The sequence below is a fragment of the Lycorma delicatula genome, chromosome 9 (assembly GCF_047948215.1).
Source record: "Lycorma delicatula isolate Av1 chromosome 9, ASM4794821v1, whole genome shotgun sequence".
NCBI classification, from domain to species: Eukaryota; Metazoa; Arthropoda; class Insecta; order Hemiptera; family Fulgoridae; genus Lycorma; species Lycorma delicatula.
The window spans coordinates 56,034,036-56,610,751 of NC_134463.1; the positions used below are offsets into that span (position 1 = coordinate 56,034,036).

General features: G+C 29.7%; 5 protein-coding genes across 10 annotated transcripts in view; 1 reads left to right on the forward strand and 4 right to left on the reverse strand.

Annotated features, from left to right (window-relative positions):
• Positions 1–93,098: 93,098 nt before the first annotated feature.
• On the reverse strand, positions 93,099–118,865 carry LOC142330659 (otoancorin-like). The gene is made up of 8 exons (XM_075376103.1): positions 118,853–118,865; positions 117,698–117,933; positions 116,148–116,303; positions 112,367–112,512; positions 110,705–110,825; positions 109,179–109,301; positions 108,845–108,989; positions 93,099–93,139 (listed from the first exon to the last, which is right to left on the reverse strand). The coding sequence occupies exons 1-8, from the start codon at positions 118,863–118,865 to the stop codon at positions 93,099–93,101; spliced, it is 981 nt and encodes a 326-aa protein (XP_075232218.1).
• Positions 118,866–126,261: 7,396 nt separating this feature from the next.
• LOC142330193 (uncharacterized) lies at positions 126,262–147,665 on the forward strand. Of its 4 annotated transcripts, XM_075375315.1 has the most exons (10): positions 126,262–126,453; positions 126,991–127,061; positions 129,617–129,827; positions 132,172–132,247; positions 136,497–136,650; positions 139,661–139,796; positions 141,720–141,830; positions 143,798–144,002; positions 145,789–145,972; positions 147,328–147,665. In XM_075375315.1, the coding sequence occupies exons 3-10, from the start codon at positions 129,807–129,809 to the stop codon at positions 147,596–147,598; spliced, it is 1,158 nt and encodes a 385-aa protein (XP_075231430.1). In that variant the 5' UTR covers positions 126,262–126,453; positions 126,991–127,061; positions 129,617–129,806; the 3' UTR covers positions 147,599–147,665. The 4 variants fall into 4 exon arrangements, with proteins under 4 accessions (XP_075231430.1, XP_075231432.1, XP_075231431.1 ...); XM_075375316.1 differs by lacking the exon at positions 129,617–129,827 and having other exon boundaries at positions 126,264–126,453; XM_075375317.1 differs by lacking the exons at positions 126,991–127,061; positions 129,617–129,827 and having other exon boundaries at positions 126,263–126,453.
• A 5,874-nt stretch (positions 147,666–153,539) lies between these two features.
• LOC142330474 (uncharacterized) lies at positions 153,540–413,144 on the reverse strand. 2 transcript variants are annotated; one of them, XM_075375739.1, is made up of 15 exons: positions 413,011–413,144; positions 412,080–412,222; positions 309,374–309,437; positions 263,999–264,139; positions 226,061–226,278; positions 186,203–186,300; positions 184,438–184,641; positions 176,475–176,583; positions 173,640–173,798; positions 173,110–173,232; positions 170,930–171,137; positions 169,605–169,743; positions 167,797–167,939; positions 166,381–166,746; positions 153,540–164,630 (listed from the first exon to the last, which is right to left on the reverse strand). In XM_075375739.1, the coding sequence occupies exons 3-15, from the start codon at positions 309,435–309,437 to the stop codon at positions 157,747–157,749; spliced, it is 8,856 nt and encodes a 2,951-aa protein (XP_075231854.1). In that variant the 5' UTR covers positions 412,080–412,222; positions 413,011–413,144; the 3' UTR covers positions 153,540–157,746. The 2 variants fall into 2 exon arrangements, with proteins under 2 accessions (XP_075231854.1, XP_075231855.1); XM_075375740.1 differs by having other exon boundaries at positions 412,974–413,137.
• A 145,687-nt stretch (positions 413,145–558,831) lies between these two features.
• LOC142330081 (uncharacterized) lies at positions 558,832–571,742 on the reverse strand. 2 transcript variants are annotated; one of them, XM_075375130.1, is made up of 3 exons: positions 570,394–571,742; positions 565,114–565,216; positions 558,832–562,763 (listed from the first exon to the last, which is right to left on the reverse strand). In XM_075375130.1, the coding sequence occupies exons 1-3, from the start codon at positions 570,480–570,482 to the stop codon at positions 559,962–559,964; spliced, it is 2,994 nt and encodes a 997-aa protein (XP_075231245.1). In that variant the 5' UTR covers positions 570,483–571,742; the 3' UTR covers positions 558,832–559,961. The 2 variants fall into 2 exon arrangements, with proteins under 2 accessions (XP_075231245.1, XP_075231246.1); XM_075375131.1 differs by lacking the exon at positions 565,114–565,216 and having other exon boundaries at positions 558,836–562,763; positions 570,394–570,494.
• Positions 571,743–575,236: 3,494 nt separating this feature from the next.
• The window catches only part of LOC142330170 (uncharacterized), a 22,913-nt gene continuing 21,433 nt past the window's right edge, over positions 575,237–576,716 (reverse strand). The window contains exon 3 of the mRNA XM_075375277.1: positions 575,237–576,716. This exon is cut by the window's right edge and continues 3,742 nt beyond it. The gene's annotated coding sequence lies outside the window, so the exon portion shown is untranslated.

A 576,716-nucleotide genomic window follows, 5' to 3' on the forward strand; every position in this document is an offset into this window, starting at 1 on the left:
GACAGACAACAGATGATAGAAAATATCTGGGTCAAGTTGGTCAATCCCTGGTGACCCCCCCCCCCGGGGTTTAATGTATTGTAAAAATGCTAATCATTAGCATGGTTTATGAATCGAATAACGAATTCATGAGATGCTATTTTATTATTTTTTTGTTTATTAAACAGCAGGTAATAGTTTATTAGTGATGTTAAGTTGAGATGGATTGTTAGCCTTGACCAAAACACTGTAAATAAATAAAATATATTTCTTATTTAAAAAATCTATAAATGTGTTGATGATGGAACGGAACGGAATGGAACGCAAGGATTGCGGGAGTTGTTTTCTCCCTACTAATTGCAGAACTTGGACAAATGTCTCATGCTGTTTTGTCTTCTATTTTATCTGGCGGGTTATTATTTGTTTAGTGGCGGTTATATATTTTATTTATAGACGGATTTGGTATTTGCGTTCCGTTCCTTTTTGCCAATGAGAAATAATTGACTGGGGCTGATACAAGGAGACTAAGCGTGTATTTGTTTTCTATCCTGGCAATATTCCCCTTCGGTCCGTCCTCTAAAGTCCTTTGCTAGAGCCTTTCGGTCTAACAGGAATTTGCCTTCCGTGGGGGCCCTAATGTTTGGAGGACTAGACACACGCGTGTTCGGGTAGTGTTTGGGGGGATTGCGTGGCTACCGTCATAGTGCTGGTTCACCTGAAACAGGTATAAAAAGAAGGCATGTTCTATATTGCAAGAAAGACATAACAGACCTCGTTAAGGACAATATGACAAACCTGTCATGTTTCAACCTACACATTAAATTATCATAAAATTTAATTTTTATGAAGCGCGGCAAAATCGCTCTTAACCCTTCCGTTCGCGCGCGCGCGTGCAAAAAAATCAAAACCTTATAATGTTGAAAAATATTAATTAGGATGGTACGGGCTTATAGATTCAGATGTTTTCAAGAAAAGTTGAAAGTTAACTTTTCTTGAGTTCCCAGAACTTAACTTTTGTTTTAAGGCTATTTTCCCCCCTGAGATTTCCAGCTGTCTTGCCGAAGCGTGTGAATAGGACGACGACGGACCTTTCCTCGTTGACCCTGATTCTCCATATATCAAGCCACGGCTCCACGAAATTCAGTTGCCGTTGGAGTCTCTCGACCGCGTAATCCATATTTCGGGATGTGTAGTAATATGTCGTATCATCGGCGTATAAAGCGGTGTTGACGCCTTCCCACAACGGCATTTCGTTTGTATAAGCAGTGTACAAAATCGGCGAAAGGACTGCCCCCTGGGGTACCCCAGCGATTATCACCCTGGTGGTTGATAAGGATGCCCTAACCCATACTGCAAACTGTTCCCAGAAGGTAAGAACGTATTAGTTTGACATGGTGGCCAGGAACCGTCCTATGAGCAAATTTACTTAGTAGGCCGTCGTGCCAAACTTTATGGAAGGCTTTTTTTCCGTAGGGGAGGAAAAAGCTCTGCCAGCCGCCACCAGGCCCGTTCTGACGGCAAGTGTGGGGCTCTCACCCGCTAAAATACCTCCGCCTCTAGCCACGCAGGGGACAGACCTAATCCACATGATATATACACAGCTCCTGCACAATCACACGGGCGCTCTTGTCACCGAATAGAATAGCCAGAGCGACGTCCCCAGGAGGGTCATCGACGAACGACAATTCCGAGGAGCCCCCGCCGCACACCCCTAAGGCTGGCCGCTCACAGCCGTCTGGCATCGGTTGCTCAGCCTCAGATCAACTGCAGTTGACCTGAGCCTGCCTGCCCCTCTCCACTGTTGCGTTGTTTTGAATTATGGCTGACACCGCAGTCGTTACTCTCGTTCAAGCATCTCAGTCATCTAACATCCCACTTATGGCATTCTGCTAACAGTATCACGTCAATTTATAGGTCATCGGCCAGACGGCAACGACCAGAAGAAGACTCTGCCGTCTTGCCTGCTACAGAAGGCGCGTTCCACTGCAACAGTCGCAAAGTTTGCCTAGCCATATCGGCTGAGTAAGGTCATGAGGAATTGAATCAAGGACTGGAGTAGGTCCTTATAGATTTCGCCTGTAACAGGCGGGGTAATACAGCCAAAATTTCGGGCAGGACATCCTTTATTGCCATCCTCGAAAGAAAGTCGCTCGAAAAGACGCCGCTTCTTACAGTAAGTTACATTATTTTACAGTAGCTAAAAGCCACTTATTTTACAGTAAACTTGTGATCCAGGTTATATATATCCCTAGTGGCTGGCGTTCTTTTAAGTGCCACAAGGATTTAAGTTCCCACCCCGTAGGGAGCTGCTAAGTGTGGAAGGCGATAACCTTCAAGTGCAGAACGTTCTGAACTTGCCAGAAATCGTCTTCGCTGCCTAACTGAGAGTCAAGTGCTCTTTGCGACAGTAAACTTGTGGTCCAGGTTATAGATACCCCTGATGGCTGGCGTTCTTTTAAGTGCCACAAGGATTTAAGTTCCTTAGGGAGCTGCTAAGGTGGAAGACGATAACCTGCAAGTGCAGAACGTTCTGAACTTGCCAGAAATCGTCTTCGCTGCCTAACTGAGAGTCAAGTGCTCTTTGCGACAGTAAACTTGTGGTCCAGGTTATAGATACCCCTGATGGCTGGCGTTCTTTTAAGTGCCACAAGGATTTAAGTTCCTTAGGGAGCTGCTAAGGTGGAAGACGATAACCTGCAAGTGCAGAACGTTCTGAACTTGCCAGAAATCGTCTTCGCTGCCTAACTGAGAGTCAAGTGCTCTTTGCGACAGTAAACTTGTGGTCCAGGTTATACATAACCCTGATGGCTGGCCTTCTTTTAATTGCCACAAGGATTTAAGTTCCCACCCCGTAGGGAGCTGCTAAGTGTGGAAGGCGATAACCTTCAAGTGCAGAACGTTCTGAACTTGCCAGAAATCGTCTTCGCTGCCTAACTGAGAGTCAAGTGCTCTTTGCGACAGTAAACTTGTGGTCCAGGTTATAGATACCCCTGATGGCTGGCGTTCTTTTAAGTGCCACAAGGATTTAAGTTCCTTAGGGAGCTGCTAAGGTGGAAGACGATAACCTGCAAGTGCAGAACGTTCTGAACTTGCCAGAAATCGTCTTCGCTGCCTAACTGAGAGTCAAGTGCTCTTTGCGACAGTAAACTTGTGGTCCAGGTTATAGATACCCCTGATGGCTGGCGTTCTTTTAAGTGCCACAAGGATTTAAGTTCCTTAGGGAGCTGCTAAGGTGGAAGACGATAACCTGCAAGTGCAGAACGTTCTGAACTTGCCAGAAATCGTCTTCGCTGCCTAACTGAGAGTCAAGTGCTCTTTGCGACAGTAAACTTGTGGTCCAGGTTATACATAACCCTGATGGCTGGCGTTCTTTTAAGTGCCACATGGATTTAAGTTCCCACCCCTTAGGGAGCTGCTAAGGTGGAAGACGATAACCTTCAAGTGCAGAACGTTCTGAACTTGCCAGAAATCGTCTTCGCTGCCTAACTGAGAGTCAAGTGCTCTTTGCGACAGTAAACTTGTGGTCCAGGTTATAAATACCCCTGGTGGCTGGCGTTCTTTTAAGTGCCACAAGGATTTAAGTTCCCACCCCGTAGGGAGCTGCTAAGTGTGGAAGGCGATAACCTTCAAGTGCAGAACGTTCTGAACTTGCCAGAAATCGTCTTCGCTGCCTAACTGAGAGTCAAGTGCTCTTTGCGACAGTAAACTTGTGGTCCAGGTTATAAATACCCCTGGTGGCTGGCGTTCTTTTAAGTGCCACAAGGATTTAAGTTCCCACCCCGTAGGGAGCTGCTAAGTGTGGAAGGCGATAACCTTCAAGTGCAGAACGTTCTGAACTTGCCAGAAATCGTCTTCGCTGCCTAACTGCAGCCTTGCTGAGACTTAAGTACTCTTTGCGACAGTAAACTTGTGGTCCAGGTTATAGATACCCCTGTTGGCTGGCGTTCTTTTAAGTGCTACAAGGATTTAAGTTCCCACCCCGTAGGGAGCTGCTAAGTGTGGAGGGCGATAACCTTCAAGTGCAGAACGTTCTGAACTTGCCAGAAATCGTCTTCGGTGCCTAACTGCAGACTTACTGAGAGTCCAGTGCTCTTTGCGGCCAGGCGCCCGCGGACTAAGTCGGATATGGATCTCGCCAACGTGGGCCACTCCCTAGGGCAGTTCATCATTATGAGCGGGATTTTTTCCCCGCTTTTCGACCGGAAGTTGTGAAGAAGCCGACCTCGGTTGTGGTTGGCTCCATGGACTCGATGTCCATGATTACTAACGCCTCGCGCTTGGCACTCTTCTGGGCTCCCAACATTTGAAACTCTCCTCTACAGGAAATTTCCTGTAGGAAATTTCCTTACAGGAAAGCCAGTGGTTAAACCTGCAAAAGTTTATCAGTGAATGACTAAATAAAATTTAAGTAAAAATTATATAATTAATACTAATCACTACTTAATCTATTAAATAGTTGTAAAGTAATAGAATTACTTTGTTGTAAGCCTAAAAATTAAATTTACATACATAATTGTTAAAGACTGGTGAAACATGACGGGTTTGTCTTGTCCTTAACGTGATCTTATATATATTTCTTGATATATAGAATATACATTCTTTTTATATCTGTTTCAGGTGAACCAGCACAATGACAGTGGCCACGCGATCCTCCCATAGCATTCCCGGACACATGTGTGTCTGGAAGCTTCCTCTAAACACTAAGGCTCCCGCAGAAGACAAATTCCCGAAGGGGAATATTGCTAAGATACAAATTACATACACGTTTAGTCTCCCCGTATCAGCCTGTCAATTATTTCTCATTGGTATAAAGGATCGGAACGCAAATACCTAATCCGTCTACAAATAAAATACATAACGGCAACTAAACAAATAATAACCCACCAGATAAAATGGAAAGACATAGCAGCAAGGGACATTTATCCAAGTTCTGCAATTAGTAGGGAGAAAACAGCTCCCGCTATCCTTGCGTTCTGCTCCGTTCCATCATCAACATATTCATAAATTTTTAAGTAAGAAAAATATTTTATTTATTTACAATGTTTTGGTCAAGGCTAACAATCCATCTCAACTTAACATCACTAATAAACTATTACCTGCTGTTTAACAAACAAAAAAATAATAAAATAGTATTTCATGAATTCGTTATTCAATTCAGAAAAAATAGTATTGATTAGCATTTTTACACTATATTAAACATCGGGGGACACCAGGGATTGACCAACTTGACCCAGATAATCTCTATCATCTGCTGCCTGCCTCAAGAGAGCTGCCTAGCAGCCTGTTCTCGGGTGCCTAAGCTGGGGTTGCTTTCCGACTTGTTGGAAGGTGGCTTTGGTGAGGGTGCTCTTAAAATCAGGAAAGGCTCCGAGTGATGTCAACAGTTATCGACCCATCAGTATCTTGCCGGTAATTGGCAAGTTGCTAGAATGGCTGGTTGTGGAACGGCTCTGGAAAAACATCGATATGAACTCGCTTCTAAATTTAGGCCAGTATGGGTTCTTGAAAGGGGTTGGCACCAAGGATTGTATCTTAAATGGTCTTTCCAAGGTGGAAAGCGCCATCTGTAAAAATATTTTGGCAATTTTTATTGACATTCCTTCCTTGTGTTGGAGTTTTGTCTTCTACGAGTTGGAACGGCGCAATGTTTCCACAGCCGTGAAGACGTACGTGACTACTTGTCCAATCGCACGGCTCTGTTTAAGGATGCGCACCTAGTTGTGGAAAAGTCACCAGGGGAAGCCCGCAGGGCTCCGTTCTCGGTCTCTTGCTGTGGAACCTGGTATTCCATAGATTTTTGGGACTAAGATTCGCAAAAGGGGTCACGTCCCAGGCTTTCGCCGATGACTCTCACCTGTTTGTTCGTGGCAACTCACGACCGCAGCTAGAAGACCAAGCGCAAGCGGTTTTGTCAACCGCAGAGAGCTGGATAGACATTCAAAATTTAAATTTCTGTGCCCAATACGAAGTTTATGATTCTCAAGGATGCAGACAAATTATCATACAATCGTAACGCCCGTATTAAGTATAAAGGCTGTGTAATCAGCCGAGTTCATAAGTACCTACGTGTTTTGTTTGATGAGATATTGCTGTTTAGCAACCAAATTAGGAAAGTAGCGGCGAATGCCGTCTCTGTGATGCACAAGCTTAGGAGGATTGTTCGAAAGGATTACGAGCTGTCGGGCCGTCATTTGTAAATGGTGTATCGAGGTGTCTTCGGACCTATGACCTCTTACGCGGCGTTTGTTAGGGCGCGTAAGTTGGAAAGAAATCGAGCACTTATTCAAAATTTAAGGAGAACCCAGCGCAGAGCCTTAATTGTAGCACTGGTGTTTTTAAAAGGACCTCCTACGAGGCTACCACTGTATTGGGAAAGGCTCTCCCAATCGATTTAGTGCTGAAAGTTCGGGAGGCCATTTGGAAATTGCGAAGAGGCAGGGAGGCCATGGTATTTGGGATGCGGTTTCGAGTCGGGCCAGTACCGGAGCAAATTGATCTCAATGCACCGGTTCTAAATTTCATATAGTTGCCCATCTCCCACCTGTGGAGGAGGCTTTACAGCTTCGCGATGAAAGCATGGCAGCAAGAATGGCATGCCACGACTAAGGGAAGGTCCTTGTATAGATTTATGCAGAATCTGGGGGGACTGTATACTTCTTCTTTGTTTTTAAGGGCAACGGGAGCGCGACTGCTCTCCAACCATGTAAATTTAAACCAATATTTGTTTAGGTTCCGCTTGGCAGCTGATGACCTGTGCGTCTTCGGGAAGGTCCTGTCGAACGAATACATGATGTTCGACTGCCCAGCTCTTGGGGGCCAGAACTCAGTCTACCCTGGGGCTTAGAGGTCAAGGGGAAAGTTGGCCACTCACAAGCGGCTAGTCAATGTGGCGAGAGCCGCATTGTCGGACTGTGTGGGAGTTCTTTTATGCGGTTGCTTTGTTCAACTGACATCAGTAGTTTACCTAAGGGAAAAGACTCCTACTGCACTGCTGTAGAAAGGTAACCAAGCGATATGGATGCATACCAGCTAGGTTAAGGCTCCAAGCGGTTTAGTGGTGGACAGATACTTGCTGTCACTCAGCAGCCTAGGCGTGGCAGCGAATTGCTGTCTTCGATGAGATAAATTTAATTATTGATATCATATGCTTTACTAGGTGACGGGGTGTGCCTGCCCATTTTGTGATGCATGACAAGTGGGTGGTGGGACATGAAAGCGAGTGTTGTACTGTATCACCCTTATTTCGCTCATGCTTTTTGGTTAGCTCTAGGAGCTAGTTAGGACACTGGTCGCTAAACTGTTTCGAAGCTCAGTAGTCGTTTATGGCACAAATATTCAATCTTATGCTTTAGGGCAACTGAATGGGGTGGTGGTGGGATAAATTCCAAGCAAACCAATAATCACTACTTAATCTATAAAATAGTTCTAAAGTAATATTACTTTCGTAAGACTAAAAATAACATTTACATTCATAACTAATGGATAAACACTGGTAAAAAGAGAACCGTATTTAAAATAAATTTAGGTAATTAAAGTAGTATTTAGATAAAAATTTATAACCCTATTTATACTTATTTGAATGTTAAAGAATAGTTTTTTAATAAAAGTTTATAACACTAGTAATAACTTCTTTAAAATAGAATAAATGTAAACTATGCTAAAACTTATCCGGTTTAACTGTTAAGTCAAACTAAAGATAAAATGCTGTTGCTGGCTGGACTGGGCGTCTTAACGGAATGTTGGTGATGACACTGGAACTGGTTGTCAGGTACACACACACAACATAGAGCACTAGAAAAATGTTCTTTCACAACCACTGCTAGACATTGGGTCATGTTGATGAAAAATGTTAATTCTTGATTTTCCATCGGTTTTGCTTTCTCATAACTACTCCCTTTTTATAATATAATGGTACTCAAAATATTATTTCATATTTTCTAGCTGTGCTCCTGCAAAAATTTTAAATGGAATGAGTAACATTGTTATAATCATTTTAAAGAGCATTGAAATAACATTCTTTTTATGTAAAAAAAAAACAAATTGTGTTTAACACCTGTAACCAAAATGTTATAAATTTAATTTTTTTCACATGTAGTTTCAAAATTGATCTACAGTACCTGTTAAATAACTGCCCAATAGAGAGACAAAAAATAGCGAATCGCCTTTCTCAAATAACCTATTTTTTCAGAATGACTAACACACCTCTCAAGCACCCTTACTTCATTTTATGACAACCCTTACCAAACTGAAGTTATTTAATTTTTTTTTCAACTTGTTTAAAAAATGGCGATACTGTATCCCAAGGATTAGTCATGCCAAAAAAAAAAATAGTTACTTTTCATTAGTTAACATTTTAAAAGTTATTTTAAGTATTTAAATAAATGGTATTAACCACTTAATCGACTGACCAAATTAATATTGTTATATTTATACTTAAAAATAAGCTAAAGTTTGGCTATTGAAAGAGGTTATTTAACATAAGAAGAGGTTATGTTAAGTAACCTCCCTTTCTTAACTACATATCCTTCTAAATAGTAAACTCCAGTCTCTATTAATACCAGTTTTCCTACAGATAGATAATGATAATATGAAAGCTTTCAAGATGCACAGAGTGTAATGTAAATTCAGTTAAGTTCAACAGAGTTACTTATATCCATATTCATTTATTTTTTGTTGCGGTATAAGCTGAGTATTCTTTGGTGTGTATGTACAGAAGGAATGGAAAACGTGACTTTATCTAGATGAGCTCTTCAGTACCCGGTAGAGCTCTTTATTTAATCAAAGAATACTTTGATTAATTTATTTTACAGTAGTAAAATAAAGTCCCTGGATAGGATTAACGGGCAAAGGCTTTCCCTCAAATCACACAAATATCAGTCGCAATTACTCTTCTGGTCTTCACCACGCATGAGGTACATCCAAAGAGAAACCAAACTTTAACAAAATTATTTTATTAGTTGTTTAATCGGATTTATCCTCTCAGAGCAGACTCCCCCATTGTTAACAACTCTTATAATTTCTTTTTATTGCAATGAACTCTGGTAATTCTATTGTGAATAACAAGCAAAGCCCACAGCAAAAAGGCAAATCCACAATTGTATATAATTACCGTAATGTTTTATTTGTAACAACAAACTGTCACTATTGGAATAATGGGTATCAATACGTCATAGAATATCAAATACTTATTTTCTTTTTTGATAAACGGGTTAAAATCACTTATCAAGTGGACATAAAGCTAAAACCTATGAAATATCTTGGAAAAAACAGGTTTGAAGATAAAGAGACAAAATGATAACGTAATGAATGAGAAATGAATTGACAACAGACAAGATGAAAAAATCTACCTAAAAAGTGTTCTTCAAAGTCTCTAGTTCAGGAATGGTCATTCTATTCACAATTTATTGGTAGATTGAACAATTTTATCCAGGATGACAGTAGCATGTGAACAATTGATGATTTGCTTTAACCGGTGAAAGAGATAGTTGTAATTATTTATATTTCCTCTTAATGTTACAGAATCACCCTAAAACAACAGATCACAAAGAAAACCTTCCCTCATCCATCCCCAGAAATGTGTAATTTATAGAAGAATCAGATTAAAACATAAATTCTTTAACCAGATTCACTGTGTAATATTCTGTCTAGGTAATACCTGTTATTAATAGGAAACTACAAAAAATGTAGAATTAAGGAAAAAAAGGAAAGAAGCAGTAAACGGTTTTAACTATTCAGCTTTACCATAATTGCTGATATCTCCTCATGAGACAAAGTTAACGGCTGCCTGAGATACCCTTTCCCAACCTATTGCATTCTATTAATTATAATTTGTATACGTATGCATACAGAAGTAAAATTATTATTGTGTTTTTTTTCTTTTGTAAATAATTTATAAACAGATATTCAAATAATATTATTTAATTTACTGTACAATCCTTGGCATGGAACAAATTTAAGAAGCTCTTTTTCCAGTATTATTATATAAAATAATGTTATTAAAATCATAATAAGGAAAACTCTTCTCTTTTTTATCTGTCATTTTAAAATTTATACCTCATGTAATATTATGAATTGAGACTATCATTATAAATTATTATAACATTAAGAATTGGAAATTATTAATCCTTTGTTTCTTAACTTACTTTTATTCTTAATTATTTCTGTGATCTCAGCTCTTCTTTATAGTAGGTCAGTATCACACATCCAGTAAATTATGATCCTGTAGATTATCATTAATTGAGAGACAAATTATTAATAAGATTCTGTAAAAAAAAAAAAAAAAACAATAATTTCAAACTTTTTTTTGAACAGGTGAATTGTGTCTTTAAGCATAACACAATTACTCTTAAAGAAACAGTAACCACATTTGTAACTTGTCATGTTGATTACTAGTCACAAGTAAAACTGTAAAAAACAACTGGAATATCAAGATTTTATAATAAAAATCTAAATGTGTGCAGAATGATTGCTAAAACTGGGTCAACTGTGGCCAGTACATAAATTAAGTAAATAAATAAATCTTTCATTCTGATAGATGCATAATATATGATATAGATCACATCAGGAATGGTTGGACATGTTTTACTTCATGGGTGAATAAAGTACTCTCCCAACATTTACCTGGATGGATCATCTGGTAAAATAATGATGAAGATACTAAATAAAAAAAGAATACAAAATAAATGACAGTTCAAAGACATTAATGAAAAATTATTTGAGTACATACTTATTTACAAAGTTGAATAAAGAAAATTCAGGGTTTTTTCAAATTCTTTAATAAGTGTAATTAAAAATTTATCAATAATAATATCGCTTTTAAATATATTACTTGGGGAGATATTTTAAACGGTTTAATAATTAATTAAAAACACAATTGGAAGTGTAATTTTTTAATCGCTTTGTATTCATTTTTCTTAATAAAAGTATAATCACATTTTGGCAAACTGAAGTATTTGTTGTGTTATGTGAAAACAAACTGTTATCTAGTTAGATAACAGAAGATCACAGAAAAGATAGGTGAGTATTGTTGTAAAAAACACTATTGAAAAATCATACAAAAGAGAAAATTTTAACAAACTTCCAGTGGGGTATAAAAATACTAGAAAATGAAGATATTAGAGTTTAATTGTAAACTGTCAGTTTGAGAAAACAGATAAAAAAGAGAAAAGAGTGGCAGAAGGTGAAAGAGAGACAAAACAAAAAGGAAAATAATACTGCATCTATATAAATAAAATATAATCTTCGTTTTGTGTATGCTCTAAATTAAAAAATTGTGTGTGCTCAAAAATTACTTAACCGATTTCACTGACAATTTCACAGTTTAAAAGATAACACAATTTATAATTAAAGTCACAAGTTATATATAAGACTACATTTATGATATATACAATGACATTAATTTTGGCAAGAGAAATTTTGTTATTTATTTATACATTTTTTCTTATGATTTATATAGTAGTGAGATTGGTGAGGTTTGAACTGTGGTATACATTCCAGCAATAGCAATACATTGCCGGGTCCACTAATATAAAACAAAAATCATTAAAAAAAATTATATTTTATTTTTAATTAAAAAATAATAAATATTAAAAAAGTAATAAAATAAAAAAAAGGAGAAGTTCTCGGTCAGTTTCCTTAGCGATTTGATAGTGTTCAGAAGACTTGCAAAAGGTACAACGAAATACCCACATATTTACCTGTCAAATGACTGTGGAACAAAATAACTAATTATATAAAAAGAATTATGACTAAAGTAGTGCAATTTATAAATCATGTTATTTGCTATTATGGACAATGCATCCAACATTTTTAACGTGGATGTCTATAGAGACCATTTCATTGACCATTTGAAATTTATTTACTCCAAAACATTCCTTTTCCATGATTTTATTCATGAAACACATTATTTATTTACTCATTAACACATTAATACATGAAACACATTGTTATTTATTTTACTCTTAAGAGGACTAAAGTTGTCGTGAAGCCAACAAAAAGAGGGTTTATTTGATCAGTCACTAACATATGTTGCAAGTTTGGTAAAACACTTCTTTAACAGTATTTCAAAAAATAAACTGCAGGTATAAAGACAAACATAATCTCTTATAACATTCCTTCTCATATACCTTGCATAATCTGAAGCTCAATAAATTGAGAAAAAATCTAAATGCTAGTAAATTGAGTAAAAATTAAACTTAAAATAAAAACATACTGTTGCATAAATATCTTGGTAGTAATATAACTAATTCTCTAAAATACTTTACAAATAAAAACTATTGTGTCATTAAAACTTCTCAACAATAAGAAATAAAAAATTAACACTTTTGTGAAAGAGGTGTCAGTATAATCAATCTTAAGTTACAATTAAATTATACACTTACTTGAAATCATTAAGTTTTCTTCAACACTTGATGTTTTGTAGGTAATATTTTTATAATTTTTGTTCAGTTTGAAACCAGTTTTCCATTTTTCTTTATTATTTTATTTATTAATTTATTATCTATACTTTTTTTTAATCGTCTCATGACAATTATTTAAAATATCACAGTTGTCCATAGCTGAAACAAACTAAAAATATTCTGAACAAAAATTAGTATAAAATAATTAATATGGAATCAATTAAACCTGAAATATAAATACATACAAACAAATACCCAATAAATTTCCCCACAGGTTAACGCAACTTAAATTCATTAAAACTAAGTTAATTCTAGTAAAAAAAATTTTGTACCCTAACCAGAAAAAAATCACACATGTTTATACCCTACTGGACACGATCGCGACTTAAAACTAACACTTAACCTAATAAATAAAATACATGTAAAAACTGAAAAAATACACATATACAACTATACTTAAACAAAACCTACAAAGGGGCCTACTGGGAGGAACGCGATATTTTTCTTAAAACTAACATACATATATTTATTCTAACATGCACATATTAACAAAAATAAATAAATTAAACGCTGATGTACCTGTAAAAAAATACATATACTGAAAAAAAGAGTTACAAAGTAAGTAGTTTTCCTTCCAATTAATGTTGCATTACATTACTAGAGTAATAATTACTTAAGTCACGTTAACACTGTTCAAGTGATCCACACTTTTTAACCTATGTAGTAAATGACTGGTGTCGTACCTGTAACAAAAGAAAAAACGAATTGTGTTAAGATGTATTTTTTGTAATACTTTTAATATTTTTTAAAATAATTTAATTAAAAGAACAGATCTGCACAACCAGTCTCAATGTAGTAGTATAATCAATTAGTACAAATAATAATTCATTTGTATTCTGTGCAATTTTTTTAACTTTAATAATAATAACTTCACCCTATAACTTAAACAGTTTCAAAGATTCCAGTTTTTATGTTCCTCTAAAGTTTTGTTTTTTGTATTCTATTTGTCTTAGTATATAACATAATAACGTAATTCATCTCTTTATAAGACTTACTACAGATCATACACCTTACTTTGTCTTAAGACCTCTTTTCTAATATTTTATCGCTTTAGCTAATTTTCAATATCTGAAAAGATATTCTAACAGTAGAATATATTATAATATTCTATATTTTATAACAGTAGAATATTTTCTTTTGTTTCTGTTCAATATTTATAGAAATGAAATATCAGTGGAAGAAGAAGAGATAATATACGCAGATGATCAGGTAATAATTGCAAAAAGTAAAGTACAGATATAACATATATATATATATATATATATATATAGAGAGAGAGAGAGAGAGAGAGAGAGAATGAATGAGAATGTGTGTTAGTTAACAATCAAAGGGAAAACAACTGAAACAAGTTGTAATAAGTTCTTAAGAGTTTTAAGTATTTAGTAAGTATTATTACAAGCAAAATCACACAGAGAAAGTAAAAACCAGGTTAGGGCAAGGAAAGCTGACATGCTGGAAATTAAGCACTCTGATAAGAAAGAAAAATATCCACATGGAGTTAAGAAAGATTAGTTAATTATTATATGATCAGACTGTTAATACTATGATAAAAGAAAAAATTGAGCAACTTATTTTGAAAGCTTTGAGATTTAGGTATGAAAGAAAGATCAAAATAATCAATATAGATGTATTTACAAAAATCAAGGAAAAAAGAAATACAATAAAGTCTGTTAGGAAAAGGAAAGCTAATCGGTGATAGGGCAAAAAAGCTCTGAAACAAAAAAAGATGGCTGGAAAAAGAAGCTGATGAAGAAGAAATCGGATGTAAATTGAATTAAGGGTAAACGAGATTACAAGAATAAGAAGAGAAAAGTAGCACATAACAGAGAAAAACAAAAAAAAACATTTCCATTGTCTCATTCTATCACTGATAATGACAATGATCTATAATTTCAAATTATATGATGATAACGATATATGACATTGACATATAATTTCTTTTTTTCCATGAAAATGACAAGTGAAACAGATTTGTTCCTTCCCTAATATGACTGACACTGGAATACTAGTCATAACTGGATTATGCCATTTCTGATGATGTCTTCTGTTTCGGTAAGTTAATATTTTATAAGTATAAGCTTCAGCTTGCATTTAAGATAGTTCTTTTATACCTTGAGGAAAACAAATTTTTTATACAGCATATCTTTGAGCCGGTTAAAACAAAGTTATCGATTATTAATTTTCTATTCTTATTCAAGATAAAAATAATCTGATCTCTCAAAAAATTGCAAATTAGGTCGGTATCTACTACCTAAATAGGGTACGGGTAGGTTTATTCGTCTTATTTCATCATTATTCATCAACGGGTAGATTATCACTTTCTCATTATCCACATATTAACACAACATGACAAAAGTTAACAATAAGAGATAAAGCCTTATCGGTCATTGTTGTCAGGGTGGGGAGTCTATTCAATACTAATACGACTATGAATACCGGATTCACCAACCTTTTTACGATTAGTCATTAAAAATACAGTTTCTGTTACATTTAGAAAGTTCATTATTAATATTATAAATTGCTAGTTCTTTGATTCATTTAGTTCGATGCTAGTACGTTTCAGAGAAAATCACAGTAAATATAGTTGTATTGAAGTTTCTCTATAATCATTTCAGGTTGTTTTGGAAAGGCAAAATTCATTTTAAATAAACTGTAATTCTGGCATCTTTTTTTTCTTCACCTGGTTCTGCATTTCCACATTCGCTGAAATGGAATGCGGAACCACATTATTAAGTCGATTATAAAATGTCAAACGTATAAAATTAGGAAGTATTACATAATGAAGACAGAAAGAATATTCTTGTTTTTAATCGACTTTGTTTATAATTAACTTTTGTAAAAAAAGTTAAAGCGTTTAAAAGGCTGATTTGGATAACAAGACCAATTTATCAATAAAAAAAAACTATAGATGAAATAACATCGATTTTAAGAGTCATGTCTAACACATACGCTTTGACTTTTAATAATAGAAGTACGAATAAAAATTATAAATATAAAACAATACAAAGATTACATGGCAAATTTGAAGAAGCATCAGAATTTTCTAGCCATCGCTTCACTGAATGCTTTTACTGCCACGTGATCTGAATACCGTATTTTACATTAATGATACAGTAAAAATTACCTTAATTTTTTAGCCCTCTTGCTTTTGCGGTCTTATAGTTGCAGCCCTGCTAATAACAACCAGGTCGATTCGTCTTCTTTTTTTCATTTTTATAATCAAAGTCTACCGGTAAACGAACAACAAACTGCTTTATCATCTGCCAGAACATCAGCGGTATCCACCGGCATAGACTTGCGTCGGTAGATACAGATGCTGAAGAACTGCAAAATAAGACCGCTGTAACGCAGAACCTATTCTTTAAATCTGAAATTTCAAATCAGGGTTTGCTCTTATTATTTATTTCCATGAATAACCATGGAAATAATTACAGTTATCAATAACGTCACGATTTCATTCTGCATCCGCTAAATTTTCATTCATTTACACGTACGACTATTTCATTTAAAATAATAAAAAAAACTATTTAAAATTTTTATTAAGTATCTTTAATTAATAGTTTTAATTAGTTTTTTATCAAATTCATCGAACCGATATGAGCTTATCCTGATTCGAACTAAAACACACAAAAAAAAAATAAACAATATTTCTGAAGTTGAAGATGATGACTGCACATCCACTGCTCACTGCTGATCGGGTAAAAGGGACAGGGTGGACATTCCCCTCCTTAATGATAACGTATATATTTTACACTTAATATATTTTATAATTAAATAATATTAAGAAACTTTTATATCCCTTATAAAAATTAAAAATAAAATTATTTTTTATGATTAAAAAAAAAAGTTGAATAAAATTAAAAAAGCTACTGCAGTTGATAAAAAAATTTTTAATTCATAATTTAAAAAAAATACTTCTTAAAACTTCAACCAAATTTATCATTAACTTAATTCTGTAACAAAATTAAATTTTCATTTAGTAATTAAACTGTACAAAAAATAATAATAATAATAATAATAATAGTAGTAAAAGAAATACAAAAATTAAAATTTTGAAAAATTAGGTAATATTTTTATTTTGGGTGGGTATTTGGGAGGACTGCTGCCGAAGTTGAAGTGACGAACTGAAGAACGCTGATGAAAGTTGACTGCAATTCGCTGGATAAGGACAAGGGCCAAGGTGGATTGTCCCCCCATTAATTAAAAATTTGTAAATTACTTCCTTAATTAAATCGATTAATATAGCAAGAATTTAAAAAAATACAAAATTACAACCCTTAAAGAAACTACACAACCCTTAAAGAAATAAAAAACATGTTAAATAATCTATACGTTTAATTTTATAGATTTCTTAAACTAAAATAAAAAAAATAATTTTCATTAACGTATTAATACAAAGAAAACTTATCTTTAAATAACAAAAATAATTTTGAAAAATGGGTTTATTTCCCCCCCCCCCTGCGGGTGGGCAATTGGAAAGGCTGCTGCTGCAGAAGCTGGAATTACACCTGAAAAGACACAACATAAAAATACATATGGGTGTTAACATTAGTAACACCCATCTTATACCATTCGCGTCATCCACATTAACGAATTGACCCCGTATCGAAGGACGGCCGGTGACCGACACGGGTGATCGCGTTCACACGTACGCGTCGCGCACTCGCTTATTGAATTAACAACATATTTATGCTTATTACACTAATGCTTAATATAATGGATGTTCCAAAAATGGCTTCGGGTTTTTAATTGATATTAACTAAAACTACAGAGATTTTTTTTTCAGGCAAACTTTTATATATACAAAGTTGTGTTCTCCAAAAAACTAACCACGGCCGCGATTTAGCAAGAACAGCGTGTAGAAATCACACAAATTTATTTTGAAAACGGTCAGTTCATGAAAGAAACATATATCGTAAAATCGTAATTTTTTCGGAGCTTCTGATCGTCCTACAGAACAAGCAGTTGGAAATTTTGTAAACAATTTGAAAACGCTGTGTCTGTTCTCAACTACACTCAGGGAGGCCAAAAGCTGCACATTCTGCTGAAAGCATCGATTTTGTTCGAGAACGTATCGCAAATGAGCATAAACATCAATTTCAGAGCTATCTAAAGAATTATGCATTCCTCGGATCAATTTATGAGAATCTTACTCAAGGATTTGCATTTACACGCATACAAAATTCAGCTGACACAAGAGTTAATGGTGGTGGACGATCAGCAATGCAGAAATTTTGTTACTTGGTTAATTAAAAAAAAAAGCAATGATGATGCTCGTTTCTCATTAAACGCATCTGATGCATTCAATGACGCATCTGATGTTTCTGTCGCATTTGATGGGGAAGAAAACCTTAGAATGATTCACGAAGGACCTTCTAATAAGGTGATAAGGATAAACTTATGCGCAAAAATGTTCAGTTTTGTGAGTTTTAAAATCCGGAAGAATCATCGGCTCAAGGCAATCAAGCCAATAGTAATACTTCAGTTTTAAATAAAGAACCCAAAATATTTCACAGAGTTTAATTTTTATATGCAAACAAGGTCTTAAAGCCATTTTTAGAACACTATACATATTTTAACATATCAGCAAGTAAAGCTACCGATTAAACTCTATAAGCGGAGCTTATACATAAATTTAATATTCTCTGCTAAGCAAGAGAATATTTTGATTTCACCATGTATCCTGCCGAGCAGAACACATCTCTGATAGCTGATAGTCAATATTTTCTGCAAGACAGAGATCTGTCTTGTCTACAGATTTGTTTTCCAGTATTATATTTTAAAACCGGTGACCCTGCAGTACAGAGTGAATCTTTTTTATAGCTGATATTGTATAATTTCCTTCAAGGTAGAAAATATGTACCCTGCAAAGCAAAGCACATCTGTTGCAGATGATAATATATCAATCCCTGCACGGCAGAGATGTGACCCTGCAGAGCAGAGAATGATGATGCTAATACTGTGATGTACAGTACACAACTCTATAATGGTTACTGGTTTAATTTAATATCGAATTGTAACCTTACAATTCATTCAAACTAGAGCATACAACCGGTAGAATATTTATACCATTTTTAGCAGATAAGAATGCCTTTAGATAAAAAACTATAGCAAATAACTTTAACAAAGCCGATTAAATTTAATACACGATTATGTTACATATGAATCCATAACACAATCGTTGAGGCTTATTGTATTATGCAGATGTTCAATGCACTAATAGAGAAAAAATTATTCTATGAAACCGATGTACTGACATCGTCATGTAAAGTTATTTATTTGACGGTTTGCAAATGAAGAAATGAAAACCTGAATACAAATAGCCATTAATTATTGTTAAGTGAAAAAGCCAAAGTTTGAAATCGTAGTTGTATTTAGCGAATAATAATTAATTATAAGAAACAGCAGTTTAACCGATTCCCATAAAAATGGAAGACTGCAATGAATATGACAGCGTGATGAGAATGAAATTAGAAGTAGAACAAGTTATAAATAGGAAAAAATCTATAAATTTTACTGGCTAAATTGAGTTTGCAACAGCTGTTATAAAACAGATGGATTTAGCTTTTTGGAACTTTCTGATAAATTTAATTTTATGAATTTTTATGATTAGACAAGTGCGGTACAAATAAAAATAAGATTTGTATGTTTTTATCTTTCATCTCGGTCATTCTAGAAGTTTCCACGTACAGCTTCATGCATCGCCCTCTTTTTTTAACCTTGTTTTCAAATGATAATACAGTATGAATTATTAGGGGTTAATGAAAAACTTTTATTAGAATTTTAAGAAATAAAATTATGAAACAAATTATAAAACAAATGAATTCTATCTCAAAATAACTACACAATCTTTTTATCTGAATAAATTTTAAATGTTTTTAGAAAGGTATTTTGGTTCTAGAGTTTTTGCTCGGCTTACTCAAGGCAAAATAGGTTAAACAATGAAGAAAAAGTTTTTCTATCGAATTCATGGTACAAAACACCCGGATAGAAGTAAAATATAATTGAATATATAAAGGAAGCGATAAAACAGAATAATAAATCTATTTCCAAATAAAGTGGACGATCCATATAATAACAATAATATTAATTTATTTGATTTAAACAATATGTGTTTGTTTACAGACACTGGACAATAAAATTAAAACAAATCTCTAAATTCACAAATAAATTATACATCTACACCAGCAACATATTTAAAATAACTTTTGGTCAATATATTTTAACATCTACACTAATGGGACCGGGTGGGATAAAATTATTTACTTTTTATTTTTTCTCAAACCATTAACAGGCTTAAGCCCGTACTTGAACTGATGAATTCTGTTGCTTAAGAAAAACGATTGGGATTGAACCTAGAAACTTCTGGTTGAAAAGCATTAATTTTTAATTTGTTATGCTCTGTCCCAAAGCAGTACTAACAAATAAAAGAGAATCGGAAAATAGAAAGACTTCATAGTGAAAATATTAAAACGGATCATAAAATATGAAAAAATAACAATAATAATTTATATTATGAAAATTTGAACTGTGATAGATGAAACTAAACGAATCAGAAAATATTTGTTTTCTTATTTTAAAATACTGACTTCATTAAAAGATTCTATTATAAATATTTTATAAAACATTAATTCAAAGATGAAAAAATTAATAAAAACAGTAAACTTCTCAAGAAGTTTCTTATAATATAATTAATTATTATATTATCATAACCTCAAACAATCAGATAAATTCTTTGAATATGTTGTAGTTATCAAATAAATTCATCAGTGGTTATACTAAAATTTTATCTATACTTAAATATTTAATAACAACATGAATATTGTACATAAAAATCCCATTATCCATTACAAACACATATAAAGTTAAAGTATAATATAAGAAGAATATAAGGTAGTAAAAAAACCATTACCATTTTAAATACATATAACCCATTATAAACACATATTGTGATAATTAGTGTTAAAGTTAATAGTTAGTCATTGTTAGTAGTTAGTACATTAATTGTCAGTAATACTACAATACTGCATTTAAGTAATACTACATTTTTTTATGTACATATTAATGTTGCTATATTTCAGCAAAAAAAAAAGTTTTAAGCATTAACATATTGAAAATGTATGTTTACAACTTTCAATCTGATTGGAAGGTTGAGATAATAATAATTATTATATATATATATATATATATATATATATATATATATATGCCTGTCATTAATGAATATCAAACTGAGAATGGCATGATAAATCATAATTATTCAAAGAATAAATATGAAGACTATAAAAATCTTAATTTAGAAAATTAAAAAAAAAAAATATTGTATAGAAAGGGTACATAAGATATTTATCTAGAAAAATATATGAAATTAAAAATCTAAAAAATTGTGAAAATAAAAGGAGCTGTTATATTTGGCCATGGAATAATAAACGTAAATTAAAATATGATCATATAAAAATGACTATTCAAAATTTTACTAAGGGTAAATAAAAAAATTAAATCGTAAAATTGTGTATATAAATGACGAAAAATTATTTCACGATTCTCAAGGACATGGGATAGTCATCCATCAAAAAATGTTTGGAAATTTGTGTTGCTGGGGAAAAATGAAAAATTCTGAATAAACAGGACAGATGTTTATAACCTGCAGAAATGATGATAACGATCAAAGAATCTGATACTGGAAAAAAGAAAGGAAAATTTAAGAAAAATTTCAGGATCCAAATATATAAATAATCAAAATATCTTAAAATCATATGAAGAACTGCAGGGCTTATATGGAAACTTAAAAAAAAACATAATGGACAACCAATTAAAAAAAATCTTTGATTAAATTTCTAAAATTAAAAAGAAAAATAGCAGGTTTCATGAAAATGAGAAAGATCTAAAAGAATTAAATGTTAAAGAAGAAAAATTTTATACCGATATACTTTTAGAAATAAAAAACAATTTCAATAGTTTTCAGGAAAAACAAAGAGGAAAATGGGGAAGAAAATTTTCCCACAAAGAAAGAGATGAAGTCAAAGAATGAAAAAAATAATGGCTGAAAAGGAAAGAAAATTCAGAGAAGATTTTTTTTAATGCGATACATAGACGGTCCAAACGAAAAAGAAACAAGGGAGAGTTTACTGAAATGTTAACTTTTTACCATGAATTCCCTTTTATACAGATTTTATCTTTTTATTATTTATTAAATATAATCTGATTAAAATTATTTATTTTCCAATAGAATTCATATAATAAGAGAAAATCAGACATAAAACAAAAGTCAGGCAATATATTTCTATAATCGATTTGTTTGACAAAATAATTTTTAAGAATTATAGGAATAAAGAAAAAAGGAAAATGAAAAAAAGGATTATTATATCCTTTTAAAAAGGATAAGGAAAAAGAAAGGATTATGGAAAAAAATCATGAGGTTAGTTTATGAGAGTTTACATATTGTGACAGATATGCAATAAAAGCTTCTGTTTCCACATTTCCAGAAATATAGAGATGAAAGAAACTAAATGTAAACATTAAATTATATTTCATTAAATTAATTATATAATAATTTAATTAGTTAATTAAAAGAAAATATAATTCTTTTATCGAGATTAAAATCTCTTGAGATATAAATGAAAAATATAATAGCTTAGAGCATAAATAATGTTAATGTGGTGTAATTGCTGCATGTTTCTTTCTCTTAAACGATTTAAATCTTTAAATATGAATTATGATATATTTATGTATATAGTTTCTATAAGCTTTCGAAAAAGCACATATATATTAATGAATGATTTGTTTTTATTTACGATGAAGAAACAGTTATATCTTCTCATTTTTATCTTTGTCTGAAATTACATCCTGTTTATTCAATATAGAATTTTTCAAAGTAATACTTGGAAAAAGTAAACTCTTGGGACATTGTATTTGATAGAATCTTCGATAAAGTGTAATCTATTCTGAAAGTTATGTTATATTCAGGTTTCCGTTAATTAAAAGTTATAGAAATTTTGAAAAAAAGGTTAGATGAATGATAGGAAACTAGTAAATAACATTATTAGTATGTTTATAAAGCTACTATTATTTAAAATTATTAAAAAAAGTACTCGTGAATAAAATCAATAAATACTTATATAAAAAAGAAGAAATAACAGAAAACAATGGTTTATGTTATGCCCAAATAAAAATAAAAATAATTTTTATTTATTTTATTTATTTAAAATTACAAGAGGTCATCTAAACTCAAATAAAGACATTCAAATTACTGCTTATAAAATAGCATAAATTCTACCAGTCTTTTTCAATAATTGATGTAAATAAGCAGCAATTTCATTTTGCTGTAACAAATTTAAAAATTCAAATGTAAATATAACGATATGAAACATTCAGTTTCAAGGTGAGTTACAAGTTTGTAGGCAAAATTTCAATTGCCTACAATGAATAATCTTGGATTATGTAAGTTAGCAGCCAATTTCATTCTGTTTCAACCATTGTAACAACTCTACTGTAAATAAAGATATGAAACATTCAGTTTCACATCAAATAAGATTGTGAGCAAAATTTCAATTGACTACAATGAATAATCTTGGATTATGCAAGTTAGCAGCCAATTTCATTCTGTTGCAACCATTGTAACAACTCTACTGTAAATAAAGACATGAAACATTCAGTTTCACATCAAATAAGATTGTAAGCAAAATTTGAATTGCCTACAATGAATAATCCTGGATTATGTAAGTTAGCAGCCAATTTCATTCTGCTCCTCACGTTTTATCAATGCTACTGTAAATAAATATATGAAACATTCAGTTTCACATCAAATAAGATTTAGAAAAAAATACAATTCCCTGCAATGAATAATCTTTTTTTATGTAAGGTAGCAGCCAGTTTCATTCTGCTGCAGTCATAACAACTATACTGTAAATTAAGATATGAAACATTCAGTTTCACATTAATTAAAATGGAAAGCAAAATTTCACAGTCTACAATGAATAATCTTTCATTATGTAAGGTATCAGGCATTTAATTGCAACAGCTTTTTTATAATTTAATAAAAATATAGAAAAAAAAATCTTATTGAATTAAAGAATATAAATATTCCTAAGAAACTGAAAATGTTGATGCATAAAAATGTTTAATTACATTACTATAATACAAAAAAAAAGGAATGAGTATGTCACCATGAAAGCATGGAACATTGTGGAAAAACTATTTTTATCAAACATATTAAATTAATTTCAAATATAACAAAAAATATATCATCTCATAACTCTATCAATACATATTTGTATAAAAAATAAATAAAATATTAAATGAATATTTAATGCATCAGTGCATTTTATAATTTTGGGCAAATGTATTGCCACGTTGTCTATTAAAACGCAGTAACCATTTACGTTAAACTTTTAGTTAAATAATTCAATTTAAAATACTTAAAACTATAAAATAACATTATTCATCGCATAAATATGTTGTGTTCAATAAGCTTACCTAACTTTACCTTAAAATCCTCTTCAGTTTTACATTTTATTTTAAAGTGCGACGGATACAACGTTAACGGTTCGGTAGTTGACGACGAAGAGACGTATGGTAACCGATAACGTCGAATACATGATCGTGTTATCACCCGTTTAACTTTCTTCTTTTTCTTAATTGCATTTATAATCTCTAATTTTAATCAGTGAATAATTTTAATTTCTTTTATTTATTTATTAATATAATTTAATATCTATTTTATAATAAATTAAAAAATAATTCAATCTCTATTTTTATAGAAATATTCATCAATAAAAAAAATGTGATCACTGCAGCTGTATATAGATTTTATTAGATCATATGTTTTGGGCAAAGATAGGTTAGGTGAAATTAAAATCTATTGTAACGAGCAAAAAGATTGAAAGAACGTTTAAAAAATAAATGGTTGTACCAGTATTTTAAGAAAATCTTGTAACGGTTTTAAGGTTATTAATAATTAAACATACCTAATTACAATTTAACCAAATTATTATTAAATTTTAAAACTGAAAGGTAAGTCTACGTTCACGAACGTTTTTTAACAGTTTTATTTTTAGTTTTACTGTGTGTTGTTTTAATAAAGATAGATAATATAAAAACAATAATCAAATGTAAGCAGTAGATTGTACTAAAGGTTAAAAAAAAAATATTAGAATTTGTACCCGGCTTTGTTCATCAACTGTGTTGTACTTTCTTTTACGGGAACAATATTATTCTGTTAATGAAGTTAAAGATGATTTTTCTGCATTCCGTTCAACGCGTACATAAATATGTGCTTAAAACAATTTCCAGTGTGTATTTTTTATCTTATAATTTCTTTTTATATTTATAACTTATACTGACGTGATGTATATAATGTATTTTTATATTTCGATGAGAATAAAGATTTATTTATTTGTTTACATGTGTAAGTCTTTATTAATTGATAAATTTTACTAAATATTCATAAACAGATTTTAATAAGAATTTTTACTCGGCTTCGCACGGTGAGTTCATAAATAAAATTATGCTGTCTCGTTTTAATAGACAACTTTTTTTTTAAATCGTTAGCATTATATTATTGATTATTTATTTACAATTTTTTTTAAAGTTAGCCGGGAATCAAACCAGAGACGTTTCGGTTTAATAACCGAGCACGATTCCATCGAGTCTGTCTTTTAATCTTTGTGTTTATAACAGCATATATTATATGAAATCGATTATATATAAAATTAAAAATCTTTACTCATTTAAGAAATTAAAAAATCGCTACAGTACTACTTTCGTATCAAAGTAACGTTTTTATAAAAATTACCGTTAATTTTATGGGGACTATTATACAGAATCCTAACAAAATATGGCAATCCTTAAATAACTTTTCAACAGTTAAACATAGAAAAGTTAAATTTAGCGAATTCTAGTAATTTAAAATGATCTAGTTTTTTTTGTTATGAACCACTTCACCTTAAGTCAGCAGAGGACTCCCATGGAAGAGCTACTCAAATGTTTAAATAGAAAGGTTATGACACATAATTTTAAAGGGCATTGAAAAACAGAAATGTTAATGTAAAACCATCAGGCTACGTCAACTCTAATTAAAATTGCGGTCATCGAATGTTTTTTAGATTTTATTACAAAAATGATCTGCAGTACCTGTTACATAGCTGTTCAACAATCAAACACCAAAAAATAAATGTATAAAATAAAATTTAGCAAACGTTCCAACCTGAAAACGATGTATATTTCGGTATTAGATTACCATACACGCACGCTCTAAAAAACAAAAATCTTGGGGTAAAACATTTCGGGCTCCGACAACCCTATAAAAATGGTGGCCATTTAATACTTTCACAATTAGTTTATAATACATCTACAATAAATCTCAAATATTGTTCTCAAAACGAATAAAAAAAATAATAAATAAATTAAGAATACGCTTTTATTAAAAGGTGCACTAAAAAAAGGAAAATAATTTCACTTTCATGTTAATTCAAGAATAAATATTTATATAACATCTTCGATTAAATTCAAATAATATTTTATATTGAAAATGGTCTATAAATCTGTTTTCTATTCGCAATAGTGAATGTACTTTTACGTGAACATTTATTTATAATTCATTTTACATCTTATATCACCAATAATAAAAGCCTAGGGGCGTCCTTAATTATATTTAATATACATTTCAGTCATAATTTGCTATGTAATACAATGAAAGCGCTCTCCATGCTTTTAATATTCGTGATAAAAATGTAATTTCTAAGAAAAATGAAGCTTATATCAGATTTAAATTAAAAAAACAACCCTGATTGGTGGGTTATATAGTTGTGATTTTAAATTTTAGTTAACTTTGTTGCAAAAAAAATTGGTTGATATGAAAATTACGAAGAAAAGTATCGCTATCGTGCTAAAACTGACCCATTTAGATACACTTATTTTTCTGACTCAAAAGAACGCCGATTCTGGAAAATCGCTTACATAAAGTATGCCTGTGTTGGGATTTATAACGATTACTTGGTGAAGTGAATAAGAAAAGTATTTATTTTTTCTGGTCCGTTTTTCAGTAAATAATTCGGCTTCGTGTTGAAAAAAAAATTTAATATTTTTTGGTTTTTATAAATTTTTGAGTATTTACCGTCCTGAAGAGTATTTTCTGTAAAATACACATAAATACTTTTTAGTATCTGTAAATACTTAAAAAGGAAGCGAATAATAGCTTTTTTCTTCTTATAATTACTACAACAATTTTAACAGATCGATCTAAAAAGTAGAATCAAGTACTGCGCGTTGTAAAATGGATGAGTTATGCGTAATCGCAAAAATTACATAGATCGTAGATCCTTTCGGCGCTAGCAGATATAAAGAATATCTTTGCTTCAAACAAAATCGGTTGAATATCTATGTAATCGGTTTCTGTGTGAGGTAAATAAAGGAAAGGGTGAAGGATTAAATTGTTATCAGAAGATGAAAATATTTCTTGATCCGGGGTTTCAAAGCGGCATCAGCAAAGATTGTGGCTTACATAGAACGATCGTCTGTAAAACAGTCGACTATGTTCTGCAAAGGTTAACGGAAAAAGCTCCCGATTGGATCCATTTTCCGCGAACTGCCGCTGAAATCGACGCGAAACAAAAATAGAATACGCTGTTCAAAATGCCTTGTATAATCGTTCTAGTTGATTTCACCGACGTAAAAATAAAAAGTCCGACTAACTATTTATCAAGTTTTTGGTTTATTTTTTGATAGCCGCCTTACTTTGGTCAAACAGATGAAAGAATTAGAAACAAAATGTTCCAAACTTTTAGATATGCCGCGAGTTCTTAGCAACACCAATTGGGGAGCCGATCGGTCATGTACGATACGTTTTTATTATTCCTTATTTCGGTATCCTTTATATTACGGTTGTGTCGCCTACTCTTCAGCGCGTCATACCGTGTTTAAAATGCCGGATGCTGTACCTGATGCTTTCCTTCGGCTTGCCAAAAATGCATTTAGATCCAGCCCTGTCGCAAGCTTACTTGCTGACTGTGGTGAGCTATCACTTTGGGATAGACGGGACCAGCTTTTGGTTTCTTATTTTTCCTGCCTCAAGAACAGCCAAATCACCCGGCTTTTGACACGATTCTTTGGAATCCTAATTTGCGAAGGTACGAGGATCATCCATGTTGTACTGCGCATGTACGTGTTTGTACTCGACGTCTACCGCAGCATATAAATATCGGCACATCTATCTTTCCAACTTATCCGTGCGCATATCCTCCGTGGGGAATCAACCTTACAAATTTTACGTTTGAATTTACGATTTACAATAAACAATCAACACCACCTAACGTCTTAGCAAACGTTTCCACCAGCAAATGTTTCATTATATTCTCTCCAAGATAAACCCTGACGCAATAGTATAGTCTGATGGATCGATAGGAAGGAATAGTAGGTCGATAGGAAGAGTTGGTAAAGAAGAATTTTGAGGAGAACATCGCAAGAGGTCTGAGTAAAACTGATACGGTAGAAAATATAGAAGAAAAACGGGAGAATGTTCTTAAATCAGCAGAAACAAACTTAGGCGGAACAAAGAGAACCGGTAGAAAACCTTGGTTATCAGAGGATATATTGCGGTTGATGGATGAACGTAAAAAGTATAAGAATGCTGGTGACGAAGAACTTCTAAAAATTTGCTTTTGAACACTTCACAATTGAAATTAAAAAAAAAGTTTTATTTTTGAAACAATATACAATTACAATTTTTTTATATAAATACCAATTTTAAGTAGCGTTATAGGAAACTAAATACAAATAATGAAAAATCTATAACATCATCAGAAATTGTCCGTAACCAGCATAGCATTGCACGGTATGATTTTAAAAACTTGTTGAAATAAGAATTTGAATATTTGAAATAATGAACTGAATACAGATAACTGCACCGAATTATACATATTACTTTTCGTGTATTGCTAGTAATTAATAAATAACTGTCTTGTATTTGTATAAATCATCGTAATAAGTTTTGCTATTTCAGTGGTAAATTAATTACTACTAAATCTCCAAGAAGGAATGTTACACATATGTTAAATAATAATAATCTTAATTCCACAGAATAAACAGATTACATGTGAAAATAGAATTATTTACAGTTAAAAAATGTTTAATACATAAGCTTAGTAGACATACAACCAAGCAATATAAAATGAGAAGTAAAATAATAAACGTAAACAATTATCACATAATCTTGTTCAACTAGATACCCCCTATAGTAATACTCTATTGCAGGTTACTATCGAAATATTTTCAGCGAATAAAATAATAAACTAATCAATTATTACAAGTGTGGATTTCTAAGTGGATTTCAAAATTAATTGCACAATACAAGTCTTGCAGTACTAAAATTTTCAGCTAGTGACAAGATTATATGTACATACATACTGATTAAATAACTCAGAACCATAAATACATACAAGAATACAGTGATAAAATTTAAAATGAAATTAATCCTAGATAAAATTGAAAGAAAAATAATAAAAATATGAAACTTTTAGTCATCAATTCCACCCAGAATCACAGGTCAACCAATAAATAAAACTCTCTACATCTTCAATTGACAATAACCGATCATAAATTGATGGTGAAAACCTTTTAGTCTTCTATGGATTTAAATTCCCTTGGTAAGCGATTAAATATTTTTAGACCTAAGAAAGAACATTTAAATTACTCAATTCTTGTCCTAGGAGGAACTACACTATCCGCTTGCCGCAAAGGCTTTGTAACCAAAGTACCAAGAATCCTATCTTGTTTACAGCCTTCATAATACGTCATTGGTATTCTATAGAAATACATACGATGCAGTGGTAAGATCTTAAAGCCTCTGAATAATGGGAAGGATTCAGTTCATCTACTTTTACCCAATATTATATGTACTGCATGCTTCTGAGCAATATAAACAGATCAAAAAACACTGTAGTAAGCTCCACCCCAACATATCACCCCAAACTTTAACCTTGACTCTACAAAAGCATAATGCAGTGATAAATAAACTGTGTATTACTTGTGAGAGCACTAAATCTTATAAACTTACTCAAAAAAGTAATTTACTGACCTGGAAATTCTTCAAAAGGGGCACTACCATATCAATCACCAAAACTTTCAGCACCTGTTTTCCTTACATGATAATGTACTAGCCCCTTACTGTGATGATAGAAATTCTTTGTTGAATTTACTAGAACACCATCACAATCCTTAAACCGTTATATTATAACTATATCTCGGTTATACTAAGTACTGTTTTGTTTTATGCAAGCGGGCTTATACTTCATTCCTCTCTTTCGTTTCTAATTTCAACTTACATTTTACTCTCTTTTTTTCTGTTTAGTCTCCAGATCCATTGTAAGGTATTACTTCAGAGGATGAATGAGGATGATATGTATGAATGTAAATGAAGTGTAGTCTTGTACAGTCTCAGGTCGACAGTTCCTGAGATGTGTGCTTAATTGAAACCCAACCACCAAAGAACACCGGTATCCATGGTCTAGTATTCAAATCCATATAAAAGTAAGTGCCTTTACTAGAAAAATTCTTCCTAATTTGTAACTTGTACAATTTTTTTTAAATAAAAATACTTTAATTTACTTTAAATTAATACGTTCTTTCTTTACTTTAATCCTGTTCATTACAAATTTTTATATAACCTACTTCTAAAACACAAACCTGTCTATAAAACTGTAACATGGTTGTACTGGATCATATCAACATGCAGAGCCTGTAGACATACATACATTTGTCAGCTGAAGATTTATGATTATGTAAATTTTTAATAAGTGGTAAACCAGATTTTAGTCATTTTTGGTGCTTTTGTTTATCAATTTAGATGCACATTTTGCATTTGAAACTAAACTGAGATTCTGCAATTCCTTGCACCTCTTTCGTACTGCTGAGAACACAATGTGTTCAAATGTACCATATGCATGTTCAAAAATGCTGCTCTCATAGTGAATATTATACAAGTAGACCAAATTATAAGGACCATGTATACATAAAGTTGGAAAGTGTAATTTGCTCATGTTTATACACTATATACATGCATGTTCATACCCCGTCACATCAACACAGCTAAAATATTTTTAACTAGGTTTCATCGAGTTGTTGTTGGGGGGTTGCAAAATATTCATTATATATTTTTTTTATTTATACTTTTTGGAGGTTGTGGAGATAAAAAAGATAGAGAATCATTGGATTAAATGATTTAAATTGGTTTAAATAGGCAATAATAACTCATCAGCTCATTAGGGACTTCTAAAACAAAAGTAAAGAGCATTTTCTTACTGACCATGTCAAAGCAAAATTTATTAAAAAATACTTTTATTAAAATGTAAAATACATGAAAAATTTTCTAAACCAACAAATTGGAACAATGTATTCACTCTATAAATAAAATAACAGAATACTCCAATAAATTTGAATGTGGCATAAACAGGATACAGCTGGACTCATCAGATGGTAGTTGTGTAAATGATTAGCAGACGTTTGTGTTCTAGTATTTATTCCGATAAATATAGATTAATAAACCATTTCTTCTAATTTGTTTTTAATAATACATTATACACATCGCATTTGAAGTGCATACATATACTACTTCATGGATAAAAAAGGAACTGTGCAGGCATTTGGCTGTATAGATCAAGGGAAACCATGGTAAAACTTTGATAAAAAATTAACAAAAATATAATAATAATAATAATAAACAATAATAAAAGTAACATAAAATAATAATAATAATAATAGCAACATCACAAAATTTACAGTTAATTATACATATTATATAGTTATATATTTTCAGCACCATATCTTAAATTCATTTTTCTAATATATTACTACACTGATAAAAAAGGAATTCTTCCAGCATTTAGCTGGATAGATCAGGGGAAACCATGGTAAAATTTTGATCAGAGCAGCATCATAGTTTATTATAAAGATTTTATATCAATCTGACAATAAGTTGAGTTCATTCTTCTGTTAAACAACAGAAATATATATAAAACAGTAATACATTAACAACTAACAGTTGAGGATTAAGGCAATCAAATACGCAAAAAATAATTAGTTAAGTATTTAATAATATTTTATTGTTTAAAATATAAGGAAATTTATTTAAGACACGGAAAGTAAAACTAACTGTTCGGGCATTTACCCTACTGGACCAAGGGAAACCGTGGTAAAACCTTGGTCAGAAGAGCTTACAATATTTTATGTCTGTAATATGCTACAGTATTAAAGGCATATACATAGTAAAAGAAATTTATTGGCGATACGTTCACTGTATTTTATTTATACATTTAATGAGCTTTTAAACAATAAAATTTGATGAATTTTAATCGTTACTTCTTGAATATCATACATCCTTTATATCCTGTAACAAAAAAATGAAATTTTAAGATGAACATTTAATAAAATACTGTATTATGATAGCCTGACATACTAAACACAAACTCAAGGATTTATATCGCAGATAAAAGGATACTAGGTCTTGGCAAGAATCGAACTAGGGATCACAAAAGAAGAAATAACAAAAATTTAATTCAAATCCATTTTAAAAAAAAATTTCCTTTTTTTTATACATTAATATCACTTTACTAACATAAATTAATCTCATTCAATTTGGAACTGTCTTGCATTGATTAATATAAGATTGGTTGATTAAGAACAATTATCAAAAGAATAACTCAGTTTTATAACTCAACTTGTAATTTATTAAGGGACAGTACTAATCAAACAAATTCCACTAAACATTTTATTATAACCGTTTTAGTTACGCTTAAAAAAAACTTGTTTTTGTGGAAATTAAAGAGTTGAAAATTTACAACTGGGAGTGTAAAGTAAATGATAATTAATAATTCAGTTGATAATAAATACAGAATTTGCATGTTGACATTAATTAGTTCCTTTTTTGAACTTAGTGAACTCAAGACAAAAAATAAATCTTGACATCATAGAAGGTGATAAAATGAATTTAAATAAAAGAAAATAAAAGTCTAAAAAGTTAAGTAAAAGTCACCACTGTTATGATGTTACCTATCTTAAAAGTGGTCTGGAACCCCCTTAATATGTAGTCAAATAGTTTATTTAGTCTGCATTATGTCACTTTGTATAATATGTTGTATTTGTTAAAATTAGTGCAATTTTAAATTCCATTCTGTTCCATCATATTTGCAATTACAATAACATTCTATTTATTAAGTTTCCTGTTACGGTTAATATCTTTGTTCATTAGTTTTGAACCTGTAATACGTGATTTTCAACGTTTGATCCTGATGTTAAATGTAATGTTTTTTAAACAAGTGGTCCTGTTTTAACTTTTTGATATCTTGTCAGCATGTTTGTGATAGATTTATGTTCAACATGTTTATGATGTTTAAGAAATTTTGAATGTTTCTTTACTGTTTAGGCAAAACAAATTTTCATATTTTCTCCTTATCATAAAAAATTATTATTTATTGGTTTTTCAAAATAAAACAGAATAACTTAATAATTTATAAATCATTTAACACAACAGAACAAAAAAAAATTTGGAACTGAGATAAAAGTAGGTGAATTAGAATGTATTTTTATGCTGAATCTTAAAATGAAATCAGTTTTTCTTCATCACCCTCAGATTTTTAGTTATGACTTTTCAAATATTGAGAAACTTCTTAAATAACACAAGCCTGCAAAATTTGGGTTGTGTAATGTTTTCTTAACATTTTAATGACTGATTTCTATGTATTTTTTAGCACTGAATCAGAAAATAACCTTCACTTTTTTCCATCACGTCTGAATTTTTTGCAAATCGCAAATTTCAAAATTTGTAAAATGTTGAAAAATTGTGAAACTGTGATACTATAACATAGACATAAAACGTTTTTTAATAATAAATTCACTTTCTTGGCTTATACTGTGCATTCTTATAACTAAACTGTTGAATGGTCAGAAGAGGTGGGTCAGGAAGTGGTTTGGGTTGATGGCGATGAGATGGTGAGCTCGGTTGACAGGTTGTGACAAGACTTAACAACATGTAACATGTTTATTGGCAGCTATCTGCACCACTCATGCACTATGCATCTACTATCAGTGCTGTTTCAACCATCAGTGAGCTCAAATCAAGTTTTTTCCATCCTCCATGATTATAAATGTGTTTTTGTTAACGGAAAACATAGTTTCAGGCCATAAAGCAAATTTCTGTTTTCAAAAAAGCTTCAACAGAGTGCAAAAATTCTGCAGATTCTTTTTCTTAATTTGTAGCGAGTTAATGGTGGAAAAAAGATATAAAAAGTTTCTTTCGACAAGCGTACCTCACATAATTCGGAGTGAAAATAAGAGATCAAGACAAAACTTGAGCATCCCATTATGTTTGCTACCCATGTGTTTAAGGACTTAGATGGTGGTCAAAGGGTGAAAAAGAAGTGTTCAGATTTCGAGTTCCAATGGTATGGTAGGAGCCAGAGCCATGAAATCACACCAATGATTTTTACTTCTGTTTGACTGGTGTTCACAGTTTTAATTTGAAGAATAAAAAAAGAATCATCTATCCAAATATGCCATTTGCTTTACACCCGGTTCCTTATGGTCTAGACGTACCAGTGTCAATTCCACCAGAAAATTTACCTGAAATAGATGGTTCCATAACTGATTTAAATTAAGATAACATTGAAGAGTACAAATCTGGAGATAGCTGCACACCATAGCTTTATTCACAGTCTATGTATACATCTGATCAAAGAAAATTCAGAATTGCTTGGTTTGATGCTTAAAGAGAAGAACCTGCTAGCAGTCAGCACCTCGTTTTCCTGATTCACGTACAGAAAAAAGGATTTTCTACCATATGTTTTGGAAGAAGGAAAATTAGTCTTCTGCACTGATATAGTGAACTTTAATTTATGTAACATTCCTTACAAAAGTAGTGGTTGGAGAGTGTTCATAGATTCATCCAAAAGAAGCTTCAAAGTTATCTTTCCTCACAATGTGAATACGTGTCCGTCAATACCAGTCAAACGTTCTGTCCATTTGAAAGAGGATTACAATGATTTGGAATTCATTTTCAATAAAATTAAATGATTGTGTTTGTGTTAAGGATTACGTGCGACAATCTCAAAATAATATCGATGCTCTTACAACAGCAAGGAGGATACACAAAGTTTCCTTGTTTTATGTGTGAGTAGGGTAGCAAAGACAATGAAAATGATTGGATAAGGAAAGATTGGTCAAATAGAACTTCATTAGAACCTGGAACCAAAATTTGCTCTGAAAAGTTTTCATATATCTTAATAAAGTTCTTCTTCAATCTCTGCATATCAAGTTAAGGTTGATGAAGCAATTTGTCAACGCCTTACCAAAAGAAGGTAAATGTTTTAAATATATCTGTGACAAATTTACAGTCCATCAACCGCCAAACTAAGAGAGGGTGTGTTTACTTGCCCTGACATTAGAAAACTTCTTAAAGATGGTAATTTTGAGAAACAAATGAAAGTTGCAGATAAAGAAACCTGTGGAACCTTTAAAGATGTAGTAATCAAGTCTCCGGGCAATAAGAAGAATTTGAACTTCAAATCAATCATTGAAAACTTGCTGTAGAAGTACAAAAATTTAGGATGTTCCATGAGCTTGAAGTTTCACTTCCTAAATTCACTTGTGGACTAGGACTATTTTCCTAAAAAGCTGGGTGTCGTTAGTGAAGCGATGGGTGAGAGATTTCATCAGGACATGAAAGAAATTGAAAGAAGGTATCAAGGAAAGTATTACTACGATGATGGCAGACTATTGCTCGATGTTATACAGGGATGAACCCTACAGGGAACATAGAAGGAAAAGTGCCAAGCAAAGTGTAAGCCATCCAAATAAACTTCGACACATGGAATAGAAATGTAAGTATTTTACATACTTCATTATTAAGGGAGGGTGAATAGAAGGAATAGTGTATACTTCATCATTAACAGTGTGGGTGATGAGGGGGGTGAGGGGGGAATATTTTCCAAAGGCATGAGTTACCTCATAAAAATGAATTAAATAAACAAATAAAAATAAATTAATTTAAAATGAACTATAATAGAAATTAGGCGTATTTTGTGGAAATTTTCATTAGAAACAAAGGGTCAGTGACTGCCCTACCAACCTCTTCAACCACTCGACTGTTCAACTATAAGAATGCATAGTATAAGCCATAAAAGTGAATATATTACAATAATTTATTATTAAAAAAAAGTTTTATATCTATTTTCTTGTATCACATTTTCACAATTTTTCAACTTTTTACAAATCTTGAAATTCACGATTTGCAAAAAAGGCCGATGTAATGGGAAAAAAGAAGGTTATTTTCGGATTCAGTGGTAGAAAATACATAAGAATCAATTATTAAAAACTAAAAACATAACTCATCGCTGGCTTGTGTAATAGAATACAAAAATAATTATAATTACAATTAAAATAGGAATTAGTGAGGTTCGGTGGGAAGAGGAAGGCGACTTTTGGTCAGGCGATTTTCGAATAATTAACTCAGCTTCAAATAATGGGTAGGCAGGAGTAGGTTTGATAATGAACAAGAAGATAGGGAAGAGAGTAGAGTATTTCAAAACGCATAGCGATAGAATCATTGTAATAAGGATAAAATCAAAACCTAAACCGACAACGATTGTTAACGTCTATATGCCTACAAGCGCCCATGATGATGATGAGGTAGAGTGTGTATACGAAGAAATTTATGAAGCAATTAAACATGTAAAAGGAGATGAAAATTTAATAATAGTTGGAGATTGGAATGCAAGCATTGGAAAAGGCAAGGAAGGAAATATAGTAGGTGAATACGGACTGGGCAAAAGGAATGAAAGAGGGGACCGACTTATAGAGTTTTGCACGAAGTATAATTTAGTAATTGCCAACACCCAATTTAAAAATCATAATAGAAGAATATACACTTGGAAAAATCCAGGCGATACTGCAAGGTATAAGATAGATCATATCATGGTTAAGCAAAGATTTAGGAATCAACTCGTTGACTGCAAAACATACCCGGGAGCAGACATTGATAGCGACCATAGTTTGGTGTTAATGAAATGTAGATTGGGGTTTAAAAACCTGAAGAAAAGGTGTCAGATGAATCGGTGGAATTTAGAGAAGCTTGAGGAAGAGGAGGTAAAGAAGATTTTGAGGAGGACATCGCAAGAGGTCTGAGTAAAAAAGATAAGGTAGAAAATGTAGAAGAAGAATGGGAGAATGTTAAAAGGGAAATTCTTAAATCAGCAGAAGCAAACTTAGGCGGAATAAAGAGAACTGGCAGAAAACCTTGGGTTTCAGACGATATATTGCAGCTGATGGATGAACGTATAAAATATAATAATGCTAGTGATGAAGAAAGTTAAAGGAACTATCGGCAATTAAGAAATGCTATTAACAGGAAGTGCAAACTGGCGAAAGAAGAGTGGATTAAAGAAAAGTGTTCAGAAGTGGAAAGAGAAATGAAGATTGGTAAAATAGACGGAGCATACAGGAAAGTTAAGGAAAATTTTGGGGTACATAAATTAAAATCTAATAATGTGTTAAACAAAGATGGTACACCAATATATAATACGAAAGGTAAAATCGATAGATGGGTGGAATATATTGAAGAGTTATACGGAGGAAATGAATTAGAAAATGGTGTTATAGAGGAAGAAGAGGAAGTTGAGGAGGATGAAATGGGAGAAACAATACTGAGATCTGAATTTAAGACAGCATTAAACGATTTAAATGGCAGAAAGGCTCCTGGAATAGACGGAATACCTGTCGAATTACTGCGCAGTGCAGGTGAGGAAGCGATTGATAGATTATACAAACTGGTGTGTAATATTTATGAAAAAGGGGAATTTCCGTCAGACTTAAAAAAAAATGTTATAGTCATGATACCAAAGAAAGCAGGGGTAGATAAATGTGAAGAATACAGAACAATTAGTTTAACTAGTCATGCATCAAAAATCTTAACTAGAATCGTATACAGAAGAATTGAGAGGAGAGTGGAAGAAGTGTTAGGAGAAGACCAATTTGGTTTCAGGAAAAGAATAGGGACAAGGGAAGCAATTTTAGGCCTCAGATTAATAGTAGAAGGAAGATTAAAGAAAAACAAACCATTATACTTGGCGTTTATAGACCTAGAAAAGGCATTCGATAACGTAGACTGGAATAAAATGTTCAGCATTTAAAAAAAATTAGGGTTCAAATACAGAGATAGAAGAACAATTGCTAACATGTACTGGAACCAAACAGCAACAGTAATAATCGAAGAACATAAGAAAGGGAGTCCGACAAGGATGTTCCCTATCTCCGTTACTTTTTAATCTTTTTAATCTAGCAGTTAATGATGTTAAAGAACAATTTAGATTCACAGTAACAGTACAAGGTGAAAAGATAAGGATGCTACGATTTGCTGATGATATAGTAATTCTAGCCGACAGTAAAAAGGATTTAGAAGAAACAATGAACGGCATAGATGGAGTCCTCCGCAAGAACTATCGCGTGAAAATAAACAAGAACAAAACAAAAGTAATGAAATGTAGTAGAAATAACAAAGATGGACCACTGAATGTGAAAATAGGAGTAGAATAGATTATGGAGGTAGAAGAATTTTGTTATTTGGGAAGTAGAATTACTAAAGATGGACGAAGCAGGAGCGATATAAAATGCCGAATAGCACAAGCGAAACGAGCCTTCAGTAAGAAATATAATTTGTTTACATCAAAAATTAATTTAAATGTCAGGAAAAAATTTTTGAAAGTATATGTTTGGAGTGTCGCTTTATATGGAAGTGAAGCTTGGACGATCGGAGTATCTGAGAAGAAAAGATTAGAAGCTTTTGAAATGCGGTGCTATAGGCGAATGTTAAAAATCAGATGGGTGGATAAAGTGACAAATGAAGAGGTATTGCGGCAAATAGATGAAGAAAGAAGCGTTTGGAAAAATTTAGCCAAAAGAAGAGACAGACTTATAGGCCACATACTAAGGCATCCTGGAATAGTCGCTTTAATATTGGAAGGACAGGTAGAAGGAAAAAATTGTGTAGGCAGGCCACGTTTGGAATATGTAAAACAAATTGTTAGGGATGTAGGATGTAGAGGGTATACTGAAATGAAGCGACTAGCGCTAGATAGGGAATCTTGGAGAGCTGCATCAAACCAGTCAAATGACTGAAGACAAAAAAAAAAGAATTAAAATTACTACATTTATTTTGCAGACATTTACTTTTATCTTTTTTTTTTCTTACTTTCCTTTTGTGTTCGGTGAAGTCTTCTCTTTTTATTATCCAGAAGTAGTCACTCTTCATAAATTCACCCCATCTGCCTCGTCACCCAAGTTTAAAGTTCAATAACGCACCAAATGGTAATGAATAGCGAGATATGAAAAGGCGATTGCTTCTTTTTATTGCTTTAAATATTATCTATCGCCTTTCTTATTTTGATTACATTGTTACTGGATTAATCTCTGATGGCGTTGAATGGTAAATGAATAGCGAGATACGGAAAGGCGATTGCTTCCATTGTTCTCCCCATTGTAAATGTATTGGGTGGATGTACATTTAAAAACAAATGTAAACATGGTTCTCTATTGCCAATCACCGTTAGATATATTGTATGCGGCCCATCTAATTGTGGTAGAACAAATGTAGTTTTTAATCTTTCAGTTCAAGAAAACGGTGTTCGTTTTCAAAACTTGTACATTTTCTCAAAATCGCTTCATCAACCTCTCTATAGAATGTTGTCAAATTTAACGATGATGAATTCTGAAACGGGCTATTATGAATATACTGAAAACGATCAAGTCCTTCAACCAGAGGCGATTGAACGGCATTCAAAAATGATTTTTGATGATGTAATAGAGAGAAACAAAATAACATCGGTGCTTATTTTGCACGGGGACGTCGTAATAAAATTGATTGTTTTTATCTAACACAAACATATACCAAAATACCAAAACAACTCGTACGTGACAATTGCAATTTTTTAATTTTATTCAAACAAGACAATTTAAATTTAAAACACATTTACGATGATCATGTAAACGTCGACATGTCTTTTGATGATTTTAAATCGATGTGCGATCAAGTTTGAAATGCAAACCGATATAATTTTCTAGCCATCGACAAAAAAAGGGTAAAAATAAAGGTCGATATGGAAACAATATCGATAAATTCATCGTTATTGAACGTAACGTTTAACATAACGTATAAAGTAATGTTTAACATTCTAACGTAACGTATAAGTTAATAAAATGATCGTTTTTAAGTTCCTTTTTTGTCTTTATAGAGCAATGAAAAAGGAGAAACAAATGATTGAAATTGATAAACTTAATAAAAATTTTAAACATAAACATGCAGCCTTTATAATGGGTTTGGCCGAAGAAGAAGCTTTATAATATAACGTAACGTACAATGACAACAGATATCAAGCCGATGATAATGTTGTAATTTGTGGTCGATTGTGTTTGAAATTTTTATCGGAATAAATTGTACATTTTAATTTTTATTTTTCTCATTTTAGACATGTCGTGTTTATTGTCGATCGATGGAAACGATTCGTCGATTAAAAAAAACATTTTTTTTCCTCCGATAGAACTTTCAAAAGGCCAATACGAATCGGGCTTAAAACGTGTTGACATTAACAATTGTTGACGACACGGGCTTAAGACGTGTTGGCCGTCGATGACGGCCAACACGATTCCAAATGTTGAAGAAAACAAAAATAATAAATTGTGTTTTGCGTTCGACAAGGACGTTAAAAAAGATGAAAATAACAATTATGAATTTACAAAGAAAAATTACATAATACCGACGGGTAGTTATGAAATTGAAGATGTCGGTGAATATATACAAAATGAAATGAAGAAAATTAAAAAATCAATCGCGTTAAAGGCGAATACCAATACGTTACAATGTGCAATTAAAAGCACCGTGTGGATAGATTTTTCAGAACAGATTCAAGTATTGGCAATCTGGGCTATGGGGCGAGAATTTGCAAACTAAATCAAACACATCATTCAGATCGAATAATAAATATCGCTTCTGTAAATGTAATACGTGTAAAATGTAATATTATTTCGGGCGGATATAAAAACGAGAAACAAGATTGCATTTTGTATGATTTCCCACTGAGTGTCGATCTGGTGAAACAATTGAAAAATGTCCATTTTATATTACACTCGTACCGGTAGATGAAAAAGAAATTACCAACTTGATAATAAAATTGACCGATGAAAACGATCAGTTGTTAAATTTACGCGGCGAACGAGTAAGCATGTCGTTGGTATTGAGAGAATGCGAATAAGTTGTTGCAATTTGATTTTTATTTTATTTTTATTAGAAATGCCATGTAAAAGTGACTGTGATGACGATGTTAAATATAAACTAACAGAGGAAAGCATTAAGAAATTAAAATCTCTAGGATTTGAAATTGTCGGTAGAAAATTAAAAAGCACCAATAAGTTGTTGAAATGAAAAATAATTTATTTTTATATAGAGATGAATTATTTAAAGTCGCGTCTACTGACGAATCGTTAACATATAAACACACCCCGTTTGAAAACAACTTTAAAACGGATGATAAAATTATAATAATAATAAATCAACCGGAGGAGTATACCGTTCCGGGCTACAGTTGTCTACGTATTCGTGGGAAACTTGTTGGTGAAAACAATAAAAAATCAACAACACCAGAATTGGTTAATTTTGGCGGGGCCTTTCTATTCGATGAGATTGTTTACAAAATAACGGTCAAGAGGTGGCCAGCACGAAGAACGTAGCCGTGACCTCTATTATGAAAAATGTAATTTTAATGACAAACAATTCGATTCTATTGTTGGAACAAGCCGGGCGGGTTACTGGTTCAAATAAAATTAATATAGACGACGATGGGGCGTTTTAATAATTATAAAACAACAAGCAAGAATTGTTATTGAAACGAACTAGTGATGATGTAAACGCTATACTGACCACGGTTTCAGATCATAAATCTAGACTAGAAATAACAGATGTTGCATGGCTTGTACCATATTTAAAAGGTATCGCGTCAATATCGGTTGGAATTGGCCAAATTGAGAGAAAAAAATGACGAATTGCGCATACCGTTTTGCAGTTAGGAAATTCATCAGAATCCAATAGTGCCACAGACAAAATCTACGGTTTGGAATGTAAAAACATCATCACAATTGGACAAATCTAGATCGTTATTGTAGACTTTCAAACCGATAGATTTTAAAGCTACTAAAAATGCATCGGAATTTGATTCGTGCAACGTTAAAAATATTAAAGTATTTATAAATTCAAACTGTTATCCGTACGAAGATTTAGAGGGAAATTAATATTGAAGTTGAAGAGAATTTTAAACCAAATACAATCGCGTATTGTTTATTAATATATGAAAATGTAGCGGCTTACTCGCCGTTAACCGGCAAAGTAATAAAACAACCTTCATAAGTAGAAATTATTTTATTTGTTATTTTTAATGTAATGAATAATTTACTCATATACGGGATCGATCTTCTTTAATGTATTGAATAACTTACTCGAGTTCTGGATCAATCTTTTAACGTGTTGATTTATTGAAGAAAACAGTCGTGTTTTGGTGTGCTTTTTGTAGTAGATAGACGCTTTCGTGGTGAAAATTTAACTGGAAAGTGGCGGTGCTCTCCGTGAAAAAAAACCTCAGGTTCTAGATCAGTGACTTGTGCTCAGAACTGGTCGGCCACATCCAAAGGCTGAGGTTTCTATACTACTACAATCGCTGTGAAAACATGTTTTATATTAAAATTAATTGAAGTATATTAGTTCATTCCTAGTCAAGAACATTTGCGGAGATGTATGCATTATCAAAACAGCTTTTTAATACTCGTACGACAGATCAATAACAGAAAGTAAAATTAAAAATTGTAGATACAGTTTTTTACTCTTTTAGTCCTTTAAACAAATAACCGCTCTCCTAATAATAACAACATGACTTCCTTGTACGCCTATTAAATTACATTTACACAAGAAAAGTACATAAAATTTTATTTCATTAAAAACTGCTGATATTTTTTTCACTTTGTTGTTTCTTTTTTATTATTATTATTAGTCATCGTAATTTTTTTTTACAGTGAGAGGTTAATTATTAATAAATCAATATATTTAAATAAAAAAAGAAAGGTTAAAAAAGGAGATGAAGTCTGATTCGAATCGATGTGCCTACGCCTAAAATCCAAATATTTCATTAATTAAAATTTTACTTGACTATAACTACGGAACCGATGAAATAAGTACCGCTTATTACATATCGTTGAAATGCTCTCAATGAGGGCTTATAACTGCGGTTAAGAAAAAGTAAAAATCCAAATTTGCCTGGATTTTGGGCTTTTTTGGACACTTTTGGTTTAGTCGATTGCAACCAAAAGGAAAGGTGCACAATTTATGTTTGAACAGTCGTATATACAAAATTTCAACATACTACGGCTAATCGTTTTTGAGTTATACGAGATATGTTCGTGCAGACGTCACGCCGAAACTAGTCAAAATGAATTCAGGGATGGTCAAAATGGATATTTCCGTTGAAATCTGAAAAGCGAAATTTCTCGCGATTACAATACTTCCTTTGCTTTATAAAAGGAAGTAACAACAAACGCTCCAAAAATAATCTTAAAAACAAAATTTACTTTAAAAAAAAAAAATGTATTTCTAGACTGATTTTAGAATAAAAGAAATCAGATAAATAACTTTTGTCGTTCTAGGATATTCTAACAAAAATATTTCCGTAGTATCTCAGCGTTTTTCCGTTGGTCTCGTGTTCGATCCCGGTAGGCGTGACATTTTTTCATGCGCTAAGAATTTTCATTTCCATATTCTCTCTTACAAGTTGCAAAAGCTTCTGTGGTGAATTAATCGGACCTTTTCTGTTTTCCTCCCGCAATGTTTTTTTTTAACTTACGTATTACCTTTTAGTAATCGCTCAAACAAGAGAAATTATAAATATAATCTAACCAAACTTAACCAACGCTCGCTAGTCAAGGTTAGCGAGCGTACGTTAAGTTTGGTTAGATTATAATTATAAGCCCACCGAGTTGGTCTAGTGGTGAACGCGTCTTCCCAAATCAGCTGATTTGGAAGTCGAGAGTTCCAGCGTTCAATTCCTTGTAAAGTCAGTTATTTTTACACAGTTGAGTACTAGATCGTGGACACCGGTGTTCTTTGGCGGTTGGGTTTCAATTAACCACACATCTCAGGAACGATCGAACTGAGACTGTAAAAGACTACACTTCATTTACACTCATACATATCATCCTCTGAAGTATTATCTGAAAGGTAATTATCGGAGGCTAATCAGGAAAAAGAAAGAAAAGATTATAATTATAAGCGATAATGCTTATAATGTACCTCTCTCGGGTACATTTGGAAGATCAACGTTTGAATAAAATCGACACAGACTAATTACAGGCAGCGACACCAATGTCTAGTAATGCTGTACCAAATAACCAGACATGACCGATTACTAATACGTAATACGTAACGCAAAAAAACCGTTGAGGGGAAAACAGAAAAGGCCCCCGATCGGTTCATCATAAACAAAAAGTAAATGCGGTTTTAAAATATGTAAACTCACTTAAACCTTCGACTCGCTCGGCGATAAAATTCTATTAATGTTTGCACAATATTCTATATTTCCGCTAGGACTTTTAGCACCGAGTCTTCCTGAACGCAAAGGAACGCAAGATGTATATCCCGCTATTAATCGCAAAATACGGTCAATAGTCTCTTGTTGCCGAGCCTTTCTTGATATAGGGCGGCTATTTGTTTATTAAAGTCGGTTACATATCGGTTTTGTTTACGGACGGAGTTGTGGATCGCGTTCCCATCCCTACAGGTATTAAATCGTATACGGGCTCAAATTAATTAGTTGTAATCGCACAAAATTCACGATAGACGACGGAAAGCAAAAATAATACTGGACAATGTCGTTTAATCGGTGCTTAATAACCGGCTAGATACGGAATTATATGAACGCGAACAGTGTGGACGTGTTGTACTAGTACAACGAGGCCGACTATATTGATATCGTTTAAATACAAAACGACTTGATACATTAATAACTTCAATATTACTGCTAAATTAATTAATTAATAACTATTCTCTATTCTTGACTGTTAAAGGAAGAGTACCGAAAATTCTTTTGAGCGGTTTTTTTGGTTTTCAGATTTTGAGTAATTTATATAAAATTTATAAATTTAATTAAGCATTCCGATTCTGCCCGACAGTAGAAATTCAATAAGTTTATTTTTTATCATTTTTTATGTCGAATGTGATGTAGGCGGTAAATAAATTTATTTTTATCGGTGTAATAATGCGTTATATAAGTGACGTCATTATAAAATGAAAACAGATATGTTTAAATTTCATATTAATTATTTAAATGTATTAATACGTAATAATCCTAAGGTAAATTTATTAAATACTAGAAGACACGACGCTGCTTCGCTATTGCTAGATTTGAGAATATTTATAGCTTAAATGAACATAATTAAAAGTTTGATAAAACATTAAGGAACTTCACAAAATTTAACCTTTTCCTTTCCCCTTCTTCCCTTTTTTCCCGCGCGTAGATCGGTCCAGTAGTTTTTTAGTCTATAGCGGACATATGAACATTGCCTTACATATATATATATATATATATATAGAAAAAGAAAGTCTGTTTGTATATTTGTTTCGTAAATATCACGACACCGGCGCCACCTAGCGGGTATAGTTTTTGAATAAAGTTTTCTTTTCACGTAACTAATGTATATTTTGAATATGAGCCAGATCGGTCCAAAAATACAATTTTTCTAAATATCTCAACCACAGTTTTACGCTATCGGATGAACGGTTTAGGAAGGCATAAGAAACACACAGACAGACAAACATTCATTTTTATATATATAGATAAAAGCCTTTTCTCGTACGCCGAAATATTGCGTCGAATTATATTAAGAGTTTCGTTGTATATTCTTATTTTTACTTCCTTGAACGAACTAAAGAAAGTATTGTGATCGCGAAAAATTTCGGTTTGCAGATTTCAACGGAAATGTCCATTTTGACTATCCTTAAATCCAGGTTGCCTAGTTTCGACGTGACGTCTGTACGTACGTATGTATATATGTATAAACGTATATCGCATAACTCGAAAACGATTAGCGGTAGTATGTTGAAATTTTGGATGTAGGATTGTTGTAACATCTAGTTGTGTCTCCCCTTTTTACTGCAATCGACTTAACCAAAAGTATCCAAAAAAACCTAAAATCCAAGGAAATTTTGGATTTTAGACTTTTTCTTAACCGTAGTAATAAGGTTTTATCGAGAGCTTTTCAACGATATATCATAAGTGGTATTTGTTTACAACGGTTTCAGAGTTATGGCCAAATGAAATCTTAATTAAAGAAATATTTGGATCTGTAAGGGGAAGGCACATCGGTTCGAGTCAGACTTCATCTCCTTTTATTTTTTTTAACTTTTTTTAAAATTAAATATATTGATTTATTTATTAACTCCCGATTTAAAAAAAAAATTACAATAAATAAATTATTCAATAATAACAATAAAAAGAATCTTAAGTTATTAGTGAAATAGAATTTTATGTACTTTTAAAAATGCGTATGTGTAATTTAATAGGCATTATTACATATGTGAATGTGTAATCAAATCTCCCAAAATAAAAAAATTGTGAAGGTTTCGACGAGAGTTTGCCGTCGGTTGAAAACATCAAAAAATCGAAAATCAAAATTCAACAATTTATTTATTTATAGTTCTTCAAAAAGATATCGTTCTAATTAAAAAAAGTACAGATATGTATAAAAGACGAGATAATAATTTTTACGCCTTAAATCGAAAATGCAAAAACTTTTGCCGGCCCGATTTCATACTTTAAACAACTTCATAAATCGTAATAATTAATGATCCCTAAGCGAGTGTTCTACTTCCTGACTTGTTTTTCAAAGGTGATAATTCACAATGCAAATCATACGAGCGATCATTCTCTATTTCTAATCCTAATTAGTCATTTATAAGAAGTTGTACGGTATAAAATAATTTGATGCAATTCGGAAGTATCATGCAAAATAATGTGCATCTTATTTTATATATTTTTTTCGAATTTTTCTTGAAAATATACTTAACATTTTTATCTCTTAATTTTTAACAATGTTTAAAGTTAATGAAAAAAAATTTGATTATTATTTTTAATTCATGACAGTATCAAATGATTCAATCTTTGAAAATAATTAATCGGCTAAAAAAAAAAATATTAACGGTTCGTAATTTTCTTTGTTTCAAAAATTAATTCAATTCCAGAAAAAAATGTTGTATAATTTGAAAATAGCAAAACAAAACGTAAATTTCGTACACAAAATTGAAATATAATTAATAATTAATATTTATTCAGTAAGTTAACATTTTCCAAGCTAATTAATACACAATTAGAGGCGGTACTGGAAGTTATGATACTTTAGAGTGAAGGTGACATTAGAAATGATTTCATCACTTTGAATTTTCAAAATATCAAGGAACCGTTTTATTAAAGGTAAAAATACATACGATTAATATTATGTGACATTTTAACCGTTAGGAATATATGATAAACGTATAAATAGAAACCTACAAATGATAATTAGTTCGCATAATAAGGTGTGTAACATTCACTTTAAATTGTCACATCGACCCGTACTGCCCCTGATATTGATGTTTTTATTGAAATCAGAAATTGATTATTGTTCTTTATAGAATATTTTCCCCGTAACGGACAAAGTTGAACTTACTGTTGAGATCGCAGTGCATTTACGTAGAACAATAAGTGATAATGGTAAGCGTAAAATATTGAAGTTTCGTTCAAATTCGTTCTTAAAAGTACGAAATCGGGCCGGCAAGAGTTTTTGCATTTTCGATTTTTAATGTTTTCAATTTACGGCATAACAATTATTATGTCGCCTTTTATACATAACTGTACGTTTTTAATTAGGACAATATCTTTTTGAAGTGCTATAATTAAATAAATTGTTGAATTTGGATTTTCGATGTTTTCAATCGACAACAAACTCTCATCGAAACCTTAACAATTTTATTGTTTTGGGAGTTTTGATATCATCTGTATTTTGTTTTTTGTGCATTCGTTAAATTGAAACTGTTTTTATTTTTATGTTTATAATAATTCCGGTATCTGTCGTGCATTTGCTAATAACTTTTCGTCGATTGTATTCAGTTATCTAATAAAAAAGCAAATTTGTTCTAAAACTAAAACGTAAACGTTTTTGGAATTTCGTGGCCAACTTTTTTTTGCTATAAATGAATCATTAGCTTTAATCCAATTTTGATCGTGCTAGTATGATCGTCCTTCTTCATTGACTGCCCGTGATGAAAATTGCACTTAACTTTATATTTTTTCCCGAATAGTTTGTTAGCATCATTAGACGCTATCTTATTCCTTTAGTTTCAGTTATTTTGCGTAAACATACTCCGTCGTTTTCGAATAATTTTGTTTAAGTGATCAACAGTTTTCCTAAAGAATGAATTTCCATTCTACGTATTAAATCTGTTTCCATATTCAGCAAAGCTATCTTCGACATGCGTTTTTTTCACTAAAATTATGAATTAAATCTTGGAGACTTAAACTGTTATTTTTCTTTAAACTCTTCCTTTTAATATCTGTAAAAAAAGTAATATGAAAAATAACACGGTCACAGCTGATATATCGATTTGGGTAATAATATTATACTGTATATTAATTGTAATTGTTATTATTGTATTGTATATTGAAATATTTATAGGAAAAAACACGTGTGCCTGATAATCAAACCCACGGTGTTTGATTTGGAGATGGGGGAGTTATGTTACCGTAAACTCCTGACGCACTGCATTCCATAAGCCACGTGTGCTTCATATCACTTAATATTTAGAAATCTACCGATGCAACTGCATCCAAAGTGTACAGAATAATTATTCAGTTCTGAATAGACTCTCATCGAGTAAAGTTCTATTGCAGTACTCGTTCGATGCACTTCATCGTCCTGCTTAACTTATCATTAACATATACGCAAAATTATGTGGAAAGTTAATTATTTACAGTTGAAGTATACCGATTGTAATAATGTTAATTATAAAAATAAAGTTCACATTTAATTTATTAATAATTATTAATCTTTAATTGTAAAGTTGTTTTACGATAAATTAGAATTCAATAAGTTATTAATGAAATAAAATTTTATGTACTTTTCAATTTTAAAAAATGCGTTTATGTAATTTAATAGTCGAACAAGGAAGTCATGTAGTGCCCACATCGGTTTTTTCTTTAATAGTTTACATCACAAGAACAATTTACCCGACTTTGATAAATAAACTATTAAACTAAATAAATAAACTATTAAAATAAATATAATTTTCATTAATTCAAATGGTGGTAAAGATATCTTTCAAGGAAAAAGAAGCCTTGAAGAAATGTTATTGCATTTATTAGAAAGAATACGACCGGTTTAAATACATTAGCAAAGAAAGATATAAAGCAACTAACAAACAATACCGTTAAAAAAAGAAGTGAAACCGTAAGAGAACCAATAAAGACATAAATCATTTAACATTGTGTCATCTCTATATACAAAATAACGACAGCTGTCCAGTATATTACTAATAACAAGTCAAGGTTGATGTTTTGTATCTCATGTAACAAGTGTTCATACGTTTTAATATATATATATATATATATTTGTGCAGAGAGAGAGACAGATGTTAGTGAGTAAGCAGACTGTGATTTAACGATTTATTATAAATAACTAACAAATCTGTTCACTTCTTTTATTCCTCTTTTGTTTTTTTGTCTATGCGATCTAAGTGTGCGTCCATTATGTTTGAATACATACATATACACACACACACGCGCGCATAGTAAAGCAAATAAAATGTTTACACTGCATGGAAAGAAGTATCTCAATAATTTTAATTTTAATTAAATATTTTTTCTTTTATTAAAATAGGAATGCAAGATGCAAGTTAATTTAATTTGAATTAGAATTTTTATTTTTAAATATAACCTTTACTTAAAATAAATTTAATTAACTTTTTTTAAATTATTTTCTATAACATATCAATTACTTAGCTTTGAAATTAGTGCATTCAACGCTGGTTTACGAAGTGGTCACGTACAAGACTTTTTGTTATATAGTTTTTCTATACATTATCACTTCTTGAAATCTTTACATATAATAGCGTTTGTTTTGACTATTATCCGTTTTAATAAAACTTTATTTTTTCTAGGACAAGTAGCAGTGTAATTATAAAATGAATTTTAGACTATATATCTTAGTTTTGTAATTGCTCATGAACTCTCTTTAATATATATACATAACTTTTGTACGAACAAATATAACAAAAAAATTTCAATAAAAAAAAACCTTTTTTCAAGCATACTAAGGAATATAGAATGAGAAATGAAACGGTTCCCTGTATTCACAAAACACGTTTTATATATTGATATACCGATTCAAAGAGTTTAATTAATAACGTTCGCCAAATGGTTTGTTTAATTAATAAACATCATTACTTTCAGACTCCGGACGGTGGACGGGGGATTGGGACAGGCCACCACTTGGTCGCTGGACGAACTAATGTATTGTTATTAAAAAATTGTGATTGATTTAAGCCGATAATTAGTAAATTAAAATTTTTAGTTTAACCTTTTATTTATATTATTTGTATATCCTGTCTGTATATAGGGTTTTTTCATTTTCAACGCAAAAAGTAAAATTTCTATAAAATAAAAAATACGTCTAATATCAACCAATCGTGTTCTATTTCGAAGCTTACAATGTTACATTATGTCCAAAAATCAATATCAATCGTACGGCCTCCACGGCTTTGCATGGCATAACCAAAGTCTATATCAAAATTTTGCATAATTCGATCACTAAATCAGATTGAATTCCATAAATAATAAAACGAATATTTGCTTTGAAATCATCAAATGTTAGTGGTTTTTACTATAGACTTGCTACAAAACAACCCCCACAAAAATAACTCTAAAGTAGTCAAATCAATGCTTCATATATAAAAGTAATCTGACCGAATTTGTTCAAAATCGGTCCAGTAGTTTTGGAGATATAAAGTAATTTAGGGGCCGACCCCAAACACATCCGAAAAATTTACATCCAGCTTTTTGGTTTATTCGGTTCCTTAGGTATCAAAACGTCAAGATCCAGTGAAAACCGCGTATTCCCAAATCGGACCGATTACAATACTTTCTCTTCTATACCTATAGCGCTATCTAAACGGGAAAGTAAAAATGGAGATGTATATGATTTGTTAGATTTCTTTGAAAAAACAATATCATAGATATTCCTGACGGTGTGGTAGCATCTCTGCCTTTCACCTTCAGGTTCCGGGTTTTAATTAAGTGCTAAGTTTTTTAACACAGTGTTTGTCAGTCAGATCTTGTGATAACGGCCTTAAAAGCGGTGTAAACGCTTCCTGTTGGCGCGTTAAAATATCGACTTTTTTGAAATATAAATTTTCCTTTGTTATTTATTAATTAGCTTTTATCTCGATTAATTTTGAATTATTACTCTTCCATTTTATATGAGAATAAAGTTAACGCGTCAAATTAAAACAGATAAACACGCAGGGTCAGCCCTAGCGTTTTTGCCGCCGTAGGCAAACCCCAAAAATTCCGCCCGCCAAGCTTAAAAAAAATTAAAAATTAAAAAAAACAGAATTATAAAAAAACCATGTTAGCCAGAAAAATGGCATATAACTGAATTAAGACAATAATACTAATACGATTTACGGAAAATTGTTTTATCGAGAAAAAAAATTACTTTTTTAACGAGTTAACAACTAAAACTAGTACCTACTATTTTCAGAGATAATTTAAATATTCTTTTTAAAAAATAAACAAAACTATTAATAAATAGTAAATAATATTATTTTCTAGATTCAAGTAATCGAAATATATTTTTTGAGTTGTGTTTATTTTTTTACTAAAAAATTAATTTTGCCACCGTAGGCAGTCGCCTACCTTGCCTAACGTAAAAAAATAAGAATTTTACCGTTTATCGAAAAACAAACAGAATTTTTCCAAACATAGTTTACAGAAATATACGAAGAAAAAAAACAACTTTTTTTCAGAACTTTGATACGTTTGCTAACTTAGTGGTATTACAGATACTGCAATTGAAAATAACTCATTGTTTGAAAACCTACTTAGATATACGCTGTCACTAATTTGAGTATAAATTAAATTGTAGTCTCTGTTCTACATTTCACTGTATCACCGACTTGGACGTGCATAAATCAACAAACAAAATCACAAAACAGAATAAACATTTGTAAACATTCTCGTGGAAAATGAATTCTTACATAAAGTTACCGACCCGCCGTGCAAATCCTAACTTTAAACTTTAAATATGAAAAAGTTTGTACGATCCACTTCTCAATAAGAAATAACATTGCTAATTGTATAAATATTATTCCCATTAATAGTAACATCTCTGTAGTACATTATGTAAAATGTTTGGACCGTCTAATTAAGTAGCAAATTTTCATGAGACGACTAAACCGATTTCATTACAGCGAGTCAAATCACACTGTGTTTCTTTCAAGCGTTTTAATGAAATGCTAACCTTGCATCATCGTTATCATTTATTACGTTTATAAATACCCTATCTAAAATATAATACTATGTTTTATGATTATTTGAAAAAGTAAAAAAAAAAAATGTGCGTCTCAATTCTTTGATTACTGATGAACACATGTACACGCGGAGTTCTATCAAGACGGAAATTAGATTTGATTAAATAATAGAAAGCTTCATCACCTCTTTGTGCGCTATCGGTATATCACTTTAGTTTTGAAGGTACAGTTTTATTTAATTTATTGTAAATATATTATTTACGCTATATTTTTAAAAAAATTCAGATTAAGTTTAAAACGATATGTTTAATGATAAATTAATAAAATATTTTTTTTTATAGTAACAAATGTTTTAATAAATAAAAAAGTTGTTCAATAGCCGATGATAAATATGATAATTAGTAAAAATGTATCGATATACGCTGAAAGAGGACTATTTTGTAAAGAGGAATTTTAGAGGTAATAATTTTTTCGTTTAATTTTTTTTAGTAGCTGGACACATCAAATAAGAGATTTGTCAGTCGGTGACTAATGCGACGATGTTGTGATGGTGAGAGAGGGGTTACAAACGCAGGTGGCTACCTTCGCTCTGATTGGCTACCGTAGGCCAGTACTACACCACGCGATACAATTTAAATACAACCGTGTAACGGTCAATATTGCTATGCGAGTAACATTGTTAGTAGTCCTATTTCTTATGTAGACATCCGGTATAATTAAATTAAATTAAGATTAGTCTATTATTTTATACTAACTACATTTTATAAAAATTATAACTAATCTCCTTTAATTTTAATAAACATATTAAAAATATTACGATAGTTTATCCGTTTTGTAAAGTAAAATTTTAATATTAAATAATAACAGATAAATTTTTCCGGTTTTATTTACAATACGACCTCGTAATATCCTACACGTATATTTTAAGGAATATGAGGTTGATGAAATTAATGAGATATTTAAAAATTAAGCCAAATTCTTGCCGAGAATCAAACCCGGGACCAGCATATTTAGAAGCTAACAAATATATCAACTGGTCGGCCAGTTTTTAATACGATAGAATGTTATAAAATGAAATAAAGCATTAAAGGATAAAAAAGTAATCGGTAAAACTTGTAATTAACTCGATTAAATTTAAGGTTCTAATACATAGAAGTAAGACGGCCAGATAAATACAACATTGCGTTAGACGCTATAAAAAAAACCTACATTCCTACATTTATGTAATCCTTTTATGTTTATAAGTACAAAAAATATAATGTTATTTAATACTTCAACAAGCATCGAGACAACTAAATAGTGTGCCGACTGACCTCGTTAGGTGGGATCTTTCGTCCGGAAGGTCCCGGTTTCGAATCTCAGGCGCGGTTGGAATTTTTAATTTAATTTAATATAATGTATATTATAGAATCGTTGAATTATTTATCAAAATATGAGTTTATATTGTAGCGTGTAAAGCATGTGTTTATTGAAGGCTGTTCTAACGCTCTACGATTAGTCTGTCGGCGAGAAACCGGCGACAGAAGGGCGGTGTTGTCTCCATAATAAAGCGGCTACCAACGGTTAATAATCGTCCATATTATGTTTGTTAATTCTTCTTATATATATTAATATCTAATACGTTTTTTTTATTTTTTTATTTGAATCGACAATATACCGACATCCAGTTCATTTACTTTTATTTTTAAATTTTAATAAAACGTATAAAAAAGCCAATTCTGACCGGAATTCGAACCCGGTAGTACTTAGTACTACATTTTAACTACAGTAAAAATTTTTTTTTTTTTTACTGTTTACGCTCGTAAATACAAGTAATAACATTATAATTTATCATTCTGCTAACATTTAAATATTTTAAAATGTGAGATTTAATATTTCACTAGCGAATAAAATGAAATACAAAATACTGTAAAAATTTAGTATGAAAACGTATACTTATTTAGAGAACACAATTATAAAAGTAAGAGTCGCTCTTGGAAAGTAACAGTAAAATCACAGTTAGTATCATCACCCCTTGTCTTAAACAGTAGTCTACCTCAGACAGCGCTAGAATTCTCTCGCTCATGCTCTCACTCTCTCTTTGGTGCGTGTGGGTGCCCGCAAATTATGAGGGGTCGAAAGATCATTTAATTCCTTACTAAACATGCACTGCAACAATAATTTCGTTATCGGACCTTCAGCATATTTATACCGATCGTAGTTCTGTTAAATATTATAAGGAATAAATATAGCCAAATCAAACTTAATTTTAATCTGACATATTTTTTATGAACCGTGTACCGATTAAATTATTTCATAAAATAAAAAAAATTATATTTCTCACTGCGACAGGAGAGCAATCCCATTTAGATATTTCTAAACGTTCAAGTTCATCGACGCATTGAATTTATAAACTTTTATTTAAGAAAATATCTTCCCGTAAATGATGTTTTTAAAAACAACAATAAAAAATGTAAACTATAAATTTTATATTTTAATTTATGTAATTATATATACATATACCTACACAAAATGATACAGAAAGAAAAAGAAATAATTTGGGAACCGATTCTAGAGCTTGAAATTAAGAAGAGAAGTTCTAAAAACATAAGTCCGAAAGCAGTTTGTTATAGAGTTACGGCTAGCGAATTCGCTAAGTAAAATTAGGAGGGAGCCGTTTCCCGTTAGATTCTTTATGTAGCTGATGTACTAACCTTTTGAAAACGAAAATGATATGAGGTCGTACAAATAACACCTTCACTTTTTTCACCGCAAGGAAGGCTGTATATACCGAGCATCATTACTATCAAAGAAAGTAATTCTTAATAGTGATACCTATACTGCAGACGGTTTACATTTACCACAACCATAAATAAGAAAGAATGCGACAAATTAATGGGCTCTTTCTTCAGGAAACGATGTATTACACACAGTCTCCAGTCTATGTGGAATGTACAGTAATTAAGCCTATATCAAAATAACTATTTATTTTTTAAAAGCACTTTTACAAAATTAATAACAAATGTTATCGTAATCTTTTTTTCATAAAACGAACAACAGTTTTGTAGAAAAAATCGAACTAGCGAGTTAAAAAATAAAGATTATACATTTAAAGTAGTAAAATTACGGTGAATTACTTGTAAAATGCGTACGAGTAATTCCAGCAAAAACTTTTCTTTACAGTTTGATAATGATTTTTTTATTTAAAATTGTTTGTGAATTACAAAATTAGTTTTAATGAACGAAAGAAAAAAAAAATCAAGGAAAAAAGAGGTTTATATTGCTGTATTAGTAATACACTAAGAAAAATGAACCGCTGCTTCTCTACCTTTGAAGTGTTGTGTCGGGTTACATGAAAACAGTGTGGTTTGATTAAGATCTTTTTTTAGTAGTATCTTTGTAAATGAAAAAATAAAAATATCTAAAAAAAAATAATTTCTCTAGACTATTGTACAGTTTAATTAAAAAGTTGTAGTGGCATGAATCTGACTTGATTTTAGAATAACATTTTGTAGGTTAGGAAAGCAATATTATTTTATAAATTGTAAATATTGCTCGGGATTGAAATCAGTAAAACTAGAAATTAATTTATCACCACATCGATGGTACAGGCGTACTTGTCGAAGATTCGAGTTCGATTCTCGGTTTGGATCCAGGAAGTGTGTAACGAATCGGCCCCTGACTGATGACATGCGATTAAAGAGTTTAAATTATCTAAAATAATTGTTTTTAACACATTAATCGTACTTTACTTATCCCACGAGTTCAATTCGTTTAAGTTGTGCAGTAATTTTTATTTCTTTGTTATGATACAAATATAAAACGATTATTTCTAAATTTATCACATGAAGCCGACTACCGTATTTCAAAGTAGATCCCAGCCCGTCTATAATACAAATACGCGCACGAACACGAACTCGCAGACATATTTAGCACCGATTTAATTCAAAAATTATACTTAGAGATCACAAAGTAACTTATAAAATTTTTCGCGTCTCATTGAATTTTTGTAACGGATTTTGTCACCTCGGTAACGCAAAAGATAAACCGAGTGATATATTGAAAGTCACGAGTTTGATTCTCGATTCGGACACCGGATCACAATTTTTTTTAGCCAGGTTTCACATATTAAAAAAAAAGAGTAAACTAAAGGTTTCAGGTTCATTTCTCGGTTTAGAATTAGTATTTTTCTCAATAATTACATCTACGTATAATTATTATGAGACAACAAAAAACTAATTAAACAAATAAAATCAGCCGGTGAAAACAAACTAAAATTACATATTTCTAAACTGTTTAATTATTTTGTTAGATCGTTATTAAAAATCACATGTTCTTTTTATTACTATTCTTTTAAGTTTATCAGCAAGTTAATGTAGTTAATACTTCAGCATATATCAACTAATCAACTAATTAGGTTAAAATTTATTTAAACCTAATTAAAAAAAAAACACTTATATATTGAAATCGCTTATATATTGAATAACTAAGGTTCGATATTATGGGCTTCGACACCAGCTTACATCTATGTTGCTTATACGTGTATTTAAAATATAAAATAAATGAATAAAAATTATAAAGAAGTAAAATCAAAAAACCTGAGGGCGTGAGAAACAAATGAACAGAGCCATTTATTTTATTCAGTGTGTTGTAACTCGTAAATAAATATTACAGTTAAAATGTGCTTTACGCAATACGTGTACGGGTTGGCAGTTATAGTTTAACCTATAACAGCTTGGACGTCTCATAGCAAAATGTTTGAGATATGGAGGTCCGAATAATCGACGTTTTAATAAACATTAATCTCAGATTATATTTAATTTGAATCACAAATTATTTCTGAATTTTGTTACAAGAAAATCTCTCTGATAATTCGAGTACTTAAATCAAGCAATGATTTATGTAAATTTTACGGATAAATAAAATATGTAGGTCCGGTTAATCAGGAGATCGGATGTATAAGATCAGTGATCATTTTACTAACTGTATTATAGAAATTAAAAAATTACCATAAACAAAAAGGTTATTTAAGATTTGTCAAAGTTCTCTTAGATTTGTCATCGCTTTTAAGTCGCAAAATGTTTGAGATATGGAGGTCCGAATAATCAACGTTTTAATAAACATTAATCTCAGATTATATTTAATTTGAATCACAAATTATTTTTGAATTTTGTTACAAGAAAATCTCTCTGATAATTCGAGTACTTAAATCAAGCAATGATTTATGTAAATTTTACGGATAAATAAAATATGTAGGTCCGGTTAATCAGGAGATCGGATGTATAAGATCAGTGATCATTTTACTAACTGTATTATACAAATTAAAAAATTAACATAAACAAAAAAGTTATTAAGTATGATTTTTTAAACTTTTTAACACTACTACATAAACGACTAAATCATTAGTACAACCATATTGTTGAATGAGAATTTAAGACTGACTTTTTTTTTTTTTTTTTTTTCATCTTCCTTACTGGTTAGAAGATTTATTATGTAAAAGTATTGAATAAGTCAAATGCAACGGAGTAAAATAAGAGATGCCGATTTTGGCAGGTAAAGAGTCAACGGGGAGGAAAAAAATCAGTATAAATGGCAACATAGCATTTGTCAATCACAAAATGTTAGAATTGTTTCATATACAAGCTCCCTCCCTATTAAGAATAGTATTCTCTGTATAGTAACCGAAGCGCGCGCGCACAATTTTAATTATATATAAATACTGAAATATACTGTTCTATATAAATATAATTTTTTTTTCTCACTCAAAATTTGTTATAGCAAAACCTTTGTAATTACAAAAATTAAATCAGATAAAATTTTCAAATTTTTGAGAGAGAGAGCACTATTTAAAAAATACACTATTCAAAAAATATCACTATTTACAAATATTCACTATTTCCTTCGCTATTTAAAAATATTTTCTTGAGTGACAGAACAATGATAAGTTCGTCAAACTACCTATCCTCTTAAATCTATTCATTTATGAATATTTAACGACACGAATGAGATCGGTGAACAAACGGTAAGCTACTTGGGAATCGAACTCAGTAGCTCCAGTAAATCAGAGTATATTTTTGATAACGATACCGATGCAAATTTTTTCTTGCGTAGCACGTTTCATTCTCGTTACCCGACTTAAAACTTGTTAATATATCTAAAATGAAATATTAAATTCGATACTTAAAAACTCTCTTTTTCTTCGTGAAATACATTTTGCTTATATGAGACAGTTAATTTGATACACAATATATTTTACTTTCCTTCTTAATTAATGGTCGAATAACCTAATATATATAACAAATATATAACGTGATTCGTTTTATTTATTTTTTCGACACAGTTTCACTGCTATTTAGATACATTATTAAGATAAATAATTATTAATTTATTTCGTAAAAATAAACAAGTGTAAACTGGATTCTAACATTTTTAATTAATAAATATTTTTAAAATGGAATATTGAGTAGATACTAATTTAGTAAATACAATGACAGTAGTTGTGTGTAAATAACGAACAGAATAAAGACGGTTTATCGGGTGTTACATCGCACTCAATAATCTCAAAGGGGAGGTTTAATAAAATATTTTGTGTATGTGTTTATGTGAAATTTTATTTAAGGTGTATTTACATTATACTGAAGTGCTTTCTTGTTCAGTAATTCTAATCTTTATACGAAAGAATTTTTGTTCAAAATATTGCTTAATTTACTCGTATTTTATTTGAATAATATAAACAAAGAATAAAATAACTGCAAATAATTGTTTAAAAAATTCTAATATTAGAAAAGCAAATAAAACTTACCTTAATCAGTAATAAGGAATATACCAATAGAGATGTACAATGGATGCGTTGATTAGGTTACGTTAAACAACACTGTTCGCTAGAGGCTTTAAAGGTACGGTGAATTGAGTAATTATGTCCGACAATTTCCCGCCAATAACTGCAAGACTAAACAACTGCCTGTATTTCTTTAGTTTACCATCATGACGTTTGTCTTCCTTCCCCCCCCCCCCCCTACTCTAACGACCGTCGCCCGTAAGACACAACAACCACACTTTTAAACAATCAATTTTTTTTTAACATTAGACCATCCATTATGCGTTGTCTAATACTAAATTACTGTTGTTATTTTTAAAATTTATTATCAATCTTGCGGAACTTATATTAATGAGAATAAATTTTCACTTACACTATAAATGTACGTATTACTCTAATAGCCAACCAGACACAAAGGGGTTACATCGAGATGTTCCGGATTCGTTACTCGGTTAGGATCTGGAAAATTTATAATAGCGCATTCTCTAATTACTTTAATAGTTATCAGCTCAAAAAGAAAAATAACAAAGCCACATCTGTTATGACAGATTATAAAAACTACAAATGGTACGTAAAGAACAAAGATTAGTATTAAATCAGAATTTCTAAGTTATCATATCTAGCCGATTTCGGTACTTTACTGTTAAGCCCGTCTGCAATATCAAAATCAAATGGATATTGTACACCCACAGATCTATTTATTAATACACTTTATTACACGTGTAAATCCTAATTTAATTTTATTTAAATTTTTTAAAATATATTTCGTCGTTCTTAAATAATACATGGCTCTCGATGAATGAAACAATCAAAAAAATAAACTGAAAGTTCATTAAATAATATGGAATTAAATTTAGTCGGATTTCGGATTTTGTTGGATTTTTTTAATCTATTTTGTCATCTCCGTAACAGAAAAACCGAATGATGTACTGAGGGTTTTGGGTCCGATTCTTGGCTTGAACGATTGCTGACATGTTTAATGTTTTTCTGGGTATTATCAATTAAAAAAAACGTTACCCTTAGGCTGAAAATCTAATCTTCTCAGATTGGCGAAAAGTATTTCTCAGCTTGTAGCGTAATATGCTTATCCGGGTATCAGTTTTATTCATCACATTAAGACCGTGTAAATGAAAATAAAAAAAGTTAAAAAAATTCAATAAAGTCGAATTCGAACCGATGTGCCTTCCCCTTGTAAGATCCAAATATTTCATTAATTAAAATTTCTTTTGGCTATAATTCTGGAACCGATGAAAATAAATATCACTTATGACATATCGTTAAAAATCTCTCATTGAGGGCTTATTACTGCAGTTAAGAAAAAGTTTAAAATTCAAATTTTTTGGACTTTATTGGTTCAGTCGACTGCAATCAAAAGGAGAGGTGCACAACTAGATGTTACAACAGTCCTAAATCCACAATTTCAACATCCTATGGCTAATCGTATTTGATTTATGCGAGATACATACATACGTATGTACAGACGTCACGCCGAACTAGTCAAAATGGATATTTCTGTTGAAATTTGAAAACAGGAATTTTTCGTGATCACAATACTTTCTTTATTTCGTACATGGAAGTAAAAATGCCTAACAATTTAAATAAAAAGATGGCTTCTTAACAAAGATAGAGTGAAAAAAAAAATTACTAACCGATAACTTTGCTCATAATTTTGATTGTGAGAGGGAGTTTATATAGAAATGGCACAAGATAGCGTTAGTTGCTATGAGTGCATTCGACGCTCTCCTCCTTCGACCTGGTTCGTCAAAACAACTGGTGTGTCAACTAGGTGCTACGTTGATAAAAAATTATATTTGATTATAATATTATTAGCTCCTTTCATTATATACGGCGATATAGTGAAAATAAACAAAACTTATATAGGATATTATGTGATATTTTCTTTCTGATAACTTATTAATCTAATGTAAGTGTTATTTACGATTAACGTTGTCAAATACAGTAATAATATGTATTTCTTTACGATATGTAGTACCGTGTTTAAAACCGTATCAAATTTTGTTTACTATCAAATGTTATGAGAATCTAAACGACGAATTCTACATGTAACTAGGTAAGTTCTTTGAATAACAGTATTTTGTATTAAGAAAAATATTACGCTATTAAATATTGCGATTAATTACAAGTATTAGCAGGAATTATGGTAGTTTAATGAACTAAACGTTTTTATCATTTGCACAATTTGTAAGGCTTTAAAAAATATTTTTTTTTAACTTAGCCAAACATATTTTTATTCCTGTTATTTTAATTTAAATTAAATAAAATTTATTATAGATAATTTTATAAAAACAATTTGCTTTCAAAAAAGTACCGATAACTAGAATACGGTTGCGGATTCTTTGGTAAACTAAACTTTCTATTTATATGTGCTCTAATAATTGCTGCTTATTAGTAAATTCGTGTATCAATATTTATTGAAGTTCTAATCTAACTTTTTTTAAAGTTACGTTTCTGTTAATAACGAAATCTTTTGCCTGTCTGCATTTCGTGATTAATAAATTAGGTATGTATTTTAGAAAGGTAAATTGTCTGTATTGTTCAGTACGAAATAGTTTACAAATTGTTGGCACTTTTTTAACTTATATTAATGTATTCTGCAGATCAAAACGGTCGGATTTTATTTTAGATGGTCAGATTTATTATTAATTTTTTTATTCGACAAAAGTTTAGCCGATATTTTTATTGTGATCTCTTTTTATTAATCGTGATAACTTACGATTGTACAATATAATAAATGAAAGCGACTTTTAAAATTAACCTGTTTGTATTAGCTAAAGAACATCGCCAACGGTACATGAACGGGTAATGGTAAGGCTTTCAGTTATTTAATTTTATCTAATATTCAATTTATATATATAATTTCAACAGCACATGTTATCGTGACGTTACATAAAAACACATTCGCGTGCGTGTTTTTATAATCCTTTTTACTTCCTTGCACGAAGTAAAGTATTGAGATCGCAAAAAATTTCGGTTTTCAGATTTCAACGGAAATATCCATTTTGAACATCCCTGAATCCATTTTGATAGTTTCGGCGTGACGTCTGTACAAATACGTACCTACGTATTACGACTCGAAAACGATTATGTACGACTCAAAACGTAGCATGTTGATATAGGACTGTTGTAAAATCTAGTTGTGCACCTTCCTTTTTGACTGCAATCGACTGAACCAAAAGTGTTCAACAAAGCCCAAAATCCAAAAACATTTTGATTTTGGACTTTTTCTTAACTGCAGTAATAAGCCCTCAACGATATATCGTAAGAGATTTTCAACTGTAATAATCATAAGGAGTACTTATTTTCAGTGGTTCCATAGTTATAGCCAAATAAAATTTTAATTAATGAAATATTTGGAGCTTATAAAGGAAGGCACATCGGTTTGAATAAGACTTCATCTCCTTTTGTTTTTTAATTATAATTATTTTTTAATAATTATTAACCCGTGATTGTAAAAAAAAATTACAATAAATAATTATTCAATAATAAAAAAAAATCAGAAGTTATTACTGACATAAAATTTTAAGTACTTTTAAAAATGTGTATGTGTAATTTAATAGGCACCATTACATATGCGAATATGTAACAGATTTGGTGAAACATCTGATTTCTTAATACTAATTGAAAATTATAATTTAGAATCGTATTATTTTTGGATTTTCTATTTTAATTTTATTTAATTATTCTGAATTTCCGTTTAATTTTATCTACATTAAAGTTAACTACAGAGTGACTGAAAAATAGACTCTCACAAGAACAACATATACACTGAAGCATACATGCCCGATCTTTAATAAATTGCAAAATATTTTCTTATATTTTAGTTCATTACTCCTCTGATACTGTCAGACAATATTCTCTCTTAGTCGGAGTCGATCATTTCGTTTATTTGTTTTTTGTTGCCGACCATTTAATCGCTCTTTGGTTTGATATAATTCTTCTGGTCTTAATTTGCGTACACGTTCTCCAGTTTTCAAATTTTCTCTCTCTTTATATTCATCATCCGCTCTTAAACTTTTTCTTCCTCTTTATATTTATCATCTTCTCGTAATCTTTTTATCCTTTCTTTGTTTGCATCATTTTCTTCCCTTTTTTTAACTTTTTTAGTCTAAATATATTAATTTATTAATAATTTATTAACCTCTGATTATAAAAAATAAAATACAATAAATAATAATTCAATTATAACAATAAAAAAATACGATAAAAAAGTTATTAGTGAAATAATATTTTATGTACTTTTAAAAATGCGTATATGTAATTTAATAGATGTACAAGGAAGTCATGTGGTGTCCACATTAGATTTTGTTTTGATAAATATTACTAATATTACTTACTTTGATAAATATTATTATTTTAATTTAAAGCAGAAATTTTAAAAATCGAAGTGTAATTAACAATAAAAATGTAATATCGCTGCGTCGGTGTCACAGAAAGCGTGCTTGCTTACTACATCTTACATCAAAGGTCTTGGGTACAATTCCAGATTTGTATCTGGACAATTTTCCACAATTAAACTAAAGTTTTCAATAGCTAATCATCTTAAAAGAAAAAATTTGGTATGGACACCACTTGACTTCCTTGCACGCTTATTAAATTATATTATACACATTTTTTTAAGTGAAAAGTACATAAAATATTATTTCAGCAAAACTACCGATATTTTTCCATTTTATTTATTTTTTGTTGAATAATGAATAATTATTTATTGCAATTTTTTTTTACGATCAGTATTTTTTTTTGTTATCAGTATCGTAGCATCGGTTAAAAATCATTATTGTATGCATTATGAACGTAAAGTACAATAAAAGTGTTCATGCAGCCCGTTTACCTCGTTTTATTGTTAACACGATTCTTCCGTCATGGAAAATATGATTGCTTATAACTCGACCATGAAGGCATTAACAGAAAAACGGTTTTCATCATTGAAATCACGCGTCATACGTCCAACTTTCTATTTAAAAAAGTTTGATTCAATATGGCGGACAAAATTTAAAAACAGATTAAAACAAAATCAGATCAAAACAAAAACAGATTAAAACAGACTTAAACAAAATTTAAGGCAGATTTTTTAAAATTATGTAGAACTCCATTTCTTTCCGTTTCCAAATACCTCTCAGATACGCAGTATAAAGCTATTCCCGTACTGAAATATCAGCCGGTTTATAGAAAAGAACATGTCCTGAATGATCGACTGATTCATCAACGTCCAGTAAAAGTACTGAAAAACTGACGAAAATTTGAATTTTGTTCTTCTTACGGTGTTCCATTTCAGTAAAATGAATTTCTTGAAATTCCCAGTATATAGAGTTAAAACGGAGTAACAATGAAACTTAGTATTTTTTTTTTATTTTTTTTTTTATTTTTAGTAACAAATGAAGATATCAACTTGGTCTTTGCCGTATGTAATTCTCATTTAAATATTTAAAAACAAGTTTCTTCATTTTTTGAAAATCAAGTAAAAAAAGCATATTTGAGCAATCCTTGCAAATTTTCCCCCTTTCCGACTATATTAAACGAGATACGTATTCGCTAGATTGGGGCTTACAAAATACTCTTTCAGATATATATCGAAAAAACAGTTTCGGGATTTTTTAAGGGGTGCAACGGCTTTACAATATATACGAAATTTTTTCTAAAATATTTGTTTTATAAAGATTGATTATTGAAATTGATAGATTAATTTGTACGGGTGTTTAATAATGTTACTTTCTTTATCATTAAATTCAATATTAGCAGTGTTGAGTAAGTCCGCTCAAAACTTATGTTCCCAATTAATTGCATTATTACGAATTATATTGTTATTATGTTTTGTATTTTCATTCATTATACCGCTATTCATAGCAGATAACAATCTCTTGTTCATCTAATTAACAAATGATTGTTAAATATATATTTAATTAACATATGTTCCTGAAGATGGAAACAATATTTACCGAAAGTGCTAGAATATAATCTCGACTAATAATTGTTGTTAAGCGGAAATTATAATTTATAGAAACCTTTTATAAACTAATATGCTTAAGAGGGTGCCGACTATTTTGAAACCCGCATTCTTCAGTTCGCTTAAAGTTTCGAGTCCTGTGCTGACCAAACTGTTGCTGGGAAGAAATTACAAAACACTGATATTTCTTACAAATTGTGTAGGCTTTTTTTTCAAATTAAATAAAATTAAATTAAAATTATCATCGGTGGCTAATCGATTCTTTTCGACTACGATTAAAGAAGACTGTATAAACTGTATCAACTGTATAAATGAAGGACACAAAGAACGATCTAATTTTGTCTGACATATTTCGGAAATAAAAATTAAGATAGTTCCATCATTATAACGAGCATAGTTACTCGATAATTGTCCGATTCCCGGCAAGTTCTGACATTTTTTCATTTATCATTTTATCTTAATGATAAATGATAATTATATCATATATTTAATCTTCATTGTTAAATATATATATTCTAGGAAGTTTTTAGTAGTATAATAAAAATAATTTAAACATATTTTTCACTCGTATTCCAGTTCATGCGGTGAACGTGTTGTTTACTACTACTTTGACCTTGCGCCAAAGTGCAAATGTTTTTTTGCGTTTTTAGTAGTACGTAAGTCCCAAGCAACCTTTCAATCTCTCCCTGTTTCTGTCTGTCAGTGGGTGTGAGTGAAATATTTTTAATAAATTACATCCTAGCAGTTTTTTTTTTGTCTTCAGTCATTTGACTGGTTTGATGCAGCTCTCCAAGATTCCCTATCTAGTGCTAGTCGTTTCATTTCAGTATACCCTCTACATCCTACATCCCTAACAATTTGTTTTACATATTCCAAACGTGGCCTGCCTACACAATTTTTTCCTTCAACCTGCCCTTCCAATATTAAAGCGACTATTCCAGGATGCCTTAGTATGTGGCCTATAAGTCTGTCTCTTCTTTTAACTATATTTTTCCAAACGCTTCTTTCTTCATCTATTTGCCGCAATACCTCTTCATTTGTCATTTTATCCGCCCGTCTGATTTTTATCATTCTCCTATAGCACCGCAATTCAAAAGCTTCTAATCTTTTCTTCTCAGATACTCCGATCGTCCAAGCTTCACTTCCATATAAAGCGACACTCCAAACATATACTTTCAAAAATTTTTTCCTGACATTTAAATTAATTTTTGATGTAAACAAATTATATTTCTTACTGAAGGCTCGTTTCGCTTGTGCTATTCGGCATTTTATATCGCTCCTGCTTCGTCCATCTTTAGTAATTCTACTTCCCAAATAACAAAATTCTTCTACCTCCATAATCTTTTCTCCTCCTATTTTCACATTCAGCGGTCCACTTTGTTATTTCTACTACATTTCATTACTTTTGTTTTGTTCTTGTTTATTTTCATGCGATAGTTCTTGCGTAGGACTTCATCTATGCCGTATATTGTTTCTTCTAAATCCTTTTTACTCTCGGCTAGAATTACTATATCATCAGCAAATCGTAGCATCTTTATCTTTTCACCTTGTACTGTTACTCCGAATCTAAATTGTTCTAGCAGTAAACATAATTATTTATAAAAAATTAAATTTTCTACTTACCGGTTTATGTATTCCTCGACGTTGTTTACATTCGCAGGATGCGAATATTTTTTTGGAAATACATTGAGTAAATTGAAATACATAGTAGAAAGCATTACTAGTTAAATTATAAAAATTTTAGTGAGGTATGTTTATCGCCTAGTTACTTGATAAACGTAATACAAAATTATATGCAGCTATTATTCTTTGATGTTAATTTTGAATATTTTTTTAATTTAATTTCAACAAAAACTTTCCGGTATATATATATATATATATATATTTAATTTCTTCACGAGAGTGAAGATAAAAGAAAATCGAAATTTCAGTGAAAAAATAGTAATCATTTTTACAGTATAACACACACATATTATTATTATTATTTTTTTATTTTTAATAGTTATTATTTTCAAAAGTATTATAGTAAATCATTTTTATGATGTTAAAGTAGTTTGCACATTATTTAAATTTCGTAATCTTTATTAAATATTTTATAATTTATAATGAATCTTGATAACAAAAAATAAATTAAAAATAATTTGATACATGTTATTACGTTACTTGTTTGATGGTGTCGGCATGTCAAGCGTAATCACAAATAATGTCGTACATTACAAATAACGATGCGTCAGTAGTTTGTACGTGATTCGCAATACTGTATTTATTATTTTGTTACGGCTCTAAAATGGTTACTGATGTAAGAAATATTTATTTTCTTTGTGTTATTGGTTTACTACTTTAAACAGCGTTTCTCAACCTTTAAAGTATTTGCGACCCAAATTTCAATCATAATTTTCATCACCACTCTCATACAGTAAATATGTATTTTGAGTATTTTGACATGAAAGCTACACACGACCTTAATTACATAAACCTTACAAATTGCCAAGAATAAGTAAGTTTACTGATATTTGCCGACTCCGATCCGCCCGCTGCATTGACAAAACCAGAATCGATGCCTCTCTATTGCTCTCAGTCATACGTCCGCCATATTGGATATTTTCGCGACTTCGCGATAAGTTCCGATTCGTCTCGAAAATTCTGGAACGTCTGCGCAAACGTGTATAAATGCTGCACCTCGTTCGATTCCAGCCGGTCTCGGTCGAGTCGATCCTTATATCGCTATTCGAATCTATCGTGAATGCGTATGTTGTAATTTGCGAATTAATTGCGATTAACGATATAAAATATTCACGGCGGTAAATTTATACAGAATCACGGATAAATTTTTAAGCGGGCGTAAGCGAGCATTAGACGATATTGAAGCATCAACAGGTGCACAGAGGAGGGTGGTTCTGAAAATAAAATCAAAAAATATTCTCAAGAAATCTTAAATTTTGGATTTACTAGTACTGAAGTAAATAAAAAAGAAAAGCCGTGCGTGTCATTTGCTCAAATGGTTTTCAGCAGTCAGCATGACACCTAATAAACTTAAACGACATTTGGAAACGCTTCATAGCGAGTGCGGTAACAAACCCCGAGAATTATTCGGATTAAAATTAAAATCATGAAAAACAATATCGTTGTAAAAAATGCCATGTGAAAAAAAGCCGTACTTGTCTCTTACAAAGTTTCATGTAAAGCCTCACACCATCGGTGAAAACTTACAATCACAGTCCATACCTCTATCAAATTACTCTTTTGCCCGTCGAATCGGCGATGTAGCTGAAGATGTACAGCATCAGCTTTTCGGGAAGTCGCGTGACTAAACGTTTTTCAATTCAGCTTGATGAGACAACAGATAGCGATAAATAGCAGAAAGTATTTCGTTGACTATGTTGCGATTTTGTGATGGTATGTCAACGGTAGAAGAACACCTTTAATGCAAACCGATAGAACTCGAAGCAACAGCGCTCGCATTATTTGCTATTTTAAATGATATTATAAACGAGGCAAACGTAGAGTAGAAAAATTGCGTCGGAATATGCACCGATGGTGCTCCTTCAGTGTCTCTAAGATTCCAAAGCACTTACGAAACAAAATCTCCACAGCGTGTCTGAATATATTGAATGATCCGCAGAGAAGCTCTGGTTTCCAAAGAAATGATTCGCGGTCTGAATATTGTGCTAACCCCTAAAATCAAGAATCTTTTCTGCACTTCGTAAAGACACGGCCGCAGTACATTCACAGCGTTACTATTTCATTGCGGGTCAATATGTTTATCACACGGGAAATTTTTTCAACGTGTTTATGAATTAAGAGATAAAATCACTATTTTTGTAGAAGAGGAAAACCGACCGGAAGCCGAGAAGTTTCGAGATAGTTTATTTACGATGGAACTGACCTACTCGGTCGATATATTTGAGGAATTAAATACCTTGAATCTTCAGTTCCACGGAGGAAATACACATATGTTTGGTACGAGTGATAAATTTAATGTTTTTGTAGAAAATTGGAATAGCGGAGCAGAAATTTAAAGTAAAAAGTTCTAGAAATATTTGTAAATGCGAATGAACGTGTTAAAATTTACAGGGACGAAGAAAAAATTTAAAAGTTGTTTTTGTAACCGTTGAAAATCATTTAGCCGTGCCGACAAAGAATTTTAAAAAGTTTTTCTTGCTGATGAAAACTCGATAGCAAGTTACGAGTAGCTTAGGGATCCGTTCCAAAATACTACCTAAGGGCTTTCAAATGCCGAAGAAATCTTCATAGTCTTCGTAGAAAGTGGCGTAAGCAAAAGACAATCTATTAAAAATCGCTGTTTGAATTTTGTTAGGGGTAGATGGATTTTGTACAAAAAACAAGAGCGTTTCGTGTACGGTTACCGTTTTCAACACCCTACCTTAGCGAAACCGGATTTTCTGCGGTGGCTGCTTTGAAGGCAAAATATAAATCTCGGCTAAATATAGAAAAAAGAAGAGTGTTTGTTTCGAATATTAAACCTTCCTTTAAAAAACTTAACTCTGCCAGACGGGCCCAAGGGAGTCGCTAATAATTATTAAACTAGTTATAAATGTATTATATCAGTGTAAATGTATATTTTATTATTTATTATGTAAGAATGTATTTTATTTTGCTTTCCTTTCGGCAAATTAATACATTTTTTTAATAATATTTTCTTTTCGATATGCTCGCGCTCTTATTTAATGTTATCAGGCCCCCCTACGAAGCGCGCTCCACAGCTTGAGAAACAATGCAATAAACCGCTTCCGTTTCGAAATGCAAGTTAGGTCAACGGTTAAAAATTCGTTGTTGTATTATGTTCGGGATAAGGGCTATCCTAGCTGCTGTTTGTAGCAGTGAGTTTTACTGCAACGCGTGTGATTGTATTAGTGCAGTAATGTACCGGGTGAGTCGATTTGTTACTCCTTACCGGTATTTTTTTAATACGTTATTGTCTATCGCGGTTTGTCAGCATCGATATAACCTAAAATATAGCTGCCGTGTAATTAATTAATAAATAACCTCGATTCAGTCGGTGCGAAACGAAAACATCAGATAAAAAATGAATTATTTTTACAGTATTTATTGTTATTTACTTTTATTAGGCTATTAACTCAAATTACAAGATAATGGTTATTGATTGTACTGAAAAGCGGCCTATGAACAACAGACCGCTTTTTCACATATTAATATCGATTAACCAAAACGATCTTAAAAGTAATTCAATCATTTGGACTTAATATTGTAAGTCCAAATCTTTTACGTAATGTACACAACGGAAATGTTACTATTAATGAGAATAATATTCACGTAATTAGCAATTTTTGTCTTCCTGAGCGGTGGATCGCGCAAATTTTATCCGTATTTTAAGTTAGGATTTGTTTGGTGCGGTTCGTAACTTTACGTAATAATTCAGTTTCCACGAGGAGGTTTAAAAAGGTTTATTCTGTTTTGTGTTCTTTATATTTTGTTATTAATGCACGTCTAATTTGCTACATTCAGTAGAACGTATACTATAAACTAATTTATTTACTCTCAAACCTGTAAAAGTGTATACCTATGTTTCAAGCGATAAGACTAATTTTTAACGATATCACTAAGTAAGCGATCGTATAAAATTCATGAAAAAATGTTTTTCTGAGTATTTTTGTAAAAAATGTTTGGAAAAATTTATTCTGTTCTCTGATAAATTATAAAATTAATATTTTTATCTGAGATAATTTAAAGTAATGACTTATTTTCATGGAAAAATAAATAATAATAATAATAATAATGGTTAAAAATTAATCTGGATAAAAACAAATTAATAAATAACAAAAGAAAATTGATATTTTAACATGCCAACGAAATTAATTATAAACACCACTTCCCTATGTACGTTATCTGACTGAGGAACACGGTTAAAAAAAATGACTTAGGACCTATGATTAAAAAAGAATTTCCTAAATACATTTTTTATTCTGATAAATTTATTAAACTGAAATGGCAGATGTGCTCCTCTGCAGATAAAAAAAAACTGTCTAGCATTTGTGTGGATCCCATAGATTTACAATAAAAGTTGAATTTTATTCAGACAGATTCCAGTTCAATTCTCTATTCTTGGCGATAAATAAATTACTTTTTAAATTACGAATAATGTATTATAGATTTCATTAGTATCAGCGGTTCGGTAGCGAATCTAGCTGCAGGACATGATGTCATTGATGTAATATTTATATAAAAAATTTAATATTTATATTATCGTTCGATAATTTTTTGGCGTATTTCTCACAATGTGATCGTTTAAGATTTCAGAGTCGATTTTCGGTTGACGTTCATCGTTTATCGGGTTTATCATTTGAGTAATATATTTGCAAGGTTTCTTTGCGTTACCTTATACGTTCAGATTTATTATTAAAATACTCAATTTTTTATTTTGAAATTACATTATTCGAAATAAATGTATTTTTTATAGTTCTTTTTCATTTTGATATTAAACAGTTGTTTAATTTTTTTGGTAAACCTACTGTCTTTCTTCCTAATGAAATCGACTGTGCGTGGGGTTGTCCATTTTTAAGCGGTTGCTTTTTACGGGATATCATAAATGTATAAGCGTAATCTCTTATGTATTCTGTCAGTGTGGTAGTGAAAGTTTTCACCGAGTCGGCTATATTATCCGAGTTATTAGAGTAAATGCTGATCTATATTTCTTGTTCTAAATTCGATTTTAAATTTTCATAATTAAGTTTAGTTACGTTAGTGATGGTCGAATTACTTTTAAGCTTGTTTGGTTTGTCGACATTAGTATGCACTGAAGTGGAAAAGCGATCTGTTTTTTCCGTTTTCAAAACGGTATTTATGTTGTTACTTTTAAGGAAAATACGGTCGATACATGAAATATTTCCAATTTGAACCGTATTGTGTTTATTTATCTAGGATTTAAAACCATTTATATGTAAGGCGGTTAAATATTCATTTGTCGGTTTATTGTCGTCTAAAATATTTATATTCATATCGTGAACAAGAATTTTTATTTATAAATAAATACGACGTGTGACAGTGGTTTTACTAGTAAGTTTTATAAAAGGGATAAGCTAGATCAAAGACAGTTATATTCAGTTTGTTCAATTGAGTAGAGTATTATTAACAACCGAAATGGAATTGGAATGGTGGGGGAGAGGTGAAATAAAAAAGAGAGGGAATTTCGTGAGTATATATATATATGGTTTTAAAGGAGAAGCGACGATGATGTAGTCTCACGTAAAGTTGTATGTGTACAAATTAATAGTTATTTTTTATTTTTTAATAAATGTAAGAATTTTGAAGTTTATTTAAACCAAAATATTTCAAAATGTGGCAGATTTTAACTACGCATTTAAACGAAACAAAATGTTAACAGCAATAAATATTTACTGCTATTCAAATGCAAACCTTAATCGTTGGAATCTAAATAAATTTAAATAAAATTAATTATTAATTAGCTTTAAAAATAACTAATTTATTGCTTTATTGATTTTTTTTTCTATTTCGTTTATTTTTCTAAAATATTTAATTCTTTTGTTTTGTAATTTTGAACATATTGTTTCGTTTAATACTGATTAAAATCTATCGCATTTTCAAATATTTTTTTTAATAAACTTCCAAATTCTTTTGTTTGCGTTATGTTTCTGTGCAGTTTATTCGTACTGTTTTACTCGAAATCAAATTCTCTACAGATTTTGTTTAAAACCTTAATGTGTTTATCCCCGTTTTAACAATGTTATTTTAAACCAAACGTAAAATAGTGTTTTTTTTTCAACTACAATCTTTTGTTTTTTTACACCAAATTTCTCAAAAACACAGTTTCTCAAAAAAACAATTCTAAGACCTACGTTTTTCAACTTTTCAGGTCAGATTTCATATAAAACTACAACTTCTCCCTTAATTTGGATCCCAGTATTACAGTCTAGCTTAATTTTATGGAAGGCACAGAAAGCAGGGCGAAATCTTTCGCCAACCGACATTCGTTAACGAAGCGTTTCCGAACATATATTAGTATAAATTTTATTTTCACCGGTATTTCACGTCCTACATATTTGTTATATACTTGGTGAATCACTCTGTATTAAACAGATAACCGATATGTGGAATGCTAGAACCACGTTGAATGTTTTCCTTTAAATACAATATTCTGGAAGTGTATTTTTCTTAATTTGAGACCGGTAAGCCGAGTTGTTTTGTGCCTACAGTGTTAGAACAAGTCCTGAAAGTTTGTTATATTTTTCGTGAATATCTGTACATTCCTGTCTTTTTAATTTCTCTAACGTTTATTTTCTTCTGCTACTTTTTCGATTAAATTTCCTGATATCTCAAAAAGTAAAGAAAATTCAATTTCAATCCCACACTCACCATGTAAACCGAAACTAGAACCGTAATTTTCTTCGAAAATTCTGTAAAAAATAGATGTGTTTGAAATCCAAATTAATTATTTAAATACAAACGCGTGAAATAATGTTAAAGTATAATATACATTAAATATAAAAGATTACTACAAAATGATTTAAAATTTCCGTATTAAAGATTACTTTGAGCGCATCTTTTAGTACACGTTGAACGGGAAACAGATAAATCGTGTTTTTTTGTTGTTTTTTTAATTAATATTATCTAAAAATTTATTAACGTTCCCGTAAAAAAAAGTCTCTTATTCTATTTTAAATACATCGGTTGGAAGATTTTTCAAATGATTTGGAAATTTATTAAAACGATAGCATAAGAAGATCCTTTCTCGTAAATATAGTATCGAGTTATAAACGAAAACAGTTCCGTTGTCCGGTTTGGTAAAGGTAGATATTGTTATTTTTAAAAGTATAAGTGACCACTTTTTTTAACAAAAATTAGACGTTCATAAAGATTGCAGAAAAAAATTAGCTATATGGATTAACAGATTTAAAATCTAAAACTCAGTTTTCGATCCTTCGATTAGCATCTTTTCTCATCGTAAAATTTTATTAGTCGATTGTTCTGACTCCTTTATTTTTTCTAAATGTATTTAACACTTGAATTAATAATTAAGAGCATTCTGTACCTACCCGTTCAGAAAAAGAAAACACGTCAGACGGACTTTTTAATATTATGATGGAGATATTAAAATATTTCCAAACTTTTTTAACCGATTTGGGTGAAATAAAATTGATTTTGCAATGAAATTATTGGGTTATTAGATTTGATTTCTAAATTGTATTAAATTTATCTTGAAATTATTCATTTACTATCAAACTTAACAAAGTTTGCGAATAATTTTCGTTAGATATAATGAAAAAAATCAAAGTTTTAAAAAGAAATTTGAACAATATAGACTTTAAAAAATGTATTTTTGAGAACCGCAGAGTTGAACATTTATAAAACCAAAAGAGGCTTCACAAAAAAAGAGCTAAGAAACAACCTTAAAGTATCACATAAATGAAAGAAAGCCACCAGTTTAAACATTTTTTTTAAAGTTTAGAAGAAACTAAAAACCAAAGGAGACAAAGTACAAAAGAAAACTTAAAACAGCTGATCCGACTATAATGTAAACGAAAACTAAAATAAGTAAAAGAAACATAAAACCAGAAACGGCAGAACGATAACGATAGCGGAAGGGTGGAATTAAGTGACATTCGAGGCTTAACGCAGGTACCGAGTCGACCGGTTGATCGAGTTCGAAACCCGGGCACACCAAGTTACTTTTTTACACTTTAAGTATTATTCATTTATTTAATTCTACCGCTCACCTGTGTCGTCAAAACATAGCAGAAGACTAAAACAGAATTTTTTGGAGGTTGGTGTGGATTTTTGAAAAAAAAATTTTTTTTAAATATTATTTTTTAATCGTTAACAATTATTTTTAACAATCATATGACCTTAATTAGGCGAAAACTCCAGATACTGAAAGTGACCTAGCTCTACAGCCGCGACTCCTACGGAGCACAGTTGAAAGTCCATTGTCAGCTAAATATTAGTTGATATTTTGTGCGGACTCGGCATGCTGATATGTTTCACGCGATGAATAAGGCGACAGGAAACATTTCAGTCCTCACATTTCTTAGTAAATGCGGCACGGAATGTTTGTTATTCTTGAGGATGGCTCTACCAGTTTTAGAAATAACTCGTGATTCATGTCAGGTCATCTAAAAATTTATGCTTTTATGGAATTTAATCATACATACGAATGCATAATCATATTTGCTGTACAATGTTACATCAAATATTATTGGAAACGTCAATGATCGATATTTTATGAAACAACATGGCATTTACAATCAGTATTAGTAATATTTATTAAATTAAGAAAAACTGACTACGTATGTTTTGAAAATTCAGTTGTGTTGAATACAAAGATTCTTTCAAAAATGTAATTTTCGGTCATTCAGTAAAGTTTTAAAAATTTTATATATATACTCAGCATCAGGAATGCTAAATATAATATTCCACGCAATGTAACATCTTTTACATAAAATACGGGCAGTAAATGTCTACCGATGAAGTACATATCTTCTAATTAAAAAAAATTTAACATTTTTTGGTTTTTATAAATTTTTGAGTATTTACCGTCCTGCAGAGTATTTTCTGTAAAATACACATAAATACTTTTTAGTATCTGTAAATACTTAAAAACGAAGCGAATAATAGATTTTTTCTTCTTATAATTACTACAAAAATTTTAACAGATCGATCTAAAAAGTAGAATCAAGTGCTGAGCGTTGTAAAATGGATGAGTTATGCGTAATCGCAAAAATTACATAGATCGTAGATCCTTTCGGCGCTAGCAGATATAAAGAATATATTTGCTTCAAACAAAATCGGTTGAATATCTATGTAATCGGTTTCTGTCTGAGGTAAATAAAGGAAAGGGTGAAGGATTAAATTGTTATCAGAAGATGAAAATATTTCTTGATCCGGGGTTTCAAAGCGGCATCAGCAAAGATTGTGGCTTACATAGAACGATCGTCTGTAAAACAGTCGATCGGAAAAGGTTCTGCAAAGGTTAACGGAAAAAGCTCCCGATTGGATCCATTTTCCGCGAACTGCCGCTGAAATCGACGCGAAACAAAAATAGAATACGATGATCAAAATGCCTTGTGTAATCGTTCTAGTTGATTTCACCGACGTAAAAATAAAAAGTCCGACTAACTATTTATCAAGTTTTTGGTTTATTTTTTGATAGCCGCCTTACTTTGGTCAAACACATGAAAGAATTAAAAACAAAATGTTCCAAACTTTTATATAAGCCGCGAGTTATTAGCAATACTAATTGGTGAGCCGATCGGTCATGTACGATACGTTTTTATTATTCCTTATTTCGGTATCCTTTATATTACGGTTGTGTCGCCTACTCTTCAGCGCGTCATACCGTGTTTAAAATGCCGGATGCTGTACCTGATGCTTTCCTTCGGCTTGCCAAAAATGCATTTAGATCCAGCCCTGTCGCAAGCTTACTTGCTGACTGTGGTGAGCTATCACTTTGGGATAAACGGGACCAGCTTTTGGTTTCTTATTTTTCCTGCCTCAAGAACAGCCAAATCACCCGGCTTTTGACACGATTCTTTGGAATCCTAATTTGCGAAGGTACGAGGATCATCCACGTTGTACTGCACATGTACGTGTTTGTACTCGACGTCTACCGCACCATATAAATATCGGCACATCTATCTTTCCAACTTATCCGTGCTCATATCCTCCGTAGGGAATCAACCTTACAAATTTTACGTTTGACCTTACGATTTACAATAAACAATCGACACCACCTAACGTCTTCCAGCAAACGTTTCATTATATGCTCTCCAAGATAAACCCTGACGCAATAGTATAGTCTGATGGATTGATACAGAACGATACCGTTGTATGCGCATTTGTTGTCAATGATAGAACTTATATATTTGGGCTACCTGGTATTATGAATATGTTTACTGCTGAACTATAAGCTATAAATAAGACTGTGAATATCATTAACCCTAAGTACCGAAATATCCTTATTTGTAGCGAGTCGTGAAGTGAGTGCACTCCAAACTTTAGAAAATGTTTACTCTAAACATCCCTTGGTCGTTGAAATCTATAACGCAATCGGTGAGTCGAACCATCGCAACAAACAAAGAAGTTTCTGTTGGGATTCCTTGCCACGTGGGAATGAACGTGCAGATTCCGCTACTAAAGACGCATGCAATTAACCTCCCTTCACCACTCGTGCTGCTGCTTCTGACTTTATTAATTGTATAAAACAGTCTCTTCGAGCAAAGCGGCAAGGAGACTGGATGGCTACCGTTGGTAACTAACTCCGGCACATTAAGGATTCTGTGTTGCCATAGGACTCTGCAGAAAAATCGTCCTGAGGAAGTGGTCCTCTGCCGATTGCGGATAGGACATACGAGAGTTTCTCACGGTTATCTGATATCAGCAGTAAACGCACCAATATGCATACGATGCAACTGCCTCATGACTGTGCGCCAGATCCGTGTGGATTATATCCGTTATGCGACCTTGCGTCGTAAATTTAAATCGCCCAGGAACATTCGTCGAATCCCGGGTAACGATAAAGAAGTTGAGGACCGGGTATTTTTATTACTTAGAAGTTTGGTATATTAGATACCTTTTAATACTGTTACGAATTTCGTTAAAAAATTTTATTTTTTTGTTATCCGAGAAGGAGCCTTTTACAATCCTCTTTGTTTGTTAAATTTATTATTTTTATTTTTGGTTTATATATATATATATATGAGTTGTTCTTTTTTTATATTATTTACCTTTAAATTTTATCCCGGATAGTAGTTTAAATTAATTTTTTAGTAAAAAAAAAAAATAAATGCTGATAAGTTTGGAGTATATTAATGACCAAAGAAGTTTTATAATAACCATTTTAAAACGGTTACTTTTTAATTAAAAAAAAAAAAGAGTTAAAATAGTTTGAAATGTGATAATTAGGATACATTTTTGTTGTTAGCGTACAACTTTTTTTCTAGATAAAGTAAATCATGTAGAATATCAAATCATAATAGTAGAGTGATGATTTTCTGCCTTCGACACCGAAATAATTTTATTTTTTTTTAATTTATCCGTTATAATCTAAAATATATATTTTAAATACATTCACTTGTGTATATACAGTATTTGGATATAAAATTAATGAACATAATATTAATTTTTTTTTGGCTAAAGTAGATTAATTTTTACTAAAAGAAATTAAAATTCAGTATTTAATGTATTGTAATATATTTCGTATGATGCAGACTGGATTTATTTTCCCGAAAGTAGAGAAGAAATAAAAGAAGCACAAGAAAAGGAATTAACTTATTTTAAAATCCATACGCTTATAAGGAGAGTGTACAATTTATACTCGTGCAAATTCATGAAATTTTGAAATTAACGTTCTGTGTTAGGGTTATTGTTGTAATTTTAATCAAAAAGAAATAACCCGTGACATATTTCGCTTCAGTGACACATTTTGAAATATTCCGTTCACGGACGCAAATTGGAAAAACTAGTGCATCAACTTCATTACTTATAAAATAAAATAACTTTTAAAAAAGTTAAAACATTAAATTCATTTAAAGTAAAAAGGTATGGTAATCGAATATTTAATGTTTTTAAATATTTCTGTTTGGAGAGTAAAAATATAAAGTGAATGCGCATCCAGAGAGAAAACGAATTTCTCATACAAACAGACGCCCTTTAACATTAGAGTATGCAATTCATTTACATAAGTCATTTAGTAAAACAATGACAGCCAACTTATATTCGTAATTCCTAATTCATTCTGAGTTACGGGACGATACGATGTCACGTAGTTATATAATTACCAAAAGGTAAAATATTTCATTATACAATAGCAATATTTTGAGAACATTATATTTCCCTGCACGATCTCATTTATATGCTGGCAGGGGCGAAAATCTTATAAAAATCAATTACGTTTATAGATATTATACATTAGATGGTAGGATACATAGATATTCATACACATCTTTTTAAAATACATATCTTTTTAAAATTCATCAGTGTAATAAAAGAAAAGTTTTGTAGCTACGAAGAACTGCCACGGTTTACGTTGAAAAATGTATTAATTATTTGTTTTGATTATTCCAATTTGTATTGAGAATGTAATTGTTTTACATCAATACACCTTCCCGAGTAAACGATGTAAGTAGCTGCGTACAGTTGTCATAAAAGAATATGCTATTGTATTTAGTCGATCTATTGAACTTCCTCTGTACAACGATCAACAAATTTCTGACAATGTTTTCTAGCATTTATATAATTCATATTATTTACTCAATTTTTTTAAAAACTGTACATAATTCAATATATTACATTTTTTAACATATATTTCTTTCTAGAAGTTTATAATTTTAAATATTCATACTGTCATATACTTTTGCTGAAATTGTTATCGGATATATTTATTTGAATTAATAGTGTAAACTGATAAGGCATTAATCCGCTTTGGGAGATAGTGTCTGCTAATAATCTTGAGTTAATATTGAAGTAGAATTATGGCCTTTGCGCTGAGATCCAGGGCGTTTTTTCAACTCTGTTGGCTTAACTTTATTAATAATAAGCACGTCACAGAAGTATGCGGTAGTTATTATTCGTTGATTTTTTTAGATGATCGACAAAAAACGAGGTGTTTGCATACCAAAAGATTGTCATCATGATTTATTCTTCCGATGTTCGGTTTCGGAAATTTTTGCCCCGTGAATTCTTACGCTTTTACTTTATGCTGTCTTCTTGATTCCCGTTCATAATGATGAATTCATGTCTCGTCACACGTTAGACTGCAGTGCAAAAAACAGCTGTACTGTTGTTTCAGTTCCGTGCTCGTGCGAAGTCTTGTCTCCTTATGACATACACAGCACAGAAATAAGGAAATAAGGACTGTCAAAGTTTGGATGACAATGAAGTAAGTATATTATTCAGATTACTCTAGTCACGGTAACATGTGTTATATGCACAAATGAAGCGCATTCACTCATTACTTTACTTGCATTTATAGATCGTGCAAAAACAATCAAACCAACTTATAAAACCTTTCGGATGAAGTTTTGTATTATATAATTTTCATTGGATTACATGTGATGTTATCCATGATAATTAAAAGTGAGAGTTATACGTCGAACAATTTCTTTAAATACAGAGAAAGAAGATATTTTGCCTGAAATTTTTTTTACATAATTTCTCCCTCCTTCTCTCTCTCTCAACCATGTTTTGCCACTTTCCATCCTCTATTATATGACATTATAAATGGTATTAATGGTATCATTTCACATGTATCAATAGCCACAGGTATTGATAATTTTTAACACCAATTCGGGAGCCGATCGGTCATGTATGATACGTTTTTATTATTCCTTAGTTCAGTCCCGTTTATATTATGGTTGTGACGCCTACTCTTCAGCGCGTCATACCGTGTTTAAAATGCTGGATGCTGTACATCATGCTTTCCTTCGGCTTGCCAAAGGTGCATTTAGATCCAGGCCTGTCGCAAGCTTACTTCTTGACTGCGGTGAGCTATTACTTTGGGATAGACGGGACCAAATTTTGGTTTCTTATTTTTCCCGTTTCAAAGGACAGCCAAATCACCCGGCTTCTGACACAGTTCTTGGGAATACTAATTTACGAAGGTATGAGGACCATCCACTTTGTACTGCACATATATGTATACTCGACGTCTACTGCACCTTATAAATATTGACACACCTATTTTTCCAACGTATCCGTGTTCATATCCTCCGTGGGGAATCAACCTTACAAATTTTATGTTTGACCTTACGATTTACAATAAACAATCAACACCACCCAATGTCTTCCAGCAAACGTTTCATTATATTCTCTCTAAGATAAACCCTGACGCAGTAGTATACACTGATGGATCAAAACAGAACGATACCATTGTTTGCGCATTTGTTGTCAATTATAGAACTTATATGTTTGGTCTACTTGGTGTTATGAGTGTGTTTACTGTTGAACTATATGTTATAAATAAGACTGTGAATATCATTAACCCTAAGTACCGAAATATCCTTATTTGTAGCGAATCGTGTAGTGCACTCCAAGCTTTAGAAGATTTTTACTCTAGACATCCCTTGGTCACTGAAATCTATAACGCAGTCGGTGAGTCGAACCATCGCAACATATAAAGAAGTTTCTGTTGGGATTCCTAGCCTGGTAGGAATTCCAGGTAATGAACGTGCCGATTCCGCTGCCAAAGACGCATGCAATTAACCTCCTTTTATCACTAGTGCTGCTGTTATAGATTATTAATTGTATAAAACAGTCTCTTCGAGCGAAGTGGCAAGGGGACTGGACGGCTACCGTTGATTACTAACTCCGGCACATTAAGGATTCTGTGTTGCCATAGGATTCATGCTGAAAAATCGGACATATGACAGTTATTCACGGTTATCTGATGTCAGCAGTAAACGCACCAATATGCATAAGATGCAACTGCCTCATGACTGTGTGCCACATCCTTGTGGATTACATCCGTTATGCGACCTTGCGTCGTAAATTTAAATTGCCCAGGAACATTCGTCGAATCCTGCGTAGCGATAAAGTAGTTAAGGACCGGGTATTTTTATTACTTAGAAGTTTAGTATATTAGATACATTTTAATAGTGCTACAAATTTCGTTAAAAATTTGTATTTTTTTGTTATCCGAGAAGGAGCCTTTCACACTCCTCTTTGTTTGTTAAATTTATTATTTTTATTTTTGTATATATTATATATACAAATACGTATATATATATATATATATATATACGTATAATAGTTCTTTTTTGATATTATTTATCTTTAAATTTTATCTGTGATAGTAGTTTAAATTAATTTTTTAGTAAAAAAAAAAACAAATAAATGCTGATAAGTTTGGAGTATATCAGTGACCAAAGAAGTTTTAAAATAACAATTTTAAAACAGTTACTTTTTAAATAAAAAAAAGAGTTTAAAATGTGTTATTTTTCTGGTTACCGTATACATTTTTTTTTCTAGATAAAGTACATCATCGAAAATGTCAAATCATAATAGAAGAGTACATGATTTTAAGCGCTTGACACCGAAATAATATTTTTTTTTAAATTTATCCGTTATAATCTAAAATATCTATTTTAAATAATTCACTTGTGTATATAGAGTATTTGGATATAAAATTAATGAACATACCTATTAGTTTTTTTTCTAAGTAGATTAATTTTTACTAAAACAAATTAAAATTCATTATTTAATTTACTGAACTATATTTCATGTGATGCAGATTGGATTTATTTCCCCAAAAGTAGAGAGAAGAAATAAAAGAAGCACAAAAAAAGGGATTAACTTATTTGAAAATCCATACACTTATAGGAAGAGTGTACAATTTATACTCGTGCACATTCATGAAATTTTAAAATTGATATTCTGTGTTAGGGTTATTGTTTTCATTATAATCATAAAGAAATAACCCGAGACATACTTCCCTTCAGTGACACATTTTTAAATATTCCGTTCATTGACGCAATTTTGAAAAACTAGTGCATTAACATTATTACTTATAAAATAAAATAACTTTGAGAAAGTTAAAACACTAAATTCATTTAAAGTAAAAGGGTATGGTAATCAAATATTTAAACTTCTTAAATATTTCTTTCTGTTTGGAGAGTAAGAACATAAAGTGAATGCGTATCGAGGGAGAAAACGAATTTCTCATTCAAACAGATGCCCTTTAACGTTATAGTATGTAATTGATTAACATAAGTCATTTAGTAAAACAATGACAGCCAACTTATATGCGTAACTCCTAATTTATTCTGAGTTACGGGCCGATGACACGTAGTTAGTAAAAATTGCATGATATAATAGCAATATTTTGAGAACATTATATTTCCCTGCACGATCTCATTTATATGCTGGGAGGGGGGAAAATCTTATAAAAATCAATTACTTTCATAGATATTATACATTAGATTGTAGTATACATACGAGGGCTATTCAGAAAGTAAGGAACGTTTCCACCTGACGCCGCCAGGCGCATGCCAATCGCGTATATATTGGTGTGCTCGGCACCTCAGTGCTCGGCGACTCCTCCGGAGAAGGGGGCGCATTGCTCCCTCCATACAGTTATTGCCCCGTTGTGGCGTATTCCTGCTAGCCTATGAAGCGTTAGCACCGAAAGGACTTCAGTGGACCGTCTGAAGAGGAATTACGTCGGGAGGACAGATTTCATAAGCCTAGCCTTCCGCGGTCGGCCCATAAAATGGGTTTGATAACGCTGGTTTAACAACGGATTGGAATGCAATTAAATCCGTCCTTAAAAACACAAAATATTAAATAAGACAAAAATTGAAAAATTAGACCCTTCACCTAAAATAAACCTTTTAAAAACACGCCCGTTAAAATCATCCAGCAGCAAGGGACTCTGTCCAGGTTCTGCGATCTGTAGGGAGAATCTATAAACTCCCGCCAACTTTGCATTCCATTCCGGCACCTCAGTCAGCGTCCAGCCGTGACAACGGGAACATTTTCGCACTGCCCGTTTTTTTATATACAAATTTGAAATGTGTGCTGCAGTCGAAAATCCCGCCAGTTGTGAGGTGCGGTCTGCGATTCGTTTTTTGTTGGCAAAAAACTTAAAACCAATAGAAATTCATCGGGAATTGTGTGAAGTGTTTGGGAACAACGTAATGAGTGAAAGTTCTGTCAGGAAGTGGTGGATTCAGTTTAAAAATGGCATGAACAAACGTTCACGATAAAGAAAGAGTGGACGTCCGAGCATTGTGACTGACGATCTGGTCTCCAAAGTTGACGAAAAGATTCGTGAAAACCGCCGTTTCACAATAACTGAGCTTTCTCTATGTTTTCCAAAAGTTTCACGGACTTTATTGTTTGAAATTGTTTCACAGAAGCGAGGCTACCACAAATTTTGTGGAAGATGGGTGCGTCACTGAGTGGTTGAGTTCACAGGCGGCAGAATTCTATGACACAGGAATTTCAAAGCTTGTCCACCAATATGATAAGTGCCTGAATTTGTATGGTGATTATGTTGAAAAGTAGTATTTTAATCCCTCTTTCACGTGTATATAATAAAAAATCTTTCTTGTACTTTGTTTTTTAAAATTCCAAAATGTTCCTTACTTTCTGAATAGCCCTCGTACATAGATATTATATTTAAACTTCATCAGTGTAATGAAAGATGGAAGTTTTGTAGCAACGAAGAACTGCCACGGTTTACGTTGAAAGAAGTATTAATTATTGATTATTTGTATTGATTATTCCAATTTGTATTGACAATGTAATTGTTTAACATCAATACACCTTACCGAGTAAACGATGTAATTCTGCATACTGTAGTCATAAACGAATATGCTGTTGTATTTAGTCGATCTATTGAACTTCCTCTTTATAACGATAAACAGATTTCTGACAATATTTTTTTCTAGCATTTACATAATGCATATTATTTACTCTTAAATTTTGTACAGGCTGTACATAAATTAATATATTACATTTTTTAACATACATTTCTTTCTAGAAGTTTTAAATTTTAAAACTTCATATGATCATATGAAATTGCTATCGGATATATTTATTTGAATTAATAGTGTAAAACATTAATCCGCATCGGGGGATGGTGTCTGCTTATAATCTGGAGTTAATACTGAAGTAGAATTTTGGCCTTTGCGTTGAAATCCAGAGCGTTTTTTCAACTCTGTTGGCTTAACTTTGTTAATAAGTACGTCACAGAAGTATGCGGTAGTTATTTTTCCTTGATTTTTTTAGATGATCGACAAAAAAACGAGATTTTTGCATAACAAAAGACTGCCATCATGATTTCTTCTTCTTATGTTTGGTTTCGGAAATTTTTGCCCCGTGAATTCTTAGGCTTTTGTTTTATGCTCTCTTCTTAATTCCCGTTCATAATGATGAATTCATGTCTCGTCACACGTTAAACTGTTGTGCAATAAAGCATAACTTTCCTGTTGATGCTGTTGTTTCAGTTCCGTGCACATACGAAGTCTTGCCTCGTATGGGGAACTTATCTTACGCTTGTTTTACGTTACTCCAGCTTGTCGGGATAATATTATGAACTGTACTGAAACCTCTTTTTTCTATTTAACCTTTGCGACAACCGTTAGGTATTGCTTCAGAGGATGAAATGAGTGACAAGTAGCATGTGAAAATGCCATACCTGACTGGGATTCGAATTCTGGACCTCCGGATGAAAGGCCGAGACGCTACCACTTGCGCTACGGAGGCCTACTTCAATGTACTGAAACTTGTGGTCTTTCAGTTATAATCTGAACCGTAATTCGTTTGTCTTCTTACAGGAGAAAAACTATCTGAGTTTCAAGCACTGGTGTTGAAACTTCAGTTGAATGTCCCGAACGGTGCTGGCCAGTCACTGAAGTTCGACCGCTTGTAAAAAAATGAGCGGTTCATACAACTTTGTCCGTACGTTTTGGTAGTTCGAGAGAAAATGTTCATACGTTTTTTATCTTCGGAAAGAAAAAATCTGACAACTCAGTTGTAGGTTTTCCCGTCACTCAGATAAAGCCGCGTTTCGAGAAAGTCCTACAACTGTGGGTTGTTCTTGATACACGGGTTACACACGCGTACACATACAACTTAATTTAAAATATTTATAATTTTATATAAACATAATATTTTTTTCAATTTTTCAGTGCTTAAACATAGTCAAACCTTCTTATAAATAGCATTTTTCAATAAATTTGATTATTTCCCGCTTGTTTTCTTTTCCTTCTTAATACATGTATATTTTGTTTTAATACAGTATTTAAAATAATATTTCAGTTTATCTTAATTTCTACGTTGAAGAAGAACAATAATTAAGGTAGGTAATAAACAGAACGGATAAAACTTCTTTCACCTGCGCTACCGTCCAATGTGAACCTTAGTCTCCCGTTCGATACACCTCCAAACATCTCTGTCTTTTACTTCTATCCAAAACTGTTAGACATCCAGGACTCGCAGATCCCTCTGTACATCCTCCATCCATCTTCAAGGCCATTCTACATTTTTCATTCCGAACATTTTCCTTCTGATGATGGCGTTAAGCATTCTATCACACTCCATCTTTGCCACACGTCCCAACAATCTTATAGTGCGTGCCTTGATGTCTCGCACTAAATCCTCTTCACCGATATAGAGGGTTATCTCTTCATTATTCCTTATACGCCACCTGTCCTCGGTTCTTACAGGTCCCACAATTCTTCTTAAGATCTTTCTTTCAAAAACCAGTAGGGATGTCTCATCTCTTTTAGTTAACATCCAGGCCTCTGACCCGTAGGCTTTATAAGTACCCTGTACAGCTTCAGAATTGTATTGCGTGTTACAAACTTTGACCTGAAGAGTACTTTAAAATAATAAATAATAATAATAATATTTATATATGTGTTAAATATGTTATTCGTTAAGCAAATTAGTATATATTTAATATTGTTAAAGTCAGAATTGTTTTATTACATCGAATCGATAAATGAATATTGTTGATCTTTTTCAGACGGATTTAAACATTAGTTCGCTTCTCCCGAGACAGTAAACATACCTAGTCTTACTAAGTTCTTCCGCATAAAAACTTCCTTTAACTACTTTCCCCTTTCCGTCTTTAAGAACACATGTTATAGGCTGTGTCATTTTCAATTTGCATCTTGTAAAAACCTCATTCGTCCAGTTCGGAAGGTATCCTTTTGCAAACGTCCTTTTATACTTACTTATCCTTACCTGATCTCCTACGTTTAACTTACCGACGACTGCACGCTTTCGGTTTTTTCGTGCAGCCGTTGATATATTTAGCAATACTTCGCGTTCGTTTTTATAAGAAACGTCTTTCGGTTTGTAACCGATAGTCCTGTGCATCCTATTGTCGTATGCATCCTATTGTTATATCTATCGATTAATTTGTTTAATAAAATTACCCATCGATAGTTCCCCTATTCGGTAAATTTTCGCCACTTGTTAAACTTGACGCTTTTTTATCGGAATACGTTGAATAATGATTACTGTTAAACTTAGAAAGCAAAGCCTTCATTTTCATTTGTTTCCGAATGAATGTGTACTACCATAGAAATCAACTTGTACATGATATAAATATAACAGGAAAAAAGAAAAAACACAAAATAAATTCTAATAAAACACTTTATTTCTAAACTGTATTCCTTTTAACAATAAAAAACTAAATAATACTGCCATTCATTTAATTCAGAACGTAATTCATTAAGTGAAATTAAATGTTCAAGTTTTAACTCCACTACACCGTTCTTTACACCTAAATATGTACGTCTGTTTAATATACTAATTTTTGATCTTGGAAATCTACTTTTAAGGATGACGGTTAGATGTTCGAGTGAAATTATTCTTCCGCCCGTAATATAACCGATGATCCAAGACTTGCTAATAAAGTCCTCTCCATCTGCCGACGACAATGACGATACGGATGAACAATCTAACGATGTTTTATCCATTTCCTCTCCTTCGCTAGACGAGGATTCGATTCTAAACAGCGGCATCTAACGGATCTCACTGCACTATGGCACCTGAAACAATAAACGCAACATAAATAAGTTGAAGAATTATACTTTGCTTGTTTTATTATATACCGCTAAATAAGATCTTATCTCTTACACACCTTTTACCGTGTACACGGTTGTTCACTATTGGACAGTTCGGAGATAACCTTTTGTGCTCGTCCAATGGAATTTCATCAGTGCCCCACTCGAAAACCTCTACATGACAATCGAGACAAGCAACACTGTCCACTATGCCGGTAAAATAAAAACAGGCTTTCACCATAGATTCCGCTTTTGGAAAGTGTTTTTTCCAGCAATGGAAGGTGCTCATCAATAATTCTTCACAAACTATACTTTCTTTAAAAAGTCTACAACAGCTATACAATTCATCAGCAATTTTACACTGTTAAATATTTTATGATTAATTGCACAATGTAATAAAATAGGTTTACTGGACATACGACTATTCCATTCGCATTCCTTACTTGATATTAATTTCTTTCCGTTTTCACCGCGGATTAATCCACATTCGTTAAGAAGCTTAAGAGGAAGTACGTTCAATCTCTTGCTTAGTGTTGCAAACGAGACAAACATTTTTCAAGTTAATACTGCTAAGACGTTTACAGACTCCATAAAGTTTTAGGTCAAATTCTATGTTTTCCAGTAACTTTTTAAACGCTTGCAATCTGCTGTTTAATTCGTCTATCGTATAATTGTTCGTTTGCGACATCGATCTGAAACAACCAATAAAACAAAATCACATATATACCCTAACGATTTATTCCGAACAATGAAAGTTACTACTTCATTTTTTAATTAAATTACCTTCATTCACGAATTCTATTCGTTAATACGACACGCTTTCTACAAAATGGTCATTGTTTTCCTTAAAACTTGGAGTGAGCATAAATAATTTTAATGCATATGGTCTACATGAACAATGTCCGCACGGTATAAACACTATCGTGATATCTTCTTGTAAACATATTTTACATACTATTCGTCTATTAACTAGCTCTTCGCTAAGATCTATGCAATTTTCATCTTCATCGTCGATACCCTTTTCCGGTGATACATTCTGAATAATGAAAATCACAACTTCATTTCGCTTCTGACACGGGTAAACATTGTATAACCCATCGGCTATTTTAAAGTAGTACTGAAAAGAAACAAAAAAAACAAAAATGGTAGAATAAAACACATATTCTATTCACAAAAAAAAAAAACATTTATTATAAAATATAATTAATTCATTACAAATTAAACATTTGATAGAAAGAACTATTTTTTTCGAACATGAATTGCAAATTGGATGTCCACAAGGATTTGTAACAAATTTTATACTATTTATCTTACAGAATTTACACAGTAACAAGTTTTTTCTTTTTAATATCGGATTATCCCCTATAACATTTTTATACCCTGCATCAATCACTACGTTTATTAAGCTTGACGTTTTACTTCAAAAGGATGATAGTATTCGGCAATGGATGACATTACATTTCCCTTCAATTCACAAAAAAAATTTCATTTGTTTTTACCTCAGGAGAAGGCTGGGTCAGCTCCATTGTGACTCTTTCGATGTCGGACACTACTGTATTTAATCCTTGTGCTATAGCTAAGAAGGTGCTAAACGTGGGTCCGTTCTAGAAAAAAAAACTTCTATGACATTACTAGTAAATAAATAAACAAATAAATATAAACTGAATCTGTAAATGTTAATTACCAATTTATCAACTTTGGTGTCAACCTTAAAATGCGTTGTAACTATGCCTGGTGAGGTAGAAGTTGAAGTTGATGGTAACTCTGCAACATGCCATTCTGCTAGTTCTGCAGCCGATCCCATCCATCAGACATCCATTGAACTTGCTCGTCACCAATTGATTCTGAACTACTATCATTTGTAGCGTTTCTACAGCACTTTCATCGTCGTTAACATCAGAGTCAAAAACCAGTCTTCTTCTAACGGATGGGCTGTACTCGGGCTAACGTGGTGAATAATTAGTATTTGGTATAGAGGGATCTGAACTGTTGCTGCTGCTGCTGATGCTATTGGAAGAATCATCATCGAGAACCTATATACATCAACGAGAATATATATATTTTTAATTTCGTTAAATTGAAAGAGTTTGAAGTATCTAATATGATTTGTTAACTTATATCAACCTTCAAAACTGGTAGTATTTTAAAAGCTGCTGTAAGATACATGTTCAGTTCTCTTTTCTGCCAGAGACGTCATTTTTATTATTGCTGCATTATCAGATTTGTATATGTAACTTATTTTACAGTACTGAATAAACAAAATTTAAAGTAAAAAAAAAATTAAATAGTTTTTCACTATCTTAAAACAAAACTCTGATATAATAATTTTTGCAAATGAATTGATTGTTTTCATCTGTGAACAAAAAAAAAGTTGTGATTTAGATATTAATAAACCACATAACACTTTTTTTTAGATTTATGTTTTGGTGTTCCAAAAAAAATGGTTGTGTGCTCTAGATAATTTATCAAATAATCACACAGAATCTTTCCAAAATCTTTTAAGAAAAACTAGTTAGGTAGTTAACCCATGAATGATTGATAGAATAGATGAAATATTAGGATAATAGTGGGGGCCTAATTTTACTAAACATGTACCAAAAAGCCATTCCATTAATTCCCAAGAAATGGTTGATAGCCAGCATCCTGCCAACCACCTTTTGGAGTTGGGGTGGTGCCTGACAATTCCCATTACACTTATCCAAGTAAAAAGTGATGAAGGAAAAGGAAAAATTAAAGGCATAAAGGAAGTGAATGATCAAACCTCATGAGAGAAGATGTTTTGCCTAATTCAAGACATCTGATTTGAAACTATTTTTTTAAGGAGGGCACAACTTCAGACATCTAACTATTTAAAAGTTTTCATCAAAAAAAAAATTACTACTTGTTTATACTTTGCCACTTGTGTACCTCTTGAAGAGGTAAGTAAGAGCATTAGTTCATTCTTCTACCATTTTAGCAATTAACATGGTAAGTGGTGATTAAAAAAAACAACTTTTCTGAATAAAAGTTATTTTTCAACAAATGGTTCAATGACTTAACTTAATTATTTATAAGGTAAAGAATATTTCTTAGTAAGTCTCAGAAGCAGCTCATTGAATACGTGAAAAAAATACCAAAATAGTGTAAAAAATCACTAGAATTAAACAAACAACCTGTTAATTACTTTTTAAAGGAATATTTATGTACCAATTTCAATAATTAGCAATAGATAATCAAAGAAGAAATAAAATTTCAATAATCATATATAATTTGTGGTTTAGTAAGTTAGTTACAATAGCAGTGGGTTGTATTTCCGTGGAAGTAACAATTTAATCAAATTTTGGAAAAAATATCAGTTCTGTTACATGAAATTTATTTAAAAAATCTGATGTGGGCACCACATGAATTCCTTATATGCCTATTAAATTGCATATATTTCATTTGAAAGTGAGATACGATTCTCCAATTCTTTAATAAAATGGATAGTTACACAATTGCTAAAATATTAGTTTTTATTAACATCAAATATTGATACAATTATTAATTCAACAATCTTACCTGGAATATTAGTATAGAGTAAAAGTTTCTTTATTACTCTTTAAAGATCGTGAATTTTCAGTAGGTCTCACATCTTGTCTATACTTTGGTTTCAAAAGAATGGCATTCAAACTTTTAGGTAAAATTGCAGAATAATTAACAATGTTTGTTCCGTCAGTGTATAGTATGGATATAGGCTATGGATATAGGCCACATCATATTATTGTTGTGAAAGACACTGAATTGTTGTCATTGTTGAAAGTATTTTTTATAAACAAGAAATGATTTTATTAAATAGCTCTGAATCACATCTATCTTGTAATTTTCTTAAAGTCTTCCTTTAATTCATGTCGTCAATTTTTATTTCTTCATAGACATAAATATCTCTTGAAGCTACAGTTGCAATACCTTTTGTACGTGCTTCTTTTCCCTAAGTTTAAATGTTCGCAGTATTATTTATTAATTCTATTACACTTGCATATTCGAACAAAAAGTCATTCTATCAGGGTGTTCAAAATACAGCCAATTTTTGTAAAAAAAATAAAACAACATAGCATTCTAATGCATTTATATAATTCTTTTATCCCAAATAAACATAACGATAATTAACGGAATAGACATGATCCATCACATTCTGTTTTCACTACTGAGAAATTTTCTCTTGAAGCATCATACATTTTTTTGTTTCCTTGGCTTTTGTCAATGCTTCCACAGGTACTACTTCGTTTTTCCTCTTTAGCCTCCAGGAATTACTGTCAAATATTACTTCAAAGGATGATATGTATGAGTGTAAGTGAAGTGTAGTCTTGTATAGTCTTAGGTTGACCATTTCTGAGATGTGTGATTAATTGAAACCCAACTTAAACAAAGAACACCGTTATCCACGATCTAGTATTCAAATCTATATAAAAGTAACTGCCTTTACCAGCACTTGAATGTTGAAACTCATGACTTTGAAATCAGCTAATTTGTGAAGACGTGTTCACCATTAGACAATTCCGGTGTGTTTAACTCTAATACCAGACACAAAATCATCATTTTCCATAACTAAATTTCATTCAAACTTGACTGCATTGTCAAATATATAAATTCATTTGAATCTACTAGAAATATCTAAATTTCTACGCCCATACATCTTAAATAAGTATACAAGTTATGTTTAGAATGTTTAGAACACCTGGGATCTCAAAGTTTACGCTGAAAACGCTAGAAATTACACATGGTGGTCAATTAGTTTCCGCTAATAGAGTCATGGAATTAGTGCGTTCACTATTAGGACGCACTTTGTGTACAGATAATTTTTATACAAGTGTGCAACTGGCTCACCAGCTAAATGACAGCCAGACACATCTAGTTGGTACTCTTAATTTTGTTTCACATCGCTCAAGTAGCTGTGTGGTATAAGTGAGAACATGTTGGATCTGTAACCATGCACACATCAGGTCGAATCCGAATTCATATACATATATTATTTTTAATTTATACATATTGATTTATTAATTATTTTTAACCTCTGATTGTAAAAATTTTTGGATTAAAATTAAAAGTACTTAAGATCTTATTTCACCAATAACTTCTGATTTTTTTTTCATAATTTTGTTTTGTATTGTTATTATTGAATTATTATTTCTTGGTAGAAATTTTTTACAATTAGAGGTTAATAATTATTAATAAATCAATATATTTAAATAAAATATAAAACAATATATATATATATATATATATATATATATATGAAGTCGATGTGCTTTCCCCTTGTAAGAGCCAAATATTTCATTAATTAAAATTTAATTTGTGTGTGTGTGTGTTGTACTGTTCAACAATCCTATGAACTATTGTAGTGATAACTATGATTCTAGAGTGATGGATTGGTGATAAATACCACATGCAATGAAGTTGAGATTAGAACTTATTCAATACCCTCCATACTAACTAGATTTGGGACCCTACAATCTTCACTTCTTTTCACAAATAAAAATGGTTATTAAGAGTATTCCTTTCACCATGGATAATGAACTGAAGAACAAAGTGAGTCAAGGATCAAAGAAAGACCACCAGCATTCTTCATTGACAGAATGAGAAATTGGTGCAAAGTTTTTTTTGCAATAAGTACTTTTATGACATACTTATTCCATTAGACTATCTCTTTTCATTTGCAAGTTTTGAGCAACTATGTATTACATTTCAGCAGCCCTTTGTGTATACAAAGGGCATGTGTGTATATTTTTTTGTAATGTCTGCTTAAGTATCATTGTCTTGATAATACAGAACAACAATCATCAATAAATCCTGAAAATTTGCAAACAAAATTTACAATACAATATAACAACAGATAACATAATGACTGGTTCTTCTTCTCAGAATTATAAAATAAAATATTACTAAATATTATACATTTAACATTATGTAATTTAAAACAATGCTAACAATAATAACAAAAATATTTTCACAAAAATGAAAATGAACAACATTTTGAAAAAAGTGATAAAAATAAAGGGAATTCATAAATATTTTTTCACAATGTAACTAATGATATTAAAACAAACGGAGGTGTTATAGTGAAATTAAAAAAAATAAAAATAAATAAACTGTTTAATAACAAGCAAAACATTTTTATGAATACTATGCAAATATATTATATTTTTCATATAATGATGCTACAGTACTTTCAAAATTAAATTCATTTGCATAAACAGATTAGAAATAATTGTAATGCTAATTTATTTTACATAACTAATTAAAAAAACTGAATATAATTAATTATACTTGTTTATTTACTTAAGTGTTCTGGTTGAACTTCTACTTCTAGTTGACTGAAATATAATTACAAAATTTGTACAATGAGTAATTATGACTAAAAAAACCTCATCAGGATAACTGGTTATTTAACAATCAATTACATACATATGCTTATTCAAATTAGAAATGCTAAACTATTTTTTACTATGTTACACAATTGCTGTTTTATTTTATCTTGGTATATTATCTTTGAACGTTTAAACATATTTAACCACCTGCAATTAATATAGCTTCAATCAGTAGACCATTTCTCAGTTTCTTATTAATAGTTTCATAATTTTTTTAAAGTAAAATAAGAGTATAAACAAGAAATTAAAACAGTTTTAAATAAATTATTACACTTTACAGCACAGTTATAAAAACTTTACCCAGCCAGTCACCATAGTGTGAGTGGTAGCATCTCACCCTTTCATCCAGAGGTCGTGGGTTTGAATCCCAGTTGGGCATGGCATTTGCACACACTACAAAAATTTCATTTATTTCATCCTCTGAAGTATGACCTAATGGTAGTCCTGGAGGTTAAAAAAAATGAAAAAGTCTTAAACCAAGATTCTTCAAAGATCTTAAGAAGTTTAAAAAAGAAAATCATTCCTCTGAAATCCTAAAGAATTAAGAGCAAAAGCAAACTCAGGAAAAGTTTTTATAACTTTCACATTAAAATAAACATTAAATAAATAAAGTGTACTGTAGATTTAAAATTTATATTTTTACTTTCCCAGCTATAGCTCTATTGCTGTTATGTAGCAGAAGCTAGTAAAGTATAGAGATTAGTCCAAAATTTTTTATGTTGGGTTTTTTATGAATTTTGATTTTTCATGATCTCCTGAGTGATTTCTGGAAGATGTATGTATGTACATGTGTACTGGCTTGAATTTTGATTAATATCTCCAGACTGGCTCAACATAATTTTTTTCAAAAATGACTCAAAATTTATATATTATATGTCTATATGGCATTACATTTTAGGCAAACTTAAGAACAGGCAGGGTGTAGTTTTGCCACTGAATTTTTATATAGCTAACGCTATACAAAAATGAAGTTAACATTATATGCAAACTGATCTTTAGTGTGATGAAAGTACTTTATAAAGTTATTTAAAATTTCAAAGTTTTAAGTCAACTGGATTTAGGGGAGGGGAATATTCAACATAATTTCTAAACAATTTTTGCCCCAAATCTTGAAAACACGACCAAAAAAGTTGAAGTTTGGTACAAATATTTGGCAATTTATATGCTACCTTTGGACTGATTTTGACTCCATCAGAAAAGGGAATCACAGTACCCATATTTTCCCCCTTGTAATAGCTATACAGGTGTCCTGGAAGGTGTTGATTAAACATAAGGGACTGATTCAGGATATCAAAATAAAAAAGTAAATAAAAGTTTGCTTGCTTCCTTTTACATTGTCTGCCAATTTGTTTACTTTTAATAAAAATGTTTATCTTTAGAACAGATAAAGGCTCTAATGTAGTTTGTTTTATATATGTACCCAAAAACATCTACAAATAAATTATTTTGAAAATTTTACCTTTGAAATTAAAAAAATGGTGGCCATTAAAATTTTTTAATTATTAATTAATAGTTCTATATATTTTTTATCAAATTATGTTTTATTAGATAAAACAAATTAGATGTTTTATTAGATAAAAGATAAGCTTTTTATTGTGAACATAATTACCATCTCATTTATTGAAATTGATTGACCAGCAGTTGAGATATAGCTAGACTTATCATATTGGGTCCAACCCAGGATATTAATTTTAACATTTAGCAGATGTTTTAACAGTAGATACTGAATCAACTCCTTTCTGCAGACCAAATGTTCCCCATAATTGAAAAAACTCTCTTAACTGTCAACCATTTTAGAAATAGTGCAATATGAAATATCACTCTTTTGAAACACCTTAAAAATTGCTTTCCACTTCTCTTCAGTAGTATATCTGATACTTTTTTTGAACTTGAACCAAAAACTACCCTTTTGTTTTGAATTATCTCTCTCTTTTTCCTGTTTAGCCTCTGGGAATTACCATTCAAGTATTACTTCAAAGGATGAATGAGAAAGGTATGTATGAATGTAAATGAAGTGTAGTCCTCTACAGTCTCAGGTTGACCATTTCTGAGATGTGTGATTAATTAAACTCCTACCACCAAAGAACACTGGTATCCACGATCTGGTATTCAAATCCGTATAAAAGTAACTGCCTTTAGTAGGACTTGAATGCTGGAACTCTTGACTTCCAAATCAGCTGATTTAGGAAGACGCATTCACCAATAGACCAATCTGGTAGATCAAGGTTTTGTATTACCCGGTTCAACAATGTACGTTCATCAAATAGGTCATCAATATTTATGGGATCTTTTATAATTTCATTAACAACTTGTTCACTCTTCTAAATCAGACCAGGCAATTTCAGTTCATAAATTTATCCACTGAAACTTACTAACTTTATCAAAACTGGTTCAAAACAGTGCTCCAAGATCGGCCGAAATTCGCCATGAGCCGGCTGAAAGCAGTTACGGCTCTTGCAGCTTCCTCAGGTATGCGTCCACCATTCTGAGGAGGTATTGAGGCACATGGAACGAATATTCCAGGGCCCGAATTAAATCGCTCCACCGTGCAGAGTTGAAAGCGTTTTTAACGTCCAACGTAACAAGAAGGACCACGCGTCGCGAAAAATGATTGGGGTCTTCTGCTCGCTGCACTGCCTCAACAACCTCTTGAACTGCGTCTAGGGTTGACCGACCCTGCCGTAAACCATACTGGTTGGGTGACAGGCCATCTGCCTGATTCATCGCTGCAACCAGTCTTTTCTTTAACAGCTTCTCCAGTACCTTCGCAGCTATGTCGACATGCGCAATGGGCGGTAGGAGGAAGATAAGAAGGAGGTTAGCACAAGACGCGCGGTCTTCCTCCTGGCGCTAAATGATCCAGCCTTCAGATAAAAATGTCTAGAAGAAGACGGAGCCTGCAGCGCCCCATAAGTTTGAGCACCTCGGCCGGTATACCGTCGGGACCAGTGGCTTTTTTACCTTTTAGCGACAGTAGGACTCCCTCCAGCTCCACCATCAAGAAGGGCGAAAAGTCACCCACGTCGCCGAATTCCCGGTCGGTACGGACCGAGTGGGCCGGGAACAACATCTTAACGACGTGCTCCGCTTTAGCCTTGTCTAGTGGAGTTGGTGACCGCGAGACCCCTAAACGCCGAGTTAATATCTTGTAATCCAGCCTCCAAGGGTCTGCATCCACGGTCTCTGTCAGTTCTCTAATGCAGCGTGCCTTGCTCACGTTGATGGCTCGACGGAGCCGCTTCTTTGCCGTCTTTTATTCGGCTGACCTGGGGTTTGCGTCTATGCAATTCCTTGCACGTTGCGCCACTCGTCTTAGTCGAAGACACTCTCGGCGCAACCCCGCAATCTCCGGTGTCCACCAGTACACGGGTCGCTTCCGGTGCCTCGGCCCGCCGTGGGACATGGAAGCGTCGCATGCAGAAGCGATCAGCCGCATGGTCGAAGCAAATACGGCTTCAGCGCCAGCATCCCTCCCGTTGGTGATGTTTTCAGAGGCTACTACCCCTGAAGAGATCTTTCTTTTGAATTTCATTTCGTTGATTTTATTGATGTTGTATCTTTTAACCAGCTGTGGAGGCCCCGGAATAATAATAATGCTCTGCGGTAGATAATCCCCACGTCCGGAACATAACACCTACGTTCTACGTCCAGAGCGGCAACAGCTGTACTTACGTACATACATGTACTTGGCTAACGGGGCTCCGAGTGTTTTTCTGGGAGATCCAGAAAAACACTCGGAAAATCTCCTGGGAGATTTTCGGCCTAATTACAATTATAGGTCCTTCTGTATTGAAGGGCCGGTTTTTTGCGGTGACCTGCAGATACGAAAATTTTATTGATTTATGAAATGGATTGATACCACCTTGCTGGCGATGTGGGGGCCACGGTCGAAGTGATTGCAGGTGTAACGGAGCGAAAATATTCCGAAGCAAAAGTATTTGGTTATTACAAAGGAAGATGGAAATTTCTCGAAGGTGAGCCCTTTTCTCATTGCTCGAGAAATAACTAAATGTGCTGGAGGCCCAGTTAAGGAAATAAGGAAAACCTTTAATGGACTTCATGTGGAGACTGCAAGTGATGCTCAGTCCCAGAAGATCCAAAGGCTCAAAAAGTTGGAGATTTTGTTGTACGCGTCGACCCCCACGGCACGTTCAACACCTCAAAGGGTGTTGTGGTCTGTTGGGATCTCCTAAATTGTACGGAGCAGGAAATAGTTGAAGAGTTGACATCTCAAGAAGTGATAAGAATGTCGTAGGTTGAACATGAGAGGGAACGGCGAGGTCCTACCTTCGGCTTCTCATGTCCTCACATTTAACCGGCCAACTCTTCCAGAAAAAGTTCGAGCGGGAATTCACCGTTTGTGAGGGCATTTGTCCCACAGCCTTTGAGATGCTTCAAGTGCCAACGCTTTGGCCATACCGCTCTCGGGTGTAAGAGACCGCAAATATGCATGTGCGGTGATGACGTGCATGAAGGAGAGCCATGTAAGGAGCCTCCTACATGTGTTAATTGCAAAGGACAGCATTTATGTAGATCCAGAAACTGTCCTGTCTACAAAGACGAAGTAGCTGTGCAGAAAGTAAAAACACTGCAGAAAATCAGCTACGTTGAAGGTAAAAAGATTTTGAACGCCCGCAAACCTAGAGCAACAACAACAACAAACTTATGCTCAGGCTGCGGCTGCTGTTCCTGCTCCTGCTCCAGTTGCCGTTGATGAAAGCCAGCTTATCAACAAACTTGCGCCCACTTTGGCTAGCATGATTGAAAGGTTATAGAAAATAAAATGAAGCCTTTCAGTCGCAAAGAAACAGTAAAGCCAAAGATAATAGTACAGTCTCCGGATGAGACATCTTCAAAACAGAAGAACAGACATCTTCTTGAACAGAAGAAAACGGACGCCGAGCCAGAAGGCCACGTCCGTCTTAGAGAAATTTTGGATGATTACAGAAAGAAAGTGACTGCTACGCAGTCTGTTATGGAGGCTTCCAAGCCTATTGCAACTGAGGTGGCCTCTAAACCACAGAGGCCACCCAAAACCACACAGGGGGGCAAGTGTCCCCTCTTCCAGGGGCGGTGACTGGTGCGATTCCCGTGTCGGGGGTCGGGCAGGTTTTCGCCTCTCAATCGGCGCCGATCCATTTCCGTCGTCGTCTGCGGCTTCGATGGTCTCCGATTCAGAGGCCTGGAGCTATACGGGCGACGACGTTCTCCGCGAACACGAAGCTGTTCGTAATATGGAGAAAAAAAGGAAGAAACGGTGGCCGAAAGATAAACCAAGGCCATAAGTTAATTTAAAATTAGCGAGAATTTTACAGTGAAACATTAATGGATGTTTTTCAAACATCCATGAGCTCCAACGCTTGGTACATGATGTAGACCCAATTTGTATATGTCTGCAAGAAACACATTTCTGCCGAAGTGAAAATTTTCAATTAAGAAGATATGATATATTTCGGCGAAATCAACCGCCAAATATAAGAGTTAGAGGTGGAGTAGCCATATTAACATCGACTAGAGCTACCACCGAAGCTGTTGATCTAAATACAAACCTACAAGCGGTCACCATTAGAATGAAGCGTCCGCTTCAGTTCACTGTCTGCAGCATATACTGGCCGAATTTTGATTGGAAGGTGGATGACATAGCACGTTTAATTTTTCAGCTTCCCCCACCTGTATTACTGGTGGGTGATTTTAATGCTCATAATTCTCTTTGGGGATCGGATTGAGTAGATCGCGCGGAAGAGAATTGGAAAGGTTCCTGATGAATTCTGATCTTATTCTTTTAAACGATGGGTCAGGAACTTTTTTCAATGCCAGAGATGGATCGACGTCCTGTACAGATTTAGCCCTCATAAGTGGATCGATAGCACCGATCTGCATGGAAGCGATCATTTCCCGGTGCAAATTGTAACTGGCGTTACAAGAAAAACATATCCCATCTCTAAAAGATGGTTATTTGATAAGGCAGATTGGACGAGCTTCACAGCTAGGACGATACTCCTCGAGAAAACTGGGGTTATTGGAGCCGATGTCGACGCTATAACTAATGCGGTACTTGACTCGGCATCGAGATGTTTTCCCAAAACATCTGAGAAACTTACGAAGCGACCCGTTCCATGGTGGAACGATGAAAAAGTGAAGCTACAAAAAGAAAGAAAAGAACGTATAACGCCTTTAAGAAACGCCCCACTGTCTAATAGCCTTTAAAAAATACAGGACGTATGCAAAACGACTAATGATAGACTCAAAGAAACGATCCTGGCAGCAATACGTGTTATCCATTGACAGAACTACTCTGCATCAGACGTTTGGAAGAAAGTGAAGGCGATTTGTGGGCATAAAAACTTTGCTCCCATAACTAGCCTTCAAGATGAAGATGAAATTAAGGACACTCCAAACGAAATTGCAGCGTTATTAGCCAATCATTTCGGAAAGGCCAGCAAAATGGCTAACTACGATGAAGATTTCCGAAGAAAATAGCAGAACTTGAAGGGCTACTAAATTTCAGAACCGAGTATAATTACTCATACAATGTACCCTTTAAAATGGAAGAATTCGTGAAAGTGTTGGAGAAAGCAGGCAACACAGCTGCTGGTCCGGGTGAAATCCATTATAACATGATCAGGCAGCTGAATACCACAAAACGAAGATTTGTGGTAAGATTTATATCTGATTAACTACATAATCAGATATGGCGGGATGGAATGTACCCGCAGCAGTGGAAAAAAAACTATTGTTCCAGTACCAAAGAAAGATAAAAATTTGACAGATCCCAATAGTTACTGTCCTATTTCTTTGACTTGCGCTATGGAAAAAATATTTGAAAAGATGGTAAATAATCGACTCGTTTGGATTTTAGAAAAATAAAACCTGACACTTCACATCAAGCAGGTTTTCGACAATACCACTCTACCACTGATCAAATGATCAGCTTAGAGAACATTATATATAACATCTTTATTACAAGGAAACATTGTGTCGGAGTCTTCTTTGATCTTCAGAAGGCATTCGATATGACCTGGCGACATGGAATAATGCTCCAGATACGTGAATGGGGCATTCGTGGCAACCTGCCAGTTTTACTCAGAAACTATATGAATGACCGTACTTTCCAAGTACGCGTCAAAAACGAATATTCATCTGAAAAAAAGCTTAGTAAAAATGGCATACCATAGGGTTCGCCGTTGAGCGGTACCCTGTTTACGATCGCCATTAATAAATAAATATTAGCTATTCCATTAGAAATAAGCAAAAGCACCTATGTTGATGATTTGGCAATTGTGTATGCCAGCAACAAGACAACTAAGGTGAAACACAAATTACAACGAGCAATTAACGCCCTTAATGAAGTTGCAAGGAACAATGGATTTCAATTTTCACCAGAAAAAATGTGCTGTGTACACTTCTGTAGGAAGAGAATTCCTCACCAAAGTCCTATTCTGTCCATTGACGACAACCCAATACAATACAAAGATAATGTGAGATTTTCAGGACTGTTATTGGATAAATCCCTTACTTGAGGATTACATATACAGGACTTGAGTGATAGATGCAAAAAGCCCTAAACATTATCAAATGTTTATCCAATATCAATTGGGGCTTAGGTAAAGAAATACTATTGAGACTGTATAAAGTATTGGTACAATCGAAACTCGATTACGGATGCATTGTATATTCATCCGCTAGGAAGTCACATTTAAAAAAGTTAGACGTAATTCATAACAGCGGAATAAGATACGCGACAGACGCATTTCGCACAAGTCCGGCGACTAGTCTAATGTCCGAAGCCGGAATAATGCCACAAGTTATAGAACAGAGATCGTACTGCTAAGGTATGCAACAAATATATGGCCTTATCCTACCCATATAAATAACAAACTTTTTAACAACCATCCTTTGGCTACATTATATGAACATCGTGCTACCTATTGCAGACCAGCCGGAATTAGGTACCACGAATTAATAAGAAAATACGAAATTGCTATACCAGATACATTAGAAATTTCTACGACAGAAATACAGCTATGGCTTTTGCCAGCGGTAAATACAATGCTGGATCTCTCTGGGGAGGAAATAAAAGAGAAGCCAGCAGTGATCATCCAACAGGAATTTTTATCAACCGTCAGTAGTTACGAAGAACATATTAGAATTTATACTGACGGTTCTAAAACCGAACATGGTGTTGCATGTTCCATATATTCAAATCTGGCAGTTTTCCACTTTTGGAAACTGCCAGATATAGCCAGTGTCTATACAGCAGAACTTACTGCCATTCAGCAAGTTCTTCGGTACACAGAACACTATTGTGAAGGAGAGTGCTAATATGTTCCGATTCTCTAAGTGTACTTATTGCAATTCGGAACAAGAACATTAAGGATGTTCTAATTACAAATATTCTGTCCATTTTGTACGTTCTAAATCAACGAAGACAGCGATGCGTGTTTATATGGACTCCAGGGCATGCTGGTATTGCAGGTAATGAAAGCGCAGACGAAGCTGTCAGAAAGGCAACAGTCTGCGATAACTTGGATGCAATTCCTGTACGGGTGGTAGATGTTAAAAACTGTGTAACTAACATAATTAGAAACAAGTGGAATTCTGATTGGAGGAGTTTAAATACAAAATTAAACTCAGTCAAAACTTTTCCGTTTAAATGGAAAAGCGACATGAAGTTGACTCGCCGAAAACAACTGACTGTGACCAGACTTAGAATCGGTCACAAGCGAATAGCAAATTCATATTTGTTAACTGGCGAACAAAGACCAATGTGCGGTGTCTGTAATAAAACACTTACAGTTAAGCATCTAATGAAGAGTGTACTATATAAAAGGACCTCAGAAAGAGGTTCCAGCTAAGAAATGATATTGCTGCTGATTTGGAAAATGGAAATGAAGAAAAAATACTTGCTTATTTACATGCCAGTGGACTTCTTAAAAGTCTGTAAAAATGAAAATTTAAAGATGTGTTAAACAAATTCTAAGGGGTAGTAGGTCCTGACCTACTTGGCTACAGGCATGCATTGCGCATACCCATAGCCTCGCGCCCACATTTCACCCTTGAGGGACCCCATGCCATCATTGGAACACCACGACTCCCGTGTTCTTGCACCGGGAAGGGCAGCCTACCTGCCGAGGGGCTCTTTGGCCGTCCTGAACAGGTGGTCAGATTGCTCTTATGACGCTGTGAGGACCCCGATGGGTTACGTCCTAAGGGACTATTTATAGGGAGGAGTCAACTGCCATGACATCCTGGGGCGACTGATATGCTGCTTAATGGTGGTTCTGGCTGCCCTGAGGGTGTTTAAATAAATAACTGAGACAGGTAGAAGGAGATAATGTATTGTAAAGACTTATATTTTCCATTTATGTACTTTAATTTTCTCAAATTTTAAGATTGGAGCCCTTTACACCCCATAAGTGTTGTTTATTGTTTTGTGGATATTAATGTTTTGCGTATTTGTGTGCTTTTAAATAAAAATGTAAGGGCCCTTTACCCCCTTACATATGATGACCCTGATGGTGATACTAACCTCTTTTTTAAGATTGTGACGAGGACTAATGACTAAGCAGTCAATGTCCGTAAAAAAAAAAATAAATAGTATTAAATAACTGTAGAGTACCATATAAAAATTTAAAAAACAGTTCACTTTCTAGATTTTCAAAAAATCAAATAATTTTGTGCATTTATCGCAAAATAAGAAGTATGATTTTAGGCCATCAAAAATGGAAAGAATTTTTTCTATTGCAGGTAACAAACTAAGGAACCTTGTGCTGCTATGAGAATACTTTTTGTAATCTGTTTTCACAAATTCACAGAACTCTAAGTTTCATTACTCTTACTGTATATATGTGAAAATATTTATAAATTTTTATAACAATAACTTCTATGTCCAGGGGTAGAGAATCACATGCTGTTTGTACTGTGAATTAAATACAATGTGGGCTGAACAATCAATTCCTAAAATAGGTCTATCTAAATCTTTTCTGAACACATTTTCATTCCCCTTGCTCTTTTCTTTCTTCTTTTTTGTTCATTGCTAAACAAATAGATAAAGTGATCAAAAATGTGTAAACGAGTGACTTCACATATGAAAACAATATAAACACATTACCCCTGTTGTGTTGCCAGATGACTAAGGAAAAAGTTGTAAATCGATGTCAACACTTGCTCCAAGGTCGGCTGAGAGATGCACAGCCGTAAGAGAATGTTTAAAAAAGCAATGTCGAAGACATTGCTGTTCATATAGCTCTAAAATTAAAAAAAAATCCTTGCTGATCATAAAATTCTCAAACCCCAGATATTTTTGCAACCCTGGACATTACCCTGGACAGCACTAAAAAACCAGGGTTGTCCAGGCTAATCCTGGACATATGGTAAGCCTAGATAAGGCAGAATTGTTTAAGTGGATTGCAAAAATTATCATGTAAGCAGGCACAAAATTGTCAGATTACATGATTTCCAGTCTGAAACTCCTACCAAGTGGGTAAGGCAAAACATAGTCACATTGTATTAGATTACTTTTTTTTTTTTTTTGTCTTCAGTCATTTGACTGGTTTGATGCAGCTCTCCAAGATTCCCTATCTAGTGCTAGTCGTTTCATTTCAGTATACCCTCTACATCCTACATCCCTAACAATTTGTTTTACATATTCCAAACGTGGCCTGCCTACACAATTTTTTCCTTCTACCTGTCCTTCCAATATTAAAGCGACTATTCCAGGATGCCTTAGTATGTGGCCTATAAGTCTGTCTCTTCTTTTAAGTATATTTTTCCAAATGCTTCTTTCTTCATCTATTTGCCGCAATACCTCCTCATTTGTCACTTTATCCACCCATCTGATTTTTAACATTCTCCTATAGCACCACATTTCAAAAGCTTCTAACCTTTTCTTCTCAGATACTCCGATCGTCCAAGTTTCACTTCCATATAAAGCGACACTCCAAACATACACTTTCAAAAATCTTTTCCTGACATTTAAATTAATTTTTGATGTAAACAACTTATATTTCTTACTGAAGGCTCGTTTAGCTTGTGCTATTCGGCATTTTATATCGCTCCTGCTTCGTCCATCTTTAGTAATTCTACTTCCCAAATAACAAAATTCTTCTACCTCCATAATCTTTTCTCCTCCTATTTTCACATTCAGTGGTCCATCTTTGTTATTTCTACTACATTTCATTACTTTTGTTTTGTTCTTGTTTATTTTCATGCGATAGTTCTTGCGTAGGACTTCATCTATGCCGTTCATTGTTTCTTCTAAATCCTTTTTATTCTCGGCTAGAATTACTATATCATCAGCAAATCGTAGCATCTTTATCTTTTCACCTTGTACTGTTACTCCGAATCTAAATTGTTCTTTAACATCATTAACTGCTAGTTCCATGTAAAGATTAAAAAGTAACGGAGATAGGGAACATCCTTGTCGGACTCCCTTTCTTATTATGGCTTCTTTCTTATGTTCTTCAATTGCTACTGTTGCTGTTTGGTTCCTGTACATGTTAGCAATTGTTCTTCTATCTCTGTATTTGAACCCTAATTTTTTTAAAATGCTGAACATTTTATTCCAGTCTACGTTATCGAATGCCTTTTCTAGGTCTATAAACGCCAAGTATGTTGGTTTGTTTTTCTTTAATCTTCCTTCTACTATTAATCTGAGGCCTAAAATTGCTTCCCTTGTCCCTATACTTTTCCTGAAACCAAATTGGTCTTCTCCTAACACTTCCTCCACTCTCCTCTCAATTCTTCTGTATAGAATTCTAGTTAAGATTTTTGCTGCATGACTAGTTAAACTAATTGTTCTGTATTCTTCACATTTATCTGCCCCTGATTTCTTTGGTATCATTACTATAACACTTTTTTTGAAGTCTGACGGAAATTCCCCTTTTTCATAAATATTACACACCAGTTTGTATAATCTATCAATCGCCTCCTCCCCTGCACTGCGCAGTAATTCTACAGGTATTCCGTCTATTCCAGGAGCCTTTCTGCCATTTAAATCTTTTAATGCTCTCTTAAATTCAGATCTCAGTATTGTTTCTCCCATTTCATCCTCCTCAACTTCCTCTTCTTCCTCTATAAAACCATTTTCTAATTCATTTCCTCCGTATAACTCTTCAATATATTCCACCCATCTATCGACTTTACCTTTCGTATTATATATAGGTGTACCATCTTTGTTTAACACATTATTAGATTTTAATTTATGTACCCCAAAATTTTCCTTAACTTTCCTGTATGCTCCGTCTATTTTACCAATGTTCATTTCTCTTTCCACTTCTGAACACTTTTCTTTAATCCACTCTTCTTTCGCCAGTTTGCACTTCCTGTTTATAGCATTTCTTAATTGCCGATAGTTCCTTTTACTTTCTTCATCACTAGCATTCTTATATTTTCTACGTTCATCCATCAGCTGCAATATATCGTCTGAAACCCAAGGTTTTCTACCAGTTCTCTTTATTCCGCCTAAGTTTGCTTCTGCTGATTTAAGAATTTCCTTTTTAACATTCTCCCATTCTTCTTCTACATTTTCTACCTTATCTTTTTTACTCAGACCTCTTGCGATGTCCTCCTCAAAAATCTTCTTTACCTCCTCTTCCTCAAGCTTCTCTAAATTCCACCGATTCATCTGACACCTTTTCTTCAGGTTTTTAAACCCCAATCTACATTTCATTATCACCAAATTATGGTCGCTATCAATGTCTGCTCCAGGGTAAGTTTTGCAGTCCACGAGTTGATTTCTAAATCTTTGCTTAACCATGACATAATCTATCTGATACCTTGCAGTATCGCCTGGCTTTTTCCAAGTGTATATTCTTCTATTATGATTTTTAAATTGGGTGTTGGCAATTACTAAATTATACTTCGTGCAAAACTCTATAAGTCGGTCCCCTCTTTCATTCCTTTTGCCCAGCCCGTATTCACCCACTATATTTCCTTCCTTGCCTTTTCCAATGCTTGCATTCCAATCTCCAACTATTATTAAATTTTCATCTCCTTTTACGTGTTTAATTGCTTCATCAATCTCTTCGTATACACATTCTATCTCATCATCATCATGGGCGCTTGTAGGCATATAGACGTTAACAATCGTTGTCGGTTTAGGTTTTGAATTTATCCTTATTACAATGACTCTATCGCTATGCGTCTTGAAATACTCCACTCTCCTCCCTATTTTCTTGTTCATCACGAAACCTACTCCTGCCTGCCCATTATTTGACGCTGAGTTAATTACTCTAAAGTCACCCGACCAAAAGTCGCCTTCCTCATCCCACCGAACCTCACTAATTCCTACTATATCCACGTTTACTCTATCCATTTCCCTTTTTAAATTCTCTAGCCTACCAACCTTTTTTAAGCTTCTAACATTCCACGCTCCGACTCGTAGAATGTTATTTTTTACTTTTCTGGTGACCCCTTCCTTAGTAGTCCCCACCCGGAGATCCGAACGGGGGACTATTTTACCTCCGGAATATTTTACCAAGGAAGGCGCCTCCATTATTGCTTTTTAAAATGCAGAGAGCCACATTTTCTTGGAAAAAAAAAACAGCTGTAGTTTTCCATTGCTTTCAGCTGCGCAGTACTCAGAGGACTGAGTGATGTTGATATGGCCGTTTAAGTCATTGTGACTCACGCCCCTAACAACTACTGAAAGAGCTGCTGCCCTCTTTCAGGAATCATTCCTTAGTCTGGCTCTCAACAGATACCTCTCCGATATGGTTGCACCTTCGGTCCAGCTACTCTGTATCCCTGAGCACTCAAGCCCCCTCACCAACGGCAAGGTCTCATGATTCATAGAGGAGGATTAGATTACTAATATTGTTAAATTTTGTATTAAAGCTTGAAATTTACTTAAAGTGTTTCCTTATAAGGGAATTTGTATAACGGGTTATTAATTTTTTTATAATTTCTGATATCTTATCTGTTTTTCTCATAAAGTGGCTGTTATTAAAAATTGTATATTAGCTATTTATCAAGAAGTGGTCAATTGGGACCTAAATATTTTTACTGAATGTTTTCAATTGTAATCTAAATACAGTGTAATATTGATAATAAAAACTGATAAAAACATCATTTGGACTAGAAGGTCAAAATATTTTTACAAAGAATTTTGATTTTTTTCTCAATTATACTTTAAACATTTGCATTATTTTTAAAGTAAAAAAATCATTGGACCAAGGGGTCAAATTGGACCCAAATATTTTTACTGAACATTTTAATTTTTTTCTCAATTATGCTCTAAATATTGTATAATTAAGTCATTAATAATTAAAAACCACATGAGATATTTGAAACAAAAATCTTTCAAGAACAAAACCAGGAAAATGATGCAACTTTTCCATCTTTTTAAACAGGAAAACCAAAATTCAACTTTTATTACTTTCTGCTGAAATATGACCCAGATAATTTGTCTTATACAATAGTACAATGGTTAATTTATAAAAATGAAAACTTATTTCTACCAGAATTAATTTCATTTTCATATTAATTAATCTACAAGATTGCATGAATTTCATAATTTTTAACAGATTCAAAACTAAATGGATTATTTAAGAAGTTGATTTGTAAATTAATGATCTAATTTAGAATTAAAACATGGTAGAAGATTATTAAAATACACTATATACATGATAGAAACACTGAATCTTTTTTTAATAACTCTAAATAAGCAAGCAGGATGGTTATACAAGCATGCATATATTGATGGAACATACGGTCACCGCCAAGTAATGGCGAGCTTGGAGTGCGACGATTACTACCAAACGTATCATGTTTATCCTCCTAAGAGATGATTAATTATGGTATGCCAATGTATAGCAGTGATATGTGAGCTGATCATCCAAGCTCATGCCTACTGTACTAATAATGGACCTTTGTGTGTGTGTGTGTGTGTATATATATATAATAAAAGAAACTTTAACTGATAAAATTAATAATTAGTTACAATGAATAATAATTTAACAGTCTATATTCGTGGTAACATTCCTATCTGAATGGCTCTAATAAGTTTCTGCTTTTTTCCTATATTCTTGGTAATATTCCTATCCATATGGTATATTAATTAATAAAAGAAACTTTAAACAAATGAACAAAATTAATAATTGATTACAATGAATAATAATTAAACAACCTATATTCCTAGTAACATTCCTATCTGAATGGTATGTATCTTTAAAATTTGTGCTATATTGTGTAGGTTTCTGTAAACTCTGATAAGCTTCTGCCTTTTTTCCACTGTCTGAATATACTTTAGACAACTGATCCTTTGTCATTGCCTGTTAGAAAAAAAAGAAGTTAATTCTGTTACATAAACTGTAATATTAGTAATACTGTAAATTAAAATAATTTTTAAAACAACCATTATATTGGGTCATTAAAATGTGATAAAATTGTTTTAATTGTAAAGGAAAGGTTTCCCTTTACATAACTAAGATTCTGTATGTTAATATTTTATTTAACCTGACCTGTAATGTAGTAGATGGTAAACATTTTATAATATCAGAAGTTAAGCCTTTCATAGCTTCAGGTGGAATGACTTGAACTTGGACATTTGATAATCCTGATATCACACAACCCACTGCTGCAACCTAAATAAGTAAATAAAATTAAAAACCTACAGATTCCATTACAGTGAATAGAAAATTATTGTAATACAGAGTATTTATAAATGAAATAAACACTTTCAATGCTTTGTAAAAAATTATTTTTCAGATATGAAGATTATTGCTTATACTGTTTTAGAGGAAATTTCTCAAGTTTGTATTTATAACTATTTTGTGCATGAACTGTGAATCACATGACAAACTGTACACCACAGTTCATCCCAAACATGTGAAAGTATATCTCCTTCTATTCTACAAAATCTTCGTCTTTTATAAAACCCCACAAAAAGTAATCACAAGGTGTTAAGTCTGTACTTCTTGATACCCAATGTGCATCATGATGTTTTCTTCAGCTGCACAATAAATTCAATGTCTTGGAAGGTGCTCATCCAAATAATTTGGTACCTCTGTGCCAATAAAGTGGAGCTCCATCATATATGAGAATGAAGTTTTCAATGTTTTCCTTGAGCTGAGGAATTACCTATTCACTTAAAATGTCCAAATAAATTCCTCCAGTTACTATGTGTTTGAGAAAAAGGAACAGTCTGTACACCTTTTTGAACAAAATTAGCACAAAACACATTCATATTAGGTGGATTGTGTACGTGTTGCACAGCTTCTTTAGGATTTTCTTTCCCCATTTTCATAAATTGTTTCTATTGACCTTTGCATTAATATGAAATTGGTTATTTCATCACCAAATTTCAAAGAATCAGTCTTTTTCAACAGCATGTTCATAAGAAATCTTTACATATGATTTTATCATCGTTACTTAAACCTTATACAAAATGTAATTATATAATTTTCAACCATTCTATAAAAATTTCTACAAGGCCAGCTGAAAAATTTGTAATTCTAAACTTACTGATGTAGTTGATTTTCCTTGACTACTTTGGTACTTAGTGCAAACATAATCAACTTACTCTTCTGATACGAGATATTCCAGGTTTTCTCTTATACAAACATCCAGTGTTTTCTAATTACTTTTCCAGTCATTCATTTATGGATTGCCTTGCTGTTAGTGATTAATATACATTGTTCTTAGTAAAGATGGTAATGAGAAGCCACAAGACTAATCAATATCTCTGCAAGTAAGACTGGCATCGAATATTTGTTAATTTTTTATAATACAAAGTCAATGTAATTTTTCAAAGTATATCAGAAAATTAATAAAAATACCTAAGTTACAGATGCAAATCTTTGGAAATGGAACAAAAAAATATTTAAATGTTTCTTTAATACAATTGTGCATTTTAAACAGAGTAAATTCATGGAAGACTACTTTTTGATGAAATTTATATCCAAAATTCCTTGAAATAAAATAATATTATAAATAATTAAAAATCACAACTTATTATATATAACTGAGATTAATGAAACTCAATTACCTTATTAGGCGTCCATTCTTTTGGATCTCCAAAAGCTGCCTCATCAACTGCTAATCTTGCTAAAGCCATCATAACATCTTTAGGACAATCATAAAGAATTGCCAACTCTGATGCAGCATCCCTAATAGAAAAGAATAAATATAAGAAATCAGTATGGAAGAGATACTTTACAAGTACTATATAGTAATAAGATCAGATAAGTATTGCTTATATTATAATTATCTAAAAAAAAATTCTTTTTTAGAGATGTTATACACATGGAAATGTACTTCCAGAAAATGTTTTACAGATATAACCCCATAACGAATAAAAAAATAAAATTCTAAGTGGTTATGTTAGAGCAGCCTTCAGTTTTACATCAAATTGATGGACGTAAGCTAATATTTTTATAGATTAACAGATATGTTTTAGTTAAAATTACTAGTTCTGAAGATAAATGTCATGTAACATAAAACAGTTGTTCATAAGAAAAACGAGTTGATATAAATGCTATTGATGGAAAAATAAAAACTAAGATGTAGTACTGTATTTATAATAAAATATAACAATATGTTCACAACTATGCTAGCTAACCAAGGGCTTATAATAAACAACATGGTGACTATTAAAACTAATTAATCCAACTTGATAAAATAGAATTGTTTGTAATTAAAAATATACAAAAATTACAATACTACTATTTGCTTTTATTAATTTGCATAAACAATATGAATACAAACCTGTATTTATTTTTCCCAAATATTGAATAATTAAGAAAAAATAAACCATTGTCACTTTTAAAATGATATTAAATCAAATAATTTTTATAAAAATATTTATTCAATTTTACTCTCAATTAACACATACATTCAAGTGCACTTCTCGCTTTAAAGTTATAAAAAATATTTTACCAAATAAACAAAATATTTTTTTCTTGGAGAATATAAAATAATACAATCCTATACAAGTAATCTATTCCTATATCTAAATATATCAAAAGCAACTAACTATCAAAAAAATATAAAAATTATTGAAAAAACTTTGCAGCTTGCAAATGAAAACAAAAGCTCGACAATTACATTTATTTCCTGTAAATAAATATATATAAATAACATGTTTTAAAATATTCATTTCTTTAATACAAGAACATTCTTTATTTTACATTTAAAATATAAAAGAAATATCACTTTATGTATAATAAGAATGTAAATGAACAAAAACACTGCAACTATAAGCAGTTGAACATTTGGATAATGTCATATTTCATAAGCTGTCATAAGTCACATGTCACAGTCTTAGTAGTGTTAGTGTTATTTTTGTAAGCAACAAAAAAACTATAATAAAACAAATGAGGAAAGAAAAATCTCCTTTCTATAGGCTAAACTCAAATTCAGCATTGAGAAAGATTCTGATAATTTGGATAAAGTCAAATAAACAAGTAAAAGATTAAATCATTATTTTAGTTATACTCAGTAAACAACCTTGATGAAAAACATCGTCAACTATTGTAAACAGGAAAGGAATAAAATTATTTACTAAGGATGGCGCTGGAAAAACAATTAGTTTTTTTAAGGGCAACTAAAATTACATAAATTTTTTTCTTAAATTATTATTAAACAATAGATGTTCATGCATTAATTAAATACTAACCAAGGTACTTGAAAATTTAAATTTTAGAGGTACCTGTAGGCATCTGGATGTATGTACTGAATATATGACGCGTTAAAAGCACAAATTATTTGTTTCAGTGCTGCTAAATCAAAACCAGATAAATCAGCTTCATCTTTGTAACTCCAGAAATATGAAACAGTTTCATGGAGAGCTAACAACTAAAAAATAAGAGTTTATTTGGTGAAAAATTTAAAAATATAATTAATCTTAAAGATAATAAATCGACTATTATACTTTGTGCTTTATGAAAATATGTCATTAAGCTTCTGAAAAGTTGTTACAATATCAATTAATCATCTTATCCAAGGAATGTATTATAGTTTTACTCACTGTAATAATGCCTGTATGAAAAGCAAATATGGTTCATAACATGCACCAATTTCACTTAATTTTATACTACTATTGAAACAATATGAAGCTCTTGATGCACAGGTGTGTTACATTCAAGTTCTGAATGTGCACATGTTCTACTTAAATTAACTTCACATTAACTTCAGTTTAAAATCAGTGTTGTGGCAGCAGAGCTGTTGGAGAGATCAATTAACATAGGTGGAAGAGGTGAGAGTTTTTAACCTAGTTATTGCATCATGGTATCAAACAGAATGAGGAATGATTTTAGATGTAGATGATTATAAAGAATCAAAATAGGATGTTAATGTGTCAGTATATTAAAACAATTATATTTTTGTCATTATATACTGTATATAAGATCTTAAAACTGTGTTAGACTATGAAGGTATGGTTTATAGTTGTGTTATGATAAATAACCTTAAAATGTTTTCTGAACTAACTCCATTCTTATAAGTTAGATCAATTGTTACTGATAATCTTAAAAATGCCAGTTATATTGTATTTGTGCTGAGTGTTTTTGAAAATTCTGATAGCTTGCCAAATATTTCTTAAGTAATTTTATAATTGTAATTGATATTTCCTCATTTATCCATGTATTAAAAAATTATGTTTAAAGCTAACAGTAATTTTGTATTTCTGCAGAATAACTGGTTATTTTTTATATTATTTAAATGTATTGTACTTGGCATTGCATTACATTTATGTTATTGTTGAAAGTTAGATTAAGAATATTTTATATGTTTTTGTGTTTGTTTTTATTTTCTTTTAATTACTGCATTATTGAATTTATATGGTGTAGAGAAAATACAATCTTTATTCAATATAAACAGAATTGTCCAGTAGAAAAGGAGAGGATGATTATGCATAATATTTGAAATTATTGTGGAGTGATATACTTTTTCTTGGCTTTTACTTCTGCAGTATCTAAGCCATGGCAAGCATACTGAATTGTAGTGAGAATCAACAATTGATAAAATATGAGGTAAAGTATTTCAGGAGGAATGGAAGGTGAAGAAACAATCAACTACTAGTGGAATGAGGCAAAGCAACTGTAACATTTTCAGAAATTGGTAAAAAGGTTACAAAAACATCAAGACTAAATCAGAGAAGGATATCCTTAAGTTCTCATAGAAAAACAAGGCAATCATTGAAGACAGTAATAGTAAATAGGGAAGTTTGTAAATTTCACCGTTTTGTGAATTTTATGATTTCACAAAAATGGTATATCTTTTATCAAACAGGGAGTTACTGTGATTGAGCAGGCTTGAAACAATTCAGTATTATTAAAAAGCCATAAAATCATTGAATTCTTTGGAAATTCTGAGTTATCAGGTACTCTTGATCGGAATGTGGGTGAACACATTTGTGGCTATTTTCATGAATGTTGTTGAGTCTCTAATGATTAAGTAATTTGATATAACCAATTATCAGGAAATGTCCTTATGAAACATCTAATAACTGTTCTTTATGAAACAAATGGAATATGAGTCTTTGTAAATAATACTCATGATCCTAATCAAAAAGTTTGCATACTGCTTGAGAAAACAATGGTGAATAGATTTTTTACTAATCTAATCATGTTTTTAAAGATTATTAAAATTGGTCACATACAGGCAGCACAAAAATTCCTTCACTGTTTAAATAAGATTTTTTTTTAATGAGCTAATTTGTATTTTTTTCTAAGAAAACTACAAATCAGAGGTTTAAAAATAGAAAAATATATGTTTAAAGAAATAATTAAAATAATTAAGCTTTATCTGGAAAATGGAAGTAGCTTTATTTACATTAAAAAACAATTTAGAAGAGTATTTAACATAAGAAATGTTTACTATTTTACGACTGGTGGCCAAATTGAAAATTCTGGATCAGTGGGAGATGCCAGAAGGTGAGGCAGACCTTGAACAGTGAGATCAGATGAAAACACCTAGATATAATAGTAAATGTTCACTGACTATCATAACCATTCAAAAGGTGCTAGTCTCAGTCAGGATTAAAAATATTATTGCTAAAGAACAATTTAAAACAGTATCTTCATATGTATAAATATAAGATTCATCCACATAAGAACTTGAACCAAAATACTTTCGGTATATTACAATCACACCATATTAAACAATTCAGATTTTTTAAGAAGTTATGAATCAGATGAAGCACCTTTTTTCAGTTTATTGGCTTTCTGAACAAATAGAATTCATACTACACAGAATCCAAAAATGTTTCACCAAAAGTTTCTATCTGACCTTTACTTTTTTGAAAATGAAGAAAGCCATACAGAAACTATAAACAGCAACAATCAATACAAATATTGAAGTTATCTATGGTACAGTATATATAACAAATGGTAAAATTATCGAATAAATGCCAAATATACGGTAAAACGTTTTCTTAACTAGATAGAAGAAGCACACCAATATTTAATTAATAATTAATAAGCCCATTTACCAACAATTCTTTGGTATATGCGTTCAAACGCTTTCAGAATAAAATTCCATCAAGAACTAAAAACTTTTTTTAATGTTATAATCTAATTAAAACTAAAACTTCTTTGTCATGTAATTTGTTTTTGTAATGTAATATAATAATATAAGAGTAGTCATCATAGTTTAAAATTAGGTCAACTTAACGTCCTGTCATTATGAATGTCTCCATCGTTATAGATAATGGTAACCTTAAGTTGACATAACTTTAAACTATGACGACCACTGTTATATTATATTTTATTACATAAACAAATTACATGACAAAGAAGTTTTAGTTTTAATAAGATTATAACATAAAAATTTTTTTTTAGTTCCTGATAATGGAATTTTATTTTGAAAGCGCTTGAACACATATATAAAAGAATTGTTGGTAAGTGGGTTTTTTCAATTATTAATTATGTAATAATACCAACAGGCCATGTTTGATAAAATTATCACACCATTATTGTTACAAAAATATGGTGCTGTTTGTACTGCCATTGCCAGTGTATGTTATAAGACATTTTTCTAACTGATTAATCGCTAATAAAAGTAAAATGTTTGAAATAGCTTTCAAGATTCTCCAACCTAGCAACTCCAAGTTTTTTCCTGTGAAGATATCTTGAGAAGAAAGTTAATTCTGATAAGTTCCTAGGGGATTACTCAAGATTTACTTGAAAAAGTCATGATTATTATTTTGAAAAAGAACATTAGTTTATGAATCACAAGGATATCATTTGACAGATATTTTTATAAATATTTTTAAAATTTTAATTTTGAAAAACAGTCTATTTTTCTCAATTTTTTAAAATTTAAATGGGTAAGGGACTTTTGTGCTTATCTGTCAACTGTATTCTTGTGATGTCTTTTCTTAATGATAGACTCTTTGACAAATATTATGCATCATTGTTTAATTTCAGTTTGTTTCAATGTAAAGTTTCTTTTAAAATTGAAAAAGGATTAGATTACTTTTCTTTCAGTACCTGGCTTCTTGATAAATTTCTATATTGTCCAAAAGCTGCAATTGTATCCACATCGCTTAATGATAGATTATGAAAATCAGATGGTGGTATTCCTGAAATAATCCATCCCAATAACCGTAAATCATTTTCTGGAATTTCATCAGCTGATCCATAAACCTATAAATTCAATAAAGTGTCAATAATATACTAAATAGTAAATTTTAATATTTTCAACTATCAACTTTATAATGAAATTTGAACATTTTTTATTTTTGTCATATTGTTTACAATTCTATTTGTGACTGACAACTTGCACAAGCTGTTTTATTACTAATGACAAAGCTTTTAGTCAATCATCTTCCTCATGTTGTCAGTTACTAAATGCAATTGTTACTTAAAGTAAGGTACACTCATTACCAGAATAAGGAGTACAACTACTTATGGGCCCTGAATGAAGAAAGTCGATGTAAATATTCAGAGATTTCTAAAATTTCACATAAATCAATTAATGAATGAATGTTGTTCTTTTATACTAAAACTAGACCTTTGTATAAGTAAGCATTTAAGTATATCAGAATTTAAGGGCTGCAACTCTTGGATAACATTTTTTTGCTGGAACCCATTTACACTACTGGTAATCTTAAATATGATTTTTTTGTTAGGTACTTTAACTAAGTGATCATGTGAAACACAGATTTTACTCATAGAAAATAAAAACCATGATTAACATATTCAAGATCTGTAAAGTTTAAAAACACAATAAATCTGAAAAAAGAACAAAATAAACAATACAGATCAACTATACCATCACATTACATATTAAATGCGTTTCTAAATCACTTCAAAAATAAGGTGATTTCATAGAAGCATATTTCTATATATTTGGAAAGTACTTTTAAAAATTTGTCTCTAAAATTTTAACCTATTTTGTCGTGTTGCAACAATATTCAGCATAAAGAAAGTTTTATTTGAACTGAAAGATTTTTTTCAATCCAAACTCATGGGTGTAATTTTTAATTTATACATTTTTTTTTCTTCATTTTTTTTAGCCATCACTCGACTGATTTGATGCTTTTCTCAACTTCTTTTTGTTTTGTGTTTAACTCCAACAATAATTACTACATCCAAAGTTGACACATTAATTTCTTAATAGATGATCTACCAATCTAGTTCAGCTCAACAACATTCTATTGCAGATTTCTCCCTTCTTAAATTTGTTGTTAAGAACTCATTCATTCATATAACAATACATTCATACTCTCATTAATCAACTTAATATTCAGTATTACTTAATATTCAATATGTTACATCAATTAATACTCAAACGCCTTTAATTTTTTCCTTTTTGATTTTCCTGTCGATGCCTATTTTACTATCATGAAGTGCTATAACCAGACAATACATCATATTTAGTATTATCAGGCTCTTTTTTACTCACTTTTATAGTGAGCAAAATCACAAAGTTAATAAAAGATTTCCAGGTAATTTATAAAATAATTTGTTTATCAATTTTTTTTTAGAAATATATTAAAATTAATAATAAATAAATATATAATAAAAATTATAGGTACCTTAACAATTACTTTCCAAAGTATCTCTGCTCTCATGGGTTGTAAAACATCTTTTCCAAGAATTACCAAACATGACTGAAGTTCAGAAGGTGTTATAGTAACTAATGATTGTAAGTCATTTTCAGATAGCTTTGCACCAGATCCAGCATTAATTATATCAGCACAACTAAAACTATAGTTTAAGTTGTGCTGCTGTAAACCTAATAATAATTGTGCTGCTGTAAAGCCTAATTCACCTGAAAGAAAGAAAAAGTTCATTACATTATGTTGTTACAAGTATTCATACAAATAATAGTATACACACACACACACACACACACACACACACACATACACACATACATACATATATATATATAGCATAATACATATTATAAGCACAGCTAGTTTACTACAGTTGTGGGGCTTCTTTAAATAGGTTAAGCATATAACATATAAAGAATACATCTTTTACTTGTAAAAGTTAGTTATAATAATTAAACAAAATTCTCTACAATAAGCCTCTTAATATTTATTATAAAATGCCTTATTTTTAAAATAAATATATAAGGCTGACTTGAAAAACTAATAAACATTTTATTTTACCATCAAAAGAGAAATGTTGTTGGACTTAAATTTATAATGAGTAAAGGTAGTGAAATTTATATTGAGCAAAGAGAAATATCAGAATATTTCTCTTTGTTTTATCTAAATTAAAAAAAAATATGCATGACTTAATTCAATATTGTATACAAATATCTGAACTTTTTCATACTATGATAAGTTTAACATGGGGTTTTAATTTATTAGTAAAATTGTTGTTATTCACTGACAAGTGACATATTTATCAGTGAAGAACTAAAGTCAGAGACATCTTCTCTGATGAACAATTCCCCTATTTATGCATGTAAAAGGGAATAGAGTTCATACCTTTAATTTCTTTTTTCTGTATGTTCATCTTTTATTATAAGAATAATTAGGCAGTGATAGGAATTAAATAAAATGTTAGAAAAAAAATTCATTAGCATATAAAGTACAACCTCACCCTAATTTTAGCACATAATAAAAATGTTCATTAATTATAAATTATTTATCTGTTATGTTTAAATATCAAAAAATGTTAAGCAACTTTCTAATGTAAATTTTATGAATTATTTTAGTTTTAACATAATATACTCATAAGTAACATTATGTTAACAGATAATCTCTATTTTGTTATGCTTCCTGTAAGAGTAAACATTTTCTTTTTTTTTTACAAAAATTAAATAGAATTCAAAATGGAATTAACATAAAATAATTTCACCTTATTAGGTGATACCATTTTGTCATTTGTCAGATAACATATGATTTAAAAATAAAAAAATATGCAAGTATGTTAAAAATAAAATTATTGATAACGTTTTAAGAAAAGACTATAAAAAGGATGAAGAAGATGCTGAAATATTGGAATTAACATAACAGATGAAAATGAACAAAAAAAAAACAAGAACAATAGAATGAACTTATTCAATACTATTTTCTTTAGATGTTATAGTGGATGAACAATCTTTACAACATACATGCCTATTCCTTATTCATTACGCGATGTCATTCATTTATGTAATTCCTATCTGTTATCAATACTGATTACATTGTTAGGAAAATGTAATTTTCTGTAAATTTCATAGTGTATCTTTAGGACCTGGTACTAGATAGCATATTTGGTGTAATTTTGAACTCTACAGCAGTGCTTAATCGAGAATTTAAAAAATAATAATAATTTTATAGAACATTTAAAGATAAAAATTTCTGAAGTATATCAATTAAAACCTTACAATTTGAAATTTTGTTATTTAGTTTTTTCTTTTTTTTACAGTTCTTTGGTCTTTGAGTGACTGACTTTGAATTTCTTACACACTGTTTGATTTTTTATGGTCTCTTCTTAAGTGTTGTAGCTTATAAGTAAATACACTTATTAAGAAATATACATAATGTATATTTATTAAAGTAACAAATTGAATTTAAATGATCAGCTAAAATTTGAATCTATCTTACATTGAATTAAAAAACAGTGAATTAAAAAAAATACAGGAATGGTTGAACAAAGTCATGAATTTTCATGACAAGTTATGTTCTAAATCAAAAAGTTATTACTTTGTCAAAAAATAGTAGTTTCAAAGAACAGTGGGAAGGTATTTTTGGTGCTAAATCAATTTTCAACACAATTTATTTTTGTTTTTCTTTTTAAATTCGTATAGGTCATCTCATATGCACTTGTTTAAAAAACAGCAATTTATTTCTAACTATTTATAAGCTATGTTTATGAATTATGATGACTCTACAATAATATTTTATTATAGACACAGGATGATAAATGACCTCAAATTTTAGACATTTATTTCTGCTACACATACTTTTTGAAATTATGTTTTAAGATTAAGAATTAGATTTTTCACAGAAATATACAACCATTTTTGTGAACAGTTTTTCAAAAATCTTTGAAAAGATGGAAACTAGACTTTACTGAGCTGTAATATTTCAAATTATCTTTTCAGTTTTGAAATTAAAATTTTTGCTATTTTCCACTGACTTGTGTAGTGGGCAAATTTTAAAAAGGCCAGTTTATGATTTTAATAACAAGGTTTTTTTTTTTAGTAGTTGCCTTAATATTAATCTGATTGTTTAAATTTAACAAAGTTCTTTTCAGAATTATTTTTTCAATGGTACTTGTTTCTATTTAAGTAGGATTGAAATCATTGATTATTATATCTGAGAAATAGGTATCCATTGATTTCAATCTCCTATAACTGCAATTAATGAATAAAATGTCTATAACATTGGAGAAATTATATATTTTACATCATTTAATATAAAAAATTATTTATTATTTCAGTCAGTTTTTATCATGTTTGGTAGAAGTTTTTATTAAATCTAATTAACATATATACAATTTAAAAAGAATAAATTAATTTGTAAAACAAATTTATTGTTTCTTTTAAAACAAAACAATAAATCCATCAAAGCAAATGTATATTTATTTATTAATTTATTTATAATAAATAAAAATGTTTGATTTACAGAAAAATGTTATCCTTTAGAATGTATAAGTAAATTTTATTGTAGTTGCTGCAATTTTGAAGGTACATTTGTAAATATTCATTATATATTTTATTGTAGTTTTTACTTAAAAATTTGATTAGTTAAATTTAGTCGTCATAAAAAAACATTTTAAGTGAATATTTTAGAAGTGATTATAACTAAGGCATTGAAAGTCAAGTCAGACAATAAAAAAAGGATTATGCAGATGTAGAGGAGAGCAGTAAGTGCAGCATCAAGAACGAATTCAAGCAGTGAAAGGATCCAAAATAAAATCATATCAGTAATATCATGAAGCATCTTAAAAAGTTGAATTTAATAATGAGGTTACATGTCTTTTTTTAATTTCAGTAAAGTTTTATGACATTATCCATTTTCTTTTTTTACTATATTAAAACTGAAACATTTTACTTACTAGGTTCTATTTATTCTGAAGTAAAAATTATTTTAATAATGTTTAAATGTATGTTGCTGTGCAATTAAATTAACAATGACAAGTTACAGTTTTTATTTTAACAATATTTATTTAGTATTTAACATCACTTAGGAACTAATTTGTGCATTCATGCATGCATATGCTCTTTTCCTGTTTAGCCTCCGGTAACTACCGTTAAGATAATTCTTCAGAGGATGAATGAGGATGATATGTAATGAGTGTAAATGAAGTGTAGTCTTGTACATTCTCAGTTCGACCATTCCTGAGATGTGTGGTTAATTGAAACCCAACCACCAAAGAACACCGGTATCCATGATCTAGTATTCAAATCCGTGTAAAAATATCTGGCTTTACTAGGACTTGAACGCTGGAACTCTTGACTTCCAAATCAGCTGATTTGGGAAGACGCGTTCACCACTAGACCAACCCGGTGGGTTATGCATGCATATGCTGTGTACACATATACACACAGACAGACACTTATGTATATATACTTGTAATTAGATTCTATTTACATTAACTGAACAGTGTTTGATTTAATTTTTCTACTTTTTCTGCAAAGAAGTTTTATCTACTACTTACAAGTAGTAATTTAAGGAACCATAAAATTTTAAATGAGAGAAAAAATAGCAGCTAAATGTTTTCAGCTTGTGTGAAAATATAAGAAACTTCATTTTCTTTTGAAGAAATTTAAAAAAATATCGAATAAATTTTCTAATTAAATAAAAAATCTAGATTAAGTTTAATCTTAATATATTTCTCTATAATAATAAAATGAAATATATAAATAATTTATTAATAAAAAATTTATTTTATTTCTTATAAAAATTTAAGATATTTCATACTCAGATAATGGAGAGATTAAAAGTAGAAAATTAAAAATTTTGATTAATCATATTCCTATGCTTTAATAAAAAAAATGGCTTAAAGATAAGAAATCTGTCGTTTGACTCTAGTAATAAATCATGCCCACATTATACAATAAGTCAATCATATAGATCTATATATCAGTAGCTAATCAGCCGATAAATCCTACATTTCATATCTATTTTCTGTTGTACACCTACATATCATATATAATGGGATTTAAGAAATAATGAAAAACAGAAAGAAATTAACATTAATAGATTAAAATGAAAAATTCTAAGCTATTTATTTATTTAATCTTTTAATTTATATGATATGCCAACTAAATTATTCAGTAACAGATTCAATATATGCAATGATTTCAAACTCAAATTTTTGATCCAGACAAAACATTAATTTATTGTATAACATTATGTCCATCACTCATTTTTTTAAACTCTTTGTTTTTCAAATTTGCAATAACTTATTTTCTATGTTTGATTAATTAAAAATCCTCTAACTGAGTTGAAGCAGCAGCATATGTAATGGATGGATTGCTTTACTCCAATAAGGATTGTAATGATCTCGTTGTTTTACAGTTCTGTCCCGACCATTTTTATGAACGTAATGCATGGAAAGCATCTGAGGTTCTTGATGTATACTAGTCTGAATGTAAGTCAGAGTTGCTTTCTCTCAGAGTAATTATATTCACTATACAGCCACTCCCTGTTATAAACAGAATTGATTTCTCACTCACACAGCCAAAATTCCACTATATTTCACTGAGCTTGACATGTTGATATCCAACTGTATATTAATTTCATTGAAGAAGGTAACAGGAAACCATTCAGTTCTTACTTTCTCTAGTAAGCCTGACGTAGGATGTTTGTTATTCTTAAGGATAGATAGTAATGTAATTTTTTTGAAGTGATTTATGACTAATCTCAGGTTACTTAAACCACTAAAACCATAAAGTTTTGGTGACTGATGTCACTAAAGTTTTGTGACTAATGGTCACTAAAACCAAGCATTGAACATAATTTACAATTCAGTATAAAATGAATAATATATGGATTCATTGCTAAGATAGTATCCAGTTTGAAAAAGTTAAAATTGGAATAAAAGTCATGAAATGTGATAAAAAATATAATTACTTTACTATCAAATTGTGTAATACTGTAGAAACTGAAGAATATACTTAGTTCCAAAGATGCAAAACTTACTTAATTTTAAAAATAAAAAAAAGTATAGTTCAGAGAGGATGGGATCAAAATAGGTCTGGTATAGAAAGGATAACTTTCATACGAAGAATAATTTTGCTAATAACAAAAAAGGAAAAGATGGAAAAAGAGGAAAAGATAAAAGGGCAGTGGTGGATTATGCCCAACAAAGTCATGTACAAAGAGTTAGAACCCATCACTGATACCATGTATAAGAGGAGACTAGGATTCTTTGGACATATTATGAGGTTGCAAGATTCATGACTTCTGAAACAGCTAGTAAAGCACAATCTCGAATAGAAAAACACCAAGACGGGATGCAGATGGATCAGAGAAATAAGAGAGGATCTGAAAGAAATTGGCCCTATACCAGAAGACACCACAGATAAGATAGAATTAAACAAGAATATCAAGAACAAAGACACTCGCTTCACACTCACAACATGAACATTTTCAACACTAGAAAGGGCACAAAGATCGGAACGTATTAAAAAAGTACTGGGAAGGCCACAAGGCCCAAACAGTCCCATTGAAGAGACTTGGATAATGGACTGCCTAAAGTAATCCTGTGCAGTCATAGAAGATAATAATAATAAAGGAAAAAATACTCCCACCAATTTATTTAACATTAATAGATTTAATTTAAGGAAACCAATATTAAAGTAACAATCAGTTTATATATATATTACTGATTAAAAATACAGAAAATAACTGAATTTTCAGCATAACTGAATAAAATATAATATATTTATTTGTAACCCTATTTAATTATTTTTTACTTCAGCACTCAAGTAGTCTTAAATGAAAATTTTTTCACTGGCATTAACTACACTCAGGTAGCCTTTGTTATTGATTGGCACTGCTGTGATATGAAATTCTAGTTATTTTAAGCTATCAAAAAAGAATTAAAAATGTGAGAATAAAACTACTGTTAAAAAAGGTGGTTTAATCATTCATCTTAAAAAAAAAATCAATAATTGTGATTTTTACCACCATTAACTATCATGGAGGGAAAATTTTGAAATTTTAAAATCTTTAATTCTATTTCTTATCTCTACATATTATCAATATTTAAAAAATAATAACAAAGTTAAACCACAGATAAATCATTAAGTAACATTAAAAATTAAAAATAAACTTTCCTAATACTTACCCTCAATAAAAAATACAATATTTGAGAAAATAAGTATTGTAATTAACATTTTACAAAGTTTATATTATATATATTTAAAACATACATTTATGATAATTTTTTAACTTATCATTATTTTACTCCATGAATGTTATTATAAACACTAAAAATGTTCTGAATGAAACTTCTGTTTAATTTTCATTCCATGAAAACAAGAAATTGGTATTACAAATTTATATTTTAATGCATTTTAAAAAAGGTTACATGACAATGACTTTCATTGCATGCAAATTATGTTTTTATTAATTCACACATGTATCACTTTAATGTCTTGTCTTAAATTTTTCTAACTTGAATTAATAATATTAATTTGATCTTTTAAAATAACAATTTAGATTCTTAGTTATTACTGCTCATAAATTACTAAAAGAAAAAGTAAAGACTTCTCATATTCTACTGGCATTTTTTCTTTTTTTTTATTGTATTCACAGAAATATTCTTCTATCAAGATGAATACCAGAATACTTTCTCTAAAATCAGATATAATAAAACTTCTTTACTTCAAAATAACTGGAGCTAAAGCTTAATTGGATTATCAAAAATTGGGAATACATGTGTCTACAGAGTAGTGATAGTTACTAAAATCCAGTCTTTGGATCAACAGCTGAACATGAAATTTACATATATTAACTATTGTTTGTCTTATATAAACGAAATTGTGTAACAAATTATTTTTTTAATGTTTTCTTTTTATAATTCTCAGTGACACTGACAAGTTTTTTATATTGTTATATTTAAAATAAATGTATTATCTTGTTAAAAAACACAAAAAAAGATCTTTAGTACAATATTACAATCACTAATAATTTCTTATGTAATTTAATATGATTATTCAGTTTTCTATTTATTACTACTCTGTATTTGTATAAACATTTATTTTCCTTTAGAAGTTGTTTGTCCTAGTTTTGGGATCAAAACCCATATCATTACAAAAAAAATGTTTAAATTTAATTAGGTTTAAACTTTTTTCCAGAAATCTTGTTAAAAAAATTCCTGAAGCGAACTTATCCAAACATGAAAATGAACAGCCATTATGTTATTTGAAATAATCCAAATGATCTGTTTTAGTGAGAAAGTCTGGCTTTCAATTATTTTTTTGTTACTGCTCAGTCCCCTGAGGTAACAGAATTTACCCGATGATGCTAAAAAATAACCTACCATTCTATTTTTACATATGTACAAGTTTGTTATAATTAGAATGAAATTCTAATGTCAAAAACAATCTTTCTTTACAACTGAAAAGTCTCTTGAAAAAATAATTCAAATTAAAAAAATAATGCTAACAATATGAACTTTTATTGATTTCTGTATAAGTGTTCTTAAAAAATGTAACTAGAAAAACTTTTTTTAATTAATCTCTTACACATTTTTGGAAAAATAAGTGTCCTCAGGGTTACACAACCTGGCAAATCTTTGCAGTGGTTATCAGTTATGTGTGTAACCTTTGTTACACTATTTCTTTATTCAATGTTCACAAAAAAATAAATAAATAAAATGAAAAAAGAAAAAAAATGATTGTTTACAAAGTCCATACTGTGAAACATTCATTCTCATTTTTAGTGACTGTGAATTAGTACAAGTGCCAATAAAAGTAAATCTTTACTCCTATTTTAGATTATTTTTAATATTATGCTATTATTTATATATGTAAATACTATAAAAACAGAATATATCAGTAACATAGAATTTAAAAGTCAAAATATATTTAAGTTTTGGCATTCGTACTTTATTCATTAGGGCAATATGCCAGTTGTATTTCTGTTTATATATTGTGACCTGGGCAAGAAATTTAGAATTGGCCTCAATAAGAAATAGTTTCAAGTTAACAGGTCAACAGTTCTTATCTATCTATTTGGTTTAGATTATTCTTTTAGATTTTTGAATTATTTATTTCATAAAAAAAATTGTAAATACAAAAACAAGTTTTGTGTAAAATTCTTGGCATTTCTGAAAGCTAATTGATCTTTTTTAAGTAGTAGTTTTACTTTAACAGAAGTTTATAATGTAGGTAAGTACATTAAACAATCAATTACTACAAAATATAAAACTGCTGTTCTAATCTACTTTAAATACTTTAAATAAATTAATGTTATCATTTAAATAATTATAATAAAACAGCGATTTAATTTTACCAATTTAAATATTACATTCTTTTAATATAACAAATATTTACATCATTTTATTACATCTAAGATACCTTAAAATGTATTCTCTCTTTACCATTTACTAATATATATATATATGTATAAATAATAATTTGTGTTTTTTTTTTTCAATTAAGGATTACAAGAATTCTGATTTCAATTTATAAAAAAAAAAAAAAAAATGTATAGGGTTCTTTTCTGGTCAGTTAGGTAGCATACTGTAAGTAAAACACAACCCCAGCAAATCAAACATAATTTTCATTGATTTAAAAAGTGAAAAGTGGTGGGGATGAAATTTTATTAATACTTAACAGTACGGCCCAAGACTTCGTAAGAGGTTAATGCTCCCTGCCAGAGTGCATATAATAATCTACTTTATTCTGTTTGTTTTTTCTTCTCAGGTAACTTACATTACGTTCTAGTAACAAATGAATACCCTGCAGTATTCATTAGGATTTGAAATAGTTTACAGGTACGTACTGTAAATTAATTTAGTATTCCAGTACTTAATATATAATTTTTATTCATTAAATTACTTCTGTAGTTTGAATTATAACCTAGTGTAATAATTAATTAACAACCAATTATGTTGTACTGATCAAATCAGGAAGGACAGAGGTTAATGGTTTCAATATATATCTGGAAGAAGCAAAGAAAATCATAGAAAAACTTTAAACAAAAAAAAATTACAAAATCAAAATTATTACTGATTAAAAAAGAATAGTTGTTACAGTTCATGAGAATAATAGCAATGTAAATGTATAATGATACATATGTATTAAGTTGCATAAGTGTCATCGGCTGTAGATCACCTGATGTGAATAACAAATTATTCTCAAAAATAACCTAGCCATTTTCAATAATTACAAGATTCAATATGAGACTTATTAAGGAAAATGAGGAAAGAAGTGCTTTCCCATTTTTTCTTTTCTAAGTTATATATATATATATATATATATATATATATATATCTATATCTATTACTACTATAAAAAGAGGAAGAGGGTTTTTGTTTATTGATAAATCAATCGCAACCAAATTTATACCCGTGTTCCTTGCCATAACTGAGAAGGCTTTTTGATATAATTAATCTCAAAACAAAAAAAAATAACAAAATATATAAATAAATAAATAATAAATATATATATATATTATAGCTAATTATATAATATAAACTACTCCTACATAGAATACAGTACTGTGTTAACATATTGATATGTTAAAGGAAATTTTAAATATTATAACGTTTTACATTTTTAAAATAAAAAATTTTATTGACTGAGCAAATATTTGTTCTAAAAATTTTAACATATCATATGTATTCTAATGTGTAAATGTAAAGAAGAAAAAAATTAAAAAAAACATTACTGAAGATGGGTCTAGGCTCGAAAGCACTTTAATGAAAAAAAGAGTGTTTTTTAATGCTGAACTTTGTGGAGTGGCTGAAAAAGTTTATATTATATAATTAGCTAGAATTTATGTGCAGAGGAATTATGGACTACAAAAAATTTAATTTACATAAATTAATATATATATATATATATACTTGCAGGTTACCCGTCGTGACCCACGCGATACTTGAATTTTAAACATATTTATTGAATGTTTTGAGTGATGCTTTTGCTTGTTATGTTGCTACGTTTAAAAGATGATGTCAGAAATAGATAATAGAACTCCTGTTCTTATCACTTATAATCATCATTCATCATCATAGTTACTTGCGGGCTCCTAAAAAAATTAGTCTACCCTTGTAAAAAAAAGTCTACCCTTTTTTCCATCTGAGCCCTAACAGACTTAGGGCTTTTAAAAATCTATTAATAAATACTAAAAACTTCTTAATCACATGTTATTTAGAGAATTTATTTTAATAAATATTTAAATAACAAACAACATAAAAAATTCAAAAACATTAAATAATAATAACAAATAAAAAAAATGAATATAAATATTTTAAGTATAATATAAAAATAAAATTATTCTAGAAATTCTTTACATTAAAATCTTTATTTTTTTTTACATTCTACATTAAATTTTTTTCTTCTGCCACCATCTGGACGATGATAATGCTTTTGCCCAGGTAATAATGCTTCTTCAATTTCTTCCCATTTGGGATTGAATGTAAAAGTTATGAATAGATCCAAACTGCCATAATGTTGAACATACGTCAGTTCATCTTGAGCTTGTTCGTGCATATATCGTGGACCTCCTGTGAAAGATGATGGCAAAACCACGACTTTACTTAGAGATAAAATAAATTTTAGGTATTTTGTAGAATAGTTTAGTGTTAGTTATGAAGATCACTCTGCTAGAGTAATTTTATACATAGAGCAACAGAAACAAATACGAGCCAGAAGAAATAAATAATAAATAACAACATTAATAATAAATTTAAATAAAGTTTAAAAATTAAATTATTAACAATAAATAACAACATTAATAATACATTTAAATTAAATTAAAAAATTAAATTGTTAATAAATTTTACTACCGTAATCCATTCATTCAATATCAATTGATCTTAAAACACAAATATTTTCAACACAAATAAATCGATACTGAAAATACTATCGATTATTCATTTGAATCCCTTAAAATCATTTATTTGAACCCTTTAAAATCAAAATTTTGCAAAATCCTTTCTTAGTGCACGCCTACTTAAAGATACAAAGGTACCCTGAAAATTTCAAGTCTCTACCTATAATAGTTTTGGCTGCACGTTGATTATAAGTCAGTCAGGACATTCTCTTTTATAAATAGAGATGTATATAGTGGAGATTAGTTGAAGTACAAAAAATTGAATGAATAACATTATAAAAATAGAATTAAATTTATGTTAAAGAAACTCTATATCTATTCTATACTATTATATAAAAAAGAAGAGGGTTTTTTATTTGTTTGGGATAAACAAAAAAGCTACTTGATCAATCTCAACAAACTTATACCCTTGTTTCTTGGCATAACTGAGAAGATTTTTAGATACCAAAAAATCTTGTAGAACCAACTGATTGATTGCTTTCATATTTTCAGGATATATTCGTATTATACCATGGAAGGTTTTAAGCCACAGATTGAGTCCCTAGCTTCCTTGAAAGTTAAAATATTAAAAATATTCATTATTTCTTCACCAAAGTAAATTAAAGATATTCATTAAGGAAAAAAAAGATTAATCTTTTTACTTCATTATAATATTTCTGCCTCCATGGCAAAGAAATAACTGATGAATTTTTCTTCGTCAAAGGTGTGCATACTTTAGTTACCATAGCTATATTATTCTGTCTTTTGTAACTTAGTCTCTTTTTCAGGTTTTTATAAATCCTGAATACTTTATTATTTATCAGTATTATTCTCACAGTCATGAAGATAACAAACAGTGCGGAGGTCTAGGAGGCGGAGCCCTCTGAGTAGACTGGAAAGGTAACCAAAGTGAGCTCTGTGGGTGTCCAAGGTGCCATCCCCTTGCAACACGGGAATGGTGAGCAAAGCTAGCTCTGTGGCCCTGGGAGGCCCAAGGAGTCCCTGAGTTGGCTTTGGGGGTTGGCCTGGGCCAATCTGGGCACTGAGGGTCCAGGTTCTTGCTAGATGGGCTGGCTAGTATATATATATATATATATAGTTACATATCAGTATGCCAAGCCCACTAAGTAGTAAGTAGCGGGTACTAACTATTGGTAGTTTGGTAACTAGTAGTTTTTCAAAATCTGACTTATCCATTCTTAAGAAAGTATAAAATGAATACCTATCATTAAACAATAATTTTTTTATTAAATTAGTCCCAAAAACTTCACTATTACTTAAAATATTTTTTGACACCAACATTTTTTCCTTTATGAGCCTGAACTTATAACAGTATAAGCACAAGGAGATTACAGTAGCAGTGAGTGGGAGACTGATACTTATCCTAGTGAGGATTCGAAACATTGCTATTGCTGTATATCTGAACACAAGTCAATGTAGCTCTATCAAGTGGTGAACAAACTGTGAGTTCATGTTGCTGGTCTGAATGAAACTTAACTGTCCCAGAACCTAACTTATGCAGCAAATAGGGGTTGAATATCAATCTGCAGAACATATTAATAATATGCAAAAAAAATGACTAACATGTTAATCTACAAATTAAAAGGACTAAAAAGATTAAAATCTCTTAAAGAACAGCATTTTTTGGTGTAAATATTTAAATACTTGGATAAGCTTATAATCAAATTATAATATAATCATAATTCAAGAAATTTTTTGAAATGTTTATTTTCAAAAAAATCAGTTAGAAATTCTTTTAAGACTAAAATTCATAATCTACAACTAAGAATGCTCAAGGGGTATTCCATTTTAATTCAAAAAATTTTCAAAAATTTTATTGCATCACTATTTTTGATTTTGATATTTAGTATATGATAACTACCCACCTTGTAGTGGCCAAAAAATAATTATTTTATATTTAAAAAATTATTTTTCTTGACTGAGAGACTATTCCCTTAACTTACCAACAGGTAAAAACGGCCATTTTACAAAATTTGGTTATGTAACAAAATGAATTTTGAGTACACTAAGATGAAGTTCCATCTTTAGTCTTTCCAAAAAGCCCTTTTTGACTCTCTGTATGATGTAAAATAAGAATGCTCATGTAAAAAGTGACGAAAATGTCTGCCACTTGCTGGTGAGTTAGAAAACAGTCTATTACACAAAATATTTTTTTTTAAATATAGAAAAAATATTTTTTGGCCACTACAAGGTGGGTAGTTATCATATACCAAATATCATCAAAATCAAAAATAGTGATGCACTGATCATTTTTTAATTAAAATGGAATACCCCTCAAAAAAAATTAATAATGAAAATTAAAACAACACCGGGATTAAAAAAATATACACTTTTGAAATTTGGATATATTGGTAAAATCTTTGGCAAATAAAGTTTGTACAACCTGAATTGATGCAAGAACAATATCCACATTTTTATTTGAAGAATTGGATATCATGAAAGCTGTATAGAGAAGAGAACTTAAAGTATATATGATACATTGAAAGGAAGTATTTATATTGTAATTAATAATACAGGGGAGCCTAAATAGTGAAAATTTACTACTGTAGATGTGCACATAGTCAGCACAATTTTAATTGCCAGGATGACTGGTGACCTGGAATGGAAGGTCGGACAAAAAAAAGAGAAGCACCCATAAGTATATAGAAGTAAGGTTTGATATCGTTTGTAATATCACTATAATACTTTACATTGAAATTCAGTGCAAATATTTGCTTTGTCTAGAAATTCGTTTTCAACTGTTCTCTGAAAAAAAATCATTTGTAATAATACAGATGATTTAATTATAGTCAAAACTGTTTAATAAAATCTCATGAAAGTCAGAAATAATGATAAAATATTGTACAGAATTTTAATTAAAGTTAACATTTTAATCAGCTTTTATTAACTGACTACCAAAATATTACATTTATTATAAATAAATATTACATTAAGTATGGAAAATGTAAAGTAAGTATGATATTGTAAATCATATTTTTGATAAAACATTTTTCTAGATTCAAGTTAATACCATGTTCAAACTTAACTTAAAAATTTCATTTTTTTAGGGATTACAAATGTTTGGAAATCCCCAGAGATATAAAGCCAGCCTTCAGAGGTTTGAAAACAGGCATGCCACTGCAGGTTTGATATAGCAAATACGTTAAATATTTTTATTTTATTTTGTCTACTAATCTTAAATTGTTGGGGATGTAGGATGTAGAGGGTATACTGAAATGAAACGACTAGCACTAGATAGGGAATCTTGGAGAGCTGCATCAAACCAGTCAAATGACTGAAGACAAAAAAAAAAAAATCTTATTCTAATATTACATCAAATACTTAAAAACATAATAACAAAATGAATACATAAAATATCTTAAAACTGTTGATATTTTGTTCAGTTATTTACAAAAACTATTTGATTATAAACAATTATTTTTATGAATTAGTTATATCTACTTGCCATAACCGTATTCACTGTGTAAGACAATTATTTTAATAAATCAACCAAATGATATTCAAGACTATATTAATTTTTATTTTAAAATAATCCTTATTAGTCTTTCAGTTATAGTATTTTATATTGTCATAATATTTAAGTCACTTTCATAGTCATCTTCAGAGAAACTGGCATTTTTGGTTTTTTTTTATCAAGACATGAAAACCACTGAATATCATTTTTGATTATCATTGATGATAAAGACAAAACAATTGAAAGCATTATGATTTTAAGTATTAAAAAATATATATTTAAAAGTAAATGTGTAGTACTTCACCACCAACTCATGAATTGTATTGTACATTTATTAATTAAAACTGCCTTACTTCTTAACAAACCCTAGAAGTGTGTTAATGAAGGTTTTAAGGTATGTACATTGCTATAGTTGGCATTCATTTGACATTCTTATTTTTCTAAAGATGAATACATCTGTCATTTTTTTATGCTCAAATTAGTCTTTTTTATCCAAAAATGAAGCCCTTAAAATTTCAGTTTTGGAATAAAATCGCTGTTATTTTCTTTACATTTCCAAAAACATGGGAGATGGCAAAATTAATCATAATCACAACATTCATTTCAACGAGGAAGATTGCTGTTCATCAGTTATAGGTCACATAGAATACCTACAGTATAGTAGGTCACACCTATAGTAATTAGTGAAGGAAAGGTTAGACAATGGTATCGAGAATTTAAAAATGGCTGCACAAACGTGCATGACGAAGAACGGAGTGTCGGGCCCAGTATTTAGACCAACGAAATCGTTGAACAAGTGAACCGAAAACTGCGATGTGCTCGGCGATTGACGATTATTGCTCTGGCTGATGAATTTCCGATGTTAGACGCACCGCTATCTACAGGATTGTCAAAAGCTCGGATATCACAAACTGTGTGCAAGGCGGATACTGAAAATGCTCACCCACCAATACAAAGAGCAAAGGGTGAGCAGTGTACGAGCGTTTTTGGACCGTATCGACAAGATGGAGATGATTTGGTTTCCAACATTGTTACGGGCGACGATACTTGGATATCCTACACCAACGCAGAATCGAAACAACAGTCGATGCAGTGGCGCCATTCAAGTTCCCCAAAACCGAAAAAAGTTTAAGCAATCTCGGTACTCGAGTCGAAAAATGTTGGATACCGTTTTTTGGGACGAAAAGGGCGACATTTTGGTTGATTTCGTGGTTGTGGATCAACAATTACAGCTAACGTGTACTGAGAAACACTCACCAAACTGAGACGTGCGATCCAAACTCGACGACGCGAGAAACTGTCGTCCGGTGTAATCCTCCTTCACGACACCGCTGCTTTAACCAAGAATAAGATTCAAGATTTTCGTTGGGAACTTTTGATCATCCCCATGTAGTTCCGACCTTGCAACTAGCGACTACTTCCTCTTCTTGCATTTGAAAAAATGACTTAGTGGACGTCGTTTGAAAACGACGAGGAACTCAAGACTGCCGTTGACAACTGGTTCAATTCCTAGGCGGCGAACTTCTGTGCAGAGGGACTAAAGAAACTCGTGCAGCGTTACGAAAACTGCTTAGAACTGAATAGCGATTATGTGGTTTTTTAGTGGCATGTGATTTTCTATGACCACTACACAATAAAAGTTAAAACTTTACTAAAAATGGTAAAAACAATCCTTCCCCTTTTTTAATTTTGTGTGAAATTTAATGCCAAAAATGCCCCATGTACGCACACTTTGAGCCATTTTTGAAAAATTTTAAGATATTAATCAAAATAAAGGCAACACAGTACATACATCTTCTGTAAATTTCTATAGCTATTTTTTGTTTTTGGTCTAAGGGGGTCTTGAAATAACAACATTTTGGAAAATCCTGACATCCAGAATTTTGGCTGATTGCTATACCTACCTTTGCAGCTATGTTGCTGCAGTAGCAATGTAGCTGGGAAAGTAAAAATACATATTTTATAATATTTTTACAGTGTAAAATAATATAATTTTTTTGAGTTAACTGGTGTATAGAATAAAAATATTGTACACAAAATTAACAATTCAGAAAGCATTAATGAGAATTATTTGGTAGATTTTTATGTACACTTTAATGGAGGTGCAGAAAATTTAAGATTTTTAACATTAAAAACTTTTTTTTTCACGTGGAATATTGTCACCCTTAAGAAAAGAAGTGAACAAATCAGCATTTGCTTCCTGCACCACTAGTGGAACATTCTTAAAAGTATTTTTTGAAAACTCATAGAGTAATATTTTTTCTGTAAAAGAAAATGCTTTAATTCTATTTTAAATAAATTTGTAGGAGCATCTTATAGGTGAATCAATAATCTATTAAAAATCACAAATAAAATACAAAAAGCAATATCTTGAAAGTATTGTGTTCAGTTCAAAAACTAGAAATGAATATTGTTATTTTTTAGAACCAAGTGACTAATGTTCTTAACACAGACATATGTATAAAAAATGGGCATTCAAAATATGTACAGTGCAATAATACAAATTCATAAATGTAAACAAATGGATAAGTTAACTTTTTTAATCTTCTAAATACTGGTTCTACATGATTCATATTTATGGGCACCAAACAGTGACCTGACAACTATTTTTGAAATTTGAAAATTTATTCTTGCAGCTGTTTGAGAGATACACACCAAAGTGATGGCATATTTTAACTAGGATTGGTGTAATATATATTTAACATTGATGAGGAACTTAGTGTATTATTGAGTTAATATATATTGATTTTATTATCAACAAGATCAATTGATTATTCTAAAAAAAAAATCTGTTTCATTATCATAATAGAAATTCTACCCACGCAATTAGTAATATTTATCTAGACATTCAGTGCAAAGGTTGTACCCATATTTAAAGTTAAATTGTTATAACCCATCAATAAATAAATTTTTGAATTGCTAGTATAAGATTTTCTAGTCTTTTTAAATAAATATATAACTGATTACACACATGTAAATAAAAATAATTAAATATCTTGCTACTGGGTGATGGCTTAGACTATAATTATACTGAAAATTTCATTACAGCTTCTATTTGCACACAATAAATTTTAAGAAGCTAATCTGTATTTATAATACTTCTTGAAAGTATTTTTAAAAGTTAGCATTTGTTTATTTAATGATATGAGCTGATACAGTTAATCCTATTGTCACTGGTGGAAAAAGCATTCTCTTTATATATTGTAATCAACAAAGTGTGACTGATGCATGCAATAACATAAATTAGTTCATTGCTATGTTAATAAATTGTGTGAGAACTGAGATTAAAGAAAAAGTACCAAAATTAAAGTAACAGTCAAAAATTTAATATACTTCATTATTCTGAATATAAAAGTTTATAAAAAAGTTGTTTTTTATTTCATAGTGTAATCCTGACATCAGTTGAAATTCCTAACAAGAAAAAAGGTTTTTGTAAATATAGATCTAGAAACTTCTTTTTATCCATCATGCTAACATTTCAAATTATAACTTAACAGTTTGAACTTCATTTTGCAAAAAAGAAGACATAATTTATTCAGAATGAAATGCTTAAAATATAATCAAACAATTACTTCTTAACATTATTAGTTCTTTAGTTATTGTGTTGTGAAAAATAATAAGATGGCAGCCATTTTAAAAGTTACAAAAATAAAATTTCCTTATTTATTTATTTTGTAGAAAATGTTACTTTAAAAAGGCTAAATTTCATTTAATTAGCTCAAACCATTCTGAAGTTATAAATTTCTAAATAAAAACAAAAAATTAGTGAATAGGTGGGTAAAATGGTGTTTCTTCTGGATCTTTGTCTATAAGAACTTTTTTCTTGTGATGATTTAGAAACACAATACTAGAATATTGGATGATGTTTTTTATACACTAACTATAGTCTAACTATAGTTTTAATTTAAAATGTTTCAGGATGTCTTCTGGCAGTTTTATTCCTTGTGCCATTCTTGGCACGAAACTACAACATATTAATGATTAGCACTGCAGTTCTTTTATACGTGACACTGGTCGTCCCACTAGCTGTTGGTTATATAACAACTGGAGACCTCTTCTCACTAGCCAAGAGGTCTGTCTCACTTGTCAACTGGAGAACTAGATCGGCATGAAATAGCCATGGTATAGTACGTAATTATTCGTATGATGTAAGATTTAATAAAACAACTGGAATATAAAACATATTTATAAATTTCAGTCAAAAAACTATACCAAAAATATTAGCCTTAAATATTTCAATTTAGATCTTTTATTTATACATCACTATCAAAAGTGTAACATATATAAATAGATATTTCCCTATAATGAGGACAGAAAGATTTTACAACGTTTACTTTATATCTTTTCTAAAAACCCTTGAAGTTTTTATGTTAAATCAACAATTGCAATATGTGGTAAGTATCTGCAAAAGACATTCAGCACAGAAATCTATAAATGAAAAAGTAAATAATTATATAACTCTTTATCTGGAAGATCCCAAATTTGAATCTAAATCAGATTAGGCATTTTTCAAACACTAGAATGTTTACACATCATAATCCCATGCATAATATTTGAGCTTGTGATAAATTAAAAATCAATTTTTAATAAATTTCTTTAAAGAAAACATTAAAATCAATCATGCATTTTCCTTTAAGCTATAAGAGCTACTGTCAACCAGCACCTGGTGTTTGTTCTTGTACGACACATTTTAAAGAAGTTGGAGAATTCATAGCCAGACCTCAATCATAGGAAAATAAATGTTTAAAAATACAAGGAGATAATTTTAATGGATCTATCAGCAATCATTACTACTGTAGCTGTAGAGAGGAAATACCTTTGGGTCATCTTAAGAAACAAATTTTAAGTTAATAAATGATGACCTATAATCAACATTTTTTAAATTTTAATAATTTTCATCTACAAGATTTTTTAAATTATTATGTTTCATCTTTTGATTAGATTTTGATTACTTTAATCAAAATTTTCTACAAGTGGAATATTTTATTATTCAACTGTAATAATTACTGATTGAGAGAAAAATGATTGTAAAAACTATAAATTTGCAATTTAGTAAATTGATGATAAAATAATAATTAGGAGCATCCTCTTCCTAGGTAAGATGATAAACAACTCTTTCTTATAATCAAAAGATTCCATACTTCCATACTGCCTGTAATGTTTTAGGAAGTAACATACTAAAACTGAAAAGGGATAAATACCAATAAAATGAGTTTTGTTTAAGTCTTTTAATAAATCAATTCTTTGCAGTGCACCAAAATTAAATAACATTGATCACATAATAGCATTTAGTAAATGTTATACAACAAAATACATTATGTATTTAAGAGTGGTTGAAGTTTTTATAATTACACTAGTAAAATTTGATTATTTATATTTTATCAAACATTTCTGTCAGTTGAAGAAAAGATGAATAAATTTATAATTTAGCCTTTGCTAAGTTATAACATTCATAGTAAATAAATAAATTTAAATATATATTAACTAGATTATATTTTCTGATCGAGTATTTTTTAAAAAATTTAAGTAAAAAATAAGGAACATGATAATTGTATATATACACAGTGTACAATATTGTATGTGCAGAGAACATACATATAGAGCTTTAAAGAACAAGGTTTTCTTTAAAAAAAAAACCAATTTGTATTAACAAAAATGATAAAAATTGGATAAGAATGAATAACAAAAGAGGATAATCATAGCTAACTTGAAGCAAGTAGTAAGAATAAAGTTGCACATGTGTACAATGACAGTAGTATTAGTATTAGCCATTTTTTCGCAGTCAGGTTTATATAGACAATGACTGGAGATTAATGAATGACCTCCACTGTGGTTTTACTGCGAGTAATTTTAGTACTAACTTTTATGTAATAGCATCAATTATCATCTAATTTATGTATCTTTAATAACACTCCATTTATTCTCTTCTCTATAATTTACTGACTTCTAAATTCTTCAGTTTTCTTTTTCACAAATAGGTTAATTTTTCAAGTCAGTTTGTGGCGTATGCCAATTATTGGTATACATTCCTACCTATAAATTTTCATCCCCTGATCAACATGACAAATGTGGTTAATTTTAAAAAAAAGACTAATTTTTTGATTTGATAAAATTTTTTTATTTTTAATAATTTGACTGGTTTGATACTTTTTTCCATTCCTTTCTGTTCTGTACAAATTTCTTAACTTCAACATAATTACTACATCTTACCTATTTGTTTTATAAATTCCAATCTTTGTCTTCTCTTACAGTTTTTACTTTCTACTTGTCACTCTATCTCCAACTTAACTAAACTTGGATGATGTCTTATTATCCAACAATCTAGTTTATTACTCTTCACAAGATTGCGCCATAAACTTCTTTCCTTTCCCACTTGTCTTAAGATTTTCTCATGTTGATTTTATCATCTACCTTATTTCCAAAAACCTTCTCTAATACAACTTTTCAAACGACTCCACTCATTTCTTTTCTAGTGTATTATGAAAAGTTTAATTCTTCATTATTCTACTTCTTGCTACAGTTCATAAACTTTGTTTTACTCACAATAATTTTAAAATTAAGATTCTCTTCTAACAATGGATTAATGGCATTTAAAATTTCATGTAAATTAATTTTTGGTCTGTGCCAAAAGATTATTCTTATCAATAAATTTCAACATTTTTATCCTTTTCCCATAGATAGTTACTCTACTCTGAAATCTGTCTTCCAATTCTGTACTACTTCTTTTTCACACACAAAATGAAAAGTAATACATAGAACAGATTACATTCTTGTATAGCTCCCTTCTCAATGTGAGCCTGGCCTGTATTTCTTAATCTTCTACTTTTACCATATTACCTTATTATTATAAGAATAATAAAATAATTATATTCTTATAGAATTATTCTTATTCTTATAGATATTAAGCTATCTTTGTATAAACTTCAGTCAAATTATCTTTAAAATTAATGCTGTTATTGTTATTTATTTTGTGTTGTTATAAAACCTCTTTATGTAGTCAAATCATACATTTGTTCAGTACTGTTTTATACATAATATTTAAATATCTAATGTTATAAATATTATAAAGTTAATTTTTTTAGATTTGTTGTCGGTGTACTGGCAATATTTGGTGAAGGCGGTTGGTTAAGAATACGGGTATGGAGATTTTGGTTACTAATACAATGGTTTCATCATGTTTACTTACACCTTGAAAATATTCATACCACTACAAATCAGGTAAGTAGAAAAATATGTCTTTAACTTAAAATAATAATTAATGCAGTTATTCTGATCTATTTAAAAAAATCTATAAATAAAATTATTAAAATACAATGTAACAGTCAAATTGCATAGTTTTAGATATCTTCATTCCATATTTATTTCTGTAATGTGTATGTGTTATATTTTAGTTAAGAAATATACATTGAAAAAAAGGTTGAGCTCATCAAGGAATTGGTATGAGTAAGAACCAATCCCTAGTTACTCATTTTACATAAATATGATATAATGTATGACATCATACATTTCTATAGTCTTAAGTGGAAATGGTTTCATAATCAAATTTAGTGATAATGATAACCACGGAGTTGTAAATGAGTCATTCATTACATATCAGTCAGTACTTTATTCAAATGATATGGTAATAAAAAGAGCTGCGGTATTTTCACTTATTTTTTTCTTTTGTTCTTTATGTGGTAAAGTTGGTAATATAGAATATTTATGAGAATATTTTTCATATAATGTAAATAAAAAATATAAAATAACTGAAGAGGCACAACTAACTGAAAATTGGGCATAAAAAAAGATTCTATATGTAGAGTGAATATCTTTGTTAAGACATGAAAGGAAAATGAAACATTTAATGAAATGACATTAGAAAATCAGTATACTTTTCTTTTATTTTCTTCAGAGGTGTTCCTTCAAAGAAATAAAGGGATAGTTTCTTAAACATAAATAAACATTATTTATTTTTTTAAATTATAACAATTTGCTTAGAGTACCATAGAAATATGTAAAAAAAGTCTTAAAATTAAAGAACATAACGAAAATATTTTTCAGTAAGTCAAGGTTGGCTTGCAAAAATTTCTTCAACAATCTTCATAAAAAACCACATTAGTGAATAAATATCCTGATACATACAATGAAAAATTGTTGATATTCCACTGACAAATCATTAGCAAAAGAATAACAGGAAATTAATTATAAACTTTAACAAACAGCTAATGCTGCTAATAAATTACAAGATTAAGTTTAGATTGATTTAACTGAAGATCACAAAAAATGTATGTAGCAGTAACAACTGGGTGGAATTGATCTCTAACAGTTCCTAGGGGTGAACAAGGGAACAGAAAAAAGTTCTTGAAGAAGGTAAAATTGGCCTTAACTACCACACTAAGATTAATATCTAAACTATAACTACTAGATGTAGTAAAAGAAATAAATACTTTTTAAAAATACATATATAAATAGTAAATAAGAACGTAAAAAAGAAATGTATAATATAACAGGTAACAATGACTACTTAAACTCGAACAGGTAAAATGAAAAAAACATGATTTTAAATAAATAGTGGAAACAGTGTGGGATGATGTATACAAAAATGTAAATTGATAAGAGTTTTAAGCACAGTTTTAAAAATGTAGGGCTAGTGAAAATTATAGTGATACAATTTTTAAAAAAAAGTAGATTCTTAATTAGAAAAATTTACTGATTTTAATGATAAATTCATTTAGTCTGTTTTGCTTGTGGGCACACTGTGTATGTTTTGTTTGTTTTTTAAGATAATGGTACCTAAGTCTGCACACATTATGCAAGTAGTTACATGTTTTGGTCACATAACCCAAAGAGTGTTCTTGAGTTTATGCGATCTTTTAGTCATTTTGTAAATAAACTTTACATAAAAGTGGTGTGAATTATTTTTTTTTGCAAATCCAATACACTTTTCAACCACATTCTAAATATATGAAAACTATCAAGTTCAAACAACCGCCAGCAGTAACATCAGTTTCAGTACGGAAATGCCAGAACTTGGGATGTTTGGAAAGAATAATGATAATTTTTTTGAACTTTCTAAAAAAATGTACAATCTAACTTGGTTTGGTTTGTTTATGGAAAAGTTTATTTTTAAAAAAAGTGAATTATTTATTTTTCTGTTCACAGGTGTTTTTTAATTTGATTGTGGAGAAAGTTTTATGTCCAGATCAAAGGTTTGCTTGTCTCTATGTCCTTCTCTTTTATACTGTTTTGGCGTATCTGCAACAGTCATTGCAAGTAAATATTTTTTCATTTTCAGAATTATATTTCTTATAAATCAATTTTAATTTTTTTAAGAACTATTTGTTAGTATTACAGTAATCGTGAATATTAATTTTTACTTTCTTTCAAAATTAATGAAATTAAAATAATGAAAAAGCTCATTCATTAAGACAAGCATGTGTGTATGTGTGTGCATGTTATTCTGACAATATAAACATTCAATTTCATATCATAAGAGTAATTCAGCAAGTAACCTTTCTTCTAATTTAAAGATGGCTTCTAGCCTGTTTATTAGACTTTTTCTACTAATTTAGTTCCTTTCAAAATTTAAAATAACTTTTCTGCCTATTGATATTACAAATAAATGTCTTAATAGGAAATGAGACTACTTACTGATGATTACTCAGAAAGATTCAAATTTTGTTAACAAGTTTTCTCCGTTAAAAAAAGTTTACTTCCTTTAGGTCATAGTTCCTGAATTTCAAAACTAGACTATAATTTTTTCTATATTAGTATATAGAAAAATATTAGTATATGCTTAATATTAGTATATGCTTGTCTTGAAAGTATAATATAAATTAAATATTTTTCCATTATCAAGTAATATTCTTTGTTTATATATATATATATATATATATATATTTATATCCAAGGAAATATCTAATTTACATTATTCTTGCAAGGCAGTGCATATTCACAACAGAGAATGGACATTAACATATTGTTTTAAACTACTTGTCCCATTATTCTAATGATTGTGAAGAATGTAAAGTGTCTATAAGATACCAGTCAGGACTGCTTTCTCTGGGAGTAATGATCTTTAATAGACAGCCAGAATCCTTATAGTAAACAGAATGAAGGTGTACCTTGTAAGATAAAGTAAGATTTTATATGATTTTTGCAGGTTTGGCTTGCTATTATTCAACTATACATTTCACTAAGTGAAGAGGGAACAGAAAACCATTTAACTTCTCATTTTCCCTTGTAAGTTGAGCATGGGGTGCTTGTTACTTTTGAAGATGGGAATATCGATGTCAGGAATGTCTTGCAACTTATGTCACATTGCCTACAATCTAAACTTGTTCTAAAATACTACAATTTAAATTGATTATGGCATTTAACATAAACACAATATTTTTATGTTATTTCTAATAACTGATTTATGTCAATGTTTAATAAAATAAAAATAATTTAAATCTACAGTGAATGCTTAAAGCATCAAATTGATGACTTCCTGTCATCAATTTTTATTACACGCAATGGATGATCTATAGCTTTTTTATTTAAAGAAATACTTCTTAAAATCTTAATACATTAATATCATTATGATAATTTAATAAAAATTAGCAAAAGTGTAAGTAAGCATTGTTAATTGGTAGTTACACAAAAAAATGAGACAACTCTAAATTTGTAAATCTGTCAGAATTACAGTTCTTATCTTTCTAATGTTACATGATGGAAAAAATTTGGAAAGAACGAACAAAAACAGATGACTATTTCAACTGGTATAGCAATATCAAATTAATATTAGGACAAATGTTTGGAAAATAAAAGAAATGTATTAATTAAAATTTTCATTCCTCATTACAAAACCTAACTCACAAAATAAAAAATAAACAAATCATCCATCATTTTTTGTTAAATTAAAATTAATTAAAAATTATAATTAAAATTTTATATCTACAAAGAAGAACATTGATGGTAAACAAGAACAAAGAAAAAAAATGAACGTGCACAAAGACAATTAATTAAGCATTATTATAATTATAATTATTACAATTATGTAGTTATGCATGGAGTTATGTAGTTATGCCCCATTCTATTCTTTTTAGTCATGTGTAAGCAGAAAATTCTTTTAAAAGCAATTTTCTTGAAAACAAAATTATTTTTTATTTTTAGTATGAATTGTTTTTTTTTTTTTTTTTTTAAGAAAAGCATGTTTTTAAAAGTTAAAAAAATTTTTCTCTGTGTTTTTTTTCCAGAAAAGACAATGGAGTCAGGTTTTAAATGAAACATCAACTGCTGATTTTATTAGATTAACCACAGCATTTGTTGTTGCCAGAATGGGCAAAGCAGTAGTTATGGGATTAGTATTATTAACATTTTCTTTACAGTTCAATGATTTAGAACCAACTATAAGTTATGTGATTATTACAGCAATTTATTTTATGCTTTCTCAGTATCCAGGTATGCCAATTAAAATAATAATTTTTGTATTGCTCATTAATTTCTTAAGATTAACAAGACAACATTAACTGTACCATTAACCATTCATTTTACTCCAACAAATTTAAAAAAAATTATTTTATTAATGATAGTATTAAATATATTCTGAAATTTTTGAATATTTAGTAAGTAATATTATTACTTTTTTATTGTATGCTCCATGATGTTTTAATTTACAATTTTTGAGAAAACATTAATATTGGTGCTAAATATAATAAATTCATAAGTTATTTACTATCTTTTTTGCATTAAGTTTGACAGTAAAAACTATTTAAAATAATGAACTTTTCAAACTATAAGCAAATTTAATTAACATTTAGAGACAAAATTCAAAATGTTTTCAGTCACTCTTGCAGACACCTTAGCCGAGTTGGGTGCTGTACTATTTTCACTGTGTCAGCTGATATTTTTTAAGTTGAATTAGACTGTTGGCTGTTTTTTAAAGACTTTTTAAATTTCCTAGATTTAGAATGAAGTGCCAACTGTGTATAAGATTTGAATAATGTATTTATTGTTATTGTCATATTGTTCCATTGCTTTTTTTAACATCTGGTCTTTTTTTTTTGTAAATGTGAAGCATGTCAAATATGTAATGATACATAAAATAAGAATACAACATAGTACAATTAAACGACATGTAAATAAAAAAACAAAATGATTACATAGCAAATGAATGGTCACAATTAACTAAAATTCACTACTCTTTACAATCACATACAAAATACACATGTCTGTCTAATTTAAAAAAAAAAAACTGCTAGAATTAATATCACCTACAACAGGATGAAACGCAGCACCAGTCATTGAAGATGGTCTAAAGAGTGACAAAAAAATGTTTTGAAATGAATTTATAATATGTTTAAAGTAACAATTTCATCAGATATGCTGCCTGCTAGCTGTACTTAAATATCTTCTGTAAGATTGGTAAATATTATCATAAAAAAATTGCAATTGAAAAAGAAAATATTTTTTGGAAATAGCAATTTTCTTTTGACTTCATAAGATGATAATTTTTGTTTTATATAAAAAATTCCTTGGAATGTAAAAAATATATAGATATACTGAAAAGATTTATGATTAAGAATATTCAAGAAGTTTCTTTGCATAAAACTTCTTTATCAGCTAAAAACAATTTCATGTTGTCATATAAATACAATAAAGCAAGACTCTGGTTAACATCGCACTGCTGTTACTGGCATTCTTTAGTCACTGAGATAAAATTAATGTCTCTGTCTAAAGAATGACTAACCTGAGACTGCAATGGACCAGCATAAAATTGTAGTTAACTTATAACCTATTGTAAAGGAGTATAGACTAATCTCAAAATTAAATAAACTACAATAATCATAATTATTTACATTTTTTGGATATGTTAAGAAAATTGGAAAAAGAGAAGCTAATAGAAGTATGCATAAGATGGGAATGTTGAAAAGGAGGCCAAGAAATATGCTGAAGACAAGTTGGTAATTTTAAAAGCAAATAAAAGGGGGAATTATGAAAAGATAGAAAAATGAAAAGGCTTTTACTGAAAAAGGAATTATGAAAAGACTAAGCAGACCTGCTAGCAGATGCAAATTGCACATTATGATCTATGTAATTTGATGAATGAAAGTCAAGTTTAATGAGACCTGACAACATTTGAGTAAAGAGTTTGTCAAAATATTCTTTTAGAAAGGAATTTTTATGATTTACATTAAAAAATTATTCATTTTATTTTTATTAAAAATAAAAAAAATTTTATCTACAGGAATTCCAGGTGAGGAAACGTATGCTGTTAATACAGTAAGACAACTAGATATACCTGAATTAGAAGGTTTAGAAGAATGGTGGTTACCACTTTTTACAAGAATAACAACAATAATTTTTTCTCTAATATTTATACTTATTGCAGCAGTGCAAAGGGGTCATTGGTTTTTTGCTATTTTAATTAGGTAAGTAATAATTTTGTTATTTTAAGATTATTTATTATCAAAATATAAGTAAGAGAGAATATACTGTTTTACAATAGCTGTAAACATTATTACAGTTTAGGAGTTCATTTTCTCCAGTGTCTGGCCAACTAGCCTTCATACTGCTCTAAATTAATTGAATGTGTGTTACCTTTAAATGAAAATTAAGCACTACTAACTTTCATACAAACTTCTCTCCTTTCTACTAAGTAATAGAAACTTTACAGTCTTGGGTTCAAGTCTTATGGTACCAATTATGTAATACAATAAATAATTTCTTATTGTAGAAAATATGATTATAATTAATTTACATCTTTACTGAATATGTAATTTCTTATTAACATGTTGGCTGCTGTACTTTTTAAATACATTTTTGTGCGTTAACAACTCCCCATTGTCTAGAATTCATGTTTACACTGTTGCGTTACAAGATATCCTATCTTGTAAGCTTACACCTGTTCTAATGCTACTTTTTTTTTTTGTTTGTTTAACCTCCAGGTTCACAATTCAGTATTACTTCAGAGGATGAGATGAATGATTTCTAGCGTGTGTGAAAATGCCATGCCTGACCGGGATTCGAACCCGGGACCTCTGGGTGAAAGGCTGAGGCGCCAACACTTGCGCCACAGAGGCCGGCTCTAATGATATCTGACAGTCATTGACAGAACTATTTGTGTTATTTAACATTGTTATAAGCTGTACAAATGTTTACCTTGTTTAGGATCCAACAAAACCAACCCTATATCTGCTACTGCACTAAAGTAATTGTAAATTTTACATATTTTTACAATTTACCTAGAACCTGTATCACACAGAAGGGCAAAATAGGGGAGAATAAGACTCCTCACCACATGCAGGACATACATAACAAATACTGCAGTAAGCATGTTAAACTACTAGTTGTAGTCAAACTAGTTTCCAAGAGTAGTTATTTTTTTTCAGGTTACAATATGGGCTAGAAAAATGGTCTGAACACTTGCTATTTATTTCCTGCAATTAATGGATATTGGTTTTAAAGATCAGGCCCAAATTTTAACATTGTCAGTTCCTGGGTTCTTTCTCCTGGCAACCATTTGTTGTTAAGATCTAATTAACAATATATCTGCTTGGAAAATCTGAGTTGTAAGACAGTAATAAGTACAGTGTCTTTTATGAAAAAAAAAAAAAAATGCTAAAGACTATGGGTCTATAAAATTTTACTTATCAGATATTTCAAAGTTTTCTTAATTATCATTTTCTTCCTTTTAAAATGACCATGTTAATTGAGAATACATAGTTAATTAATTTGAAATTTTATAGTTTTATTATCCAATAATTTAATTATCTTTCTTTTACAGCTATGTTAATGTAGCAGTTCCTTTCATGAAACTAGTAGAAGATTGTTGGAAACCACTTAAAACCCATCGCCTTGAAACATCAGTGTATCCTATTGTTACATCAGCACAGTTACAAAAGAGAGGAGATCAGTGTTGTCCAATTTGTTTGGATAATATGAGACCACTATCAGCACGTATTACACCATGCTCTCACATATTTCATGCACACTGTCTTCGTAAATGTATAAAACAGTTTAAACAATGTCCTTTATGTAAGCATAATCTGTTATAGATAAGGCAAAATAAATATTGTATTCTTCATTTATCAAGAAAATATATACATAATTTATATTTTTTAACTGGTTTTGATATTCTGTGATTTACAATGCATTTATTTTATCAATTTATAGATTTGTTGTTACCTTTCTCTATCAGTGCTGGAGTAATACGTTAAGATTATCCTCTAAAAACTGATATTAAAACTTGAAGAAAAATCTGCATTTTGTTTTATGAATGGGAGTTTTCGCACATTACAGAAAGAGGAATTTTTTACTTTGGGGGCTGTTGGATTAATTTCTCATCAGTTTCTCGATAAAGGAATAATTATGCAAGTACCTTGACGAGATTACGAGCACTACAAATCAAATTAAGTAATTTAAATTACTTTTTCTTTTCATGTTACTCTCTGAAATGAAAGACCAAGTAATTTAACTTCTACATCATTATCTTTTTTCTTTAATCATAGTTCATTTTTGCGGGTCCTCAAATAGATTTTCGCTTAAACCTATTTAAAAAATGTTAGATTAATTAATTTCATTCGTTGTTTTGCTGTTTTTTCAAAACAAAACAGCCAGCTAGAGTGTCAGAAGGTTATGTTAGTTTAGGTTATGTTTGCAAAATGTAAATAACTAAATCATAATGTGTAAAGAACATATTGTAGTTGCAGTAACCGTCCCGCTACCCACTACATTTGTCTGTTGAATTACACATGTGCAATCCATTCTGTTTTACTTTATAACTCTTTATTTATTCCAATATGACTGGTATTTTTTGAGGATACTAAACCAACCTCATTTTGTTTGGAATTTATAAAATTGAGCTCTAAAAACCAATTGCAATATAAGAGTAATTATTAAGTAAAAGTACAAACCAGAATTGTCAATTGTAATTAATCTTAAAAGGTTGAACAGATGTTTTCAGGAACAGATTCCACTGACCATAACTACAGTCAAAAAATTATGGTCTTCACTGCATCCTGATGTTTTAGCTGTTTTTTAAGTACTGTTTTGTATAAGAACTTACAAATAAGATGTGGAAAAGAAAGCAATAAAAAAAGTATTATGGAGAATCAACCCAAGAAATATTTAATAATGTACTGAGAAGAATTCAATGCTACACAGTAATCGGAGAACAGGCTGAGACAATTGTTAGCTTTAATTGTGCAGTAAAATGTATGCTACAGTGAAGTACGTAACTTACAAGTCCCTGAGGTATAGACTGGTAACAGTGATGGGTGATATCAAAGTGGAGGAGATGCCATCTATTGGTACTTTGCAAACTTCCTCTCTTATCACCTTTATTTAAAGACACCTTTATCTAAAAATAGGCCAATTTTATGAGGTGGAAGATTTCATGCAAAATCATTACACATATGTCATTCCACCTAATAGCAAGGAACTGTATTGTAAAATTTCATAATTGAAAATTGTATTCGCTGTAACATCACAGATAAAACACAAATGTATTGAGTTAAAACAGGACCTCACTTCACTTGATCAAAAGAGCTTTTCCTAGAAGCGAGACATCTTCTTTCTTCTCATGAAAACAAAAATGTCTTTCTTTCCTTTTCACATTATATAATGACACAAATTGAGAGAGTTTTCCATAACTTAGTAAGTGATCATCATAACAGAAAATCACAAGTCAGTGTGATAAAAATACAAACTTACAAAGAAAAAAAGGTCCGTTTCTTTTCTACAAGGACATGCTTTTTACCAGTCTAACCTGCAGTTTCCTTATGTTATGAAATGGCTAATTTCATGTTGATATTTTTAACATTGTAGTATTTACTAATATACTACAAAGATACAACATACAGTAATGTGGATTAGCTATCAATCTGCAAATTTTTTTGTTGGATAATAACTACAGAAGCAAAATATTACAGCAGAATTATTAAGTAAAACAGTTTCAATAATTTGAAATACTATTTGAAAGACTGCTTAGGTAATATTTATGAAATATAAAAAATAAGTATTTATACTTCTTTTTGTGGAGCTACAGGCACAATTGCGCTTTTTGCTGCTCAAAAATAGCTCTCCAAGCTTCTCTATTACTTTCTATCCCCTCCTGCCCAGCAAAACCATAACCTTCATAACATTGTCATTTATGTAGTGTGTGTATGTGTATATATATATATATATATATATATATACAGGTGTCCCACAAAGAAATTGAAAACTTTCAGGAGAAACAAAGGATTGGTGAAAATAATGAAAAAATTCATATAAACATATGTCTGGAAATGCTTTGTTTTCGAGTTATGGCTAGCAAAACATTTCACTTGGATTTTAGCTCTTCCAAATTAAGGAGTAAAGTTGGTGGTTTTTAATGTAATTTGAGCTGGGAAATAGGATAAAACAGGTTCCAGAACTGTAATTCCAATAATTTTTAAGATATCTGTTGTAAAACACAAAACTTCAGTGTCAAAAACAAATTTTTTTTTTAGGTTTGCAGTACAACAGCTTTGTTAAATGACTAGTAAATGAGTAAATGAGGAAGATTTAGAAATAAAACTTGTAGAGAATTTAATTCTGACAAAATTAATATAAATATGGCCAATAAAAAGTAAATAAAAACTTTTAAAAATTGGTTTATTGTTGAAGCAAAACAGTTGAAAAATAGACATAAATCATATTACTCAGTATCTAATAAAAATTATTCTTATACAGCAAAACAAAAAAAATAAAATACACGAAGTGTTAAACAGTAACAGAATAACAAACCTAAGTTACAATAATTGGTCGAAATTCCCTCCTTTACAATGTACACAACGCTCTGCCTGATGTAAAATACTTTCAGTGGCTTTCCATACCATCTCAGGATTATTTCATATAAATTCAAAAGCATTTCTTATTTTAATGAGTTCTTTAGTATTAACTTTTTGTTGATATACTATTGTTTTCATATGGCTCCAAATGAAGTAATCTAGTGACAATAAGTCAGATGATTGTGGTGGCCGATCGATTGGTCCACCATGTCCAATCCAGTTTAAGAAATTGGCATTCATGTGATTTCTAGCTACTAATGAAAAATATGGTGTTACACCATCATGCTGGAAAAACATCTGCAAACTACTCTGTAAAGGTATGTATATCCTCAAAAAATGCTGGCAAATTATTTTTCAAGAAATGAACGTTTGCATCTTTTTTAAGGCTTTCATTGAAAACAAATGGTTCCAGAATGTTTTCATAAATAATGCCATACCAAACATTAATGTGAAATTTATACTGGAAACTAGTTTCTGCTGTACTGTGTGGATGGTCTTCGCTCCATAAATAATTACTTTTAGAAGTGAAGGCTTCGTTTCTCACAAAAGTGGCTTCATCAGCAAATAAAATTAAATTTACCTTATCAGCATTGTCTAGAAGCCAATAACAGATGTTTAATCGCTGGGGATAATCTGTTGGCTGCAAATTTTGAACCTTCTACAGGCGGAAAGGATAAAGATTTTCTTACCGTAGGAAGCGCCACACTTTTTTGACAATTCACTGCGACATGAAATTCAACTTGTACTAGTGCCTGGGCTACAGTGAATATGGTAAATCACACGATGTTCTTCATTAACACAATGATTTACAAGGGTAAGTAAATTATTATCTGCAATGTAGTTATAAATTTTATATCAATATAAATAGGAAACTTACATGTACATCATTTTTCAACATAGTCCCCTTGCATTTCAATGCACTTGATCCATCATTGCACAAGCTTCCTGATGCCCTCATAAAATAAGGTTTTCGGTTGAGCTGCGAGCCAGGAATGCACCGCTTCTTTCACTGTTTCGTCTGAGGTATGTCGACGGCCCCTTAATGCCTCTTTGAGTAGACCTCTGGAGCATTTCAGCAGTGTGGGCAGCAGTATGTGAATGGCATTGTCGTGCAACAACGCAACACCTTTCGACAGCAGTCCTCGGCGTTTGCTTCGAATTGCAGGCTTCAGCTTGGCAGTAAGCATCTCACTGTAACGTGCACTGTTTATCTTCGTGTCCCTTTCTCATAATGCTCCAGTACTGGGCCTTATGAGTCCCAAAAAACCATACGTATCAGTTTTCCTGCGGATGGTTGGGTGTCGAACGTTTTTCTGCAGGGTGAATTTGGATGTTTCCATTCCATACTCTGCCGTTTACTCTCCGGCTCATAATGAGGGATCCATGTTTCATCACCAGTGATGATTCTGTCTAAGAAGAAGACCTGTTTGTTACCATAGCAATCCAAATGTTTTTGGCAGATATCCAAGTGCATTTGTTTATGCAACTGTGCGAGTTGTTTTGTGACTCATCTTGCACTTTATGAAACCCAATTCTGTTGTGGATGATTTTGTAGGCAGAACCATGACTAATTTGCAGATGATGTGCCACTTCATCAATAGTTACTCGTCTGTCTAAGAAAACCATGTCACATGCACGCTCAATGTTTTCCTCATTTGTGATGGTAAATGGTCATCCGTCTCCTTCGTCATGCATAACACTTGAGCAACCATTTTTGAATTTTTCAATCCATTCATAGACACTCCGCTGGCAACACACTGTTCTTGTACTGTACCGAAAGTCTTATAAATTTTGTATTTCTTTTAAAATTATTTTCAGTAGAGTTTTTGTTTTTAAAAAGAATGTTTAATGTTTATTAGGTACAGAAAGAATAATACAATTTTCTGTCTATTTTTCATCTGTTTTGCTTCAATAAAAAACCGATTTTTAAAAGTTTCTATTTACTTTTTATTGGCTATGTTTATGTTAATTTTCCCAAAATTAAATGCTGGATAAGTTTTGTCACTAAATACACCAAATTTTGTGTTTTATGTCAAATATCATTAAAAACTACAGAAATTACAATTTTGGGGCCTATATTATCCTATTTCCCTGCTCAAATTACATAAACAACCAACTTTACTTCTTAATTTGGGTCCCAAAAAATACAGTAGGGCTTCTTTTTATTAGAAGAGCGGAAATCCGAGGAAAATCTTTCACTAGCCATTACTCAAAAACAAAGCATTTTCAGACCAAAAAGTACACAAACTTATTTCATTATTTTCACCATTATAATATGTTTTGAAAGTTTCTATGTTCAAGGAAGTATAATTCGAGTTGAAAGTGAAAATACTATCCAGTTGGAGTGGGGAGCGGTATACGTTATATTGTAAACTAAACTTCTACTTTTGACTGACTATCTAAATCACAGTTTTATTTAGTACTGATAAAAGTATTTTTTCTACTACTTTAATTGCTGAGTTAGTCTTATTTTTTTTTTATTAAGAATAATTTATTGTTTGTTTTATATTTTTACCTACTTTTCAAAAGTGATCTTTGTAATTAAAGATGATGATATTCATTTAACAATTGAATATCATGTTTTAAAATTTTTTTAAATGGTTATTGAGCATTTTTATAGCTATTATTCTTTAACTTAAATTTTCTTTTTACTGCTTTTGAAAGTTGATTAAGTTTATTCATAGGAGAAAATGTTATGTTAAATGTTAATAGGAGAAAAGGAGAAATGTACCGTCTTCAAAACATTTTTAATAATAATTAAATATATTAATTAAATTTGTTGTTGCAGGAACAGGAACTGTTGAATTTAGTGCAGGTTGCATATTTATGCAGCGTAAGGCTCATATTTTTAAACATAGTAATATAATCAAGTATCAGGAAAAATTATTTCACTATTAATTTCATAATATATTAAATAAAGAAAACACAATTTCATTGTTCATTTATTTATTAAATAGTAAAATTATTACAATTTGTAAAAAAAAAAATTATAATATATAATACATCATATTGCCAAGTACATAATAAAAATTATCACATACTTGAAAATATAAAATTTTTACTTGCTAAAAAAATATAAACTTAAAAATATATAATTATTATTTACAAACTGTTTTAAAATAAAACAGTAATATTTATTTAAAGAAAGAAAGAAATCCATTCCCACATGGCGTATGTTAAAATAATAACCCAAGAAATGCATCATATAAAAATTATTATGATGCATAAAATTATATATTCTAGTTTTATTTATTATTAATATTATATAAAACGAAGCAGAAATATATATGTATATATATTTTTTTTTTATAAATTAATTGAATATTAATTAAAATAATTGCAGTCAAATATTAACTAATTAAAATTTTTAATTCAGTCAATACTAAAAAAAATTCTCAAACACAAAATTTTATCTACGTACACACACTAATTAAAAAAAAAAAAACAAACAACTAATTTACACAAAAAAATGACACAAAATTTATTGTGGTAACTTTGTATATTGTACAACAATAATTAAATTAATTAAATAAAATAATTAATTATTTGAGCATTCACATAAAAATAAATCAAAATACAGAAAAAAAGCACACATGTATCAAAATGTACTTCATAAATATACAAGTTTTTTTTTTAGTCTTTTTTTTTTTAATATCTGAATCTTCATCTAACATACTATACGTGTTTAAAGAGAGCAATTGTTTTTATTTCTATAAAAAGTAAAATTGATATTTTATATCTAATTAAAAATTTATACACCCCTTTAACAGTTCAACAAAAACAAAAAGAAAATTATAAGATTTACCTTTTTATCATGATCTTTTTAATAAAACTTTTTATTGTTAGCTTACGATAATGATTTGAAATTGATAGAAATGTTGTTCTTGTAACTGTAATGATTAATTTATTTAAACTCTTATAACCTGAACTTTTAAACACAAATTAAATATCTTTATTATTAAATAAAACAAATATATAGGTCTCAGGTTTGAATCCTGCTCAGGTATGGCATCTTTTCATACGCTTCCAATTTCCACCAGGCTAATGACTATAGCTGCTGATGCCTGCTCTTTCATAATTAAAAAAAGTATATATGTTCATGAATTTCATATATTTCTTTACATACATCATTTGTAAACTTTTTAATTTTAAAACCAAAGTGGAATTTTTTTTTTAGTTTGAAAACGAAAATATGTGTGTTAGACCTGATAATATCTTTTCGAACTGTATTTAGTTGTATATTTAATTTTCAATTTTTTTTTAATCATCATAAAGCAATAAGTTTGATATACAATGACATACAGGTGTTCAAATCTAAACAGAGATATCTAAAAAGTAATTTAGATTTGAATCTGAGGTCTACTTTCTTTAAGATCTCAAATTATCCTTAATCAGTGATACATAATTGTAATTCCCAGGTGTATTGATTTTTTAAAAATATTTTACTTCAAGTAATACAATTGAAATATAAATTGCAAGTGTATGTTGAAATCTGACAACATTATTTAATCTATATATGAAGATTGGATAAATACTGATTTTAAAATCAAAATAAATTTGGAGGAACAAAAATATAAATGAAATTGAATAGATTTAAATTCAATTTTTCAGATATAATAAAAAATAGATATATTTGAAAATTATATCTTGCATTATCTTATAATAATTAGATGACCTTTTTTATTTTGCTGTTACTTCCTTATATATTAATTAAATAAATAACAAGGTCATTTGAACAATAAGGTTCATGATTAATGTGTAGTATTTAAACATCTAAGTAGTTATATAAAACAACATAGAACAGTGTGCAGTGTTCTGTAATTACAGTCATACTGTCTTATTTAACTTGGTTTATTACCAATTAACAGCAATAACAAACAAAAAATCTTGCTTTAAGAATTCTAACTACCCGTGTAACATTTCATTTTAACTTTTTAATAGTTCTTAAAGAGAAATTTATTGTTTATTGTTGCTGAATGTGTAATGAGTTAAGGTTTTAATTATAAGATTCAATACAATTGCAACTGTTATAGTGTGCAGACTATTTTATAATACCTTGTAATGTAAAGTGTTATATAGCATTTAAAAAGTTTTAAATGCTCTACTTGGATATTAAACTGTATGATTTGAGAGACCTCAATATTTTAAATAAATAGCATATTGAAATAAAAATAACAGCAACTTAAAAAAAATACATTTGTTGGAGTATTTCATTTATATTTTAGCACAATATAAAACTAACAAAAATACAATCAAAACTTTATAAGCACTACAATACTTTTAAAAACAATAGGGGAAAAAATTCAATCTTAGAAAAAATTATCAGGCAGTCAGATGTAAACCTTACCTTATCCTTATTTTGGGAGTATGTAAGTAGCTATTATTAAAAAAAATCATCTGGAAATCCTGTTTGAATCTTCAGTCAAACCAAATACAAAATTGAAAAAAAAAACTAATATTATTTAAATGACTGAAGGTCTTTTTGTCTTTTGATAAGATTGTGATCGATAAAATTTTTCTTACTATAAAAATTTTCTGATTTTTAATGATTGCTTGTTTTTAATAGATTTTTCTTCAACCATGGAAAGAATTCTAATGTATCTGAGCCCTCATGTCATATATTTCTGCAATTTATATGTGTTGTATACTGTCAAAAACCTTACTACATAAACTTATCAGTTTTCTATAAAAAAGAAAAATTTATAAAAACTTTTTCAGTATTTTTTTTTTTTAGATTTTTCATCATATAAAAATGAATAAAGTTTGAAATATGCCTGTAATTAAATGAATAATATCAATTGAGCAATGTTTTGGTTCAAGTTATAAAAGTTTAAAATAAGTCAGCAAATAAATATTTCATTTTATTATTTTATCTGAAAATTAAATGACTTCTAATAATTAAAAAATATACCATATTTTATTTTACATTAGTGCTCGAAACATAATGTTTTAAAATTATAATAATATTATGATAAAACATAATTAACAAATTTGGAAACTATTTTAAAATTATAGCACTTAAAATACTTGCCAAAATTATTTTTATTATTGCTTTGAATTTTGTTTGACCATATTTTAAGCTTTCCTAATTTTTTTCTTTTTTTTTTGTAATAAAGTTTATCATATTTGGTTCTTTTAAGTAATTAAAACATTCTTTTATTTAAATAGATTGTAAGCATTCTGACAACATATTCTCAAAAGTGGCATAATCATTCTCAAATATAACTGTATCCCTTTCCAGACTCACTAGGAAAAGTGAGAAGTGAAGTAGCTTCTTGCTGCTTTCTTTAGTCAGTTGAATATATTGTACTCACCAGCATAATCTGGCCAACCAAAGTGTAGTTGATATTCAGGCCAACAAGATACCATTACTATATTCACTACAGACAGGATGTACAGTGAACATCATTAATTTCATAGAAAACATCATCTTACTGATATTTCTTTTACCTCGGATACTTTATATATACGTAACATCTATAAGGAAGTTGGTAAGATTGTTTAAAGCAGCAAATATATTCCATTTTTTATGAAACAATTAATAATATTGGCCCCTTTGAATTTTGGGGATTATTTAAATGGACATATAGGGTTTACATAATGTTTATGAGTCATTTTACTCTCATTTATTCATTTTTTTTAATATGTTTTAGTATGTCACGATGTCTCATATATGGAATCTATTTGTTCTGAATGATTTTTTCTTTGGGTCTAATAAATATTTCAATTAGATTATTATATTGGTTTCAATATTATATTGGAATCAGAAACTGATTCTACATTTATAGGATTTAGTGGTGTGTCGGAAGAAGATTTCACCAGAAATCTGTAGATATTGACTCATTTTATATTTAATTCAGGCTGGAAGCTAAAATTTGAATATGATTTCATAACTCTACATTGTTTTAAGCTACACATATTTACTTATTTATTATTATTACAAATCAGTCAAGGCTGATGTATTAACTTTCCAAAGAAAATCTTCTTGTTAAATGTTTATGTTTAATGAATTTAAAAAAATAAACACAATTTTTATCATAAAATACAAATATTATAATAATTAATATTACCTAAAATATAACAGTTTATGAAATTAGAAAATTTTATTTTATAAAAACTGAACTAAGAATGTAATAATATTTTCTATATACCTATTTTTGTATAAAATACTCTCCCTGGGTCACACACAATTTAAGTGTGTATCGCACAATAATTCAGATATCATTATCAATCATTCTACAAAAAATTATGATTAAAAAAGCTTTTGCCAGTTTCGAGCACTAAATAAAGCATAATACGCAATTTTTATACTGCATAATTTGATCACATTACATTTGATTTAAAGAATTTTTTAATGACAACATATTACTTAATGAATGATGTTAGCAAATCTAAACCAATAAATTATCATCTGCACATGCAGGTCCTTTAGATGGCCAGTTACATGCACCAAGTTGGTTGTCATAGGCAAGATGTACAGGACAATTAAATACATGTAATGTATATCTTTTCTTCCATTGATCCCAATTACATGAATAAAATTTATTACAGTATTTAGGATGTCTAAACAATCCAGGTCTCTTACAGTCAACAGATCCTTGAAGAGTTTCATCTAGTCCTCTCCATCCACCTGGACCATACCTATCAAAAGCTTTACCACTTGTTACTCTAGTTTCAGCATCAAGATCTGCTATAGTCTGAGCTGGAATTGTCGGTACTAAAACTTGCTGATATGTTGGACGAAGTGACTTTTCAATATAAACTGGTTTATGACGTACTAATGTATCAACTTTTTTACTTGGTATTATGTTTGGTTCATCATAAACAATTGTTGAAGCTGTTGGTTCAACAGAGTAAACAGGTGTTGATGGGGTAGATGAATAAGCAGTTTCATAAAATGGAGTTATTTTTGTAACTGGTGCAATTGTTGTAATTCTATGATTTACTGGTTTTATTTCAACATACCCACCACTCTTTTCACCATATTCAGCAGAAAACTCAGCACTATTTTGATATTCAACAGATTCAGGTATAATAATTGGTGAAAGACTTGATGATGTTCCAGTATAGAATGGGTTATTTGATATTAAATCTTGTTCTCCATTCGGGAGGAAAAGACTGTCAGTTCGATGATTAGCAATACTTCCACGATTTTTCAGATTAACGGGATTTGATTTACAACTGCATTCAGCTCCAAGTTTTCCAACTAATATTGGATTAAAATCACTTAAACGAGACACAACCACAACTTTAGCTTTTTCTTTTCGACCAGTGTAAATATTTTTCTCCTTTTTAACAACACCAACAATAGCTTCTCCATCTTTAAGACTGGATATAGTGGTAGAGCTTACATATCCACCAGATAATGCGACACCTTTTAGTCCAGCATTACTGATAATACCACCAAATTGTCCAGATTTATTATATTCTTCAAGTATTTTAGCTCCTTCTTCTTCTTCTTCATTAGCAATCTCTAACTCATGTTCTTCATCAAAATCTGATGCTGTTGAATACCCTATAGTTGATGTTGAGAATGTCGGTGATGGATAACTGTAACCAGGAGTAGTGCTACTAATAGTGGTAAATGGTGTTGTTGTTGGAGTAAAGTAAGTTGCTGGTAATGGTTGTTGTGGTGCACCAACTTTAACCCTTTGACTTTTACTTGCTCCACAATTAATACAACCACCAGTTTTAACTACTGGTAAACTAACTCTGGCTGTTGTAACTGGTGGTAAAGGTTGTGGTGTAGTTGATGTTACAAACTGAATTTTATCATAACCACTAACTTCACCACTGGTATAATCAACATTTATTGCTGGTTTTGGAAAAACTTCTTGTAAATACTGTTTAACTTGTACTGGTTTATAAGTTTGTGTTACAAAAGTTGGTGTAGCAGGAGTTGATGTATAAAGAAATTGTTCATCTTTACCAGAATTATAATCAAATGACCCGTGTTCATAATTTTCTAAGAATGTAGGTTTTTGTGTTGTATATACTTTCTTAATTGCTGGTCTGTAAGTAGTAGATGGAACATGTACATTTGATATTGAATATTGACCTTCTTCAATAAATGGAACAGCAGGTTTTGGATAATCATAACCTTCAAATGTTGTTAATTTTGAACCGAATTCATTTTTAATATTTTCATAAAGTAATTCACCATGTTCTTTATCAAATCCTGATGAGTATTCAAATTTATGTGGTGCTACAGTAACAATTGGTTTAACAGTTGTAACTGGTACAATTTCTGGAGCTGGAGTTGTATAATGATTGACATATACTGGAGCTGCAGGAGTTGATGTTTTTAATACATTTAACACTTTTTCATAAGCTGAAACAACTGGTGCTTTAAATGTATCATATACTTTTTGGTATATTGGGACAGGTGTTGGTGGTAGAGGAGGAGGAGGAGCTGGTGTTGATGAAACTATAGGTATTACTGTCTGAGTTTTAATATATTGTTTTGGATAACTAGTATCAACTGGTGGAACATAAATTGCTGGTTTAATAGTCTGTTTATATCCAAAAGCAGGCAGAGGAGATGGTGTTATTGAGCTAAAATCAATTGGTGCTGGAGTTGAATGGATATTGAAGCTTGGATTTTCATAAGCATATCCAAAATTAACTGAACTAATATCGGAAGAATAAGCTGGAGGAGGTAATGGTGTAGAAGATCCGATGAAACCAACTGATTCATATGTATCTACCAACTGATATTTTGGTCCTAATTTAGTGAAACCAGCTGGTTTAAATGGTGAAGGAGTTGAATATGAGGAAGATGGTAATGGTTTAACATATGAGGATGAATAATTTCTAGCTGGAGGTAAATATGTTACTGTTGATGGTGGTGAAGTAACAGGTGGTAATGGAGTGACTGTGCTAAATGGTTGTTTATATACTGGAATAGCAGGAGGAGATAGTGGTGTACTGTATTCATAATCGGCTGTTGGTGAGTAAAAGTTAACAACTGGCCGCTTATAAGTTACAGGATTTAATGGTGGTATAGGTGTTGTACTAACCTGAATTGCTGGTATAACTGAAGGTATAGTTTTCTGATAAGAATAACCTAAGTTAATTGGTCTTACTGGTGGTGCGCTAGTTGTGTATTGTACAGTGTATTCAGGTTGATTAATTGCTAATGGTTTTGGTGAAGAAAGCTGAATTTCAGGATTTTCATAAGATATTTGGTTGAATTCAACATCACCTGCTGTTCTGAATGATATTGGAGGTTGAGATGGAGCTGTTTCAAAACTAACAACTGGTCTTGGTGGAGGAGTAGAAAATGTTACACTTTCAAACTGAACAGGAGGAGAAGGTGGAGTAGAAACTGTAACACTTTTAAACTGAATGTTTGGTCTTGGTTGTGATAATGGGACAAGTGGTGTACCTTCATACCGTTCAACTGGTAGGACTGGAACAGAAGGAACAACATTTTCATAGCGAATTACTGGTCGTGAAGGAGGAGATGTTTCCGTACGAACAGTTGATAATGTTGGGGATGGTGATGGTGGTGAAGGAGCAGAAGGCTTTCTAAACTGAACAACTGGTTTAGGTGGGGGTGTAGAAGGTACTATACTTTCAAAACGGATTTCTGGTCTTGGTGGAAGTGTAGAAGGTACTACACTTTCGTAACGGATTTCTGGTCTTGGTGGAAGTGTAGAAGGTACTACACTTTCGTAACGGATTTCTGGTCTTGGTGGAAGTGTAGAAGGTACTACACTTTCGTAACGGATTTCTGGTCTTGGTGGAGGTGGAGAAGGTTTTGCATTTTCAAAATGGAAAACTGTTGTTGGTGGAGGTGGTGGTGGTGGTGATGGTGGTGAAGAAGAAGGTATGAGAGTTTCATAATTTACTACTGATGGTGTAGGGGGTGCAACTGTACTATAATGTACTGGTGAAATTTCTTTCTCATAAGCCACTCCAAATTGAACAGAACTAACTGGTGGAATGGCAGTAGGTATGTTATAATAATCTTTAGGTGCAGGAGTAACAGCTGGTAATGGAGTTTTCAGAACAGTTGGTTTAGAATAGGCAAATCCAAAATTAATTGGAGGTAATGCAGAGGGAACTGGTTTTGGATAAGCGTAGCCAACATTTACTGGTTTATATTCTATTGGTGATAATGGTTTTTGATAATTATAACCACTGTATTCTTCATATTTATGTACAATTTGTGGTGAAGGTGTTACTGACGGTAACTTAGGGAATGCTGGTCTCTGATATGTAACAGGAGCTAAAGGTACAACTGGGATTGAAGGTTTTGGATATGTATGAGGCACTTCAAAAGAATGGAAGAATGGTTGGGCTGGTGGGAAAGGTGAGGGAGATGGTTTTACAAGCGGAATATGGTGGGAAACTTCTTTGTAACCACTTTCTATATTTAAATGATGATTATAAAGTTCTGGATACGAATAACCATAATTAGCTGGTTTAAATTCAATGGGTGAAACTGTAGCTTCTGGAGATTTAATGATTGGAAATTTTTCATATGTGTATCCTACATCAACTTGTTTATGTTGAATTGGTAATAATTGTGTACTGTATTGTATTGAAGGTGGTGTGACAGATACTGTTGAACTTTTAAATTCTATCGGTTGTTTTTCAAAATTGAATTTTATTGAACTGTAAGGTGGTGTTGATGAAACAATTATTGGTGTAGGTGTTACTGTGGGTACTGGTGTTGTCACAATTGATTTAAACACTTCTGCTTGTGGTTTTGGGTACGAAAATCCAACAAGTGGTTTAGAATAGTGATACCCTTCAAAGCCTTCTTCTTTATGGAAAGAAACCGAAGCAGGTGTAGGATAAGAGTATCCAAATTTAACTGGACTTACTGGAGGTGATGGAGTAGTTACTCCTACTGCAACTGGTGGAGCAATTGTACTACTTACTGGTACAACCGGCTGGGAATATTGATGACTTATATACTCTTCTTTATAGATGGGTAGAACTGGTTGAGGCTTGGGATAGTATTTAAATGATGGTGCTGGAGTTGACAGCGGTACAACTACAGGTGGAGCAACTGTGCTGACTGGTATTACTGGTCTGGCACTGTAACTTTCATGTTGTGAATGAACTGGGACTACAGGTTGAGGTCTTGGATGATAACCTAATTTAACTGAGCTCACAGGAGGTGCTGGAGTTGAAACAGGTACTGCTGGTAAAGCAACAGGTGCAGAAATAGTGCTTACTGGTATAACAGGTTTTACTATGTGGTAACTTTCAATTGGTACAGGATAAGGTCGAGGATGATAACTTAATTTGACAGAACTAACTGGAGGTGCTGGAGTAGAAACTGGTACAGAAGCTGGTGGTGCTGCAGTGCTAACTGGTATAGATGGTTTATAATGTTGAATTCCAGTTATATAACTTACTGGACTTAAAGGAGGAACAGGTGTTACTCCTATTGGAGAGGACACTTTATGATATCCAAATGCAGAGGAACTGTAATCTTTAACTACTGTAGGGAAAGGAGATGGAGAAGGACTCACTGGTACAGCAGAAAATGTTTCATGGAAAACTGGGATAGGGGAAGGAGTGACTGATAATGGTACCCCATGAGCCGGAGCAATTGGTTCAAAGTGTTGAACTGGCCTGACAGACAAACTTTCATATACAACAGGCTTTCTATATGTTACAGGTGTTGGAGAAGGAACTGAAACATGACCATCTGCTGGAAGGTAATATGTGGATGGCCGTGGAGTAGAGAGAGGAGTTTTATAAGTTGATATGGGAATGGGAGATGGTGTTACCACTAATGGAGTTTTAACTGTAGATATAAGGGGTGTAGTTACATGGAACTGTGTTACTGGAGGAGCTGGTGTTGTAGAAACAAATCCTTGGGTTCTTCCGTGTGATACTTCTTCATGTGCACCTCCAAAACCTGATGTCAAACCATGGCCAAATTCAAAATCTTTATAATCATATGATCCATCAAATCCACCATGAACTGAGGAAGATCCAGGGAATGTTGATTTACTACCATATTGTGTTTTACCTTCAAAATTGCTTTCAAATGAACCATGTGATAATGGTGTTTCATGAAGCAATGTACCACCACCTTCATTGAGGGTTTGTATGCCCTCATCAAATTTGCTACCCGTATGATATTCACCAACACCAATTCCACTAACATGAGAAACATCTTTGAACCCAGTTGCTAGGTGTGCACCATCATATGAACCATATGATCCTCCTGATCCTGAAATACCAGACACATAACCATTTACTCCTGATTTGTAACCCGCTTTGTAGGCAAAATCACCAGCTCCAGAATCTAAACCATAATGTATACCTGATCCACTTCCCAATGTATATCCATTTCCATGAAGTGTTGATTTGATGTTGCTACCTACAAACTGACCAGAATGTCCTTCCTCTGTAGCACCATATAGATACTGGCCATCTCCTTTAAAACCATATCCAGATCCAATATAAGCACCTCCTCCTTGGCTTCCACTATAGGTACCAATACCTTCTGTAGATTTACTGTTATCAGATGCTGAATAAATATTGCTACCAAAATGTCCATTAGAACCAGCATAAATACCACTGATACCAGAAGAATATTTATCAGCTCCTGAAGAATACTGTCCATTAGAACCAGCATAAGCACTGCCTGCTCCAGAATATTTACCAGCTTCTGAAGAATACTCCCCATTAGAACCAGCATAAGTACTGCCTGCTCCAGAATATTTACCAGCTTCTGAAGAATACTGTCCATTAGAACCAGCATAAGCACTGCCTGCTCCAGAATATTTACCAGCTTCTGAAGAATACTCCCCATTAGAACCAGCATATGTACTGCCTCCTCCAGAATATTTACCAGCTTCTGAAGAATACTCCCCATTAGAACCAGCATATGTACTGCCTCCTCCAGAATATTTACCAGCTTCTGAAGAATACTGCCCATTAGAACCAGCATAAGTATTGCCTCCTCCAGAATATTTACCGGCTCCTGAAGAATAAATTCCACTTCCACCAGAATGTATTCCATAATTTCCTGAATATTGGCTATCATATATTCCAGAATATAAACCACTTCCTCCTGAATATTGGCTACCAGCTCCAGAGTAAATACCACTTATTCCTGCATACTGTTCTCCAGATTGTAGTCCTTGGCCAGTATAAGCACCACTACTGCCTTGATTGTAAATACCTGCGTGAAGTCTGGCTCCATTATGCAAATTACTACCTCCATAATATTTTGAACCACTTTCAGCTGAATATGCACCCTGATGAATGTTACCAGTAACAATTCCAGGAAGAAGTGAACCTAAAGAAAAAAACAATTCTTTGTTATACAGATATCATTCACAGGCTAGAAATTGGCTTAATAATTAAAATAATATCTACTTAATTATTATCAGATTGTGAATTCAATTTGAATTACTAGGATGATAAAAACTGGCCTCTGCTATTACAATATAAGTTTTTAAAAAAATACACTTTCTAGTACAGTTTTGAAAGAAATTAAATTTTGGTTTAGTTTAAACTTCACAAATTTTTGCAAAATCAATGTAGATGACAATTCTTTACATTTGCCCTATATAACGCTCTTGGACTGCAAAAAACAAGTGCTTAGAGAAGGATATGATTGTTTTATTATTATAAACTACTAATACTTTGATATCATGTAGATAATGTTGTCTGTTGCATAAGGGTAATAGTAAGAGAAGGTAATCATTTACTGCATTATTTCTCATAACATTTGCTAGTCGACATTTTTCAAAATTGTAGTAAACCTTTTTGGTCTGTTGAGTAACACTGTTTTTCCTCATTATATTTTTCTTTAAGCAAAGTTGAGTATATCAGTCAGTAGAAAAGTAGAATGAGTAATATTATTTTTATCAATGAAAAAATAAAAATAAATAAACACTGTTGATAGCAGCTTTTTACAAGGCGTTTATTCTCAGTTGATATTATTACATGAACACATTTTCCACCCTTGTATATTGTTATCTTAATTAATTACAGTTGTGGAATATGAGTAACTACAATTTTTCATATTATAAATTCACTAACACATATTGTTTGATCTCTTCTTTTGATTTTGTTATGCATCTTTTCTTTTTGAGAAGTTAAGTTTTAATCAATTATTATGTAATAATAATTATAACTGGTAATGCAATAACTGAAATGAAACAGCATAGGATATTTTAAGATGAAGGGAAATTAAAACCATTAAACCTGAAGATACCTTAGAAGGAAAAATATATTTGTGATAAATTAAGCCTTCAAAATAAAGACAGGTTTTGGAAGAACCAAAATGCAAGAGCAATGCAGAATTATAAAGTAAAAACAAAAAAAAAAATTGAGTATGAACTATTGTGAAATGTATGAACACATAACACAACAGGAAGAATGTGATTTTAAAATTAATTTTAATTATTTTTTTTTAGCTCTTCTAATTATTGTTTTTTATCTTGATCTGTCTTTGAACAATTAATTAATTATTATTTATATTATTACTTTTCCTTGATGCCACCAATCATTTGAAAACTTTTACTAACAAAAGTTAACCTAACTTTTTCCTCTCCTTACACTGACCAGATCTTTTATTTCATCAAAGAATAATTTCATATCATACAATTATATTCTGTCTACTTCTTTTTTTATTCATATCACAACTATCATTTTTTATGTTCCTTAAATACTCCTTTGGGGTTACATGACTCAATGTTTATTTTCCTGCTCACCTCCTTACTTTCCACTACTTGAATTGTCATTGAATTGAACAAGAACCTGAATCATAATAAATCTTTGCTCTGAATCATGGAAGTAAGAAAATTATTATCTGATATTCTTTGGTGGGTAATATACCTCCTTGTTTATTGTTTCCTGCTAAATTACTTCCTAGTTCCTTTATCATATCTCATTAAATTATTAATGAGATTCCTTTATTAATCTGTATATAACCAAAACTCTTGTAAATTAAAAAAAAAGTTATTGTTATTTATAAACAAATATGACAATGAATACAATATGTTTATTAAATAAATAATAAACTGACTCATATATCTTACCTAAAACAACACCACCACCAGCACCTGCATGTTCAATTCGTCCACCAGATACATGATAATCAGGTAATGTGGCATAAGACGCTCTTGTACGACCTTCCAAAATATCACCAACAGTAAGATGAGCTCTATATCCACCAGATGCACCACATCCAGCAACATTCCATGGCCAGTCACAAGTAAGTGTTTGTTCATTAAAAACAAGACCAAAAGGACATCTAAATTCATAAGCAGTCAATGGTGTCACACCATCTCTGCTATGGTCGAGACAAGCAAAGAACCAACGACAGTTTTCTGGATCAGCGTAATAACCTTCTACACTAGGACAAGCATAACGTGCTCTTGGTACAGGTGCGATTTCACTGGAACCTGAATAAAAAAATTGAAATAGAATATTATGTTAACTTACTAAATTAAATAAATAAAAAAATTAAAATAATAATAATTAAATGAACATTAAATTAAAAGAATGCATACTGTGTTAATATTACATAAGATAAATAAAATCTCTTAAAAACCAGAATAAATTAAAAATTAAGATACTTATTGTAAATAAAAATTTATCAGGATTCTGGTAAGATAATAAACTGCACACATTTATTGTCCAATAATTCTGCATCAAGAAAATGTCAAGGTATGGTTTTCTGAAATTCAAAAGTTGTGACCTATCGTGAAATGGCAGTGGCCATAACCACATTTAATTAACCAGTTCATATAGACCAGCCACCTTAAATTGGACTGCAATGTTGTTGGCATCTATTACTAGATAATAACCATAAAAGTTGATATTAGTTAAAAGTTATTAAAAAAGAAGAAATCTCCATATTATAATATAATATTTAAATTATGAAATCAAAAAGTATCACTGATTAAAAGGTAAGCTTATAATTTTGTTGTTTATTGATTGGCAAAGTTTTTAAAATCGTTGTTCATTAAATATTTAATTTATTTATTCAGTTATTCATTCAACAGGTATGTGTCCAGTTAAAAATCATAGATTTTTTATACGATGAAGTAAAAAAATTACTATTTTCTAGCTGGGAAATGAACCCAGAACCCTTACATGAATAACCGAAGTCACTAGTGTAAGAGTTATTGTTGTAATAATTAGATTAAGCAATCACTCATTCCAGTCTCTCTTATTTTCATATGTTTTTGTACTACTGATCTTTATTGCTGGCCTCCATGGCAAAGTGGTAGTTTCTCTGCTTTTCATTTAGAAGGCTCTGGGTTTGAATCCCAGTAAGGCTTGGAGTTCATACTCTACAAAGTTCATCTACCATAAAGTAACTATAATTCGGTATAAGCCTGTTGTTGCTTAGAAAATAAATAAATAATGAACAAAAACCAGTAATTCATATCTTCTAAAACATTTAATTTCAGTTATATTTTGTTAGAAAATTTGTTTAATATGATTACCTTGGCAAGCACCACCATCTTCTAAAGAACCTGGCCATACACAAACTTCATATTTTTCATCAAAAGCAAGGCCAGCAGGACAGTCATATTCAAACACTGTAAAATCTGGTGAATATTGATTAAACTTTACACAACGATAGAATCTGAAATCATTTGAAAAATATTTTATTTTTTAGTACTTGTGGTAATTAATATGCTGCAATATTTTTGAACTTAATTATTTAAGTGATAGCATTAGACAAGGAGGAAATTTTCTGAAAATATATTTCTTTGGTCAACATTCTAATAATTGTCCACATATTTGATAGTTGTAATAATTTAATTCTTGAAAATCTTGTAATGATTGTATTTACTTTACAACTACTACTTTTATATATGAAATGATTCTTAAAGATGTTAAGATTAGTTTACATGTAGTTTAACAGGAATGTTTTTGGCCTTTATCACATTAAGGAATTTTGTTTAAAAAAATTACTTGATGATGTTTCTAGGCTGCAAGATTCAAGTAAGAAAAACTTTGTACTTGTAAAAAAAAAATTTGAAAAGACATAATTTATGTGTAAATTATTGACGTGTGTATTATAATTTCAAGATCAACAATTAAAAAAAAATAATAAATAAAGTTAGACATTTTTATTAAATTTTTGAAATTTTTTTTCACTCATGCAAATGGTACATCAGTTTTTAAAATTTAAAATTATCTTGTGAAATTAGAAAAATGAGGAGGAATGAAGTGGTTTCCCTTTTTTCTTTTTTTTTATTAGCCAGATATACCATTGCACATTACTGTGCCTTTTTAAAATGCTTTCCAATTGTAGGAAATTTAAAAAATGCAAATTTCTTAATTAAAAAAAAATTAATCAATCTTAATAAGCCTCTTTTCTTTCTCCATTACCATACTGAGGTGAAGATGTATTCCACAGTCACATGCAGTGACATAATGAGTTTCATAATGAGTTTCCAGAAGTTGCAAAATATTGCCATTATTACTTGTACATGTTGATGTCACTTCACCCACACCACTTTCTGAGATGTCATTGGTGATTTATGAACTAACAATACTTAAACAAAGAAATTAAAATTGAACCTAATGAGTTTCCAGAAGTTGCAAAATATTGCCATTATTACTTGTACATGTTGATGTCACTTCACCCACACCACTTTCTGAGATGTCATTGGTGATTTATGAACTAACAATACTTAAACAAAGAAATTAAAATTGAACCTATTTAATTAAAAATTTTAAAATCAGATTTTATTAATATAAACATAATAATGAATGTTTTAACACTATGAAGTTGGCCAGGAGGTCATATAAGCCAATAACATCATCTAACAATAGGGAGAAATGGTGGGGGAATCCTAAAGTTGGATTGTTTTTACTACCTACTGCCCTAATGTAGTGATAATTTTAGACCTACACACAATACAATTTGAATGGAATAGTTAAATGTTGTCCTGACCATTCCAACCAAGTTGGGTAATATGTGTAGAGGCCTGCAGGCACAGCCTCTGTTAAATTTATAAATTATAGCTGTTTATCAGTCTTTCTGTTCCGTTTTTTATCTCAGTCCATATGACTCATATAATAGTGTTATTATCGTAAATGTTTTTTAATATTCGTAGCAACTACATATCTACTGCTTTTCATTAGGTATTGCTTTTCAAAAAAAAATGTAATTTCTTACTTTCCATATCATACTTTGTCATTTTTTATGTTAACTAATGATGAGTGGTTATTTCCTACAAGTAAATTAATTTACTTATAAATTAAAAACAAATTTTGAATATAAGTAATTAAATCTTACCTGTTACATCCACTAGGATGACGGAAATAACCTTGTCTAGAACATTCAAATTCTGTTTTTGCTTCTTTCCTTACAACATGAATAGAACCTGCTCTATCAACAACTCTTACAATTCTGTACGGTGACAATTGAACATCAGCTGAAATGAAAAAATGTCATACATAATTGATTAATTATATTCATAATTTATTTGTTTAAATTTATAATAGTATTAGCAGGTATGCTGTTTATAATAAACTATTAATATTTATTTTAAAAGACTGTACTTCTTATATGTACATTTTACTTGTTATTATATAGCTTTCCTATTTTTATTTTACTATGTACATTTTTTGAAATTTTTACGTTTATTGTTTTCAAAAAAAGTGTATTCCTTTCTAGTAAGGACGCCAATGAGAAACCTCATCAGATTGTTCTCAAGAACAAAGACATCAAACATTTGTAACATTTGGAAGGAGTAATAATTTTTTGGAGAGGAAAAATTAACAAATCTCCCAAAACCTGTAAAGTAAAACAGAGTGGTCAGATATTTTTTTGTTAAAATATTGTTCTGAGGCTGTCTAGTGCCAAAGTAAGTTTGATTCTGTGATTCTGTGGCCATACTCAAAATAATATTCATATTTGCACAGAAATAGATTACTTTGAAAAGAACTTTGTCATCAACTAAAAGTAATTATTTTTTGCTTATAAATTGTTCTAAAAAAATAGTTTGTTTTATTAACAGTGAAATATGATTCAGATTTTAAAAGGTAGGAGGCCTGGATTTATACCTCAACTATAATTTGGGTCTTTCACACAATCCTTAGCAATGAAAAAGAAATTTTTAGACAACCTACTGGCAGACTTTCTCACCACTGAAAAAAATGAACTATTTTCAGTTGTTAACAGAAAACTAATGTACGATTAAGTATGACTCACTTCTGCATGTATTTCATTTCTATTCTGTTTTTGATAAAAATGCTGAATATATCTCAAACAATGTCCAAAGAGGTTACTTGGAGAAGGTCAGTTACAACATATATTATTTAAATCTGAGTTTTAAAAAAATTGTAAAGTAATTTCACTCTGCTGTCTATTTGACTATTCAAGTTACTATTAATGAAGTTATTTTTATTTAGATTAGATATTTATATGGTTGGGTTGTTTGAGTGTGCAGTTGATGGAATTGTCTCAGAACTCATCAAGACATCTGTAGAATAGTTAATGGAAGAACAACCTGTTTTATGACATAATCTGACTAATAAAAAAATAATATAAACACATTTATTTTCTTCTTTATGTAAAATTTAACTTTTTATTACATAATATTTAAAAAAAATACATACCTGAAAAAGTGAACGGGGATGATTCATGCAACTGTTCTTGTAAACTTATTAATTGTGCTGCTCTTGATTTTCTTGCCATATTTGTAAATGTGTCGTATAATGTAGGCAGTATTGTTAGACCAGTCTTATTACATTTTCCTAGCCAATCTTCATAGTCTAATGATACGATGGCTGCTCCTGCCAAATCTCTCAATAGTATGTACTTTCCCTAAATTAAATAATAATATAATTATTTGTTTAATTTAGATTATAGAATTATTTAAAAAGTTTTCAATTGTTGTCCTAATAATGGCTGATAACGTCACTAAGTTAAAGATATAAACATTTGTAATGACAAATCAAACTAATTTTATAAAATAACCTTTTAAAAAACTTAGAAACATTTTCAGTTGTCTTTATGACCATCACAGTGATCATTGTTGAAAAGTCTATGCTTTACAGATTGTTTTAAAAGTTTATTATTTTTTAATATTCAATTTACATGATGTTCTGGAACACTACTTTCAATTTTTCCTTATGATACCTGATATTCTGGAATCTTGTAATCCAATATAAACTAAAAATGTCTATAGGTTTAAGTTAATTTTGGTACTTGAAATATTTTTCATAGTTGGTAATTAGGGTTTTATTGATGTATTAAAGTTGAATTGACAAAAACTGAATTAAAATGTGACATATTTCTTTGGAGATGGTTTTTTTTACATATATATTAAATATTCAGTATATACTTTGTTTTTTCCCATAAAAGAACTGGTACACAAAAAGTTAATGTTAGTACATTAAATATGAAAGGGGAAGTGATTCTATAATATGATCATAGGAAGTGATGCTTATATTTCAGCATAGATTATGCTTTTATTTTATTATCTGTTGTTTTAGAAATCAAAATTTTATATTTTGACCTCAAATGAGCAGAATTTCACTGCATTATTTTATGTCTTACTATATCAGTTTTTTCAGTGTTTTGAAAACATCTGCAATAAATAGTATGAGATCTAAAAAAAAAAAAATATTAGTTAGCTTACGAATTTATTCATATTAAGATTTAAAAAAAAAATTATAATGATAATGCAGTGACTGTGATGTAAATACTAAATAAGTTCAGAAAAATCCCGTAAATTCAGTTTCGTACAAGTGGAATACCATATAAAATATTTGTTGTTCTAAATAAGTTTGAATTATACTGCTTTTATCAAGGGGATTTTTTTTATTAACCATATAGTGATGTTTCAGTTTGGTTGATCTTATTTATTTTGATATTGACATCTAAATAATTTAACATTCTATTATTATCTATTTCAAATGTGAATTTAACATTTTCATTACAAGAATTCAATTAGTTTAATATTATTAGATATTCTTATTTATTACTGGGTTGTATGTAATGAGAATATCATCAACATTACTGTGTTCATATTAAAACTTTGTGCATGAGTGTTGCTAATTTACTAATTACTGTGTACTAATTTACCCTGAAATCCTGTAAATATATTTCTGATATAATTACTGATAGTGGAAATCCCATAGATAAGGATTTTTTTTTTTTACATAAAATAATTTTTATTAAATTCAAAATAGTTTTACTAACATATATTTCTAATAACAGTGATGGTAGCTTTAATAAATTTTGAATCTTTTTGGTTACACTAGAATGGTTAGTTATGACATAAATAACATGTATCCTAGTATACATATAGATCATATTACAAAATAATAAAAGATAAAAGTCAAAAGTAACCAAGAAGTCCAAAAGAAAAACGGAAATATTTCAATCATGACAGTATGTGAAATTCCACAAAATGTTTATGGAAAATTAAGGTCATATATCTTACTTCAATATTCTGTACTAGGTGGTTTATTTAATAAAATTTAAATACATGCGTGCATGCACACACACACACACACACACACACACACACACACACACACACACACACACACACACACCAAAATAGTAAGCTTAATATGAAGTTTCCGATTTACATAATCAGGTAATGCATTACCATTAGTACATATAAAAACTGATGCTTATTATGATCAACTGATTTTAATCTAAAACAAAAATTACAAGCTATCAGCTTTAACATTTAACAATGATATATTGTACACCATTGGCTATTTTCATTATTTGTATTAAACATATTCAAAATTAAAAACAAAGAAAGTATCTTGTATTATACCTTTATAGCAGTACTTGTTGGGTCATCAAAGGCAAGCCATGTATCATTTTTAAAAGCGTATGGTGCTGTAAGATCTTCATCCCTTTCTATAGTCCACTTTCCTTCAGCCATTAGGGTACATAACTGTTAACATAATAATACAAATTTTATATTTACATGACATGTTCACAAAAATCATATTTTGTATGTGCAATTTTGTCCATACTTCTTATATTAAACATCTCTCTCCCTCCCTATCTCTCTCTCTCTCTCTCTCTCTCTATATATATATATATAATATATATATATATATATACATACAATTTAGCTCCAATGCAGAGTAATAGTGTTTCTTCCTTCAAACACTGAAAATTGTAGATTTGAATCTTAGGTTTCATGTTTAACAGATGGTATAAAATATATCCCATTTTCATAATAAAAAAACAAAGTAATGATAATTTGATATAAGCCTGTTTTTATCTAAAGAATGAATAAATGTGTACAAAATTAACATAAAAACCATTTTTAGAATATTTTTTAATGATACAAACCTCTGCTTGTGAAATTCGTTGAGGAGTATTTTTAATCGGTGACAGTGGTAGATTTTTCTCAGGATCACTAAGAGTAAAACGTAAAGCAAAATTTGGTAAAGAAAGAACCAATTTTGGATGTGGTGCTCCTAAACCTGTTATTAGATCAACTAATGAATCCTAGAAAAAACATCAAAAAGATAAATGATTAATTCAATGAAAAAAAAAATATTTTTCTATGTTAATAAAATATTTTGATTTTACTGTTAATATTCTAATTTCTTAAAAGAGAAATTAGAATATTTCTCACTTGCTATGAGTAGATTTACAAGAATAAATCTACTCTCTTTTTTTGCGTTTCTTTATGAGTAGATTTTGTTTTGTTATGAATATGAAAACCTTTGACCAAGTCTGGAAAACCAATTTATTTTTAAATATTTTGTATTTTTCCATAAAGAAATTAGTGTGCAGTAAAAACTTCTTTTTTTTTGTTTGTTTAACCTCTGGAATCACCGTTAGGTATTGCTTCAGAGGATGAGATGAATGATTTGTAGTACATGTGAAAATTTCATGCCTGATTGGGATTTGAATCTGGGACTTCTGCTGGATGAAAGGCTGAGAGATGCCACCACTCGCACCATGGAGGCTGGCAGTAAAAACATTTACCATATGTTCAGTAGATGAACATTAGGTGAAAATTTCACCTATGTGGAACTTTCATTTCTTAATCTTTTTACATGATAAGATATTTTAGAAAAAAAACATTTAAAAATTACTTTCCATAAACTTGGACTCATGCTTTCAGATCTTTTTTGTTTATTATTTAGCTTCTTCATTAAGGATTAACTCCATCAATTGAGAAATTTGAAAAATTTACTCCATTTAGTTGATAAATTGATTAATTTTTATAAGGCACAGCATTTTTTTGTCATCTATCACTTTATCAATATCAACTCTCATTAAAACTTACGAGTCTTGTATGCTTGAGGCATAAAAATAAAAAATAAATAGTTATTTCGAAGTTAAATTATTAGTTGCCATTTCACTAATAAAAACATCATCAACATACTGAAAATCGTTTAATTTATTCCACAGCCATGATTTGATAGGAATAAAGTTAATTTACCAAATTGATGTATATGTACTTAGAAATGTTCTGTCAACTTACGTGATCACTTTCAAACTGATAATTTAAACTTTTCCTGCATTATGTACATATGTATATAATATGTTTTTCATATATGTCAATATCTGTTTCAATAAAATTATTATTTTTTAACAAAATATTGAACCAAATTGTTATTATTATCATCAGATTGACATTATTTATGAGTTTGGCAAATGTAGGCTAGGTTAGGTTAAATATATAGGATATTAAAAGGTATATGAATAGTAAAATATTCTTGGAAAGTTTTGAAAATCGATTACAGTGCACCTTTTAAGAAGAAAGTTATAAAAAATTTAACTGCAACTAATCTAGGTTTCACCCTATGTTAAGCTTCTGAATTTTAGGTAACAAAGGTAATAAGATAAGAGACATTAGGCCATTGAATATCTGCAAAGAAAAGAATGTACTGAGAAACTAAATCAATGAAGATACTCAGGTATCACTTTAACTAAAGATTTCAAATGTGAAAATGAAATAAAAACAAGAGAATAGCAATGGGTAAGGAAGTATTTAATATAATGAAACAGTCATTATGTGGTAAGATGAAGATACAGTAAGGGTAGAAGAACCATTATATGAAGTGTTAAATCTGGAGTCAACAGACATGCATGCCAAACATAAAAAAGATTAAGATTTAAAACATGTTTATGCAAACTTGTTTAAGATTTGAAACATGAAGATAAGAAAAAGGGAAATAGAAATGTTAGCAGGCTCTTAAATGTGGATATGGAGAAACTTGAAGAGAAAATAGGAGACAAGTAGACAGAAAAAATGGTGAAAAATGAAGAAATGAGGACAGTGAATAGAAGCTTAATCAGAACAATTGAGAGAAGGAGATCTAACTGCTGGGACATGTTATGAGAGCAGAAATATGGGCTAAAATAGTTCAAAAAGATCCAGCAGAAGATACAAAAGAGATAAAAAAGAGTAAAAATTATAGATGATTTCAAAGGAAATGATAGATATCAAGGACACAAATGTTTAGCTGGGAATGTAGGAGAAGAGAAAAATGTAATGTGAGAGCAGTGCTACCATATAACAGAGCAGATAACTGTATGATGATGTTTTATTTTCAAAACATTTATTTTCAAATCATTTTTCATTTTAAAAAATGATCCATCATGGGCACAGAATTAAAATGTTTAAACCACTGAATAAAAATAGCAGAGGTATGGAAATATGAAAGTGGTTTAACTTTTTTCTAAAAGAAAACCTTTAGTTAGTAATATAATACTATTAATTAAAAACTACTTAAATACTGTTGGTATTATGTACTACATAATACAATGTCTGCACAATACAACAATCTTATGATAATGCAGTTACATTTTAGTAATTTTTTGTTAATATATTATACCAGAAATATGTATTTAAATCCTGTTTAAACTAAGTTTTATATTTATTTGCATTTAAACATGAGTCTTGGTTTATTGCATGGCAGCTATCATTGCCAACTGGGAATACAGTGACCACTTGCTCAGTTGGTAGGTTTTAAATTATATTTTAAGATATCAACATGAGATGTCAATATGAGTTAAGATCACTGTACTATAAAATTCAAGATAGTTATTTTATCATAATTGCACCAATTTTTTTTGGCTTAATGAAACCCTATTCTGATTCTTAAAACACTAAATTTAGGTTTATGCTAAATGTATAAATATCATTATAATATTTTTTTTTTTTACCGCATTAAGGATGTCTTCAATACCCATCAATCTGCTAGGATGATATGTAAGACCTTGTTCTGATGCATCTGTTACATTCTCACTGGAGATTGTAAAGAAATTAACATACCTGAAAAAAAAATAGATAAATCAAATTTTTATTTAAAATTGCCAGTTGTACAACGAGTATCTTTTACTATTTTTTTTTTTTTGGAATCAGCTATATATTTCTGAATGAAAAATCCACAAATTATGAAAACCATTCATGTAAGTATATAGGAAATGATTATGTTGATTAATGTTTGTGATGTAGTATGAATACGTAAGAGCATAGAATGCTCCTGTAAAATGACAGTAGTAAAGGTTTTCCTCATCTTCCAAAATTGATTAAATGCTGAATAGAATTTTAATATGTTCAAATACACTTAACTAACAGGATGTGACACTTTTTCTCATATTATTTCATTCAATACCATCTTCCATATTAAAATATATGCAGAAGTATTCTGAGGTCAAAAATAAAAAGTAAAATAAACACACTATTATTTTTTACATGTGTAATATAAAAATCTGGTAACATGCCAAAATTTTAATTTAGTGCTAGCTAAAGGTATTAGTCAATTAATATATCTACAGTCATGTAATTGACTATATTACTTAGACACATTGTTAATATCACATTTTATGTATTCAGATTTCATTTCCTACATGAAAAATTTCATACATCAGTAAATTTTATCACAACTTTTGAAATTTTATAGGCATCAATTACCATTAAAACATTAATACCTTCATACTACATAAGATAAAATCTTCAAACTGCAACTTCTATTATTATTATTGTTGAGAACATATGTTGTTACAGAATGGAACAATTATAAACAACACATCTCATATCCATATGTCGACCTGTGATTTTTTGTGATTTGTGAAATGAAATATGTCAAAATTTAATTTCCTAAGCGATAAACTTGTTCAGTATATTCAGCATTTCCTAAAACCTAACTTGCAGATACAGATTGATTAAATCTTTATTCTCTCTGATTGGTCAGTTCCTTTCATGCTGTGATTGATATAAATATGTTGTACTATAGTTGGTCAAATACATTCATACTTCTGATCGGTTAAGAAGAGGTGGTATTCTGATTGGTAGGATATATCTGAAATTTCATTTTCCTGAACAAACAATGATTTGATTTTTTGTAGGTGTTCAGTGTTGGGGGGTTGGTGAAATGTTGGCCTAAGTGAAATCTACGATAAGATATGAATAATATATGTCATCATTGGTTGATGTTTCCTGGTTCTGGTTTTGTGAAAATTAAAAACAGCCATCGTGTAGGCTCATATTTCATTTTTTTTTATGAACATTAATTAGCTATAATAGAAGAATAGAATTTCAATATAGTTATATTGAATCTGAATAACAGGTAAAATAGTTATTTGAAAAGAGTTGATTAGTGTTCTATTTATTTCAGGTATTTATTTGTAGATATTTATCACTCGCCGTCACCATAAATTTTCAACTTCACACACTGTAGTGGTGTTTGTATGTATAATTTATATTTTCCGGTATCAGGAAATATTTTCTTTCAAAACATAAAGTAACATCCAGCAAAATAGTCAACTGTTCTGTTCGACAATTTTATGCATTTGAGTAACTAAATTTCACGTAGTCATAATAAAAACAATGACATACTCTGAAAAAATTGATACTGTAAATATATATTTGAACATTAAACATTTGTCTATGGAGCTATAACTAGGTACAACTGAATGTTATTTAACATTACAGTTTATGGCTATCAGGATAGGCCAACCTGATTTGATACTGTGGGTGTTTATCCAACAAAAACAGTAATATTGCTAATGTCATTTATTATTTCTAATTAGAAAATTTAGGCAATTAGAAAAGTTATAAACTATTTTTTTTTTTATAAAGTTTTCTATTTAAATAATTTAATAATATTTGTCCATATTAATATAAATCCAAACGTTAACATCCATGCATAAGTTTTTAAGTTTGTAAAACAATATTCAATTAAAACTGAAAGGCTTCTGCCACGATAGTACTGATTCTTATACTAAAGTTGATGTTAAAATATTATCAGAATGTAGCTAACTTATCCAAATTTTTACATTAATTATTGTGCAGTAAAGTGTAAACTGAGAGTGAATCTTATTTTATAGTGTAATTTCTCTAGAAGTAAAATTTTATAACGCTAAATAAATCAAATTCGTTCAGAGTTATCCGATTGTACATGTACCATTGAGGTTTTAACATAATGTGAGAATTTAGTTAATAAATTAATTTTTTATATTAGTCGATTCACTGTACATGAGGTATTCAATAGTAAACATACTCTTTTTCTACATTTATAAGGAGCCCTCAAAACTTTTGAATCATAGATTTAATTTTTTTAAGTTTTGCCAATCATCTCTATCTTCCCGCTGTACGATATAACAAAATTACGTCAACGATTTCAAAATATTTTTACTATAAGCAGAAAATAAATTTTGCATAACATCTTCCCTTTCATCTGGCTCCTAATATTTTTTAAGTGAAAAATATTTTTCAGGGAAAATTTTGGTATTCAACACCATTTAATATGGAACATTCTGTATATATAAATATACAGAATTTTCCAGGACGTATTCGTCAAACTTCACCTTGCATTACAGTCTGAAAGCGTACTGCCAGGTTAATTGTCTGCAACCCACCGCCTCGGGTTAGTGGTGAATGCGTCTTCCCAAATCAGCTGATTTGGAAGGTGAGAGTTCCAACGTTCAAGTCCTAGTAAAGTCAGTTATTTTTACACGGATTTGAATACTATGTCATGGATACCAGTGTTCTTTGGTGGTTGGGTTTCAATTAACCACACATCTCAGCAATGGTTGAACAGAGGCTGTACAAGACTACACACTTCATTTACACTCATACATATCATCCTCATTCATCCTCTGAAGTATTATCTGAAAGTTAATTACCAGAGACTAATCAGGAAAAATAAAAAAAAAGGATTAATTGTCTGCAAAAACTTGATTGTTTACCAACGGAATTTTTATAAATAAGGTGTCATTTTTTCAAAATAAAGTGCTTAATAAATTTTGTAAAAGTAAAAAATTTGATGAAACAAATAATTAAAAAGATATTGAAGATTAAAAATAATTTTTTTAAATAAAAAATTATAATTTTTTTTAAAATGGCGGCCATTTGTCATTTTGAAATTATTGTAGGTGACGTTTTCAAAATTTTCTATTCTTTAGAACAAGACATTAGTCGTAAATTTACCAAATTAAATTAAAGTAGTTTTACCCGTTCATGAGAAATAATTTTTTTGTTGAAAATTACAAAATTGCGTCCAGATGGAAAACAAAGCAAAGTAGGACTTATGTCAATATGAACTTTTTTCTCATTTTGGTGTCCTGAATCAGATCCTGAAGTTCAGTAAATACGTCCTGGAACACTCTGTGTGTATATATATATATATATATATATATATATATATATATATATATATATATCCTTTTCCTTTCTGTTTTTTCTATTGCTATGTTCACTATGTTTTTAATTTGAAGTTATTTTTCTCTTTTTTATTATTTATTTATCGTTATTTTTCTCTAATTCAAGTCTACCTTTTATCATTTGCAATTTCTAATTATTTAGTTTCTTTTTTGTTGATGCATTATGTGCTGACAACATTTTGAATTTTTATACTTATTGCATTCAAACACTATTAGTTCTAATACATTTACTTTTGTCTTTACTACCATCTCTATCAACTTTTAGTTTTCTACCTTACACCTTCTTTCCTGCTTTCATTTTCTTTTTTAATTTATCCATTTGGTTTTAATTGGATCTAATTTAGTGGTGCTTCTTTGGTTTGTTAAAATTTTAACTTGACATCAAGGAAAGACATACATCATTTCCTTACACAATGGATTTACTATCCATTTAATTTTCTTTATCTCACTAAGTTACAATAAAGAAGTGGCTGTCATGCTTGCTATCTGAAGGTATCAGCATGATATCAAAGATAAGACCAAACTAGCTGACCCAACTCCCATGGTTATTATCCAAGGAAGATAAAAATAAGAAAACGCAACCAACTGTTTTCCCACACTTTGCTTATTCTTGGGAGTACCTCTGATCAGGATTGATTGAGGTAGTTAATCAACCTTCCCAAAACCATGTACCTTCGATTTAAAACCAGCTTTGATTTTATTTTAATGACAGTAAGTTCTTGTAGTGGTGGATATCATTTTCATTAGAACTCTGAAATTTGAATTAGTCTAGCAAGCAATTCCACAGTGATGAGCAAATTCTGTTTATTCCTATTTCTACATTCAGAAATATAACAGTATGCAGAACTAAATGCACTGTAATCACATTATAGTTTGTTGCTAATTATTATTTATAATTATCATGGCATTTTATGGCTGTAACAGCATGTTTAAATTTTATGAAAAAGAGGTATGGAACCCTGAGAACATATTCATTTATATTCCTTTCTTTGTAATAATGTAAATGTACATGTAACAGCGTTATGTTTATAACAAATATAGTTATACCAGTAATTCTTCTCTTCGACAGACAATATACCCCACAGCAATATTATTTATCTATTTTAAAAATTTAATAGTATTTTTGTAATAGTAGTTTGATTTCTGTGGTGGGGTGGTAGCATTTCTGCCTTTCATCTAGAATATTATACGGTAAAATCTTGGTAAGCTTAGCACTTTCACAAGCTATACAGTTCATCTCTTATTTTCAGAAAAAAATTATGGTTACTGTAATAATTATATATCAGCTTGTAGTTGCTTCAGTAAATGAATTTTAATTGTTGATATCTGAATTTTAATAATAAACAACATATTAAACAATTTTGGGAGTCAAGAAAGTGGAGGATATAGGGAAAAGTCAGGTATATAAGGAAAGGGATAAATAAAAATTAGTAAAAAAAGGAAGCTATTTTTTATCCAGTCGATTGGTATTACCTATTAATTTTGTACTTTAGGTACATATTAACAATTTAAATACTGTTATCATTCTATTTTACTGATTGCCAGTATAATATAACATAATTAAATATTTAATTATTAAAATTGTATTTAAACAATATCATTATTCAATTTATATCTTTATTCTGAATATGATTATTTATTCATTAGTAATGATAATTAAAAATTGAAACTCATTTTATTTTTTGGCACATGCAATTAAAAATCAATACTGCAGATGGCTAAGGACCATAAGATGTATCTCAAAGAGTTTTGTTTTATTGCTTTATTATGTGGTTGTATATATATATATATATATATATATATATATATATATGTGTGTGTGTGTGTGTGTGTGTTCTGTGTTCTCTGGAGTATAAAACGTATTTCAGCTGTGGTTTGAAAAAAATTTCATTAGAATAATTTGTATATTTTAAATAAATCTTTACTCTTTTTGAATATAAAATAGGAATATTTTAGAGTTAAATGTCAACAGATCCTGTATTTTTACATTTTTATTGTATTTTATTTTTATATAAAATAAGTTGACAGAATTATAATATTCTTATCATATCTCATTTACATATTTATAGATAGATAACATATTTTCTTTTAATAATCACACACACACACACGCATTTACAACTAATATAACATAGTCATTTATTTATTAGCTTTTTGCTATTTCAGAAATCTTTTGAAAATTTAACTTCCATGTCTTTTTAGAGAAAAAGGAAACATTGCAAAAGGTAAAAATGTCAGAAAACATGACTAATTTTTTAATTTCACAAATTAAAATTTTCTTTGCTATCATAAAGGTCTTCAATATGAATTACTTGACTTAAACTTATTTGATATTAAAACCTGTGATATAAAATGTCACAAATGATTACTTAAAAATAAAGCTTGGTCATGAAAATATCTCTACAAGAACTTTGTTTATTCATAATGAATTATTGACCACAATATTTTTTATCTTTAATTGGATTTGTTAGCTTAATAATATTTGTTTAATTTAATTTAAATTGAATGACTGATTTTTATGATATTCTGGAAGGCACTGTTGCCAGAAAGCTATAATAGCTTTTGAATTAAGAATAATTCAGCGCCTATAGATAGATATATCAACTTATTTGTACAATGATGTTCATATATCTTGCATGTCTTAACAATCATTAGGCCAGTGTACGTAGTTAATTATAAGTCTCAGCAACAGAGTGGTGGCTGGGTAAAGTGTTATTACAAATGGAAATAGCTATTGTGTTAAAAACAAACTGGTTTGGTTAGTTTGCCACTCCAACACACAGCATGTTAAGAAATTTCATACTGCTTGAGAATGTTCATTTCATGACTTTAACAATTGTGTAAAATATATATATTGTGGTTATTATATTTTTTTTTTAATTTGTGAGAGGTGATCTGCAATGGCTGATCTGATTTTGAGTGTAGTATTTGTATATATTCTTTACAGTTGTAGGTGAATGTTAATCTGGATTGCCAAACACAGTATTCATTTTTCTACTATAGTGCTACTGACTTTATTGGTATATGTCATGTGTAATAGGCATAGCGCTTACATCTAATCTAATCCTAATGGGCACATCAGCCAACAGCAGTCTTTGTGTAACCCTTGGATACAAATTAGCATCCAAATCATTAAGGATCGGCTGATCCAATTCATACCATTTGTATTTAGAGAAGGGAAAATGAAGGAAAAATAAAGTAAAGGCTGGATGAAGATGTGGATGATACAGTGAGGAAATCGGTGATTTTCTGAAAGCCCATAAAATCTGCTGCAAAATATAGTTTCCCTAACTCTGATAGCATTCTTAGTTCAGAAGTTATTAATAAAGTTGAAAAATTGGTGCACAACTGTTTTGTACTTTACCCCATAGTGAGGTTGCGTCACCATTTCATCTGCTATCTCCTTTTCACCTGTCTTCCACCTCACTGTCGATCTCACTCATTCAGTGTTAGGCCACAAAAAATCCTGCAAGCTGAACTTCAAGCAGCATCCAGAGCTGCCAAAAATGAAGGTTAAACGAGCCTCAAAGAGCTGAAGCTATATATCAAGTAGGCATCTGAAGCTGCAGGTAGCTGCTAATATATATATATATATATGTACATTTGATTCAAACTATTTGATATATTGATATAATATTAAATGCCAAACAGCTAATTTAAAAATGTGTATAATTTTAAAATAAGCTTATCTGATTGTAAAAATGTACTTGTTTCAATAAGCTATTTTAATATCTCTTATTTGAGTCATGGCAAGCAAGGAAGACTACTAAGTCCTGGCTGCCTGGGCGAGGCCTTCTGCCCTTCTGAGGTAGTTTGAGGCGATGGCATCCCTTGGAGCTGAGCTTATGCTTAGTCGCAAATTCGACTCCAAGGGATGAGGAAAATGACAGAGAGAAAAAAAAAGAATTAAGTTATCTCTTATAACATGACCTGATTGCTTTTTAATTATAATACTAAAATATTGTAATCATATAGAGTTTAGTTCTATATGCTTTCATAATTGGAAATTTAACTGGATTGATATACAAAATTTCTTTAAAACCACACTACTTCTAAGTTCCATTAAATAGGTTTCTAAATATTTTACTTGTATAGTTTCTTGTACATGCATGTTATAAATATGCGTGCACATTTATATAAACAAATTTAAAATGTTCATGTTTAGAGCGCTTTCCCTTCATCAAAATATTGCTATAATCAGTGAACATTATTTAAACTTAGAAAACTATTGGTATTGTCTGCATTAGACATAAATATTTATTTCTGATCAAGAATTTTTGATCAGGAGTAATTTTTTACAAAAATAAATTAAACAGCATAGAACAGTAATTTATGTCCCTTTTTAAACAGACAGGGAAACATTTCTACTAATGATAAAATTAAAACCAACATGGAAGAATATTAAAAGTAAACATTTTTTAAAAAGATATATTTTAAGGTACGGGAATTCATAATAACTTACTTTGAAAGACGTTTGAGATCAAAATTCTTAGCTAAAACTTGAGGTTGTGATGGTAATCTTACAACAATTGGATGCTTTTCTGATGTTTCATCTATTTCTTCTTGTTCTGTTTCATGATTATCTTTGTTTTTCTTTTCATCAGATTTATTTTCCTTTTTGCTTTCTTCTGACAAAGAATCTGAAGTAATCTCTTCAGAACTTGTACTAAAAAAAAAATGATAGAAAAATCTTATATAGTTTTAAAATTGTTTTAATTATGTTATTGTTTGATTCTTATATTTATAATAAGATGTCTAAAATGTAGTAATTTATCTAATTTCACAGGCAGATCATGAAAATGATGTTATGTATGATGAGAAAAACAACTGAAGAAAGAAAAACTCACAGAATACGAAATAATAGTTTAACTTCATTATTGTTGAAGTACTTTTTTTAACTTGTCCAAGTATATAACTTTTGTGTCGTAATCTATAATAGAGTTTCTTTATAAATAAGTTATCATTGTAAATTAAAATCTATATAATTAGCAATAAATATAAGGTATCGACGGTAGTAAAATTTTGAAAAATCTGCTCACATAAAACAAAAAAAAGGTAGTAATGAATCCAGAAAAAATGAAATATTAACTGACTTGTTTAAATCATAGTATTTGTATTGTAATAAATTCCTATTATTTTACAATTTTTTTTCTAATAACTTTCTCAATTGAAATTAAATATAAAGAGACCTATACTAAATGATTATTGAAATAAAATTACAAAATCCTCAAAACCATTTAAAAAATGTAAAAATAGATTCAAATTTCAATCCTAAATATTTAGCTTTAGTTGACTCAGGGAATTAATAAAGGCAAAAATCATCTTAAAATAAATAAACATATATGAAAAAAATATTTAAATTTAAAAACAGAAGAAATAAATACATAATCAATACTTACAAAATACTACAAAAAGTGATTATATGAATTTATAAAAACATTATATTACATTGTTCTAATTGAAAGAGGAATGTTATTTTAAATAAAATTCCCATTCAAACTGGCCAAGCTATTTGTCTTAATTATATCTTCATTTATATTAGACTTTATATGTTTATATTTGCCTTTACTAATTCTCCCATTAAGTACTGATGATGATTACTTAATAACTGAAATATATATGTTTTAGATTTTTATTCATTTTTTTTTTTTGAACTGGTTGTTGAGTATTTTCAATTTATAATGCTTGTTAAGAGTGAATTTTAAAAATGCTAATTTTACTATTTTTATTAATTTATTTGCTTGAAATGCATGTAGCACGTGTGAAAGATTACGGAAAAACCTCTGGTGGATTTTTCTAAATTATTTTTATCCTGTATGAGAACCTTGAAATATCTTATTTATAACAAACTGTATAAAAATAAAATTACGAAAATATGTAATGTGTTTTTAAGAAGTACACAATTGAAATTCTTAGTATTAAAATAGGATTTATTATTTCAATCTACTTGTTATTTAATTTTATGAAGTACAATAAACAACTGTAGGAATCAACCTGATACATTAATAATAAAAATGAGCGTCATTTGTTGGTATACATGTTATGAATAATGCAGTAACTAGTGATGATATAAAACTGAATATATATTTTATGTTACACGATCATTCATATCAAAGAAGTTACAGTTCATATTTATGAGTTATAGGTGTGTCATTTTTTTCCTATTCAAGGTCACAATGTCAATCATATACTATAACTAAATACATCAATTTCAAGGTGCATTTTACCTTTCAGTTTCTGTATCTTTCTTGTTTTCATTTTCATCAGTGTTCCTTTTTAATCTTTTTGATCCATCACTTAATTTGTTCATCTCTTTTGACAACAACTGAAACATAAATATTAATCATTTTAATTAGTTCACTGATAATAACTAATATTTAACTGTGAATCAATAATTTGTTGAGAAATATTGCCTGTTTGTATATTTATTAATATCTAGACATTAATATAATAGGTTACCTCATACTTCATTATACTATGTAGATTAATCTAACCCCTCATTTTTTCCAGGGTTATGATCTTTAAGACCAAAAATAATATTTAATTTCATTAACTGACATGATGAATTTTTATACTTTTATAAACATCATTTCAACCCCCATAATGGATAGATATTACTATGCTTTTCATCCAGGAATTTTGGATTCAAATTTCAGTCACATGGTATTTTTTACTGCTACAAAATTCATCATGCATCCAAAAAATGTAAAATCTCTATAATTGAGCAACAGACTGTAATTACTTCATATATAATAATAACAATGACACAATTTTTAAATTTCTAGAAACATGCTTCCAAAAGTTTTTCCAGCTATAATCCAGTCTTTTTCACAAGATTTTTAATTGGTTTAAAATTCCAATTGTATGGTTCACAAGAAATTTATTTAGTAATGGTTAAATAATATATCTGAACTGTGTAAAAGTAAAACAAAGAGATTAAATATCGTGCCTACTTGACTACGTACTACATCAGCTTTCTAACCATTTTACAGTAGATCAATCATCCCCTTACAGAACCTGATTGGTCTTGATGTTCTGTAATATCTGAATTAGCAATAAGACCCAGAAAACTGAAGGGTGTAAAGTAAATTACTGTATTTTCAAGCTTAGAATGTGAATCACGATTTTAATTTATTTTTGTTTCATAATAAAAGTAACATTTTAATTTTTTTTTATTCCATTTAGGCTTCAGGTACAACCAGAGTAGAGCTTTCAAAAAAGTACCAAAACTTTTTTTCACAATGTTGTCAAATACATGCAGTTTGAGCAGTGTCTAAATTTTTAATATTTGGAACCCAAAATAAATAAATAGATCTTTTGTCTTGATTTGTACATAGTAATATTTTGCATATATCATCTATATTAATAATTTAAAAAAACATGAAATAAATAAATATAAAATTAGCTACAAAGTAAATGATAACTCACAAGGCATTAATGAAAATTATTTGAACAGATTTTATGTACATGTTGAATGGGATGCAGAAAATTCAGTTTTTATTTAATCTTTTAATTGGTAAAATTAAAAATTCATTGAAAATTTATTTTACAGAAACAATATTTCTGTAAAATTGTTTCTGTAAAATAAAATCTTTTAATTCTATTTAAAATAAATTGGTGAAAAGATTTTTTAAAATGATTTGGTAATTTAGCAATAAGACTTTAAGGCATTTTCTTGTAAGCCAAATTATTATTCTGAGTTATATGAAAAGATACTTAATATAAATTTCATAGATGGATTTACGATAACTAATATTATTACATAATAAGTGACTAACTAAGTGAAAATTCATAAATATATACCCATGGATAAGTGCAATGTGTTTATTTATATTAATGTTTATCTTTATGGTAGGCTATGTCATAAACTCACTTACAAATTACTTGGCAGAGGAAAACAAAAACCAACCTTTAATTTCTTTCTCATCTAGATAGTGTATAGCAGAGCTACAGTTCTAGATGAGAAAGTACTGCAATTGGTTCAATTTGGGCACATGCGGTTTTCATCAGATCTTGACGTTTTGACACAAAAAACCAATAAACTAGATGGGAATTTACCAGTTTACCAGATGTTAATATTCTTATGTACATGTGTTCGGTGTTAGCCTCTAACCTTATATCTCCAGAACTACTGAACCGATTTTTACCAAACTTGGTCAGATTACTTCTATATATGGGGCATTGATGCCATTAAATTTTCAACTTAAAAGGTCAAAGGGATGAGCCTATAGAGCAAGGTCACCATCAGTATCTCGAGATTTTCTCTAATTAAGGTTATATTTTTTTTGGGTGCATTTGTTAACAATTAAAAAATAACAATATTTACAAAAAAAAGTTTGCAAAATTGCACCCCCACCCCAAACAAATGCTCTAAACTTTGAAGCTTTTTGTGATAATTTACAAATCAAACTTACAATGAGTTAACTGTGTATTATCATGTAAATCTTATGCCAGATAATTTAATTAAAATCCTATTAAAACAAACAAAAAAATTACATTTCTAAAAGATGTTATGAAAGTTAAATTGTTATTACCATTAACTTGTATTTTTTTAAATATTTTAATTCATCAGTTTACGTGTAAGGTTTAATTTTATAAATCTGATCAGCTATTAAAAATCTATTTTCTTCAGTAGCAGGATATTGTTTAATTATACTCGTAGTTAGTAAATGATAAATTAAGTTGATAGTATATGAAAAAAATGTGATGTCTGATTAGAATTCGAATCCATAACCTTCTGGAAAAAAGTTAGAGATAGTACCATTCTGACTTGGAGGCTGGCAAAGCATTAGCATATTTTCATAATTAGGTCATGAAAATCATACGCAGCATTGAGTTGTTTGTATAGTTTACTGTTCAATACAGTAAAAAATTAATGTAAATAAACTGAAATGCTTTTATATTAGAACATTTACCTTCATAAATTTATTCAATAATGTTTTTAACTGTTTCATAAATTTTTAATATAATTATCTTATTATTAACTTTAAAAATTACCTTAGTACATTCAAACATGATCATAAGAATATATAATTATTTTAATTAATAATATAGACATTCACTTTTATTAACGCTATTATATATTTAAATAAGTCAAGGATCTGGTAAATAAGTGATAAATTTTTATGCTTTGGCCTATATAATTTTGTATATACCCTTAAAAGTATAACAAACTAATTGGTCAGTTTCACGTTATATATTTTATATAATGTATATATATCATAATGGTTAATGACTTCACTCGTTTAGTGTAATAGGTTGCATAGCATACTTAAAATCATAATGGAAAGTTGTTCTTTTATATTGAAAGTTCAATATTATTATGATTATAAAATCAGTTACTGAAATTCTGTGACATGACTGAACAACTAATTTATATTTATATTATTATTGATTTCATTAATAATTATTTAATGGTTAAAAATATTGTATTACTACTACATTATTTGGCCCAGATTTTAATATTTTATTTCATAAATTATATATTTTAAATAAAATGTTATAATTAGATTAATATAATATTAAGCTTTTTTATTATATTAAGACTGTGCGTGTAAGACTATACACAAGTAAGTATACTTGTGTATAGTAGTGAGTAAACTATTTACATTTAACTGCATTTGTGTGTGTGTTATTAACATGCAGTGTGTTAGTATATAAATATTTAATTTATAAGTTACTGGAATAGAAGTCAAGTTTAATCTTGTTATATATAGACCTAGTTTTATTGAATTTGCTTCTAGTAAGTGACCCCCTGACCCCCGTATTGGACCCCCTCCGATTAAAGTGAGTGGGGTATCAAGTTAATTGGGATTGAGTTGAGAGTTAGATTTTTAACATTTTATAATTTTATCTGCTCTTGCTGAATTGTGAGATGGCTGACAAATGTTTTAAACCTAAAAAAACACTGGCTCGTTCCCCTGTTAGGATGGAAGTATCGAAGCAGGAACAGTCTTTGAGCCAATTGGAGAGCGTGTCTCCGCAGACTACACCTAGTGTACGGACAGTCCCACTTCCACAAAGAGACAAGAGAAGGGAGGCCCCGGGCGATAAGCCTCAAAAACATAAACTAGAGGAGATTGAAGCTAGCACAGATAGTGATTCTATCGAGGGCACAGACTTTGATCAGTTGAAAGAAGTTGGAAATTTAGTGAAATTAGTGCATGGAAGCACTAATACTAGGAAAGAAATTAAAGAATGCGCTTTTAAGATTCTTGAATTAGCTAAAGACTTAGGAACCTCGGTGAGGGCTCTTTATGAGCTCTCACATCCGAAGCAATGTAATGAGATTCCGACACAGACTGAATTGCCACACCAAAGTCAAGTAGTGGACATTATGGCAGATATAACATCGGATGATGATCTGATACGCCTCCTACATAGGAAATGGCCTATTGATTTATTGCAGCGTCTTGTACAACTAGAGGAATATCCACAGGAGGGTGACACGTGTCATTTTCATGACATTGTGGAAAATAAAAGCGTTCAAGAATCTAGGAGGTACCAAGCGAAACCAGGTGAAATAAAGCAAGATATCTCTACTATAATGTGTAGTGATGCTTCTACGATTAAATTTACGCGATATACAATATTTTATAACTCATCGGAGCATGAGGAGCCATTACTCAAGACGATATTAGCTGCCTTGAAAAGAGTTGTAAGTAGTTCTGCAGTGCCGACTTTCGTTCTTCCTGGAGGCAAATTCGGGACAAGCTTATGCAAGATTATATTGTACTTGCTTCGTCAACAGGAGGGAAACATTAAGATTTATGTCCGACCAGGAGAAGGACGTCAAGAAGTAAAACAGGTCTTAAGAACTACACCCGCGGTAACTGATAGCGGTACTGTTATTGTTAAAGCGCAGGGAAGATCCTACGCGGATTTATTACGGACTGTCAAGTCTTCGGTGTCACAAGAAGAAGTGGGTGATATTTTGTCACTAAAGAAAGGTGTAAATGATGATTTATATATTCGGGTCCAAGGTTCAAAGAAAGCTGCCGAGCTGAAAACGTTATTGAAAACCAAGGCGGCTGATCTTAAAATTGATCTCAGGTCACGTGAAAGCAGGCGGACGGTGGTACATGTTAAGGGCATAGCCATGGATACAACAGAAGAAGAAATAACCACTGCGTTATCGCGAGTACTCGGTGAGGACGAAGACTTTAAATTATCGTCAATAAGACAAGCTTACGGTGAAACTAAAAACGTCACCGTAATCACGAACTTCCGGGCCGCAAAAAAATTAACGGAAAGACGGGTTCGCATCGGCTGGGTTCATTGTGGAGCGTACATAAGAGAACCGGAAGAAAGATGTTTTAGATGTTGGTCTTTCGGCCACGTCTCTGCGACCTGCAAGGGTGTGGACCGTTCGCAACTGTGCTACGGGTGTGGAAAAGCGGGTCATCACAGAGCACAATGTAAAGACCTGACAACGTGCATGCTATGTGGTAAGGAGGGCCACAGGACCGGTCGGTGTACTGTTGCAAAATAAGATTTCTGCAAATCAATTGCAATAGGAGCCGACAGTCATTGGCTTTATCGTGGGACACCGCTTTGACGGAGCGCTCAGACATCATTTTTGTGTCGGAACCTCCTTATGATCTTACTTCTGGAACAGGATGGCTAGTGGATGCGACAACGACAGCAGTTATTGGTTTTCCGGTGTCTGGGATCCCTATAATTAACAGTGGCAGCAGTGACGGTTTTATATGGGCCGACCTCGGTGAAATCGTAGTTTTTTCTTGCTACAATTCTCCAAATGCGGGAATAGATAATTTTGTAGTATTCCTAGAAAATCTTGCAGGAGAGGTTATGAGGCATAGAGGTCGTAAAGTCTTAATCGCTGGAGACTTTAACGCCAAAAGTCCCGAATTTGCGGGAACTGTAAACAGTCTAAGAGGGCGTCACCTGAGTGAGTATGTTAATACACTAGGGCTGACTTGTATAAACGGTGAAGATATGACGTTCCGTAGACGAATGTCGTGTTCGGCAATAGATTTAGCCTTTACAACGAGTACTGATATTAACGACTTCTTTGATTGGAGGATTATTAATAAAGAGAGTTTATCGGACCATCTATTTATAGCATTTGAGTCCCGATCCAGGGAAATTCGTGTAATGTCGGGAAGGCTGATCGTCTCCAAAAAAGGATGCTTACGGTTTAGGGACAGAATAATCCTAAGACTTGCTGGCGATATGTCCCCCGAAGACTTTGTGGAACAAGTTCAGGAGGAATGCGGAAAAGCGGGGGTCTTAGTTTATCCCCGGAGGCAGCAACATGCTTACTGGTGGTCGCCTGATTTGGAACAACTACGGAAGGCAGCATGGAAAGCAAGAAGAGCCTACCAAAGATCGGGTAGGCAGAATGCTAGATTAAGGGATGCTGCGCGTTAGGTATACGTGGAAGCAAGGAATGCATATAATGCATCAATTAAAAGGGCTAAAGCCAGTTGCTGGAAGCGACTGTGTCAAGATATAGATGCTGATCCATGCGGCAGGGGTTTTAAAATTGTTACCAACAAGTTAGGGAAGAGATTACCTGCCTTAACAGACAATAAGATCCATCGTGTTGTTAAGGAATTATTTCCTCAGCAAGCGGATCCTATTCGGGAAGAGATTGTGGATAATAGCTTTGAACTTCTTGACGCTAGTGAGCTATTAATGGCGGTGAAAAGACTGAATCTACATAAGGAACTCGGGCCAGATGGCATTCCAGCCGAGATAATCAGAATATTAGCAGAGAGGATGCCTGCAGAGCTTCTTAATATCATGAATAAGATCCTGAGAGATGGTTGTATTCCAATGCAATGGAAAGAGTCCAGGTTGGCCCTTATCAAGAAACCGGGGACTTACAACATATGACTTACAAGTAGCATATAGACCTATATGCATGATCAATAACATCTGCAAACTCCTAGAGAGATTGTTGGAATTGCGGCTGAAAAATGCGATTGAAGAACATGGTGGCCTTTCTAACGCACAATTTGGTTTCCGTAAGGGGCGTTCTACGGTGGGTGCTGTTAAGACAGTTATGCGTCTGGTGGACGAAGCGGCATCGGGAACTTGGCGCACCAGGAAGATACCAATTGTGATATTGCTTGATGTAAGCAATGCTTTTAATTCGCTGAAATGGGATGCGATCCTACAAGTGTTGAGAGATAAGGATATTCCTGGATACCTAAGAAGAATTATCCAGAATTACCTGCAGGATAGGTTTGTTGTTTGTCACCAGGGTAGATCCTGCTTCCGCTTCAAAGTGACGTGTGGAGTGCCTCAACGCTCTGTCTTGGGGCCACTCCTTTGGAATCTGGTCTATGACGGAATTCTCGGGCTGAGTTATCCTCTGGGTGTTTTCCCAGTGGCTTTTGCTGACGACCTGGCCTTGGTTGTTACTGGAAAAACTGAAGTAGAGGTATCTGAGAAGGCAAACGCAGCGATACGAATGGCAGAAGTCTGGATGTCTACTAAAGGCTTAAAACTTTCGCACAGTAAAACAAAATACGTAGTCATGACAGGTCGTAGGAGAATATCTGACATCCTAATTCGAGTAGGGGGTAATCTCGTCCAGCAACAGACTTCAGCCAAATATTTAGGGATCTGGCTTGACAAGAGGAGTTTTACGGCACACGTGAATGAAATACGTAAACGAGCTGAATGCACGGTCAAAAATCTTAGCAGATTACTCGGTAATATGACAGGATCCAGAACTGCGAAGCGTAAGATTTACGCTCACGTAGTTAATTCCATCTTACTTTACGGTATACAAGTCTGGGAAAGAGCTCTGCGTGCCGACAAGAACAGAAGAGCCCTTGAAGGAATTCAACGGCGCATGGGCTTAAGAGTGATATGCGCATATTCTTCAGTCTCCACCGAGGCAGTACTCGTAATTGCAGGAGTTCCTCCGCTTAAACAACTGGCGGAGATGCGAGTGAGTATAGCATGTGGACAACCTTCTAAAGAAGCATATGAAGAGATGCTGCGTAATTGGCAACATCGTTGGGATGTAGCCAACACGGGACGATGGACACATCGTTTGATACCTTTGATCCGACCATGGATAGAAAGGAAGTTCGGAGACATAAATTACTGGATAACGCAATTTTTTACAGGGCATGGGTCGTTCAGGTCCTATTTATGTGCGAGACTAAGGGTAGATAACAACAACTGTCCTTACTGTGGGGCTTATGATTCCCCTGAACATGTAGTATTTGAATGTAACCGTTGGACTGAAAGCAGGCAATCCTGTGTAAGACGTATAGGGCCATTATCTACGGAGAATGTGGTGGATAAAATGCTACTTAACGAGGATAACTTTAATGTGATCTCGTCGTTTATAACCGCAGTTATAAAGAAGAAAGATGAGGAAGCTCGTCAAGAAGAAACCGCTCGCTGATGACGGCTTGTCGTAGGTGGAATTTCCACCTACGAAATAAAAGAGCTAACCGGTGAACTGACCTGCCGTGCCGGACATACAGCCGGCGGGCGGGGAGGCCAGCTAGAGTAAAGGACACTCCTCTGGCGCGAGTCAAACTTGATTGTAGATCCGTTCCAGAGGAGTAGGTGGGAATATATAAAAAAAAAAAAAAAAAAACATTTCATAACTCAGAGATCCCAAAAAACTAAAAAAAAGTGGGGAATAATATTCGAATGTGTGTTGATGTGTTTGAAACTTAATAAGTTTTAACTCGATTTTGATGAAATTTTGTACAGAGACTCCTGTGTATGGGGCAATTTGTTGGTACAATTTTGGTGACATAATAGTACTGCAAATGACCAAACAAATACTTTGTAGGGTTATATTGGGAGTTTGGGAACTGATTGAATTTAAAAATATTAATTTTTTGAATTCTTTAAATATCTTTTTGGTTATTTTCATGTATCATTACTTTTCTACTATATAAAAATAAACAACAATGCCAGGAAAGTATTACAACCTTGTTTTCAGTTTTTAAATTTTAAGTATACTCATGTACAAAGTCAGTATACATTCCGGTTAGTTTTAATTACTAAAATACATTTCAAAGTATTTCTTTCATCATCTGCTAATTACAAACCTAAATAATAGTTATATACAAAAATATCTATTATTAAAATATTTTTATTCGTGTATTTTGTTTTAAACTTTTTTCTTAATAAATATATTTTCCTTAACAATAAATAGTCAAACTGTAAAAATATTTATTGTTATGGAATGTTCATTTATTTCATGAATTTTGTTTTTAAATCATTTAAAAATGTAATGTTATGTTGAACAATATTTTTATAGACTAAGAGTCATGTAACATACATAATGACTAAGGGGTCATTTACAGATTGTATGATGTACTGGGGCAGGATCTACAACAAAGTATCATGCTTTATCATACAGAAGATTGGGATGACAGAAAGTATATCATAAGTACTTGAAGTATATCATAAGTTCATAAGTGCTTGTAAAACTATTTCTATGGTATATTATACTTTTTTAATATATAGATTTTTTATATGAAATTCATGCTAAAAAAATGGAAAAAATTTGTACTGACATATAACAATCTATTTTCTGAAGATAAAAAATAAATAAGTACATATATAAACAATATATATATATATATATATATATTTTTTTTTTTGTAAACGTAACACTAAATATAAATGGTATATTAAATTATAATGCATATATATAGTGTAACAAGCTCGGTATATCGGGCCTGAGTAACGGATTCCTACCAATTATTATGAAAGTAGTAGAAAATATAATAATGGGAGAATCCAGAAAGGAAAATAAGGGAAACCCTTTTAGTAAGGTAACATGTCCATTTAACAATCGTATTTTGTTATACTGCCTGCTGACACAAAATAAACACCTGTTTGTACCGTAAGAAAAGCTACCGGACCTGGTTATAGAATTCATGGAAACGAAAGCCTCGGTCGATCGTTCTCAGGCTTCGAGTTGGTCCGGTCCGGTAGGTAAATAATACAGGAGTATAATTACCCCTGGGAAACCATTTAGAAATCAGTTGTGCGAGATGTGAGTCTGCGAGACGTTACCCAAGGGCTTCTCAGCCCTCCCAGGGCCGAAGAACTCGCTTCGCTCGCCATTACCGTCTAGCCAGGATCCGCACAATGTTTGTTACCCTTATACTTGTAAGAATAACACTGATTTATAACAATTAAAGTATTTAGGCTTTATAGAAACCCGGAAAAGAAACTAAATTACAAAAGGCAGAACAGTAGTAACTATGGTAACTAAAGTACATCGAGGAAATCTTCGCAGCTTATTTATGTTGCCATGGTGACAAAAATTAATTTAATTTTCAATTAATTATTAATTTTTCTCTTCTTTAATGATTATCTTTAATTCAAAACTTCATCCCCAAGAGGGCTAGATCTTCGACCTATAGATTAAAACCTTTCCTGGAATAAAATTAGCTCCGCGTCGCAGCTTCGCCCGCGTTATATGGTTACTTCCGTTTCCCGTAGCGGTCAATTTTTTTATTTTATATTTTTTAGTCAAGTAACCGGAGGCAGGTGCAAACAGTCACACATACAATAACGGTGGCAGTAGCTGTGTTGGTTGAGCCACAGCGCCGTATACCTTCGCACCACTTTAAAAAATCGGAATAAAAAAAAACCCGAAAATGGTTTTTAAATAATTATCTGAAGAATTTTGCAAGCCCAAATCTACTGAATATCTCGTTTACTATAGTCGAGATTGGGAAAATTTACAATCATTGTTCAAAATTTGTTTTACCTTTTATCATCCGCTTTCAAGGTCGAATTTCAAAAATCTAGAAATTGGTTTATAGATATGAGTATTACTCACCAAAAATCAGGTTGATTTCTTCATTTTTTACCGAAAAATTAAAATAATAATAGTATTTCAAAAAAAATTCAAAAATCCGTTTTAACTCTAAAAACTTGGAATTTCAAAAAATCTAGAAATTGGTTTTTCACAAATTTACAATTCATTAATTCAACTCATTAAAGTCTTACTACACACACACACACACACACACACACACACACACACACACATATATATATATATATATATATATATATATATATACATTTTGTTTTCGAAATTTTTCGAGATGAAATATATCTTCTAAAAACCTTCTCAGTTACGCCAAGAAACATGGGTAAATATTTGGTTGCGACTGATCGGGTAGTTTTTTTTGTTTATCCGAACAAACAAGAACACTCTTCCTCTTTATATAATAGTATAGATATATATAATAATAGTTTCATTTAATTCTATTCTTATCTTGCCTTCTAAAGGAATAAATGAAGAAAATATAAAATTGTTAATATCTTTTATCTATCCCATTTAATCTAGAAAAAGTATTTTATGAAAGTGTAACTGTCTTATCGCAAAATATTTCAACTTTCTTAGAACAAATATATTGAACTTATTCAAAAATATTTTGATATTTCGAATTTTGTTGTTCGTCATATTGAAGTTGATTTGGGGGGACCGGTTGTATATATCATTGTTAATTTTAATTTTAAAATTGTATATTAAAAAGAAATTCTCTCATTCAGAAAAAATATAACTTTTTTTTTCATTTTAATAAAAGAAGATATGTGATACTTTCTAAAAAAAAACCACGTAATCAATCTTAACGGAAAAATATATGAGATACTTCCGTGTAAATGTGTAATATAAACAATAATATATGTATCATCATATCTTATTATTAAATAATATTTATAACACTTCTTTTCTTGCATTTATACTTACATTCTCGTATGCAATTCCCTTTATATAAAAATCTTTCATTTAATACTTTCTCTTTCTAGTTAATTAGGATTATCAAATAGTCTTTACTAATAATAATTTTTTAAATTTATCTATATTCTTCATAAACATTATCGTTAAACAATTACAGTCACCGTTTATTTTATTGTTATATAAAAGTGATAAAAGTATTTGTGTTATAATAATAAGTAATTATTATTTAACCGTTCATGTAAAAGTATATAAATGAATTAAAAACCTTCATAAATATCTCAATTACATTTTAATCCACTTTAAATGTCATTGGGATTATTATTACAAATTTGAAGGGAAAAATTTATATATGTTCATATATAAATTTTTAACATATTTATATATGTTAACTTTTACATAATGACCATTCTTTATACAAATTTAAAAATTGGAAATTTATTTTCCATATCAATCTGCAATTTAAAAACGATCGATATTTATGGTGCTTTAGAAAATAAAAAAGTGTAATTTTAAAGTGAATATGAATTAAAAAATAATGAAAATTTATTACATAAAAACAAGGTGTAAATTTATCGTTATAACATTTATTTTATATTCCTAATGTGTACAGTAAGCGAGCTGAAGGTTGCCTCTGTCTTCGTCAACCGAACTCTGTGCTGGCTTAGGTAGTATGGTCGAGCGGGGTTTGTTATACCATCTAACCAGATAACATCATCCGATTATTAATAACATGAAACATATGTAAATAAAATACATGTTTGGAATATGTAAAACAAATTGTTAGGGATGTAGGATGTAGGGGGTATATCTAATCCACCGGGTTGGTCTAGTGGTTAACGCATCTTCACAAATCAGTTGATTTGGAAGTCGAGAGTTACAGCGTTCAAGTCCTAGTAAAGTCAGTTATTTTTACACGGATTTGAATACTAGATCATGGATACCGGTGTTCTTTGGTAGTTGGGTTTCAATTAACCACACATCTCAGGAATGGTCGAACTGAGAATGTACAAGACTACACTTCATTTACACTCATACATATCATCCTCATTCATCCTCTGAAGAATTATCTAAACGGTAGTTACCGGAGGCTAAACAGCAAAAAGAAAGGAGGTATATCTAAATGAAATCACTGGCATTAGATAGGGAATCTTGGAGAGCTGCATCAAACCATTCAAATGACTGAAGACAAAAAAAAATAAAATGCAAATATAACAGACGCTAGTATATGTAAAATCTGAAGGCGTGGTCCTCCCTCCAAGCTTCCTCTACTTGTCTCCTCGACCCCACTCCTATTACCCGGCAAGCGTAACACATGTTACCTGTTGTAACAAAAATAACGCGTACGTGCTATTAAAAATAGTTTTCGTAAATAACTACGCCACGTCAAAGAAAATCGTAACATTATAACCTATATTAAATAAATAACTCATTTCATATACTTTGTATTACGTCATTGTTACTGTTTATTTACAGCAAAAACTTTAACATACTTGGAAAAAAAACATTACTTTCAAGAAATAAACAATTGCTTCATATACAACTCGAACAAAATATTAGGCATAAATAATTTTATTTGTAATAAAAAATTACCATAATATATTTCGTTACTGTAATAGTGACGTCATAATTAGATAGGGTGCAAGTCATCGCAAATTCATCGGTGTGACTTTTGGGATACGCTACTATGGCTGCTGGTGTGAGGAGAAGTCGCTGAGTGATGTAAAGAGCAGTGGAGGGGATGTCATAGCTTACTATAGGTCCGCCTTCAGATATTATATAGAATATCGTACAATACAATAACTAGTACTACACTAAACACAGCAGTTGGCGAGGGGAAAGCTTTCAGTTGACGTATTGTACGATGCAATCTGCTAGTGAACAATAAGCAACATTATGGCCCAGTGAAGTGAGGATGATGTATATGACGTATAAGTGAAGCGCAGTTAGGCTGACTATTCCTGGGATGTCTGGCTAAATGAACCCCAACCACCAAAGTACACTGGTATTCGCAATCTGATATTCAAATCTGTAGATAAAAGCAACTTACCTTTACTAGGGTTTGAACTCAGAACCTTCGACTTAAAAAACTAGCTGTTAAACAACCGATGATTGATGACATTAAATAAATAAATATATTTTAATGTTTTTAAAATATCAAGTGTGATTTTGAGAACAGTCCATATTATTAAGTAAATTATTTAATATAACTTAGTCAATCTTACCCTACAAAGAAAATTATTAAAACAAAATTAATTAATATTATTTTATTAAGAGAACTGTTTTCGGGTTAAACAATACATCGTCAAAAGAGAAAGAGCTATGGATATGAAATATCCGTTGCTACTTTTAACTACTCATCAATTTTAGAGATATTATCATCAATTTATTTAAAATATTTTATTTTACAACAAAAAAAATGTTATTCTGTCGATTAATTTCTTAATAACAATTAAAAAAAAACTTTTTTTAAAAACATAAATTTTCTGAATCCCCGTTTAACGTGTACAAAGTAATAGATACTCAAATGATGATAATTAATGTCTTCTGAATTGTTAGTTATTTGATGAATTTCTACTTTTCTAAATTACAATCGATTGTGTACTTTAAAACGCTGTTCTGATCAAGATTTTATCATGATTCCCTTGATCCATCCAGGTAGATATTCGGAAAGTAATTTCTTTTTTATTCGCAGAGTAGTATACCTAAGTGATGCGATATTCGATATATATGATTGTATACTAATCAGGAAAAAATATTTATTTATACAATATTATTTTTAAGTTTTCAAAATTTTATAAAATTAATTTATATCCCGTTTCAAATAATATAAACATTACTAATAAAGTGATATATATTTACAATATCCTAAAAAAATTATATTTAAAAGAAAAAAAATAATTGTGGTTACATGGAATATAAAATATTTTTAAATCATAAACATCGTTGATATTTACTTAAACAAATAATTTTTAACTTGGAAAATGGTTGTGAAAATTTTATACTTTCTTATTTCCTCGTACGAAGTAAAGGGAGTATTGTAATAGCGAAAAATTTTGGTTTTCAGATTTCAACGGAAATATCCATTTTGATCATACCTCTTTTTTCTGTTTAGCCTCCGGAACCAGAAGATATTGCTTCAGAGAATGATTGAGGATGATATGTATGAGTGTAAGTGAAGTGTAGTCTTGTGCAGCCTCAGGTCGAGATATGTGGTTAATTGAAACCCAACCACCAAAGAACATCGGTATCCACGATCTAGTATTCAAATCCGTACAAAAGTACGGAGTTGAACGTAATTTTACTAGGAACGTACGATTTTTACGTTTACTAGGTTTGAACCTTAGAACTCTCGACCTTGAAAACAGCTGATTTGCGATGATTTTGATCATACCTGAATCCATTTTGACTAGTTTCGGTGTGACGTCTGTACGTATCTCGCACAACTCAAAGACTATTAGCCGTAGAATGTTGATGTTTTGGATTTAGGACTGCTGTAACATTTAGTTGTGCACCTCCCCTTTTGATTGCAATCGACTTGACCAAAAATCCAAAACATTTGGATTTTGGACTTTTTCTTAACTGCAATAATAAGCCCTCATTGAGAGCTTTTTAACTGGTACTTATTTTCATTGGTTCCAGAGTTATACCTAAATAAAATTTTAATTAATGAAATATTTGGATCTTACAAAGGGAAGGCACATCGGTTCTAATCCAACTTCATTTCCTTTTTTTTCTTTTAACTTTTTTTTAAATTGAAACATATTAATTTATTAATAATTTAAATATTTATTAAACATATTAAAAAAAGTTTTACAATAAATAATAATTCAATAATAACAATAAAAAAATATATATATATGGAAAAAATCTGAAGTTATTAGTGAAATAAAATTTTATGTACTTTTCATTTTAAAAAAATGTGTATATCTAATTCAATAGGCGTACAAGGAAGTCATGCAGTGTATACATCAGATATTTTATATAACCAGATAATAGGATTTATTTTAACCTCTGGGACCACCGTTAGGTATTCCTTCAGAGGATGAGATGAATGATTTGTAGCGTATGTGAAAATGCAATGCCTGACCGGGTTCGAATCCGGGACCTCCGGATAAAAGGTTTAGACAGTCCAAGTTAGGATTGTTTTTTGGGTAACTTAATACAAAATACTTTGGCATAATAGAAAATGCTTCGGTTGTTGTTTTAATAAACTGTTGATTTATTTTAGAGAATTCCATCAGTTAATTTTCAGAAAGAAATTGAAGAAAAAATGAATTATTTCACAGCTACAAGTTGCTGTATTCTATTTAGTAAATTATCTTATTCAATGATAAGTATAAGTTAGGTCTACCGTTTGCATATCAATAACTAACATTAAATTTACATTTCATGTTTTACATTTATAAATATCATTATATAAGAACTGACTCATTATTTTTTAATAATGAGTCACATAGTTCTAAAAAATATTTTTAGATTTATATTGGTCTGGGTTAGAAAAAGATTCCGTTAGAAAAAACTCCTGATTTATTCATTTTATATCGGTGGGAGGAGTTATTTGTGACAAACAATTCTATTGGTTGGCATTTTTCCAATAATAAACGTTAAAAACATAAGGAGGATTTACCCGTAAGTATTTATCTTGTTTAATACGTATAATATTTCAGCTTATTATAAAAAAAAAACTTGTTTCCCTTGCGTGAAATAAGTTCATCCTTTTGTATTAATGCTCGATTTTACTTTTAACTTATTTTAAATTTATGTTATATGTATAAAAAGAAGGATAATTTTTACAAAAACACAGAAATAATGTAGAAAATATATAAAACGTATGGCCGTTAATTTTTTAGTGTGGGAGCAGCTAAGTGGTTGGAAGAGAGGTCAAAGTAGGCGTCCTTGGATGTCATCCTTAATACATGCAAGGGTCAAGGTCGTTACCATCAGAATCAACCGGATACGCCGTTATTACTGTACTACGGTCGGGCAGGAAAATGTTTTTTCAATTTTTTTTTATTTGCATTAGATTAATGCTTATTTATTACTGACAATTATGTTACATCATCTTGTTGCTATGTGACCGTAAACTGATGGCATATGTGTTCAGATGTAATGAGTGCCCTGCCACTATTTAACAACATTTAAATAGGTTTACGTTCCTGTATTTTGTAGAGATTAAGAGGCTGGCTTTTTAATACAACTATAATACTTTTAATATACATTTTTAATACACCTACTTGTCTATCACTATTCTTGTCACGCTGTGTTAAACCTCGAATTAAAAACTTAATAATAAAAAGATGAGGGTTGTCGTTATTTTTACTTTTTTTTTTTTTATTAACCTACGCAATTTTATTTCGTTAATAAAATTTCTCATTAAAAAAAAATACGAAATACTAAAGAAAATATCTTTTCTGATTAAATTTTAATATAACTAGATTTTACTCCCTTTTGAAATGGACCAAATCAAAAAAATATTTTCTTACTGTTCTCATCTTAATACTTTTGTAGTCACTGAAAATTTTTCAAGTAGTAACTGTTACAATCGCAAATAGATTTCTGATTTTAAAAATTAAAAAAACTTACGCAGTTCTGGACAAGAAGACCGACTATTAGTTATTTGTTTCCTTTTGCCTCGCTCAAATTCATACCCATTCATCATGACGCTAAAAAAAGGTAAGGCTACCTGAATACGCCAAATAAATATTGTTAACAATAGATACCACAGATAAAGAAACGTCACGTTTCAAACTACAGCATCTTAACGAACCACGCTTTTAACTTTCCCCGTGCAGATTTATCGATATTTAATTGAGCGTAACTCAGGAATGATTCTACCAATCTTCATAAAATTTCCACACGCACAACTTCAGATACACTACTACAGCATATCTAAATCTCAATGAAATTGATTTAGTAGTTTTGAAGATTTTTGGAACACAATATTTTATACATAGGGCTACAAATAAATATATATGGAAACCATAATTTTTAAGTTAATGGTATTTTCGTACTAGCTTAAAACGTAAAGAAAATTCATTTTCACCCATCCCTCCCCACTTCCACCATGGACCGAAAGTAATGACGTAATTTTTTTTCGAAAAGTCAGTAAAAAGAGGTACACAATATTGAAAAATATCTGTTGTCATGGATTAGTTGAAATATAAAAATTAGTAATCACTAATTAAAAACTTGTAGTAAAGGGATATTTTTATCTAATTTTAGATAAAGTGATCGGTAAATATATTACATCATTAAAAACTGGAAAAAAAGGGTAAATCTAATAAGGTTCTTTCTTCTAGATCGAGGTATTATGTTATGTAACATGAAAATAGTTCGAGTTATTTGGTTTAATTCAAGTGAATATTATTATTTAAAAAAACAGATTTTTAATTTATAAAAGCTAATTCTTTTAAACTCGTAAATGTCAGAAACTTTTTATTAAATTAAAGTATCTTTTACCCTATAAGAAACAGAACTACAATCGTTATCATTTATTGGAATTCTATCCTTGCGATTATACCTATCTGAGAAGCACATTACAACGATTTAAAATTACGTAGTTGTAATCCATTTAATTAATGATTTTTACTTCCCTGTACGTACAAGGAAGTATTGTAATCGCGAAAAGTTTCGGTTTTCAGATTTCAACGGAAATATCCATTTTCATGATCCTTGAATCCATTTTGACTAGTTTCGGCGTGATGTCTGTCCGTACATACGTATGTATGTAACTCGCATTACTCAAAAACGATTAGAACGTTTGAAATTTTGAATTTAGGACTGTTGTTAACAATTAGTTGTGCACCTCCCATTTTGATTGCAATCGACTGGATCAAAAGCGTCTAAAAAAAGTCCAAAATCCAAAAACTTTGGGTTCTGGACTTTTTCTTAACTGCAGTAATAAGCTCTCATCGAGAGCTTTTCAACGGTATATCACAAATGGTACTAATTTTCGTTGGTTTCAGAGTTATAGCCCAATAAAAGTTTAATTACTGAAATATTTGGATCATACAGGGAAAGGCACATCGATGAGAATCCGACTTCAATTCCTTTTTTTTAACTTTTTTTTTAATTTAAATATATTGATTTATTAATAATTATTAACCTGTGATTGTAAAAATTTTTTACAGTAAATAATAATTCAGTAACAAAAAAAAAATGTAATAAAAATATATGTACTTAAATAGGCGTACAAGGAAGTCATGTGGTGTCCACATCAATTTTTTTGTACTGTAAACAGACATTTCAAATCTTTTTAAATAATTATCTTTAGGTATACATATATTTATCATTACGAATAGGGCAACAATATGATATTTTAAGGGAAGATCATATATTTATAATTAAGAGTACCAAGGGATCCAAGATATTTCCCTGTAAAATCCGGCTTTCTACATTTTGAAATAAAAAACTTTTTATACGGTTTTTATTATCCAGAGATACAAGTTTAACTATATGTTTACTGTAAGCAAAGTATAACATTAACCAATTTTTAGATTTCCTTTAACTCCATAATTAATACGTTTTTTTTTAATAAGAAAAATCAGCAACTAAATCGAAATTTGTACCGAGATTCAAATTGCTTTTTTTTAAATACATTGTTTAAAATTACTTCTTTAATTTGTAATATTTTAATTTACATTTTTTAAATTAATCGTGTGAATAACAACATTAATAGATAAATATTTAGGTGATATTTATTGCTAACAACCTCATCTGATTACATAAATGATTTTAGAATATAATAGTATTAGTTTTTATCCCTAAAAAAATATTATTCAGATGTAAATAGATATATCTTTACCATTTTCGCAACAGATTTTTTAAAATGTTTAGTTTATTTTTATTTTTTGGAAAAAAAATTTGATTTATATTATTTGGTAAATTAAAACAATGCTCGAAAAAACTGCCCGAATATCCGTAGTATAAATAATAAAACATAAGATAAAGTGGCTAATTTCATATATCTCGGAGAATGGATCAGTTGGAATTCTTCAGACAAAAAAACCTTAGCAGTTAATAATATGGAATTAGCTTTCCAGCTAAACACATATAACATACAGTATTTATTATGGAACTCAAGATTTCGACACTATAAAATTGTGATAAACCGGAAGCACTCTACGCAGCAGAAACCCTAAAACAGCAAAAGTCTTCATGGCTTTGTGTGAACCATTTGCCTTTAGTTGTTTTACTTTAGCAGAAATCAAAAATTTGTTTAGTACAGCAAAAGTCTACTGGAAAATGTAGAAAAAAGAAAGAAAAATTATAAGAAAGGTTTCAGGTCCTAAATTTCAAAATAATTAGGTAAAATTAATTCCAAATTACAAACTTTATATTAAAATTAAAAAAAAAAAACTGTCAGATAAGGAATAGACGAATTGCTTTTTATTCCCATTTATTTAGAATGAATAACAGTAGATTAACTAAACAAATTTTTGATTTCTGCTAAAGTAAAACAACTAAAGGCAAATGGTTCACACAAAACCATGAAGACGTTTTCTTTCTTTCTCCTGTTTAACCTCCGGTAATTATCGTTCAGATAATACTTCAGAGGATGAATAAGGATGATATGTATGAGTGTAAATGAAGTGTACGTCTCAATTCGACCATTCCTGAGATGTGTGATTAATTGAAACCCAACCACCAAAGAACACCGGTATCCACGATCTAGTATTCAAATCCGTATAAGTCAGTAATCGTAGTAGTCAGTTTAGTAGGACTTGAACGCTGGAACACTCGACTTCCAAATCAGTTGATTAGGGAAGACGCGTTCACCATTTGACCAACCCGGCGGATTTAAAGACCATGAAGACCTAAAAGAACTGATGATAACTGAGGAAATTATAAGAAAAAAAGAAATTCTAAAGAGAATATTAAAAGATTAAAAAAATTTCCAAGAAGGCCAAAACACAAGAATAACAAAGCCGAACTTTTTGAAAAACGAAGGAAAGAATGAAGAAGTAATGGGCAGATAGAAAAACAGAAAAAAGAAACAAATAAATAAATTATCTAACGTGTTCCAAGGTGAACTATTCGGAGGAAAAAAACAATATTTATAATTTATTTATGATATTTATTATCAGCAACATTTCTGTTTTAAAAATATTATAAGTTACATTAATTTAATGTAAAAAACATTTTTTTTGTTATGAAATTCAGAGTATGTGTGGGGTAAGAAGCATGCTAATTATGAAATGATTTTATTCTAGATTACGTTATTAACAAGAATTACGTGACATGCATTATTACACGATTCATTTCTGGTATTTCTTATAAAAATATTAACGAAAGATAAAATATCGGAAAATAACACAAAAGAACGTTTAACTGTTGTTATTCCAAGTAACTGTTAAAATATAAATTAACTGAATTATGACGTCATCACGCTTGTTACTTACTAAAATAACTTCAATAAATAACATTTTAAATGTTAAAATTTTATACTTAATTTGATAAATATCTTTTTTAATGTTAAAGATGGGCGAGTGAACTGTTAATACATTTAACTTTATTCTGTGTGGTTATAATAATGTGACAATTAGTTATATAAGGTAACTGACATACTTTTTTATAAAGTTAATCCTTTCTCATTATATTGTTATTTTTTAACATGCTACTATTTAATATCATTAATTAAAGTATTGTTTTTTTTTATTTCTACTTTCATAAATAACAAAATAATATTGAGAGAAATATGTACTGAGTAAAAGAAAGACCATATCTGATTACTCAATTAAATGCTATTGTATTTGAATTAGGGTATATGTTTGAGACCAAACTCTAGGAGATGTTTCTACTTAACACACTGAAAAAAAAATGTCCAGTGAAGATAGATCCGAAAACGCATATTTTTCTATTAAAAAATGTTAGTTTACAATAAAGTACAAACTTTTATTGCGTTATCTCCAAGCGTTCTTGAAAAATATATTTTTTTTCTTAAAAAACACAGAATGGCGGACAGACAGAAAAATATGCGTTTTCGGACCTATGTTCACTGAACATTTTTTTCTTCAGTATGTTAAGCAGAATCACTTCTAGAGTTTGGTCAGACCTTTAAAGGATACTCTGTAGAACAGTTGTATCGATTTAATATAACCAAAGATTTGTCTCAATCACACAAATGAAAATGAGTATACAAGAATTTAACCCACGGGATTGGTCTAATGGTGAACTCGTCATAACAAATCAGCTGATTTCGAAGTCGAGAGTTCTAAGCTTCAAATTCTAGTAAAGGTAGTTCTGCTTTTATATGGATCTGAATACTAGATTGTGAATACCGGTGTTCTTTAGTGATTGGGTTTCAATTAACCACACTGGGAAGGCAACGGTAAACCACCCGTAAAATTTCCAGGAAAATTCCAATGGAATCGCAAAGGGTCGAACACGACTGAATAGCTAAATTTATTTTATTTATATATAAGAATTTAAAGAAAATAAAAATGTTACCTAATCGATACTATTTTCCCCAAATCGAGAAAACCATCATTTTTATTTATTTAATAGCATTTCTCATTTACAATGCGTAAAAAAGTAGATTTGAAAATATATATTAAAAGGTTTTGTAAAATTATTAGGTTATAAAAGTGAAAAAAAAATTATTATTATTTGTAATAATAACAATAATAATATTAATGTAAAAAATAAAAAAAAAAACAACACTGAAAATAATGATGAGCTAGACATTGGGATTAAGGGAACAGTTATATTCTACCACAAATTATATTGTGTATTGAAACGATCTAGTATGTTGTAACTGAAAACAAATTGATGGAATTGAAAAAAATTCTGTTTCGAGAAGCACAATATGTAATTTTAATTTCATAAAACAATCTTTACTTGCAAAAAAATGTAGCTAAAACAAATTAATTTTTTTTCCGTGTATGATGTAAATATTTTGTTTCGAATTTAAGTTGCGTTAAAATGAACCAATTCGTTAAAAAAAATAATAAATACCTCATATTCGTGTACTTTTATACGCAGTAATCTATTATAATTAATTTGAAGAAGATTTTCATGTGCAGCATTTGGAAATGGAACGATTTTACTGTACTATATTGCATTTAACATATTGAATTAGAGGTATACCTAATTTCTTGCCCGATTAATTTAATTGTATTTTGTAGTTTAATGATAATATTGATTTAGATTAAAGTTTTTTATTAAAGTTATTAAAGTTACAATAAAATGTTTTAATTAGGGTTTCTCTTTTAACTATGAAAATTTCCTAAAAGAGAAAAAGTTTTAATAATGAAGTGCGTTTCTACCGATTAGAAAAAACAGTTGAATCTCAATGTGAGGTTTTACACAGAGATCTTGGATTTGTCTGAACCACTTTAAAAAGTACCAACACTCTCAGACGGTCGGTTGATTGTGAGTACTGTAGGTGTGCGTCATAATAATGTTATGTTTAAATATTAAGAAACGTGCCAAATTAATATTTTTAGTAAAATTGAACATAATAGTTAAGGAATGTTTGTAAATGTTTATTTAGGCTTTCAGAGAAGACTGTATGTCTCGTCCACGTGTGTTTGAATAATACATACAATTATGTGAAGGACATCAGGATATTTTTTTATATTAACGACAATACTTTAAAAGTATTTGAAGAATATATACTTTTACGCCAATTACATCATATTGAAAATTATACTGAACAACACTATTGATGCAAATACAGAGTGTACCAAAAAGAATGACCCGATTTCAAACAGATATATTTCATAATAAAAATGTGTTGAAATTACGAGACAAATTACCAATTATTGAAATTTTTTTAAATTTCACTTAGTACTTTAAAAATGTTTTACATGCTCTACATCTGTTGCACAGATAACATCAAGACAATAGCTAATACTTCCGCAAAGTGTTGCGTACAGTCTTCTGTTACAAAAGTTACTGCAGCTGTCAAGCTGGTTTTTAGTCCATCCAAGTCAGCAGTAATGGTGTAACATAAACGCTATGTTTCACGTATGTTTACAAGAAAACGTCACAAGGTACACCTGCACCTTCTGACGTTCCCACGTTGTGAGGTGTCCCACGAAGAAACGGAGAAACTTTCAGGACGTGTTCTACTGGTGAAAATAATTAAAAAAGTTCATATAAATGTAGGTCTGGAAACGCTTTGTTTTCGAGTTATGGCTAGCGACAGATTTCGCCTGGATTTCATCTCTTCTAATAGAAACTAAAAGCCCTACTGTAATTTTTGGGATACAAATTAAGTAGTAATGTTGGAGGTTTCTTATGTAATTTGAGCTATGAAATAGGACAAAATAGGTCCCAGAACTGTAACTCCAGTAGTGTTTAAGAAATCAGACGTAAAACATCAAACTTCGTTGTCAAAAAACAAGTTTTTTATTAGGTTTGTAGTACTATAGCTTTGTTAAATGACTAATAAATGTGGAAGATTTAGTAAAAATACTTGTAGAGAATTAATTCTGAGAAGATTAATTGAAAGCAAAACAAACGAGTAATAGACAGAAAGTCAAATTATTCTTTCTGTACCTAATAAAGATTATTCTTAATATAGTACAAAAAATAAACACGAAATGCTATTGAATTTGTTCAAAACTATCCTGAGATGATACGGAAAGCCACAGGATATATTTTACGTCGGACAGAGTGCTGTGTATATTGTAAAGGAGGAACTTTCGAACAATTACTGTAACTGAGATTTGTTATTCTGTTACCATTTATCAATTCATGTATTTTATTTTTGTGTTTTATTATAAGAATAATGTTTTTAGGTACGGAATAATACGATTTTCTGTCTATTTTTCGTCTATTTACTTCAATAAAAAACTGATTTTTAAAAACGTTTATTTACTTCTCATTGACTAAATTTACATTAATTTTCTCAGAATTAAATTCTCTACAAGTATTGTTACTAAATCTTCCGCATTAATCACATATCTTCGCGTTTCACATCTCCCAGTCCCCAAAACCACCGTCAGACCGAAAGTTTATATATATATATACACATACACATATTTCACTTTCTTGTGGACACGATAACTGTCATAATTTTGCGCCACTCACTTCCAAATTGATACATAAAATATAACGACCCAAAATCTCTGTCGAGTTCGTTAATGGGAAAAGTCGGATCATGGGGGATGAAAATGAGGCCTTTTTGAAAAACAAAATCACTGTTACTTTCTTATTAAGTAAAATATCGCATTCTTTTAAGTTCTTACTATTCTTTGGATAAGGGCCTAAAATTTATCTAAGTAAAGTTTTTTGATATTACCATCACTGGCCCAGGAGGTGGAAAAAATGGGGTTTCGAAGACAAAAAATCATACCGCCCTTAATAGGCACAGTATAGAATCGGTTTAAAGTGGTTGTTAGTCCTCTAAACATTACCTAAAACTTTTGACTGAAACAATTTTTGATACTACCAACCCTTACGGCAAGGATGACCAAAATATTGCTGGAATTGTAAAAAGATGGGGCTTTACGTGTGCTAAACATATGAAACTTTTTTTCACATGCAACCATTATCGTATTGAGTAAATTTTTAATTTTTCTAAACTTTAAGGTGGAAATCTTTTTTATCCCCTACTTAGCACCGGTGAAATCTACCTCCGCCTTCCGGCGTAACGAAAGGGATTTTTTTTGATCTCCAAAGGCTCAATACGTTTTAGACAACGTAATAGTTTCTCCATCAGCATGGTCGAGAATGAAATCCCTATTTATTACATATTTTGCTCGAAATTTGAGACTGGATATAAATATTTTTTACGTTAAGGTATTATTTATTTCCCTATCTGTATAAATTTAAAAAAAATAATAATAGTTTATGTTTTATTTTATTATTAATTATTAAATATATATATATATAATTTTTTTTCAATTAATTTTCAATTGCTGCAGTAACTTACACATTGTAGCCTAAGAATTCTAGTTTTAAGTTTCATGTTTTTTTTTTAAATATATTTCTTATGAACATTTCTTCTAATAGTTTAGATTTCATGTTACATAAAAAAAAAAAACTAAATTATTTATGTAAATAAATGATGATTAATGATTTATATATTTTTATTTTAAGATTTTTGTAACTAGTTAATTTTTTTTAAGGCTTTATTTAAAATCATTTGCGGTCTTTATAAAAATTGTTGTGGTTGTATACTTTTTTAAATTGTTATTTATAGTCATATATAACATATGTATAAGTTAAGTTACTATAAATGGTTATATGCGTTTATAATAATAAAAGAAATAATAAAATTTAAAGATGACATTAAAAATGTAGGTGGATGTAATATGTTACATTTATTTATGTGTGGTCAACTGTCAACAGCGGGCGTAGCAATGTAGGTGTTAAAAAATGTAGTTGTAATGGAAAGAAATAATAAATGAGTAAAAAAAATGTATTATAAAAAGGAATATACATATTGTGGTAAAATTCTAATAAACATAGTAATCGTTTTGTAGTTCATTAATCAAAATGGTGAATTAAGGTTTAGAATTATACAATCACATCGTACACACACATACACATACACGCGCGCGCGCACACATACACAAAACGAAGATATATATTGAAATATAATAGAAAATTTATAAATTCATTAATGTATCTCCTTTTGCGGAATCATAAAATAAATTATACAAAAAATAAATTATGTTTTAATATTTCGTTATATTATAGACCTTCATAATAATTTTATAAACACATTATTATTAGTTCCATCCATATCTTCCATATTTTTAATCATTTTGTATCTGCTTTAATTTTTTTTTTTTACTACTTCATGATTAGAATAACCTTTTTTTAATCTGCCGCCATCTTACTCATAAGTAAAGATTCCAGCTTATCATTGCATTTATCGAACTCTCTCTCTCTCTTTATATATATATATATAAGCCGTTCAGGGCTCGCTTCGCCCGCCTTTCCCGTCTAGCCAGGACTCCCCCTCCCTGTATTTGTTATCCACAAGGTATTGAGAATAATTCTGATAAATAACAGTTAAAGCCTGAAAAGCTTTCTTTTCTCTAACGTTTCCCTCGATCTTGACATAGAAGCTTTACATAGACGGAGCTCCCGTTGTTCAGGTGTTTTCGACACACGGATGGCTTCTTTTTTTTTGGTAGCAGTAGTTATCTGACAAATTCCTTTCTTTTCTTCGGTGGCATTTTGATAGGTTTAAAAACTTTCTAAAATTATTAATTTTTCAACATCCTCTTTGCAACACAATTATTTACCCAGTATTATTTTATATTTCTACTTCTAATATTTTCTACTATTCGGAGTTCGCTAAACAGGCTAATTTAAGCCAATTACAATAACAATAATAAGTTAATAGAATATTAAATATTTTACAAATTAGGTTATATGATTAGTATATAGATCTTAGAAAAGTTTTTTTTTTTTACCAGGGTAACAGAAATATAATGAAGTAAAAAAAATAATCTTTTTTCTTTAATGAATATCATTAATATCTTAACTCCCATTAGGAATATATAATTCCAGCTGACCGAACCTTTAAGGTATAAATCTTCAAAGTTTTATTAAAATTTATCCAGTAGTTTTTGAATGATATGCGTACAGGGACGAACCTAGTTATCATTTTATTATATTTATAGATATATTACAGAGTATTAACGAAGTATTGCAACCCTTAGATAATTAAACGCTTAAGGGTTGTTATTTAAGCAATAACCTTTATACACAAAAAAAATAAAAAATAAATTTATCAAATGCTCCTATATCGAAACGATATATTTTTCAATATGAGATACCATATACCAAATATCCAGAGAGCCCCAGGGTGGAAATTCAAATATATTAAACAGAATTAAATTTTATAAGGCTGTAACAACTCATTTAAAGAGAATTAAAAAAATATCGTTTCAAAGGTAGGAAGAGCATTTGGCTTAAATTCTAATTTTCTTTGTTTAACTATCGAAAAGTTATTTAACAGTACAATACTTTTGTTTATATTCTACATATTATATAATATAAATTAAAAATATATTTCAATCTATATTACGTATTTTTCTTTGTTTACTTACTTTAAAAAGTGGTAACCTTAGCATGGTTTGAAAAAATAAATGTATAGTATTTTGTATAGTTATTTATAAGATGTTTAGTATAAGATGTACGAGTGCAACTATTAACAACTTAAATTACATAATTTCCTAATAACTAGTTTTATTTATTTAGTTATATGTAATGTAAACCATTTTTACTTCCTTGTACGCAGTAAAGGAAGTATTGTGGTCGTGAAACATTTCGGTTTTCATAACCATTCTGACCATCCCTGAATCCATTTTGACTAATTTCGGCGTGACGTCTGTATGTATGTACGTATATATTTCACATAACTCAAAAAGGATTAGCCGTAGGATGTTGACATTTTGGATTTAGAACTGTTTTAATATCTAGTTGTGCACCTCCCATTTTGATTGCAATGGAAATTTAAATAAAAATTTTAGTTAATGAAATATTTGGATCTTAAAGGGAAGGCACATCGTTCGAATCAGACTTCATCTCCTTTATTATTTTTAACTTTCATTTTTTTAATTTAAATATATTGATTTAATAATTATTAACCCGTGATTGTAAAAAAAAATTACAATAAATAATAATTCAATGATAGTAAAAAAAAAATGAAAAGAATTTTAGTAAATAAAATTTTATGTACTCTTAAAAATGTGTATATGTAAATTAATAGGCATTATTACATATGGGTATATGTAATAGATTTCGTGAAAAATTTGATTGTTTAATATTTATCGAAAATTATAATTTAGAACCGTATTATGTTTGGATTTTATAGTTTAATTTTTATTTAATTTAATCTACATTAAAGTTGACTACAGAGTGACTGAAAAATAGACTCTCACAAGAACAACATATATATTGAGGCATACATGCCCGATTTTTAATAAATTACAAAAAAAAAACTTTATCTTTTATTTCATTTCCCCTCTGATATTGTCGGACAATATTCTCCCTAAGTTGGAGATGTACATCACTTCGTTTATTTGTTTTACTCGTTCGATGCACTTCATCGTCCTATTTAATCCATCATTAACATGTACGCAAAATAATGTTAAAAGTTAACTATTTAAAGTTAATATATACCAATTGTAGTAATGTTAATTGTATAAATAAAGTTCATGTTTTTTAAAAACAGACCTCGTTGGGTATGAATTGCATATTCACTAAAATGTGTATATGTAATTTAATAGGCGTATAAGAAAGTCATGTGATGTCCACTACAGATTTTTTTAAATTGAAAGATTTTTTTGCCCACCGAGCTGGTCTAGTGGTTAAATCGTCGTCGCAAATCAGCCGATTTCGAAGTCAAGAGTTCTAAGGTTCAAATCCTAGTAAAGGTACTTTTATACGGATTTGAATACTAGATCGTGGATACCGACGTTCTTTGGTGGCTGGGTTTCAATTAACCACACTTCTCAGGAACGGTCGACCTGAGACTGTACAAGACTACACTTCATTCACTTTCATACATATCATCCTCATTCATGCTCTGAATTAATACCTTACGGTGATTCCAAAAGCTAAACAGAAAACGAGAGAAGATTTTTTAAAAACTTAACCTTATTATGTAAAGCGCTACAGCTGATTGGATATAGGAGTAGCTGGTAAAATGAATCCCTCTAATCAATTTTACTTTAAAAAATAGTAATTATCATTATTATAATTTGTATAATTAATAACATGCTTTTTCTTGAATATTAAAATTACTTAAAGAGTCAATGTTAATTTTAATCTTTTAAATTACAACATTTTACTCTACTAATCGATAGTTCTCAACCATATCGATAGTTTGTAGCCTTAAAAGTTACGGTTTAGCACTGAGAAACCAAATGAGTGTCTGTTAAGAGTATAGTTAAATAACTTTTCTTCAGATAAACGTAGAAGAATGAAACAGCAAATGTTTTTACCTCAAAATAATCTATTTTCCGGTATAAACCACTAGTAAGTATACTGCAGATCATCTTTGAAGGAAGATAAGAAAAATATTAAATGATAGCCATTTTGAATTCATTTTTGTAAACTGAAGTTTTTGACGTTAAAATTTGTATAATCTACTATTAAATAACACATCACAACCTCTTCCATTTAAAAGGTTTAGGTTACTTTAAAAAAAGACCAACAGTGTACCCCAAGTAGTGATCTACAATCAAAAAATAGATCGTTTTGAGTCAAGTATATTAGCTAAACTTAATTTAAGTTTAACGTTGAAAAGTTATTTATGGGTTTTTTAAAAGTTCTTATAAAAATTGTTAATTTTTCATATAACATTTACATTTTATCGGTGAAATGATATGATAATCTTTATTTATGATCATATTGTAACTTTTAATAGTAACTACAAATATTTGTTATTGAAAAGGTTAAATCAAGTGAAAATGTCATACGATTATTCGATCTCAGAAAATTTTTTTCATCTTTAAACCATTATGTTATATTACAGATTACTTTGAAAATATGTAAAATCAAGTGATAAAATCAACTTTTACATTCATAGTAGAAAAGATAATATTGAAAAATATATCTTAGAAATATATACTACATTATATTTGTCCTTTTAAAAGGAATTTAATATTGATGCAGTTTTGAACTGTGACCTTTAAATGCATTTGAGATTATTTTTTGTAATTTAATATTTAGATGAATATCTTTTATATCTTTCTCGATTCTCCCCCTTCTAGCCGTATTCTCACTCTCTTGAGTTTTATCTGTGCCTATAAAACAATATGTCCTGACCGATTCATAATCAACGTCCAGCAAAAACTACTGAAGATAAATTGATGAAAATGTGTATACACATTCTTCTTACGGTATAAATGCACGCTAGGAAAGGATTTTTGAAATTCCGAGTTAAAGGGTTAAAATGGAGTAACAATGGAATTTATTATTTTTTTTAAATCTCGGCTATCAAGTTGATTTTTTGGTGTGATTTGTAATGTAATAATTTATTCTAATAAGAAAATTTATGTCATTCATAGGTTTCGCACACCTATTACTATTATTAATATTGTTTTTATAATAATTGGAAAAAATCAATAACTTTTTAAAGGAAAATAATAAAAGTATTTTTTTGTGAATTAACTACAGATTTTTTAGTCCTGTTTTATTTGATAATTAATATTATATATATATAATATATTATTATATTTGATAAATCTATGATGTATTTGAAACTAATTAAATACAATTAAACTTACCAAGATGTACACTTATTTAAAAGTCTTTTCACAAAACATAAATTCAAAGGATTTTTGATTATTTATTTATTCATAACAATTACAGGTTGACTATCCAATTACAGTCGTTTATATTTCTGTGATGAATATGTGAAATTAATTTTGTAGCTTTTAAATACGTGTCATGCCTGACTATGATTCAAATTCAGAATCTTCTGGATAAAAGGCGGATATGCTACCATTATTGTTATTATATTATGTATTATATTAATATATGTCCTACAATATTAAATGTTTTGGATAAAAAGAACAGATGGTATTAAAAAATAAAAACAGTAATAAATATATTTCAATGGATATAAAACGAGGGTTGTGTTATTTTATTATAATTATTACTATTATTACTGTAATTAAAAAAAAATATCGAATGTACTTCGTGACGTTTAAATAAGTTTTATAAATTAGTGAAAGTATACAGTTAAATTATATTGGTCAGCGAAAAAAATAAATGCAAACTTACATGCGTATAAATATTATTATAATTCACCGTATGATATTAATCGTCAATATTAATGTTATTTTTGAAACTTAGTAGGATTATATTAACATATTTTATTATATTTTGCAATGTTTACGGTTAAAATATATCAGTTAATAAAATTTGAAATTCATTAATATTTATTACCATATTTATGTTGCACACGCACACACACACACACACACACACACACACACATATATATATATATTAGTAAGTATGTGTTTTATTTACTGTGATTATAATCTTAGTTAATTATAAATATTATTTAATTAATTTAATACAAATATATTCAAAATAAGCATTTTATAGCAGTTTCAAGAATTGTTAATCGAATATTAAAATATCCTTTCTCGTCAAAATAAGTCAAATATTTACATCGAGTTCATTTATAACTGTCGTTAGGATAAAAGGTCTCCCTTCCGTACATATTTTAATAATGAAACATTCTTTTACAGATGGGAAATTTCGGTTTTGTTGTTGGTAATAATCAGCTATATAATTATTCCATTATTGCTCAGTTTATTGTTACCTGTCTACGGGAAAGCCAAAAGAAGTTAATATTTTTTGCGTGTCTGTATGGTATATATTGGTGTTGTTAGTTCCATTCTAGAACCAAAACGGCTGGACCGATTTTGTCAAATGAGGTGTCTCGTTAGCTTCATCTTGACATTGTGGATGACAAAAGATAGTCGACGTCATGAAAATAATAAATATGAGGTATTAAAAACGTTTTTAAACCTCCAGGAATATGGATATTAAACGAAAACTCAACAAGATGGTTTAGAAAAAATAAATGAAAAATTATTAATTCAATCAACTTTTTATAAATTCAAGTTCATATATACTTTATGACGTAATTGTTTTTTTTTTGTTTTGTTAATTATTTATTGCAAACTTTATTGATAATTCTGACATTAAGTATACTAAGCAAGAATAACTTTTTAAAATTAAATATTGATAGATAAATAATAGGGATATTGCTGCCATTATCCATGAAGCATTGTATGTGAGATTTCCCATTTCTCCATTACCGAAATGTTAACTGAGCATTCAATTTGAATATACTAGAGGAGTTAAATTGCTGTACGATCAGACAAATTTAAAAGTAGTGGCACGTTTGAAAAAAAAAAAACGTGCTACTAAGAAATTAATTAAGTTTTCTAAAACGTGAATAAGAAAGGTTTAAAAAAGAGAAAAAGTAATTTATCAATATTAAATGTGGTATTTTCAAAGAATATTTTGTAGTTATATTTATATATTTATATTTTATATTTTTCTAAAATAATTCTCAATTTTTGCTCTCAAATTAAAAAAAAGGAAAAAATAGAAAACTGCTTTAGAAATTCTAGAATTTCTAATCAATCTGAGTCGCTGATTTCCTCCTTTTTTAAAAAAAAATAAAAAACATCTATCAAGAAAACGTTCTTTATGCAATGAAAAAATGATAAGTTCATAAACTTGTTTTAAATATAGAAGTTCTATGCAATAGAAACAGATATGAATGTAAATTTTTATGTAAAGAATATTTTGGGACTAATATTACGTCGGGACAGATATTAAAACAGGTTTGAAGGATTGATTATGTTTAAAAATGACGAAATATGTAATTGAGATTAATATTTTCAGTTCCGTTATCATTGATAACAATGATGCAACTTTTTTTTTTTTAGAGGTGCCCTTATATATTTCTTTACTAGTATTTCAGTGAAATAAATCTCACTTATTTTAAAATGAATTTAACAAACTGAGCTTCAAACCTAAATTTATTTAATAAACAGAAAAAATTAATGATAAAAGTAAAATTTGTTAACTCTACTGAATGTGGAAGGTTTAACCACTACCAAAAATGATTTTACTATATTAATAAAACAATAAATAACACTATTTTCTAGGACACCGAAATCATCACTGAATATTGATTATCGATTAGGTTTTTTTATTACATCTCTACGATTTTTAAAATTTAAAAAACCAAAAGTCTAGAAATAGAATATACAGAAGAATATTATATATAAAATATTTGAGGGTATTTTGAGAAAGGCACGATGATGTAAAAGAAGAATGTTTCAAAGATGAAAGATAAGCTCAAAGAAGGAGTAAAACGTGATAAGTGAAGCATGTGGGTGTTAGAAAGTAGATTAAATTCGTGTTTTTAACTTACGCGTAGAATATAAACCCTGAAACGTATGATAATTTTCGTTTAATTATTTTTAAATGATGATATCATACACGCTTTGGTTATCATTTATCAATTTAAAAGCAAATAATGTCGGTTATGTAATAAAACGCCGACTAAATTCTAATAGGTTATTCGATTAAAAATATAGGGTGTCCCAAAAGTAACGCAGGGTTTAAGTTTACAAAATTAACCTTTATTTATGCATGAACTGGCAAGGTTTGTGACATACTTTGTAAGAGTAAACATTCCATTTAATATGGAAAATAATGTACGGCAAATGACCTCCACGTCTCATATGATTCTAGCATAATCTTTTGATAAAATTTTCAATTACATTTTCGCAGACTTGTAGCTCAATTTTTGCGATAATATGTCTACATTTCTACGAGTACCTTAAGTTCAGGAATTATAGCTACGCGTGTGCTGTAAACCTTGAACTTTATAAATTCCCATAAATAAAAGTCACACGGTGTAAGATAGCATGACGTTTGGCCAATTGTGATCACTGATATAAGAAATCAACTAATCAACGCCCATTAAATTTCTGCTGTTTTTAATACTGCTTGTTTTTTTTTTATAAAAATAAAAAATAAAGGAAAAGAAAAAACTGAAACCAAATAATAATTTATTTATTTGGACTTAATTTTTTTGAAATTTAACAACGTAAAATAAATGTTTGATGAATATGGTAATATTCCGACATATGTATTCTTTACTTTAATATCAATCGCTAACTAAAAGATAGTTATTTTAAAAGGACTTCAAAATTCTACGATAACATTTCAAAAATACTATTCACTGAATGGATGGATTACAAACCTCTAACTTTAAATATTGATAAAATTGTAATATTGCGCTTCTTATATATATGTAATACTGATAATCAGTTGGATATAATTCCAATTAATGATAACGATAACATTTCTGTTGAACGTAAAATTAAATTTTTGAATGTTTTTTTTAAATGATAGATTTCTTTGGGGTGATGAAGTCGATTCCGTTTGAAAAAATCAAACCGTATTGTTTTGTCTTAATATTGACGTAAATTCCGAAATAAATTGTCATCTTTTGGTATTTCGCAAAATGGTGGAACGAGTTTTCAAGATATGAAAATGGGCTGTTAGATCACTATTTGGCACCCCAAGTATGAATCATTTAGATCAATATATAGTAAACTGAAAATGCTAACTTATCCATATGTTTATATATAAATGAATTTTCAATTTTTGCTAAAAATAATACTCATTTGTTCTTTTTTTTTACTTCCTTGAATCCATTTTGACTAGTTTCGGCGCGACGTCTGTACGTATGTATCTCGCATAACTAAAAAACGATTATCCGTAGGATGTTGAAATTTTGGATTTAGGATTGTTGTAACATCTAGTTGTGCATCTCCCTTTTTGATTACAATTGACTGGACCAAAAGTGTCCAAAAAAGCCCAACATCCGAAAAAAAATTGGATTTTGCACTTTTTCTTAACTGCAGTAATAAGCTCTCATTGAGAGATTTTCAAAGATATATCCTAAGCGGTACTTATTTCTATTGGTTCCAGAGTTATAGCCAAATAAAACTTTAATTAATGAAATAATTGGATCTTACAAGGAGAAGGCAAATCGATTTTTATCAGACTTCATCTCTTTTTTTAATTTTTTTTTTTTATTTAAATGTTCAGATTTATTAATAATAATTCTGATTGTAAACCTCTGATTGTAAAAAAAAAATTGCGATAAATAATAATTCAATAGTAACAATAAAAAAAAAATCAGAAGTTACTAATGAAACAAAATTTATGTACTTTTCATTTTAAAAAAATGTGTATATGTAATTTAATAGGCGTACAAGGAAGTCATGTGGTGTCCACATCAGATTTTTTAAAACATCCATCTGTACTAAATTGAAAAAATTATTTTTGTATAATATATATAACTTGACACAATATTTCGGCTGATAAGAAAAGACTGAAGTTATTGCTTCCTTTGTAATTTTTAATAAATTATTGAACTACTTAAAAACAAATTTATTTAAAATACCATTAAACAGTTTTCTTTTACACAAAAGAGTACTACTCTGACTGATGAATTTTTAAATAGTACTAACTAAAAACAAATCCTGAATTTTCTGCATCGTGTTCAACATGTAGATAAATACGCGTACAAATAATTTTCAATAACGCCTCAGTAATTGTGATTTAATTTGTAGTAATTGTTTTACATTTAATATCTTTATGAGTTTACCTTAACTTATTATTTCATATCAATATTTTTTTAAAATTATTACGGATTTTAATGTATCTAATTTATCATCAATTATGTACTTTTAAAGCTGCTCAGATCAAGGCTTTATCACAGTTTCCGTTGATCTATCCAGACAAATAATGGGACAGTTCGTTTTTTATTCGTAGAATATCTTATCTACTCACTCCTGATATATTTGTTATGCACTGTTCAAAATAAACTAGTTATCAACGAAAAGTTTAGCAACATTTTCCCGAAAGAACTTATTATTATTGATATCTCAAATATTAATTAAATTCTACTCTCTAATTTCTACTCTCGCTAGATTAATACAATGAATTTATCTTGCGTTTTGGTGGCTTTATGGTAAATCTTTTTTTAATTATTACAAATTTAGGTTTTACGCCATTTTATGATTTTACACTAATGATTTTACACATTTTATGATTTAAAAAATTTATATTTGTATAATTTATGCTGTTTAGTAAACATTACATTAGTACGATTGAACGAACTTGATCGCTTACATCCTGTTATAGCGTAATGATTATTACAAAATAAAAATTTTTGTACCATTTTGAGTTGGACCAGAATGCCTATCGCGACCAATCGTGTATTTTTGTAATGCTATAACAATGTTTAATCGCAAACCGATATCGAAATCAAAATCTGAGACAAAAAGTATTTACACAAATGCATATAGAATTCAATAACGAACTGTTGGTTCATTGAATAAGTTTAGTTAATTTAGATACTTAAGTCATGAAAAATATCTGTTTCAGATATAGAATTGAAAAATAAATTCGTTAATTTTATAATATATAAATGTCATATTTTTAAACGAGTGTGAATATGTCTTCGATTTTATTTAACGATCTGTATAATGCAATAAAAATAAAACCGATTTTTAATTTTAATAAAATTATTTAATTTGTAAGGTAACGAGATATTTATTTTTTTGCAATAATTATAAAAAAAAACTTCATAAAAATAATCTTTAGTCTAGATAACGATGTAGTAATTTGCCATTTACAGAAAAAACAAATCATGTTTAAACTTATTACCCATTAATATTAATATTTTTATAGAATATCGGATAAAAAACCAACCATATTATAAGTATTTATTTATAGCTCTTAAAATTTAGATAAATTATACAGTTATCTTAACTGTATGTTAGAATATTTAAATGACATGCAAGGACACGTGTATAGAATCATCCTCTTCAAAATGATATGTTATGATATGCAAGGACAAATGTTTCTAATACTAGTGAAATTGTCATAACATTACATGTAATGTTATAACTTATTAAAATGATGTAGTATTTGAATCGCATATATTTATAGTATTACAAATCGTTAGTTTATGAATATAACAGTTTTATACATTGAATAATACTATCAATTGTTGCACACTTAAACCTACATCTGATATATATATATATATAATTTACCAAATGAGATTTTCACGTATAAATTATTTGCATAAATAAATATGTTCATTTAAAATGATTATTTTAATAATTTAAAATATTAAATGTAAAAAAAATGTTTAAATATTTTTTATAATTATAATTTTATGTGAAATTGGTATTAAGGTACACCTCGCGACTGGAGAACGCTGACAAGCAGAAGATAATGAGAAATGAAAAATATATTAATTTTAATGCATTGGTTACAAAAATCGATTTTACTTATACATTCAGAACTACCTCCTTCCACATACGTAACGTATATCAACGCCCAGTAAAAACTACTGAAAATAAATAGATGAAAATTTGTAAATACGTTCTTCTTACGTTGTAAATGTACATTAAAGTATGTATTTGAAATTAAGGGGTTGAAATGGAATAACAATGAATTTACTATTTTTTGAATTTCTCATAACAAATTAAGATATCAACTTGATTTTTGGTGTGTGTAATCTTCATATGAATATCTAAAAACAAATTTCTGGATTTTTTTAAATTTCCAGTTTAAAGGGTATTTTTATTTGTTTATCCTCCGGAATCACCGTTAGGTATTGTTTTAGAGGATGAGATAAATGATTTGTAGCGTGTGTGAAAATGCCATGCCTAATAGGGATTCGAACCTGGACCTCCGGATGAAAGGCTGAGATTCTACCGCTTGCGCCATAGAGGCCGGCGAGTTTAAAGGGTAAAAATTATTTTTTTAGTTTTTTTTGAAACTCGGGTATTTTTTCATTTTAACAAATGAAGATATCAACTTGATTTTTGTTGTGTGCAATCTTCATGAATATCTAAAAACCAATTTACAGTTTTTTTATAAATTCTTCCTTGAAAAGGATGAGGAAAGGTAAAAAAAAAGTTTGAACAATGATTGCAAATTTTCCCCATTTTCGACTGTACTAAACAAGATATTCATTAGATTTGGGCTTGCAAATACTGTTCAGATAATTATCTAAAAACCGTTTTTTTTTTGTTTTTTTTTAATTTCGATTTTTTTAAGGGGTGGACGGTGTACAGAGGTCCAATCAACACAGCCACTATTATTATTATACATGCGACGTGACTGGCTGCACCCGCCTCCGGTTACTTGACTAAAAAACATAAAATAAAATAAAAAATTGACCGCGAAGGGAAACGCAAGCAACCATTTAGCGCGGGCGAAGCCGCGACGAGGATGTTCGTATATAAATAAATATATTACATGGATTGAACGTCACTAAAATATTTTCATTAATTATTTTTATTATTTAGAGTTGTAATCTGGTTTTCATATTTATTTAAACAGAAGAAGAAGAATTCGCGCTTTTTCACATTTTTGAATATTTTAAAAACAACTTTAAAGTGATTATTTATAAATAAATATATATATATATATATAAATAGTGCACTTGTACACCTAGTAGTGCACTTGTGCACTTAGTAGTGCACTTTATATATATATATATATATATATATATATATATATATAGTGCACTACACAATAAAACAATGTTTTTATCACTAAATATAGAAGTCATTTATCACAGTTTACTGCCATTATGGCAGGTCCTTTCGCGGCTGCTGCTTTCCGCCTTATTCTGTCCTTTGGTAGCCTCTTTGTTTCCGGATATACTCCCTTTTCCACAATCCCATCTACTATTTTCTTCTTCTTTTTCAATTATTATTCTTCTACTATTTTCTCTTTCTTCTTCTTTCTTTCCTTCCATTCACCAAGCCTTCTATCGCATCCACTAATAAACACCTTCTTCTCATACAATGTCCTAGCCAGTTCCGTTTCCTATATTGTTACATTTGTTACATGATCTTGCCATCTGACATTTATCATTCTGCGTTACACCCTCAATTCGTTTTCTGTTTGCTTTTCTCATCGTCCACGTTTCAGCTCCATAGAGCATCACACTCCAAATGAAACATTTATTAATCTCTTCCTTAACGCTAAGTTTAACTTTCCTTGTTAGCAGTCGTCCCTTCTTATTAAATGCCTGCTTACTTCTTGATATTCTTGTTTTAATTTCTATTGTGCTAGTCAGGTCAGGTCATCAGTTATAAAGCTCCCAAATATAGAATAAATATATGAATCATTATGAAGTAGTTTCTAAATTTAAAATATATATATATATATATATTAAAACATTCTCTTATTATTTCTGTTCAGGAATTCACACAGATTAATTCTATTACTATGCAACACCCATGCAGTAAAAATTCGTTAAATTTTTAATGGAATATACTATTGATGGGTGTACAAAATGCATTCATTACTTGTGATTAATAGTCTATTCTTTACTGTAGTCAGAATTTACTGAAGGGGCATGGAGGACGTTTAGTATCAAGTGTGCATACTCAAACCAGAAGTTTCTGCAAATTAGACAACTTGTACTTAATCGAATGATTTGCATCTTATTCCGGAGGTTCCAGATATCTAGTGTTGTTTTCTTAATTCATGGTTCGAAGGCAACTACATCCCTTCTTCGTGTAGTGAGTATTCTTCTAGCTTATTATACTGAATGATCACTAGTTCAAAATGTGTTCTTAATTAAAGTTTAACAAAATAGCAGAACATAGTGGCCGTGGACAGTTCTAGGAGCTGTTAAACTAAAAATAAGTGAATTGGCTGGGCCTCGAAGTGTCAACTTCCTAAACAGATGGTTAGCGCTTTAACAATCTATCATTTACACACAATCATTTACTTACTATATATTAAAATTAGCTAGTAATTATAGCAGTTAAATTATATATATTTTTTTCTATATTGTACATACCTTAATAAGATCTAAGAATGTTTCCTTTCCATTATTTTTATTCGACCACTTTAAATCTAATTCAATACCATCTAAATCGCATTTTCGAAGAATGCTCACAACACCTCTGACGTAAGCACCACGTCGTTTTATGACGTTTTCAGCAGGATCTGAAGCTACACCTAACACCTGCAGGTCAGGATTTCTAGCTCGCATCGTTTTTATATTGGATATCACATCTGTAAAGAGAAAATAAATAATTTTAAGATTAAAAACAGAAACATTCACAATAAAAGTAATACATATTTTCTATAAAAAATTGAGGATTATTAAACAAACTTTACAAAACTGGTATCTCATATCGATTTGAATTTTGTCTACTATCTTCAGTTTTTCATGTAATGGAGGCTTCGTATAACGAAACTTAATAAAATTGGTTTAAAGTCATTAATTTGTAAAATGATCGACCATTGATATATATATTAGAGCGATTAACAGTTGCAAGTCCACTGACCAAATAAATATAATGGAAAATAGAGAACGTAATGTTAAGGTGCTTGTGATAGATTATCATGCAACTAAACGTTATCTGAAATCATTAAACAATACTTAAAGCTGACTCGTAGATTTTATTAATGTCAAATCTGTGTACGAGTGACTGCATAAATAATAATCATAAAGTTCAATGTCTAGTTTATACTGAATTAAAAATTCCTTCTGTATGTTTCACACAACAATGTTAAAAAAAATGAATAAGAGAAATCTGTAAAAAATATCGCCCTTTTTTACAATTTAGGCAAGATATCAATAATAATTGATATCTATGATTAATGATATCAATTATCAATCTATGATAATTGATATCAATAATAATTGATTAATGCTAATTTTAGCAATAATGAATCAGTTAATTTTAAAGATAGAAAAATACAGAATTCTTCTGTCTTAATGTAAACGTAATAGAAGCTGATAATTTTTTGCCTGTTTTTATTTCTTCCACTAAATGTAATAAACATTTTTAATAATAAGTAATAATGGTAAATTAATAAAAATTAATAGCTTGCATTACGGTGTGCAAGCGTACTGCCGGGTTAATTGTTTAACAACGGATTTTTACAAATGAGGTGTAATTTTGTTCACAATAAAATGCTTAATAAATTTTATGGAAGTAAAAATTTGATCAAACAAATAATTACAAAGATATTGAAGATTAAAAAATTGAAAGGGGTGCCATTTTGAAAATTTTCAAAAGTGATGTTTTCAAAATTTTTTATTTTCTAAAACAAGACAACTAAGAACTTAGAAAAATACTTAGATTTTCCAAGTTTAATTAAAGTAGGTTTATCCGTTCCTGAGAAATAATTTTTTTGTTGAAAATCACAAAATGGCGTCCAGAAGGAAAACAACAAAGCAAAATAGGACTTATGTCGATATAAAATTTTTTGCTTATTTTGGTGTCCTGAATTAGTTCCTGAAGTTCGGTTAATACGCCCCGGAACACTCTGTATATATATATATATATATATATATATATAATTTTTTTTTAATTAAAAAAATTACAATACTTTCTAATCAGACTGCAACTAGATCATTCCTAGCTGATAAATGAAAGAACAGTTGCAAAATTTTATTTTTTATAAAAAATAAACACTGATAATAAATATATACCGTATTCCATATAAGTTGATAGCATATCAAAACTGTATCTGGTATGGATAGAATATTAAAACATCTACATTAATAAATTTAAGTATATGTATAAAATCAGCAGATTTTATTTTCTCCTATTTTACAGTGACAGAAACTCAAAATTACATATATAGCACAGTTTTTCAATTAAAATTTCATTGTAATTTGTTCCCTATCTTTAGCTTGGAATCTGATTTATAAAGTCTATTATGGAAAATGTATTGCATTCAATTCTGTAATGTAAGTTTGTGTAATTTTTCTTTCTTTATCATATATTTTTACTTTATTTTTATAGCTCCGTCCTCATGCTTTCATTTACTGTAATATATATATTTAAAAAAAATAAATTGTAGACATATTTTAACGTTTTTTTATTATCTTTACGTATCTTCTTATTTTTACTGCTTTAAAAAAAAGTTAATTAAAATAATACTGAATTTTTAATTATTAAGTATGCTTAGGATAATAAAAAATATATACAGACTAAAATAATCATATTATAAAATTATTTTTAACATATTTATATTAATTATAGAGTTATTTAACAATAACAGCTACGATAAACTTGTGTTACAAGCGTAAAATTATACCAAACACGCAATAAATTGATGTGGACACATTCTACAGTTCGTAGCAATATGGGACAACATGATAATTATATTCATGAAAAATTACGGCGTGATGTATTTCTATAGGGATACAATAAGAGGAATACGGTGTAATAATAGACATCATATAATTGGAGAAAAAAATTAATATAACTTGTGGTAAATTTTATGAATGATAAATAAAAATATATAGTTATATATATAAATATGTGTGTGTGAGTATGTGGCCTATAAAGTATATAATTATTAGCTGAGAACAAAATGTGAACTGAAAAAACAAGGCTAAAAATATTAAGTGAAACTATTTTAAGTAGGTCGTTGGTTTTAATAAATAATTTTTCAAAAAATTATTAAATGATATTTATTTAATTATTTCGTTTAAAGACCTATTATTATATAGAAATTTAAGTTTCATTAAAATTTATATATATATATCTATAATAATATTAAATTAAATTAAGAAAGATTTGAAGATTGTCTAATAATTAAGCAATACTTATTTTTATAAACTTGACGGCTAACGAAATCAATGTTAAGAAGGTTATAGAAAGAAGGCCTTAAGGCAATCATTCATTTGTTATAGATATTTCAACACACAGTATCAAAACGCTAACCCTAAAATCACTAATGTAAGTACTAATGATTGAGATTTATTTCGTGTCCAAGGATAAATTCAATGAGTTATCTATCATTCCGATACAAATTAGCCAGTCATTCTTCGAATACCAAACAGTTAAATGAGTTCATTGTAGATTGTTATTTACTACAGAATGAAACAAATAAATAAGTATTTGCTTCAACCATACTATTTCGATCTAAAAAATAATTTTCCGTTATTGTAATGGTTACTAACAAAGATAAATAAATCCTGATAAAAAGGCAAACAGTTTTATCCATAATAAAACACTGTTGTATTTATTTCTTGGTTTCTTTAACATAAAAAACCAATTTGTCATAATAACATTATAATATGATAATATGTCGTAACATCATATGAATATTTACCGTTGCTCACGTTAATTATAAGACTAGCATATCCCACCGGGTTGGTCTAGCGGTAAACGCGCCTTCCTAAATCAGCTGATTTCGAAGTCGAGAGTTCTTTTATATGTATTTGAATACTAGATCGCGGATACCGGTATTCTTTGGTGGTTGGGTTTCAATTAACCACACCTCTCAGAAATGGTCGATCTGAGACTTGTACAAGACTACACTTACATTCATACATATAATCCTCATTCATCCTGTGAAGTAATACCTGACGGTGATTTCCGGAGGTTTAACAGGAAAAAATAAGACTAGCATATGGGTGAGTTATATTCAGTAATTATGTATATTGTAGTATTAACTCATCCTAGTCATTGTTAATTAAATCAATAAAAACGTCATGTTTTAGACATGTAAAAGAAGTGTCGGATGTAGCCGAAAATAGGGTAGCACTATCGGTAGGATAATGACCAACATCAGGGTTCATATAGGTATTGCACATGAAAATGTTGTAAGGAGCTCTGGAAAGCGGGACAGATCGTGCAACTTTTAATCGGGAGTAAGGACCGTCTCCTTTCGGGAATGTTGCGGGTACAATACCATCTCGGGCGATGCCGGGTAGTGGCCGGACTTGCACCCCTGGACCTCCTCTTACGGAAGAGGGAGGAGATATAATTAGAAGGGCAAGTATGGCAGATGCGAAGGGATGGCTTGACAGCAGTGGAATCAGTCGATGAAATAAATAAGGAGAAGTAAATAAGTAAAAAGTTATTGTTTTAGTATTAAATTGTTAATACGTAGATATAATTCAATGAAATTTTATATAAATATTGCTGAGACTTTGGTTGCAGGATTCGTGAATCATAGTAGCTGAAAAACTGAATAGTAGTATATTATTATACTATTCCAACAGTTTCATATTTATTATATATATATATTTAGTAGGCTTTCATTGATTTTTTTTTTTTTAATGTAGTAAGCATAATAGTACAATTTATTCTATTGTGCGTACTTATGAGTAGATGCAGTGTTACTTAATAGTAATAATAATAATATCTGAATTGTATTATTATAATTTTAAATGTTATAATATTAAACGTTTACTTTTATTTTTATACTTACAATATTATACAATGTAGGATATGCAACAATTAAAATCGTGATTAACACGCCCAACATTTTTAAAAGAGAGAAACGTTTCATTTAGTTTAATGCAACAAATATCGACTTATTAGGAATAGTTTTATTCTACGTCATTGTATTAATAATTATTACTTCTTATATTACGAAAATGTCAGTTAATTAATTACTATTTTTTTAATTTATTTATGTATTATTATTATTATAATTGAAAAAAATTAGATGGTGACCTACTCCTTTTAAAGAACCGCAAAGTGTTTGATGTCTACATTAAAAAAAAACTGACTTATGTTTAGTAATTGATGTTAGATGTTATTCCATTTTAACATACATAATTATTAATTTAATAAGTTATAATTCTGTAATTAGTGCATTATTAACATTGTTTAAGAATAAGTATTTACCTATTTAAGGTTATATAATTACTGTCATTCATTTATAATATTCCTCATTAAATTAACTAACTATGTGTTTAAAATATTATGAAAAAGTAGATAACAAAATAAAAAAAATATTATTTATCTCAATTTAATCTACGGGAAATAACAATATAGCAAAGCAGAATCACTTTTAAAAACTGAATGAAAAATCTTAAGAACGACCATGATCTAAGAAAAACGAAAAACGGATACAGAATGAAATCAAATAAAGAAAATTAGAAAATTAAAGAAAAAAAATAACAGAAAAAGATAACATTTTAAAGATTTAGAAATCACAATACGAAAAAGATGATTCGAATGAATTCAGATAGACTGAATAAAAAACGTTTTGATAAATTTTGGAAATATAAAACTCCGCACCCAAACATAAAACAAGTAAAAGTAAACCTAAATAAAACAAATATAGAAATCTGTCAAGATAGAAATAAATTTAGAGAAAAACCCGTAGAATAGAGGTTCTTGTGAATGTAAAAAAGAAAAGAGAACGCATTTTCTGGACAGAAGAAAGAAAAATACAGCATAATGAAAGAATGAAACAATTCTGGAGAAGAAAGAGGGAAAATCAGAACAGAAGGGATTGAAAAATGATATTTGCGTGGTCCTCTGCAGGCTTATACGGAAAAAATAAAAATAAAACAATTGACATAAATCGGATAACAGGATTTTTTTTTAGTTATTATAAACATCACTATTGTGTTGACGTCAGGAAGTTTGAGAAAATGAAATTATAATTAACTTTATTACTTAATTTAATCATACTTAATTTAACATTGTTTTATAATACAATTTAATATTTATTACTTAACTCAATTATACTTAATTTATATTATTTGTAAAAGATGAAAGATTAGGTGTCCACAAGGGTCTTGCCCGTTTTGTGGCACCATCCCTTTTCTATTAATCTTTTTAGTTAGAGTAAGGGGAAAAAGTAAACAGTTTTATCTTATTTAGGAGGATTAGTTTTGGTTCAATTCATGATTTACTCCTGTGGAAACTTATCTTTTCTGCAGTTAAGTATAGAGAAGCTCAATCGTCGTCAAATATTTATGTTTACTAATAAACCTTTCATCCAGTGCTACCCGCTAAGTTATATATTTAAAAATCTATTACTATGTTAAGACTAATAGTATAAAGCATTATAATTAATTATATATGTAATTATAAACTGTAATCTAAATATTATGTGGAATTTCCCATGGAACATCCTGAATATCGGAGCCCATCTTGTTCATTATAATATAAATTAGAATCATATGTGCAGGGCAGTAACAAGGTCAAGGGAAATATTTATTGTTTTGTTGATAATACAGCTATCGTTCCGGAGGGAAAGATTATTGATGAGATAATAAGCCTACCGAATGATGGAATATCCGTGGTTAAAAACTAGTTTGATTATAATTGTTGGGCGCTTGGCTGTAAAATACATGCTATACATTTTAACAACTCTTAATTACGAAATTGAAGAAAAAAATTCAGTCATAATTAAAATCGTGTTAATCCATGCTTAAAGAGTAGTGTAATCTTTGATTACGTATCGGATTATTATCTTGACAGACAATTAAAATTTTAATTTGCTTATTAATAAATTTTCTATGAATATAACGAAATTTTTTACCGACTTTTCGAAGAAAATTGTTATTACTTTAAGTGCACGGTGGGATTGGGGGGCGAAATTGAATGTTTTACGTTTTGAGGTACACAGAGTACGAAAATACCATTCATTTAAAATGTAATTTCCTTATATACTCGTATACGTATATATAGACTGTGTATAAAATTTGTGGCTCGAAAATCTCCAGACTACTAAATAAATTTCATTGAAATTTAGATTTGCTGCAGTGTATCTGAAGTTGTGCAAGTGAAAATTTAATGAACATTGGACGAGTCGTTCTTCAGTTACGCTCAATTTAAGGTCGACGACAAAACCTCAATTTGAGGTAATATTGTTATTTTCAATACAAAGTCAACATAACCTCAATTTGAGGTTAAAAAAAATCGAAAAGATTTATTTAAATTTCGATATAATTTATTTAAAATCAATTTAGTGAATATTTTAATCATTAAAAAGCAGAAAAAAATTTAAAAAAATGAATTGCATAACTTGACCGGCGTAGTCGAGAAACATTCCCAATTCGAATGACTAAAAACAGCAATGTCCATATTCCAAAATATCATATAGTATTCGAGAACCCACCGGGTTGGTCTAGCGGTAAACTCGTTATCGCAAATCAGCTGATTTCGAAGTCAGAGTTTTTAGGTTCAAATCCTAATAAAGGTAGTTGGTTTTATATGAATTTGAATACTAGATCGTAAATTACAGTGTTCTTTGGTGGTTGGGTTTCAATTAACCCACATCTCAGTATTATACATATCTCAGAAATGGTGGACCTGAGACTGAACAAGACTACACTTCATTTACATTCATACATATTCTCTGAAGTAATACCTTACGGTGGTTCCGAGGTTAAACAGAAAAAGAAAGAGATAACGATATTTCAAGTTAATCAAATATAATATCAAGAATGTTAACTTTATCCAATTTTAAAATATATCTATTCGTATTTACTGCTATTAATAATTTTTCTTGTCTTATTGGATCAATCTGGTCTTGACACATTGATTTAATGATAATCATTAATATTAATAATATCACAATGTCATTTAAATTTAATTAAATCATTTTTTTGATATTTCGATCTTTAATTTTATATATTGTTGTTGAGATTGCATAAAGGTATAATTTGTGTTTTTGAAACATATTTGTTACTCGGCTCCCGGTAATCAGCAAACGTATGCGGATTTCATTACATTTTTTTGTATAATTCTTTTGTAATAAATTATACCATAAACAAATGAATTTAGAGAATATTAAATACATTTCTTTTTAAACTTTTAATTCTATCCTTTTCAAGATAAAATATACATCCTTTTCAGGGTAAAATATTTTTAATTTTTTTTTATAGAATTAATCTTGCAACCTATTACATAACAGTTTAAAAAAATGTTTAGCTACAAAAAAATATTTAGGTGGTGCCATCGTTTTTCGGACTGATGTATAAGTTTTCATCAGCGATGACAAAGAAATAATTGTTTTTTTGTTTTAATTCGTTGCCAGATATGATGGTTTATTTTGCTGCAAATCGAAATGTTGAAATCGGGCTACGATAAGATCGTTCTGTAAAAATTTCACAGATGCTATGACAAAACGTGCTGATTGCATTCTTGAATGTTGTAAGATCAGCATTCCATAGCGCCTTTGACGCATATGCTCTAAACTAATTTCATACTTCTTGTGACGTTTCTAGTCCCTTAAATTCTAAACAGCGCTGGCGTTGACTTTCAAATCGAGCTTTGCGGTCTTGAGGCTACGCAAAGATTCGCACTTGCGTCGAAGTGACAATCGGACTTCACGCTGTTCTGGTGTTTCGTTAGCTCTCAAGTTCGCTTTGTATTGGTAATAAGTATCCAGTCTTGTCCGCTTGGCTTCATTACTCGTATCTTTATTTGTGTTTTTTTTTTTTGGTATTTTTGTTGCGCTTTCTCTGTTTATTTTGTTGAGTCGCTGTCTCTTCTTCAACGCTGTAGAATTTTTTTTGTTTCCTTTCCTACATGATTGCTGAGAATTTGGTGTCTTTTCAAAATTTCTTGTTTTAAAATTACCACTATCTTTTTTTAAATTGTATAACCATTTAAACTGAGTTGTTTTTACTTTTACTTTTTTTAAAATTTTTTAGGAAATACAAAAATATTTACACGCAGTTTTATTCTATAAGAATAAGATGGATAATTAGTTTTCATTATTATAAATGACACTAGTTATTTATAACTAAATCAGATGATTATTGTACATAAATTTTAGAAGTTAAATTTACACTTGTTATATTAAAGTCCTTTTCAATAACCACCTACATATGTCATCGTATACCAGATGCACTGAAGAACAGTTTTAAAATAAAACTGGAAACAGTTTTATTTTAAAACGTAGAATATACTGCTGCATATTAGCATGCTTATATCATCGAGATGTATGTGATCCAATATTTTGCTTCTTCAATATGTTCATTAATGGCACTATGTAAATAATGAACAACAATAATCTTAATGAAAGCATTTTTGAATTTACATTTTTTAGGACAGTTATTAAGAAAATCTGGAAAGTAATACAGTTTTTTATATCAAATATGGCCTCATATACGTTTAATATCTACGTAATAAAGTGAATATTCTTTAATCTTCTATTATCAAAGGAAATATTGAAAATACTATTTTCAATTCAGCCAATATTTAATAATTGTGGTGGCTTAGAACATTTTTATGATCTAAGAGATGAATAAAATAATTTTTACGACAGCTTTTAAGTATTTATTTTCTCAAATAATCAATGTTTGAAAAACAAAACACGCAACTATTCGAGACGACCTTGTATTACAAAAACATATAATAAAAATACGACCGAATTTAAATTAATTTAGAATGTGAAAGGGATAATAATTAATTGAAAAGCCAGTCGCATTTAATTCAGTTATTTAATAACTTAATAACGCATTTCAACAATACTAAAATAAATCAATTTATTAACACATTTAATTGATTTAAACAACAGTTATTTATTTCTTACTATCTATTTATAGTTTCAGTTAACCTTTATAAACTTATAGGACTTTGAATACTAAGCTTAAACAATTCAGCGTTGACCTACAAGAATGATTAGAACAGAACTACCTTGTACAAACCGATTCCATTATAAAAACGTTACCAATACAATAACGGCTCTACATTATCTTTTGCCTTTTTTCGTTTTAATGAATTTTTAATATATTTTACGCTAAACAACAGAATTTAGAAGAAATATCGAAGAAAGTTAAAAAAAAGTCACATATTTTTCCAGTAAAGATGAGAATAGGCTGTGACAGCGCATCCTATATTTGAGTTTTCTACAAATCATTTATTAAAACAATATTTTTCTAATGAAAGACTATTATTTAAGTAATTAATAAATTTATACTGTTTTTGTTTTGCAATTAAAAAATTAAAGACGTTTCTACTTAGAATATTATTTTCCAATTTCACACTAATATTGCAGTTAGGGGTAACATTGCTGTTAGTAAAAATACTAACACCAAATAATTACCGGGTAATTTAAATAGGACTTCACAATTTTAAAAAACGTATACATTGAGATAAGTTACAGATTCGGTTGAGATCTCATTTCATAGAAAAACACATCAAGCTTGTCACCCAACATTTACTTTGGTTCGATATGGTTTCTATTTGCAATGCGACATACATCCCACCTGAAGTCGATTTTATTTCATGCTGTAGCCAGCAACTCGGGCGTTGAAGAGGTAACGCCCGACATTTCGGTTAATTCAAAATCTTACCTCAACAAGATCAGTAGGAAAAAATGGTACATAAACTCGATCTTTAATGAAATCCTACATGAAAAAATGAAGCGGAGTCAAATCTGGGAAGCGAGGTAGTAAAGTAATTGGACCTTACGACCAATTCACTGATCCGGGAATCGAGTTTCTAGAAAATCTTGGATTTCTAGGCGGTAGTGAGGTGGTACCCTGTCTTGGTGATAGTAATGGCGTCCTTTTTGGTCATCATCTGAGGAATTAAAAAAAATTGAAGTATGAACAGATAAAGCCTCCTGGAAGAAGAACGGGCCGTACAGTCTTTGTTCGGTTAAGGCACAAAAAATATTAACCTTAAGAGCTATCACGAATGTTCTGCAGAGTTTCATGAGGATTTTTGTTACTCCATAATCGGCAGTCATGGTTACCTTACTACCGATTTGAAACGTTGACTCATCACTAAAAATTACATTGTCTAAAAATAAATCGTTGACTGTAATTCTGTCCATCATTTCCACTCAAAACTGCAGCCAAGCAACTTTGCCTTATCTGTAATTCGTTGAAACACAGTTAGTTTGTTTGACATCAAGTGTAATCGTTTATGTAATAAACGCCAAACAGTAGTTTGTGGAATGCCAGTCTCACGTGACGCACGTAGATTTGATTTTTTCAGAATACGTACAAAACTTTCTCTGAGCTGTTCCAAAGCAGCTTCACCAGGATCCGTGGGCATATGGCAATTTCGTTCGTTTAATAGAACAACCTTTCTCATTGAAGGTTTGGAGCCAAGAGTAAATCGTATGCCTACTAGGAAGCTCTCTATTAAAATTATGTTAAACGACAGTTTCTGACCGCAAATAGTGAAACCAAAACACACAGCAAGCATGTTCCGCACCAGTAAATGTATCCATCTTTAACAATACTGGTGGCAAAATTAGGTACTAATGAACTACACGAGTCAAAAATTGATGTGTTTTGCTATGAAGTGAGACCTCAACCGAATCTGTAAGTTACCTGAATAAATTTTTATATGCTTTTAAAGTTGTGAAGTCCTTTTTGAATCACCAGGATATTTTATTATTTCTACTGTAAAAAGAATATAATATAAATCGCACAACTAAAAATTAAGATTATATTTAAATTATACGAATATTTTATGTTGTTTTTTCAATAATTATACAGACAAATAACTGTAAAAAAATGATTGTTTATTCAATGATTATGAAACTAACGCATCTTTTCAGCATAATTTATATAAGAATAAATTCGCTTTGATTAATTACAGGTTGTTACAAAAAAAAAAACTAAATGTAAACAAAGGACTTTGCGAAGAGATTACTTCTAAAGTCAAATTTACCAGTTTTATTTAACCTTAGAGGTCAGAATGTCATTAATTCTACGTTTAGGAAACAAGACAAGTTTTAAGAGAATAAAAAAAATACGCAAAGTAGATGCGTACAACATATTTACTGATTTTTTTGAACCTGTATCCAAATGAAAGTAAAATTTATTCTATAAACCGGTCTATACTAAAAGCCCTTGCTTGCAGTAGAACATAAATCTTTTAATGTTTAGATTCTGCGACATTCTATTCATGAAAGTTATGTCTTGTCTTTTAACGTAGCTGTTCTTGCCATCTACCGGATCTTATTAACTCATTTCAATTAAGACGGTTTTTACTGGAATGATACCAGTTCGTTGTCCTACATGTTTTTTTTTTCAAACTGCTGGTGGTCATATTAAGTGTCTTTATACTCTTTTGAAGTTTTTTATTCTTGGCGATTCTTCGCAGTTTTCTTGATTTTCATCTAGAAATTTACACTTAACTTCAGTAATTTTTAGTGCTGTTAAACGCTTTTTTTCATATTTTAATTCTTATTATTATTATTATTATTTTTTTTTTTTAATTTTCACCCAAAATCTTTAAGATTCTTTTTGTAAAGTTTCATTTATAGCACAGTTTTTAGCATCTATTTTTATTTTAATTTAGTTATTAGGAAATAATTATTGTTGGATCATAAAAGAAACTTTTCTATAAATAAAATACATATCAGGCAAACTGCTGAAGTTAAGATGTTCATCAATAATATCAAACGTAGGAATTAGCTAAAATTCTGATAGGAAATGTTTATATTACTGTATTTTGTAACAAATAAATCGTTGATTATACAAGTAGATAATTTCGCATCTTATTTTCTTGGTTATATAATAAAAGAAAAGTACTGGTCAAAAGATTAGCCTATCTAACTCAAAGTAATTTTAATTAAAATACATAGTAATAATAATGTACTAATGCAATCTTTTGCAAATTCCCTCTGCAATGACAGTACGGCAGATTTAACAAAGAATATGCACCTTTCGTGTAGGACTCTTATCATGTCACCTGCAGCCCAAATCATCCTAATTAAAACAACCCAATCAACCGCCTACCTTCAAGTGCCTTCAATTTTGCAGTAAGGTTTTGATTTTCGCTTTCCTTGATAGCTTGAAAGCTGGTTTTCTGTTACCTAAATGTTGCCGTGAGTTACAGTACAAAACTTATTGGTATTTATCCACCGTCACTCCCAGTTACCAATCAAAATCCAGCATACAATGAGCATGTACGCCCAATGAAAGTGTAAATCAACCCTCCCAGCTTCAGATGGAACTTGACACCGAGAAAAACTGACTTTTAGGTGCGGTGGATTTGGTTTTGAGCTCACCCGTAGCTACTTTCTTTTTCCTGTTTAGCCTCCGGGAATTACCGTTCAGGTATTACTTCAGAGGATGAATGTGGATGATATGTATGAGTGTAAATGAACTGTAGTCTTGTACAATGTCAGTTCGACCATTCCTGAGGTATGTAGTTAATTGAAATCCAATCATCAAAGAACACCCGTATCCACGATCTAGTATTCAAATCAAAGGGATTTTTTTTCATTCCCCCACACTCAATCAATCATGCAACCGACAGTAATACCGTAATTTTCTTCGAAAAGTCGGTAAAAAAGGCGGGAGTCGTTTGAAATGTAGGCATACTTATCCACTGCCAACACTGAAAAAAGAGAATTAAATACAAAAATCCCTTTCGGCACGCCGGAAGGTAGCGGTAGATTTCACCGGTGTTAAGTAGAGAATAAAAAAGATTTCCACCTTAAAGTTAAGAACAACTTCAAATTTACTCAATTTGACAAAGGTTGCATGTGAAAAAGTTTCACATGTTTAGCATAGGACAAGCCCCATCTTACAATTCCAGGAATATTTTGTTCATCCCTTGCCGTAAGGATTGGTCATATCAAAAATTGTTTCAGACAAAATTTTTAGGTAATGTTTGGAGGACTAACGGCCACTTTAAACCGATTCGATACTGTACCTATTAGGAAGGTATGATTTTTTTTGTCTGTGAAACCCCATTTTTTCCACTCCCTGGGCCAATGCTTGGTAATATCAAAAATCTTTACTTAAATAAGTTTTAGGCCTTTATCCAGAGAATAGTAAGAACTTTAAATAAATTCGATATTTTACTTAATAAAAAAGTTATTGCAATATTTTGTTTTTACGAAAAAGCCACCCCATTTCCACCCCAATGGTCTGATTTTGACCGTTAACAATCTCGACCGAGATTTTGGGTCTAGTTATTTTTAAAAGTGATTGGAGCAAAATTACGGCAGTTATCGATCTATTTTATCGAAAATAATTATTTTTTAAGGTTTGCTACTATATTGAATGAATGAATTACGTAGTAAAATTTATTAATTTATTTTATAAGTATTATTATTTTTGTTATTTATTGTTTATAAAATTTAAGGAAAAAAAATCATATGATTTTTGACAAGCAGTTTGTTCGATCATGTAAGCATGTTCTCAGATAAGGGAGACGCACACACAGACACACTAAAAATTCCCTTTAGTAGGGTAGGATAAAATTCATCTCTATGTTTAGAACATATATAAAAATTAAAATTAATAAAGGAGAAAAACAAAATAAAAAAAAACACAAAGAAGAATGATTATAAATTAAAAATTTAAATATGAATAACCTTTATAGAATGCAAGGTCTTAACTGTTTTAACCTGACCTTCACCCGTTAATGGGGTCATCTCTAATCACAATAAACTAGATACGTCGTCTGTCATTAAAGTTTACGTAGTAGGGGTGTATACAAGTGTCATATCATACTGTATAAGACAATACAAATCTTTTCGTTTGCTCATCTACCTACGTGTGGGATAATATATTCATGTCATCTTTCAGCTCATCGTCAATTTTGAATAATTCATAAAACATGTGAAATATTACGCATACTATATAACATATACAGAAAAATATGTTTTAACTCTTTCTCGATTATTATATGCAAAAATATTTATTATATTACAGGTGCATACTGGAATTTTAATACATAATAAATAATAAAAGCTATTATTAGATAATATTTATTGGCACTAGTAATGCACTTAAATATTAATAATTATCTTACTATATATTAATTATAATTTTAAAATAAATAATATATTTTGGATAATTAAAATTATACATTACTTTGCCAATATTTTATTTATTCATATCTATTGTTTTATTTGCATTAAACAATAATTATTTTTGTGACATAAATACTTTACAGGCTACATATTTTTAATGATTTAATTTTTTTTTAAATTCCATTATTTATTTAATGCCAAACAAATTTAATTTATAACTATTCAAATACATGGATAGATATTATTATTATTGTTAAAGCGTTTTCATTTTAAGCATACCACCATTAGGTTATCTAAAACTATAAGAGTTTAAAAAAAACTACAACTAAAACTTTAACTATTTTCCAAGTATTGCCAATATAAAAGGAGTGGAGGACGTATCCCTCACAATAATATTAATTTATGTTTTGTTTCAAGAAATAAAAACCAGTAAACACAAAAAAAAATTTAGAGAAAATAAAAATTCCACTAATGTATTAATTACATTTATACCGATAACTTTTAAATTACTAAGGTAAAAATATATAAATAAAATAAATCTATAGTAAACTTGAGATAAAATTTCTTTACTAGATACAATAAAAGATGAATAAAAAATTTTCATTTATTACTAAAACCAGTTACTCATAAAATAAACACGGTTGATGTAGGCGTACATGATACAGAAAGAGTAGTATAATGTGGATCAAAAGCACCTGCCTCTCACAGCCAAGCTCGTATTTTCGTTCAGCGCACTGTACAAATTACTACAGTATTAGGAATTTAAAAAAAATACAGAACTGATCAACCATATTTGACGCACCTCCAAATACCTTAAAAGCTATTATGCAGGATACCTACACATGTAATATTTCATTAGGTTTTGTATAAATAAGCAAAAATCATTTTCAACCACATTTACGAGAGTTAGTCAATAAAAATCCAACCTTTGCATTCAAGGTTCGTATATGAAAATGAGGGGACTGACGCGTAGGGAGATGTAAGAACGGGATGAACTTCCAGCAGCCTTGCCTTCCATCTTTCTGTTCAGTAGTGTAATATCAGAGAAATATTATCAAGAATTATCTCAAGAAAGAGGATCTCAGAGGACCCTCTGAAATTTTGACTAACTTCGTTGGCAATTTGTGGATATGACGTCATGTACCTAAATTTACAACTGAACCAGCAAATTTAAAGGGCAAGAAGTTGTAGAAAATGAGTCACAAGAGGCGTTCAAGAACCAGGTGATTGTCATCAATGTCGATCGATCCATGACCTTAATGAAGTGGATCGGGATCTTAAGATTGAAGAAATTGCTTCGGAAACGGGTATCCTCATGGAAGTGGTCACAAAGCACCTAGAATTCCGCAAAGTCTGTGAGAAGTGAATTTCCAAATTTTACATGATGAGACATGGGTCCTTTATTACACTCCCGTGTTGAAACCGGCTCATATAGTTCCAAAGGAGTGGAGAGTCTTACCATGTAAACGGGAAAACGCGTTCGTTAACTCAAAAAGGTCTTCTTAACCGTCTTTTTGGACCAGAAAGGCGTATTGCACGTCGATTTTTCCACAACCGCTGCACTTTGAATGGTACGTATAGTTCCAGCTCTTGAACACAGTGAAAACCATTAACAGAAACAAAGGCATTGTCAGCCGATCGATCAGAGATATGATTCTTCTTCACGACAACGCCAGGCTTCATATAGTCGTTAGCAATCGGAATAAACTAGAAGAAATTTATGGGGAACCTTAGTACATCCCCTGTACGATTTAGATTTATCCTCATGAGATTAGTGTTTTTTTAGGCCATTGAAGGAGGCACTGAGAGGACATCGATTACCGAACAACGAAATAGAAGGTTCGTGCGCAATTGGTTCCTGACATGTCCTCAAACTTCTCTTGAAGAAGGGATCCAGGGATCTTGCATGTTTGAGTTTGTCCGTCACTAATAACTTCTGATGTTTTTTCATATTTTTCATTTTTTTTTTTTTTATTGTTGTTGAATTATTATTTATTGTAAAACTTTTTTTACAATCACAGATTAATAATTATTAATCAATAAATATATTTAAATTTAAAAAAAGGAGATAAAGTCTGATTCGAAACGCTTCCTCTTGTAAGATCCAAATATTTCATTAACTAAAATTTTATTTGGCTATAACTCTGGAAACAATGAAAATAAGTACCACTTATTATAAATCGTTGAAAACCTCTCAATGAGGGCTTATTACTGCAGTTAAAAAGTCCAAAATCCATTTTTCTGGGATATTTTGGGTTTTTTGGACAATTTCTGTTCAATCGATTGCAATTAAAAGAGGAGGCGCACAACTAGATATTACAACAGTCCTTAATCCAAAATTTGTACATCCTACGGCTAGTCGTTTTTGAGTACGCGAGATACGTTCATACATACGTACAGATGCCTCGCCGAAACTAGTCAAAATGAATTCAGGGATGATCAAAATGAATATTTCCGTTGAAATCTGAAATTTTTCGCGATCACAATACTTCTTTTACTTCGTACAAGAAGGTAAAAAATCTTTTTATTTATTGCATATACTTTAATCGATTTTTTTATGTCTTCCTAGGCTTAGTACTTTATCCTCCGGAACCACCGTAAGGTATTACTTCAGAGGATGAATGAGGTTGATATGTACGAATGTAAATGAAGAATAGTCTTGTACAGTCCAGTCTCAGGTTGATTATCCATAGGCATAGTAGTAGTGCAAGGGACCCAAAAAATACTTTGGGAGCAATATTGGAGGTGGGAGAGCCGATTAAAGTTTACAAATACAGTTATTTGATTTTTTAAACTTTTTGTTGTTTTTTTTCATGTATCATTTATCCACTATATGAGAATAAATAACCAATGCCAGAAAAATTATTAAAACTTTGTTGTCAGCTTTTTTTACTCTAATTTATCCTTATGTACATAATCCTGTATTTTATTTTGTAAAAATTGCGAGCGAAGTCAATGCCAATGAATTCCAATTCTTATGAAAATGAAATAAATATATTCAAAATCTATTCTAATAATAAAGTATTAATAAGCACACGTAAATTAATGTTTATTTAACACTGTTACCACACAAATAAATCAATATAAGTATAACTTTTATGGACTGTCCTTTACGGAATATTTCGCTTAAAGAATATACTAAGTACTCAAAAATTTTAAATAAAAAGAATTGAGTGCGACATCCATTTTAAATGCCAATGAAAAATAAAAGTTCGACATTGGAAAATTTAAGCTACTACAATCCTAATGAAAATGGCGGCTATTTTTTTATAGTTAATTCCGAAAGTGGTTTACAGTATATCCCAAGTAGTGCTCTCTCATCAAAAAACAGATAGTTTTAAAGTAGGAACTTTTGCTGAAATTTAATTTTTTAATATTCCATTGTTAAATAGTTATTTAAGAAGTTCTGCAGACCAATTTTGAAAAAAACTTTTCAAAAAACATTTATTTAAGGTATTATATGTACAAGACTACACTTCATTTACACTCATACATATCATCCTCATTCATCCTCTGAAGTATTATCTAAACGGTAGGTACCGGAGGCTAAATAGGAAAAAGAAAAAAAAAGGTATTATATGTTATTAAATTAAGGTGTTATTTTATTTTAAGTAAATTTTTTTTCAACATACATTAAAATGATGTATTACAACTTTATCCTTTCCATTTTAAAATATTCGAGTTGTTCTTCATAGAAACCCTTTAGTAACTTGAGAATAGGGTGATCTCTTATCAAATAACAGATCGTTTCACGATAGGAGCATTTGATAAATTTCACCGTTTTTATGTTTGATGGTTAAAAAGTTATTTAAAAGGTTTTCATGCGTTACAGATATTCTGTATACACATATTTTACGTACATATTCAATGTTATATAAAAAAAAAAATTAATTATTACGTAAGTACTGACAGATCTAAAATTTTTATTGCAACTTAAAATAATACTTTATTGTTAATTTATAATAATACAAAATAATGATCAAATATAATAATTTTGGTCAAATGTAAATTTTATATCTCATGATTATATATCGAGATACACTTTTATAATATAACCTATTTATAAATCGAGATTTTTATAATAAAATATTGTGAAATTATGCAATACGTTTAACTTATATACTTAAATTTTATTACAGTAAAAGATTATAAAATAAAATGTGGTAAAATATTTAAAAATATTAAACTGGAAACTTAAAATATAAGCTATTACAAAATAATCTATTTTATGCTTTAAATACTGTTTTAGAACTTATATAAATTTCTAATACATTAAACATCCATCTATGTATACGTATATATCAATGATATATACTTATACATAAATATAATATACGTATATATATATATATATACACGTATACATATATATAAATATATATTTATACATTTGTATCTTTAATCTTTAATTATATGTGTAGGAAGCAAGTAATTGCAATATTACATACACTAAACGCAATAGCTGACTTAGATAAAGTGCACTCCTAATTCAAAACAGCTTTTCTCATTTCAAGTCCAGTTTATAGTAGGCTAAAAGAACACAATCTAGTTTTAGCATTTTAAATCCTATTTCAATAACACTTAATCCAACACATTGGGTTTTTTCTTTATCTTTTACAATACTGTATATGTATGTTAAGATTACGTAATATAATAGAAATTTTATAATATGCAAACTTCTGTGGTCTCTAATATTATTAAACCAACTGAAATACTAGTTAACATTTACTACGAATATTATTTAAAAAACTTTGCCGTCCCACACACACACACACACACACACACACACACATGCGCGCGCACACATTTGCCTTAGGTTTTTCTAAATGGATTAATATAAATTTTAATGTATTTTGATAATTTCATACTTTCTAAAACAAGCGATTGTACATGTTAAGTCATTTCTGTTAATTTAACATGCGAGCGGATTAATTTTTACACGTCCTTTTAAATAAATGTTTATGTTAATAAATTATTCAATACCTATATGACACTAGTTGTTTTAACTAATTTTAGAATAACATTTGAACTTTGTTTTATAATATAAATATATAAACACTAAACACTTACTTCTAAAATTGGAAATTTTATTATAAATAAATTTCGAAAAAAGAGGAAAACCTGTTTATCCCGGTAAATTTTTGTTGTTTTTTCATTTATAAATAAATCATTAGTATACTTTGTTTTGTTACTTTATTTTTTGTTATATACGAGTTTTAGTACTTTATTTTAACGGGGGAGGGCACGTTTTAAACATTTCTTCCTATTATATTACATAAATTATTTCTGTGCTGTAGAAGTAGGGTTATACAATTATTGATAGCTTAAATATCACTTCTGTTATTATGTTGCATATATATTTAATGTTAATTGACGAGGTTAACGAGCGAAACTAGCTTTAGCGTAGATTATTTTAGGTAATGTAACTAACGATTCCGCGTACTGCACTTTTTTCCCTTCTGTTTATCCTTCGGAACCACAGTAAACTATTACTTCAGAGGATGAATGAGAATGATATGTATGAATGTAAATGAAGTGTGGTCTTGTACATTCTCAGGTCGAACATTCCCACCCACCGGATTGGTCTAGTGGTAAACGCGTCTTCCCAAATCAGCTGATTTGGAAGTCGAGAGTTCCAGCGTTCAAGTCCTAGTAAAGCCAGCTATTTTTACACGGACTTGAATACTAGATCGTGGATACCGGTGTTCTTTGGTGGTTGGGTTTCAATTAACCACACATCTCAGATATGGTCGAACTGAGAATGTACAAGACTACACTTCATTTACAGTCATACATATCATCCTCATTCATCCTGTGAAGTATTATCTAAACGGTAGTTACCGGAGGCTAAACTGGAAAAAGAAAGAAAAGGTCGAACATTCCTAACCCACCGGGTTGGTCTAGTGGTTAACGCGTCTTCCCATATCAGCTGATTTGGAAGTCGAGAGTTACAGCGATCAAGTCCTAGTAAAGCCAGTTATTTCTACATGGATTTGATTAATAGATTGTGGATACCGGTGTTCTTTGGTGGTTGGGTTTCAATTAACCACACATCTCAGGAATGGTCGAACTGAGAATGTATAAGACTACACTTCATTTACACTCACACATATCACCCTCATTTATCCTCTGAAGAATTATCTAAACGGTAGTTACCGGAGGCTAAACAGGAGAAAGAAAAGAAAGAAAAGGTCGAACATTCCTGAGATATGTGGTTAATTGAAACCCAACCACCAAAGAACACCGGTGTATCCACGATCTAATGTTCAAATCTGTATAAAAGTAACTGCCTTTACTAGGATTTGAACCTTAAAAATCTCGACTTCGAAATCAATTGATTTGCGATGACGAGTTTACCACTAGACCAATCAGGTGGGTCCGTGTATTGCACTTGCACGATATCAACATAACCTAAAGCTCGCTTTGTTATGTTTTGCTATGTTTTTAATCTCGTCTAATTAATATTAAATATAAAAATGATAAAAAACGTATTAATAACAAAAGTGATATTTAAACTAAATAAAATAATTAAGATATAAAATGCTAACAAAAAACAGCGAAAATCGAGCGGCCCCCCGTTAACAAAGTACCAATTTTTATAACATGTTTGTAAAACTACATAACGAATACCCTTTTATTTAGGTATAAATAATTAATCAAAAAAACTCCTTTTTTATAATCAAATATAAAAATGTTTTTTCGTTGGCAATTACACTTGTTTTTTTGTTGTGAAATAACTTTCTGTTATATTATTATTATTTTTGGAAAAACAAATAAATGAGATAAAAAACTGATTATATAATGGTCAATATTAATATTACAATTAATATAATAATATATTTACTTATTAATTAAAATTTTAAATAAAAAAGACAAGAAATAATTAATAAACAAATAAACGCCCAATCCGGTGTAATATTTAAAAATTTTAAATTGCTTAGATGAAGAATCAGGATTAATTTCAAGAAATTCTATAACTGTTACAGCGAGAGGGACAAATCAGAATAGCCCATGACAGTAGGAATGGTGAGTGAGAGGTGCTTAAAATTGCTAGTTAGTTGAAGATCCCAAATCAGGAATATTCAGTATTAAAAGTAGTTTTGAGAATGGAGGTACCGAGACGCGACACCTACAAATGTTAGAGTGACAATGATAGGAAGGGCAAAAAAGAAGACTCAAATTTAAATATATATTTTCTTATTTTATGAACATATATTAACTTAAATCAGCATTAAAACGCTGTTAAAAAAAAAAAAAAAACATCGTTAAATCTCTAAAATGGAAAAACAATATTTGAATTCTTTATATTTTTTTAAATCGGGATAAAAGAGTAAATACGTGTTTCTTTATTTGGTACTCCTTTAAAGGAAGTCAAGGAACAGTCACTTATTTTTTTAAAAATAATTAAGATATCCACTTTTATCAAATAAGACAACAAATCTGTTTTAGTATTATTCAACAAAATACTTAAAAGAAAGAAATTTATTATGCTTCTATTGCTATTTAGTCAAAAAGAGATTAAGATAAAAAAAAGTCAAAACGACATATTTTTAATCAAAATTGAGAAAATATTACAGCATTATTAAAAGCGTGGGAAAATTTCATTATAGTAGTTAATTCGGTAATAAATTACGGAAAAATATAAAAAAATTTCCCACCAATTTATTCAAAAAACAATTAAAGATTTTCTTTTAGAAAAAAAATACTTGGTCGATGAATTTTTAAATAATAATAATTAAAAAATTTAAACAAACATTGAATTTTTGCATCCCGTTCAACATGTGCTCATATAATTTTCATTAACGGCTATTGAGTAGTGAATTATTTTTAATATTTAGTACCTAACATATCTTTACCTTAAAATTATTTCATGTGTTTGTAATTCAAATAATTAATATGGACCTTAATCACATCTATTATTTTATTTTATAATTAGTTGTATATTTAAAAAAAAAATATTTATAGTCGTATCAACAATTAAAGTCATTAGCGACTCATCAAGATCTGTGTAAATGTACCGGTAAACGTGACCATTCCTGAGGCATGTTATTAATTGAAACCCAACCACCAATAAGAGATAAATATTAAAAATTTAAAATAACGACTGCCAAAAAAAAAAAAACATTGTTGACAAATATTGCTCTTTAACCTACTAATGTAGGGTAATTAAAGAGAGTGCGGGTGACAATTTTGTTTTACAGTATTTATAAATAGTATAATTCCTTTTGTCAGATTTTTAAAATTTATTTAAACGTGTGTGTGTGTATATATATATATATATATATATATATATATATATATATATATCCTACGACACACCCGGTAAGTTAAGGATTCCAACGCGAGTTCATACATCTAAATCGGTTCAGCCATTGAGCTGCTACGGTGGAACAAAAATACATACAAACACCCTAAATATATTACATTCCTTTTTGGGCAGTCGTGTAAAAAACACCGGTATCCATAATTTGGTATCCAAATCCGTATAAAAGCAATTGTCTGTAATAAGATTTGAACCTTAGAACTCTGGACTTCGTAATTAGCTGATTTGCAACGACAAGTTTACCATTTCACCAACCTAGTAGGTTAGTTGTGTATTTTGTAATGATGCTGGGATCGAAGTTTTACTCTATAGTTTCCCTTGACTTATTTAAGCAAATGCTAAAAAAGTTCTATTTATTATCCAAGAAGCCTCAAATCTAACCATTACTGATATTATTTACATAGTGTACTATTTCTATTATCTACCGATAAAAATAAAAGATTTATTTTTTTTTTTAAATTAGCCATAGTCGTGTCCGACCCTTGGTGATTTTAATTGCTTGGAATTTTCCTGGCAGGCATTACGGATGGTTTGCCATTGCCTTGCTAATGTGGTTAATTAACCACCAAAGAACACCTGTATCCACAATCTAGAAATGAAATCCATACAAAAGCAACTGCCTTTACAAGAATTCGAAGCTTAGAACTGTTGACTTCGAAAATCAGTTGACTTTGCGAAGAGTTGAACTAGACTAACCCGACGGGTTATTTATTTATCCTTACTTTAATCAGCGACTATAAAATTAAAAATTGGAAAATAAAATGTTGTTCACGTAACCGTTTAATTTTAATATAAGATGATATATTTAAATTCTTCTTAAATTTTCAATAATACCCCACAACTAATAGAATATTTATACAAAAAAATCTGATACGTACAGCACATGACTTCCTTGTACGCCCATTAAATAATTTATACACTTTTTTTTTTCTTTTTTTTTTAAATGAAAAGTACCTACATTTTTTTTCATTAATAAATTCTCATTTTTTTTTTTTTTTTTTTAATTGTTATTATTGAATTATTATTTATCGAAAAAATTTTTACAATCAGAGGTTAATAAAAATCAATATACTTAAATTAAAAAAAAAGGAGATGAAGTCTGATTCGAACCGATGTACCTTCCTCTTGTAAGATCCAGATATTTCATTAATTAAAATTTTATCTGGCTATAACTCTGGAACCAATGAAAATAAGTACCACATGATATATCATTGAGAAGATGTCAATGAGGGGTTATTACTGGAATTAAAAAATTTCAAGAATCCAAATTATTTTTGGATTTTGGGCTTTTTTTGATACTTTTATTCTAGCCGATGCAATCCAAAGGGGAGGTGCATCAACTAGATGTTATAACAGTCCTAAAACCAAAATTTTAACATCCTACGGCTAATAGTTTTTGAGTTATGCGATATACATACGTTACGTACAGTCGTCACGCTGAAACTAGTGAAAATGGATTCACGGGTGATCAAAATGTATATTTCCGTTGAAATCTGATAACCGAAATTTTTCGCGATCACAATACTTGCTTTACTTCGTACAAGGAAGTAAAAAAATGATATAGAAAAGATTTGACTGGAGCTGGATTCTTTTTGTTGATTTTACTGGATTAGAAAATAGAATGATAAAAAAAAAATTAAACAGTAAAATTTTATAAATTATAGACTTTTTTAATAAATAAAATATATTTATAAAACGCTAATTGGATTCTATAAAATTATTAAATATAAAGATTTTTTAAATTTAATTTTAATTAATTTGAAACTGTTCAGTTATATAATATAATTTAGTTGTTTCTGAACGAACTAAATATCTATACATTCTTTAGTTGTGACAACATATAATTATATGAAATAATTTTTTATTTAAACAATTAACATTTTATAAATCTTTTTACGAAATAAACAGAATTTTTCGATTTATTTTATTTGTTTTTGCTGTAAAGTTAAACGTTTTTAAGGATAGACTTTGTTGTTAAATTAACCAACTGTTTTTGTCCAGTAGACTTAAACTAATTAACAAACTGGTTACGTGAAATATTGTTTTTTATATTCCTTAACAAAACTTTATAGCAAAACAAGTTTTTGCCCAACTTAATGTCCTTTTAAACTGTTTAAAAAAACGATATGTTCTTGAACTTTAACATACGGTACATCTTTATTGCATGTAAGTTTATACGATATTTTTTATACTCTAGATTTATGTCAGAAACAAGTATTTTCTTTGTAATCGAAAGTGAGTTAAAAAAAAATTATTTAACCTTTTATCCATCTAATAAAAATAAGTCATAATGTCTTTTCAATCGTTTTTTAATGTTAAGTAATATAACGACGCAGTATATTATAAATATATTTATATTTTATTTAGTCAAATTATTGTTTGGTAATAATTTTAGAAAATTTTTTAATTCATAAAAGTTGAATGTATTTCGAAACTGAATGTAAAAAAAGTATAAAATAATCTATATTGATTTTTATTTTACGATTACATAATATAATTATTATTTAATCAAAAGTTTCTATTTTCGGATATCTTGCCCTTTTTAGGTTTCCTAATGCACGTACACCTATGAGTAGAGATATCGTACTGAGACTGGAAATGTAAAACAAAACTGGGTTAGAAAATTTTAGAAAAAAATTTTTAGATCTTCAGAAATATATTTGTCTGAGTAGGTAGTGTATCGATATTTAATACGGAGGCCCCGGGTTCGAATCCCAGCCAAGCATAGTATCATTTCATACGCTACCAATTTCCACCGGGCTAACCATAGCTTCTGAAGCCCGTTCTTTCGTAACAAAAAAAAATATATATAAAAAAATAAATAAATTAAACAGTAACCCAGCTGTAAATTAATATTTAATTATTTAAATTTATTCATTCAATTTTTTTATTAGTCGTAGAGATGAAATCCGCCGGAATATTATGCCGTAAATTTTCTAGCAATAACTGGATTGTTTGTCAACGATTTTCAAAAAAAATATTACAGTAAGTGGGTCACAAGGCGGATATCCGGTTTTAGTTAAGAAAAAAAGGATGTTATACTGCAGTAATGATTTTTGGAAAATAATATTGCTTTTGGTATGTTTTTTTTATGTTTCATGTATTCTTTTATAATACTGCCAGATACTGTGTATTTTTCCAATAAATACATTATAATTTATATTTGTCTTTCTTCTTCCTCCATTTCACATAATTGTTGAGTTATGATTGCATTAATTGCTTAATACTGCTTTTTCTTTTTCTGTTTAGACTCCGGAACCACCGTAAGGAATTACTTCAGAGGATGATATGTATGAATGTAAATGAAGTGTAATCTTCTGAAGTCTCAGGTTTACCATTCCTGAGATGTGTGGTTAACTGAAATCCAACCACCACGATCTAGTATTAAAATCCGTATAAAAATAACTGCCTTTACTAGGATTTGAACCTGAGAACACTGCGAACACTGCCACTTGCCAACAACTCAATTTGATAATGTTACTCATAATTTGTGTGGTTTTGGAGCCGTGCTCAATAAAAAAAAAGGCTAAATTGACTGAAAACGATTAAAACTTCAAAATTGATTTTTTTTGACACCAACCCCTTTTTTTATATCTCATCACATTTTGGATTATTCCGAAACTAAGGTTGCACCTGGCGGTGTTCGCAAAAATCTGATTTGGACTACAAACTTGATGTTTTAGGACTATTGGGAAACCAACTCTCACCAGGTGGTGCTCGCAAAAATCTTATTTTGGATTTTTAACATGTCACCCTTCAAGTTACAAACATGAAATTCTTGAAAACGTACCCAAAAAAACTGTGGGTTTTTGCCTCTAACTCCGGTTCCTGTAAACCGGTTCACTTGAAAATCAATAGGGCTCTATTCCCAGTAGGTTTACATCACCCCACCAAGTTCCGTCAAAATCAGTTAAGATTTTCGTCCGGTACAACGGATGAAAAAATTATATATGCGCATTGCAGAATCTTGTTCAGATCACAAAATGTAAAGTAGGAAATGGTTCCCCTTGGAGAATCTGACCGGGCCGCTATTTTAAAATTTTTGTACGTGATCTTTTTATTTATTAGAGAAATTTGATGTTAGCATGCATATCAAATATTGCAGTGATTTCTTAATCCGATCCTGAGGTATAAATTCTTCTATAAATCCAAAAAATGACATACAGAAGTAAAAACGAAGAGAAAATCACCATTTTTTTCATAGAATATTCTTTGTTAATTTTGATACACAGAATAAAAAAAAAATAGCCTGTTTTTTTACATTCGATAAATATTGTACTGAATTCAACAAATGCAATGAAATTGATTAAATGTGCATAACAGAAACGTACAAAAATTGAAATTAATTATGGAAGGTTTAAGTGCCACAACTTATCTTATTATATTATCCACATCGTAAATACTGTTTCCAAGGATACAGAATATCACTGATTGTCCAGGTAGTACTTTTACAAAGTTCTGATGATTATTAGATATTTTTCAAATTATTTATTCCTCTTTTTCATAGATATGGCATCGAGAGAAAAACAATAAAAAAGATTTACAAAATCAACATAAGTATTAAATTGTAGTGAAAATAAAAGATGCTATCATAGTAGATTAACTGACTCAGAAAAAGATTTTAACGTAAAAATGGAGTAAAACATTAGGATTTAACTTATCGCCACTGAGATATAGACTCTCTTTTCCTGTTTAGCCTTCAGGAATTTACTTCAGAGGATCCATGAGGATGATATGTATGAGTGTAAATGAAGTGTAGTCTTTTACAGTCTCAGTTCGACCATTCCTGAGATGTGTGGTTAATTGTAACCCAACCATCAAAGAACACCGGTATCCACGATCTAGTATTCAAATCCATATAAAAGTAACTGCCTTTACTACTTGAACGCTGGAACTCTCGACTTCCAAATCAGCTGATTTGGGAGGATGCGTTCACCACTAGACCAAACCGGTGGGTTACTGAGATGTAGACTGGAAATATTTGTAAAAACTAGGAATAGGTTATATCGGGTGTGAGGTAAAAATTACTTGTTGGTTGCTTAGTTGCGGAAACTTCCTCTTCATTATTCTTCTTACTTGGTCCTTATTTAAAAAAAAAAAAAAGTAATAGCTGCCATTATTAAACCAAAAATTTTAAGGATAAATTCTCTCCAAAACATTTTAATAAACGATTAGTAAGGAACAATGTGGAAAAATTTTTTATTAAAAAATATTAAGCCTTTTATTTTGAAGAAATGACATTTTTATTTTTTTTAAATCGGTTCACAAATAGCTGAGTTACGGCTGATAATTGTTGTAATTTTTTGTCTGTTTTCATGTCCTCCACTTTACGTTCAATTCGATTAAATATTAATTGTTTTTATTTGTTGTTAATTCTAGTATTGTAAATTAGTATCAGCTTAAGTAATAATTTTCTCACAATAATAGACCTAATTATGACACAAAATTACATCAGTTTTCTCCCATAACTCGATTATTTGTTAAAAAATAATAATATCATTTTCTTTTAGATAAAATGCTTAATATTTTAGCAAATAATATAAATTTTGATAAAACTAATATTTATAACCGATTGAAAAATAAAAATGGCCACCATTTTGTAATTTGCGAAGGAATTTAAGTCCTGATTTTTATGCTAATTTTAAAACTTTATTACCAAGACGCTTACCAAATATTAATGTGATTCATCTATCGAACTAGAGATATAAATTTTTATATAAAAATAACAAAATGGCGAACAGTGTGAGAACGAATGAGAAATTGCCATTTTTCCTAAGGATATTTTTTGTTTAGTTTTAAAAGTAGAATCCGAAAAAGTGTAGCCAGTCCAACATTTTAGAAACACTGTATAAATATATATATATATTTTTTTTTTAAGTAAACGGTATTTTTGTACTCCTCATACCTCAAAACGTAAAGAAAATTCAATCTCAACCCTCCAATCCTACCGTGCGACCAAAAATAATACGCATAGCAGAGCCGTTCTAGCAAGGCCTTTTTCCTCTACTTACAGCCGTACATCTACTCCTCTCCGCAAGCGCCTTGCTATAACTTTAAAGCAAGTTGCTATAAATTTAAAGCGCCTTGCTATAACTGCTTGGCTGTACTTTTCTTCGAAAAGTTGGTAAAAAAAAAAAAAAAATGATGGCTATTTGATATCTTTCATAGGTAGTTTCAAAGAATGGCCTACATTAGACGCCAAGTTGTGATTTCATGCCAAGAATTACATTGTTTTGAGGCAAGTACATTTACTAAATTTCATTTTTCTAAGTTTAACATATAAAAAGTTACTTACGAGTTCCGATTAATGACAAATAAAATAAATATTTATGATCTCAGGTAACGTTATCTACTAGTATGTGCAACATTTCTTTTTTAAATTAACAGCGTGATTTCGTCACGATGTCAAACGAATTTATTATTTTTATCATTAATAATTTCCAGGATTATTTAAATAAGATACAAATATTAGTATCTCATGTAATATTAGCGTATTTCAATCTATACTAAACCTTTTATAGAAAAATTTATAACTGCTTTGTGCGTGTATTTGGCGATCATGCTTATATGTATCTCACATCACGCACCTACATTAAATGTATAAATTATATATACCAGGTCATGTTTATAAATACAGTACCATTGCAGTTTTACTTTCAACAGATTTAAGTAGCGTTTAGTGTTTTCTACCATATTCAGTTTAACAAGGTGGACCACTTTCCTTTATATAACTTATGTTCGTAAACATTTATGTTATATAAATATACCAGTGTATTTTCTGTTTTTATTTATCTTTAAGTGTTATTTAACTTATCTTAATATTAAAATTTAATATTCCTCTTAAGCGTTTAATGGTATTACACATTCGGTGATACGGGTCAAACCAATAAAATTCATTTTTTGTGATAAACAAATATTTTTTATTTTGTTCAATATGGTTTTGTTTATATATATATATATATATATATATATATATATATATATATATATATATATAATATTTTTTTGTTTTTAGAAATATATATATGTAAAGTTAGTAAACAATTTTTTTACAAGGGAACGAACTATTGAATTGATTTGACTACCTTCTGTTGATTTTAAAAATACAAATAATATTTTTTGTACAAAGAAGTTTATGTAAATATTTTATTTATTGGCATTTTTTTCATTTTTTAAATAAGTAAAATTTACTTCAAATTCGTTTTTTTCGTTATTACGATCTTGAGTATAAATTTATACATATTAATTATAAATAATTTTTTTTTTATAATTTCAAACTTTACATACAGTTGATTACATTTGTGTTAACCTTAAGTAAATTGGATCGCACTCACAATCACATGATAAGGAGTTCTCAGCGAAACTTCTAAAAATTACTTACTAGTATTATAAAGAACTTTTGCGCCAAGCAGCACATATATTAAGAATTATGAACAATTAAAAGTAGAACAAGAGAAAAAAAAATAGCAAGAAAAACAATGAAGCAATAAATTTGAAAATAAAAATCGAAGAGATAATGGAGAACACTTCCAGTTGAAGTTACACTTAAGACACAATGGAGTCACTAAGGTTCAGAAACTGCAGCCGTTTTAATGTTCTAACGTCATCCCCGTTGTCTACGAGGTTCAAAGCTAAATGATATTCACGTGGTTATTAAGTGTAGTTCGTACTTTGAACTGATACGTTGTATTCCTCCCGAACTTATCGTAAACCTAAATATTCGTGTATTTCACGTGTATAACAGGTGGCTCTGTTATACAACTCCCTAGTTCATTTTGTAATCCCTCTAAGATTTTGATATTGGATTGCTTGCACTGCCCCAAGTTGGATTCCATAAGTCCAGATCGGTTTTAGAATTGTTGATTATACCAACAGCTTATTAGATAAAGATAATTGAGAACCTTTGCCCAACAACCAGAACATTTCCTTTACCTTTACCTCAAGTTGCCTTCTCTTCTCTCTTTCCACTTAGCCAACGGTCAAGATGTAGAGACCCAGGTACCTCACATTCTCAGTTTGCGAAATTACAACACCCCCATCAAATTGAACCTGCGGGCAGTTACCTCTCCTCGTCGTGAATGTCACATGGTTCGATTTTTCTTGGTTAACGCATTCAACAATTTGTTGATTAAATTCAACTCGCCGATCTCCGTGGCGGAGTGGTAGAGTCTCAGCCTTTAATTCGTAGGCCCTGGGTTCGAATCCCGATCAGACATGACAATTTTCATACGCTAAAAATTTCCATTCTCATAGGAATAAATGACCAAAGCAGTCGATACCCGTTATCTCAAAAAAACTCAAATTGTAGGCTATTCGATTCTATAGTCGGGCTGGAATGAAAAGCGAGAACAACTGCGTCGTCCGCAAAGGAAGCGAGAGTGTAACCTTGTTTGTAGTCGGAAGGTCTGTCTGTAGTAAAGATGGAGTATAATACGGGCCCTAAGACAGAGGGCCCGTATTATACCTGAAGAACCCCCGACTGGTAAATAAATAAATCCTTTATTCTGATCAGGATTTTTATTTATTCTGTGTTTTGTGATTATAGAGCAATCACAAAACACAAAATTAGTTGTTTATATGATAGAAAGTAGTTGTGATTAAATTCTATATATATATATATATATATATATATATGAATGTGAGGTAAAGGTAAACACTTGAAGATATTAAATATAAAAAAAAAGAAATATCACAATTATAGAACACGTTAATAAAAATTATTTGAACACATATTTATGCATGCCTTAAACGGGATGCAGAAAATTCAGATTTAAAAAAAAATTACTACTTAAAAATTTATCACAGAGCTATATCGTTTTTGTTAAAAATATGTTTTAATTCAACCCTTATAATTCTACAAATTGGTGAGAAAATTTATTAAATAGTTCGGAAATTCAAAAAAAAAAAAAAACAAAAAAACAATAAAACCATAATAAGACCCTCTTTTATGAGCAGAATTATTGTGTCGAGTTACGAAAAAAAATAGTTATCTAGTTTGATATTATTATTTTTTAAGAATAATTCTTTTTAGCAAAAATTATACATTCATAAATATAATTACATGGATATGTTAAAACTTTTAAATTTCTAAATAAATATCTGCACGATTCATACTAATGGGCACCAAACAACGAACTGACAGTTTACTTTTTTATATTGAAAAATCATTCTGAGTTTTTAAAGGAGCCCCAAGAAATGACATAATAATTTAGACGGAATGTAAGTAAGAAAAAATAAATATTTAATATTAATAATAACATGTTTATTGTTTTAATTTATATAATCTAATTTTTTATCTACTACTTGTAACAGAAATTTCAAACTCCGTCTCTAGGAATTGAAAGACATCATCATTTTGATTATTGTTAAAAAAAATCAATTTTTTTTCATCCCCCAAAACAAAAAAACTAACGTGATATTCTCTGTAATTCATTAATGTTACAGAAAAGGATATTCCCATAAAAGAATTTCACGATGAAAGATAAATATTATTGTGGCAGACTAGGTGCAATAGGGGTGGTTCGAGAGTACGGCTGGATTTATACTTCATGTGTCTTTTTTTTCGATTTTTTTTATTAACAAATTTTTTTTTTAATTATCCCTAAAAACGAGTTTAAATCACAATCTATATGCCAGGAATATTCTCGAAATATTTAATGCAGCTTTCTTGAACGGAGACTATATAAACAGCTGCATTCCTTACTAGTGTAGTACGTAAAAGTATCTGTAGTTTATAACATCAAATGATTGTAAGAGCAAATTATATTTTAATTAGAACAGAAAAATTTTGACAAGAAGCCATTGAAATTAAAATATAACTGGTTCAGTCACGCTTCGAAGTATTAACTTTTTATACGAATGATTAGCGTTTTAAAAATCTGGGTCACACCGACACATCTAGTCTACAAATTAAAAAACTTACATATCATATGCTAGATGAATACGGATGAAATATAATTTTTAAGTTACCCCGTAGTATCTAATTCCCGTACTAAAAAATAAAATAAAATAATTTTAAAAAAGGGAAAATATTTAAATAATATTTATCTCGTAAAAATCTCTGAAATTTATAGGCCTGAAGATTGATGAATATCTATGATTAGAGAAACCATCTGCGTTGATTATAAAATATAACATAAATGCGTAATTTATTTTATAAATAGTAAGGAAATTTTATCGGTAATTTAAATATGAAAATTATTTATTGTAACTCAGATAGTTGAAGTTAAATGAAAGTCTTATGTGGAAACTTTTTTCTGCTATCTAATTTTAACTTTGACATGGTTATACTGAAATTTTTATTCGACAAAAAGTAGAATGACGTATCCTATCATTAAAAAAACATATGCATTCGCACACATAAACACAAGTATGAATAAAAACCTAAACCTGTTTTATTAAAAAACTGGTGAAAATTAAAAGTATGACATCATAGATTATAGTGCTAACACATAAATGTTTTAACGTAATATTATATTTGACAGTTTATAATTTATATACTGCTTAAAATAAATAATTTTTTTTAAATTTAGAAAATGCAGAATAATTTATATATACAACAGTTAAGATGAATTTTTTTAATATACATTAAAATTTATGATTATACTTGTTTGTATTTATAAGATTATCACGTTTACATTGAATTACTATCTTAAACGTCCTCTTTATATAATTCTTGTTTTATATATATATACATATATATAGCATTAAAGTACATATAGTTTATGAATGAAATTATAATTAGATTTATCGTGCATTTTACTATTACTTTGATATTCATACGAGTCTATTTATTACCACCATATTTGATATTTGTTACAGTATATTCCTTAGTAATTTATGATAATGCATGATTAATGAAGTTAATATAAAAACGATATTTTATGAACCGGTAACACAGATATACATATTATATGCTTACTGCACGATGTAAATTATATACGAATTTTAAAGTAAAGTGCAATCATTTTAAAAGTTTTTAAGCAAATAATGAATTATTTATTAAGCTTAAGTAATAAATCAATTAATAATAAGGTTACAAAATCACAAATATTATTTTTATTATTATATAATTTTTTTTTTTTTTTTTTTTTGTCTTCAGTCATTTGACTGGTTTGATGCAGCTCTCCAAGATTCCCTATCTAGTGCTAGTCGTTTCATTTCAGTATACCCTCTACATCCTACATCCCCAACAATTTGTTTTACATACTCCAAACGTGGCCTGCCTACACAATTTTTCCCTTCTACCTGTCCTTCCAATATTAAAGCGACTATTCCAGGATGCCTTAGTATGTGGCCTATAAGTCTGTCTCTTCTTTTAACTATATTCTTCCAAATGCTTCTTTCTTCATCTATTTGCCGCAATACCTCTTCATTTGTCACTTTATCCACCCATCTGATTTTTAACATTCTCCTATAGCACCACATTTCAAAAGCTTCTAATCTTTTCTTCTCAGATACTCCGATTGTCCAAGTTTCACTTCCATATAAAGCGACACTCCAAACATACACTTTCAAAAATCTTTTCCTGACATTTAAATTAATTTTTGATGTAAACAAATTATATTTCTTACTGAAGGCTCGTTTAGCTTGTGCTATTCGGCATTTTATATCGCTCCTGCTTCGTCCATCTTTAGTAATTTTACTTCCCAAATAACAAAATTCTTCTACCTCCATAATCTTTTCTCCTCCTATTTTCACATTCAGTGGTCCATCTTTGTTATTTCTACTACATTTCATTACTTTTGTTTTGTTCTTGTTTATTTTCATGCGATAGTTCTTGCGTAGGACTTCATCTATGCCGTTCATTGTTTCTTCTAAATCCTTTTTACTCTCGGCTAGAATTACTATATCATCAGCAAATCGTAGCATCTTTATCTTTTCACCTTGTACTGTTACTCCGAATCTAAATTGTTCTTTAACATCATTAACTGCTAGTTCCATGTAAAGATTAAAAAGTAACGGAGATAGGGAACATCCTTGTCGGACTCCCTTTCTTATTAGGGCTTCTTTCTTATGTTCTTCAATTGTTATTGTTGCTGTTTGGTTCCTGTACATGTTAGCAATTGTTCTTCTATCTCTGTATTTGAACCCTAATTTTTTTAAATTGCTGAACATTTTATTCCAATCTACGTTATCGAAAGCCTTTTCTAGGTCTATAAACGCCAAGTATGTTGGTTTGTTTTTCTTTAATCTTCCTTCTACTATTAATCTGAGGCCTAAAATTGCTTCCCTTGTCCCTATACTTTTCCTGAAACCAAATTGGTCTTCTCCTAACACTTCTTCCACTCTCCTCTCAATTCTTCTGTATAAAATTCTAGTTAAGATTTTTGATGCATGACTAGTTAAACTAATTGTTCTGTATTCTTCACATTTATCTGCCCCTGCTTTCTTTGGTATCATAACTATAACACTTTTTTTGAAGTCTGACGGAAATTCCCCTTTTTCATAAATATTACACACCAGTTTGTATAATCTATCAATCGCTTCCTCACCTGCACTGCGCAGTAATTCTACAGGTATTCCGTCTATTCCAGGAGCCTTTCTGCCATTTAAATCTTTTAATGCTCTCTTAAATTCAGATCTCAGTATTGTTTCTCCCATTTCATCCTCCTCAACTTCCTCTTCTTCCTCTATAACACCATTTTCTAATTCATTTCCTCCGTATAACTCTTCAATATATTCCACCCATCTATCGACTTTACCTTTCGTATTATATATTGGTGTACCATCTTTGTTTAACACATTATTAGATTTTAATTTATGTACCCCAAAATTTTCCTTAACTTTCCTGTATGCTCCGTCAATTTTACCAATGTTCATTTCTCTTTCCACTTCTGAACACTTTTCTTTAATCCACTCTTCTTTCGCCAGTTTGCATTTCCTATTTATAGCATTTCTTAATTGCCGATAGTTCCTTTTACTTTCTTCATCATTAGCATTCTTATATTTTCTACGTTCATCCATCAGCTGCAATATATCGTCTGAAACCCAAGGTTTTCTACCAGTTCTCTTTATTCCGCCTAAGTTTGCTTCAGCTGATTTAAGAATTTCCTTTTTAACATTCTCCCATTATTCTTCTACATTTTCTACCATATCTTTTTTACTCAGACCTCTTGCGATGTCCTCCTCAAAAATCTTCTTTACCTCCTCTTCCTCAAGCTTCTCTAAATTCCACCGATTCATCTGACAACTTTTCTTCAGGTTTTTAAACCCCAATCTACATTTCATTATCACCAAATTATGGTCGCTATCAATGTCTGCTCCAGGGTAAGTTTTGCAGTCAACGAGTTGATTTCTAAATCTTTGCTTAACCATGATATAATCTATCTGATACCTTCCAGTATCGCCTGGCTTTTTCCAAGTGTATATTCTTCTATTATGATTTTTAAATTGGGTGTTGGCAATTACTAAATTATACTTCGTGCAAAACTCTATAAGTCGGTCCCCTCTTTCATTCCTTTTGCCCAGCCCGTATTCACCCACTATATTTCCTTCCTTGCCTTTTCCAATGCTTGCATTCCAATCTCCAACTATTATTAAATTTTCATCTCCCTTTACGTGTTTAATTGTTTCATCAATCTCTTCGTATACACACTCTACCTCATCATCATCATGGGCGCTTGTAGGCATATAAACGTTAACAATCGTTGTCGGTTTAGGTTTTGATTTTATCCTTATTACAATGATTCTATCGCTATGCGTTTTGAAATACTCCACTCTCCTCCCTATCTTCTTGTTCATCACGAAACCTACTCCTGCCTGCCCATTATTTGACGCTGAGTTAATTACTCTAAAATCACCTGACCAAAAGTCGCCTTCCTCTTCCCACCGAACCTCACTAATTCCTACTATATCCACATTCACCCTATCCATTTCCCTTTTTAAATTTTCTAGCCTACCAACCTTTTTTAAGCTTCTAACATTCCACGCTCCGACTCGTAGAATGTTATTTTTTAATTTTCTGGTGACCCCTTCCTTAGTAGTCCCCACCCGGAGATCCGAATGGGGGACTATTTTACCTCCGGAATATTTTACCAAGGAAGGCGCCTCCATTGTTGCTATGTGAAAATGCAGAGAGCCACATTTTCTTGGAAAAAAAGCAGCTGTAGTTTTCCATTGCTTTCAGCTGCGCAGTACTCAGAGGACTGAGTGATGTTGATACGGCCGTTTAAGTCATTGTGACTCACGCCCCTAACAACTACTGAAAGAGCTGCTGCCCTCTTTCAGGAATCATTCCTTAGTCTGGCTCTCAACAGATACCTCTCCGATATGGTTGCACCTTCGGTCCAGCTACTCTGTATCCCTGAGCACTCAAGCCCCCTCACCAACGGCAAGGTCTCATGATTCATAGAGGAGGATTATATAAATAAATATTTTAAATTCTAATTTGAAATATATTTACTTATAAGTTTCACTAGATATATTTCAAATAAAAAGAAAAAGAAAAGGTTGTAAAATTTAAAAAAAACTATTTCACTGAAAAAACTGATAAACCTAAGAATTAAATATCTTCATTTGGCTTCAACCAACGCTGCAGTAGTATTTAAAAATGGGTAGTAATCAATTAATTATTTTTAAATACACTATTAAATTGTAGATTATATTTTTATTTAATCGTTGAAAGTGAAAATTAGCTCAGAAAAAATTAAAAAAATTATTTCTTCACTCCAAAACTAGACTTATAAATTGTACATTTGGTTATTTGTATGCCACATTTTAATAGCAAAACGATGACGGTGGTTTTTATAAATTACATATTAAATAACTCATCACGGTTACTCGAGTGATATTAAGTAAAAAAAATTTGGTAAAACATTACCGGCATTGTATGCCATTTTTTCACAATTATCAGATCAAAAGTTATATCAAACTTAATACAAAGTAGGATATTAAATAAGAGTGCTTAAATAGAAAAGCTTTTAAAATCTTTTATAAATATTAAATTTTACTCACCTGAATCCGGTGTTAATTTATTAATTGGTGTGGTAACTAAAAGATGTGTACAAAGACATGAATCTAAAGGTGGTGGAGTTCCTTTCAGTTCTAAATAACAGAGCAATTTTTTTGATGGTCGTAATCCAGGGCATGATCCATCTGTAAAAAAAAAAAAAACAAAAAACAATGAACAAATTATTTTTATTATAAATTAACTAATAATTAGGTTATATTATTATATCTATATTTCAAAATTGATGAGAGTTAGATTTTTATCCAGAGAATGTAGATTTTGCTAAGACTATATAAAATTATTATCTAATATAAAAGTTAATGTTTAATCTATTATGCAGTGCGTTAGTACATAACCTGAATAAAACTACTGATTATCAACTCACTAATTTTTATTACCACGGAAATTTGAAGATTTAGTCTCTTTAATACCAATTAAATTGTAAGGCGGGTGCATTTATTTTACTACCGTATGTAATTAAAAAAACGTAAGATTTCATTAAAAACTTAAACATTACGTTATTAAAAAATTTAAAGGATTTTCTTTTATTTTTTGTTAAGTATTCATATGTTAAGAGTATCTTTATACGAGAAAATCTACCACAGATATTGTGACAGGAGGCAAAGCCATATATGAAACTTTTTATTTGAAATTAAAAAACTGTTGCAAACAGACCGCTCAACAATACCTTCTTTAAAATGTTACGTAAGAACTTTGCCTGTTTACATAACTGACTTTTTGCAGTGCGACTGTAATTTGAAGAAAAGATATAATTTTAGAGATTTCTTGGCTTTAATCCCAATTATATGTAACTTTTTTTTCTAGCATGAATACAATACATTATCGAATGAATACATTGCCGATCTCTGTGGCGGAGTGGTAGTGTCTGGGCCTTTCATCCGGAGGTCCGGGGTTCAATCCCGATTAAATATGGCATTTTTCATACGCTAAAAAAATTTCATTTCTATATCCCACGCACAAGCTTCAAGCTTATGTGATGGTATTATCAAGACAAAAAAAAAACAAAAAAATTAAACAGTCTATTTTAATCTTTTTCTGTCTCTATAATGTTTGTAAAAGTTAGAAAAAAGCATTAATCTAACAGACAACAATGTCAATGTTGACAACAATTTTGTCAGCTATATTATCGTAATGTTTATTAACGCAAGCGTTAATATAGTCAATGATATACAGGAAGGGATTATTTATTAGTAGTATCTATAAAAATGTTGTCATTCTTCTTGCTAGCACCCACGCATGCATGAAGTCGTAGAAAAATTTTCTTATTAACGTTCATTACCGCTTAAACTATCGAAGCAAACAGGGATTCGACAGGAGGATATTATAGGAGTGAAAACAAGCTAATCTACTTTAAGGTATACCATTGCGGTTCAACGTTGCACTATTTATAAACTTTGCATACATTAAAGTTGTATAATAAGAACAATTCTAAAAAATATATAACTTAAAAAAGATAAATCTTTTATTTTCATCTACGTAATAATATATTATATAAATCACGTTAAAATAAGATAAATTATAAATATAAAAATAATTTATTTGATAAAAAATAATGATGCGAATAAAGTCCATAAAAAAAAAAAAACAAAAAAAAAAAAACATTCAGGTAAAGGTATTAAATGCACGAAAAATTTAATTTGAAAAATATCTTCAAAATAATTCGCAATTCAGGTGTTAATGAAAATTACTCAATCAAATATTTATATAAACATTGAAAGAAATGCAGAAAAAATTCATCACAGAATAATATTGTTCTCGTAAAAAAAAATCTTATTGTATTTTAATAAAACTGGTAAGAAATCTTTTTTTAAATAATTGGGAAATTTATTTTAAATGGCAATGGAATCATAATAAGGCTCTTTCTCGTAAGTTGGAAGTATTGTGTTGCGTTCTACGAAAGTAGTTCCGTTGTCTGGTTTTCTAAAGGTGGACGTTATTATTTTTTAAGAATAACTGACCATTCTTTTTATCAAATATTGCACATTCATAAATATAAACATTATGATAAGTTAACATATTTAATTTAGTAAATATATTCTAAATGATTCATAGTTATGGACGCCAAATAATGAATGATTAGACTTGTACCTTAAAAAAATTCATTCTGATTTTTGAAGGGGCCCCAAGAGATGACATTATACTTTATACGAGAATGTACGTTGTCATAATAAACATTTAATAATGACGACAAGTTTAAAGTTTTAATAAGGCACTTCAGAGCAAACAGTACGGCGTGATTTTATTACAAACGAAATCAATTTGATCATCCCAAAAGAATTTGTAATTTAATAAAATATAACAAATTTCGTTTTGTGGGGAACAGAAACACTATCATATCAATATCATTAATGAGAATTCTATTCAAGCGATCAGAAACGTTATGTCTACCTCAGAAGCATAATACAAGGGGATTTTATCCATATTTAAAGTTAAATGTTTACAGCCGGCGTCCGTGGCGCGAGTGGTAGCGTCTCAGCCTTTCATTCGGAGATCCCGGGTTCGAATTGATACCATCCCGGGTATCAAAGCTTCTTTGATAAAATCACTACTATGTTTTTTTAATCACTAAAAACTGAGGAACTAAATAAAATGCTTTATTGAGATAATTTAATTTAGATATTTTCAAAAATTTGGGAAAAGGCTGTGTCAGTAGATAATTTTTTCCTTAAATCATGCTGAAAGTTTTTTAATACGATGTGTTTTTCAAGGACAGTTAAAAGTTCAGTTTTAATAATATTTTCACATTCTTTAGAATATATAAAAATAACAAATAAAAAAAAAAAATAATAAAAAAAAAAAAACAATAATGAAATTTTCCTATAATTGAGTAAATTATGAACTTTTCTTAAACTGAACCTTTCTTAGGGAGAGAATAACTATAGAAGTCTTAAGGCAGCTAAGGAATACTCTGTATCTGAAACAATAAGTTGAAGATAGGTTTTTGCGCTTAAGTTTTTAATTATCGGTCTACATCGATTCTTGCTTGGGTGTCAAATAATGATCTGCCGGCCCACTTTTGTATCTTAAAAACTCGTTCTGACGTTTAGAGGAAGCACCTCTAAACGATTTAGAGATGATATACTTTAGACGGGATAAATAAAATAAAAGCATTGATTTTTGTTAGGTTAAGTTAACAATCCCTAACATTAACTGAATACCCACCGGGTTGGTCTAGTGGTGAACGCACCTTCCCAAATCAGCTGATTTGGAAGTCGAGAATTCCAGCGTTTAAGTCCTAGTAAAGCCAGCTATTTTTACACGGACTTGAATACTAGATCGTGGATACCGGTGTTCTTTGGTGGTTGGGTTTCAATTAACCACACATCTCAGGTACGGTCGAACTGAGAATGTACAAGACTACACTTCATTCACACTCATACATATCATCCTCATTCATCCTTTGAAGTATTATCTAAACGGTAGTTACCGGAGGCTAAACAGGAAAAATAAAAAAGAAACATTAACTGAATAAAAAATTTATTGTAGATCTAAATAAATCTGTATTGGTCGTTCGACCCAAAGATTTGCTTTGGAGCTATTCAAAAAATTATTTTTTTGTTAAACGATATCAGTTAATCCGACTACTTTTTTTCAGTGAACGAAAATAAACTTATACAATGGAAATAATATGGATTATATTTTTTTTAAATAGATAAAAATATTTGTTTACCTTTCTGAATAGTATTTTATTATTACCATTATCATTATTATTATTACATGAATTATAAAATAGTTATCTGTTATTCATACTTTTAAATGTTCGAAGTCGTTTTCTTGTACTTTCTATTTAGATGATTTGTATAACTAACTTATAATTCAACAGTAAAATTACGCACATATGAATACAATGTATCTCTATAACTACATTAAATTAAGTTTCGCCAGATCACGATTTATCTAAAAGTACACTCTTGTTCTAAAATATTATATACCATTTTTATAATTCGTAATACGAATAGATTTTTACAATAAAAAAATAATTTATTAAGAATATTTTAATAACATAGAGATTGTAGGCAGCATATTGGCAAATAATTATAATAAATTATTTAAATAATACTAATAATAACAAGTAGCAAACCATTTAATGTTTTTCTTCCTATACATAAATATGTTTTTAACTATGTCTATGTTAATTATTTACTATTTATTATTGGTTGTTTTATAACACGATATGAGATTGGTTGAAAGTAGAAATATTTATTATAATTGGTGAGAGTTTTGACGTATTGTGGAGGTGGATTTATTATTTAAAATAAATTACCTGATAACATGATATAACAATTTTATTTATTGTATTTATTTACCGCTTAATATATTCTAAAAAAATATAGTTTTATTTAATATTTCACAGTACTTTCTTTTACGTTAATTATGTAGCTTAAAAAGAGAAAGCATTTTTATTTATAAATAATTTTTTTATGAACGTAAGAAAGGTTTAGAGTTTCGAGTATTCCAGAATAATCAGGCAAACCTCGGAGCCAACTCAGGGCTCCTCGAGGCCTTCCAGGGCCGCAGAGATCGGATCACCCATTCCCATGTTGCACGGGGACGGCATCTTGGACACTCGCAGAGCTCGCTTCGGTCGCCATTCCCGTCTACCTAAAGGGTTCCGTCCCCTGAACCCCCGCATAGTTCCTTATCGTCATGATTGTAAGAATAATACTAATAAATAACAATTAAAGTATTCAGGTTTTATTGAAACCTGAAAAGGAAACTAAATCTTAAAAAAAAAAATAATATTAGCTCTCTCTCTCTCTCTTTTCTGGTTACCTCCGGAACCACCGGTAAGGCATTACTTCAGAGGATGAATGAGGATGATATCTATGAATGTAAATGAATTGTAGTCTTGTACAGTCTCAGGTTGACCGTTCCTGAGATGAGGGGTTAACAGAAACCCAATCACCAAAGAACACTAGTATCCAGGATCTAGTATCAAATCTGTATAAAAGTAACTGGCTTTAATAGGATTTGAACCTTAGAGCTCTTCACTTCGAAATCAGCTGATTTGCGATGACGAGTTGACCACAAAACCAGCCCGGTGGGAAAAGAATAATAATAGCTGTCGTAACTAAAGTACACACACACCTTTGACAAAGAAAAATGTATAACTTATATCTTTGCCATGGAGGCAGACATATAAAAATGAAGTAAAAGGATTAATCTTTTTTTCCTTAATGAATATTTCTAATTTACAACTTCACCCTCATTGGGGGTGAAGAAATAATGAATATTTTTAATATTTTAACCTTAAAGGGAGCTAGGGCCTCGGTCTGCGGCTTAAAACCTTCCATGGTATTAATACAAATGTATCCTGAAAATTTGAAAGCAATCGATCGGTTGGTTCTTCGAGATGAAATATATCTATAAACCTTCTCGGTTATGCCAAGAAATATGGGTAAACATTTGGTTGCGATTAATCGAGTAGTTCTTTTGTTTATCCCGAACAAACAAAAACCCTCTTCCTCTTTATAGAATAGTATAGATTATATATTTATACTTTTGTGTGTGTGTGTGTGTGTGTGTGTGTGTGTGTGTGTTTGAGAAAAAAATTGGTGAAGATATCTGTGAAGAAATTCTACCAATAAAAAAAAATAAAAAGGAACAGCAAACTTTAAAAATACTTCGGCAGTTTGTCCAACAGAAAACTACAAATTTTCATTAACATTATACACATGAAAGATTTATTAAAGGGTTTTTAATAAAAAAATTGCGAACATGATATGCACGAACATGACAGCACGCTTCATCGCTCTCTCAGCACTTCCATATGAAATCTGAGAGTGCACTAGTAGTCTCCTCAAGCTTTTTGAAGGCGAACGCTGCATCACATTCTTCTTAACCGCCAGTTTAGCATCAGTCAAAATGGCCGGTCTCCCGGTTGTCTGCAACTTATTCGCATTCACTAAAACGGGTAATTAATCTCGTCATGGTCGAATTATTAGGTACTGGCACATCCGGATATTTTCTATGAAATTCGTCTACAACAAGTGCGTAAGAACGACTGGAAAAATAATGTTCAACAATGAAAACTCGTTGCTGTTGTGAAAACGACATGTTTACCAAGCAATAAACAAAGCACTAATGCAAGCGTCGAGTGATTAATGTACATCACAAAGGCGTCCAGTTTTATTGTTGTTATACCCATTGTGCTTGTTATTTATTACCCATGGGTATAATTGTTATAGACATATTTATTGTAGTTATACGACATATGCTTTCCGACGTGGGTAGATTTACACTGGTTTCAAGACTAATCACAGTAGTCCAACGAACTAAGGACAGGGAATATGAATAGCAAGGGGGTGATAGACAGTCTCGTGTGGAGTCGTCGTCCGTCCGTATGTATACGGGTGGGTGGGGGTGAGGAAGCGCGGGGTCTCTGAATTCCCTAAGCTTTCAAGAGTGAAGATCTCAGAAAGCTCTCAACTAAGATGAGGAGAAGAACATTAAGGGAAATAGGAATAAATTCCGTTGTTGCGATCAACATTTGCATTGTATTTACCAAACAGACTCGTACGATATGAGACATTTACAATCACAAGTAGTTTATTAATTGTAGAACTAGGCGCGGGGTTCGTGCTTCCGCGAACTCGGTTAGTTAGTTAAGAAGGCAACGTTGTAGGACAGTCAAGAAGTCCGGAAGAGGCCTGTTCCGGACATCTTGACGAAGAAGAGGCAAAATCCGAGTTAAAAATCACTGATGTAAATGTCTACCGAGGCATTTACATCGGTGGTATCCCAACCAAGACCTGGCTTATTACTGTTAGGTGTAATCAGTTAGAGGGTTTGAAGACAACTCCCGTTAAAACCAATCAGGGCTAAGAACGGTGGGAGGGGTGTTACGACAGGAATCGTCACAAGGTGAGTATCTTCCCCTACAGGGGTTGGGATGAAGAGAAGGACCGAGAGCGAAGGGGTGAAGGACTGCTTCCTGGGGAGCCATCGTTCTACGATGGCTCCGGTAATACAAGCACGAGGTAATTCTGAAGCACGAGGACTCTGAATCCCCCAAGCTCAAAGGCACCTCCCGGGGCTGTGTAATGCTTATTCGCGGGCCTGGCCCCGGGAGCGGAGGATCGGTGAGATAGGAGGTTTAGTCGGTAGGAAGCAGGCACACATACGCACTCTTAGTAACATCTTGTGAAACTTGTTAGCGAGTCCGACACTTCGCCCGTAAATGGGTTCGTCCGACTCCGACTCCGACTCACCGATATACTCGTATACATATATATATAAACAATAAATGCTCATGGTACTATCTTGAGGTAACCGATAGAACTTTTTCAACTATACTACTATTTATAAACACTTTAATTTTGACGTTCCCGACTTTTGGATTTCTCTGATGTAACGCGTGCGATGTCACAGTTAGCCGTAAGTATCAAAATAAAAGAAAACACAAAGTCTCAATATGTATGAAAGCCACAGTTCGTTTACATATTGCTACAGCTTAAACTTAATTTTTGATGTTACTGTCAAAAATATGTAAATTTTCATCTATTTCAAATATTCCTTTTCTAAAACAATTATAGAAATCCAAATAATTATTTCCTTTATATGGTTGACTTTCTTTTTGAAATTCACTATTATTTTTATAATTTGTTAAGGAAGTAATACAGAAGACTAAGAAAATAGGAAGGAAGAGTAAATAAAAGAAACTTGGTTTTAATGCAAATGGATTTTTTTTAAAAATCGATTGGAGCAAAAGTTAACAAAAAATTCAACAACGTTACTTTGTTTGATTTTTCAAGTTCCTAATTTTTGAATCGTATTGTTTATTGTTAAATTATTATTACTATTATTATAATTATTGTTTAGTTACTAAATAAGATAACATTATTACTCAACCGAATGCTGAATATTGCATTTTGTTTTAGAACAATACAAAAGTTCAGCTTATTTATTTTTCGTTTTACACTTATAACAGTATGTATAACTGTCGATACTATAACTATACTATGAGGTAGTTGTTAATGAATTCCCTTCTGTTCTCAATCATTACTCGTTATTGTACTCTATTCAACAAGATGTGTATACATAATGACAACTTGTTCATATGGCCTACATATTTATTTTCTACGTAACAAGTGGGTCCTCTTTTGTTAATGGGATTATATAATATGCTTATCTTTGTTTCTTTACATATATGTTAAATATATTTTCTTTATAACAAAATAATAGGTTAAACTAAATTTGCACCGGTTTTAAATAACATAATATTATAAAGTTATAATTATATAATGATGCAATAGTTGGTTTTACTCGAAATTTGTTATAATAATGACAAGATGATAATAATTTATTATTATTATTTTTATTTTAATTATGATTTATTTTTGTATTTTATTATTATCTATATTAGAATACAACAGGTATAATAACCACTAATTTATTACGACTGGATTTGCGGTTGATCATTAGCCTGAATATTTTTTATATTACTAGTTTATATGATCACATTTATTTAATGTAGCAAATTATTCTAGTCTTCATTTATTTTTTATGTTAAGTAAATTTATTCAGGAGAAATCTACACACATATAAGAATTTAAAAAAAATTTAAAAAACAAAATAATTATTCGATATACAATATACAAAAACTGCAATAAAAATATTAAAAAAGGGATTATAAACAGGATAACAGTGCAACATAAAGTCTTTTAAACACTAGATCTAATGCGCGAAATATTTTAATTTTACTTACTTGAAATTTTTATAAAACTTCAGATGAATCATAAAAAATAAATATTCTGGAAATTGTTTTTTGTTCTTAATGTAATTTTTAATTCTTTCCTTATATTTTAGTTCTTATTTAACCAATATTCCTATTATCTTTGTCATTTTCAATCATAAAAACATTGATTATAAGCAGAATCCTGATATTATATAACAAATAATTTCTGAAAATAACAAAAATCAATCCTCAAGAACAATATATATCCATTTTTATATATATTTAAGGAAGTAAAAAATTTTTTACATCTTTATTTTTATTTTGCTTTGAAGCGCCTTAATAAAATCTTACGCTTGTCATCATAATTAAATATTTAATATTATACGTGAAATAAAAGAGAAACTCAAACAGTTTTTCCTATAAATGTTCAATATTATTCAGGCATCATTCATCACACATATTCAGCCGATAGGAGAGTTCATTCCATTCTTTAATCACCAAGTCTGGAGTAATTGATGCGGCGACTACTTCAATCCTATGTCTGAAATCAGTAGGTCAGCTGGTAACAGTGGAACATACACTTGATCCTTCATAAATCCCTAAAGAACGGGGTCAGATCGGGCGAATGTGGAGGCTACGGCAAACAAGCCTTGTCATCTTGTCACCGACGCCCAATCCAGCTGTCGGGGAGATTTCATTCAACCGATCACGTATAGTGTTATGCCAGTAAAGAGGCGCACCATCTTAGTTATCGAAAATCTTCTGTAGTTCATATTACAGTTGAAGAAAAAACCATCATTATAGTATATCAAGATAGTTCATTCCAGATACATTTGCTTCTGCGATAAAGAACGGCCCGTAAACTTGCTGTCGGGATACGGCAAAAAAATTCAGTTTTGGGGAGTCTCATTCACACTGCAATATTTTGTGAGGATTTTCTGATTCCCAAATACGCAAATTATGAGCGTTTACTTTTTCATTAACCTGAAATTTTGATTCGTCACTGAATATGACACAATAAAGAAAGTATTCATAGTTACGGTGCATCATTTCCTTTGCGAAGTTAGCACTCAAACCATAATCTGTAGGCTTTAGAGCTTGTAACATCTGTAAATTATACGAACACAGTTGTAAATGTTTCCTTAAAACCCTCCACACAGACGTCACTGGAATTGCTAATTTGCGGCTAGCGTTCCTAACGGATTTCCTAGGACTACGCACAAAACACTTTCTTACACGATCAACATTTTCTTCGGACACACTCGGTCCTCCTATACTCTTATCTTTACAAATACAGCCAGTGGTTTCAAATTGTTTATACTATCTACGAGTGTTATTGTCACTCGGAATATCACAAAGGAAATTCAAACTGAACGCACATTGAACGGCAATTACAGACTTTGAAAACTGCAAAATATATGATAGATGGAGATAGCCATCTTTGCTACTAGTGTTTTCAAGTGAAAGATACAAGAAGCAGTTTATGTGCTTGCCCACAGCTAAAACTGTTTGAGTTGCTCATTCATTTCAGATATAATTAATCAATATACGTGAAATTTGAGAAATATTACATAGCTTTAAAACCCGGATATTCGTTTTGAAACATACAATATAACATCATATCTTAGGGCTCCCTCAAAAAGTTTGAACGAATTTTCAAAATAGAAAAATGAGCTATCAGATCACTGTTTGATACCCGTCAGAATTAATCATCTAGACCGGTATTAGAAAAAAATTAAAAATAAAATTTATTCTTATAATTATAAATTTATAATATTTGTTAAAAATATTGATCGCTAATTCTTAAAATATAATATAATATTACTTCAATCAAACTAGATAACAGAACTGTTTTCATGTAACTCAGCTTATAAAAAAAGAGCTTATTATGCTTAAGTTGTCATTCTTATTAAATTACTGAACTATTTAAAAAGTTTTCCCACCAATTTATTTAAGGTACAATTAAAAAACTTTCTATTACAGAAAAATTCTATTTTTGTCGCTGAATTTTGAAATAATGCTAATTAAAAACTTTAAAAACCCTGAATTTTCTGCATCCCGTGTTCAACGTGTGTTCGGTACGTTTAGGTGTCTGAAATCATCCGTGACCGGTCAGGAACTACGTCAATCCGTGCCCCAGTTCCCCGTGCTTGCAGTTCAGCCATTTTTGGGATCAGTTTGTAGGTTCATCTACCTTTTCATCCCATGGGTGTTATAAATTTATAATCTCACAACTGAAAAAATAAACATGGTTAATCTAAAAATAAAATAAGAAAATTAATACAAAGATCTGTTAATTGAATATTCAAAATATTGTAAAAAATAAAGATTGAAAGGTTAACCGTAGAATATAAATTAAACATGTTTAATTAAAAAAAAATCAAATAAGGAATGTATGATAAAAAGAAAGAAAATTATGTTAAATATTAAGATAGGAAGAAACCAGAAGTCACTGAATTATTAATTTAGGCAGTAAAATTTCAAGGGTGTAGAATGTAAGAAGATGTATAATTAAAAGGAGTTTATTATCATATCATAAAAAATCAAAGCTTTTTTGCAGAACAAAATTTATTACACCTATATTTTATAGAGTTAAGTTCTAGAGTTTGCTGGGAGGGAACCTAACTTTCTAATACGCATTGGCTGTAGTCATAACAAAAAGCAACCACAAATTAAATGAAAGGAATTTTACCGATTAATTAATTGCGCACGTGTACTAGTTACTTGCTGCAGCCTACCTCCCAACCACATAAAAACTAATCTCTGCTGATCGCACTAACTATTTGAGAGAATGGGCGAGTTAAATAGTTATTATGTATATGGAAATGGGAACTACTTTTAGACAAACGCAATTCTTCCCTATCATCCAGCGTTAAAGGAATAAAATAATCATAAAATAAAGTTATTTTAATAAAAATTAAAAAATAAATTTCGAACGGTATGGATTTACAGATAAAGATTTCGAACGGTATGGATTTACAGATAAAGAGAAAATTTAATTTAAATATTACAAATAAATTAAAAGTAATAAAATATGATGAAAATAAGGGGGGAAATGGATCAGAAAATATAAAAAATAGTTATTTAGTCATTAAGATTACAAAGAGAGATATTAAAAAGTGATAACTGCAAGAAAATAGAGTTATCCAGAACAGAATTACTAATATCACACACAAACTTACTAATAAAAGAAATCAAATTTAAAAATAAAATATTTGTAAAAAATGAAGCTGTATGGAAAATAATTATGAACAATACGAAAGATAGAATGTAATAAAATAGAATTTTTGTAATAGTTCTGTAATAACGGTATATATTAGCTGGGCTGATGAAATTTTAAATAAAGAGTTTGTAAAACGAATTTAACAGGAAAAATATGTAGGTAACAAGAATGTACCTGCTTGTTTTATCGATTATGAGACGACATTTTAAAAAGTTCAACATGATCTGTTAATTGAAATTCTTAGGAAGAAACAGTTGGATATTCATGATACTAAGATCATTAGAAATTTGTACTTTAATCAAAATGCTACTGTCAGAATAGATTATGAAATGTCGGAAAGCATTGTTATTAAGCGAGGGTTACGACAAGAAACTCTTTCTCCTTTGCTCTTTAATGTATACATAGACTATTATGAAGAAAGTATTTCACAATGAATCGTTTGAGATTGTGATTAGCGTACAGATTTAAAAGAAATTGCGATTGACAACATAAGATGTGCTGATGCTGCTGTTTTACTAGCCGAGAAGATTTGCAAAGAGATTTTCAGAAACTAAATGAGGTAACCTAACTAATGGGCTAAAAATAAATTTAAATAAATTTATTGTTTGACTCCATTACGTGTGGTTTATTTGACACCTTATTTCTGACACCTTATCTATAATCCATTAATTTATTGATAGGGTTTAAAAGTAAAAATATTTGGAAACTGTAATAAATGACAGGGCGGTTGAATATACGGATAATTTGAAAAGACGAATAAAAATTGTTGGAATTTCTTTCTTAAATGTAAGACAGTATTTTGCAAAAAAATAAAAATCTTAAACTTAAAATGTTAAGCTGTTATGTTTTCTTTGTCTTTATGTATGGTGTACAGAATGCTAACCTGATTAAAATGATAATGCAAAAGAATGATTGCATTTGAAATGTAGTTATGTAGATTTAATTTACTAAGCATTTGGCACCGTTGGTATTAATACAATTGTATAAATTAAATTACCACTTATCAACAATTTAAAAAGTGTAAATCCTAGTACTTTCGGAGCTGTTACTCCATCTTCAGGGATGTTAATTTAAATTCAAACCAATAATCGTTTTTAAAATTAAACTGTTATGTTTAAAATCGTCGAGAATAAAATTAATTCTACGTCAATAAGACAGTAATGTCATGTCTGTAAGATGTTTGCGACTATTATAGTAGTAGTAGTAGTAGTAGTGGTAGTAGTAGTATTATAGTAGTTGCTATTGTAGTAGTTATAATAGTTACTATTAGTAGTAGTTATGTAGACGAACGCTTCGAATATTATACGTTGATGATATGATACGAATGATAAGACTTTTTTTACGTAGATTTGACAAAGAAATGGAATTGAAACTAAACTTATAAACAAACGAAATTGTCATATTTACATGATTTTATGAGTGAATAAACAAATCAGTTATTACGTATAATTATTCAACGCAGATTAATGGGAAAAAGCCGGTTTCAGAACTTGAGGAATGATTTTACAACTCATCAAGGTACTTTTTCAGAACCACGGTTTACAGGTTTCAGATACTCGTGTTGATCATCGACCTTCAAAAGAATATTATACAAAGTAAGAAGAAATTATATATAAGGTTCTAAGGATTAATTCATAATTTTATGAAAGGATGTGTACAATATTAAAAAAAAAAACCGTTAAAAAAATATTGTTACAATAAAGAAAATATTAAATGAATTAATATGTTGTTATTAAAAGATTATAGAGTAGAACATAAAGGAATGAAGTGGTTACAAAAAATAAAATAAATAAATATATAAAATTTACGGGATTAAAGATGTTATGAAAGATTAAATTAATAAAAACTTCCTGATTTTAACCAGTTATCGTATTATAATTAATCTATTAAATAAAATGTCATAATCTTAATAAATTATAAATGTTAGGTGTTGATGTTAAGCAGGAAATAATGATTGCCAAATTACTAACTCTGTACGATCCATTTATTATACGAATTATTTAAAATTAAAATCGTAATTAAATGAATAAATAATAAAATACGAGGAATAATATGTATAATATTTTATTTTTACTATATTATTATTATTAATCTGTTATAAAAATGATAAAATAGTACGTAGAATATATTTTTTTTATTTTTAATTGGTAATATTTATAATTTAGATGCTCTTAACTCATCTACAGCAATATCCTTGATTGCTTTTATTAGGAAAAAAAAAAATAAAAGAAAAAAAGAATAACACATCCTGTTACTTGCCAACCGTATTAAAAACTTAACCTTGCATTAATAACTAAGATTTAAATACGTAACCTAACAAATTATCTTCAGGTTATATTCTACGTATAATACAGGTTGAGTTATAATTTATGTAAATGTATTTTTCGATTATTATTGTTACTATTTATTTATTATTATACTCGCATCTATAACTAATGCTGTTGTTAATAGTTTATTTTTTATTTATAAATCTGTTTACGTGTAATGGTCTTATTTTTCAATGGAACTTCTTGCCATATATTATGAATCATTTAAAAAACATTTTACGTTGCTTCTAATATCCGTTATTACTTAACTGAATCTATTATTCTGTTCTTATGAGAATTGATATAATTGAACTATAAAGAATTATGAATCATTGTAACAGTATGGGATTAAAAAGTTTTTTTTATAATTTTTCTTATAATACGAAGAATAATGAGTATGTAAGTTGGGTGTAATTCTATTATTGATTAACTGTTTCAGTACATTATAAGAATTTGATATTATTTAAAAAGTATTAAAATAAATAAAAAAAACGATAAGCCAATTGATTATTATTAAAAATTTACAATTTTGAAGTGAAGCTTTTTAACGCAGACTTGAGGATGGAAAGTCAACTGAGAAAAAACGAATGTCACGTGCTCGATCAATCATATGTAGTAGTGGAGATTTGCCCGTAGAAGAACAAACTTTAATGAATTGAATTAATGAACTGTGAACTGTGAGCCTCTATCACTGTGTTAGCTGGGTTTGAACTGAATGGTTCAGATCAATCGAATGAATAATATTACAAAAATAACAGAATTAAATTTACGTTAAATAATATTAAATAAATTTAAAACGTTTCTATTTAATTATAATGGGCTTCCCGTGGGGACTTCATGTGAGCACTTCGTGCGAGAATAGATCAATCATCACCATCAACTGGCAAAAAATGGGGTATCCCTTGGGCGTTGTTTTAGGAGGTGCAATAGGGTGCTTTTATAATATATCTGCAAACAATCGTCTGATTTTTTAAATTCAAGCGTAGTATTTGATAGTAATGTGAAGACTAACTTTTGCATGCATCAGGTATACTTCGTTTGCGTAAGAATCTTCGCTTCCGTTGTGTGTCCACGCATCGACGCCACTGGTGTTCTAATTTTTTTTTATTTTTAAGTTATTAAAGGGCCAATCAATAATCTATTTAGATTTTTTTTTTTCATAGAATGAAAAATAAACATGATTTGATATTAGTATAGAAGGATTAAAGGGTAAAAAAAGATTGATAAGGGAAAGTATGATTCTTATTCTGTTAAGGTACTATTTCGTTGAAACTATCCGCTGCTCCGACAATCGGAGTATCTGAGAAGAAAAGATTAGAAGCTTTTGAAATATGGTGCTATAGGAGAATGTTAAAAATCAGATGGGTGGATAAAGTGACAAATGAAGAGGTATTGCGGCAAATAGATGAAGAAAGAAGCATTTGGAAATATATAGTTAAAAGAAGAGACAGACTTATAGGCTACATACTAAGGCATCCTGGAATAGTCGCTTTAATATTGGAAGGACAGGTAGAAGGGAAAAATTGTGTAGGCAGGCCACGTTTGGAATATGTAAAACAAATTGTTAGGGATGTAGGATGTAGAGGGTATACTGAAATGAAACGACTAGCACTAGATAGGGAATCTTGGAGAGCTGCATCAAACCAGTCAAATGACTGAAGACAAAAAAAAAAATCCGCTGCGACGAATGGCAGTAGCGGCCGACAATATCGACTGACCATCACGGTTGAGTAATTTCGCTCAAACTGCTCGTCTGTCATTGCCAGTCTTTCATCACTTTAGACTCACCGGGTTGGCCTAGTGGCAAACGCGTCTTCCCAAATCAGCTGATTTGAAAGTCTAGAGTTCCAGCGTTCAAGTCCTAGTAAAGTCAGTTATTTTTACACGGATTTGAATACTAGATCGTGGATACCGGTGTTCTTTGGTGGTTGGGTTTCAATTAACCACACATCTTTCATCAAAAATCTGCCCTGAGCCTCGGATGTACATGCAATGCAAAGTAATTTATGAAAAAATGGAATTAGATGCATTTGTACCGTTTTTGGTTGATGAAAAATGAAGGACAAGTAATAAAATCGATTCACTTACAAACCAAGTGAAACGAAGAAAAGGTGATGGGTATATCATCTACATGATTAATAATCATTGGAAAATCGATGAAAAGATATTCCCAAGGTTCTTTAGACCAAACCCATCGTAATGTAAGTCTGACTTTAACTTAGTGGAGAATGACTTATCAAAAGTTGTTACGATTGCAAGATCCAAGTGACGCAAAGCAAAGGATAAATTGATATTAACATTTTACAGTAAGGTTAAGTTGCATATTTTTCTAATTAAACGAAGGGTAAAGCAATTAAGCATTATGTCATTAAAACAGGAATCAAACATAACCTCGCCTATACGAAAGATAAAAAAGTAAAGGGAAAAAAATATTCTAAACTTGCAATGTTCAGTTTCTTAATAAAATATTCAACTTTCCTGTTTTTTTTTTGTTTTTTTTTTAATTATTGTTTGTGTGTTTATTTTTTTGGCTTGTTTTTTTTTCTTTTTTTACGACAATTAAGAAGCTTTTGAATATACATTGGCATAATTTTAAATCAGAAAGTTATTAAACAATTTTTAGTTGGTAGATCAATATAATTTTCATAATTTGCCATTTCATCTTATCCTCTGATAATATCTAACGGTGGTCCAGGAGGCTAAATTTATATATTTATTAAGTAGGCCTATAAACCCATTATATTTCATTTTTTCATTACAAAGACGACGAAAATTAAAAATGAATGAAACGAAATTGTTTAAATTTATGAAAATATGTTGTTTTACATTACATATTTGAATAACATATTAGCAAGTACATCTTCATGTTCTTCAGATCGATTTAAATTTTTCAAAATCTCTTCGTACACAGGCTTGTTAGATGTTGCCCCAGTGGAAGGAAAATCAGAAAAGTTACACCTGAACTTGAAGGAGCAATTTGTGTGACAAGCTGTTGAAAAAATGCGTATACTTAAACCGTGCAACGGTTGATAAAATTTATACTTTTGCCTGAGATATTATATAATTAGGCATCTTTTCACGGTTATAGCAACACTTTTCATGAATAAATCAATGTTGTTTTGTATTGTTAATTTTTTCTGTGCGATTCACTAAAGGATATCCCTAAAGCTTTTTGCTCATAACGCTTTTGCGTTAATAGAATCGACTTTTAGTCTCATTCTCACAATTTAACTGTTCGATTAGTCTTAGAGAGGTTGAGTCGCAGTAGTTAGAATCTGTGACGTCACATCTTTTGTCTATGAAGTATCTATTACTTGATATCACATAAACAAGTAGACGACTGCAAACTGCTACATGGGGTTGGGCAGTTTCAGTGAAATAATACTTTAGGACGTAATATGAAATTTTTTTCAATAATGTATTGAGTAGGAAGGGCTGAAATGTATGACGATTGTTGTAGTCATTTGAGTTATGATTGCTTAATGAAATGATTTATAAAAATCAATGATGCCTAACATTACTTTGAATTACGTTGTGGTAATCAATAATTTAATTTCTGTAATAATTAGTAAAATAAAGTACTGAGTATATACAAAAATGAAGAAATGATTAAATGCCTGACAGTACATTCAATTCTAGTCAAGTTTTAATATATTAAAACCAGAATTATGAGTATAGAGATACAATTACGGGTTAAAAAAAGGTATATGTTTAATTTGATTTAATTACAGTTCCGTTTTATAAATTTAAACAGAAATTATGCTCAAAAAACTGTTGACAAATAATTTTACTTAAACACAAAATCTAGATGCCCATAGTTGTTAAACAATTATCATCAATAGATATTACGGAAAAGTATAGATAAAAAAAACCTGATGGACACCACATGACTTCCTTGCACTCCTATTAAATTACATACACATTTAAAAAAAAATAAAAAATACATAAAATTTTATTTCATTAGTAATTTCTGATATTGTTTTATAATTTTTTTTTTTTTATTGTTATTATTGAATTATTATTTATCGTAATTTTTTTTAGAATCAGAAGTTAATAATTATTAATAAATCTATGTATGCTTAAATTAAAAAAAAAAGTTAAAAAAAAGAGGTGAAGTTTGATTCGAACCGATATGCCTTCCCCTTCAAAGATTCAAATATTTCATTAATTAAAATTTTATTTGACTATAACTCTGGAACCAATTAAAATAAGTACCAATTATGATATATCGTTGAAAAGCTCTCAAGGAGAGTTTATTACCGCAGTTAAGAAAAAGTCCAATTGGATTTTGGGTTTTGTTGAACACTTTTGGTTCAATCGATTGCAATCAAAAGATGAGGTGCACGGCTAGATGTTACAACAGTCGTAAATCAAAAATTTCAACATTCCACGGCTAATAGTTCTCGAGTTATGCGAGATACATACGTAAGCACGTACATACGCGGTCAAAATGGATATTTCTGTTGAAATCTGAAAACCGAAATTTTTCGCGATCATAATACTTCCTTTACTTCGTACAAGGAGTAAAAAATAAAATTAAAATAAAGAAACAGTGAACAACATTAATTGAAAACTTCTTCTTTTCCTGTTCAGGCTCCGGGAATTACCGTTCAGATATTACTTCAGAGGATGATATGTATGAAGTGTAGTCTTGTACAGTCTCAGTTCGACCATTCCTGAGATGTGTGATTAATTGAAACCCAACCACCAAAGAACACCGGTATCCACGATCTAGTATTCAAATCCGAATAAAAGTAACTGGCTTTATTAGGACTTGAACGCTGGAACTCTCGACTTCCAAATCAGCTGATTAGGGAAGATGCGTTCACCACTAGACCAACCCGGTGAGTTAATTGAAAACTAAACAGTATATACGAAACACAATAAAGAAAATATTTTTAACTCTGAATTTACGATAAGAATAAAAAATAAAAATAAAGAAAAAAGTCAAATAAATGTTATCGTTCTGATTATCCCATTAGAAAACATAACTTTAACTTTCCATTCGTACTGTCAACCGCTACATAAAACACGCCTCTTTCATAAATTAGGCAGATAAAATTTATCTCAATAAAGATATAAAGCCAGCATGAAACTTAAACTAGTCAAAGAAATATCCCCACCAATGAACAAGATTTTTAAGGGTGGGAGGGGTGATTTAATTAATGTACTTGTAATTGAAATCTTTCACAAAATGATTTTTAAAAATAATTCAAAATTATTACATATTGGAACCCTTTTCCCTGTTTAAAAATGAAGTACATTCATGTATGTAAGTATCTGCTTCATTATTGATAAAATAAGCCTTCTAAATATAATTCCTCTTTATTATAATCATTTTTTTAATCTATCATTTCTAATACATTTTGTAACCAGTTTATAAGGACTGGTGGGCCACAGCCGATTTCTTTAATCTTTTATATTTATAATGAGGCAAATTTGCCATCATTCTGATTTCTAATCTTTCTTTTAGTTTGTTCTACATATTCTAAATTGGACATATTTTTTTATAAATCAATTTATAAATATCCATTCTTTAGTTTATACTTATTATAAGTTTGTACTTAGTTTATTCTTTAGTTTTATACTTATTTTATGAGGATAGAGGACAATCTCCTAGGCGAGACATTGGATATGATATCCATTCTCCTCTGCTGAGTTTTTCTTTTCATCTACATGACCCTTTAATTAAAAAATCTTCTTTCTATACCCTTTCCAATTTGCACAGTATTTCTCTGTAATGTTGAACTTTTTGAGTTCCTTCATCTGTTTAAGATAGGCACTTTGACCTTTGTAGTTCCGGAGTTTATTGAAAATCTGTTTGTTTAGCCTTGATTGGTTTTCGGACCACGTGTCCATAGAATTTTAGTCGTCGCTTTCTTATAGTTACTTCCAGGTCTTCAATTTTACCTTATATCTCTATTTGTTCTCAGTCTGTGGCCTTCTTGTGTTTTTCTTGGACTATCATTTTTAGAATTCTTATTATACCTTGAGTTGATTTTCTATTTCAGTTATATTTGTAGTTTCCATGCCGTACAAGAAAATTGATCTTACAAGTGCGCTATAATGAATTCATTTTTACACATTATCTTTATATAATTAAAATTGTACACACAACAGAGTTATTAATATTTCAAATCATCTAGGAATTTTTTTGTCCACCTTTATTTTTATCGGTTCAATTTTCAAAAAGTCGTTCGTCGTAACCCTTTATATTCAGATTTATATAGCATCTCTAAAATTTGTAAATTAATCTAAGTAATTAATTTTTTTGTCTTCAGTCATTTGACTGGTTTGATACAGCTCTCCAAGATTCCCTATCTAGTGCTAGTCGTTTCATTTCGATATACCCTCTACATCTTACATCTTACATCCCTAACAATTTGTTTTACATATTCCAAATGTTGCCTGCCTACACAATTTTGTCCTTCTATCTGTCCCTCCAATATTAAAGCGACTATTCCAGGATGCCTTAATACGTGGCCTATAAGTCTGTCTCTTCTTTTAGCTATATTTTTCCAAATGCTGCTTTCTTCATCTATTTGCCGCAATACCTCTTCATTTGTCACTTTATCTACCCATCTGATTTTTAACATTCTCCTATAGCACCACATTTTAAAAGCTTCTAATCTTTTCTTTTCAGGTACTCCGATCGTCCAAGTTCACATCCATTAAAGCAACGCTTCAAACATATACTTTCAAAATTCTTTTCCTGACATTTAAATTAATTTTTGATGTAAACAAATTATATTTCTGACTGAAGATATATTTCTACGTTTCGCCTGTGAAGTAATTAAATAGTTAAAAACATAATTATAAAGATTTATTTTTATTAATAAATATTATCCCATAATATAAAAAAAAAATTAGAAATAACACAATGGAAATGGTAATACGTATTGGTATGCGTATAAATGTATTCATTAATAGAAATGATATTAATAAAATTAAACAATTGCATTTGCGACTTGAATTTTAAATGTTGGAATATAGCAATAATACTTACGCTAAGTTATAAACAATAGAATATTATTATTTAAATAATTTAATATTTTATTGCAGTATGGTATATATTGTATCATTTTTATTATTGGAAAAATTGCCTTTCATTAACCTCTTTTAAGAGAATATGTTACATACAACGTAATAGAAATTACACAAATCGTATTTATGTCAACAGCATAAAACTTAAATTGTTACGAGTGGATTAATTATGTATATGAATTAATGTTTTAATTAAATAATATAAATTTATCTATTATCGTTTTGATATCGTAATAAAAATACATTTTCTATCTACAAATATGAGTCCTAAGACGAACCGAGTAGATAATAAGTTATATTTTTGAATAAATTACGAATACTTGTTAAGGATTTTGAAGTTTTTTTTAGTAGAATGTATGATTTTAGATAAGTTTTCTCTAACTGGATATTGTAGAATATATACGGTTGTTAACAACGTATATATTAACGTTATTAAGTACCCTTCAATAACCTTCAACAGTTAAATATAGGAAAATTAAATTTAGTAAATGCTCCTACGTTAAAACGATCTATTTTTTGATATGAAACATTATACTAAAACAACCGGAGGCAACCATGAGGAATAATTCGAAAATTTTAACGGAAAGGATAACCTTTCCAGACCCGTAAGGGTTCTCATATTTTATTTATAGACTGTACACATCCGCACGCACACGAATTGTATGAAATTTATAAATACATTTGAATTAAAAACAAAAAAAAAAAATTACCGTATATTAAAGGAATAAATATAGACTATTCAGTCTGTATTATATATATTAGTATTATATTATTCGAGTATATAATTAAAGAATGTCATAATCTTATTTATCACTTTACCATTTTATTAAAACGGATGCCATTAAAGATAATTATACCGTGTATTCTACTGTAGATGATGCCGATATAATTAAGCTAACTTCAAACGATAAATCTTCGAAAAAGCAATTTTCATTAATAGTGTACAATTTTAAAATTGTTTTATTTTTATTTTTTAACCAATAATAAATAATAATAAAAATATTTCCTAAATATTTAAAATTGGGAATTTGTTCCAGTTATTTATTTTCTTTATCTGAAAGTCTATCTTTTGTATTAAATGTTTTGATTTTTTAGTAATTTTGTTCAATTTTTATTTAGCAGATTATTTTTTTTAATAAAAATTTAGTCCTTTGAGGTGCAAAAAATAGTAATTTTTTCATTGGGGTTATAATATATATATTTTTTTAAAGTAAAATGTTAATTAGAAGAAATCTATTTAAATTATTCGTAATTTTCTGTTACTATAAATACTTTCATTTTCAGGCCAAGTGCAGTAAATATGTTAAATTGAATATTAAATAACCACGTTTTATATTTTATGAGTCATTTCTACCTTTAAGTTATAATGCAATACAATATTATTGATAAGTTATTTAAATAACCGTGAACCAGATTTGCTGTCCAGCTTATTTGCAATAGTAATAATGATAATAATAAAAATAATACGAGTATAAGGTTAGTAAAATAACACCTGTATAACTTATATATAGGTTATAATATAATGTCATAATATTTTATTAAAAATATCTCTTGTTATCTTAAAAACATAACTTAACATATAAAAAACAAACACAAAAAAACCAGGTATCTGATCGGAAATTAGATGTCAAGTGGGAGTTAACATTAAAAATAATAAAACACAAACCGCCCGCCCAGGTGACACTGGTTAGTAATTTAGCTTAAAGCAACTGACCTAGTTAAAGAAAGTTCAAGGTAAAAATATAAATATCTTATTTATTTTTCTTTCTGGTCATGGTGTAACTGATCAATTCTGACATTACTAATTAACACCCTCAATTTTTATCATCTATATATATATATATAATAATTTAATTCTTAGAAAATATTTCGTAAGAACCTTCATCTTGTTTTATATAGTGCATGCAACAAAGTATTGCATCGTATTTCATTGTATCGCTTACGTTTATTTATATATTTATATCTTCATTTAGATATGCAATTATTGTATTGTTATATCTAGGCCTACGCATCCTATTACATTTGACGTAGTTTAATTTTCTTTGTCGTATAATTCAATGATTCATCTTTTACTTTTATTTAATTTTATTTATTTTTAATCAAACTTCTCTCATTTACCATGATTCTATATTTTTTTAGGAAAAAAGATATAAACAGGTTGCATACCTAATCAATGTTTTTTAGTGTTCTTGATATATTAGTAGAAGGATTATATTTGGTTGAAGGTAAACAAAATATCATATAAAGTCTCATTTTACCTAATAAACCTGGTACGAGATGGTTTTTATACTTTGAAATGAATCAAATATTTTCAAAAAATCTCGATAATAGCTTTAAAAATATCGATTTAAAATACCTTTACGTAGTTTAGACAGCAAAGAATTTTCTGAAAATACCGACCGCCACCAAAGATTGGAAGAACTTCTTATTTTTCACTCTTTCTCTCCTTCTGTTTACCGTTCGAACCATCGTAAGGTATTACTTCAGAGGATGACATGTATGAATGTAAATGAAATGTAGTCTGGCAGTCTCAGTCAATCATTGCCGAGATGTTAATTGAAACGCATTCAACCTGAGACTGTACAAGATTACACTTCATCTATATTCATACGTATCATTCTCATTCATCCTCTGAAGTAATACCTTACGGTGGTTCTGGAGGCTAAAAAGAAAGAAAAAATAAACACCAAAGAACACCCGGTATGTTTTTCAGCAGGAAGATTCTAGTTTCGAATCCCAGTCAGGTTTGGAATTTTTTTACTAATTGCAAAATTAATTTTTCTTTATTAAAAAAAAAACAAAGAAAAAGAGATTAGGGTAGTTCAAATTAGGCGTAATTCTGTTTTGCTGCCAAATAAAGGTTAAATAGATAATTCAGCTTTTTAAGAAATACTGTAGTACCTTTGTCTCATTAATATGATAAAAACAAGTATATGTTAGAAAAGGTTTCTCAGATCGAATGAAGGCTTACTTAATTTAACATCTCTATTAGAATTTTCTAACTCATTTTAACATTGAAGTCTCCATGTAAGCTTAATTAACATTTTCTTTCTTAACCACTCATTAAAGTTTGCGTATATTTCAATAGTGAAAATTCATAAATTTAGTTAATTTATTTTATTTTAAGTATATTTTTCTCTTAGTCGCAATAAAAGAGGAGAGTATTTCATAGTAAAAAAAAATTTCTTTGTGAAAAACGTTTTGACAGATTTATGATAATTATGTTGTATTATTATCAGATGACATTTGTCGTTTATTTATTTCACAAAACGAATTAATTTTTTAATTTTTTTTCTATTTATACAGAACTTATTTTTTGTTAGTCACCGGACAACATTGGAGAAATATTTTAATTTTGTTGCATGCATTTATTACGTAATAAATGCAATGAATTTGTTCACTGAATAGATACGCAAAGAAAAGAACTAATTCTTTACCCCATAAATCTTGGTATTATACATATCTTCACTGCCTCTTAAATAAATGTATTACATCACGTGTCGGTATTAACAAAATAATATATATATAAGTGTATAAATAGAGGAGAAATATATTGTAGCCTGTGATATTTTGTGACCGGACTGAGTACAAATTTGACCTCCATATATTTATTTTTAATTCAACAACCGATTTTTTATAAAGAAAATAATCACCCGTTAATTTAAATTTATTATATTAATCTGATCTTAAGTACATTTAATGACCTTTAAAAGTTGATAAATGAGTTTTTGTTAAAAATGAAGAGTTCTTATGTTAGATTTAAACAGGTACTTATTAAAATTAAAATATTGGACTATTACTAAAAGGGAATGAGATAAATTTATTAATTGAGGTCTTGAAATTAAATGAAAGGTTTTATTTATAAAAGAATATTTTTTTTCGTTTAATTACTCAAGAGAAGAGTAATTACGTTACGGTAGTTTATTTGTGGACTGTGAAAAGAGGTTTAGTTTTCGTGGAATAATTATCTAATGAATTCTTTACAAACACGCGAATGTATTTATAAAAGAAAAAAAATTGTGTGTGGTATTCTATCAACTTAGAAACACTAAAACTAAAATGAATCAAGCGGGTTATTTTAAAACATGAAAAACAACAATTTAAAAAGATATATTACCGACTTTTCGAAGAAATGTACGGTATTACTTTCGGTCGCTTGATGTGAAGGGAAGGGGCGGTGGTGAAAATGAATTTTCTTTACGTTTTGATGTATAAGTAGTAAGAAGATATCAATCATTTAAATTGGGTTTTCCTTATATATAAGCCTCTAATATTTAGAGGCTTATGCATAAAATATTGTGGCTCGAAAATGTCCAAAACTACTTGATTAATTTTATTGAAATTTAGATAAGATGTATACTAGTACTGTACCTGAAATTGTGCATGTGAAAATTTTATGAAGAATGGTATTTGTGGTTTTCTGAGTTACACACAATTTAAGGCTGACAACAAACATAACTACAATTTGATATTTCTTAGGTCGCATGGTGGGACTGAGAGGTGAAAAGTAATTTTCTTACATTTTGAGGTATGAGGAGAAGGAAATACTATTCACTAAAATGTAATTTCCTTATATATATAAATTTCTGTGAAACTTAGGTTTGCTGTAGTAGGATATCCGAAGTTATGCATTTGAAAATTTTATGAAAATTTGTTGAGTCGTTCCTGAGTTATCCTCAATTCAAGGTGTCAAAAACAGACTAACAAAACCTTAATGTGTTTCTTAAAACAGACATAAACCGTATTTTTTTGGTCAGATGGTGGGATTGGGATATGAAAATTAATTTTCTTTACGTTTTGAGGTATCAGGATTAAGAAAATACCATTCATATACAAAATTCCATGGCTCAAAAATCTCAAATTCATGGATAATGTTTGTGGTTCGGAAATCTCAAAAACTAAATTGATCAATTTCATTGAAATTTAGATATGCTGTATTAGTGTACCTGAAGTTGTGTATACAAAAATTTGATGAAGATTAGTTCAGTCGTTCATCAGTTACGCTCAATTTAAGATCGACAACAGACAATATAATCTCAATTAAAGGATATGTTGATTTTGTATTTGCGTATTTTTCATACGCGCTTCATTAAAGAGGTCAGATGGAACCTAAAATCGTTTTACCGAACGTTTTGATCTTTTTCGAATTTTGGGTCAAATCTGTTTCCTGTACTTAGTCAGTCAAGCAAATACGGACATATAAGAATAATCATTGATAATTTATATTTAATAATAATATAACAATTTTTTATTTTCATTTATTTTATTTAATCTAATAAAATTATGACAGTAAATATTGCTTGATCTTTGCATTGGTCAAAGCCAAAAAATAAAATAATAATTAGAATATTTATTTAAAATTAAATAAATTCTATTTAAAAACTTAATTTTATTGCATTATTTTCATTTTAAAATGTTTATCAACATAAGAGAGAGCGGTAACGAAGTTTTTGCAATCCTTTGCCAGCTTTTTGTTCAGTTCTATAATAAAAATGAATATATTTTTCTATATGAAGCTCGACTAACTATCACTAGTAAGTAATTATCACGCTATAAGGCTGTCTAATCCTACATTTCAACGATAATTAATGATCCTTTTTTCAAGGACAATTAATATATTCTCTATTTTTTAATTATTTACAATATTTTACCGATTTATTGGTAAACGGAAGTTTAAAAAAAAAGATTAGTATCTTATTTTTTGTCTGACTTAATTATAATCTTATAGACTGTTTATTTAAAAAAGTTTTTAAATAAACATTAAAAACAAAATTGTATTTAAATAAAATAATTTTTGTGGTTATATTAAAATTATTTAAAAAATACAGCATTACATTAAACTGACACTAAAATTAAAAAAAAACTTCATAAAACTAATAAAAATGAAATAATAAAAATGCTATTAAGAGACGATGATTCCTCGAAATACAGAGTGATTACAAAATGCTCGGAAATCTTTCGAGAGGTGATTCAGAAGCCAAAAATAAGAAAAAGGTTCACATAAACGTAGTTAAAAAAACGGTACGTTAGCCAGTTTCGGCTCGCCAAACACTTAGCCTTGCTTTCTGCTCCCTCTGAGAAATTAAACCGCACTAAAATTCTTCGCAAATTTAATGCTTCCTTATGGATTTCTATCTAAGAAATTGAATAGCGTGGTCCCAGACCTCTATCTCACTTAGGTTTTAAGAAAAACAGGGTAAAACACGAAATAGTTTGGTCGGAAAATAATTTTTTTAGATTTGGAATAAAATAACTTTGTTAATTTACCAATAAACACAAAAAAAATTTCTAGTTAACTTTGTAGAGAATTTAATTCTGAAAAAATTTATGATAATAACATCTATTAAAATTAAACACATTTTAGATAAAAAATCAAAAGGAAGCACTAAATTTACCTTTCGATTTATACCCCAATAATTTTAGTACGGTTTAATTTCACATAGGGAACATAAAGCAGAGCTAAATATTTCGCGAGCCGAAACTCGCTAATGAACTGGTTTTCTGACTTTTATGACATTTATATGAATTTTTTCTTATTTTTGGCTATAGAATCATCTCCAGAAAGATTACCTTGCAATTTGCAATCATCCTATATATATTTAAAAATTTTAAATTTGGGAAAAGTGAAAAGTTAACAGTATACAAAATAAGGGTTTCCAAATACAAGTAGTTAAATTTAAATGTTATTTCATGGTCAGGAAACGGTTAAAATAATTCCTTTAAAATTAAAAATATGAATTTAAAATAAAAATAAGTGAAACTACGAGGAGGGAACTACTCATTTAAAAAAAAATGCTTTTTACTTTTTTGTCGTGTTTTGTGGAACAGTTGTGAATAAGATAATCTAAAAAATGAACTTGTATACAATTTTTGCAACTTTTCTCTCTAGAGTAGATATATACAGATTGTTTACAGAGGAGACTCAGGAGCAAGCCACATACAGTTGTTCATGCGAGAACCATTGACTCTCCACGTGGAGACCAGCCAATCGAAGCGTCTGCCTTTATAACTTATTTACCGTCACTGAAAAAGCAAATTTAAATGGAAACTGGAGGCAACTAGAAAGCGAGAAGGGAAAGTCTAAAGGAATGTACGCCGTACACCGTCACACCTTTAAAGGTACTTTTATCTATAACCAAAAGATATATCGAAAAAACATACTTTTTTTTTCAAAGACTTAATTATAAATACTCTCATTTTCTGTTACGCATCCGGAACCACTGTAAGGTCGGCCGTTCCTGAGATGTGTGGTTAATTGAAACCCAAACACCAAAGAAAACCGGTATCCATAATTAGTATTCAAATCCGTATAAAAGTAACTAACTTTAATAGGATTTGAACCTTAGAACTCTCGATTTTGAAATAATTACAATTACTGCAAATGGTCTCCGAATTCGATTTGACCAACGGTTTGGCCATAATAAAGCTGAATATCAATAAGGAAAAAATCCAGTTGTCACGGCAATCCATTAAAACTGCCACCATCTTCAAACGGCGAAATCACTATATTTATATATATATAATACTATTATAATACATAATAGATATACGTAATTACATTCAGTTCTTACTAATTCCCCTTGTAATTACTGATTATGACTATTATTTAATAATTGAAATATGTATCTGTTTTAATTGTTCATATATATATATATATATATATATATATATAGATACTTTTTTTTTGTAAACAGTATTTGGCATTTTCTAGCAACAATTTTATTTCAATAAATTTTTACCATAACTACGTGTTCTTCAAACAGAATAGATATTTATGACAATTGTGTTCAATTATGAGATAGTAAAGTATTGTATGGCACCCATTTATTTTAATTAAAATTATTATAATTTATTTATATTAAGCTACATTAAATATAATATATATATATAATTTATATTTAAATAATTAAGTTATACTGTCGGTAGTTATCACTGCATTATTGTTCGAATATTTATTGTCTTTTATTATGAAAAACAAAAAGTGCATATGTTATTATTAGCTTTTAATTATGGTTCTATAATAAACTATTACCGGGTTATAATTTAATTTCGTATGTATCTTAGTTTGTATTCTATACCTAGGCTACCACATACATATATATATATTTTTTACAATTGTAATATTATGGTGTAATTTTATACAAAAACTAAATTTATTATTTATATTATTCTCTTTAATAGACTATGCGGAAATTATAGTTACTGTATTCTCAAATATGTGTGGGTATTACATGTCATTATCGTATAATATTGTAATTTGATACTGATACATTTATTGTAAATAAATAACCAAGCATAAATAATGTGCTCAGTTAACAGAGAAAGTTTTCTCTAGTTGTAAAATTTGTGTTATCGTTAATAAAGTGAAAAAAGTAAAAATAGTAAGCGAGAATTCTTGCATTTAGAAATGAGGTTGTGTTGTAACTTATGTGCTATTATATAATTATATACCTACATGGAATAAACATCTATATTATTATTTATAATAGGTTTTGTTTATTTCTTTTTGATTTTTTTCAATATGTTCTTAGTATTTTTTATGATTATTTTAAACTTTCTCCTTAAATTTTAACTGTGGTCTGTAATCCTGTAAAGTTTAAGATGTTTACAATCAAAATTTTGTAAGTTTTCTTACATATACATATGCATATTGTTGAATATATTTCTTATATTTTTAGCAGGATTTTGTTTTGTGTAATTAAATATATATTTTTCTAAAAATCGTTTTATAAAGTAAAATAAATTAATTTTAATTATAATAATAAAAAAAATACAGTTTAACAAATTATTTAAACTTGTTATACTGGCATCACGGAACAGTCGCTTTGATATAGGAGGGACAGCTAGATGGGAAAAATTGTGCAGGCAGGCAAAGTTTGGAATATGTAAAAAAAATTGTTAGGGATGTCGGATGTAAGAGATATACTGAAGTGAAACGACTGGCACTAATTGGGAATCTTGGAGAGCTGCATCAAACCAGTCAAATAACTGAAGACAAAAAAAAAAGATACTGATATGTAATCAGGTGTGAGATCATTTTGCCGACTCTTAACAACCACCTCACGTTCTGTTCAAAACTTTTCTTGTGATTTACAATTAGTAATTTATTGAAATGATAAAATAAAATTTCATGAATTTTTTTCTTATTCTTTATGAGAAGGAAACATTTTTAGGGAGAAATACGAGTAACAAAGAATAACAAAAAATATCTGGAGCACCTGATAAGTCCTTTAAAAAAAAGAAGATACAATTTTTCGTAAAATCTATTTAATTTCTCAACATAATCTCCTTCTTATGTCTATTCTCTTAGTCCAACGGATCTAAATTTTCGGTCACATCCTTATACCATGATTTATCTATCAGTCTTCGTAAATAGGCAGATATTTCGGAAGAAAATTCGTAATTTAGTTCCATAACTAATTTTCATCATTTTACTTTCATTTCAAGCTAAATTCGTATTGTCCTAACAATTACAGCTACAAAATGTAATGAAAAGTAACCATCCCATTCCGGAGTGTATTTCTTTTGCAGAAATATTCGTGGTCGTTTTAAAAATTGCTTGATTGCTGAATTTTGTAGAATTAACAGAAAAATATCAACAATCTACTTATTTATTTTCATAACCGCCAGCTATTTTAGCGGTCACCTAACCTAAACTTGTCCAAAAAATAATTCTATAAAAACCGTACACAAAAAAGCTGACAAAACACAGCGTAGGACTTACCCGTCACGCGGCTTTTTACTGATGCACGGCTTACATACACGCACAATTTAATTTAGATTACATCAGTGCTACACTAGTGCTCCTTGTGGTGACGGATGATACTATCGACGCAGTATAACCCACTTAGCTACTTTTGAAATATAACCTTAATTAGTCGAAATCTCGAGATACTGAGGGTGACTTGCCCTACAGCTTTACCCCCTGACCTTTTAAGTTGAAAATTTAATGGCATCAATGCTACAAAAGTAATCTGATCAAGTTCGGTCAAAATCGGTTCTGTAGTTCAGGAGATAAGGTGATTTAGAGTGCGACACCGAACACACACACGTACATACGAACATCCGGATAATTTCCATCCGTTATTCTGGTTTTTTAGGTTCCTTAGGTGTCAAAACGTCAAGATCCAGTGAAAGCCGCATATACCAAAATTTGGACCGATTACAATACTTTCCATTCTAAAGTTATAGCTCTGCTATAGCGCTATCTAGACGGGAAAGTAAAATTACGTATTATTTAAATATTCTATGTAGAATTTGTGATTATGTTTAATGATACAATTAATTTAATTTTTTTTACATAAAATATTTTTATTATAATTGAGTACTGATAGTAGATTTTGGAAATAACTTTTGGAAAAACAGATTATGTGGATCTTGCATCGTCAGCTCTGATATCCTACAAATAAATGGGATATTCACTGTAGTAAGAATTTTAGTCATAGAGTATAATACTTACATTGGATGGCCGAGGTAGAAAGAGATATTGACAAAAATAGGAAAGGACAGAACTATCATTGAAGTATTACATCCAGTTCTTTGGTATATAAATATTAACAAAAATATAAAAAAGAAAAGAAATTTATAAGACCTTTCTTGAGAACTGAATAACGTATGGTGAAAACATTTGATTGCTATTTAAATGTTTAAAACGTCGTCTAAAGACCTAAGAAATGGACCTACGGCCTTAGGAACTGTAGTGTAAGTCGACTGTAACATAATTAAAATGAGGAAATAAAGTCACAAACGAGTGTAGAAGATTCCCTAATCAATTTCATTCTCGTAAGCTGTTGGTCTTATACGTTTGCGATGTATGAGAGAGAGAGTAGGATACGCCAGAGAGCTAGAACTGTCATTCAGCGTGGAGCTACGGATAGAAAAGAGCAACCCGTGGGAAAAGGCCAAGGGAAGAGGTAACAGGAGCAAGTGGCTATGGATCATAGTGCACTGGCAAGATCATAAAAAGTGGAAGGCAGGCGCGGTAAACTGCTGAATTACCTGTATAAATAAAAATAAGATAAAGGAATATTTTTAGCAAATATTGGTTTCCAAACACAGGGGCCAAGTTGATTTGTACACACAATAGTCTGGTGCAAACGTATTTAGTTTGTAGAGAGCGCAATATAGATGAAGGGTTCATAATGTTTTTCTTTTTTTTTAATTTATTGCAGAATAACTTTTTATAATTTAAATGTTAATTTTGGTTTTATTATTTAATTGTAAACACAAACTGGTACAATTAGGTGTTACGCAAAAAGAAGTTTTACTTAAAGCTAAGGCCCTAAAACTGCTCTATGATTTATTATACTGGTCATCAAAAAAGATTGCAGAAATTAAAAAAAAATCGTGTCTCAGAAATTACAAGAGATAATCACAAAATGTTTTTTACATAGCTTAGAATGTTTCAATATCGTTGGTCGATCTGCAAACATACAGCCGATAATCGATTTCTGCCCAGATTCACTAGATCATCGCAGGCGTAACTTTGGTAACTATAGCAATATCATCAGTTGTCTTAAATGTTGCACATCCTGATTTTTTCACAGATAATGTTTTTAAGGTATCCCAATAGAAAAACGTCTAGGGGTGTCAAATCTTGTTTGGCTTCTCAGAGGCCAAAGCACAAGACCGGCCTAATAATCCAACCATTAGGGAATTTTTCATTGAGAACGCGTCGATCGCCTAGGAAGAGTGGGGACGTACCATCTTATTTAAACATTTAAACAACGTTACTTTCTGAGTTCAATTTAGTCAAGCTGGTTTAATTTGGTTCAATTTGGCGTACAAGCTCGACTGCTTCGTCATTCGTTTTGGGCCGTATGGGGGACTTTTTCACTTCCACGTTGCCAGATTCCTTAAACTGCTCGTAACACTGTTTAATGTTGTTTGCATGACGGGGATCATAGCCTTAAACGCGCCGGAAAGTCCGCTGATCAGTTATAACTGATTTATACTCTTAACCACAAAACGTAATGCCGAACTGTCGCCACTACAGTGATTGACAATGGCGAAGAGGCGTTGTGCTGTTGTGCGCATCGGCTCAAAGTCAAAGCCAGTCACTTCTAAAAAAAACTTTATGATATCCTAATTTCTTTGCAGTTACAATGAATACTTTATCTTAATTACATAGGAAGGTACGATTTTATTTTTATTGCTGCTTATGACGGCTCATACCTAAGATCAGTGGGGGTGCTGCTCCATAAATTTTTTCTGGGCCTTTTCAAAGCCACGGTTAAAGTTTTCTGTAAAATAAAAGAACCGGAAAAAAATGAATCAACTAGAATAGCTCCAAGCGGGATAATAATAAAATTCTACATTTTATCACATTGAAGAATACGGTCACGGTTTTTAACAAAATATGCTTAAAAACATATTCGGTTTAACCGAATAAATAATAGAATGTAAATAAAGGTAATATTTTTTAGTATTATTGGATAATAACTTTATAAAATATCCTCTTAAAAACATTATAGTCCAACGGTGCTTAATTAAAATTTTTATGTACACAGAAACAAATACATAATTAGTTTTTACTAATTACCTTCTCTTTCTCCCTTCCAGTGTGTTTTTGGACAGACTTGGCAATCATATTCTAATCATTACTGGAAAAACAACTAAACCACTTTCATATTCTTTCCACCGACTAAACTAGAAAAGGGAACGAACAAGGAACGTACTATACACACACGGAGTAAAAAAAAAAACTACCTTCCACCAGCTCGCCAGGGTTGGCACTGCAGAAACAACAATGCTCTCTCTCTCTTGCAGCCTTTGTACAGCTTCCTATGTCCGCATGCGCACAACAACCAAACACCACGTCATTGGAACTGTGAAGCGCACAGTTCCATACAAAGATTTTTGTATCTTTTTATAAAATGGGGGACGGCTACTGACATTAAGCTGAAGTATTATGTATTGTACACGTATAAAGAAAAAATTAAGAAAAAAGGACTCATTAATTAAATTTTATCGATAATATCTTAGGGAAATAGAGGGTGCTGCAGTTACACAGTGATTATACGCGATCCGCCACTGACATCTGCAACCTTTTTCGTTGACTCCGTACTTTATAAAAACGAACGCTGACTGCTAAATAAAATATTTAAAAATATAAGTTGCATGCAAATGAAATAATAGTTATTTTATTTAATCACTATTATATGAATGAAAATTAGACAATAAACTAAATAGAGGATAACTTTGAAGTTAAACCAACAGGCCAAGTTAAACCAAGGCAAGCATACAATATGAACATGTAGTACAATAACATATAATCATACGACCAAAAAGTCTTTTCTATTATTATCAAAAGATGATAAGATATGAAAAATCTTGTTTTTAATAATTATCTATTTATGGTATCTTAATATTATGAATGAAATTAGAATAAAACGAAAAAAAACATTTTTTTCTAATAATGTTTATACTATCTAACACAATTTTTAATCAGATGTAATAAGCACTAAAAATAAAAGTGCAGCCTTTATTATATTATTTCATTTTTACCTTAATATATATTAAAAACATCTATTTATCAAAATCTTAAAGGATATTTTAATTTAAGATTTTACCTAATAAAATTATATTCTTTGTAACCTATATATTTTATCTATATTGTATTCATATATATGTTACATTAGTATCGCATACAATTTTAGAATAACATGTGAACGTCCTTGACTGGTTTTTTGAATAACATAGCGTATTAGTTCAGTAACAGTAGACTAATAACATAGTATTTTCTTTAGTAAAAAGTTATTTTTGAGATGAAGGTATACATGATGTTACATTTTTTTTTTTGTATAATTTGTTTCAAAATAAGAGCGTGTGAACATTATTTTTAAAATCCGATGAACCCTGTTATCTATTTTTTTATAGATTATTATACATCATATCGTCTTCAAGGTAAACAACGTATGTAATAATAATAATATTAAAGAGAAGAAGAAAAAAGATGGACGATAAATAAATACAAAAATTAAAATAAAAAAATGCATATTCAAGTTGTAAATTTCAGTAATTAAAAAGTAAGGTATATATCATGTAAAATTTATTTTATTTTTATTACCTTAATAACATATATAATTTTATATGAACGAATAAAACTTTTAACGGTTCTTTTTTATTATAATTATTAATGGATAAAAAATGAGTTAAAAGTAAATTTAATTAATAAAATTTATTTCCTTAGATATATAACCAATTTTTTTTTTATAGAATAAATAATATAAAAGTAGGTATAACAAATGTCATTAAAATAAACAATTTTTTTTTTCTTTACGCATTAAAATTAAAAGTTAGCTATAGGTTTTATATATAGTAACCAGTATACTGTAAAAGCTTGTTACGTGTTTTATAATAGTTAACATGATTATTTAAAAAAAAACAAAATGATAATAAAACAAAAATTACGGTCATAATTTCGTACTGGTCACAAGCTTTAAAAGGAATGAGCTTCTTATAAACTTTTTCTCAAAAAATAAATAAAAAAGCTAACCTTTAGTTTATTTTAATTAATAAATAAACTTAATAATAACGATAATAATTATATATTATATATATATATATATATATATATATATATATATATATATATATATACAGAAACAATAGGCTTACGACCACTTACAGTTGATGGCTGATAATAATGAATCTTTTACTGTATGAAAAATGCCATGCCTGACTGGGATTCAAACCCAGGACCTCCGGAAGAAAGGCTGAAACACTCCGCCACGGAGGTCGAAGGATAAAGTAATAATAATAATTATTATTATTTAATTTTATTTATAAAAATAATGCAAAGTTATTTTTGTATAATAATCTATATATATAAAAATGAATGTTTGTCTGTCTGTATGTCTCTTATCCCTTCCTAAGCCGTTCATCCCATTGCGATGAAACTTTGGTAAGTTGTTGTGCGCACGCCCGCGAAGTTTTCTGAATTAGCTTGGACCCGCTAGGTGGCGCTGTGGTCGAGATATTTTGAAAAATTGTATTTATGGTCCGATTTGACTCATTCAGAATATGTGTTACTTACATGGAAAAAATACCTCTGCAAAAAATGGACCCGCTAGATGGCGCTGGAGTTGATATATTTGGAGAAAATTGCATTTATGGTCGGATTTGAGTCATATTTAGAATATAGTTACAAAAAAGAAATATTTTTGCAAAAATTGGCCCGTCTAGGTGGCGCTGGATTTGAGATATTTCGAAAAATTGTACTTATGGACCGATCTGGCTCATATTCAGAATACATATTAGTTATGTGAAAAGAGAAATTTTTTCAAAAACTATACCCGCTAGGTGGCGCCGGTGTCGAGATATTTACAAAAGAAAAAGAAATATACAGACGTTCTTCTTCTATAGGTATAAAAGGCAATGTTCATATGTGTGTCCGCTGTAGACTAAAAAACTACTAGACAGATTTACGCTACTGGTCCGATTTAAAAGGAAAGAGGAGAAATGGGGAAAAGAAAAAGGAACAGGGAAATAGGGATACAGAGAAGAAAGGAAAAGGTAAAAAGAGAAAAAGTTGAAAGGGAAGAAGGGAAATAGGGAAAAAGAGAAAAAGAGAAAGTGAAAGGTTAAATTTTATGAAGTTCCGTAATGTTAATCTTTTTAATGTTTTACCAAACTTTCAATTGTATTCATTTAATAAACTCAAATCTAGCAATAGCGAAGCATTGCCGGGTCTGCTAGTTATTTATAAAATATGATCTTATAATATTATAAAAATTAATTCATATAAGCATAATAAACATAGGAAAAATAATACTGAGATTCTCATTAGACTTTGAATCGAGTGTCAGAATGTATAAATAAGCTGTCAGAGCAGAAAGTAATAAAATTTAAAAATAACTTAATTATTAACAATAAAAAACAATAATTAATCGTCACATAAACCTTTTATAGATTTTTAATACTAAAATTTAAAAAAATAGTTAATACAATAATATTAAAAATTTATGCTATAAATTTCTGCTATGCTATAAATTCAGTTTAATTATGTTTGTCGAGTAACTGTTATTTATTACTAAATTCAACAAATAATTAATTTTATTTGAATACTGAAATCTGATGATGATGTAATCATCAAACTTATATATATATATATATAAATCATTCCATAGAGAGTTAAAATAAATTGATTTATTTGGCTACGAACCTAAATTTAATGAAGAAAAAAAATTAAAATAATTTTTTATTCGTAGGAGGACGACAATAGAACAGTAGCTACCAGAAGTATACGCAGATAAAATGACAAAGTTTCAAATATACGTCATAAATTTACGAAAAAAAATTATTCTCTAGATCAAACTGAGAACGGACATCAAATCAGATTGGGAAATGCCAACGAAACAACTTAAAGTGTAGGTGCAAAGAGTGTTCAGATATGAACAGACAATTACGAAAAAACAACGTCGCTGGGTGATGCTGAAAATACTTTCGGATGGGAAAAAATTATCCTCTTATATAATTTTAAAAAGATAAAATCTACCAAAAGATGAAAAATTTCCACTCGATTTAATACGAACACTAGAAAAAGGATGAATGAATAATGAATTAATACTGGACTCGATTAATTGCATCTGGGAGCCTCGAACAGGAGTTTTGTTACGGAAAACCTTCCAAACTTACAACGGAAAGTTGTAGGAATCATATGGTGAATGATGTAATACGAAGACTCACTGCTGGAAAATGTGATCAGGTAAATTATTCCTGGTGGAATGAATAACTATTCTTCAACCTCTAGATATCTGCTTAAACCGAAACCATTTAAAACCGAATTCCGTAAAACTATACAAACCGGATGACCGACACAAGAAGTACATCATCTGATTAAAATAAGAAACCATCTTTGACACAGATTTGAGGGTGAATTATTGCGGCTGGGTCATCGGATGCTTTGATTAAACAATCTGATGTGGACACCACGTGACTTTGTTATAAAGCTATTAAATTACATAAAATTTTATTTCACTATTAGCTACTGATTTTTTACATATTTTTTTTTTTTTTTGTTATTGAATTATTATTTATTGTAAAAAACATTTTTACAGGTTAATAACTACTAATAAATCAATATTTTTAAATTAAAAAAAAGGAAATGAAGTCGAATTCGAACCGATGTGTCTTCCCTTTGTAAGTTCCAAATATTTTATTAATTAAAATTTTATTTGCTTGTAACTCGGGAACCAATGAGAATACGTACCGCTTATAAATTGTTAAAAAGCTCTCAATGAGGGCTTATTAATGCAGTTAAGAAACAGCCCAAAATCCAATTTTTTGGGGATTTTTTTGGACATTTTTGGTCAAGTAAATTGCAATCAAAAGTGGAGATGCATAACTAGATGTTACAACAGTCATAAATCCAAAATTTCAACATCCTACGGCCTATCGTTTTTGAGTTATGCGAGATACACACGTACGTACAGACGTCACGCCGAAACTAGTCAAAATGGATTCAGGGTTTGTTTTAAAATGAATATTTTCGTTGAAATCTAAAAACCGAAATTTTTCGCGATCACAATATTTCCTTTACGTACAAGGAAGTAAATATCGTTCAAGGAATTTTGAACGCTCTTGATAGATGTGAGGACGATTATTTGAGGTTAAATGTTTACGAAGATCATTGAAATTCACGGTTGATGCAGATTCTATCATTAATGACACTAATTAAAGTAAATAACTATTATAATTTTTATGTTTTTAATTAAATATTTACAGTATAGATTGATTTACTGACATTCAAATAACAAATACTTTGTTATGTGTTAAATCTTCTGTGGCGATACTGTTAATGAAATGTAAAAAGTAACAATATTTTTTTTGTTCTTTCTATTTTTCAAACCTGGATTCGAGTCTTACGTGGCTATGCATGGTACACGGGTGCATAGGTATTTATTATTATTAGTATAAAAAAAAATTTTAGAATTTGATTCCATTATTCAAAAAAAATAAAGAAAGTTATTGTTCGTAATAAAACAACTTGGTTTTAAAAGCATAAAATCATTTGTCTTTTTAAATGATGAAATTTGGTGGTATGTTTAAATAATAACCATCATTATACTAAAACTAAGTTACAAAGACAAGACCACTCTTTGTTTCTTAGCCACATACCTACTTTCCCTTTTGTTTACAGTTTAAAAGAAATGATTTATATAATTTTTTTTATTATATTAATTTTATAATCTGACATCTGTGGGTAGATTGTAATTTTAAATTTACTACAGGGTAATTTTCACTCTTCTCATTGTAATAACAAGTAACCGGTTAATTAATTGTTCTTCAAAACTGATTTTTTACTTATAACAAAAATTTTATTTGTCTAATTCTTATCAGTTGTCATAATTCTCCTTTTTTATGTACTCATAAATTACTCTAAATAGAATCGTTTTTTAAATCCGACCGTTCATCGATTTACCTGTTAAGTCCTGAAGGGTTCATCCGATTTTATAGAATTTTCTATACCGCATTATCTATTTTGTTTTTCGATAAAGTTAAAAAATTACCGATATTTTTAAAGAATTTATTGTAAAATTGTACAAGTATCATATTCCTCTTTCTGCTGTTAATTTATAACATTTTTTCGCAACTCAATACACGTATCAGTGGTGGAATGACATCGTGATGTGTTTAATTATACCCTAAAATATAATTACGTACAATTGTTTTTTGATATAACTATTTTGATCTTTTTCTTTTTCCTGTTTAGCCTCCCATAATTACCTTTCAGATAATACTTCAGAGGATGATATGTATGAGTGTAAATGAAGTGTAGTCTTTTACAGTCTCAATTCGACCATTCCTGAGATGTGTGTTTAATTGAAACCCAACCACCAAAGAACACCGATATCCACGATCTAGTATTCAAATCCGTCTAAAAATAACTGACTTTACTAGGATTTTTGGGAAGACGCGTTCGCTACTAGACCAAACCGGTGGATTAACTAATTTGATCTAATAATTTGTAATTTACTTAACATATTTATTCTATTTTTAAAAAAAATAAATATTATCGTAATTATTTTTAAATTAATTTTTATTTTATTTTTAAATTCTAGATCTAATAATCTAAATAAATCTGTTATAATAAAATGAAAAATTTATTTTTTAAATTTTGTTTTTCGTTAAAATTATTTGAATTTACAAAAAAAAAGCCTACTTAATTTATATAAAAACTGTAACCAAACGGGTTGATCTAGTGGTAAACTCGTCGTCGTAAATCAGCTGATTTCGAAATCGAAGTTCTAATGGTTCAAATCCTAATAAAGGTAAGTTACTTTTATTCGGATTTGAAAATTTGATCGTGGATATCGGTGTTCTTTGGTAGTGGGGTTTCGATTAACCGCACGTCTCAGTAGTAGTCGACCTAGTTTGTTCAATACTACAAATTTACCGATACAATTACACTACACAGATAAGTTGCTAATGAATTTAACTGCTGATGCGAGCATAAATAAAAACATTAAAAAAAAAAAAAAAAATTGTAAAGCAAGTTGGGTAATCTTACAAGGAAAAAAGATTGTTTTTTTTATTTCTTTATTTTTTATTTACAAAAGAATATAGTTTCATGAATCATGAATTTTCTTAATTATTACACAAACTAATCAAAGTAGGGGAATATTATTTAAATTTTAAAAACATGTTTTAAATTTAATTGTAATTTTTGAAAAATAGTTCTTTTAAAGTGTTAATTTTTGTTTAACTTAAAATTTTTGGCAAAAATTAAAAAAAAATTAAAGGTAAAATGAGATCATAATAATCTTCATTATTGGTAACAATTTTTTAATCAAACTATACGTTTAGCTTTTAAAAAAAAAGTAAAAAATATGAGAAGAAAAAGAATCACAAAATGAAATTTTCTAAAAACCGTTTTTGGTAGCATATCAAACTTTAAAGTAAGTAAATTTTTCCATACCTATGCTTTATCTACAATTAATCTAAATAATTTATATGTAACAAACTTAAACTTGGAATTTAAGAAAAATTAACATTAAAATAACGTGCACAGTCGCCGCCCAATAACGGCGAGCTTGGTGGCAACGACTTCTAACCAACGTAAAAACAAAAATAAAATAAAAATAATTGTTTTATATTTGAAACATGATACTTTCTTAATACTGTAAAAATACAAAAATGCATTACTTCGTAAATAACAGTTACATCATGTTTATGCTAGAACAGATGACTAATCATGGTGTGCCAATGTTTCGGAGAATAATAGTAGAGTAGTGACGTGCGAGCTGATCATCCAAGTTTGCCGTTACATGGCGGCTACTGTATATGTTAGAGAATGAATTGCGTAAGCCAAGTGCAGGAATTTATTATTATTTCATGTAAGTAAAAAAAACGAGAACTTTTGAAATGCGTTGTGCAGCTATGTACAAAGAATAGAGTTCGCTGCACTGTTTTGTGCAAACGCAACTTTTCTTTTCTTTCTCTGTTTAGCTACCGGAACCACCACTGGTGAATTCTCAATTCTTAATCATATGTATGAATGTAGATGAAGTGTAGTCTTGTATGGTCTACAAAGGCAATCTTGCCGCTCAATCATGATGGAGCACTGGAACGGTCAACAACGTGCTTTCGCAATAAAAATGTTTCACAAAACCAACGATACTTTTGAAGGTGCACAGAGGGAGTTCAAGAGTTCCCGTTTTTTGTTATCACCTCTATGTTGTTATTCAAAACGGGATGTATGCGCTGGAAAAATTAATTAAATTAAAAAAAAACTGCAGTTTATTGACTGTAAATTTACAAATTATTTTGTCATTAATCAATCACCCATCACTTTTCATTTGACTGGTTTTTAACCAGTAAATATAATCATGAGGAAAAATACGAAGGTTGTAATAAAAATAAAAATCATTTATATGTAACAATTTCTAAGATTAAAATACAAAGAACATCGTTTTTTTTCTTATCTTACGTTAATAGATCTCGTGTGTTTTTTTACTTCTATAAATACAATCACTACCAATATTGAAACATTTTTTAAAGGAATCCTTAAGATTCAAAATACACTTACTAGTCAACTCTGAAAAAAAATCTTGAAATCAGTTCATCTAACTTGAATATTTGTTTAGATTCGTTTTTGCCACCCAATAGTTTCTTAAATATTACGACAAAACTGAGTCGGGACTGTACAGACTGACCGAAAACCTTCTGAGTTTTCTCAGTAAATGAATGTTATCATAGCTATAGAATGTTGACTCGTGTTATCGTTCTTTGCCAATCACCCTGGTTATCGATTTTAATGAGTTTTGATAATCCATTACAAATTTTAAAACGTTAAATAGTAAAATTTTGAATTAATCATTGATTCTAATGGCATGAATTTATCAACAAATCGATCCTAAAAAAATTGCTACAATTAATTCACACTCCAATAGATTTGGTTAATATATTTTCCTGGCTCTTCGGTAACTTAGAATGGTTCCACTTAAGTCAATGGCGTTTCATTTCTGGAATAGTGTTCGACACCCCAATTGCTAAAAACATTAAAATCAAGGAATACATTCTCTTTTTCTATATAGCGATAAAACGTTCCTACTCGGATCCCAGCTGCATTTGTTCATTGTTTATCGGTAACATACGCGGAAGTCAACGAATCATGATTTCACACAAAGATGTTATTTATAATTTTTCTAGAAAGATTTTGGAAAATCAATGCGATTCTTCTAGTCTATAACGATCGAGGATAGCCTTAAATGATTTTCTAACTGTAGGTTTGACCTATCGTATTGAGTTATTTCAATATTTCTTTCTTTCTTTGATTTAAGACTAGGCAGAGTAAACCAATTTGTATAAATTTCAGCCAATATTACTTTTTCAAAGTCAAAAAAGAAACTACTACCTGAATTTCACAGCCTGGGATGACATAGATGGTCTTAATTATTTTATAACTTTAATTCACACAAATGAATCCAGCAGCAACGATAAATGTTAGATACAACAAATTATGTAAAAACATAAATCGATATTAAATAAATCGTTGGTTGGTTGGTTGACCAACCAACGGAAGAAAATTATTAACCGGTCATACAGGCTAGGATACTCTTCTTCCTACGTATTAATTAATCAATTACTGCTTGATTTTATACATACATTTTTTTTACATTTAAAAAGAATGTGTACATAAAATTAGTAATAAAAATAAAAAATAAAAACACCTGCCAAAATATAAAAATAATAAATAAATTGAACTAAAAAAACCACAATAAATCGAACTAAAAAAAAAAGAAAACAAGGTATGGAAATAAAGGACTAGATATCGTTATGCACCGGTTTAAATTTAGGACAATTACTATTCAGAGCCCCCCGACTGCATTAATTAAATATTTTCGTTGAAGGACAACATTTTCTTATCGATTTAAACTTGATGAGAAGTTAATCATTAGACAACCTTAAATAAATCCTAGTAAAGGCAGTTACTTTTATGAAGATTTGAATAATAGATCGTGGATACCGGTATCCTTTGGTGATTGGGTTTCAATTAACCACACATATCAGGAACGGTCGACCTGAGACCGTACAAGACCTTCTTTCTTTCCTGTTTAGCCTCCGGTAACTACCGTTTAGATAATTCTTCAGAGGATGATATGTATGAGTGTAAATGAAGTGTAGTCTTGTACATTCACGATCTAGTATTCAAATCCGTGTAAAAATAACTTGTTTTACTAGGACTTGAACGCTGTAACTCTCGACTTCCAAATCACAGCTGATTTGGGAAGACGCGTTAACCACTAGACCAAACCGGTGGGTGAGAACCATTCATATATCATCCTCAATCATCCTCTGAAGTAATACCTTACGGTGGTTCCGGAGGCTAAAAAGAAAAATAAGAAGAACCTTAAATGCCTGCTATTTCTACAAAATGAAAAATATATTTAAACAAATTAAAACTGTCTAAAAGTTGATTTTTGGTCGCCTATTATTTTAATTAAATACTGCGGGAATGATGTCTAGTCTTTTATTTCCATACCTTGTTTGTTTAATTTTTTAGTTCGATTATTGTCATTTTTTAGTTCAGTTTATTTATTTATTTTTTGACAGTCGTGTTTTTTAATTTTTATAATTATTTTTATTATTTAATACTTTTTAGTGATCATCGAGAAAAATTCAGGATTCGAAAACGGGATAGAGCTTGTAGTTTATGCGCTGTAAAATCCCAGCACAATATTAGTGACAGCATACGCCGTTACACTTTGCCCTGTCCCCTTAAAGAATTAAATTCGACAGTAGTGGGCTCGATCCTCAATCCGATGCCTACAGAATTATCTCTAATCATACTGTCATCAAACTCTTCAAAGACAGTTCGTGGGAGCTCGCCGGACTCAAGCTGGTTTCAGCGTAGCGCAAGCCACTAGATTTTTCTGTACATATCAGTTAATTTTTGTTCTGACTCCATCGTGGTTTTGTATTATACTAGAAAAAAACCGTTTTAATTTTGAAAATCGGAAGATTATTTGCAGAGATATTAAAAGAGCACCCCATTGCACCTCACAAAACAGCGCCCCAGGGCAATTCGTTTGTTACCAGTTAATATTGATGATTGGTGTAGCCTCGCACGTGATGCTCGCATCACCTTTCCATTCTACCCTAACACGCAATCCCCCATGGGAAGCCTATTATTATTAATCAGACATATTTTCAATTTATTTAATATTATTTTATTTAACGCAAATTTAATTCTATTATTTTCGTAATAGTATTCATTCGATTGATTTTTCAGTTGGAACCCAGCTAAAACAATGATAGGGGTCATAGTTCACAGTTCATTAATTCAATTCGTTAAAGTTTGCGCTTCTATCGGAAAATCTCCACTGCTACTTTTATAAATGGTATGTGTGGGTATGTATATATATATATATATATATTTACATAGTCTATGACACTCCGGTAACATAAGGATTCTAACGCGGGGTAATACATCTAAATCGGTTCGGAACATACATACATACATATGTATCCTAAATGCACAACACTCCTTTTTGGGCAGTTATGTAATAAATAACTTAATAAAATTTTATATTAATTACAATTATAAAATATGTGTGAGTGTGTATATATATTCATATATATATATTTTTTTTTTCTCTCTTACCTGCTGTATTTATCGCCACAGTAGATAGTAATAGCACCACACCAAAAAGAATGCACTGCTCCATCTGAAATTATTTAAATAGCGGTTATTTTATTTAAATAAAAATTATATAAATAATTAAAATCTATTTAATATATTTACTTTTTTTAATAATATGAACGTAACCACCCTCACCGATAATTTATTAACTAAGTTGTTTTATAATTCTCCGGGATTGACGGTGATATTTTTTTTCTTTATGATTAATTCACTATATAAGTTGAAAGCTTGTGGACGGGAATATGAAATGTAAATTTTTTAGCGTATGAAAAATGCCATGCCTGACCGGAATTCAAACCCGGGACCTTCGGATAAAAGGCCGAGACGCTAGCACTCCGCCATGGAGATCGGTAATTTTGTTAAGTACGTAGTCATAACATGTACTTTAAAAGATATTAACGTAAGTAAATAACAGCATGTCATTACTATATAAACTTATGTACTGCGGATGACTTGCCTTTTTTATTGATAATACTAGACAGTACTATTATATTAGACTTGAACAAATGCTGAACTCTAAAAGGGTTCACGTCTTGTAATGTGCAGGTATATACAGAATGATTCTCGAAGAATGTAACAAATTTTCAGAACACTTTCTACTGGTGAAAATGAAGAAAAAGATTAATATAAAAATACATTCGGAAACGCTTATTTAGCGATTATCGGCTGGTAAAAATTTCGCCCTGATTCCTGCGCCTTTGGGAAAATTAACTTAGATTACAATTCATGAAATAAAAAATAAGAGGTAAGATATCGCTGGTGTTACATGAAATCTCATATGAAAAATTGAAAAAAGATAGGTTACTGTATTTTTAATAGTTTTCGAGAAATCTGGGGAAAAAACAGAAGTTAACGTAAAATAACTTTGTTTAATGGGTAATAAACACATAAACGTTTTAAACAGAAATGGTATGAATAAAATCTCCAGGAATTAAATATAAACGTAAGAATTCCAATGTTTATTAAAAACAAAAGATATTAAAATGTGGCAGATTTTAACTAACTATTAAACGAAAAAACGTTTAGGTGAAATAATATAAATTACAATTATACTCTTTCAAAATTCAAATTGCTTTATATAAAAAATTGAAAGATTTTTAGAAATTAAGAATGTATCTTTCAATAAACTACGATAAAAAATAAAACGATTGATAAGAATAAAATTAAATATTTATTGACTATATACTTTTGTTTCTATATTTTACCTTCCGACTCCCCGCTCCTTGTCAGAAAAAGCGAACAAAGCGCGAAACTTCCTTCCCCGAAGATGCTTACGTAATACGTAAACGAACTCTAATATATATAAATAAATAGCATCAATCCAAAATATTACCTAGAAATACCACAGAAAAGATAGCCAATCCTATTATGTTATTTACGACGTTCTGTTTCACCAGATAACCATTACAGCTATTAAGATATTAATATGAAGAAACATTGGATAGATAGAAAATCTACTTACACCCATCAGAAACCATCCTTACTACCTATCGCATAGATTCAAATGATCTCCCCAGCATGTTCCATACTATATTTATAAATCAGAATCACAGAACATAAATCGGGAACATAAGGATAAAATATAGAGAAAAAGAGTGGATGTTGAGAAATAATAATACTAAAGGATATGATACATGTCAATAAATTTTACCCGAAAGGATAAATTCAATGTCTCCATCAGAGAACGTTCAGTTGTCTTTCTAACAATCTGTTGGGGGTTCGATGAATTTTTATGCGAATTAAGAGCAGCAGTATAATCAATAATTTTGAGCGTAAGTCACAAACATATTCTCCATAAAAATTTCTTTCTTTCATAGGTTAAAAAAAAACTTCAAACTACTCAAGAACAGGCATACAATTTTTAATCAAAAAACTTTTACATTTCTCGGAGGTGTGCGGTCAACAGATATGTCTACCAGAACTATAAATTATTAAGCAAGCTCTTTCACTGGAATCATTCTCGTAGCAGGTAAAAGAAGCTATTACTTTATATTTGTAGAAGTTATCACAAAGTATTATATCCTTCGATCAAAGCCATTAAAGCGGAGAATCTGTTTCTACTGATCCATAAACTTTTACAGGCTATATAAGGCATATTTTAATAACAGCATCCGGTGGTATCTGTGTCGTCTAACCTAACTGATGTCTCATAGGTGATAGGATTACGCAATTCGATAATGATTTTAGCATTTTGCACTGATTTTAATCTATCTTTTCCGTTTTAGGTATAATAAAAAATCTTTGAGGTCATAATAGCTTTTCAGGAAATTTTAATTGGGAGTAAAAAGGCATTACGAATTATACAATATTTAGTGCTAACATAAAAAAATTATAGAGAAAGTTTAATCAAACTGACCTTGGTTTTGGGGCTAAAATGTATGTATCTTTATAAAAGGTAATTATTAATTTGTACGCTATTTTTTTTTTTACAGAATAATGTTTTCTTATTCGAACAAGATTAACAAATTGTAGAAAATAAAACCAGTTTTACTAATCTATTATCATTTGAATTTTTTATTTATTTTATTTTTACGCTTAAGAAAACAACAATAACACTAAAAATGGTAATTCCAGAAATAGAAAATGTGTTAAACAAAATGAATACATCTTACCAATTATGGAAATTTACGCATGTCATTGTACAATTGTACTTAATTATAATCTTATAATACGGTAATACCTTTTTACATATTTTAGGTTTATAAACCACAACATATTAGTTTTAAAATAACCAAAAAATAATAAAATAAAATAAAAATGGAATAAATAAAATAATTAATATATAAATGAAAAAATAAGGTACTTACGTATTAACGCCACCGCAGCTACAGCTTTATTTAAAAACAAACTAGTCAGTCGGATTTCGGTGGAAAATGGGCCGATATAGAGTTTAACATAAATAAATAAATATTTATTTTATAAATATAATTTAACCGAACTTAACCTACGCTCACTTCGCTCGCTAACCTTGACTAATTAACACCGTAATTTTATGAGTATTTATTTAATAAATTCAGTAATTATTGCAATTTGATTATTTAAATAATAAAAAATTGTAATAAAAAATTACGGTGTTAATTAGTTAAGGTTGGCGAGCGTAGGTTAAGTTTGGTTAAATTATATTTATAAAATAAATAAATTTAAATAGCCATTTATATTTTGTTTTGAATCTGTTTTGGCCCATTTTCCACCGAAATCCGATTGACTACTTTGTTTTTAAATAAAGCTGTAGCTACGGTGGCGTTAATACGTAAGTACCAAAAATAAACAGTTTAATAGATTAAAAATTATGATTTCGTTTTTGAGAAAAATATTTTTTTTGCGGAAAATTTTATCCTTGCTTGAAATAGAAAATTTGTATTTAGGATAATAAAATTGATATAATATATATTTGATTATACAAAAATTGTTACATTAACTTGACAATATTCATTATCATCATATTATCTGTCCTTTGCATCAAATTTAAATTCTGATAATTCCAATTTACGTTTAGATCTTTTAAATATTTTTTTTTAAAGCTGACTACAAAGATTTAATACGGTCCTGTTATTGGCCATTTATTCTTAAATAATGATACATGAAAAAAGTTAGCTAAGATTTCTTTTTTTGGGGAGGGATTAAATTATAATGAATTTTTATTATAAAATTATCCATATATGTTTAAATAAACCAAAAAAAGTTTAAAAAATCGGTATTTTTTATTTTTTCTTCACTCCATCTCAAAAATCACATTCCAAGAAATTAAAAAATTTTTTTTTTACGTTTACTATGCTAAAAGTTACCTAAGATTCCTTTTTTGGAGGTGGATGGAGATTTAACATGAAGTTTTACTGTAATAGTATTTATTAGAATCTAATTAGAATGTATAATATAAATTATTAGAAAATATTATTATAATTATTGGGTCATAATAATTACGAATATAATGATTCATATAAGTATAATGTAAAAAGTTATAAATAGTTTTCTATATTCATATAAATACACGGACAAGTAAGGGAATAGTTAATGTTTTAATGTCTAATTTATGGAGCGTCAGTTTTAATTAAAATAAAAATTACACTAAATTTCTCTATATTCTCTCCCTGATAAATTTTTTTTTTTTAATTAACGAATTAAAAAAAAAAAAATTATCTGTACTTAGCCCACCGGGCTTGGTCTAGTGGTTAACTTGTCACAAATCGGTTGTTTAACAGCTGATTTTCGAAGTACAATGTTATGAGGTTCAAATCCTGCTAAAAGTTAGTTGATTTTATACGGATTTGAATACTAGACAGCGGATACCGATTTACTTCGGAGTTTGTGAAAAATGGTAGTAATAAATTAATTAATTTTTGATGTAAACAAATTATATTTCTGACTGAAGGCTCTTTTCGCCTGTGCTATTCGGCATTTTATATAGCTCCTGCTTCGTTCATCTTTACTAATTCTACTTCCCAAATAACAAAATTCTTCTACCTCCATAATCTTTTCTCCTCCTAATTTTACATTCAATGGTCCATCTTCTAAAGAATAAATAATAGCCCAAACTGCACGGAATTTAATAACTTGTAAAAAAGGTTATAGATATTCTTTTACTAAAATTAGTTACATTTTATATATATCTGCAAAAATCATCTTTATTCCCTTTCACCCCACTTAACTCTTTAACAGATAACTCTATTCCGTAGGACTTTCTGGAATCCTTTATAAATAATTAAAGATGAAGATTTCAAACAAAACAAAATTAATGAATGACCTCTGTTTCCTTATTCTGTATCTATTTTTACAATATTAGAATGAAATCCCAATAATTTATCGATATAAGAATTTAACCCTAGTAAATTTAATAATTAATTTTTTTTTGTAAAATCATTTTAAAGGAAATTCGTGTGCGTCCTGTTAAAAAAATTAAAATTGCATCCTTTATTGTGAAAAAAGGTTTTTCAAATATATCATTTCCTTCTTATCAGTGTAAAGTTTTTCTGAAGATTCGAAGTATTTGATTTATTAACAATAGATTTAGTTTTCATAGAAAAAATTTAGACATTGTTTAAATTTTTTTTAAAAATTAATTGTGTTATCTGAAATTTATTTTAAAAATAGTTGAAAAAGGCTGGTTAAGTATTACGTGACTTTTCTGGTTATTAATAAAAATTAAGAGTTAGGAGTTGATAAAGATTTTTTAGAAAAAATTTTAATAAAACTTTTTCTAAAAATATTCATATTAACTTTAACAAATTTGGTTAAGTAAAGTTTTCTCTAAATCTATTTAGAGAAAACTAAATCAATTCTCCATAAATAGAAATATTTGAAGAAAATTGGTTCAGTTAATCCTGAAATATACGGCCAAAATAAAGCGACACACATACGTATTACGCACATACAGAAATATGTTTGTTTTTTTGTTTAGATGAACTAGTTGGACCCTAAAAGGTAGAAATTAAAAAAAAGAAGATATCTCATATTTGACATGATCATCATACTTATTTATCCCTTTATTCGCCGGGGAAAAATGAGCTATACGTTTATTTTGTTGTATTGTAAATTAATTTGATTCTTTGCAAAAATGAATTTTTCCAATAATAATTTAATAAGAGTATTTTTTTAAAATATTACATTTCGAAATTTAATAAAAAATTAGTTTATTATTAAAATTATATAAAAAAGTATATACTCGTATAAGATGGAAGTTTAAGTAATTCCTTCCCAGTTTTTAATACTATTATTATTATTTTTTTACTTTGTTATAAAAAAACGGGTTCATTTATAACCTAGAGGCGTGAACAAGAGGTGCCTAATAAATAATGGAGTTAATAGGAAAACCCCAATGTTAAGATATAATAAAAACCAGTTTATCTTTATGCGGATTATTAGGTTAATATATAAATTTATACGAAAACATAATTAATTGAAGGTTTGGTGTACCAGTATGTGTAATTAAATTATTCAGAGAAATTTATTAAGGTTAAGGGCTTTTTTAAACTATAATTGATAAAAGCTATTTTACGCAATATATATTAATTTTAAAAAGTGAAATTTAAGCATAATAAAAATAGAAATGAACAACATCCGAAATAAGCTCCAAATAAAATATCAATAAAAATATACAAAGCTCTAATATTGAAATTTATTTAAATGACATATAAAAGGAATTTTATACAGTCATTTTACTTTAAATTAATATTATTTAAATATACATATATATTTTTAGCGATTAACGACCGAAAGTACGGTATTACTTTCGGCCGCTTGGTGGGAATGTGAAGGTGAAAATGAATTTTCTTTACGTTTTGAGATATAAGGAGTACGAAAACACCACTCATTTAAATTGGGGTTTTCTTATATATATATTTTATTAAGAATAATAAATATGTATAAAGGTTTTATGTAATAATCATTAATATTTATAAAATTTTGTGGCTCAAAACTATTACATACATTTCATTGAAACTTAGATATGCTATAGCAGTCTATCTGAAGTTATGCATGTAAAAATTTGATGAAGATTGGTTGAGTCGTTCTTGAGTTACTCAATTTAATGACGAAAATATTTGAGTGGGACAAGTTAGAAGCGTGGATCGTTATTATGCTGCAAGTTGGAATTTCTTTATGTGCGGAATTTATTGTTAGCAATATTAACCCAAATTAAAAAAATATATATATTAAAACCAAATTAAATTAACGAAAAGTGTTCTTTCGCAGAACTGCGCAAGATTTTTTTACATGGAGATGTAAGTAAATATTTTATTAAATAATTAATTTTATATGATGAATTCACCTAAAACGTTTTAGTTTTTTACTTTCTTTTACTTTATTATTATTAAATATAAATCAGTTATTGCTTATATAATTTTAAGAAAAATTTTAAATTGCTTCCTCCTATAAAAATAATTTCACTTTTCTATAACAACGTAATTTTGCTATAAAATTAAAAAAAGTTATTAATTAAAAAATTAGAATAGGCTGCTGATTTAGTGATAAAATAGTTAAAATATGAATAATTAATTTACATTATAAAATTTTTTAATATCATCATATCCTGATTATCAACGAAATAATGTTAAAAAAACTAAAAAACCAATTTAAAAAAAAAATAATTGAAAATGTGAAACATCTTTTAATAATTTTTTTTAAATTTCAATTTTTTTGAAGGCAGTACCAAATTAGAAAAAAATAATTACTAAAACCGGAATTTCCCTTTACTCAGAGTTATCTTCAAAATCCGAAATTAAAAGAACGATAAAAATGTATTATTTTTTTTTTTTACTTTTAGTACCCGTTGTTTGAGCTCTGTTTCAAAAAAATATATTTTAAAATTTATTTTATTCGTTAAATATTATGACGGTAACATTTAAAAGGTATTGTAAAAAATATATAAATACTCAATTATATGGAAAACATTTTACGGAAGGAACTTTTAGGGATAACTAACAGAATCCTTAATAAAGATGCTGTTATTAACAATCTGATTGGCTATTTTTAAGGGATACCGGGAGTTTCTTTGAAGAAGGAAAATCAACTTGGAAAGTTTCTTTGAAAAAACAATTTTCATATAATTTAAAATATTTATTTGTGATTTTTAATAATTTTATAGCTTTAAGCTATATTTTTATTTAAAATACTAATTGCAGGGGTGTGCCTTCGCAGCTAGGCCCTCCGGATGGCGTCTCGAAATTGAATTATTATGGGTCCAAAATTGATTACTTCTTCATACCAAGAACCAAAATACACTTTACTGGTTCTTATTGCCCAGTGTGGACAGTTTGAAAAAATAAATAAATATTTTTAAACAAAAGGTAATTATGTAAAAAAATATATATTTTTTTGAATGATGAAAATTAATATAAAGAAAATTAAATTAGAAATTATTTAACTCTAGAAATTAATGCTAACCAATCGGGATTTTCCGCTAGTGATCGGTAAATTGCGGTATCTACTTTTTGGTTATAGTTCACTATTTTATTAAGAAAAATAATCACATAAATAAAAGAATATATAATTAATATTTTATATTTCGCATATATATCGATTATACATGTGACATATTGATATATAATAATAAAACAAGTATAAACCTGACTACCACGAGACATATGATTGAATTCTGTGATGTTTTTAAAATTTTTATTTAAACAATGAAGGCTGATAAGATCCTTAATTTCAAAACAAATTATTTATTGCGTACCACTACCTAGTTCATATGTACACATCAGAATTGGAAAAATCAGTTTTATAGTTTTCAGAAAAAGAAACCGCAGCCATACGTAGCGTATGGCACATTTTTAAATTTACACATGCATAACCAATTTCCATTTGTTATTATTTAAATAATATAATTAAAATTAAATAAAAAATTAATTATAAATTATTAATAACTTATAAATTGCTCTCGATCATAAATCGAGTTGTACTCAAATTAGAAAGTTCAGTGCTGCTACTAACCAAGTAAAAATTGAGTTTAACAGTTTAATAAATAATGTTAAATTCAAATTATTGTTAAAAATAATAACTAAGCATTTCTTGAATATTTATCTCTCTTTTTCATGTTGTTTATAGGCTTTGATAATTGAGAAAAATTACAGCTTTGCCTATACGGCTTCATTTAAAAAATAATTTAGTAATATTAATTTATTTATGTCACATTAAAACTAAAAAGGATTCAGCAACTAGTATTTTTTCTAAAAATATTTATTTTTAAAACGTTATTTTTAGCATTTTATAGGATTTACAAAATATGATATTCATTCTTTTCTCAACTGTTTTAATTAAATTAAAGCCGTATAGGCAAAGCTGTAATTTTTCTCAATTATCAAAGCCTATAAACAACATGAAAAAAAGAGATAAATATTCAAGAAATACTTAGTTATTATTTTTAATAATAATTTGAATTTAACATTTTTTATTAAATTGTTATATTCATTCAATAATTCGTGAAAAAAAGTCATTTCATTAAATTACGATTAACAAAATCAAAATTAAGGTAGTACTACAATTAGGTAGTTTCGTGCTGCCACCTATGGAGTATATACATATTGTATAAAAAAAACATGTGACTAACTCATAATCAACGCCCAGCAGAAACTAAATTGATGAAAATTTGTATACACATTCTTCTGACGTTGTAAGTACACACTAAGAAAGGATTTTTTTGAAATTCCTATTTTAAACGGTTTTAATGGAGTAACATTGAAATTTACTATTTTTTGAATTTGTTGGTAAAAAACCCAGATATCAACTTCATTGTTGGTTACACACACCAAAAATGAAGCTTATATCTTCATATGAATATATAAAAATTAATTTATATTTCTTTTTTTTCAAAATTCGACCTGGAAAGGGTTGAAAAAGTTAAAACATTTTGAATAATTATTGTAAATTTCTCCCATTTCCGACTATATTAAACGAGATATTCAGTAGAGCTTGACTCCTAAGATAAATACCTAAAAACCATTTTCGAATTTTTTTTTAAATTTCGATTTTTTTAATGGGTGCGATGGTTTATAGTATAGCAGCTCAACCAACACAATTACGACCACTGTTAATGTACGAGATATTCACTAGATTTTGACTCCTCAGATAAATACCTAAAAACCATTTTCGGATTTTTTTTTTAAATTTCGATTTTTTTAATGGGTGCGATGGTTTATAGTATGGCAGCTCAACCAACACAATTACGACCACTGTTAACGTATGTGCGACGCGACTGACTGGCTGCACTTGCCTCCTGTAACTTGACTAAAAAACATAAAATAAAAACAATTGACCGCGACGGGAAATTCAAGTAAACATATAGCGCGGGCGAAGCCGCGTCAGAGATGCTAGTTTGTAAATATATATTTATATATATGGAATGAAAGTTACTAAAACATTTTCATTAATTATTTTTATTATTTACGGAAGTAATCTTGTTTACACAATTTTCAATACAAGAAGAATACGCGCTACTAGTGGTAAAATTTCAGAGAGTTTTGTTCATGGAAAAAGCTATTAACGTCTTAACAAAGAAAGTTCATAGTATTTTACAATGTAAATTATTTGAAACTGATTGTTACAGATACCGATACAATTTTTATTTGATATTTAATTAAGTGTACTCTCTCCAAAGACTGGTTGGTCTGAGTCTGGGTAAGGCCAACAGCAAGAACATATGAAGGTTTTATATATATATATATATATATATATATACATATACCAGCCTGTAAAATATAGATATATATTTATGCGAGATGAATCGAAGTAGTACTGTACAATTTATGGATTATTTAATATACTTAATGTTGTTTTAATCAGGTTTTTAAAAAAATGCTTAATGGGCAATTACTTTTTTAACCCTTTCATCACTGTAAATATATAAATTTACTACTATTTAAAATGATTACATTTTTTTTACTACGCGTATAAAATATAAATTAAAATAAAATATTATTTAATAAGTATCCAAAATAAAAAAAAATCTTTTTATAATTGATATGTTGTTAATTAATGTTGAAAAAAATTATTTATTACGGTCTGAAAGTATACGTTTTAAGAGTTGATGAATTTTTATGACCTAGTTTTTTTTTAACAAGGTTAACTGCTTTAGATTATACACGTAAGGCCGTTATATACACGTAATGATTGCTAAGCCGCTTTGTTATACACTCATACATACAAGTACGCGAATTACATGTGTATATGTATAAAAACGACAGATTAAAAAAAATATGCGGCTACTGAGAGAATTAAATTAATAATCCTATAAAATATTTCGGTTGAAATTTAAATCATTTTATTACTCAATTCTATACTTACAATTACAATTTTAAAATAGATGTTTACCTTGATATTATTATTTTTTACGTATTACTCCGTTTCAAAATGTACAAAAATTTATAGAACTACTATTTGAAAAGCGATTTATAAAATTACAATTTACCATATAAATAATTTTTTCTTCCATCAGCCTTCTGTATAGATTTATAAAGTTTTTTAACGTAATAAGATTAAATTGTTTTTAAGAAATATTAACGCAATATTTTTTTATTTTTTCAACAGGTGTTGTCTAGCAAGTAGTATTTAATTATAGCTTGATGATGTATGGGAAAGTTTGTATAAAAAAATGTGTTCGTTTGACCTTACGAAATATTTTCCTTATTCAATATAAGTTTCCTTGTACAGTATATCGAACTTATCTTAACCATGAATGAATACGTAACAGTTATGTACATTGAGTTTTATTAAAGATATTGCTGAGTAATATTGAAACGGAAAAATAATAAATAAGATTTTGCGTGAATCAGTCTCTACATTTGATTCTAAGCTTAATCTTTTTAAGTCCCCATTAATCGTATAACTTTATATGTATACAAAAAAATAATTAGCTAGGTTCTACATAAGTCAGTTAGTTTTTGTTTTTTTTTTTTTAGAAGATAATTGGTCTTGAAATATTCAAATTAATTTCCTTTGTAACAAAATCAAAACGTACTGTTTTGATTTCAAATTCCAACTAAGTTTATCATTACCTACTACGTTTACATATAATACTGTCTGAAGCAAAATATCAGACGGCTCCCTAAAAAGGTTAAAACGAGTTTTCAAGATACAAAAATAAACTATAAGATCATCGTATGGCATTTATATGTATGAATCATTGACCGATTTTCAAAAAAATTTTAAATGTAACTTATCGTTATGTTTATATTTATGAATGTTTAATTTTTGCTAGAAAGAATAGTTATTAATTCTAAAAAAAAGGCTGACAATAAATTTATACTTTAACCTAACAAATCAGAGAACAAAACTTTTTTTTCATTTTAACCTCCGGGACCACCGTTAGGTATAGCATCACAGGATGAGATGAATGATTTTTAGCGTGTGAAAATGCTATGCCTGACCGGGATTCGAACCTGGGACCTCCGGATGAAAGGCCGAGAGAACAGAACTGTTTTGATATAACTCAACACAATACTTCGGCTTACTTGAAAGAGTCTGGTTCTATTTCCTTACCGTTTTTAATAAATTACGAACCATTTAAAAAAATTTATCCACAAATTTATTTAAAATACAAAATTAAATTATTGTTTTTAATATAAACAATATTATTAAGTTAATGAATTTTTGCTTTCCCTCTAACGCTATAGCAGAGCTACAGCTGTAAAAGAGCAATTTTTGTAATCGGTCCAATTTGGGTATATGCTGTTTTCACCGGATCTTTACGTTTTGACACCTAAGGAATCTAAAAAAGCAAAATCCTGGATAGAAATTTTCCGGATGTTCGTATGTACGTGTGCATGTTCGGTGTCTTCACATCTTATATTTCCAGAACTACGGGACCGATTTTGAACAAAGTTGTTCTGTATATGGGGCACTGTTGCTATTAAATTATCAAATTAAAAGGTCAAGGGGGTGAAGCTGTAGAGCAAGGTCATCAGTATTTCGAGATTTCGCCTAATTAAGGTCTTATTTTTCTTAGGAATATTTGCTTATAATTAAAAAATAATAATATTACAAAAAAAAAACATTTTTTCAAAATCTCACTCCTACCCCAAAAAAATGCTCTCAACTACTGGATAAGTGGATATACTGCGTCAATATTACTCCCTGTCACCACAAGGAGCACTGAAAAAATATATTAAAATCATATTTTAATTTAAGTTGTGTATGTATGTGTGTGTAGGCCGTGCATCAGAAAAAATCCGCGTGACGGGAAAGTCCTACAACTGTGTTGTCAGATTTTTAAAATAATACTAATTAAAAAGATTTTTAAAAAAATAAAATTTGTTGTATTAAATTCACGGTTCAAATAATTTTTATGAATTCTGAATTATTTTTTATATCGTACGTCGCACAAATCTTATGTCTTACAGGTTTTTATGAGGTAATTATTTCCTGAAATTTATAACGCATTAAACGACGACATATTTATGACATAATTGAATTTACATTATCAATAGATCTTTAATTTTACTCCATTTTATATGTACTAGTAACAAAACTATTTAGCGAAGTCGAGGTGAGTTGATCAATGTATTCAACTAAGAGGATTATCCACACGTCAAGTTATGTTTATCCTACCCTACTAAAGGGCATTTGTATTTGGGTCTGTGTGTGTGTGTGTGTGTGTGTTCATCCCCCTTAGCTTAGCACACGGAATATACCGATCACTAGCGGAAAATCTCGACTCGTTAGTACATGTCTCGTGGTGGTCAGATGTATACTTATTTTATTATTATTACTTGTACTAGTTGTTGCTATTATTTATACTTGTAATATACGAGTATATTTATTTCTTTAATAGATATATATGCGAAATATATATTAATAATAATATATATTTTTTTAATTTATGATTGTTTTTCTTCATAAAATAATGTACTATAACAAACGGTAATTACACAAATTAACCATGATACAACTGGAAAATTGTTTTCCAGTTTTGGAAAACAATTCTGTTTTCTGACCATACTTTTCTGATTTAATTTAATTTTCATGATCATTATTCATCGAATATTCATTTTAATTTAAAAAATGAACTAACATTTTTTCATTATTAATTCTGATATTTTAATTCACCTTATAAATTCATGTTTTCTATTATTATTTAATGTTGAACTTTTACTAATTTTAAATATATTTCTAAAGTTCTATCTATAGCCCATTACAGAATAATCTGACTGAATTATGTGTAGTTTTTCTTTTAAGGAAACTGTTATTCTAATATCGTTAAATATCATATTTTGCTTAAGAAGTAATAATGTTTTTTTTTTGTTACTAAACTTTTTTTTTACTAAATGTATGAAATCAGAGATACTAATTATTATTATCTCCGAAATTAACCACAAGAAGCAGTAGCTGGAAAAATGACTAATTACCGAAAATCGATGATACAAATTGTCCACACTGGGCAATAAGAACCCGTAAAGTGTATTTTAGTTTTTGGGATGAAGAGGAGGATATCAATTTTGGACACATAATAATCGCATTCCGAGACGCCGCCCGCCCGGAGGGCGTGCCGTAGGCACGCCCGAAGAAGCTAGTCCATAAACTAAGACTTTATATTATGGGAAACATCCTCATTGTTTATCTTTACACAATTTTTTTATATTAGGCTACTTTATTTCTTTTTTTTTTATTTAATTATATTTATTTTTTACATTTAGTGTAGCTATAGCAACAAACATTGCTATAACCGGGAAAGTAAAAACACTACGGAAGAAATCAATGGAAATTTAATAAAAAACACACAAACCAAAAAATAGGAGTTTTAAAAAACATTTATGGCATTTAATTCTTAAAATCACATTACTTATATATTTAAAAAAATATTATTTTAGTCTAATTGAGCTTTGGAACATTCTAGAAAAATATACATACGTAATATATAAACATATAACGGAATAATACGTTTGTAATTTTGAATAAATGTTTTTATAAATGTCATCTATATTGCAATAAAACACAGATGACTAAAAAATACATGATTTCTACGTAATTTAAAAACCTACATATACGTTCGAGTAGGCTGGAACAAATATCTTGTTCAATATATCTGCATAGTCCATTTCATACTCCATATATAACTAAACACCTACTTATTAATTTACTTACAACCAGTACTAACTTGGCGCCGACTCGGTGGGTGATTTTTTTTGTTGCGTAATAAAATAAAGAACAGTTATTTAATTGAATTTAAAGTTCATAACATTGTTATTGTTCAAGACCATTACAATATGATAATTACATTTTTCTCTTTTTAAATATTATTTCTAAATTAAATATTAAAAAAGTTAATCGGCCCTAGTTATCTATTGTAAAATGAAGTAGTTTACTATCATGTTTTTCTATTTATAAACCGGTTTCCTTTTGAAGATTGATTAGTTTTAAACACGGAATATATTTAATTAAATGATTTATATTATTTATTTATCGATTAAATTTCAACTAAATTACATGTTAGTTAAATGTAGTTATCATTGATTTTCTGTTTATCCATTGAATTGGCTGAAAACGAGTTCAGGGAAGGTTCATACAAGGAAGAACCAATTATCCAACATTGGTTCTTCCTTGTACTGTTCAAATTAAGGCTTTACCAATTTTCGTACAAGTACTATAATCGCGAAAATTTCGGTTTTCAGATTTCAACGGAAATATTCATTTTCACCATCACTGAATCCATTTTGACTAGTTTCGGCGTGACGTTTGTACGTATGTACATGCGTATCTCGCATAACTCAAAAATATATGTACGTACGTATGTATCATGTATAACTCGAAAACGAATAACCGTAGAATGTTGAAATTTTGGATGTAAGACTGTTGTAATATCTAGTAGTGCACCTACCCTTATGATTTAAATCGACTGGACCAAAAGTCTCCAAAAAAGTCCAAAATCCCAAAAATTTGGATTTTGGACTTTTTCTTAACCCCCAATAATAAACCCAGACACATTCAGACGTTTTAAACGATATATCATAAATGGTACTTATATTCACTGGTTCCAGAGTTATAGCCAAATAAAAGTTTAATTAACGAAATATTTGGATTTTATAAGAGGAAGGCACATCGACGAGAATCCGACTTCATATTGATTGATTAATAATTATTAACTTGTGATTGTAAAAAAATTACAATAAATAGTAATTCAATAAGAAAAAATGTAATAAAAAATTAAATATATAAAAAAATATGTGTAATTTAATAGGCCAACAAGGAAGTCTTGTGGTGTCCAAATCAAATGTTTTTGTTTCTCATTTCAAATGGTTGATAATCAGAGTAATTGAAATTAAAAAAAACTACTGAAAACATTTGAGTTGACTTAAACATTTGAGTATGTTGATCACATTGATTAATACACGCGCGCGCAAATAATTTTTCATATTTATTATACATACAAAATTTAAGTAAAATCGTGGCAAAATTTTACGAATTTTACATAACTCAAATATTGGTAGTTTTCTGTTTTGGTAGCTTGGTAGTCTCCAATAAGCAATTTTCTTTACATTAAACATGCAGCAAAAATTAGTTCATTTTTACGGAAAATAATTACATTGCATCTGACTGTTGAGAATATTCCACCTAAATGATATTTTATGATCAGATTACATTTATTATAATTTTTAATATATATGAAAAAACAACTGAGATTGATCTTTTGAGATTTAAAAAAAATGTCATCAAATTCATTATTTATAAAGTTGAAGGTTCTCTATTAGATTTTATGTTGGTTTATTCATGTATGAAAAACGTTGACTCTTAAAATAAATGTCTACAAAGACGTAACTGGAAAAGAAATTTCATTAGTTACAGACAGGTTAGGCTGGTTAAAAAAAATAATTATAAGAAATTTTTCGTTAATATTCAACATTTCTGTGAATTTCAATTATGGACGAACAGCCACGAAAAGGACACAAATAATACACCTTTTTCTTTATAATCTTTTATTTTATTTTATCTATAATTTAGAATTTTTTCATGATTTGTACTTTATAGTGTTTTTTATGAATAATATGGTAATCAAAAGACGTTTACTTAAAGGATTTGATATTGTAAATCCAGTTTTCGTACAATAAACTATTTCGGAGTCTCATTTTTAGTATGCGGGCCTATAACCTTTTGCTCTTTCTGACTGTATATGCTGTATATGTTTGTGTGTGTGTGTGTGTGTGTATTTTTTATGAAATTCATTTAACTTAAGTGGCTATCTAAATGAATTTTAATTTATAGTCTCGTAACTTGTAAAATAACTCTTTAAATCTTTATTCGTTTTAAGTCCGGCTTTTATTTATGAAATATTCTATAAGCCAAGAACTTGGCTTGTTCTATAAGCCAAGAACAAGATAGGTTATTAAAGATATATTTTATCACCCAATGAAGGTTGGTTAATAAAAAACAGGTACCTTTCCCGTTTCTTAACTAAATTCAGAAATAAAAAAATGAAACCGATTCTTATAGATTGATGATCAATATGTACGTCCGGCATAATGTTTAAGTAGTTGGTGATTCCTTAAAATATTGTGTATTTCAATAAATTACAATATTTGTTAATACCATGAAACTTTTTAATCTTATTCAACATTTAGAGAAAAAAATTAAAAACAAAATTTCTTCGTTTTTATCTAAATCATTGACTGAATGCTAATTTGCCTTACATTTAAATTTAACTTTTCCTTAAGTTATAAAACTGAAAATTATTGTTTTCTTTATGTTTTTAGTCATTTATTTTTTAAATCTACTCTGTTATTTAAACAAAAAAAAGTTCAAATAATATTTTTAACCAATAAAACCTCTCTCTCTCATTTTCTGTTTAACCTCTAGAACCACCGTAAGGTAATACTTCAGAGGAAGAATGAGGATGATATGTATGAATGTAAATGAAGTGTAGTCTTGTATATTCTCAGATCGATCATTCCTAAGATGTGTGGTTAATTAAACTCCAACCACAAAAAAACACCGGCATCCAAGGTCTAGTAATCAAAACCGTATAAAATAATTGCGTTTACTAGGATTTGAACCTCCACTTCGAAATCAGCTGATTGGCGATGCCGAGTTCACCACTAAACCATCCCGGTGGATTGCTAAGACAGACCTATAAGCTTTTTTTAAAAAAAACACTTCAACTGAGACTATTTTGAATTATTTTAACAAATATTAAAATGAAATCTTAATTTTCTTTTTATATCTCTAATTAATTTTTGAAAACGATTTCAAAGTTTTTTTAAGAATGGTCGAACGGGAATTTAAAATTGATAAGTTAAAACCGATAATGATAAAATATTCGATTTCTCGCAAATTTCTATATTAAAACAATTATTTAAAAAAAAGAAAAAAATGAAACCGAATCAAGGACCATGTAATGTGATGCACAGATATAAAATTATAAGATTCCCACTGTATATACCAATGATATATATTATATATAATGTCTAATTGGGTCTGAAAAGTTTAAGTCGAGATATCTCGATTTTTGATGATTTTATTAACGATGCATCTTGTGTAGAAACTCACATTACTTGCCCAACAGAAAACAATATAACATCATCCAACGTGATGCATAAATATAGAATATCATTAGGATTCCTACCCCTATCTACCTGCCAGACGACGAAAAAATATTTTTGTCAATTTTCAGACCGATTTTTTGTGTCTAAAAAGCTTTTTCAACATCATGGTACCAACACGAAAATCAGCTGAGTTGATTGCAACAAGATTTACTTCAATCGGATTAATAGGAAAAGAGTTAAGCACGAATAAACATGAAAAAAATATACGGGTGAAATATATACTCCTGTTTTTAATTGGTTAAAAATATTGAAAAAGGGATAAACAGTATAGAAATTCTGTTTTTAGAAGTTCCCTAATCCTCAGATACGTATTAAAAAGTTCACCTTTTAAAATCTCATTAAAAGTATTTATAATATAATTTCAGACAGTTGTATGGAAATACAGTTCAACTAGTTAGAAAAGCATTTAAATTCCTGTTTTTAAAGGTTGACAGGTCTATTAACTCTCATAAGAAAAAATAATTTAGTTGATTTATATTATTTTCAGTTGGATGTTTGATTTTTCTTTTCCTTTTTTTTTTAAATTTTCTTTGTTATATTGTTTCAATTCAAAAAGCATAATAGAGGAGGAAGAAAAACAAAAATAAAAGTAAAAGAAAATAGTTAAATCATCAAAAAAAGGCACAATTCAACTCTAATAACTCTTCATTTGTAAACATAATAAATAAATAAAAATCTACATTAAGTTAATCAAATAATTTAAAAAATAAAATTTTTGCTGGTTCCGTAAAAGGTCTTTGAAAATAATTAATACTACTTTTATTTCCACTGTATTATCATTATCATTATTATTATTTAATAGGCTAAAACGATCGGTATACGTAATAATAGGTAATTTATATCGCTTAGGAATGGATGTATTTCTTACAAAACGCAACTTTTCGAGCATTTGTCTCGAATAAATCAAAGGAATCGATAGTAAAATTAGCCTCACAAAGTATAAAATTAATTATAAAATAAAAAATAGAACTGGTTAAAGCACATATTAACAACTAAAAATATAAATACACGAGATAATAATAGTGTAAAACAATATTAAAATTTATTCAAATAAATTAGTAAAAAAAAAATGCTCAAAAACTTTACAAAAAATAAATAAATACATATTTAAATTCTGAAAAAATCATCAGATACCGGAAAATTAGTAAAGATAAATAATATAAATAATAAAAAAAAACAAATACATAAAAGGAATACAAAAAAACTGAATAAATAAACAATACTCACGAATCGCTTAAAACAGAATATTTCTACCAATGTTTACAAACAAAAACAACTTTCAACTAAAAACTAATGGCTTTTATTTAAAAACTGATTTTCCGCTTTCAGTTTTTTTCTTATCTAAAACGAAATTCCCTACTTTTTAGGAAACTGTGGTTTTTAATTTAATTAATAAACAAAGTAGAAATAATTTTTGAAATGTTCCTTAAAACATTATTTTTTAAAAATATTTTTGACAATTTTTCTTTTATATATTCTAAATTATGTTAATTATGTTTTGGGTTTTTCAACCAAAAACCCAAAACTATTACTAATGCCAATAACTAATTTCCTAATTATATACTAATGATGAATGTTAAATAATTGAAGTGCGCATTTAGTTTTTTTTTTACACGACTACCCAAAAAGGACTGTAATGTATTTAGGATGTATGAATGTATGTTTGTTCCTCCGTAGCAGCTCAACGACCTAACCGATTTCCATGTATGACCCTGCATTGGAATCCTTACGTTACCGCGGAGTGTCAGGATACATAAATATGTGTATATATGTATATAGAAAGTTTCTAAAACGGTGGGCTGGCTATAAGTTTTCGGATTCTAGTTGTAAAACTAAACAAAAATATCCTTTAGGAAAAAGTGGCGATTTCTCCTTCGTTCTCCCCCTGTCCGCCACTTTGTTATTTTTATATAAAAATGTATATCTCAAGTTCGGATAAACGAATCACATTAATATTGGATAAGCGTCTTGGTAATAAAGTTTAAAAATTATAAGAAAAATCAGGAATTAAATACTTTCACAAATTACAAAATGGCGACTATATCTATTTTTCTATCCGTTATATCTCCGTAAAATTTATGTTATTTGCTAAAATATTAAGCCTTTTATTTGGAACAAAATTACATTTTATTTTTTTAAATCGGTTAAGAAATAGCCGAATTATAGCAGGTAATTGATGTAATATTGTGTTGGTTTTCACGTCTTTTACTTTACGTTCAACGCGATTAATATTTTTATTTATTGTTAATTCTGGTACTGTAAATTAGTATCAAATTAACTAATAATTTTCTCACAGTAAGATTTAATATTAAATAATAATAATAAAACAATTGATATTAAATTTTCACTTTTGAATAATTTTACACAGCGACTATTACTGTTGATCATGTTAACAATGTAAAAATGAAGCTTCCTTCAGCAGGAATGGTGTTCAAAACTATCTCAACCAGCCTATCTGGAGCGACAAGAATCCTCATGGAAACTTCCAAAGTAGCCATCAACAAAGATTTTCGATGAACATATGGGCAGGTATTTTTAATGACAGTTTTTTGGGTCCTGTCATTCTACCAAATCGTTTAAATGGAGAAAATTATCTTGCTCATTTAACCGAAAATCTTAAATATTTTTTGGAAGAATTAATTACCTCTACAATTAAGAGGAAATATGTGGTTTCACTATGATGGAGCTTCAGCAGTTTTCAGAGCTTTCAGTCAGTCAGTCAGATTATTGCAACGTATCAGATTTCCTGCATGAAAATTTTCATGAAAAATGGATAGCCCGCCGGGAGCCAGTGCCCTGGCCTGTCCGATCACCTGACTTAAACCGTCTTGACTTCTACCTGTAGGGCCATTTGAAACATATTGTTTATTCAACTCAACACACTGAGGATCTTCAACAAAATATTCAAAATGAATTTAAAGAAATTAGGAATACTCCCGGCGATTTTTGAACGGTTAAGAAAATCTCCCAGAAAAAGACTGGAGACTTGTATAATTTCTAATGGTGGACACTTTGAACATCTCTGATAACTTTTAACAATTGTTAACTGTTTAATTACACCTAATGTTCTACATTAACGTAAGACTATCACAGGTAGTTGTTTTATTTTTTATAATTATTAGGTCAATTATTGTGAAAAAATTATTACTTAATTTGATACAGATTTAAAATAGTAGAATTAACAATAAATAAAAACAATTAATATTTATTCAAATTGAACGTAAAACGGAGGACATGAAAACAGACACAAAATTAATTAATTTTCTGCCATAATTCGGTTATTTCTTAATCGATTTAAAAAAATAAAATGTAATTTTGTTCAAAATAAAAGGCTTAATATTTTAGCAATAACATAAATTTTATAAAACTAATATTTACGGAGATATAACGGATAGAAAAATAAATATGGCCGCCATTTTATAATTTGCAAAGATATTTAATTACTGATTTTTTTATAATTTTAAAACTTTATTACCAAGACGCTTATCAAATATTAATGTGATTCGTTTATCCGAACTTGAGATATAAATTTTTATGTAAAAATAACAAAAAGGGGAGAAGAAAGGAGAAATTGTCATTTTTCCTAAGGATATTTTTTGTTTAGTTTTACAAGTAGAATCCGAAAAAGTATAGCCAGCCCACCATTTTAGAGACAAATTGTATATTTTTAAACAAAATTGAAAAAAAATTGAACTATACAAATATTATACACAAAATTGTTACCCGCACGCTCTTTAATTATCCTATATTATTAATTTTCCTATATTAAAGAGCATTGTTGATTTTTGGCCCTCGTTTTTATTATTTAATTTTTATCTCTTGTTATAGAAATCGATTAGGAATTTTTCTTTTAATAATTTATTAAAATCAAAATATTAAACAGTCATTTCCGATTACGAGAATTAATCTGAATGTTTTTCTATTTGAATATCTCCGTGTATATTAGTTATACATTTGTGAAGGGCAGTATATACTATAATTATTAATATGTAACAACAATCGAAGCATTAAATGTTCGTATGATTTCGTGATGTAAATATCACGCCTTTTACAGTCGTATACAGTAAAGTAAAAGGAAATATTTAATAATGAATGATTCATACTTTTTATAATATATGATTAATTTTAGAGGCAAATCCCTACAATTTATTTATTCACTTATACTTTATATATAGAAAACAGATATGAATATTCTTTTTAACTGTTTTTTACATGGTATTAGTATTCTGTTATACTTGTATATAATGTAACATTAAAAAAACAAAAAAAAAAAACAAAAAGAAATGTGAACAATGAAATAATATTAATAAGCGATTGTAAAGTACACTTGTTAAATGTTTATTAGTATTCTGTTATACTTGTATATAATGTAACATTAAAAAAACAAAAAAAAAAAAACAAAAAGAAATGTGAACAATGAAATAATATTAATAAGCGATTGTAAAGTACACTTGTTAAATGTTTATAACAGGAGCATAAGATGGCTAAAAAAAAAAAAAATTAAGTCAGTAAATTATACATATACTTAGTATATATCATGTTCCATCCACCCGTTTTCCTTGTTCTTGATCCCTTTTAACTTTTGACGACGTACGACGCATGTTTTTTAAGTTTTATTTGCTTGTTAATTATAATAAAAATAAATAAATTATAATAAATAAAAAATCTCATGTGGATATAACATGACTTCCTTGTACGCCTATTAAATTAAATTACATATACACATTTTTTTTTTTTACATAAAATTTTATTTCATTAATAACTACTGATATGTATATATATATATATTATTGTTATTATAAAATTACTATTTATTGCAACAAATTTTACAATCAGAACATAATAATTATTAATAAATCAATATATTTATATTAAAAAAAAAGTTAAAAAAAAGGAGATTGAGTCGGATTCAAACCGATGTGCAATCCCCTTGAAAGATTCAAATATTTCATTAATTAAAATTTTATTTGGCTATAACTTTGGAACCAATGAAAATAACTAACTACCACTTACGATATATCATTGAAATGCTTTCAATGAGGGCTTCCTAGTGCAGTAAACAAAAAGCCTAAAATCAAAAAAATTTGAATTTTTGGTTTTTTTGGTCCAGTCGATTGCAATCAGAAAGGGAGGTGCATAACTTGATGTTAAAACAGTCTTGACGTGACGTCTGTACGTACGTACGTATCTCGCATAACAAAAAAACGATTAGTCGTAGGATGTTGAAATTTCGGGTTTAGGACTATTTCGGGTTTTCTAGCGTAGGATCGCTGAAAATCGAATTTTTCCGCGATCACAATACATCCTTTACTTCGTACAAGAAAGTAAAAATAATAATAAATAAATAAAAATTAAAATAAAAACATTATAATAAATAAAAAAATAAATAATAACAGCAATCGTTTTACAAAAAAGTTTATATTTATCTGAAAGCCTGTATGTTAATCTACAATTCTACATAATTTCCGCTTACATTAAGGACTTTCATCGTGTGATCAACTTCATAGAAATTTGCCTCCTGAGAATGTAACCATTGCTGAACGGCTGTTTTTAAGTTGTCATGGCGCTAACCATCGAGGTGCTGCTTTAAATGCAGGTACAAATGATAGTCACTGGGCGCCAGGTCCAGAACTATACGGTGGGTGATCAATTTATTTCAAATGACACTATGAGATTTTGGGAGTGATGAACGCGCGCGGTTGAGCATTTTGGTGAAGCAGCACGATTCCCATAGTCAGCATAATTTTAATTTGGATTGCGCGCCGCAGTTTAGTCAAGATTTCATGATATGTCTCGGCATTCATCGTTTCACCTCAAGAAAAGAATCAACAAGAAACGGCCCTTATTTATCCCAAAACAGTGCATATGATTTTTTGGTCTGACATTTAAGAAACGAATTACGGCACGTATTTCACAATCACTGTCTATAGTCATAGGCATTTTAAACACGCAAAGGAAACTGTAAACAAAGGCTAATAATCACTTATTGGCGTCTGTAACAAGCCAATAGTTACTCACTGCACATGCGCGAAATATATCGACTATCGGGCTGCAGTGGACATATATTTTTATATATGTACTTGTTTAAAAAGCATACCTCGTTTGTCTGAACTTATTAGATCATGCTAGGGTCTTCGGGACCAGTAGAAATTTATAAATGGATATACATCGAATACTCATCTTTGATTTGAATTGTTTTGTAATTTAATAAATATTGAAAAAAATAGATTTTTATAAAACAATGCTCGAAAAAATATTTTTTTTTTGGAAATGTACATAAAAAAAATAATTTGTTTAATTCAAATTGAAAGCCTTGAATATGTCGGCTAGGTTTCAATAAATTCCATTTTGTTGGAATTCTAGGTCATATGAAGAAGAAAAAATTAATATTTGGAGACGGTTGTCCTTTATTCATTATATTTGAAAACTTGACATATCGCAGCTGGGAGTCGTTAAATGCACTTGTAATGTACTTGTTTAATAAGCAGAATCAAGTTTAGAGTTAAATAATGGGTGTGTATAATAAAAATAATAATAATAATACTTTGTTGAGATGCCTCCGATAATACTGTTTTAGTTTAATCAAATTTAATCATAAGACTTTTATGTTTTAACATATTAAGGAGGTCATTCTGAAATCAATATATTACATTGATATATTAATGTAAACATGTAGATATAACCTGAAATAAATCGATTTTTAAATACAATCAAAAAATATATTACTTTTATCGTATAACTAACAACATAATTTTATCATTATTAAACAAACAATTAAAGATAAGTAAAGTTTAAGTTTATGAATAAATTATAAAGTTGTTACAGATAAATAAATAAATCTGGTCTCAATAGAAATAATGAAAATGAATGATATCGTAGGTGGAGTACAGAAATAAAATACAATATAAATTATTATAACGTACGTTATAGATCCAAATTAGGAGATAACTAAGTGGTAGAAGGTCAGTATAACTGGGTCACAATGCAATCTGATGTATTTCGAAGTTTTATATATATATATATATATATATATATATATATATTTAAAATATATTATAACTTGGCAAATATACAAAAATGATAACAAGACTATATATTTACATTCACATTGCTACAATGAACAAAGAAAAAAAATAGTTACATCATTCTTTGTAATTACTCATATAGTTTACTGTGTAATAAAAATCAAACGGTTTCTAAATATATGAATGAAATTTCAGTGAACTTTTAATTTATAAAAGAATTCTAATTGAAGATTTAGATCAATAACCATTAAATTGTATTAATAAATAAACATTACTGCACTGATTTCTTCATAATTTTATATATATATATATATACACACGGTTTTCATGATGACTGTTATTCTGCGTATATTATATCAATGTATATACTTCTAAATCCGTTAAGAACTATTTTGTCGTTTTTGAAAGCCCAAGAAAGAAAAATAAATTTAAAAATCATGACGTGTATAAAATATTCTATAAATATAATGTACCTGTTATAAAAGGTTTAGGTCATTCTATAAAAAGGTATGATTTGTTTAAAACGTTCCTTGGCATTTGGCAATTGGTATTTATACATATGTAAATGCATTTTTACTATAACAAATTCACACTTATTTAGTATATCAACATTAAAATTCCATTTATTTATTATTTGGTAATAAATTCATAATAATGATATTTATATCTATATGTTACAAATAAATTTATTATGTAATGTATGTTTATTTTTATTATTATTATTATTTAAGTGATCAAAATCATTAATTAGAATTCTTTTATAACTTAAAGTTCAACTAAAATTTCATTCATATATTAAAAAACCTTTCATTCTAATAATATAGTAAACTACATAAACAGAATGATAGAACAAGGTTTTTTGTTCATTTTTACCATTATGAGTATTGAAAATTTTGTGTGCCGACGAAAAATTGAGATAGCTTGGCTGGGAAATTTTGATGTATCTACCAAATAGTCCAAATAAAGGCTGTAATAAGAATGTAAAAAAAAATCAATAACAACTTTTCTTAACGTTTTTGTCTGTTTTTTTTTTTTTATTGTGCCATTTTATATCATTTTTTTTTCAGTATTATAAGTTTTGTTTTTGTTTTCATAATAAATGTTTAAATTTAAGTAACAAAAGGCTTCTTTTTATTGATTACGATTACCAAAATAATATATAAGCATTGAATTTCCAAATGTAAGATTAAAAAACGTTTGATTTTGGGGAATCCCTGACTGTTCGGGGAAAATTTAATAAACAGATTTTTATAAAGAAGTGATCTTTAACAAAAAAAATATATAGCTATACTCGCCGGAAAAGTAAAATAAATTAAAAAAACTATTGTTTAAAAATATTGAAAAAATAAACCATAACTTTTATGATCGTAATGAAAAAAATTTCTTATTTTGAGTCCTGGGTGTATTATAGCGGGCCAAAACTACTTAAGTTTTAATTGGCCTTAACTTACAAAAAAAAATACGTAAAAAAAGTTTTTAATAATAAAAATAAAGAGGTAAACCAAAAAAAGAAAGAATATATATATTTTTTAAAAGTGAGGAATAAATTATAAGAAAAGGTTTTCTAAAAATATACATATGTAGGTCATGCTTAAAAAATTTGTTTACGTAGAGTTTTTTTCTATATATAAAAATCTACTCCAGTAAAGGTTAAAACAAGAAAGTAAGAAATTCTTATTAAAAAATGTTCTTTTGTTTAAAGTCCGGGGTTTATAATTTTGGAAAGTTGTAGACATTTTATACGATGTATAATATATATTAAAGAAAAAAGATTATCTAAAGAATGAAGGCTCATAGACGAAAAAAAGAACAAGAAAAACATATATTTCAATATTAAGAGAAGAGGATTAAGTTTTTGAAAAAAAAAAAATTGGAATATTTATTTATACAATGTAGGTATGTAATTGTAATTTATACAAATTTGCCAAAGTAAGATTTTTTTTTTGAAGAAAATCAAAATTTTTTTTGCGATATCCTCTATCCTATGAAGAATTTTGAAAAAAATAATTCCCTTATTTAGAAATATTTGAGCCGAATTTGAAGAAAATTGATTTGTCAATCCTTAGTTATAAGCCCAAAAAGCAGTGGACACACGTACGTATATACGTACATACATATGTTTTTACGGCCTATATGAACTAGTTGGACTCTAAAACGGTAAATATTTGCAAAAAACTCGATACCACATTTTTGATGAGAATCATTTTCATACTTTAAAAGAAAATCATAGAAAACTGAAGTCCAGGTCGACGGAGAATTTCGTGGTTAAAGAACTTAAGGTACCTTAAGGTAAGAACTTAAGTAGTTTTTGGCTCAAAAAGCTCTTTAAACCGGTATAATTGCTAAGATGATAACCAAAATTCGATAACAAACACGGTACATAAAAAAAAAAAAAAAATGAAAATTTAGTTTTCAAAATCCTTTCAATTCTGTTAATTAAATTATGAACGTTCATTTTTCAAAAAGTGAGTGGTATTAATTTACTATAATGCAATTTAAATTATAACAACAATAATAAATTTGGAGCAGGTGAAAGTTCAAACAAAACCAATCTTGGTAACATAAAAAAAAATAATAACTGAACGCACTTTCATTATAACAATATAAAAAATACACAGATGAATACATGTATAAAAGCAAATCAAAACATTTTTAAAGCTTCACTAATTAATATAGATGAATAGCAAAAGGTGGTTTTGACCACAGGCCTTATATGTTACATCATTATATGTACTCTCTCTCATTACCTTTCTTTCTTGTAAAATTAGAGAACATTAAAAAATAAACATATATAAGTAGGAGAACCGATGCCAAACAGGAAGTGATGGTTGTCATATTATATGATATGTGGCTTATGTTGTGATATGATATGACCAAATAAACATATACATAAATTAAGCATTGTATTAAAGAAAAAATAATAATATTACTAAAATGATGATTTCTTTTCTTTCTGCATATATTATTATTATTAAGTACATGATAATAATTACGTAACTAATTAAAATAAATTACTAATACGTAAGTAACACACACATATGTGAGAATATACGAAACTTTTTAAACTATACAACATTTATTAATGAAATGATTCAGCGTAATAAATTTATTACTGTTAATATTAAAGTTGAGTTAATGTATTAAAGTTTAATTATAGTGTTCCGCATACACATATATATAAAACAATGGTTTTTTGCTATATTTCCTATATCAGATATCAAATTTTTGTTTTATTATGAAATGGTGTTATACTGTTTCTGAAGGACGTTGTCTTAAGAGTAAACAACTCATATTCGACCCGTATATATATTTTTGTGTATATATTTAAATACTTTAACAAATTAAATACTAACGACAGAATATAATTATTTAATAAACTTAGTTTTTTCCTCTTAATATTTTAACATTTTTACTTCCTTGTACGAAGTAAAGGAAGTATTGTAATAGCGAAAAATTTCGGTTTTCAGATTTCAACGGAAATATCCAATTTTACCATTCCTGAATCCATTTTGATTAGTTTCGGCGTCACGTCTGTACGTGTGTATCTCGCATAACTCAAAAACGATTAGCAATAGGATGTTGAAATTTCGGATCTAGGACTGATGTAACATCTAGTTGTGCACCTTTCCTTTTGATTGAAATCGACTGGAACAAAGATTTCCTATAAAGCCCAAAATTCAAAGAGTTTGGATTTTGGACTTTTTGTTAACTGCAGTAATAAGTCCTCATTGAGAGCATTTAACAATATATCATAAGTGGTACTTATTATCATTTGTTCCAGAATTATAGCCAAATAACATCCTAATTATTGAAATATTTGGATCTTACAAGGGGAAGGCACGTCGATTCGAATCCGACTTCATTTCTTTTTTTTAATTTAAATGTATTGATTTATTAATAATTATTAACCATAAATTTAATATTTATTAAAAATTATTAAAAAATATTTACACGAAATAATAATTCAATAATAACAAAAAAGAAGAATATGAAAAAAAATCTTTATTTTTATTAGTGAAATAACATTTTACGTACTATTCATTTAAAAACAAAAATGTATAAGTAATTTAATAGACGTACAAGGCAGTCATGTGGTGTCCACATCAGATTTTTTTTTAATAAGATGTGCTCATCAGAACGGGATTTTTTAAAATTTGATTAAATATTTAATAAAAATATTTATACTATTCAGATATATTTATCATCTAAGTTACGGGTATAAAAAGTCACTTATATCATCAAATCAGTGTCTAAATGGTAAAAATACCGGATGAACAATTGAAACCGAACTGAACTGTCTCGAATAGCAGTTATTTATGCATTTAAAAACTGCTACCGTCGCGGCTTCTACTTTTTTTAATTGGTTAATGCTTCTTAGAACCGGACTTGCTTTAATATGAACACAGCCTTAACGGAGAGCAGGGGGAATTATTTACCTCCTAAACTACTACTGCTATCTTTGTACGAATAATTCTGACCAACATCGTGAAGAAACGCAAGTTGGTATACACGAAGACTTCCCCATAATATTATCTGAGATAAGCATGCCAAATTCTCTCAGGATTGCTTCTCTGTGCTGCAATAACTGATCACACTCTAACACCATGTATTCTGCGATGTCCTCCTGCAAGTCACATTTCTTGGAGGGTTTCGTGCGTTCAAATGTGCTTCAAAATCACCGTATAAGGTAGGAAACTGGATCAACTCGTACTTCAGTTCCTCGTGTTTGCAGTCCAGCCATCTCTGGAAGTCTGGGATCAATATGTACAGGTCCATCTACCCGACATCGACTAATCCCAATAGCTGTAACTATTAGTTGCATATATTACTACTTTCATCTATTATCATTATTAGTTGTAAACTATTTATACTTAGATTTATTTTCATTCTTGTAGTTGTGTAATTCTAAAGTGCCATATTCGATCGAGTAAATGTTGCTATTGTGGAAGTACATAATATACGTTCTGGATCCTTCCCAAATATTCACAGAAAAATTTCCGATTGCCATTATCCCAGTAAAGAGTAGTGCATTAGATTTGGTTACAAAATACAGCGACAACGGGGTCCGTTTCAAACTGAAATGAAACAGGTAACCTTAAGATGAAAGTCCAGTGGCCATATCTACTTTATTCAATGTAAACGTTTTGTTGATCCAAAAAAATCTATACGTAAGTTATCACAAAAAAAAGCGGTCTAAAATACATATTTTAACGTAGCACATTTTAAATTCATGATTTAAATTTGAAATCGTTAAAAAATAAAACAGATTTAAGAAAAATCTCTCCTAAAAAGTAAAAAATAGGGTTTTTTTATATTTTTATTCTATAAATTTAGATATTTTGAAGTAGGCACCGAATTAAAAGTTAGTAAATTGTTATTGGTTATTTACTTTTAAATTAGCATCTGTTTCTAAAATTAAAAATATAGAATACTATTAATGCTGCAAATACAATACACTTTGGTTTTATCACTTTATTTTTATCACTTTAGTGCTCATCAACCCACCCAATTAATGACGTTATCTGTTAAATTTACACTTAAAATTATTCTCAAATTCCAATAAAGACGTTACGTCTTTACCAATCGATCGATTGGTTCCTAAGTTTTATTCAAACATCGTTATACACCAAATTTATATGTGGATATGCTGATTTACATATAAAAACACAAAGAATAATCATATCGAACCAGAATAAAATATGTGATATTTTTCCAGGAGGGAAAAATTATTTTTATTTTGTCTTTAACATTTGCAGAAATATTACCCTTTAATAACGAAAAAATATCCAACAGGCTTTGTTTTATAAAACGTTAAAGTTATAGATTATATATATATATATATATATATAAATATAATAAATAAATATAAATATAAAAAAAATATATATATATATTTTTTTGGCATTAAATCTAATAATTATTCAGACAAAAATGTTGTACGAAACTACTACTGAAACACAGACAAAATAATAAACCAGTAGCATTAAATTATTTAATTTCATTTCAGACTGGTTTGTATAAATTCTTTAAATGGATTAGGCTACGTATAATAAATGAGAAAACTAGCTTCACTACATAGTCAGCCGGTAAATTTATTTTTACTGCTATTCAACATTAAATTACAGCTATTATAAAATAAAAATTACAGTAATTATGACATATATACTGTAACAATTATTTATGTAATGTTTTTTTTTTTTATATTATGATAAGTTGATTTCATTTTTTATATTCATAATATTTGTATCTAGTTAAAAATTTAAGTGTTTTTCAAGGTCTTACCCAGCATATATTATTTTTGTTGTTTTATTAATATTTTTGTGTAATTATAAAATTAATTTAATTACAAAAGTAAATAATCCGTAAAATATTTATAATATTTTTAAAAGATCTGTGTGTAGAATTTTTGGCAGTGTGTACCAATGTACATGCGCGCGCGTGTGTACGTGTATGTATAAAATTATTTTTCTATTTAAACGTAAAAATAATGAGTAGTTAATTAATCATGTCATTTATACGAATTATTTAAAAAATATAAATTAAATGAGATCATGTAATGAAAAGCATATAAAATTTTGTGTGTAGTTTGGCATGACATTCTTATTTTTAACACATTTTTTTTATTTTATATTTTGATGTAATAATTTATAATTATTTTTTGAGTACTAAATTTTAATTTTAATTATCTATTGGAAAAAGAAAGTTTTATTTAATAAAAATACCGGGTGGGCCGAAAGAAGTCTTACACTTATTAGGTATGTACTGTACAGCAGATTTATATGTAATTGTTACAATCATATTTGGTCAATACTCTTTATGAACAGTTATTTAAATTTTTTAACACAGTTTAATCTCGTAAGTGCTCAAATTGATCTCCTTCAACACTGCAACATGCTTCAAACCTTTCCGTAATACAATGACACACAGTACGACATAAAACCTTATCTAAATCAATTTCAATAAACGCTTCTAAGATGAATTCATTTAATTTATCCACTATATGGGGGGGGGGGGATTCTCTCCAAAATCTTGTTCTTTACGACACCCCAGAAAAATAAATCGATTGGTATTAGGTCAAGTGTACGTGGTGGCCATTCGATGATTTCCCTTAATCCTAACCAAGGTTGTGGGAAGGTTTGTTTAAGGTAGTTAGTTCCTTACTACCAAAGTATAATAGAATGGTGCTCCATCTTACTAAAAGAACAGTTCAGCGAAGTTAGCTCAGGTTCTGAGTTCTGAGCACTACGAAGTCATGAAGCAATTCTAGATAATTCACCCCATCCACAGTTCCATCAAAGAAAACTGGCCCGACAACACCTTCGCTGGACCATATGCGCCCCACATTGTGATGCCAGGCTGGTTCATGAGGATTGTCATCAGCTCAGAACACTACCCCTATTCACGTGACTTGACAATTTGACAAGTCCATTTGGCAAGCTTTATGTGACCAGATGATCTTTTCAAAAGATCTGGTTCCAAACAGTTTTGGTCACGCATCAGATCATAGAACCGCAACCGGCGATCGTAGTCCTCCTCCAAAAGACCATGCACCAATCGCGCAGTATGGTTTTAACCTAAGCTTTAGGCGTCGCAAGGAAGTTATTCGTATGGATAGTTCGATAGAAGCACGTCTTGTAGACGTCTTTGGAATGTTCGCAAAAGTTAGAGTAACTTTCATCTGATTTTCTTCTGTCATGGAAGTCTTAAGATGTCCAGATTTCAGTAAATTAACCACCGAACCTGTGCTTTCAAATTTATTTCTTACGTGATAAATGTAGGAGTTTTAAAAGCTCCTGCCATGCTGGGCGCACCTGTTCCACATTTTCAGAATTCTAGTACTGCTTCAGCATCCACATTCTTTCTTCTTGATTTTAATTGTTTGGCAGTGTTGATAATTACGCGTAAAAAAATTAAAAAAAGACAATAAAAATCAAAACCTACATTTGAGGAAATAACTGTAATACTACTTTAGGTTCACTCTGTATAAGCAAAAATTATGTACCATCAGTTCTAGAACAGAACGTTTTTTTTATATTTCGATGGTATTAACATACTAATATAAAAAGCGTTGAAGAATTCTACACAAGGATTTGAACTTTGATCAGTATAAAATGATGGTGCCAGATCTACTTGAGGGTAATAGAGCAAACTGGGTGACATACTGTACAAATTTTTTTAACTTGTTTACCGATGAATGGTTCTGGTAATGAATAATGAAGCACAATGAACAAACAAAATTTTCGTTACTAATCTAATACGAACCCTAAACAGCCACTTCTGCGTCCTCTTCACAGTCTACGTGTAACTCTGGTGTGGTCAGACAAGTTTTGGAATCATAAGCCCTTATTTCTTCGAAGAGAAAGGGCATTTGGTGACAGTTAGTTAATTCCGGCCGGTACACAACGATGTTACAATATTTTCTTGCTCTGAACTGCTTCGTGGTGTGATCTACTAGAATTTGGTGTGGTTCCAGCAGGATGGAGTAGCAACCCATGTTGCCGGACCATCCATGGCGGTGGTTCGAGAGATGTTTTCAGGCCACGTCATTTTCATAAGAGATGTTGCATGGCCGGTACGCTCTCCATACCCGTCAGTATGCGACTATTTTTTGTGGGCTGTCAAAGGTCTGTAGCAAGCATGGCCAAAATACGGCCCGCGGGCCGGATCCGGTCCGCGTAATGAATTTATGCGACCCGAAAAATGTTTTCAAAATTAGCCTTTTTTATAAGCAATTGAATAATGGAAACGAAAAAAAAAAAAATTACCAAGAAATATTAGTAAGTAATCCTCAGCTCAAGTTATATTTATGAACAAACCTTTTCTTTAATGAATCTAAATAAAAGTAAAACAAATTCCATAATAAAATTTTGTTTACTTAAATGAATGGTTTTTTATTTAACATTTTTAATTTTAATAACTCGTTCGGCCCGTGAAAAAAGTTTTCTTTCCAATTCCGCCTGGATGCAACAACTGTTGGCCACGCCTGGTCTGTAGTATTCATCAAGAGAACTAATAATATTAACGAACTCAAAGTCTCAATATAATAAGAAATCGATGAAAAAGAATGCAATAAGTGATGTGAAACCTACGGGATAGACTGCAACAGTGTGTAGAAAATGGTGGAAGACATTTTGTCTGATATATTATTGGTACACTAATAAATGACATTATACGTGCTGTAATCACATATTAAAACATAATTATATTTTGTATATTTTTCCCATTTTTAAAATCGTAAATTTCCTGTGATTCACCCTGTTTAACGGTACATATGGATCAGTGAAGAAAGCGCTGGGAAACCATGTTATTTCTTATTTTCCCTAATAAGCCAAGCATGATATAATGAATATCCTTGGAAATGACGGCATCATTTATGGCAATAATTTATGACTCATGTCAGGTCATCCACACCATCATGTTTATGACACATAGCAAATATATATGTATATTAGGTTAGTTCATTTATTTAACTCTTACCTTCCCCTCGGTACATTGATAATTCGAGGCAAGGCTGAATCAGTTATATTTTAACGATATTAGCTTTTCAATATTACCACTGAACATTATTTTGTTGTTATATTAGAATTAACAACACTTCTTATTACAAACTTCCAGGAATATTACGAGTATAAGCAAAATATGTTACACTCACTTTACGTACAAGAAAATACTTTTAGTTCCCGATTCAACAAAGCAACAAAAAACATCCGGAGTTCATATTAATCAATCGTTAATATTAAGTAATTAAGAAAAAGATTTTATTAGATAATTTACAAACTGAAGTTAGTGTACGGCTAATAATAGAAGTAATAAAAAAAAACAATTTGTAGAGAAATAATAAAATATGTTTTGTACTACATATATATATATATACATATATATATATATATATAGAAAGAAAGAGAGAGGCAGATAGAAAATCTGAGGTAAGATAGGAAATGCGGTAATCAGACCCTGATTACTGCATTTATAATGAAAAATATGATAAAATTTATGTTGGCGGAGTATTACAAGGTCATATACTATCTCTATGGTAATCCAGAATTATATACAGGTTATTTTTTTTATTAAAATGGTTTACTCATGAAAACATTTATTATTACTTATAACCTGACCGATCTAATAGATTATAAAAGCCTATTTAGTAACTTACTAACATATTTTTAAAGTCATTCTTACAAAAATAAAACTTTCAACCCACTTACAATGCACGCCTACTTAAAAAAAATTCTCCGCCTTAGTTGTTTCTAATCTTAAAAAAAAAAATTATATATTTTAATTTCAGTTGAAACGTTTTTATTTTTACTTTTTATTTAAATCATTAAATAAGGTCAAATGCGGTAATTTATAAAAGGATGGAATACATTTCTATGTGGGTGTGCTTGTGTGAATGTATTAGTTTTTTTTTATGTAAGTATATAAATAAGATTGTATCCTGTTCAATCCTACAGGTTTTTGATAACATGTTAACAAAGTAATTACTTCCTATTATTTAACATAATTGCATAAATGTAAAATTTTATTTACGTAGCCTATAATTGCAATACATAAATTATTCGTTAGCTTAGTTTTTAAAATTTATTTGGTTTTTTTTTAATAGTAATAAATTTTATACTTTCAATTAATGTAGAATGTAATATACATTTATCCGTATGTATATTCCTCGTACTGTTTTATTTTTATAATATATTTCTTTTTAACCTTGATATTTATTACAAAATGAATAAATGAGAATTGGTTAATCGTAAACAGATTAATCATATTCCAGTTTTATACATATATATCAATAAAATTATTTCTTAATTGGACTATAGATTTCAATGAAAATATATAGAAATTCGTCAGCTTCATTGTAAAAATAATTCCATCTTAATTTAAATAATATCGCAATTCAAACATAAATTTACAACATAATCATAAAACCGAATTTCTTAAGCTTTCAAATGCGCAGAAGTTAAATTGATGTTTAACCCAGTTAAGGAACTTTTCATAATATTACTTTCAAATCATTTAAAGTTTTTTTCATCGTTTTCAAGATTAATGATCAATGGGGTCAAATCGGAATTAATTTTTAAAAAGTTTTTGCAATTGTAGTTAAATATTGAGTAATTAAATCGATAGAATTTAAAAACACAATGGCATAATTGAATTAAAAATTTGTGTAGGGCAAAGGCGAGAATGTTACACAACCTTTACCGCTTTTTTTTATTTAGACAATTTTCTATAAAATATTTACAGAGTATATGCTAAATTCTGCGTTAGTCTTGGCTTCACTTTCTTTGTTATTCGTCATTCGTTATATATCTTCGAACTTTTGTGGGTCCTGAAAACCCATAATTCAACAATTCATTTTCTATAATATTTCTTTCTATAAATTTTTTTTACAGTTAGGTATAAATGAAATATGCGATTACTGTACTCATAATTTCAAGTGTAGATAAATATTTTTAGAAAAAATGAATATAAAAAAAAAATAAACGATTAGAAAGAACCTTTAAGTAGTTAAAATGTAAAAAAAACTTTTTTTTTTCTTTTGTTAAAATACAAATTTAATTGAAATTCAGTTACGAGTTGATATGCAATGTGTTTAATGCGTAGAATAAAAAAAAAAAAATTTCATGTAAAATCGTATTGAAATATTTTTCTACTTTATCTTCTTTTTTTTTGAAAAACTACGACTTCATCGTTCTATTATAAAGCTAGACTTTGTAATATACAGGGATACAATAAATAGTTACTACTATTCTATATTGGGTGTTGGCATATTATTAGATTTTGTTGGGAGATGAACCAACAGCCAGCTGGCTGTGACTAGCGTTTGGGAGCCAGTTCCAATAGATCAATCGCGATTGGACGTAGTCATAGTAACAAACATCACCGCCATTTTTTCAAAACATAAAATTAACGAATCATCGTTCAATGAATTTAATAACCTTGGAAACATCAATTGCTGATAAATTGTTCTCATCTTTTGAAAAAGCGTGAATATTTTTTACAGTTCAGCCCTTTTCCTATCGACCAAATTTAAAAAAAAATCTAATATACTACAACTATAAAAGAACGGTATTAGCTCTTTTGCTACTTATACCTACTTATTTTAGATAATGCCGATCTCCGTGGCGGAGTGGTAGCGTCTCGGCCTTTCATCCGAGGGTCCCGTATTAGAATCTTGGTCAGGCATTTTTCGCCCGTTAAATTAATTCATTTTTTTATTAAAAAAAAAACTGTACACATATAAGAATTTAAAAAAATTTAAAAACAAAATAATTATTCAAAAAACTGCAATAAAGACGTTAAAAATAAATTATTTAGGATAACAGTGCGGTATAAAATTCTTTAAACCCAGAAGCTAAATAGAACTAATGCACGAAATATTTTGATTTTACTTACTTGAAATTTTTATAAAACTTCAGATGAATCATAATATATAAATATTCTGGAATTTTTTTTTGTTCTTAACGTAATCTTAAATTCTTTTCTTATTTTTTAGCTGTTCTTTAACCTAATATTCCTTTTCTGTTTGTCATTTTCAATATCATAAAAACATTGATAATAAATAGAAACCTGATATTATATACAAATCATTCCTGAATATAACAAAAATCAATCCTCAAGAACATACATCCATTTTTATAAATATTTAACCCCGCCAAAATATTAATTTAAATGAGTGACAAGCCTGTTGTTACTGGATAAATATTAAAAAAATAATAGATGCTAACATTTTCTTCATGAAAAAACTGGTATAGAAAACAAATTCTATAAATTTATTAATAAAAAAATTTAATTTGGATTAACGTGTAAAATATTATTAATACAAACACATTTATTTACTTAAATGTCAAAAACAATGATTATATTAATATTAATTCTATATGTAATATCAAGTTTTTTTTTTGTTTTATGAAATGGAATAATAGAAATTTTCAACATATAATTGCGCTATTGAGAAATAACAGTTTATAAAAGATAAATAATAGTACCGTACATTAATATTACATATTAATATCTAAGAAAAGATGTTTCAGGTGAAAAGAAACTGCTGTATAATTATATATGAATAATTAATAAATGTATGATAAAATACATATGTATGTACATATGTTAGTGACAGTCAATCATAATATATTTACGTAAATAAAATAAATATTCATTTTAAATTGTATAATTTATTTATAATTATAACAATATATATATTGTTTCACAATCATATTTATTTATCATATTCTGAAATGATAAATGAAGTTTTTCTTGAATAACACTATATTTTTTCTTGAATTTCAATTCAGAGAAGATAAGTTTTTTAAATTTAATACAACCATAGGATATCTTTTAATGTTATCTGATATAATAGAAATATATTCGAATTATTTTACGAAAAAAATTAATATAGATTCTGGATTAGACAATATTTTCTCCACTTTTTTCTAATATTCTTATTGTTATAAAAACTTTTAGCAGATTATGAGCTAACTTATATTTATATACGAAGTTTTGAAATAGATATTTAATCAAAAAATATGGATGTTAACCAAACTCAGATTTCTTCTAAGTTCATTGCGTTGAATAAATTATGTGGAGCTGTAGTGGTATATAAAGTTTTTCTTCTTACAAATCATTCTATTTATGTTTGGAGCCTATATAAACAAATGTCTAAGCGTTCATCGGTGGACTGTGTCTTAGAGATCACTAAAAATGATTAATATGGCATATCTATTATTAAATTATATATATATATATATATATATATATATATATATATATATATATATATATATATATACAATACTGATATAAAATGTATTATATGTCGATTATCTTTATTATTCATATTCCTGCAGATGCTAAATTTTCGAAAGAGAGACGGATGCGTGTAGATGTTTGTTGATCATAGCGGTTTTTACTAACCTAACCTTACGTAGGAATAGTTTATTTACATGTTCCAGGAAAAACTGAAGAGGATTATATGATGAAAATTTATTGTTGTTTAAACTAAACAATTAAGCAATTAAACTATTAATTTTAAAAGTAATATGCCTGAAGCAGTGGCGTAGCGTGGGTTTCAGCCGCCCGGGCAGTAGGTCAAATTCGCCGCCCCCTTATTTAGGTATTTAAATCCAAAAGGTTCCAAAATTTACAGAAATTCTAAAGAAATTTTCGGCAATAAATTTGTTATTGTGTATTGTACAAGATAAAAATAAAGAAGTCATGTGTGTATGTTTTATAATACAATAAACACATTTGTTACAAACATTCTTACTCGTATGCCACTTATTGATATATACACAACATTTATTATATTCGTCGACAAGATTAAGTTATTATTTTTCAAAAAATTTTTCGACAAAGTTCAATAATTTAACAATCACAAATCACAACACGCACTTAAAGAAAATCATGAATTGAAGTTAAGTGAGTCAGTGAGAATTGGACGACTGATGTTGCAGGTGTTATTAGACAATATTGAAATCTATTCTTAATATGAAAGAATTAATTCTCAATGAATATTCGTCGTGAACAATCCGAACACAAAATAAAACACGAGAATTAGCGCAAGGCAACTGATTTACACAGGCTATGTTGCCAATCGCTACAGCAAGCGAGATGACTATGCTCACTTAAAGAAAGGGAATTCCTCTGTTCCGTCACAGATTAAATAATAAAAAGTCTTGTGCTCATATTAAATCCATTTTGAAGCCTATTTGGACTTATGGGCTTGAATTTTGGGATACAGCGAGCAATTCCAATATTGATATATTTGAACGCTCCAGACAAAAACGCTGCGAAAAATGCCAAACATACCCTGGTACATAAACAATAACATCATATATAATGAGTTTAAATTGCGAACCGTTCGACAGAAAATTTCTCTGGCCAGCCTACGATATCATAATCGTTTGGATCGGCACCAATTTATATGGCAGTCAATTTATTTGATAACATACACAGTGATTTTTCAAGATTGATGAGAAACAGTATTCTTGATTTGATTTATCGTTTCAATTAGGTGACTTTATAGTCCGGGCTTACGAAGTGCTCTTCTATTTCAATTCGATATTATTATTAAGACACAAACCACTGGGTCTGTGGCTACTTAATGTTGGTTCAAATAGATCTTATTTACTTATTGTTCAATTCTCTTACTGAACAGATTGTAAAATTGCTATGCCGTTATAATAAATAAAGAAATAATAATCGGTCCGAATTGCAGTTGCGACAAAAATATGAAAAGAAATGGTTAAAATGTTTAGTTCAGATTACAAGGTATTATTATTATTTATTGTAAAATTTTTGCCGTTCCCACCGCCCCCCGCTACGCTTCGCCACTGGCCTGAAGACCAAATCTGATAAAAAATACAGCCACGAAAAACTATCATTAAACAATGATAAATTTTAAGGTCTCGGCAAACATTTAATATAGCCGTTGTTTTATATTGACATGAAGAATTTTGACCTATTCATAATTACCTCAATGAATGTTGATATATAACTGAATGTAAAATTTGAGCTATTTGAAGAATAAATAAGTTTACTTCCAAATAATATACAGAGTGATTCAAGAGAAAAGGGAAATAATTTGGGAACTGAATGTACAGCTTGTAATAAGGAAAACAAAATCATACAAATATGTCCAAAAACGCTTTGTTATCGGGTTATGGTTTGCAAAACATTTTGCCCGGATTTCAGTTCCGCCGGTGAAATTAAATTATACTGAAATTTTTGACATTATATACAGAATAACTTGATGGTTTCTAATGATTTTTTCAGCTGAAGAATCGAATAAAACAGGTTCTAGAACTGTATCTCCCTTAGTTTTCGTTATCCAATGTAAAACAGAAAAACTGGGTGACGAGAAAACGGATTTTAGGTGTGACGTACAATAATTTTGTTAAATTATAAAAAATAATCTGGCCTCATCAAGGAACGCGAAGATACCATTAGGTTGGTGTCAGAATAATCACTAAATATTTTACAATTCCATTTCAATATTTCCGATATGTGTGTCCGCTATTGATTAAAAAACTACTGGACCGATTTACGCGCTGGTAAAAAGGGAGAAAGGGAAAAAATCGAAAAAGGTATGAAGGGGAAAACGGAAAAAAGGAAAATGGAAATAAGGAAAACAGAAATAGGGAAGGAAAGGGAAATGGGGAAATAGAATATTATAAAAATGAAAATGGGAAAAGGAAAAGGGAGAATGAATAAAAGGGAAAGGTTACATTTTTGAAAGTTCTGTAATGTTCATTTTGTTAATGTTTTATCTAACTTTCAATTGTGTTTATTTAATCAATATATATATATATATATATATATATATATAGTTTATATATATACTCAAATCTAGCAATAGCGAAGCAACGCCGGGTCTGATAATTTTCTGAATAAAAGCTAATCTGCTAGTAATGTATGGATTACTTCATCCATCCTTTGTCCATTTATACATTAAACAGGAATATTATATAACTTTTGATATATTACGTTAAAAAGTATTAATATTTCAATGTTTCATTATTCATTCTCCTTTATATCATATTTCATTAATGTTATACTTTACTGTTATATATTTTCAAACCAAATTTCTCCCCTAGTTTTAAATCAGTTTTGGTTTCTGCTAAAAGAACAATGTCCTCTTAAGATTCTTGTTTTATTTTTTCTTCTACGATAATTACAACATCTTGAAAAATGTGTCCTTCAATTCCTGTACTCCTTTTTCTGTAAGTAAAAAAGGAATGAAGTTAAGCTAACTTTTCTTTTTTTTCCCTCCTCTAATCAGACCTATACTTTTTCATCTCCTATTTTTATCAATGTTACCTGATTTCTACAAAAATTGTATTTAATTCTTCTTTAGCTTTATACCAACATACATGTATTTAAGTCCATTGTTTAGTGTTAACATATTTTGTTCATCTATTGTACGAATTTTGCCTCACGATGTATTGAGAGGCTAATTCATCGCACAATACAGGTGGCATATCTTCAATAAATATAATTTCATTTAGTCAGCATATTCGACTCCTTCCAAATAACTAGGGCTCCGGTAGGCGCACTCCAACTAGCTCACAGGTGCTGGTACCGAAAGGACTTCAGCGGATGGACTGAAGGCGAATCACGCCGGGGTTAATAGGCTCAAAAGCTTAGTGTCTCCCGGTCAGAACCAGTAAATAAATTTCACGATGGTCCATACGGATAGGAACACAAATTACCAAATCCGTCCATAAATAAAACTTAAAATTTATAACCGCCACTAAATAACCAATGAAATCCGCCCGATAATAGAAAGATACAACAATAAGGGCATTGTCCAGGCTCTGCGATCTGTAGGGAGAAATATTGAAACTCCCGCCATTCTTGCGTTCCGTTCCGTTCCAATAAATAAACAAATAATTAGATAATGCTTTATTTAAATATCTAGATCATTCTTTTGCTACTGACATTTACTTATAAACACACTATACAATAATTTAGGTTAAACGTTTATTAAGTTTTTAATGTCGACTTAAAAGAATACAATTATGAACTAAGGTAATATGTTCTTCATGTAAAAGTAACTGTTAAGAAAAAAATAGTTTATAATAAACCAATTAAATAAGAAAAAATAACATATGCTTCCATGATCGAACACGTATATTATCAAATTCTATTTTAGATCTACAAATACCATGTAGGAATTAATTTTTTTTAGACCTGCTGTCTAAAATTATTCTGATGCCCTTCTTCGTAACCCCATTCTTTCAAAAACCGAAGAGGTATTTATTTAATACGACTTCTATCGCACGTTTTATTTTCTGTAAACTCTCTTAAAAACTATTTTTGATTCAAGATTATTTATTATTTATTATTTATTTTTATTCAAGATTTTTTTTTTTCACTTTTCTGTAAATTTTTGATACTGGTTTATTTATTTGAACCTAAAAAAGAAACTAAATTACAAAAGATAGAATAATAGTAACGAAAATACACAGAATTTTTCCTCGGAAAAATTCACCTTCAAGGGGGCTAGAGCATCGTTTTACGGCTTAAAATCTTCCCTGGGATAACATAATTGTATCCTAAAAATTTGAAAGCAATCGGTTGGTTGGTTCTCGCGTGATGTTGCAAACATACAGATCCATAAACTTTCGTATTTAAATATTAGATTATAATTATTAAGTAAATGCAATAGACTACATTTATTTATTATTTAGTTATTGAGTTTTAAAACTACAGTAATTTTTTATGAACATTTTTTTACATCAGTAAAGTTCTTCCCTCTTTTTTTGTTGTTATTTATAACGAAAGTTATTATTTTTATATTTTAAACAATGAAAAACGAAAGTTGTTTTCATGTTAAACAAGGACATATTTAGTCACTATGCGTAGATGTAAGCTGGCGCTTTTCGTGTTTATAGTGACTAATACAAATCGAAAGAGTCGGTCGAGTCAAATGGTTAAACAATAACAAGCTAATTTAAACGGTAAGCTTATCAATAAGAGAAATAGGAAAAAGGCACGGTTAGTCGGTTACTTGTTGCTCTAGCTTACAAGATGATATGTTTTAACTGTCATCATTTCAATGACCTAGATTTTAGCGAGTAACTTGAATACAAATGCTTCATTATATATTCTGTTCGAGGGTTCTTTGCAAGTGGGAAGCCGACAGTGAGGGATAACCATGTTTGTTTTTAGTTAGTGTTTTTTTCCTAACAGATATGTCTGGTTTAAAATATATTCCCGTCATTCTTTTCCTTATCTTTCCGAGGACAACAGCAAAACCAGATTTAATTCTACTTCTCAGCTTCCTTCTTCATTTAGCCCTCTATTAATTTTTTTATTTTATAACAACAAAATCTTTATTTTTTCTCAAATACCATTACAGTATTTCTAAATTTAATCTGTTACATCTTTACACATGTGTTTATGACAAGATTTTCAAAGTTCAGAATTGTTGATTAACCTTTGGAACCTGTTAATTAAAGTTCCAATGTTAAAATTTATTAAAAAACAAGAAAAAGATGATTAAGAATGTGTCACATTCTATTTTTAATAGCTTCAACAAAAAAAAAAAAAAGGAAGAGATTCTCAAGACCAATTTGCCTTTATTTATTTGTTTATTGTTTTAAATATTTATTAAAACGTTACATATTAATTTCTCTTTTTTATTTCTTAGAGGATGTTTTTCTGTTTGTTGTCTTTCTCGTTGTAAGTTATTTCTAGATAACTGAAATTTAATCACCTTTAAAAGAAAAATTAAAGAATCTAAAACAGATAATTTAAATTGTTTTTTAGTATTTTATTCTTAACATTGTTTAATAATACCATAGTGCTGTATATGCTGTTGTTATTCAAATTATTTTTATCATTTAGTTTTAGATATTTATTTTTCGTAACTTTTAACGTTTTATTTTTTTTTCTATAAGAATTATATTTATAACTCGCTCCCCGTCGCAACTTCCCCTGCGCTATGTGGTTATTTGAGTTTCCCGTAGCGGTCAACTTTTAATTTTATATTTTTTCTCACGTAACCGGAGGCCCAGTCATATATACAGTAACGGTAGCAGTGGCGCCGTATACCATCGCACCCCTTTAAAATTCGAAATTAAAAAATATCCGAAAATCGTTTATAAATATTTATCTGAAGAGTATTCGCAAGCCCATATTTACTGAATATCTCTTTTACAATAGTCCGGGATTGGGAAAATTTACAATCATTATTTAATTTTTTTTTTTATTTCTTCATCCCCTTTCAAGATCGAATTTAAAAAAATCTAGAGATTGGTTTATTAACATGAAGATTACTCACCAGAAAACAGGTTGATTTCTTCATTTGTTACGGAAAAAATAAAAAGTAACAGGATTTAAAAAAAAAAAATCAACTATCCATTTTAAACCTTGAAATTCGGAATTTAAAAAATCTAGAAATTGGTTTTTTGATATTCATAATCAATCACCTCAAACCCAGCTCACACAGTGATAGACACTCACAATTCACAAGTCATTAAAGTTTGTGCTTCAACCGGCAAATCTTCACTACTACATATATATATATTTTTTTTCGACATTTTTCGAGATGAACTATATCTAAAAACCTTCTCAGTTATGCCAAGAAACATGGGTAAAAATTTGGTTGGGATTGATTGAGTAGTTTTTTTATTTATCCCGAACAAACAAAAACTCTCTTCCTCTTATATAATAGTATAGACTAATATTTAATTCGATTCGTTTTATTTCTTTAACTAAAGAGTTCAGTAAAAGAACTTTAAAATAATACATAAAGAGTTTTTAATAATCCTGCATTAAAAAAATATATATATATATATATATATATATATATATAATTTGTTATAAAACATTTTAGTAAGAAACCTTAGTCGTATTTTATTAATAGATGGTAATATACGTATTATGGGAGTTCATGATGCATATTATTCACAAGATCGATTATTATGTGAAATCTAGAGCAGGTTTATCTATTGTTTTTTTATTATTTTATGTTTCAATAGAGCGATAGTGATTATGAAACAAAACAATATTACCAAGAAATAATTACTATTTTTTATTTTATTATTTTGTTTTAAAATTCTAACAAATATATATTATAAAAATGTGGTATGTGTGTGCGCGCGCGTGCGCGTACATTTTTGTGTTTATATTAAAATTATTTATACGGAATATAACCTTTTTTTAAATTTTAATTCAAAGGAAAATTGGATCTTTATGTTAATTGATAATAATTAAAGTTTGTAATTTTCCAGAAGGTTGAAAAGTGCTTTTATTACAAAAAAAAAACAAACTGAAAAAACACTTTTTTATACTTAAGTTTAAAATATTCTAATATATAAATATAATATTAAAATAAACTGTTAAATCTATTTAAATATTTTACAATTATGCGTACATTATATTTTCAGTAGATACTGAGAAAATTTTATATTCTTTACGGAAAGAAGAAACAAGACAAAAAAAAATCGACTCATAAAGCGAATTATAAAAAAAATTAATTACTAAAGTAAAATAAAAAATAATAAATATTTCTAAAAAATTTATAGAAAGACAAACTATTAATAATAAACAGATTAATTCATAGCCAGTTTACTTCAGAAACAAAAATATTAATTAAATGAAACATTATATATTTAAATTAAAGTTTATTTATTTATAAATCTACAAAACGTTAAAGAACAGATTAAAATTCCGTACGTTAAAACGTGAAATCTTATAATGATAAATAATAAAAAAAATTCAGAGCCCAACTCCAGCTAATTCATCCATGAAAGCATGTTTTTATATATTTAGAAAAATAAAATTTATTTCAAATTATTTCCTAATTAAAAATTTTCCATTACCTAAATATGGCAAGCACTAATACAAAGAAGAAAACGATGTTATACATGTATCTACGTTATAGTAAAGGCCCGAGTTTGTTGTCAAGAGTTGAGATCTCAGAGATAGTCGTTTTTGGGAATGATTTTTTGTAGTATTTAAGATGAGTATATTATTCAGGGCAAAGTTGTTTTCGGCCATGAGGATATAGTTTAATGTTGAAAAAAATTATTACATTTTTCTTTATTCCGATCAAAATTATTCCGAGCATGTAGCTGTTTGGTGCAACGGATTGAATAGGTGCCTTAGATTTTTGTTTTGGACTGTTTTACAAGTAAACGCTTAAATGAATTCGAGCCAAGTTGGCCCGAGCTCCAAAGGGGCGAGGGCAACCGAGACGCGCCTTACGGTTGCATCGAAGACCAGACACGGTTTAAAAACTCTTTAAAAATTAAAATGTTTTCATTCTGGTTTTTTACCATATTTATGGCACTACTTATCGTACGTTCGTTTGAATCATTACTTTTTTTTTTGAATATTTATAATTTCATATCCTTTAGAAAATAAATGTAAAAGAAATACGATTATGTTCTGGATGTTATTCTTTCTGCGTGAAAGATAATTTTTTAAATTATCTTTAATTATAATTAATATTAATAATAATTTTGTAATTTATTTTTAATTTCTCAGAATACAATTATGAAATTTCTAATATGCTAAGGTAAAGCTACTTCCACCCTTCCCTTTTAGCTAATAAACTCTCCACTCACTTCTTCCTTGCGCGCGCGCGTGTGTGTGTGAGAGAGAGATCTCTACAAGAGGTTCATAAATTGAGGCCCGACCGAACTAATCATATTTTAAACCTAATTGCTCTTCGATATTGTCCCTGACCACTATTCTATTGCTGAGTTCTAATTACTAAACGACATATGAATGTTTAAAGCTACAAGTACAAACATTACATTAATAAGTAACGTAGCCGCCTACGGTTCCCAAATCAAGAAAGTTGCACTAGATACGTGCAGATGTTAATAATACAGTACGAATTTATCAATCAATATATTTTTCTACGTTCAGTAAAATTCTCACAGAATCTACGGTTATGAGCTTAGTGAAATCCACATTTTTTTCTTAGATGAAAATTAATAATTTCAAGAGAAAATTGGTTAATTGGTTCCAAAAAAGTGGAATTATTAAGGAAAAATCGTAACAATAATTTTTATATTTTTGATGTACAAAAACCCATTAATGGGTCATTAGAATTTTAAATTATGCTGCTTAAAATATGTAGTTAAATAGTTAAGAGGATACACCTTTTAAAATGGAAAATATTGAATTAATTATTATTTTTACGGCTGTATTATAACGTTTGAATCACCCAGGTGGAACCTGAATCATAATGATACTGATGATAATGATGGTCATTACGAAACAAATTTTCACTATGATAGAGTTGTTCAACCAATGAAAAACCTACTCCTTTCAAAAACCAATCAGAAGCGGGAATATTGTTTAATGTGTCAGCAGTTTTTTTAACTTTAATTTTAATCCGATTTAGTACTTAGTAGCCAGAGGTTAATTTGAAAGTACACCAACAGGTAACTAAGTTTTTATATTACACTGTTTATCCTTTTGTTAATTATGTCGGATTCTGAGGGAGAAATGTTTTTAACACCGATCGATATTAAAGAAAAAGCAGAACTTATGACTTATAACCTATTGCCACAGAAATGTGTTTTTTGAAAAAAAAAAAATATTCCGTAACAATATATTCTACCATTGATTTAAATCAATAATCCCAATAACTTCTCAGCCGTGAAAAAACTTCGGTATGCCACTCTCTATAATGGCCATTAATGCACTCTTGCGAAATTTAAGGCACTCGCCAAGGCGAGTGTCGTAACTTGTTTTGCACTCGTGCATTAATGGCTACCATTATAAGCTTGTTGCATAACGTATATAAAGTTGCTCTTGTATATATTTCTTCCGAAATTGGTACAGAAATTTTAAACTTTATTACCCCGAAATTAAATATTTACTAAAATATTACTATTCATTTATATAACGATCGTTTTTTAAGTTAATTTTTTGTCATTTGAATATTTTTCATGCTCTTTTTTAACCTATTCTTCTTTGAATACAATTTTTTAACTTCAACTTATTTATATTGATATTTTAAACAAGAAAAAAATAATTAAGACACCTAGAAATAACAGAAGCGTTTTTCTGTCAATTCTTCAAATGTAATCCTATTAACCACACAATCTATTAAAATACTGTCGATTTTTCAACGGGTCAAAGTTAAATCAGTATGCATCAATAAGAAATATTTCATATGAAACTATTACAAACACGATAAAATATTGTACACTGAACACGGTAAGATTTATGCATGTATTATTTTTTTTTTAACAATTAATAAAAGTCATAATTTAATTATTATGTATAATTATGAATAGATTTTTAAAATATATAATAGAGTAATAAATTTATAGAATTATTAATAATAACAATAGTAAAGCATCGTATTTAAATTATGTTTTGTATCCTATATTTAGATTTAAAATAGGGAGTGTCATTCTGGGTGCAATGCGCATGCAATTCAACCTTGTTTGTTGCACTAAATTGCATTGTGTATCATGCTATAATGTAATAGATTTAAGAAAAAAAAGTTAAGTGAAAGTAATGAATGACATAAACATCTTTTAAATTATATATATATGTGTGTATGTGTGTGCACACGTATTTTCATGCAAACTTAAATATAAGTTATTCAATGAAGTAAGTAGATCAGTGATTAAATATATAAAATTTATGAGATTCTTACTTAATTTCGAAGAACAGTTTAGTACAATTAACTACATTTTAATATGCACAAATAAATTAAGAATAAATAAAATTTATTTTATTATCATATGATCTAGGATAGTATGATTAAATCTTTTTTTATGTAAACATATATATATTTGCACGCAATCTCAAAAAAAAAAATAATCGATTTTCATTAAACGGCATCAAAATTTTCGCAATATTTCTGAGCGTGTTCTTTAGATATATTTTCATGTTGCATGAACACATGCAGCACTTAAATCATTGTAATAAACTGTATACATTTATCAAAATGTGTTAGATTTGTGTATGAATAATCTAACAAGTTATTTATTTTATTACGTAGAAAAAAATTATTTCATTAAGATAAATAAAATAATTTATTTATTAAAGTGATCTTCCAAAAACAAAATAACTAAAACAGCTATCTTTTTATTTATTGCATACTTTTTTAATCGATCTTTTTATTTCTTCCTTGGCATAGTAGTAGTGAAAGTGACTCAAAAAAATACTTTGGAGGCAATATTACGAGTGGGGGGCCGATCAAAGTTTACAAATATAATTTTTTTTTAAATTTTTTACCCATTAAATAATACTAAAATAAATACGTTAAAATAGTAAATATAAAAAAAAACTACAAAGTAAATTACAATTTAGGTGTTAATAAAAATTATTACAGCACATATTTATATATACGTCAAAGTGAGATTCAGAAAATTCAGTTATTTTCCTGGTATCATAACTCTACGGCTGTGTTGCAAGAAAGAAAGTATGGTAATCAGTCAAAAAATAAGGTATGAGATTTTTCGTGTTTCTCGACGTTTCATGACCCAGGGATTCAAAAAAACAAAACAAGAGATAAATATTAGAAATTAAAAAATACAACTTTCAAAAAAAAAAATTGCTCTTTAATATAAAATAATTACTAATATAGGATAATTGAAGAGCACGTGAACGACAATTTTGCATAAAATATAATTCTTTTTTCAAATTTATTTAAACATATATATATATATATATATATATATATATATATATATATATATATATATATATATATATGTGTGTATATAGCCTATAACACTCCCGGTAATGTAAGGTTTCCAACGCGAGATCATACATCTAAATCGGTTCAGCCATTGAGCTGGTACGGTGGAACGAACGAACAAACAAGCAAGCAAGCAGACAAACAAACATACACCCTAAATATATTACACTCCTTTTTGGGCAGTAGTACAAAAGGTAGGTAATGTTCGTACTTGCATACGTATATAGTATGAACGTGTGTTGGCTTGTTTGATAATAACTTTTAAATGGATACACCGATTTTGAAATCAATAGCTTTAGGGGTTGGGAAAAATTGTTTTTTGGGGTCAATTTTCTAAAATTTTGTAAATATAACCCCACGTTATATTATGCTCAGTATATACGTGCATACTTATCTTACCATTTGTAAAGATAAATTTGTCCCAAAATTCCTCCACTTGAAAAAAAAATGAAAAAAGCCATCTTTTTATTTATTATATATTTTTTAATCGAATTACTGTTTGTCTTCCAAGGCATAGTAGCAGTGTAAGTGATTCAAAAAAAATATTTTGGGGCAATATTGTGGTGGGAGAACCGTCAAAACTTAAAAATAACAATTTTTTTTAAACCTTAAAAAAAGTTAGTTTTATTTACTTTTTCACTATATAATAATATATATGCAATGCCAGGAAAGTATTAAAATTTTATTGCTAGCTTTTAATAATTTTGTTTATATATTGAGACTTTTTAGTCTCTTCCTGTTATACATAAGAATAAAAGGTAAAACAGTGATTTTGATTTGATCCTACAGATCTTCTTTTATTTTTTTATTTTATATTTTTACTTCCTTGTACGAAGTAAAGGAAGTATTGTGATCGCGCAAAAAATTTCAGTTTTCAGATTTCAACGGAAATATCCATTTTGACCATCCCTGAATCCATTTTGACTAGTTTCGGCGTGACTTCTGTACATGCGTATGTACGTATCTCGCGTAACTCAGAAACTATTAGTCGTAGTATGTTGAAATTTTGGATTTAGGACTTTTGTAACATCTAGTTGGGCACCTCTCATTTTGATTGCAATCGACTAAACCAAAAGTGTCCAAAAAGCCATAAATAAAAAAAAAATTGGATTTTGGACTTCTTAACTGCAGTAATAAGCCCTCTTTTCAAGGATATATCATAAGTGGTACTTATTTTCATTGGTTCCAGAGTTATAGCAAAATAAAATTTTAATTAATGAAATATTTTGGTCTTATCAGGTGAACGCACATCAGTTCGAATCAGATTTAAACTCCTTTTTTTTAACCTTTTTTTTTAATTTAAATATATTGATTTATTAATAATTATTAACCTCTGATTTTACAATAAATAATAATTCCGTGGTAATAGTAAATAAAAAAATGAAAAAATATCAGAAGTTATTAATGAAATAAAATTTTATGTACTTTTCTTTAAAAAAAAAATGTATATGTAATTTAACAGGCGTACAAGGAAGTCATGTGGTGCCCATATCAGCTTTGTTTTATATCATTTAGAAATTTTGTTAAAAAGTTTTGTTTGGGTGACAGAAAAACTTATAATCTATATTAATTTATTTATTTTTTTTACATTAATTTGGGGTTCTTAGTTTTTTAATTTATTAAAAATTGTGTAATAAAACTCTTTTAGAAAATATCTAAAGAAATAAATAATTAATACTACACACTTACTCATACAGAATTCTGTATTCGAGTCTGTTGTATTTTATTGATTAAGCGACGAAAAATATTAAAAAACGCACAAAATAAAATCCAAAGGGTGGTTTTTTTTTCTAACGATATATTCACAAAATAAACTCAAAGCTTTAGTATGGAAATATGGAAAAAAATAATTGTCTTGCGTATTAAAAATTCCAAGCCTAACCAGAATTTAAACACCGGGGACCTTCTGAATGAAAGACTGTGAGATACACTCCACTATAGAGGTATTTTTTATATTTTATATTTTTTTTATTTTTAATTTTAATGATCCAAAAAGAAATATTAGTAGGTTATAAAAAGATTAAACATTTTATTAACCCACCCGGTTGGTGTAATGGTAATCCCGTTGTCGTAAATCAGCTGATGAAGTCGAAGTTTTCAGATTCAAATCCTAATAAAGGATTTTATTCGGATTTGAATACTAGATCGTGGATACCGGTGTTCTTTGATGATTGGGTTTTTCAATTAACTGCACGTCTCAGGAGTAGTCGACCTGAGTTTGTTCAACACTATAAATTTACCGGTATAGTTCCATTACACTGATAATTCGCTAATGATTTTAATTATTGATGAGACTATAAATAAAAGTATTAAAAAAAATATATTTTTTTGAATGATAAATTTTTTTTATTATACATTTTTATTAAAAAAAAAAAAAAACATTGTATTTAAAAAACAGAGAAAAAAAATCCAATAAATTTTACAATTTTAGATTTATAACATCTAAGGATATCATTACGATTTTTAATTCATTTTGAAAAAAAATCATAATATTTATTTCTTATTGTAGGTTTATATGATTGTTTATTACAGTAATATTAGATTAGATTGTGTATGAATAATGTGAATGAAATTTTGATTTACGTAGTGAAAGGTCAACTTTTGTTCAGTTCTAGATCAGTGTGGCTGTAGTTGTTTGTTATGTTACTTTATATGCGTGTGGGCCAAGTACTACTTACGTAATATTTTACTTTAAACCGTATTGCTTTAAGCACGTTGTAATATAACCAGAGGGCGTTTCAAAGATAAAATTTCATAGTACATGTTGAATTTCTATTTTGTTAATACTAAAAGAGATAAAATGTCGTTTTAAACCTGTCTTATACTTTAGCAATTTCATATTAGATCATGTATATAGATATGTAATTTAAAATAATTTATATCGTAATTTTCGTATTATTTTTCTTTATACGATTAGTTAAAAATAGTTTATAAAATCATTTATAAATCTAATTTTCTATAAAATAAAATTCTGATGTATTAAAAGAGTATATAAAATAATAACTAAACTGTACTCTTTGGTTAGACAAATATACAAAACCTAAGTAAGTTAGAATATAAACATGCAAACAAACAAAATAACAAAAACAAAAGCAGAAAACCTCAACGTTTCATCCAAGATGTAGGACTTTATCAAGACAAACCAAAAATCTATCGAATAATTTCAATTTTCTAATGAATTGCATTAGAGAATTTTCTATTAATATGGTCAATTTTCTAACTTACTTAGTTTATATATATATATATACTTTTTCTTATCTGGTTATTTAAGTGAGAATAATAAGATTATTTTTTCTTATGAATATGTAAATAAGTATAATATGATCCTTTATGTTTGGATATACTGCGGTTACTTCAGTAAAAGTTACACAAGAGGAGAAATACGATAGTAAATAAATAGTATAGCGTGATAAAAATATATTTAGAACTTTAATTTTTATTAAAAAAATGTATTTGTTTTTTTTAAATATTTTCTCCTTCCGAGTAGTTCTCAAGGTGCGATAAATTTACACCAGGGTTTATCCAACCCTCAAAAATTTTCGGGAAAGCGCTTTTTAATATATCCTTAAGTTCCCTTTAAGGATTTTTTGTTTATTTTTGTTTTTTTAATATTATTTAAATCGTTTAGATCAAGAAAAAGACGCAGGATGCCTGTCTGGAGAATAGAGAAGTTACGGCATCATATGGTGTTATTTTTCGCTAAATAATCACGACTTAATATTGAAATATGAACTGGAACGTTATCGTTGTGTAGAATTCAAGAATTGTTGCCCACATTAGTGTTCGTTTTCTTCATATTATTTAATATAAACAGCTGAATAATACTGTTTATTGACCTTACAACGCATAAGAATTCATGATGGACGACACCATTGTAATCGAAAAATCACTAAGCTTAACCATAATATTTGATCGAACTCGGCGTACTTTTTACAGTCTTGGTTCTTTAAGAAGCTTCTATCGGGATGTTTGGACCTTTCTTTGTCTGTTTAACCTCCGGAACCACCGTAAGGTAATTACTTCAGAGGATGAATAAAGGTATAGTAATCCGTATAATTTTATTTTCAAAGGAGTATTGAAATACTAGTTTTAACGACTGTAAAACTTACGATTCCTGAATATAGATTTTTCATAAAAAAATTTGCCTCCATTTTTATCTCTCTCCCTCGTGTGCATGGAGTTTTAAAAAATCCTTCTTTAGTGGTTGTTTAGGTTTAAAAAACAATGCACCCTTTAAAATTCATCTTTTTCTCGCTTTCTTTTTCTGTTTAGCCTCCGGAACCACCGTAAGGTATTACTTCAGAGGATGATAGTATAAATGTAAATGAAATGTACTCTTGTAGTCTTTGGTCGACTATTCCTGAAATGTGTGGTTAATTGAAACCCAGCCACCATAGAACAACGGTATCTACGAACTAGTATTCAAATCCGTTTAAAAGTAACTGCTTTTACTTGAACCTTAGAACTCTCGACTTCAAAATCAGCTGATTTGCAATGACGAGTTCACCACTAGATCAACCCAGTGGATTGGGATGATGGGACTTGCGTTACAATATCATAATCGTCTACTCACTTTTCGTCACCGGTTATGACACGTTTAAACAATACAGAGTCATCAACAATATCAGCTAACGATTATTCTGCGATATTTTTGTGAAGATGGTTTTGTTAAAAATTCCGCAGTTTTGGAACAAATTTTACTGCTACTATTTTTACACCCAAAACGTCAGTCAAAATTGATTCACTCCACTCGATCTATCCAATCTCTTTAGCAACTTCTCTAATAGGGATTCCATGATTATTGATCAAAATATCCTTTATTTTATCGACAGTTTTATTGGTTGTTGATATATTAAGACGCACAATCTTCTGTCGTCTTCAACATCTTCACAGTCTTCTTTATAAACGTTTTGTACTATTTGGTATCGACAAGACATCCTCGCTAAAAATATTTCTCCTAACATCTTCATCACTTCACTGTGATTTATTTCATTTTTAATACAAAATTTAATATAAATTCCCTTTGTTAAAATCTTTTCAAACAAAATAAATCGTCAATCGTAATAAAATTCGTCCTAATTATTGAGCGGCTTTTAAATTAGAATAATGAATTTGATATGTCTGAAAATATTGTTATACGTTATAGGTACTGCTGACATCGTGTGCTAAAGAGACGAACACAGTAGTAAAGCCATAGCGCACAGATTTAAAAATTGTTGCTATATTGTGATCACACTTCATGAGATCTAACAAGCTCTCTTGTCAGATAGTAATAGTATATTGCTATTTTAAAAACATTAACAAACGCAATATATTATGTATTTGTTAAATAAACAATACAGTAGTCTTTATAGTTAGATTTTAATTAAAATATTAATAGTTTAATTTTGCTACATTAAAAATGATAAAAATAAAAAGAACAGATTAAGAAAAATATAATAAAGATAAATGTTACATTATATAGTAACTCGTAAATGTAATTTGAATAGGTAAAACTATTGCTTATATATTTATTCCTTCAGGCGTATATATCTTGTTACACAGAAAATAGTAACTCAATCCATATTCACCTATATACTAGTGTGTACCAGTTTTTCTGTTCATTCTTATCCATGTAACTTCTCCTGGCGCGATCGTAGTATGATATGTATGTAAAGGTATACATTCATGGTTATGTTACTTGCCTAATATTTGAACAGATGTATATGAAAGTAATATGTAATTATATATTACGATCCAGAAGTGTTCTTTGTAACATTGCGAAGTAACTTGACGTGATTTCGTTACATTTTATTAAATTTTCTAAATACCGTTGTTTCATTTAAAAAACAATTTTTTTATGAGAACGTGGATTTATGCTTTCTATAGGTATATTTATATTTAAATGATTTTATGAATTATAATACGGGTCATGTGATGTCCTGAATATATTTAAACACAATTGTTTAAAGATTGAGATTTTTTAAAGAATGAAAAAATTTTTTTTTGTTTTTTTTTTTTTAACCTAATTTATCTAAATATATTTTAAACATTATTTCATAAGTTTGTAGTACAAATAATATTAACGTATATCACACCTATTTTTTCTTTTATAATTGAAATTTCTTTTATAATTTTTTCTTTTTTATTTCTTTTTAATGAGTATTTTTATATGCTGTTCTGGTCAAGTTTTACCACAGCTCTTGATCTACCCAGGAAAATACTGGGGTAGCCCTTTTTTATCTAAAAGGAAAAGGAGTAGCATCTCTATCCAAATCTACCCTATGGGGGTTGCTTATTGTTCTGCAGTTGAACAGATTGCAACGTTCATATTAGGAAAAAATCTACCCGTCCTTGAAATGATTTATATTATGTATTCAAAAAGAACTTTACAAATTTATAAGCATATAGAAATTTATTTAGATAACTTACAGATTTAGTTAATCCCTCATTTCATATCAAAACACTATGTGTTTTGATATCATAGTTCAATATTACTGAATTATGGCGCTGTCACCAATGTTGTTAAAAATAGATACATTTACTGGCGAGGAACGTGTTCAATGTGTGTTTTGGTTTCAGGATTTGTCAGTAACTACAGTTAACGTAATTTTATAGAGATTACGGTAGGGAGCCCCCTAGTATACATACAATTTACTCTTAGCACTAAATCTTCGATGATACAGGTTGTTCTGTTAAACATACAAAATCAACAGGACTCCCACGCGTCCCTGGCTGTAAATCACTTCAGAACAAGCTTTACACTACTCCAAAGAAATCAACTCGACGTGCGTCAAGTGAGACTGGCATTCCAAAAACGACTATTTAGCGCGTATTACGGACGTTGCACGTGAAGCCGAAATGTACTAACCGTGGTTCACTACCGATGACAAGGTTTTTCGGGTGCAATTTTGTGAGGAAATGATGAATAGAATTGCAGACAACGATACATTTATAGACAATATAATTTTTAGTGATGAGTCAACGTTTCGCATCAGTGGCATGGTGAACACCTGTTACTGCCAAATATGGGGTAGAGACAATCCTCATGAAACTTTGGAGAAAATTCGTAATAGCCCTAAGGTCAATTATTTTTTGTGCCCTAAGCAAATAAAGACTGTACGGCCCGTTCTTCTTCAAGGAGGCAACCGTAAATGGTATAGATATCTAGATGTGCTTCCATCACCTCACTACCGCCTAGAAGTCCGAGATTTTCTTGCTACTCGATTCCCAGGTCGTGGATATGTCGTGAAGTTCCAATTGCATTGCAACCTCGATCCCCAGATTTGACCAAGGTAGATTTTTTTCTTGTGGGATTTCATTTATAGATCGGGTTATGTACCATTTTTGTCTACTGATCTTATTGAGCTAAGATTTCGAATTAACGCCGTAGCTGCAGAGGTAACGCCCGACTTGATGGCTATAGTCTGTAATGAAATCGACTTCAGGTGAGATGTATGTCATATCGAATTAAAATGAATGTTGTGTGACAAACTTGTATTTTTCTATGAAATGAGACCTCGACCGAATCTGTGATAATCAATAAATTTTTATATGCTTTTAAAATTGTGAAGTCCTTTTTGTATCGTTCTGTATATATTCTTATTAATATATATCAATCAGAATAAAAGATTTATGTATTTAGTAAATTTTATGTAATTATATTTTATTATGATTTTTTTTTTTAAATCAATAAATTAATTTACATCTATGTAAATAGAAAAAAAAGTAAAAAAAAGAAATCTGAAATGTTTACTTTAATTTGAAAAGATCGCATGTAACATTACATATATACAATACAATGTTTTGAAATAAAAACAAATACTGTCCATGTTAGATGTTTTTAAAATTTATTTCATATTCACTCTAATTTAAAGTTCAAAACATAATTTGCATAACAAGTACAAGTGAAACTGGATTTACAATAATAAAAATAAGCAACTTTTTACGCCTGTTAGCTGATATGTATTGTGTCTAAAGCTTGTTTCATACATTCTATTATCGTATACATAATTTTTTTTATTCACATATATACCACGTAAACTTGTATATATATGTAAATGTAGAGCTACGAACTCTTAATGTCCACGACACAGACACAGCTGGCTACTCCGGGTTGCATAACATATAGGCGGACTTATTCATTGTACTTCAGAAGAAAATGTTTTCTTCTTCTATTTTTTATACATATTATTTAACTGTAACATTATTGTTACTATTATATTTGGGCGTATCCCGTTTTAATACTATTATTGTTGAGAATCTTGTCGGAAATATTTATGTATTTTAAATTATTTTCACAATATAGATAAGCTGTATATATATATATATGTTGTATTTTTAATTTTAAAAAAATATCTCACCATAAATACATGTCTAAACCAGTTCAATAACTTTACCAAATAACTCATTTGAAAAGTTTTATTGTAAACCTTTCTTTTATATAACTGTAACACGGTTAACATCTTTTGTAATCATAAAAATAAATATATCGTAATATTGTAATTTAAAACTATTAAATCAAGATTTTTTTTGTATTAAAATAAATAGTTTAGATTTAAATTACACGTGTTTCAAATAAGAATATATGTTTGACAGCTTGTATAACCATATTCGAATTCATACCAAAATAGGAAGATTGACGTGACTTCTTAGATTGCTAAAGAGAAGATTAAAGAACTGAAACAGTAGTATATACTATGATTTATTAGTGAAATTTTTTTAACATAATAATATTGAATACAACAGTACATTAGAAAATATTTAAAATTTATTACTGTTGTTATTATTAACTTCTCTTTTTTTTAAGTCATAATGTAACATATTATTTTCTTAAAAAAAAAAAAAAAACATTTAGAAATTCAAAAGTAAAAAATAAATATTAACAGCAAATTTGTATGACATAACACAATTATTACAGTCACTGTTATGTCAATTTATAGTACTGAAATATTAGCGTCACAGCGTTTCATCAGAAAGTTTCCAGATTCCAAGGTCAAAACAATTTATAACAAAAACTTTTATAACTGACATTATAAACCAAAGAGATAATTATGTAGAATTTTTAAAAATATATTTAAAATTATTAATCATTTATTACAAAACTGACGATGAATCGTAGCTTCAAAATACAATTTTTACCTGTTGTTTAATAATATGAAAATATAAAGGATTTCTCCTAAAGAGGTAAACGTATTTTTTATCGTTAAACATTTTTTTTTTTTATGACAACTGAATTTTTTGTAAGAAAATAATGGAATTTAAATTAGGATATTTTAACTTTTTTTAAAGAGACTTTTTGAGGAAAATTACTTTCGGTTGCTTGTTGGGATTGGGGGCGAAATAAAATTTTCTTCTTTAAGGTCGGCAACAGACAACATAACTTTAATTTGAGGTATTTTTTTCTGTCGCATGATGGGTTTGAGAGATGAAAATTAATTTTCTTTGTGTTTAAAAGAATGTGGGTTATGAAATGCCAAATACCATTCATGTATAAAATATTGTGGCTTGAAATTTTCCAACACTACTATATCAATTTCATTGAAATTTAGATATGCGATATAAGTTTATATGAAGTTTTGAATGTGAAAATTTGATAAAGATTGCTCCAAAAAAATTTGAAAATTTGTGGCTCGAAAATGTCCTATTACATTACATCATCCTATTACAACTATTACATCAATTTCATTGAAATTTAGATGTGTTGTAGTAGTGTATCCGAATTTGTGCAAATGGAAATTTTATGAAAATCTATTGAATCGTTCTTCAGTCACATTCAATTTAAGATGGATAACAGAAAACATAACCTAAATCTGAGGTTTTGTTGGCGTTGAATTGGTGTATTTTTCATACGTGAGGTTTTGCAGTGAGTCACAGTCGTGAGTGAGTTTAAACTTGAGGCTTATGTGTAAGGTCTCATTATTTTTAATTATTTCATCAAATTACGGTTATAATAATTTAAGTTTCTTATATTTTTATTTTAATCTTAATTTTCTAACAGAAAATATATTCTAATATTAAATAAAATAAAAAATAAGAAAAATCCGACAACACAGTTGTAGGACTTTCCCGTCACGCGGCTGAAGTCGCATTCCGGGAATTAGCCGCGTGACGGAAAAGTCCTACAACTGTGGGTTTTTTCTGATGCACGGCTTACATACACGACTTAATTTAAAATATTTATCATTTTATTTAAATATAATTCTTTTTCGTTTATTTAATTCAATGATTCTAACTAAAGCGCGCGCACCGTGTTTAATTCGCGCGGGTGTAGCGGTACTAGCGGCGACGGTCGGCACAAACTAAACTAATGCAATTTCACAACTTACACAGAACAAATTTTGCATGTACGGTCGGCAGAATGGCGTAACCACGAGGCTTAACACACCAGAAACAGAAAATTCAAACAAGCGATCGAGTTCCAGACCCAGCCAGACCGAATTATTTTTTTACATTTTAAATATTATTTATTTATTTAATTCTACCGCTCACCTGTGACGTGAAAACATAGCATTCGACTACAACATGCATTTTTTTGGGTGTGGATGCGATTTTTCAAAAATTATTTTTGGCAAATATTTTTATTTTTTAATTATTAACAAATGTGCCTAAGAAACATAAGATCTTAATTAGGCGAAATTATGAGATACTGAGGGTGACCTTGCTCTACAGCCTAACCCCTTCACCTTAAAAGTTGAAAACTTAATGGCATCAATGACCTATATATAGAAGTAATCTGACCGAGTTTGGTTAAAATCGATCCAGCACTTCTGGAGATATAAGGTGATTTGGAGGCCAACACCAAACACCCACGTACATACTAACATTAACATTCGGAAAATTTCCATCCGGGTTTTTGGTTTTTTGTGTTCCTTAGGTGTCAAAATGTCAAGATCTGGTGAAAACCGTATATGCCTAAATTGAATCGATTAAAATACTTTCTCTTCTAGAGCTATACGTCTTCTATATCTAGACGGGAAAGTAATATACCTCTTTTAGTTTTCTCATTTAATTAATTTTTTGTATTTTTCTTACGCAAAAAATTATACAAAATATATTATTAAAAAAAAAAAAAAAACAACGAAAAGTCAGCCTTCTTGCGCAGAACTGCTCAAGAACTTTTTATTTATTTATTGTTATTCTGCTGACCCTGGTGAAGTGTTGGTAGTTTCTAGATTCGAATTCTTCAGATCTCGGTTAGGTTTTGGCATATTTTTTACACATTAATAAATATAATTTACATTTAAATAAGGTTTTTTATAATAAAAATTGAAGTTTTAGCGTTTGAAAAATGCCAAAACTTTACCAGAATTTAATGGATTCGAACCCAGAAACTATTCGTTGAAAGACAAAAGCATTACTACTTCGCCACGGTGGTTGGGGGAATAATAATAACAATGAATTTTTAAAATAAACACAGTATGTTAACAAAATGTTGGTTTCCTTATATAGCTTTTTAAACTTTAAACATAGAAAAATAAAATTTTCCTCAAAACTATCTATTTTTTGGTATGGTACCAGCAAATACCAATGGGGTCCAGTGGTGGGATAAATCAAAAGTTTGAAATAGAAAATCTGAATTATATAAAAGGCATTGAAAAACAAAAAATTTGGCGTATGAAAAACATCGGGATTTGATATTTTTCACAGCTAGTTTCAAAAGTGTTCTGCAGTACTTTAAAAAACCTTTTTTAATTAACAGTGAAAAACTAAAAATGAAATGAAATTTAGCAAATTCTTTTACTTCAAAACGATCTATTTTTTTGGTAAAGATCATTATTTGAGGTGTACTGAACACTACGTTTGTAATTAGCTGTGAAAAATATTAAAGGACTGCCATTTTGCCAAAGTTGTTGCAGTCAGATAATTTTTAAATTAAAATTTTTTTTACCAATGCGCTTTAAAATGATTAATCATAATCCACCCATTTTTAATATTTTTAGTTGTCCAATCTTGAGGGTCCTTTGGGCCTTGGAATATGGGGTGTCATTCTCAAAAATAACAGAAAAATATAACTCGCCTACGAAAAATAAATTGTTTCAAGACGCACACACACAAACACACAACTTTAATTTAAAACCCATATAATTACACCTGATGATGTGAAATTGTTCTCGAAATATGGCATTAGACAAAAAAGTAGCTGGTTTAAATTATGGTATAAAATTTAAGAAAAATCTATTTAGACAGTTAGGAGATAGTTTAGAAATAAAAATAGATACAATAATAAATTTATAATAAATATTAATTGATCAATGAAGAAACTAAGTTCATATTTTTCTTACTTTCAATTTGTTTCAGTAATATTTAAATAAAACTTAATTAACAATTTAATATGATTGTCCTAATTACATAGAATTATGATAATTTATATTTATTGACTTTATTACATATTATACTGATTTAAGTGTAATTACTCTGTATGTAAATTATTGATTGAGACAGCTTTACGTTTGCTTATGTGTGCATGTGTATTTTTTTCCTGTTGGGTGTGTGTGGAAATTGCAACTTAATACATTTCTCAGCCTTGCTTGATCACCTTGCATCATTTATTTTTATCTATTTAAAAAAAAAAAAAATTATAAAAACTATTCAGGTTTTTTTTAATGTCAAGTGAGTGTTAATTCAATATTTATTAAAATATAAGCTCATAAATTTTAATATATTAAAAAAGGTGCATTTATTTTTATTCCCCATTTGTCTTGTTTGAACAACATTGCGTGATACACTCTACAATAACAGATCGAAAGGTTTTGAAATGTATTCTGGCATTTTTTAATTGTTATCTCATCTTTAGATCTTAAGCACAGATCAAAAGAACTACATTTATATTTTTAGAAAAATAATGCGTTAAATAAATCTCTATTTTATTTTATTTTTTTGGGGGTTTTATTTTTGTCTCCAGGACCTCTACAAAATATTACTTCAGAAGACGAGATGAAATCCCAAATTTTTAGCGTGTGAAAAATGCCATCCCCGACCTGTATTCGAACCCGGGACTTAGAACCAACTAGATTATTAATCCAGTTCATATGGTAGTTATCACCTAAAAATGCAGACATTTGGATGCACTTTTAGGTGATAAAATGCAAAAACTTTGGAACCATTGAAAATAAGTACACTTATATCGTTGAAAAACTGTCAATGAGGGATTACAACTGCAGTTAAGAAAAAGTCCAAAATCTTATTTTTTGAGGATGTATAGGGATCTATTTAATTTATTGTTATTAATAGTGGGGAGGGTACATTAATTCGTTGTTTTATTTTGTCAATCTTTTTTATAGAATAGCTAATTACTTTTAAAACCTCGGAAGATGCACGCGTCTTCCTCACTTCGATGGACATACACATACGAATATATTTCCTTGACGTGTGCGATGGGTAAAATACTAGAAAAAATGATTAATAATCGACTCGTCTGGGTTTTGGAAAAAGTAAGCCTGATATCACCGTATCAAGCAGGTTTTCGGCAATACCATTCTACCACTGATCAAATTATCAGCTTAGAGGACGTTATATATAACAGCTTCATTAAAAGGAAACATTGTGTCGGAGTCTTCTTTGATCTTCAGAAGGCTTTCAGAAGGCTTCTTTGATCTTCAGAAGGATATCACCTGGCGTCATGGTATAATGCTCCAGATACATGAATGGGGCATTCGTGGCAACCTGCCAATCTTATTGAGCAACTATATGAATGACCGTACTTTCCAAGTACGTGTCAACAACGAATATTCATCTACAAAAATCTTGGAAAATGGCATACCACAGGGTTCGCAGTTGAGCGGTACCTTGTTTATGATCGCCATTAATAAATTGATATTAGCCATTCCAGTAGAAATCGGCAAAAGCGTCTATGTTGATGATTTGGCAATTGTGTATGCCAGCAACAAGACTGCTATGGTGAAATACAAATTGCAACGGGCGATCGACGCCTTAAACGAAGTTGCGAGGAATAATGGATTCCAATTTTCACCAGAAAAAACGTGCTGTATACACTTCTGCAGGAAGAAAATTCCTCACCAAAGTCCTACTTTGAGAATTGGCAATGATCCAATACAATATAAAGACAATGTCAGATTTTTAGGACTAGTATTGGATAAATCCCTTACATGGGGATTACACATACGGGACTTGAGTGTTAGATGCAAAAAAGCCCTAAACATTATCAAATGTTTATCGAATATTAATTGGGGCTCAAATAAAGTGATATTGTTGAGACTGTATAAGGCATTGGTTCAATCGAAACTAGACTACGGATGTATTGTATATTCATCCGCTAGAAAGTCGCATTTAAGAAAGTTAGACGTAATTCATAATAGCGGAATTAGATATGCGACAGGCGCTTTCCGCACAAGTTCGGCGAATAGCCTAATGTCCGAAGCCGGAATAATGCCACTACATTATAGAAGAGAGACCCTTTTGCTAAGATACGCAGCAAATATATGGGCTTTTCCTGCCCATATAAATAACAGACTTTTCAACTAACATCCTATGGCTGCATTATACGAACGTCGTGCTACCTATTCCAGACCAGCCGGAATTAGGTACCACGAATTAAAAAGGAAATACGAAATTGCTATTCCAGAGACACTGGCAATTTCTACTAGAGAAATACCGCCATGGCTTTTGCCAGCGGTAAATACAAGGTTGGATCTCTCTCAGGGAGAAATAAAAAAGAAGCCAGCAGTTATCATCCAACAGGAATTTTTGGCTACCGTCAGTAGTTACGAAGAACATATTAGAATTTATACCGACGGTTCTAAAACTGAACATGGTGTTGGATGCTCCTACATATAAATGGAGAAGCCCATTGTTGGAAACTGTCAGATATGGCCAGTGTCTACACGGCAGAACTTACTGCCATTCAGCAAGCTATTCGCTACACAGAACATTATTGCGAAGATAGAGTGCTAATATGTTCCGATTCTCTTAGTGCACTTCGGGTTGCAATTCGGAACAAGAACATTAAGGATGTCCTAATTTGCAAACATCCTGTCCATTTTATACGTTCTAAATCAACGAGGACAGCGATGCGTATTTGTATGGACTCCAGGGCATGCTGGTATTACAGGTAATGAATGCGCAGACGAAGCTGCTAGAAAGGCAACAGTCTGCGATAATTTAGATGCATTTCCTGTAAGAGTGGCATATGTTAAAAACCGTCTAACTAACATAGTAAGAAACTAATGGAGTACTGATTGGAGGAGTTTAAATACCAAATTAAACTCGGTGAAAACTTCTCCATATAAATGGAAAAGTGACTTTAAGTTGACTCGCCGTGAACAAGTAGCTGTGACCAGACTTAGAATCGGTCACACGCGGTTAACAAATTCATATTTGTTAACCGGCGAAGAAAGACCAATGCGCGGTGTTTGTAATAAAACACTGACAGTCAAGCATCTAATAGAAGAGTGTACCATATATGAGGACCTCAGAAAGAGGTTCCGTCTTAGAAATGAGATCTGCTGATCTGGATAATGGAAATGAAGAAAAGATAGTTCTTTTCTTCATTTCGCCAGTGGACCTCTTGGAAGTCTGTAAAAGTGAAAAATTTAAAGCTGTGATAAAAGAATCTCCAAGAGGTATTTCATTTAAATATGGAAGTCTCGAAGCGTGGCACGTGTAGTGACGGGAGGTAGCCCTCTTGCCTAGGCCATCCTGGCTCGTCTGCATTCAAGAGCAGTGAGTCGGGGTGTTCCGATGATGGCATGAGGGACCCTCAAGGGTGGATTGAGAGCGCGAGGCTATGGGTCTGCGCGTTGCATGCCTGTAGCCTGTTTATAAGGAGAAGTCAACTGCCACGGCACCCTGGCGCAACTAACATACTGCTTCACGGCGGTTCTTGTTGCCCCGAGGGTGCTTAAACAAACTACAAACGAGACAGGTAGAAGAAAGAAATGGTATTGTAGATATATAATTTTATTTTCATGTTCATTGAGAATTTTATCTCAATTTTTAATATCGGGGCCCTTTACACCCCGTAAGTGTTGTGTTTGTCTTTGTTGTTTTTGTCTTAATGTATTTTGTGAAGCTTGTGCTTTTAAATAAAATGTAAGGGCCCTTTACACCCTTACATATGACGTTCCAGATGGTGATACTAATTGTCTTTTAAAGAATGTGACGAGGGCTAATGACGCTAGCAGTCGATACCCAAGAAAAAAAAAGAAGGTGTTGGGGAACCGCTTCATTCCTCATTTTCTATAATAAACTGACATATGATATTCATTATTTTGAGAATGATTAGATCAGCTCAAATATTGTTTCTTATGTCAATTCATCTACAATGTTTTGGATTATACACGAAAATATACACAAACATTTATGGTAAAATCAAAAATATATATGTATTATTTTCTTTGTTTCTACAAATTATTTATGGAGAAAATGATTTTTTTTTTCTTTTAAAATCATCCACTTGAGATTTATAAAAAAAACTAAAAATTTAATAAGTAGAGGAAATTCAGTTATAAAATAAAAAATAATCAACAAAATTGGTCGTAAAAGTAAAGATAAAACATATATTAAAAAAAAATACACACCAGCTGATTAAGAACATTTTCTTAAAAGTGGTGAAAAAATTAGGGATATTATTTTTATTTTTAAAAAACTAAAGCATTTGGATTACAAAAACTATCGGCAAAAATTTACAAAAAAACTTTATTAAAAAAGATTTAAATATTTTTCTTATTTTTGAAAATTTTAAATAGATTATTCAATATTGTTTATTAAATCGTTTGTAATTCAAATGTAATTAACTAATTTTAGATTGATATCTCCTTTTTCTCTCTCTGTGTAAGATTCTTTAGGTTATGTTGACAGTCAAAATTTTCTAGGATGAAAATTGTCCTTTTTAGTATAAATAGAGAACATTAAACAAAAGAATTTTACTTTGATAATTTTCTAATGCTCAATTTAGTTCAACTTTTGCACATTACTAACTTCTATTAAGTAAAAATTAAAAAAGAAAAAACATCATTTCGCTTCCATTAATCATAAATTCATAATTTGTTTACATTATATATATATAAATTTTAATAAGTCTTTAACCTATTTATTAAAAATAAATAATTTCATAACATTACATATAATATACATAGATATATTTATATCTAATGTTTTTATTTTTATTTGCAACTTATTTCACAATACACTATATTTTTAAACCATAGTCATGCATAACGCACATTTATTATAATTACAAGTACAATTTTGATTTCTATCATGAATAGCTAGGAATACCATTAATCATTTTTAGTAGATTCTGTACCGCACCGCTTATTTAATTGGTTATAGTAGGCGTATCTCTGTAGGAGATTAATAGTCGTGTTTTATGATATACTTAGAGATATAAAATTAAAACAATAAGTTATTTGTAGTATGTATAACTAAAATGCCGTTTAATACAACCCGATGTACTCTTTATAGTCTCTTAATATTACTCATTATTATTATTATTATTATTATTATTATTATTTTGAGTGCACATACCAGATAGGAATTGAATATTGGCGGACAATACAAGACTTGGATATGAAAGATTGACAGTGACGTGAATGATTTGACGCATGCGCATTGTATGTACATGTTCAAGGTTGTTAATGTATATTAGGTCAATGAACGTTGTTTTATTTCTTTTTTTTAATTTGGCTTTACCTCTGTAATATAATAAAATATAATTAACGTTTAATTATGACCATTACTTATAGATAATAGGCGTGCCTTGTTATCAATCATATAACAAAGAATAAAACTTTTTAATATTGGTCTATCAACAGGGAAATATTTATTTTTGGCGGTTTAGGATCAGTTTTTCTTTTTTTTAATTAAGTTAATTTTTTTAAATATTTTAAACAATAATCTAAAGTTATATTAATCAAAATTCTTTCGGTTCGAATCAGACTTCATCACCTTTTTATTTAATTAAATATATTGATTTATTAACAATTATTTACCCGTGATTATAAAAAAAGCTTTACAGTAACTAACAATTCAATAGGAACAATAAAAATATAAAAAATATGAAAAAGAATCAGAAGTTGTTAGTGAAATAAAATTGTGTGTACTTTTAAAACAGCGTATATGTAAATTTAATAGCATTATTACATACGTGTATATGTAATAGATTTGGTGAAACCTCTGATTATTATTTAATATTAATTGAAAATTATAATTTACAATCGCATTATATTTGGATTTTCCACTTTAATTTCTGTTTAATTTTATCTACATTAAAGTTAACTACAGAGTGACTGAAAAATAGACCCTCACAAGAACAACATATACAATGAGGCATACATACCCGATCTTTATTAAATTGCAAAAATTTCTTATCTTTTAGTTCATTACTCCTCTGATATTCTCGGACAATATTCTCCCTAAGTCGGCGTTGATCATAATTTCAGTTATTTGTTTTTTGTTGCCAATCATTTAATCGTTCTTTGGTTTGATATAATTATTCTGATATTAATTTGTGTACACATTCTCTAGTTTCAGCAATTGTGTAACTGTCCACTTTATTAAATAATTGGAGGATCGTTTCTCACTTTCAAATGAAATAAGTTTAAATGAAGTGCAGCAAAAATGTGTATATGTAATTTAATAGGCGTACAAGGAAGTCATCTGGTGTTCACATCATATTTTTTTACATTGTTATATAAATCAAATATAAGAAAAAAATATGAAATATGAGATCAAAAAATTATAGAAATAATGTTCATCTATTATGAAATAAAAGTCAGTTAATTATTAATATAATTTATAAATTAACCTTTTTTTTTACAAAATTTCGGAACTTTAATTTTGCGGGTTAAAATATATTAATATTTATTAAAAATTAAATATATATAAATACAAATAATATTCCTACTCACGTGTAAAACAAGTAAAATAACAATCTGAATATTATATAAGATTAGAATAAAAATATTATACATATAAGACTGTAATTTTATGTAAAAATGCTGTCATTAGGGATTTAAATTGGAACATCAACTGTTCAAGCAATTTTATTTTATCCTCAGGTGATCCTTTATTTAATGAATAATTCTAGCTATAATTTTAGTATGTTGTAGTAATGATAGTATGCCTGGCTACAAGCTTAAAATATTTCTATACCATCATTTCTCATAATACCATATTTAAGAAGCAATTTAATTTTCATTTTACACATAAATTATTTCTAAAAGTTTCATATATCCGTGCAGCTTTCTTAATTCGGGGTCGGTAAGATAACTGCTTCCTTTTCTCCTGTTATTGAGTATATCAATAGATTGTAACGTCAACGGAATGCCCGGTCAGGATGTGTTTCAATCACAGTAAGTTTACCGAGAACAATTTCGAAGAGTTATTAACGTTAAATTATAATTGGTCCGGTCAGGTCTCAAACTCTCAATTTCTCTTATGCGAAGGGTATCGCTTAATCACCTGCATTTCTCATTCGATTCAGAACGATGCATTAACATTGGTACATTGAAAATAATTTTGTTTTAAGATTATTTTGTAAAGTAATTTTGAATTCGAAACCCTCCAAAAAATATGAGAAAAAGTGAGATTTTTCCTCATGAGTATTTATAATAGAATACTTTAAAATGGTATATAGGATTTTGCTATTTTTATTTGTTTTTACGTAATAAACGTGAAAAAGTTAACCATTTATCTAGAAAAAGGAAGCAGCACTAATGTTTAAGTTATAGAACTAGTGTTAAGTTATAGAAGAAGAGACACTGTTGAAAAGAGTAGTACAGTCATCTTTAATACATGTATACGATTAAATATTTTAATCATTGTGATTATTTAGTAACTACTCTAAATATTGTAATTATCTATATACTCAGGATGTCCAATGAAGATACGGTGAAACTTTCAGGACATGTTATAATGGTGAAAGTAATGAAAAAAATTTATACAAAAATAGGTCTGAAAACGCTTTGTTTTAGAGTTACGGCTAGCGAAAGATTTCACTCGGATTTCAGCTCTTTTAATAAAAAGAACTATAATTTTTGGAGCCCAAATTAAGAAGTAAAGTTGGTGGTTTTTTATTTAATTTGAGTTGGGAAATAGGATAAAATAGATCTCAGAACTGTAACACCAGTAGTTTATAAATATCCGTCGTAAAACATAAAATTCGGTGTCAAAAAACAAGTTTTTTTTTAGGTTTGTAGTACAATAGCATTTTTAAATAACCAATAAATTCGGAAAATTTAGTAATAATATTTGTAGAGAATTTAATTCTGAGAAAATTATTGTAAATACAACCAATAAAAATTAAATAAAAAATTTTAAAATGGGTTTTTTAATTGAAGCAAAACAGACGAAAATAAGCAGAAAATTGTATTATTCTGTACCTAATAAACATTATTCTTAATATAGCAAAACAGAAAAATAAAATACATGAAATGGTAACATAACAAGAAACCTCAGTTTAAGTAATTTTTCGAAATTCCCTCCTTCACAATGTACACAGCACTCTGCCCGACGTAAAATTTTCCGGTGGTTTTCCGTATCATTAATAAAGAAGAATTTTTGTTTGTCCGTTTGTTTTTTGCACAGTTCTAGTTTTATTCCGATTGAGATGAAATTTTGCATACTAATAGTTCCAAAAAACAGGAAAATTGTTACCTACATTTCATTTTGAAAAACTACCCCCACTTCGTTTTCTATCCCTTAAACAAAGTTTTAACGCGCAGCTTTGCTGATTTTTGCGAATACCTCGAAAACGATGAGGAAATCCATCAAATTGAATTGATTTTCAGAAAGCCCAAAAACTTTCCTACAAAATGTAATTTGCGCAGTTCTAATAGCCTTCTTAGTTACGAAATTATTGACAATCAAAATTGAAAATTGTTTTGTTCTTTACCCCGTTGTGAGAGTGAGTCAGTATTTCATCTGCTACCTTCTTCTCGCCCGTTTTCCATCTCATTTTCGCTACAAATCCAAAATCAACACAAGCGAAGCCGCGAAAAAAGCTAGTAATAAATAAAATCTTTACTTGTCATGTAAAATTAATTTGTATGTTATACTGGCGTGCTATTTTTAATCATGTTGAATTGATTACTAATAAAGTCTAATTGAGTGAAATGTTTTAAAAAATATATTTATCTCATAATAAATACAGGTATCCTATAAATTATTACAATTGTAAATGTATAAAAAATATGAAAATAAAGAACTTATATAAAAAATAAATCAAATTTTATGTAGGCTACTACAAATAATTAAAAGTTTATTGATATTTTCAGAAACACAACTCGTAAAAATAACTAGACAGAAAATGACGGAATAGTGTAAAAAAAAAATTACAAAAAGAAATTCTGTAATAATCTGTTTGTCATGTACAAATACCCCACTGTAATATCAGATTCGTTAAAAGCAGTTTAATTATCATAAAAGTCAGTTTATCAAAAGCAATAATTACCACAATCTAATTTCAAGCATATTAACTACACCATAGACAGATTAGTCTTTACTTACCAAAAAAACTATGACAGATTCATTACTCCCAAATAAATATTCAAATATATACAGAGTGATTCCAAATTGCATGGAAATGTCTCAAAAGATGATTTTATAGCCAAAATAAGAAAAGTTCATTTATAAACACAGATCAGAAAACAATTCGTTAGCGAGTTTCGGCTTGCGAAACATTTAGCCTTGCTTCCTGCTCCCGCTGTGAAATTAAACCGTACTAAAATTCTTCAGGTACAAATTGAGGGGAAAATTTGATGCTCCTTATAGTTTTTAATCTAATAAATTGAATAAAAGTAATCCCAGACCTCTATCTCACTTAATTTTTAAGAAAGACGGGGTAAAACACGAAAATCTTTTATCCGAAAATACACTTTTTTACGTCTGGAATAAAATAACTGTTAATTTACGAATAAACAAATAAAAATTTCTAGTTAACTTTGTAGAGAATTCAATTCTGAGAAAATTGTATTAAAAAGGTCTATTAAAATTAAACACAAATTTGTTAATTTCAATTTTAATTAGAAACAAACCATATAACTGGATCGGAAAAGTGATACAATTTCAAACAGAACAATTTTCATCAACGTTTGAACAACACAATGTAATAAAAACAGTAAAAACTTATCAATAACAGAAAAAAATAAGTAGATTTAAAAAGAATAAAAATCACATACTTTTTAGGTTTCTATAAAAATTATTAAATATCACAATGGTTACTTGATAAAGTACAGAGGAATTAGAAAGCAGAGCTAAATGTTTCGCGAGCCGAAATTCGTTAATGAACCGTTTCCTGACTTATGTTTATATGAACGTTTTTTCTTATTTTTTGCTATAGAATCATCTTGCGAAAGTTTGGCGTGCAATTTGGAATCACTCTGTAGAAGAATGAATTATTTAAACAACTTTTTTTACCAGCGTTGAAGTCTGCAAGAAATATTTTTAATTTTATATATATATTTTTTTATTATTTTTTTTAAATAGAAAGCTTCAGATTGCAGAAGCATTGTTTTTATTATTATATATTTATTATTTTACACATAACACCCGTATATATTAAGAAATTTGGGAAAGTACAAGGACAATAAGATTTAAATGTAAATCTTTCTCCATCATCGAAAACTGGTTATTTATAATTTATTTGAAACGGTATATCTGTTAAGTGGTACTTTAAAGTTTATTATTGTATGTTTGTGATAGCAAATGAATATTTTGTAGGATAACTTAGCAACTTTAACACAATTTTTTTTCTCATAAAAATTATACTGTAAATGATTAAATAACTGGGCGCCTTGGCTGATTTTGTTTATTTATATTAATTTTATTAACCATTTTAAAAAGTTAAAATTATCTTTTTACCGAATTTTCGAAGAATAGTACGATATTAGTTTTGGTCGCACGGTAGAAATAGAGGGTGAAAATGAATTTTCTTCCCGTTTTGAGGTATGAGGAGCCCGAAAATACCATTCCCTTAAATTGTGGTTTCCATATATATATATATATACGTCTATGTATAAAATTCTGTGGATCGAAAATCTCCATAACTACTAAATCAATTTCATTGAAATTTGAATTGAAAAAATTTGAGCGGGCAAGTTAGAAGCGTGGTTCGTTATAATGTTGCAAGTTGGAACGTTGTCGTTTTATTATCTGCGGTATATAATGTTAGTAATATTTAACCAAAACAAAAAATATAAATTTAAAAATTTAAACTAAATTAACGAAACATTGGTCTTCTTGCGCAGAACTGTGCAAGAGTTTTTTTTTTTATATCTTCGTTGCGATTTATAATCGACAAGTAAATGCGATCTATTATATCATAGTACTCGTATTTAGTTGTAGGCCTTGCTGAATATTCGTGTAGGCCTCGTTTTAAAAGCAATGTTATTGTTCTATCGCCTTGTATTTATATTTATGAATTGAGAATGACAGTTTGAATAAAGGTTATATATTTATAAATATTAGGCCATTGAAGGGACGATATTTTTTGCCAAATAAATATGTAAAGAGATTTTCATTGTAAATCATCAATGTAGAGTATGATAGTCTCTAATTTTTATAGATTTATCGTTTAAAATCCTTGAGATTTACAGTTAAATAGATATATTGTTTCTGTGGACAAAAACAGGTATAGTGGAATATTTGTAAGCAGGACATTTGAGCGGAACTGATAATGTACGAGTATATACAGCATTACACTCTACGAATTACAAAATACTATAAATTTTATTTTTCTTATTGTTATCCCTGATATTTATGGGGAAAAAACAAAACTAAACTTAATCAGTCGAAATTTTTAAATAAATATGTATCTATTGATCTTTGTTTTACATTCTCTTAAAATTGTTTTATCACCATCCTAACGGTCAATGTAATAAGAAATGTTTCTTTCACATTTAACCCTCCCCCCCTTTAAAAGAATCTTCCAACTACTTTACCGCATTTTTTAAACATTACAATCTCTAAGAGACTGGCATCAGGAAAGTAATTCTGTTGTATTATTCACGAAACTGCATCTGCCTAACTCCAAAAACAAATCTAGGAAAATATAAATAAATAAATTATTAATAAAATTTCTCCATTGAAAAATGAAGAAAAAAAATGGCATTATTTTTTTTAATCTAACATTAAATGATTTTATTCTAACAGAATTTCCTACCAGGTTTGCAAAATTTTCTGTAATTTTTTTCCCCCGAATAGTTCACCTTGGAACCTTGGTTCACATTTATTTATTTGCAATCTGTTTCATTTTTTCTGTTTTTCTATCTGTCCAGCAGCCCATTACCTCTTCATTCTTCAGAAAGTTCAGATCTGTTATTCTTTCGTTTTGGCGCTTCTTGAAACCTTTTATTTTCATCTTTGAATATTCTTTAAAATTTATGTTTTTCTCATAATTTCTTTAGTTATCTTCAGTTCTTTTAGGTTTTCTTGGACTTCTGTGAACCATTTATCTTTGTTTTTTTTTTTTACTTTGAAAGAAATCAAAAATTTGTTTAGTTAATATACTCTCTTATTCATTCCAAATAGATGGGAGTAAACTGAAATTCGTCTTCTCCTTATCGTGTCTGATAGTTTTTCAATTTTAGTATAAAGTTTGTTATTTGGAATTAATTTTAGTGGTTATTTGAAATTTAAAGTGTTCTTATAATTTTCCTTTCTTTTTTCTAGATTTTCGCGGTAGATATTTGTTGCACAATCTTAGGGTTTCTGCCGCATAGAATGCTGTAGTATTTAATAATAATAATTAACATAAATTAAAGCGATTTCTATGTACCAAATAAAACAAACCATTTGAATTTTTTTCATGTCTTAGAAATCTTTTGCATAAATTATTCAAAAATTCTTCACTAAATGAAAAGGTTTAACTTACAAATAATGTTTCCATTAATTCTTTATTTTAGCATTAGTTTTCTAGCTAAAGTAAAATTTATTAACAAATACGTTTTTCATGTTCTGTTGTCTTGTCTTTAAATGACATTCATTAAATAATAGCAATGAAAAAAAAATTAATTTCATTAAACTGTCATGCAGTTACTCAACGTAACCACCATTTATTAGGGTTATCCATTATTTAGGAAGAAATTTGGAAAAAAGCGTACTTTTATTTTTTATGTATAGCAAAGAATTTATTTTAATTCGTATATTAATATTCATAATATTTTAATTTATATATAAAAAAAACTTTATTGAATATCGTCTTCATAACTTTTCTATTAAACCGATTTTCAATTTTCTAGTTTACATCTTTTAAAGTTTTTAAAATTTGTTAAAAGTTTAGTTTGTTAAACATCATGCTTAAATCTGAACTCACTAACTTTTATTTTTTCTATTTTACTCCCGACTGGTGCGCTATTTCGGTCTAGTATTTAAAGTCTTTATATCTGTATTTTCTTTTTACTTTACAAATTGCCTTATTAACATTTATAATGTTTAATTTTTCTCAGATGTTATGTGAATTGTAACCGTGCACAGTACTAAGAAATCATCAGAAGATTTATTTACCTCTATATTTTATGCTCTTACTTTGTCTCAGAGTAAAAAACTAAAAGAAAAATTATACATATGCATTTCAAAAATAACGTTTAAGAGAAGACCAGACCTCCCCACCCACCCGAGTTTCAACTCCATTAATACACTAGTAATAACTGTTGGTTTGTAATTATTTAATGAATACGTAATGAAAATGATTGGAGATAAAATATTGAAAACATGAAACAATTATTTTAAACTTTTAATTACGAAGTTTTTATTAACGAGGTCAAGAAATAAAGAGTTCCATTTAATGAAGTTAGAATATGAGATGTGCTTATAGCCATTCAAATTTTATTAGAAGAAAAAAGATGTACGACTATATCAGTAATTTTTACTTCCTTATACGAAGTAAAGCAAGTCGCGAAAAATTTCGGTTTTCAGATTTCAACGGAAATATCAGTTTTTAACATCCCTGAATCCATTTGGTTAGTTTCGACGTGACGTATGTTCGTATGTATGTACGGACGTACGTATGTATCTCGCATAACTCAAAAACGATTAGCCGTAGGATGTTGAAATTTTCGATTTAGGACTTTCATAACATCTAGTTATGCAGCTTTCTTTTTGATTGCAATAGACATAAACAAATGTGTCCAAAAAAGCCTAAAATAAAAAAAATGAATTTTAGACTTTTACTTAACTGCAGTAAGAAGCCCTCTTTTCAACGAAATATCATAAGTGGTACTTATTTTAATTGGTTCCAGAGTTATAGCCAAACAAAATTTTAATTAACGAAATATTTGGATCTTAGAAGGGAAGGCGCATAAGTTCGAATCAGTCATCTCTTTATTTTTATTTATTTAAATAAATTGATTATTAATTTATTAATATATATTATTATTATTAATAATATATTAATATATATTATTATTAATAATTATTATCTCTGATTGTAAAAAAAAAACTTTTACGATAAATAATCATTCAATAACAAAAAGAAAAATTATGAAAAAATATCATAAGTTATTAATAAAAAATATATTTTACGTTCTTTTCATTTAAAAAAAAAAATGTGTATATGTAATTTAATAGGCGTTCAAGGAAGTCATGTGGTGTCCACATCAGATTTTTCATTATGTAAAAGCGATTTATTACTTTAATATTACTATATATATATACATATATATTTAATTATAATTCATCTAATTAATAATAACAACAATAAATGATCAATATCAGTTAATTATTATTAAATATCAGTTAACAAACAGTAATTATTGAAGAGGTATTGACAAATAACAATTAATAATAATAATAAGAATAGTTCAAAGACAAGTACTTTTTCCTGTAGATGACATCATTAACTTCGAAATGCAGCGAGTGGGTTGAGAATTACTAATGAGGTATAAAATATTATTAGGGCATTTAGTGTAATTTAATTTGACACAAGATTCTATTCTAATTGAGATTATTATACGCATCACCGGATTTGCAAGCTTAATTTAACACCTTTCTGATTATATTAAAATAATATAAAATTATATAATAAAACTTTGATCTTTGATCTGTTTTTGGTATACATATGCATTAGTAATAAAAATTCAGCTCTGCTTATAAAAATATTTTACTTTATTACATAGAAATAAAAGTTTGGTTACGTTTCTGTTTTAGTTTATGTAATCAAATACAACACAACAGTTTTATAATACTGGCCTACTCATAAAATATTTAGACGCGAACTCACGTGCGTATAAAAGCATTTATTTGTACATTATAATATTATTAAATATTTGAATCTATTTCACACGTAATACTATTTTACAAAATAATTCTGTATTCATTTAGACATATTATAGCTAATCAATGTTATAATAATAATTATAAAAACTATGATTGAAAATAAAACAACTAATTTCTAAACATCTCGAATTCCAAGATTCATGTCTAGTTAAAAAAAAAGTTATAACCTTGAATCTCTATTTTAATAGCAATTTTTTTTGTTTCTTAAGTCCGGCCGAAACACGTGTCATTTAGTATCAACCAATAAAAGCAACACTGTATAATTATTATTTTTTATTGTAATACTACACTAGCAATCATTCTTCTATTAAAAATAATAATAGTGAGATATTTAATTACACTTTTATTGTAAATTGTGTGTGGTAAACTCACACGCATTATTTAACTCGACTCCAATTCTACCTTGTTTATGTGCTACGTACGTATGTTTAAACTGTGTTAATGTAGAAGGCATTTTTGTTTTGTATTAAGTTACACAATCAAAATGTATTACACTATATATACATAATAGATCTTTTTATACTTTCCAAGGATTCGATATTAAGGACCCAACAACTAATTACCGTATTTGCTCGAAAATACGTCGACCCCAAATGCAGGTAGGTCGACTTCCATTTCTGAATTTGATTTTCAGAAAAATGTCTGTAGAAATTTTTTTCATAAAGTAAAATTTTACCACCAAGAAATTAATTTCGAAATTTATTATATATAATACTAATATACTTTTGATGATAATATTATATTCAATCATTTTATAATATTATAAATACTTGTTTAATGTTTAGCTAACTATTATTTGAAGAAAATATTAAAATAAATCTCTCAAATAAAAAAAGCATGGTGCGTTGGTTTATTTGTTGTTTGCTGCATGTGCTCACAATTTTATTTTGAAAGAAGCACAGGAACGATTTATACTTCTTGATACGAACGATTTATCTAAGATTATATTCGTAATTTGTGTTTTGGGATAAAAAATGAAAACATTGGGGAAAGAGCTGTGTTAAAAAATCACAACTTAAAAATCATATATGCTAGGAAAAAAGGGGATCTAAGGACCGCCGCGAAAATGTTACAAGATTTATGTTTCATTACATATTATTTTCGCAAATTCTAACTACATAACCTTCATGAATTTAGCGTACTAACAACAACAAAAACTTTTAGAATGAAAAATTTCAAAATCCTGAACATTTTTAGTTGTTTCTTGAGTTGTGATTTTTTAACACAGCCCTCTGTTTGTCCTTTTTTATCCCCAAAACATAAATATAATTTTAGATAAATCGTTCGTATAAAGACGCATAAATCGTTCGATAATTATAAATCGTTCGTGCCACTGCACGGAGCAACCCGGCGCACCAACAATGGTTTGTTCTGCGCCAATAGAAGCAAAAATAAAGCAAAAACAATAGCAACAAACCAAAGGATAATAATACATAAAAACCAAAGGAAAGGATATAAATGCGACAGGTTATCTGTTTCCAACCGCATTACGCGAGAACCAGCCAACTGATTGCTTTCAAATTCTCAGGATACATTTCTGTTACTCCAGGGAAGATTTTAAGCTACATTTCAAGGCTCTAACCGCCTCAGAAGTGAATATGTAAATTAAAGATATTCATTAATGAGAAAATTATTCTTTTACTTCATTATTATATGTCTGTTACCATGGCAACATCAGTATAATGAAGTAAAATGATTAATTTTTTTTCTTTAATGCATATCTGTAAAATATTTATTATTCTAACAACCATTAGAATAACAAATGCTTCGAAGGCCAAGGGGCAGAGCCCCCTGTCTTGACGGTTGGGCGAGCGAAACGAGCCCTGACCGGCTAGACAAATTAAAAAAAAAAACATGGTTTCACGGTAATGGGAAAATTAAAAACATTCACTGGTTACGTAGACTCATTTAATCACCCATTCTCTTTTAAAGTTTATAAGTGTAATTCTATGTTTTAAATTTACCTTTACTCTAATTTAAAAATTGAATATCTTTGTGAAAATAAGAAATTCTTCATTAAATACTTTTATTAATAATAATAACTGAAGGCAATTATTACTACAAATACGAGTATAAACTGTAATAAGTCATCCACTACGAATATAGAAACGAAAATAAAGTTTAAAACAGCTTAAAGCCCGGTTGAATCCAAATGTAATTCGGTCCAGCATATACGTTGGCCTGATTAGTAGGTCGATCCCATTTTATGGGAGAAAATATTGGAAAAAATATATTATATTCGGGCAAATATGGTATAATATATCTGTTCACAAAGACATAATGTATGTCGTAATTGAGGTGGTTATCTGTTAGGCAGAATTTAAAAAATATATATGTATTGTAATTTAATATACTGTAATTTAATTTATTGTAACAGGTTAGCCAAAAAAAACCCCTTATAATATGGAAAGGTATCGCTCGGTAGCAAATACAAGTAGGAAATTACTGTTATATCGTTGGTAACACAGACAATTGTTTTTAACAATCAGCCACACTTGTTTTATAATGCGTTATTTTTTTACCTGAGCGAGTTCTTATGGGAACGAACAATAACAATATATGAGAACAATTTTTTATAATACGAATATGAAAACGCAAGAATTATATCAGAATATGTTTCCTACTAACTTATCTAAAGTAAAATAATTGATTGATCATTTTCATAAAAAAATAATAGGATAAAAAACAATGTTCTGGATGTCCTTCAGTACTAATTATAGAATTAGTTGACGACTTTAGAAACAGACAGCTTCTGGAAAATAGGTTTGTAAACGATTAATCTTCTCAGGTTAGAATAACTGAAAGAACAGTTTTAAAAACAATAGGACGTTATTTTAAACGTCCATCGATAATTAGTATTATTAAAAAACTTTATCAGATAAATTTTCAATGATTTATTACTATAAGTAATTAACTACAAACGTTTATTAAAAATACTCATTCAATAGTATTTAATATTGTTTCAGTGATGAAGTGTGGTTCCATGTAAGCGAGTTCATTATTGCACAGAATAACCGAATTCGGAGCAATATAAATCCACGCACATTTCAAGAATCTCTCTTCACAAATTAAAAAATAATTTCAATTTGTATGTAATCTTCCGGAAGAATATAACTACGATCTGATAATGATATACCATAAGCCGCTCGAAGAATTGGAATCAATCCTAGGAGAACTATAGGAATATTATAAAGTAAAGATTATATGTTCTAATGCCATTCTGCTTTTAAAAGCATTTTCACATGAAGATGAAGGAAAATTATTATAAAACATTGCAGTGATAGCTTACACTCGATTTATTAACTTTGTTTCTATGCATTATTAAAACAAAAATAAAAAAAAATCTAGATCGAAATTTCTCGTTTTTGCTTTTTTCATCAATTTTAACGAAACTTGTGGGGTAAAGTAAACTTATTGAGAATACTGGCCTATTGATTTTTAAATGAATCGGTTCACAAGAACTGGAGTTACAGAAAAAAACCGGGTTTTTGGCTACATCTTCAGCTATTTTTTCGTTCTACTGGGCGAAATTTTTAACTGATTTTGAAGAAATTTGTTAGGATGATGTAAACCTATTAGGAATAGAGGAACCCTATTGATTTTCAAGCGAATCGGTTACAGGAACCAGAGGTTTACAAAAAAACTAGAGTTTTGGTAAGCTTTCAAGGTTTTCATATTGTAATTTGATTAGTGACATGTTAGGAAGCCAAAATTAGATTTCAGCGAACACCACCATGGTGGTCCCAATGGTCCTAAAACATTAAGTTTGTACTCGAAATTAGATTTTTCGAGTACCGGCAGCGGTGAGCTAGTTTTGCAATGATTCAAATTTAAATTATCATGTTAGAAACTAAAAAAAGAATTTTGCAAACACAGCTAGGTGCGAACTATTTCGTTATAGTACTTTGGTTTCGCAATAATCCACAATGTGACTGGTATGAAGGAAAGTAATTGGTGTCCAAAAAACCAGTTTAAGTTTTAATCGTTTTGGATTAATTTTAACCTTTTCTTTTTTGCAAGCACGGCTCCAAAACCATACAAATGGATAACAATATGAAAGTGGATTGTTGACATACAGCAGTGTTAAGCAGTTGGATGTAGTCACAACTTAACTATGTGAAAAAGAGGAAGAAAAAGACATAAATATATAAGTATAAAGTATTTTTTGGAATAATACAAAATACCACGTAGTATTATAAAAGAACACATGATACTAACATATGAATTTAAAAAAAAACTAAAACACTGAAAGCAATATTATTTTCAAAAATCATTACAGCTGTGCAACATCCTTTCTTTCTTAACTAAAACCGGATATCCGTCCTTTTGACGCACTTCCTGCGACAGAATTTTTTTTTAATTTTGACTTTTTGAAGTCGGTTAAAAACCTAATTGTTTAATTTGATGCCTAATTAAAGAAAATAAAAATCTGAAGAAGAATTTAAAAAAAATTATTATTTTATACGGGTTTTTTTAAATAAAATATATTATTTTTAAATATCAAATATATATATATTTTTTTGCTGATGATTATAAAAAAATGACAATAATATATAACAAATTATAAATTCAGTGTTTTAAAAATATTTTTATTGTTTCCAAAGAAATGCAAACAAGAGAGACATCATCAATATGCTACACTTACACAATAAAGTGCAAAAATATGTTTAAATGTTTGGTTTTAGCTATTTTATTAGAGATTATTTATTTGTTACTGAATATTTGAATGTATTGAAATTATGTTAAAACCGAATTATGTATTTAAAAGTAAAATTTTTAAATTAAAATAAAAAATCAATAATTTTAATTTTATTGTTTGAATTACATATATTCTTGTTTAAAAACTATCATATTGTACTTGTGAAATAATGGATCAATACTGGTAATTTATTTCATTGAATTTATTATTCTAAAAATTCCAGTAATTTTATTATGTAGATCAATATTTAACGGTTATTATTATATTGTAAATATAACACTTGTTTTCTTTCTTCTTCTTTTTTATGTCATCTTTATTCAATCGACTTTTCAATGACATGTTCTGACCGATATTTGCCGACAAAGATACGGTTGCATACAAGGTTGATTCAATACAATACAATCAATTCTTCAACATCAATTCTTTTAATACATAATCAATGTATACAGTACACACTATGAATGTATATAGTCAGGTGTAAAATGCCCCACCTTTTTATTCTTTATTATTTATTTTTTTAATAAAAAGACTTAATGTATTGGGAAAATAAAAGTTGTATTATTTTATGACTAACAATTTATTATAGATTGTTCGCATTTTTCTTCATCATTCATTAATTATAGATTAAAATGTTTTCACACGATATTATTATTGAATATTATGAAATAACAGTATTTAAAATTTATTTAAAATTTAAAATTAAATAATATTAACTTTTTTCGGATATTTTAATTTTATACTCAAAACTTTGATTATAATTTATTTATGAATTACAAACAATATTTTTTATACAGTACATTTTATTAAAGATTTTAACATTAAAAAGCTAACAATAAAGCTGTAATAATTTCGTGGCATTGGTTATTTATTCTTATATAATCGAAAATTAATGATACATGAAAAAAGGTACCTAACATTTCACTTTCTGGATGGAACGTAATTTATGATGAAGTTTTATTATAAAATTATTACTATAAATTTAAATAAACAAAAAAAGTTTTAAACGTTAAAAAAATGGTATGTATTTTTTTTATTTTATCCTGCTCTCCCACCTCCAAAATCACTTTCCAAGAATTTTTTTTTATTTTTTTAATTTACTATGTTAAATGGTGACAGTAAAAATAATTCCACTGAAAAACATATAATCAATATAACGTTACATATGATTTCTTTTTTGAAGGTGAGGGGATGACTTACGATGAAAATTCATTGTAATAAACCTATTATTACTAAAAAGTTTATTACTTAAACTTTTAATAATATCAAAAATTTAAATGAACCAAAAAATTTTGAAAAGTGGAAAAATCTATATTTTTAAACTATGACCGGTTCCCTTACCCTCAATATTAACACCAATTATTTTTTTTTAATCTCTTCCACTATTATTATACCTAGGAAGGCATTAAAAAAATTCACAAAGGTTGAAAAGAATGGAATAAATAAAAAGGTGAGGGGATGACTTACGATGAAAATTCATTGTAATAAACCTATTATTACTAAAAAGTTTATTACTTAAACTTTTAATAATATCAAAAATTTAAATGAACCAAAAAATTTTGAAAAGTGGAAAAATCTATATTTTTAAACTATGACCGGTTCCCTTACCCTCAATATTAACACCAATTATTTTTTTTTAATCTCTTCCACTATTATTATACCTAGGAAGGCATTAAAAAAATTCACAAAGGTTGAAAAGAATGGAATAAATAAAAAGATAACTTTTTCAATTTATGGAGAAGGTGGGAATTTTGGGGCAAATTTTTTGTCCCAGAATTCTTACCTTCTCCAAAAATCGAAGAAGCTATCTTTTTAAATCGGAATAAATTTTAATATAAAGTGGAGTTATATTTGAAAAAGTTTGAGAAAATCAATCCCCAAAAACCTGGAGATATTGAACCCAAAGTTTTACCAATAAATTGTCCCATACACACGATACTCTGTAAAATTTTATAAAAATCGGTTTATCCAGTCAAAAGTTATTAAGCATTAAATATGCCAACACACGTACGAACAAATATTACCCCCTTTTTATTTTTTTTTAGGGATTCCTGGGTCCATGAAACGTTGAGAAATTAAAAAAAACTCATCCTTCATTTTTTGACTCTTTTGACCATACTTTTCTTCTTACAACGTAGCTTTATAGGCGTGATACCAGGAAAGTAAAATAAATATTATTGAACTTCAGAGGGAAATAATTAATTTTACAAGTCTCCATTTTTAGGAATAAAAAAATAAATACAGATTTTTTTTAACTTTCATTTTAATCTCGTAAACATTTCTTCTTTTAATTCACTTGTGAAAAATGCCGGCCTCCGTGGCGCGAGTTGTAGCGTCTCGGCCTTTTATCCGGAGGTCCCGGGTTCGAATCCCGGTCAGGCACAGCATTTTCACACACGTTACAAATCATTAATCCTCTGAAGAATGCCTAACGGTGGATCCGGGAGATAAAGAAAAAAGAAATTCACTTGTGAAAACTAACATCTGGATTTATATCAAAAATACTTAATTATTATTGTAATCATAATCCAGATCTTGTAACAAAACAAAAGTTGCGAAGTCTGTATTGAATCACCCGGTATTGCAAACAAAAAACGGATTTTAACATTCCAACAATTAAAAAGGAAATTAACCTATTATATTAGTAATTTATTGCGTTTGTTATCACCCACTACTATTTTAGCTATCGACTTATTTTAGACTACTGTACAGACACCCTACAGAACTCTCTAATATTTCTCAGATGATACATTTCAATATCTTTGGAAGGCCTCAAAAATTCTAACGTCTCCATAAAATAAGGTTTATCTCCGGTTCATATCATTTCGTCCAGTTCACTAATGCTTAGCCATTATAATTTGTGTTATAAATAAAATGAGCCAATCCTTCTGTCTGTTATATAAGTGACATCAATTCTATAAAATTTCAACTGTGCATTAGATTAAATTTTATCTCCTATTTAATTCTTCGTTCCTGTCAGTAATTAATTTTTATGGAGTGATTCCAACGAGAGCATCTCCATTCATGTATTTCTTACTTGTATTATAACTGCTCATTATTCACTGATTGAACGGATCACAGATCTTTCCAGACTATTAAAAAACATGTATTTAATAAATAAATGTATTATCTAAGTTCTGTTATTTTTAATTCAATCTTAAAAAAAAAATAATAATGAATTCATAATTGTTATAACATGCTTCAATTTCTTTGAAACTTTTATAAAAATACGCAAACCAGAGAATTTACATAGAAATAATATTGATAATTTTAATTATATAACTAACAAAAGTTGAAAGTGCACGCTGTTTACTGCTTTCTGATTGAACGTATTGTTTTATACTGATTGAAACATTTTCAATATTGATTTCGAAGTTTACAGTTTTATTATATTACTTCCAGTAGTTAAATCAACATTTCTGTTGATATTTATTTTTTTTAAATCCTAAACAATAGAATCAAAAGAAAATTAAAGGTCTATAGGCAAAGCAACCTCAAATTGCAAGAAATTATTTCCCAAAACAGTCACGCCCAACGCCTCCGATGTAAGTATGGTAGTATATTGATTGCTGCTGCTTTTGGTTGCACCCAAAAATACTATTTACTAAGTTCTGATAATCCTCAAATTTTACTACATATAAGAAAGAAAGAAATACAGGAATAATATTCTTATAAAATATAGTAAACCAAATTTTAACTTTCACAAAATAAGGTGATTAATTTTTATTTTGATCGTTCATATAACCACTTCATTGGAACCATAGACTTTATCTAATTTATAGTCATATTATTTCCTTGTTTTTATGAAAGTCATACAGATGAGCTAAGGCTAGCAGTAACACACTTCTGCTTGTATACGCGTAATAATGGCCTACCTAACCGGCGAATAAGTGATTATATTTACTATTAGTGTTACAAACATCGCTATATTCGTAAACAAAATTACCTAAACAGACATTTTTGATTTATTAAATATAGTAATTAATATGTTAATTTTTATTGACGCCAATTCTCAAATTTAACATTTATTTTACTTGAGCTTTTCCCAATTATTTTTACAAATTAATTTTCTACGATAAATATCTCCTTCAAAACGCATAGACATATACTTGAATTAAAATGTTATTTAACAATTCTGATCATGAAAAAGTATGATTTTTTTTCATGTATCTTATGTAACTTAAAAAATTGTTACTCAACATGTCTTCAATTATTAAAATATTCACTCTTTTTTTTTATTTTGAATGGTTAATTTAATTTCTACAACATTTTTACATGTAAAAGATATTTTTGTTTCAGTACACATTATTTATTTTTATTTAATAATATGAAATATTATAAAATATGTTTCAATGAGTTTTTTTTTTTAAATAGAAGTCAAATTTATTAGACTACTTTAATTACTTTTTCAAACTTTAAATTTTATTCAAAATTACATTTAATTCAAATCTAAAAAAGACGTTTAAGTTTTATTGACTTCGTTTTGGAATTTACAACACATTTTTCAGAAACTGCTATAAAATTCTGTGATCTTTTTTTAAATAAAAAAAACATATAAGTCTATAAAATTTGACCCAAAATTTTAGTTCTAAGAATTTCACTACAGTATTATTTTACCTACCCAGGAGAAATCAGGGAAATATTTTTTCCTAGTCGTAACTAAAAAAAAAAAAAATAGTTTTCGGTCATGTTCATAAAAACATTTTTCTTTACCTTCAACGTAAAAGAAATCCTAAAATTATTTTAATTTCTTTTTAAGAAAATTTTATGTATACTTTAATTTTTAACCATGTTGATTAGATAAAATATCTTTCAAACTCTATTGTACTAAAACGTAATTAGGCAATTTGGAATTTTATTAGAGATTTAACTAAACTGCTACATTCTTTCAGGTTTAATAGAATCGGATTATTTTAGATTCATTAGTGGTTAACAGGTAATTTGTAGGATCAAGAAGGCTGTATTATAATGGAATCTTTTGATATAATCAGTTAATAAATAGTAATAATCAAAAGAAATATTCCTATACGTTAAATTCTTTATAGAATCGTTGTGCTATATTCCGAAGTTAAATGAATTTATCGTTACATATGAAACGATATTGCCACATTTCAGGTATGATTCATGGAATCATATCCTTTTTGATGAACCCTTACTAAATTAAATTATATTATTCAGTAGCGTGTATTCTTATATAAAAAAAAAAAATTAAAAAAATGGATGAAAACCTATTTCCAGTCCGTGTGGGCGTTTTCCTGAACAAATCTAGCTGATTTTTTTTAATCTGCTCGGAATGACCAACATATATGTCATCAAGCGTAATCGGACCCCGTTCTTGAGTTTCCTCCAAAAGGTCCTCATTTATTACTTAATTGAGGAACTTTCCGTGGTTATCACTCAAGGAAAATCATTTGAAGTTCCGTCGGAACATCAAACGTCGATTGCTTCGATGCAATCTGAGCAGATTAAAAAAAATCAGCCCGATCCGTCCAGTACGAACGTCTGGATGGATTGGAAATGGGTTTTGAGCACGCGTTTTACCTATGGTAGGAAAGGAAAAAGAAAAACAAGGGGATTAGGGGTGAGACGTTTTGTAAATGGGATGGTTTTTAGCCTATGTTTTAAAAATATATAACATTACCTTGTAATACTTAACACTGTGAAGCAACAAGGGGCCACTCGTTAAATAAAAAGCACTTGAAGCTTTAAAAACAGTTTTGATAAAAGAAAAAGGAATGTTTAATAAAATAAAATTAATAATAAAAGTTTAAGTAATTAAACTTTAAGTAAGTAATAATTAAGTTTAAGTAATTTTTAATAAAAGAAAATAGTATAAGATATTATTTAGAAATAATTTGGCTTACTTAACCGATGAGTAATAATACGAGTATATTAAAAAGTTTTATCTTTTAAAAATTATTTTAATATCGATTAAAAAATAACATTATTTTCATTAGGAAGAAACTTAGTTTTTTTAAAACTAAATATTAAATTTAGTTACGTTGTAAATAATAAAATATATAATAAAAACAACAAACGGAATTTTTAGGTCAGTTTCGAAAATAAAATTTGGAATTTCCAACAACGAAATATAGGAATTTTATATTGTAGTTATAGATACAGATATATATACATATACTTATTTCAATCTAAAAAGAATTCTAACACAAGTGATTATTCAGTTTGCTGTCAAGTTTGTATTACGAAACTACTTAGTGGACAAACCTTGTATGCATAATTCAAATATATGTTAGGTTATGTAGCAAATCTTAGAAAGAACGTTATTGAAAATACATGGTTGTGTTGCTGTTAGAAAGTTGAACTTGTTGTAACTTGAACTATCAGTAGGCAATGGATAAATTATTACCATTTTGCGTTTACGTTCACTCATGTAAACTTTACTATGTAGTAAACTCTATTTTATATTGTGATTTTTAATCACTGAACTGTATTATTATTTAAAATATTGTCAACATCTATTGAAAATGTATCTTAAAGAGTTTAGCAATTTAGAGATTTTATTAGGAAAAGAAAAATTAATTTCTATTATATACTGTATGGATAAAAATATATTTTAATTTAGTTTTTTCTCTAATAAAAAATAGTAGAACACAAAGAAATCACTACGCACTCATCATTCAGGAATTTATACGTACGTGTCAGTAATCACGTCTATGAGCACAGGCATGCACGCATGTAAACGTCAATCTCTCTACTTTTAATCATTAAAGTAAACCCGTATACATCAATTTACAAGTTACAAATAGATTGAACATAGATTGAAAATAAGATTACAAAGCTTGAATAAAAAATTAAAATAGAAAGTCGAATTTTGTTAATTATTAAATTAGTTATTAAAGCTTAAACATTAATTAAAAGTATTACCAATTAAACTAAAATTATGTTAACTTCTTAACGATTAATTGTTAAAGTTACATATTAAAATTAAGAATTTTTTTTTTAAACAGAAATACAATAAGTTAATTTGAAAAAAAAAACACTTTCACAAACATAATGAATATTTGATTTTTGTTGAAGACAATACCATTAAGTAAATGTATTTAATTACTTAATCCCAATGATATATAAATATTTAATTAGTTAATTTTAAATAAATTTGTATGGTAAATCGGTTGTGTTAATATGGTCGGATGACATGACACCGTATGACATTATGTATGACATGTGGTTTGAATGATATAATGACGTTATAATTAAGATTTTTAGATCGTTATGTAATATTTCGTATTTTACAAAACAGAAAATAAAATGAACTTTTTAAACTAGAAAAACTGACTTTAAAAAAGGTACTAAAAGTATGAGTATCAAAATAATACTATTCAATTATTAAAAAATGTAGACTTTTTGAAAACAATACCAATTAAAAAAATAATAACTGCTAACAATTTAGTAACTCTTAATTTACTTCAAACTAGTCAAAATTGAAAGAAAACTGAATTCTAATAACAATTTTATTCCTTTTTGTTACATTTAAAAAAAAAAAAATTATTATTATTAACTTTTTTTTAGTTTATTTTTTGTTAAAAAAATGAATAGACCTTCCAAAAAAAAAAACAAGCCGTCCGTATGAAAAACCTATTACCAAAAGAAAAAAAAATGAAACAAAAAAACCGAAAGATGAGAAACAGCCAATTGAATTAAATTAAAAAAAAGGAATTGTATGAAACTATGTTAAATAACTACTATCAAGCGTGAGCTAAGACTGTCTGGAATCCGGGAATTTTTTTACTTGATATTTTATAACAAATCTTCTTGAAGTTACGTGTAAAAATATTTTGAATAACAATTTGATTTTTATAATATAATAAAATTTTAAAAAGGATTAATTATGACAAATAAATTAAACAAAAAATTTTAAAAAGTCCAAATCGTTTACGCGATTCATTTAATTTTCATTTTAAAAAATGTTCCATTGATGTTACCACAAAATATGTTTTAAAACACAACAAGGATTCCCTTAAAAAAATAAATAAATAAATATATATATACTTTTGGCAAGAGTAAGGCAAGGAGATAACTGTATCCAATCCTCTTTAATTGTGGCCTTGAAAAAGTTATAAGAGAATGGGAAAGAACCCACCGGGTTGGACTAGTGGTGAACTCGACAACGCATATCAGCTGATTTCGAAGTCGAGAGTTCTCAGGTTGAAATCCTAGTAAAGGTGATTACTTTTATACGGATTTTAATACTAGATTGTGGATATCGGTGTCCATTGGTGGTTGGGTTTCAATTAACCACACATTTCAGAAATGGTCAACCTGAGACTGTACAAGGCTACACTTCATTTACATTTATATATATCAACCTCATTCATCCTGTGAAGTAATACCTTACCGTGGTTCCGGTGGCTAAAAAAAAGAGAATGGGAGAAAGAACGAAAATGTTAAATATACACGAAAAAATAAAAATGGACACTAAAACTAAATTCATAAATACAAACATTTTGGCCTTCAGAGACGATATTGCAATTTTCGCAAGAAATATAGACGAGGCTAAAATCAAAATTCTAAAACTAATCGAATGTGCAAGCAAAATTGGTCTTCAAATTTCTTATGAAAAAACTAACTGGTTTTCCAGTGACAAAGAGAACAGAACTCAGACCCTTAAAATTTCCGACTACAAAGAAATAAGTAGAGTTCAAAAATTTAAATATTTGGGAAAAATCAAAACAACGAATATAAATAAAAAATAAAAAAATTGGATGAAGAATAGAGTACTAAAAATGGAAACTGCCCATCATCTCACGAACATTTACAATAAAAATTCCGTCATATAAATCCAAACTGAGACACCATAAAAGCGTTCTACCAGAAGCACTGTATGGGGCAGAATATCTGCAGATTTTTTTTTCAAAACAAAAAATAGCAAAAGTAGAAAAAAGAATTTTAAGAAAAATTTACGGACCAAAATATGAAGATGGAATTTACAGATTGAAAAATGAAAAAGAAATCTACAAAATATACAGAAAAAATAGGGGATTTAATCCGGAAAAAAATATTACAGATTTTTGGAAATTTATGAAGAACAATCAAAATTGATAAAACAAATATTTAATTTATATACAAGCAGAGCCACAAAAATCGATCGGTTTAAAGAAATAAAAACAGATTTAAAAACATTAAACATTTCAAAGGATCTGTATAAAGACCGAGATAAATTTAGAAAAATGATTTGAGAATGTAAGTTTCCAGAGAGAAAGAAAAGTAAAGTTATAAACTTGAATAGATGGCCAGAAGAAAGGCGACAATAACAGAGCAAAAGAATGTAAACCTTTTAGGAAAAGAAAAAGAAATCAAACTATGCAAACCTCATCCGTAGTGATCAGAACGAAAAGAAAAAAATACGTTTTGTTACAAATAGGCTTTGAAAATAATGAAAATCCTTGTAGATCTGAGTACCACATTTTTTTTTTAAATTAGTTAAAAATATGCAGGATTAACGCAAAACATTGTATTACAAAAAATAATAAAATAAAATTAAAAAAACAATTTATTTATTGTTTCTATATACGTATGAATCATAAATATAAAAATTTATAAAATAAAAAATAAAATAAATGTAATAAAAATTATTAATTTATTACCGTTAAAAGATGTTATAAGAAAATATTTTTGATATTCTGTATACAATTAAAAAATTATACTTTTTTTCTAAAAGTCAGGCGTGTTTTTTATTGTAAATCTATTACTATTTTTATATTGTAGAGAACTTATTTATAATCTTTTAGTTGCAATAAAGATTTTTTTTTTTTTTAATTTGTTTTTCTTAATAAAAAAGTGTCATTGTAAAGATCTTTGCAAAATATTTTCTTAAAAAATAAAAAAATAAGTTAAAAGGTTTTAAAGTGCTTATATACTCATACATATAAAAAAAAACTGCATAAATATTATCAATAAACGAACGAACGCCTCAGTAGGAGATAAACCCACGTTATACATTTATTATACAATAGCAAGATACTGTATGAAAGTGTAAGTGGTTTTATAACAGAATTTTAATGTTCGGTAACCTTGTTTACATATTTTACTGACCTCCCACAGTCTCTGTCATGATTCATGCTTAATATGTTTGCCATAATTCCATAGTAATTACTGTTATAAATATAATAATTCCATAGTAATTACTGAGAAAATAATAATCTTATTTTACAATAATTTTTTTTAAATATTCAAATGTTCCTTTTTTTTTCTTTGTAGCCTCCGGGACCACCGTTAGTATTGCTTCTGAGGATAAGAAGAGATGGGAATTTTTGTAGCGTGTCAAAATGCTATGCTTTACGGGGAGAATCGAACCCGGGACCTCTGGATGAAAGACCAACAGGCTACCACCCGCGCCACGGAAGCCGGCTTATTTGTGTACTTAACGAAACATGAATTTAGATGTAAAATAGAAATATTTCCGATTGGTTAACTGAAATTATTATCTAATAGCGATTCATAACAATTTTTTTATAATTAAGTCGATATTAATCTGTAACTCTAATCTTCTCCTTATTCTGGAATACATATTCAGATATTAGTGTAAATATGATTTTATGTATGTAAAATTAACCGAGCTAGTCCGGTGTAGGTGGAAGCAGTGTTTACGATATTGATAATACAAAAATTTAATTATTTTTAGCTAAATATTTCACAATTATTTACCACTGAAAACATAATTTTATACATTATTTTGATTTTCACTTTCTTAATCCATTCTTACTTTCTAGCCTAGCGATATAGCTATAAAAGGGAAAGTATGGTAATCCGTCCAGTCTGGGCATAAGCGGTTTTCACCGGACCTTTACGTTTTGACACCTAAGGAACCCAAAAAACCGGATGGAAATTTTCCGGATGATCGTACGTACGTGTGTGTTCGGTGTCTCACACCTTATATCTCCAGAACTACTAGACCGATTTTGATTAAACTTTGACCATATACTTCTGTAAATGGAGCATTAATACCATTAAATTTTCAACTTAAAAGGTCAAGGGGGTGAGGCTGTAGAGCAAGTATCACCCTCAGTATCTCGAGGTTTCGACTAATTAAGGTCTTATTTTTTTAGGCACATTTGTGAATAATTAAAAAATAATATTTATAAAGAATGTTTGCAAAATCGCACCCCAAAAGTGCTCTAAATAAACTAGTGGCTAATTGAGTATAGTGTGTCATTAGTACCCCCTCTCACCACAAGGAACGCTAGTGTAGCACTGGCATACATCTGTTGAAAACGTCTTCTGTGTTCAACGTCACAGGTGAGCGGTATAATTAAATTAATGAATAATATTTAAAGTGGCCGGCCGCTATTACCGCCACACCTACGGGAATGAAATACGGTATGCGGGCTCGCTTTAGTTAAAATCATTGAATTAAATAAATAAAAAATATTATATTTAAATAAAATGATAAATATTTTTAATTAAGTTGTGTGTATAAATCGTGTATAGGAAAAAAGTCGCGTGGCGGGAAAGTCCTACAACTGTGTTGTCAGCTTTTTGTAATACAAATAATTTTGTTAAATTTAATACGAAGCGAGTGAAGTCTTGACGTTAAAAAAAATTGTTATATAAAACAAGATAATAAAAACCAATATGTAAAACAAATATGTTTAACGTTTTGTGCTATTTTTCATCTTAATATATATAAAGTTGGATTTTATTATTTTTTACAGTTATAACTGTACTCTTATCATATGCTTAATTTTTTACATTAAAAGAAAAGCATTTTATATAAATACTTTATTCATTACAATTATCTAGTTATAGAAATATTTGCCTTATTTAGTAAGAAATTCTGTTAATTACTGACAGTTAATAAAAAGTTGATATACAGTTTTCTGTACGCAGTTAGTACTCGTACGTTTTTAATTGAGCGCGAATGGATGTATAATATATATATATATACGCACGCGCGCATCTGTTACAATTCTTGTTTTATGTATATATATAGGGTTTCTCATAAAGCTCAACGTTTCATAATTCAAAGAACCCATTAAAACAAAACAAAAAAAAATTCCTTAAGTATGTAAGGATTTAGTTACGATCATTCTAGACAACCAGTTCTTTGTGATGAACAGAAGGATGGTGTTATTTGTGAGAACTAAACGTCACCTACATTTCAATGGGCTAGGCATGCTAATATTTGGCTCCGTGAAGAATGTAAAGGGAAACCACTTCACTCCTTAATTTTCTAGCAAACCTGGTATGGGATGATTGTTAATAATGAGAGCTATATAATTTTCGGGAATGATTTGGGGTATGTAAAATGTATTTTATATAAACTTTTTTTTAGGAATTTTTTTTAAAAAAACGACATTATGTAACAAATAATATTTTAAAACAAGTTAAGGTAATTAATTAACTTAGTTTATCTAATTTATTTGTTTTTTTAAAAAGGAAAAAAGTTTTTTGGAAGATAAAACAAATTTTGGTGGTGCTTTTGGTGAATAATATTACAGATTTTTAGTAAGCCAGTTGTTATACAAGTTTTTTTTTGAACAATTTTTTATATTATTTGACGTAAAGGATAACTGGTATCCTTCCATATTAAGAATTATCAATGCCGATTTAATAATTACAAACAAAAAAAAATCATATATCTTATAAAGTTGAAATAACGGTATAAATCATATTATTTTATAAGGAGATAATTTTCCCTTACAATGCTGTTGTCCTCCCGTTAAGAGTTTTCCTTTTTTTTTGGTCTTTTACGTACAACTCCACAAGGTGACTGTATCACCTTTAAGAACCATTACTTCGATCGTTATTAAATTAACTATAATTGAATAAAAATTTTAGCGATTTTATGGATTAGAACAAAGTTATTGATTGAATTAAATTAATCATTTGATCCCTTCATCAATTATTTTGATGCAACTTTTAATACCAAAATCATAAACAAATTTATATAGCTAATAAAATTTTACTCATGTATAAAAATTGGGAACCCTTAAATAATTTTTCAAAAGTTAAACAAAGAAAAATTAAATTACTAAATACTTCTACTTTGAAATGATCTGTTTTACAGTGACGAGATCTTTCACACAGGAGCAACTCAAAAATTTTAAATTATTTAATTGTAACAGAATATTTTAAAAAGAATTGAAAAAAAATTGTTGATATAATTTCAGGCTACGACAATCTTAAATAAAATGTCTGTAAAAGTGGTCTAGAGGTTTTATCCTTATCTCAAGAATATTTTTCGATATAAGACCATTACTTGAGGTGTATGTAAATCTCTTGAAATTAGGTGTTAAATATCCATAATCTTGGTTAGGTTTGTTATAGCCGAAGGTTGTTTATTAAAAGTTTTGTTTTACAATGCCCTTTACAAATTATTTGTTATAACTTAACCGATTCCATTTAAAATTGTTAAGTTTCGCCCATTGGTTCCCACGGGATGCTTGGGGTGATGTAATCGCATACCAAAAAGATGTGTGTATATTGTTTTGAGGTAAGAGGATTTTCTAAATTAAAAAAAAAATGTTAATTTTTCATAGTATACTCGTATAAATAAATGAATTGTTTTCATAAAATTCGGTTGAAATTTCATAAGGAGCCACCAAGTGACAATTCAATTCGTGCATGGTATAAACAATTCAGTGAAACCGGTTGCTTGTGCAAACGAAAATCAACTGGTCGTCCATCAACCTCAGAAGTCAATGTCGAACGTGTGCGTGCAAGTTTCATTCGCAGCCCGTCAAAATCGACTGGGGCTACAGGCAGAGAATTAGAAATTCCGAAAATAACAGTGTGGAGAGTTCTCCGAAAACGTTTATTATGCAAACCGTACCGTCTTCAATTAATCCAGCGTCTTTCTGATTAAGATAAAACACGCAGGCTCGATTTTTGTTTACAGTTACAGGAAAAGATGTTGTTAGATGAAGGTTTTCTAAACAAGATAATTTTCAGCGATGAAGCTACTTTCCATATTAGCGGCAAAGTAAACCGTCATAACGTGCGAGTTTGGGGAACTGAAAACCCACACGCTTATGTGGAACACATTCGGGATTCTCCGAAAGTAAACGTTTTTTGTGCGATCTCTCGTGAGGCAGTGTATGGGCCGTTCTTTTTTATGGAAACGACAGTAACCGGCATGATATACCTAAATATGTTACAATTATGGCTTATGCCTCAGCTACTCAACTTCATTTTCCAGCAAGATGGTTGTCCTACCCATTTTCATAACGAGGTTCGACAGTACCTTAACACAACATTACCTCGGCGCTGGATAGGACGTGCGTCTGAAGAAGACCAACACATTATGCTGTGGCCAGCAAGATCACCAGACCTCACGCCAAGTGATTTCTTTCTCTGGGGTTACGTGAAAGATAACGTATTTATCCCGCCAATGCCGCACGATATCGCTCAGCTAAAGGATCGCATAATCAATGCAATCAACTCTATCGAAAATGACATGTTAGAACGAGTTTGGCAAGAGACTTTCGTGTTGATGTGTGCTCTGTCACCAGAGGAGCACATATTGAACATTTATAGAATTTAACAAAAACTATTTGAGTCCCTGCATCACCTAGTACAACTTTCATTTAGGTAAGTGAAATACTTTTTTTGTACTGAATTTTTCAACTCCTAAGAGCATTATGAAACGGCCTGTATATTTAGTATATATATATATATATATATATATATATATATTCAGTATATATATATTTAGTAGAGTCGATATATTTTCCGGTTGAAGCGCAAACTTTAATGAACTGAATTATTGAACTGTGAAATGTGAGCCTCTATCACTGAATGAGCCGGTTATAACTGAATGATTCGATCCAATCGAATGAATAATATTACAAAAATAATAGGATTAAATTTACGTTAAAATAAAATAATATTAAATTTTTAAAAATTCTGTTTAATAACTGGCTTCTCGTGGGGACTATGTGTGATGAGGTGTTGGTAAATGTTTTTATATCTTCGCAACCAATCTTCCAATTTTCATTTATTTTAGTGACACTAATGAAATTGTATGTGTTCTTGAAATATATTTCTTTTCCCAAAAAAGAATGAAATGTATTTAGGGTGTATGTATGTTTGTTCCACCGCAGCAGTTCAGTGGCTGAACCGATTTAGATGTATGACCACGGGTTAGAATCCTTACGTTATCAGAAGTGTCAAAGGCTATACAAATATGTATGTATATGTTTAAACAGATCTAAAATATTTTACTATATAAAAAATTTGGCACCCAACCCTCTTTAATTATCCTATATTAAAGAGCAATGTTTGACAGCAACGTTTTTACTTCCTTGTGCGAAGTAAAGGAAGTATTATGATGGCGAAGAATTCCGATTTTCAGATTTCAACGGAAATATCCATTTTGACCATCTCTGAATGCATTTTGACTAGTTTCGGCGTGACGTCTGTACATATGTACGTACGAATGTATCTCGCATAACTCAAAAACTATTAGCCGTAGGATGTTGAAATTTTGGATTTATGACCGTTGTAAGATCTAGTTGTGCACCTTCCGTTTTGATTGCAATTTACTGAACCAAAAGTGTCTAAAAAAAAGCCAAAAATCCAAAATAAATTTGAATTTTGACTTTTTCTTAACTGTAGTAATAAGCCCTCACTGAGAGCTTTTCAACGATATATCATAAGTGGTATTTATTTTCATAGGTTCTAGAGTTTTAGGCAAATAAAATTTTAATTAATGAAATATTTGGATGTTACAAGGAAAGCACATCGGTTCGAATCAGACTTTATCTACTTTTTTTTAATTTAAATACATTGATTTATTAATAATTATTTACCTTTGATTATAAAAAAGTTTTTACGAAAAGTAATAATTCAATAATAACAAAAAAAATATCCGAAGTTATTAATGAAATAAAATTTTATGTACTTTTCATTTTTTTTAAATGTGTATGTAATTTAATAGGCGTATAAGGAAGTCATGTGGTGTCCACATCAGACTTTTTTTTGGCAGTCGTGTTTTTTAATTTTTAATTTTTATCTCTTGTTTATTTTTTGCGTAGCATGAAGCATTTTAGTCAACATTTTTATTTTTAAATGTTCTTTAAAATAATGTGTCACATTGTAATATTTTTGAGTAGTTCTTTATTTATTTTGAATTACAAAATTTCTATTAAATGTAAAATTTTTTTGTAATGTATAAATTTCTATTTCTATTAATAACTTTTTTTTTTGCTCAAACTCTGATTGGTATCCATTCTGAACTATAAATAATAAGATATTGTACTCATAGAAACACCGTACATTTTAATTTGGTCAATAAAAAAAATTAAAATTTAATTGATTAATGTAATAATGTTAAGGAATTCTTATTCTACAATTTCACCGATCTCCTTCCAACGTATATAAATACTCGTAATTAATAGATAGAAGAAAATCAAGTCGTTTGACCTTTGTAGGATTAAACGAAATTGAAACTGTTTATTATCTAACAAGACCGTATTATATTATTATACAGCCCTGTTATTATAGCTTTGTTTCAATAGACTAACAAATGATGGTTAAATGTCCTACATAAAATATGCAGGGTTTTTTTTTATCCTAATTACGCTTAAGAATGCACCTAACCTTGTTTAAGATTATTAAATTTCACTGGTAGGTGTTACATTTATTTAGTACAGAGTGATTATATATTTTTTGACATGTTTAATTATAATATTACATATTTTATCCAGAACTGTTACTTAATTTTATAAATAAATGTATATTTATTTCTGTGCATAAGTTTATATGTGAGCGCTTGTAGTAGTAATTAAGACTTCTTTCATTATGCAAACTATGAATAAGCAAGAATTTATGAAATATTAACAATATTCTTAAAAAAAATAGTCTTAACATTATTAAATAAAGATGTATAATACAATTTAGTCATTCTTTTGTCCCATGTAGAAATAAATAATTATGCAAGAATACATATGTGATTAACTAATTATATTTTTATTTAATTTTGTGTTCTGCAGAAATCGATCTACTGGGTATGTAAAAGTAATCAATAGAAATTAACATTTATTTTTTAATATAAATTTTATTGTATTTCAACAAATTTGTGGTTGGTGAAATTAAAATAAAAATTTTTAAAAATCAATCTGTGATGTCAATTTCTCTTTTTCCTGTTTAGCCTCCGGGAATTACCATTCAGGTATTACTTCAGAGGATATGTATGAGTGTAAATGAAGTGTAGTACAGTTTCAGTTCGACCATTCCTGAGATGTGTGGTTAATTAAACGATGTGGATAAATTTTTAACGAGTAAACTATTAAAAATTAACAAAAAAAATATTAAGACCACCCTATTTTTTAATGAACTTAACAGGTTTTTTATGTTATTTCAACTAAAACTAACATAGATGAATTATTTTTCATTACGAAAGAAAATGAAGATAAAGATTATGATGCCGTAATTTTGTACTCCATAATTCTTGGTGGAGGGGAAGAGTTAAACGAATACCGCAAAATATTTTGAAGTTTGTAATTTTTTCAGGCTGCATATACTCTATCCCTATCGGAATTTACGAAGCAATTTATCCCATACTCCTTTTTTCTCTTTTTCCTGTTTTAGCCTTCGGGAATTACCGTTCAGATACTACTTCAGAGGATGAATGAGGATGTATTTGTAAATGAAGTGTAAGTCTTGTACATTCTCAGTTCGACCATCCCTGAGATGTGTGGTTAATTGAAACCCAATCACCAAGAACACCGGTAACCACTACGATCTTGTATTCAAATTCGTATAAAAGTAACTGCCTTTACTAGGACTTGAACGCTGGAACTCTCGACTTCCAAATCAGCTGATTTGAGAAGACGCGTTCACCACTAGACCAACCCGGTGGGTTATGATGACAATTCTATGAATTTCGTAAAAATCTTTATTTGAAATCATAAAACTTATCATCAGTTTTTTTGTGGTTTTTGTGAATATAGTTTTTTAAATTTATTTTATACAACTTTAAAATAGTAATTCAGGAGGACTAAATCTAACCTCTAATATATTTTTAGATATTTCAATAAAAAAATTCTCTACGGATTGTTTTTGTAAAAAGACTACCATTCCGCCGATCTCCGTGGTGGAGTGGTAGTATCTCAGACTTTCATTCGGAGGTTGTGGGTTCGAATCCCGGTCAGGCATGGAATTTTTCATACGCTACAAAATTTCACTTCCACATCCCACGTACAAGCTTTAAGCTTATATCATCAAGTAAAAAAGAAAATCTATTATTCAAGTTATCAAAATAAATTATTTTTACGAGGAAGAAAAAAATAATTATAATAAAATATAAATATTTAAGATAATTTATAAGTCTAATTATAAGTTTTAATTACTACTTTTAAAATATTTTCTGTTAATCCTTTTTCCTTTTTTTGGCATTTTTCCAATAATACATAATTAAATCGACCTTGCATATTAATAATTTAATACACATTTCACATAACCAAATTTGATATTTGATGTAACGGTTTTCTTAATTCATAATTCTGGAACTAGAAATTAACATATAATTTAAAAAAAAAAAACACCTTTTGAAGTACTGGGCAATTTTATATATATTTTTGAGAATATAAGACTATTGTTAAGAGGAATTGGAATTTAATTTATTTTCTCTGTTTTAGTTATAATTATATCCCAAAAGTTTTCTTAGTAAAAAAGACGTTTTAAATTAAATAAAAATATGTTAATTTTACAAAGCACGTATACACGTATAAAGTAAAAAAAAAAAAAAAATTTTAACGGATTTTAAATAATAAATTTTAATTTTAATACGATGTTTTTGTCCAACCAAATTACACTTAGAGAAAAAAAAAATTGTTACCTGGATTTTTATAAGTGGAAATGGTAAAGGAACTTATAATAAACTTAAAAAAAATAAATGTATGAGCTGTGATGGTGAAGGGGTGATTTGGGTGGGTGGGGGTTAAAAAAATTTTGCAATACAAAAGTTGTAGATCATGAAAAAATCTATATCTCTGTAGAGGTCAGTTTTTAACATAACCTCAAATTCCGAGAAAAATGTGAAAAATCTTATTCTTTTTTTGTTTTTTATTTTTCATTTCCGCAAAGATAATTTAATTTTGACGATACCTGGTGAAAGTATACCTTTCTGTGTCTTAAATAACCACAAATTTTTATTATTATTTGTATATTTTCCATTTATTAATTTATTCCTAATAAAAATTTACCAAAACAAAACTTATTGAATTTTATAGTTGTAAGAATCTGTCATCTACACAAAATAATTATCAAGTTTAATTTAATCATGTAACGGAAGAATTAATTAATTAAAAAACTGCTAAAATAATAACATGAAAATCTTTTGTTTTAATTTTTATTTGGAAATTCCCTTGTTAAATCTATATACGGATATATAAAACAACTTGTGAGTAATCCCTAATTAACGCACAGCAAAAACTGCAGAAGATAAATTGATTAAAATGTTTATACACTTTCTTCTTAAGATGTAAATGCATACTATGGGAGGATTTTGGAAATTCTGAGTTTAAAAGGTTAAAAATGGAATAACAATGATTTTTTTTTAATTTCTCGGTAAAAAATGAAAAAAATATCAACTTGATTTTTTGGTGTGTGTAATCTTAATGTAAATAACTAAAACCAGTTTCTTGATCTTCACAATTCGACCTTGAAAGAGGTGAAGAAAGGTAAAAAAATTTTGAACAACCAAGTTTTCCCCATTTCCAAAAATACTAAACGAGATATTCAGTAGATTTAGCCTAGAAAATATTATTCAGATAAATATATCTAAAAGTTCGGATTTTCTTGAATTTCGATTTTTTTTAGTAGCGCGACGCTGTACAATGGAATGATCGAAGGGTGACTTAACCATTCTGTTGAGAGTATATAAAAGAAAATAGCAAAAAATATTTATACCCTAACAAAATTAACAGTATATTTTTATAAAATTAAGAACTGTTAGCAATTTTATTATAAGATTAATAATAAAAGAATTATATTGATTGAAAAGTAATAAAAAACATATCTGATAATTTTGTTTCAAGTAGCTTATATTTTATAATTTATAAATATATAATAACTTTAGTATTACTTGGGGTTAAAAAAAATTATTTATCATAACATTTTTTAAATTATATTAAAAATATAAAAAAAACAATTTTTTATAAATTTACATGTATTTTTAATTATTTATCATTTAATCCACAAATTTTAAATGATATATATATATATATATATATATATATATATATATATATATATATTATATATTTAGCGTATGATATAATTATTGTATTGCAAATGCCGATCTCCAAGGTGGAATTTTAACGTCTCGGCTTTTCATCTTGGAATCCCGGGCTCGAATCCCGGTCAGGCATACGTTACAAAACTGTCATTTCCATAATCCCAGATATTATGGAACTTTTGTGGTGAATTAATTCATCAAACAAAAATTAATCTATCAATACTTATTATCTATTTATACAAGCTACTAAAAAAATGAGTACAGTTCGATCAATCTAAATATTTACACTATAATAAAAATATAATAATAAGCTAAAAAACATTATTTACTTACCTTTCTCGTTGATGGATATAATAAGCGCACTCTCTAACGTAACTAATTTATCACAATTTTTTTTTTTTACGTTATTCAATAAAAGTTCTCGACATTTCACAACAGCACACGACCGAAATTTGTTATTATTTTTCAAATTTGATCTGTAAATTATATTAAAATTGATTATATTTAAAATATATGTTGAGCATATAAATTTACAGATTTATTTGAATAATTAAACAAAATATTTAATAGTTAAAATTATTTGGAAATATAATTAGGGATATTTTATACGATAAATGTAATAATTTGAAATCTAGCATTTAAATATTATATTCTTATTGATAAAATATATTCCTACTTTAAATAATAAAAAAAATATTAAATAAATATTTTTTCATTTACTTTATTATTTGTTTTTAATAAAAGTTTACATTGATTCACGTTATTATTCTAAGGTAATTGTTTGTTAATGAGATAAAAATAAAACACTAACTTAGTGTTATTAATTTATTTTTATATCCGTTTAAATATATATATAGATTAAAAGTTTTCGAAAATTAAAACAATAAATTCACATCAGTTAATTTAATTATATACATTAAATATTTTACTATGATTTAAGATTTAGATTGTATCATTTTTATTACTGTGTTTACAATATTATTACTTTTTTATTTTATTATATTAATTTGTTTTATGTTTTATTTAAGAATTTGTTAATTTTATTGTAAATAAAAGTATATTAACGTTTTTAATATACGTAGGAATTAATTTTAATATTTTATATTGTTTAAAATATTAATTGTTACGAATCTATTACTTCAATTTATCTACATTAAATTTTTAATTAATGTATATAAACAGTATATATATATATATTTTTTTTTAAAATAAAATTAAAATATATACATATAGGTATAATATGATGACTCGAAAACAGTCTTACAGTTGCTATTTATATGTAGCAGTAAATCAAAAGATGTGATCGAGTTTAGGTAAAATCGATTGAAGTCAAAAAAGTCAAGATAATACGTTCGGATCGGCATACACACTTCTCCGCCGATACTGCTCCACGAAGGTTCGCAGTGAAAGTGAACTGTAAGTCCGGGCGTTATATTATCTGTATTAGATACAAACTGGTTCTGGGTCTATCCCCTCTATTTTACCTTAATATAATATTATTATTATTTTAAGCTGACAAACGATGCATGATTGTTCAGATGAATGCGTAATGCGTGGATTATAATTTACTTATTTCTTATTTGCAAAAAGTTGTTACTTTTAATCATAACTTATAATTAACCTATTAATACCTGTAAATTAAGATACGGATTAAGATAATATATTAAAATTAATTAGCTTTAAAAATCTTTAAATTTTTGTAAACAATTTTTTTTTACTATTAAAAAAAAATCTTGCTCAGTTCTACTCAAGAAGATCGACTTTTCATTTATTTTATTTGGTTTTAATTTTTTTTTTAAATAATGTTGGTTTAATATTGTTAATAGCTACCGCAGATAAGGAAACGTCAACGTTCCAGCTTGCAGCATCATAACGAACTACATTTCTAATTTGCTCAGCTCGAATATTTTTGACCTTAAATTGAGTGTAACTAAAGAACGACTCAACCAATCTTCATCAAATTTTACATGCACAACTTCATACATAACATACACTACTTTATAAACAACTTCAACTTCATAAAAAACTTTTAATGCACAACTTCATAAACTACTACAGCATATCTAAATTTCGGTGAACTTTATTTACTAATTTTAGGAATTTTCGAACCATAAATTTTATACATGTACCTATATATAGCGGATGATTCAAAAAGGACTACACAATTTTAAAAGCATTTAAAAATTTGTTTAAATAACTTGTAGATTCAGTTGAAATCTCATTTCAAAATGCATCAAGTTTTGACTCATACGGTTCATTAGTACCGAATTTGGCGACCAGTGTTTTTAAAAATGGAAGCATTTATTGGTGCGGAACGTGCTTATTGTATGTTTTGGTTTCACGATTTGCAGTCAGCAACTGCAGTTCAACGTAGTTTCATTAAGATCAGATTTATGTACCACCTTTGCCTGCTGATCTTGTTGAGCTATGACACTGAATTAACATCGCAGCTGCAGAGATTACGCCCGACTTACTGGCCACAGTCTGGAATGAAATCGACTTCAGGTGGGATATATGTTGCATTATAAATGGAAACCATATCGAACCAAAGTGAATGTTGGGTGACAAACTAGATGTGTTTTTCTATGAAATGCGACCTCAACAGAATCTCTTAGTTATCTAATTAAATTTTCATATGCTTTTAAAGTTGTGAAGTCCTTTTTGACTTAAAAGTTTTAAGGAAATTACACCTTAAGTGATTGGTATTTTTGTATTCTTCATACCTCAAAACGTAAAGAAAATTCATTTTCCTCCTCCTCCCACACATTGTGCGACGGAAAGTTATACGTTTTGCACCCCTAAAAATCCAAAAAAAAGAAATAAGTGATACCGTACTTTTCTTCGAAAAAATCGGTAAAAACCTATGACGTATAATGCTGTTTTTTTAATTTTATAAATTAATTCTATTATTTGTTATACACATAATATTTTTTTTTTTATTTATTTAATTTATTTATGTAGTGTCGTAACATATTTAAATTAGAATTATTTTATGTATTTTATAAAGCTATTTAATAATCAAGGTTTTACCACGTCTCCCCTATATTCTTTCAAGAAATTATGATTCATTTCTTTATCCTTAAAATAAAATATCAAACCTTTCCTCATATGATCTGTATATTAAATTATAGCTATAATTGTGTACCAATAAAAATAAAATATTTATTTATTTAGCAAGTAACACGATAAAGAGATTATCGATGTGTACCTCAAATAATTTTAAGTACTTTGCTATGTGTTTTACCTATCTTTCGCGATATTAATTGATTATGATAAATTTTAGTATGATAAATTAATTTTTATTGTTATTTTTTTAAAAATATATCTTCCATTCTTTCTTTAACCTGTTTCATTGGAGGATTATATGATTTATTTTTCAAATATAAATATCTAATCAGTTTTTTTCTAAAAACATCCCCCATTTTGTGGTGAAATTGTTCACAGTAAGGTTTGGTTGTTTTAATTACTATGTAAATGCTGGCCTCCGTGGCGAGAGTGGTAGCGTCTCGGCCTTTCATCCGGAGGTCCCGGGTTCAAATCCCGGTCAGGCATGGCATTTTCACACGCTGCAAGATTTTTCATTCATCTCATCCTCTGAAGTAATACCTAACGGTGGTCCCGGAGGCAAAAAAAAAAAAAAAAAAATTACGAAGGAAATTAGTGAATGTGTTTTGAATGTTGATTTTTACAAAATGAAATTTAAAAATTTTAATGAGTGAGATATCTCAAACCTTTTGTCATTTATCTTTGAATAATGTATGTAAATTTGAAAAAAATAATCGTAATAAATTTTAGTCGGGAATTGAATTCAGGACATCCAGTGTAACAGGTATTTTTTTAATTTTCACTTTTTTCCCCTTAAGTAATTTTACTTTCATTTCATAAACTCTAGCAAAAACGTTTTACAAATAAAATGACATTTTTTAAATGAATTCATACACAGAATTACTACATTATAATAATCTTCTTTATGAGTTTAATTAGTTAATTGCAGAATTTGTAATTAATTTATTTTTAACAGATTTTCCTTCTTGATATAGAACAGATTTTGAATATAATTACTTAATATAAGCTTGGCGTTCTGTTATTGTTTCCTTCATTTCTCATCAAATTAAATACTTTTCGGAATGAATCTCAAGAATTGTATTTTACTGAAAGAATAAAAGTATTAACTCAGAACAAAGAATTGTTATTTTCTTTATGTATTATTTTTCATAAATTTTTAAATTCTATTTATTATTATTTTAAACAAAAAAGTGAAATTTAAAAATTAATGTAGCCGATCTTCATGACCGAGTAGTAGCGTTTCGGTCTTTCATCCGGAGATCCCGGGTTCGAATTCCGGTTAGGCATGGCATTTTTTATATGCTACAAAATTTTACATTCATACTCCCACACAAACCCTTCTTTATAAACTTCTGTGGTGAATTAGTTCTTCAGCACAAAAAAATATACATATATATCTCACCTTACAATTGAAATAAATAGGAAATAGTGAATGTATTAAAAAGAAACAATAAACAATTCTGACTGATCATCCTTGATCTTTATTTACCTAGAAAACAATCTTATATTTGGGGTGTTTATCTGCACCTATAACGCAACTTGTCCAAACTGACCGATTCATCAACGCCCAGCAAAACCTACTGAAGATTAAATGATGAAAATTTATATACATGTTTTTCTTGCGGTGTAAGAGCACACTAAGAAAGTACTTTTTTAATTCCCAATTTAAAGGGTTAAAATGGGGTAACAATGAAATTCTTTTTTTAATTTTTCTCTAACAAATGAAGATATCAAGTTGATTTTTGGTGTGTGTAATCTTCATGTAAATACCTAAAAACCAATTTCTAGATTTTTCGAAATTTGATCTTGAAAGAAGTGAAGAAAGATAAAACAGTTGAACAATACTTGAAAATTTTTTTCCCCATTTTATACTTGAAATATTCACTAGATTGGGGCTTCCAAATACTCTTCAGATAAATTCGAGGGTTATTTTTTTTTAAGGTCCAATCGGTCTCGAAATAAAATCCCGTGCAAAAATCGGATGAACCTTTGCGCATATGTGTTGCGCAGCGTCTCTAGTATGGCCTTCAATAACACCGCGTCACTTCGTTTAGTTCTGAACACGCAGCTAACACGTAAACATGTCTACAACAATAGCATCCAAGTGTGAAGTGTGTGTGGTAATTCGATTTCTTCAGGCTGAGGGATGTAATGCAGCTGAAATTCATCGACGAATAAGTAATGTCTACGGTGAAACTTCAATGAGTGACAGCAAAGTACGACAATGGTGCAGAGACTTTAAAGCAGGACGTAAATGTTCATGATGCAGGCGGTCAGGGAAGGAAGCGAGTGTCAACCGATGGTCTCGTTGAGCGAGTGGATGAGGCAATTCAAGAAAATCGTCGGTTCACAATTTCTGTATTTCCGTTCTATGACGAGGGTATTGGAAAGTTGGTACCACACTACGACAAATGTCTAAATCAGAGTGGCGACTATGTAGAGAAATAGCGTAACTATGTAAGTACTTGTTACAAATAAAAAAAAATTATTTTCACTGTGGTTTTAATTTCGTGACCGATCGACCCTTAAAAAAGATAACCCTCGTATTTAAAAACCATTTTCGGATTTTTTGGAATTTTGATTTCTTAAGGGGGGCGACGGTGTACGGCGCGGTGGCTTAACTAACATAGCTACTGCCTTTATATTTTTTTTTTGTACGTTCATCCCGGTATTTGTCGGGTAAGGCTAAGAACCAGGATAAATACTTTTTTACCCGTACTCTTCATTCAGGTAACCAGTTATAACTAACAGTTTTAAGATGAGGCCGACTGTTTTGAAACCCACATTCTTAGAACACTCAAAGTTTCGGCTCCTATACTGACCAAACTGTTACTCTGAAGAAATTACAATACACTGATACTTTTTATGAATTGAACAGGGTTTAATTTTTATTTATCATTATTATTCTCACAAGAATGATTTTAATGAATCGCACAGGGTCCAGAGGGCATAGCGTCTTGGTTAGACGGGAAGAGCGAGTGAAGCGCGAGCCCTGACCGGTTAAAGATCCCCTGACCACGACGGAAACGCAAGTAACCACATAGTACGGGCGAAGCCGCGATGGGTCTGCTAATGTGTTCATAAATATGAGTTCCTTAAAACCTTAAACAGATGAACAATAAATAAGCTTCATAAAAAAAAAGCTGACAATACAGTTATAGGACTTTCCCGCCACGGATTTTTACTGATGCAAGGCTTACACATAAAACATAATCTAAAATATTTATAATTTTATTTAAATACAATACTTTTTGTTTGTTTAATTCGATCATTCTAACTAAAGCGCGCGCGTATACCTATTTCATTCCCGCGGGTGTGGCGGTACTAGCAGCCACTTTAAATAAATTTTTACTCTTTAAATATTATTTATTTATTTAATTCTACCGTTCACCTGTGACGTCACAACATAACTAAGTGACGTCACTTAGCAGATGACTACAGCAGTAGTCCGGCCGCTAAGTGGGATGTGTGGTATGAAAGGGGGGTTGACTGGGTTAAGACCCCACTTTGATGAGAAACAAAATTGTGGACCCAACAAAATGTTAACAAAAAAACTGCAACGAAAAATACCCACTGTACTGCCTCCTACAACGTTTCAGAATTATTACTATTTTTGGATTGGTGGTGGAATTTAGCAAAAATATTTTTACACAAAAGATGGTTTTTTTTTATAATTGTTCACAAAAATATTACCAACAAAGTGCAACGAAAAAGTTATAGAAGGCAGTACTTCTATAACTCTTCAAAATTAAAACCAATTTGAGGTGTGGGGGTAAAATTTAGCAAAAAACCTTTTCTCCACAAGTTGTTTACTTTATTAATATTCACAAAATTATAAATATATATATATATATATATATATATATAACCTTAATTATGCAAAATCTGGAGACGATTTCGTTTCTCCCCCTCATATAAATTTAATTTTCCCACCATCTAACCTTTTGAATAAAAAATTTAATAGCATCAATGCCATTACTATAGAGATATTCTGACCAAGTTTGGTGAAAACCGGTCGTTCTGGAGATATAACGCGATTTACACGCCAAAATATATACGTAAGCTCATTTTGTCACGGAAAATTCGATGAAATTTTTCAGTTTTCTGGGATTTTTAGGGATTAATTCGTCAAGATTCTGTGAAAACCGGATATGCCAAATTTTGACCATACTTTCCCTTCTACACAGCTGTAGCTTCCCCCCCTAATCCCCCACCAATACTCCCTTCTGTATAGCTATAGCTGCTATATAGACGGGAAAGTAATATTAAAAATACAAATAAAAATTAGTTAAAATTTTATTTAGAATTACTTCAAGAATATTTTAACTTGGTAGACATTTTTCTGATAATATCAACAGACACTTTATTAAGACACTCATCATCTATCATGTTCTAAAATCTATAACGATTCCCCAGAAAGAAAAATCGCAAGGCTTCAAGTCACACGAATGGAGTGGAAAATTTTGATTTAGGTGAAGAGATTAAATTGAATCTTTCATTTGGAAAACAATCTCATCTTACTGCAAACATATAATATCTGTGTCAAACAGAGGGTTGTTCAATAGCTCAGAAATAACAAAATTTCATGGTACGAATCATCTGTTACACTTCCATCGAAAATATAAGATCCTGATAATCTTTTTCTTTTTAATTTCACATCAAACGTGAGTCATAGATACATTAATTTCCTTGTCTATAATTACGGTTGGATTTTCATCAGACAAATAAACAAAATTATGACGGTTTATTAAGAAATTCAATTTAAAGGATGCCTCATCGTTCGTCGACCGTATCACTGTACTGGATAAATGAGAATTTACTTTATAACGAATAATAGATTTTTTTTTAAAATTCTATCTCCCATCAAAATCATCTTCAAGAAGGGGAAGAAGGAATCTTGCCCACTAAAAATGTAAAATTTATTAACCGTAGAATCTTTTATAACCTTTTTCTGAGTATTTCCAACGGAACGGAATTCTTGCTGGCCGAAATTAGAGGGCTCATTAGTAACTTCTGCATTCCAAACTGGAACCAGTTATAGGCCTACATGATTGTAAACATCTGCATTGCCTCTAGTATTTTCACGTGTTATGCTTACACAAATTTTTACGGGACAGTAGTTGAAAATAAAAAAACTCGTATATACAATTCTTCGTGGATGGCAACAGTATCTTTATTATTTTTTCGTCAACTTAACTTGTTTTAGTTTTACGTTCTTAAATGCCATTATTATCATCATTATTGGAATAAAAAGCTGACAAAAAGTTGTAATACTTTCCTGGTATTGGTTATTTATTCTTATGTAGTGGAAAAATAATTATACAAGAAAAAATTTACCTAAGATTTCCTTTTTTTGAAAGGGTATTTTATGATAAATTTTATTGTAAAATTATTATTATTATTATATGATTAAATAAACAAAATAACGGTTTTAAAAATTTGTTTTAAATTATTTTTTTCTGTTCCCTACCTGAAAAGTTACTTTTCAACATTTTTTTTTTTTAATTTCGACGTTTATTATATTAAATGGAAGAAACCAAAAAAAAGGCCACTGAAAAATGTACAACCAATAAAAAGTTACATAAGAATTAGTTTTTACTAATTACAATCTCTTTCACCCTTCCAGCGTGTTTTTGGAGAGATTTGGCTATCAAAGAGCCCTTACTTTCCGTCATCTACTGATCATTACTGAAAACACAATTAAACCACTTTCATATTCCTTCCACCAACTAGAAAAGGAAACGAACAAGGAACGTTCCGTATATACATGGGGTAAAAGAAAAACTACCTTCCACCAGCACGCCAGGGTCGGCACTGCGGGAGCGACAGTATACTCTCTTTCCCTCGCAGCCTCGTGTGCAGCTTCCTATGTGCACAACAGCTAACACAACGCCGCTGGAACTGTGAAACGCACAGTTCCATACAACGATTTTTGTATTTTTTTCATAAACTGAGGAATGGCTACTGACGTTAAGGATTTTATATTGTACAAGTATAAAGAAAGAATTAAAGAAAAAAGGACTCATATTAAATTTTATTGACAATATCAATTGGAAATAGGGGATGCTGCAGTTCCACAGTGCCTGTACGCGAGCCGTCACTGCTGGGTAATGAAACATCGAGAAATAAAAAAAAAAATTCCAAACCCTATTTTTTGACTGTTACCATATTTTCCTTCTTGCATTACGTAGAACTATAATGCCAGGAAAGTAAAAATTAATTTAATAATTAATTAATCAACTGATTACTATTATTTTCAAAACCAAAATTTCTACTTGTCACAGAAAGTTACGGAATTTAAATATAGATAGAAAAAAAATTTTTGCCACACAATTTTTGTAATCATTTAAATTTTACATAAAATATTTACATAGTTTGAAACAATTGAAAAGAAATTTGATCTTTTATAGTATTATTATGTTGTGAAATGATAAATTAATTACATGAAATATAAAGCTACGAAACATACACCATTTTTTTTTTTCATTAATTCTTTTGATTCGTTAATTGTTATAAAAGATTTGTTTCGAATTTAAAATTTAATGTATAGGTCATGAATAAATTAATAAAGTATGAGTATGTAAACAATAGAATAAATACGATTATTTAACTTTAATTGATAATACTCGTATGTATTTCATAGACATATTTTTAAATACATGAAATAAATAAATAAATTTAATTCATTGTTTAAATAATTTAATGTCTTTATTGCTTACTTTTAAAATAATGATACATTTTTGGTTATTATTACTAGAACAGAATATAAATTTTATTGCATGTATGGTAAATTTTTTTGTATAAAAATTATGACCTAACCTGACACACATACAATATTTTAATTGTATATTATTGCTATTCCTCTTATACAACATTAAGTCTACGCGGGATCTTTTTACTACTCTACATGAAGGCTATAGTACTACTTGTATTTATAACGAATAGACGTTCTCCTTAGAAGGATATTTTTTTAGTATTAATTTATCGTCCGGAAAAAAAAATGTATACAATAAAAATGTCATTTATTATTGCAAATTTTACTTGTTTTCCCGTGACATTTTCTTGTGAAAATTGTAATACAGACATATTTATATTTCCTTTTTATCCAATTTTACCAGATTCTGCGCTTGCATGTTTGTTCGTTTACGTGTGTATTTTTTGTTTGTACTGTAGTACTTATAAAAGGATTGTACTAATTTTTGTGTAGTAGTTTCGTATTAAATGCGTAAGAGCCATAGGTTTCATGCAGATATGAATAAAAAAAAATAGTGTCATATTTTCTAAGCCTATTTTGATATTTATCAAATAACGTACTGAATAAACATACTTATAAAAATATAATTTAAACAAAATAAAAACTAAACCTAAAACAAAAAATATATTTGTATATCTATACTATTATATAAAGAGGAAGAGATTTGTTCGGGATAAACTACTCGATCAATTGCTACCTAATTTTTACCCATTTTTGACGTAACTGAGAAGGTTTTTAGATATATTTCAGCTCAAATATACATATAGTACATATACATATAGTAGTGGATATTTGCTGCTTGAAAATTTAATGAATTGAATTAATGAACTGTGAACTGTGAGTCTGTATCACTGTGTGAGCTGGGTTTGAACTGAATGATTCGAATAAATCGAATGAATAATATTACAAAGATAATAAAATTAAATTTACGTTAAATAAAATGATATTAAATAAATTTAAAAGTTTTTTGTTTAAAAATAATGGGCTTCATGTGAGGACTGCGTGTGAGGCTAGAGTGATGAGGTATGCGATCAGCTCGTGGGAGGCCAGAGCAATCATCACCATCAACTGGTAACAAACGGGTTACCTTGGACCGCTGTTTTGTGAGGTGCAATGAAGTGTTCTTATAATATCTCTGCAAATAATAGTCCGATTTTCAAAATTCAAACGAGGTATTTGCTAGTATAATACAAAACCATGATGTAATCAGAAGAAAAATTAACTGATAATCTCAGAAAAATCGAGTGGCTTGCGCTATGCCGAGACCAGCTTGAGTCCGGCGAGCTCCACAAACGGTCTGCATCTGCATCAGGTACACTCTCGATCTAACAGATCACGGTTATTCAGAAATGTATATGTATATATATGTAAAGTTTGTTTGTTATCCCATCTCGAGAGAACCAACCGACCGATTACTTTCGATTGCAACGACGATTTGCAGGATATCCCAGTTATTCTAGTGAATGTTTTAAGCATCGACCGAGATCCTAGCTCCTTAGAAGGTTAAAATATTAAAAATATTCATTATTTCTTCGTCCCCAAGGAGAGAGAAGTTATAAATTAAGATATTCATTAAAATATATATATATATATATTAATCCTTATACTTCACTGTTACATTTCTACCACCATGGCAAAAAAATAAGTTATGCATTTTTCATTGTCAAAGGTGTGTTTACTTTAGTTACCACAGTTATATTATTCTATCTTTTGTAATTTAGTTTTTTTTTAAGGTTTTTATAAATCCTGAGTACTATAAATATTATTTATCAGTACTATTCTCACAACCATGAGGATAACCTACAGTGTGGTGGTCAGGGATGGAGCCCTCTGGGTAGATGGGAATGGCAACCGAAGCTAGTTTTGCAGGTGTCCAGAGTGCCGGTCCCCCTCAAAAATTGGGAATGGCGAGCTCTGCGGCCATGGGGTAGGTCTCTTGGCCCCGGGAGACCTCGATAAGTCCCTGAGTTGGCTCCGGGATTCGCCTGGGCTGACCCGAGCTCCAAAGGTCCATGTTCTGGCTAGACGGGCCGGCTAGTTAGAATATAAAGTTCCGTAATATTATAATTTGTTATAAAAAAAAGGGACACCGGGCTCGGCTATGCCGTTCCCGGGCCCTGCCCCAGCAGCCGAGTCTCGGTCGTTATGTTTTTTTTTCTTAAAGTAACTCTTCCCACTTCTTGTAATTCACTTCCTTTGCTCGTATAACCTCAGCCACGAAAACTTGTTAGCCATTCTTCTTTATCTGTCAGCACATACTTTGTTGTAGTTTCCGGGGTAATCTCTTGTATGTTATATCTTGCTTTTAGATCCTCCCAACGTGCATATTGGAACAATCTAAAATTTGGAATCACTTGATTACTTTGAAAACTTTTTTCATGTTGATGAAATTTTTTGATTTTTATTTAGAAAAAAAAACCAATGAGGAGTAAAATATTAAAATATCCCATACAATTCCTATTTTGAAAAATGGGAATATATGTAGAATATCACCAGAAGAAACTGAAAGAATTTCAAGATACTTTCTGCAACAAACTTAAAGAAAAATGTTCATATTAATTTGAAATATAAAAATGCTTCGTTTTCGAGTTAAAATTTGTGATAACTTTCGTTCTGATTTCTTCTCAAAAATAAAATGAAGCCATACTGAAATTCTTGGAACTAAAAATTAAGGGTTAAATTCAATGTTTTCAAAAAGTTGTATGATCTAAAAAAAGCTGAATTAACCAGTTTCAATAAATGTATTTAGTATTTTTTTTAGAAAAATAAATAGCAGGCATTTAAGGCTGTCTAATGATTAAATTCTCACCAGGTCTTACATCGATAAGAAAATCTTGACCTTCAACGAAAATTTTTAAATGCAGTCGGGAGCCTTTTTAATGTAGGATAATTACTATTCGCAGCCCCCTACTACAGTTAAAACATTTCGTTGAAGAACAAAATTTTTTTATCGGAGTAAGACCTGGTAAGAACTTAATCATTAAGACAACCTTAAATTCCTGCAATTTCTACAATATGAAAAATATATTTAAACAAATTAAAACTATCTGAAAGTAGATTGGTCACCCACTATTTTATTTAATTAAATACCGCATAATGATGTTTAGTCCTTCATTTCCATATCTTATTTTCTTTTTTTATAGTTCGGTTTATTGTAATTTTTTTAGTTCAATTTTTTTTTGGCAGTCGTGTTTTTTTATTTTTAAATTAATTGATTTTATTACTTAGAAAATTATTATAAAACACAAAAAATTGCTATCGTATATAGTCATTTAGGTTTGACTTAAAATAACGTTAAATTGCCATTAATAAATAAAATTTTACATCAAAATTTATAGAGAATTTAATTTTCAGAAAATGTATGAAAATAACATCAACTGAAAACAAAGAAAATCTATTGCAATTTTCGACAAACGTTTTTATAAAAGATTTCTCATTCGATCCATCTGTGATAATGCATCATTATTGCAAGATTTTCTTTCTGTTGTCCAATTCTTCGATCCTAAGTCCATCGAGAGATCTAACTCGTAAGGCTGACATATACTTGACTTTCAAGTCAAGTTTTTGTCATTTTGCAGATTTGTCATTTTTTTGTTCCATTCCATGTTTATTTCATTCGAAGTTTTTGTCATTTTTTTATGTCAAACGGCTATCGGATTTGTTTGTCACATTCCAAGTTGTCACTTTTCTCAAGTTTTGTAGATTTTGCAAGTTTTTACATCCGCATCCTTAATTTAACCCCCTTACGGACAGATGTTTGCAAAAGTAACGGTGGAATATTGTATTGTCACCTAACTTCAGTAACTGCGCAAAATTTCATCTATCGGCAATGTTAGGAAGTATGTTAAATTATTACTCCTGCACCCTTAATTTACCCCCGTACGGGAGGATGTTTGCGAAAGTAATGGTGGAATATTGTATTATGATCCGACCTTAGTAAGTGTGCAAAGTTTCATCGATCGGCAATATCAGGAAGTACGTTGTATTAAGGATGCAAAGTTTGAGGATAAACATGAAAAAAGAAACACTGCGAGTTAAAGAAATTCAAGTAATAAACGAAACATAAAACTTAATTAAAGCCAAAAGAACTTCAACAGAAATCAAATTCAGACGGATATCATCCCACTTCGGCATTACATCGATGAAAGAGCAGACAAGTTGACTAAACAAGCTGTTGAATCTCACGAACTTACTGAACATTTTGCCGACACTTAAATAAGCTCAAAAACTATCCAAAAATAAAGTAATTAATACCTGGAACAAAAACTTGGTCAAATATAAAAAAAATACTTCTGAAAAAATCCTGCATGTTCATTTCCCAGGAAACAACAAACCATCATAACTTGATTGAGAATAGGACACGCTAACTTCAGCCAAGTACATCTTATATTGAAAAAGAAGCAAAATTTATTGAATACTGCCAGGATTATCAGTCACAAAAGGACAATATTATCGACTATCCACAAAACCAAAGGAAAGAATGAAACACAAAATACCTCACTAGAGAAGATTCCTAATTATCTGAAAAACTTGAATTTTCATCATTATAATAAGTGTGAAATATAAGTAATAAATTCTAACTTTTACTGCTACAAGCAGCATTCTGTAGTTTAAAGTTATATACGTGTTACCCACTAGGTGTCGCTAATGACCAGTAAGATTGATGAGACATTAAATAAATGAAAAAAGAAATACTTTTTTAAATTTTTATTCTTTTTTAAGGTAAAAGTTAAATTTAGGCAAAATAATAAAAGATAAATTTTGTTTAAATGAACAGCTTTCTGTAGAATACATGACAGTAGGTAGTAAAACGGTAATTACTGTACTGTATTTTTTGTAATAAAAAAAAGTTTTATTTTCTTAGATTAATAAAAATATTTTTTTCATTAAGTAATGTTATAGTAATTTTATTTTTATGTTAGGTTGTTCAAAATTTGTTTTAAATGCAAATTTATTAAGCTACTAAAGCTTGTTATAAAAATATGTATTTTTAATTTCGAAGTTTTAATGGTGTAGACATTCTTTTGTTTGGATAGTAACATGCAACCTTTTAAAATGATTTCAGATGACTTTTATTTAAATTTGTATTAGTATCTCTTTCCTTGAATGTAACCGACGTTTCATTAACATACAATAGTTTTTATTTTACATTTTATTCTGCAATAATCGAAAAGAAAATTGATTTTTTGTTATGACTGTACAGCACATTGTTTTCTTTCTTATTTATTTTCTCTCTAATTTTTTTATTTATTAATTTTTCTGGCAATTTATATATTTATTTATTTTTTGTTATTTTCTCATACAATTTAATTATAATAATATTCTGTATTCTAAAAATATATCTTAAAACAGCTTTTGAAAACAGTTTTTAAACATCGTTTCATGCTGTGCGATTATTTCAAATCATTTGAAGCCAAATTCTAGTAAAACTCAGGTCTGCGTCTTTCAACTAAAAAATCGAGTAGGTAACAGAAATCCGTGAAGAACATGGAAAGGAGACGAACTGGAACACTGTGCTACGCCAAAATAATTGGAGATAAAACTCGACAGGGCAGTCTCATTCATCAATACTGAAGGGATACAAAACTGAAAAGTCTACGCTAGAAAAAAACATCATCAGGAAACTGATAGGCACATTATGAAGTGGTCCTGCCGGGGATTGTCCGAACTTCAGCCAAGGCTCTCTGCTTCTCAGCGATGGCGCCAATGTGGGGAAAATTGGTAAGGCACACGAAGCAAATGGATGTGGAAGTTAATGTAATGACTAGGATTCCTTTCTGGATTCCTTACACCTACGCCTGTATGGAACCTCCTCGTTGGAATCGCCCCACCATAAGTCCAAAGACACATAGCGATAGAAGGCGAGAGAAGACTTCAGACCCTCGCCATCCTCTCTTTGGTCAAAAAATCAACTCGCCTGAAGTCGAGAAAGAGCTTTCTTCGTTCGTCGAACCACTTTTTTTCTTCCGGGCACGAAGACTAGAAATATAGAAAAATTTATTTCCACGCCCTTTTATGACATTACAAGAAAATCTCAACCCGGGTTTACAACCATCGTATACAACCTGGCGAGCTCTAAATCACCTACGTACGCAAGACGAGATGCATGCTAAGTAAGCGTGCATAAATTGATCCAGGATTCCGAATAAAAGCAAGATCAACTGATCCAGGACTCCGAATACCAGCAGGATCAACTGATCCAGAACTGTACCGATCCAAGACTGCGAATACTTGATAGAGTGCTCTCTGATGACTCACTCCTGAACCCAAGTAGCCTAGTATGCTCTCTGGACACGGAAACTATCCCAAATCATCCATAGCTTGTGAATTAACTCATGAATATTTCTCTGAGGAAGAACTTTCATCAGAAAAATCATTTTAAAGTTAATTTTTAATCAGTTTATTATTTTACTTAGTACTTCTACAGTTGAAAAATTTCTCAAAAAAAGTGAAAGCGAGAAAAGCTGATTAAAAAAAAATTAAAAATATTTTTACAAACAGTAGGACAATATTGCTTTAATGTCTTAATTATTTTGTTAATATTTATTTCTAAGCAGATAAATATGATAATTGTTTTTCATAAAGAAGGATGGAATTCCTACATTTATTTTATGTCTGTGACTTTAATGCTACAGTATCCTCATTAAAATATCGGTAACATTAATATAATTTTTAAATGTTTATGACTGAAAATCATAACTCCCAAAAAAAATACCGTTAACAATTTTTAAATTCTAAAATCTAAAACTTTATTGTACAAGCACAATAAGAAGGTAACAAGGAAAATAGAACATACGTAAGAAACAGTTAAATGAAAAACCTCAGTCGCAATTATGTAGGTCAGAAGGGCGGATTTTCGATTTTAGTTAACCTTGAAAACCCAGTTTTTTGATTCTAACACCGGTTTCTGAGAACCGATTTGCTTGAAAATCAATTGAGTTTTATTTCTACTAGGTTTACATTACTAAGTTTCATCAAAATCGGTTAAAAATTGCTTCCAGCAGAACTAAAAAATCTGTAAACGTATTCAAAAATTCAGTTTTTTGGCTCTAACTTCGGCTCCTTTGAACCGATCCACTTGAAAATCAATAGGGCTCTAATTTCCAATAGGTTTACATCACCCCACAAAATCTCATTAACATCCGGTAAAATTTGCGCCCAGTAGAGCGCACGAAAGATCTTATACATACATAAATAAGTATTTAGACAATGCAGAATCGTGCTCAGGAGACTCCAAAACATAAAGAAAAGTTGGATCTCCTTCTTCTCAACAAATCCTTATAAAATCGGCCGCAGTCTCGATTTCTACAAATTCAATGGAAATCCTTTAAAAAAATAATATTTATTGTATTACTGTTTAAGTATTTAATTTTTCGGTTAGGATATCAAAATTAAACAAAAAAATATTTCTAGTGGCATATAATTCAGTAATTGTTATCATTTACTTAAATATTACCTATGACATTACAAATAAAAGTATTTTGTATGCTTCATCAGTGCTACGCAGGCTTTGTATAGAACAGCTGATAAATATTAATCCAGTCTTATCTTTTAAAAAATTTATTCTTAAGAAAATAAAAGGAAATGCAAAAAACTGCGTTCAGTGGAATGAAAAAAAAAGTTGAAATGTACCAAACAACCCCTTTTTTTTCTCTAACTCCGGTTCCTCAGAATTGAATCTTTTGAAAATCAGTAGGACTCTATTCCCAATAGGTTTACATCACCCCACCAAGTTCTGTCAAAATTGTTTAAGATTTGCGTCCGGTAGAATGGACAAAAAAATATTTTACATATATATGTATATAAACATGAGCGGGCGCAGTAGTGATTTACAAATTCTTTTAAATGCGCTAAAAATAATAATAAAAAAAAAGTTAATTAATAAATAAACACTACAGATTATATGTGAAACGACGACGGCGGACCAATATCTTAAAACTTAACAACTTTTTGTACTTAAATTTATTTCTTAACGTTTTCAACCATAAGAACATTAAACAGTTAACTCTTTCCCTTAAAATTTACTCATGGCAGGGTTTATCTTTGATTCGTTTAAGTTCAGGCTATGTTTAGCTTTCTCGAGATAACTTTTTTACTGTCCATCCTAAATAAGAGGCGTTTTCGGTAATCTTAGCTGAAGTTTAATGGTTTAAATATCTAAGCTAATTAAACTCTTTAGAATTTCATAAAACGAAAACAGCTGTTTGTATTTTTTTTCTATCTTATTCTGAACGTACTGTTAGAAATACTTGTTTTTTTAATGTTTCTAGTAATGTTAATTAACGATTTCTGTTTTTATTACCTATTTATTTGCTTATATATACTCAGTCCTCACTGTCTACTGACGATGACTGTCTTAGAATTGAATAGGCATCTGGTTTCAGATTTCCAGAAAAAAACTGTTTAATTCTTTTCATCATCTTTTTTTAATCGATTTTAGTCACATTTGTTCAACTAACAATATTTTCTTAGGAATTTTTGATCTAAAAATGTACAAGAAAAAAAAAATATATCTGTAGATTAGCAAAAATCTGAATAATCAATATATGTAAAACAAAGTATCCTGACTGACCGAATCACCCACGCACAGCTCAAATCGCTTAACGGAGGTGAATATTGATTTTATAACGTAGGCATAAGAAAAAACTTTTGAAAATCCTGTCTGCAAGGTCGTGATAAGGGGGGTAAATAAATTTATGAAAAATATATATCTCAAAAACCGAAGGAGTTAGTCGTAAAAATTGGTATTTAGACTTCTTTAAAACCAGATTGAAGAAACGTTTCATCATTTTTCAAAAATAGAATTTGAGGGTGGAAAACAGGGGCAAATTTTTAATGATGATTTTATATCTCAGGAACCAAAAATGTTACAGTCTAGAAAACTAGTATTTAGACATTCCTTTGAAAATAAATTTATACGTACACTATTTTTAAAAAAATCCAATTTGGGAAGCAATGGAGCGGACTAAATTTATGTATGAAATTTCTGAATGTCAACAACATGTAATGAATAATGACTGTATTCTTAAAGACCAATCCGGTCCATTTTCTCTATTATTTTATTGACAAAATCAACGCGAAATGTTATTTACTTTGTCATTCAACTTATTCCTACGTGCAAGAAAATGTTATTGTACTACTTGTTCGGAATTTCCGTTTGGTTATGTTTTCAATGTCTGCATAATTCCACGCTGTGATTTAAAGTCATGAATATTAACAAACGCGTTTGAAAAACATCTTTTCTTTACGTTTTGAGGTATGAGGAGTACTAAAATACTATTCACTTAAATTGTGGTTTCTTATTTAGACTGTCGCACGAAGAAACTTTCAGGACATGTTCTACTGGTGAAAATAATTAAAAAAGCTCATATAAACATAGGTATGGAAACGCTTCGTTTTCGAGTTACGACTAGCGAAAAATTTCGCTAAAAGTGTCGAAAAACAATTTTTTTTAGGTTTGTAGTACAGTAGCTTTGTTAAGAGAATTTTATATTTTAGGTCGGATAACTCAAGAACTATTTAAGCTACACTTCTGGGACATATTTTATCCTATTTTTAAGCTCAAATTACATAAGAAACCACCAACTTTAATCCTTAATTTGGGTTCCAAAAATTACAGTAGGGGTTCACTTTATTAGAAGAGCTGAAATCAGGGCGAAATTTTTGCTAGCCGTAACTCTAAAAGGAAGCGTTTTCAGACCTATATTTATATGAACTTTTTTTCAGCAGTAGAACATGTCCAGAAAGTTTCTCGTTTCTTCGTGCGACTCTGTAAATTTATAACATTTTGTGGCTCGAAAATATCAAAAACTACTGCATCAATTTCACTGAAATTTAGTTATGCTGTAGTAGTCTATCTGAAGTTAAATATGTGAAAATTTGATTACGATTTGTTGAGTCGTTCTTGAGTGATGCTCAATTGAACCAAAAAATTTGAAATTTTTGTTGCTCGTATATTTCCAAAACTATTTGATAAATTTGGTAATAATTGGTTGAATAGTTCTTTAGTTACGCTCAATTTAAGGTTGAAAAAATTTGAGCGGGGCAGGTTAGAAGCGTGGTTCGTTCTGATGCGCAACTTGGAACGTTGACGTTTCTTTTTCTGCGGTATCTATTTTTAGCGATACCTTTCTTTTTTCTTTTTTTTATTATAGTGCATTTATGACGTACAAATATTTTTTATGGATAAAAGGTTTTTTTGTATAATTTTCTATTAGAATGAGTTTATATTTTTTCAAAAGGAAACAAAATAAAATAACGAAAAGTCGGTCTTCTTATGCGGAATTGCGCGAGAATTTTTTTTTTTAAATTGTATAAACATTATCTTCGGGCCGTAAAATTAATCTTAAATTTGATATGATAAGTTCAAATAGCAGCCTCAGCGGATAAACCACCTTAGCAGAATAGTAGCGTCTCAGCATCTCATCCGGAAAGTTCCCGGTCAGATATACTATATTTCATACGCTAAAAATTCTCTATTTCAAATTCCTATTCATAAGCTTCATTTTTATAAGGTGAATAATATTAATAGAAGATAATAAAATATTATAGAAAAAAAAGAAGTAAAATTACATGCTGAATATTTTTAGCTTTTTTGTTATTTATTTAATAGTAAATATCAATTTAATATTTTAAATACAATAATCGAAAGATCCTTGTGTAGCTACTACTACAACTACTAGAAATATGTTAAAACTGTAAAAAACCAGTGGAAAATAAATAATGTTTTAAATATTATTAACGTATAAATAAATCAAGTATACAAAAAGAAAGTTTAGAAAAGTTCACGTGCATTACAGAAAAACGGATTTCTTTCGATTTTTTTTTCTATACTGGTCTTCTAATCTATGTATCGTAATATTTCATATGCAATTGGTATAAAAGTTATAGTAATATTTTCTTGATTTTTTTCTTATGTAAATTGAATGCTTGGTATATTCCATTAATTTTATGTTTACAAAGATATTTACAAATTTTATTGTTACTATACGGTAATAAAATCATAGATAACATAAATATATATATAAGACATATCACAATATTGATACACATATAATAAATTCTAAATGGAAATAATTTTGCTACGAGAAAATTAGAAAATATATTTATTTAAAAGATTCATAAATATGATTAAAAAAAATATATATTTTAACCGGCTTAAAAATAAGTTGGAGGTTCTCAAGCCGATTTATAGATTCAGGACGTCAAAAAATAAAGCTTGCAATACTTATTTAAAAACTTTACAACAGCTTGATTAACACTCCTTACTACAGTTGATCATTACTAATTACCTCGGGTAAAAAAAACAGTGGCGGCTCGCATATGGGAACTGTGGAACTGCAGCACCCCCTATTTCCACTTTATTATCGATAACATTTAATATAACGAGTCCTTTTTTCTTTAATTCTTTCTTTATACTTGTACAATATAATCCTTAAGCTAAATGTCAGTAGCCAACCCCCAGTTTATAAAAAATATACAAAAATCTTTGAACGGAACTATGCAGTTCGAAGTTCAAGCGGCCCGGTATTTGGCTGTTATGCGCATGCGCACATAGGAAGCTGCACGCGAGCCTGCGAAGAAGAGAGCGTACTGTCGCTCCCCCAGTGCCTACCCTGACGTGCTGGTGGACGGTAGTTATTTTTTACTCCGCGTCTGTGTAGAAACGTTTTCCAAACAAACGCGGAGTAAAAAAGGAAGTTCGTTCCCTTTTCTAGTTTAGTCGGTGCAAGAAATATTAATGTAGTTTAGTTGTTTTTTTTTTAGTAATGATCAGAAAATGTCGGAAAGCAAGGACTCTTTTATTGCCAAATCTGTCAAAAAACACGTTGGAAGGGAGAAAGAGAAGGTAATTAATAAAAACTAATTATGTATTTGTTTCTGTGTAAATAAAAATTTTAATTAAGCACCATTGGACTATAGTGTTTTTAAGCGATCATTATATTAAGTTATTATCTAATAATATTAATAAAATATTATCAGAATTGACATTTTATTATTTATCCGGTTGAACCGAATACGGCTCGAGCAAAATGTGCTTAAAAACCGTATACCAGATTCTTGAATGTGATAAAGTGTAGAATTAAATTATTATCCTGCTTCCAGTTATTCTATTTGATTTATTTTTTCGGTTCTTTTATTTTAAAGAAAACTTAACCGTAGCCTTGAAAAGGCCACGGTTTGTTTTCTCGGGTAGGAGGCCGCTTCGGGATATGAGTTTCACCCTTAACGGGTTCTTGATTAGACAGGGGTTCGTAAAACAAAATATCTGGGGGGGCCTGGATCGATAATAAGGACCACTCGTTCGGGCCCCATATCAGGGAGATTAAAGGAAAGTCTGAAAAGTTGCTAGCAATTATTTCTAAACTGTTGATTAATACGGTAGATTATCGCAGTCGCGATAACCTCTGTGCTCCTGTACGCTTCCCTGGCGTGGTGCAGGAGATTGAAAATTCATAAGTATAGAATCTTGCTGGAGCCACTTCATACGAGACTCCTGCGCATTACATGCGCATATAGGACGGTCCCCTACGACGCTATTTGGATAATTACTGGTACACCGCCCATTGATCATTTGGCGGAAGAGCGGGGTTTTCGCTTCGGCGGGACGTCGAAGGCGGCGGCAAGAGAACACATTATGGCTATTTGGCAATCGCGGTGGGATGCGAGTGACAAGCGCAGATGGACGTGGCAATTAATACCTAATGTTAAACAATGGGTGGGGCCTCTATATGGGGAAGTAGATTTCCGCCTCACCCAATGGTTGACTGTCCTTGGTGACTTACCTGCTGAGATTTAAACGCCGCAGATCGGCGGCTTGCAGGTACTGCTCGGAGGAAGATAGTGTAGAGCACACTGTGTTTGACTGTCACCGGTGGACATGTGAAAGGAGATTATCGGTGCCTATTACACAGCCGGCTATCATTGGACACATGCTAGGTAGTAAGGAGGGTTGGGTGGAGGTTGCTAATTTTATTAGCACCATTTTAAGAACAAAAGGCTAAGAGGAGCCTGTATAACCGAAAAAAGGGTCTTTGGTTATGAGGATCGAAACACGGCATCGTTTAAGTCAAGGAGACAGCCTCCGCGTCTAGGACATTTGGGCTCCCCCACATGCAAGAGTGGGGGAGTTCGGGTGTACTCATGAAGGAGTAAGAGACCCTCGTGGTATATGTGTGGCGGCGTAGAGCGATGGATGTGTGAAACGCATGCCCTGAGCTGGTTAGGGTAGGGCATGGAAGGGCAGCCCTCCCATCTAGGAGAGTCTTGACCATCCAGAAGAGGGGGTCAGGAACCTCTGTTGAAGAGGGGGGACCCCGACGGGTGAAGTCTAAGGGAGGACCAAGATAGGGGGCAGTCTACTGCCGTGACATCTGAGGGCGACTGACGGTATGCCTTGCGGCGAATATTGGTTGCCTCTAAAATGTTAAAAAAAAAGAAAAGGCTACACCTCATTTACACATTCATACATGTCATCCAAACTCATTGCGCTGGGGGAGGGAGAGTTTCTTATTGTTCACTAGTTGAACAGATTGCAACGTACAATTAAGTTCTAGTATAATTTGTATCATTCTTGTAATATAATATGTAATTAATATAGAGACATAAATACACCTTTATTCCATTTTAGTTTTATTTATAAACATATCATTTATCGACTGTTCTTTTAGAAATTAGTCTAATTTATTACCTTTTCTTTTTCCTGTTTAGCCTCCGGTAATTACCGTTCAGATACTTCAGAGGATGATATGTATTTGTAAATGAAGTGTAGTCTTCAGTTCGATCAGTCTCTGTTCGACCATCCCTGAGATGTGTGGTTAATTGAACCCAACCACCAAAGAACACCGGTATCCACGATCTAGTACTTAAATCCGTGTAAAAATAACTGATTTTACGAGGACTTGAACGCTGGAACTCTCGACTTCCAAATCAGCTGATTTGGGAAGATGCGTTTACCACTAGACCAACCCGGTGGGTGTATAGTTTATTATCTGGGAAAGAAATTCGAAACTAAAATTTGAAAACTATTTTGTAAAACATTATTTTGAATTTAATTCCTTCTAATACTACTTTTTTAGACTTTTTCTAAAATATATGCACAAAAGTAAATCACAAAAAATTAAGTAATGTACTAACTCTCTTTTATCATAAAATTTCAATAAAAATTGTTAAAATTTGTATCTGTTTTAAATTTTTTGTTTCATATACTTACTTATCATGTATTTCCTACAGCACATTTTATCCACTATACCAAAAAAAGCTGTTTGTCAAAAGGAGATTAAAATTTTCGCAATCCGTTTGAAATAAAAAAAAAATCATCCAAGGAAAGTTATTAAAATTTTATTTTACCAATAAAATGTTATACTAAACGAGATGCTGAGTGTGCAAATTAAAAAAACGTTTTCTCCTGAAGAGGAGTGAATTTTTATTTTACCCAATATTATTATTATTTTTCTATTTAGTGAGAAATTTTTCTCAATAAATATTAAAAATTTAATTCTTACCAATATGAAGCCTAGTGGTAAATATTTTAAATTAAAAGAGGGAAGTAAAATTTAAATCGTTCAAATTTTGATAGATTAAATCATTTTTCTAGTTTCAATAAATCAGATTTTTTTGTCCATTGGTAATACCGTACAAATAGAAAAGCACACAAAATATTTAATTTTATTGCATTTTTAGCATTTATTACTTCAAAAAGTAGGGTTAAGCACTTAATAATTGAATTAATTAAAGCATTTTTAATTAATTAAAAATAAATTATAATGATATGTGGCTGCTAACATAAGAAGTATAAATTTATAGGCACTTGTTATGGTCCAGCATGAAATGTAAAGATATAAAATTAAAATATATTTTTCAATATATAGAAACAACTTAATTAATTATTCAGTAAGTTAATATTAGCAGTATTAAATACATTGCCGATCTCCGTGGCAGAGTGGTAGAGTCTCAGCCTGTCATCCCGAGGTCCCGGGTTCGAGTTCCAGTCAGGCATGACATTTTTCACACGCTTCAAAATTAATTTATGATCCAACGGTAATCGTAAGTGGGCGTAAGCCTGTTGTTGCTCTTACTTTCCCATAAAAACGATGATATGCCTGGGTTAGTTTGTAGTATGTGCTCACTTTTTTATTTTAGTAGCTATTGGCGCAGAGCGGACCAATAGTGGTGCGCCAAGCGGCTGCGCGCAGGTCACGAACGATTTAAACTTCTTGATACGAACGATTTATCTAAAATTATATTTCTGTTTTGTGGATAAAAAAGGAAAAGATTGGGGTTAGAGCTGTATTAAAAAAACAACTAAAAATGTTCAGGGTTTTGAATATTTCGTTGAAAATGTTTTTGTTATTAGTACGCTAAATTCATGAATGTTATTTAGTTACAATTAGCAAAAACATTAACGAAATCATGTGTAATGAAACATAAAAATTGTATCGTTTTCACGGTGGGCCGTGCGCCCGCCTTTTTTTTTTAGTAAATAAATAAATGACTAAAAATATTTTTTCAAATTATAATTTAGCTGTCCGATAGCAGCACAAGTTGAAAGGTTGATTTCAGAATGTGTAAGCAATTAATCTAGCCGCGCGAGTGGTAGCGTCACGGCCTTTCATCCGAAAGTCCTGGGTTCGAATCCCGGTCAGACATGACATTTTCACACACGCTACAAATCATACATCATCATCCTCTGAAAAATGCTTAACGGTGGATCCGGAAGTTTAAAAAAAAGGCAATTAATCTAATCATACGTTTGTCGGCCATATTACGCAATAAAAAAAAATAAATAAAAATTATTTTTAATACTGTATTATGATAAATTAATTAATCAAGAAGATTTTTAATTAAAAATAATCTTCAACGTTAATTTATTTTTGTTTTAAATAATTTTTTTTTATTTAAAAATTCATAAATAAATTAAAATTTGAAAAAATATATAAACTAGTTAAAAGTATAGATAAAATAAATGTTTTTATATTATACTGTAGGTAATTTATACATCTGTTCTATAAATATTTAAATCTAGAATCATATATATATATACACATGCTCGGGTGCGCGCATAATAAACTACATATGCAGTTGTATTAGTTACAAAACAGTATACAAGTATCTGCTTGTACTTACATTATACAACAATCGTTGCCAAGGGTAGAAATGCCAAGGATGACAAAATATAAATGAATATTGTAACTTTAAAGTTTATATAAAATATATTTCACATATCTATTCAAAAAAATTCAACTTAAAATAGTGATATATAAAAACCTTGTACGATTCTTTAAATGTATTGCTGACAAACAGGTATAACGAACATTTGAGAATGAGAGATTTTTAAAGTTATTAATACGCCATACTACTTACATTTTTTTAGGAGATTTAAATTGCCATTCATACAATTATATTTCAACTATATATATATATATATATATACATACACACTTTTTTTCTTCTTTTTATATAAATTTATAGAAAACTGGTTATCCTTATTAAATATTTATAAATTCTATTAATGAATTGAATAATATTACACACTACGTAGCTATGCTATGAATATATATTTTATACTGGGGTGGGGGTTAAATTTAAAAAAAGAAACCATTACTTATATAGGCCATGTATATTGGCAATACGTAATTTAAATAAATCATCAAGTTATTTAAGATTATGTAGTTTTACACTGGTATTGGAAATAATTGACTTTATGTGTATATAATCGGTTCGTATGAGAAAAATAGTACTGACAGATGTCTATTAATATTGCTAATATTACTTATTACTAGTATATCTATTTTTTTTTCTCAGTTAAATAGTATTAATTCAACTAAAATACTGACGGCTTTGATTTAAATAATTTTTAAACAATTTTATGTTTTTCATTAAACATCAATAAATCTTTAATTAACAAAATAAAACGGTTTTAACCGTATATCTAAATTTTATAGTGGGCGGCGTATAGGTGTGCACATTGCGTGCGAGAGAAATAAATTGATAGCACGGGTGGGTTGACCCACCAATTTGGTCTAGAGGTGAACACGTCTTCCCAAATCAGCTGCTTTGGAAGTCAAGAGTTCCAGCGTTCAAGTCCTAGTAAAGACAGTTACTTTTATAAGGATTTGAATACTAGATCGTGGATACCGGTATTCTTTGGTGGTTGGGTGTCAATTAATCACACATTTCAGAAATGGTCAAACTGAGATTGCTCAAGACTACACACTTCATTTACACACATACATATCATCCTCTAAAGTAATACCTGAACGGTAATTCCCGGAGGCTAAACAGCAATAAGAAAGAAAGGACAGGGTGGAACAGTTAGCCTTCCCGTTACGAAAACATTTCGTGTAGGTCCGTATACTTATAGTATGCAGTACCCTGCCAGAGTTGTCAGTATAGGTAAACCAACCGTCAGCCAATACGCACAGCAAAACGCCGTCCGCTATACTTCAAGTACATGCATACCTGAAATACATCATCTTTTGGATTTAAAAAAAAAATCAAAATGAGTTTTCCAGACAAAAAAATAGACTGCTAAATCACTTTTTGGTTCCCAAAAATAAATATAGATTTTGATATGCAGATCGATATTTAATGAGATATAACTCCACCGTGGACAAAAGCCAATTGTGATAAATATGTACAAACCAGCAGAGAAGACGTTTTATCATCCATCGGTAACTGTAAGTGGGTGTAAGCCTGTTGTTATCGTATAATTAAATAAATTATTAAATATTTTGCTATTAGATAGCAGCGCAAGTTAAAAAGCTGATTTCAAAATGTGTAGGCAATTACGTTATTAGGCAAATACGTTATCAAGAAGCCTTCAAGGTAGATGGGCAGAGCCATTTTTAAAGATAAAAGTTTTTTTTTAACTGATGTCCACTTTTAATGTTTTACGCTAAAGAAACTAGTTTTTGTTTTCTAGATTAATTTAGTCGAGTTTCCAGCGAATTTTTTTAGTCATGTATTTTTCATAGTTACTAAGCGTTTACAAACAATAAAAATTACATCTAACAAAAATTTAAATAATTAAATAAATATTTTTAAAAAAATCATGGTTGTTTCTTTGTCATAGACAGTATTTACTTTTTTATTCTATTTTTTACATACGTTGATTACTTATAACTGAAGTTACATAAAAATCGTGTTTTATTATCTCAATAAATAGGTTATATAACGTTTTTATAAAAATTTAATTACGATTTGGGCCGATCCATACACTTGAGATACGCACAAGGTTTACAGATTTGCCAAAAAAACAAAAATAAAATCATTACTTGAAGTATCTTACCGGATTTTATTTTTACCAGTTTTTACATCCTTGTACGAAGTAAAGGAAGTACTATAATTGCAAAAAATTTCGGTTTTTAGATTTCAACGGAAATATCCATTTTGACCATCCCTGAATCCACGTTGACTAATTTCGGCGTGAAGTCTGTACGTATGTACGTATAAATCTCAAAAACGATTAGCCGTAAAATAAAATTAAAATTTTATATTCAGGACTGTTGTAACATCTAGTTGTGCACCTCTTTTTTTGATTGTAATCGACCGAACCAAAAGTCCAAAATTTTTGGAGACTTAAATTAATCCAAAATCCAAAACATTTGGATTTTGGACTTTTTCTTAAGTGCAGTAATAAGCCTTTGTTGAGAGTTTTTCAACGAGTGGTACTTATTTTCATTGGTTCCAGATTATAGCCAAAAAAAATTTTAATTAATGAAATATTTCTCTCTTACAAGGGGAAGGCCTTTTCTTAACTTTTTTTAATTTATTTAAATGTATTGATTTATTAACAATTAATAACCTTTGATTCTAAATAAAATTAACAATAAATAATAATTCAATAATAACAATACAAAAAAAATATATATGTGAAAAAACCTCCATTCACCGGAATATATTTAACCATACGTCACCGTACAACTAATCATCGTGTACTCTTCATTTGCACTTAGACCAATTTTTTCCTTATACTCAGTAATGATTTTGACATTGTTTTCAACTGTATTTCTACTGTTGTCTACTTTTTTCAAGTCGTTCGTAAAATTTAACAAATGCCTATTTCCGTTCAAAGATAAGACTTACGTCGTGGGTTCTATTTTTCAATTCCTGATACTTATTTTTAATTTCTTGTAATAATTAAAGGAACTATTGCGATCGTGAAAAATTTCGGTTTTCAGATTTCAACGGAAATATCCACTTTGACCACCCCTGAATCAATTTTGACAAGTTTCGGCGTGACGTCTGTATGCACGTACGTATGCATCTCGCATAATTCAAAAACGATTAGCCGTAGGATGTTCAAATTTAGAATTTAGGAATCTTATTACATCTAGTTGTGCACCTTCTCTTTTGATTGCAATCGACTGGACCAAAAGGTTCCAAAAAAGCCCAAAAACCAAAACATTTAGATGTTAGACTTTTCCTTAACTGCAGTAATAAGCCCTCACTGGCAGCTTTTCAACAAAATATCGTAAGTGGTACAGTGATACTTGTTTTCAATGGTTCCAGAGTTATAGCCAAATAAAATTTTATTAATGAAATATTTGGATCTTATAAGGGAAAGGCACATCGGTTCAAATCCTACTTCATCTCCTTTCTTTTTTTAACGTTTTTTTTTTAATTTAAATGTACTGATTTAATAAATTATTAACCTGTGATTGTAAAAAGAGTTTACAATCAATAATAATTCAATAATAACAATAAAAAAAAAAATCTTAAATTATTAATTAAATAGAATTTTTTTTATACAACCTAACTAGATCAAGGCTGGAAAAAAGAAATATAAGAGTATATATTATTCTGTTACCACAAAATTTCCAACTAATTTTTCTTGAGGTTACACAAAAAAATATTTCGAAAACTATCAGGCTATAATTCAATACTTCATAACGATCCAATATTAAAAAGTAATGATGACAAAATATAGATGTATCTTCAAAAGGTGCATTTGAAGATCTATTTTTTGTTTTAAAAAATCTTACACTAATTTTATTTTAAATTTACTACGTAATAACGAGAATAACACCTCAAAAAATAAAAAAATATCATTATCTAATTATTAGTGGAGAGTAACACTTGAACACAAAAACAAAGTAAAAAAAAACCGGCAATAAATTACATAAATTTCCCGGCTACGCCGATCCAATTCATTTTAAAATTTGGCTACGCCAGAAAGTGTTTTCAATTCTCTGTTTATATCTTTATGTTGAAATAACTCCCTTTTACTGGAAAAAAATTACTAAAATTATGAAAAATAAATAACATAATTCTAAATAAACAAAGCTATAATTTTCAAGGAACGAAGTGAACATTTTTGACTAATTTTTTTTTTCAAAAACTTAAAATTTTTCCATTTTAAATGTAATGTAACTTGCGAAATGTATTTTAATTTAAAATAAATTTTGAAAAAAATTAAAAATATATTTTTTCTAACCACAGACCATTGGAGTGGGATCGGCATAAACTTTTTATAGTAGTTTCAAGGCCTATTTATGTAGAAAATATATATGTAAAAAGATATAGCTAAAAAATAAAAAATAAATAGTTATTTTTTTGGGAGGGGGTAAATATTAAAGATTAATATTTTATCTACGATTTTTACGATTAATTTTGCTAAAATACCCCAGTAAAGATTTAAAATTTGATTTCGGCCGAAACACCCCACCCCTTGTTTTAATATTTTAAAAATGTAATAGATTCTTTCCCCCCCCCCGCCCTTGAAGGACGTAACTGTCTACCAAGTCTGAAGAAAATCGCCCAACGTGGTCAAGAGTTACAACACCAAATTCAGGAAAATATATATATGTATGTGTATATTCGTACATACACACAAATGTCCGTCTGATAAAAATAATTTTTTTTTATTTGGGAGCATTAAAATAAAACATTTTTTTACAGATTATTTACAATTTACTTAAATTTATTTTGTTAAATATTTCCTTAAGGCATAAATTAAAAAAAAAAAATTTTTTTTTGACCGCTATTTATACTTTCTCGTTACAGCAATATCTGCATATAACGCTATAGCAGGGACAATAAAAGGAGATCGAATTAAGAATTTGCTTCTTCTTTATAAAAAAATTTCGGTTACAAAAAGATAAATTAACCCACATCCTTTTCTTAGTCCCATCTCCCCATTTTTTCTTTAAAAAAAAGAAAAAAATTAAAAACGTGTTTTAGATGACTGATTTACTGCATAAATTTAAGAAATCTGATGTGCACACCATATGACTTCCTTGTACGCTTATTAAATTACACATACACTTTTTTTTAAATGATAAGTACATAAAATTTTATTCCATTAATCACTTTTGATATCTTTTAATTTTTTATTATATTATTATTGAATTATTATTTGCCGTATTTTTTTTTTTTTTTTTTTGTTTTACAAAGGTTAATAATTAATAACTCAATATATTTAAATTAAAAAAAGGAGATAAAATCTAATTCGAGCCGATGTGCGATTGTAAGATACAAATATTTCATGAATTAAAATTTGATTTGGCTACAACTCTGGAACCAATAAAAATAAGTACCACATATGATACATCGTTGAAAAGCTCTCAATGAGAGCTTATTACTGCAGTTAAGAAAAAGTAAAAAAATCTAGAATTTTTGGATTTTGGGCTTTTTTGGACACTTTCGGTCCAGTCGATTGCAATCAAAGGGGGAAATACACAACTAGATGTTACAACAGTCCTAAATGCAAAATTTCAACATCCTACGGCTAATCGTTTTTGAGTTATGCGAGATATAGTCGTACGTATAGACATCACGTCGAAACCAAAATGGAAACAGGGATGATCAAAATGGATATTTCCGTTGAAATCTGAAAAACCTAAATTTTTCGCGATCACAATATTTCCTTTACTTTTTACAAGGAAGTAAAAAAGGTTATTCGTAAAGAAGATCAGGAGTAGAAATTCCATATTTTAATAAAAAATGCTAAACATGAATGGATTCAAAGGTGGATTGGGATCTCGCTAAACCAAAAACTGAGCTGCCATTCTTGTATATGATCCACAATTGTCTCAACTAAGATTTTTTTTTTTACTTCATGTTTATACATTTTTTTAATATTATTATTATTATTATTATTATTATTATTATTATTATTATTATTGAGTTTTATTAATGTAATTTAAACCTATATATCAAAAACTGAAATTGAATTAAAACGTTTAAAAACTCCATTTAATTTTTATTTGATAAATAAATCTCCTTGACCTTCTGTATTTTTATGACGTTCGCTATGGTGCCTAAAAAATTTATTTTGACTTTTAAATTTAAAAAAAGATGATATATAAAATAGGAAGAAATAACATTTATATTTTTATTTACTTAAAAAAAAAAATAATAATCATAAATTTAAAAAATACACATCTACAATTTTATTTATTAAATTTAATTTTAGGGTTAGTAATTCTTTTAGTAAGTTGAAAATAGGAATTTGAAATGAATGTACCTTTCTCTATCAGCATCTTAACCTTCAAGACAAGGAGATTAAACGTTTTTATTTGCTTAAGTTTTTATTCAATCTCTTTTTTTTTTTTAATGAATGCATCTGTAATCTATTGTTATAAAAAGTAAAAATATCGCAAAAACCCTACTACACAATTGACATTGAGACATTGTACATGTAAAATATTTTCTCAGAAAGGGCATTTGTGGAATAATGAAACAAATAAATTTCGGTCTTATTATAGTTTGATTACTGTAAAGCATTTAAGATACAAATGAGATAAAATACTAACAAGAATTGTTTCTTTTAAAAATTATGATATTAATTAAACAGTAATTTCCTTGAAAGGCTAATTAGCTGATTCAACAAAGTTTCAGAGTCCTTTAATCTCGAAAAAACTCACTACAGCATATAAATTATTGTTATGGATTCCGAAAAGTATGTAGAATAAAAGTGTGTCCTAGCGGATATGAGCAAATAACTTAATTTGTTAAAAATTAAGGATAAATTTTTAGTTTTTCGCTAAAAGTGGCTTTGTTTTTAATTGCATGTAAAAATAAAAAGCACTAATAGATATCTGAGAGGAAATTTTGCATAAAAATCCTCCCGGGTACTTTTTACTTCTTTGTACGAAATAAAGGAAATATTGTGATTGCGAAAAATTTCGGTTTTCAGATTTCAACGGATACACCATCCCTGAATCCATTTTGATTAGTTTCAACGTGATGTATGTACATATGTACATAACTCAAAAACGATTAGCCATAAGATATTGAAATTTTGGATTAATGACTGTTGTAACATCTAGTTGTGCACCTCCCCTTTTGATTGCGATCGACTGGACCAAAAGTGTCCAAAAAAGTCCAAAAAAAATTGGATTTTGGGCTGTTTCTTAACTGCATTAATAAGCCGTCATTGAGAGCTTTTCATCGATATATCATAAGTGGTATACTACTTATTTTCATTGTTTCCAGAGTTATAGCCAAATAACATTTTAATTATTTAAATATTTGGATCTTACAAGGGGAAGGCACAAGGTGGAAGCACATTTTGGAGTTATTTGAATGATCTTATTATTGTAAAAAATTTTTACAATAAAAAATAATTCAATAATAACAATAAAAGAAATAATGAAAAAATATCAGAAGTTATTAATGAAATAAAATTGTATGTACTTTACATTTAAAAATAAATGTGTATATGTAATTTAATAGGCGTACAATCAAAACATGTAGTGTCCACATCAATTTTTTCTACGAGAAAAACTAAGAGCGCTAGCGAATTTTACTATAATCACTAAATAGCGCTGTGGTAGAGCAGCTTGGAAACCACCGGGTACCTTCTCGTATGAAGTTAGTCTAAATGGATATATTAATAATTTATCCATAATTTCTTAATTATAATTATTAAAATATAATTGTAATAATTATATTTTATATTAATTTCTTAATTTTGAACTCCTTGAGCCATTTATACAAATTTTCTCGCTTGATATACGTAATTTTTAATACACTGTATTAACTTACAAATCATATCACAGCAAGCTGTTTTCCCATGGTACACTTTGAAGCGGAGCGGCCATTTTCAAATAGATAAAAAGAGGTTATAATATTTTTAATTATTTTTTGAACAACTAATATTTTTATGTCATTTGTGCCAACTTGAATGACAGACAAGTTTCAGTTTATTCTATTAAAATAGTTTAAAACATCATAAATTAGTGAGATTATTCAAAATATTTAATTGGAATAATAAAAAACGTGTACTTTTAAACGAAAATAATTACAAACGATACTGTAAAAAGAACTCAACTGATAGATACTAATATAAGTGTGCTTTTTTTATTTTTTTAACCTCCGGGACCACCGTTTAGGTATTGCTTCAGAGGATGAGATGAATAACAATTTTTGAAGGGTGTGGAAATGCTAATCCTGACCGAGATTCGAACCCGGGACCTCCGGATGAAGGACAAAGACGCTACCACTCGCGCTACGGAGGCCGGCAATATAGGTATTAGATAAGAGTATTGCCTATCATCTCTTTTTAATATCCATATTGTAAACGTAGAAAAATGATTTGTTATTTTTTCAATATGGGACCAAGAGTTTTAATCAGCCTACCTTTTTCAGACGGTTAATTTCATAAACAAACCTCGAAAATTCACTGCAAAGAACATTACATGAAACGTAATTTATTTTATCTTATAAATGTATCGACTGTGTACAAATAAAATAATTAAACATTTGTGATAAATAAAACCAAGATCTGTAGCTTTTTGGAACAGATCCGATAAGATCCAGAATACTTTAAAGGAATTAGCTTATGGAGTAGGTAATTTCAAATAATTATACGTCGGGATGAATTAGATATTTATCCGGAGAATAAAGTTTCATCAAATGTCTTGAGCTCTCCGAAATACAGTAAAAACAGAAATAACGATAAACCTGTATAAAGTGATGACCGTTACTGTAGTAATTTATTGTAGTGAGGTTATTGTAGTTATTGTAGTTATTGTAGTTAGAAAGATTAAAAGTACAGCTAGTAGGTATACAATTTCTTAGATCTACCCATACCCATACCCGGGTTGGTCTAGTGATTAACGCGTCTTCGCAAATCAGCTGATTTCGAAGTCGAGAGTTCGAACGGTCAAATCCTAGCAAAGCCAGTTACTGTTATAAGGATTTGAATACTATATCGTGGATACCGGTGTTCTTTGGTGGTAGAGTTTCAATTAACCACACATCTCAGGAATGGTTGAACCGAGACTGTACAACACCACACTTCATTTACATTTATTCATATCATCTTCATTCATCCTCTAAGTAATACCTGACGTTGATTCCCAGAGGCTAAACAGGAGAAAAATAAAGTTCCTTAGATCTGTGAGTGGGTGCACTACATCGGATTTTTTGAAAAATGATGATGACACAGAACTAAATAAATTTTATTTATATGAGTAGATTGTTCATTATAAGTCGTCAACGTGAGGTGAGTGTTCTAAGATACGAACTACAGCTGTGTACAGTCACGTTCCAGTGGTACTATAGTAAAGTAATTGCGATATCTGCCATGAGTTAGATTGCTGTTTTAAACATTATTGTATGTGTGTATGGAGGCAGACACATATCATGAGAGTGTTAATAACATTATATTATTTATTAGGCTTTAATAATTAATAAAGCTCAATTTATTAATTAATAATTAAAATAAAATAATATAATAATTTAAATAATTTATTATTTAAACTCATATTAATAATGAATTAGTTGATGTCATTTTAATTTCAATGTTTAATAATAATAAAACATCGGTTTTTCTTCTGCTCAATTATGGCTATTACTGTGTAAATAATGAATTTCATTTTTTCCTTGCTATTTTGTAAAAAGAACAATAGTTTTCTTAGTTAATACTTTAAAACACAACAATGATGAAAATATCGTATTAAAAAAACTATATAACAGTAAATAAAGTATAAATATCTTACATCAATTGTTTTGGTTTAAGTAATGATATTATGACGAACAAAGACGCCATGAGTCATAGAATTACGGGTTAAAAGTTTAAAATAGGCGTGTAGTTGTAAGAATTTCGTAATTTTAGACCTGTTATTACTAATAAAAACAGATACTCATTATTCTTTGCATTGAAAATTAATATAAAAATATTATTTTATTTTTTATTCCGCAGCTATATCCAACTTGTTGCAATTCCGTAACCCTTTTTTCTTTCTTTTTCCTGTTTAGCCTCCGGTAATTACCGTTCAGATAATACTTCAGAGGATGAATGAGGATATATATGAGTGTGGATGAAGTGTAGTCCTGTACAGTCTCAGTTCGACCGTTCCTGAGATGTGTAGTTAATTAAAACCCAACCACCAAAGAACACCGGTATCCACGATCTAGTATTCAAATCCGTGTAAAAATATCTGACTTTACTAGGTGCAATTCCGTAACCCTGTATGTCCAAATTATTACTATCAGTTTTGAACGTAATGCTGTGAACTATGATACCGTTTCAGTGCAAACGTTTACTTAATTAAATTATTGTAATTAACTGCAGGTTAAATTTATTTCATTTATAAATACAGTAATGTACACTATTATTTTTAATTGTGTTATTACCATTATCAGAAAGAAATTACAGGTACCAAAAAAATACAGTAACCTATTTTAAACGGACAACATTTCTTGATTAGAACGGATTGATAAGCATGTACAGGTGATTCAAATAAACGGGAAATTTTAAAAGTTGTGTTGGTAGCCGTGGGCGATTGGTACCACTTGATAAGTGGCACCAGCCTCTCTAACCTAACCTGCCATTTAGTTGTCATGGATCCTTGGAGTGGTGCGCAACGTGCATTTGCTATCAAAGCGTTTTACAAAACCAAAGACAGTGTGGAGGGAGCGTGTAGAGAATTTCGCCGTAATTTTAATCTGGGATGGCACGACCGTGTTTCCATCAGCACATGCAAAACATGGATATCTAATTTTGAGGAAACTGGTTCGGCAATGAAAAAGAAACCTCCAGGCCGTGAGCGAACCGTCCGTACGCCACAGAATGTTCAAGCTTTACAAGATGCTGTCACACGAAGTCAACATCGGTCAATCCGTCGTCTCTCAGCATCTTTACAATTGTATAGTTCAAGTTTTCGAAGAATGTTAGTGAAGGACTTGCAATACCATCCATACAAGTTGCAGATCGTCCAGGAACTGAAACCGAACGATGCAGTTGTGCGAACACAATTCTGTAATGTAATGCTTCAGAAGATAAATGATAACGAAGAGTTTGTTCACGAACTGTGGATGTCGGATGAAGCACATTTCCACTTCAGTGGATTTGTTAACAAGCAAAATTTCAGATACTGGGCACAAGAAAATCCTACGCAGCTACACCAGCGTCCGTTGCACAGCCAGAAAGTGACCGTGTGGTGTGCTATGTCATCTTACGGTGTTATAGGCCCTTATTTTTTTGACGATCACAACGGTCTTGCGATTACAGTGACGTCAGCTCGTTACGTAGCCGTGCTTGAAACCTTTGTTGTGGAACAACAAAAGAGATTTCCACCGATTCTTAACACAGCCTGGTTTCAACAAGACGGAGCAACGTCACATACTGCACGAATATCGATGGCAGCTGTACGCCGATTGTTTGACAACGTGTCATTTCACGAAATGGTGACATTAGATGGCCTCCCAGATCGCCTGATCTCTCAGCTTGCGATTACTTTTTGTGGGGTCACCTTAAAAGCAAAGTGTTCCACAGTAGACCTGCTACAACGGAAGAACTGAAGGCAAAGATCCGAGAAGGAATTGCAGAAATTCCAGTTGAGATGTTACGTCAAACCATGAACAATTTAACGAAGAGACTTCGTGAGTGTTTACGTAGAAGAGGAGGTCACCTGCAAGATGTCATCTTTAAAAAATAAACTAAAATGTATGTATCCTAAAATAGCAACATTTGTACAATTTCATGAAATAAAATTCATTTTCTAAAAAAAATTTTTTCATTAACGTTATTTAATTCTTAAAATTTCCCGTTTCTTTGAATCAGCCTGTATTTGTTCAACAGGACTAAGCCCAAACTGTAATGTTGTGTTATATCTCCACCTCTGTTTATAGCGAAAAAACCAACAGTGCTGCGGTCCTCCACGAATATGAACTTCATCTTGTCGACTTATAAATGGAAATTTGGCTTCAACATGTTTATGTAATAGATGATAAGATAGGTAAACAAAAAATAAACCATAAGGAAAGAAAAGCATCGAAAGGCATTTGAAGAGATAGTTGTAAAATTGATTTGTGTTTAGTACAGTTTATGACTTCTCAGGAGTCTAATTAGAAGAAGAAGAAGAATTGTTTAAGATATATTTTCAATGTAAACCAAGGATTTTTAATTACAATGAAAAGTTTAAACATAAAAAGACTATGGCAAAAGGAATGCTATTTAAAAAATCACCCCATTCGGTTGTGCTCATAATTAAACACATTAGAACCGTTAAATAATAATTTAAGAATAACTGTTAATTAATTGTAAAATATGAATAAATAATTAAAAGAAGAATTTATATAAAACAGTTTCGTTTGGTTCTGGGTTCGTTTCTCGAGCAAACTTTTCATTTCTACGTTACAAAATTAATTTATCATAGAACGACTTTAAATGGGCACAAATCTGCGATTGCTTTAAGAATAAAAAATAATAATTTATGTTTCGCTAATTCGTTTTATCTTCTCTTATCAATTACGGAGTACCAAAACGTATTAATTTTAATGTGTTTTTTTATTATATGTTTATTTTTAATTTTAACTTATAATATTTTTCTTTCTGCATGTCAAAAGGCTTATCATTTTACTTTAAATAAATATTTTATACCTACCAGTTATTATTTTATTCTAAGAAAATTAGAGAGCGTAGTAATATCTCAATTATTATTACTTCGATGTATTAATTTATGGCTTTTTTATTTGTAATGTTGTTGGGGTGATGTAACATAACATGACCAGTTTGACCAACTGAACGATATAAAATATAACCTATAATGAGATTACCTAAAGATAGACCGGACATGCCATCTCATTTTACTTAACCTGGCAAACTGGTGCAGTTTAAGTTGACTGTTGCAGTCTAAAAAGCTGATCTCAGAAACTGAAAGTATAATATATATATGAATCACCCGCCGGACAACCAGTTAAGACGGGCAATAATAATACTGACCTGCCCCGCCCAGTTTTTATGCTTATAAACATCACACATACAATGTTTGTTGTATTCATGTATTCACTTATGAACGCACCTGTAAGGAAATGTTTTAAAATATCCTTTATTATTTCTTCTGTAAGAATATTACTGACGAAAGTCGTTAAGCCTGCATATAATATAACTAATAAAAATTTTATTATTGTACTGTAGATTTAAAAATAAAAACTGGAAAAATTGTAAATGAAAAACAAGTACGGATGGTTTTTAAAATTTAGTGAATCAATGAGAAAATGTAGGAAAATTTGTAAGAAAGTATTTGGAATTTTCAGAAATAGTTTTCAGAAATTTCAGAATTTTCAGAAAACACCACTATTTAACGAAACGAAATAAAGATACTTTGGCGTAGTTCCTTTATTTTTGTTCGTCTTTGTTATCCAACTGAGCTGATATGATTTTAATTTACTCAAAATGTTTTAGAATTGACTGAAGATTCTGATTTGGTCTTCTTTAAAGTAAAGAAACATTTTTTAGTTAAGTGTTAATTATTTCTAGATAAAATATGTTTTGTTTATATTTATTTACTTTTCTATTTGTTTGTTAGTTTGTATTGACGAAAACGTTTTTTTAAAATATTTATTTTCAATAGTTGTATTATGTTTTTATGAATAAAATTATTATGAAATCTCAATCACAGATCTTAAAACCACTGTATAAAAAAACACCTTAACCTTTGTAACAGTTATTTTTAATAAATACAGGTTTTTTTATTTTTTTGTAGTACGCATAGATGTACGTGGTTTATCGTTTTATCCATTTATTATATTAAATTGCTAATATTTAAAAATCTTATAATCTTATTTACTTTTATTAATTTACAATTAATTTCAGTACAAATTTTTACACCTCAAAATTCATTATACCAGGTTGGCGTCTGAAGAGCAAACATCAGTAAAATCTATTTTATATAATTTCAGCAAATAAAAGAAGTGTGAAAAATGGGTTCAAAACTTAAAAAAATACTTTTGCTAATTGCTCTCTTGTGATGATTGTTTAACAATCAAAATGACTATCTAATTTTAATTCTTCTTTAACACTTGCTTGAGCATTATCACCCTATAATAACCCTATTTGGTTATAAATAATTTTTTTTTCTGATTGGTACATAAATAATATATTATATAGATGACGTCAATAATGATTATATATACTATTCTACGAATTAAATAAAAGAACTGCTCAAGTGTTTGCCTGAATGGCTCTCAAGGGAACCCATAATAAAACCTATATTACGGCAGCGTCATATTAATAAAATACACAATTAATTATAAAATAAAAAAGAAATCTTGTGCAGTTCTGTACAAGAAGACCGTCTTTTTGTTATTTTGTTTCCACGTTCCAACTTGCAGCAGCATCATCATGAACCACGGTTCTAATTGTTTCGCTCAAATTTTTTCGACCTTAAATTGTGTGTAACTCAAGAACAACTCAACCAATCTTTATCATATTTTCGCATTACCATCTGCAGTTACACAACTACTACTAAATTTCATTGAAATTGATTTAATAGTTTTGGAGATTTTCTTATCACAAAATTTTATGCGTAGTTTAAATAAACAAACAAATAAATAAATAAGTAAATCACAATTTAAGTGAATTGTATTATCGTACTCCTCATACCTCAAAATGTAACGAAAATTTTGTTTCATCCACCCATTCCCACTATGTGACCGAAAGTAATATCGTACTTTTATTCGAAAATTCGGTAAAACTATATATGATTGAAGTCCATATTATTTTTTTTTTTGCGTTATATCGACTCCCAAGGTTCATTATCCTTCGTCACAGTGTTTGAAAAAAGAAAAAGAAAGAAAAATCACCAGCAGGATCGTCAGATGTAAAAGCATATAGGATCTTTACAATTTAATGAAACTCAAAAAGAAACGTTACATGAAACATTTAAACAAAACATACACATATAGGACTTACAGGGTTTAAAATCCCTGACATTACATAAAACACAAAAATAAAAATAAATCATTAAACACACAGTAAAATAAAATACGCAAAAAATCTTGAGCAACTGTTAACAAATTTTCCTAAGAAAAATATGACCTTAACTAGGCGAAATCTGGCGATAGTGAAGGTGACCTTGCTATACAACCTCACTCCCTAGACTTTTTATGTTGAAAATTTAATGGCATCAATGCCCCATTTATAAAAGTAAAGTGAAAACGTTTGGTCAAAATCGGTCCAGCAGTTCTGGAGATATAAGGTGATTTAGAGGCCAATACCGAACACACATACATATATACATACGAACATTAACATTCGGATAATTACTATCCGGGTTTTTGTTTTTTTTTGGTTCCTTAGGTGTCAAAATGTCAAGATCCGGTGAAAACCGCATATGCCGAAATTGAACCGATTACAATACTTTCCCTTATAGAGCTATAGGTCTGCTATCTAGACGGGAAAGTAAATTACCTCTTTTAGTTTTCTCATTTAGTTTATTTTTTGTATTTTTATTGCGCAAAACATTATACAAAAAATATTTTTAAAAAATAACGAAAAGTCAGTCTTCTTGCACAGAACTGCGCAAGAATCTCTTTTTATTTATTGCTATTCTGCCAATCCTCGTCTTTGACTTTCTTTTGATTTGTCTTGACATCTTTGACTTTCGACTTTCATTTGGTAAGTTTCTAGATTCAAATCCTTCAAATCTTGGTCAGGTTTTGGCATATTTTTTACACATTAATAAATATAATGCATATTTAAATACAGGTTTTTTATGATAAAAATTGAAGTTTTAGAAAGTGAGAAATGCCAATATTTTGCCATAATTCAATGGATTCGAACCCAGAAACTATCCGTTGAAAGGCAAAAACATTACTACTTCAGCAAGGTGGTTGTGGGAATAATAATACATTTTTAAAATAAACAGAATTTTAACAAAGTATTGGATTTCCAAATATAACTTTTCAAATGTTAAACATAGAAAAATAAAATTTACCTCAAAACAATCTATTTTTTGTTATGAGAGCAACAAATATCAAGGGGGTCCAATGAAAGGATAAATAAAAAATAAATAAATAGAAACATCTGAATTATTTAAAAGGCATTGAAAAACATCGGGCTTTAATATTTTTCACAGCTAGTTTCAAAAGTGTTCTACAGTATTTAAATATAAAACGATTTTTATTTAATAGTGTAAAACTAAAAAGTGAAATGAAATTTAGCAAATTCTTTTTTGCTAAAAGAATTTAACTCTAAGTGTCGCACCTCGACAATTAGAGGCCAACAATGTACACACACACGTACAGACGAACCTTAACATACGGAATTTTGTATGTGGTTTTCTGGGTTCCTTAGGTGACAATACGTCAAGATCCGGTAAAAACCACATATGCCCAAATTAGACCAATTACAATACTTTCTCTTCTAGAGCTATAACTGTAGCTCTAGAAGGGAAAGTAATATATATATATATATATATATATATATATATACATTATAAATAACCAGTTAAGATGGTTACATCATTATCATCAGTTTTTAAAGTATTCTAAATATTAAAACAATTTTAAAAATGTAGGGACAACGTCTCTCACTAAAATAATTCTGTTTAAATACAATATTTTATTATACGTTTATAAAAATACAACATAAATTTAAATTTACTATATAAAAAAATGTTTGGAATTTGATTAATCTTAAAATAAAAAATTACAGTTAATAAAATTATTTCATCAAGGGCAAATATTTGTCCTAGAATTGTATATTTAGCGTAATAATTATGAATGAAAAAATAAGGTTTTCATTACTTAAAGATAGTACAATTCTTCAATAAAGAATTACGAAGTACACATAAGAAACTACTGCGTTCACCTCTTTAATTATTAAATGATTATGAACTCATCTATCAGGCGATTGTAGCTTTTTCCGTAACTTAAACTCAATGAAATTTTATCTGCAACGTAAGTACGTATTTTTCTGGTATAGAAATAAATTTGAAAATAAGATTCCATCTCTAAATAAATAATAAAATTTATAAAAATATTAGTTTTTAATAAGTATATAATAAGTAGGTATCAGTAACTGGAATATCTGGTTATAAAATTCTCTATCCGAAGTTTTTATTTAATAAAATAAAATTCTGCTGAACTAATACACCGAATTAATAAATATATATTTTTTAAATCCTTTTGTTATTGTTAAAAATAATGACGTAATTTGACAACATTGCTTCTGTTTATTATATCGTGTGTAGGCTTACCGTAATTGAGAAAAATCATACCTTGCCTATTCGGCTTCATTTAAAAGAGAATAATCCTTTTTAAATCATATTGAAATTAACAAAAATTACAATTATTTTTTTTCCAAAAATTAATTATATTTTAAAACATTATTTTTATCTTTATATAATATAATTTTATAAAAATTTACTGCATACAGTCTTTATTTTGTATGCAAATGTCTAATACTTTTTACTAAGTCTGTATTTTTATTCGGTAGATAGCAGCACTGAACTATCTGATTTTTTCAAACTCCTTATTTATGTAAGTACTTTTTTCCTATACGTTCTATGCACCAAATATATGCAGTATAATTCTGTCTGTATGACATGTATTCAACGTCTATAAAAGATGTACTAGTTAAATAACGGTCCCCAATTTTGGCAGCGAAGTTGTACATTGTTCTTCTGGCATACTGTAAGAATAGTTTCGTTACATTAATAGTGCTCGTTTGAGTTAAAACGTTTGTTCTCTATGAGTTCATTCGAAGATGATTATTCTCAAAATTTTTCACCTCTGATAAATATATTTTCTTATTTTAATTTCCGAATTAGAAAAAAAATCTGATGTGGATACCACATGTCTTCCTTGTACGCCTATTAAATTACATATACAAATTTAAAAAAATGAAAAGTACATAAACTTTTATTACACTAATAACTTCTGATTATTATTGAATTATTATTTATCGTAAAACGTTTTTAAAATTACAGGTTAATAATTATTAATAAAACAATATATCTAAATTTAAAAAAAAATTAAAAAAAGGAGATGAGTCCGATTCGAACCGGTGAGCCTTTCCCTTGTCCAAATATTTCATTAATTATGATTTTATTTGCCTATAACTCTGAAACCAATGAAAATAAGTACCATTTATGATATATCGTTGAAAAGCTCTCAATGAAGCCTTATTACTGCAAAAATAAAAAAGCCAAAAATCCAGATTTTTTTGGATTTTGAGATTTTTTGGACACTTTTGGTTCAGTCGATTGCAATCAAAAGGCGAGGTGCTCGACTAGATGTTACAACAGTCCTAAATAAAAAAATTTCAACACCCTACGGCTAATTATTTTTGAGTTACGCCAGATACATACGTTTTTTTTTTTTAATTTTAATAAGTTAGTTTATTAATAATTATTAAACTCTGATTCTAAAAAAAAATTACAATAAATAATAATTCAATAATAAAAAAAAAAAATGAAAAATATCAGAAGTTATTAGTGAAATAAAATTTTACGCACTTTTCATTTTAATTCCGTTTTTCCGAAGTTTTTACCGAAGTTAATAATTATTAATAAATCAAGATACTAAATTAAAAAAAAAGTTATATGTATATGAAGTCGGATTCGAACCTATGTCTGCATGGTTACGGATCCGACACGTTCTCAATTACACCACATAGTTACTTGAGCGACGTGATACAAAATTAATATATAAAATTCTGATACGAACACAAAACGTTTTTTTGTTGCGTTTTATGATTCGTTGTGTGTCGAACTCATGTTTACCTTTCATGTAGGTAGAGTTCAGTTTCTTCGTTCTTAAGAAAGTCATTCAGTCTTGTTTGAGACTTGGCTAGATGTGTTTTGTTTGGAATTTATGTTGGTTATTAGGACACTGATTGTAATCTCGCTGTGGTATTCTGCTGAGGCTTGACTGAAATAAGTCATTACTGAAGTACTGAACATGACCTCCGGTAAAGCCCACAAGAGCTTGGTACGGAGGAGGTGGCGTGGCGACCGAAACCGTCTCATGGAGAGTGTCTTCCCCTATGGTGTCAGGTTGATACGGACACCACAAAAAAATGTGATGCAAATTAGCGTCCACCACAATGCAATCGTGTAACTGTCCACTTTATTAAAGAACTTTTTTTTTCTTTTTTTTTTTTTTATATGTATGAGTGTAAATGAAGTGTAGTCTTGTACATTCTCAGTTTGACCATTCCTGAGATGTGTGGTTAATTGAAACCCAACCACCAAAGAACACCGGTATCCACGATCTAGTATTCAAATCCGTGTAAAAATAACTGGCTTTACTAGGACTTGAACGCTGTAACTCTCGACTTCCAAATCAGCTGATTTGGGAAGACGCGTTAACCACTAGACCAACCCGGTGGGTTACTTTATTAAAGAACTGGAAAATTGTATCTCACTTTCAAACGAAATAAGTTTAAATTAAATGCAGCAAAAAATGTGTATATACAATTTAATAGGCGTACAAGAAAGTCATGTGATGTCCACATCAGATTTTTAATTTAATAAAACTAGTTGTTCTATGCAGTGTCATTAAAAATGGCTTAATAACTAGGTAATAAATTACCACTTAAAAGTATAATTTTAAATATATAAACTTAACATATATTATGTTAAATATATGTCCATCTTCTATACATATAAAGAAGAACGTTTATACGCGTATGTCCGTTTATCTTTTATACAGATCTATAGTTTTATTCAGATCGTGATGAAATTTTTCACACTAACAGTTCCAAACAAGACAGGTATTGTTATCAACATTTCATTTTGAAAAAAACGATCTCAATCCCCCCTTTTCAATGCTCAGTGTAACCTTTAACCAACCTCAAATTTAGTGATTAAGTTGACAAAAATATAGTTAATAAAATAAAGTCGTTACTATGGTAATCAATGATTATCTTTGTTTATACAGAAACAAATAGGCTACAACAAACCCGATATCATACGTTAATTTTTTTCGAAAAATTAAGAAATTATGCAAATTTTGAAAAAATGTCAGAGTATGAAACATATAAATTTCATTGTTTCGCGAGTACTACTGCAATGATTCGATGAATCTTTGTTTTATAAAATTAAACTTTTTTTTACAGGATACACTATTACTGTATAAGTACGCGAGCGAAGCCGCGGGTAGGAGCAAGTAAACTTAAAAAGTTTAAAAAAATATAGCAATTATAAATTAGTCACGTTTATTTCTATTTTATTATTAATGGATTTGTTTTTACGATAACTAATACGGTCAAATAATAAAAAAGTGATAATATCATCATACTATTAATAATAAAGATTTCAATTAATAATAATAAATGTCTACGTAATTTTAATAGCTTGGGGTTTATCTCTGAAAGTAATAATTACGTGATTGTAGTCGTATGTTATGTTACTGTGTCAAATTTCTTGTTTCAAATACTGTTATGTTGCTTTGAGCTAAAACAGTCAACAAATAACCGTTAAGCAATTAATTAATTCAAACATTGTAAGATACAGTATGCATATACACAAAAAGGAACTCTGATCTGTACTATGTTAAATGCCTCCAAGCGAACAACATGTACACTGACAGCTACACGTACGCGCACTTTATGCATGTGCTAAAATTGTACTTTACTCTAAAGTTTTATTTCTAAGAAATTTCATATTATTTTCTCTTTAAAACACCCATCGCCCACTTGTAAATGATCAGATTTATCTTGATAAATCTATAAATCAGTCTTGGTGACCATACTATTACTATATATATATATATATATATATATATATATACATTACTACTGCATTAAAAGTAGTTTATTTTATGCATTTTCATTTTATTTAATGATTAAGTTAAATTTAGGTCACTTTTGCACACGCGGAAGTTAATTCATGTTCTAGAATAATTGAATAATCCGATTTCTTTATTTATTTTATTTTCGCTAACATTCCTTTCTTTTAAAACTTTCTTTTGATTCTTATAAAAGTTAAATAAACATGTGTGATAAGAAAAAAGAATGTATTACTTTAAAATAGTTACTGAAATAAAAAAAAAAAAATAGTTGTTTCAGAAACTTTTACAAAAAAATCTGATATGGATACCACATGACGTCCTTGTACGCCTATTAAATTACATATACACATTTTTAAAAGTACATAAAGTTTTATTTCATTAATAACTTGTGATATTTTTCTTCTTTTTTTTTATTGAATTATTATTTATTGTAAATTTGTTTTTACAATCAGAAGTTAATAAATATTAGTAAATCAATATATTTAAATTAAGAAAAAGAGTTTTAAAAAAAAGGAGAGAAGTCTGATTCGAACCGATTTGCCTTTCCTTTGTAAGATCCAAATATTTCATTAATTAAAATTTTATTTGGCTATAACTCTGGAACCAATGAAAATAAGTACCACTTACGATATATCGTTGAAAAGTTCTCAATGAGAGCTTATTATTGTAGTTAAGAAAATATCCAAAATTCAATTTTTTTGAATTTTGGGCTTTTTTGGACATATTTGGTCAAGTCGATTGCAATCAAAAGGGGAGGTACACAACTAGATATTACAACAGTACTAAATCCAAAATTTCAACATCCTAAGGCTAATCGTTTTTGAGGTATGCGAGATACATACGTGCATACGTATATACGTACTTACGTACGTACAGACGTCACGCCGAAACACGCCAAACTGGATATTTCCGTTGAAATCAAAAGACCGAAATTTTTCGCGATCACAATAAAAAATGTAAACGTCCGCTTAAAATCACTATGGTCCAGTGGTGGTTAATTTAAATTTCTATTTACACAGAAACAAATACATAATTAGTTTTTACTAATTACCTTCTCTTTCGCCCTTCCAACCTGCTTTTGGATAGATTTGGCAAACAAAGAGCCCTTGCTTTCCGCCATCATCTGATCACTACTTAAAAAAAAAAACTAAACCACTCTCATATTCCTTCCACCGACTAAACTAGAAAAGGGAAAAAACAAGGAAAGTTCCATACACAAGCGAAGTAAAAAAAAATTCTATCTTCTACCAGCACGCCAGGGTCGGCACTGCGGGAGCGACAGTACTCTCTCTCGCGTACAGCTTCCTATGCGCGCATGCGCACAACAATCAAACACCACGCCGCTGCAACTGTGAAGCGCACAGTTCCATAAAAAGAGTTTGTATCTTCTTCATAAACTGGGGAATGTCTACTGACGTTAAGCTTAAGGATTATATATATATTGTACAAGTATAAAGGAAGAATTAAAGAAAAAAGGACTCATTATATTAAATGTTATCGATAATATCAAGTGGAAATAGGGAGTGCTGCAGTTCCATAATGTCTATACGCGAGCCACTACTGGTTGTTTGAGAATGACGGAACAAAGAATTTACAATAAAAATAGAATAAAATTCTACGAAGAGGTGAAGACTTTAAAGAAGGCTTTCAGTCGATACCAAGAATTTATGAGTAGTATCTTTCAAAAAAAGCCGTAAAGACTACAAAACAGTTCTACATCCTAACACATCAATAACTAATGAAAATTTCAACAAAATAAAGAACTTGTGATCAATGATCTTTGAATTACTATTAGGGAAGTTCCTGAAGAGGTAGAAATCTTTTATGGTTCGTGTGAAAAACGTTTGACTGAAATTTTGGGCGTGAAAGGAGTAACAGCAAATTTTTTTTGAAAACTGTTGAATTTTCAACAAATTTTCGCAAACCAATCGTTAGCTGATGACTCAGAATTACTTAAACGTGTCGTAATAGATGTAGAAAAGTGGGTGTTATGATATCCGGGTGTTAATACGAGTATGGTAGAAACAGTTGTGATATTTAAACAAAATTTTAATTATCATGATTGGAACGATGGAAGCTTCTTGAAAACCAAAATCGAAAAAAGGATACCAAATTCGACCGAATATTAAGGTTCTTTTTACTGTTTTTTTCTGATTACACGGCGCTGTCCGTTATGAATTCTTATTACAAGGTTTTACGACCGCCGGCCTCCGATGGGCGAGTGGTAGCATCTCGGTCTTTCACCCGGAGGTCCCGGGTTCGAATCCAGGTCAGGCATGGCATTTTCATACACGCTACAAATCATTCGTCTTATCCTCTGAAATAATACCTAACGGTGGTCTCGGAGTTAAAAAAAAAAGAAAAGTGGTTGTACGATCAAAAACCAGTATTATTTAGCAGTTTTACCTGAGGCAATCGGAAGAAAAAGACCACAAAGGTAAACAATTCTTGAAGTTTGAACCATGATAACGCTCCAATTAACACTTCGGTAATAATTTGTAATTTTGCTAAATTTAACTCCACATTTACGCTCTCTGAATTTTACAGAAACACGGTATTCGACGACTATTTTTTGTCCCTACTGATTAAAAAGCACACTAGAAGGACCAAGATTTGTAATGATAAATGAAATAAAGAAAAAAAATCACTAAATGAAAAACATTTTTTACCAAAAAACGCTTTCTCCAAATTTTTTAAAGTTTAGGTGCATCTTTGGGAGAAAACTTTGAAGACTATATATATATTTACTTATATATAGAATTACTTATATAAAGAATTTACTTATATATATATATATATAAGTAAATTCTTTTTTGATAAAAATTAAAATTCACATTATCTTTTAGATCACACAATATTGTAATTGTATTATATTTATATTGGTTTGTGTATTTATTATTATCTTTAATTGTGTGCTAACTTCAACTGAAATAGCTTCATGCACTTAAAAATTCTAAAATAAACATTCCTTTAATTAATTTCAGTCCTAATAATACAGTGTATAACCTAATGTACTGACACCTACAACCGCCTACAAGTTTATTTGAAGGCCGAATGCTACAGAATCAAACAAGACATTCTATTAGGCCTACAACCAATAAAAATAGTTAACAAAATTCCAAAAGGTGGTGTAAGAATTATATTATAAAATAACTAAGTCGACCGACTATTTCATTGTCCTACATGGTTTATTTATTTAATCTGCACTTTAAAACGAATGGTAACGCACTTTAATCATGACAGGGGTCGTATAGTAGTAATATTAATAATAGGTCCAACAACAATACTCTTAATATTAAGAATAATATAGACTAATTCAGAATAACGATATTTGAAAATAATGTTTTAACCTACTTATAACATCTGTTTTCATATAACCAATAAATTTAACCATTAATCAGTTCAAATATCAGTTAAATCAAAAGATTAGTAATATCATCGCTTGGTATGTAGTTTATATATATATATATATATATATATATATATATATATATATATATATATAAACTTTACACACAGTAGTTATTAATGAGTTTGTAATAATTTTTTTCCTATTTCATATTGTAATAACGTTTGAATTGTTAAAGTAGTAGAAAGTATTACTGTTGAAAGATAAGAATTAACGTGGAAAAAACGTGGATAATTTTTATTTCGAGATACATTACAAGTAATAATGAATTCTTTATATATATATATATATATATATATATATATATATATATATATATATATAAACAAAAAAAAAACGCTACAATTATTTTTTTTTATGTACGTTGGAAAAATGACAAAATAATAATTTTTTACCTTAGAACAACAAAAATTCATTTAAATATATTTTAAACTAGTGGTTCCTTGCTGCTCCACAGTGTTATTATTACAAAGTAATGTGATATATATTTTTTAAATCCGGCTAAAAACCTATCCCATTTATTTCATCTCCCATGTTTCATCTCCAACTCCCTTGTTTTTCTCTTTCCTTTCATACATCAGGTAAAATGCGTGATTAAAACCTATTTCCAGTTCGTCCGGACTTTCTACTGGACAGATCGGGCTAATTTTTTTTATTATATTCAAAATGGCCCGCAAATATATCATCAAATATTGACAGGCCTTAAAAGTGATTAATAACTTCAGAAGGTTACTCAGTTAAGGAATAAAAGAGGATTTTTGAGGATTTCTCAGAGCAGATTTAAGTTTGTCCGATGACGCTTGATGATATATCTCAAGGATATTACGAGTAGAATAAAAAAAGAATCAGCTTGATCCGTCCAGTAGAACGCCCACACTGGCAGGAAATAGGTTATCAACCCAACTTTTTTAAATGTATAAGATTATGTGGAAATAAATAAATTTTTAAACTGTATTTATCAGCACATATAAAAGAATAATAATAATCTACATGAATAAAAGAAAATCTTCGAATCATGTGTGCATTAATAACTCAAAAACTACTTAACCGATTTCGCTGAAAATTTCACAATTTATTATTTGTCCCGGGAGTGTTTTACATGTTATTAGTTTACGTGGTTAAATAACAAAGCGTAAAAATCGACAAAATGTATTGGTCACGTAAGAACTGTCTGAGGAAGTCGATATTGATGTAGACAAAGATCGACATAGACAATGGCAATCGATATTGACGTCATCTCGTAATTTATACAAACGATATTAAACCTATTAAAAGAAGTTTTAGGTTATTTATTTATGATTTATATTGTAGTGAAAATGGTGAGATTTGAACTAAATATTCCAGGAGTCATAAAAAGAAAGAAAAAAATTAATAGAGAATTAATATTGTACAATTTTCGTAACATTGTCCGATTACATCGTAATTACTGTCGATTATATTCCGTTTATTATTCATTATAAATATAAAAACATTTTCGTTTTATAACTTAATTTTTTCTTGATAATAACAAAATTTATCAAGAAAGAATATCATCAATTAGTAGAAATCAAACAAATTATTAAATTATAATTATAAAAATTAAAGTACAGATACAGAAGAAAATTTATATTAGATGTACACGTCAATTTTATTGGTCTCGTACGTTACAAAAATGTAAAAAAAAAAATAATATTTATATAGAAGATAAAACTTTCATAATTTAAAAATAACAATGCGTCCATAACGACAAAATATTGGCCGACACACAATTCCAGCCACAAAAAAATGAGAGAATACAGAAGAAATGAAACAGAGGAGAAACAGCACAACGAAATAGATTACATAAGTCAAATAAAATAGAAAATTTATTAATCCATACAATGAAATTTGGCAATAGCAAAGCATTGTCGTACTAGTAGTAATAAATATAAATATCTACTTTTTTATGGTGATTATTTTTTTTAATTTTTCTAAAATTTTCAACAAATTAATTGCTTTCTTCAATAGCATATCATGTTTTTCAATTTAAAAAAAATTAAATAATTTATAATATTTACGCCTTTCATACAAAAATTTTGAAGAATGAAACTCAGGCACCGACCGTACAAGAGACTGTGGATCATGCTGTTAATGTTCAGACTCGCTGCTGAGGAGCGAGGTTTGCGGGATAGCGCCAATCTATTACCCTTTTAGCGTAATGATGGGTAAGATTGAGTGTAAGTTGTTGATCTTAACTTGTTCACCTTTTTCACTAAATTAATTACTTTATTTACTAGTAAGTTTTTCTGAATTTTTAATTATTTCACTCGTTTTATTAAGACAAGCAAGCAAAAGACATCAAGTAGTATAAAACAAATTAAACGAACGGAAACATGTGACGGACGAGCAAAATCAACGAAAGACTATTTTTGACCTATTAATAATAATAATAATTATTATTATTTTTAAATTATAATAATAAATTAATAATAATAATAAATTATTATTTATAAACAATAGTTGTTTACAGGTTCCGATGTTTGTGGGTCATGTTAATTGAAGAGGATAAATCATTTCTTACAATAAATCTAAATAAATAATTTTACTTTTTGTATGGCCTTATGTGTTACTAAGATGACATTTTCAGAGAATTATTAAAAAATCATTACACAATAATTTCTTTTAAAATACGATAACTGGCTAGAACATATGATTAGAGGAAATGGAATCTTGACAACTCCATCTGAAAGGTCAATGAAGGAAGAAAGGAAAAAGAAGAAGAGGAATAAGAGTGAATGAAGATAAAAGTCGTAAACATCTTACGGACAAGATGTTAAGCCTTACTGACGTATAAATTACTTTTTATTACTTGACGACCGGCTATTATGAACGTAACAATTTTAATTTAAATATATTTATGCATGTGACATATGAATTTTGAATTAATATCTTATAAGAAATCCCTGATGATGAAATAGCAACTCCGAAAGTACTTGGAAATATATTTTTAAATTGTTGCTAATTGGAACTTTAATTTATACAATGAAGTTAATAGATGAGGTGAAAACAGAAAACTGCTAAGTGCGAAGAATAAAGCTGTTTCTCCACTGGAAGAGACTACAAGCGACTACAAGATCACGCGACTACGGCCGACTTTGATTCTTACGACTATGAGAGACTGGAGTTGTCCTTCATGCGATAGTTCGCACGACTATCAGTTGGCGCTTGTACAAACGGCAGAATTTATAGTATCGTTATTTGAAGTTTTTTTTAGATTGCCTTTGTCTTTTTAAGCTGTTGAAAAAGTTATTGACCGCCCATAATAGTTAGTTAGTGTTGTATATCCCTAGAATGATAACATTTATCTATCGTATTCTATAAAGGTGATTTTTCAGAAACTGCTCTGATCAATTTTTCACTATCAACATCGATATATAATATGTAATAAGTAATAATAATAATAATATATATGTAGTAATAATAGTACGTTTTAAATAGTAGAATTTGTTTATGACGTTAGGCGGAATTAAAAACAGGTTGAACGAACTATAGTGTACTAGCGATTACGAAAGGCAAATCCCAATCCGAGGGGATCTGTCGCTCGTTGCCTGTTGTAGCCAGTTGTCGCTCGCGCTTCCTTTCATTGGACGCGGTTCCGTTGCACTCTTTGCATCTCTTTTACGCGCTATTACGAACGTACTCGCGTGATGTCGTGGTCTCTTATAGTGAACGAGTGGCCGTTAGATTATGGAAGCAGCCTTCTTCGCACTTAGCAGTTTTCTGTTTTCACCTCATCTATTAAACGTTAGATTATGGAAAACATCTGAAGTCTCCCGTCGGGGAAAATTCAAAACCTACGCATCAAACGCATCATTATAGTCCAATTTATTGCGAACGTATACTCAACAGTGAATATTATTGTAACAGGCTAAAAAATAATGAAAAAGCTAGAAAAATTGGCCCACCGTCAATTGGTTGAGTGTTCTAGTCAATTGGGTCGGTCTAGTGGTGAACTCGTCATCGCAAAACAGCTGATTTCGAAGTCGAGAGTTCGAAGTCGAGGTTCAAATCCTGGTAAATGCTTTTATACGGATCTTTTATACGGATTTGAGTAATAAATCGTAGATAGCGGTGTTCTTTCGTGGTTGGGTTTCAATTAACCCCACATCTCAGGAATGGTCGACCTGAGACTGTACAAGACTACATTTCATTTACATTCGTACAAATCATCCTCTGAAGTAATACCTTACGGTGGTTCCGGAGATTAAAGAGAAAAGAAAGAAAGAAGGCTAGAAAATAATGTTAAGCCCGTAATAGAAAAAATTTCTTTTTCGAAAGGCATAATTCTTCTACATAATAACGACCGCCCCCATATCTGTCATAAGACAGTTTATTATTCAAAAATCGGATCGGGAGGTGTTGCCATATTCACTTTACAATCCTGATTTCGCACCATCAAATTTTTCTTTTGTTTGGCCCTCTCAAAGAGTGTTTTACGTGACACCAAGTTTGGCAACAATGAACATGTCAAGAATGCGGTAAAAGAATTGCTTACACTCCGAGATAAGCAATGCCATACAACTGGAAAAAGAAAGCTCACAGAAAGATGGGTCAAGTGCCTAAATTTAGCCGGGGATTATATTGAATAGTTCTATGTCACTGAATAAATAATTATTTTTCTACAGTCATTTGTATCTATAATTATTGAACGAACCTCATATGAAATAAATAAATGAGGATATATAGTACAGTAAATGTGTTGAAATTAAAAGATCGTCTCAAAATAGAGAATAACCTTAAACCAGTCAATTAGTTGATAATTTTGGAAAAAGGCCGAGTAATTTATCATTATCATTCCATAAATAGCTATAAGGTATTATTTATAATCCTATCGTTCATTCATTATTATATAACCATGTCTTAAAAAAAAAAAGTATAAATAAACTCTGTGTGTGTAGATGATGATGTCATAAATTGTTTAGAAACCTATATTTTATAAAGGTGTAGTAATTCATTTCTTTTTTTTTACATTTAAAATAATAACCGCAGTAGCCAAAATTATTCAGCTCAGTTGAATTATTAACGATCATGTTGATGAATTGTTAAAGCATTGTTGGGTGGTTTGACCTTTGCATAAACTTAATCTGAAGTATGTTCTTGCTTTTATTGTTATTGTTGTTGTTGTTTGTAGTACATATCGTTTAATCAAAACACAAGTCTACTAATATTACGAATATTTTGAAAAGAACAAATAAATAAATGCAGAACACGTTCTGTTCATTACATAGTGTTACATATCACGTTTTACTTTCTTTTCTTTTTTACATAAAACTGTAAAATATTTACGCAGATAAAATGTATAAATATGATCTTGTTTTGTAAAATGAAACTTAAATTATTCTACTTCCGGTTTTTTGTTGTTTTTTTTTTACACTATACCTTTTTCTGATGGAAACCCGATGTTTGTTGGATGGAGGAAGCGCTTAAAATATTTAATTAATTTTTTTTATTATAAAAAATTAATAATGAAAATTATTGTTCTGATATTTTTCTATTTATTTTCTTTTATATGAAAGTCTGACTAAACAGTTTGTAGTTTAGTAGAATAATTTTATAAGATATACTACAATTTTGAAAATGAATAAGGGTTTTCCTTTGGAAAATTTTATTTTGATTTCCAATGGTTCTTAATGTTTCTAAAGAAATAATTTTATAGCTGTATAATAATAGGTAGTCAAAAAGGTATTGAGCCTTTAGCGCACGGGATACGGTTAGCATATTCTGGTAAAAGTCAAGGAAGACCGGCATGTAAGCAGTCATGACATCGTCAATGACCTAAATATCCATCACTAAATAGTGTTAAACCAATTGGAGAAAGTTGGCTTCAAAAAAAAGCTCGATGTTTGGGTGCCACATGATCTGACTCACAAAAATTGAGTCGATCGAAATTCTTTCTGCGAATTTCTACTGAAACGTAACGAAATCGAGCCGTTTCTGAAACGGTTTTTCGCGAGTGATGAAAAGTGGATAACCTACGACAACAATGTGTGAAAGAAATCGTGGTACAAACGAGGATAAGTTCCACGGTCTGTGGCAAAGCCTACACTTTTCTTTCTTTTTCCTGTTTAGCCTCCGGTAACTACCGTTTAGATAATTCTTCAGAGGATGAATGAGGATGATATGTATGAGTGTAAATGAAGTGTAGTCTTGTACATTCTCAGTTCGACCGTACCTGAGATGTGTGGTTAATTGAAACCCCACCACCAAAGAACACCGGTATCCACGATCTAGTATTCAAATCCATGTAAAAATATCTGGCTTTACTAGGACTTGAACGCTGTAACTCTCGACTTCCAAATCAGCTGATTTGGGAAGACGCGTTAACCACTAGACCAACCCGGTGGGTTGGCAAAGCCTACACTGACGCCAAGGAATGTTACACTGTGGGTTTGGTGGCATTGGAAGGACATCGTCCATTACGAACTGCTACCGCCAGTGAGAACGATAAATTCATACGTATATTGACAACGATTAGCGCGATTGTACCTAGCAATTCAAAAGGAACGGTCTGAACTGGTTAACACAAAGGGTGTGTATACCACGCTGACAAAGCCAGACCGAACACACATCTTTAACGACCCGTTAGAGATTAAAAGAACTTGACTGAGGTTTTAATGTATTCACCGTATAGCCCGGACTTGGTACTGTTAGAATATCATTTGTTTCGGTCTCTGCAGAACTCCCGGAATGATAATAACTTAATTTCAAAAGAGGGCTGTGAAAATCACGTGTTACATTTTTCTGATCGGAAACCACAGTAGTTCTATAGTGACGAGGTATGGTGTTGCCCGAAAAATTCCAGAAAGTCATCGAAAAAAAAAGGTGCATATGTGGTCTCATAATGTTATTATCCAATGACAATAAATGTGTTCTCAATGTCACCCTCCAAAGGCTCAATACCTTTTAGACAATCTGATATTAAAAATATTCGGTCATCAGTATTTTCCCCGCCCGGGTAAAAATGTTCTGAGACTACGTTTTAAAAACTTGCCGCCTTCTTCAACGACTGATGCTACTGTTCTTACACTGGTATCGGATGATTTTATTGTTGAAATATTTTGAGTTGAAAATACACATAAAATGAAATTTAAAAAAAATATATATATATTTACTTCCTTGTACAAAGTAAAAGAAGTAATGTGATCACGAAAAATTTCGGTTTTCGGATTTCAACAGAAATATCCATTTTGACCATCCCTGAATCCATTTTGACTAGTTTCGGCGTGATGTCTGTACGTACGTATGTATCTCGCATAACTAAAAAACGATTAGCCGTACGATGTTGAAATTTTGGATTTAGAACTGTTGTAACATCTAGTTCTCCCCCTCCCCTTTTGATTACAATTGACTGAACCAAAAGTGTCCAAAAAAAACCCAAAATCCAAAAAGAATTGTATTTTGGACGTTTTTTTAACTGCAGTAATAAGCCCTAATTGAGAGCTTTTCAACGATATATCATAAGTGGTTCTTATTTTCATTGGTTCCAGAGTTATACCGATATAAAATTTTAATTAATGAAATATTTGGATCCAAATATTTTCGAATACCTACATCGTTTCGAATCAGACTTCATCTTCTTTTTTTTTTTCTTTTTTTTGTAATTTAAATATATTGATTTATTAATAATTATTAACTTTTGATTGTAAAAAAAGTTTTACGATAAATAATAATTCGATAGAAATTAAAAAAAATATCAGAAGTTATTAATGAAATAAAATTTTACGTACTTTTCATTAAAAAAAAAAATGTATATGTAATTTAATAGGCGTACAAGGAAGTCATGTAGTGTCCACATCCAATTTTTTTGTATACGAATTGTATCTGTTTATTTAATACTCAGACCGACTCGGAGCACTGTAAAGTGATACGGGCTGATTCTTGGAGCAGGCGATTCTGTTGAAGGCCCGTGTGCAAAAATGTACCAATCTCCTAGTACCGAGGGCATATTATTTATATTAAAATATGAAAAAACTTATACACTTGCAAGGGAAAAAATTAATGCATCTGAAATAATAGATTAATTTCGAAAAATAATTAATTATGTATCTTATTTGTACGAAAATATAACATAAATGAAGATTATTAAAATGAAGTCAAGTAATAAATCAAGTTTTGTTCATCGGTAAATATTGCAACAGTAGATTATTTATAACTTTATTAGTTTATCATTTTTTTAATCTAAGGTAGCAGTGTGAATCCACTCACGAGTTTGTAAACAAAGTAGACAATATCTGGATATTTACCATAACGATCGACAAGTTTAAAAATATCCTTACCGCACTCCTTTGAGATCAACCAATTTAATCGACTCTTGTTTCAATTCATCAACTTAAGTATTTAAATTCACACAGCATTTCTTTTAATTCGTTATTAGTTACAATCGTTTACCGACCTGAATTTCCTTCACATTTTTGTGCAGACGGAAGTCTGTTGGGACTACGTATGGACAGCATGGCGATCGATTTCCATCTAAATTTTCCTAGTTACAAGTGGAACTCGAAGAAAAGTATTTTTAGCATTGTAAGACGCTTTCTGTAACAATCTCTGATAGCGCGGCGTTTCATACTAAGCTTGTCCATAAAGCCGATCAAACCGATTTCAGAATATTAAGACCACATGATGTGTAAATAGATTTTCCTTAAAGCACTTTTTGTGGATTTTTTCGGTAAAGGAGAATACAATCAGTCAATTAACAAACTGATCTTTCGTCTCTAAAACTCCGTTCGTCACTAGAATATTTCACCGCGGTTAACAATCACATATACAGATTTATCACACTTCTTTCTGAATATCCAATCAAAGATTCCAACACCAACTACATTCATATTTATTTCTGAATTTCCATTACCATCTAAGATATTTAATATATATAATAATAATCTTTTATATGATAATATATTACATGATAATATGTATGATAATAATCTTTTCATAGCCAAAATCTTTGTGGACCATTTTAATAAAAACAGTTCTACCAACATCCAGAAAATCAGTTCCAAATCTGAGAGAAATGATTAATTATTATCAATTGATAGAATAATAGTTAGAGAGTTTTTAAAATGCTAAAATATGTAAATTAACTTATAATCTTTATACTGTACCGATGTCCGTTTAAACGTTAGTAACAGCTGGGCAAATTCAAATGATTATCATTATACATATTGAACTATAATAAAAATTTTAAGGGTAAATTTATATAGATCACTATATTCTTGGGTAAAACATAACTTTGAAACCAAAGTATAATAATTGATGAGTTATTTTTCGTGTAGTAGTTTTTTCTTAAGTTTATGATGAAATTACGTTTTCTAAGGGTTACAGCTCCCAAATAAAATTGAGGAAAAAATTAATTCTGTAATCAATCATCAGAGTAGGATAATAAATTGTCCTTGTGAAATAGAGATGAAACGACACCATAAAAGCTTATTACTTCAAAGATAATATCTAAACTTTTTTTCTTTAATTATTACCTCAAAAATTATTACGATTTTCCTCATATTGGTTCATTTAGTGAGAAACTACCAACTAATAAAACAAATTAATCAATTGCTCAGTGAACTATTCCACAGAATGTAAAAAAAATCTTGCGCAGTCCTGAGCAAGTAAACCGACTTTTAATTTCCGACGCCCTAACTATTTTGCAGTCAAAAAAGCACTGATTTTCCGAGTACAACGCACTACATACGTTCGATTAACGAGTAGACCCTACACACACTTAAGAATCAAGTTTCAAATCATGTACCACTGTGGTGAGTCACAACCTCAATTTCGAGGTTATGTTTTTTTTTTTTGGTTTTTTATAATGAGATGTGCGGGCATTGACTGCTGCGATCATTTACCACGAGTGAAAATTTGTAGCGTATGAAAAATGCCATGCCTGACTGAGATTTGAACCCAAGACCTCGGAGTGAAAGGCGGTGACAGTGACGGTAAGGGGAAAGGTGGAGGAGGAGACGTGGTACTCGCAGCCACGGAGGCCGGCGCGAGTGGTTTTCTGTTGTAGATCTTAAATTGAGCGTAACTGAAGAACAACTCAATCAATCTTCAGATTTGTTAAGTTTAACCAAATTTCAGATACACTACGACAACATATATACATTTTAATGAAATTGATCTAGTATTTTTGGAGATTTTTGAGCCAAAATTTTTGTAAAATTGCTATTTTCGTAATATTCAAACCTCAAAATGTAAATAAAATTAATTTTCACCCTTCAATCTCACTACGCGACCACAAAAATACCTCAAATTGAGGTTATGTTGTCTGTTGTCGACCTTAAATTGAGCTTAACTCAGGAACGACTTAACAAATTTTCATAAAATTTTCACATACACTATACTATAGCATACCTAAATTTCAACGAAATTGTTGAATTAATTTAATATATATATAAAATTAATTAATATATATATGTATATGTTTACCCTACAGCTGACTTATTTCCGGAATTTAACGAGTTAACAATGAGACGGCTCTACGTCAGAAGCATTATTTTATATATTAACAAAGATATAATACCAATGATTCATCATATAATCTGAGGCCAAGTAGTATCACCTTTATAATTCCCCGAAATGACCTATCAGTCTGCAGAAGACATTTCATGTATATTTTTGCTAAACTAATAAAACTTATTCCTGCTAAATTTATGTATAGCACAGTGAACAAAAATCTTGTTAAAGAAATATATGAGTGGATAATGACAAATAATGCGCATGAATAACTATTCTAAACATGTTTTTGCCATCCTGTTTAATTGATAAATAATTGGTTAATTTTCTAATCCAATCTTAAAAACGTTTTGATTTTTTATACAAAATCCTATAATGGAACTCTTTTTTTTCTGTTTAGCCTCCGGAACCACTGTAAGGTATTACGGCAGAGGATGAATGAGGATAATATGTATGAATGTAAATGAAGTGCAATCTTCTACAGTCTCAGGTCGACCAATCCTGAGATGTGTGGTTAATTGAAACCCAACCACCAAAGAACACCGGTATCCACGATCTAGCATTCAAATCCATGTAAAAATAACTGGCTTTACTAGGACTTGAACGCTGGAACTCTCGGCTTCCAAATCAGCTGATTTGGGAAGACGCGTTCACCACTAGACCAACCCGGTGGGTTAGTATTCAAATACCTGAAAAAGTATAAAGGAGCTAATCCAAACTAAGGAAGGAAAACTTATTAAGGGTAAATTTATAATTATAATCATAATATTAATATTAAGATTACTTAGCATTATTCTGTATTATTTCCAAGTATTATTTTATACCGTTACAAAATAATGCTGTTATCTTCTTGATATTATTAAATCTAGAATGTTGAATTTTAACGCACGGGTGCGGGTGTTCGTTTGTTATTATATATAGTATTATTATACTCAATTTGGTTTTTATTCTTTCGTCGTTTTTCTAAGATAATTTAAAATTTTAATTGATCTCAATTTTTAACAATTACCTGTTTGTTTGTAAGAACTTTTATTTATTTATTTATGTAGGAACTTTTGGTTATTATTATTATTTTAAAAATAATTTTAATTTTTATATTCCCTTTTTTAAGTATTATATAAAGCGCCTTATACCTGCGCAAGGTATTATGTTTCCTAATTAATATTGCAATTCTTTTTTATGTCATATTTCTACAAGGGAAATAAAGGTTTATTCATTCATTCAATTGTAATATATATATATATATATATATATATATATATATAAATATAAACATTTTAAGTGAATGGTATTTTTGTACTCTTCATATCTAAAAACGTAAAGAAAATTCAATTTCATCCCCCAATCCCACCGTAAAATACGTTAATACCGTAATTTTGTTTGAAAGACGGTAAATATTTGGAGAGGGGAAATGAAGTAAAATAGTTTTAATGTTTGAGCGTGCGTTTTATTGTAAAAAATAAACAAATCGATACTATTAATGTAGAATATAGTTGCTAGTATAATTTAATAAATCTTTATACGGCAATAAATTTTGCAATAATGTGAATTTCGTTGTACTAAAGATTTTCGCTGACTTCATTTAAGTTATTGCCGTGGTTGCGTCGAGTACTTTTTAATATAGGTCATGGCTGATAGTATCCGGTGTAAGGTCGGATGAATACAATATTGCCGTAGGCTATACTCCTGGATTAGTTTTATTATTTTTATTAAGAGATACCTACACGCAATTATGCAGTTAAAATGTATCACCTATTATATATATATATATATATATACTTGCGTGTATGTAGAGCATATAAAATTGTAATTGAGTTTTTTTCCATAATGGATATATTTTAATTTATTACTTTTATAATCTTTATTCATATACCATTGTATTTTATATATACATTAATGTCATAAAAACTATTACTTCTCTGTATTTTTTTCTAAACTTCTGCAGATTTAATTGCTTTTTTTATTTTTAATTATACATTCTTTAAAAAAATATTTTTTATACTTAAGTATATTTCAGTCTAAAGTATATAATAAAATCTCTTGAGGCTCGCTTAAAAAGTCAAAACAAGTTTTAATTAATTAATGTGACGCCTATTAGTTCGAATTATGTTCAACGTCATTTAAAAAAAAATGCAACTGGTAATCCTTGTATTTGTATTTATTAAGATCCAACCTTTGTTACAAGGAATAAATGACTTATTCTTAAAAAAATAACAACCATCTCTATTTTTGTGTTCTTACACGATCTATTGTATATTTTTCTTTAATCACATTCATTTTTACTTTTCCCGTCTAGCGCTATAGCTTTAGAATGGAAAATATTGTAATCGGCCCAATTTGGGCATACGCGATTTCCACGGATCTTGACATTTTGACATCTCAGGAACCAAAAAACCGGATGGAAAATTTCCTGATATTAATGTTCATGTATGTGTTCGGTGTTGGCCTTTAAATCATCTTATATATTCAGAACTAATGGACAAATTTTGATCAAACTTGGTCAGATTACTTCTATATATGAGGCGTTGCTGTCATTAAATTTTCAACTCAAAAGAACAAGGGAGTGAAGTTGTACAGTAAGGTCACCCTCATTATCTCGAGATTTCGCTTAATTAAGTTTTATTTTTTTAGGAACATTTGTAAACAATTAAAAATAACAATACTTGCAAAAAGTTTTGCAAAAATTGTACCCCACCCCAAAAAATTCTCTAAATAAACTAGTGGCTAAGTGGATATATTGCATCAATAGTACCCCTTCTCACCACAAGACGCACTAGTGTAGCATAGACGTATAGCTGTTGTAGTACTCTGTACGTTGTGACGTCATAGGTGAGCGGTACAATTAAATAAATGAATAATTTAAAGTGTAAAAAAGTAATTAAAGTAGCCACTAGTACCGCCACAATCGCGCGAATGAAATACGGTATGCGCGCGCGCTTTAGTTAGAATGACTGAATTAAATAGATAAAAAATATTTTTTGAAATAAAATTATAAATATTTTAAATTAAGTTGTTCGGTAAGCCGTGCATCAGAAAAAACCACAAGACGAAAAAGTCTTGCAACTGTGTTGTCAGCTTTTTTATTTTATAACTAATTGTATATTTTAATGAAATGCTCTAATCAAAGTTTTACCTCAGTTTCTCTCTGTTAGTTACTGAGATTATTATGATAATCAGGATTATTATTATTGTAATTGTAATATTTATTTTATATATTCTAAAGATTTATTTGTTGATTTTTCATCTACTAATTCTGTAAAAATTGATTTTATTTCATTTATTTTTTATATATCCATTCAGGTAAATGCTGGGACAGTTCCTTTTTTTATCCACAGAATGCCATAATTACCCATTTCTAACATTATTTACATAATGTACTAATCAAATTTTATTTTTATAACTAAATAATTAATAAAGTATTTATTGTATTTTTACAATTTATTTTAATTTTATTATTTTTCTGTTGACTTTTTGCCCGCGTTTCTGTTTAGATTGATTGCAGGCAAACACTAGCATTTATTTTGTTAACTGAACTCTCGCAGGTTTTAATATCAACTCTAATATTAAATAAGTAAGTTTAAGAGAGATTGTTATAATTTTAAGCAGAATATAGTTATTTATTTATTCTCTGTTTGATTTTTTTTTAACAGATTTTATTTGTAATTTTTTGTTGTATAATTTTGTTGACAAGTTATCGGTATGTAAAAAAAGTGTAAATGCAGATGGTTTCATGATATACAGGGTCATTCACTGGAACCGGATGTTTTTAAAATAATCATAAAAAATTGAATATTTACTTTAAAAAAGTTTTATTGGTATTGAAACACTTGTTAAATCAAAGCATTTGTTACTTACTCATGAACGAAAAATTATGTCCGGCAAGTGATGTCCATTTTGGGCAATAAATTGTTGTAGCCTTTCACGGTAACTGGCCTGAATTCTTTGCAGCATGTCTACATCAATCTGGGTGACGTGATGACGAATTGCGATCTTTAGGTCCTCCAATGTACGCGGTTTATTGCCGTACACACGATTTCAGAAACCCCCACTGAAAAAAATCACAACTACTCAAGTCGGGGGACCGAGGGGGCCAAGGAATGTCTCCGAATCTGGAAACGATCCGTCCCGGAAACAAGTTACGGAGAACAGCCATCGTTGCCCTCGCTGTAGCTCCATCCTGCTGGAATAACACATTTTGAAAATCGATTCCCCGGTTTCGTAACTCAGGGATGAAAAATGTATTCAACATCGCAATGTAACGATCAGCTGTTACAGTTACGGCAGCGTCATTTTCTTCAAAAAAATATGGTCCAATAACATCGACCTTTCCTATTGCACACCAAACAGTCACCTTTGGGCTATGAAGTGGTCTCTCGTGAAGCTGATGTGGGTTTCTTTCTGCTCAATACCGGCAATTCTGTATGTTGACGAAGCCATTCAGATGAAAATGGGCTTCGTCACTCATTAACAATAACAAATTTTCATTTTCTTCGAAAATGGTAAGCATTTGTCGACAAAATTGTAATCGCTGCGTGAAATCTTGCTCGTTTAACTGCTACACGACGGCTATCTTGTAAGGATGGAAATGCAGGTCTGTATGCAGAATTCGTCTTACCGTACTTGTGCTCATTTGAAGCGCTGCTGAATGCCTCTGAATAGAGCGGCGTGGCCTTCTGACAATGGCTTCCCTTACTCGTTCGATGTTCTCCAGAGTGCTAGCAGTTCGTCGGGGATCCGGTGGTTTTTTCTTCAATATTGAACCACTTGTTCGAAGGTTGTTTACCCATCGTAATATTGTGTTACGAGAAGGGACACTTGCATTACAATGGATATTAAACTGACGGCGGAAATCTCGCTGAACAGCAGTTACGGATTCGTCATTTCGCACCAAACTGTCATACGCGTACAGGCGTTGGTCTAGTGCCCACGGCTCCATCTCAACGACTAAAATGTAAATGCTATGAACAAAGGAAACGTCAGACACCAGCCACGTGCCCCTCCCACCACGAACACCCGAGTACAACCCACTTCAAAAACATCCGGTTCCCGTGAATGACCCTGTATATATATGTATATAATAAATTAAAAAAATTAAACGCCTGCTTTCTGTGCAGAATGTCCACCGATCTAATATCGTCGATTAAGTGCATTGCGGTAATATGAATGATTGGATGTTTCCTACTATAACCTGTGTTTATTAAATATGTTTTTTTTGTTGATTTCTTCTCCTTGAGACCAGATTTGCTTTGAACATGAACTCAGTCCGAAAAGGAGAATGAGGGGGCAATCCACCCTTGTACTTCTCCAATTTTGTGAGGATAATATTGACCAATATATTCGACACCGCGTGCCTCATCCGGTCGGTTTACAGCATGACTCCCATAATGTTATAGGAAGTAAGGATGCCGAATTTTCTCGACTAGGCTTACTTATGTTGTAAAAATCTATTGTACTCGGAATACCGTGTGTTCTACGATTTTCTCCCTTCTACAATAATCACACTCGGCGGAAGGCTTAATGCCCGTGCTTACATGTATAAAGCATGCATGTAAGCTCGTGCGTGTAGTCCAGCCATCTGTGGAAGTCCAGTATCAGATAAGTCCCTACCTTTCATCAACTTATCCCATTTATGCTATATTACCTTTGGAAATGTTGAGTTTCAGTTATGAGATAACTAACTTCAAATCATCCTTTGTCTATGACTGGGTCCGTTAGAATCAAATAAGGAAAATATCGACGTACTTAAACATCAATACTGAGAACTATAACATGGTTTAGAGAATACCGAGTTTTTCCAGGTTATAATGCAGCCTATTTATCACAAAAATTATGTTTATATAATAACTTTCGTAGATTTTACATCGTAAAAATTTTCGAATGAAAATTAATTAAAGTGTAAATTATAACCCTGGTAATTTGACCCAATAAGTTTCATTTGATGGAATGACCAGTTCATCGGTTATATTTTGAAATAGACTGCAAGATATTGTCGAAATATCTGTTAGTCAAGCTGGACAGTACTTTGCTTTTTATGCAGCACTGCCTCGAAATGAAAGGAAAAATTAATGTAAGAAATCATTCGTAAATTAACACGATCAACAATAGGAGCACAGTCAGAAACGCTTTCGGAAAATAATACTTATCACTGTTTCGCAACAGAACAGTATCCACTGTGGGAGATATCCATTCACTAATTCTGAATAAATATAGTAGATTACTACTGAAATTTTTTCAGAAGATTCACCATTTGGGTTCAATTATTACACCAAATTAGTGAGAGAAATGTAGTGAAGGAAGCAAATGATAAATAATATATGTACAACCATCTCGTTGTCGCACCTTTCTTTTTTTTAAGATCTGGAACACTTCCATCTAACAGAACACTGGCAACTAAATCCGATCAGAGACCATTCGTTATAAAAATATACAGATTATGTCATAAAGAAACTTTCCGTTGAATTCCAAGTACCGTATAGAAACTGGAAAGTTTTCAGTCATTTAAGGCCGAGAAGTGTAAAAAGGTCATGATGAAGTTGCACTGATAACATGACTGGATATATCCAATCACGTGAGCATGTCTTTGTTACTCAAACAGTTCAACTAACCTTTCCTTAGAATTAGTTAGTGATAAAAAAAAAAAAAAAAAAAAAAAAAAAAAAAAAAACGATTAAAGACGCTCAATTTTCATGAAGGAAAAACATCATTTCTTGTATTTTCCGAAAGTAGAAAGTTAACTAATACTTTGAATGTTATATAATGAGAAAAAATTTATCTTTCCAGAAAAAAAATTAAAATAAATTTTTTTTTTTTCTTTTTTTGGGAAGTAAAACATATAAATCAAACTATTGGTAGGTGAATAGAAAGGTAATTGTTTTATAATTTATAAGTGGAAATGCAAAGCATATATATTGTGCATATATTTTTATTATTCTTTATTGATTCAATGGATAAAATAGATAGTTACGGTTCTCCTTTTGTATGCAAAATAGGTCCTTCAATTCGTGATCTTACTCTGGGTGGCAAATACTTAACATTTATCATTGAATGAGTACATTATATTTATTTTTATCGTTTGTATTACTCTATTTATCAGATGTAAAATTATATAGAGTCAAACTGAGTTACAGAAGGAAGAAAGAGAAAAGTTACAGATTTTAAATGAAGAGAGAGCGAGTGAGAGAGAAATACAGGCAGAAGGTGTGCGCGTATGTGTGTGGTGTTAGAGAAAGAGAGAGAAAGTGCTGTCTTAGAGCAATGTTTGTGCCAACTGTTTCATGTACATAAAAATTAATCCCTTTCCTTTATAAAAAGCAAATTTATGAAATAACAAGTCAATATCTAACCACACCTGCCAATTCTGTAATACATTTTATATAAGTACACATTTGCTTTTTTATTGTAAATCATTTAAAATAAATTATGATTTTATCCTTACAGGATTAAAAACTATAATAAAATTTTCACGCAAAGAAATTTAATTCGGTGAATAAACTTAATACGATAAGCAATTATTATAATAAGTAATTTAGAAGATATAGGAGGCTCGGGTTTATCCGATATGTACTATAACCGATTGTATTTATTATGTACAAACCGAATAAGAAATAAAAAGTGCTCGAATCGTTCAACAGACAGCATTTTTATCCAGATCACACAAAGAACGCATCCGTTTTACAGGTCTCAACATCCTCATCGTATATCTGGTAGAGACCTAAAATATATCCAACAGAATTCAAAATGAACAAGAGGAAATAAAAATTAAGGAGAAGAGCTAAAGGATCATGAGAAACTACTTTCAAAAAAAATTTACTTATAGAGGAATCGCAGCAATAAACTAATAACCTCACTTAGATGATAACACAAGACCTCAAATAAATAGCCATTCAAAATAATTTTTTTCTTTAAGATTAGAAAATAAGTTAGTTCGTCTGATAACTCGATCTTTGCTACTCGCGCTTTCAAGTGGAAGGTACACGAAACAGTTTATGAGCTTACGCACAGCTAAAACTGTTTGAGCTGCTCTTTCATTTCCTCATGAAATAAACCGCTACGAACGTTGAAATTGCCACAAAAATACACAATGCCGTATTTAATGATCGCCAACTGAAGGCACGCGAGCTTGTTGATAACAAAAATCTCGATAGACTGTGTCCACTACATTTTACGCGATGTTTTCAGTATTCTTTCCACTCGATAGAAACCCACGTTTGTTCACAGTCGACCAAAAACGCACTCGACTGAATACTTCTCTAGGCTTATATAAACGTGATTCCGCTGAAGTTCTGCGAGTTGTATAACAGTGGATGAAGATGCATTCACTATTAGAAGTCAGACATCCCAACCCCGTAGGGGGAAGACACCCACCTTGTGATGTTACCGGTCGCCACACTACCCCATCCGTTCCGAGTCCTAAGGTAATTTACCGGAGATCGTCTTTAGACCCTCCAACTGATTACATCTCACAGTCATCAGCCAGACCTCAGTCGAGATGCCACCGATGTAAATGCTTCGGCAGACATTTGCATCAGTAAAAAACAAATCAAATTTCACCTTCACGTAGGTCTCAAACCTAATATGATTCCCTCAAACTAACTGACCGACACCGCAGAAGCGCGAACCTCGCGCCTAGTCCAGATTTGACAGCACCGTTCGTGACTGTGAATGCCTCAGAAAACGAACGAGTTGAAAGTTAAATCAGTGGTACACTCATACCAATCAAAATTACACGTCAGACACCAATCAGCAATCCAAATAGAAGGTGGGAGTAGTTGAAATTGCGGCAAAGCAAACGAAAATGGTTGCATCAGAAGAAAAGTCATGGCTACGGTTTTTTGGGGATTCTTACTTTGTTTTACTCGAAGAATAACGGAAAAAGGCAGGATTATCACCGGGGAGTATTAGGCTTCATTCATAGACCAGTAATTGAAGTGTGCTATTCAGGTGGTTTCATCGAGATAATGTGTCGGCACACACGGTTTGGATTCTTGTTATAAAACTCCATGGCCTACGTTTCGAAGTGCATTCACATGCGCTGTATTCGCCGGATATGGCTGCCAGTGATTACTTCCTCTTCCTAAATATGAAGAAATGGCTCGTTGGACGAAGATTCACTTCAAATGATAAGGTCAAAGCTGAGAAAACCGCTAATTTTGCAGTTAGACAAATCACATTTTACTGAGAGTAATAAAAAGTTGGAAAGTCGGTCTAAATGTATCAAACTGCAAGACAAATAGTTAAAAAAAAAACAATTCTGAAAAGTTTGTGTTTTACGTCGGATATTTTAAAAACTACCGAAGTTACAGTTTTTGGGATCTACTCTATCTTATTTCCCACATCAAATTACTTAAGAAACCTCGAACTTTACTCCTTAATTTGGGTTCCAAAAATGACAGTAGAGCTTCTTTTTATTAGAAGATCTGAAATCCGGGCGAAATCTTTCGCTAGCGTAACTAGAAAACAAAGCGTTTATGAAGTTTTTTCATTATTTTCACCACTAGAACATGTTCTGAAAGTTTCTCCGTTTCTTCATGGGACTCTCTCTCTCTCTCTCTCTCTATATATATATATATATATATATATATATATATATATATATATACACGAGGTCTGTAAATGAAGTAATGAGATCGATTCAGAAAAACTTTTTATTTACAATCCAATTATACATGGACTCACCTTCAAAATAGTTCCCTTGAAAAGCCACGCAACGCTTCAAACGGTTTTCCCACTCTTCATAGCAGTGTTGGAACTCAGAAACCGGAACATTCTTCAGAGAGTCGGTTACATATTTTTAATGTTTACTAATATTCCAAAATGGTGTCCTTTGAGGTGTTTTTTAAAAATCGGAAACAAGAAAAAGTCGCAGGGACTCAAGTCAGGTGAATAAGGTGCTTGAGGAACTACAGGAATGTTTTTCTTTGCCAAAAACTCAGTAATCGGAAGTGTAGTGTGACAAGGTGTATTGTCATGATGCAGCAGCATCCAATTGTCTTTGATGGCTGGTCTCACGCGGGCAACTCTTTTCCGCAGTCTTTCAATAATTTCTTTGTAAACATATTGATTTACAGTATGTCCTGTAGGCAAAAACTCCTTATGGACAATCTAATTATTATCGAAGAAACAAATTAGCATATTTTTGATTTGCTAATTTTTGCTTTTCTGGGACGTGATGAGTTTGAAATGTGCCACTCCTTGCTCTGGAGTTTTGTTTCTGGGTCATACGCAAATATCCAAGATTCATCACCAATAATAACATTTTTTTAGAAAATCAGGATCAGATTCAATATCTAATAGAAGAATAGACGATCGCGGCACACTTCTACCTTGTTGTTTTTCTGTTCAACATTGAGGTTTTTTGGGACCAATTCTGCACACACCTTTTTCATGTTCTATTCGTTTGTCAAAATTTGATGGACTGTGGTATGGTTCAATTTCAATTGTTCTTCAATCAGTCTGACAGTTAATCGCCGGCCGTACCGTATCAAGTCTCTGATTCGCTCAACATCGTCGTCACTTTTTGATGTTAACGGTCTTCCAGAGCGTGGATCGTTCGTAACTGATTCCCGGCCATCAGAAAATGCTTTAAATCACCTAAAAAATTGGGCTTGTGACAGAGCGTAATCTCCATTCGCTCTTTTCAATTTTGAAAAAGTTTCAGTAGCATTCTGACCGAGTTTAATACATAAACTTGATTGCACAACGTTGCTCATAATTAGTATCACTCATTTTTGTAAGGCACAACAAAAACTCGTTTCACGAAAAGTTTGTTTACGTCTCACGTGCCAACAATAGACTAAAAATAGTAATACCCAATATAAATCAGCTGTTCATATAACCTAAATATGTTTACTAATAACTTTACAGTGTTGCCACTTTGGCTGCCAAAAAAAAAAAAAATAATCTCATTACTTAATTTACAGACCTCGATATATAACTCCACAATAAAAAAATATCCACAAAAAAAAACAAAACAATTAATTATTGTTGTTTTGAGGTCTGTTATTCTCTGGCATTGGTTTCAAATGTCTTTTATCATAGAATATTTGGTGGCGTACCTACTGGATAAAAATGAGGTAAAAAAAACATACATTTGTTAGATTTACAGATGACAGACAGCCAATGTTTGAATGAATTCGTTATAAGTGAAATATGTACAAATATTTTTATATAAATTTAAAAAAATATATACATATATTTATAACTGTACAATGTAAAGTTGTTTTTTATGTACTATACGGTTGCTGAAGGGTTTAGTCTCTTCGTTTCTTTCTACCTATGTAATTCTCTTTCTTACTCCTTTATATTGCCTTGGCCTAGTTTTAGTCACTCCCACGCAGGGTGAAAAGTCATGCACATTGCTTGACAAGGTGTAACAAATTGTATCATATTTTAAAAACTATTACTTATTTAAATAAATGCTTCTGCTTATCCGTCTTGTCAACTGATTGGATCGATAACACATTTGATTTATTTTATAATACGTATTAGTTTTAAAATTGCGCAGCAACGTACTTTAAAATTTTTTTGTACATTATGTGTCGCTCTTCTGACAGTTTAGTTTAATATTCTTGTAATGCATGTTTAGAAGGGCTACACTGAAGAGTCTGTAAATTGTAATCATTGGGTAGAATTTGTGACGTTTGGGTTGAAAATGACAAAAAATAAATAATATGAAAAACGTTGTATTCTAGACACAAAAATACTGTAAAATAAGATAAAGAGAAAGTCCTTCATGTTACTTTATATAAGCGGACTTAAACAGATCGTACAATCAATGCGGATGAAGAGTTTTTTAATGGTATAGACAATGTTTAAAGGTACCTTTAGCTCTCAATTTCGACTGTCTAAAATTAAATAATTTATTTTTTATTTTCAGTTTTATAAGTTTTAATTTATAAATACTAGTAGTATGTTCATTAATCATTTCATTATGTTTATTTATTTAATTATTATTTATTTTCTATTATTGCTAAATAACTACTAATGATAATGGTTTGATTAAAATGCACATCAAGTTATACATTTTTTAATTCCCTATACGAAGTATAGGAAGTATTGTGATCGCGAAAAATTTCGGTTTTTAAATTTCGATGGAAATATCTATTTTGACAACCCCTGAATCCATTTTGACTAGTCTCGGCGTTACGTCTATACGTACGTATGTATCTCGCATAACTCAAAAACGATTAGCCGTAGGATGTTGAAATTTAGGATTTGGGACTGCAGTAACATCTAGTTATGCACCTCCCCTTTTGATTACAATCGACTGGACCAAAATTATCCAAAAAAGACCAAAATAAAAAAAAATTGGATTTTGAACTTTTTCTTAACTACAGTATTAAGGTCCTCATTGAAAGCTTTTAAACGGTATAAGTGATACTTATTTTCATTGTTTCCAGAGTTATAGCCAAATAAAATTTTAATTAATGAAATATTTGGATATTACAAGAAGACACATCGGTTCGAATCCGACTTCATATACAATTGTCTTTTTTTAACGTTTTTATTTCATTTAAATATATTGATTTATTAATAATTAATCACAGACTGTAAAAAAAGTTTTACGATAAATAATAATTCAGTAATAACAATAAAATAAATATATGAAAAAATATCAGAAGTTATTAAGGAAATAAAATGTTATGTACTTTTCATTTTAAAAAAAATTGTATACCTAATTTAAACAGGCGTACAAGGAAGTTATGTGGTGTTCACACATATTTTTTCTCTAAACTGTTCTTATTAATTAGTTTTATTATTTTATATTCTGTAACTTAAAAAACAAATTATGAAATAATTCTGATTTTTTTTCAAAATAATTTTTTCTGAACATACTTTAGAATTTTCGATTATTAATTTATAAAATATAAGTTTACTGTCGCATGATTAAATTTCATTCATAAAACCGCTCCTTCTACAGGTTAGTTAACTTATTTGGGTCACACATTATTATAATTTAACTTTTTAAATATACACATTAATTTATTACGCTCAATATTTTCAATTCCTTAGCATAGATGATTAAAAAATTTAAATAATAAATTTATTATAATGTGATATTATTTAAATTAAATAATGATTTTAACAATAAACTAACTATACTAGCATGCTTGCCAACTGTCAATATAAATTACTAAAGTTTCATTATTAACTTTATTCTAAACTATGCGTTTATTAAAAACAGGCATAGAATTAATACTACACAATACATACATGTAGGTGGGTTAAATGGCAATTCATTACAATAGGCTATTGTAAACCTGTATTAGTTAGGTTGACTGTTAAGGTAGCCTTATAAAATTTTTTTTGACATCGACGCATTAAAATTGCAGCTAAAGTTAATTTTCTTCTCTTATCGATATTACTTTTGTGGTAGGTAAAGTATAGTGTATACTAAAGCGAGAAGCTAATGGAAATCGTACCAAAAATCGTCTTTCCATTTTTGGGTCTTTTTTGAAGTAAAAAAGTCATAAAATAATGAGAAATGAAAAAGGTGGTGTAATACCCTTCTCTTCGTACGTATCTATGTATATTTTAGTTAATAATTTGGGATTGGAGAATCCAAAATTCATTAAGTTTGAAATTATGACTTCTATAAACATACCAATGATGATATTAATATTTGGAATGGAGATGCAAAAGTGGGTAAGTGAGAAAAGAGGAATCAGGGTTCATACCTCGTCAAGGGTTAGAATTAATGTCGTTCTACTTGTATGAGTTTTGAGTTCTTTTAAAATGACAAAAATTTATAATAAAATTTTTTCCCAAAATATTTTAAAATTAAAAAATTTGCTCAAAAATTTCAACTTCATTCAGATTTACCCGTAAAACGACATTAAATTTAAGTACAAAACAGAAAGGAAACATATGTTAACATTTTTTAATTGAAGAAGGGCAAGTTATCAAATAACTGTTTATTTACGGTTACTTATAAAAAAATAACCGTATTTTCAGAACAACAGAAAAGAAGAGTAGGAGAAAAAATGATAAAAATTGCATTTTTTTCTTCTTATTAGGAGTAATATGCAACAAGGTAAAAAAAAATATTTTTTTTTTAAACCAGAACTTTAAAGTTTCCATGGCTAAGTCTACGAAAAAGGTCTATGTTTCCGAAAAACTAAACATGTCAAAAGAGTGAACATTTTTAAATTGATGTTTAAATATAATAATTGACCAATTTAGGATACGTAGGGAAAACTGAAAGAAATTTTTAAACTATAATAAATGATAATTCGGGTCATTATAAATATAGAAATATCAAATAAATCGACTTATTCTAGCAAAGCTGGAAACAAATTAGTAGAAATATTAAAGGTAGAAAAAAAAACAACTACGTATTTCACTACTGCAAAAAGCCTTAATATCACACTCGAAAAACAGAGTTTTACGTCATCTCTCGGGATTTCTTTTCTTATTAATATCTTTAAAGTTTTTGCTTTTTCAAATTCATGAAATGATCATCTAATTGATCAGATTTTAAGAATATTATTTATAAAGACAATTTTTTCTTCCCCGGTTTATTTCAATAATCGTTTAGAATTGTTTTTATTTTTATTTATTGTATTATTGAAGAACATTATGTAATAGTAATCACGGTGTAAAATTCACGATGAACTTAAAACAAAACTGATTTATAAAGAAAAAACAATAGAAATAAATCTTTTCTTCAAGATTCACTTCCTTTTTATCATACTTAGAGAAAAATATTAATATATTCGTAGAACATGTCGTGAGTAATTCATAATCAACGCCCAGCAAAAATTACTAACGCTAAACTGATGGAAATTTAGATATACGGCGTGATTATTACTTCTTACGGTGTGATTGCACACTAAAATCCTATTTCTAGATATTCTGAAATTCCAAATTTAAAGGATTAAATAGGAGGGTAACATTAAATTTTACTATTTTTTTTATTTATTTAATTTCTCGTAATAAATAAAGATATCATCTTGATTATTATGTGAATATATAAAAACCAGTTTTTAGGTTTTTTGAAATTCGACCGACCTTGATCGTAGTGAAAAAACGTAAAAAATCTGTAACAGTTGAACCAATGAAAACAAACTACAAATGTAAACAAAATCCAGCAGCCAATCAGTGAAAACCAATATGGCTGTCGTTGCCACGGTAAATAACAGTCCAAAAAACTAAACAACTAGCGACACAAAACACTAAATTAAGATCCTAAACCAAGTTATTAAACACCAAACACACAAACTAGGAGAAACTGAACACCCCAAAGGGATAGCCCAACAGTCAACCACTTATTCAACAAACCCAGAAACCTGAGTTATTCAAACAGTCAAAACCGTACAAAGAACGAAAAAAAACCTAAAAATAAACTAAAATTAACACAGATCGTGAACAAAACCCTTAATAAACGCAAAAACATACAACAAGAAAAAATAACACAAAATAGTACAATGAAAAACCTATCTAGCCAGAGCAATCAAAACACTTCCTATCTCATCGGAATTGTGTGCCAAACTCTTCCGTTTAGTACACCGAAACACTCGATGGGCACAGCTCTCGCATTCCGGTTAGCGCAAAGGAATTCTAACGTAAGTATAGGATTGAAATTACGTAAAGCCCTGCGACGACCCTTTAGTGCACTTCTGCAGTTTTTGTTCCATCAAGGAACAGCAGGCCGCCTTGGCTTCCCAGACGTTAAAGTGATATATTCACTTGCATTATCGAGTATCAGGTGTGTAAACTTGGCAAATTGGATCGCGCTATCACTCTTGTCGTATTGGCTAAAAGAATCATTGTACCCGATCCAGTTTGCTTTCCCAGCCACCCATCTGCATGGCTGACTCTGAAGCAAATCACTATTACCAATCCAGATAACAACCTGTCTATGATAGCTTCCAAAAAAGTTTTTGGGAACGCACCACGTAAGACGTGGAAAAAGGGATGCTGAACACAATGAGAGATCTGTGCACGAAAATGTACCTGATCGTTCAATAAGCAGAGATCTAAGTTCTGCCTCACTAGATCAACTATAGTGCTTCGCGAAGAACATGATGATGAGCCCCATGAATAGTGATGAGAACTGAACCGATTATTAGGCAGGGCAAAGGAATCTGTGAAAACAGTCGGTCAGATCATCTTCACTGAAATCGGAATTTGGGAGAAGGTACAAGTTGCAGATATTTATTTTAAATCGCGCCAATATCTTTTTGCGACTGTGGGGATGTCTGTATTCAGCGGAATCCGCGTGGCTAATACAACTTACCTTCTCGTTCTTTACCCTCAGCTGGATGGTCGCATCTCTCGCAGATGTAACAGCGAAAAGGCACTTCATCCTGGGAATGGAGACAAGTTTCCTGCAGGCTCAGTATTAAGTAAGGACTTTCTTCCTTTAGAAGAATTTCGTATATGCTCACGCAGAGTACGGAGACCGCAAACTTTCCATTAGATAATATTTATACCTATAAATCTTTCTAGGACCTATTTTATTCGTCATTTCAGGTCAAAGATCATAATAAATAACTATTTATGCCCCTTAATTAAGTCCTAAAAATTTCAGTTCGATCTCATTTTACCGGGGTTGCTGAAATCCGAGCGAAATCTTTCACTAGCCGTAAATCGCAAACGAAGCATTTTAGGACATATGTTTATATGAACTTTTTTCATTATTTTCACTAGTAGAATAGGTTATAAAAGTCCCGGGAGAACTTCGAGATACATTCTGAATATCGTTTATCTTACAATTTAAGATCGAACAATTATGACAATAAAAACAAAAGTAATTCAAACGGACTATTTATAACTTTTATTAATTTTTTCGTTCCAAAAATATCAGATTTAGGTCAGGATTTTCTGTAATAAACCTAATGCTGGATTATCACTAGAGTTCACAGTAATAATAATAATAATAATAAAATTAATAATAACGTAATAATATTAAATATATAATCAAAATTAGTGAATTTGGTAAAAATTAAGGCTTGAACATTTATTAAAAAATTACAAGAATCAAATTAAGATTATCCTCTTATTTTTTGAACTTTGTTAAAATATTAATTTCAAATGTATGATATTTGTTTTTCAAAATGTAGACACTAAATAAATATAACCACAGTCATGTAAACTGAATATTTATATACTTATGGTTTTTTGTTATTTTTTTATTAAAAGATTATTATTATTATTTTACATCTAAATATAGATGCAGACTAGAATCGAGAAAAAAAATTAATAGCATCTCTGTATGCTATAAATATAAGATATTCAGGATATGTTTGGTGACCGTGACATTTGTTATATGAAAAAAAAAAGAAGAGTACTGAGGAAAGTAAAAAAATCATGATGATGTTGAAGAAAAAGAAAAAAAATCAAAAATATTATTTACACTTGTAATTTGTTTTTAATCTTAGAGGATGATAAAGTTTTTCTTACCAAATGCAACTTGTAGTTACATTTTTCTCACAAAATTTACGGTAGAGTAAACAAAATAAATACTAAATTACGAAATACTTCAAAAAATGGTGTTTATATTTGTATTTCTTTTCCTTTTCTTTTAACCTACGAGTCCACCGTAAGGTTCTTTACTTCAGAGGATGAGATGAATGACAATTTTTCTAGCGTGTGAAAATGCTATGCCTGACCGTGATTCAAACCCGGGACCTCCGGCTGAAAGGCCGAGACGCTACCGCTTGTGCCACTGAGGCCGGCTCTATATATATGTATTTAAAAAATAAAAATAACAGTTAAAAAAAAATGCAGTATTGTTTTAAAGACTACTAACTAAAATCGGAAAATTAGTTTCAAAACAACCTAAATTATCTAACCTGCTTACATAAATTACAGACAAAAGTTAAAAAAAAAAAAACATAATACGTTACTTAATTCTTTAAATTTCAACTTTTAGGAGTCAAAGCCAAATACGGGTTAGTAATTTCAGAACGTAATTATTTCTAATTTAAAACCAATTTTAAATAAAAAATTCTTGCGCAAGAAGACCGAATTTTCGTTATTTTATTTTGGGTAGCATTTTTGTATAATATTTGCGCAAAAAATATATAAAACATAAATTAAATAAGAAAACTAAAGATGTATAACTTCTTTTTTTTATTTAATATTAAAATATATTTTCTAATTATAAGAAAATAAAATTATAGTAACCGTAATTTGATAAAATTATTATAACTAACGAGCAGACTCAGCACATAAGCGTGAAGTTTAAATTCTCAACTACTGTGACTCACTAAATAAGAGCGTATGAAAATTACACCACTATTCAGCCAACGTAACCTCAAAGTTGCCTGTTGTCGACATTAACTTGAACGTAATTCAAGAGCGACTCGCCATCTTCAAATTCTCACGTTAACAACTTCAGATACTACAGATATATAAATTTCAGTAAAATTTATCTAGTAGTTTTGAAGATTTTTTTTGCCATAAAAGTTTATACATAAATAGTATTTTCCATGAATGACAGTACATTTTCTTTCCGAGCATTGCTACGTCTGGAGTTGATTTCTCTGATCTGGATTTATAATGAGACAAATTTTCCTTTAGTGTTTTTTTTTTAAGTTTCGTTGCTATAAGTATTCTAAATTAAAATTTTAATATTCATATGACTGACAGCTTTGGCAGAAAGATTTTTTTAAAATTTATATTTAAAAACGATATTATCAGTTAATGTTGGACTTTTACCGTAGTTGGACTTGAAAATTTCTTTATCGCTGTAGATAAAATAAGTTTCTGTTTACTAAATTACGTTATTATACCATTTTAAGTAGATTTCATAATAAATCTACCTATTGTTATGGGTACCATGATTCGACTTCCGGAAAATTTCGACATATCTTCGCGTTTCACATCCCCCAGGCACCAAAACCACCGTCAGCTCAAAAGCTTATATATATATATATATATATATATATATATATTTCACTTTCTTTTGGACACGATAACTGACGTAATTTTGCGTCAATCACTTTCAAATTCTTCCTTAAAAATAACTCGTCGCAAAATCTTGATCTAGTTTTTTAACGGCCAAATCGGACCTTGGGGGTGAAAATGGAGGATTTTTCGAAAAAACAAAATATCGCTATAACTTTCTTATTAAGTAAAATATCGAATTCGTTTAAAGTTCCTACTATTCTTTGGATAAGGGCCTAAAACTTTACTCTAAGTAAAGTTTTTTTTACATCACCAACCATTGGCCTAAGAGGTGGAAAAAATGGGGTTTCGAAGACAAAAAAGAATTATACCTCCTTTAATAGGCACAGTATCGAATCGGTTTAAAATGGTCGTTAGTCCTCTAAACATTGCCTAAAACTTCTATCTGAAATAATTTTTGATATGATCAACCCTTACGGAAAAGGATGACCAAAATGTTTCTGGAATTCTAAGAAGATGGGGCTTGTCGTATGCTAAACACGTGAAACTTTTTTCACATGCAACCGTTGTCGTATTGAGTAAATTTGAAGTTTCTCTTAACTTTAAGGTGGAAATATTTTTTATCCCATCGGCGAAATCTACCTCTGCCTTCCGGCGTGCCGAAAGGGATTTTTTATTTACTTGTTACATTTTACAATTATTTTACTCCATAGACTTTTTAATGGAAAAGTTTTATTATGAACGATTAGTTTTTTCTAAGATATTCTTTTCTTCTAGTCATTTTAAAACGTATCGTCGTTAAATTTTAAATATTACAGATTTCTTATTTGGTTTTAACTAATTCGTATGAATTTGTGTCTATACGTAATGGTCACAACTGTGTTATATATACTAGTCGCGGTAATTCTTTGCCGATGAGTTTGAAGTTAAATCTTTCTTTTCATAATATAAAACTTAGTTTGTAGACAATTTTATAAAAATGTGAACGAAGACCTTGTAATAATACTGAAAAACGTTTTTATAATTCAAAGCAGATGTGAGGAAAATGTCATAAATAATCATGTACGTAATAATGCGATTGTAATTGCTATTGTGGATTTTCATTTTTATTCTAAAGTAACCAACTATATGTAGCTCGGATTGGGATAAAATATTTAATTATATATTTAGCATAAAAAAAAAGCTGACAACACAGTAGTGGGACTTTCCCGTCACGTGGCTTTTTTCTCATGCACGGCTTACACACACATACACAAACAACTTAATTTAAAATATTCATGATTTTACTTAAATATATACCATTTTTTGTTTATTTAATTCAATCATTCTAACTAAAGCCCGCGCGCATACCGTATTTCATTCGCGCGGGTGTGGCGGTACTAGCAGCTACTTTAAATACTTTTTTACACTTTAATATTATTCATTTATTTAATTGTACCGCTTATCTGTGACGTCACAACACAGCAGCTGTACGTCAGTGCTACACTAGCGCTCCTTGTAGTGAGAGAAGGTACTATTGACACACTTTACCCACTCAGCCAGTAGTTTATATAGAGTATTTTTTGGTGTGGGGGTGCGATTTTGCAAAAACAGTTTTTTTGTAAATATTATTAACATATGTGCCTAACAAAAATAAGTCCTTAATTAAGCGAAATTTCGAGATGATGACCTTGTTGTACAGCCTCACCCCCTTGACCATTTAAGTTGAAAATTTAATGGCAGCAATGCCTCATACACATAAGTAATCTGACCAAGTTTGATTAAAATCGGTCCAGTAGTTCTGGAGATGTAAGGTGATTTAGTGGACGTCACCGAACACACACGTACATACGGAAAATTTCCATCCGGTGTTTTGGTGTTTTGGATTCCTTAAATGTCAAGATCGGGAGAAAATTGCACATGCCCAAATTATACTGATTACAATACTTCCTTCTAAAAATATAGCTCTGCTACAGCACTAGACGAGAAAGTAATACCGGTCAATGAACGAAATAATAATGTTTTTTTTTTTATCATTACAAATAAACGTTTTCTTTCTCAAAATATTAAAAATAATAACCACACCTAATTTTTTAAAAACCATTTCTAACTGCAATAATATAAAGAAATGGGAAACAATATAAAGAAAACCGTTGATACAAAAAAAAAAAACATTTAACTGGTTGAAAATAACGAACACATTTTAGTTGTAGGGGGATAAATTTAAGATCCTATGTTTGCATATTTTACCTACTTTAAAAATAGATTTAATTTAAAAATTATTCAAGAAAATAAATTTTCAAAAAACATTAAAAACGACTTCAAAACAAGAAATACCACTTTCCACTTCAAGCCATTAAAAAGCAATAAGTAATAGCTTAATCTTTTTAATTTTGATTTTTTAAATCTGTACAAAATTAAGAAAAAATTACGACAAACCGTTAATTCAGCAACGACTTTACAATATTGATATTGAACAAATTTAAGTTTTCAATTTTTTGAAGACGAGATTTTTTGAAAAACGACAAAAAACCCAGGAGAGCAGGAGAAAAAATATATATATTTATAAGTATAAGCAATAATGCTTATAGTGGACCTCTCTCAGGTACATTTCGAAACCCATGTTTGAATAAAATCGAATGTAGAAATAAAAAAATGTAGAAGACTAATCCGAGATTGATTGTTAATATGGAAGATTGGCCCTTTTTCCGTAAAAATGTTATCGGTTTATTTGCTTATTGTTATATAAATGTAAAAATTTGCGTTTTTGTTGTTATTTTTGAGAGAAAAAAAATAATACCCGCTTACCGAAAATGTCCAAAAAATTCCATTCTGAGGTATTTTTCAGTCGCATTGTGGGAACGGAGAGGGAAAATTAATTTTCTTTACGTTTTGACATGTTAAGATTACGAAAATACCATTTATGTATAAAACTTTGTGGCTCAAAAATCTCCAAAATTATGATATTAATTTCAATGAAATTTATACGTATATAATGTAGTGTATCTGAAGTTGTGCGTCTGAAATTTGGATTAAGATTGGATGAGTTGTTCCTGAGTGACGTTCTATTTAACGTCTAAAACAGACTTCAAATTGAGGTTACGCTGGCTGTGTAGTATTGTATTTTTAATACGCCGTTATGCAGCCAACCAGGTTGGTCCAGTGGTGAACTCGTCTTCACAAATCAATTGATTTCGAAGTCGAGAGTATTAAGGTTCAAATCCTAGTAAAGGCAGATACTTTTATATGGATTTGAATACTAGATCGTGGATACCGGTGTTCTTTGGTGATTGGTTTTCAATTAACCACACATCTCAAAAATGGTCGATCTTAGACTGTACAAGACTACACTTCATTTAAACTCATATATATCATCCACATTCATCGTCTGAAGTAATCCTGACGGTAGTTCCGGAGGCTAAACAGAAAAAGAAAGAAAGAATTCGGCCTTATGCAGAGAGTAAAAATGTTAAGTGAATTAAAACTTTATGATTGTTTACTGGTTAAGCGAACGTTTTTAGGGCGTAAAAATCAGTGTGTTTCTAACTGCGAAATAGGGAGAGCGTTGGAAACGAAAAGTCGGTCTTCTTGCGGAAAACTATGCAAGAGTTAATTTATATTTTTTCAATCCATTCTTTTAAAAAAATCAATTATATTTTTATTATTTTAAATCGATATATATATATATATGAATCTTTTTATAACTTTTTAGTTATAACTTGTATTTAAAATAAAACTAAATTATAAAAAACCGCCCATATAAAAACAGCCGTTTGTATGAAATAAAAAAAGGAACTTGCATCTTAATAAAAAAATATGAAAAAATACAGGTAAACGTTGTTTTCCTGCAGATTATATTACCACCCAAACATGAGGTAAGGCTATTTGAAACATGCGTACATTTATATAAAATATATACAGTTAAACGATTTATTTAAAAAATTATTCTTAAAATTAATTTTTAAATTTAGTGAAATGTGCGTTAACAAACACTTTCTTAAAATATTATGAATAACAAAGTAGCATCAAATTATATATTTTTTCACTGTAATAATCTAATAAATACAATAAGCTAAAACAATGCGTATTGATAAAAATAATAAATGAAATAATAACAATAATAAAAGATGTTAACTGACTACTAGCTAGCACGAGTTAATGAGGGAAATGAATATTCATTAGACATTATTACATAACAAAGACCAATACTAAGCAGATACTTTTTTTTAACTTTCTAAGATTATTATTCAATTATTCGTAAAAAAAATCCATTTAAGTTAATCTAAAAAAACTTGAAACAACTAGAGAAATGTCAACTACAAATTTAAAAATCTCATAGAAACCGATCTATTTAGTAAAAAGTAACTTTACAACTTAAGTACATTAAATAGAATAACGTGTGAATCAATCTGAAAATTTCCTCCTATTTTCGTGTCATTTAAAATAAAAAATGTACTTTAATTATTTTAAAGAAAATTTTAGTAAGAAATTATATTGCGTATGTTAATAAACTATTAATTGGAGAGTGCAATAAATCTATTTAATATTTTATTGTTAATTTAAAACGAATTATTAAAAATGAAACTTATCGGCATAGATAAAGACAAAGGATGACTTGTACTTTAAGAAACATTGTCTTTTAAAAATATATTGGTATCTTTATTCTAGTAACATCTAACTGAATAAAAGAGATGTATATAAGGTGTTTCTTGATAGAATTGATTTGTTGGTTTACATTAAATTATTCGTCCCAAGTAATTTTTGTGCGACTGAACATCATAAATCATAAAAGATATCAGTCGGAGTTTCTTTATCTGAGAATGAAAAAAAAAATATAATAAAGAATGGGGCACGCAAAAGTATCACCGCCAGAATATTGAATATAACATTTACATCAGCAAGTTTTCTCAAAATATATTGGCAAAGAGAAGTTCTTAATATCGATATATATATATATATATATATATATATAAAAAAATACAGCTTAATATGGTTTTTAATATCGATCTTACATAAGTTAAAGTGGAGTTGTTGGGGTTACTTTTTCGTGGCCCACTCTGTACAACTGTCGCTGTGGTGAAAAGAGTAAAGGTTTGTACGGCTCTTTTTTTTCCTGTTTAGCCTCCGGTAACTACCGTTTAGATAATTCTTCAGAGGATGAATGAGGATGATATGTATGAGTGTAAATGAAGTGTAGTCTTGTACATTCTCAGTTCGACCATTCCTGAGATGTGTGGTTAATTGAAACCCAACCATCAAAGAACACCGGTATCCACGATCTAGTATTCAAATCCGTGTAAAAATAACTGGCTTTACTATGACTTGAACGCTGTAACTCTCGACTTCCAAATCAGCTGATTTGGGAAGACGCGTTAATCACTAGACCAACCCGATGGGTTAAGGTTTGTACGGCTAAATATTACCTGCATTACGGTCGGCTTGACATGCTGATATGCAACAATATAACTGGCTCAGTGACAATGGATCGATAAAACACCTTATCTTCACTTTCGCTAGTAACCCTGGCACGGTATGTTTGTTTTGTTATACTTAGAGATCACTACATCAGGTCATATATAATGATTACGGTTATGACTTTAAAGTTAGTATATTGTCGTGTGTTCGCGGCTCGATCTGGATATTGAGAGATTGGCAATTGAAAATGTTTGTACAATTACAATTTATTGGTTTAAAAACAAAAGCAAAACAAATAATAATGAAAATAGTAATAAAAATAGTAAACGACAGTCATAAAACATCTCACAATAATATTTAGAATGACAATAATGGCAACAGTAAACAATAATAATATTAAATAACAAATAATCATAAATGTCAATAATGTAATAAACAGAGATTACATACAAAAAAAAAAAAACAATTAAAGTCTGGTCAGGATTTATTCAGATAGGTAATGGAAAAGCAGAATTCAGCCCAAAAAACAAAAGACATTAGCATAACCGCTATTCTTAACATTTTTAACCACTAGTCTTGTATTAACAACAATAGATAAGAGAAGTATAAAATTCTTTCACTGCAAATACCTTTGCTGTTCTCAAATAAAACTACCCAACAATTTATGAATGGAATTTTGTACATTATCTATCTCTTTCACTTACAGAAACTCGTCGAACTATTTCTTGTTTTCATGTACCGGGATTACTTGTGACGTCACCTTAGTTGCATCGAACCTGCACTCGAAATTCGCTCATTCACGACATCCTCGCAGATCTCACATCTGCAGGCTCTCCTTGGGGAACTGACTTTTAACTGGTCTTACCCGGAGTATTTATACGCCTAGCCTCGTTACTTGTAGGACCGGACCCAACTCAAAGCGTGAGAACTATCGACCGAGCCCTTAGCCCTTTCGTTTTCATGCATTCCTAACCTTGGTCCGGTAACTATTCTCACGGAACGACATGTTTGGGTATGTCTCAGAAGGCAATATTACAAAAGACGATTGTTAAACGGACCTGTTACCTTTACTAAAAGGATTTCTTTTAGCCCCTTTCTGGATTTCTCCCATTATTATATTTTCTACTACTTTATTCTTAATTGGCAGGAATCCGTTACTCAGCTCTGCAATATCGGTCTTGTTACAATATATAAATATATATATATATATATATATATATATATATATATATATATATATATATATATATAATATCCTTATTAATCATGAAAAAATTGCATTTATTTATATTTGAATGTACTTTTCAAAGCTCCCTCTTCGTCTTACCACTCTCTCACTTCTACAATGTGATAAGAAGCGTAAGGATTTTAATCCTTTCTGAACAATCTAGAATATCTATTTGTGGATCTGATTATATTCCAAAAAGTTTGAATAAAAAAAAAGCTAAATTGAAAAAGCAAAATATTATTTTTTTTTTACATTCAAGTTATAAACAATAAAAACTCTTGTGCAGTTCTGCGCAAGAAGCCCGACCTTTAGTTTCCGACTCTCTCATTATTTCACAATCGCAAACGCACCGATTTCCAGAGTTCAATGCACTAAATACGTACGACTAACGAATAGATCGTACTACACACAAGAATTAAGTTTCAAATAACTCACCATTTTGACTCACTGAATAAGCACGTATGAAAAATACACCGATTATATCCGCTAAATTAAGCGTAACTGAACAACGACTCAACTAATCTTCATCACATTTTCACATACACAACTTCATATAGATTACTACAGCATATCTAAATTTCAAAGAAATTTTCCTTGTAGTTTTAGAGATTTTCGAGCCACAAAATTTTATACATGAATGATATTTTTGTAATCCTCATACCTCAAAACGTAAAGAAAATTCATTTTCAACCCCAGTCCCACCATGCGACCGAGAAAATACCTCAAATTGAGGTTACGTTGTCCGTTATTGACATTAAATTCAGCGTAATTCAGGAATGATTAAAAAATTCTATACATAGGCCTAGATATATATATAAGGAAATTAAATTTCAAGCGAATGCTATTTTCGTACACCTCGTACCTCAAAACGAATAGAAAATTCAATTCACCCCGCGATCGAAAGTAAAACCGTATTTTTCTTCGAAAAGACTGTAAAATATTAATAAAAAATTATATTGAAATGTAAGGATATTTTAATAAAATATTATTTGAAGCCGTAAAAACTCTACAATCAGGTAGACTTACATCTTATGTTCCTATTGTGTAGCGGTCATTAATAATCATTATTATATACATTTCTTTTGTTCCAGTTGACCCCATATATATATATATATATATATATATATGTTTGTGTATTTGTACGTTCAGTTAAGATTATTCACACAAGCTGACCGTGAATAAAAGAGATCCCGACACGAGGGCAAGCCCAGTACCCCCAATTAGGGTTAAGGACAATTTAAAAGGAATGTGTGCATATGAGTTTTAGTATGTATGTCTAGTCTATGTCTCAATATTTACGCCCACAACTACCAAGATACCTTTTCAGTATAACAATTTATTATACACACGCGCGCACGCAAACACACACACACATACAGTACAAGTAGTATAAGGGTACATGTAAAACACTTCTCTTGAGACCAAATATTAGAATATCTCCATCTAATATCTTCTTTCATCTCTCTCTAAGGTTAAATTTATCAAAACACAACCTAATTTTCAAAGGTAATGAAAATAAAATATTTATAATAAAACTGATTGACTATGTAGAACAATCAATCTTACCTTCCAAAATGAATCTTATCGACTATTTTAACTAACGTAATTTTTGTAAGTAACCTTACAGAGAATTTTAACTTGAATACATTAATTAATTAATTACATATGATGGGAAAAATCCAGTAACGATTTCGTTAGCGAGAACTCATTAAAAACTAAAGTTGTTTCTGTATTTTAGTTAACCTATATATTATATTATAATTATATGCTACTCTATATCTAGATCTAACATCCCCAGGGATGATCAGTCATTCCATCATCCATCATTCCATTCATGGAATTGATCAATTATTCCATCTTCTTGTTCGAATAACATTCTATCCTAGTCAAACTGAAATTTCTTAACTATTATTTTATTAAGTAACTACTTATCTTAACATCTCGAATTATCTGCTGGTAACATCTAAACAGATCCATTTAATATCTTCATCATTGACTTCAGATAAGTGAAATATTTGTTATCATAATACGTTCCATTATTCCTACACAAAATTAAGTACTTCAGAAAAAATATTTAAAAAAAAAATTAAAACATTTATCATAAAAAACACATCATAGAAAAAATAATTTTTTCGGAAATTTATTATAAATTAGTTGTAGTAAATCGTTTAGACTACTTCCTTAAATAATTAGTTCTCGTATAATAAAGATTAACGCCGAAATTAGAATGCCGACTACCAAACAAAAGATTATAATAAAAAAAACTAGGTAGAAATACAAAAAAATTATACACCAAGATATATTAAACAGATATCTTAAAGAAAATATTAATTCTAATCACCGATGCTGGAAAAATTAAATATACGAAAGGATTTACACTATAAAATTTTATTTAAACTATTAAAACTTTTTTCTGATATTATAATTTCAAAATTAGTACCTTTTTCCCAATGCGAATTATAAAGATGAAGAATTCAAAAAAATAATAATATGAAAACTTTCTTACGAGAAAACTTTTTAAATATAAATTAACCGGACGTGGAATAAAGGCAAAATAATATTACTTTATTGTCTGATTCTTAAAAAAAAAGTTAAAGTAATTGTCAGCGAAAGAGAATTACAGAAAAATTATAATCCACACATTTTCGAAAAAAAAAAATAGATCGTTACGCATTGTAAACTATAAAGTAGAATTAGCAGACATATAAATTTACACGCTTTTAGATTTGCCAAAAATTTAAAAAGACATAACTCATCATTATTGTTTCTTTCTTTCGGACTTATAAATTACAAAGATTTTTTTGGAATTTTTAGTAAAGACCAAGTGATAAATTATCTTTGAAAAGAACAATCTAAATTTTGTTAAAGCAGGCGAATATTCTTACGTCAGTATAATTATTATTATCGACAGCGGTATTACCGTGAGTGTAGAATAAATTATGACGACCTTTAAATGTTTAATAATTGAATTGTTTTCCTTCAGATAAAATGCGGAAAAATGTTTACGAATGTGTTTTTAAAGAATTAGTTTGACTGCGACTACAAGTTTCTAAATTTGACTTTTATGGAGGTATGACAAAGGAAATAAATATTTTGTAAAAAGAACATAAACAGGCTTTTAAGTTAATTTTTCATAAAGGTGAATGCTATGATTCTCTTTCGTAAAAACAAAAGGCATTACGGTAAAAACGAGTGCCTTATACTGGTTATATTTTAATACAATTTTAAAATATTAAAATGGGTTTTTTTGATAGTGGTTTTATTAACTATCGTAGCAGTTATCTCTATTTGATTGATATTTATTAACTGTAGTTAGGATTGTATTGCACAGGAAAAACCACGCATGCTATTATTTTTATTATCGAAAGCGGGTGTTGATAAGAAATTTATTAGTAGTAATACATTTTCTTAGCACCATTAAAACATAATTTTATCACCATCTAACTTATTTATATAGAATATTAAACTTAGTCATAGTTTGCAGTTCTTATTACTCAAAATTATAATGTTCATTGTCAATTTTTATTTACTGTTGGAGATCTAGTGAAAAAACAATTTTTAAAGATTTATTTCTTTTAAGATAATCTATATTGCTTATATGGTTTTCTTCGCGTATAAGTAATTTTATAACTTTATAAAAGTGTATTTCAACTCTATTATATTTTTAAAATAGAATTACTACAAAATCAAACGATAATCTGAAGATTTGCAGACTGTGACAAATGATAATTTAGTTTTTTCATTTGATTTTTTAATAATCATTTTAGTCTTTCGTACATTTTATTATTATACAAACAATAATTCACAGACGTGATACTGTAGAGTAATTCCCTGTAATTAATTCTGATTAGTTTTTTTATCCTATACCCTGATTGGCTTGCGCCATGCGACGTCTAGCAGCCCAGTATACTTCACCCTCACTCTTTGCTGTGGTTCTAACGTCCCGTAATTCAGAACAGATCGATAGATACAGAGCTGTCGTAGACCCTTGTCGACACAGTGGGCATGTTCCTGATTCGGCGACTCCAATGCAATAGAGGTGGCTCTGGAGATAATCGTACCCCCTTTTCATTCGAAACTGTGCAAAGGCCTCACCCCTTGGAAGATTTACTGGGACTCGTCCCTTTTCGTCAAGTAATGATACCCTTGCTTTTCCTTTAACTCTAGTCGTCACTTTTGCTCCAACTCTCCCACGATTGATGATTTGATTTGAAGTTTTTTGCCGTCACAAAAGGTATTGGCTTATCAGGCTATTCCTTTCCGGCACCTTCTTTTAATTGGTCAGCTTTTTCACTGCCCGATAACCCACAGTGTGCCGGTATTCACTGTAAAACGACTTGTATGCCTTCTAAAATCAACCGCTCAATCTATTCCTGACACATATTAACTTGATTTGTGGAAGAGCAGGGAACAATAGAAACGTCAATTATGGCAGCTTGCGAATCAATCAGTATAACGACTTCCTGCGGTTTGATCTTTTTTAATGGATTCCAAGGCGGGAAAAACTGCTCTGGCGTAGCGGCAAAGTTGCTGGCTAGCTTCTCCGCAGGCTCTGGATAACTGGAAAGCTTCTGCATAAACTCCAGCCCCTCAATATTTTTTTTACTTTCTTTACAACTCTTTACAGAACCGTCTGTAACACATGTAACCATAGGGGTGTGGGTTACCGTTCTCTTATAGTTTCAAGCGCAAGATTCTTTAGCTCAGACCTTGAACAGCTTTGTTTGTTTATCGGCTACAGGAATTCTGATTAGTAACTTTTCATAAGTCTTAGTAATAGGAAGATCCGTTAAAAAAAAACTGAAAACTAAAAATTATACGTATTTATTTAATGATTACACAAAATTCATTAAATCTACAGCTAATTAAATTTAATCTTATTTTTTAGGACTCTATATTTGATGAAGAAAGGGATTTTATAAAAGTGGTAAACAAATCCGGTTTCATCGACAAGACTCTTCTAATTAAAACCATACTTCAAACTGGGCCATCAAAAAATTACAGCACTTAGAAAATTCGGCAAAAGTACGAATTTTAATATGTAAAATAGATTTTTATCTCTACAATCAAAAAATTATGAAAACCTTCTTAAAACATTTAAAAACTCTGAGAATTTATGAGAATAATACCATTTTTAAAAAAGAAGGTTGCGTCACGTCGGGTTTTATATCTGGATTTTAAAATCGGTATAACAGTTACAAATATGCAACTAAAGTTATAGATTTCAATACATAACCCTTTTAATGAATACAGCTATCTTCAATTTAATCAAAATTTAGCTGGTGGTAAGAAATTCTATAAAATGTGGTGGTGCGGAAGACGTAATTTCAAACAGATGATAATAGAGAGGAATATAAGATTGATGACGCCGAATTAGCACGAATGTTACAACACTTTAAGAGCATAGTCGTACTCATCGACGAATACAACACCGGAATTAATAACGCATTATTTGATATAAAACGCAATTAAAAAATTCTGGTTATAGTGGACTTAACAACAGACATGCTTACAACGTTATTAAAAATAAAAATTTAATTTAGTGGTAGTTACAGGTCATAGATCTCATGCACCGTATTATCGGACAATATTGTTGAACGGTTCAGGATTCTAGAGGTTTATGTTTCTTGTTAGGTTTTACGGGATAACAGAGGATGAAATCATAAAACTACTTCATAAAGATGTATAAATTAAAATCCAGAAGAGGTGTAGCAAAAAAAAAAATATATATATATAATGGTATATTTCTAAAAGAGGAAGACATATATAATATATATCCATTTTTAAAGTGTTTCCATAGAGGGACGTAACTGAATATACTTAAATTATTTTTAATATGTTAAAGTATCCAGAAATGCAACTTGTGTTGTTATTGGATAGTAAAAGTGTAAATACAACAGTGTAATAAATCACTATGAGAATGAGCTTATTAGATTTGAAAGATGTGTATTCAACAATAGATAAATATTAAACAACACGACTGCCAAAAAAACATAGCTCTTAATGTAGGATAATCAAACAGTGTGCGAGTAACAATTTTTTATATAGTATTTTTATACAAAATAATTTTTTTTCAATATTTTTAAATTTATTTAAAAATATATACATATATATATATATATATATATATAGTCTATAACTCCCATTAATGTAAGGATTCCAACGTGGGGTCATACAACTAAATCGGTTTAGCCATTGAGGTAAACCGATTTGAGAGTTCTAATGTTGAAATCCTAGTAAAGGTAGTAGTTACTTTTATACGGGTTTGAATTCTACATAGTAGATAAGTGTTCTTTGGTAGTTGGGTTTCAATTAACAACACATTTCAGGAATGGTCGACCTGAGATTGTACAAGACTACACTTCATTTACACTCATACATATCATACTCATTCATCCTCTGAAGTAATACCTTACGATGGTTCCGGAGGTTAAACAAGAAAAGAAAAAGCCGTTGAGCTGCTGCAGTGGAAATATCATACATATGTACAAACACCCTAAATACTTTACACTTCTTTTTGGGCGGTTGTGTAAAAAGTATAAAACCGTACAAATAAAAATCATGTTATCATGGAAAGTATTTATTTATTGACAAAATGAAATGAGTATCACCTTTATATTTTTCATTACAAGTAATAGTGTTACCTTAGACATCAACTCTTAAAGAATGCAACTATAAGTAGTGCTTCTTGTACCATAGACGTTTTCACATATATCAGCTATAAGAAAGATGAAACATGTAATGTAAAATAATAAATGACAAACCCCTTTCTATTGAACTATTATACTCCCTGGTCTCTTTTCTTTTTCTTTAACTTTATTATCAAAACATGATTTTGAAGAATAAGTATTTCTGGTACTTTGCACTACACCATTTATATTATACAGAGCGTTTCATAATGTTCTTCGGAGTTTCAAAAATTCATTAACAAAAAACTATTTCACTCATAAAAATAAAACAAGTACTGTACGAAAGAGTACTTCAAATACTTTTTTCCACATATACTAGGCAGTTAGTAAACCATTTGCTCGCTAGGTGTCAACAGTAGAGAAAATGGCTGCCACGGGAAGCGAGAAGTCGTTTTGTGTGTTAGAATTTCACTTGTCAAAGTCAGTAATTTCTGTGCAACGTGCGTTTCGATTGAAATTTCATAAGGAGCCACCAAGTGACATTTCAATTCGTGCATGGTATAAACAGTTCAGTGAAACTGGTTGTTTGTGCAAGCAAAAATCAACTGGTCGTCCATCAACCTCAGAAGTCAATGTCGAACGTGTGTGTGCAGCCGGTCAAAATCGACTGCGGCTGTAGGCAGAGAATTAGGAATTCCGAAAACAACAGTGTGGAGAGTTCTCCGATAACGTTTATTATGCAAACCGTACCATCTTCAATTAATCCAGCGTCTTTGTGATGGAGATAAAACACGTAGACTCGATTTTTGTTTACAGTTACAGGAAAAGATGTTGTCAGATGAAGGTTTTCTAAACAAGATAATTTTCAGCGATGAAGCTAATTTCCATATTAGCGGCAAAGTAAACCGTCATAACGTGGGAGTTTGGGGAACTGAAAACCCACACGCTTATGTGGAACACATTCAGGATTCTCCGAAAGTAAACGTTTTTTGTGCGATCTCTCGTGAGGCAGTGTATGGGCCGTTCTTTTTTATGGAAACGACAGTAACCGGCATGATATACCTAAATATGTTACAATTATGGCTTATGCCTCAGCTACTCAACTTCATTTTCCAGCAAGATGGTTGTCCTGCCCATTTTCATAACGAGGTTCTTCAGTACCTTAACACATTACCTCGGCGATGGATAGGACGTGCGTCTGAAGAAGACCAACACATTATGCTGTGGCCAACAAGATCACCAGACCTCACGCTATGTGATTTCTTTCTCTGGGGTTACGTGAAAGATACGGTGTTTATCCCACCAATGCCGCAAGATATCGCTGAGCTAATGGATCGCATAATCAATGCAATCAACACTATCGAAAATGACATGTTAGAACGAGTTTGGCAGGAGCTAGACTTTCGTGTTGATGTGTACCGTGTCACCAGAGGACCACATATTGAACATTTATAGATTTTAACAAAAACTGTTTGAGTCCCTGCATCACCTTGTACAACTTTCATTTACGTAAGTGAAATAATTTTTTTGTACTGAATTTTTGTTAACTCCTAAGAACATTATGAAACGCCCTGTATAATTCATAAGCATATATATGAATATACACACACAAGAGTATATCAGCTAATGTGCATCTGACTGTAAACCACAGGACACATATTTTAAGTATATCTAAACATTAGGAAAAGTTGATAGAAAAAAAGGAAAGATCTACCCACAGAGGTACCATAAAATAAAACTACCAAATCCAAATAAATAAGTGCATCTAAGCCCTTCCAGTTAGTGAGTTTGGATCCGATTATTATGAAAGTCTCCAGATATCTGCAGCAATATAGATTTGGGATCTGCAGGTGTGTACCCTTGTTTGAATATACAAGTAGTTTGTTACATCAGCAGATTGCCAGACCAGAATATGTTGTCAATTAGAACCAAACTATAGACGGAAGCTAAGAGACAGCATCACGAAGCCATTTCAGTTTAAATATAATTGATTTGGCCAAGTGAATTGTTCAGATAGGAATTGTTAGATTGAATTCTTCCACACAGAAAGGGAATTGTTAATCCTCTGTACACTTGGACATACAAGTAGGGTTGATCATCTCCTATAATTTTAAAGGTTTTTATGCTTACACTAACAATGGAACCATAGAAACAGTTTTGCAATAAATGTCTCAAATGTATACTGAAAAAATTTATTTCGTCCAATTATTAAAAAACCCACAAGAGAACAGACTGAGACTTCCTTCTGTCTCCCCAGAACTGTGTGGTGTATAAAAAATTCAAACTAAACTATATACTATTCAACCAGATCACCTTTAGAGGAGGCACTAGATCCCTTAACTTTTTAGATAATAAAATTTCAGAGGAGCTTACTGAAAAATAATAAAACTCTGCATCTTTCATAAATAAAAAAAATTATTACAATAAAGTTTGAATACGTAACAAAATATTAAATTTGTACCCTTATTGAGATTTTAAATGATAAAATGACTTAAGAAATTATTACTTTCTCTAAGTTCAATCAGGGAGACGATTTTGTCAGTTATAAAAAAATACTCAAACTTTCGTTAGAAAAAATATATTACGGTACATTCTAGTAATTTATTAAATTTCATGAATAAAACATCTGAAAAATTACTGGTTACAAATCTTGTATCTGCTACTACAAGAATAGCATTAACCTTTTGATCGTACTTTTCCAGAAGATTTAAAGAAACAAAGTATCTAACATGATACAAATGAATGTAATCAGACATTAAACTTCATATTATAAATCTAAAGCTTACGTTCTAATTTTGTTAGACTAGAAATAAAATTATATGTTTCTTAAAGAGACAATTTTTATATTCTTTAAAATTGTAATGGTAAAATGTATAAAGTGTGTAGAATAACACATAACTAATTGTAAAAGTGGATTAAAATGAAAAAGAAAATACTTGATAAAACAATACGTAAGCAAAAGTACATAAAACAGTAAAACCAAAAAAAAAACAACAAAAAAAACGATGGGTATGACACACACAAACTAAACAAAAAATTGTTTTCTGGAAAATTTACAACATATGAATGTAACAAATGGAAATACAATTACATTTATCACTTAAAGGAAATAAAAAACATTTTCAAGTATACAAAATAAGCAAATTGCAGAATCTTTAGCAACAAATTTAAATCCCTTATGCTTGAAAAATATGCGAAATAAAAAATAGCAAAAATTATAATTAATGAACATATAAAATTTGAAACTAATGATTGGGATTAGGAAAATAATAGTTCATTTAAATTACTCAAGTTGTATTTAAAATGTATTTTCAGATTATAATACCAAAAACAATAGTTTCATTATCTGCTGTAGATTGTAATAGAAACAGAATAGTTAATTTTATATTAATTAATATAGATATCAGTCAAATTCCATCTAATATTTTTAATTTAATTCTACAATAAAAAATTATGATAAACCGGAGATATCTGAAAGAACTAAACACGAAGGAAAACCAAAGGAATAAATAACAAAAATAATTTTAGAAATAACAAATTTAGGTTGTTTAAGTTTGGGCAATATTTTTTCTGACCTTTGGTAATTTAGTAAACATTTTTGTAATTTTAGCACCCATAGATAAACCAGGCACAATACTAGAATCTGTAATAGTTTTACAATCTTCTACATGTTAACACATTATCTTACTTTATATAATTCATGGATTTGTATTACTTTACCATTATTTGTATATATTTTTTCAATAATAAATCACTTATTATTCATCCAAGTTTGATGGGTTTTGTTTTCTTGTTACCACCGTAACTGTTATAAAAGAGACCTTGCAACACCCACAGGCTATGTGTACAATATGCAGTAAAGCATAACATAACAACAAAACATAATGCTCTTAAGCAACAAGTGGGCTTAGCCCCATTGTGTCAGGTTCTGTTATATTATGTTTTATCATATATGTTGAATAGCTGCGTATTGTAACATTAATATTCATAAATAATTATGGATAGCTTTATCAAAATATTAATTCAAAAAAATCACACGAAATAATTTTTTAAATAATTAAGTATTCTGTTGGTCTTTGATTTAAATGTGTATTAAGTAAAATAGTTCTTTAAAAATAACTATTATTCTTTACAAGCAAAAAGGAAAGCGTATATTTGTTCTTGTTTTATTGACGATAAAAAAATAAACTTACAAATAAACAAATTTTTTTTTGTCTTCAATCATTTGACTAGTTTGATGCAGTTCTCAAAGATTCCCTATCTAGTACCAGTCATTTCATTTCGGTATACCCCCTACATCCTACATCCCTAACAATTTGTTTTACATATTCCAAATGTTGCCTGCTTGCACAATTTTTCCTATCTACCTGTCCCTCCAATATCAAAGCAATTATTCCAGGATGTCTTAATATGTGGCCTGTAAGTCTGTCTCTTCTTTTAACTATATTTTTTCAAATGCTTCTTTCTTCATCAATTTGCTGCAACACTTCTTCATTTGTCACTATCCACCCATTTGTTTTTTAATATTCTCCTATAGAACCACATTTCAAAAGCTTCTAATTTTTTCTTCTCAGGTACTCCAATCATACAAGTTTCACTTACATATAAAGCTACACTCCAAACATACACTTTCAAAAATGTTTTCCTGACATTTAAATTAATTTTCGATGTAAGCAAATTATATTTCCGTCTGAAACCTCATTTCGCCTGTGCTATTCAGGCATTTTATATCGCTCCTGATTTGTCCATCTTTGGTAATTCTACTTTCAAAATAACAAAATTCTTCCATAATTTTTTCTTTTCCTATTTTCTCTGGAAACAACAGGTTGACATCCAATTACAATTTTATAATGATACGGATTTTACAGTATATGGAAATATACTTATCCAACCACAATTGAAACCCAGAACATTCTGAATGAGAAGAGATATTATCACTATATGATCAGTGAGTGACAAAATAGCAGACATTAAGGATACAGTGGAATGTCAATTATCTAGACTGGCCTTTGAGAATCCAGATGATCAGAAGTCTGGATTGTTGTAAAATTAAAAAAGGTTTTTTATCATGTATACTGGTCGATATAATCCTAATGTTTAATGGATATGGCAATTAATAAAATGATAGAAATAAAAAAGTAATGTATTTCAGTAAAATTATAATGATGCTCAGAACATATGTACAATTCAACGAAAAACAGTTACAGTAAAACGTTACAAAAAATTCAATGACTAGAAATTTGTTAATAAAAGAATCAGAATTCACAACAAAAAAAATATCAGAAGATTATTGAAATTTACTACCCTAAATTTAAAATGCAATTAAAAACCTCGTTAAAAAAAAATAGAAAAAATATATTTAAGAGAAATTGAGTTAAATTATTGTTATAAAAAATATAATTCTTAAAATTACAAAAAATCAAAAAAGTTACAGTACACCAATTTTAACAGAATAAAACTTAGTGAAAGTCAATAACCACAACATACCTTAAAAAACACTGCTTTTCTTTAAAAAAAAATCTGTAATCTACACTTATTTTAATGTTGACTTTCATTTATGAGCTGTAAAATCATGCAACTCTTTTAAACAAAAAATCTGTGTAGAGTAGCATTCATTATGTTACTCCAACCATTCCATAACAATAAGACAAACATTCATGAGCTTTTACTTATGATGGCCCAGGATATAAGTCTATGCCTTCTTCTTCAGCTGCCAGCTGACCATCTCATATGGCATGCACTATCTCAACATCGCTCAAAATTTGGTACCCTGAATCGTTATCAATGATGATCCATTCATTGAGATGCTCAAAGACACAGTACAGTAATATAATATTTATAAGATTTTTGTCCTGTTTAATTCTTTTTGGTGATGACTGTGTAAGTTTTTTTAAAGTTGTTCTAATTATTTATTTTTTGTGTCTGTACAGCCTGATATCTCATCTGTAAACTTCCTTAGATTTTTGACATCTTCACAATGCATTTCATCAGCGTTGCAAGGCATTGTTTTAATTAAAACATTACTCTACAGTCTTGTCAATGTCACACTTTTGATAGAATTTCATACTTCAATCACCATATAAGAGTGGTCTTTCAAATTAATGTGTTTGATTATCTTAATTGTACTACTTACATCTTCATAAATAGTCAAAACAATTATTTTCATCAATTCTTTGCAGTAAATATGTTTCAAGGAAACGATAACCACTTGTTCTATTGGTTATAAAATAGGGGTAACATTTGGAGGTAGAAACAGAACTTTGAATTTTCTGTTCTCTAACAGCCTGCTGAAGGATGAGTAAGTGTATTGTGTAACATCAAAAGAATGTTCCCATTTTTAGCCATAATCTGCAGGTAATTTTTAACTTCCAGTATGGAATAATTATTATCGTACCAATCTGCAAATATGTTACAAGTCATCCACGCTTTCTTTTGGTGTTTGTAAATAAATGGAAGATTTCAGACACCATAAAAAGCATGTAGTTTTTTGGCAGAACATAAGATTTAATTTTAGAATATAAGACTTATGCATCAACTACTTTTATTTTTGATAACAGTGAAGTACTAATAAAACCTGAGCCTGAGATATAAAATATCAACTACTGTGCTGTTAACTGGAATAGTTTATTTTGAGATAATAACATCACATATTTTATGAGAATTTTTAAATAAATATGTACACATTTTAAATCATAACATTTTCGGTCATTAGATAAACCTTGTATTTACTAAATATATGACTGACTATATTATACAGAAGGAGAAAATTTTCTGAGAGTTAATTGAAAGTGATATTACTCCACTGTACCCTTGTAAAATATTGGTTTTACTTTTTTAGTGTGGGATTGCAGATATTAGACAAAATAGACTATGAAAACAGCTGAATATTAACTTTCCAAAAGTTTTTTTATTGTAAAGGAGTCTATCAAGCCTATCCTTCTCATTTTAATGATGAACATCTAAAGCTGAGGATCAATTTTTGAATAAAAGCAAATCTAAATATCTTTTTAAAAGTATTAGAAATGATCTAGTTTCTTGCTGACTAAGTTTAATATTTTAATTTTCTACATAACTTAATAAAACATCTAGATTTTAATTTCAAAATGTAACACTATCAGTCACCATTATTCTTCAATAAACAGATTGCAGATAATATTTAACAAATTTTATTATCAATTAAACTTGTTCAATACTTATATAGATTATTTATTGTGCATGGATGCTATAGCGTTGTGAGAATATTATTTGTATTGTAATCTACACATTCCATAGATATAATCATATACTGAATTTATAAATCATACATGTATATTTTTTATCAATTTACTTGTTTAAAAGAAACTGTTTTGGAGTTCTCAGTGTGCTTCTACTGAATTCTAATCATAAATTGACAAGTAAATAAATAAAAATAATGGTCACATTGAATTTTTAATTTTTTTTTCAAGAATTTTTATAAATGGATGTTAAAGCTATTTTAAGAGCTTCTACGGTATAAACTACTTTAATGAACATAATCTTTACTTTTTTATGTTTTACACAGAGGAACATTCCAGTCTTTGGATGAATTATAATTTCTGAAAGTAATTAAATGTAAATAAATGCAGATCGGGTATTATTTTTTAATTATTATGAAGTTTTTCCGTCTCTTTAATTTGCAGTCTAATAAAAAAAAGTCTGGCTCCATAAATTATTTATTAACAATAAAATACAATTATCATTCAGTTGCCCTTTTCACGAAACAACTCTTAAAGTATCATATTGCGACCGATAATATGTACAAATAATGTAGGTGTAAAAACAAGGTTATAAAGTTTACATAACATCGGTACATTTTAATATTAAGTTACGGTAAATGGATTGCAAACTTTTTTAAGAGGTTAATCCAAAGACCAAGAACAACAACAATAACAACTAGCAACCAAGCAAGCAATAACAATCTTTGACCAGATTGAATGTCCGCCATCATCATATCAGAATGAGGTCAACCAATAAAACATATTATAAGAAGCAAAAGTAACCTAGGCTTCATTATAGTAGAGTAAAGTTCTGTACTTTCACTGTTACTGCAACAGTCATGTGCTTAACTATATCACGGTAACTTAAGATAAGTTGTGACAGTAACTAAAGTGGACTCTGACCTTTAACCTAAACTGTTTCAAATTAGTCAGATTTATTTGATTGTAATTCTTTAATCGAAGCTTATTTCACTTTAATTATAATATTAATATAGTATTCTAATCACAAATTATTAAATTACGAATTAATATTGTATAATTATTGATTTATACCATTCTTTTCATAAATTTACTGAACATTTACTTTACAATTTTTTACAAAAACTTATATTTAACTATTTGTCTAGAAAGCATGCAAATATTAATATTTTACTATTCCTGTTGTTCCAATTACAACTGTTATAAATCATGAGTCACCACTACTTCACTTACCTCTGTAATAAAGCAATTCTGCATTTCACCCAGAAGTTTCTGGCTTCAAATCTCAGTTAGATTTATTGGTAGTTTTCATATAATATAAACCTCATCTTATTTTTTAACAATTAAAAATAGGTGTTTTGTCATTTTGAGTTCAATCTATTATTGTAGACAAAAATAAATTTGTAGTATCCTGTGGCACAGTTCTGTCATGAAAGTCTCTTACTATATTTTAAAAAACGCAAAAATGAAAAATTTGTAATTTTCCCTCCACGTTGGAAAATTTGCACAAACTTTTAGTATGAAGAATGCCCTATATATACAGATACACATATATGAACCCAGTTAGAGCAAAATTGGTTTATTCAGTCTAATGATATTTAGTAAAAATTTTATGTAGACACCACATGGACTTCCTTGTACGCCTATTAAATTACATATACATTTTTTTCTGCACTTCATTTAAACTTATTTCATATGAATGTGAGATATGATTTTTCAATTCTTTAATAAAGTGGACAGTTACACAAATAAATGGCCTAAAAATTTCCTTAGCATTATATATTAGTTTATTTATTAATTTTATTTCACATCGCTCAAGTAGATATTTGGTGTGAGTGAGAATGTGTAGGATCCGTAACCACGAACATATCGGTTCAAATTCTACTTCATATACATATATTTTTTTAAAACCTTTTTTTCTTTAATTTAAATATAATGATCTATCAATAATTATTAACCTCTAATTGTAAAAAGTTTTGAATTAAAATGAAAACTAAATTCTATTTTACTAATAACTTCTGATTTTTTCATATTTTGTTTTTGGTATTGTTATTATTGAATTATTATTTATTGTTAATTTTTTTACTATCAGAAGTTAATAATTATTAATAAATCAGTATATTTAAATTAAAAAAAAAAAAAAAAGTTAAAAAAAAATCTACATGAAGTTGGATTTGATCCGATGTGCATTCCTCCTTGTAAGATCCAAATATTTCATTAATTAAAACTTTATTTGGTTATGACTCTGGAACCAATGAAAATATGCACCACTTATGATATATCGTTGAAAAGTTCCCAATGAGGGCTTATTACAGCAGTTAAAGAAAAGCCCAAAATCCAGATTTTTCAAAATTGAAACCCCGCTTTAATTAGAGGTCTGACTGTACACACATTTTTGGTTCAGTCGATTGTAATCAAAAGGGGAAATGCACACCTAGATGTTAGAACAATCCTAAATACAAAATTTCAACATTCTTCAGCTAATAATTTTTGAGTTATGCAAGATACATATATATGTACAGATGTCATGATGGATTCAGGGCAAACTAGTCAAAACCGAAACTAGTCAAAATGGATTCAGGGCAGTCAAAATGGATATTTCCGTTGAAATCTGAAAACCAAAATTTTTCGCAATTACAATACTTCCTTTACTTCAGGAATTGAATACAAGGAAGTAAAATGCAGTGCAATGCAAAATTACAAATTATACAAACATACATCCATCTGAAAAAATGTTTGTTCTTTTTTTTTCGACTTCTTATGGTGTGAAAAATTGAGATTATATTTAAAACCCATTGGGTGATATTTGACTGATCACAATAGTTACAGTTATATAAATATATACCCTGCAACTGATGATGCAGGATCCTGTGAAAATCGATTCTTGGAATTAAGGACTTAAGAATATGTTTTCACATTGTACCTGTACAAATATATAAACATTCTAAATCCTATATACAGTCTATAAGATTAACAGCAAATAAAAAGTATACAAAGTTACATTTTAAAAACTAAAGAGAAGTGAACATTTTTTTCATAAGTGAGAACTTGTTATCATCAAGATTCATTCATTTTCCTAAACTCTAGACAAAACTGTATATTTTTAAATATTTTCAAAGAATAAAATAGCAATGTAAAATAACAGAACATTTTAATGAGTGATAAGGAATGTAACCAAGTGAAGGGAATGGAAAGAGAAAAGAAATTGAAATTACCTGTAGAAAAAGGGAAGGGATGAGTATGTAAACTTTAAACATTACAAAAGATTTGTCTTTAAATGTTTGAAATATAATTTTCTAAATAATGAAATTTTTCAAAAATTAAATATACTCAACTGATCATGTACAGATGTAGTGGAAGATTTGCAATATTTGAAAAAATATATTTGTAGAAAGAAAAATGAAGTAGACAGCTTTTGTACATACAAATATATAAATTCATATGAATTAAAAAAAAAAAGCTGACAAAACAGTTGTAGAACTTTCCCATCCTTGCTGTACAGCCTCACCTCCTTGACCTTTTAAGTTGAAAATTTCAGATAAATATCAATACCCCATATATAGAGGTAATCTGACAAATTTTGGTCAAAATCAGTCCATTAGTTCTGGATATAAGAAGTGAGAGACCGAATATGCACATGTACATACAAACATCTGGAAAATTTCCAACTGGTTTTTTGGGCTCCTTAGGTGTCAAAATATCAAAATCCAGTGAAAACCACATATGCCCAAACTGGACTGATTGCAATACCTTCCCTCCTAAAACTGTAGCTCTGCTGTAGCGCTAGATGGAAAAGTAAAAAGATTACAACATTCACCACATTTGAAACTGGTGATGTTTCATTCAGAAAGGTAGTCAATGATTTTTCAATAAATTGTTATAAATCTGATCCACAAAATCTTTTCCATCATTTCATCATTATATTAAAAAAATTGAAATACGGATACAATCATCAGCATAAATAAAGCAATGATACAAAAACAAGTGGTACTCATTCAGAAAACAATCACTGCATACATTTTTCTTATATGTACTAAATTATAATTAAGACAAAAGTTGCTTATTTATATATACTCACCCATGTATATGGAGGTGCACATGCATATGATGTTGCTGTGTATTACATATACAAAGCAATGTAAGATGTTTTAACCGAGATTTTACCATGGTTTCCCTTGGTAAACAAGTTTAATGCCAGAAAAACATATTTTCTTTCAGTGGATTTTGATAACTGTTTCTTTAATTGCGAGGTAATTTAATCTATTTTATTGTAATCTATTTTATTTTATCTTAGTGTCCTGATGTATTGTGTCTTCAATTACTATATCAAGTGAGTGATCAATCTCTGATACATGAATTTCTCACTCAACATTTTTTCCTTTACAGCTAAGGTAATGTACTAAGGTCTGGAAATTAGTCCACTGGAGCTCATTCATACATGAAAACTACTGTAAATTTGCATTGTACTAATATTGAACTGATTGGCAACTGAAGGGTAACCATCATAATTTTTTTGGGATCAGACTGAATAACAGGAATGTAAAAAAGTGATTTACCTTTTTTTTTTTTTTACAGATATATCATTAACTTGTTTTTCTTCAAAACATTGAATGTAATTTTCTGTTTATTACTTACATTATTTTAAGAGTTAAGTTATTTTTTAAGGAGTTTTTATTGAACTTTTTTTAAATGAATTTGTTCTAAATTAAATTTTTCATGGGCTTTATACGAGTAAATATATATATATTTTGATGTAACTGATAATTAATTTTCTACAAAGACAGAAAAATTATAAAATTTCATATATTTTTAGGTACTCTTTTTTTGAGTTGTTATATATTAATTTTTACTTTAACAGGTGATACAATCATTTTTTGAGAAAATTTTGGGGAGTATTTTGTTTGATGTTTTTAAAATTCTAATTTTAGGATCAGTATACATAAATAAGCAACTTTTTCCCTTAATTATTTAGTAAATAAAATTAATTATTTAATCTAGTGCATAAAAGAAAAGTATTTGTAGTGATTGTTTTGCATCACTACTTTATGCTGATAGTTGTATTTACTGTTTCAATTATTTTTTATACTTCATTGGCTTGTCTATTAATTTTTAAATGTCTCATTCCCAGTTTTTATTACTTTCAAAGAGATAAAAAATGTGCATTTGGCTGTTTGAAGAATGAGAAACAGGTAATTTAGAAATAAATGAAACTAAATCCAATTTTATAAGCTCTAAAAAGTATATATAACAGAAAGTAAGTGAAATCCTTGATATGTAATCTTTGCTATAAGAAGATTAATATTTAGATTTGGTAATGTAATATTCAGCACCGTTTTGGATTGAATCATTATTTAAAAAATATTTAGTAAGTTCTAAAATTACAGAATGAAATCATTACGTATGTAATAGGGACTAAGGAAATATTAAAACTTAGGATAAATCTTTTTGATTACTAAATCTGCGATTAATTAATATTCCTTCATTATTTAATTATAAAGAAATAATCAATTATATAATATATTTTAAAGATCAATAATGATATATGAACGTAACTACTGTAATGGAACAAGTACATTATTTGTGAAGATAAATAGAAAAAACTTATCTGACAATCAATAATAATCTTGTTCTACTAATGCAAGCCACTTTTGCACAGTCAATGTTCATGCAGAGGTTACTCATATTAGAAGTTTTGATTAGACATACATATTTCAATAAACAAAGAGCAGTCAAATCTTTTTAACTGGAAAGTTTTTTATTCCATGAAGAAGTCCTTCACTCCATAACAGATGAAATTTAGAATTAGGTTATGTTTACTTTCTGAATCACTCTATATTCTATACAGCATCATCTGAAGATGATAAAAAAAATCTCTAATTAAATAACTATTTAGTAACATGCAAATGTAACAGTCCAATTTGTCAGAGACAGCATCATATCTGCCCTTCTTGATCCAAAAACCTGCTGATTTCTTTATCAATTGGAAATACTGCAAATACAATTATAATAATTCAAATCATAGATATTATCTCTTCGATTACATCATTGTCGTATTCAAAAAATGACTAAAATATATATTTTTACATTACTGAAGCATTCAATAAAACTATATCCAGACCCATTGTTACATTTAATGTACTGCTATCTTGTTCATTATTACAACATATAATTACATTTTTGTTTGTATAAATATCACTGCCTCTATGAATCATGAGACCATATCATTGATGACAGAGTTTATAGGCTTTTAGAAGCCAATAGACATACCATAGTTGCTTCAATAAAAGACTAGTATAAGTAGTGGAAAGCTCATACTGAAGAATAGTGCCTGAAAGGGAACATCAGTCCTTTGACTAATTATTGGAGACAACTGATGGTTTTTATGGGATTACTCAACTATGTAACTGTTCTTTGTATATACGTTTGGCTAAGCTAGCTCACATCAGATTTAAACACAGTAAGACAAAAGTACTGTAACCCCAGAAACACTTAACCTGTTTTAAATAGTACTGCAAAACTTTCAGGACATTTTATGGATGGAATTTAGGCCCCAGCAGAAACAACAGCTTTGAATTCCTTGTGATTGCCTAATACTTCCAAATAGCTGTCAATTCATGAGCACCTCCTTCTTTAATATAACATTTTTACATACAATATGACATAAATATATTTAACTGAAACAATAAACAAATTAGAAATTATGATTAAAGATCTAATCAAAATGATTATTACCAATTACTGAAGTAGTCAGAATGGTGACGTCTAGATCAGTTGATTGCAGGTTTGTTTCTTAACATTCTGGCATTTTTCAGGATTCATTTCATCTTCTTTTTTAAAAATATTGTGGAATATCCAAGGCATTAACACTAAAATTAGAAAAAAAAAATATGTACATAAATTAAATTTAAAAAATGACAGATCTCAACAGCTAAAGTTGATTGGTTAGGGTTGTTTTAGTTTTAAAAATGTTAGGCAACATACATTTCCTATCATTAATAATATTTTAACTCTTTCATTTACACTATTTTTAACGTTTTTAACTATTTCATTTACAGTTCTTATAAATAACAACTAGGAAATCACAATTTTCATGTGTTATCAATCTAAGATAATATATTTTATTAATCAAAGGTAAGTTATATGTTAGAGTCTGTACAAATTTGCTTAATTTTACTGCTCTCATGTAACTGCAGCAATGATGATAACTACTACGCTCATTCATCTGTTTTCTTCTAATCTGCTGGAACATGACCAATCAGACTTCATAACCTGTCAGGATATCAGCAGTATCCTTCATTTGCACCGATGGATAAGGAAGCTGAAGAACTGTAAAATAGATCACTTTACTGCTAAACTAAGTGGATTGGAAAATACTATGCTATATAAATACATATATAAAAATAACCTAGATTTAAAGTTTTGGTTTTAAGAATACATAAATAAAACTAAAACTTTAAATCAAGATTTGTTTTTGGCCCAAAGTAATTCATTTACATGAATTACAGAGGAATTAATTACTGATAATTAATAATAAAATTAAGTAATTTGTATTCATATGATTTTAAGGACTTTCTTAATCATAAAATTTTACATAGAATAAAAAACCTTATAAATATTAATTTAACGTTTTAAGTAAATTATTTATTGAATTCCTTCACTCATTTTGAATCTTGATCGATAAAAAAAATAGTTGCGTATGCTGATTAAGAGAAACAATAGTAATTTTGTAAATATAAGCCATTTTCTTAGCTTGTGAAATAAGTGTTTGTGCTGGTAGCCCAGTAGAAGAAATACATAAGACATAAGATAATGGTGTGTATTTCAAAACATCTAATGACAACTAAGTCAGAAAATTCCAGCTGTAAGAAAAATAAATGGGTGAGTATGCTGTATATGTTTTGCATTGCAGCATTTCAGTAGATCAAAGGATGTTGCAGTTTGTTGTGACTTACTTAACTGTACTGAGCAGGAAACTAAAGAATTTTATATGTAGTGAGCATCATGAGAAATACTTTAATTGTTTAGTTGTTAATTTTATTATAATGAATTTAAAGTATTTCATAATTATTTTATAAATAATATTATGTAAGAATTTTTAAACATAAATAAATTTAACTTTTTCAAGTTGTAAAATAATTAATGTAATAAAGTAAAATTACTGTTCATTATGAGAAACATTTGTGGGTATTTTTAATATTTGCCATTCTGGATAATTTTTTTATTTAGTAATTTTTGCTTAAATTTTCATTTATTTGTATAAAAAAATTCTTTTATAAATAAAATATTATAATCTGTTGTTAAATTAAGGAAATTGTGGTTTGAATCACTTTATTAAATCACAATTTATCATTTTATTTAAATTATATATGTATAGCATAAGTGTTTTTTTTTCCAAAGAACTTTTTTTTTTAAAATTCAGTGATTTTTAATTCTGTTTAAGATACATATATACTAAAAATAATAAACTAAACACATTTCAATTGTTATATTTTATCATAAGAATCAATTTTAACAATTTTGATTAATATACGAATATGAAAAGTAGTCAAAATCTCTAAAAAAAAAAAAATATACAATCAGGATTAACATCTTACAGCAAATGCATCTTGGGACATAAATAATAAATAAATTATCTTGATTATTGGATCTCTGATAATCCAAGGCTATTGAAGATGCAATAATCTTAGAAATCAACAGACAAAATTGTTGTATCCTGGATGTAGATATCTATGTCCAATTATGCAAAATTAATTCAACAGCATTTGTTGACTGAAAAATATAAGTTCATTTTTTCTTCCTTACACATACTTGGTTGATTAATAATTATTGATGCATGCATAAGATAACAGATTAATTAATTTTTCTGCATTTACTTTTGTTTGTCTTTTCCTTTGGGAGAAAGAACTGGCCACTTGACAGTAATAACAGAAGTTGGCTGATTATTAATTGCTGTAGGTATATAATTATTTAACATGTTAGCCTAATTTTTTTTTAAAAATGCATCAACAAAGGCATCAGTAATATGTACTAAGCAGAAATAATGTGCATTTCTAATAACATAATACTTGGTCTACTGAAAGTACATAACAATAACACTGATACTGTCTTTTCATCAAGACTAAAATAAAAAATTAATAAACTAAATATACTGCTGTTTATTATTGCCAGACGTTATGGTGATGACACATTTCATTAAACACTGTAATGAACTAGACTAACTGCTTAATCTGTAACTATTAAAAAATTATCGGCAATATTAAACATTTTACATACCTAGTCTTAAAGTACAGGCAACAATTTCATTGAATTCTATCAATCATCTTTAAAATATAATAAAAATATCTTTCTTATAAATATATTATAAAATACCAATCGTAAAATGAAGATACATTGAACGTAGTAGTGTTATGAACAACAATTTTAATTAATAAAATCTAATCATTAAAACAAACTCAAAACGGTTACCTTACAACATTTTGCTTTTCCATAATTTGTCAATAAAATTAAAAAAAATAAAATGACATTATCAACATATAAGAGTATGAATAAAGATGAAATTGTAATGCAAGATGATTCTCATAATCAGTAATATCCATTTTATTACAGGCATGTACTATCATCCAATGCGGCTTTGTATCAATATACAGTAATCATTTATGTTAAATATTTGGTTTTACGATTAATTTAAAACTATCTATTAATGTTTCTCCCTTAATCAGATTTTGTTTTCAATAATCTTAAAACTAATTTTTCCTTTCACATTATATCTTGAAATTTAACACTACGTATCTAATTCGACAAAATAAACGTTGTGATGATTACCGCAAAACTGACAGAGATGTTCAGTTGAATCGATAAAATACCGTAATCGATTTAAGTGATCATCTATGTATGTTCATAATCTTCGCTAATTTACTAAATTTTTAACGTGTTCTAATATATGCACTGTGAACAGTAACATTTGTATTAAAACAAATAATTGTAGTACTGCAGAACGAAAATTGTATGTATGTTGTTATTAATTATATAGATATAATTATTCAATATTAGTATTTAATTATTCAATTATTATTATTTTCAGCTTTTTTAAATCGAAGCAGTTTTATTAATAGGTTATGTTAATTTTTTTGAGGGGGTGTTTTGGGCATTACAATTGTTTTATGTTACTTTAACGAAGAAAGCAGATTTAAATTAAAATAAAAATCCGATAACTTGTATTAATTATTTTTACTAATTTGTAGTTGTAATCGACTTCACTCTGGAGCTGTTCTATGTAAAATTAGTACTTTTATGCAAACTTCGATGAATTGTTCAATAAAAATGTTTGACCATTGAAAATTTACTATTTTCAATAGATCTGATTATGTTTAATAGGGAATTTCTGGTAAAATTAATCTGCATAAATTAGGTTTTAACCGGGCGGAAGAAAATTAATAAATAAAAGATAAATTAAATCAGTTTTACGTTATCATAAATACCAGTTATTTATATATTTTTACAAAGATTTATAGATATCTTGTCTTCTTTTATGAATTCTAGTGTAAGGTTATTTTTAAATAAACCTAATAATCCTTTTATGAAGAAAATAAAACAGATCGTTTAAAACTTTTGGAAGCTGTAAGTAATAAATGCATATAAAAATAAATAATAAATGTTATTGTACTATTTCTATAAATTATTTGAAATTACTGACCTTTCACACAACTTACGGGGAACTACCAGCTTCAGTTTTATTCAGCAGACAAGGAAAACAATTTAAACAATAAAACAGCTAGCTTCTACTCATCGTTTGCACAAAATTAATTAACTACATTCAGTTTGAACACTGAAAAGAATAAAATAAATCGTGCGTTCTTGGTCAAATTAGTTAACTGAATTACTTTAATTTTGCAGTTTTTATCAAAAAACGTAATTTCTGTAATATTTTTTATTTATTTATTTTTATTTCTTAAAATAAACGGAGTACGATAATTAATGAGGATTGCGTTAGATTAGTTTAGTTAAATGGGTTAAAGAAAATACGTATTTTTTCCGCTTTTTTCCCCCCTCTTCACTAAGATTATTATTTTCTTTTTATTATATCTGTACATAATAATCCATTGTTAGTTACAAAATAATTTAATTTTAAATTTAGCACTCACAACCAGCATTTAATTTTGCTTCTGCTGGTATTTCATGATATTCCAGACAAATACTGAATAAAATAATTGCCCCAACAAATACAATGTATCAGTAAAATAAACAGATTAAGAACTAGTTTAATGGGTCATTTAATTATTTAATCCAGGATAAAGTAATTTAATAATGGAAGCAAATTTAATGGATTAAAATTGTTAGTAGGGTGGGGGTCTATAATTGAGCAACAATCTGAAATTGCCATTAAGAACAAATAAATAAAATTAAAAGATGTATGTAATATTAAATATGTTGGAATTAAAAGATTAAGGAGTGGATAATGGAGAGCTGTATCTAAACAGTTAAATGATTGATCATAGAAAAAAATATATATATATTTATATAAAAACACTCACACTCACTCGTATATGTATTTATATATTAATTAAAAATAATTAAATGAACAAACACTATATAATTTACATTTTTGATCCTCTATTAAAAGAGAAATAGCAAATTAGAAAATTTTTAAATGTTTAATTTTTTTATTTTAGATTTAATGAGCCATATTTTTTGTTATACAATTGTTCAGATAAAATTTATCCCAAATAATTATTAATGTAAAAAAATCTATTTTTAATTAAGAGGCAAATTTCTGTGTTATATTAAGATAAAATTACATATGTAATGTTTTAATTATCTTTGTGGTTCAATCCTAAGTTGTTTGCAGCTGTTCAACAAGGATTTGATTTGTTCATTTAGAAGTAATTAAATTTTATAACAAAACAGAATACTTTTAATTTTTGTATATTTTTATCAATTCATACAACAGCATCAGGATTTAAAAAAAAAGTCAATCTAGCAAGCTAAGTATGAAAAATTAGCAAAAAGGATTATGTATAAAACATTTACTGGTGTTACTCTTAATGATAACAAATAAAAAATCTTTTTATGTTACATTCAAAATGGAAGTGTTACTTTTATTGTAACATAGTGAATAGCTAATATTATTGCTATCCAAACACACTAATAGATTTTCACACTATTTTCTTATTTATTTATTTTTGGGTAGATCCTAGTTAAACGTATTTAATTTCAATTAACCTACACATTTTTATCTTAAATTTGAGATCAATCCAATAGAAATCGAAAAAACATAGTAGTCAGCACATATTAAGGAAACATATGTATTTATTATTATTCATTATCTAGTTCTTCAGTTTATAGGGTAGAACCTGATTTCTAGTTCAAATCTGACTGTAATTAATTGTTAATTAATTAGTATTACAGTCTATCGAACTAGCTTTGGTTATCTCAGTCACATCAATTGATGGCTTTTACTTGAGATGAGCCCAGTAAAGGTATATAAATAAATGTATGTCAATTTTATATTCAAAGATAAATAAATATTATGTACTAATTTTTCTATGAGAATTATCAAAACGTAATGAGTGACAGATAATGTACTTACAAAATGCTGATTTGTCATTTTGCTTCTTATCATTTCATACAAGTTTAATAATAAAGTGCTAAATATCAAACTGGTCATACATCAATAGTTTACTGTTAATAAAAGACATTACTCTAGCTAAAATAATAATTTTTATTATACTATTAATTTATTTTTAAATCAATAAGTATAATGTCTAAAAAAAAATTCTTGTACAGTTCTGTGCAAGAAGACCAAATTTCCGTTAATTTAATTTGGTTTTAATAGGTTGTTGTTTTTTTTAATTTGGTTTAATATTTATTGCTAACAATAAATACTGTAAAAAAAAATCATTGTTCCAACTGCAGAGCGCATAATGAACCTTGCTTCTAACTTGCACTGTTCAAACTTTTTCGACCTTAAATTGATTGTAACTAAAGAACAACATAACCAATCTTCAAATTTTCAGTTGCACAACTTCAGATACACTACTACTACAGCATATTTAAATTTCAATGAAATTGATCTAGTGGTTTGGAAATTTCCAGGCCACAAAATTTTATATGTAGGCCTATGTATATACTAGCAGACCCAGCAATGTTTTGCTATTGCTAGAGTTGAGTATATATGTCGATTAAATGAACACAATTGAAAGTTTGATAAAGCATTAAAAAACTGAACATTACAGAACTTCACAAAATTTAACCTTTCACTTTATCCCCTTTTCCCTATTTCCTTTTTCCCTATTCCCCTTATTCCCTATTTCCCCTTTTCCCTTTTTTCCCACACGTAAATTGGTCCAGTGGTTTTTTTAATCTATAGCGAACACACATAAGAACATGGCCTTTTATGTATATAAAAGAAGAAAGTCTGTTTCATAAATATCTTGACACTGATGTCACCTAGCGGGTATAGTTTTTACAAAAATTTTTCTTTTCATGTAAGTAATATACATTGTGAATGTAAGAAAGATCGGTCCATAGATACAATTTTTCTAAAAATCTCAACCCCAGTGCCACCTAGTGGGTCCATTTTTTGCAAAAAATTTTTTTTTTCACATAACCAATATATAATTTGAATGTGAGCCAAATTAATTCAGAAATCTTTGCAGGCATGCGCACAACTCACCAAAGTTTCATCGCAATTGGGTGAATGGTATAGATACACATACGGGACAAACAATCAAATATTCATTTATATATATATATATATATATATATATATATATATATATATATATATAAGATAGGAAACCTGATTTTATGTGGTGGTGTTAATAATCTACGCTACATTCATTCATTTATTTCAATTTCTAACATATTTTAATAATTTATTATTTCTTTCTGTTCTTTTATAAAAAATATGTATATAAGTCAATGCAACATGCACATGATTTAAACTAAGGCTTGTTAGTCAGAATATAATAAGGCCTTGTTTCCATACATCATATTAATATACAAAATTTTACATTATACATTAAATTAATACAATTCTATACAAAATATTTAATACTTTTTCAGTTCAATGATTCACATTTCTTGCCTTTACATTTATTTTTAACAGTTTCTACAGGAAATTTATTTTGGTTTACCTGTTCTTTAAATAGAATAATAATAATAAAAAAATTAAGAAAAAGATTTTTAGAAATACGCTTATTTAAAACATATAAAGTAACATTTCCACTGAAAAGAGTAATAATGTGATTTAACTTTAATAGAAACAAAATATTAAAATATTCTTTTTATAAAATCCATCTACACTAAAACTACATATTCTCTTGTACTGTATATCCTATTACACAGTTCAACTATTTATTCCACTCCTTTCTTTAAGTATTTATGAAATTTTAAGGGAAGTTCATTGACTCCAGTCAATTTTTTATTCTTTATTTATTTCCGTACTTCATAATAAAATATTGTTTGTCCTTATTCTCTTTAGCTACCTCATATTCCTTTTCTACATTTAGTTCCTCAGGTTTCTTTCTTATTATATACAAGTCCTCCACATTCTCCTTCCCTCTTTCTTTTATTTTTTTCTCCTTATGTACCATTTTACCATCCTTATCCTCAATTTCTCTCAGTTCACCATTCCCTTTCTATTTATCTCTTGTAATGCTGTTTACCTGCCTATCCATCATTCATACTACACTCTCTTTTTTAAATCTTCAATATAAATTGCCCTTCTTTCTTCAACCATTCCTTAGCTTTTTGTGTTTTTCTCCTTAAACCATTATTTAATTTGTGATACATCACTCTTTCATTTTCTCCTGTTTTATTCTTATACCGCCTTCTTTCTTCCATCTTCTTTAGCATTTCTGTCGTATGCATGGCTTCTTGGCTCTATTTCTTTTTAATAGTCTACTTCTTCCAGTCCTATTTTCCTATTTTTACTACGGAGTTTTTTATCCTTATCCAGGTCTCTTCATTGTTCTCATTTTTCTTTTTACTTTCTTTAATTGCCTTAGTCAGTTTCTCTTTCATTGTTTCCTCATCTAATTTCTTCAACTTTTCTAAATTCAGTTTCTTAACTGCCTTTTTCAATTTTATCAACGCATACAGTTTTGGGTTCAGAATGTGGTTCTGGTCCAGACGCTTCTTAATATTCTTTTCTTAAACTTTATACCCTTTCTGTGTAATTTAGATATTTTTTTAGTTTTTCACACATTGATTTTAAGGTTTGGCAAACACCTTTATTTGTTATGAATAATTTTCCTCATAATGCACTTGTCAAATCATCCAATTAATGGTTTTCTCTCACACTGTTTAGTAGTTTGAGTATTCATCATCACTGGAGAAATTTTTTTTCTTTACAAACATTCTGGTATCCTTTACCAGTTCAAAATTTTGGTGTTTGAAGCAACCCAAAGGAAAGTGAACAGTCTCATAAAGAGATCTATCGGTACGATGTCACATTGTTCTTTTATTGATCAAGTGCCATGTGTACACTGATTATGGATTAGGTCTAAATTTGGGTGGTAAAGCAGTTTTGGGAGCCTTGTTGTTGGGAATTCTGAGGAAGGATCTGTTTTTTTATAAATGACAGGTTATTTATCTTTCAAATGTTATTGGAGTAAAGGGAAAATTAGACTCATCCATTACATTAATTGTAAAACATACATAACTTATTGAGTAGAACAAGCAACTGGGTGCAACTAATGATCTGGCTGTTGTAAATTAGGCTACACCTGATAAGAAATGAGTAATGGTTTCATGCAGCATAAATATTACATTATGTTTATAAGTAACATGTGTATTCAACAATTCTGATGAACTGTAGCGATGACTTATGTTTTTGGTTTGAAATTTATATAATCTTATTTCTTATTGCATACCTGCATACCTCACCATCCAAACTGATTTGGACATAGAGCAAAATTTTGTCATTATGCTTCACTCTGCATGAATTATGGCAAAGAAGGTCAGAAGTACAAGGCGTGCCCCAAAAAGGCCAAGGCTCTTACTTGCGTCAACTATGAAAGACTGTGTAAGGACTGTAGGCACTATGTAGATGATAAGGACTGTGGTTGTAATTTACAAGTCACTGAGGTGTATTTCAATATACTGGATGATTAAGAGTCAGTTAATTACTCAGGGTGCTTATATTGCACAGGTTGAATTAGGAAAAGCTGTTGGCAGGAAGAACCTCAAAATTGTTCTTTTACAGCACCCGTTTGTAGTTAAGGGTGATCTGCCAGGTTTTAGTGGTTGAAAAACATTTTTAGTTAGATCTAATAACAGTGTGTCTGTGATTCTGTACAGGAAATCAATAGATTGTGTCTTCTTATGGTAGGTTTCTGATACTCACCGTGTCGTTAAGCTTGTTGTCAGTGAACTTGATTTCTTTATCATTAGTTCATATATTCAATACAGGGACCCCACTGAGAAATATTTGGAAAGATGAGATAGAATTCTTGGACTTGGTAACTGTCCTGTGGTATAATGTAATAATGTGAATGCTAAATTGCTTCTTTGTCACAGTAGGGTTATAGATAATGGTGGTGAATTAGAAAGTTTCAATGAACAACATGTTGTGGAGGTGTTTAATGTTCCTAGTGAATTAGCTACATGTGCTGAAATGATAGATGGCAGGAGCTTGTTTAGTGGAAGAAACATAAATATTACTATTAGAAGGTATATTCCTGGTAGGATTCATGCCTGATATGTCATTGATAATTGCTCTAGTGATCATCAATTAATTATTTTTGAATTGATTAATGAGTTGCGTGATCTCTATAGGTACAATGTTTCTGTACAATAGGGGCGCTTCCTGCACAGGAAAGCAGACTGGCCTGAATTTGTTAATATATTTTATCCTAGACTCAGTATCTTAGACTTAAATCTGGATGATATTCAACTGGAGGAGTTAGCAGAGAAATTTTCACAGGCATTCACTGATGCACTAAGAATTCAATTCCTTGTAGTAGGGGTCAAAAGAGAATTGCTGCTGGATGGACTAGAGAGCTGTTTGCATTGAAACATACTGTAATCGATCTCAGGTGAGCTGCTCATGAGGGAGACCCTGATCGGCAAGTGGTATTATTTGTTGATTATTGTTGGCAGAGGTCTGAGTATTTTCATAAAGTCAGAACATCTAAAAGTAGTTCTTGGTGTTCCTTTGTAAGGACAAAAGGAAATAAAGACTTGAAGTGCTGTGTATAGAGTCTTAGGGTATAAGCGTAAGAAAGACATTGTTCTTTGAATATTCTGTTGAACAATTTCTTGCAGCATGATGTTGAAATCAATGAAATCTCGTATCATCTGCAAGTTCAAGAGGAAGTTGCTAACTTCCATTCTGATATTTTGTTATTAGAGATTACAGAGACCGAGGTACGTCTGGTGATTTGTAGTTGTTGCAGGAATAAAGCCCCAGGTTTTGGCAGAATTATGATAGAGCTTATTGACCATTCTGTTGGAATTTGTGTTAGTACCTTGACTAGAATCTTTAAAGGATGCTCTTTGCTGGTTATTTCTTCATTTATTGAAAAAAAGCATTCTTAAAACTCTATTAAAAGGTGGCTACAAGGATACCATCAAGAGCTCCTCTAACAGACCAGACCACTGACTCTTTTGCCAGTAACTTGTACAGTTACTGGCAAGAACTTTTTGTTTTAATGATAGGTTGAATTCAAGGAAATTGTTGATGGATGATCAATATACTTACACCTAGGCAGGAGCACAGAGGATGCTATTATCAAGGTTATGGATATTGTCTCCTCTAGTTAGTCTCAATATTTTTAGGCATCTTTTTGGATGTATCTGGGGCTTTAAATATTTTGTAGTGGTCCTCTGCCCTATTTCAGGTTCAGAAGCTTGGTTGAACTTGATATGAGATCATTGTACTATTCAGTTACTTCAGCAGCCGAGATGGTGACTCAGAGCTAGAAAATACAGTATCCAAAGGTTGTCCATGGGCAGTGTGTTAGGACCTCTACTCTAGATCGTTGAATTCGACTCTTTGATACGATTGAGATTAAGTATTGGGTGTTGCTTCATCATTTGAGCGGATGATGGGCTTCTGCTGGTTGAAGGAAATTCAAGAAGTTAAATTGTATTCAGGATGCACAGGCCTATAAGATATTCCAGTTGTGTAGCCAACAACATATGATGATGTTTAGTCCAGAAAAAACCAGAATGCTGTTGCTTAAAGGTCGATTATTTGATACATGATTAGCTCGTGTATTGATATCAGTTCATCCAATTAGGTATGTTCCCCTTCAGAAGTATCTAGATGTTATTTTCGATTGAACGAGCATTTTAATATGTCGCTAAGAAGGCGGCATGCTTTCTTTGGTTTCAGAAGAGAAGTTCATCCCAAAGGGATTTAAATTTCAAACATGTGTATTCTTTATAGGTATCTGTGAGGTTATACCGCTAAATGTTAACTTGTTTTTGGGCTCACTGAATGAGATATAAAAGTTATAGGAATATTTTGTTGAAAGCCCAGCATCTCCTACTAATATCAATGATTGGTGGCTATAGAACTGTCTTTCATGAGGCAGGCCTTGTTATTGCAGGTGTTAAGCTTATTGATATCCTTGCCACTGGGTGCCACTTATGATATAATCCCAAAAAGACAGGCCAACTCACCTCTGGGCATATGTGAGAAATTGAAAACTAAGGATTCCATTCATGGTAGGTCAGATGGAATGAGTCTTCTGATGGCCACATATGCATGGTATTTTCCTGGATGTGAAAGTTTTACAATTTGTTAGGTGGGTTCTGCTAATCGGAATATTACTCAGTTTCTTTATTGACAAGGTGCTTTTAGGAATAAGTTGGCTAGGTTTGAATTGTTGGCTCAGGTCTATTTCTGGAGACAATGTATATTGTATCCTGTATGTCTCCCTAAATTATGAAGATGAACATACTAGAGTAGTTTGAGCTCTTATTAGAATTAATTTTGATCCAGATTTGTATGTCAATTGGAAAACCCAAAGAGAGTGGAATACAGTTGCTGGCTTCTTTAGGTTTCTAGCTCTGCTGAAGGTGGCTGAAGAGATTGATGTTCTAATAGTCAGAGTAGCAACCTGGGTGACTAGGGATCCACTTGGGCTCTTACTTTGCCAAGATAGGCGTTTTGGCATCAAACCCAATTAGTTTAGCTATTAGTCTTCAGAACAGAGGCAGAATGTGTTAGGAACTATCTGAAATATGGGAGGGAGAAGGTATTGACCTTGCTCCTGAAAGCAGACCAGAAAGAAGTAACTTAGTGTTTGTATCTTTGTTTACATTTCTTAATTGTCTTTGAAAAATTAAGGAATGGGTCTGGGCACTTCTAGAACAAAATTTTTGTTGCTGAGATCAACACTTATTTAAGATGTATGAGGATAAAAATTTAGATGTTTCTAGAAGGTTCAAGTGAATTTATAAATTTGACAATGCAGTCTAGTTTGAAACTTAGTTATGGGAAGTGATTATTTTATGTCCTTTGGTATTAGAGTTAAACCTGGGTTGGTCTAGTGGTGAACTCATCATCACAATTCAACTGATTTTGAAGTCGAGAGTTCTAAGGTTCAAATCCTATTTAAGGCAGTTACTTTTACACAGATTTGAATACTAGATCATGGATACCAGTGTTCTTTGGTCAAAGTGTCAAATTAATCATACACCTCAGGAATGGTCGACCTGAGACTGTAAAGACTACACTTCATTTACATTCATATATATCATCCTCATTCACCCTCTGAAGTAATACCTTACTGTGGTTCCATAAGTTAAAAGAAAAAAGACAGGTATTGGTGCAGGATTTGTGCTTTCACAGAATGGTTAATTAGTTAATCCTTGTGTCATGAAATGGTGCAGCAGAAATAAATATGAATTCGGCACGTATGTGCTATATTTTAGTAGTTTAGGCTGAATCATTCTGTCACTCCACATGCAACTGCAATTATTATTTTATGCATATAATAATGTACTGTAAAGCTATCATGTCTCTGGTGCCCTGGCATGCCGATGACAAGCAATTAAAAATTTTGTTGAGTCTTTGTCGTTGATGTTTAATAAAGACAACATCATTTGTAATGCTTTACACCATTATTCAGTTCAATGAAAAAAGTATTTCATTCTGTGTGTTATCATATTACTTCATATGGGTACGATACAGTTCATCTTTAACACAGTTTTAATATCATTAATTTTAATTTACCCTGTGGTTTTGTACTGATCAGGTTTTAACAATGAGCAAATCTGTTGTGAAACATAAATTGGGAAAACCCTTCTGAAGTAGCTTCAAAAAAAATAATAATCAGGAATGTATATAACCTTCCCTTCAGTGCATTTTTTTATATTTTGAAAAATGATTTTTTCACTTCAAAATGACAATTATAAAAAAGGAAAAATAGTTTTAAAAAATTCATCACTCTCCTAAAACATTTTTCTGACTTTTTTTTAGCAAAATGACTACCTCATGCATGCAGATCCAGTAAACTTATTGCTGATATCTTTCCTCTATTTCAATTGATATTAATTTAATGATTGCAATGTTACAATTGCTTTTTTTTTATCTATTCCTTTTATTTTTATTATTTTTTTTATCTATTGATTTCACTAAGTTCTGTATTACAGTATTAAATAATTTTGATTTAAATGAAATATTAGAAACATACAAATAAATTATTATAGTTATATACCAAACTTTTAAGTACTAAACTATAAGTCAAATTCACAATACACCATTTACACTTGGCATCATAATTACACTTCTTTGAATATTATTAACTAAACTGTGTCTCTTTTTGTCTACGGTACTTTAAGAAGCAATTGTTTTGTTTATATACACTTCTACTCTTTCTCAATGTGCAGCATTCTGTGGTCAGTTCGATCTAAACGAATCTCAGAAGCCATATCAGTAGTTCTCCTTTGTTGCTTTTTTGGTGGTCCTTTATAAGACCTTGTCGACCTCTTATTTTCAATGATGACTTCCCACTTTACAGAGGAAATCAGCAAATTCCAATTTAAAATCAAATAAACTCATAGTAGATGCTTTTGAAAAACCAGAATCTTTATGAAGGCAAAGAATTTAAAAAAGTATTTTCTTGCTGACAACAACTTGGTAGCAAGTTAAGTTAGACAAAATATAGATCTCAGCTAAATACAAAAAAAAAAACTCAGAGTGTCTATTTCTAATATTAAAGCTTCCTTCAAAAAACTTTGCTCTGCAAGAAAGGCTCAAGGGAGTCATTTTATTTACATTATTTTATAATTAAACAAATTAAAATAATCAGTAATTATATAATTTGAAATAAATATTTTTTACAGCAAAAAGAAATCTTATACATTTTATTTTTTTTTTTTATGATATCGCCACATAAACTTGAAGCTTGTGCATGTGGGATATGGAAATGAAATTTTGTAGCGTATGAAAAATGCCATGCCTGACCAGGATTCGAAGCCAGGATGAAAGGCCGAGATGCTACCATTCGTGCCACAGAGGCCACATTTATAAGAGAACTTTAATTGCCTGGTTCTCAACAAAAAAATTATTAAAATTATTAGTAATTCCTTCATGTCAGTGTTAGATATTATTTCATTAAGTTACATTAATTCTTCCTTTATTTGATTCAACTAATTTATTATTAACATGTACAAATACTTAAATACAACATTAGTATACAATTATATAAAACAAACAGTGGTAATGCTCTAATTTTCTAAATAAATAAATATCTTACAAATATTAATCGTAGAGGTCAATACTATCATGATTTTTAATCTTTATTGTACTATTAATAAAATAAAAAATAAAACTGAAATAATCATTGTTAAAAATTATTTAAATTTTTAGAATCGCCTATTAATTTTTTTAGTAGCCATAAAAGCAGTATTATTATATTTTCTTACAGGAACAATTATAATTTGATATTAAGAATCAATAATTTAAAAAAAATTAATTTTAATGCACACTGATAAACAAATATATACATTTGTTTATAAATTTATGTCAAGTCAAATCTTGACTTATAAAGTTAACCAAAAAAATTATACATTATAGTAAAGTATCATAAAAAAAAACTCATAACCATTGTTGCTCTCCAATTAGTATTAATTTTATAGAAAACTTCATCCTCTCAAGTAACACATTATAGTGGTTTGGAGGCTAAACAGAAAAAGAGAAAGAGATTCAATTTCCTATTAGGACCAATACTATTTTTTACTTTCTATAATCATCCCTCGCTTTTAATTCATGATTTTCTAGTACACACTTCTGTGTCTCCTCACCTACCTTGATGTTTCAATTTTTGCAGTATTAATTTTTTTAGTATCAAAAAAAGTTGCATTGTTATATTTACATAGAGAAATAATTGTAATTTGACAACAGGAATCGGTCATTTAAGAAAATTAATTGTTACATATACTGATAAACAAATTTATATCACATATTAACATATTTTCACATCCAGCAACATATTTTCACTATATTAATGAAAATAAGATGAAAGATACACCTTTATTAAACTCCTAATAATAATATTTTATTTAACATATTTTTGATGGATCCTCCTTTGTCAGAGGTATAATTGTAAAGCAATCATTTAAGATTAAAAGTATAAAAGCAAAAATGTTTCTCTTTATTCAGACAAATAAAGTTGAATGTTATATTCAATATTAATAATTATCTTTATTATTACAGATGGCAGTAGAGTGATAATTATATTATAATTTTTAAATATAATTGGTTCTTTAATAACATAAAATTGTTCTGCTTAAATTTGAATGATCGTATATATATATATATGTATAAAATATAACCAGTTTTTCTATTTGATATTTATTATTCTTATTACAATTTTTTAGGGGAAAAAATATATAAGGTTGTATGTTGTGGAAAAAAATAAAAGTTTACAATTTAACTAAGTAATGTATAGCACTAAAAATTTGATTGAGTATTACATTTCTTGCTAACAATATATAAAATTTTTTAGCTTTCTTATGAAATCTACCTATTGTAATGGGTACCATGATTTGACTTCCGGAAAATTTTGACATATCTTCACATTTCACATCTCCCAGACCTCAAAATCACCATCAGTTCAAAAGTTTATATTTACATTTCACTTTCTTGTGGATACAATAACTGCTTTAAATTTTGCGCCAATCACTTTCAAATTGATACATAAAATATAAATTCCCAAAATCTTGGTCGAGTTTGTTAATGGGCAAAATCGGACCATGGGGTAGAAATGGGAGGGCTTTTTTCAAAAAAACAAAATATCGCTATAATTTTTTTATTAAGTAAACTATAGAATTGGTTTAAAGTTCCTACTATTCTTTGGATAAGGGCCTAAAACTTATATAAGTAAAGCTTTTTTATATCACCAATCATTGGCCCAGAGGGTGGAAAAAATGGGGTTTTGGAGACAAAAAAATCATACCTCCCTTAATAGGCACAGTATGAAATCAGTTTAAAGTGATCGTTAGTCCTCTAAACATTATCTAAAACGTTTGTCTGAGACAATTTTTGATATGACCAACCCTTACAGCAAGAGATGACCAAATGTTGCTGGAATTGTAAGAAGATGGGGCTTGTCGTATTCTAAACATGCAACCATTGTCATATTGAATAAATGTTGAAGTTTTTCTTAACTTTAAGGTAGAAATCTTTTTTATCCCCTACTTAGCACCGGTGAAATCTACCGGCCTTCTGGTATGCCGAAAGGGATTTTTTTTCATTTAATAAATTATCTTTAAGTTAATTTTGAAATAAGATTTGTTGCACCTGTATTCTAGAAGAAAATTGCTATTGTAAACAAATAATAAATCTATTTAATTTTTATCTTAATATATAGGAGCTTATCCTCCCAGTAAGTGCTGTCAGTACCAGTATGGTACTAATATGACTACTGAGGAACGTATCTTTTATTAATTCTAGTCACCATAAATGATTTATTAATTGAGGCTCTAATAAAATTATTCATTTAAAAATATTGTTACTAATCGGTATTTAGTACAACTTTAGTTTGGAATGGGAAAACAAAGGTATAAACTGAGCAACTGAATTGAAAAAAATTGATTTTATTAACATAGATTTAGAAATTAGAAAGAATATAGTAAAGATCTTTTAATTGAGTGTGAAAGTAAATCATGGACAAGGGAGAAGCTAAAAACAGAAATAATAAGCTTTTGACATGTTAAAAATTAGGATGATTGTTAGAATATGAAATAAAGAGGTTTGAAAAAGGATAGAGGAGTGATTGTATCAAAATCTTAGAAATAAAAGGATAAATATGGTAGGCATCTTAAGGAGTTAGAATTAATGAGCTCCCTTCTATAAGAAAGTGTAGGTGATAAAAGTAGTGAGGATGTAAAATTTTAGGCCATGGTAACCCACCGGGTTGGTCTAATGGTTAACGCGTCTTCCCAAATCAGCTGATTTGGAAGGCGAGAGTTACAGCGTTCAAGTCCTAGTAAAGCCAGTTATTTTTACACGGATTTGAATACTAGATCGTGGATACCGGTGTTCTTTGGTGGTTGGGTTTCAATTAACCACACATCTCAGGAATGGTCGAACTGAGAATGTACAAGACTACACTTCATTTACAATCATACATATCATCCTCATTCATCCTCTGAAGAATTATCTAAACGGTAGTTACCGGAAGCTAAACAGGAAAAAGAAAGGCCATGGAGACTGTCACAAAGTATAAACAAACGAAAAGATTCATCAAATCACTATATGCAAAATGAGCTGTTTAAAATCAAAACAAATCATATATGTACATTTTTTTTATTATACAGTCACTAGAAAAAAATACAATACATTACTTGCTGATATACAGAGGAGAAAATTTTATGTAACATCTTTATTGCACACATGCTTTGTAATAATTGGAATAAGAACAAAAGTAAATTACAAGTTTTATTTATAAAGCTAAAAAATTTATCATTTAATTTTTAAGCTTTATACAAAATTTAGGTTAAAAGCAACAAGTCCACTAATTTTATATAGCTAATAAAATTAATTTCTATTTTTATAGATAAAACATAACATAATAATAAAAAAAAACAAAATTTATAAAAATCTATAACAGCTATAGAAAAGTTTTTATAATTTTAACAGAAAAAAGAAATTTAAATGCCAGACACTTCAAAAATTATTCTAAATTTTTGTAAACTTAAAATCAATTGATTTCCCAAACAGTTATTTTTAAAAATTAGAAAATGTAATGTTTATATCGTGACTTAATCTTCTATTATTAATGATATTATTATTTGTTGTTTATGTTTACATTTATTATTTTTTTGTTAATAATAAAATTTTTTTAAATAAAATATATTTACATTTAATATAATACTAAATTATTTAAAAATCATCACCTAAAGACATACTTACAGAAAATCTTTTATAACTTTAATACATCTTCGATTAATACTGGAAATGGGAAGTCTAATGCATGATTTCCATTTCTATTTTATAATTTTTTTTTAGTTGTAAAAGAAATTTAGAAATATATTCGTTCCTTATGATAGACTATGTAGGAAATATAGAACAAATATTAAGCTAATATCTACCACTAGCTATCACATGAATTGTGCACTCTTATAATGCGAATTCAGCTAATGCACATTCAGTACGCAATTTATGTATACAAATATTTGATTTTATTAAGCTAACGCAGATGAAAAATATTTCTAGGTTCAAAAAAAGAATGGATGATGTATATCTGTGTGTGTGTGTGTGTGTGCGAGGGCGCGTGTGTGTGTGTGTGTGTGAGAGTAAGAGAGTGTGTGTACTTATATATATGTGATAAAATTCAACATTTTTTCCATATTCAAAATAACAAAAAAATGTTTTATTCCTGCTACCAATTTTTTTATATATATGAATTATATGTATATATATTTTTTTCTTCTTCTGTCTCTCGCTTTCTCTCTCTCTCTCTCTCCCCCCCCCTCTCACTCTCTCTCTCTCTCTCTCTCTCTCTCTCTCTCTCTATAATATATATATGTATAAAATCAGAATTGGATGTGACTGATTGAATAAGAATGAAACTTCTGATATCTACACTTGTGTATAAATATGTTTAATCAATTTTGGAAAAAACTTTTAATTATTGAAGAATGATTACTTTAATTAGTATAGTAATATAAGAATTTAATATAATAAATTGAATAAACACAGCTCCAGGGAAAATTCAAAGTAGCTATGAAATTTTTGTAATAGAAAACATAATTTCTTTATAGTTTATATACGTATCAAAAGTAAAAAAATGGTGGTTTATGTATTCATGTAATAACCAAAAACCACCTCCCATTCTGAAAACTCACAACAGAACTGTACTTGAACTTGATGATGGAAATAATAATGTTTCTTTTTAAATGATAAATTTCCAGAAATGGTTTTATATTTTCAGTATTTCATATAGATTTGTTTCAATAACTTTTCTGTGTATTTTGACATATATTTATTTTTAAGAGATTTTAGTAATAATGTGTAATGGTGAATTTCTGATGAAAAGTCATACACCTTTGGCTGAGGAGGTAATATATAATTAACAGAAGAGTTATATGTCGATTTTAATGAAATCACATCTTTATGAGAGGAGCACTTGATATAATTAGTTAAATTACTGCACATCCATAAATAAATGGTATTTTTATAATAGGACCTTCGAGGGTAATATGAAAGATCGGTTTTGACACATGTAAAAGGTATTCCATTTTCTCCTCTTTCACCATCATTTCCACTCTCACCATCATCTCCTAAATATCCCGGAGAATTGTGTATAGAAATTTTTGAAGGATTATATTCTCCTAACAAACGGACAGAACCAGGATGTCCTCCAATTCCTCCAACTCCCCCATTCCCACCTTGGCCACCATTAGTACCACTATCACCATTAAGAGAATATAATTTCATATCAAGTTCGAAATTATTATTTTTGATGATACCAGAGTCAGATAATTCTTTCAAAGGAAAAGATATCAAACCATTGTCCCACAACTTATCATGATCACCAAAACTTGGTTTAAATTTCTCAAATCCATGAAGTCCATTACTTCCAACTTTTCCATTTCCTCCATGTTGCCCAGGCCCTCCTTTACCACCATTTGCACTTATAAATAGATTTTCCTCATTTATAAAATATGATCCCATACCAAAAAAGTTTCCACCATTCCCTCCTGGAAGTCCAACTAATCCATCTTTCCCACTTTCACCTAACTCTTTTCCATTTTCAGCTTTTGTATTATTGTGTGTTTTTCCTGGAATGCCATCAATGTTTATTTCTCTATTACCAATAATCTCCCATATGGGAGCTGCAATCATTACATCAATTCCTTTTAAGTATTCTTCAGTCAAGTCTGTATCAATGAATACAGTATGAAGTCCATAAATTACTAACATTTTAATAGGTATATTGCCACAATAATTTCTTAATAGTGTATTGTTTTTTATTGAACTAAATGTAACAAAATAACCTTTCACAGTAATTTTTCCATTATCACAAGAAATATTTGTTTGACTTTTAATTGTTAGAGATATTACATCATCAAATTCCAATTTTCTATCAGCTGTTAAAGACATAGAACTAAAATTTGAATCAAGATTTTCATAGAATAGCTCAGCGATATTAGAAAGAACAGTTTTGCCTAAATCAGTAGTATTGTATAACTCAGTAGGATTGTACAGATCTGATTTAGATATTTGAATTTTATATGCAGAAAAATATTCAAGTGCCTTTATTAGAAAAGTGTACCATGATAAATTTTCTTTCATAAAATTTAAAAGATTTTTCATTTGTTCAGCCCATGTAATTGTTATCAAAATCAAGTCAGTATCTATAAACTGCTGAATATTATTTAAATATTCTTCAATTTCTAAATATGTATTATTTTCTAACTCCTTTAATTGAATATTTTCATTTGAAATAAAGTCTTTTAAAATTGTAGAATAATTTTTATAATTGTTGGCTATTTTTAAATTATTATTTAAAGTCATTAGTTTTTTTGAAATTTTATTTTGATAATTATACAACTGATAAACATCAGTGTAGTTGGCCATTTGCAGTCTATAATGAGTTTCCACTATCGAATATATGTATGATGATACATAGATAACTATGTCGTTAACGTACCACAATAGACAATTTATGTAATTCCTGGCTCTATCTGACAATACATATCCTACATCATTTTCAGAAAATTCACTGTATTTGATATTATTAACCACTGTTTTTCTTAAAGTCTCTTTAGCTTGTTGAAGCAATGGTATTTCAGATAGTATTCCTGCTTGTGAGGGTCTACGGAAAATATTTATTCTTTTAAAATTTCCATTTGCATCAGTTTCTTGGAAAGCATCGATGAGTTTTAGACTGTTTTTTAAAAATATTTTTTCTTTACTTTCATCAGAGTTTAATAATTTTTCATTTAGTGATATTCTTAGGGTTGTAAGGAATGCTGCTATACCATCAAGTACAGTTCTATCTGATACTAATGCTACATATTCTTTATTAGTTCTATACATATTTGGAACCTTAGTTGCTATTAATGCTATGCTATCTTTATATTTATCAATGTTTCTTATGAAAGCATTAATGTTACGAAGTAAATCAACAAAGCCATTCTTATACACACCCTGCTCAACAGAATTATAAGTTGCTAATATTACTATTTTTATTTTTTTAATATTTTTTAAATACATTTTCATTACATGAGCTGCAACTAACTCATGTTTTGGACTTCTAGTATCACTGAATCCAGCAGTGTCTGTAAATGACGTAGCATTCAAATCACTTGTAACTTCCTCTGGATATAACGTGAATGATTCACTAATCGATGACCCTATTTTATTACCATCTTCAATTAAATAATGTGCACTACCTGAACCGACCTCTTTTGATATTAGTTTACTGTTATCTCCAGCCATAAATTGCACAAATGTAGTTTTGCCTGATCCAGCATTACCTAATATTAAAATTGTACTTTCTATTTTCTTATTATATTTATTTATTTCATGTTCTCCTTTTCGTATCATTTCATTTGTCATCATCAAACTATGGAGTTTTTCAGTTTCATCTTTTGAACATTCCCATTTTTCATTCTGTTTATTTTCTTTATTGTTCTGCAACAAACAAATATTAAAGTAAAAATTAATTATATGACAAAAAAAAACGTTTTTAAAAATCACTGTGGTACTGATAATACAATGAACCCATAAAATATCCTTCCTCATACAGAGTTTAGAATGTAGTAAAAATATTTTGGTCAGCAACCTAAAAAAGGATCCAACCTGTAACAGATCACATGATTATTTAAAAATGAATTAAAATGTCAAAATTTAAAATTTAAGCCAGGATTCTCCAAGCTTGAATTTTCCAAATTCAAGCCATTTAAAAGTTATTTAAAAAGTTATAGTGGGTTTTCTATGTTATGAAGGTTTATAAAACATTTAGGATATGGTATGCACAGTACTAAAGTGAAAATACAACATTAACACAAGTCATATTTTAACGAAGTTTCTTCACATGGAACAGTTTAAATATTTAGCCTGATAATTACTTAACCCATTTCTAGTTTCTGATTGAAATAATTTTATAAAACATCACTCACATATCCCAAAATGAGAAACTTGCAAATAATATCCAGTAATTTTTATATAGATGATATCATATTCCTTTTACAAAGCATAAATATGCCAATGTTATTCATACTCATTAAAAAATTACAAATCCTTTACTTTTCAATGCAGTATATTGTTAAAACAAATCACTTGACATTCCTGGTCTCACAGTGTAGCTTTATTCCATACGTTACATTGATTAATACCTGCAATTTGTCAGTCAATAATTACTTTTAATTATGTAATAAAATAAACTATCTGGCACATTTTAATGGATTTGCGTCCTTGCTTATACGAAACATATCAAATAACAGTAATAAAAACTACCAAGATCATCAGGAAAGAAAGTTACTCCATCACTTTGAAAATAATAAACAGCATAAAAAAGTCATTTGTAACATTAATAAAACTTGAGTTGAAAAACAGAGAAACCTAGGAGTACATAAATTAAATTGCAGTGATTGTGTAAAATACAACTTTGGACTACATGTATCCATCTTTGCCCATAGATAATAGCGGCACTACAAAACATAACCAAATTTTCCAAATTATACCATTGATAAATGAATAAATAAATGTTTTATTCCAATTTGTACATTATAATATGTTAACTATATTAACACTAGAATCTTACATGGGTTCATGGAATGCTAATTTTATAGTATGTGAAAGATTTTATGCCTCACTTGAAACATAAACTGGCACTTCTATCAAAAAAGATTGAAAGAAAGACTTCGCCACAGAAGTCAGCTCTAACAATAACAATATAGAGTGGTATCTGTGAGACTACCACATATAACAAAAGGAATTGCCCTAACATTTATCTCGACAAATAAAGAAAAATGTAGCGAAAGTTTGATCAGAATAGTGTCATTAAAAATAACATCTTGCCATTAAAGAAAAAAGATAGGTATTTAATTGTAAAATACCATGTTTCATTAAGCTGTTAATAACAAAACGAATAAATCAATGCAACTAATTATTTTAAGTATATGTTGCTTCATTACTTACAGTGATGTTTTCATTAGAATTATCCTTCAAAAAATTATATTCTCCTTCCAGAGTATTATTATTCTGCTGATCATACAGTTCATGCTTTAAAGGATCTGATCTGAAAATTAATATTATGGTAATTATAGTTAAAAATATTTTAAAGAATTTAATAGCACGTTTTTAATAATAAAAATTTACCTAAGGAAAACCAAATTTTTTTAAGAGAACCAAGCAGTACACTTTAATGCACCAATCTACTTTTTGAGAAATAGTTGTAATAATATAAGTTATCATTTATGAGCTATGATTATTATGCCTTAGCATCTCAAACTATTTATTGTTGCTCATTTTGTAAATGACACACATCTATTTCTTAAGATGAATATTATAAAAACAAAAAAAATTATGTATTTTTTTTTTGTATAGTTTTTTATATTTTTAATTTTTGTACCTTTGTGTTTCATCATGAAATAACAATAATAATTATCTTTCTTGTTGATTGGTTTGAATGTCAGTATGTTGATGTGTGCATATACGATATATGTATTGTAACCGACAACAAAACAATCTCATTGTAAAAGTGGTAAAGTGAATTTCCCTAACAACTCCCACAAAAAAAAAACCTTTTAGTAAATAGGCCCAAAAAACAATTGTTTTTCCTGAATACCAACAAAAATGGAATGATATAAAAAAAAAATGGTGAATAATACAAACCCCAGAATACACTTACAGATGGAAGGTATCCCTCAAAATAGAATTGTTTGCCCTGAATCCAAAAAAATTTAGTATAAAGAGATACTGAATAATACTCTTTCCTACTCTGAAACTTCTCTAGAACAGAATTTTTTTACTTCAAATGCAGAAAAAAATTATTTAATAAATTAAGTCGTACAAAAACTTGAAAAAAACATTACAAAATTCACTTGCTATGGGACTGTTTTTTTCTATGTTCATCTGTCAAAGACTTTTTTTTGTATCTTATACATTAGCAAACATTATATATATTATAAGTAATTATACTTTTTTTCATTTTTTTTACTTTTAAGACCATAATGGTCACTTTAGTTCATTTTTTTGGCAAGTTCTTTATTTTCTTGCTGATTTGTTGTTTTTCAGCTTTTCTTTTTTGCCAGTAATTTCTAAGGGTTTTCAGATCTTCTTGCCCTTTCTTGTTCAGAGTACACCTGGCGTATTGTTTTCTTGGGTTTTAATAGGAATCTTGTTTCTTTATTTTTTAATTTCTCATAGTTTCCGGTTTTCGTTTTTAGGTTTTCACGGGTTATGTCTAATTCCTCCATGTCTTTCTGTACTTCATATAACCAGTTCGTTCTGCTTTTCTTCTTCCAGATAACTTTGATTATCTGTCTGACAAGTCTGGTCTCTTCCATTCTGAAAATATGTCCTAGAAAGGAAATTCTCTTCTTTCTAAATTTATTAGTTATTGGGATGATCGTTTTGTAAATCTCTTCATTTGGAATAATTCTCCAAATCCCACTTTTTTTAATGTTTTTCCCGATGGATCGTCGTAGAATCTGTCTTTCAATCTTTTCCAGTTTGTCGGTAAATCTTGTCTGTTATGGTCCAAATATAGTTTCGCATCCGTAAAGTATTTCTGGTTGGATAACTGAGTTAATGTCTTATTTTTGTGTTTATGGACATGCATTTTTTGTTATAGATGTTTTGTGTTTTTATTGTGGCTTTGAGTTTATTTATTCTTTCATTCCAGTTTGGATTTTCTTGGAGGTTGTGTGTGATGTTTTCCCCCAAATATTTAAAGTTTTCTACTAGTTCTATGTCATTATTGTTTATTTTTATTTTGCATATGCATAGTGGGTCTCTCACCATAATTTTGGTTTTTTCGTATGAAATTTTTAGACCAATTTTTCTTATACTTTATAAGTATAAGTAAATATATTTTATAATACATATTCCTGAATTATTATAAGTCTATTTTTTTTTTCAAATTACATATTTAAATATTTTTCTACTTAATATTTGCTTTAAATTCTAAACAATACCCATGGTTTATTTAAATTTTATTTCATATTTTAAATAAATTTTACTTCATTGAAATTAAACATTATAAAAGGTTTATTTTATTTTTCTATGTTTTTGAAATTTGTACATTTTTTAATTATATTTATTTCAAGTTTAATATTTTTGAATTTAAAATAGCTTTTTGACTCTAAGTGTTTCTATTAATTAACTTTTATTACTTAGTTACCATTGCAGTATTATGATTTTTTTTTTTTTAATTACTATATAATAGTATTTTTGTTACATGAAATTTTAATTACATTAATATACTAAATATTTATTTAATATCTTGAATACTATTATCTAATACATAAATTATCTATTAATAAATAATCTATCTATTAATTAATTATCTATTAATAAATCATTAATTAATTTGTACAAAGATATGACAACCATTTCTATACTGGAAATTTTTCTGATTTTTAAAAAAATTTTTATTGTATTAAATCAGATAGTAAGCTTCTATAAATGCCAAATATCTAAAACATTTATTAACACAAAAATCAAAGTATTTATAAATCTAGAATACAAAAATAAAATAATGTTTAGTTTGAAAAATAGTTGTAATATATATAAAAATAATAGTATAATCATTCATAAATTTAATTATATCAACATGATGAAATATGGTAATGATTAAAAATTATTTATTATTGAACAACAATTAAAAGCTCTGTTATTTTTAAAGTGAGTAATGGAATTATATCTTTGAAAATTAATTATCAGTTCTTTCATGAAAGAAAGAAGAGTTCATAATTTTATAAGTTAAATAATTAGAAAAAAGTTCTGTCATTATGAAAGTGAATCTTTGAATAACTTCTAAAACTTCTTTTTTATTAAAATTAAATAACTTATTTTTTATTTAAAAAAAAAATCTCCAAATACTAATTACATATGTTATATGTGTGTATTAAAAACCATAATTTATCAGATTCCAAGGACAAAACTATCTTAATAAATTGTTTATATGTTATCTCACTGGTATTTGTTGACACTGCAAAGTTACATTTCTAAAACATGTTTCATTTGCTTCCATCTTGTCATTATCAATGTGCATACATCGACATAAATGCACACTTGCATAGAGATAATGTTCATTCAGATATATCATTATTGTTCCTTTTGAATAAAGGCAAAAACTCCTTCCAGTTTTTAAACCTAAGATTAATAGTTTTGTAAAAAAATTATAAATCATTAGATGTTTGAGAAAAAAAGTTCATATCATTTAGTAATTTATAGCATAAAATGTAGTCACTATTAAATCATAATTGTAGGTCAAACTGTTACATTTTTAAAAAGAAATATCAACAGCATTATAAACCCTAGGAAAACAATTAACTAATTTTGTCTAACACTGGTAAATATATTTATTATAAAATAACAGAAAAACAACACAGTAGTAATTAAATTAAAAGCTCTTTAAAAATTATGAATAAAAGAAAAATACTTTATTATAAGAAATAAAAAAGTAAATATTATTACTTAATTTCATTCAGGAAGGTAACATTACTAAAACTGTTTTAATAAGTAGACTATTTCTCTGCAATTTAACTACACTGATTTTATTTCAATCAGCATAAAACAAGCATTCTCCAGCCATGAAATTTTTTTTTTTTGTCTTCAGTCATTTGACTGGTTTGATGCAGCTCTCCAAGATTCCCTATCTAGTGCTAGTCGTTTCATTTCAGTATACCCTCTACATTCTACATCCCTAACAATTTGTTTTACATATTCCAAACGTGGCCTACCTACACAATTTTTCCCTTCTATCTGTCCTTCCAATATTAAAGCGACTATTCCAGGATGCCTTAGTATGTAGCCTATAAGTCTGTCTCTTCTTTTGACTATATTTTTCCAAATGCTTCTTTCTTCATCTATTTGCCGCAATACCTCTTCATTTGTCACTTTATCCACCCATCTGATTTTTAACATTCTCCTATAGCACCACATTTCAAAAGCTACTAATCTTTTCTTCTCAGATACTCCGATTGTCCAAGTTTCACTTCCATATAAAGCGACACTCCAAACATACACTTTCAAAAATCTTTTCCTGACATTTAAATTAATTTTTGATGTAAACAAATTATATTTCTTACTGAAGGCTCGTTTAGCTTATGCTATTTGGCATTTTATATCGCTCCTGCTTCGTCCATCTTTAGTAATTCTACTTCCCATATAACAAAATTCTTCTACCTCCATAATCTTTTCTCCTCCTATTTTCACATTCAGTGGTCCATCTTTGTTATTTCTACTACATTTCATTACTTTTGTTTTGTTCTTATTTATTTTCATGCGATAGTTCTTGTGTAGGACTTCATCTATGCCGTTCATTGTTTCTTCTAAATCCTTTTTACTCTTGGCAAGAATTACTATATCATCAGCAAATCGTAGCATCTTTATCTTTTCACCTTGTACTGTTACTCCGAATCTAAATTGTTCTTTAACATCATTAACTGCTAGTTCCATGTAAAGATTAAAAAGTAACGGAGATAGGGAACATCCTTGTCGGACTCCCTTTCTTATTACGGCTTCTTTCTTATGTTCTTCAATTGTTACTGTTGCTGTTTGGTTCCTGTACATGTTAGCAATTGTTCTTCTATCTCTGTATTTGAACCCTAATTTTTTTTAAATGCTTAACATTTTATTCCAGTCTACGTTATCGAATGCCTTTTCTAGGTCTATAAACGCCAAGTATGTTGGTTTGTTTTTCTTTAATCTTCCTTCTACTATTAATCTGAGGCCTAAAATTGCTTCCCTTGTCCCTATACTTTTCCTGAAACCAAATTGGTCTTCTCCTAACACTTCCTCCACTCTCCTCTCAATTCTTCTGTATAGAATTCTAGTTAAGATTTTTGATGCATGACTAGTTAAACTAATTGTTCTGTATTCTTCACATTTATCTGCCCCTGCTTTCTTTGGTATCATTACTATAACACTTTTTTTGAAGTCTGACGGAAATTCCCCTTTTTCATAAATATTACACACCAGTTTGTATAATCTATCAATCGCTTCCTCACCTGCACTGCGCAGTAATTCTACAGGTATTCCGTCTATTCCAGGAGCCTTTCTGCCATTTAAATCTTTTAATGCTCTCTTAAATTCAGATCTCAGTATAATTTCTCCCATTTCATCCTCCTCAACTTCCTCTTCTTCCTCTATAACACCATTTTCTAATTCATTTCCTCCGTATAACTCTTCAATATATTCCACCCATCTATCGACTTTACCTTTCGTATTATATATTGGTGTACAATCTTTGTTTAACACATTATTAGATTTTAATTTATGTACCCCAAAATTTTGCCTTAACTTTCCTGTATGCTCCGTCTATTTTACCAATGTTCATTTCTCTTTCCACTTCTGAACACTTTTCTTTAATCCACTCTTCTTTTGCCAGTTTGCACTTCCTGTTTATAGCATTTCTTAATTGCCGATAGTTCCTTTTACTTTCTTCATCACTAGCATTTTTATATTTTCTACGTTCATCCATCAGTTGCAATATATCGTCTGAAACCCAAGGTTTTCTACCAGTTCTCTTTATTCCGCCTAAGTTTGCTTCTGCTGATTTAAGAATTTCCTTTTTAACATTCTCCCATTCTCCTTCTACATTTACTACCTTATCTTTTTTACTCAGACCTCTTGCGATGTCCTCCTCAAAAATCTTCTTTACCTCCTCTTCCTCAAGCTTCTCTAAATTCCACCGATTCATCTGACACCTTTTCTTCAGGCTTTTAAACCCTAATCTACATTTCATTATCCATTATCACCAAATTATGGTCGCTATCAATGTCTGCTCCAGGGTAAGTTTTGCAGTCAACGAGTTGATTTCTAAATCTTTGCTTTACCACGATATAATTTATCTGATACCTTGCAGTATCGCCTGGCTTTTTCCAAGTATATATTCTTCTATTATGATTTTTAAATTGGGTGTTGGCAATTACTAAATTATACTTCGTGCAAAACTCTATAAGTCGGTCCCCTCTTTCATTCCTTTTGCCCAGTCCGTATTCACCTACTATATTTCCTTCCTTGCCTTTTCCAATGCTTGCATTCCAATCTCCAACTATTATTAAATTTTCATCTCCTTTTACGTGTTTAATTGCTTCATCAATCTCTTCGTATACACACTCTACCTCATCATCATCATGGGCGCTTGTAGGCATATAGACGTTAACTATCGTTGTCGGTTTAGGTTTTGATTTTATCCTTATTACAATGATTCTATCGCTATGCGTCTTGAAATACTCTACTCTCTTCCCTATCTTCTTGTTCATCACGAAACCTACTCCTGCCTGCCCATTATTTGACGCTGAGTTAATTACTCTAAAATTACCTGTCCAAAAGTCGCCTTCCTCTTCCCACTGAACCTCACTAATTCCTACTATATCCACCTTCATCCTACCCATTTCCCTTTTTAAATTTTCTAGCCTACCAACCTTTTTCAAGCTTCTAACATTCCATGCTCCGGCTCGTAGAATGTTATTTTTTAGTTTTCTGGTAACCCCTTCCTTAGTAGTCCCCACCCGGAGATCCGAACAGGGGACTATTTGACCATGAAATTAACTGTCGGTAATTTATTTAATAAGTGGCATGTAATTTATATTCCTTTTTTATCTTTTCTGATTATGTATCATTGTACAAGAAGTGTTCAACATGTTTGTTTAACAGCGAAAAAAGAACTGTTCCTATTTATATCTTAACTTTTAACTTAAAATATCTGTCCATTGCCACCTATGCATTATAGCAGTTGAAGTCATAGCATTAGATTGGTCAAATTATTTTTGTTGTGAACATATAAAATATATTTTCTCTTATATAATTAAAAATCTAAAACCAAATTCTTAATAATAATAAAAATAGTATATAAATACTATACTAAACATCTAATCTGTAAGGTAGAAATTTTTTTACTTTTAAAGTTATATGGGTAGGCCAACATGGCGAAAATAAATCATGGAATATACGGTGAAAATGTGTCTAGTGTAATGTGTTTCATTTAATTATAATCATATTTTCTCAAGTAAATTAGAGATAAATTATATTTACATTATTTTTATAGATAGAAGGATTAAAATAATCTGTAATCTATATAATTTGGAATAAATATTTGTTAGAACAAAAAAATATTATATTTATAATAAAGAGATCTTTAGTTACCTGGTTCCTGAACCAAAAATTATTAAAATTAACAGTATTTCCCTCATATCATAGGTAGATACTGTTAACTGAAGTTACACTTATATTATGTTCTTTTATTTGCTTCGACTAGTTTATTTTTAACATTTATGTATACTTAATATAACATTAATATTAAATCACAGTGATAATTCTCCACTTTTCTAAATATGTCAATTTACAAATATTAATCATACTGGTCAATACTATCATTACCTTTAATCTTTATTGTTAATGATTATTTCAATTTTTATAATCGTTTAATTTTTTTAGTATCAATAAAAATAGTGTTATTATATTCGCATGCAGGAATAATTGTATTTTCATATTAAAATACAATAATTTAAAAAAATTTAAATCTAATGTACACTGATAAACAAATCTATATGTTGCATTATATAATGCCCAAAACTGTACAATGTCGACATTGCACGACATTTCGTAGTCGGTGCACACCGTGTTTGTACAAATGCTGAAATTACTAATTTTTACAGCCCCTTGGACAGTAATCTTTGTGCAATGCTGACAATATATGTACCCACTTGAACAAAGGTTTGAATTTGCTTTAGAGGGTCAACTGCGAATTATATCACAAAATGAGAAAATGAATAAATGTTTATTATTATTTTCAGCCAAGTTAAGAGTTATTTTTAAACATTTTCTAATTATTATTAGACTTCTGATTTGATTACATTTATTAGTGTAGTATAACATGTTGAATTACACTTCAACTGTTTCTTTCAATATTGACACTTAATGTTGCAACATTTCATTTTACATTTACATCTAATAAACCCCCAACCTCCAAATCTCGATTGCATGTTGCTAGCTGTCTGAAAATAAGAGCTATATTGTGGAATCTCTTCAATCAAGAGATGATTTTATTTGCTGAAGGATATTTGATTTCTAGAAAATTAGTGGGGTAAAATTCCAGTTGGCAATTTTGTAATAATTATCTGTAGTAATTTCCATAACTACTTCAATAAAATTTCTGTGATCATGCTTATCCCTGTTTAAAGAGGGAATGGATGTAATAATAGTGGTTCTTCCAACAAGTATTGGAGAAAATTTTTTCTCGGTCGTCATTTTCATTCTTTTAGTCTGTTTGTGTAGTCCAGTAACGGCCAGATTTTGATTTCTTGAAATATTGACTTTGATTTCGGAAGTTTTGAATTGTCTTTTCAGTTACTGCAAAATTATCATTAGTATAACATCTATGTTTTATTGTTCAACTGAACATTCTCATTAAACTCGGTATTATCAGTTTTTTATATTTTATTTAATTGTCGTTCATCATTTTCATTGGAATTTACCATTTTGTTTGATAAATTTTCTTTTAAAACAGTAGCATCGTGTAATTTAAGTAAAATTTCAATTGAATTTAATGCATTTTCTAAACTTTTCTCAATATTTAACTTTTCAACAACTGTGTTAGGCAGATTACTTAGCCAATTCTAGTTTAGATTTTCTGCCAAACATTACTTCAAATTGTGTTTAACACCGGCATGAAAACTATTATTTTTTCAGGTGACAAAATCGCAAACTTTCACTCAAGCGATTCATTTTTGTTATCCTCCATCCAAGGTACAATCATATCATCCACATTGCGATTCGCCTTCTTTACATTTCCTTTGCTTTTGAAATGTCTGTGCTCACCGTGTAATATTTTTAATTCTGGCCAAATAAATTTCAACACTTCTATAATTTTTTCGGACTGTAAAAACGGACGGTGCCCCAAAAATGCAAAATATATCTACCACATGGTACACAACTTCAGCAGCTCTCTTACTTTTCAGTGGACGAAGACAAACAAATTTGTTTAACTGATTTTGATAATTCAAGATAAATTTTATCTTCATTTGGACAGGTCTGATAGTTAATGAGACCAACCTGACCGCGAGCATTAACTTCGTTGAAAACGATCGGCTTAACAAAAATTCCCTTGTTAAGGTGTACACGATATTTTTAACAAGTCGGACAGTTCAGGAATATTTTTATAATTTCTCTTGTATTAATGTATTTTTATTTTAAGCTATATTCTAAATTGTGAATTCCTCCGTCCCCGGTTTCATTGTGTGCTTTATTAATTATTTCAAACAGTTATAAATTATGCACATAATATTTTACATTATTGTTACCCGATTTACTGACGGATACAATTAATTTATTACTCTGTCGTACTTTTAATAGATAGTGTCTTTTATTTCGCCTGTAATCTGCTGGTGTTCCTCCTATATGAGCTTTAGCGTCCAGCACTTCATTTATTATATGTTCTTCAGTTTTGATTGAAAAAACTGTTACTTTACCTTCTAATTCATCCTTTTTTTAACATAAATGATTCCTCAGCACTCATTTTTAAACAGAAAAGAAAATAACACACTAAGAAAACAGACTATTCCAAACGTAACACTTTGCAGACAAACATAACCTACAAATGTTTATTGGCGCGAATAACCTAATCTAACATAATGGAATTTCATATTAAAACCAACTTTGCACTCGGTGCTGTGCAATGTCCATAAAAAATATGAGGCGAGCGTTCTCCCAACTGAACCACTGTTGAAGGCAAGGGTTGTCCTCAAGGCAGTGTGCTGGGCCTACTGCTCCGCGTTGTGGAGTTTGATTCTTTCAGGCGGTTGCTCAGTGCCCTCGAATTGAGGGCAGCTTAGACTTGTAGATTGTGGGTATGGAGTAAACAACACAAATTGGTATTTAACCCAGAGAAGACCACCATGATGCTGTTGAAGGTCCATTTGATCGCAACGTGGCAAGCACGTATTATCATGGCGGGCCATTCTATCTGATATGACTGATCAGAGATAATTAGGTGTGCTCCTTGATGAACATTTTAGATTCAAGGAGCACTTTGAGAATGTCGCTAAAAAAACGTGTAAAGCCTTCTTCGGCGTTTGTAGGGTGGTCCACCCGATTGGGGCTTTAACTTTAAGACCGCGAAAGCTCTTTATAAAGGCGTATATGTGGCAGTTATGTAGCGCCGGTTCGGTCGAAGAAGATGAGGTATAAGAGTTACCGTGATATTCTGTTGAGGGCTCAGCGCCTCTTGTTGACGGTTGACGGCTACAGAACTGTATAAATGAAGCAGTTCTGGTTATCGCCGGTGTGAAACCTGTTGACATCCTCGCGTCTGAAGGCCAGTATCTTTCCCTGGTAAGATCTAAATATTTCATTAATTAAAATTTTATTTGGCTGTAACTCTAGAACCAATGAAAATAAGTACCACTTATGATATATCGTTGAAAATCTGTCAATGAGGGCTTATTACTGTAGTTAAGAAAAAGTCAATAATTCAATTTTTTGCGATTCTGGACATTTTTGGAAACGTTTGGTTCAGTTGTTTGCAATCAAAAGGGGAGGTGCACAACTAGATGTTACAATAGTCCTAAGTACAGAATTTCAACATCCTACGGTTAATCGTTTTTTAGTTAGGCGAGATACGTACGTACGTTCAGACGTCACGCCGAAACTAGTCTCATATTGGATCCAGGAATGGTCAAAATGAATATTTCCGTTGAAATCTGAAAACCGACATATTTCGCGATCGCAATACTTCCTTTACTTCGTACAAGGAAGTAAAAATATTTTAAAAAACCCAGGAGTTATTAGTGAAATAAAATTTTATGTACTTTTCATTTTAATTCAAAAATGATTACAATCAGAGGTTAATAATTATTAATAAACAAATTTATTTAAATTTGGGGAAAAAATGTTAAAAAAATTTACCTTTATGAAGTCGGAGTCGAACTGATGTGTGCATGGTACGGATCCGTCACGTTCTCAATTACATTATATATCTACTTAAGACGTGAAATCAAATTAATGTATAAATTAGTATAATACGCTAAGGAAATTTTAAGGCCATTTTTCTTGAGTATAATTGAATATTGCGTGTTAGTATTTTGTGATGAAAACGCGTAAACCGTGTACTATTCACACTTGCAGTGTGGTTAAAATCGGTGTCTCGAAGCCCGTGCCTTCCCCTTGTTAGCTACAGTAATATAGATCTTAGGTACCTTATACTGATTAACCTTTTATAGAAAAAGATCACTATAGTTATTTTTAATAAAAAGTAGTATTTTAGGAATTGTGTAACTGTCCACTTTATTAAAGAATTGGAGGATCGTATCTCTATTTCAAATGAAATAAGTTTAAATGAAGTGCAGCAAAATATGTGTATATGTAATTTAATAGGCGTACAAGGAAGTCATGTGGTGTCCACATCAAATATTTTAGTCAAGTAACCGGAGGCAGGTTCAGCCAGTCGGGTTGTACATACAGTAACAGTGGCTGTGTTGGCTAAGCCACCCTGTTGCACAGCGGAGTAATTGGCATCCGCAGGTAGCCAAAATTACTTGACTATTATAATCTAATCTTTTTCAACTGAGATTTTTTTAAATTGTATTTTATCTTCTTTAAAACTATCCTGATGTGATGATTCACATTTTAAAAACATTTTTTACAATTTTACGCAACAATTTTTTTTTAGATACCAGATTGTTTTCGTTTGACTTATTGTTTACTTTTCACAGTAAATTTATTTGTTTTATTAGTAGTGCTGATATACAAGAAAATATTTCATGAAAAAAGCAATTATATTTAATTATAAATATTTTTATTTCACTATGAACATATTTTTTTTTTTTTGTTTAAATACTAAATATACATCATAAACACACTTATATCTCGTTATTATTCCAACATAAAATTAACTACAGTAAACAACATAAAAACAAGTAACCAAAAATACAAAGTAGCTTTCAAATTATTTGCTTATAAATGAAGGCTTAGTTTGCTAAACGTATGTGATGCAAAACAATAATAAAAATATTATAGACTAAGTAATATATATTGTTTCAAAACTTCAGCGCGTTATTCAGAATCCTTGCCATCAGTCACACCTCCTCTTCTTTATCCTTTCAATTTCTTCTTTCAATCTCTTCACCATTCTCATCCTTATCATCATCATCATCATTTAATGCTGTAGTAACTCCCAAATGAATAAGGTTTGGTGCTCCTGGCAGCAGAAGTTCTAGTATTTCTTTGCTGAACAGCTTACTTCTTTTCTTGTGCAACTCAAAAAGGGGTCTGAACTACGAAACAGCCTATTTAAAATGTCCCTGTTACACTTGCCCTCAAAAACTTTCTCGGGAACTTTAATCTGTGTTGCTGAAAGTGTTTGTTTCTCGCTTCAGCTGCTTCTTACGATTGTTGATCAATCGGTAATATAGTACCTCTAATTATAGTTGATCCGTGAATCAAAATTTTATGTGGAGTCGGGGTCATGGTTTGCCACCCATACAGTTTAACGTATAATTTTGCTATAACTGAAGCAAAAATTCGTCGGGATCTGTTTGGTGGCCGCTTAAGATTGCCTGTAAAATAATTTTGCAGTTTTTTATTAAACGCGCATCTAGTCCTGTTATACGAACAGCCATTTTTGGGTCAGAAAAAACCGCCTTGATGTGTTACCATCATTCATGTTACCAAAGCCCTGCTTTGGGATGTCTTCCAGAAGACCCATTTCCTCTTTGAAGCTATCTTGTATCTTCTTTTTTGAATTTTTTACCGTTTCCTTTTCTTCTTGAGTTTTAGCTGCACTTTTTGATAGAAATTTTATACGCTTAATGCAGCAATATACAAAAAATCGAATTCTTGGCTGTAAAATTTGATAGACCAAATTTCAAATAATCAGGATTTTCTTCGTGAACTGCATCCAATTTATTGAAATCTTTTGATGTCTTTCCACAAATTTAACACCTCATTGTTGATGATGTGCCAATGGCTGCATTGTACACTTTCCCATCTACCACAGTCTGTATCAGTACACGTTTTATTTTAATTACAATAATGATTGGAGAGGTACATGAAAGTTACAATAGCACAAAACAACTTTGAAAAATATTACTATCACTCTCAGCACTATCTTGACATTTTTGTTTGAATTGTGTCTGTTGAGACCCCTCATACCCATACTAATTTCTATATTAACCGTTCAATTGATTGTACTGTACATTAACTACACTATGCAAGTACAAAATTCACTGCAGTTTTAGAAAATATAGCAATTTTCCAGCTCCGTTTTTACAAAGTGGCAGCTGTATGCCGAAAATGTTTTTCTAAAATAAGTTCCTGACGAGACAAGGATCTTTTCAATACAAACATCATGGGCTGACAAGCCCTGACAAGTTTTCAAAAACCTTTCTGAAGTTAAAAGTACGTTAAAAAAACTATCTATCTAATTTCTTACTTAGTAATAAATATGTAATTTTTAATTTATAAAATATTTTAAAACTAATTATTAGAAATAAATGTACCTACCTTTCAATCCCTCAATGCAAAATTTTAAGTCAATTACTCAATAAATAATATCAAAAATAATAACTAACTTTAATAAATAACTTTAAACAATGAACAATAAAAAATAACTAGCTGCTTGCTCGCTTCGATACTTTGTCATGACTAAAAAATCAATTAGCATTAACCAGAAATTAGTCATGCATCTGAAACTGCGACTTAGTGATGCAATAGGCTTTTAGCTACTGGAATATGTCTGTTTTGGCAAGTTTAATTTTTTTATTTTTGGCCTGCTACTTCATACAAATACTACACTGTGCGCCATACATCATTGCATCCCTCAAAAAAAATCAAAATTAAAAAATGGTTTTTAGATATTTATCTGAAGAGTATTTATTTGCAAGCCACAAACTTGGAAATATCTCGTTTAGTATAGTTGGAAATGGTGAAAATTTGCAAGCATTGTTCAAATTTGTTTACCTTTCTTCAGTGAATTACCTTTCAAGTGTGAATTTTTAAAAATCAAGAAATTGGTTTTTAGATATTTACATGAAAAATACACAAAGCAAAAATCAATTTGATATCTTCATTTATTACTGAAAAATTTTAAAAAAAATAGTTAATGCCATTGTTACTCCATTTTAACCATAAAACTCAAAATTTCAAAAATCCTTTCCTAGTGTGCATTTACACCATAAGAAGAATGTGCATAGAAATTTTCATCAATTTATCTTAAGTAGTTTTTGCTGGGCGTTGATTATTAATCGACCAGTCAGTCAGTCAGAACTAGTTATTTCACATGTATATTCAGAAAAACATTTTATTTACAATCCAATTATAGATGGACTCTATCACCTTCGAAATAGTTCCCTTAGGAAGCCATGCAATGCTTCAAACAGTTTTTTCCACTCTTCACAGCAGTATTGGAACTCAGAAACCAGAATATCCTTCAGATGGTCAGTCACATTTTTAAAAATGTTTTCTGGTGTTCCAAAATAGTGCCCTTTGAGGTGTTTTTTTAAAGTCAGGAACAGGAAAAAGTTACAGGGACTCAAGTCAGGTGATTAAGGTGGTTGAAGAACTGCAGGAATGTTTTTATTTTCCAAAAACTCATTAACTGGGAGTGCAGTGTGACATAGTGCATTGTCATGACACAGCATCCAGTTGTCTTTGATGGCTGGTCTCACACGAGATACTCTTTTCTGCAGTCTTTCAAGTATTTCTTGGTAAACATATTGAGTTACAGTCTGTCCAGTAAACAAAATTTTCTTTTGGACAATGCCATTACTATTGAAGAAACAAATTAGTATGGTTTTGATTTGCCAATTTTTGCTTTTTTGGGATGTGGTGAGTTTGAAGTGTACCACTTCTTGTGCTAGTTTGTTCTGCTTGTGCTTTGTTTCTGGGTCGTATTCAAATATCCAAGATTCATCACCAGTAAAAACATTTTTAAAAAATCAGGATCATTTTCAATTTGCCCTAGAAGATCACACTTCCACTCTGTTGTTTTTCTGTTCAACAGTTAGGTTTGTTGGGACCAATTTTGCACAAATCTTTTACATGTCCAATTCATTTGTCAAAATTTGATGGGCTATGTTACAGTTCAAATTCAATTGTTCTACAATCATTCTGACAGTTAATTGCCAGTTGTACTATATCAAGTCTCTGATTCACCCAACATTGTCGTCACGTTTGATGTTAACGGTCTTCCAGAGTGTGGATTGTCTGAAACTGATTCCCAGCCATCTGAAAATGCTTTATACCATCTAAAAACTTGAGCTTGTAACAGGGCATCATCTCCATACGCCCTTTTCAAATTTTGAAAATGTTTTAGTAACATTCTCACATTGTTTAACACAAAACTTGATTGCTTAACGTTGCTTATAATTAGTATCTCTCATTTTTGTAACAACAAAAACTCACTTCACAAAAGGTTTGTTATGTTTCACATGGCAACAATAGACTAAAAATATTAACACCTAATATAAATCAGCTGTTTACTAGTAACTTTACAGTGTTGCCACTTTGGTTGCCAAAAAATAACTAGTCTCATTACTTTACTTACAGACCTCATGTATATATATATGTTAAAAAACCGTTAATCCACTTTATGTTTATGAGGCCTATTGTCGTATGATTTTTACAAGTTGAATATACAAGTTAATCAATAAAACAGTAAAATAAATTCCAAAAAGTATTTTATTCCAGAAATATGTATGAACATAAAACATCTTAAAATATTATTTTAATTAAAATAAAATATTAAAATGTAAAACTAATCTAATAAATGAATAATACAATTTTTCAGTTAAAAATATTGTTACTAATCAATATTTAGTACAACTAACTTTTATTTGGGAATGGGAAAACAAAGGTATAAAATGAGCAGCTGAATTAAGTATGCAAGTAAATCATGGATCAGAGAAAGCCAAAAAAAAAAATAATGAAGCTTTTGAAATGTTAAAAATTAGCATAGTTGTTAGAATATGAAATAAAATATAAATAAAAGGATAGATAAGGTAGACTTCTTAAAGCATCAAGAATTAATGAGTTTCATCCTAGAAGAAATTGTAGGTGGTAAAAGTAGTACGTTAAAGAAAAACAAGGATTAGAATTTTTTATACAGGTAACAAGTTAGTAAGGATGTAAAGTTGAAGGCTATGCAAATTGTCACAAAATATAACAAATAGAAAAGTACATCAAATCATATACAAAATAAGCTGTTTGAAATAAAAACAAATCATATTTGTTCAAAGTTTTTTGATTATGAAGTCAATAAAAATAATTACAATGCAGTACTTGCATATGTACACAATAGAGAATTTATTTAACATCTTTTTTGCAAATGTTTAGTAATAATTTGAATAAGAAACAGTAAAGTACAAGTTTTATTTATATTGTTGAAAAAATTTTCATTTAGTTTTTTAAGTTTTATACAAAATTTAAATTAAAAACAATAAGTCTTTCACTAATTTTATATAGTTAATAATAATTTTCATTTCTATTTTAATATAAATGTGGGAAACATATAATAAAAAACCATAATTTGTTTGTAATTAGTATAAGTACTAAATAATTATTTCTATAATTTTAACAAAAAGAAAGGAATTTTAATTATCAGCCATTTCTAAAAATGATTCAAACTTTTTATAAACTTAAAATGATTGATTTGCCAGAGTTATTTTAAAAAATTAAAAAGTCATGTTTCATCTTGACTCAATTTTATATTAATATTGCTTTTTATTAGTGTTTTTTTTTTTTTTTTTTGTTATTAATGAAATTATATAAATAACATATTTATATTAATTATAATATTCAATTTTTAAGAATTAGCACCTAAATATCTAAAGATATGCTTATAGAAGATCTTTTACAGCTACAGATCTATTGTCATTAGTGTTGGAGATAAGAAGTCTCATGCACGATTACATTTTTATTTTATAATTTTTTTTTTAGTTGTAAAGGGAATTTACAATTTTATTTGCTTCTTAAGATAACACTTAAAGGAAAATAGATAGATGTAAAGCTAATATTTATCACTAGCTATGATGTCAATTTTGCGCTCTTGTAAGCACAATATGTATACATTTCACATATATAAATATTTGATTTTATAAAGCTAAACACAAATGAAAGATGTTTCTAGTTGCAAAAAAAAATAATTTTGAAGATGCGCGCATGCGTGCCCATGTGTGTGTAGAGAGAGTTAGAGAGCGATAGCAAAATCATAAGTAGATGAGACTAATTGAAAAATATTAAAATTTATGTTATTTATAGTTATGAATAGAAAAGAAAATAATTATATAAATATGTTTATTTATTAAATTTTATTTATTTTATTTTATTTTATTTAATATTTATTTAATAATTTTGGAAAAAAACTTTTAATTAGTGAAGAATGATTACTTTAACTGGTATAGTAATATAAAAATTTAATATACTAAATTGATTATACACAGCTCCAGAAGAAAATTCAAAATAGCTACAAAATATTCATAATACAAAAACATCATCTCTTAATATTTTATACACATATCAAAATGATGGTTAATGTATTCATGTAATGACTAAATACCACATCCTATCTGAAAACTCATAACAGAACTGTAATTCAATCTGATTGTGGAAATAATAATGTTTCATTTAAAATGGTAAATTTCCAAAAATAATTTTTCATTTTCAATATTTTGTTATAAATTTGTTTCAAGAATTCTTCTGTGTATTTTGTCAAAAATTTATTCTTAACAGATTTTAGTAATAATGTATAATGATGAATTTCTGATGAAATGTCATACACATTTGGCTGAGGTGGTAATATGTAATTAACAGATGAGTTATATCTCGATTTTGATGTAACCACATCTTTTTGTGAGGAGCACTTTTTGACATTATCAGTTAAATTACTGCACCTCCAAAAGACAGCAGATTTTATTTGTTCATAAAAGGGAGTGTAATATGAAAGAGTGGTTTTGAAACATGTAACAGGTTCTCCATCTTCTCCTCTTTTACCATCATTCCCAGTTTTACCATCATCTCCGAAATCTCCTTGAGAATTGTGCATAGAAACTTTTGAAGGATCATATTCTCCTAACAAGAGGAGAGTACCAGGATTTCCTCCTATTCCTCCAATTCCCCCATCACCACCCCGACCACCATTAGCACCACTATCACCATTATGAGAGTATAATTTAATATCAAGTTCAAAATCATCATTTTGCATGATACAAGGGTAAGATATTTCTTTCATAGAGTTATAAGTCAAAGGAAAGGATTTCAAACCTCTGTCCCACAACTCATCGTAATCATAAGAACTTGGTTCACCATTAAATTTATCAAAACCAGGACGTCCATTACTTCCAACTTTTCCATTTCCTCCATTTTGGCCAGGCCCTCCTTTACCACCATTCGCACTTATAACTAGATTTTCCTCATTTATAAAATATGATCCAATACCAAAGAAATGTCCACCATTCCCTCCTGGAAGACCATTTAATCCATTTTTTCCACTTTCACCTAACTTTTTTCCATCTTCAGCTTTTGTATTATTGTGTGCTTTCCCTGGAGTGCCATCAATGTTTATTTCTCTATTGCCAATAATCTCCCATTTGGGAGCTGCAATCATTACATTAATTCCTTTAAAGTATTCGTCTGTGAAGTCTGTGTCAATGAATACAGTATAAAGTCCATAAATTATTAACATTTTAATAGGTATATTGCCACAATAATTTCTTAGTAGGGTATTGTTTTTTATTGAACTAAATGTAACAAAATAACCTTTCACAGTAATTTTTCCATCATCACAAGAAATATTTGTTTGACTTTTAATTGTTAGAGATATTACACCATCAAATTCCAATTTTTTTTCAGCTCTTAAAGTCATAAAACTAAAATGTGAATCAAGATTTTCATAAACTAGTTCTTTGATATTAGAAAGAGCAGTTTTGACCAAATCAGTAGCGTTGTAAAACTGAGGATTGAAAAGTTCTGATTTAGATACTTGAATTTTATAGGTAGAAAAATGTTCAAACATTTTTATTAGAAAACTGTACCATGATAATTCTTCTTTTATAAAATTTAAAAGATTTTTCATTTGTTCAGCCCACATAACTGTTGTTAAAATTGGGCTAATATCTGTAAATGGCTGAATATTAATTAAATACTCTACAATTTCAAAATATGTATTATTTTCTAACTCATTTAATTGAATACTTTCTTTCGAAATAAATTCTTTTAAAATCATAGAATAATTTTTGTAATTGTTAGATATTTTTAAATCATTTTCCAAAATCATTAGTTTTTTTACAATTTTATTTTGAAAATTATACAACTGATAAACATCACTGTAGTTGGCCATTTGTTGTTTATAATGATTTTCCATTAACGTGTATAAATATGATGATACATACGTAACTATGTCGTTAACATACCACAATAGACAATTTATATAATTCCTGGCTCTATCTGACAATGCATACCCTATATCATTTTCAGAAAGTTCACTGTATTTGATATTATTAACCACTGTGTTTCTTAAAGTCTCTTTAGCTTGTTGAAGCAATGGTATTTCAGATAGTATTCCTGCTTGTGAGGGTCTACGGAAAATATTTATTCTTTTAAAATTTCCATTTGCATCAGTTTCTTGGAAAGCATCGATGAGTTTTAGACTGTTTTTTAAAAATATTTTTTCTTTACTTTCATCAGAGTTTAATAATTTTTCATTTAGTGATATTTTTAGTTTAGTAAGGTATTCTGCTATACCATCAATAACAGCTTTATCAGACACTAATTTTATACTATTTTTATTAATTTTAAACATATTTGGAACTTTAGTTGCTATTAATGCTATACTGTCTTTATATTTACCAATATTTCTTATAAAAGCATTAATGTTACGAAGTAAATCAACAAAATCATTCTTATACACACCCTGCTCAACAGAATTATAAGTTACTAATATTACTATTTTTATATTTTTAATATTTTTTAAATACATTTTCATTACATGAGCTGCAACTAACTCATGTTTTGGACTTCTAGTATCACTGAATCCAGGAGTATCTGTGTATGATGTAGCATTCAAATCATTTGTAACTTGTTCTGGATACAATGTGAATGATTCACTAACTGATGACCCTATTTTATTACCATCATCAATTAAATAATGTGAACTACCAGAACCGACCTCTTTTGATATCAGTTTACTGTTGTCTCCAGCCATAAATTGTACAAATGTAGTTTTGCCTGATCCGGCATTACCTAATACTAATATTGTATTTTCTATTTTACTACTATGTTTGTTTATTTCTTGATCTCCTTTTCTTATCATTTCATTTGTGGTAATCAAATTGTACAGTTTTTCAGTTTCATCTTTTGAACATTCCCATTTTTCTTGCTCTTTATTTACTTCATTGTTCTGTAACAAAGAAATGTAAAAATAAAACAAAATTGTTTGTCAATTAAAAAACAAAATTTAAAAATGACTTAGCTCTCTGGTTATTAGTAATGAATGAAGCATAATATATTATTATAATAGTACATTTTTAAACTGGACGTGATATATGGTACAAATACAAACCTCAATGGTTGGATTCATGTTTAATAAACATGTACCTCTCTCAGGTTAAATAGTAACTACATAGCATGGTCGTAAGACCATGCTTTTTTGTAGTCTATATGTTGATAAAGTGTGATTATTATATCTAACCAAATAAGGTTACCTTTATGAATACACAGAACTAAAATAAATTAACAAAATATTCAATATTGAATGAATCACTTTCAACAAAATGGAACTTTTTCTTCAGTATAAAAGTTCTTTTTACATTTCCATAGTTAATTAGCAGCACGTACTTTAATATTGTTAGTGGTGTATGTCACAGAAAATTCCCTATATATGTAATTTCACATGATTCAAATGTGTTTTTATGTGATATGTGTAAGTTTTTATTGATAATTATATTCTTGATGTGCCCTTATTCTATGATGGGCTTTGTAAAGTGTGTATAGCACTAATTTTGCTTTGTATATGAGGGTGAGTGTGAATCTAGACTGTTCAGTGTTGTATTCAGTGCATTCGCTAAAGGTTAATTTGTATTTATGTGAGAAGATGAATATATATTAAACAAGTGTAAGAAATCTGCATGATTATGCAGCATCTTGTGTAGACATCTATCAGTTGTAGTGGGTTTTCTATTATTTTAAAAGTATATTTTATTAAACATTTTGTATATAGTATGTACAACATATAACTGAAATCATAACCTTAATACAAGTCATATTTTTATAAAATTACTATATTTAGACTAGTAACTGGTTAATTCATTTCTGTTTTCCTGGATGAAATAATTTTACAACACACTAAGATCACTCATATGTTCCGCAATGAGAAATTTACAGACAAACTATTATTAGCCTGTAATTATTTTGTAGAGGCAACATCTTTCTTGACAAAGAATAAATAATCAGACATTATTCATACCCATTAAAAAATCACACACCAGTTTACTTTTAATTGCAGTTTATAAAAAAAAAATTATTTTACTTTCTTCATCTCACCATGTAACTTTGTTTTATATGTTTCATTGCTTAGTAATACAACTTATCAGCCAACAAGTACATTTCAGACTCAATGCAATAAATCATTTGGTACATTTTAATTTTCCTTGAATCCTTGCTTTTATAAAATGCAACTCGTTAATCATGGAAGAAATTCAAAACCTCACAAAGTGACAAAAATTATATAACAATAACATATACCATCAACTAATAATCATAAAATCCCCAACATTTTTTGGAGAGACTATTACTCCATTACTTTAAAAACAATAAACAGGATAAATGAGGACACGTGGAGTACTAATAAAACTTATATTGAAAAACACTACAAAACAGGGAAACACAACTTAAACTGCTTTGATTTTGTAAAAAACTACTTTGGACAAATTGTACACACATTTGCCCAATAATGTAGAACATATAGTACTATACAATAGAATAAAATTTTTCAAATCATTCGTAAATAAATAAAATTTTATTTTAATCACCACATAATTTATTATGTGCTGATTAACATAACAAAGGATTGCATAACTTTCCTGGCTTGCCCTTGTCAAATTTTTATTTTAAATACACCATACTTTTTTTATATATGAATGAGTAAATTATGCAATATTTAGAGTTCATCTGCGAAAAGATGAAAATGTTCAGTTCAAATTGTTGACCCAGCCTTGATCAAATAACAATTTTCTTTAAAAATTATGTAACATTAAAAGTATAACTGAAAAAAATTAGTTTATTAAAAATTTATACAAAATTATTATAAAAACTTTTTTTGTTTCAATCAACTCATTCATCGCTTCAATTGATAGCTTCAATCAACCCATTCATCGCTTCAATTGGTAGCTACCTCATACAACAGGTACAGCTTTAAAAGCAGGTCAAATATCAGAAATTATAAAAAAAAATTTCATTTTTAAATTGGGACCAATTGGAATTCCTTTATTTAAAAAGTTCCCGTATTATTTCATAAGCTTTTCAAGACAGTAGTCATTATTAACAATATAGTTACATCACGGAATAATGTGCTAATATATAGTTATGAAACAAATTCTTAGGAAGGTAATGTTTTACAGTTTGAAAGTGAATGGTTAAATTTTTTTAATGTTAAAATATTATCTTGTTTCATTAAGCTGTTCAATAAGAAAACAAATAAATATAAATTACTAATCATTTTAAATACAAGAATATGTTGCTATATTACTTACAATGATGTTTCCATCAGAATTATTCTTCAAAAAATTAGTTTCCCTTTCCAAAATACTATCACTTTTCTGCTGATCACTCAGTTTATAATTCAAAGGATCAGATCTGAAATTTATTGTTATAATTAAAAATATTTTAAAGAACATAATAGCACATCTTTACAAATAAAAATCTACTTAGGGAAAATTCAGAATGATTTTAGAGAACTAATCGATAGTGCTTGGTTCCATTTGAAAAATAATCAGTGGTTGAACTGTATCATTATGTAATAATGCGATCAGTATGAAATAATATTGATAAAAATATGTGAACATTTTTTTGTCTTTAGTAATTTGACTGGTTTGATGCAGCTCTCTAAGATTCTGTATCTAGTGCCAGTTGTTTCATTTCAGTATCCCCCCCCCACATCCTACATCCCTAACAATATGTTTTACATATTCCAAACGTTGCCTAGCTGCACAATTTTTTTCCTTCTACCTGTCCTTACAATATCAAAGCGAATACTCCAGGGTGCCTTAATATGTGGCTTATAAGTCTCTTTTCTTTTAACTATATTTTTCCAAATCTTCTTTCTTCATCAGTTTGCCACAACACCTCTTCATTTGTCACTTTACCCACTCATCTGATTTTGAACATTCTCCTTTAGCACCACATTTCAAAAACTTTTAATCTTTCCTTCTCAGGTACTCCAATTGTCCAAGTTTCACTTCCATATAAAGCTGCGCTTAATATGTGGCTTATAAGTCTCTTTTCTTTTAACTATATTTTTCCAAATCTTCTTTCTTCATCAGTTTGCCACAACACCTCTTCATTTGTCACTTTACCCACTCATCTGATTTTGAACATTCTCCTTTAGCACCACATTTCAAAAACTTTTAATCTTTCCTTCTCAGGTACTCCAATTGTCCAAGTTTCACTTCCATATAAAGCTGCGCTCCAAACACATGCTTTCAAAAATGTTTTTGTAAATGCAAAATATGTTGGTTGTTTTTCTTTAATTTTTCTTCTACTATTAATCTGTGCACTAAAATTGCTTCCCTTGTCCCTATACTTTTCCTGAAACCAAACTGGTCTTCTCCTAACACTTTTTCCATTCTCCTCTCAATTCTTTTCTACAGAATTCTATTTAAGAGTTTTGATGCATGACTAGTTAAGCTAATTACTCTGTATACTTCACATTTATCTGCTCCTGCTTTCTTTGGTATCGTGACTATAATACTCTTTTTGAAGTCTGATGGAACTTCCCCTTCTTTGTAAATGTTACATACCAGTTTGTATAATCTATCTATCACCTAAGGGGCCTGGATCAGCACAGGCTGCGGCGCGAGTGTGCGGCTGCCTTACAGGTGTTGGAATGATGCACGGAGCACAGGGAGGAGGTGGAATTGATGGCTCAACAATTCGGCCGGGCCATCAAGACTGGCTGCGAGAGGATCCTACGGCGGCCTCGGCCAGTGGACGGACCCTTAGGCCGTGACCAATCCGCTGATCGGTGACTGCCTGGAGCCGTCATGACCGCTGCTTCCGGGGAGCCGTCTGTTAAACGCAGGCCGAAACCCGGGAAAAAGTGGTGGTCCTCTGACCTTAGCATGCTGCGCGCAAGAGCTAGATCCGCTAGGAGAAGATACCAGCGTCGCCCCCTAACAGGGATTATCGTTGATGAGGTGCGCGCTGAGAGTCTGCTGATGTACGGTGCGCCCGTAATGAGTACGTTCATGCCATCAAGGAAGCCAAACTCAAGTTTTGGCAAGACTTCATGCGTGAGTTGCAGCGCAATCACTGACAGCTCGCGAAGTCATGTTACCGGCCAAAGCCATTGCACGTGTTGTCCAGTGTTCGATGCGGGTTTGGTGGTAGTGACCACACTTTAACATCTGTGGCGACTTACCAGGCGTTCCTGTATACTCTGTTTGCAGATGCTCCGGAAGGTGAAGCAAAAGTCGGCGTTAGGGCGGGTGAGACACTATTCCCTGGCGTACGGGTTGTGGAACCCGTAGATATAGACCGAGTGATTTCTCGAATGGCACTGAGAAAGGCACCGGGGATTGACCAACTTCACCCGGATATTTCCTATCATTTGCTGCCTGTCATAAGAGAGCCGCTTGGCAGACTGTTCTCGGGGTGCCTAAACTCGGGTTGCTTTCCGACTTGTTGGAAGGTGGTTTTGGTGAGGTTGCTCTTAAAATCGGGAAAGGATCCGAGTGAGGTCAGCAGTTATCGATCCATCAGCCTCTTGCCGGTAATCGGCAAGTTGCTTGAAAGGCTGGTTGTGGAACGACTGGGAAAGCATCGATATGAACTCATTTCTAATTCGAAGCCAATATGGCTTCATGAAACGGGTTGGCACTGAGGATTGCATCTGAAATGCTCTTGCCGAGGTGGAAAGCGCCGACTGTAAATATGTTTTGGCAATTTTTATTGACATAGAGGCAGCATTTCCTTCCTTGTGTTGTTCTGTCCTCTATGAGCTGGAACGCCGCAATGTTCCTGTAGCCCTGATGGCCGTAGTACGTGACTACTTGTCGGATCGCACGGCTCTGTTTAAGGATGCGCACCTAGTTGTGGAAAAATCCGTCAACAGAGGAAGCCCGCAGGGCTCCGTTCTCGGTCCCTTGCTGTGGAACCTGGTATTTGACGGATTTTTGGGCCTGACATTCCCGGAAAGGGTCGCGGCCCAGGCTTTCGCCGATAACTGTCTCCTGTTAGTGCGTGATAATTCACGACCGCAACTAGAAAACCGAGCGCAGGCGGCTTTGTCAACCGCAGAGGGCTGGATGGACATTCAAAATTTAAGGATTTCTGTGTCCAAGACGAAGTTTATGCTTCTCAAGGGTGTAGACAAATTATCATACAGTCGTAACCCCCGTATTAAGTATAAAGGCTGTGTAATCAGTCGAGTTCGAGTTCATAAGTACCTAGGTTGTTTGTTTGATGAGAAGTTGCTGTTTAGCAACCACATTAGGCAAGTAGCGGCGGACGCCGTCTCTGTGATGCACAAGCTTAGGAGGATTACTCGAAAGGATTATGGGCTGTCGGGCCGTCATTTGTACATGGTGTACCGAGGTGTCTTCGAAAGCACGACCTCTTGCGCGGCGTCCGTTTGGGCGCATAGGTTGGAAGAAATCGAGCACTTATTCAAAATTTAAGGAGTGCCCAACGCAGAGCCTTAATTATACGTACTGGTGTTTTTAAAACAACCTTCTACGAGGCTACTACATTGGGAAAGGCTCTCCCAATCGATTTAGTGGTAAAAGTTCGGGCGGCCATGTGAAAATTGCGAAGAGGCAGGGAGGCCGAGGTATTTGGGATGCGGTTTCGAGCCGGGTCTGTACCGGAGCGGAATGGTGATGTCAATGCACCGGTTCTAAATTTCAAACAGTTGCCAATCTCCTGCCGGCGGAGGAGGCTTTACACCCTGGCGATAGAAGCATGGCACGCTACGACTAAGGGAAGGTCCTTGTATAGATTTATACAGGATCTACAGGTATGGTATGCCTGTTCTTCGTTTTTAAGGGAAACGGGAGTCTGAGTGCTCTCCAACAATGTAAATTTAACATTTGTTTCGGTTCCACTTGGCAGCTGATGAGCTTTGCGTCTGCAGGGAGGTCCAATCAAACGAACACATGATATTCGATTGCCCAGCTCTTAAGGGGGGGGGGGGTGAGGACTCCTTGGAACTTAGATGTCAAGGGGAAAATTGGCTACTCACAAGCAGCGAATCAATGTGGCGAGAGTCGCATTGTCGGATCGTGTAGGAGTTCCTTGATGCGGTTGCTTTGTTCAACTGACATCAGTAGTTTCTTTTTCTTTCTTTCTTTTTCCTGTTTTGCCTCCGGTAACTACCGTTTAGATAATACTTCAGAGGATGAATGAGAATGATATGTATGAGTATAAATGAAGTGTAGTCTTGTACATTCTCAGTTCGACCATTCCTGAGATTTGTGGTTAATTGAAACCCAACCACCAAAAAACACCGGTATCCACGATCTAGTATTCAAATCCGTGTAAAAATAACTGGTTTTGCTAGGACTTGAACGCTGGAACTCTCGACTTCCAAATAAGCCGATTTGGGAAGACGCGTTCACCACTAGACCAACCCGGTGGGTTGACATCAGTAGTTTACCGAAGGGAAAAGACACTCTTACTGCGCTGCTGTAGGAAACTAAGTGAGAGATATGGCTGGTTACCAGCCAGATGAAGACTCCAAGCGCTTTAATGGTGGACAGGTACTTGCTGGCATTCAACGGCCTAGGCCGTTGAATGCCAGCAAGTACCTGTCATACATATATGACAAGTGGTCATATATGTTTAAGTAGTTGACGGGGTGCGCCTACCCATTTTAGTGATATATGACAAGTGGGCAGTGGGACACGCAAATGACTGGTGTATAGTACCACGCTTATTCCGCTCACTCTTTTAGGTTAGCTCTAGGAGCTAGTTAGGACACTGGTCGCTAAACTGTTTCGTGGCTCAGTAGCCGATTGTGGCACAGACATTCGGTCTTATGCTTCAGGGGGACCGAATGGGGTGATGGCGGGAGAAATGTTAAACAAAGCAAACCAAACCAATCTATCTATCACTTCCTCATCTGCACTGCACAGTAAAATTCCGTAGGTATTCCATCTATGTGAAAATAGTAAATAATAAACTGGTATAGAATAAATTAATTTTGAAAATGTTGATTGCTACTTATTTGACTCTACACATTAAATTAAAAAAATAATTAGAGATCTTAAAAGTAAGAATTGACAACCACTGAAATGAAACATATAATTAGTTATTTGGCAAATACAGATTTTGTGATAGTTCTAACAGTGGTTATAGAGAAACTTATCAAAATGATAAATGTATTGCAGAAATACGTTGAAGAGGGTCTGACCTCAATATTAAAAAATATTTAAATGTTTCATGAGGAGAGATCAAAAGAGTAATTTAAAACACAAACTAAAAAAATGAACTGAATGTTAGATAGTTAGAAGTTTATAAACTATCTAGTTTATATATTTCACTTAATTACAGTCATATTTTCTCAAGTAAATTGGAGATAAATTTTATTTACATTATTTTGATAGTTAAAAGAATTTAATAACATAGACAAAATAAATTTTTTTTTAATGTTTCTCCAAGTGTGATACTAATTTTTTAATTCGTTTTTGCGTACATTACAGATCTGTAAATACAATTTTTCTATCACCCTTAGTTTTAAATAAATTATACTTTAAAAAAAATTAAGGGAAAATATAGTTAAAATCTGTAAAATTTATAATTTTGCATGGCCATACCTGTGTTGGAATGATTTTGTTGATTCTTTTCTTTTATAAATAGCCTCAGGCACATCCTGAATTAATGTCAAACAATAATCGGCTATCATGTTAGTATTCTATTTCCCTTTATAGCGGCTTTCTATCACCGAAATGTCTTGGTGGACATTCACAGTGTTCGTCACTTATGTTTCAGAGGTTTCCAGGAAAAAATCCAGATGTGAGTGGAGGAAATGTATTTTCAAAGACATATTACATCACATAGCTCTGTATGAAGTTAAAAGTTGATTAACAATATCGTGGTAATTGTCGGATTTTTAAATACATCTTTAAATGAAGCCCAAGCTGCACTTAATACATTATTTAACATTGAGTTAAATTCATCATATTTGACTAGCTCTCTTATTTGAGGACCAATAAATATTCCTTCTTTAATTTTTCCTTCATTTACATTTGGAAATTTCTGCTTGATGTACAAAAATCCGGGTCTATCCTTCTCCATTGTTTTTACAAAATTTTTCATTAGTCCTAGCTTGGTATGGAAAAGGGGTAAAAATATTTTTTTACCCCTTAATATTTTTTTTAGGGCTCATGAATAATATTTTTCCCATTTGTTGTTGTCTTGTTTCTTCCACGCTTTGGTAAAATAATGTTTATCCCTAGCTCAGCTCTCCCATTCACAAAGAAAACACATGTACTTAGTATAGACTAACTGCATGCCTAACAAAATAGCTATAACTTTCAAATTACCACATATGTTCCAGCTGTGTTTTTTATAATTTATTTTTTCATGAACATCTTTCATCACATCGTATGTCTCTTTCAAATTAATACCATAAGCGATTGGTATCAAAGGATATTTGTTACCGTTGTGCAGCAGAACCACTTTTAAAATATATTTGGATGAATCTATGAAAAGGCGCCAGTCCTCAGGTTTATGAACTTGTCCTAAGTGCAATATATGTCATCAGTATTTGTGCAATAAACCAAATTATTTTCATCAATAAAGTACTGAGAAAGTTCTTTTTGTCGACTTTGAAAACCCAAAATTTTTGTTTTTTTTTTTAAATAAATTCCAACCTTACAGTTGGAATTATCCTAACAGTTCAGCTTGATTTTTTTAGTAAATTTAAATCCCTAACCAAGTGATTTAATTCATCTTGTGATATAAGATGTGACTTATTGGAAGAGAATTCAAAATCAAAATCACTGTTGTCTTCTTCAGTACTACCTGATTCTTCATCGCTGCTACATTCACAGGTGGCTCAGGAACTGAAATAATTTCACTGTGAGGTGTAGGCCTGATTGCAGATTGCAGTGAAGGATATTTTACAGTATGTTTAGATTTTTTAGAAATTCCAGACACACTCATTAAACAAAAGTAATAATCGGTTATTAATAATCGGTAATAATCGGTTATGATCCATCAAACCATAGGTACACCAAATGGCAAAGCCTTCTGTGTACCTTTCAGCCATTCTCTTAAATATGCAGAACAATTAGTGCATACTATATGAAAAGTCCATGTCTTATCCTGATCACCAATTTTACACTGAAAATACAAATGAAATGCTGTTTTAATTAAAGGTGTAATGTTTCTTCTATGATTTTACAGTAAACTCACCACATACATAACAAAAGCCATCCACACCATTTACACAATTTTGAGGCATTTTAACACTGCACTGTTAACAAACTTAAGACATTAATAAGACAATTAATTCATTCCTAAATCCAGTGGTTAATACAAACAACACAGCTGTGTTTTCAAGTACATGTTTTGACCTTCACAGACACGATTTATGTTGTCTATGAAGGGTCACTCTTCAGTATTAGATATGGTGTCATAATATGTGACTATGATACGATTTAATTCTTTATCTAGTATTGTTTATTTATAGCTTACATATTATGTTAACAAAGTTAAACAATAAAAAATGAGCTAACAAAATACAATATAGGAGTTTAAAATGCGAACTATATATTGAAAAATGAAAAAAATCCTTTAATTAAAATTAAAAAATTTTTCAAAAATGGTGGGTGATAGATCTGAGATCATATTCGTTTTGAACATAAAAAACAAAATCATGTATCGCATGTTAGGAAACAAAAATTATGTTTATCAGTCTAATCAGTAATTTGTAAAATTTGGAATAAATATTTGTTAGAGCAAAAGAAATATGTTTGTTAAATCTATAACAAGAAACTTTTATTTACCTGGTTGCTGACGTAAAAATTATTAAAATTAACAGTATTTTCTCCATGTCAGTGGTATATACGTTCTTTTATTTGCTTCAACTGACTTATTTGTAACTCTTACAAATACTTAAATATAATGTTAATTTACATTTACATAATACAAATGCTGATAATTCCCTACCTTTTTAAATACATTAATGTCTAATTTACAAATATTGGTTGCAGAAGTCAATATTATCATGATTTTTAATCTTTATTGTACTCTTAATCTTTATTGTTAGTGATAAGTTCAGTTTTTAGAATCGCCTATTATTTTTTTAGTTTCCATAAAAACAGTACTATTACATTTGCATGTAGAAATAATTTTAATTTAATAACAGGAATCAATAATTTAAAAAAAAATAATTCTAATTTATTCTGATAAACAAATTTATATAATGCAACCAGCAACATTTTATTTTCACTATTATTAATGAAAATAAGATGAAAAGATACACCTTTACGTAATTGCTAATAATGAAATTTTATTTTAACATATTTTTATAGTATCCTTCTTTATCAAAAGTGTAATTATAAAAGAAACATTAAAGATTAAAAACATAAAAACAAAAATGTTTCTCTCTTTAGTCAGACAGATTAAAACTGAATGTTATGCTCAATATAAAGAATTATTTTTATTATTATAGATGGCAATTTTTTCCCGCCACTTCTTTTCAACATTGCCCTGGATTTTATGATGAAATTACGGTCTGAATTAAATCAACAAAATATAAAAATCAGAACTCGTTTCAACATAAAAAGACAAACTGTCTGGGATTTGCTGATGACCTAGATGACCAAAATATGGAAGAAGTTGAAAGCAAATAATCAGCCTGGAAAACATTTCTGAAAAAATTGGGCTAAAAATTGAATATGAAAAGACAAGAGATTATGGCCATGGAACAGTTGTGCATAAATAAGATAAAAATTAATAATAAAGAAATTAAATTAATACAAAAATGTAAATATTTGGGTGAAATTATAGATAACAGATTAAAGAAAATTCAAACTGGAACAACTGAAAAACAAAAATGAGAAATGCTCAAATGTTAACAACATCAACAAATAATAAAAAATGTTTGTCAACAAAAGCAAAAATGCGACCCTAAAGAACAATAATTTTTACAAAAGCACTTTGCTTTCAAAACATTATTCAAAATTAAAAACAAAGATAGTGATTAAATCATCAAAACAGAATGAAGAATAATCAGAACATGTATAAATAAAATTGATGGAGTGTGACAAATTGCAACCAACAAAACTGTTTACAAAAACATTACAGAACCAATTATTGATCTAATGAAAAAACAAAGGTTATCCCCACTTTTTCCACATTATAAGAATGCCAGAAAATAGATTATTAAAACAACTGGCAGTCAATCAAAAGCCTGAGCTTGAAAAATGGTGGGAAATATGTAGTGAAAGCTAATTTAAGACCAGAAGTAAAGAGCTGTTTGAAGCTGCAGTAAATGTTTTTTCTTAAGAATGGCTATGCCTGTTCAGTAATGATTTTTATTTCAGGTCAGGTCACATAAAAACATTTTGGTTACTCTATTACGGTATCTAAAATACATACATAATCAGAGTAGATATAGTTACAATTTTCAGTGATTCTTATTTTTATATCTTGTAATAAATTTCCTTTTTGTCTTGCTGATAAAAAATTGATCATTCTACAGAATTTAATTTTATATGCATTGATATTCTGCATTAATTAAAATTTTTTATTGTTTTTTTATCTGTTTCAAAGATTCTTTAACATTTACTTATTTTATTATTACGTAATTTATATAATCTGTCTACCATGACATTGTTAGCTCCTGTTTTATTATCAAGTCTGTTAATTAACTTTGAATCTGGTTAAGAAACATAGGGTCTCTTCTTTCTTTCTTCTTCCTGTTTAGCCTCCAGTAATTACCTTTCAGATAATACTTCAGAGGTTGAATGAGGATGACATGTAAGAGTGTAAATGAAGTGTAGTCTTGTACAGTCTCAGTTCGGCCGTCCTGAGTGTGTGGTTAATTGAAACCCAACCACCAAAGAAACTGGTATCCATGATCTAGTATTCAAATACGTGTTAAAATAACTGACTACTAGGACTTGAATGCTGGAACTGTCGACTTCCAAATCAGCTAATTTTGGAAGATGCGTTCACCACTAGACCAACCCAGTGGGTTAAGAAACATAGGAACTTGAGAAAGTGTATTTGACTAAATTAAAATAATTATTTTTGCAAAACACCAAAACCCAAATGAATGTAATATGAAAATACAACAAAGACAGTAGTAGAAATAGATCTTACTTTTACATATTTTATTTAAGATTTTTTATTTCTGCAAAAAAATATTGATAAAGCAAATGAAATTGCACCAACTTTAAATTAATAATTTTTGATCTCAATTTCTTACCTTAGTGCCAGAAGTATGTACAAAAATAAATTTATTTAGATAAGTATATCTAAGAGAAAGAACATACCATTCATAAGGTATAAGGTATATTGGTGTTTGATTGTCACCTTAAATATAAAAAATATATATATATTTATTTATGAAAATATTATGTTTCACATGAAGCCTATCGTCTTATGATTTTTTTAATATTCAGGTTGATTAATAAAACAGTAAAATTAATGTTTCAAAGGTGCTTTATTCCAAAAATATATGTGAACATAAAACATCTTAAAATATTTTTAAATTTACGTAAAATATTAAAATAAAGAATTAATCTAATAACATAGGTGTAGTAATTTATATATATATTTTATTATACAATATATTTTATTCTTTATAGTTTTGTTAAATTTTGATAAAAATTGATTCAATATTAAAACCTTTAACCTGATCTGAAAAAAATAACAATTTTTTTTAATTTTCATTTTTTTTAATTCTTAATTTTTGGTGCATTTTTTGAATTATATTCTAGTTTTTATTTTCTTTTGAGCTTTGCATTACTCTTTTTAATGTTAATATTTTCACCTAAAAATCTACAAACAAGCAAAGTTGTCATTAAAATGTTTAAAATTTACTAGTATTATGTCATTCCATAGCCTTGTATAACAACAAGAAAATGAAACATTCATAACTCTTCCTATAAGATTTTCTACCAAATTATAAAATATTCATCACTTTACTTGTATGCCAAATTAGATATAACAAACAAAACATGAATACAATCTCCAGAATTAATATAGAAATGAAAGTAATTTCTGTTATTAAGGAGAAAAATATATAAGGTGTTTGTTATGCAAAAAATATGAAAGTTGTATATTATAACTAAGTAATGCACTTTGCTAAAAATTGCATCAAGTATTACATTTCTTAGTAACAACATTTAAAAGATTTTTCATAAAAAATCGCTTTGAAGGTTATTTTGACATAAGATTTGTTGCATCTATAATTTAGAAGAAAATTGTTATTGATAATATTAAGTGATAAAATTAAAAATTAAACATTTTTAAAAACCCATCAAGCCATTTTGAAGAAACATCTACTAGCAGAGCAGGTTCTTAGATTAGTACTGCATCAAAATTGGCCCAACTGATTTAGAGAAACATCTACTGTAGTGCCACCTGGTGATCTATAACTATAAAACATGTCTAAGACCTGCTCTGAAGTGATCAAACTCTAAAGTGATATATCATCTCCGTTCTGTCATGGGTAGGAGTGCTGTACCATTATGGTACAATTATCATTACTGAGAAATGTATCTTTTATTAATTCTAATCATTATAATTGATTTCTTAATTGAGGCTCTAACAAAATTATTCATTTAAAAATATTGTTACTAATCGGTATTTAGTACAATTATAGTTTGGAAATGGGAAAACAAAAGTATAGTTGGTTTGCTTGGCATTCCTCCCACCACCACCCCCATTCGGTCACCCTAAAGCATAAGACTGAATCTCTGTGCCACAAACGGCTACTGAGCCTCATCACAGTTTAGTGACCAGTGTCCTAACCAGCTCCTACAGCTAACCTAAAACAAACGTATAAACTGAGGAGCTAAAGTAAGTATGAAAGAAATACGAGTAGAGTGTTGTATCAAAATCTTATAAATAAAAGGATATATATGTAGGCATCTTAAGGCATTTAGAGCTAATGAGCTCC

What these genes read in the sequence shown, in the direction of transcription:
- LOC142330193 (XM_075375315.1), top strand. Translation starts at nt 129,807, where the DNA reads ATGAATTTTTCTTCGTCAAAG. An exon ending in AAACAGGCATGCCACTGCAG is followed by an intron (nt 132,248 to 136,496) that starts GTTTGATATAGC and finishes AAAATGTTTCAG; the next exon opens with GATGTCTTCTGGCAGTTTTA. An exon ending in TATGCTTTCTCAGTATCCAG is followed by an intron (nt 144,003 to 145,788) that starts GTATGCCAATTA and finishes TTTTATCTACAG; the next exon opens with GAATTCCAGGTGAGGAAACG.
- LOC142330081 (XM_075375130.1), bottom strand. Translation starts at nt 570,482, where the DNA reads ATGATAGCCGATTATTGTTTGACATTAATTCAGGATGTGCCTGAGGCT. An exon ending in ACAAAATCATTCCAACACAG is followed by an intron (nt 565,217 to 570,393) that starts GTATGGCCATGC and finishes AATAAATTTCAG; the next exon opens with ATCTGATCCTTTGAATTATA. An exon ending in ATTCTGATGGAAACATCATT is followed by an intron (nt 562,764 to 565,113) that starts GTAAGTAATATA and finishes TCTTTGTTACAG; the next exon opens with AACAATGAAGTAAATAAAGA.
- LOC142330659 (XM_075376103.1), bottom strand. An exon ending in GAAATTTATCAAGAAGCCAG is followed by an intron (nt 112,513 to 116,147) that starts GTACTGAAAGAA and finishes CTTATTTTTTAG; the next exon opens with TTGTTAGCTCTCCATGAAAC. An exon ending in TACCATCTACTACATTACAG is followed by an intron (nt 108,990 to 109,178) that starts GTCAGGTTAAAT and finishes TTTTTCTAACAG; the next exon opens with GCAATGACAAAGGATCAGTT.
- LOC142330474 (XM_075375739.1), bottom strand. Translation starts at nt 309,437, where the DNA reads ATGGAGCAGTGCATTCTTTTTGGTGTGGTGCTATTACTATCTACTGTG. An exon ending in CATTCTTAGATCTTATTAAG is followed by an intron (nt 186,301 to 226,060) that starts GTATGTACAATA and finishes TTTATGTTTCAG; the next exon opens with TTGTTGTCAAAAGAGATGAA. An exon ending in ATCCCCGTTCACTTTTTCAG is followed by an intron (nt 169,744 to 170,929) that starts GTATGTATTTTT and finishes TTTTCATTTCAG; the next exon opens with CTGATGTTCAATTGTCACCG.